Genomic DNA, 503,938 nt, shown 5'->3' with positions numbered 1-503,938 from the left:
TGACCACGTGTCACACAAACAACGCTGCTAAAACAAACTACAGCAGCTGCACTTGGAAACTCTCTGTCAACCACCATATTCACCAGACCTTGCACCAACTGACTACCACTCCTTCCAGGCTTTGGACCACTTCTTGCAAGGAAGAACATTCAATTCTCAACAAGCTGTGGAAAATGCCTTTTGCGATTTTGTCAACATTTGATCTCCGGGCTTCTTTGCTGCTAGCATAAACAAGCTAACCTTAAGATGGCAAAACTGTGTCTATAGATAATTTAGGCACATACTTTGATTAATTGCACTGCTTCTTGTTTGAGCTATAATAAACTACACTTTTGATTCAAAATCGAACATTTCATATTTAATGACTATATATGTGTGTATACATACATGAAATATATTCTTCCATATATATAATATATACATTATATATAACATATTATATATATATAATATGTTCTGTCTTCTCTCTTTTATGCAACTCGTAGAATACTGTATTTACTAGTCACCACCTTGATTTTATTTTATGTATCTTAGAGTTCATTTGGCATCAGTTTCTAGAGAGCTTTCTTGTTCTTTTTATACAATCACATTTCGTTTCATTGAATGGTTATATTTAGCCAGCCCCCTAGTGATAGATGTTTATTGTTTTCATTCTTTTTCTATTGTAAACAATGCTTCAATTAACTTTTTCATGGGTCATTTTACCTTTGCATTATAAATTCTTAAAAGTAGAAAAGTTGGATCAAACAGTTGCCTGTGTGTGTGTGTGTGTGTGTGTTTCTTCCACAGAGGTTTTATCATACTACAATGTATGAAAATGCCTATCTCCATAAATACTGCCCAAGACTTTTTGTTTTTTTGATACTTATAGGTAAAAGTGGTATCTCAGTAAAGTTTTAATTTGTATTTTTTAAATGAAATTATGTATGTCTTTAGTATGCTCAAACCTTTTGTATTTTCTTTTCCATGAACTCCCTGAAAATATAATTTCTCTTTTTCTATTGTGTTCTTGATCATTTATTTTTATTTTGTAGACTATGCATGTATCTATATATTATCTTTTGTGATTTGAGTTGCAAATATTTTTCCAAGTTTCCCATCTGTCCTTTAACATTTTTGTTGTATATTAATATATCAAAAATATTTAAATATTTTTCTATAGTGCAATTTGCCAATCTTATCTGCTATAGCTCAGTGTTATACTTGAAAAAGTTTTTCCCCATGCTGTTGTTTTTAAATTTTCATTTGGGAGTTTTCTAATACATTGTTTCAATGTTAACAACCATGTTATGACTGTACAATGGGAGCTATAGTAGAATAGATTTAAATTTTTCTGAATCTTTATTTATTTTACATAAATTTGATTTGGTTGACTTTGGCACTGATTCTTGTTTTCATTAGCTAATTGATTTAGAGTTCTTTTATCTTTTATGCTATCTGATATTCAAATTCTCAGATTTAAAGTTTCCCACCATCCTCTTATTCATTGTTGATATTCGTTAATGTCATATGCATACTTTCAATCTAGAATTTATTTTTTAATTGCTTGGGAACAAATTATGGCATTTTTGCCATTGTGTCAATATTGATAGTATATTTTTTCCTGATAGATACAATCAGAATGTCTGTTTTGCTAGCTGCATGTGATAGCCTATATTCATGTATTGTATTTTGTATGAAGTAATTAAATTAATATGAAAGATCTCCTACAAGGTCACTGACCAGTCCTTATCCAGGCCAATTTGTTGTTTTTAAAAAGCGACATCATAATCACTTATTTAACATTTGAAAAATGTGTAAATATGTGACTCCTCCAAATGTTAAAAACTGTGTTCTGCCACTTGAGAACTCTTCTGTAGACTGGTGTGATAAGGCCTATTTGTCATTTTACTCTCCACCCCTATGGAAGAAATCCAGAAGGCAGTTTTGTTGGCTTCAAAGGAAGTCCAACTCAGACCAGCTCAAAAGAGAAAACTCAAGATTTGACCAAAAGTTTTAAAATTATTTCTCTTATTTAATTTTGTGTGTCCTGAACTCTTTTGAACTAAAGTAATATGCATCATTTTCATTCTTTTTTGTGTGAATGTGATTGCTGGAAGAAAGTGTTACCGTACCCAGTTAATAAGAGATACACAGAGATTCTCAGCTATCTTAAGAATTAGGCTCAGTTTTCGTTAATATAAATAGGATGTCTGTTTTCACTGTGTTTGTGGAAACTCAATTAGCTATGCTAATTGGAATAAACAACAGAACAGGTACTTCCTAAGAGCAGAAAAATATCCTTCCATGAAGTTTTTTCAGTACTAGTATCCAACATAGATACACCTCTCCTAAGCACTAGGTTAGTCTTCAACTTACGGTTATAATGAATTATGTTACTACTCAAGAGCAAATTTGTGGCTTACCCTAAAGTAAGCTACAAGAGTTTACATCACACATTTTATGTACTGGTTTCATTTCTTGCTCCATTTTATGTTTCTACTCTTTTCTTTCCTCTACTATGTTTTTTTCACCTATTTTCAAGGTATTTTACTTTTCAGTATTATATGCATTTCCTTAAGTCATTTTAACCTTAAAACAATATGGAAAAAAATTTAAAGATAATATAAAAATATATACACAAATCAGAGAACCAATGTGGGGGTTCTTCCAGTTGCTGAGGATATCTACTCTAACTATTCAATCCAGAACTGAAGAAATAAATATGGGTTGGGTTTGGGGATAAACTAGGCCCACTAGAAGATAAACTCAAACCAATATTCCAATTATCACCTAATTTTCATAAGCCCCTAGTCTGGTGGACCACAATGACATTTTGGGTTTCAAGAAATTAATGTCAATTTAGAGCTAATTCCTAGTAGTTCCCAAAAGTCTGGTAATTTCCCCTTCCCAGAAACACAATGATCTGAGTAAATGGCCCTGGGTCCTGTTGGGGAAGGCCAAATAAAAAAAGATTTACAGTGAAATGCTGGGTCCAGAGATTTGACCTCCTCTTGGTTCAAGGAGCTCTGGGATGGGAACTGGCTCCAGTCTGGGATTGGTTAAAGAGCTATGACTCTCTATTGTGTGGTGACTCAAGTTACACTTCTGTAAGCCAGACTGAAAGTTTTTCTGTTATACAAATCAAGTAAGACATTATTAGGAGGCCCACCTAGTTCAATCCTAAGGGGAAAGTAAGTATAAATACAATCATGTGACTAGTTGCAAAAACAGTCTATAATAGTTGCAAGTATTTCTGCCTTGATTTGATGTGAATATCAAATACCAATATTTTTATCTCCTATTCTTCTATCTAAAATAAGATGTGTTAACTGTAATCAGCCTATATCTCAGTATTTAAACTACAGAATATGAAACAGTGAATGTGACTCAGCTAAAAGAATGAACATTACCCTAGGATGACTAAAGGGTAATATGTGAGACTTTGTATGTCCTCTTTTGGGGAAAAGGTCAATATGGGTTTTTTTGTGGATAAGTGTGCCATGTTATGTAGGAAACCAAATTTGCTTTTTTCTTTATTTGGGACTTAAATGTGGTTAAAAGAGGTGTGTATTGGATGCCACATTGTCAAGAGATGGACTGTTGTGGTTTGTACTGTGTCATCTGGGTTCACTTGGGAACTGTATTTCACAAATCTCCTGCTGTGTAATGATTTTGAGTTAGAGCTGGCTAAAAGAGGAATCTACTTGAGATGGGGGTGGGCAGAAATAAAACAGTGGTTAAGACTTTTCACAATAAGATGCAATGAGACAGCAGCAGAGGTCCATAGCAGGTAGCAGCTAAATTCACTCTCCTCTGCACTGGGTCCTGCTTTTCTTCCTGACCAGTGGTCCTACCTACCCACAGAGACCCTAGGCCCACCACTGGATGCCTAGTTGTAGAGCCAATGGATTTCCATAGACCTCTCGACAAATTCCCGTTTCCATGGCACTACAGTGGCTGGGCATGTTTTGCTTCTCAGACATGTTAGTGATTCCTCCAGTCCTCCTACTTCCTTTTCAGAACTTCACTTCCTCAGCTCCTCTCACAACTGTGTAAGATCTAATTGCTATAACAAATCCCTTGTCTATAACACCCAGTGACTGTCCCTGACTGAACCATGGATGATACAAGTATCATCTATTGATTTTCCACTATGAAAAATGAAAACTTATTGCCTTTTCCTCCTGCCTCTTCCCTACATACCATCTTCCCATCCTTCAAATATGGTTAGATCAACATTAAGTGCTTCTATTATTATGACTAAATATGTTATTCAGGGTTGAGTCATGTAGTAAACTGTGACTACGTAACTTTCCTGTGCAGCATTTTAGTTTTTTTCTATGGAACTATCATCCATTTGTTTTCTTCTTTGCAGAATTCTCTGTGACTTACAAGAAATTCAACCCAAACCCTCTTCTGGTCATTTTAATCACCTTTTAATGTGTTTTTTTCATACCAAGTGAGCCATTGATTTCATCTTACAGTCCCTCTTGAAGGCTCTGGCATGCTCCAGCTGGAATACTTAACCTTTTTGTCTGATACACATTTGTCATTCTGGGATGTCCCCTCACCATCTTCCTGGGGATTCCCTTTCCCTCTCACCCTCAGTGGATTTTCTGTTTTCTGTATCTCATATCTTTCCCTTTCTCAGTTAATCTTTCATTGCAGTGTAAGACATTCTCCAAGAGTTTCCAAAAAATTTTGTATCGAGATAAATGTTTTGCAACTTTGTGTGTCTAAAAATGTTCCTTTTGAAAAAAAAAGACATTCTATAAAAAGACAGCTGCACATGAATGTTTATAGTAGCACAATTAACAATTGCAAAGATGTGGAAACAACCCAAGTGCCCATCAATACATGAGTGGATTAATAAAATGTGGCATATGTACACCATGGAGTTCTACTCAGTCACAAAAAACAATGGTGATCTAGCACCTCTTGTATTATCCTGGATAGAGCTGCTGGAGCCCATTCTACTAAGTAAAGTATCACAAGAATGGGCAAACACCACATGTACTCTCCATCAAATTGGTATTAACTGATCAACACTTAAGTGCACACATAGTAATAACATTTATCAGGTGTTGGGCAGGTGGGAGGGGGCTGAAGGGAGGGGTATATACATACCTAATGAGTGTGGTGTACACCGTCTTAGGGATGGACATGCTTGAAGCTCTGACTTGGTTGGGCAATGGCAATATATATAACCTATACATTTGTACCCCCATAATATGCTGAAATAAAAAAATTAAAAATAAATAAAACTGTTCCTTTTCTACCCTCACAACTGATTGTTTGGCTGGGTATAAAATTTTAGATTGAAATAATTTTCCTTTAGTATTTTGAAGACACTACTCCACTGTCTTTTACTTTCCAATACTGGTTTTCATAGAGTGAAAGCCATTCTAATTACTGACTCTTTTTTATGTTTCTATCTGTAGCCCACTCCCAGAAGCTTAGAGGTCTAAAAGGTCTCCAAAAGTACTTTGGTGTAGATCTTTTCTCATGAATTTTGTTGGGAACTTAATGGCCTTTTTTTTTTTTTAATTTCAAAAAATTTATGGGGTACAAGTGTCTTTTTTTACATGGATGAATTGTATGCTGAAGTCAGGGCTTTCAGTGTACTCATCACCAGAATAATGTACATTATACCCAATAGGTAGAATTTTATCCCTCTTCCCCCTTCTTAGTTTTCAGTGTCCATTACACCAATGGTCAGTGGCCCCCAACCTTTTGGCACCAGGGACCAGTTTCATGGAAGACAATTTTTCCACAAACAGGGTTGGGGGATTGAGGGGGGGCAATAGGGGGTGGAGGTGCAGCAGTGCTCTGTGACCAGGTCCCTAACAAGCCACAGTTCAGTGGTGGGATTGGGGACGCAGCAGTACACTACTTTATATTCATCTATAGTTCTCGTTTAGCTCCCACTTATAAGTGAGAACATGTGGTGTTTGTGTTTCCATTCCTGAGATACTTCACTCAGGATAATGGTCTCCAGTTCAAACCTGCAAGTTCATGTCCTTCAGTTCTGGAAATATTCTTGAGTTGTTTTATTAATGACTTTTTCCCCTTCATTTTCTGTCCTCTTCTTTTGGAATACCTGTTATTCAAATATTGAACACTATAGAGTTGTCCTCTACTTTTCCTACATTTTCTGTCCTATTTTTCATCTCTTTGTCTTTTTTTCTCTATTTTTGGAATATTCTCTCAACTTTATCCTCCAAGTCTTCTAATGAGTTTTCCATTTCTTCTTTTTAATTCCAAGAGCTCTCTTTTTCTTTTTAAAATTTTCTTTATGTAGTCTCTGTTTCTTCCAAGTTGATTTTCTCTGTGTTTGTTTTGGTCTTTATCTTTCATCTTTGAGGATTTTCTTGGTATTTGGTAATTCTTGAATATTTGCTTATTTAAAAGTGAGAGATAAAAAGTCGATTAAAAACTCTTAGCATTGGATGATGCTTTTCAACTTGAGCTTTTCCATATGGTAAAAATGAACCATAAGTAAACTGACTGAGACATTTATTGGGGGAATCAAAATATAACTTAATTATTTTCACTAGGGTTGGTCAGATTTCCCAGAGAAAGATTTGCCAACATTCTGCCAAGAAGGTAACTTCTGGAGGAACAGGGAGGGTTAGGGTGGACAGTTGTTTGCTTTTATTCTTCCATTCCTTATAGATTCTCCCCCTTTTGAAAAAATTATTTTACTTAAGATTTAGTGAGATTTCAAGAAAGAGCAAATTAGAGGCATGGAAATCTGTTCCATTGGTGTTTGTCTTCATATGTTTTTTTCCCTTATTCATTCAGCAAATATTTATTAATGTCCTTTGTAGTGACACTGTGACAAGATGCTGAAGATACAGCAGTAAAAAAGGAAGGCAAGATCTTTGCCCATATGGAATTTGCATTCCAACTGAGAAGATTTAAAAACTAAGCAGGAAATAAGTAAAAGATTATCTTTGTTTCATGAAGTTTTTATTTTATTTTAGTACTTTTATTTTGATGCAGTTTTTAAGACTCCCATATAGTCTTTTCTAAGTATCACTAATTATTTAAATTTTACTTCATTTGCATTATCATTTACTGTGTCAGTATAGCTACCTATATATTTTTTATAAACTATTGATGAATAAATTTTAAGCATGATCTATTACTGCTAAGTCAGTGTATGCTTCCTGAGAGCAGTAACATCCACCTATATAAACTCAATGTTATCAAAATTAGAAAATTTAATAGTAATGCAATATTATCTAATCTACAGTCTATATTCAAACATTCTGAGTTGCCCAATATATTCAATAAATTGTAAAATGCTTGGAAAAAACATTATAAACTACTTGTTCCCCAGATTAGGACTGAATCCCAAATTATATGCTGTGCTTAGTTGTCATGTACTATTGATTCCTTTAGTCTGGAAATATTCCTCAGTCTCTTTGTCACTTATAACCTTGATATATTTGAAGAACAGTCTATTTTGTTCAATGTCCTTTAGCTTGGCTTTGTCTTATATTTTCTCATAATTAGATTGAGGTTATGCCCTTTTTTAGGAGGAAAACTCTAGAATTCATGGTGTCTCCTTCTTAGGGCATCATATTAAGAAGAGCATGATGCTAGTCTGTCCCATATCAAGAGGAACAGGATGCTGGCTGTTCCATTACCCAGTACTTGGTTAAGAGGTTGTCTAGTCAGGATTTTATATGATAATGCCACTATTTTTTCCCTTTGACATTAACAATTAATTTATGAGAAATACTTTGGGAATGTTTAAGTATTCTCTTCCTTATGGAAATTTCATCCACTACTTTTGGCATCCATTACTGATTCTTGTCTGAATCAATTATTACTCGATGGTTGCCAAATGGTGACTTTCTAATAATATTATTTCTTCTGCATTTATTAGTTGCTATTCTCCTGCAAGAGCTTTCTTTTCTGTGGGAGCGATTGATTGATATCAGTATGGACCCATGGATTCTTATTTTGTTTAATGAGTTATATTATGTGACTCTATTTATTTTGATGTTCAATTTGTCACAGATTTGGCCTTTGAGACAATCTTCACCTGAGTTCTGTGTCCTTTTGACATGTTCCCAACAAGCTCTGAATACATTTTTACACAACCATAACTTCTAAACTCATCTTGTATTTTTCCTGTTCAAACCTTAGAATGAGCTTTTTCACCAAAAGGCCTTGGTTTCTTTTAGTGAAGAATTACATTTAGCAATGAACATCCGGATGCTTGGTGTACACATTGCTGCTAGAGTGTCACAGCTTCTAGTCCTTCTCAGCATCAGAGTTAAATCACGAATTCTTTATGCAGCCCCCAAATTCCAATCACTCAATTTACTCTAGCCTTTCCCCTTTCCATATTTGTAACTCCCTCTGCAACCGCAGTAAATGTGAAATGGAAAGAAATATGAAGAGCAATTACTGCTTTTGTATAAGTATTAATATCAGAAAAGCTTCATAGACATGATATATGAGCTTGGTATTGAAGGCTAAGTAGGATTTTATTAGAGAAGCAAGAAAGCATTTAAGTCAAAGGTGATAAAGGGAAAGCAGAGAGCTATAAAGTCAAATAGTTGTATAATAAACCAATGTGCTACTGGGTGTGGTACAAATTTAGATTGGCAAAGTAGATTGCAACCAGATTGTAAATAAACTGAACTTCCATGGGAACAAATATAAACTTTATCTTCAATGCATTGAGGATTTTCAATTTTAAGTAAATGTAACATATTCGATTCTACATTAAAAATAAAATACTATGGCAAAACTGAGAATGCATTGGAGAGAAACCAGTCAAGAGTTTGGTTATTTAAATAGTTACATATTCATGTGTATGATCATATGATTAATTCTACATATGATATATGACTATATTATATGAGATATATACACACATACACATGGTTGATTCTTATTATTCATGATAGTTATGTTCTATAAAGTCACTAGAAAACTGAATTAGCAAATACTGAAACATTGCTTTTAGGGGAAATACAGAGTTAGGTTCCTGCAAGCCTCTGGTCACGATATTTTCATCAACCAATTACCATATAACCTTATTTTGTGCATGTTTCTGATTAATGATACCTTATTTAATATACATTGTTAATTCATTAACCTTAAACTCATGGCAACAGTACTGTATCTCATACTTGAAGGGAGGTTATTTAACACACTTATTTTTTCTATAAGGCACATCACAGTCTTCTTGCACTTAGGAACACTGTACGGTACTTTAACACTACACTTGGGAACCATTTTAAACAGTGAAATCACCAAAAAACAGCACACAAATGTGAAGAACCTGGCACCAAATAGATCATGAAAAGGATACCTGTTTAGAGTATGAGAGCTGAAACAAGAAGGTAGAACGGCACCTTGCCCAAGTTGGAAATATGCACATTGGATGACTCAAATTTTTCACCACTGTGAGTATATCCATGAATGACTGTGAAAGTACCACAAATATTGATTTGAGGGTTACAAATAAATGTTAGTGAGAAGGCAAATTTGCAAATATGGAATATGTGAATAATAAGTACCAAATGTATATACACATATACATACATATATATGAAACTAAACCAGTGCAATGTCAGTGGAAATGAAAAGGAAGGAAGATGATCAGTTAAATGAGGGAATGGGAGAGGTAGGAAGGAGGCAAGGGTGATGCTGAAGTTGCTATTTTGGAAGACTGGGTAAATGTTGGTACTATTACCAAAAAAATATAATCCTGAAGAAGAGAGTCTTAGGAGAAAGAGAGAGAATACAATTTTGGAAATGTAGAATTTTAGAACTGGTAAAGATAGCCAGTAATCAATTGGGAATAATATGGAACTGGAACACCATACATACGCCATGACTAGAGATGTAAATTTTGGTTATCAGGTTCACACTGTTGAATACAGTTGAAGCTATAGTAATGGAAGAGGTTGTCTCCACAAGGAGGGAAAAACCCAAAGAGAAAACCTTGGGGAAAAAAAGCATTAAATTTAAGGCATCTAGAGGAAAAGAACCAGTGAATAAGCCAAGCAGAAAATTGGGAGGAAAAAACTCAAGGGTTTGTTTACAGTAACAAGTAAAGGCTGATAAATGTTCCTTAGGCGGGACAGGAAGTAAAGGGAATATGTTGTATGTAAATGTATGTAATACAATTATAAATATGTAACATCATTTATATATTTGGTACCCTTTGCCTGTGTCATACAGTAATTTTTATCATGCTTGCAGATGGTAGAAATGGTTTACAATTGGAAACATAGGTATCCCATAAATACACCAGAGTTCAAATGGACCAAGATGACAATATATTGTAGAAATCAGAAGTAACCCATACTACCAACCCCAAGACAGAGAAAGAAAGATAAGTATCAAAGATCATGAGAAGATGATCAATGAAGTCATATTAAGAAATATGGGTTTGAGTATCCTATTCCAACAGGGCCTATCCACACACAGTGTATAATCAAAAAATAAGGACAGAGAACTGGGAGAGTAGACAACAGAAAAGATCAGGTATCATGAAGCATAGACCACAGCTTTCAGAGAAAAGACTTCTAGATCCCAGGAATACCAGGCTGGGTTAATTTAACCAACCCTCCTACTGAAAACAACTAAAAACGATGAATATAATAAACATATTTCCAACAGCCACAAGGAGCTATTAATGTAGTAAGGAAATAATGGCCAAGCAAGAACCTAGGAAGGTAAATGAACACAAATGTCATTTTCATCCTGATAGTATTTGCCCAACTTAGAAATTTTGAATTTTAATTTTCTTAAGAAACAGAAAGTCCCTTGTTGGAAGAAAACTAGAAATTCATATCCAGAATACACACTAGTTGAGGAGTAAACTAGGAGATCTCCTCACAAGAAGCTGGTACAACAGCTGTACCCCCAGTGTTTAGGAAGCTCAGTAGTAAACCAGCCCTCATTACATCACACATCCCATATTTACATCATCTGAATGGTTTAGGGATCCTGAAGCACTAAATTTGAACTAAGGTGAGGCTACACTGGTGGTACCCAAATGTGCTGGTGGAAGTGAATTCAAAACCTGTCTGGGAATAAAATATCATCATCTTGGATTCCATTTTTCTTGCAAATAATTTTTTAAATATGATGACTAGCATAAAATAAAAGATAATCAGACTCATACCCATAAAAGAGACACTGTGGGTAAGAAACAAGTGACCACCTAAACAGACCCACAAAAACTACAAATGTTGGTGGAATCAGACATACTATAAAACAACCATGCTTTAAAGTATTTAAAGGAATATTAATAAAAAAGAAACATGACAATATCTTCAGGGAATAGAATTGGCAGTAAGTGAGATAGGAAGAAAAGGCTAAGAACAATAAAGTGTTGGGGAGAGAAAAAAAGATTTTCTTTGCATCCATACATGCCTATACAATGAAGAAAAATAACATCATCATTTTCATCAAAATGCATCATTAAGCTCCTACTATGTAGCAGATATCTGTTGTCTATTTTTCATTCTCCCCTTCCTATAAAACAGCAGTCTTATTTTCCTTAAAGCATTATCACCCCCTCAACCTCATTCATTTTCAAGTAAGGTTTACCATTCTGTAGACTTGAAGAATGGCAACATAACCCAGCCTGACCAATTGAAGCATTCCATGCTCCTGGTCACTATGATTGATTCAGCAGTGAGAGAGACTGTTTCATTCAAGACAAACCAATGAATATAGAACTTTTGCTGGGAGGCTGGGTGTGGTGGCTCACAGCTGTAATCCTAGCACTCAGGAAGGCTGAGGGAAGGATAGCTTGAGGTCAGGAGTTCATAATCAGCCTCAGGAAGAGTGAGACCCCATCTCTACTAAAAATAGAAAGAAATTAGCCAAGGAACTAAAATAGAAAAAATCTAGCCTAAATGAGGGTGCATGCCTGTAATCCCAGCTATTCAGGAGGCTGAGGCAGGAGGATCGCTTGAGCCCAAGAGTTTGAGGTTACTGTGAGCTATGATGATGCCATGGCACTCTAAACCAGGCAACAGAATAAGACCTGTCTCAAAACAAACAAACAAAGAAATTTTGCTAGAAGTACTGAGAGAGCTGAACTCCTGAGGTTGCTAACTTGGTAGTCTGTAAGTCTGGTGGCTATCTTAAAGCTATGAGGAAAGAACTTCCTTTTGAAAGCCAAAACCATGAAAATAAAAGCCAAAGAAGAAAAATAGATTCCTAAAGACATCCTTTAAATATCTAGACTGTATGCCTTAATGCCTGACACGTTTTCATCTTATGAGCTAGTATGTATCCTTTTCTTACTTAAGCTAGTTTGAACTGAGTTTCTGTAATCTGCAAAGAAAATGGTCCTGATATGGAATTGTATTCAGAGCCCTGGACTAGGCACCGAGGATAAACTATTTGGGGGGGGGAGAGTCAGTCGATGAAGGAGAAAGAAAATTTTAAGAGAGGAAATGATTAGAAAATGGAGATAATGAGACTGATCTATTGCCAACCTATCCTAAATAATCTTCTCCTACTGAATTTCCATAGCACTTTACCAATTACCCTTTCTTGGCACTTAAAACAGTATATTTTGTATTATAGCTAATACTGTATATCTTTGTCTCTGCTATAGATCTGCATGCCCTTGGGAGCTAATAATCATAGAAGTTCAGGGTTATAAAGTACCTTGGACAGACTTAGTAGGACTTCCTTATTTTATAAATTGAGGCAGAGACATGTCAATTTTATTTTGGTATCCTAGGTGTGTCTAGGAGGTAATTTTGAATGAAGGAATGAATTAATGAAATAAAAAGGGGAAAGGAAATAGCAAAAGCAGAAATTAAGAAAAAGTAAGAAATATAATAAGGACAGTCTATGTATTTTAGAGAAAGGAGAAGAAGAGAGGTTGAAATACATAAAAAGGAAAACAAAGAATAAGGTGGAAAAACTTAAGAACATTAAGCAAAACTTGAGGAATTGTCCATGTCTCTAGTTTTAGCCTATATTACAATGCTTTCTTTTAGAATACTGATCCTTCTAGTTTTTCTCTACTAATGCAAATAATAGTTTGTTTTTTAAATATCCTGAGTACACACTAAACAACAGGAGGAAGGAATTCTGTATGTGTTCTTCATAGTGGGGGAGCCTTGAGTTAAATCATGGAAGTAGGATGGAGATTGGAAACATCCTGGACTGACTGGTGATGAGTTTATGGAAGTTCCTGTTGTTCATCCCCATAGATTATACTGTGGTTCTTAACTATTTGCCACTCTCTTTCTTTCAGGATAATTATATACCTGACCCATTGTCATGGAATCTGCAGTGACTTCTTGTGGGAGAAATATAGTTCCTTGCACCATTGATAGCAGTCTTGGTCATGCAACTTGCTTTGGTCAACAGCATATACAACCGATGCCACGTTCGAGCAGAAGCTTTAAGAATCATAGTGTGTATGCCTTGTCCTTTTTCTTTAGGTGTGCAAATGACATCTTCCAAATAAGAGCTGCTCTTCTATCCTGGATCCTGGAATAGAAGTAGCTGTACAACAGAGCCACAGGTGGTCCTCAGATACCTTTGTCATTGAGGTCGAGGGATTAAGGGAGCATTTGTTACCACAGCAAAGCTGACTTAAACATCATTAAATTGCCTTTGAGGCATAAACACCAACATTTTCTAAAGTAAACTCCTGAGTTCCTTTGTTTACAGGACTGCGTGCTCTAAGATAAAACTGATTTGAGAAAAAAAAGTAATATTTGAAATATAATTCTATCTTTATAAACATTTTTAAATTTCTGAATACCTATGTTGCATATTAAAGAGAACCACAAAAATCAATCCACAATCTGCATAACTCACAGATCCACAGTGTCTGAGAATGTAATAAAAAAGAATCACTGAAATTTCTCCCAGCAGAGATTTAGATTGCTTTGCTCTCATTGTAGAAAAAATAGACTTTACTTTTAAATGTTAAAAAGAAGAAAAATCATAAGGCAGTCTGTGTGCATAGGGGAGACCACCCCTTTCTTCACCACTACCACCATAAAAATATTTACAGACTATAAATATCTTGGTTTCAGGACCCAACTGGTCATCTGATAGTTCAGTAATGGTCTCAGTGCAGAAAGAAAAATATGTTTCTTGGTTTTAGAGGAAGGAAAAGGAAAACAACTCCAATGGTTGCATTTTTTATTTCCAAACTGCAAAGGAAATGTTTTCTTTCATGAAAAACCAGTGAAGCAAGACTCCCCTGAATTTTTATATAAAACTCAAGAAGAAAAACGAAAAGAAAAGGCAATGGACTATAAGGTAATATCATTTCAAAAAAGGTAGGGTTTTCATTTTTAAAAGGTGATAATAATGAGTCAGAGTAATACCAGGAATACAACACATATATGAGTGTGTATGGATGTAGCCAACCTGCTACACAGCTCTTCTCAAAAAATAAAAGTCAAAATTACTTTTCCCATAACACTAAGAAATAGTACATTTTATTTCCCCCCTTTCTTTTTAAATCATAGGAAAAAAAGAAAGTGAGAACTAGAGAAAACATGGAGGGATGGCTTTTACAATTTATTTGAGTTTCACTTCCAGGGACGTTCTTCTATATTTTTTTTTTCAAAAGGCTAAATACACATAAAAAAAATAATAAGAAAAATATGCTGCTCACTGCACCCTGAATCCTCATCTTTCAAACTGGACCTGTTTGCAAGTGTCAGTTAGAGCCTGCCAACTGTAGAAGCCATATTCCTGCTGGAAAATACTAGTGTAAGAATATCATATTTCTTCTGCAAAGTACCCATTGCAATTTGCTAATATTCTTAAGGTGAGAGGGCAGACTCGGTTTGCTAGCTGTACCCGCCAAGTTGGTTTTGGAAGATGATGACTGGTGGGTGCTTAGAGAAGAGAGATTTTTAAGATTCCAAATGTTTTCTATTTGTTTGTTGTTATTGTTTTTAAGACATACTCATCCATCAAATGAGTGGTTTAGATTTTCATTCCTGTTTGGGAAAGGATCTGTTCTTTCCCTCTTTTTGGTGACCAATTCATTACTTTTACAAGATTAATCACTGGCTATAAATCTCATGTGTCTAAGGTACTTGGCCTGCTCTTTGCTGCATCATTGTAAAATATTAGTAAATCTAATATAACAAATTGTGTCATCCGATGTATGCATTTTTGAAAGTGGCAGCCAAATGTAAGTAAATTGAATTGGCTGACTTCTCAGAACCAGAGAGCTGTATGAGGTAGTTTGGAGTGAGTACAATCTCCGTCTTCCCTCATTGTGCACTTCCACGTCAGTAACCAAATTCTCTAATTGCAAGCCCCTGGCTTCGGAAAGGCTGGTCTTTGTTTACCATGAAGGACATTATGCAGCCCAGTGAAATGGAATTTGGATTCTTCCAGTGCTTTTCCCTCCATCTCTCAGTGCACAAACAGTTGCATCAGCTTTGCCTCCAATCCAGTCTCGCTGCAGGTGTGTGTTCCTTCCAGCTCCAGCCACGCCAGGTCCAAAATGACTTCTCACAGTATTTTTAGAAGAGGAGGAGAAGATATCCTTTTCCACCTCATATGCCCGGGCCATCATGTGGTGCAGGAATCACAAACTCAACCATTATGGATCTGCTACGTAACAAAAATGGGGAAAGCTAGTAGGTGGGAGCTGTGGTGAATTAAAGGTTGCATGTCTCATTCAGAGAGAGCAGTCACTACTTAATTCTGAACCAATTTTTTCACATAAGCATTTGAACTACTGAAGCCATATCTTTCCATTTTTCAGGAGAACTGGTGTATCAGTCAGGATTCAATCCAGAAAACCATGCAAAGCCAAATGTTTATGATAGATCCCAATTTCCTCATGTAGCTAAGTTTTTGTTTGTATGCTTTGTATTTTTTATTGACATATCATAGTTGTACATATTTTGGCAGTATATGTGATATTTTGATACATGTATACAATGTATAATGATCAAATCAGATTAAATACATATATACACATACATGCATTGCTTACCAATTAAGCCAGTGGACCTCCAGTTTATGATAGTGAGTAAAAATATTTCTCTGGACATGTAAATGAATAGAAGTAGCCTCTCAAAGTATTTTACTGACGTTATAGTCTCAACATTTTCAGAATTGCAGGGCACACTCAGTAACCTCAGGCTATTTAATTTGATGATCATTCATTTAATTTATTCATCCTCCAAACATTATTATAGAGTGCCTATTATAGGAGATGGGTGAGCAGAGATAAATAAGACATGGTGTCTACCTTCAAGGAGCTTATCAACTATCCAGGGGGTCTGACATATAAACTAAATTAATATGGGTATGAACAGCTTATTACAGGAATTTACTGACTGCAAAGAGACAAACTGTTATTGGGTGATTTTTCAAGTCAGTTGTCAAAACTACAGTGCTGCTTAGCTGTAATCCCAATCTCCTATGCTCTGCTCTCTCCACCCCCACCCACTCTTCATATCTCATGTGCTAATTATTGCACAGACCGAAGGAGTTGGGTATGTTTGCTGGCTACTTCATGCTCACTAAACTCCATTACTCTACCAAATTGTGCATGTCAAGGAGCCAGGTACACAGCCCACCTTCTCAGACACTATGTATATGTAAGTGGACATGTATAACCTAAGACAGCTGAGAAATAAATACTGTTCCTTGTTGCTTTCACTTTTCTTATTTTAATTTCTCCCTTATCCTCTACCTCCCCTAATCCCCTCACCTTAACATTCATCTCTTATGTATAGGTAGAACATAGCAAAATGCCTGGCATGACTTTAATCCATTAGAAAATAATTGAATGTTAATTTTCAAGTATTTTTAATAATATGAAAAGAAAAAAAGAAAAGAATGAAATTCAATCTCTAAAACAATGAAAGTATGGCATTTGCCCTTGACACTTCCCACTTTAAACCCTAAAAGGTAAATAGGTATCCAAATATACTAGACAGAGGAAGAGAGAATAGTTTTCAGATGTTTTAGAATCATTCTTTCTGAGTAATTTGCAGCTGAATTTGAGGGTCTCTATATAGCTGAAAATCAATAAGTCAATAGTTTCTTTTTCCTCATAGAATAGAAACTATTGATATCCTTTGGAATACATTATAAGCTGTATTTAAAAGATGGACAGTGTTTATTGAGTATCTTCTTAGCCTAACATATTAGGCACTATGTTAGCTTATTTATACTAATTTAATTTTTATAATTACTAGGTAATGTTAACACATTTCCAGATAAGGAAACAGACCTGGGAAAATTGAGTAATCTGTGTAAAATCACACAATAGTCAGTAACAAAGTCAAAGTATAAATGCAGGTCTGTCTAACTCTGGGCCCTTCCTCTCCTCACTAACCACACTGTTACCTTAGAGCAGACACTGAATAGATCCTTGCTCTCATGGTCATTATTTTACATTTATAGGTCTCTTAGTTGCCACCTAATCTTTAAGCCAAGAAGTAAAAGAAAGCCAAAGAACAGTTAACAATTTCAAATACAGTTGAAATCTGTCCAGTTTTTTCTTAATAAGGAAGGCTACAGTGTGATTTCAGTCATGGTCATAGCAAACACATTGGGTAAAATGCCTATGAATTGCTTTCCCTAGTAATAGGTAGGATCTGGTAATAAGTATAAACATAAGATAATATTGACTATTCTCTTATAATTTATTGTAGGAGCGGACCAGCTTCACTGAGACTGAGGATGGATGAATTTGACATATATCCATTTTACAATGCAAAGAGACAAATTTTCATTGGTTGCTATTAACATCAACCATCAATGCATCATTGCTGTTCAGTCTCCCCCAGATCCTCCTTGGTCTGGCTACCTATTTACCCCATCCATTACATATATTGCATGCATTAATAGTGCATATACTTAATATGCACTTAATAAGTGCAGTAGCTATGTGTGTCTGCTATATGCTTTACACCCAGTAAGTTCTATTACTCTATCAAATTGATCATCCAAAGAAGCCACTTGTGTGCCACCTTCTCAGTTCTCAAAACTACACTGAAGAACATAGACTCCACAATATATTGGAAGGTTGAAGAGGGTCTGGAGTTAACCAGATTCCCTCCCACCCACCCATCTCCAATTCTATCAGTCCACAGCCTAGAACTCTAATGAGACAGAGTCTGAACAACCCCACTGCAACCACAGAAAGAAGTAGAAGAGTAAATATAAAGCACTAATTTCTAGTGTGGATAGTCTAGGCAGGAAAACAAAAATTAGGACAAGAATAGAGCCTCATATCACTTTCCTATGACTCTGAGCCAGTTCCCAATTCAAGCTTTTTTTTTCCAGTTCCAAAAACCTTCCATTTGAGGTTTACTTCATTCGCTACTCTCTCCTAATACATGTTCACTGATTTTCACTATTTGGGATAAATCCAGGTACATGATGAGCCTCTGTCTGTTCTGCTTCCTGAAGGGGCCCACAGGGATGGGAGAATCTGCTTCCTACCTCGTGAGACCACACTTGTCATTGGACATTCTGCTTCCGAACTCTGTGGATCTATGCTGGTTAAAGAGATTCTTAAGGAACTATTCCCCTATCCTGTGCCAGGGTACCCCATCTTTTGAATCCCGCCTTGGCCTCTCAAAATCAGGGGATGTTGATAGTATTTTTCCATGATATTTATCCATTTACTCTGTGAAACTATTCCACTTTCTTAAAAGGGATAATGGTAGATCCCTTAATGTTTTTCTTTAATTTGGTCCCATCTTCAATGGATCTAGCAAAAATTCATTAAACTTTGTGATATGATTGGTCTTCTTCCAAATTTTATATACGGCTTCTCTAATTTAAACTATTTTTAATTTTTTTCTTGCCATTTAAAAATTTTTTTTATTTCAAAGTATTACAGGAGTACAGATGTTCTTGATTACATGGATAGCTTTTATAACGCTTGAGTCAGAGTTAAAAGTATGCGGTCACCCAGACAGTGTTCACTGTACCTGTTAGGTAGGTTTTCACCCATCCCCGCCTCTCCCCTCCCTCCCTGCTTGATTTCCATTGAGTTTTACTTCCATCTGTGCACATGTGTGCTCATCAGTTAGTTCCAATTTAATAGTGGATACATGTGGTGCTTGTTTTTCCATTCTTTAGATAATTCACTTAGGATAATGGTCTCTAGTTCCTTTGTCCATTTTAGTTCAGAGTGGGAGGATTCTATGATACCTGTGTTTGTGCTTCTACTTCCACCCAGAGGCTGTTGCTGAGACTTCTTCTATGTCTCTTTGCTTAGAAGGCCATACTCAACCTCCCCCTATTCTGGAATTTTGATTAAAATACTAGTTTTAATCAATGGAAATTTTCTGATGCTCAGTGAGAGCTTTTATGTCCAGAAAAGAGTATTTAGAATTACATGAGACTAAAATATTCCATGTGATGACTTTCCCAATTAAAAACCCAAATTTTTCTTAAGCCTTTAAGTCCATCTTAAAAGTTATTTTACTTTAATTGGAACAATATAGAGATTAGCATGCTCCTGTGTAAGGATGACATGCAAATTCATGAAGCATTCCATTAAAAAAATTATTTAATGAAAGTTATTTTATCTGTAAATGTAGTAAATTTTGTATAAAATAAGAACAAGAGGCCGGGCGCTGTGGCTCACGCCTGTAATCCTAGCTCTTGGGAGGCCGAGGCGGGCGGATTGCTCGAGGTCAGGAGTTCAAAACCAGCCTGAGCAAGAGCGAGACCCCGTCTCTACTATAAATAGAAAGAAATTAATTGGCCAACTGATATATATATAAAAAAAAATTAGCCGGGCATGGTGGCGCATGCCTGTAGTCCCAGCTACTCGGGAGGCTGAGGCAGAAGGATCACTCAAGCCCAGGAGATTGAGGTTGCTGTGAGCTAGGCTGACGCCACGGCACTCACTCTAGCCTGGACAACAAAGTGAGACTCTGTCTCAAAAAAAAAAAAAAAAAAAAAAAAAGAACAAGAATTTTTAGGAGGGTCTTTAATGTTTGGTCAACTAAAGCAGACTAAATTTACATAAATGGTCCAATTCTCTAGACAATTTCCTTAAGTGTTTTAGAATACAGTTTTTTAGATTAATTTATTTTCTTTTGAAGATTTTCAAATGCTTGATTAGGCAAGCACACAGCACTACTAAGAGAAATCTCTCTAGCACTTATACAACTCTTTTTGTCTAATAAGCTATGTGTGGGTGGGGGGGAACAGAATGAGAAAATTAATCTCAAGTTCTTTTAAATATTCCAGTAGTCTTAAAATTTAGGCAATTCTCTTAACTTTCAACTTAAAATCACAAACCTAGTATCAATTACCTTTTTTCAAAATTATCCTCTTAGAGTTGGAATTAGGGTTAAGCTTGCAAATACTATACAATTTCAATTCTCTCTAACATTACAAACTAGTTATATGACAAACATACAGATTATTTTTAGTTCAGCACAAAATGATTTAAACTATGGGCTTGATTTTCTCATCATCTGAATAATATAATTAATAAGATGGGCTGGGTGCCGTATCTCACACCTGTAATCCTAGCTCTCTGGGAGGCCAAGGCGGGCGGATTGCTCGAGGTCAGGAGTTCGAAACCAACCTGAGCAAGAGCAAGATCCCGTCTCTACTATAAATAGAAAGAAATTAATTGGCCAACTAATATATAAAGACAAAATTAGCCAGGCATTGTGGTGCATGCCTGTAGTCCCAGCTACTTGGAAGGCTGAGGCAGCAGGATTGCTTGAACCCAGGAGTTTGAGGTTGCTGTTAGCTAGGCTGACACCATGGCACTCACTCTAGCCTGGGCAACAGAGACTCTGTCTCAAAAAAAAAAAATTAATAAGATAAACGTAAGGTTACATATCAAACTCCAGCCCCCCCAAATTTGAGAGTGTACATTTTTTTCAAACACCAATGGAGCACTGACAAAAAATGACTATATATTAGGCCATGAAAAAAACCTCAATAAGTTCTACAGAGCAGAATTAAACAAGCCATGTATATGGCCATAGTATAATAAAATTCAAAATGAATAATAAATTAATACAAAGATATCCTTTGATTTATAAACTTAAAAAACTTTCCTAAAAATATTTTACATAATTTTAAAAAAATCAAATCTGTAATGAAATAATATTTTAATAGCAATATTTGATAATAACACATAATTATTGGCAATATTCCTTACTGAATCACTTAGCTGTTTCTGTCTACCTTTTGCTTAGTAGTCTTCATTCATAAGCACTTTAGTATCTGGTTAACTATTTTCTTCTGTATCACTAATTCTCATCATTCTTTGTGAATTTAACTTCACATAGATAATTTATGCAACACCCTGGAAATTCAAGTTCTTGACTTTCTCAATTGCAAGTATGGCTTCTTCCACAGATAAAGAAACAGTATTCTTTTTAATTTGCATTGGAAATATATTACTAGAGTATCCTCATAGTATTACATTATTTATCGCATAATAACTACTCTACTAAGATATCATTTAAATAGGTCTTATTAGGTTACCCGACTCTATCATCTATCTAATTTTCTATTTTAACACTGGCTGCTGAAAGTAAAAGTATTCCTTTAATATCAAAATAAAATGAAACACTCAAATGTAACTGAAAAGACTCTTAACAACCATTTTAAAACAAATAGATTAAAAAACTCATATGCAAGGATCTGATTTCTTGTATCACAATGAAACTACTCCTAAACTCAAACTCTCCCAGCTGGTATCATGTCTACTATGCTGGACACATAGTTCATATTATTATACAGTTATTGGCTGGTTGGTGTAATTCATTTCAATAGCATTTGCACTAGCACTTATTAGACTCCTCAAAAAGTGTCTAAGAAGAACAATGATTAAATACTAATAAAGACATACAAGATCACATCTATCTACAAGGCAATAATATCCAGTTGGAGAGAGAAAATTAATAAAGATTAAAGGAAAAGAGAATAAATAAATGATTTATAGTATGATATTCATTTTAAATATATGGGAGTATTATATAGAGATTATATTAAGTTGCACATGTAGTCCATTAACCTATTTTGAATTACCTAACAGGGGTTTATTTTTCTTATGTAAGAAGACAAGTCTGGTTATATTAATAGATAGGCAGATCAGGACTGGTACAGTAGCTCCATGATGTTATCAATATCCCAGGTTCCCTCTCTCTTTACACTTTACCATCTTTAGCATTTCATTCCTTTGCTCGCTTTATAAATACAAGATGACTGCTCCATCTACAACTTCTGGGTCAGGCTCTGAAATGAACATGAAGGAAGCACCCATGAGGAAAACTAGTTCCATGTCTCTGTTGGGAAAGCAATTCCTAGAAATTCATTTATGTTTCACTTGCCAAAATATTAATATCCTAACTCCAAAAAAGGCTGCCCAGAACAAAATTGGGATTTTATAAGAAGAAAGAAAGGGAGCAGGGGTGTTAGATAGATGATCATTTGTGTCTGCAGTATTGAGAGTCGAGAGAAGAGATAAAAATTCTTGGCAAGTTACTAGAAAAGGTTTCATGGAGGAAGTGGAACAAGAGCTAGATCGTGAAAGATGGCAGGAGGTAGACATCCAGAAGAAGACAGAAAGAGTTTTCCAGTGGCGTAAACAGCGTGAACAGAAGTTGAAGGTATGTTTGAATGATTTACCTGACATATTCAGAGAACAGATTACAGTGGGGGGGGCAACGAGAGAAGACTGAATTGGTGGAGTAAGTTCAAATCATGGAGCTCTTTGGCAGGAAGACTTTGGACACAATATGCAGCACATTGGGGAGCTGCTGGAAGTTTTGAAGGGGAAAAAATCATTTGACTAATAGTTTAAGAAAGCTCGCTCTAGTTGTGGAATGTGATATAGATTAAAATGGAAAGAGATTGGATCTATTTGCTTATGAAGTCGCTGAATAACATTCAAGTGCTTTCACTGCAGCAAGCATGGTTGTTGCCCAACAGAAGGTCTCAGAGTTATCCTAACACAGTGTTTCCTGACTAATGGTTCCCAAACTGGCAATCGTCCACGACGTGCTCTCTGATCCTCCCAGAAAATGTGCTATCCATTCTTGAGGCTTTACTAACAGTCACTATCGGAACAATATTGTCACTATATTTTTCAACATATGAGACATACTCTACTTTGGATTGAGGCAATCAAGCTTTTGAAGGGGAAACGTAAGTGGTGAATTTTTTTTTAAAAGCAGGCCATTTTTATTTTGGTCAACATGTTTAAAGTTAAGTGTTGATGGCATCCATGTGTGGAGAAGTGTGTGAAGACTAATTTTTATGCCAGAGTCCTTTTCAAACACTGTGCATCCAGAGTCTGGTTAAATGGCTTGTCTGACTCACTCTCCACTCCTTTCCCCATCCCTCCACTCCCCATCCCTGGGGCAACTTGAATTTCTGCTGCAGACTGGAGTTTAGCCCCACCCCCAGCTTGGGGACCAATCTTCCTTGCTTCTATTAGAGGAGAAATTCCAAAATCATAATCAAGTAGCTCAGTGACTCAGTAACTCAGCATGAAGTCAGCCTTGCTTCTGGACAGGGTTAATCCTTGAATCCCTTTCTGGTAATTAGGCTCTCAGTGTGTTTTTCTTTGTTGAACACCCTATTGTGATGCCTGACCCAGTGTCCTGTTTCTCCAGAGATGAAGGTGCTGTGGGTCTTCCTGAAGGCCAATGTTCTATCCCTGAGTCCCAATCTCATTCAGCCTCTGCTAAGCCTTCCTGGTGCTTCCTGTCCTCTTGTTGACATTTCTAGCTATTGCTAGTTACCAAATTCCCAAGAGCTCAAACACCAATATTTATTTCCTATTTTGTATTGCTTAGAGTTGTCTGGTCTCCTAAGTCAAGCCATGCAGACTTGTACTTTATAAATGTTCATATCTCAGGACTAGTCTATCAGCCTTTGATTTGTAGGAGGATTTTTTTTTCCAAAAAATATTAATACATTTTTATTCTTTATATTTTTCCCTTCCCCTACCATATTAAGCTAGGCCCTTTGTATTTCCTTGACCCAGAGAGTTTTACTGAGACAAAGACAGAAGCTGCTTGAAGAAGTGGGGTTTTTTATGGTTTTGGAAGACCTTACTGGAGAGTTTATATTACATATCCCAAGTGGGCAGAAGAAAGAAATGTAGTCTATGGAAAGATAGGCGGGGACCCAGACCAACCTAAGGGGAATACCCCTGGCGGTTGATAACACCAGAGTGGGTAGCTGTATGGGTTACCAAGAAATCTAGGCCTAGGCCCAGGAACCCCCAGTGCCTGCTCCCCTAACCCCCACAGAGAGTGGTAGAGATGGGGCACAGTGGCAGAACCTAGAAGGACCAGTCCAGCTGGTCTCAGTATCTCAGCAGTGAGCCCTATACACTGGGGATGGGGGGGGGGGGCGAGCAACAGGAATGAGACTGATCAATCCTCAAGCCTATGCAATAGAGGCTCAAAGAGGGACTCAACTTGATTTCTTTTAATAATTCTAGAGAACATAAATATAAATATGGCCTCTGCCTTTGAGGAATTTTAAGATACATAGGGAAAATAAGACAGGGGCATTAATATATTATAAATAAATATATAATATAAAACATAGCACAGTGTAACATATGTGCCATTAAAGATGTAAAAAATATTACCTCTGAGTGCAAGGATCAGTGACATCCTGATGGAAAACTGAAAGGCTGATAAAACTTAAATATAAAAAAAAGACACCTCAAGCTGGGAAAGAACAAAGATATTTAAGCAACATTTGTCCATTTGCCTGGAACTTACAACGCCTAACGTGTCCTGGGTGGTGATGAAATTAGAGATGAAACAGGACCTGTTGACGCTCTGAACAGAGTACCCAGAGTGATCAGAAGAACTGCATGAGCAACGTAGGTAACTACTTCCTGACAGCAGAGCCATCCTGAACTGTGTCAAGAATTAGCTAGTATATGTGCACCATAAGTGTTGATCAGTTAATACCAATTTGATGGTGAGTACATGTGGTGATTGTTTTTCCATTCTTGTGATACTTCACTTAGTAGAATGGGCTCCAGCTCTATCCAGGATGATACAGAGGTGCCAGATCACCATTTTTTTTGTGGCTGAGTAGAACTCCAAACCTTCTCATAGGAGTTTTTCTTCAGCAAGTACTCTTATTCATTTTTTTAATTTTTTATTTCAGCATATTACAGGGGTACAGACATTTAGGTTACATCTATTGTCTTTGTGTCGGGCAGGTAGAGGGTAGGGGTGGACGGGTATATACACACCTAATGGGTGTGGTGTGCACCGTCTGGGGGATAGACATGCTTAAAGCTCTGACTTGGGTGGGGCAAATGCAATACATGTAACCTAAACATTTGTACCACCGTAATATGTTGTAATACAAAATAAATAAAAAATAAGTAAATAAGTAAAAAATAAACAAAATAAAGTTAATTCAATCTATAAAAAGAATTAGCTAGGACATTAATACAAACTATCTTTTATCCCATTCATAACAAACAGTAGAATCAGTCAACCTAAAATAAGATTGGCAATAGCTAAACTGTGAGATCTTCAATTTGACCTACGAGAGTTAGACTTAGTAAAAATATGAGTCAAAAGGGGAGTCAAAAAGTACAAACGGAAAAAGCCAGATGGGGACAAAAAACTAACCGATGAATCAGATTTCATTGCAAAGTTTTCACAGGAAAAATGATCTCAAAAAAATAAGAAAATAAGAACAAAAATGGAAATATTAGAAATGGTTTCACTGTCCTCTGCAGAAAATTGATCAGGAATTAAGTTGATTTGGTATAATTCACTCCAGGAAAAATATTTTCTCAGCAAAAATGCATCACCGTGCAATAATTACGATTGAACTCTACACACTAGCCCAGCATTGGGAGAATGGAAACAGTACCATGGGAGTAGGGCTTTTGTTTTACTTGCTGCTGAATCATCAGTGCTTAACCCAATACAAGTCTCAGACTTACTTTTACATTTTACTCCATTCAGTCTATTCAACAGTTATTTACTGAGTATTCACTGTGTAGCAAGTCTTCATTAGTTGTCGCAGACAGAGCTATGAACAAGAACTACGAACAAGAACTGTGAACAGCCCGTAACCTCGGAGATCTCACAGTGTTTCAGGGGCTCACTAGGAAATTTACACTTTGCAGAATGTTAGGAGCACTGGCCTGGGACGTGCCTTGCTGTCTAGAGAAGTCCTCTAGATTCTGAATCCACTTTATATTCCTCTAAATCTCAACATATTAAAGCTGAAACCACATTCTCCAACTCAACCATTTTAATGAGCAATGTGGAATAAGGTTTTATACTTAATTAATTTGGTCTTTTCCAAATTCCCTCTCCCTCTCTTTTTTTTAAACTGGCAAGCATTTTCATCACTTTTTTTTCACTCTGGAAGTATTCAGTACAACTGTGTATCAAATTATTCTGATGTCCAACTTAGTAAAAGCTTGAAAAATGATTTCATTTATAACAGCTAAATCAGAATTCAAGAGTTCAGCCCAGCCCCACTAAGAATGCACATAATTACCTCCACACATTCAGAAATCATAATCCTGACTACTTATTAATACAACTTTGTATTTTATCATTTAAAAGCAATTGTATTATTTTCATAACTAAAATCAAGGCAATATTTCCTCTTCCCACCTATGTATCAAAAATGTTCTTTTCAAAAACAAGCACCACATGTACTCACCAGCAAACTGGTATTAACGGATCAACACCTAAGTGGACATATAGGAATAACATTTATCAAGTGTCGGGCAGGTGGGAGGAGGGAGGAGGGGATGGGTATATGCAAACACAATGAGTGAGATATGCAACATTTGGGGGATGGTCACGCTTGAAGCTCTGACTCGAGGGGGCAGGGGAAGCATGGGCAATATATATAACCTTAACATTTGTACCCCCATAATATGCTGAAATAAAAAAAAAAGAAAAAAAATGTTATTTTCTTCTTATCTACTGAAATATAGTTTCCAGACCTGAGATATGATGAAGTCTTTCTCTCCACACCCTTGAGGAAGTTATGAAAAGCAACATCCTGGGGCCATTGGTGACAAACGCTGAACCACGTGACTGGGTCACAAAAGAAAAAATGTCATTGGGTTTGGGTTCCTTTTGCATCACCAAAGTGAAAACAGATTTGAGTTTTACTAAAAATACTCCCCAACCATTTTAGCACAGAGATAGGTTCTTCTCTGTGTGAACACACTGAGCATATTTTGATTTCTCAAGCCAGGATCGCAAAGGATTCTGGGCGTGGAGAGAACAGAGTTGGCTATGACACCAGTGTTGTCTTCCCGTGTACGGATCACCATTCTCTTCTTCACTCTCCCATTTCCACCATCACCTACCGTTTCCCCAAATCCCAGCTCATCCATTGAATGTGCATTCACTAGGCACCTACATCAATAAGGGTGTAGGTGTAAGACAATTTTGAAGGGAAAATACACTTATTCCTTTGTTCTCCTCATTAAGGGAACCTTACCATGTGTGTGAAGGGGGTTAGGAGAGTGCAGGTGTGACCGAGTGCAGGGGGGGACCGGTGAGACTGCCTGGGACCTCTGAGCTTGCCCACCATCCTGCATTAGGACAGTACTTAGAGGTCCACAGGAACAGCAAAGCAACTTAACGAACAATCCCTTCTCTATTCTCCTTAATAAGTTGCCACATCACAGTGCTTTGAGGGGCCAGAACATGCCTTGTATTAATCTCATTACCAAGACGCAATCCCTTCGGAACGAGACCTAAATCCCACCCCAGTTCTGACACAATAGAATTCTCAGAAGCAAAAACTTCTCAGGGAAAGAGCAATAAATCAGGACACAGCAGCTCCTCCCTGAATCTTCTCTAGCAAATGTCATATTTTCCAGGCAAATTGGAGCAGGCAGCAAAAAAAATAAGTGAGTTCGGGTTTCCCTGTGGTGTGATTACTACCTTGGGGGAGGGAGAGGAGGGTAGATGGAGAGAAAATTTGACCCTACTTTGGATTTTTTTTTAAATGCTGGCATTTTGGCAGTCTATCTACAAGTGCTTTCTGAATGCCAAGTCCACGGCAGAACCCAGCCAGAAACAGAGACCTCCGGTGCCTTGTGATAAGCCACTGTTTCACTCGCTCTGCTTTTCAATAGTGTCAGGTGAACAGAGCCTTGTGCTGCAACCTTAGAACTGGGAGAACAGCGGCTGCGAGGCAACTAAACACCCTGCCATCACAGTGCCGCACCGCCGGGCAGGGGGAGGAGGAGGCCCAGCTTTCTTCTCTTTAAAGAAAGATCTTGCTACTTCGCCCCTTTTCTTAACCTTTCCTTTTCTGCTGTGTACTGTACTCAGACTTATCAGTCAGTGGGCCAAGTGGCCCAGCTCATGCCACACCTTTGCCTGGGCAATTGTACCCTTGGGGATTTTCACGGGTGGAGAACCTGACTTCTATATCCTCCATCCTGCATTTATACTTTGCAGAATGTTAGGAACACTGGCTTGAGAGACCAACAGGCCAGACATGGACATTAGCTATGTGTTCTTGGGTAATGCACTTAGCCTCTCTTTTAACTCAGTTTCCTCATCTGCAAAACAAGGAACATTGTACCTGCCCTTCAGTGCCTTGATTAATAAGATAATACATAAAATACTTACAATAGGGTCTAACATGCATGCACAAAGCACTTGAATAGCAGGTATGTCATAGCAGGTACACAAAACAATGGATTTTATTTTACCTGGAAGGTACCTGAAATGCTGTTACCTCTTTTGGTAATGCCCCCTGATTAATTTGGTCCTCTCATAGATCCATCAAGATTCAACCCAAACCTCTCTGCCTCTAGAAAAATCTTGCCCAACTTCATAGAGTTCCATGCTTCTTGCTCCATGCATCCAAAGCAAATTGTTTGAGCATCTACACTGCAGCAATCCTGCACTGTTGAATGTAGTCATTTCCTTGTCTGTCAGCCCTACCCTGCCATACCCTGAGCACTTAGAAGGCCAGGGTGAGATTGTTTAGTGTGATGGTTATAGGCACAGACTTCTAGAGCCAGACTGCCTAGAACCAAATCCTATTCTCCTTTTGCCAGTTAACTGTTTGCCTCAACATTATCCCTGACACTGGAAGTGATAATAGCAGTACCTACCTCCCAAGATTAGCTTAAAACAGTACCCAGCACATAGTAGTCGCCATAGAAGGGTTATCTTTTATTATTCTCCTTTGCATCCTCAGAGCCTGGGAGACAGCAGCTGCTCCACACGTGGGGATTGGAGGAACCAAAGAACCACTTCAAATTACAAGGAGAGTGAGCCATGCCTTTAATTCAGGGGCAACACATCATCTAATGGTTCAACAAAACTGGTGTTTAAAACAGGGTCTCAAAGAGATAGTTCATTGCAGCATTATTCACAATAGACAAGATGTGGAAGAAGCCTTAATGTCTATCCACAGATAAATGGATAAACAAAATGTGGTCTATACATATAATGGAACGTTACTCAGCTTTAAAAAAAAGGGGGGAGGGGAGGAAATCTTGTTATTTGCTACAACATGATGAAGCTAGAAGACATTATGCTAAGTAAGTAAGTCAATCACAAAAAAATAAAAAATACTACATGATGCCACTTTCACAAGGAACCTGAAGTAATCAAACTCACAGAATCAGTGAGTAGAATGGTGGTTTGCAGGAGGTGGGAAGAGAGGGGAAGAAGGAGTTGTTCAATGGGTACAGAGTTCCAGTCATAAAAGTTCTAGAGATCTGCTCCATAGCAACGTGCACATAGTTAACAATACCGTAATGTACACATAAACAAAACTAAACTAAATCAGGTGCATCAAGCTCAATACCAGGAGCTCATTTCCCCACTCCCAGCTCTGAAGAACTGCTAGTCTGCACAGGTCAATCAGCTCTCAGTCAAAACTGATACTGAGTCACGGTTCCTTCTTTATAACATTCACCCATGTCTCTATGTCTGCACCAAGGTGTTTAGTTTTACCAAGCACCCAGTGACATCATTTGCAAGTCCTGAGGCATTCCATTTGGAGAAAGCTGTGCACAGTGAATAACACCTGAAGTTAGAATGCTCTGCAGCTTCACATTCTCCTTACCCAAGGAGTTAGTTTGCTTCCCAAACAAGTCTTCTACCAAATGGAAGACTGCTTTCTTTTTATTCATAGCACTTATCTCCACTGGCATTATAAAATATATTCATTAGGTCATTGGTCTACTGCTTGCTAGTATAATTTAATTCCATGAGAGCATAGATCTGATTATGTTCACTAGTATATCCCCAGCACCTAGAAGAGTTCCTAGTACATAGTATAGGTGGTCAATTAACATTTGTTGAATGAATAAATAAGTCCCCAGTAAAGGAGAGACAGGAAAACAATAGATTATCCTTAGTTTAGCCATGAAGGTAAAGGTGCTTAAGTTGAATAGAAAATCGTCTCTGGAAGAATACAATTCTTTAATATCTTTGCATTGCATTATTTTATGTCTTCAAAGTCAGGCAATGCAGGCCTTAGTGTGGCTCTTCAAGACAGCAAATATGAATTTATGATATCTAGCTATAATTCTTTAACTAACTATGTCCAGAGCACACTGAACTTTATAGATTTCTTAACTACCAGATAATGCCAGGAATTGAACTTAGTGACAAGAACTCATTAGATGTAGGGAGAGATAGTGAGCAAATCACTCAGGTGGGACCAAGAAGACAGGGATGATTATATCCTGAGCCATGTTAGTACACTCTCAGATAATATCACTTGAAAGAGAGGTGTCACACAGTATTACCCAGACATGCATTTAATCAGCCTTCAAAATTGAGTCCTCACCCTGAGTTAAAACTCTTCCTCTTTCTTTCTAAAAGCTAACAAAATTTTCTATCAAAGCTGTCCGCCAGCTTTGTAAGGCTTAGGATCTTGGGATTCCAGAGTCACTCTTCATGTATCCTGATGCTAACTTTACGTGCTTAGTAAGAGAATAAACCACATTTTCCTCTTTCTGACCTGTGGCGATCCTGGGTCTATAACCATCAGGAAGGTACTATTCAAACAGAAGCTTCAGTTTGAGCCAGCGTTACAGTCTTTACCATCTAATATTATCCCTCTGTTAACCCACAGATTATTTCATATGCTTCATTTGGGTTTCCTTATGGAATATTGAGTCCATAGCTCTTTCTAAAATGATAATTGGGGAAGCTCTCAAAAGCTTCAGAGGGAGAAGATACCAATGGCATTTTCTCTTTATTTTTCTTCAAAGCAATCCCAGGGAAGAGGTTTGGGGGATACTTGGTTGGGTTTATGATCCTCCTGCATCAACACACAGCAACCAAATCTGTCAGTAGCTGACTTTGCACAGCAGTTTCAAAACCAAAAGAAACTTCCAGTAGGGGCCTATTAACTCACTGCAAGACTTCACTGCATTTTTTTCCTGTTGTGTAACCCAGCCTCCCCTCCACCTTCCCAGAGATCATTCCATGGGGAGGGATCATTTCCCTTTTCCTGCCCCGAGCAAGTGCCCCATGCGTGCATCTGTAGTTTATATGATTCCCCGGTCAGATTGGATGTGGCAGGAAAAAACTGTAGAGGGATCGGAGCGGGAGACAAGGATCTGAGACTCTAAATTCTTTGCCAGCCTCAACCGTCAGCAGGGAGGGTGGCTCAAGGAGAGCTGAGACCAGGGAATATCACAAAGAGTGAGCACTTGTGTGTAAATGACATCCAGATTAAAAGCAAAATTATTTAAAGTATTCAAGGGGAATTGGAGTGAAGAAAGGCCAGCAGGATGCTGCCAGCACATATAAGTGAAAACGGAAAAGGGCTTCAGTCTTAGCGGTGGCAGTGGGCAGACCTGCTGAACCGCAGCATGTGTGACTTTAATGTTCATGATAGCAAGGATAGAATAACAACAGCTACCATTGACTAAGCACCTGCCATGCCCCACTGTGGCAAGTTCTTTCCATACCTTAACTCACTCGGGCACAGTACCACGTATGCAATCACTTTTAACCCTGTCTCTCAGATGCGGCCCCAAGAAGTAGGGAGGTTAAGGAATTCAGCATGATCGTTTAGCTCAGGGGTCCTTAAACTTTTTAAACAAGGGGCCAGTTCACTGTCCCTCAGACCGTTGGAGAGTACATGCTGTGGGCCCAGGATGAGTCAGCTGCTAAGCAGGATAGGCAGCTGTGACAAAAACACCCAGTGGGTGGAATAAATGTTCTAGGTGGGTGGCATGTGGCCCAAGGGCCGTAGTTTGAGGATGCCTGGAACTTTAGCTGCTGAAAGCTGTATTTCAACTCAGATCCATCTGACTCCGATTTAGCTGTCCTTGCCCTTGTGCAGGGCTGCTGTACTGGGAGCTTTGGAATGGCCTCTGGGTGGAGTATCCAAGTCCTGACCTGCGCCCTCCTTGCCAGCCATCTGCCCCTCAAGCGAATGCATAGGGGAAAGGAAGGGGAAAGTGAGGAGGTGATTCCTGCTTTATTCCTTTCCTAGGAGTGGCTTTGCTCTATTCCTGGAGAGCAAAGGGATGGGATGACAGGAGTAAAGAGAAGTCTAGAGGAGTGCGTTTTGCCACACCCCTGCACGACATATCTGCCCCAAGTCCCCTGGGCCTGCAGGGTGCTCACCTGCACTTGGTCTTGATTGCTTTATTTTCCTGTTGGAAAGCTCGATTTGTCAGTATTTCTTTTGTTTCTAGTAACACCCTAGTGCAGCTCAGTGTCTGTGAGCCTCATACGCTCTCCCATGCACACGGCTTCCTTCCACTGCCAGCGAGGAGAGCAGCTGCAAGGAAGCCAGCAAGCCCCAGGGCCACGGCTGCCTTGGCAGCAGCTCCAAAGAACACAGATATTCCCATTTTTCTTTTTGGTGGAATTGGTGGATAAATGCATTAACGAGAACAGGAATATGAAAAAGGGAGGCAGAGAATAAAGGGGTGAAGAGGAGAAACTCCTGACCAAATAAGAACCCCATGTGGGCCAGGCACGGTGGCTCCCACCTATAGTCCCAGCCACTCAAGAGGCTGAGGAGGGAGGATTGCTTTCAAAATAAATAAATAAATAAATAAAAGAACTCCACCTGGTGCTCACCCTCTATGCTGGTAGGATGGCTTATACTGTGTGTTTTAGACTCACCTAGACAAGAATCTTCTCTCCTGTGTTCTCAGCACTGGCTACCACTTTGTCAGAGCTTCACACACCATTTTGGTTTTCTGTGGCGGTAACAAAAACTGCTTCTCTTCCCCACAGCTAACTATAAAAATGAAGATAATGACGGTTATCATGTATAGGAGACCCTGTGCTAAACACTTTACATGATGATGATAATCACTTTTATAGTTATCATGGAATGTTGCATGTATCATGTAAAAGTTTATCAGCAATGTCCTGAGTGATAAACAGATTAGCTCGCATATCAATATGTGAGTTAACATATTAATCCTTGCTGTAAAAGCACAAAGAGTTTATGTGACTTGCTCAAGGTCATGACCCTAAAAGGTTAGTGTTTATCCTTCAGGAAACTAAGTCTCAGAGGGGCTAAGGAGCCTGCTCAAGATCAAATCTGCAGGACTCTAGCTACTATACTAGATTAACTCTTTCACTCTTTCTCTTTTTACACACACACACACACACACACACACACACACACACATACACACACACACATCTATCTTAGAAACTAGAAGTTTCTATCCAAGAATCTGGAATTCTTGAATTCTAAGACAGCATTTCTTGCCCCTCCAAAAATTTCATATCTTGATATATATAGAAAAGCATTACATTTGAAGATGACTTGGGCCACATGGAAAAGGCAGTTTGAGTCCACTTTTGAACCTGCCCTGCCACCTGAGCGCTGAAAGGATCAGTATTTGGTACATCTGAAATCCACCCTGTTTGGGAAGTTCTGCCTTAAGGAAATGTTCTAGGCATGTAAGCAAGGAGTGAAACTACCCCATCCTCTCCTCTTTTCACTCTCCCATTTCTCTTCTCCTTCACTTACTCTGAATTCCATTGTCCCCGGGAATAAGAAGAAATGTGTTGAATAAAGTCAGGTTCACTACTAAAAACAAAACAAATATAGCCCATCACCTGAAAGATTCCTGTTTCAACTTTCCTCCTTCTTTCTTCTTCCTTGAGGAAAGCAGAATGACAATAATTAAAAACAGAAGCATGAAAAGGCCCTGGGCATATTGCGAACATCATTTGCCTAAAAGACTGCCAAGTTGCAGAATCTACTTTTCCCCCCATGACTGAGCAGCAACCGCTGTCTTGCAATGCCGTAATCAAGGCCTCCCTGCTGGAGGTGCAGTGCAGCAGCGTGACAATGCTGGGCTTTCCTGTGAGCCAAAGTCGTGTGAGGGTCCCCACTCAGGGCTTGCTTTTTATTGGCCACAACAGAATAAACACTAGAGCACATATCATCAGGGGCAGGCTTGCCCTAGCAGAAGGGCATGTTGTGTGACTGGCAACCAGTCCTCTTTGGCTTTTAGTTTTGTCTTTCTCAAATTCTAATTGACTTGCAACCACAGGGAGAGGAGTTCTGCTTCATTTCTGTATTACGTAAGGCTGGACAGCCCAAGGGCACATGGTCTGTGGAGCTCCCTGGAGCCCAGGCTTGGAGTCAGTGGGTCCATTCCCAAAGCTGCCTTTATGCATGAGGAAGAGAGAAAAGAGGACAGCAACTGTCAGCCCTCTCTTCTCTGCCTTTTCTCCTTGGAGGTTGTGCAGTGATAGAGGCTCCGTAGACTCGGTTGCTCCTAATGCCAGATGCAATGCACATGTGTTGTCAAACTAGGATTAGTTTGTTATTTCTCCTTTAAGTAGGTTAAGCTTTTTTAAGCAGGGGTAATTAAGATTATGACTAGACAATGAATGAAAGAAATCACGGGGCTTAATGAGGGTACCATAGTTACCCTAGAATGGAAAGGATAACAAGTTTGCTGTTATTGGTATGAGAAAAGAAAAAGAAACACAAAGATGGCAATGAAAGATACACAGATGAAACAGTTCCATCCACCAAACCCTGGTAGAATTGGGAGCACACCTGACCACTGATATAAATCCACCCTCCCTCTGAGAACTGTCTTTAAAAAGGATTTTCTCTCCATTGCTTTATAAATTCTTTATTGTTATTAATTTCAAAATACCAAAAACATATCCTTATGCTCAAAGACAAAGGTGGTGGTGATGTTAGCACATATACTTTCCCATCACAGGTTCTAGGTATCTCCCAAAAAGTACTTAGTAGCAAACAAAACACAGGAGAAGGATCAAGAGCAATCAGAAAGGCTGTGCAAACCCTCTCTCGGTCAATTCTATCTGTAAACTATTCTTCCAATCTGTCTTCCTCTCCCAGTGCCCACTGCTGGTACTTTCAGTGGCCCTCAGTGTCTCTCTCCTGAAGAAATCAAGAGTCTCTAGACTAGTCTTTAATTGCTACTCCCCCGTCTCCGTTCTTCACACAGCTGCCAGATCAATAGCACTAAAAGGCCAACTTGTCCATGTCACTTCTCTGCTTAAATTCCTTCCCAGAGACACAGAAATTCCACCTTGAGGAGTATCTCCTATAAGTAATATCTGCATGCTTTCAAAGAGACAAATATTCAAATCAGCATTTTTTTTTTTTTTTTTTTTTTGAGACAGAGTCTCCCTTTGTTGTCCAGGCTAGAGTGAGTGCCGTGGCGTCAGCCTAGCTCACAGCAACCTCAAACTCCTGGGCTCGAGTGATCCTTCTGCCTCAGCCTCCCGAGTAGCTGGGACTACAGGCATGCGCCACCATGCCCGGCTAATTTTTTATATATATATCAGTTGGCCAATTAATTTCTTTCTATTTATAGTAGAGACGGGGTCTCGCTCTTGCTCAGGCTGGTTTTGAACTCCTGACCTTGAGCAATCCGCCCGCCTCGGCCTCCCAAGAGCTAGGATTACAGGCGTGAGCCACACCGCCCGGCCAAATCAGCATTTTTTTATTGACTGTGATATTAGTAAACTAGTTAAATAGCACGTAATTTGAAAACATGCAGCTGTGGAAAAGAATGAAATAGATTGCTCTATATCAGCACAACTGGAACATTTATGTGCCAATCTCAAGATAACAAAGCAAGAGGTATATAGTATGTGTCTTTGTGTGAAAGAAAGGATGAATAAATGAGATGCTCATACATAGACTATTTCTGCAAAGAAACATAAGAGTTAATGATCATGGTTTCTTCCTGGGAGGGAAGCTATGGAACTGAAGATTGGGCATAGCTTTTGTACTGTATGATCTTTGTAGATTTTAAAATCATACATGGATACTGTTGTAATAAGAAACACTAATTTAAAAAATATAAAAACAAAACCCTCCATGCAACGAAAGCACGTATCACCATCTAGTGAAAGTACTTCATCACTTGGCTCCAACCCACCTTCGATGCCTCCTTTATTGACTCAGGTCACACCACACCATTGGCTACCACCCAACCTGCTCCTGCTACCCAATAGTGTTCCACACGTATGCACACAGCAGGGGCTCCTCGTCTACATGCTGAGGATTATAACAGCACCCATGTCATAGAGATTTTCGAGAATTAAATGAAATAAAACATAACAGGTGCTTATAACAATGCCTAGCCAATAAGTTCTTCATAAATGTTAGTTGCTATTATTATTTTCACCTAAGGTGGTCCTTCTATATGGAAAAGCCTTTGCTCTTCTACAATATCTTCTTTAAAAAAAATTAGAAAGGCCTTTGCTCCATTCTCTGCCTGGTGAAGGCTACTTATACCCTAAGGCTTAGCTCAAATATCACCCTCTCTGTGTTCCTCACAGCCTCCAGTCTCTGAGCACTTTGTTCAGCCCTTGTCTAGCACTTTCCATATTCTGTCACAATTAGTAACATCCTGGTCTATTCTCCAGCCACTATGGGCTACATAGAGCAAGGACTGTGATATATATCTTTTTCTAGAGTCTAATATAGTTTTTCAATAATTATTTAGAGAATTTAAAGCAATGAAAGCAGTACAAAAGTCCCCAGAAGATGTAACATATACGTATGGCAGCAATCAAAATCCTCTCGCAGTGTGTCTCCTAATGGTTTCCCCACTGTGTGACACTAGAGGAAACTTCTGGGAAATAGGGATTAGCATTAGTGCCAAGATTCCCCCCAAGGTGATCTAAGCACTTCACACCATTTTGGTTGTCAGGCCTCATTGTTCACAGCTCATCTTTCTTGCCAGAATGCTGGGCCAGCTTTTAGTACTTAGCAAAATAGATTGTGAGCTAACGCTTGGCTGGTGTCTAATTTAAAAGATTGACTATACATTAAAAGCCCTAGAAGACCAAAAAAAAGAATAAACCATGTTATGAGAGGAATCTCTTGGCCGATAATGTTCTGGATTTGATTCACTAGTATTAACACAATAGCATATTTGATTGTCCTCCCTGCTCCTGTGGGGAATGATATATTATTCAGTGGTATAAAACATGATTCCAGAGTTAAAATATCTGAGGGGAAAAGGTTATTTAGGCTGATATTGATATTTCTCCATGGATAATGTGCTATCAGCATCATCTGGACGTACTTGTTAAAGACTCAGGTTCTCAAACTCTACCCAAGGCCTCCTTATTAGAATCTCTGGCATGAGGATCCTAGAATCTGCTCATTTCTACAGAATGCCTCACTGATTCTTAAGCACATTAAACCTTGGGAGCCACTGATTTATAACATTTAAGAAATTCAGTTTGAATAAGAAAGTAAAGCAAACATAAAGATTTCACGAAACATCAAGCTTCTCCAAATGATCAGATAACTGCTGTGTGCCGCTCCCCATCCCGTGGGCCTTTCAAGCAGGGGTTCCTTTCAAGCAAGGGTTCCGTATCTTTGGCTTTGTTTGTATGACGCCATGCTTGCAAAAAAGTCAAGGATATGGTGTGATTCAGACACCTGCAAAGAATTGAAGCATGGGTCACTAGTGATTGATTCTCTTTCCCTTTAGGCTCCTAATTGAGCTTCTCAATGCTAATCCGAGCTATCCTTCCCAAGGTCTCAGGCTGGAGTAAGTGAAATGGTCAAGGGAAGAGAAAGGGAAAGCAACAGAGTTTGTCTTTAGTCTCAAGTAATGTGGAAAGCAAATAATGAGAACTGAATCAAAATCATTCTGTTGCCATTGTGCCAACTTGCTTTGCACTTTTAAATGCCCTCCTTTTGAGTAGATCCAGCTGCCTTTTCAGTCCATCTGTACACTAAGCGCACGGCATGAAGGTGATAATCAAAAGCAATTCACTCCGCTAAGCACATTCCTCTTCCCCACGGTAAAACAAGTCAGTTCAGCTGGTTTGGGAGTCATCATGCTTTATAAATACATCTACATATTAACAGAGATTTACTGCAAAGCTATAGTCTCTAATACAAAGAGCATTTGTTTTCAAGTCAGTATCTTGGTTTAAGACCTATTTCACCTTTTCTTAGGTGTATGACTTTCATGAAGCAAGTTACTTCTCCTCTCTCAATTACAATTTCCTTATCTGCATAATGAGAATAAGAATTCACACTTCAGATTGTTGTTATAAGGATAAAAGAAATAATATAAAAAAACTTACAATATTTTCTTATACATAGTAGCTATTTAATAACATGTCATTAATTTAATTGTCAATAACAAAGCATCTATTGATTTCTCTTATGTGGCATCTAATGACCATCTAATGTGTTGCTATGAGAAATACCAAGAGTAGTACCAGTCATGGTTGAGCTACTGTGATGCTTGTCAACAAGATAAAAACTGAAAAATGTTTAGCAATATTGTATAAAAATGATAGCAATATTGTATAAAAGTTATTTAAGTCATACAAAATACATCATGAGGCAGTATGTGATCAATTGCTAGAGTAAGGATAGAACTAAAAAATGCAATAAACAAGAGAAAGTAAGAAATAATTCGGAGACCAGAAAAGCAATTTGCTAAGAATACCTTGAATTTTACTGACGCTTTGGGGAAGTATATTTTAATCCATTTGACAAATGTGTCCTGAGTGCCTACTACAACTAGGCACTGTTTTAGGCTGTGAAATGCAAGACTGAAAACAAGACTATATTTCAGTGCCAGGAGAAAAAAAAAAGGAGTAAATTCATTTTCACAATTCATATAATTTCAAGGCATTTGTGGTAAATTCTATGAATAAAAGTAAAGCAGGAGAAGGGATTAGAGTGAGACTAGCTGCCAGTTATTTTAGAAATAGAAAGCCAAGGAAGTCCTCTCTCAAGAGGGAATGGTTGATCAGAGACCTGAATGACGTAAGAGTCAGCCAGGAAACTATCAGAAGGAAAGCAAGGGAACGGCAGGTGCAAACGCAGGAATAAGCATGGAATGCAGGATCCTGCAGGAGGAAGGCAAACCTGAGGGCAGTGGCCAGAGACAAGGGGAGAGAGGAAAGTGGGGGCCAGATTACACAGGACCCTCTTGGCCATCAAAAGAAAATTTTACTCAAAGTTGTGTTTGAAGCCTGTTGCAGGATTTTGAGTAAAGAGAGTGGCATACTTTAATTGTTTCCTTTACAATGACCATATGTGGGGAACAAAGAGAAAAAATATGAGGGCAGTTAGGGGGTTAATACACTGGCCAAGGAAAGATGATGAATGGCTTCAGCTATTGGAGATCAGAAAGGAAACTAAAAATGTAGTCATTAAAAGAAGAAATTACAATGATTCTCAAAAGGAGAAATGAGGAAGAAATATGACAAAATGGCAGATGATAAAGATGAAAAAGAAGAAATGAATTAGAGCTGGGATGAGAAACAGAAAGTTCAGAAAAAGATTATCTGGGTAATAAAATATAAATAAATACCTGGAGTCTGGAGCTTGAATTTGAATTCACTTAAATTTGAATCTCAAGTCTACCATTCACCATCCATGTGCCTTGGGAAGTGTTACTTAACCTTTATAAGCCAGTTTCCTCACTCATAAAATAAGAACAATGAGATTTACATGATAAAGTTGTAATAATCCAATGAAAAAACACATCAGTTTTCCAACACACAGTAGGTTCTCAATAACATTTATTTTCTTTTGTACCCTCAGTTGAATTTATACTTTACTCACCCAATTTTAAGAACAAGAAACCCCTAAATCCCATCATTTGGAAGAACGTGTAACTTCCTCATAAAGCTTTTGTTTCATTAGTTCAATAATTGCAGTTTACTTTTGTTAATTATTGTATTCTCTAACAATAAGAGTTCTGAAAACTGAACCAACATTATGGCAAGAAGGGAAGAGATTTCCAGGCAAACTGTATGGGATGTGGTCAGATCACCTTAAGGAGAAGCCCTGCGCCAAACCCTACTTAGCAGATGGCTCAGTCTTGGGTCCATGGCAATTGTGAACTGTTAGCGCGCACATCGCGGGGCGATTTTCATTGTCTGGGACATGTATAGGGGGAGGCAGGCTTTAACGTAATCAAAGCATAAACTGTATAGGGCTTTATGGATTAAGGTCACAGCCCCTCAATGAATACATAATGCCCTAAAGATGATTCCTATTTGCTCATCCAAAAGGGGAAATGGAACAACAGAAGGGAGATGGCTTTTATTTCCATTGTGCTGTACTAAGTGACTCCAGGACTCGCTGCAATTTCCAGTTAGGGGCTCCCTTGTAGCACAGGTTCCTATTCATCATGCAGCATGTAGGAAAATGAACAGTTTTCTAAAAATTCGAGTGAACTCCATTAAGCAGTTGAAGATAAAACATTGAGTTAGAGTCTCCAGGTATGAGATACATCTCAAGGTTTGGTCTTTAATACTGTTGGAAGCACTTTATGGACACACTGGGTGCTGATGTGTGATATTTAGTCCTAGGGGACAATGTCTTGTAGCAAAAGGAAGGGGCTCTAGCTTCCTAGAAGGAGGAAGGCAGATTCCCCATTCACCAGTGTCAGCAAACTTGTGTTAAGGTGCTAGTTGGTGCTCAGCACCATCCTGAGTGCCAGGACTACAAAGCAGTGTTTTATTAATACTGTATCCCTCAGTGGTTTTCATATCCCTCAGTGGTTTAGAGTCTAATGCGTGAGTTTGAATGCTGGAGGTATTTACCATTGGTTTGCATCCTGGAAACTGACTACATATGTGGCAAGGAGGTAAGTGTCCTTCCTTGTCCTGTCTGGGTGCATTCCTCTTACCTGTTGCATGACTGTATCTCACGGCCCAGATGACCCCATGTACCTTCTATCCTTCCTTCGTCTCCCAATTCATAATCCAATCTATTTATCCATCATTACCTTTCATGTGCTTTGCTCTTCCAAAATTTAACTGAACCCTGTCATCTATTTTATGCATTAATGCATTTTCTCTCTGTAGGTAACAAATTGTCTCAATTGCCTTAAAATGTGCATGATATATGCCAGGGGTCCTCAAACTTTTTAAACAGGGGGCCAGTTCACTGTCCCTCAGACCATTGGGGACCCGGACTATAGTTTAAAAAAAACTATGAACAAATTCCTATGACACTTTACATATCTTATTTTGAAGTAAAAAAACAAACGGGCAAAAACACCAGCATGTGGCCCGCAGGCCGTAGTTTGAGGACGCCTGGTATATTCAGTCAGTGTCTGATCATCTGTATCCCTGAGACTAAGCTCTCTGTTATTTTATAGAGCCTGAGTTTATAGCGTTATTTAGTATAGTTCCTTTCTTCAGCCACTTCTGGAAGTATCAAAAGTAGAATGAAATTTGGGTTTTTCAGTTAAGAAATAAATTGATAAACATTTTCTCTCTCTGTACGAATATTTCAAGTACCTTTATATTGTTTTGCCATCCCTACAAAAGCATCTATAGACTATTCAAACTTCACTTATCAAATAAATATTTATGAGCTTCTATTATATGATTTGATGATAGAAATACAAAGACAAAAGGATATCGTGCAAGTCCTCAAGGACCCTAACACCTAGTAGGCAGAAATTAAATTGGTTTTGGGGAGAGAAACTGCCAAATAAAGATCCATAGAGACAGGAAACAGAGTTACCTTGCAGCTGATTATTATTTTTTTTAATTTCTGAAGAATCATTTGAGGATGATGACTTAGTTATATTAATGTAGGTCTGGGAAGAAACTATTGCCCAGAGGTAAGGTGCATAATGGGAAGTACTGTGGTCTCCCAGGAAGAGGTTCTTTACACTGTTGCAATGTGGAGCTCCTTGCTAAGTAGAGGACACCAATGTTCACAAGAAGCCCAGAGCCTTCTGGAGGGAAGGGACCCACATGACAACATCAGCACCAAAGACACAAAAATAGGAAAATAGGAAATGCTGGGCCAGGTGGCTCTGACTAAGGGTCCCCAGTGGAGAACCGCTGGTGATCAGTGAGAAACATGGTTTTAGCACAAGGGCCTAAGTGTTCATGGAGAGAAAAACACCAGGAAAACTGTCTTACTGAAGTTCCCTAGAGTGCATCAGTGGCAAAGGAGCTAGATGGATGGAGGAAAGTGCAAAATTCATACAGCAACCCAAAAACGAGGGTCTCAAAGCAACACTGTATTTAGTGCCACATGGATACAGCAGAGAGCATTTTCCTTACTTAGTCATTGTCACTGTTCTCTTCTGTGACCTCTTATATTGGCAATCATGATTTGATGTTCACAGATAATCTACAGTTACATCATTCCAAGAGGTACAAGTGAAGTGTAGAACTTAAGTTTTAATCATGAATGATAACAGTCTTGCTTTGACTTTGTGGATTAACTGTTGTGCTTTGTGTTGAGATAATGCTAATTTTTAATGTTGTGAATACTGTGACTATATTTTCTAAGAGGTCAGATAATGGAAATGATTACAATATCATTTCCAGAATAATCCAGACGTCACAGAAAAAAAAAAGGCTAAATATGGTACTTAAATGGCAGCTGCAAGCATACACACAACTGGTTTGGAGAGGTAAATAATCCAAACAGAGCATATTATTGGTACAATATTGGTACAGTATGCAGAAAAGAATTTGGGGTTGGGCATTGTAGAGAAAGGGAGGTGAAAGCACACCTGGAGAGTAAATCTCAAGTTCAGGATGAAATAGGTAAGTACTTCTAAATCAATCAAAAGGTTTTTTTTTATCTCCCAAAAAGACACCAATAAGGGGGAATTTTGGTAACAGATGTGTTGGACCCTTATTAGAGCAGATTCTATCAGATCTTACCAATGATCATAGTTTCTATAATGTAAGTGATACGTTGGATCATGACAAGAAAAGAAACGTTCCTGCCTCAATCTTAGGTATTTTGATTTGAAAAATCAAAATTTGATTTCTATGAATATTTTAATGAAACTATAGAAAATATAAAAAAAAAAGATAATTGATGTCTTGTTGAAGTAAAAACAGACTTTTCTCATCTACCTGCATATCCAGCACTGTGCAAATGTAAATTTTAGAAAATTCCACTCAGTGTATAAATTTATTATCAAAGAAAATGAAAATATCTTACCTACTAAATGTCCTATAGACCTTGTACACATTATTTTGCACTTATCAAATTGGTGAAATGATTGTCCAAGTTTCAGTGACAATTTAGAGGCCAAACGGGACCATAATGGGTTTAGATGGCTAAGTCCAAATAGATTGTGTTGAGTCTTTCCAATTTGGGGGCCCACTATCACTTTCCCCAGTTTTTTCAAAGGCTCTTTCTTTCCCGTGAGGAAGCTGCCACCACCTTGTACTTGCTAGTAAACAGCCTCGCCTCCCAGTCTTGCATTAGTTTAGGAAGACTTTCTGTAGGTATACCAACCCATCTGAAAACTGCCCTACTACCGCTCTGACCAGCTTGGATGAGATTTCTTTTGAAGGTTCCTCCTTCCTCTTCTTAAGAAAATAGCTATCACCTCCCACTTTTGCTTTGTGTTCAGAAAGAACTGAGTTAGTCTCCTAGCTTCACTATATGTTCTTGGTCAAGATATTTAACCTCACAAAGCCTCAGTTTTCTTATCTAAAAGCAATTTTTCAAGGTTGTTGAGGAGCTATGTGAAGTACTTAGCATTTATATACAACAACAGCAATAAAGTAAGTATTACAATCAAGTGAGATTTCTCTGCTACGGTATTCTAGAACTCCTCTTATTTAGCCATGGACACTTAACCTTGTTCCCAAAATAATTTAAGAGAGACTGATTGATTGAATTTGATGGAACCCAAATAAAACAAAAAATACTTCCAAATATCCAGCTCTTAGCTGGCTGGCCATTAAAAGATAATAAAGACCTCAGAATGAATCTTTTTCTTGCTCACCAAATTCTAGACGCATTCAAATAAAATATGGAACTTTTTGATTCTAGTTCCCACCTGCTCAGCTTGCATCTTATTTCCTTGACAACAGGCTTAAAAGAAAGAGAGCAATGAGCAATGGAATGTCTGGGGCAGATTCGGACACAGGAGATAAACTCCTGTGTCTAAACTTGTGTATATGTCAGCCTATATCTCATTCTGATCTTCATAGTAAAAGTACATTCCTTTGGTTTATCCTCACTCGATCTCTTCCATTTCCCCACTGAGGACTGACCAGGCTCTACTTCAGCCATACCCTTGATAGGGAAATGAATTCCATCGTCCTTTTCAGTGGGGTGTCATTTGTCAACTGGAATAAGGGCCTCGATTGTGAGGGGGAAGCCCTTCATATCGGTAGACAACTCCTGGCTATCAACACTTCACTCTTGCCTTGTGCCTGATACCCAGTCCAGCTAGTTAGGTGTCAGAGGTAACATTCCTCCTGGAGGATCCAATACTCTCTGTGGTGACCCTTTGACTCTGCTTGATGACTTCCATTATTTATCTCTGGGTATTGAGGAAGGTGAGATTTTTAAGCTTACGAGGGGTGGGAGGGAAGGAACCAATTGGATGTCACTCAGCACTCACAAAGAAATGGATTGTGTATCGCTGTATTTGTTTTAATTCCTGCAACTCCACATCATACTGTGCTGTCTGGTGGGGTTACTGACTTCCTGGACCCCATTCAACTTTTTAAAATAACAGTTGTAAAGCGAATAGGGAAGTATAGACACACACACACACATTCTGCAATGATAGAGCATTCTTAATAGCTCAGCTCACTCTGTGCCCTGCCCTTCCCTTCTCCAGATGTAAACCACTGTCCTAACCTTTGTGATAATAATTATTAATAGTTTTATCATTCATGTTATCCCTTTTGTTTAATTTCAGCATATTATGGGGTACAAATGCTAAGGTTACATATATTGACCATGCCCCCCCCTCGAGTCAGAGCTTCAAGTGTGACCATCCCCCAAACGTTGCACATCTCACTCATTATGTTTGTATATACCTGTCCCCTCCTCCCCCCTCCCACCTGCCCGACACCTGATAAATGTTATTTCTATATGTCCACTGAGGTGTTGATCCGTTAATGCCAATTTGCTGGTGAGTACATGTGGTGCTTGTTTTTCCATTCTTGAGATACTTCACTTAGTAGAATGGGTTCCAGCTCTATCCAGGAAAATACAAGAGGTGCTATGTCACCATTGTTTCTTAAAGCTGAATAGTACTCCATGGTATGCATATACCACATTTTATCAATCCACTCATGAATTGATGGGCACTTGGGTTGTTTCCACAACTTTGCAATTGTGAATTGTGCTGCTATAAGCATTCAAGTGCAGGTGTGTTTTTCATAAAGTAACTTTTGATCTTTTGGGTAGATGCCTAGGAGTGGAATTGCTGAATCAAATAGTAGATCTACTTGTATCACTTTAAGGTATCTCCATATGCTTTCCACAGAGGGTGAACTAGTTTGCAGTCCCACTAGCAGTGTAGGAGTGTTCCTATCTCTCCGCATCCATGCCAACATTTATTGTGTTATCCTTTAATGATGTTCAGTTTTGCCTGTCTTAGAATTTATATAAATGGAATAATACTAGCTTTTCTTTGTGACTTGCATATGAAAAAATGCTCATTGGTTATTAGTCTATCTCTTTTTGAAAAGGTTCTGGTCATGTCTTTTGCCCACTTTTTAATGGGGTTGTTTGTTTTTTCCTTGCTGATTTGCTTGAGTTCTTTGTAGATTCTGGTTATTAGCCCTTTAGCAGATATATAGCATGCAAATATTTTCTCCCATTCTGTAGGTTGTCTATTAGCTCTATTGATGGTCTCTATTCAATAAATGGTGCTGAGAAAATTGGATAGCCACATGTAGAAGACTGAAACAGGATCCACACCTCTCACCACTCACAAAAATTAATTCATAATGGAAACCTAAGGCATGAAACTATAAGAATTGTAGAAAAAGAGGTTGAAAAAACTCTTATAGATATTGGCCTAGGCAAAGAGTTTATGAAGAAGATCCCAAAGGCAATCATAGCAACAACAAAATTAAATAAATGGGACCTAATTAAATTAAAAAGCTTCTGCACAGCCAAGGTGATATTATTGTAAATGGTACATTTTATTAAAAATTTCAATTTCCAATTGCTCATTTCTAGTATACAGAAATAAAATTGATTGCTGTGTATCGATCTTCTGTCCTACAATCTTGATAAACTCATTTAAATAAAGACAGTTATGTTTCTTCCTTTCCAATCTGTATGCATTTTATTTCTTTTTTTGCTTTATTGCATTGACAAAGACTTCCAGAATAATACTGAATAAGATTGACGATAGCAGATATCATTACTTGTTCCCAATCTTACGGGAAAAGCATTCAGTCTTTTGCCATTATGATATTAGCTGTAGTTTTTGTATATGCTCTTTGTCAAGTTAACGAAGATTCCTTCTATTCTTAGTTTGCTGTGAATTTTTATCATCAATGGTTGTTGAAGTTTTTCAAGTGCTCACTGTGCATCTACTAAAAAGATCATGTCTTTTTTCTTCTTTACTCTGTCAATATTGTGAATTATATTGATTGATTGTGGCATATTGAGCTAGCTGGAATAAACCCCACTTCATCATGATGTATTTATCCTTTTATAAGTTGCTAGATTTAATCTGATAATATACTATTGAGAATTTTTGTGATCACGTTCATGAGGAATGTTGATCTCTTGTGTCCTTTTCTTGTATTGTCTTTGCCTGGTTTTGGTATCAAGAATAATGCTGATCTCATAAAATGAGTCTGGGAGTGTATTTTCCCTATTTTATTTTCTGGAATAGTTTATATAAAATTCATATTACCTCTTACTTAAATGTTTTGTGTAAGTTGTTAGTGGAATTATAGTTTTCTTTGTTGGAAAGCTTTTAACATATATATTCAGTTTCTTAATAGATATGGGACAATTCATGTTACCTATTTCTTTTTGAATGAATTTTAATAATTTGTATCTTTCAAGGAATTTGTAAATTTAATCTGAGTTGTACAATTTATAAACATACAGATGTTCATGGTATTATTATTCTTCTTTTCTTTTTTTGAGACAGAGTCTCACTGTATTGTTGGGGCTAGAGTGCAGAGGCATCATCATAGATCACTGCAACCTCAAAGTCCTGGGCTCATGCGATCCTCCCATCTTAGCCTGGCTAATTCAGCTTTTTGTAAAGACAAGATCTCACTATTTTGCTTCAGCTGGTATCCAAGTCACCACCCCACATCCAGCAAGAATCATGTTTTCAAACTGCATTTTAAACAAGAACCTCCAAAGATTCTGATATTGATGATTCCTGTTGGGTTTTTAGGAAATCCCAACCTATAACATACAAGGTACTCACTATCAGTAGGAGGTAGCAATTCCAACATAGGGTTTAGGTTAGAATAGGGCTCTTATGATTTACCTAACTGAAACATGTCTCATCATCCATAAAATCATTTTAAGATGTTAACTTAAAATAATGTAATTATTAGAATAAACTTTGCCTGTTCGAGAAACTCAGCAGCCACTTAAAATGAGTAAATGGTGGGTTTTCATCTTCCCCAAACATACTTTTCTAAATCTCTGTTTATATTTCAAATAATGAATTATTCTTAATCAAAAGAAGTTACTATAGTTCATGTGATCCTGAATTCAAAATAAAATTATGGAAATTTCAGGAGGTGATATCAAATGTTTTCTAGATGTCTTTTAAAATTGATGATTAATTCATATACTCATGCTGACTTGAGCAAAAGAAAATAGGCCTCAAGAAAGATTCAAGCATCTAAGCTATTAAAATTCAGTTGTCTATTGACTCTAGTTTGCTAAATGCCAAGAGAAATGAGTTGGAAAATGCTCAATACCTATTGTTTTTCTGAAGGTTCCAAAATTTATGACTAAATTATTTCCATAAATCTAAGACCAATTTCTGCTGCTTCCATAATGTTTAAAGTAATGCCACCATTGTACTGAATTCAAAAGGATTCATCTGTATTTTAAGGTATGGCTATAATTATCCAAATATGACTTAAGAAAATAAAGATAGTTGAATAAAAGAGGTCCTAAGAAATATTTATTAAATGTCCACTTTTTATCTTAATGAAGATTTTTTTCCCCAAATCGAAATTTACCTTGAAGTCCTCTAAAGTCAGAGCAGGAGTGAGACCCTGTCTCTACTAAGGATAGAAAGTAATTATCCAAATAACTAAAAATAGAAAAAGAATTAGCCAGGCATGGTGGCGAGTGCCTGTGGTCCCAGTTACTTGGAAGGCTGAGGCAGAAGGATCACTTGAGCCCAGGAGTTTGAGATTGCTGTGAGCTATGCTGATGCCACAGCACTCTAGCCCTGACAACAGAGTAAGACTCTGTCTAAAAAAAAAAAGAAAAAAATATATATATAATCAAACACTTATTAGAACAAGTACTAACTAAGCAATACTCAAATATTCAATGCATAGCAGTTGAGAGATAAAAAGAAGTAATGCCTTCTGTTTTTAAGGAAATTGTACTATCAAAGGTTGTATATATGTAAGTTCTAACCATCAGGTAAGAAGATGGAATTTTTTAAAGTACCATTACTTATATACTTAGAATAACTGAAAGAAGAAGGTTCCTTATAAGCTGGACTCTTACCGGTATAAGAATGACAAGTATGTCTGTTTTGGCCCTTCCTGTATTCTTGGTTCCTAGCAGAGTGCCTAGAGCACAATAGGTACTCAGTAAATATTTGTCTGTTGACTGTAAGCCCAGTGGTTAAGAACATGGGCTTGGAAATCAGACTGATAGAAGTCAAAATCCTGCCTCATTCATGTAGATATATACTAAGACTTTCATTAAAGAAACTATTATCCAGTTTATTCTTCCTTCTAAGATGTAAGACATGAATTCAAAAGACTTCTATTTCTAAAAATCAAATCTACTCTCATAAGTCAAGATTACTACCAATGAAAATAACCAAAAGGTTATGTTTTAGACTTTGAAGGCAACTCATAAAGAAGAGTTTCAGTATTTGGAGTATGTAACATAAACTCCTATATGTGCATAATGAACATTTCAATGAGGATAATACTTTGGGATATATAAACTGTAGTATATATTTTTTTTAATTCAGTCTCAGTCACTGATGGGAGAAGACTAAATTTAATAAAAAGTGGAATTATTTGGCAAAAGCCTTATTATAAATGTTTGATTTATTAATTCCACTTCTGAGAATCTATCCTAAATCAAAACCCAGAGAAATTCATTGAATTTCTTGAAACAATCACAACAAAGGAAATCAACCTAATGCCCAACAATAGAAAAATTATAATAAAATTATAGTACACAAACATCATTTACTATAATTATAAGAAGAGTTTTGTCAAAGAAAATTGTTTTGTCACATTGCAAATCAGAAGCACGTAATAAAAATTATGTATGTAGCAGTCATTAAACTGTAGAAAAATATATGTAGAAATCACACTGAAACTACCACAATTTGAAAATAGAGACTGTCAGATGGGGAAAATGTAAAAGACAAATTCTTCAGACAACGGGAGCAACTAAAAAATAACAGACAAATTTAAAGTTAACAGATAGTTTAAAATGTAATTAGGCAAAGACAAAACAAGTTTCAAGACATTCATTTAATAATAAAAAGGAGAATTCAAGGAAGAAAGCACTAAATCAGAAAAAGATATACACACGTGTGTGTATGGCATGATACGTTATGCCAGAGTAGGGTAAACAGTTTAGGATTGCCAAGTTTAAATAATTTCAGGAGACTCTAAGCTACAGTGGTCCCTAGTTGTCTGGTACCTAGTCCTGGGCTAATGAAGGTGGAGCAATACTGCTCCCTGAGGTGTATAGGCCATGTGAAGAGGTATGGCTGTGGCTCTGGATTGGTTAGTTAACAGCATGCTCCTGACTGAGCTCTTTCTAGCTCTAAGAACTGGCTAGCCCCTGGATGGTTAGTCTCTTCTCAGCCATAAAGGTTTTTTAAGATGTCAAGGCATCATGATGTATAGAAAATTACACACACATACACACACAATATACAATATATATATTGTATATATATATATATATATATATATACATATGTATATATATATACACAATAGCCACCTTGGCAAAGGATCCTCCAGTACTTCTTGAGTCTTCAGATAACTGCAACCCTAGCCTCCATAGGATTGTGATCTCAGAACTCACTCCCAAAATGATCTAACCAGCTGAGTTCATCCTGAATGTGACCTATGAAACCAATAACAGATAATAAATGGTGATTGCTGTGTTAAGCCACAACAAAATTTTAGGCTTATTTATTATGCAGCATTAGGTTACTAATGCACTCTTTCAATAGGAATGTGGCAGAGATGCAGGAACATTTAGGAAAAAAAATCACATTAGGTATAGAGAAAAACAGATATTGGCTGAGAATTTCTCCAAAACTGATGAAAGTCATCTTCTACTGAATCCAACAGCTTAATAAATTCTTAGTAAGGATAAAAGAAAAAGAATCATAATGAAACTGCAGAACAACAAAGATAAAGAGATGATCTTCAGGGAAGCCTAAGAGAAAAAGATAAATGATCTTCAAAGAATCTAAAGTTCGACTCACAGTGGAATTTTCTATAGCAACAGTACTATAGAACTCAGAAATCTATGAAATGATTTCACTTTTGCTGAGAGAAAGTAACTGTCAGTTAGAATTCTATACTAAGAAAGTCTATAACTAACTTTGTAAAGTTTATTATGCGGTTACTGAATTTCTAGTGGGACCAGCTATCCCAACCTAAAGGCTATGCAGACAGAAATAATGCCCAAATTATTCTGCTTGATAGTCCCTGTGGAAATGCCACTTTAGCCACCACAGGGTAAATACTGCAGCTGGAGAGTGGATATTGTCACTCGAGTCTCTGGAAGTTCCACAGTCTCACTCCCACCAGCATTGAATTGGGTTTCCGAGTACCTGCTTCGTTGTGGCAGTAGTTTCAAAACAATGGAAAATAGTGTGCCTAAGTCATATGCTGGACAAGTTGAGCACAGGAAAACTCTACCTATTATAATTTACATGAATGTCATTTTCTGAAGTTGTGTGGAACGAGCATAGGGGTTTGCAGATAGCCCTGGCACAGGCTGAAAAGTAAATTTCTGGATTCTACCTTCTAAAGGGGTGGACTCCTCAAGTGGGAAATTCCCTTAATACAGGAAGGGTGTTGGAAAGTGTTGGGTGGCTGTTGCGGGCTGAATTATGTCCACCCAAAGTTCATATGTTTAAGCCCTAACCTGCTCAGTACCTCAGAATGTGACTGCATTTGAAGAAAGGGCCTTTAAAGAGGTGATTAAGTGCACATGAGGCTGTTAGGGTGGGCTGTAATCTACTCTTCTTAGTCTTCTTCTAAGAAGAAGAAATTTGGACACATGAAGAGTCACCAGAGATGTGTGAGTAGAGAAAAGACCCATATGAGGACACAGCAAGAAGGCAGTGATGTGCAGGCTGAGGAGAAAGGTCTCAGAAGGGACCAAACCTGCCAACACCTTGACCTTGTTGAACTGCGAGAAAACAAATTTCTGTTGTTTAAGCCGCCCAGTTTGTGGTATTTTATGGTAGCCATAGCAAACTAATAGAGTGGCCAAAAAGCATTAACTGAAACTACTCACAAGAGGGAAAAAAGGGCATAAAAATTATTCTCAAGTCAGTATAGTGATTATCTTTGGAGGAGTTTGCCAAATACTCCTAACAGAAATCATATAGGGGCCGGGCGCGGTGGCTCACGCCTGTAATCCTAGCTCTCTGGGAGGCAGAGGCGGGCGGATTGCTAGAGGTCAGGAGTTCAAAACCAGCCTGAGCAAGAGCGAGACCCCGTCTCTACTATAAATAGAAAGAAATTAATTGGCCAACTAATATATATATATAAAAAATTAGCCGGGCATGGTGGCGCATGCCTGTAGTCCCAGCTACTCGGGAGGCTGAGGCAGAAGGATCGCCCGAGCCCAGGAGTTTGAGGTTGCTGTGAGCTAGGCTGACGCCACGGCACTCACTCTAGCCTGGACAACAAAGTGAGACTCTGTCTCAAAAAAAAAAAAAAAAAAAAAAGAAATCATATAGGGCTCATATGACAAAATTATAGCACTTTCTTTTTATAAAATCCGAATTTAAATGCAGAAACGTTACCATGCCCCTGAATGGACAAGCTACTTTTGCAAAGGTATAATTTCTTCCCCAAATTAACTTAATAAAATCAGAAAAAAAAAAATAGGTGTGTGCTGGCTTTGTAACGTCTCAACTTTTCTTTTCTTTTTTTTTTTTTTTTTGAGACAGAGTCTCACTTTGTTGCCCAGGCTAGAGTGAGTGCCATTAGCCTGGCTCACAGCAACCTCAATCTCCAGGGCTCAGCGATCCTACTGCCTCAGCCTCCCGAGTAGCTGGGACTACAGGCATGCGCCACCATGCCCGGCTAATTTTTTGCATATATATTTTTAGTTGGTCAATTAATTTATTTCTATTTTTGGTAGAGACGGGGTCTCGCTCAGGCTGGTTTCGAACTCCTGACCTTGAACAATCCACCAGCCTCAGCCTCCCACCAGAGTGCTAGGATTACAGGCGTGAGCCACCACGCCCGGCCCTCATCAACTTTTCTTCATGTTTCTCATTAGAGTGAACAGGAGAGATTCTGATGGGTGATTTGGAGGGTGGAGGTGAAGCCACAGCCATTTTCTAGCTCATACACATTGTCACCTATCTGCCGGCTCATCTTGTGGGATGAGGTGGTGACCAGACCTACAACGCTTTGCTTTCCTATGAATCTTCCTTCAGTTGCTCTGACTCATGGGCCAAGTTTGTGTATTTGGCTCCATGACCAAAAGCAGACACCTACAGCACACCCCTAAGGGCAGAGGAACAAGAACCAGCATGGGTCTCATTCAGTCCCTGTGGGGCTCCAACCCTTCCTGTGGTTCCACCTTGTCCTGGCTCTTCCCACTTTGCCTCCACTTTCCCTTGCTGACTGCCTGCCCTCTGGACTTTGAGTTCAGCATTAGACATGAAGACAGCAGCCTTGCAGAGATTCCCTAGCCAGCTCTGACAATGACATAAGCGAGTATGTATGCGCGAGCGTGTGTGTGTGTGTGTGTGTGTGTGTGTGTGTGTGTGTGTGTGTGTGTGTGTAGTTTTCATGTCTCTTGCTGGTTCTGCTTTTCTGATTGAACTGTGTCTGATACAAGGTGTCTAATGGTGGAATGATTGGTGTGAAGGATCTTTATTTTTCTCTTTTCTAAGACAGTCTCACTCTGCCACCCTGGGCATCATCATAGCTCACAGCAACCTCAAACTCCTGGGCTCAAGTGATCCTCCTGCCTCAGCCTCCCAAGCAGTTGGAACTACAGGTGCATGCCACCAAGACCAGCTAATTTTTTCTATTTTTAGTTGCTTGGATAATTTTTTTTGTCTATTTTTTAGTAGAGACAGATCTTGCTCTTGCTCAGGCTAGTCTTGAACTTCTGACATCAAGCGATCCTCCCACCTCAGTCTCCCAGAGTACTAGGATTACAAAGGTGCAAGCTACCTCGCTCAGCTAGTGTGAAGAATGTTTATAAAGAATATCAACAATGGAAGAAATCACAAACACTGAGAGGTATGACTACATACAAATGAAAATTTCTAAATGTTAAAAATACATTAATACATTTAAAGGCAAAACAGAAAAATAAAACATTTTAACATGTATGATGGATAAAGGTTTAACATTTTTAATATTAATATATAAAGGACTCTTGCAATCCTATAAATAAATTCTTTAAAACTAACAATACAGCTGAAAAACTGGTGAAAATGTGAATTGGTATGTTAAAAAATTATAAAATTAGCCATTGAACATATGATATCAATATAGAATTCCAATTTTCTTTAAAGAAATACAAATTAAAATTTAAAATTGCCTACATGATCTCCAAATTATGATTTACTAAACTATTAAAAACCAAAGTCTAATTTCACACATTGATATAGAGAATGTAAATTGATGTATGGTTCTCAAAGGTCAATTTGGCCAGACATATCAAGAGCCTTGAGGGGAATTATGAATTCCACTTCTAGAAATCTAACCTGGAAATATAATTAGCATTTGGATAATTAATAATATGCAAAGATGTTAATTGTAGTGTAAACTATGCTAACAAACCTTTGCACATACAATTATTTGTGAATATGAAATTGGTTAAACATATCATGATACATTCATAAAATGGAATAATCTCCATAAAAATTTAGATATTTGAAATATTAACATAATAAAGTAATATCTGTAATATAATGCTTTGTAAACCAGGCAGAGTGGTTCATACCTGTAATCCCAACCCTTTGGGAGGCCAAGGTGGGAGGATTGCTTGATCCGCAGGAGTTCGAGACCAACCTGGGCAACATAGTTGAGACATCATTTACACACACACACACACACACACACACACACAATTAGCTGGGTGTGGTGGTGCGCACCTGTAGTCCCAACTACTTACAAGACTGAGGCAGGAGGATCCCTTGAGTCTAGGATCTTGAGGCTGCAGTGATCTATGATGAGCCACTGTACTCTAGCTGGGGCTACACACAAAGATCTTGTCTCCAAAAAAAATGCTATGTAAAAAGAATGGTCTATAAAAATGTTCAAGGTATAAATTTCATTAAAAATTATAAATTAAATATCAAGACGGTACAATAAAAAACTGTAAAACAAAACACATTATATTGTATGATGATAATGTAGAAGATTATGGATTTCTTGATTAGGGGGAGGTTTCTGGTTCTATGAAATCCCATTTTTGTTGGTGGCACATGCCTGTAGTCCCAAGTACTCAGGAGGATTGCTAGAGCCCAGGAATTTAAAGTTTAGTAAGCTATGATTACACCACTGCTCTCCAGCCTGGGTGATAAAATGAGTCCCTGTCTCCTTAAAAAAATTAATAAATAAAAAAATTTAAAGAAATTTTATTTTTTTTGTATTATGTTTATCATCGTACTTTTTATAAAAATCATATTTTCACATTATAGCCTTATCTCAAGTGTACACACTTGAAGGTCTCCAAAGTCCTTGCAAAAAATGAGCTACATTTCCTTTCCCTGGAAGTGTGAGGTCTCTGAGCTGGAAGATGAATAGAAATTTTTAAATCCTGATTAGTAAAGGTCATGTCATTATTTTTCAGAATGTGATTTTCCATAGTGCAAAATCTACAATTGTTGGAAAGTTCTCATCTAATTGCTTCTAATAAATGCTTCTAATTCTGTCCTCTTGGGCCACACAGAGTATACCTAATTCTTCCTTCACATCTAAGCCCTTCGAATGCTAGAAAAGTTTTTATTTCCCCAGGATCTTCTCCAGGCTAAATATCTCCAGATTCTTCAACTGTTTCTCATAGGCCATGATTCTGAGTCTCCTCAACTCAGATGCTCAGACGGCATCCTTCAGACACATTCCCTTTTTTCAGACAATCAGTGAATGAGAAAACTTTATTGATTATCAAGAAAGAAAGAAAGAAAGAAAAAAAGAAAGAAAGAAAGAAAGAAAGAAAGAAAGAAAGAAAGAAAGAAAGAAAGAAAGAAAGAAAGAAAGAAAGAAAGAAAGAAAGAAAGAAAGGCCCATGCTGAGATTTCTTTTCAGGCTCAATACTACTTATTAGGGAAGAGGGTTTTTTTTTTCTTTTTGAAAGGTGAATTTCTAAGAACTATTCCTCAAGTATGCAGAAAATTCTAATTTAGGGATGCAGTTTACTAAATTATTTAGGTTATTCCTGGAAGTAGGGATGGGGGAGCAGTATAGATTAGTGTTCATTATATTTTTATATTTTCTACTGTTTACTACCTTTGTGCATAATACTCTGCTTCCTCCTCTATAAACTGGATAGTAATAATAGTAAACACCTCATAGGTTACTGCCAATTAAATAAGATACAGAAAACACTAAGTCACAGTGCCTGAACATGGTAAGGTCTTAATAATCTTTTTAAGCAAAATCATTTATATATATTCTCAGTCATTTAAAAATCTACTTCAAAATAATAAAAAAATCTACTATTTATCAAGACAGCAACTAGATATGATCTGAAAGCAAAAGGATAACAATAATTAACAAGCAATATTTCATTTGCCAATTCTAAATGTATGATTTGATTTAAAAACTGTATTTTTACTAATTCAAGTCAATGGATACAGAACTTTACTGTGAAGGACACAGATAAACAGGGAATGCGGATCAATGAGCTAAACTGAGTATTCTAGGGGAGAAATGACAAGGCTTTGCTCAGTGGAGAGGAAGAGGCAGTTTTATAAGAACCATGAGAATTATCGTTTATTTTATTGGGTGTTTACCCTGTGCCAAGCACTCAGTGTAAGAGGAGGAGAATGAGAAGGGGCGAGTGTGAAGGAGAGGGAGGAAAGTGAGTGGGGGCTAACTTGTATTGAGGGCAGGCCCTGTGTTAATTGCTTTATATGAATTGTTTCCTTTAATTCCACAATGCTACAGAGTAGGTACTGGAAACAATCTTTAGGGAGGTTAAGTAACTTCCCCCAAGCCACAGAAGTTATTATATAAGTGGCAAAGAAGGATTCGAGCCAAGTTCTTAATCACTAAGTTATTGTTGGGGGAAAAAACCCAAAATTGTGCTTATGATTGTTTAGATAGCAGGAGGAAAGGGACAGGGAAGAAAAGACCAAGGCCTGGCATCTTTATAAAGGACAGAATGGCCAGTGATAAGAAATAGAGATTGGAGTGGTGGTAGGAAGGAGAGTAAAAAGAGTATAAGAATAATTCTTTGGTTCTTGTACTTCTTAAAACAATATCCATGACACTCTAAGTAAAAAGAAAAAAAAAATGGGATACTTAGATTACACTAAATCAATTTCTCATTACAAAAGAATCGAATGCTAAAGGTCAATAACAACCCTTAAAAGACTAGGTAACATTCTCAACCCTTCCTGTCACTTAGTTCTGATTTCTGGGAAAGTTAAAAGACACATGGAAATAAAAACACATTCCTTTTTTTTTTTTTTTCCCACCAAGGAAATTTTTAAAATTTGGTAACTTTAAAAAGGCCCATGTTTGCCTCAGTTTGATAAAATAAAATTTAGAAATGAGAATTGACTTTAACCATTATTTACTTAAAATTCTCCACCAAAAGAAACCTTTTGGGACCCAGCACTTCAGAGGGATTCAGAGTCTGGCTGGTGACACTGCTGTGCAAGGCTTCCTTCTTGTTGATACACACCTGATTAAAGGCTACAGGATCAAAGAGCAAACCACTTATGGCAAAGTGCTGCAGACCTAAAGGCTCATCTGTGAATGGAATCACTTAAAACTATTTTAAAGGGTTGTCACAAACAGGGTGCTTATTTTTAGAAATGAGTTTTCTTTTGATACAAAGAAAAATGCTGGCCATTTCCCTTATGTTTATAACAACATTCCAATTTAATCTTCAGTTTAAAAATTCTTTAATTATTGCACAACAGTGCTTTGTTGATTGCACAACACTCACATCTCTGTTTCATACTAAAATCTAGACTTTTCTACGAGACAGACAGAGAGAGAGAGAGGAAGTGCATACCCATTCTTATCCTTTATAGTAGTGATATATGTTAAAGCTATGGTTTACAATTTTCATTCTGCTCTCAGGAGAAAGCTATAAATATCAATGATAGATAAAAGTCTGTCATAAAAACATTGTATTTTAACCAATTTATTATTACTTACTCAGTCTCTTTCTAGTAACAGCAATAATGCTGGAAAGGAGTATGGAATTATGCAGGTATTACTTGATTATGTTCCAAAAATTTATTTTTCTGAATTTCATGTCCCTATTCTGCACCATCAAAAGTCATCAACATGTATATACATAAAGGCTTCAACCAAAAGTAATAGTAGGTGTTGGAATTTTTCTTAATGATTAGAATCTGGTACAGAAAAAGACCTTCCAATCTAAATTTCCCTTGTTGGTTATCATGACTATTGCTGAAAAATCTGGAAGAACATATGCCAAAACATACAACCGCATGTTTTTTTGTCCAGTCATACATAAGAATCCAGCATAATTACTCTTGAATTTAAATCAAAAGTAAGTTTACAAAAAGAAATCTATGTTCTTTTAAATACTGAGACCTCATCTACTATTCAGCTAATACCATTGTATTTATTTCACTCTTATAGTAAAATAAAAAGTTGAGGGATTTTATAAATTCCTACCAATTTAAATTATGTAGGAAAAAACACTGCATGCCACTGTGTACCTTTATATGCCTTTGGCATTTCTATTTTGAGCAAATATATATAATTTTTAAAAAGTTAAAGTTGCATTATAACTTTTTCATTTTCTCTTGTCTTATATTGTTTCATAAAACTTAAGAGTGAACGTTTTAAAACAAGCAAACAAACAAACAAAAAACAAAAGGAGTTTGTTCACTCCTAGAAGACAGAATCAGAAAAACATTGGGTAAATTAAAAAAAAAAACTCACACACATTAGTTTTGCTTCTCTACAATTTAGTCATTATAGTGGAATATAAGTTTCAAACACACAAAACCTCGAGTCTCCTGGTGCATCTTGAGTTACCATCTCTTATTCCACTGGCATTCCTATGTTGGAGCAGAGTGTTCTTAAGATAATTTAGCTAAAACAAAAAAAAAAAAGCTACAGTTCTTCCTTGTCTATTCAAATACACAGAGATGCCAAAGGGAGTTCTTTTGCTTTCTTTCCTTAGATTCTCTAGAAGAGAACAAACTGTTTCAGTTATTTTAAAAAATTTTGATGAATGATATCTTACCTAAACTTTCACTGTTTTTTATATAAAGAATATAGCATTTTATAAATGACATAATTTTGTTAGTATGGCATTATACTTTTTTTTTTACTTTATAATCAACTATTCTTAGATTTCCTTAAGTCACTAATGGTCAGACAAGAAAAGATTGCCAAATGACCAGGTAGGTAAACCTTAAGACTAATGCCCAATACACATTGTAAGGTTGTTTTGAAACTCACTTGAAATGACGTAAATCATTTTTGGGTGAATGTTAAGTAAAAATGAACTTATAAAGCGAACAAGCATTTTTGATTGTTAGTGAAATCTCATTTGAGTCCTACAAATCCTCAAAGAACTAGGCACGAATCCTAGGGCAAGGGAGCTAGACAACTAAGAACATTGTCTAATTATGTCATCTATCAAAACATGAGGCATACTGGTTATGTAGAGCTCTTGACGGTTTCTGAATGAATGAGATCATCTATATTCCAACTACTATTTTCTGGGACTGGTTATATTAACTCAACAGCAGAAATTTAATTTTTAGGTAAACTATAACAAAATGATACTAAAATGATGACAAAAGTTCTAATATCCAAGTTTGTCACAGCTTCTTAAGTTTTGTTCCTGTAATGTAGCAGCACGTGTGGTACAAATCATGCTTTATGCTTTGTATTGTTTTAAAAAGCTGTGATGGGCTGGGCACGGTGGCTCATGCCTGTAATTCTAGCACTCTTGGTGGCTGAGGTGGGAGGATAGTTTGAGGTCAGGAGTTGGAGACCAGCCTGAACAAGAGAGAGACTCTCTTTACTAAAAATAAAAAATATTAGCCAGGCGTGGTGACGCACGCCTGTAGTCCCACCTACTTGGGAGGCTGAGGCAGGAGGATCGCTTGAGCCCAGGAGTTTGAGGTGGTTGTGAGCTAGGCTGACACCACTGCACTCTAGCCCAGAAGGTCTTACTCTGGTGACACAGCGAGACTATTTAAAAAAAAAAAAATGTGGTGGTGATTTTAAGCTGATCTCTCTGTACTCTTTTTAGGTCTCCCTTACATCCAAAGGCACATACTTAGGAAACAGCTGGCAAACGTTCAAGGTGAAAATCTGTGGCCAGGAATGGAGAAACACTCACTGGCTTGTGTGGAGATGGACCAATAGCTCTGGTCTGACTAGCTAAATGAACAAAGACACAGCTAATAATGAGCTTCCTTTCTGTGCAGACCATTTGTCTTTAAAATGAAATGAAAAGCCGCATACTCCCTCAGCAGAGAAAACCAGAGGCCATCATTTGCCACATTCTATCAGACTACTGCTTTAATATTTCCCAAACATTACCTGTCTACCTGAATGAGTAGAGAGTAAACAAGTAACTATCTACTAGGTATCTATTATTTTGCCTCCTGTGGAGGGAGTACCAGGTGAACAAATCATAGTTACCATGCCCAATGGGTAATGTAGAGGCAAGATAAAAAAATATCCACAAATAAATGCAATCCAGTAGTATTTTATTCTCCTAGGAGAGCTGCCAGATTTCAAATCCTGTTTAAATAAGACTGTCTTTCTGGGATCCAATTATTTTTCTTCCCATGTCATTTTGCACATAAGCCATGCCTCTGGTCCTCAAACAGCTGTCTTCTGTCATCAATCAAAGTGCAATCTTACAGGTGTACCTTTAAGCAATTAGACATATACATACATAAGCATACTTAGCTTATTTACCTGAAATTATGTCGGAGTATCCAAGAGATTTCCCAAAGGTCAAAACATCAACTTCAAACAACATCTCTTCACCCCTCAATTGTCTTCACAACACTTGAAAACAAAATGAATCAATCTGGCATAATTCTCCCAATCTCATCAGACTAAATGGGAGTCAGCACAAGAGTCACAGTTTTAGAACCAAAATAGGAGATGCCGTAGATTAGTGTTATTTCTTACAGATTCGAACAGTCAAACAGTTTATTAAATACATGAGATGAAAAATTAACAAAACATTAACAGTGTTTGTGCTACCTCTCCAAGAAGTTAACGCTTTTCCAGAGGATGGCTTGATCACTGAGAGAATTCAAAATGCAAGGGAGTAAATTATGCATGGGAAACACACAAAACAGTTGACAGCAGGCTGGTTGTTTTTTGTGTGTGGTTTTTTTTTTTTTTCTGAGTCTAATTAAAACCTCATTGGAAGCTTTAAACATTTCACTCTAGCAGATAGTTTGGCTCTGACCTTGACTACTTTTCTTACTGCTGGGCAAACCCCCGCCTGATTTAGGCTTTCAATTGCTCCTGTGTTAGCAGTGGCACGAGAACCAAAAGGGTTTACTTCCCAAGTGACCTCTTAGAGGTACTTCAAGGGCATTTGAGGATACCTGTGCCACTTTCCTTTGTTCACACATCCACAAGCTGGAAAGCAAAACAGTGGTCATATTTGGGGATCAACCGCAGGCCGGCAAAGTTCAGAGTATTGCGAATTTGGAAGTCCAGTAGTTTTGTATGCTGTCCAGCTGTTGTCCTGACAACTGGGTAGGTGAGAGGAGGGAAAACATCTAAGATCTTAGTGTATCTGCCTCTCTCCATTTTTACTTTCACCATTACCAGAGTCAAGACCAAGAGAAAGATAACTTTTATGAAACTTTTCATAAATTGCCATATCTTTATAATTTTAACAAGTCCTCAGCTAACTTTAACCATAAAAAGAATGTATCTTACAGCAGCACTTCCTAAGTCTGTTTTCACATATGGTGGTGCTTACCATATTCTCTTATGTTTGTGTGTCTGTCCCAGGGTTAAACTGTGAACTCAGGGAGAGAGGGGCTGTGATGGAGTTTTTTGTTATTTACTTATTTATTCATCAGTGCTTAATCCCAAGTAGCCAGGCATCAAAGCAGTAGGAAATCAGAGAATAAGAAATACATAATTTTGGTCAAGATTACTTGATAATAATAAAGAAAATTAAAGTTTTCTGGCAAGTACACTTGTTTTTCAACCTTTTTCCTCCAAGTCTGTAGTCTTTCCATTATACTGTTCTGAACATGCATTCATTTATTCAGTCAATAATTTGTTTAGGGCCTAATATGAGCTAGAATTAGGGAATCAGTAGTGAATAAGACGGGTATCATCCATAAACAAATGAAAATGACAGTCTAGAACAGGCATTAACCAACTATAATTGACTTTTGAACAATATCACAATTGGAAAAAAAATCACAGACAAAACACATAGCCTAGAAATATTGAATAAATTAAGAAAAAGGTATGTCATGAATGCATAAAATATATGTAGATACTAGTGTATTTTATCTTTTACTACCATAAAATATACACAAATTATAAAAAGTTAAAATTCATAAAAACTTACACAAGCACTTACAAACTGTACATGGTGCCATTCGCAATTGAGAGAAATATAAACAAACGTAAAGATGCAATATTAAATAACTGCAAAAAATTCACTGTAGTATATGCTGTACTACTCTAATAATTCCATAGCCATCTCCTATTGCTATTTTGGTGGGCTCACATGTGTTACATGTGCTTAAAATGTCATGTGACACTAATCATCTCCTTGTGAGCAGTTCATCTCTCCAGTAAGTTGCATACTGCAGTAAAAAGTGATCTCCCATGGTCCTTGAGTATTTTTCATCATGTTTAGTGCAATACTGTACACCTCAAATAACACCATGAGAACGATACTACGTGTCACTAGTGAGGCTTAAAGTGCTCACAAGCAGAGAAAACTCATGACATTATAAGAAAAAGTGGAATTGCTTGATATATACCATAGATTGAGGTCTGCAGCTGTGGCTGCCCACCATTTCAAGATAAATTAATCCAGTGTAAGGACCATTGTCAAAAAAGAAAAGGAAATTCATGAAGCCATCACTACAGCTATACCAGCAGGCACAAAATCCTTGCATGTTTTTGCAAAATACCTTTTTATTTCGTATTGAAAATGCAGCTTTTATGTAAGTGCAGGATTGCTGTAAGAAAGGCATATCTATATACTCTAATATGATTTGAGAAAAAGCGAAGTCATTACATGACACGTTAAAAGGAAGATGAAGGACCTAAAGTTGGAGAAATTAATGCCAGCCAAGGATAGTTTGATAATTTCAGAAAGAGGGTCGGCCTCAAAAAATGTCAAAAGAAGAGAAGCAGCTTCTGCTGAGCAAGATGCAACAGATGAGTTCCCAGATGGCATTAAGAAAATCATTGAGAAGGATGTCTGCCTGAACAGATTTTTAATGCAAATCAAAGTGCCCTATTCTGGAAAAAAATTTCCACAAAAAACATTTATCAGTAAGGAAGAGAACCGAGCACCAGGATTTAAAGCAGGAAGGGATAGGCTAAACTCTACCGTTTTCTGTATATAGTCAGGTTTATGATCAGGAACTGTTTTTTATCTATAAAGCCACTAATCTCTGAGTCTTAAAAGAAAAAGGTAAACACCAGCTGCTAGTCTTTTGGTTGGCCTGGGAAATTTTTACCGTTTTTCTGGATTGAGGCTTTGTTCTTGAAGTCAGGAAGTACCTTGCTGGTAAGAGACTGCCTTTTAAAGTTCTTTTGATATTAGACAGTGCCACCGGCCACCTGGAACCCCTTGAGTTCAATACCGAAGGCATCAAAACGGTCTACTTGCCTTCCAATACAATGTCTCTAATTCAGCCTCTAGATCAGGGCGGCACAATGACCTTTAAGGCTAATTACACACAGTACTCTATGCAAAATATTGTTAATGCTATGGAAGAGAAGCTTGATAGAGAAAATACCACGAAAGTCTGGAGGAATTACACCATTGAAAATGCCATTATTGTTACAGAAAAAGCCATGAAAGCCATCAAGCCTGAAACAATAAGTTCCTACTAGAGAAAACTGTGTCCAGATGTGCATGACTTCACAGGATTTACAACACAGCCAGTAAGGCAAATCATGTAAGAGATTGTGGATATGGCAAAAAAAGGTGGATGAAGGGTTTCAAGTTATGGATTGTGGAGAAATTCAAGAGCTAATAGACCATACTAGAGGAATTAAAAGAAGATAACTTGATGGAGATGAGTGCTTCTGAACAAGTGCCAGATTGATGATGAAGATGTAGGTTGACACTCTGGTAAAAGGGTTCTGATTATTTGAGACTGCTTTTGACTTCTTTTTATGGCATGGGGCCTTATGTGATATGGGCAAATGGTGGAAGAGGGATTGGTACCATATAAAAATATTTTTATAGAAATGAAAAAGCAAAAGCCAGAAATTACTATGCATTTCTGTAAAGTTACACCAAGTGTGCTTGCCTCTCCTTCCACCTCTGACACCGCTGCCCCTGAGACAGCAAGACAAACCCCTCCTCTTCCTTCGTGTCCTCAGCCCACTCAACATGAAGATGATGACAAGGATGGAGACTCTTAGAATGATCCACTTCCACTTAATGAATAGTAAATATCTTTTATGATTTTCTTAAAATCACAATAGGTTGTTAAGTATGAAATGTGATTTTGAATCAAAAGTTAGTTTATTATATCTCAAACAAGAAGTAGTACAAGTAATCAAAATATGTGCCTTGACGACTGACACAGTTTTGCCTTTTTAACAGTAGCTAGTTTATGCCAGCAGTGAAGAACCCTGGAGAGCAAGTGATGATGAAAGGCGTTTACCACAGCTTGTTGAAAACTGAATGTTTTTCCCTGCAAGAAGTGGTCCAGAGCTTGCAAGAAGTGGTGTCAGTAGGTGAAGGGTCTGGTGAATATGGTAGACAGTTTCCAAATCCAGCTGCTGTAGTTTGAGCAGTGTTGTTTGTGCAACATGTGGTAGAGTATTGTCTTGCAAGAGGATTGGCCTGTCTCTATTGATCAATCTTGGCTGCTTCATCACAAGCATCTTCATCATTTTATTCAATTGGTTCCAAGACAAACTCATTAAAAAATAACACTACTTTTTGACTTATCCATGGTTTCTCAAAAAATGTTCCAAAAAAGAATTTAAAAGATAATAAGCCAAACCATGCGTTTCAAAGAATGAGGATGTACCTTCATAATAAAAATAAAACAATGTGTCAAAAGTGCAATGTCAGAGATATCAATTGTCCAACTTAGTACTTAAATTGGACCTTTCATACTTAGTAACATTTTCTTTCCTCTAGCTTACTTTATTGTAAGAATACAGTATATACTTCCTATAACATACAAAATGTGTTAATCGACTATTTCTGTTACCAGTAAGGCTTTCAGTTAAGAGTAGGCTATTAGTAGTTAAGTTTTGGGGGAGTCAAAATTATATGTGGATTTGACTGTGTAGGTCAGCATCCCTTACACCTGTATTGCACACACATATACACATATGTATACACACAAACACAAATGAGTTTGTGCTTTTTATGCTATACACACACATATATCGCACAAACATGTTTGCGAATGCTTAGAGAAAATTTAAAGTACACCGCTTTTTTTTGAGACAGGGTCTTGCTCTGTCATCCATGTTGGAGTGTAGTGGCATGATCACAGCTCACTGCAGCTTCAAATTCTGTCTCAAGTGATCTTCCTGCCTCAGCCTCCACGTAGCTGGGACTACAGGTGCTGCCACGCCTGGCTAATTTTTAAATATTTTTTTAGAGATAGGGTCTATGTTGCCCAATCTGGTCTTGAACTCTTAGGCTCAAGTGATCCTCCTGCATAGGCCTCACAAACAGTTGGGATTATACATGAGCCAGTATGTCCAGCCACAGCAACTTTTTAAAATGTAAGCCCCATGAATGCTTGCTCTTTGATGTGCTAGTAAAATCTACTGACACATAGGAGAGTCTATTTATTGAAGGGCAAAAAACACACACATACACACAGGCAAATTAGTAGGTACTTACTTTGTGCTCAACACCTTACTGAAACATTTTACCTGTCATCGAACCTGTTATCAAAACTTAATGTTAAGTCCAGAACCAAGTAATTTTTATGCAAAGTTCATAAGGGCATTTTTACAATGAACAAAAATGGCCATTAGTTATATGTATATTTTTTTCCTTGACTGATACTAGTAATCCATAGTGGCATCATCTTTCAAGGTCAAAGGGTAGAAACAAAAAGTGGTAGAAAAAGTGAACATTAACTACTCACACAATGGATGACCTTGAAGAAGCAGAGTAAATAGTAAAAAAATCAGTGTTCTTCAGAGCTTTGTATGTTCTAATCAGTATTTTTGTGGGGCCTCTAGTATCAATGATTATGTCAGCAGGAAAAAAATGCAGTATCCTTTGCTCTTATTAGAAGACAATGATGCTGAGATGAGTTGATTTTGGTGGATCAACACCTTTATTCACAACTTACTAAATATGTATCCCTTAATCCTTTGCAAATTTAATCTGAAAGAATTACAAACAAAGCAACAATGATGTGAGGGGCAGTGTGACACAACTGAAGAATCCTGTTTTCTATTCCTTCTTTTAAGGAATAGAACCATCTGAGGTATGCTATCTCAAGAACTCAGAAATAATACCACTGCTTTCAGTACTTCCAGGCTTAAGTAAGGCATTCAAATGTTTTGGTTCCTTTCTTTTTCCTTACGGTGGTTTAAAGAAATACAGGGCATGAAAATGCCTGACACATTATAAATGTTTATTATTAGCTTCCTATCTTTCCTACCTGGGTTTTTATATACTAGTTCACTAGGGCACAATTAATAACCATTTTTAACTGCTGGATTATGTAATCACCTAGAAATCTTTATTTGCTATTAATGTGGTTTGGTTAAAAGTCTTAAAACAAAGAGTGAGTATTAATGCTGTCTCCATCTAAGAACTTTTGGACCCTTGGGTTACTGAAGAGGGAAACATGCAGATCTTAACATCCTTCTCATTTTTACATTGCCTGAGTAATGTATGCAATTTTATATAGTTTTGTATAATTACAGTTCTATTTGTTATAGATTGGAACTTCTGATTCATGGAATTAGCTCCTAAACATAAAGGTCTATCTTGCTATTGATGTCACTCTTTGGTACTTTCTCCATAAATCTTCACCATTTTGTACTAACAATAATCCTCTTTATATTTCTCTATATTTTTTCCTGCCCTATACTTGGCATTTCTATAACAGTGATTACAGAAGAATAAATAATTAACACTTGGCTTAACCTGATCCTCTAGTTTCAGTACTTTTTGACTGCAGCTTAGAAGTACCAACACCCCAAATCAGGGTTGGAAACCACAGCAAGTGAGACAAATTTGGCTCTTGGCCTGTTTTTGTAAATAGTTTTATTGGAACACAGCCACCAACATTCATTTACATACAAAGGCTGCTTTTGTGCTACATGACAGAGTTGAATAGTTGCAACAAAGAACATATGGCCTGCAAAGCCTAATATAGTTAATATCTGGGCTTTTACAGAAAAAGTTGTGGACACCCTGTCTAAGTTTAGTATTGGGAGGTCTCTATGCTCTTTCAATGACAGATGCAATTTAACTACTGTAGTCTCTAAACTTAACTGAACATTGAGGGTGGCCTGATCAGATGTCAAATAAAAGGGCAATATACAGTATCTTTTATCTTTTTACCATTCCTTGAGAGTAGAAACAGAAATTTCTATTATCTGAGTTTTACTTCAGCAACCAAAGTGAAAAATCACACCACTTCTGTGTAAAAGAGACTCTATGAGGACTTTGTACTAAATACCATGGGTATCCAGTAAACAGTGTGTGTGTGTGTGTGTGTGTGTGTGTGTGTGTGTGTAACATTTGGAGAGGCATTTATTAAATCCAACTTATACTCCTATTTAGTGTCTGTATAGTAAGTGACTAAGGAGCCACTTTAGGAAATCAAGGGACTATAGCTTTATTTGTAATAACCCTTAACTGGAAACAACCAAAATATCCTTCAATAGAAATATGGCTAAACAATATGGAATACTATTCAGCAACAAAAAGGAAGAACTACTGATATATCTGATAACTCAGATGGATCACAAGGGGCATCATGATAAATGAAAAGAGCTAATCTCAAATGGTTACATACTATATAATTCCATTTATATAACATTCTCATAATGACAAAATTATAGACATGAGCAATAAAAATTAGTGATTGCCAGGTGTTAGAACTGATAGGGATAGGTGTGGCTACAAAAAGTAGCATGAGGGACATCTTTGTCAGTTGTGTATCTTGATTGAAGTGTTGGTGCTACAAACTACACATGATAAAATGGCACAAAACTACTTACACACATCGTACCAATGCCAATATCCTGATTTTGATATTGTACTACAGTAACTCAAGATGAAAAAATTGGGGGAAACTGAGTTCAACCTACATGGACTTACCTCTCTGAATTACTTTTGCAACTTCCTTATTTCAAAATAAAAAGTTAAAAAAACAGACACTTGCTCATATAAGAAAATTCACAGCAAAATAAAATGCACCATTGCCAATTTTATTCAAATTCTCCAAAATTTATATTCAATATTTAATTATTTCTAAAATGTATGTTACCCTTCATTATAATGGTTTTAATATTTCATCTTTCTTTTATAGTTTTTTCATCTTTTCTTTACAGTTTTTCAGTAGAAGCCAGAGTCTTGAGTTGCCCAGTTAGGAGCCTAAAATATACAGAGAAAAATTGACAGGGTGAAAAGAAAATACTTTCTAAAAAAGCTAACATAGAAAAAAGTGACACAGCATTTACTTTAGCACCACTCCTGTCAACCCAGTCTAAGATCTTAAATTCTATAATTACTAAATGTCAGATGCCCCACATAGAACAAAACGAACACATTAAAATGTTATCTGATATATCTTTAGGCCAATTACACAATATAATAATTATAGTATTACCAATATTGGAACAATAATCAATACAAATTGATCCTGAAGCATACAGAAAAAAAACCCATATAAGTTATTTTCTAGGCTCAGCTATTCTAGACGTGGCTGGAATATGCAATTCCAATTCTAATGAGTCTTTCTCTTTTGAAACTAAAGGACACCAATATGTCCCTAAAATTTCAATTGGATGGGGTCTTTGAAAGCCCCATAACTGCTTCCTAATGACTTTGTACCTTCCAGTTACACATAATCATAAGGTCTAAACAGCATTAAAGACAGTTTAGGATTCCAAAATTATAAGGCCATTAAGTTCCTTCAACATATAATATGAAGGATCTGTATCAAAAGGGGTGATTATTTTGATATGAACATCAGAAATGAAATTTGTGTAAGATCAGCACTAATAGATATAATAAGATCAACGGTTTTATAAAACTATTTCTTTAGATTTAGAAAAAACACACATTTCAAGCACTTGAAAGAGGGCTACACATGTAAGTTATCATCTGCCAGTATCAAAATGATGTGTTGAAAACCCTGAGGAAATGAGTTAATGAAGTCACACAGGAAGAGTAAAAGGAGAAGAAAAATTGTTATAACAAATGAGCAACACAATTTTTTTCAGATTCCTTGACTAATGCATAGAATACATCTAAGAAAAAATTCATTGCAGTTTAGTAATTTCTTAAACAAAATGTTCATACCTTTAAATAGCAGTAAAAATCAGGTACAACTGATACTGATATAGTTTCAAAAAAAAAGTCATGTAACAATTATGTTATGTTGTTCCTAAATCCCAGACAGAGTAGAAAATGTTTGGTTCTTACCTCTGACCTACTATTCTGATTAAGTTTCTTCTCAATATTCATGGCCAGTATCTGGCTCCTAAAGGAAAGGCTTTTGGTCTTTTCAATCACTTGCTGATAGGGTGAGACTGCATTGTTACCCATAACCACATGCCCCTAAAATGAAACAGAAGGAAATTGATCCTATAATGATAATGACTGAGTTTCCCAGGTAATTAATGAGCATGATATAACAACACTACATGAAAAATATTTTTATACACAGTATAGAGATGACAACATTTATCTAGCAAGAAAAGAGATGTTGCTGTTGTCTTCAAAGAACTATTATACATTAAAACAAATTCTTAAAAAATAAAATGTCATAACTAAAAAATTTTAAAAATTCAATAGCATAACTAACATAATACTCACTAATTTAGAATCAATCTTGGCATCCAGTCTTGCATTTCTGATCAAATTCACAATCCACCTTTCAGCTTCTTCAGGAGTCATGTTCAGTTTATCTGCCAACATGCTAATGAAAAAAGTAAAAACAGTAATGTTAGTTAACTGGGCCTCAAAATCTAGTTTTATGTATCTGTTTGATCCACACTCTACATAGAGAATTTTAGGTATTTCTCGATCACCCTCTCTTATATAACAAGACCCATATTATCTACATTGCTCCTATGTTTGTGTCTCTTGTCTTGTATTATACATGATCTATATCCCATTTTACCAACCAACATGTAAGATCCTGGAGGGGAGAGTACCATATTCTGCATTTATGAAAATCTTTTCAGCTTCTAGAACACACTTTACACCAGGTGCTCAGTAAATAATGATGTAAAGGAGAAAAAGGTTTTATAATGTACAGTCAGCCCTCTGTAGTCACAGGTTCTGCATCCATGGATTCAACCTACTACAGACAGATAATATTGGGGTGAAAAAAAACACAATAAAAAATAATAATACAATTTTAAAAAGTAAATAAAAATGAATAAAAAAAAATACAACAAAACAACTATTTACAAATTATTTTTCTGTCCAAGGACTGACTATATAATGATTATACAAAGTAAACCTACTACGAGGAGCATCAGCAATAAGTATAATCTAATGAAAACTCTAAATAAAACTCAGGGCTGCTGTGTATATTTGTGTTATTAACTCTAGGGACACCCCCTAGAGTTGTATACTTCATAACTTATATAACCACTGAATTTTAGAGAAGCAAGAGGGAAGCCATACTGTGAAGACCCCAATCTAAAATACTTTTTGACATCAACCAATCTGCATTTTTTATTTTTCCAAATTATGATCAGGTTGAAGAGGGCTGTTGCTGCATTTAATTTTTCAGGACTAAAAAGCAAGCACCACCTGTGGTAAGCAGGGTAAACCAATCAGTCAGCTGATGAAAGAATATCTATGTATGCACCTATAATACTTAAGAGTATATATTTAAAAGTGTATAGTACATATGCATACATATATGGGTATTTATACATAAACAGCAACTGTCCTTTATCTTCATTAAAGATATCACATACTGCCCAGCCTTTTAATATAATCACTGATTTGATGAAAACTAGAATATCATCAATAAAATCATTCCTTAGATTATGAACTAAAATTTCTGATAGCAATCCCAACTTTAATACATAAATATTCAAGCCATTAGTGACTATATAATTAATTATTTAATTCCAGAGCTCCTAATCCAAATGTAACCAATCTAGTTAATAAAAATACATTTAAGGAAATAGTGTAATCTCTATGCTATCCCTATTTTATATGTCTATTGACAATGAGTTCATAGAATTTTGTTGAAAATGTAAAAGTTAAGTTAGGCTACCAATATAATAGTGCAAAACTAAATCTATGAAGACAATTATTTTAAATTTAAGAGAAGCTTAAAGTTAAAAACAAGATAAATATGGAATACAGCCAACTAAACCATAAAATCCTCAGGATTTGTGTCAAAAACATGTTCTTTCTGTGTTTTACTTTTTCTTCACCAAGGCACCCTGTATCAATGTTCTTTGTGTTTTTATAACCAATTTTTCTATACACACACATTCATAGCAAACATAAGAAATAATTAATCCAAGACTATTACTTCACATGGACAAATTTTATTCTCTATTCTATCACTACTGTCTAAATAAATCCCATTTTTAAAAAGCCACTAAAAATAGGAAAACATGCCATTTTACTTAAACAAGAAGTCCTTTTTTTTTTTTAATTCCTGTAACTGGTGTTTCCTATGGCCCCCAATAAACTCTTTGTGTTTCCTGCTGAAGTTTGACTATAGAAACAAGTAAATTTCATTCCCATTGGCATTAGCAAAGGAAGTATATGCCTGATACTTTTACCTGAAGTTGCTAATCTAAAGAATAGATTTTCCAAACATACTTGCAAATGAAACAATCTGTACAAAACATATTAAAACTCTAACCTTCAAGGTATCTATATTCTGCTTTTCAAAAGTAGAAACATTATTTCCAGATAGCAATTAGTTATATATTAATATACATTTGGTATCATAAAAAATTATAATGAAACATCCAGTCTTGAAACTTATCTGATTCTTTTCCAATTGAGAAGTCCTATCAATTTCTTTTCTTTTTTGGGGGGGGAGTAGACGGGGTCTCGCTCTGCCAGGTAGGCTGGAGTGCAGTGACACACAATCATAACTCACTGTAGCCTCAAACTCCTGGGCTCAAGGGCTCAGCTTCCTTAGTAGCTGGATCTACAGGCATATGCCACAAGGCCCAGCTAATTTTCCTATTTTTAGCAGAGATGGGGGCTCACTCTTGCTCAGGCTGGTCTCAAACTACTGAACTCAAGTTATCCTCCACTTCGGCTTCCCAGAATACTAGGATTAGAGGTGTGAGCCACCGCACCTGTTAATACTAAAAATTTGTAGGCAGCTTAGAGTAAACATTTAAATGTTTTCTGTAAATCCCTTACACACATCTCTAAGCTGACTAGTTCTGTTCAACTGACACAAAAACATGGTATTGAGTATGTTAAATAAGATATGCATAGAATCAAGTGCTATTTCAAAAGCAAAATTATTCCATCCTCAGCTCAAAATCTTTAAACATGTTCATGTTTCCAGCACAGAATCATATACATTTTTTAAGTTTCTGAGCAGTCAATAGCACCAGTGGCACCAATTAAGGACATACAATTATCTAAATATAGGTAACCAATTAGGACTTCATAGGCTCTAGCCAGGGGTCCTCAAACTACGGCCCAAGGGCCACATGTGGCCCGCCGAGGACATTTATCCGGCCTGCTGGGTGTTTTTGCCACCGCTGCCTGTCCTGCTTAGCAGCCGACTCGTCCTGGGCCCACAGTGCACATGTGTGGAATGTGCGCCGCAATCTCCAATGGCCCTTCAATGGTCTGAGGGACAGTGAACTGGCCCCCTGTTTAAAAAGTTTGAGGACCCCTGCTAGGCTGATATTTTTCTTTTCTTAAACTTCTTTTTTTGTAGAGACGAGGTCTCACCATGTTGCCCAGGCTGGTCTCGAACTCCTGGCCTCAAGTGATACTCCCACCTTGGCCTCCCAAAGTGATGGGATTACAGATATAAGCCACTGTGCCCAGCCAAGTTGATTTTCTATCAGGTTTCCAATGCCTAATCTCTAAGACAGTGGCCCTTCTCTGAACCCTCCCATAGCCACCAACCTCTCCCCACCTCACACCTCCATCTTAATAAAGATTTGAGAAAATAAGGATTTGGGGATACTACATTTCACATGTCTTATTAATTACATCTTTAAATAACTTGGCTTTCCAAATTTTATTTGATAAGCACATTTTATTTCAAAAACTGCTGATTTAAACATTAAGATATGGGAATCTCTGGTCACCACAGGCCATACTCAAAGAAAAATACTCCAAGTCTTTCTAAGAGTATGCTAAGACAAGAAACTAAAGAGTAAATGTTAAGTGTAAACTGTATTTAACTATGAGACTGGGAGGAAATAGGAACAAGAAAACAGGATAAAACAGAAACAGTAAATGCTACATGTGACAACTGAAAATTCTTGCTGAATTTTCCAACATCTCTTTATAACTTTATAGTTAACATAATCTTATAGTTAATGCAGAAATGCAATGATGATGGCTTTGGAAACTATTTATTACCATCTGGAAACATATCTTTCTATTTCTCTCTACTATCGGTAAGTATAATTCTAAATATAAATTGTTATGTGGTAATAAGAACTTTAAGAAAACTATTAAGATCTTTGTTACTTAATAAAATAAGCAAAGTAGAATAACTTCCTAACTTAAAGAAATGCAAGGGTAGTTAGCAAATACCTTCTTCTATGAAAAGCCAAAACTAACCCCCTATAAGGAAATTGTATTAATGTATGCTTCAACATGTTTATCATACACACTCAAAATATTACTTCCATACTTTGTTTTTATCTGCAATTGAAAACTGGTCCAAGAATTATTTCAGAACAGCTTTTAAATTTCAGACACATACTGTATCTGATAAACTATTCAGCTATATTAAATTAAATCCCACCATAGTAATCTTTTCTGACAGATGTTGCACACTTTATGGTAAACAGATTTGTAACTTATCCTACAAATCTACAGAGTTGTATATAAGCTGTTAAAAAACATTCTTAATATGTATTTTTATAAAGATATGGCTATCACATGTGCTTACAGTCATTTAGTCAGGAAATCTATTAACAGAGAATGTTCCAAATCACAAATGAAAAGAGTTGTTTAATAAATAACCATGGGTTGTATACTATTCTATTTAGCATTTTAAATGTATCCTTTGGGGAAAGAATAGGAGGCCAGAGATACATCCTTTCTCTTTGGCCTAAAAAAGACAGAATATCAAATAACTTTACACTAATTAGAGGCAGAGACAGGCCAGCATAAACTAGTGAATAGAATAACTTCTCATAATTATTAGTAGTATTCAGTGGGAAAAAGTCTAGTTTGAGGATTAAAGATACTCCATTTAGAGAGTTATCAGGGTTCAATGTATCTTCTACCTAAATTACTTCTCTGGTTTTCAATGTGCAAAATATGTCCATGTCATTCTCTATAATCACTCAGCACTGTATTTCAAAACACCTATCATAATTTAATATCTGTTTTCTACCTCTGGATTTTAAGCTCTTTGAGAGTGTGCTCAATATTTTCTACCTAGTGTCTGGCCAGAAGAGGCACTCAGTAACATTTATGATGTTTTCTTTGGACAGCAATACTACTAGTTATGTTGCTATTAATTAATTATATCTTAATCATGATACATAGCATTATTTGCCCTCTTTAGAAAGCTGAAATGTTTTGCACATTCCTAAAATGACACAATACAGAACTGGAGAAGGGATCATATGACTGGTTGCCAGGGATTCAAACGAGGGACTGGAAGGGAAGTGGGTACCACTATAAAAGAACAACTTGAGGGATTTTTGTGGTGATGGAAATGTTCTATACCTTGAATATATTCAATGCCAATGTCCTGGATGCTATATTTTAACATAGTTTTGCAAAGCATTACTAATGGGAGAAACCTAATAAAGAGCACAGGGGATATCTATTATTTCTTACTACTGACCTATAATCATCTTAAAAGTTTAATTTCTTAAAAAAAATAAGCAAGCTCTTGCATGAGAATCACTGGGGACCTTTTAAAAATACAATTGCTGGTGTCTCCCTCCAGAGAATGTTTTTGTTTTTTAGGGGTTAGACTCAGTCATCCATTATTTTTGTTTAGTACTTTTTAACACACTGACTGCCACATTCGAAAAAAAAAATGTTTTCCCTGGGGCCACAGTGTTTTATTAAAACAAAATGGTCCTTTCTAATTTGTTATTTTTTATTGTTTTCTGTGTGTATTATATGCAACACAATCCATGTTTTTAGAATTAAATTGTCAATATTAATTGTGACAATGAACATCAACAAGTTAAGATTTTCATGAACCAACTGTAGGATTTTGCTTCACGAGGCCCCAGGCTCAAAACTAGCCTGAGTTCAATACAACTTGCATGGCAGTCAATGTGTTAAAGCTTCCCATTTGATTGTAATGTGCTGCCAGGACTACAAATCACTAATTTAGAGCAGTGATTCCCTAAGGCTGACCACAAACAAATCACCTGGGAAGCTTTAAACCCAGATTCTCAAGCCTTGATCCTAGAGATTTCTGATTCAGAAGGTCTGGGGTGAAACCAGGAAATCCATTCTTTTTAAGTTTAAGTTGTTGTTGTTTAACTTTTCCAGATGGTTCTGATGTACAGCTAGGTTTAAAATCTCTGGATTGTAGAAGAATTATTATTTTTTCTATGTATTGTTTAAAGGTAATTACTAGCTCTGTTGGTCATTATATCATGGATTCCAAGTCCTTGGAGTCTGAATCAAGATGTCTGCTGTATTTATAAAATCCCAACATAAATACTTAACATTATTTTCAGTCACTATATTTCTAACCCATTAAAGAAGCTTTAAAAACATGAAGAAGCTGACCTTCGTAATTCGTTATATACTACAGGTATTATATCATTAATTTTTCACTCCATCACAGCAGGCTGTAATTACATGCCTAAAAAATTGGCAACCTAACAGTGTTTTCTGATTCTAGCTGTGCTTTGGCATAATCATTCCCCAAGATCCAAAGAGTACAGTGGCCCTGCCACACATCACTGCATAGCATACTCAGTAAATCTGATTCAGAAATTTAAAGTGGCTATAGGAAACCTGTATTTGACGGGGAAACAACAACAACAACAGACTCTATATGAGACACATAGTTAAACAATGACTTAGGGTTTTCATCGTTATTCTCTGGCTCAACACTAACAAATTAGTCTAAATCTAATACTTCTGAAAATATAAATTGTTCATGAAAAGGAATTTATAGTGAGGCACAGTACAATGAATGCTGGACACCTACTAGACAAGGGTCTGTCATTAAATAAGATCTAAGTAGCTTAATGCTCCTTAGACTTAAATTTCCCAGGTATAAAAATAATGAAGCTGTTCTAAGGGAATCGTGTGCAAAATTATGTTTCCAGAAGTCATAGGGTTCCAAAGAGGTGTCTTAGTAGACAGGAGAAAAGTTGAACAGAGATACAGGATAAGTAGGGTGAAGGATTTCTACTCTGATCTGCTTATATACATAAATAAATACATCTATGTATATATATATAAAATATTGCATTTGAAAATAAGTCCTACTGTTTACACACATGCACAACAGAGATTTGAAAGCCATGGCTCTAGATCTTGAAATGGGAACCATCTTTCAAGTATACCATACTTTAAATACATTTCCATCCCTGCAAGAAGTTACTGGAAAGTCCTAGTCTAGATGATTCAATAACTATGTGTGTTGTTGGATTAAAAGGTCCTTAAGATTTCTTACAGTCAAAAATTCTACCCTAATAATTGAAGAAAACACATTACTAATCTATGTATTCTTTTTTTTTTTTTTTTTTGAGACAGAGTCTCACTTTGTTGCGCAGGCTAGAGTGAGTGCCGTGGTGTCAGCCTAGCTCACAGCAACCTCAAACTCCTGGGCTCAAGCAATCCTGCTGCCTCAGCCTCCCGAGTAGCTGGGACTACAGGCATGCGCCACCATGCCCGGCTAATTTTTTTTCTATATATATGTTAGTTGGCCAATTAATTTCTTTCTATTTATAGTAGAGACGGGTCTCGCTCTTGCTCAGGCTGGTTTCGAACTCCTGAACTCAAACGATCCACCCGCCTCGGCCTCCCAGAGAGCTAGGATTACAGGCGTGAGCTACCGCGCCCGGCCTAATCTATGTATTCTTAATCATCTAAGTTAGTAAAAAAGGTAGCCAGAAAAAGTCTGAACAACCTTAGTGAAAGGAAATACCATCACTGGAAGAAAAAAAAAATTCCAGACTTTGGAAAGCCACTAGAACTTTAGTCTCAAAATGCTTTGGAGACTTTATCAAGCAGAAAACTATAGGGGTCAAAGAAAAAAATAAAAATCTAAACCAAGATAGGTAATGATAATACCACATAAAAGTTTACAGAAGTATTCTTACTCTATAACTTCTTTGAGCTGCACATCTCTTGAGTAGGCAGGCCAAATACTTAATCTATTTTACTGTTAAAGATAAACTGAATCCCAGGAAACAAAATAATGAATCCATGGCCCCAGAGTTAATAAAAGAAAAGAGCTAAATTAGAACAAACCTTCTTATACGCAGTAACTAGAGGCAAACACTGAAGTAAAAAAGTTATCATGGACAAAAATTCAAGTGTACTAATGCTAAGAACAAAAGAAATTTATTTATATAACAAATATTTATAGTATCCTCAAACTATACTGTACAAACCATGTTAGTAGCAAAGTTAGTATACTAGGTGCTAAAGATACAAAAAAGAGAGTCACAGCTTTCAAAAAGCCCAACAGGGGTGGTTAAATAAGTTCTGGACCATGAATTCTAATGAGAAATGGGGAAAATTTCACATGGGAAACCAAAATACTAACATCCCTCTTTCACAAGCCCTAATTACAAATATTAAAAGCAAAGAACAATGCAAGAATTCAGTTACCTATTGTCCACCAGAGTCCCAAATATGACGTACTCACTTCTTTATTTCACAACCAACTACATAATAGAAATTTGCATATATTCTTTAAGAGAATCAGATTTTTAAAATTATGTCTGCAAGCTATAGTAGAGTACTAATAAAACTAAAGCCAAAGATTCAATTCTCATAGGAAAAGCATATGATTACACTATACTTCTAACTCTGGACAACCACTTCAATGGCAACCCAGTAAAGTTAGGCAAGCAAATATGGATTAGCAAAAACAAATGGCATTAAAGAAAAAGAATTTGTTTTACACACAATTCCTCAGAGGCAAACATTAAAGTAGTAAGTTTTTAAATGTTTATGTTTGACTTCATCTGTGACCACAGGATGCTAGTTATTTTTCAAACTCTAATATGTACAATTAGTTTCTAATAGGTTATGTACATTTCACAATTTTTTCCTAATAATTTTTTCACAGAACAGAGAAAATTTCAACTAAAATTCATAATTGTTCCATGTTTCAACATTTCAGGATGTCATAGGAATTTACTATATGAGAATTCAAATACATAATTAAATAAAACAAACTCAATGGAAATGATTACCAAATGTAGTGGTCTTTCAACAGAATTTCTGATTTACTGGCTATCTCCTTAATTTGAACTCCTCTTGAAAACCATTTTAAAACCAGTTACTTCACTTTTCTCCCTATGTAATGTTACAATAGTATTAATTTACTCTTTTAAAAAGTAACTGATAATCGTATACTATCCTCAGCTTAGTATTTTGAAAAGTCATCCTGTGTCACACATGGAAGCCAAAAATGCTTGAGTGTGTAGCATCCCATAATTCAAAAAGAGTTAGCTTTTTATCATAAATCACTATCAAATTGTTTCCTTTTTCTTCTAAAAGCAAAAGGGAAATAAAATAAAAATCCAATTAACTGGAATCTTATTAAGTGTAACTTTACAATAAATCGAAATTTCTAGGAATTTATAAGTATAATAGAAAATATAAATCAAATCATAGCGTTCTTACTTAATGCTAATACACTGGTGGATGCGACAAAAAGTCTCAAATATGAAGAGACGGGCATTTTCAATGAAATCCTCAAGACAAGCCACCAAGAAGAAGTCATTCACAAGTACCTATATGTATAAAATACAAAAAAGAAAAAAAATTATGAAGCTGACAAGCAATTTTCAGAAACCTAACTCAAATATTTTGTCTGCTTTAATGTTCCATTCAGTGTAATTCTGTCATCATGAGTTCTACACCACAGTACTTTCTTGAACATGATGTTCAAGCCTTTAATAATTTACAAAAGCAATAAAAGAGTGCTACCAAAAAATGACCTAAAAAACTACAATGTTTTCTTGTTCTATCCTGTGCATTATCCTCTGTATAAGTGCTCTGTAGGTAACATATCTTTTCCACCTATTTAAAATAAATAGTTATAAATGGACTAAAGACATGAATATTTCTCTGACATTATTTCTAAGTAGACTTAGAAATTACAAAGGAAATGAATGTAAGAGGTGGCTCCTATTCCATAGATGTTATAACTAAAAGAGAATAAACTTTAAAAACAGCAACCAAGTGCCCTCTGGCTCTTCTAGATTTATAGCAAGGCCTAGATCATGAGTCCTCAAACTTTTTAAACAGGGGACCAGTTCACTGTCCCTCAGACAGTTGGAGGGCCGGACTATAGTTGTAAAAAAACTATGAACAAATTCCTATGCACACTGCACATATCTTATTTTGAAGTAAAAAAACAAACAGGCAAAAACACCTGCATGTGGCCTGCGGGCTGTAGTTTGAGGACGCCTGGCCTAGATACTGAATGTAATGAATATATACCAATATTTACTTTAATAATGTCACACATGACTACAAAAACACCTATTACCATATTGGATTCTAATTTTCTATTTTGCCTAATGTTTGAAAATCAATTCTGAATGTGTATTTCATTTTTTTCTTAGAAAGTCAAGTCTGTCAATAAACAGACTATCTTAGTCTATCAACAACTTTGCCTATTTTGTGCCAAATTTTTAGTTCAAAAGATGAAATTGATGACTAGAAATTTGTGAATCTGGTAAATGCAGCTACATTTGGCAGATAAATTCTCAGTTTAATTACTTAAAACCTGCGAATTAACTATTCAAAACAACCATAATCTAACTCTTCCACAGTTGCTCTGAAGGTACTTTAGTTTCTACTAAACAACAGCAGACATTGTAGTTATAAGATTCATAACTACAGTGAATTGCCTGGTTTATCACAAATGTTAAATACAATCATGTGAAAAAATTTTAAGATCAACTCACCTATGAAACAAAATTGAGAATCACAGTTGTGATGTACAATTCAATGACCTGGCCCATATGTATAAAATATCTTATATATTTACTCATTTATAATAAGATATGGTAGGTAGCATATCTTTTACTAAAATATATCTTAATTAAATTACCCCTAATGTTTTAACCAGTTGCCCTAACAAAAGGGATACACACATGGCAACATTAAAAATGTCTTCAGCCTAGCACACTGCCAAACAACTTGCCATTTTAAGATTAATAAACATTTCTGATATAATTAATTCATTACTTTAAGACTGCAAGATTAACTCTACAATATCCAAAGTTTTAAGAATATTATTAGTTTATAAGTAAAAATTCATACTTACTGACTCACATTCCCTCAGTTTTTTCTGAGCCCCATCAAAGTCAAAGTTAACATACAAGCATTCAACGAATTCTGTAATTGGGTCTTTATATGTGTAAGACTCCTGTAAAATTAAGTCAAAGGTCAAATTATATCTGGTTCAATATTGTTTAGCAGATTGCCCCTAGAATATCCCAACCTTCTTGTCTTCTTTCTTTACAATTTCTAGCCAAATTACCTAGCATTATTGTCTCAAAGCAATTGCATCTATCCTGATTCCAGAACACATCTTATGTCTTTCAAACCAAGCTCTCGAAATTCTGATCCTAGAGTGATTCCAAAAACTTTCAAATTCCCCTACTACCAAAAATCTCCCTTAGTCAATAACTATGATGCACTTGCCCAAGGATAATGGTATTCATTCCTTACTGAATGAGAATTACTACTTTGTATTTAATTCATTCTTAGATCAAATAAATACTTAAGTTCTTTTTCTAATCCATGGTTTTTGCTGAGAAGCTCACTAGGTATCAACCAGCAGGCCTGCAGCTTTTTCCCAACTTGGGGACTATTAATCCTGTATTTATGAATATATAACGTATATTAAATACCTACCTGACACACATCAATAATCATTCATACCACATCTACTGTGTTTCCCTGAAAATAAGACCTACCCATAAAATAACCCCTAGCAGGATTTCTAAGCATTTGCACAATATAAGCCCTACCCGGAAAACAATACCTAGTGATGGGCGTGGCTATGCAGCATATCTGCACAACCCATGCATTTTGTTGCAGAGCGGTAGAGAAGACGAGCAGCCCTTCTCATCTGCCCCATGAGACCTCTATTGCTTAATATGAGAGATTGGGGCTAATGGTTCTAAAGGAAAGGGTCGCAAGAAATTCAGGATGGAATTCAGGGTTTGGAGAGTTATGAGGACGTTCCAGAAGAAGACGACTTAACTATATTTGAATAAATGTAGATTGTTGTACCGTACTTAAAAAAAATAATGTACCGTACTTAAAAAAAATAATACATCCCCTGAAAATAAGCCCTAGGGTGTCTTCTTGAGGAAAAATAAGTATAAGACTCTGTCTTATTTTGGGGGAAACACGGTAAATAGTATATCTTGGACTCAAAGACAGTAAATGTCCATTTGATGTTCTTCTAAAATTCATGTATACTTCCCTCCTATTTTTTAACCTATTTTAACCTTAAGAACTTAGAGTCCTACTTTAGAAAAAGAGATCACACCTAAAGTTTAGGTACTTTAAAAAAATAAATATAGATTTTAGTTTTTACCTGTTGAATAACCTTGACTAAGTCTTTTAGCACTTGCCGGCGTTTTCGAACATCCTTGTTTGTTATGACTGCTGTAGTCAAATAGCGAAGAATATGTGGACACATTGTCTGAATTGCATTAAGATACCTAAGGTAAAAATATAAACTCTGTGAGTTAAACACTTGAGCAGCCCAACAGTCTCACTAACCTAAGACTGCAAACACTTAAGAATGAATACTGTAAGGGTGTCTCCTTCTTCCAGGAAATAAAGAAACAGAATCTAACTTCAGGAATCTAAATAATGAGAATGCCAGCCAGTATTCCCCAATTTATAGTGAGATGGAAGAATCATTTAAGAATCCTATTATGATTTTTTTAGTAACAGGATTTTAGAAGACTTTTCTGCATGCTGTCAGTGTGTTCCCAAAGACTACCAAGCTATGACTTTCAATCATCCATTAGAACAAAGTATTCTTCTACATGCAAAGTATTCATCATAATCAGAAAATTGGGCACTTAACTGTCATGTGCGTTGCATTTAACCAATGCTAGTTTTGAGCCCGGAACCTCATGAAACATATATAACTCACACATCTCTTTACCTTGAGAGCTGTGTGGTGTACAAGCAGCTCACATTGCTGTGCTATGGCATACATGTTACGTGATGGTTAGAGCCCTGGGCAAAACCCTGAAGTTGGTTTGTGAAAATCTTACTTGTTGATTTTCTTATTGTTAAATTAAGATTTACAATTTAATTCTAAAAGTGTCAATTAAATGAACAGAAATCAATAAATGTCATTTTTCTATTTATGTTTACCTTTAAATTATACTTAAGCCTGACAAGAAAAACACTTTTTACCCCTTATGAACTATTTTTCTGGTTTTCACATTACTAATTTCCAAGTTTTTATATTACTGTTTCATTGAAAAAAACACAGAAAACAATAAAAAAAACCAATTTTTTCATTAAATTAGAAAGGTTTGTTTGTTTTCAAAGTTTTTATTCTATTTTCATAATAAAACACCATAGCCCCAAGGGAAAAAAATTTTTTTTCTAGTGTGATAGTCAATGTGTTAAAGAATTCAGGGGTTGAAAGACTCAAAACAATAATAAGAAGAAAACTATTACAATAACACAAGGCCTTGGGTAAACTGGTAGCAGTAATTAGAAAGGAAAAGATATCAGGTAAATATCAAAAGGGACTTAGCTAATATTTAGCAAATCTTGCTATTCTGATGATAAATGACAACCCTCTGTCATTAGATGTTTATTCTATATTTCTCCTGCTCAATAAACAGTTCCCTATTTTTTATCCAATAAATAGTAATTGAGCACCTCTGAGTGCCAGACACTATGCCAAGCTCAGAATTATTAATATTTGTCAATAAAGTCCAATTCTCTTAGGTGGACATTTAAGCCCCAAATTACCCAGCTCCATCTCTCATCATACCATCACTGACAACTCCTGTTTTTCTTCTTGAAGCTCATTCCATGTGGATGGCTCTCCCAAACACATACCCCTGAAAGCCTAATTCTTAGTCATCCTTCAGGGTCCAGCTTAGACACTTTGTTTTCCAAGTTCTTCCAGACTACGATTAATGAATTTATATTTTATTGTAGATTCCCACAAAATGTTGCTTTAACTCTTGAGAGGACCCCAGAATCTGTTAAATAACACCTAATACTATCTAGTCCCACTTACCCTACCTTGAATGCCCTCTAAACAAGCAAGGTATGAAAAGAATCAATATCCATTCTGGAATAAAACAATTTCTAAGAAAAGATATCTAAAATGTACCAGCTAAAAATTGTACCAATCCAAAAATTAAGCCTGAGTTTTAAATGGAAATTTTTAAATTGTAATACTAGTTCATAACAATTACTTATTTCAATAGTATCTTGCCAGAGACCTTGTGTACAAGCACAGGAGAGCATGGTTGTTTTTCATAGTATGAGTTTTGAAGTAGATAATTTTAGTAGGCATTTATGGGACTCATTCACAAATTTATCTAAACTCATTATACATGACTAGATAATTCTATTTGTTGTATAGAATTTTAAACACATTTCTTTTTACTTATCCTAAACTTTATACCACTATAACATATACATGTTCATTATCTTTACTGGAGGATGACTTCCTTGGGAAACCCACTGTTTCTTTGTGTATATGCCAGAGGCTGACAAAATTTTTGTAAAGAATCTGTTAATAGTAAAACTTGAAATTTCTTAGAAAATTGATGTTATTTTTATTTAGCAAACAAACACTTTTACAAACTAAATTTTACATCTTTTTATTAAGTGGAAGTAATATGGCCTTGTATTACAGATGCATTTTTTTCCCCTAATAGCATGTACATTTAGTGGCAAAATTATATCTAATAGCCTACGAACACTTTCTACCTTACACCCGGTATGTATTACATTACACTTCAAAGTTCAACATTTTTCAAATGTGTTACTTATCTGCACTTTAGATTCAGAATAAATTATGACAGAAACGGTAATATACATGACATAAGAGATCTTAACCTGAATAAGCATCTAAACTCACTTCAGGAAAAATGTAAAAATTATCTCCAAGTGCTTTTTATATTAAAAAAAAATCCTACAATTCACAATCTATGTAAAGTATCAATTTAACTTGCACTCAACCAATCACATTAAACTGTAATACTGTGCTATTAGAAGTAAAAATAGGAAGAACATGATACTTTCTTAATAAATCTCTACTACCTATCAGACAATTGAAAAACACATGCTGATTGTAGGCATACAAATGAAAACTACACATTGAAACTGAACTCTTCCAAGGAAAGAACACACAGCCCAGGAAATGGCTGAAACAATGTTCTGTCAAGTCATCTGGTATTTTCATATGAAAAAAGTTAGGATAAAAAAAGAAAATCAAAATAAGCCATGAAGACATTACTGACAAGAAAGAAAATATGATGGTACCCTAACTCTATGGCAAGTGAAAACAATTAAGCACAGTATTTTTGTGAACTAAACGTCATAATAACACTAGTAGCTTTCTTTTCCACATTTTGCTAACAGGCTGTTTCTGTTTTTAAAAAGTTCCACAGGCCGGTGCGGTGGCTCATGCCTGTAATCCTAGCACTCTTGGAGGCCGAGGTGGGAGGATCGCTCAAGGTCAGGAGTTCAAAAACCAGCCTGAGTTAAGTGCGAGATCCCATCTCTACTAAAAATAGAAAGAAATTAGCTGGACACCTAAAATTATATAGAAAAAATTAGCCAGGCATGGTGGCGCATGCCTGTAGTCCCAGCTACTCGGGAGGCTGAGGCAGGAGGATTGCTTGAGCCCAGGAGTTTGAGGTTGCTGTGAGCTAGGCTGATACCATGGAACTCTAGCCTGGGCAACAGAGTGAGACTGTCTCAAAAAAAAAAAAAAAAAGAAAAAAGAAAAGAAAAGGTCCACAGGCATGAGGGTTCTTATTGGAGACATAAAATGTCCTAAAACTGATTGTAATAGTTACATTACTAAGTTACTAAAAATTATTGTACTATATAAACAAGCAAACTCTTCTGGTACCTTAGCACAAATCAAACTATACTACTAGTAGTGTATTTTTCACCACCACACTTTTATAGTTTAAGAAAAAAAAAAGAAAGAAAGCAATTACCAACTACATCCTCAATTAGGTAGTACAAATTATTAATTTCTAAAAAAATTAACACAAGTATGATCTTTTTAATCTTCTGTATAACTAAATGGGAACCACACACGTATTAAAGTGCTTCTGCTATATACTACTTCAGTGTCATGGTTGTTTTCAGGAAAAGCACTTGAGTGACTGAGTCACAAAATGAACTAGTTGCTTTTCTCACAGAACACTATTTTTACTTGCAAGAATGACAGAAAAACCAAAGCTATTCATACTTGGGTATTGGCAGACATATTCTAGAAAATGAAGTGAGCCTGTTCTTCAACAAAAACAAATGATACAATTAGAGCTTTCAAAAAAAGCTAAAATTTTGGAAAATTTTTATCTGCTGCTGGGAGTTTAACAGCTTTCCAACACTTCAAGTGTTTTCTAATGGAATCGATAGTAATGTTAATGAATGTGGTTTTTCTGGTGTTGCATAACATCAACACACTGGAATATCTGCATGACCCTGTATTTCCCAAACAACCAATACATGATATAAAATCATGCATGGGGAAAAGATCCATTCTAATTACAAGATAGATCAATACAGCCTAGAATACCAGTACAGTTTAGAATCTGTAAAGTTCAATGATATGGTTTCAGATTCCACGTTACAAATGATTATTTGCCTAGTTTTATTGCACTTTATTGTATTTTTATTACAAACATAGTATTCACAATTATCTGAAAAGGCTATTAAAACTTTCTTTTCCAACTACATATATGTGTGAGGCTAGGTTTTCTTCACATACTTCAAATAAAACACATAATAGATGGCATGAAAATCCAGCTGTCAATTAACCCAGCAATTAAAGGTCTGCAAAAATGTAAAACAATGTCAATCCTCTAAATTCTTTTGTTTTAAAAGTTTTTTTTCATAAAAAATCCATTGTTTATGTCAAATCTAATCTATTTACTATTTGTTAGTAAGTAAACATATACTTTTAATTTGCTTTACTTTCTAATACAGGAAGACTTAACATCGTTGATAGGTTCTTGGAAACCTTGACTTCAAATGAAATGACTTAGAGAAGGTCCTCAAATAACACTTTCACTAAGAACCACTGGCTTGTAAAAATATTCCCAGAGACAGTTCTGAAGTCATTCCTTTTATCTTCCAAACATCCAATGGCTCTTCAGTACGTATTATCTAATTTGGATCTTTGAGGAGGGAGGCTTTAACTGGATGTTCCAAAAGGGTGCTATTTGTCCTACTAAGTTAGACTGAATATATTCCCATACTCACATACTTTGTTAAACTCCAAAATTACCAATAAATTTATCAAGACCCAGAGTCTTTTTAATGGAATCACTTAAAAACAAAACAAAACCAAACAAAACCCCTCATAGTTCCTCCTTTAGTTAACTGATCTGATAAATACAACGTACGGCAGGTTTTGGAGCATCATCCAAGTATATACAGTATTTCCTTATGATTTTAAATATTTTATTATTTTATTAGTCATATACAGCCATATTCATTTCTACTTTTCATTTTCATCTTTTTTCTTTTATTTTTCAAATGAAATAAGTTTTAAGTTTAGTAATTTCAATATTTTCTAATATATATATTATTTCCATTGCCTACATATGTTTTTCTGTACTTTTTTTCCTTTTGAGACAAGATTTCACCACGTTGCCTAGGCTGGAGGGCAGTGGCAATTCACAGGCATCATCACAGCACACTGCAGCCTCCAACTCCTGGGCACAACGATTCTCCCACCTCAGCTTCCCAAGTAGCTGAGACTACACACTCTACTTTTTTCTGTACTTATAATAAAAGTTTTAAAAGCTGAATAAGTACTCAAAGCTATGAGTTAAAATCTGAGGGCTGCTTTGATAGATATTTCTTTATTAAATATTTAATCTCTTCTTTCATTTAGTTATTTATAATATTTTTAAGTTTTCCAAAATTTACTCTTTTACATTATTACATTCTTAATTTCTAGAGTTAATGTATTCTGCCCAGAAACTCAACCATTAACATTTAAAAAAAATTTTATTGCAGGCTTTCTGGTGGCCTAAGGTATCTAAGAATCTGATAAAAGATATTATTAATAACATATTTAAATAAATATTGGGTAGCAGAGGGGAATAAGAACAGAGTAAGAGGTATTAATCTGAAATAGAATCATGAAAAAATAAAAAGCAATTCTGGAAATGCTCACCCAAATGTTTAGGGTGATATAATACATATCAAAAAATGTGCATGGTCCTGGCCCTAGTGGCAGGAATATTTCTATTTGAACATGGTTATGTTAGGCTGGCTTTACCTGACGATGAAATTAAACATTCCAGTCATAAACTAACTATCCTGATTCCAAGTACTCATAAAACAACCTTCAGCTAATTATATTATGGCTTCCAATGCATTAAATCTACAGGATCAGAACAATCTGTTCAAATGTTTCATGTACTTAGTCCTCTTAGGACTTGCACTTCTCATTATAAATTACTGATGGCATTCTGGGTTTACATATCTGTCTTTCTGAACCTGGTTTTTAATAAATCTATCTGTAGGATATTGCCCAATAAAGTAGCTGAACTTACTCTGCCAAAGTCCAGAATGAAGTAAGGCCACTCTTGTAGGATCTTATTTTAGTGGGCCATTGGCCTTTTTTAAAAAAACCTTTTCCACTACCTTTTTACTTAATTCAACATTTGATTTATATAACTTTTCAGATAATAAACAAGCTACCACGGATCCAGCAAACAGTAAAGTACACACATAGAGAACATTTTAAAAATTGTATATATATAATATTAATACTGAATTTCTGACAACTAGAATTTCTTTATGATGGAACAACTGCTCAGGCAGAATGGAGTTATTTTATCTAGTGAATAATATGAATCAAGAAAGCATATTTGAATGCTACGAAAACATCTCCAATAATAAAACTATAACATTATATAAATTATAAAATTTCGTCTCTCACCAATTATTTACATTTAAAATTATTAATATAACCTTGGAACACAAGATCATGCATCGTCTCCTGGCCCAATGACATATGGTTTTGATTTTTCTTTGCTCAAAGACAAAAACAATTTTCTCTGTTACAACATTCCTCTGCCCATGTTTAGTTTTAACATACTGGACCAGCATTTCATGCAAATAGCAACTAAATTTATCAATACTGAACTTAACTTTGCAATGTTAATGTGAAAAGTAAACAAGGATGCTAAAAGTATTTCTTCTATTAACCAGAATGAGGGGAACATTAACATACAGCATTTAATGCAGAGAACAGTACACATGCCTTTTAAGAATTGCTCCCTGTGAAAAAATTACTGGCACTTCATATCTTAATATTTTTCCATCTGTATCAATAACTTAAATTTCTTTTAAATTAAAGTCCTGATTATGTGAACAATTTAACTGACAAGGTCAAATGTTTTAAAGTCTTAAAAATTTTCCCAGAACAGATGGGGCGTGGTGGCTCACGCCTGTATTCCTAGCACTATGGGAGGCCAAGGTGGGAGGATCACCTGAGGTCAGGTGTTTAAAAACAGCCTGACCAAAAGTGAAACCCAGTTTCTACTAAAAAGAGAAAAAATTAGCTGACTGTGGTGGTGCATGGCTGTAGTCCCAGCTACTTGAGAGGCTGAGACAGGAGGATCGTTTAAGTCCAGGAGTTTGAGGTTGCTGTGAGCTAGGCTGATGCCAAGGCACTCTAGCCTGGGCGACAGAGAGAGATTGCCTCACAAAGCAAAAAAAATTTTTTTCCTAAACACTTAAAGAACATTGTTTATTAATGTGACTCAGTTTAGATTATTATATCTTATCAACCTATCCAAAAATATCACTATAGTGTTACTTTATTTTTAAGATTTTGAAAATTACAGAAATGATTTAAGAACAAGTTGTTTTCATTTGTGTTTTATATCAGAAGAGTATTACATCCTCTCTTTTTCTCTTTTTTAAAGGGACAGGGCCTCATTCTGGTACCCAGGCTGGAGGGCAGTGGTGTGATCATAGCTCACAGCAGCCTCAAACTCCTATGCTCAAGAGATCCTCCTGCCTTAGCCTCCAGAGTACATAGGACTATAGGTACTTGCAGGGGCACTGGGCTAAATTTTTTTTTTTTTTTTAGAGATGGGGTCTTGCTATGTGCCCATACTACTCTCAAACTCCTGGCCTTAAGCTATCTTCCCACCCCAGCCTCTCAGAGTGCTGGGATTATAGGCATGAGCCACCCACCCCCCTGCCAGCACTACCTATTTCTAAACTGTACTTTTGTAAATTAAAATATGCATTTTAATAAAATAATTTGACAGACAACAATAAGTAGAAACTAACATAAAATATAACAACTATAAAATCTTTATTTAGGTTAACAAACAATAAAAATATAGCTCATGCCTGTAATCCCAGCACTTTGGGAGGCCTAGGTGGGAGGACTGCCTGAGGCCAGGAGTTTAAGACCAGCCTGGGCAATATCCTATCTCCACAAAAAATTTAAAAAAAAACATCAGCTAAGCATTAGTGGTGCATGATTATGTAGTGCCAGCTACTGGGGAACCTAAGGTGGAAGAACTTCTTGAGCCCAGGAGCTCAAGGTTACAGTCAGCTATGATCAGGCCACTGCACTCCAGCCTGAGTGACAGAGCAAGACCCTGTCTCTATGATAAATATAAATAAAGCCAATATAAGCTATACCACGAAGTAATTGCTAATATGTTATTGCAATGCTGGGCTATATTAATATAAGCATATGTACAGATAATAGAAGCTAATCTTGCCACTGTAATCTATAAAGCTTGTATAACAATCCTAGAATAAGGTTTCAATTTTGAAGATCCAAATTTTAAGAAAGATATGGATAAATGGAAATTATTTAAGGAAGGCAACCGCAATACTACAGGGTCTGAAAAACTTTTATTACTTAATAAAACTAGAGATAGCCTGAAGGAAGCAGAGAAAAGTAAAAATTATCTTCAAATAATCTGAAGTATTTCCATAAAGCAGTCCTGTTTCCTGTTGTTCCAACCAATCAAAAAATAATAGGAAGAAGTTTTACAGGCACTTAAGCTCAACCAGAAGAAAAACTGTTTTTTAAAAAAAGATTTCTAGCTGATATTAATAGAATGGTCTAGTTCATAAAACAGCTAATTTCTTATCATCAAAAGATTAAAGAAAAGCAGTATGATAGAGCAAAGATGATATAAAAAGGATTCTTCCACGATGTACATATTCCTTTCAAATAATATGGCCTAGTGTCTTATTTCTACTATTTTAATGTATATAGTTACCTGGGATCTTATTAAAATGCAGATTCTGATTCAGTTCTTTTAGGGTGAGTCCTGCTATTCTACATGGTACCTATGCTCCTGGCCCAGGGAACACATTTTAAATAGCACTTTAAAGTGCCTAGAGTGGCCGGACACGGTGGCTCACGCCTGTAATCCTAGCACTCTGGGGGGCTGAGGCAGGAGGATCTTTCGAGGCAGGAGTTCGAAATAAGCCTGAACAAGAGCGAGACCCTGTCGCTACTAAAAATAGAAAGACATTAATGGACCAACTAAAAATATATATACAAAAAATTAGCCGGGCATGGTGGCACATGCCTGTAGTCCCAGCTAGGGAGGCTGAGGCAGGAAGATCGTTTGAGCCTGGGAGATTTAGGTTGCTGTGAGCTAGGCTGATGCCACGGCACTCACTCTAGCCTGGGCAACAAAGTGAGACTTTGTCTCTAAATAAATAAATAAATAAAGTACCTAGAGTACATTTTATCCAATAATTTACTTAAGAGTTACATTTAAGCTTTTCAATTAACAAGCAAATCTACCACACAAAGGGGAAAATGAGTGACAACAAATTCAAATGTTTGAAGTACATTTTAAGTTTAAAAAATTCAGTATCATTTCATATAGATAGCTAAAGTTAAAATTATACAATGAAATAACTTACTGTGGTTGGTAAAGGAAGAGATCGATAATATTATCACGACCTTTGGGGTGGTTGAAGAAAACAAACAGTGACCAATGAATGAGCCATGTTCGCTGCTGAAGAGACTGGAGTGGAGAACTCACAGACTACAGGATTAAAATAAGATACACAGGAAATATTAACATACAAGAAAGAGAAAAAGAATAAATATCACTGATTTTGAAAACATAATTAAAAACTAGACCTTTGAAAGGCACGCACTAGGGTGATTATGATCAAAGTCTAACCCCCTATACCTTCTCTCACATGATACCCAACATTCCAAATTATTGCCCTGTAATTAGAGACAGACTCAATAATGTCCATTGAATCACTCTTATGGCAGTTATAAATTATAATCATTTTTGAAAGCCATTTAAAGCAAGAGTTGGACTAAACATTCCATAATAAGTGATTTTATTAGACATTAACTGTGGATAAAAACTGTCTTCTGCATAGAACTTTCATTAACAAGTGGCACTAATAGCATAGTGTCATTTTCACTGGCATAAAAAAAAGGGCATAGTAACTATAACAGAAATGAAGACTGAGTTCTTTTCTCTATGAGCCAAGATATATTTGACAGTTTCCTTCAAATCTTCAAGGAGATTCATAGAAACTAATCAATCTACTAACGCACTGTGATTTTTGTCAACAAAAAGGTCAACAAAAACTAATCTGAAAATTTTAGTACCCCCAAAGTACACATAAGAAAATGTAAAGGACATACAGAAATTTCAGAGAATTACTCAGAGTAAGTATAACTCACGTTATTATCTATGGTCTCCTTTAGCCTTGTGAGGTCTTCCATGGCTGCATCCCAATTCTGCATTAAGATTTCAGATGCCAGTTTTCCCCAGAGTGAACTTAAAGCATTTCTATCTGTTGCTGGAACCTGTTTAAGCAATTATAATTAATTATATTGTGAGTACTCTGGAGGAAAAACAATGTATATTTTATAGCTCACATAGCCACCTAGCCTACTAAAAGACCTATAGCTTTCTACCCAAACTCCACTCTTTACTAGACCATACTAGTTTAGCTGTTTCAAATAACTTAATTTACTAAAAATACTCAGGTCTTTATTATTCAGACTAGATCAGAAAATAAAGGGTAAGTTTTAAAACTAGGAAACAGCAGCATCATTTTAGTGTAACCCATTTCAGATAATTTATATACAACTTATCAGATTTAAGGGATCTAAAACTTTATAAATCAAGTTAGAGTCATAGGAAATTTGTCACTAAAATCACTGGAAATGAAGATAGGGAACATCAAGACTTGTGGGTCTCATTTACAATGTAATGAGAAATTATGTACACAACAAAAAACAATTCTAAATTATGACACAAATGGAAGGAGTTATGGAGATGGAGAGGGGGAAAATCCAGGCTCATTGGTTGATGACAGTTAATAGTTATCAAAGGATTATGTAATAAGCAAAAGTTAATTTTCTCATATAATCCTACTAAAACTTTATAAGGTAGATGATATTTTTTTATCTCTTTTTCAATAGAGGAAGTAATGCATAGAGAATGTAACTTGCCCAAAATTATACTTCTAATTGTGAAAGATACCTATGAAAAAGGAGAACTGAAGGCCATCCCTACTTTTGCTCTCCACTGGTGAAAGAGGGTCACAAACTCAAAATACTTATAAGGACTAGGCTAGTAACAAACATGAATAAAGCAGGACTCCCTAAGACAAGGCAATAGAAGTAGGTAAAATGATTCTGAACTGATCATATGTGCTAAAAGCAGCAGAAGCAAGTACAGGTAGTGGAGGGAGAATATATTTCTGCACCCCAAGATGAAATTTTGGGTGTAATTTTTCACTGAAGCATATAATAGTATAAATGTCAAGCATGTATCATAATTACAAGTTAAATAAAATTGTATGTGCAGGAGTAGAAATCCAACCAACAAGTACTCCGGCTCTACCACTTACAATTAATAGCTAAATAGTTTGTGCTTTAGCTTCCTTATCTGTAATATGGGGAGAGTAACAGAATCCACGTTAGTTGTGTAGTTTAAATGACATAATACACGTAGAGATGACAACATCACTTGATAGAGCTCAGTAAATATGAGTTAGTAAAATGACAATGAAAATGGTGTCAGAGAGAGATATATATAATAGATCTATATATTTATCTTAAGATGGATAGATAATTTAAACTTTGGGGACTATAAATAATACAGACTCAACCTATACTGAGATTCTGCCTTTGATGGCAGTAATTAACTTAAATGTGCTAAATAACATTGAGTAAACTCTAAGAACAGGCAAATAACAGAGACTTAATTTACAAATTAAGTTTCAAAATGTATCCATGAAACTACTGGTTCTAATTATTATCGCAAAGTACATCCACAATACAACTTGTACATGCATATTCATGACAACTTTATTTGTAAAAGTAAAGTAACCCAAATGTTTGTCAATAGATGAATAAACAGATTACGGTATAGTTATAGAATAAACTACTACTGAGCAATAGGAAAAAAAAACAAACTTCTGATATACACAATAATATGAATGAATCTCAAAAACTTGCTAGTAAAAATAAGCCAGACATAAACATACACACTATTATCATTCCACCTGTATGAAATTCTAGAATAGGTAAAACTAATCTATAGGGACAGAGAGCAGATCAATGGATAACCAGGACCAGAAGTGGAATATGACTACAAAGTTGGCAAAAAGGGTCTTTCTGGGGTGAAAGGAGTATTTTTCACCTTGACTCAGTGGTAGCCACACAGGTATACACATTTGTCAAAGTTCACAGACATTAAAAAATTCATTTATAAAAATCCATAAAATCATTTTAATTATAAAGGATAAAATGTTTAATCCTTATAAAAGATAGGACATCTGAGTATTAAAATATATCATGTCTAAGATGCTTTCAGTTTTAAGATACACTATTCTTTTATTTCCAAAACAAAAATCTTAGTCAAGATACATGCAGATGTTAAAATATGAACAACCATGTCTGAAAGTCAACATTAAATAGACATCTTTTACACCAACATTACATCAGGGTACATCAGAACCAACACTTCAGAAAAGATCCTAAAGCTACCAAAAGTCATCATTACTCAAGGAAAAAGAGCTTTTAAATAAGAATAGTGTGCACAAACAGTAGATATATTTTAAATCCAGAGTGGAAAAATAACTACAAAAATATGATCACAAATAGTCCTAGCATTTAAAATCATTTTTATTTCAAATAGCAGCTGGGGCCAGGCACAGTGGCTCACGTCTATAATCTTAGCATTCTGGGAGGCTGAGGCAGGTGGATCATTTGAGCTCAGGAGTTCGAGACCAGCATGACTAAGAGGGAGACACTGTCTCCACTATTTTTTTTTTAAAAAACAAAAACAAATAGCTGCTGAATTGGGGGATGGGTTATATTTTAGAGCTAGATCAAAGGCCACAGTGAGGGCAGATTTAAAAAAAATAATTAACAGTGTAGACTTTTAAAATTTTGAGACACAGTTTTGCTGTGTCACCCGGGCTAGAGTGCAGTGGCATCATCATAGCTCACTGCAACCTCAAACTCCTAGACTCAAGTGATCTTCCCGCCTCAGTCGCCTTAGTAGCTAGGACTATAGGCATTAGCCACCATACCTGGCTAATTATTAATATTTTGTTTTTTGTAGAGACAGAGTCTCAGGCTGGTCCCAAAGACCTGGCCTCAAGCAATCTTCCTGCCCTGGCCTCCCAAAGTGCTGGGATTACAGGTGTGACCCACTGTGCCTAGCCAGTGTTAATAACTTTTAAAACAAGCTCAAAAATTCCCACCAAACCTATTCCACCATTTCATTTTAATTAACACATTTCCTGGAGTATAAGTCAAAGAGGTTTCAAAAGAAGCAGAGTGTACCTAAACATTCCTCAATGCATTCTAAAATCCACCAAGTCTTTTTAAAATAAAGGCAGATTCTAGGGTCACACAGCTTTAATTTATACAACACTGACCTACAATAGGTCATTCGGAGAGTCAAATTCTAATCTCACTCAGATCACAGTTACAATGGCTCTTTCAAAGCTTATGTTTCCCTAACCATAGATTTAAAAGAATAACCAACCACCAGAAAAGAATTCAGAAATTAAAAAAGGCCATTGCAAAAAAATAAAGTAAAATAACTAACGTAAAACATTGACTTTTTTTATCCCAAATTCAAAACAGGATTTTTAGATTTTTCTATTAAAATTTCAAGTAAATACATAGATTTTATGATAGCGTCTAAATCAAAAGATAAGTAATATAATCTACTCTTTAAATATATTAGTCTGCCAATATGACAATTAGAAGCAACCAACTCCTACCTAATTGGAATGTTTTGTGGCAGAAGATGTGACAAAAATTAAAACATGAATTGTATGTAACTTCTAAGAACTCCCAATAATTATGTTGACTGCTCTTAATATAAAGCATATTAATTTTGTGTTATCATAGTACTCAATCTCTCAATCAAAATGTCACTTGAGTTCCAGCACAAGCTTTGTTAGGGCAATGCAAAAGGTTAAAACTAACCCAGAATTTTTTTTAAGATAGGGAACTAACTTGGATGCTCATGTTTTAAAACAGTAAACATAAAAATTCCCATATCTTTAAGTATATACCTATCACTTATAGAAATTGTCACATTATAAAACCATATTACATAAACATAATGATACTATTAAAACTAGAATGTGTTACATGTGTTAGGATAAAAGCTTTTTGTTGCAGTGCAGCAAGTTTCTTAATCCTCAAAAGGTTCATGTATACTACTCTGGCTAAACTCCATGTCATTACAGTTGGCTCTTCATACCAACTTGCTTTCAAGGGTGGATATGCTAGAAGCATTTCAATATCTGGATTTCCAGCGGTTACCTTCAGTTTCCATGTCTTAGCAAAATGGCACAGTCACTCACTGACCAACAACAATAAATTTACTGTGCTGGAACTCTAACATGACACTAAATCTTCATTCTCAAAATTCACTCCCAGCATTAACAGATGATATGAATAACCAACTCTTTTCAAGTACCTGTAATCATACCAGGCTTCTGATTTTACAATCCTGGTTTAAGCTGTTTACATTTCCAAAGTAATCAACTTTTGCTCTCCTAAATCTCTTGTAATATTCAAAGTAGAACTGATGGAATTTTCCGATAAGTCACTACAAGTTTAGCATCACACTGATTACCTTCAATGCACTTGCAAGCTAACCAAAGCTAATCTGCAAGTTAAGAATTCATCTACAAACGGTAGCAAGAGAAAAATAATTTTTTCAAATTAAAGGTGGAAATAAACAAAAAAATCTTTATTCCTTTGAGAGAGGGTAGATAGTTCAAAAAATTAAGCTGTTTATGTAATTTCAGTGTAGGGATTACCTGAATCTAACACAAATCTTTCCCTCCCACCAAAAGGAAAGCTAATTTCCTAGAAAATAACCAAAAACGGCAAGACATAAGTCTTTTTTTATGTGTGTGTGGCACGTGGAGCTAAAAGTGAAGAAAAAAGCACCAGAAAATAAAGACAAAAGAAACAAACTCTTCCAAGGTTGAAAGACAAAAAGTCTTTTTTGAACCTCTAGGATTAACTAGAGAAATCAGAGACTTACATACTTGCTTACTAAGCCAAGTGAAATAACAAATTATAATTTCTCAAATGAGAGGCTAGTTAAAACAAGCATATTTTGACAACTCTAGAAGACACTTATTACAATTACCTAAATGGCAGACAGAATGCCAAATAAGTATGTCAGTTTGGAGACCTGACTTTTAATCTGGCTTCACACAACTCTCCTTCCCTAACAAAAGCACCAAATCTATGAACTTGTCAATCAGACAAATGACAGTAACAGGGTACTTTATGGTTAATAGTCATTTGAACTCATCTACATCCTGCACAATCAAAAAGCCATTGATCTTTATATTCAAATAGCTGAGGGTAAAGATAAATTTTAAAAAGTTACTATTAAGTCATAAAATATTTTAAATACCATTAGGATTCCACAGTTGTTAAGAACAAGTTTAAGGAATATATACAGCATAAAAGACTAAATTAAAGCAAGGAATAACAGACTTATTGAGTAATATTGATTAAGCACCTACAATGTGCACTTACACTGTGCTTTAATGTTATAACAACAAAACCATTACATGCTAGAATTCTGTTAATGCTAAAAATCATACAATTATACATAAAACAAGGACAAATTAAATCTCCTCCTTTGAGGTCCTGACATAAGGTTTCCTGTTTCTGTTTTGTTTTCTTTTCTCATTTGCCAACAACTGTTGAAAACTTAATGGACAAACTCAAATTTATAGATATGTTACAACAAAACAAGGGAATCCTACAAAAGAGAAAACAAAGGAAAAAAAAATAAACTACTTACCAACACTCTAAAAAAATAAAGATATTCTGCTGCTCCTGAGTAATTCCCACATTCATATTGGAATTTCGCATATCTGTAGAGTGTATCTAAATATTCCTGCCTAAACTAAAAAGAAAAAAAAAGTTATATTCCTGCCTAAACTAAAAGAAAAAAAAGTTATATTTGTTATTAGTCTTAAAATTCCAATCTCAAAAATCCCAGTCTTAAAATTCCAGTCTTAAAAATCCAATCCAGTCTTAAAATTCCAGGGTTTAAATAACCCTGGAAGTCAATTCTTTCAAAGATTCCCAAAAGTTGCCACTAAAAACAAATATCATGATCACAGATTCCTTTGACCCATAAAATATACATTAGGAATTAGTCAATTTAACACTCACAATTTTGACCTCAAAGATTTATGAACTGTGGAGATATCTACTTTGTTGTAATACAAATTTAAATTGCAGCTGATGGTCTGGTGTATGAGTCCCTTAGCTGGTGACAGCTTAGCCAACTACCAAACATATGCATCCTTGTAAGTTTCTGTGGTTCTATACAAATAGAACAGTATAGTACAGTAAACTTCTATTCTGTGGCCCCAAAATAACACCAACTTTTAGAGTTAATGATGTAAGCACAGTGAAAAATAAAAGAAACTTAAGAGAAGGGCTCCAAAGTTAACAAACCCACCAAACATTCTATGAAAATCAGAAAGAATAATCTGCACCATGATCAGCAAATCTCTCATCATAGTAATTGTTAAATGAGAAAGTAACCTTGAATGCAAGTTAAAGAACTAATTATACACAAAGCCCCACACTCTCATACTTTGAGTTAACAGAAAGGAAATAAGATTGAGAGATGGCTAGGCAAGCTCAAAACATTCCTTTGTTTGTGAATCTAGGGATTTATGAAGACCTTGATAATTTCAAGTACTGCTGTATTCCACAACGCAGCCAAAGTATTACCTAATTCTACTGCTCAAAGCATTTCTAATTCAAATTTAGTTCTGTCTTTAATTACTTGTTAATCCATAAGAAAAGGTATCCTGTGCACTTTAACAACTAGTTTGCTGTTGGGACTAATGTAAAATGCAAACTATTATAATTCTGGAATAAATATAATAATATAAAATAAAATAAAAATTTTGAGAATTTCTATTAACTAAAGGTGAGTATAGGCATATATTTTCTTATCAGCACCAATTTTTAAAAACCGAAGATTTGAAAAACATACCAGATATATTTAATAAATTAATCTAGAAATTATATTCTTAGGCCAAGCCATGAACCTATCTGTACAGATTAGTCTTTAATCAACTTTATTAAAACATGACAACTTTAAAACATTTTTAAAAAATAAGGCTTACACCATGCTTGTCTGCTAGGTAGTCAAACAGCATCCGACCATCCCTAATAATAAAAAACAAAAATTATTATATTTTACAGGGCCCAGAAAACAAAATAAGCTTATCCAACTTCTAAATTATTACCTGCACAAAGCTGCTTTAAATATTTTAATACTTAAACACTAGAAAATAAGACTTGCTGAAGAAAATAAGCAGGATATATGTTTTGAACATAAGTATAAGTAAACAAGGGGAATTGCAAACTTTAAAATTCACTTTGATTTCTTTAGCCCTAATTGAATATTATGTGTTCTGTTTCACTACATCTAAGGTAAGGTCTTTTTAAGTTTTTCAGGTAATAAAACCAAAGTATATGACTATTTTTATAATAAGGTCAGCAGTCTACTTAGTTGGTAAACTATGAGAATGGGATTTGCTTTATGAGATTATATTCCTAATAGATAACATATTCTTATTATAGAACAGAGACTGAAAAAATTACACTGTACAAACTACCAGAAACTAATCCTACATATATAAATGCCCCCTTTCCCCAATCTGTTAATATTTTTCACAAGGACAATGATCTGGCAAATTTGCAAAATTAATAAATCATGCCTGACTTACTGCTACATACCCTATGAAATTACTGTTTATAATAAACTGCCAAATAACACAATTTAACTCTTAAATTAGCTTTGCACTAACTTGAGATGTTGGTAGACCAGTAAAAGACAAACTTTTGACAAAGACACCAAGGGACAAGAGACAGATGGGCACAACTCCCCATTTTATTAGCATTTTCAAAAATTAAAACATTTTCTTATCCTTTTTGCAAGAAGGAATATGCTGTAGCATGTCTTTGGGAGCATAATTTTACTTGAAGATTTAACAGGAATGGGATATGTATTCATTAAAATTAATATGAGTATATTATAATACTGAATATGAAACATGCATGAAATTTTTAAAATAAAAGGATTTTTAAAAAACTTAACATTTGCTGTGGATCATAATGAATAACTTTACTCTATATTCCTTGTGTTACTCAGTTATGTAATCATTATATCTGCTAGCTGACTGAATATTTCTGGTAAAGTATGAGAAGTATAATACAGTATGTTCAATGAAATTTTAAAAGGCGAGATTGTCAAGGAGATGTATTACTTTGAAAATAGGTAGTTTATAAGTGTAATTAGATTATAAGTTTATAACACACAATCCTTTCATTTATCTCCAATTTAGCGCTTATCAATAAATGAGGAATCCTTTTTCTAATATTTATTAAACACACCTACCTTTATCTCACTCATACTCTAATCCTATTACTTTCCAGTCTTTAAGTGACTAAACTAAAGCATCCTTAATTTTCTGTTGTCCTCTAACATCTGGATTATTTCAGCTATCCCTTTGTGAGCACTTACATGCAACTTGAAGGTCTATATTAATTATTACTCATCATATTCTAAAAGCATAGAATTAGCTTAGTGAAATACACACACACTCCTATATAGCTATATAAAGCTATATTATTTATAAACAGCTATATAGCTGTATGTGAATATGTATATATGTGTGTGTGTACACACATATATCTGTGTATACAGTCATCCCTTAGTATCCATGAGGGATTGGTTTCAGGACCCTCCATGGACAACAAAATCAACAAATACTAAAGTTCCTTATATAAAATGGTGTAGTATTTGCATATAACCTACACATGTACTCCTATGTATTAATATTTTAAATTATCTCTAGATAAGTTATACCTAACACAATGGAAATGCTATGCAAATAGTTATTATATGTTATTTTTAATTTGTATTATTTTTTATTAGTGTGTTATTATTCTTTATTGTTTTTTTCCCCCCAACATTTTTGATCTGTGGTTGACTGAATCCAGACAAGGAACCTGTGGATACAGAGAATCAAGATATATATGGGATATAATACAGCATAGTATGGTATGTTATAGTATAACATTGTAATTGTGTGGTATTGTTACTTTTCTGAAAACATCTGGTAATACTTTCTCATATCACAAAGGAAAACTTATAGCCGATCTCTAAAAATTTGGTTTGAACACATATTATAGAAGACATATTATATTAGATAACACACATTAAAGGTGAAACATGTTAAAATCTTCAGCAATTCCGCAAGTGAATATATTAGTAGCTAAGATTTATCACAATGGTAATACTCAATTTTAGTAGGTGATTTACTTTAAACATTTCTAATAACTCAAAGGGCTTCAATTAGTGACATGTATTAAGTCAGACTAAGGTAACATGCTTTCTTTAGAAACCAAACAATAAGTCTATTTCTAGCTAAAGGGAAGTTAGAAATAAAATAATCTTACCAGCTCCACATTACCCTCCTTGGGCTGGCAATCGAGGTTGGAAGGATATAATGCATATCCTTATTAACAAGTGATAAAGTGAGCTCGGGTTTCTCTTACAGTAAGCAACCCATCTGATACAGGTATTGCTCAGGCACAGGGTCTCTTGACTGACATTTTGAGTTGAATCATTCTTTATTGGGGAGTGGGGGGAGGGATGCTGCCTTATGCATTGTACGATGTTTAACAACATTCTTGGCCTCTACTTGCTAGGTGCCAATAGCATCCCTCCACTTGTGACAACCAAAATGTCCCCACACATTGCCAAATGTCCCCTGGCAAGGAGAGAGGGAGTAAAACTGCTACACCATAATCAGGTAAGGGTAACTGGTTTTTTAAAAAACTTAGCATTCACATTTATTATTAAGAAATATTAGCCCCTACAAAATAAGGACAAATGAAAATAAACAAGTGAATAAAGCAATCATTTAAACTATGAACTTTTACTATGAGATACCAGATAAAGTTTGAATTAACATTTGTATTAATCCAGAAAAGAAAATTTTTAGAATTCAAAATTAAGAAGAGGTTACCTGGTTGACTGCATTTGTCTTGTAGTTTCTGGATCTTCAAACATCTTCACAATTGGTTCTGTTTCTGCCTGAAGCTGTTTCAGTTGTGCAACAACTGTGGTTCTTTTTTCTCTCAAAGCTAATTCAAAATGTAGAAGAGTATATAATGTTAAGGAATGTTAAACTGTACTGTTCACCATGAGAATGTCTGGAAAATTTTCAATTTACTTAAACTATACATATATTTATTTACCACCAATATATTCACATGCCAAGAACCACCAATTCAGTAACTTCCCCATATCCACAATTTCTTCTAAACTGCAAAGGCACATAAAGTAAGAGGGAATACTCTTCCTACTATTAAGGGACACTGGAGAATAATATACATCCTGGGGTGTGGTTGGGGATACAAGAGAGAGAATAGGGAACTACCTGAAGAAGGGAAAACTCCAACTTACATATTTATATTCATTTCAGTACCTGTTCAATGTTTATCATGTGGTGTTTCATAAAAATAAAAGCACTGGACAACCCTTCCCCAAAGAAACAACTACACAGCTATCATTTAAGACTCCATTTCAGAGACTTCACTCCAAGTGTTTTTATATTTGTTCCCATTTAATTCTCTTAGGTGAGTATTATCCCAGAGTTTCTGAACAAAGGCTCAGAGCAGTTTACACTTTATTACTACGGGTTATCAACTAGGTTGAATGGAATTTAAATCCAGTCAATAATCTCTTTTAACTATAAATCCAGTTCTATAACATATCAATGCTTTCTTGAGAAACTAAGAAACAGTTTACTTTTTATTTACTCTTTTATCACAAATTCGAATTTAAAGAAGACCGCTGTTATTGCAGGAAACTATAAATCAAAAAGGTGATCATGTTTAATGTAATCATTTCCATGCTATATATTAGAAAGTATATCCTAGGATAGCATTCTCAAACACAGAAGGGGAGATCTATGATCAAACTCTGAGAAATGTCAATTTGAGCAGAGTAAACTGTATTTCTTTACTGCCAGAGTTCTTGGAAACTTTGAAAATGCTATGTGCATAAAATAAATGACATAGTAGTATTTCCTAAACTTATGAGACCACTTTTTTTTAACATCTATTACCACAGAAAACAAGGGTTTAGAAAACACTGCCTCAAAGTTCTCCAACTTGAATCATAAGCATTACTTTGATAATACATACTATGAACTGAAGGTATTTTACGACCAGGCTTTAAAGTATAAATAGTTTCACTTCTTTCACAGACAGAAAATAATATACTTTAGAAGATGTGTAACCTTTATATTACTTTTCACCCAAAGAACTTTAAAATCATTCAAATTAAGCTTTTGGCTAAAGCTCTTTTAATAAATTACAAAACTTTAATACACACATCCTCAGTTCCCAAGACAAACCTCAGTTCTAAGGATAAAACTTACCATGAGGAATATCATCAGAATAAAGGTTTTTGTATACATCCATAGCAAAGTCTACCATGTTGGTATCACTAAGAAGATCCAACTTCCCTTGTAACAATTCTTTTTCATTATATATCTGCAAGAGAAAATTACTTTCTAATGAATATATTTAAGTTGCCCAAATAAACTGAGTAAAACTAAGATTAGGAAACATATTTCATGAAATACTCCTTTTAATAAAATATTATAAACTATCATTTTTTCCAAAAAAATTACAAACTATTAATTCCCCCTCTTGTAACAAAAATGGCAAGCAATATAAGACAACCAACCTACAAGCATAAAAATATTTTACTTACCTAAACATTTAAAAATGAAGGCAATTATACAATATAAAGCCATTCCCACCTACTTCTGGTTTACACTGTCTTATTTTTTATGTGTCCCTATAAACCATCTCTTACCCTTTCTAAACAAGGCTGCATATACATAAATAAACAAACAAACAAAAATCACACAATCTCTACTCCAAAGCTCATATAGTATTAGTATTTCTCACACCCATACGCCAACCATCTCTCCTTGATGTGGCCTCTCCTTTACCCCCATACATTTTTCTCTCACTAAATAGTTAAAATCCTTTATAATGGTTCCTTATCCACATCTTTCAAACAAAACCAGTACCTATTTTTTAAATCAACTATTTCATAACAAGTTTTTGCTTTGCAAAGAGTTCAAGAAACATAATTTAAGCCACAGTACAGGGACCAAATAGATACAAACACAAACTCACATAAACATTAAGTGTGCTGAGCAACATGTAAGAATTTTACATAGCAATTTTCAGGGAGAGAGATGTTTCAGCAAAAGACAAGATTTTTATACTGAATTTAATTCTGCAAGGAAAGAAAAACCCAGAAAGATGTCACAATATTTCACTGTTCATAAGAAAAGATGAAGGTGGTCAAATGGTATAGTCATGAGAGCAAAACTGAACCTTCCAAACTACATACAGAACTCCTACAAAATAGTAAAAGACAATCCAGTTGAAATGGCTAAAAGATTAATAGGCACTTCACAAGAGGATAATCAGATGGCTGATAAATAAATGAAAAGGTTTCCAACTTCATTAATCATACAGAAAATGCTTATTAAAGCCACAATAAAAACTAAAAAGACTGACTGGCAATACCAGTGTTGGTGTGGATGTAGAGTAACAGGAAGACTCGTACTCTGCTGGCAGGAGCACAACCACTTTGGAAAGCAGTTTTTATCTCCTAAAGTCAAACACTTTTTGACTCATCAATTCTGCTCCTAGGTAGGTACTCAAAAGAAATGAGTGCATATATTCAATGTACCTTTCCAAAAATGTTCACAGCAGCACTATTTGTGATAGCCAAGTTTATCAATGTTAGAATGAATAAGGAAATTGCAGTATACTCATAAAATGGATTGACATACAGTACTAAAAAACTACTGCTATCCTAAAAACTTGGATGACTTTCACAATGTTGAATGAAAGAAGTCATACAAAGCAGTAGGACACGATGGTGAATGCTTAATTCCATTTACGTGAAAATAAAAAAAAAATAGGCAAAATGAATCAGACTAGAGAGCTTACTTTTGGGAGGTGAGCAATGTCTGAGAGGGATAAGAAAGAAGGTTTATTAGGATGTTGCAATGTTTTAGTAACTGAACCAGATTTTATCTCACTCCCCAAAATCCCTACTGCCTTTCGTGGTAGTCACAAAAACATGCTCACTGTTCACTTTGAAAAAAAAGTCACTGATCAGTATATTTATATTAGTGTACTTTTATGAATGAATGTTATACCTGATAAAAATTTTATACTTGAAAAATCTTAACTTCCAGTCAGTTTGTCCTATAGAAACTCAATCTTAAATGAAAACATCATTTTCCTAGCATGCCATCTCTCCTCAGCACCCCACTAACAGCTTTTAATATGCCATGTCCCTCCCCACAGAAGACTGAAGAGCATAGCTCCTCTGCCATCAGACCTTACTGGCCTGTTCTTAATTTTATACCTGCCTCTCAATTCAACCTCTTAATTCTGCCTCATAGGTAAAAAAGGGCAGAAAGCAAAAACTTTAAACTTTGTGAAGCAAAAATTGAAGATACTGCATAAGTACTTACATGACAAGAGAAAAACAAATTTCCACAATTTTTAAAAAACTTTTGAAATAAAAAAGATAATGCTAATGGAGTAAAATTTTTTGTAATACAGGTCTACTAATGACAACAGAATTATTTTGGGGAGGAAATATTTTACTCATTTGTGGTATAAAGTTAATGTTCTATAATTACAAATGTTCATATGTTAAAAACTATTCTTAGCTCACAAACCATACAAAAACAGGCTGCTTTGGTTTGCTGATCCTAGACTATCAACCTCTTAAAAACAGCTTGTACTTTTTAACAGATTAAGAATCTTCTTTTGCCATCTCTTCCTCTGCTGTCATCCTTCACAAATACCCTATATTGATGATTCTTTAAAAGCTCATGCCTTAAAATTCTTTTATCCCACTAATTATAACAACTTTCATCCAATATCTTATCTCTAAGAATTCCAACATAAATTTATCACCCCTTCCACCATTATCATTAAAATGCTACCTTATTCTCATCAGACCTTCTGCCCTTTCCAATTTTTAAACACTTATTTGGTGTCACTTTCTACCTTACTTTGGATATCATTATTAACTATTTCAAAGATGTTCTCTTTAACTCTGTCATTGATTCCTTTGGTCTATTTTCTCCAACCACATACAATTCAATGTTTAGCTCTGGGAAAAAGTCATCTATTTTCTAGGTTCTGGCTAAGAACAACTAGAAAATGTCACAAAACTAGGCAATGTTATTCAATCACATTTCTGCTTTTCTTTGATCAGTAAACCTTTTCATTAGTATCTAAATGACACTTATCTACAAGCCCACCCCCAAACATTTCTATACTACTCCAATAACCTTTCACTGCTCCCCTTACTCTGAGAATGATCATCATTATTAGCTCTATAATATATGATTTCCAATCTCATTTGGGCCCTCCACTCTTACTGAGCCTTGTACTTGTCTTTGATCAGTTTTCACCATTTCCAGTTCTTACCTCACTCTCTGAAACCCCCACTGCCTCTTCCTCCCCATACAGGATGGCCTAGCCCCCTACAGAAAACATTCAGGAGTACTCACTCTGTCTCAGAAGAGGTTAAGTGCTTTATATACATTATTTCATGGAATTTTCCTAACAACCCCATGAGATTAGTGGTAGTGTCAACATCTTATTCCTAAGAAAAGGGTTAGTTAAGAGGTTAAAGGAATCTGATCTCAAGTACACAGAGGTATTAAATGACAGAGCCAGGAGCCCAATCCAGGTTTAAATTCACAGCCCAGGGTCCTGAATGCTATACTATCTGGCCTTCCACTTCACATAATAAAGTACAGTGAGACACAAGTATGTATTCAATCATTCACTGAATTATAAAAAGCTTTTGTGCCAGACTCTATTTTGTGTGCTGAGAACACAGTAGAGAACAAAACTCCTGCTCTCATGGAGGTTATATTCTGATGCACTACAAGTATATTAAATTGTTATTCTTTTACTGCAATATAGTAATTCCCTCTTATTCACAGGCAAAACATTCCAAGACCCCAGGAGATGCCTGGAATCCCAGACAGTACCAAACTCTACTTATACTGTTTTTTTTCCATATATACATACCTATGTAAATTTTAATTTATAAATTAGGCACAGTTAGAGATTAACAACAATAATAGAAAAATTGAGTAAAATAAAGGTTACTTGAACACAAGCACTTTGATACCAAGACAGGAGATCTGATAACCCAGACAACTAATGGACTAATGGACAGGTAGTATACACAGTGGGAAGAATACACAGAGTGGAAACTTTGGTTAAAGGGATGGTTCACAACTGATGGAGTGAGAAGACAAGAGATTTCATCCTACTACTCAGAACAATGTAAAATTTAAAACTTATGAATTGCTTATTTCTGGAATTTTCCATTTAGTATTTTCAGACCTCAATTGGCCACAAGTAATTGAAACTTTGGAAATCAAAACCATGGATAAGGGGGGACTGCTATACCCTCATGTATCACAAGCACTGACTATTCTAACCATGGAGACTTCAAGACTCAAAGCCTTTCCTACTCAAACTCCATTTTCCTCACTGAACAGAATTTCCTCAATTTTGATAATACTCAATACCTCTCTGAAATTTATTTCTTTTTGCCTTCTATCAAAGACATTCAACTCTAAACGACAGGTAAGATTTTTAGTGCTGAGAAGTGTGGGTTTTATCTTGGATTTCTCACAATTCCATGGCCCTACACAGGTGACCCCTGAGCAACATGAGTTTGAACTACTTGGCTCCACTTATACAGACTTCCAGTAAAAGTTATACTGAGTGTGCCTGCCTCTGCTTCCACCTCCTCCACCTGTTACCTTTCAGACAGCAGACCAACCCCTCCTCTTCCTCCTCCTCAGTCTATTCAACATGAAGATGACCACAATGAAGATATTTATTATAATCCACTTTAACTTAATGAATGGTAAATATATTTTCTCTTCCTAAGAATTTTCTTAATAACTTTCTTTTCCCTAGCTTAGTTTATTGTAAGAATTATAGTATATAATACATATAACATAAAATATGTGTCTTAGTCAATAGTAGGCTATTAGTAAAGTTTTGGGGGAGTTAGAAGTCATATGTGGATTTTTGACTGCGTGGGGATTGGTTCCCATAACTCCCCAGTTGTTCAAGGGTCAAACTGGACTTAGTAATTGCTAAATAAATACTCCAGCATCTGTCTTCCTCTTGGTGCATAACAGCCATCTTACCAACATTTTCTCCAAGGAGACAGATATTAGGTGATTATTTTCCACTGATTCTCAACAGCAGTTCATAGTTTTGGTCTTGCCCTATGAAAAACAAATTTACACTTACATATTCTTCCCTTCTGTCTGCCTTGAAAAATCAAACTGTAAAGAATACAAAAATATTAACTTCAGAAGCATTTCTACAAGGAACTGGTAAAGGATTTCAAAATATGGTACTTTTCTTTTTCCTTGATCTTTAGTGAATTATCCTCACTTATCCAGAAAAGGAAACAAGACAGACTGGATCATTTAAGTTCTAAAATATAGGTATTAAAAAAAATCAAGGAAAAAATATATCTTTTGAAAATAGAAGTTTTATATTGCAAGACATTCTTGGACATTTATTGAAAATGAACTTTTCTGTTGCCTAACATCAACAAGTTTAGAGTTGTCTACATGTGTTTAGAAAAGGTTGATGATTATGAGGGTTATACCTGTGATGAACCAAAACTGCCTCGAAGTTTTGAAAGTTATTAGAACAAATTAATGTACATTTGTAGGACTTTTCTGTTTTATTGCTGTTGGGTCATGCAAAATCCATTCCTCAAAACTAGAGTTCTCTAGATAGACTTGTCATCTGCTTCCAGAAACAGAACTCATTTATTTTTCCGGCCAAAATTCTATTTCCTTCACCTAGCAATATTACTTTGCTATAATTATTAAAATATATCAATTTTCCAATAAACTCAAGATATAACTAATCTCAGTATTCTTTAAACCCAATCTTTCTTTTAAGCCCAATAAAACTCTAGAACTGAATCACATGCTTTGAAAGACATGCTTTAAAACGAAGTTCCAGAACTTCATATTTATTCACAGTATTTTGAGTAAACAAGTGAACGTTAATGACCAATTCAAATCACAAGTCTGTACATTACACAATGGAAAACAAATTTTAAGTTAAATACTGTGGGATTTTTTTGGAGGGTCCCCGCCCCCATCTGACGAAATAATACCACTGTTCTAGGAAGTGGCTACTTATCAAAGACAAGCAAAACTCAACGCCAAGAACTCACAATTACAGGGATTTTAAAGTGGTAGGTATTTCTTGTAATTGAAAGAAAATCAGTCCAAACGACCCGGCATGCAAAAACCCATAACCGAGCCCACCCTTCCCGCAGCTCCCAAAAGAAAAATCAAAAGCTCTAACACCACTCAAAGCTGCTTTTTAGAAGCCGGCCTGAAGTGAAGCTCTAGCGTTACTCCAGCGCAGCCAGGGAGTCAACTTCCGAGAGGAACTGACGCGAGCGGCCCCCGGGTTCTGGCATCTCAGTGAGTGAAGCAGAGACGTCTTTCTCTCCTGATTTCATACCATGACTTCACTCTTCCTCACCACCAAATTCTGCGGTATTATCAACTGGGACCACGCTAAACTACAAGCAGGTCCTTACTGTCTGGTCAGGAACCATGCTCGCGACGGCCTCACCCATGTGCCAGGCCTATCGCAGCAAGCGCCGCATTCCGGCCTTGCCCAACACCTCCCCCGCGCCCACGCCCTCCTCGCGCTCAAAGACCCCCTCACCTCCTTTACGGACAGAAACTCAAGGAGCGGAAAGACCAGGTGCCGATCCAAAAAGTGCGCGATGCGAGTAGTCAAGTCGTACTCCGCCATCTTGCCAAAGAAAAAGAAAGTCTGTGCTCACTAAAACTTTATTGATACCGCCAACAAACAGACAGACCCCTATCGCGCATGCGCAATGATTAAACCGGCCTAGGGAAAGGGGCGGGGTTCAGCCCGGGGCGCACTGAGAACACTGGCGCATGCGCGCGGGTCCTCCCTGCCTCTGGGCGACTCTGGGTTGGGGCGTGAGCTGCAGGCGCAGTTTCTTCGGTTTGTAAGTTTGTCGGTATCTTGTTTATACTGTTGGCCTACGATCTACCAATCAGTGGCCTGTAATCCATTCCATTAGTAAGTATTGAAGGCTCAGAATTGATTGCTGACCCAGGGTCGACAGCATTGCGATGCACGGAAAGACAAGATAATGAGGCCCTGCTTAGGTGGAATATCTGAGCTTTCCTTTGGCATACAATAATCGTTTTGTAAGCATTTGTTAAATTAAAGTGAGGATGGGTTTCTAGACAGAAAACAAGTGAAAAGATTTCAGATCCTAGTAACAGCCATAATTTGGTGGGGTTAGTTGTATTGGGCCTATTTAATTAGGCAAGAGAAAACCGATGGGAATTAGGATGATTAGAGAAAGTTCAGATGGGAATTAAGGTGGTTAGAGAAAACTATGATAGGGTAACAATTTAACTAGAATTGTAGTAAGAGAAAAAGGTGACTAAAATTGGAGCCAGGGTAGAAACATGTCTGTTGGAAGGTGCAGCAAACACGAGAGCCATGAGACAAGAAAAGACTTGGTGTGTTTCAAAACTGAATGTTCTGTATGACTGGAAACTGAAATAAACAGGTTGTGAGAAGGGCCAGGTCATGACTGTAGTACGAAATGTTGATTTTTTTCTTACGTGCTCTGAAGGCTCTTTTGCTAGTTCTCTTGTTTTGGCCTTTTCGTTTTGGAGTTCCTCACGGGCCTTGGACCTCTTCTCCATCTAGACCAATACCCTAAATGATAACATCCAGTCTAATGTGTAATTAGACAATGTACACATTGACAACTGCCAAATTACAGTCGTCGTACTGTCAGTTCCAGACTCATGTGTACCCACATTTCAACATAAGCTTGTCCCAAACCAAACCCACACATAGCTTGCCAAGACCCATTCCATCTGGGTTCTTGTTCTTCACCTCAGTGAATGGCAAATTCATCTGTATGGTTGCTCAGACCCAAAACCTCAGAATCATCCTTGCCTTCTCATTATCTTACACTCTACATCAAATCTATCAACAAACCCTTTAGCTCTAACTTTTAAGGCTCATTCAGATGCAGTCAGTTCACACCACCTCCAAAGTTACATCCCTAGTCTAAACCACCATTATCTCATTTTGATTTTTGGAATAGCCTTTTCACTAATCACCTTGATTCCCCTCTTTTCCTCCTATGCTTTTTTTTCTTTATGTAGCAGCCAGAGTGACTTTTTATTTTCAAAACAAAGTCTCACTCTGTCACCCAAGGTAGAGTGTAGTGGTGAAATCATAGCTCACAGCAACCTCAAACTCCTGGGCTCAGGTGATCCTCCTGCCTCTGCCTCCCTAGTAGCTGGGACAACAGTCATGTGCCACCACACCTGGTTACTTTTTCTATTTTTTGTAGAGAAGGGGCCTCACTATTTTGCTCAAGCTGGTCTTTAACTCCTGGCCTCAAGAAATACTCCTGCCTAGGCTTCCCAAAGTGCTAGGATTATAGGCTTGAGTCACCACGCCCTGCTCAGAGTGACTTTTTTTTAAAAGTCAGATTATACTTAAAACCCTCCAAGCCTTCCTATTTCATTCAGAGTCAAAGACACGGGTATTATAATGACCTAAAAAGTCCTAGATTATCTGTACCCATTACCTGTCTGACCTCATCTCCTAAATCTCCCTCTCTTGCTCACTTGACCCCAGCCACACAGATTTTCTTTCTGTTCCTCAGGTACTCCCATAGTGTTCCCATCTTGGCCTCTTGTATTTGCTTTTCCCTCTACCGAGAATTTCTTAACCCAGTTATCTCCATGGCTCTTTTCCTCTTTCTTTCATGTTTTGCTCAGATGTCATCTGCCTAATGAGACCTTCCCTGATCAGTCTATTTAAAAATGTAATTCACCTGCCTATAAGATTTCTCATCTCCCTTTCCTGCTTTACATTTTCACCATGTTTTACATATTTGTTTATTGTCAGTCTCCCTTGACTATCATATTGTTCTGCAAGACCAGGGGGGTTTTGTCTATTTTTTTATAACTGCTTCTCTAGAGTATAAACAATGCCTAGCATATAGTTGCTACTCAATAAATATGTTGGAATAAGTAAATGAATGAAAGAAGGAAGGTAGGCTTTTACTTTTCAGAGTGATATAAAGATTTTCTCATAATTTGAACTTATTCTGGCTATTGTGTGGCAATAGATTGTGAAGTAGCAGGAGTGAAAGCAGCTGCATCAGTTTGATGTTCTTGAGGGCTGGGTGAGGGCTAATGGTAGTTTGGACAAGCATATAGAGAAGACTCAAGATGTACTTTGGTGGGAGAACTGACAATACTTGCTCTTGGATTGGATGTGATAGATAAAGAAATGTAAAAATCAAGGTGGGGTGGAAAAAGGAAAAATGAGTAAATATCAAAATAATTTCTAGAAATACTTCTCAGCAGTATAAAAGGAACTAGGTATACACACAACAACCTGGATGAATTTCTAGAGAATTATGGTAAGTGAAAAAGTTAATTCCCAAAGGTTACACACTTACTGATTTATATACACACACACACACACACACACACACACATATAAAATATTCTTAAAATGACAAAATTATAAAAATATTGGAGAATGGATTAGTGGTTGCCAGGGGCTAAGGAGGTATGGGGGTGGGAGGGAAGTGAGAGTAACTATAAAAGGCCACAGCAAAGATTCTTGTGGTAATGGAATGTTCAGGATCTTGACTATGTCATTATCCTGGTTGTGCTATTATACTACAGTTTATGTTTTGTTTTCAACAGCTTTATTCACATACCATACAATCCACCCATTTAAAGTGCATAGTTCAGTGGGGTTTTTTAAAAGTATATTCACAGATATGTGCAACCATCAGCACAATTTTAGAACATTTTCATCACTTCAAAAAGAAGTTTGTACCCTTTTGTTATATCATTCCCCTATCCTGCCATTCTCTCTGCTGCGTGCTAAGCAACCACTTTCTGTCTGTATAGATTTCCCTATTTAGGATGCTTATATGAATGGAATCATACAATATGTGGTCTTTTTGTGTCTTTTTCCCCCCTTTGCATAATGATTTCAAGGTTCATCCAAATTGTAGCAATACTGCATTACCTTTTATGGCCAAATGCTATTCTATTGTATCAATATACCACATATTTACACATTAATCTGTTAATAGACATTTGTATAGATTCCACCTTTTGGCAATTAGGAACAATGGTGCTGTGAGCATTGGTGTACAAGTTTTTGTGTGGACATATGTTTTCAGTTTTTTGGGTATATATGTAGGAGTGGAATTGTGGAGTTAGATGGCAACTCTTTGTTTAATCACTTGGGGAACTGCCAGATGGTACTATAGTTTTGCAGGATGTTACCATTGGGAGAAACTGGGTAGAGAGCATTTGGGATCTCCCTGTATTATTTCTTAAAACTGCATGTGAATCTACTATCTCAAAATTTAAACATTTAGTTTAAAAATAATGAATCCTAGACTTTGGGCTTAAGAAACTGAGTGCCTTCTGGTGACCAGTAAACAGGGGGAAAATGGCAGAGGAATATGTTTCCATGCTTAAACTTGTATGGCCTCTAAGACTTAAGAAATGACAGTTGTAATTTAAAGTTTCCTAGAAGTCTGGGGACTAAAGTTGTGATCAAATATGGACAGGAAAAGAGGAAGTTTTTAAAGAGATAAATAGTGAGAACCCAGGCTCCCAGCCGTAAGGTAGGGCATAGGAATGAAGGAAGCAGGTAGCAGTATGGAATTTTGCCAAAAAGGAACAGAGAGCATTCCTGAGAAGCAGAGAGAAATAAGATGCAATTGTATTTGACAAACATTTTGAACTTTTACCATATGCAAGGTACTAAGCTAGGTGTTACTTGGAATATATACTCAAGAACACCTAGTCCCTGGCCACAGGAGCTTCAGTCTAATAAGAGACAATTATTCATTCAATGTAAATTAAATGTTTACAATATGCTAAGCACTGTTGTAGGTCCTGGGAATACAGCAGTAAAGAAAACAAATAACATTCTCTAAAGAAACTTATAACACTCGGTAAGTAGGCTGCAGTAAAAAAAAAAAAAAAAGAAGCTTAAATTACAGAGAAAAAAGACAGCTAAAAACATATTAACAACTATATACTTTACTAGGTGGTGATAGGTCCTGTGAAGAAAAGTAACTCAAGGGAAATGTTAGAGAATGATGAGGAAAAGGTTGCTTATGTATATATATAAAGTAGTTAGAGATGTTCTGTGATAGGTAGAATTTAAAAAGAAGCCTGAAGGATGTGAGAGAGCCTGTGACTGTCTCGAGAAGAAACATTCCAGGTGAAGGAACATTAAGCATAAAGATACTGAAGCAGAAGTGTGCTAGGGATGCTAGAGCTGACTAAATCAGAGTAAGTGTGGTGGAAAATGAGTGCAGAGGGACAGTGGTGGGCTAGATGACATCATGCTTTGTAGGCTCTGGTAAGGACTTTGGTTGTATTCTGAATGAGATGGGAAGCTCTTGCAAGGTTTTGAGCAGAGAAGTTACATAATCAGAGTTATGCTCTTAAAAGGCCACTTTGAGGGTTAGGGGTGCTTGGGCAAGCATATACATAGATCAATTAAGACACTATTGAAATAAATCAGGCAAGAGGTGATGGTGGCTTAGACCAAAGTGGTAGCAGTAAAAGTGTGTGAACGTAACAAATTCTGAATGTATTTTGAGTCCAGGGCTAGCAAAATTTGCCAATGGATTGGATGAGAAGAGGGGTCAAAGATAATTCTAAGATCTAAAACTGCTGAGAGGCCATTTAGTAAGATGAGAAAGAGTATGATAGATGCAAGTGTTAGGGAAGAGGGAAATCAAGAGTTTAGTTTTGGACATTATGTTTGGGATGCCTATTTGACATCCAAGTAGAGTATCTAGAATCAGGGGAAATGTCAGAGCTGGAGATAGAAAATTAGATCTTGTTAACGTCTTGATGAAATTGAAAAAACCATGGAGCTGGATGAAATCTGAGAGTGTTTGGAAAAAAGATGAGGAGGGCTAAATCTTACGTACTTCAGCTTGTATAGGGTGAGCAATTCAGATCAAATGAGGAAGCTAGAGAAGGACTGGTCAGTAAGTAGAAGAGAGAAGAGGAGGAGGAAGAGCAAGTGGTGTCCTAGGAGCCAGAGGAGGAGAGTAGTCTAAGCAGCAAGGAGCAATTGGGTATGTCGAATGGTGCTGTCAGTTCAAGCTGACAACTAAGTAGTGCCTATTCACTTTTGAAAATATCCAAGTTGGGCCTTAGGTACTGTAGGGAAAAAAGAAAATATGTAGATTATTAATGACCTTGACAAAAACACTTTCAGTAAGCCATGGATGAAAGTCTATTTGTAGTGAGCTCAAAAGATGGGAGGAGAAGAATTGAGAACATATGTAAACAGATCTTTTGAGGAATTTTATTAGAAAAGGAAGCAGAGAAATGGAGGGATGGATGTGGGATATACAGAGCACACTTTAAAAGAATGGGTATACTGATAGACACAATGCAATATTTATATAAATAACTGTGATGGAAGAATAGAGTATTATGAGAAGCTGTATGGAATATGGAAAGAACATATGAAGTACCAATCAGACTGGTCCCAAACAGATTGATTATCAATGGAGATAGAGAAGACAGAGAAAACTTAGTGGAGTGGGTGTCTTTTGTATTGAGACTGCTAACTTTTACAGATATGGAAGAGATATGGACAGATGTGGAAGAGAACACTGTAGGTGGTTCAGGAACAACTTGAACATTGTAGAGGCACAGAAACAGGAAAATTAAATACTCGTGAAGGACAACTTGGGAAGTTAGCCGAAGATTGGAATCTATAGGAGAGGGTATGCTGGAAAAGAAAGACCAGGGCCAAGTAGTGTAAGACCTCACTTAATGTTTTGGATAGATTCTTGGAAACTGCAACTTTAAACACAATGAATTACGGCAGGTCCTCAAATAACATCATTTCATTCAAGGTTGTTTCCTTATAACAATGAGGGAAAAAATGGTGTCATTTGTTTCGCTTAAAGTCAAAGTTTCCAAGAACCTATTAACAACGTTAAGTGAGGATTTACTGTAGTAGAAAACTAATGTGAGGAATATGAAATTCATCTTAGGTCATAAGGAGTCCTAAAGTATTTTTGAGTATGAGAGTGAATAATCCTGTATTTCAGGAAGGTAATTCTGACAGTTGTGTGCACAGTGGATTCGATGGGCAAAATGAAGCCAGGCTGTGGAAAGTTTTCAAAACCAGACTGGGAAAATTGAATCTGATCAGATATGCACAGGGAGCCACTCATTAAGTTCTTAAATAATAATAATAATAATAATAATAAAAGACATGAAGATAGTGGTATTTTGTCCTTTAAAATTAAACTGGAAGTGATTTACAGGATGGATTAAAGTGGTGACAGATTGGAAACTCTGCTGATTTGCCTGGCTTTTCCCCTGGAATTTTCCTTGCTGGTTTGTAAAATATCTTGTTTCTTTTTATAAGAGAGATTTAGCCCCAAATATGGAAAATCTGACTTTCTTGCTTTTGTCTCTTCCTAGTGTTTTAGTTAAAAAGAGATATTACAGAGAAAGTACCAGCAAGGCCTCACCAGATAGTGTCTAAGTGGTATCAAGTGTAGACTTTTATTCTCATATGTTTACCAGACATTTATTGAACGCTTTCCATTTGCTGATCACCATGTCAAGCTCTGGGGAAACAAAGGAAACCAATCCCATTCCACAAAGAGTTTAGGATTTAGTCGGGGTGGCAGGCATGTAAAATTTAAACTAACTGTGTCACCATGTGAGAGGGTCCATGCACAGAGTGCTCCCAGGATCCAGGGGAGGAAGTAACTTGCTGCCAGAGAAAATTAAGGCAAGAGGAAGGTAAAATTTGACTACCTTTACCTGAATAGATAGATGTTCAGCTGGCTAAAGAAAGAGGTAAGAGTGTAAGAGAGAAAGGCAGGCACACAGGTATGGCCTTGAGAAAAAGCCTAGTGTGTTGGAGACAGAGGTCTTTGTGCCTTAAGGGTAGTATGTGATATGTTGAGTGGAAGGACATGAGTCTGCCTTGAGAAGCGAGGGCTGAGTGTGGCTATGCTGAAGAGTTTGAATTTTATCCTGCAGGCCAGTGATTCTTTTTTTGAGATAGTATGTTACCCTGTCACCCAGGCTGGAGTATAGTGATACAATCATAGCTCACTGCAGCCTCAAACTCCTGGCCTTAAACGCTCCATCCTCCTACCTCAGCCTCCTAAAGTGCTGGGATTATAGGTGTAAGCCACCACCGCCCATGTCCAGGCCATTCATTCTTAACATTGTTTTCCTAGTGACTCTTTTAACATTTCCCTTTGCCACACCCCTTTTGTCTCTCTTGTTCAAGCTCTCAATATCTCTCACACGGTCTAAGTACTGTAATAGTCTTCCAAAGGGTCTTCCTGCCCCTGATCTTGCACCTGACCACACTGCTATCTGGGTGATCTAAATCAGGTCTAACCCTGTTATGGGCTGAATTACGTTCTCTCCAAATTCATATGTTGAAGTCCTAACTTCCAGTAGCTCAGAATATGACTGTATTTGAAAAGAGAGTCTTTAAAGAGGTAATTAAATTAAAATGTAGTTATTAGTGTGAACCCTAATCCAATATAACTGATGTCCTAATAAGAAGAGGAGCTTTGGCACAGATATGTATAAAGGAAAGACCGTGTGAACACACAGGGACAAGACAGATATCTATCAGCAAAGGACAGAGGCCTCAGAAGAAACAAGCCTGTCAACTCTTTGATCTTGGACTTCCAGTCTCCAAAATTGTGAAACAATAAATTTCTGTTGTTTAAGCTACCCAATCTGTGGTGCTTTGTTATGGCAGCCCTAGCAAAATAAAATACTCTGTCACTTCCTATTGTGTCTAAAGTCAAAATTTCTTAATTCATTATATAAAGTTCTTTGGGATCTTATCTCTCCAGAGCCCTATACCCCTTCTACAGTAAGCTCTGCTCAAATAAGCCACCTAGTTTGTTGCCTCTTCAATAAGGCTTCTTCAGTCTAAAATGCCCCTTTGCCCCTTCTCAACCTGTTGACCAAGTCTTTATATTTTAAAATTCCAGTGATGCATAATCTTTCCTATTTTGTATGTCCCATTAGCAAAACATATCTGAAGTAATCACTCTTCTTCTGCTCCTCTCTGCTGGCAACAAACTTTTATCTCAGAGCCTATAACATTTTAGTCTACCGTTTTTTGTCATTTCCTCTCTCCTAGACTGTAAACATCTTGATAACAAGAACTATGAATATCTGTTGTTATAGTTCCAATTTCTGTCTTAGTACCTGACATATAACAAGTACTCAGTAAATGCTATATAGATGAATGAATGCCCACAGAACCTAGATATCTATAATTACATGTTCTTAAAAGAAATTGATCTGTATTTTGGAATAGTCTAATGAATAACTATCACTACTGTGGTGGACACATTTTTAGTAGTCAGAATGCTCATGTCTGCTGATTCAGTTGCTCTGTTAGATATTTCTAAACAACAAGCTAACACTTTCAATCCAGCTACCCTTTTTATATACTATATGCCTATTACATTTCAGTATGTCTGCCTTTCATTACATTTCTAACTCATTAGTCAACACATGTTTTTTTCATCCCTATTCTGTGCCAGACACAGTACTAGATTCTGAGGGTAAAATAATGGCTAAAATACTATTCCTATGTAAAGGCACTCACAGCTAGGCAGAAGAGACAGATATATAAACCAACAATCATGCTGCAGTGTGATAAGTACAATGATAGAGATATGCCTAAGGTATTAGCAGTGGTTTAATTAGATTGTAAATATAGACACATCTGACATCTAGGTGTTTTCTAAGTCTCTCCCCCTCAGATAATTGTTGTTTTTTAGTGTGTGTATCTTCAGAAGATGACTTTTTCCTGACCTTATCCCCTTGCTCTGGAGGCACCTTATTGGAACTCCCTATGTGCTGATTACACCTAATGCCTGTGTGAGAATTTCCAGAAGCCTCAGTCCTGCTGTCATCCTCATTAAAGAATCACACACAGAGAAGGCGCCTTTGGAGAACTTTAATCCCCTTCTTTCTTCACTTACCACCTCATATAAAGCTAAGATTGACAGCTAATTCTACGCTAGTTCCAAGGCCTTCTGATATGTGAAGTGAAGGATATTGGGGAAAGGGAACCGTCACTGTTCTTTCTCATCTGTCCCCAGCACTAGGACCTGGAATGTGGCTGTGCCATTCTTTGGGGGAAAGTAGCAATTCTGAGTAATTGGGAGTATCTCCGAGGAATCTGAAAGAATTGGGATGGATCTAGAAGAGCTGACAAGCTAATATAAACCACCAGCCAGTTCAGAACATAATTAAAATACCTATGTATCTGTTTAAATACTTCTAATTCAGTGTGTCTCTTATAGCATATTCTGTGTCTGTGTTATCTGTCTTTAAAAATTCCTGTAGTGCGAGTAAGCACTCTGCCAGATCACCAAACCAACGTGGTTGGTTCACGTACTTACCGATAGAAATACAGTGATACTGAAATGCAGTATAGCTTTCTAATAATGACACTTACCAAGTGGGCAGGTTCTCTTGGGTGATAACCAGCTTCAATTATCTAGCCAAAAATCTCATTTAGCATTTATTTGACAAATTTAGTGTTTAAAATATGGGCTCTTTAAGAAAGTAATTTTAAAATAAATTTTCCGGGTTAGTTTAAGTTATATATCTCAAGCCAATGCTGGGATCAAGTGGCTATGATACTTCTGATCTAGCCAAAAAATAAAAACTAAATGTTGAGATGATGTAGGGAGCCAGGCAGAATATTCAGCCTGGAACCCAAACAGGAAAACAGGGTTTTCCAGGGACTCCAGAGGCCCAAGGCAGAAGAATTAACTTTATATACACTGTTCATAATTGTGGTATACCCTTTGTCATGTTGTATTTACTTATCTATTTACCCATCTTTTCCTTCCACTAAACTATTATTGAGTTCTGCAAGGTCAAGAATGAGGTATATTTATATCTACACCCCATGTACCTTTTGGAAGAAATAAAGAAAAGGGAAAGGAGGCCTGTACATAGCTCCAAAGAGGAATATCAGCTAGGATTCATGGGAAGGTGCTTGAATGTTTTAACATTATATCAAACTAACCTGGTGATGTGAGACTATGTATATGGTAAGAGAAAGCTCTCAGAATGGCTACCCATAGTTTGTCATCACCTTGCTTATTTCCTTCCCAGTACTTATCACAGTCTATAATGTTCTTGTTTATTCTGTTACTGGATTGCATCCTCCTTCGAAAGGCAGGAACCTAATCTGTGGTCTTGTTCATTACTGCTCAATAAGTATTTGCTGAATGGCTCTCTGAATGAATTAATATGTGTTTAAGTCAAATGAATATAAGTTTGTGTCCTGAAATTTTCTTTAAAGCATACTCATATACCAAGATACAGTGGGCAGAGGGGAAGTAGAAGTATTCAAAAGGAAAGAACAAGGTAAATGCCTTGAATCCTGGTGTTTGATCCCTGAAAGGAAGATCTCCCCTTCTCACTCTTCTAAGTGACAATGGAAATTAACCCCCCATGCCAGTGGAGGAAGGGAGTCTGGTTAGTGGTATTCTTATCTTTTAAGGCTTCTCTGAGCCCTGGAGGTAGAGGATGAAGCTGCTGTCACAAGAAGCTAAACACCATGTATTTAACAGAAGTATTCTGTACCTGCAGTGAGACAAGGGCTAAGTGAGGCCACTGAGATATCTACAAGGAAGGCTGTAAGGCAGCAACAGTACAGAGCAGAGCTCTCTCAGTGTGTAGCTGCTGGAAAAGATGTGTCTACAGTTCTAGCTTCACTAATGGTCTTTATCTTTTCATTTCTTTTTGATTTTTAATGTATTTTTAAAATTTTTAAATTTTTTTCTTTTTCATTTCCCATTTATTTAAAGGTATTATCTGTTATTTTGTTCTGAAACTCCTTTTAGTTTCATCTTTGTTTCTGAAATAATTTTTTTCCTTGTATTTCTTTTTTTAACCTCTCCTTTGTTTCTGAAAGAGATTTCTTTTTATCTAATTCTTTCTAGTATTGTGACTTTAATGCTGAGCTTTTGTAATTGTGAGTTATGCTGTTCTTCCACATCTTGAAACATTTTCATAATGTTTTTAGGCTTGTTTTAAAATGGCAGGTTATACTTTTGAGCTGTTTCGTAGGCGTATCTTCTCAGCCTGCTTTCATTATCTATAGAGATGTTAGTTTGCTCCTTATTCTTTTTTCTTATAATCACTTTATGTATGGGACTTTTCCTCCATACTCTCCTGGAGATCATTTCTATGGGAAATTAGTTTTTCCTGGGTTTTTACAATGAGGCAGAGTGGAAGAAATTTTTTTTGACTTTAACAAGCTCCCCCTTCTGTTGTTTTTGTGTAGTGGTCAAAACCTCTGTGGCTCGCTTTCTGGGATTCTCTGACCCTGTCCCATTCCCACTGGACTTTTGGTTTCTTTTGTCCCATTTGTCCCGGTGCTGCTGAGATGCTTGCAGCAGATTTTTTCTCAGTGTGGGACCAGGTCCCAGATTGGAGCAGAGGTGAGTCATAAGTTTTGGGATGACAGGGGGGCTCGACTGCTCTGGTCCCTGTAGTCTTGCTCCAGTCCTAGCAGGAGTGCTGCCCTGGCCAGAGCAAACAAAGCACCCCCTCCCACAAGGGTTGCACTGCCAGGTGCTTAGCACTGAGCAGTGGTCTGCAAGCCCATGGCAGCACAGTGCACCTGTCTGCAGCTGCTCTCACCTGCTGTCGGCAATCTCAGGGCCAGCTCTTCCTCCCACATAGACCCTGACAACCTGTGACAGGGGTTTCCCCCATTGGCTGGTATTTTGGGTTCCCCTAGCTTTACTGTAAATATCACCCAGGTATTTTGGCTTTGTCATCTATTAATAGTTGGTATATGTGTGTATGTAGGAATTCAGAGATTGGCAACCTAGACTGCTGCCATCTCCCTCAAATCCCCATCAACTGCTTTTAAAGCTGGGACAAACCTGGGAATGAGCATTTATGACCTTCCCAGACAGGCTCTTGGAATTAAAGAGTCATCCTAAATACCTATCAAATGTATTGTCCCTATATCCCTACCACCACCCCCATTCAGCCACTTATGTCTTTCCTAACCAGTTCTGCTGTGTTCAGCTTTACCCTCAACCTGCACGCATGGTTTAAATAATCTTTCCAATATACAAATATGACCACATCATTCATATTCCTACCAAATAAATCCTAACCTCTTGGCAGGGTATGTAAGACCCGCCATGACCGGGGCCTTTCTCTGTCTTTGCTCTGACCTCCTGTCACTTAGCCTTCAAGCTCTGTGTATTAATTGTACTGGACTGCATGTGATCATGCACATACATGACATCCTTTCAAGCCTTAGTGCTTTTGTGCATCTTATTGCATCTGCCTGGAATGCCTTTCCAACCTTTCTTCTTCTTGCTAATTCTTATCACACTTTCCAGACTTAACTCCCCTTCTCTGAGTTCCCACAACATCTTGTACTTATCTTTATATTGTCATTTATCAGGTAAGATACATATGGTTTGCTTATGATATGCTAAAGTATCCATCTGCACCTGACAGTAAGCTAGAAACCATATCTTATTTGCCTTTGTGTCACCAGCATCAAGCACAATGCCTTGCACATACTTAATATTAACATCTTCACTATTTCTTGCTTCTACTTGTCCTTGCTGAGTTATTTTACCTCTCTTGGTACTTCAGCTATGCCGTATTTTATTTACTGCCATTATATATTAAAAGAAAAAATGTCAATGCTGATGACTCCCAAATTTCTCCCTCAGACATAGACACCTCTACTGAACTCCTTTATACAACTTCATTTATAGTGATATGATAAATTATCTCAACTTAGATCATTTATTCAACTATAGTAATGATAGTAATAAATGGTCTTGGTTGACTTCTTGGGTGACATCTGTACTTGCATGTTTCCCAGGAATCTAAAATCAAGATCCAGCCCTCCACTCATGTTCCCTTTCTTGATCAATGAATGGCACCCTGTTTATCATTTCAGAAAGTAGAAGTCATGCTAACTCATCCTATTTTTTATTTTATTTTTTTAGGGATGGGGTCTTACTCTGTTGCCCTGGCTGGAATACAGTGGTTTGATCATAGCTCACTGCAACTTCAAACTCCTGGCCTCCAGCGATCCTCCCATCTCAGCCTCCCAAAGTGCTGGGATTACAGTCCTGAGCCATCCCACCCATCCTCATTCTGTTTTTCAAATTCCCAAACATGAGTCTTGTTGATTCCACCTTCCAAGCTTATCTCAGATTCATCCTTTTCTTTCCTTTTCCACTGTCACTGCACCAGTTGAAGCTGTATCATCTCTCAGCTGAAGCCATTGAAAATAGATTCCTAACTATATTCCTGTATCTACTCTTGACTTTCTCTAATCTATTTTACACATGACAGACAAAATTACCCTTTGAAAATGAAAACTTGATTATATTATCTTGTGCTTAAAACCAATCAATGGCTTTTTGTTGTTCTTAGCGTGAAGCCTGAAAATCCTTAAATTGGCCTGTAAATTCTGTTCTTCCTCCTGTTCACTGGCTTCTTTTAAGTTCCTCAAATTCAACCAGCTCCTTCCCATCACCTAGTTATGCTGTTTCCTCTGCCTAGATGCTCCTTCCCATTCTCCTTCTCCCTTACTGGGCCAAACTCATACTCTAGCTTTAAAATGGTAAAGATTTCTCTGATTTTCTTTATAGTTATATTATTAGTTTAGTTTTACTTGCTTTTAAACTTTACGTAAATGAACTTATACTGTATGCATCTTTTTGTGACTTAAAATTTATGTTCAGCATTATGCTTAAAGGATTTATACATGTTGCTGAGTATATAGTTTATTCATTTTCATTGCTCTGTAATTTTACACATTTATGTAAAAGCTATCTTAGAGTTGAAGAACTGTAAGGTTTCCAGTTTGGAGCTATAATGAACTACAAATGATGCTCCTATGGATCTTCTTTTGTAAATATATCCTGGTTTACCTGTGGAACCATCTCTTCAGGTATATATCTATAAATTTTGACAGTTAACGCCAAACTGTTTTCTAAAGTGGGCATTCAAGATTACACTCCTACCAGGAGTATATTGTTGCTACACATCCTGCTACACATGACATCCATGCTACATAGGACACTTTGTAATTCATGCCAATCTGATGGAAGTATATTTTGCCTATATTTTTTATTATAAATTGATGTTTTATCTGATGACTAAATTGGGAAGAAGAAAAATAAATAAATAAATTGAAGTTTTATAAAATAATGATATGGCAGTATGTGGTCAATTATTTCCAAAGATGGTCACTTCAATTCCTCCTATCCTAATGCCCTTCTGCAATGTGACTTTATAGCTTCTCCATTAAAAAGTGGAGTCTGTTTCCCTTCTCCCTAAATAGGGACTGGCCCTAAGACATGCTTTTAAGTCTAGCGCTAGGTCTTAAGATGCCTGGAAGCTTTTACTTTTGCTCTCTTGGGATTTGGTCACCATGTGAATAAGTTCAAGCTAGACTACTAAATAATGAGAGACTATGTAGAAAGAGAGAGGCCAAGTCAGCCCCAGCTATTCCAGCCATCCCAGCTAAGGTGCCAGATACATGAGTGAAGCCGTCTTAGACGTTCCAGCCTCAGTTGAGCTTTCAGCTGAATGCAGCTGCATGAGTGACGCCAGTCAATACTATGCAGAGAAAATATACATGCCTGTTATTTTCCCTAAAATGTTTATGATAAATTACAATACAGTCATAAGCTAGAACACTATATAGACAAAACTACATTGAAAGGATTTTTAATGACATTGAAGAATGCTAAAGAACAATATCAGGTGGTAATGGACATATATATAAAATATATATATATATATATATATATATATACACACATTGATTTTATTCCTGACTTGTTAAAAATGTACATAGAAAAAGACTTGAGAAAAATAAACATATTAATTATTTGGTGATTTCAATTTGATTTTTCCCATTCTTTGAAAGTTTTCTACAGAGCATATATTATATAAAAAGAGAAAAGAAGCTAATGTTTTTTTGGAGTATAGTCATGCACTAGTGGTCCCACAAGATTACAATAACCTATCATTATTGTACTTTTTCTATATTTAGATATGTTTAGATACACAAACACTTAACCATTGTGTTACAGTTGCCCACATTTTTCAGTATAGTAACATGCTTTATAGGTTTGTAGCCTAGGAGCAGTAGGCTATACCATATAACCGAGCAGTGTAGTAGGCTATACTAAGGCTATACTATCTAAATTGTGTGAGTACACTATAATGTTCGCACTATGATGAAATCATCTACGGATGCATTTCTCAGAGCATATCCTTATTATCCCCTTCATTAAGTGATGCATGATTACAGTAGAAAATCTGCAGTCAAATTTGACATGCTCTGACAGAAAATGCCCCTACTGTTGAAGTCATATAGGCTGTGGCACTTGACTTCCCCTGGTGGCAGTCAGTTCAAATTTCAGGAAGATACCGGAAGGCTTGGGGGATCCCAGATTTTTGAAATTTGAACAACATAGAGTTTCTAATTCTTAATTTTTCAAAATTCATAAGAAAAAACCCACTATTTTACTGTTGGAATTATTTGATAAAGGAAAAAGGGCATTTCAAAGTCCCAAAAGTAGGAAGAACATAGTATCAAAATAAAGGACAATCCTTTAAATACATTTAATTTTATGAATAACTCATTATGGTCTTAATTTTCATTTTGCCATGGATTGGTGGAAACTTCGTTTAAGAGACTAGTTTAGTTCAAAGAAAGGAAAAAAAATACTGGCCGGGCGTAGTGGCTCCCACCTGTAATCCTAGCACTCTGGGAGGCCAAGGCGAGAGGATAGCTTGAGCTCAGGAGTTCAAGACTAGCCTGAGCAAAAGTGAGACCCCATCTGTACTAAAAGTAGAAAAAATTAGCTAAGCGTTGTGGGCCGCACCTGTAGTCCTAGCTACTCGGGAGGCTGAGGCAGGAGGATCCCTTGAGCCCAGGAGTTTGAGGTTGCCGTGAGCTAGGGTGATGCCATGGCACTCACCCGGCCAACAGAGAAGAAAAAAGAAAATACTAAAACTTAAAATTACACAGGGACTGCAAGTGTCATACATGAGGGCTGTCCGGAAAGTATCCAGCCATGTAACCATTCTTGTTATATTAAAAGTGGCTGGATACTTTCTGGACAACCCTTGTATATCATTGCTTAGTAAGAAAGTGCCAAGGTTTCCTATGAAATGTATCTGTAAAGTGGAGAGTAATGCAATTTCTAGAGCCATGAGTTAAGTTAGGCTTCTTTCTACAGCGGAGTTTCTCCAAGTGGAAGTGCTTATTAAATAATCAGTCTCAGGGATCATAACCCAACCTACTGACATTGAATCTCTGAGAGTGTGGCCTAGGAATCTATAGTTTTAACAACATCCTCAGGAGAGTCTTATATAGCTAAACTTGAAGGAAACATGGTCATAGAGGGGTTCTCTCTCTTTTTTTTTTTTTTTTGAGACATAGTCTCGCTCTGTTGCCCAGGCTAGAGTGCCCTGGCACCAGCCTACCTCGCAGCAACCTCAAACTCCTGGGCTCAAGCAATCCTGCTGCCTCAGCCTCCTGAGTAGCTGGGACTACTGGCATGTGCCACCATGCCCAGCCAATTTTTTCTATATATTTTTAGTTGTCCAGCTAATTTCTTTCTATTTTAAGTAGAGATGGGGTCTTGCTCTTGCTCAGGCTGGTCTCAAACTCCTGAGTCAACCATCCACCCACCTCAGCCTCCCAGAGTGCTAGGATTACAGGTGTGAGCCACCACACCTGGCCAGGGATTCTCTATCTTAATCTTGCTGATGGTTGCATGGCTGAAACATATGTAAGGATCCATCAAGATGCACACATAACTTGTATACTTTATGTAAGTTACACCTCATTGAAAAGTAACAAGAAACAAAAAATACTAGGAATTATATAATGCTTTAGCAAAGTGAGTAAATTTATTATTTAGTAAATTTAAATTCACTGTAATAGCCATAATTTATATATTTCTGTTATACTGAAGCAAATTGGTTTGCATTTTTATTGAGACTTGAACACTCGTCATTTTAGGAATAATCATTTATATACTTTTTGTTAAAAGTGTCTTTTTTTTTAGTGAAAAAATAATTCTAGTTTATAGCTGAATTGTTTGGCTACTGTTTTTCTTTGATATAGATACAATTCATTATTTTAGATTTTTAAACTTGCATATTTCCTTAGAAGGTTGATGTTTCAAGTAAATGGTAGTTTTATCACCTTGTAGTCTTTGTTTTGTGAATATGAAGAAATGAAAACTTCTGAAGAAGAGAGGAAAGGAAGGAGGGAGAAAAGAAGGAAGAAAGAAAGAAAAGAAAAAAAAAGAAGGAAACAATATGGAAGAAACCATTGCCCTAAGGACCAACTATTTCTTCCTATCCTCTCGAAATAAATTTCCTCACAGCTTAAGACATTTCTCATTTTGACCCTTAGTTACATCTCTAGCTATTTATTCTTTGATTCCCCTCCAGAACAGCCTTCTTAACTGCATTATAGCTATACAAATGCAAACTTAACATTTTAACATATTTTTTTATTGTTTCTAATAGCTTGTCTTTATAAGCTTTATTGTGTTTTTTTTTTAAATATATGACTGGTTTTGTATTTTAAAAAAATGGAGAGGGACTCACTGTAAAAGGCAGAGCACCTTTAAGAATTTGTGGCCTCTCATTTTGATCCCTGATTTATCACACACCTTCACAATTTTACTAGTGTCAGAAGGAGGCCTGTTTTCTCTTGGAATGCTACATTCTTTGGGGATGAAGTGTTCAGAGTCTTTAACACTGTAGTGGAGTGTCTCTTGAGTATTTAGCATCTGGATACAGTCGTCATCACAGTAATGAGAGATAGAGCAGGCCAGAGCTGACCCCATCCAGGGAAAAACCAGGATCAACACCAAAGCTACCATGGCTCTTTCCAGTGTTGCAAAAATAATGGGTCAGTAAGGCATCTGTATGAAATGCTTCTGCAGCCCTGCATTTAATTTGTGTTATTGTCGCTGTATGTATATTCCATACGTACAGTTAGGAAATGGCTCTAATAGTTAATGATATTATTATAAAAATTTCATAGGATTATAAGCAATAATTTTTATGACAACAGTTATAGGCTGTTATCAGAAACTCTGTTTTTTCTCATACACATATGATGCTATCTTTCTCTTCTTCCAGTAATAGTGATAACAATATTAGAAATACTTCTGAAATATAATAAATGGTTCTTGTTTGCTCAAATATGATTGCCTCAGTATCGACAAGAGAGACAAACTTCTAAGCTAGATGGAACATCTGACTTATTTTTCGTGCATAAAAAACTTTTATTGGTTTTATTATAAAAATCATAATGTATGTAATACAAAAATAAGCTGAGAAGAAAATAATTAACATCTCTGGTAGGACAGCCACTTAGACATAATCTCTGTTAACATGTGCAGATGCTCCTCAACTTACAGTGGGGCTATATCCTGATAAACCCATCATAAGTAAAAAATATCACAAATCAAAAATGTATGTAATACCCCCCAAACATTTTATTTTATTTTTTCCTTTTATTTCATCATATTATGGAGGTACAAATATTGCTGGGGTTGCAAACATTGCCCCTGCCTGCCCTCTCTCCCCTCAGGTGTCCCCCCAAACATTTTAAAGACAAAAAGTCATTAGTTGAACCATTGTAAGTTAGGGACAATCTGTATATGTAGAGATACATCAAGTGAGATTGATAGATCATTGCATTTCTATAGCTCAAGAAACGACTAGACCTTGCTTTGTGAATATTATCTACATAGTACTATTATAAACCTTATTTTATAGAGGAGAAAGCTGAGGAACAGAGTTTAAATAATGTGACCGAGATCACACTCATAACAGGTGACAGAGCGGGGATTTGAGGCGAGGCAGTCTGACTTTGGAATTTGTATTCTTAATCACTTGCTGAAGTTATAAATACTAATATATTTTTCAAATAGCTTTAATGATCTATAATTGACATAATAAACTTCACATTTTTAAAACAGACAATTTGATAAATTTTTAAAACCAGTTTTAAGTATATAGTTCAGTAGTGTTCAGTATATTTATATTGTTGTGTAACTGATCTCCAGAACTTTTCATCTTATGAAAGTGAAACTCTATACCCATTAGGGCAGCGGTCCCCAAACTTTCTGGCACCAGGGACTGGTTTCATGGAAGACAATTTTTCCATGGACTGGAAGTTGGGGTGGGGATGGTTTGGGGATGATTCAAAAATAAAGTGCACATTTATTGTGTACCTTATTTCTATTATTATTATTGTTACATTGTAATATATAATGAAATAATTATATAACTCATCATAATGCAGAATTTAATGCCACCACTAATCTGACAGGAGGCAGAGCTCAGGCTGTGATGCAAGCAATGGGGAGCAGCTATAAATACAGATGAAGCTTCGCTTGCTGGCCCGCAGCTCACATCCTGCTGTGCAGCCAATTCCTAACAGGACACGGACCGACCAGTGCCATCCATGGCCTAGGGACTGGGGGTGTGGGGTGTGGTTTGGGGACCATAGCATTAGACAATGCTCCATTTTTCCATCCTCTCAGCCCCTGGCAACCACATTCTACTTTATGTTGCTGTGAATTTGACAGCTTTGACTACATTAGATAGTGGAGTCATACAGTTATTTGTCTTTTTGTAACTAGCTTATTTCACTTAGCATAATCCTCAAGGTTCATCCATGTCATAAATGTGTCAGAATCTTCTTCCTTTTTAATGGCCGAATAATATTCCATTATGTGTATATATCACAGTTACTTACCCATTCATCTGTTAATGGACAATGGGATTTCTTCCACCTGTTGAATAATGTTGCAATGAACATGAGTGTGCAAATAACTCTTTGGGATCCACCTTTTAATTATTTTGGATATATACCCAGAAAGGGGATTGCTAGATTATATGCTAATTCTATAGTAAATTTTTTGAGGAACTGCCATACTGTTTCCATGGTGGCTGCACTATTTTCCATTACCACAAACAGTACACAAAGGTTCCAATTTCTCCACATCCTTGCCAACACTTATTTTCTGGTTTTTGATAGTAGACATCCAAAAGAATGTGAGGTGATATCTTATTGTAGTTTTGAGCTGCATTTCTCTAATGCAATGTCTAATGATTAGTGATGTTAAGGATCTTTTCATATGCTTATTGGATGTTTTATACCATCTTTGATATATGTGCTGCCAAAGCAAGCACTGTATATCATCTTTGGATAAATATCTATTGAAGCCCTTTGCACATTTTTAAATCAGGTTATTTGTTAAGTTGTAGAAGTTCTTTTTTTTTTTTTTTTTGAGACAGAGTCTTGCTTTGTTGCACAGGCTAGAGTGAGTGCCGTGGCATCAGCCTAGCTCACAGGAACCTCAAACTCCTGGGCTCAAGCAATCCTCCTGCCTCAGCCTCCCAAGTAGCTGGGACTATAGGCATGCACCACCATGCCCGGCTAATTTTTTTTTCTATATATATTAGTTGGCCAATTAATTTCTTTCTATTTATAGTAGAGATGGGGTCTCGCTCTTGCTCAGGCTGGTTTCGAACTCCTGACCTCGAGCAATCCACCCGCCTGGGCCTCCCAGAGTGCTAGGATTACAGGCGTGAGCCACCATGCCCAGCTGAGTTGTAGAAGTTCTTTATGTATCATGGATATTAACCCCTCCAGTGTATTTTTTTTTAACAAACATGAAATTATACTTAATACTTTGCAGGATGTTTTACAAACTACATTTTCATTTTATATATTTTGAATATATTATTTAACATTACTTTTCTATAAGATTTATATTCTCTCATATGATTATAGTATACTTTTTAATGATCCCTCTATTGCAGACATCTTGTTTCATTTTTTGCTATCATAAATAAAACTATATTGATTATATTTATTAATTTTATGATAATATCTGTATGAGTTTTCTGAAGCTGCTGTAACAAAGTACCACAAACTTGATGGGTATAAATAACAAAAAAATTATTTTCTCATAGTTCTGCAGGCTCAAAATCTGAAATCTGGGAGGGCCACACTGATATAGAGACTCAAAGGAAGATAATAGTCCTGGCATTTTCAAGTCAATGACCATTGGCATTTCTTGACTTGTGGCCATATCACTCCAATATCTACCTCTCCATTCATATTGTCTCCTCCTCATCTGTGTAGTCTCCCACTGCCTCAATCTTATAAGGACTGTTGCATTATTTGTGAAGCCCAGCATCCTTTGGTATCACATACACAGACACATACACACGCACCTGTTAGTCCATTGAAATTTTAGGATTGGCTTGTTACCGTAGCTTGGCATAACCTATCCTGGCTAACATACTGTATCATCAGATGAATTAAATAAAATTTATGAGTCCAAGTTTGTTGTTGTTTAATATTTATGGGGTTGCCATCAACTTACCAGATTTGTTTGGCAGACTGAATGAGAATTTTAAGTGAAAATCTTCAGCATTCCATTTGCTGCCTGCTAGGCTGTAGCAAATGGAATCATAGTTAATAGCATGTCCATTATGCATATTATTTTAATTCTTATGACAATCTTATGAAATTGGTATTATTATCATTTCCATTTAATAACTAAGAGAAATGAGGCTTGGAATGATCTTTCTTAGGCAAGTAAATGTGTAATTACAGATTAGTACAATAAGTTATGTGATAGAGGGAAGCACAGGATTCTGAAGGGAACACATGTTGGGGATGGAGGTGGGGTTCAATGAAGCTTCAGGGAGGTGATGAAGCCTGAGCTGAGTCCTGGAAGATGAATGTGAGTTGGTTGGTCTGACTGAGATTGCAAGAGCAGGCTGGGTATTCTAGGCAGAGGGAATTGGCATTAAGCATGCACAAGCCAATTTGGTGTGTTTGGGAACTGTAGTTAGTTTAAGCCCGGATTATGGTTGTAGACTGAGTTCATTTCACAGCAGAGACTGCCTGTTGGGAGTGAGACTACAAAGGACTTGTAACTCCCATCATAGATGCTGAGATACTGAGATACCACCCAAAGTAGAGAAAGGTATAGAAATACCTTTACTCAATTCCTTTTCCTGCTCTCTGATCTCCCACCACATCCTCCCATTGGCAAACCTAGCTGGAAGCCAATTGGCAAGGGTGCCAAGAAAATATAGTCTCAAGAACCAGCTTTCTGCTATATAGAACAGAATGGGAGAAAGGTAAGGAATGGATGAGTACCAATGATCACCCAAGTGTGTCATGGGGGCTCCACATGTGTTTTAACCAGCTCTACCTCCTCTTGATAATCAGGATCCATTTTCTCTGCAAAAATGGTGACTCCTTATCTTTCTGATAGGTTGCTGGACACAAAGAGCCCAGTCAACAGCTGTAGTTTATAGTTCAGTCGAACTCTTGTTACATCCTTGGTAGAAAATTCTTTCTTTGGGAAACTGAATCTCCAGACCCACAAAACCCAGAGTTCTATGCTGCAATAATAAAGAAACCTTAAATGTCAGCGAGGATCAATCGGGGGTATTTAAAAATTTAAAGGCCAGAAAGAGGAGGAAAAGTTAGAAAAGGAGACCAAAAAGGAAGTGGTCAGTTATGAGGAGGGAGCACAGAAGTGTGTAGTGTCTCTGATGTCAAAAGAAAACGTATTTTGAGAAATAGGATTTGATCACTTATTATCAAATGCTGCTCCAGGAAAGGCATGCTAAGTTGAGGGCTGAGGATAGACCAATGGATTCAGCAACAATTAGTGACCTTAAAGAATGTATCTTCAGTGAAGTGGAGGAGATGAAAGCCTGAAATGTGAGGAAAGAAAGTGAAGATGGTGAGTATGGATGCTTTTAAGATGCTTTCTATAAATGGGAAAGAGAGGAAGAGAAGGTAGCTTGAGAGAAAAGACACGAAAGATTTTTTTTAAGGTGGGAGATATTATATAGCATGTTGATGGAAATGACCCAGTAGAGAGGAAATAACTAAGGAAATAAAATTATTTTTTGTCATAGATGCCAAACAAGAAGTTCTCAGTAAATGCTACTCTAATTCTTTTATACTTTTTAAAAACCAGACCTTGATAATTATTACATCACCTGCCCATTTACCTTATTAATTTTTTTATTTCTAGCATGTTTCCAGGTAAGGTTATAAAAATACCCAAAATTTCAGATGTCCATGAATGTCGCTATAAAAGATAAGAAGCAAGAAAGTTTATTGTTTCTTATGACCATGTAAAAATAAAATTACCTACATTGTTTTGGAGGGAAGAGGTTATGTAAGCCTGTCCATAAACCTGAAAATAAACTCGTTATTCCCCCAGAATAATTTAGAAGTATGATAATTTTATTATTTGAGCAGACTTTTGTCAAAAGTCAATACCAGAATGCCCTGTGGACGTGTAGGGCCACAAAACCAAAGAATAAAAATACAAACAATAACAACACACAGAACAAAGAATATGCTCAGTGGAACTGTTGTAGAACATTAAGCACAATTTGGGTGTTCAGATAAAAACTCTTCCTATTTAAAAGTAACCGTGGTGAGTGGTTAACTCATCAGGGTGCCTGGGATTAGACTTATTACTATAGTGAGTCTAGGACAGAAACAAAGGGAAGGTTTGGTGTGTAGTTTTTATTACTTTGAGCAAAAGAGAAAAAAGTGAATCTCTTGTGAAATTGTTCAATTTGTGTGTGAGGCCATGGCTATAACCAATCAGAGTCTTCGTCCAAGCGAAAGATTACAGAGAATTACTGTCAGATGCTGGATTTTTCCTTCCAGAGAAATGACAACCCTATACCTTGAAAATTTCAAAAGCAGTCTTCCAAAACCTCTATAAAATATTAAACTAATATACTTGCAATTTTAGTACAAATCAGGAAATGCAGAAATTATAGTACTCATATTAACTGCGTTCACAGGGCGCACATTGTATGACTTTTATTCCAAAGCAGCCCAGTTTGAGAAGTTAATATTTCTTTAGGGACTGAATACTTGTATTTTCCATCTTCTCTGAATTAAGATTAGAAAATGAAAATGAGGGTTTGCATACTGTATTTAAAATACAATTTCTTAACATTGCCAAGATGTTTGGCTGACCCCTGATTTTCTATTAATATTTAAGGGAAAGTATTAAATAGGAAATCATTTTGAGGCAAATTCAAAGACCATATCATGTACTAGAGATTTTATATATTTTATGTTTATAATGCAATAATTTTATTTTGTGACTAGTTTCCATAACATGTTTCTACAAACTAAAAGGCGAAAAATATTTAATTTCTAAAGGCAAGTTTCCTACTTTTTTTTTTAATTTATTTTTTTAGTTTCCTACTTTTTCACTTTTTCATGCTAAAACATTGAACAGAAGAGAATTATGCAGGCTATTTAACATTTAATTACCTTGTTTTTCTCTGTAAAATTTTTCTTATGCTGTCTTTAATTTTTAAATTGTCCAAATATTTTAGATTGGCTTAAATATTTTGGAAAATATGCATATTGATCTGGGAGCTGATAAAATACTTCTGAAAGTCACAATGGCATGTCTGCCTGACAATGTGAAAAATGGACATAAAAATATCCCTAAGTCCTATATTTTTCAACAGAGAAAAAAATACGTTTGTCTCAGAAAATATAGCATATTGGCCAGGTGCAGTGATTCACACCTGCAATCCTTTAGGAAGGTGAGGCAGGACACTTTAGGAAGGTGAGGCAGGACAATCACTTGGTCAGGAGTTCAAGACCAGCATAAGTAACATAGTGAGACCTCATCTCTACAAAAAATAGAAAAATTAGCTGGACATGGGGGCATGTACCTGTAGTCCCAGCTACTCAGAAAGCTGAGGCAGGAGGATCACTTGAGCCCAGGAGTTTGAAAGTACATTAAGCTGTGATCACACCACTGCCCTATGCTCTCATGCCTGGGCAACAAAATGAGATCTTTTCTCCAAAAAAGAAAAAGAAATATTGCATATCAATCTATATGATCTTGATCTTATCACATGGGGACAATTTGAAGAGCTGTGTACAACATACCTCAAAATTGTCCACTTAAAGGATGGATATGGGTGGATTCTTGTGCCCCATTATGTTAACTTCCTCACACTCCCTGGTTTGGGTGTGTATCATCAAAATAGTTGAGTAGGTTCCCACAGGCACTACAGCAAAAATTTCCTGATGCAGAAAGCAAGAAATTTTCACTAGAGTGGAGATAAGGTGCTGTCACGTTACACTTTTGCACAACTGGTTCTCATGACAACAATTGAGCTAGAACTGCATTAACAAGACATGAGATAGGGCACAAGTGGTGTCTTAACACCCTCTCCTGATGAGTTTTGAAAAATATAACATGGCATAACCATCAATAGATGCAGTTACCTGCAAATGGATAAAGTGATACATGAATACCTAAGACTTATCAAGGGTATTACTATAAGTAAGAATGCCTACCTTTAATGAATCATGTTTGTATAGCTAAAGAATATATTCTATGTTTTCAAGTGTTCATAGGGTCTATGAAGAGGAAAGTAAAAAGTACCATCCAAGCATTGCATACCTTCAGTATAGCTACAAAGTATTGTCACCTGATGAACTGATTAAATATCTAGTCTGTTTAACAGCATGATCTTTAATGAAGAAGGGCATCAGGCAGTCATAGCTCAAAGACATAAACTAGGAGTGTGATATGACCAACTTTACCCATTCTGCTTCCACATTCACCAACCAGCTTTCTGAGGCTTCCTTATAAATTGGTGTACAGGAACTAAATGCACTCATTTTCAAATGAGTAATTTGTTTTCTCTTCATACCTGTATTTATCATTATAAATTTTAAAAATTGAACTGTGCTTTATACATTGGTCCCTTTTTCATTTGAGTAGTATGACATGAAGAACACTGAGCACAGTTGGTGATATTGTTTAAAAATATAGCAAGCATGGATGTAACAAGGAAACCAAGATGGTATGACAAAAAGGGATGTAAAAGATTACATTAAGTTCTAGTAGGAGAAGTATTTGAGTAAAAGCGTCTATTGGAAAATAAATAGGCTGGAAGTAACAGAAGGTACAAAGAGTGTGCTGACTCTTCTTCTTGGCTCTGTAGGCAAAGAGAAGGAGGTTTGGGAAATAGTATGGTTTTCAACTACTAGAAGATAGACTGTGAAAACTTTCAAAACTGTGCTTGGCTATTTTGACAGTGGAAGAGGGCTCTAGAAGAGACTGTAGACCAAATTACCCTAAACTTTCAAGTGTAATGTAGAGTAATGGTGCCTTCTACTTCAGAAAAATCGCTTGTCCAGGTTGGTGGCTTAGTTTGATCCATTATCAAAAGTCTTTGGAGATGGGAAATAAAGGTAATTGTAAAGCATTTGGTAAACATAAATTAATATCAAACTCAACATTAGCAACTTTCCAGCAAATGTCTCTGAAGTAAGTGGTGTGTTTTGTGTAAAATTTCATAGAGTGGTTTTTTGATACATTAAAATGTTTTTCTCTTATTACCGATGCTTTCATAGTTGGCTTGATTCACTTGATATCGATGATCTACACTGTAATAAAATTTAAGCAGAGAAACTTAATACAGTCTGAATTAGGAACCACAGCTTCACTGGGACTTAATGTATCATGTTGCAGCATAACATTCTAATATACATAATTTCCTAAATCGTGCATTGACTTTGGGGAGTACTTAAATATTCAGCTCAATTCTCTTTTAAGTGTCCAGAATACAGTTAACAGTATAATGTCCCACATGCAGAAGGTAGAAAAGCTTCCCTCCACACCCATATTCTTCAGCAAAGCCAGAAAATGAAGCAGCAGCTATGTGAAAAAGCTCCCTTGCAGAATTATTTCCAGCACATTTTGAGAAGACACAAAAGGAAGAAGAATCAACATTTTTTTGAATGACTACTATGTGCTAGCCCTTGTACTAGTATTTTATTACACTTTAAGCATCTGTTTAGATATTTATTATTCTCATTTCACTTTTGCTGAAGTTAACACAGCTGTGATGGAACTAAGAATGGAATACAGCACTGTCTTCAATCTGTTCCTTACACTTGACTCTATGTTAAAATCTATGAATGCAGGAGAGGCCTGCCTAAGATTCCCAAAATGGGTATTTTAGCATCATTCCTTTATCAGACAATTCTTTCAGTGCTGTCAAAGTAGACAGGCATTTAAGAAAGGACAGAATCTCTACCACCTCCTTAAAGGCATGAAGCAAGTCATCAGACCAGTTCCTTGCTTTCTTATTGACAATGGTTATAGTTTCAGGAACTGACCAGCCTCTAACAAGTTAAATGGCTGTAAACTCATGAGTGGCAGAGGCCATGACCTTGATTACCAATATCTAATTTATATCTGACTTACAAAAATCTTGCCCACAGTCAAGCCATGATAATATGTAGTAGGTTGTGTTTTAGTTGGTGAATTTTTGCTTCCTGTAAACACTGAAGACTCAAGCCTCAAGTTATTTCAATTATTTATGAAATAAACCAATGCTTATATTAAAACATTTCTTTATTTGATAAAAGTAAATGAAGAAAACATTTGGCAATTGCTCACTTCTACAGTGAATTTGGTTTGGCTTGCTGACTGAGTGGCAAGGGAACTGAATATTTTCAGTTGGCAGTAAGGAGGAGAAAGAATTCATTTTCCTTTTGACATTGTGAGTATAAGGAATGCTTTGTGCTGTTATCCTGATATCCTTACAAGTCAAAATAAGAAAGAAATGGTAACCTACAGCTTTCAGTGGAAGACAATAACTGAGGGGAAAAATAAGTATATTTTCATTCTCAATGAATATATTTCATTCTCAATGAACAAGTATATTTCATTCATTCTCTTATATTTTCATTCTCAAATAAAAGTATACTTTCATTTCATTACTCTCTGTTCATAGGAGGAAGTGGGATTCTCATTTTGAGGTAAAGTATAAAATATTAACTTCATATAGCTTCACAGGCAGACAAATTAGAATTCATTCTAACTTCATGAGGGAGTTAATAAATAGATGTGAAAATAGAAGCAATTACTTCAGATAAATAACTGAGTTACTTTATAAAAGGATGTTCTGTATGCAGCTTCTAGAACAATATCTAATGGTCCCTGATTCTTGGTATCCTCATCTTCGTGTCATCGCCTCTCACTGATTGTGGGCTAGACTTAGTGACTTTCTTTTCATGAATAGAATAAGGTGGAACTGATGATGTATGTTATAAAAGGCAGCATGTGCTCTCTCTTTTCCTCCCCCTAACCTGACCCTGCTGTCAGATCCATCATTATGGAGTAAGCCAACTGTCCTGTTGTAAGCAACACTGTGAAGTAAGAAACTGAGGCCTCTTGCCCAACAGCCATGTGAGTGAACTTGGAATTGGATCCTCCAGCCCCATTCAAGCCTTTGGACGACTGTAGCCCCAGCTTACAGTTTGACTGCAGCTTCATGAGAGAATCTGAACCAGAACCAGCCAACTAAGCTGCTCCCAGGTTTCTGATCCTGAGAAACTCATTTTAAGCCCTAAATTTTGCATAATTAGTGGTACATCAATAGATAACTAATATAAGGAGGCAGGAGTCACAACATGGTAGTCTAGCCTGGAAAAGATAGCCAGAAATTCATTTCAACAAGAGGAGTAGACAGAAACATATTACATTTAAGTAGGTCAATTAAAGTAGGTCTTGATAATATGTCAAGCCTGGAGGATCAGGGAGCCAGCAAAATTGGCACACTTTAGAAAAGTTGGTACCTAAGTATTTAATTCAAAGGCTGGTAGAAGATACAGGTGAATTTGATCTTAATGGACACAGCAAAGAGAAGCTAGAGTTACCTTACAAATTGAGGGACTCTTAAGATATTTGATGTGGAAGTTGTCATAGTTATCAGAGTTCAATCAATTAAATAGACATCATTGCCACCTTCTAGGAAATCCTAATATTTTTAAATGGATAAGTTGATATAAGCCAGCATATAAAAAGATATAATTCCAGATCCCAGAAGCACATTCCTCTTTCTCCTCATCATTCTCTCTGCCACCATAAGGCTCTCACCACCTCATGTCTATCACTTAATTGCTACCAGGTTGTTTCTTATTCTTTAGACTTGTCCCTTTAACTACACTGTAGGCTGCTTAAGGAAAAGATCATGTCTCCTTCAATAATCCCCTTCCAACCACAAGTTCTTCTTATTTGAAATGTGAGTATATGCGGCCTTGTTTCTGTATACCTTCTCTGAAACCACAAGAATTTTGGATCACTATACATGAATCATTTCAAGTTGCTGCCATCTTATCTGTAGTGAGATTTAGGGTCCTCTGGGTTATTTGCTTCTTCCCTCTTCTGCCTCTGTATACTATTAGTTATGTTCTCTCCAATTCTTACAAAGGCATATTATTTTCTTTATATTGTAGGTAGTAGCAGGTGGTACAAGGAATGATGTTAGGTGTTGGGAGGACATACTGCCATGGAACAGATAGACATGGACCCTGCTTTCCTATCATTTGCTACTCAGGTAAGTCTGTGCAACATTAGGAAAAAAGTACTAATAATAAACACTTAAGCTGTCGCAGCTCTCGGGCATGTTCGAAGGCAGTATCAGTCATGTGCCGAGATATCGCCCAGTGGGGGATCCATTTTTTGATCACACACTATCAGTACATAATATTTCTCACCAAAGAAGGCTTCATAGGATCTTCTTATATGGAATGCTTTTCAAGATAGAAAAATATGCTCACATAAAAGGAGACAAAGCACAAGAATGTTAGAGGGACAGAAAAAAGTAGTGTCTTCAAAGTAGGCAGCTAGCAACTGTCATAGTATATTGAAGGGAGAAAAGACCTTGAAAAATGACTCCTAAAACCTAGATCTCTAAAAAATTTCATTTGAACAAGTAGATATATAAGGCGTAATTCTAAAAGACCTTAACACATGTCTTAAGTGATTGACTATAATTTTATACACTGACTTTTTTTTTAATTCATTAGGTGTCTGTTTAAAGTTGTTTATTCCAGGAATCCCTCCAATGTAGTCAAATAGTTCCTTGTTTTATTCTTAACATAAAGTAATTTCATGTCTAATTCTCCCTTTCTACTTATAAATTCTAGGCTTTTACTGAGAGCAGTGAGCTTTCTTGGTTAATTTTGTACTGACAGTCCCTAGCATAGTGCCTCATACATGAAAAGCAGACTAAAAAAATGTGTGGAATAAATAAATGGAGGTAAAATGGATTATCAAAAAAAAAAAAATCCTAGTTATTATATGCATGCTTTCTTTAAAAAGATAAACAACAGACCTAAAATAAATGAAATCAACATGTAGGGCTATTCAAGCATTTCTGATGATAAATAATCCTGCTAGAAGCAAAAGCATTTATTAATTATTTTTCATTCATTTCTTCATTTATTACCTTCCTTCCTCATACTCATCAAAACCAGATTTTTCCTCTCCTGTTTGGCCTCTGAAACCTTCCTGGGGGACTCTTCCTAGGTTTGGTCCTGGCAGAGAGACTTAGTATTCCCAGAACTCACTCTCTTATCTTTTGCCCTGAAGGGTCTGATATTAAGCAGCCCAGCTTGTTCATTCATAACAGGGTGAAATGTTTGAACTTTATTCTACCAGTAATAGCCACAAAAGATGTATGAGCAAAGAAGCAACTTTACAAAGCAGAGTTCAGGAAGATTCTTTTGTTGATAGTGATTAGAACTGCTTTTTCTCTGGAGGGTCTGATGTTGAACAGCCATAGGTTTTGAGAGGAAGGCTATGCAATGAATGTTAAAGGATGGGGAGCAATACAGTGTCTCTAGTTGGTTCCAAGAGTGTTTCACTGGTATGAATTCAGTGAAGGGGAGATGATATGGGATGGCAGGTCAGGAGGCCTTTCTTAGTGATAAAAGGAAACATAATTACCTTTGAAGGATAGAAAGGATTTAGATAAGTAATAGTGCATATGGCTTGTTTACAGGAAAACAGAGAACAGCTTGATTGTAGCAGTGGTTCTTAACCTCAATTTCTGATTTACTTGAACTCTGTAAAATGAAAATTTATGTGATCTGTCAAATGCCTTTCAGCCAAAGACCACTAGGAACATACCTGTAGCTGAAGGTTGATTTTACTGATTCATTGCAAAGAAGGAAACCATCACCATGCAGAACCAGGGAGTACCTCAGTAGAAGGATGTTAGAAAGGATTTGGGCTTGTGATAGGCGGTCTTGGGAGGGTCCAAGGAAGCAGGGCTTTGTTCTGGATTAAATACTGTCAGGAACCAGGGATAATTCTATGATTGGATACCTTAATAAATTTTACCTAGAATGTGGGAAGAACCACTCAATGCTAAAACTGTGATTGATAAACAAGAAAAAATCAATCATACTAGCCAGGATGGGAAATATTTAGCAGTCTTGTGGTTCAGGCAATGTTCCTGTTTTTGTCTGTGCTCCTACTTGAGTACAGACTGGTCATCAGGATCACTGAGTGGACTTATCTAATATTGGCATTCTGTGAAATTGCTTGTAATTAACAGAAGAACACCATGACCTAGCTGTGGGTGCCAGGCCAGCTCTTAGATGTCAGGGACTGCTTTCTAGTTTCTCAGATACAGCTCAAGATATTTATTAATTGGTAGACAAGAATCTATATCTCCAATAAGATACCTATCTGATTCTGACTGAGGAAATCTGAAGACCATGCTTTGAGAAACATTCCTACAGTAGGAAATAAGGCTGAAAAAGGAGGAGTGGAATGTAGAGATCCTTAAAAAACAGGCTGATAGGTTTGAACATAATTCTGCCAGCAATAACAACAATTACAGTCTTTTTGTTTTTTGAGACAGAGTCTCGCTTTGTTGCCCAGGCTAGAGTGAGTGCCATGGCATTTGCCTAGCTCACAGCAACCTCAAACTCCTGTGCTCAAGCAATCCTGCTGCCTCTGCTTCCCAAGTAGCTGGGACTACAGGCATGCACCACCATGCCCGGCTAGTTTTTTCTATATATATTAGTTGGCCAATTAATTTCTTTCTATTTATAGTAGAGATGGGGTTTCGCTCTTGCTCAGGCTGGTTTCTAATTCCTGACCTTGAGCAATCTGCCTGCCTCGGCCTCCCAGAGTGTTAGGATTACAGGCGTGAGCCACTGCGCCCGGCCCAACTATTAAAGTCTTATGAACAAAGAAGACATTGCAAAGTAGGGTTCAGGAAGATTCTTCTGTTGGTAGTGAATAGAAGTTAGAGCATAAGGAATAGAAAGTTAGAGCATAAGGCAGGGAGACTAGAAGCAGAGAGACCACCAGTTAGGAAACTCCTGCAAGGCTCCAGGCCTGACAAGGCTACAAATTGGATTACAATATTGCCAGTGGGAAGAGAAAGAAAGTACTGAATGTGAAAGAGGCTCAATCAGAATCCGAAATCCATACAAGGGCAGGGACTTATCTTGAAAAATTCTTAGCTCCCAGCCCTGTGCTTGGGGCACAGTGAGCATCCAGTAACTATATAAGGACTGAATCAATTAACCAACTAAGAGGATTATGAACTGGATGTGGGGGGTGGGGGAGGGGAGAGGAAGAAGGAAAAATCAAAGGCTATTTAGGGAAAGTTTGGAAGGGAAAATTATTTCAGGAAAGGGGGCATCCAGTTTAGTCATGTTAAATCTCAGTGACAGTTAAATATCCAAGAGGAGACATCTAGCCAGAAGTTAGCAATGTGGGTTTGGAATTTGAATTCAACAGAGAGGTTAAGGTAGGGGTTGCAGGATGAATAAATGGGAGGATTGAAGTCATTGGAGCACTTGAAATTTCCAAGGGTGGGTAGATGAAGAAAGAATGGAGGTCAGAGTCAGCCTCCTGCTGATTTGCCATGGCAATTCTTGTTTTCTCATTCTAGAAGATGAGTTAGCATTAGGGTAAAATAATATTTATGTCTACTTCAGGAATACAGCGTAGGTCTTATGAGCATGGTTTCTGGAATCAACAGACAGGGATTGCAGGACATCTCTGTCCCACTGAAGCTATGACTTTTCATGTATTTAAGCTAAGTTGAAATTTGCTTATCTACAAAAAGTTGATAATAAACATAAAGCCAAGCTCTGAAAAATGGGCTCAGAAATAAAATTCAAATACAAACCTCATACAGATATGTATGAATGAAATAAGTCAAGCTTTAGTTTGTTGACTGGGACATTTTCGTTTCCCCAAAACATGATCTCTTAAGTAGAAGTGGCCATCTTCAGTGACTATGACCTTTCATATCATAGAACAAAGACTAAGAATTTAAACTTACCCACATGCTGCCAAAATAGTAGCATTCTCAGAGCACTTTCCAGAAACTGAGTAAGTAGAAAATAAGAGGGAAAATCCTTTTGACTTGACCAGATAATACAGTATCCAACCACTAATAGAGTTGTTAAATGAAAGTAAATATATTTGAGATAGTTCTTCCCAACCCAATTTGAGTTTTGTAAAAACATATTTTCAGACAGCTCAGTTATATATAGTATATGCCTCTCTCATTAAAACCTAACCAAAATGTGGTGGTATTCTATTCTAATGTTCACCAGTCCCTTAACTATTACCTGTATATTTTGTAAAATAAATGTCACAACAGTATACATTAAGAATTAAATTATTAGGCCGGGCGCGGTGGCTCACGCCTGTAATCCTAGCTTTCTGGGAGGCCGAGGCGGGTGGATTGCTCGAGGTCGGGAGTTCGAAACCAGCCTGAGCAAGAGCGAGACCCCGTCTCTACTATAAATAGAAAGAAACTAATTGGCCAACTAATATATATAGAAAAAATTAGCCGGGCATGGTGGCTCATGCCTGTAGTCCCAGCTACTTGGGAGGCTGAGACAGAAGGATCGCTTGAGCCCAGGAGTTTGAGGTTGCTGTGAGCTAGGCTGACGCCATGGCACTCACTCTAGCCTAGGCAACAAAGCGAGACTCTGCCTCAAAAAAAAAAAAAAAAAAAAAAAAAAAAAGAATTAAATTATTATTATAAAACCCACAAAAAAAGTTACCAGGCTTCACTGAGAAAATTCAATCACTATCCATACCTTATTTTTATGCATTATCCTACATTTTCCCCCTAGGGGCTGCATTTTCCAATGCTATTTAAGGATTTTAGATTTTCTAATATTGTGTTTTGCCAGCCCAAGTCTGTGACAGTCTCAGTCAAAATTCAATTGATGTCGTAGTTTGATTTTTTTCCCCTAACTTTTTGTTGAAACAGTCTATTTCTCTGGAATATTTTTAAGGCTGTTCTTACCATTTCCTGCTGGGTGGGACTTTTTTGGCAATGCTGTTTGCTTAAGCTATGAAGCCATTTCAAGTAGACGTGTTTTATCATCCTTTTTCCCCTTTGGAGGAACCTCCCTACAATTTAAGGTTGTTAATAACCTCACCAAAGTGACATTTCTAATATTTATTTTTCTCATTGGAAACACAGAATGAAGGACAGTTGTTTTTCCACAGTAGTTTTAATTCTAACCCATTGACAAACTACAATGAATTGTGTTTTTTTAAAAATTTTTATTTTGTTATTTGATATACATTGGGTCCTGATTCATAAACTGCTGGTACTACCAGTATTGACACTATTGGACCTGAATTGTTGACTGCTTACTCTCTCAATGAAATTGTATAATTCAAGGGAGTGATTTTCAATATAAATATAAATAAAGCTAATAATTTTGAAAATATATGAGAGAAATAGCTAATAATAAATACCTTAAAACAGGCATCCTCAAACTACGGCCCGTGGGCCACATGCAGGTGTTTTTGCCTGTTTGTTTTTTACTTCAAAATAAGATATGTGCAGTGTGCATAGGAATTTGTTCATAGTTTTTTTTTAAACTATAGCCTGGCCCTCCAACAGTCTGAGGGACAGTGAATTGGCCCCCTGTTTAAAAAGTTTGAGGACCCCTGCCTTAAAATATAGTTTATCTATTTGGGGGACTGGAAAACCAAAACATGTTTCCTGAAGTTGCTCAGGAGAGCAAAAAGCATTGGGATTGAATCACTTAAGCAAGTATGTGGGGCATGTATGTTATTATCTTCCCCATCATCATTCTTATCAAGGTACTTTATTCACAAAAAGAATGTGCTAAGTGTGCTCATTTACACTTCATCATATAGTCAAATCTAGTGGCATGCTCTTTGGGAACTTAATGAAACAGAAAAACAAGAACTACATTAAGACAATAAACACATTGGATCATTGAAGGTGGAGGAAAGAATGGACACCCTTTCCCTTTCACAGATGTAAACTTGAATGTTGTTTTATAAAAATTATTCCAATATTCTCTGCTCCATTGATAGAGTTTTCTATTTTAAAGTTCCCCAGCAAGGGTATGTCAGTGTGCTAATACATTAGCACTACCTGCATTCCAGTGTGATACTCAAGAAAGCAGATTAAACTTCCTTCTACCAGGCTCTTGCTCCAGCCATGGTCCTAATGTGATCTATTGTTCTAGAGACCCATTGGGTCAATGAGTGTAGGAGGATTGGGCACCCTGGACAAAGAACTTATGGTGCATATTATACTGATGTGAGTGACTGCTGTCCTCTCATGCCATGCAACAATTCCTTATTACTCAAAATTGTAGGGAAAATACTGGAAAGCACTGGACTCATAGTAAACCAGGGCTCTACTTCTCACTCCTTTTCCAACTTATTGTGGAACCTTGGTTACCCTTGATCTCAGTTTCCCATTGAGTAAAATGAAGAACTCTTAGGCTACATAGTCTCTAAGATGCCTTTTAGATTTAAGGCTTTAACAAGGCCCACAATATTTGTATTTAATGCCAGAATCCAGTTGGAATATCTACAAATTTACTAAGTAAAATGCTAGCAAGGGGTCTGCACTCATTTGCTGAGTGATGTTTTGAAGCTCTCTAAACCGTGTGACCCTTTTCAAATATCAGAGCATCATAACAATTTCCTTTATCCTATTAGCATGGATGCCATGAGAATGAGTAAAATTCCCAGTTACAAAGTTGCTTAGAATTCTTTAGAAATCATCTTTAGTAAATGTGGTGTGAGTAATAGCTAACTATTAGAATGGCTAAATATGTATTCTAAGAGAACATGCTAAGAGAGTTACTAGTCTGAAGGAAGAAAAAAAAATCAAGTGAAAACAATTTTATTTTCTTTGAGAGAAGCCTCAAATGTTTCTCTCATCTATTTTTTAATTTAGTTTTCTGAAGACTTTATTTATTTTTCATTTTTAAGCATTTGTTTTTTAGAGCAGTTTAAGATTCACGGCAAATGAAGAGAAAGATACAGAGATTTCTCATATACATGCCCCCATTTCCATGATTCTACACATGCTTAGCCTCCCACATTATCAACATCTTCCACGAGAAGATGTGCCACATCTTGTTTGTCACACTTGATGAACCCACATTGGCATATCATAATCACCCAAAGTCCACAGTTTACATTAGGGTTCACCATTGCTGTTGCACATTCCATGGGCTTTGGCAAACATATAATAACATGCATTTATCATACATGTATTATATACAGTATCTTCAGTGCTGTAACAATCCTCTGTGCTCCACATCATTTCTTCATCCCTTCATCTCTTCCTCTACCCCCAAGCCCTGGCAACTGTCTTCATAGTTTTGCCTTTTCCAAAATGTCATATAGGTAGAATCACACAGTATGTAGCCTTTTCAGATTGGCTTCTTTCCCGTAGTAATATGCATTGAAGGTGCTTTCATGTCTTTTCACAGTTTGATAGTTTCTTTCTTTTTTTTTTTTTTTGAGGCAGAGTCTCACTCTGTTGCCCCAAGTAGAGTACAGTGGCATCATTGTAGCTCACTATAATTTCAAACTCCTGGGTTCAAGAGCTCCTCTTGCCTCAGTCTCCCAAGTAGCTGGGAATACAGGCTTGTGCCACCAAGCCTGACTAATTTTCCTATTTTTTGTAGAGACGGGAGTCTCACTCTTGCTCAGGCTGTTCTCAAACTCCTGACCTCAAGCGATCCTCCTGCCTCAGTCTCCCAGACTGCTAGGATTATAGGCATGAGCCACTGTGCCTGGCCCACTACTTTGTTTAGTGCTGAATACTATTCCATTGTGTGGATGTACCATAGCTTAATTATCCAGTCACCTACTGAAGGTCACCTTGGTTGCTTCCAAGTTTGGGCAGTTATGAATAAAGCTGCTATAAGCATCTGTGCACAGATTTTTGTGTGGACAGAACTTTTCAAGTCCTTTGTATAAATGCTAATGATTGTAATTGTTAGCTCATATGGTAAAAATTTGTTTAGTTTTGTAGAAACCACCAAACTGTCTTCCAAAGTGGCTGCATCATTTTGTATTCCCACCAGCAATGAATGAGAAATACTGTTGCTCCACATCCTTGGTGTTGTTGGTGTTCTGGATTTTGGCCATTCTGACAGGTGTGTAGTATTATATCATTGCTATTTCAGTTTGAATTTTCCTAATGACATATGATGTAGAGCATCTTTTCATATGCTTATTTACCATCTGTATATCTTCTTTGGTAAGGTCTTCAGTCCATTTTTGGTACATCTTTGAATCAAGTTGTTTTCTTATTGTTGAGTTTTTTCTTTTTTCAAGAGTAAGGGTCTTGCTCTATTGCTCAGGCTGGAGTGCAGTGGCATTATCATAGTTCACTGCAACCTTGAACTCCTGAGCTCAGGTGATCCTCCATTTGCCTCAACCTCCTGAGTAGTTAGAACTACAGGTGTGCACCACCATGCCCAGCTAAATTTTAAAAAATTTTTTGTGGAGATGAGGTCTTACTATGTTGCCCAGGATGGTCTCAAACTCCTGTCCTCAAATGATCCTCCTGCCTTGGCCTTTCAAAATGCTCAGACCTGAGCCACCACACTCAGCCCTACTGTTGAGTTTTAAGAGCTCTTTGTATATTTGGATAACAGTCCTTTATCAGATATGTCATTTTGCGAATATTTTCTCCCACTTTCGGCTTTTCTTCTCATTTTCCTTATATTGTCTTTCACAGAGAAGAAGTTTTCAATTTTAATGAAATCTAACTTATCAATTATTTCTTTCGTGGATTGTGCCTTACGTGTTATATCTACAAAATCATCACCATACCAAAGGTCATTTAGGTATTTTATCTTCTAGGAGTTTCATAGTTTTGCATTTTACATTTAGGTCTATTATCCTTTCTCATATATTTTTAAGATTAAGAATAGGAAATAATTATTTATATTCAATTATATTCAATACATTTAACAAATAGCAAGGAGCAGCAGAGATTAGAGAAGAAAGAAAAGACAAAAATGGAAGAAAAGAAAAATGAGGCAGAAAAAGATATTTATGAAGCTAGACAAAGAGGCAGAGAAGCCAAGAACAGATTGACAAAGAAAAACACCAGAAAGACCCTCACAGAAGTTGATAAGTGGACAGGCAAAGACTGATGGGCATTCCACAAATGGAACACAAGTCATTCTAAGAGGAAGATTTTCAAGGAGAAATAGCTTGACCAATGGCTTTTAATGAAACAGAGTTCAAGAATGTACTAGCTAGTTTCAAGCAGTGACAAACACATGGGGATGATAACTTCTTGATATTTACTTCTGGGCCAACTGAAGAGGAATTGAAGACTAAATCAGAGATTCTCCAATATTTAATTCTATTAATTAAAACTAACTTTGATGTTATTGTAAAATGATGGTAACTAACTAGAAATTTATGCTTCCTCTAAAAAAAGGATGAGGAAAATTCAGGACAATAAAAAAAATTTTTATAAAGTATTTTGTTCTCCATGGGAAAAATAAGCCATTTAAAATTTTTCATGAAGTGATTTATTCACAAGATCTAAAATAATATATAACAACTGTCAATATCAATCTCTTTTATACTTCTTTTATTAACTCAAAATAGAATATTTCTGATAATTAGGAATTAATTATTCATCTTTAGGTATTACAGATGAGAGCATAACTGTTATTTTTTTTTAAATGTCTTTATCAACTAGAGGCATTGTAGACATTTATGAGTGAAATTACTGACTATAATCTGGCATAAATTTGTGTGGGGTATATAGATAAAGCAAGTATCAAAATATTGATAATTGATGAATCTGGGAGGCGGGTACATAAAGGTTCATTTTATTATTCTCTCAAATTTTGTATATGTTTGAAATTTTCCATAACAAAAGGTTAAAACATCTCCCTTTTAACTGAGTCAATTATGCATACAACTTTTTACTGTGTTCAGAAGAAGTAGCTCACATGAATATAGAATCTCAGTTCTAGGGTATCACAAAAGAATCTCAAGGAATTTTTGTTACAGAATTTTCTTTGCTTCCTACATTTTTGCAGTGACTTCTATCTACAATTTTATTTTTCATCATCATCTAATTTTTATTTTCATAGAAGCTCAACTGTGTTTTTATAAATTTCCACTTCAGAAACCCAGGAAATCTTAAGAGATGGGTGAGAACCAGGTACTTAGGGTACAGTTTTCCACTGTGTTTTATTTAACCTAAGCCCGAAATTCTAAAAGCAGAAGGGGAAGTGTCTTTATGCCTTGGGAAAAGATGTCTCAATTATTCCATGAGAAACCTGGAGAAGTCGCACTTGGAAGCCTTGCTTTGGCTATCACCTGAGACTGGCATCCTAGACGTGCAGTACTCAGTCTCTTGGAGAAGAATGCACTCTTCTTACTCACACATTGCTTTATTTGCAAGTTGAAGTCTCAGAGGAGACCGCCTGTCTACCCAGCTGCAGAATGTGTATGCAATGATTGCATCTGTTGCCATGGAGACTAAAATATAACCGATAAACTACACACCCCAAACAGATTAAAATTGACTTAGGAAAACTATGTAGAGTTATTACAAAATTTATGATAAAACATCTTTTTACTGTACCTCCCTCTATTTAAAATGATAGCCTATGAAGTAGAATTTTCATATAAATCATTCCCCCTAACAGTTTGTTGGTAGTAGCAACATTACTCCTGAATCAAGCCTTAAAATGGTATAAAATAGCTGTAAATTACAGCAGACGGAGGAATGGTATAAAAACATATATGCTAAGCATGTATGTATAAGGATAATGACATACTTAGGAAAAATTATGAGTCCCCAAAATTGAGGTCCAAATATGTTTGAACATGATTAACAATAAAATTGATTTATTTTAACATGATTTACTATTTCAAAGCTGTGTATCAACTATCTTGTTTAATTACATCAACCTAAACTTAATAACAGCTACTATTTATTCAGCAGTTGTGGAAAACTATGTTAAGCTTATCTTATTTAATTCTTACTATAATCCAATCACTGGAGCCCTTATTTTTACCCCCACTATAAATTAGAACTGATCTCAGAGAAGCAAAATATCCTGGCCCATAGTGTGGGATGTGAACCTCTGCCTCAAATTCCTGGGCTCCAGTGATCCTCCTGCCTCAGCCTCCCAAGTAGAGATGGGGTCTCACTATTTTGCCTTCTTGCTCTGAACTCCTGGCCTCAAGTGGTCCTCCTACCTCAGCCTCCCAAAGTGCTAGGATTATAGGTCTGAGCCACTGCACCTGGCCTGAGTAGCTTTAAACTTTAGCTTTAAACCCCACTATACTCTACTGACTCTCATTTAGACTAGGATAATAAAAGTTTATTATAACACTGGTACCCTATAATGGTGGTATTAGTAGAGCTTCCAATGGCATAATTATACAGAGTTCCTGCTATACCCAGTTTAAATTTATCTTGCAAGTTTCTCTTCCTAACACATCATATTATAAGCTCTCAGAGGACAGGAACTGAAGTGTATATGTGGTGACAGAAATGTATAAGTGGTGCTTGAGGAATATACATAATGATAAAAATCATAGCTATAGAGAAGGAATAATCAACACTCTTGTGGAACATTATTTGGTTAGATGGAGATACACTTTTCTTTTTCTTCCTGAAATGTGAATATTATACCTAGGAGACTAAAATTAGTCATTTGGGGAAACTGAAAAATTATAGAATGATAATTCTTTAGGTAGTATATACTTGGCAAAACTTCATTTTTTGTTTTTGGGCAAAGAGAACATTAAGGTTATCTGATAGCAACAATAAACTTTAAAAAAATTTCTTAGGAAATGTACACTAAGTACACTAATGGTAATGGTAATGTACCAAGGAAGGTATATTACCATTGTAATGTACACTAAGGAAGAAGAACAAACTGGGATTGTACCTGAACACTTTTGGATCTTCATTGTTTATTGAATTTGTTCTGCCTTAGGGATGTAAAAAAACAAACATCTTCTATATTATATAGAACAAGTGGACAACTGATAAAGGACATATTCCACAGAACTTTTGAACAGTTTATTTTGACATCTTTCAAGTCAAAAGACTGGAGAATCCATCTTCCCATTCGTTGCTTCTGAAGGGGAAGGTTATTTTGGAGACAGCTGCAACAAAGTTCCAATGTTCTAAATTCTGTCTTTAGAAATGAACTGTAGCTTCTCATGTAGGTACTTCTAATGGTCTATGTATAGATATATGGAATTTGAAATGGCCTAGCCATTCATAAAAGCTGGATCTTGGTTTGGTCTCCGTTCTGTCATTACCTGGCTGTGGATCTCAGATATTTCTGGGCCACTGTTTTCACATCTGTCAGATCTCAGTAGAGGTGCCAAATAATCTTTAATATTCTGTTCAACTCTAATTTGAATCAAACCTGTGGTACAGTGTTTCTGGTTGACACAACCTCTATCCAGAATTTTTTTCTCCCTGGACACCTTCCAGTAGTGTTCTAGGTGTAACCATGTGTCCAGTTCTGATCATTGGCTGAGATTCCAGGAAAACTTTTAAAAAGGATAGACTGGGCTAGAATGTTCCTTTTGGTATTTTGAACCTATCTCTGTCTTTCCTGCAACAGATGCAGTGCCTAGAGGTGCAGCAGGCATTTTGCGACCAAGAGGTGACAAACTAAACACTAAGAATGGCAGAAACAGAAAGATGGAAAGAATGTGTGTCCTTAAGAGCTTCCTTGTGAAGCTGTGCCAACCTTGGACTGCCTATATCTGGATTTCTTGTTATGTGAGAAAAATAAAGCCACAGTTTAAGCCACCATGATAGTGTTTACCATCATTTGCAACAGAATTTAGGCCTAACTGACACAGCCTAACAAAACAAATAAAACTAAAGTGCTCTAAACTGATGAAGGGTTCTTAGCAAAGATACAAAGATAAATACTATGGTTACTTCTCTAAGGGAGCTAGTAATTAATAGAAGGTATCTAACCCAATGATGATAAACCCTGATTTCATTTCAGAATCATCAGAGAAGCTTTAAGAAACACCAATACATGTGCCCTCCTATCCAAGCTAGTTTTAATTTAATTTGTCTGCAGTGGGATGCAGGCATGGGTAGGTTTAAAAACATCTCAAGTATTGCTAATGTAAAGCCAAAATTAAACACCAGTGGCTTAATCTACATTCAACACATATCCACCAGGTGCCTGACATTGCAAGTTACTCAGAAAAGCTATTTTTGGCCTTGTAGGATTAGATGACTAAAACACAGATTATTTTGCCCTTGAGCTATAATAAAATGTTTACTAAAAGAATACTGGATCTTCTCAAGAAAACCATAAGCAATGGTGTCTCTATAGGGATTCTACCCAGTATCAGGAAAGCTGATAGGAACCAGGCAGTAGCACACGTGAGCGCTCTCTCTCTCTCTCTCTCTCTCTCTCTCTCTCTTTCTCTCTCTCTCTCATACCTCTGCTTCTCTGCATATTTTTGGTTTATTCTTTGTCCCCCTACCTCTTTGGTTTATTTTGTTGGTTCTGCAGCCCAGCTTTCTCTGCCTCTCCAGCTATGGAGGGAAATATTATGGCTACTCAAGGTCACTATGTCCATTTGTGCCCTAGATCCAAAGCTACACCCACCTAGAAGGCTGCCTTTTTCTAATGTGAACAGAGGTCCCACTGGAGAGACACACTCTCACAGGCACATCACTAGTGGTAATTATGGACAATAGCTCTCAGGTCTTCCATTTAGGAAACAGAGCTGGGTTAAGAGGCTTTTTTGTTGCAAGTACATAGTCTCTGGAGAGGGAATCTGGCCAGCCCATCATGGTTAGATACCCATTCCTGATCTATTATTCACTTACATTCCAAGAAGCAGGCTAAAATGGTAGAAGCAGAGGACTCACCCTCGTATGGGGAAGAGGACACTTATTTTAAAAGGGGTATCATATATGAGGTGGGCAGTTAGCTGAAAAGTCTACTTGATCCCTTAAAGAGCTAACATTTGAATATGGGAGATAAGTGTAAAACTCAAAATGTCTCTCATAAACTTTGTTAGTAGAATAAGCGTATTATAGAGAAAAAGAGGCCATTTCTGACTGATGTGGTCTAGGAAAGCATCGTGGAAGAGATAGAATTTTTATAGATTCTCAAGATTAGATTCTTGAGAACCATGGGAATTTTAGGCGGCAAGGAGAGGGATATTTGGATTAGGAAGCTTATTCCCAGTGCTCTGGCTGTGTTCAAGTATGGTAAAGCCAATCCTCTCTAACAAATTATCTTTTATTTAGTTCATTGGATTCATTCTATCATTCACTCACTCAACAAACATTCATCAAGTGCCTGATTTGATCAGGCTTTATAGTAGAAGGTGGTTCAGATAAGAAGAATAAAATTAGTCCCTTCTAGTGAGGAGATAGACATGAAAACAATGAATGAGAAGACACCATGAAAATGCCACATTACCTCATAGGGCTGCTGAGAAGATTAAATGAGATCACGTCTGTAAAATGCTTAGTTAGGCACAGTGCCTGGTACCCAGTAAGCGCTCAATAAATAGTAGTTATTATTCCATGTAAAAATCCCGTGAGAGCAAAAAGAAGTGATGAACTGTTTTAGGATGTTGAGGACAGCTTCAGAGAGGAAGTGAGATAATGAACCAAGCAGAGATGAAGATGGGCATTCTAGATGGAAGGATTCACATAAAAAAAACAGGGTGTGTTCTGAGAAGACAAAGTACAGTATGACTGGTATAGAGTATGGAGTATGGCAGGTATAAGACTAGCAAGGTAGGCTGGGCCTAGATTTTAGAGGCCCTGGAATGCCCAGTAAAGTTTCGATTTTGTATTTTAGGCAATCAGAAGCAAAGATTGGTTTTCAAGCAGAGAAGGAGTGAGCAGATTGCTTATTAGTAAGATCACTCTGGGGATAGTCTGGAGGATGGATTAGGGGTAGGAGGTGAGAAATAGGTCAGAGGCAAAGAAATTACTAAACTGCTTAAATTGTTCAGATAAATCATATGAGGTAAAGGCATGAATCAAGATAGTTGCAGTGGGTTTCGATTCAAGCACCAAAAGAAAAATAAAATGGTTGCAGTGGGAATGCAGAGGCAGAAAAAAAAATATGCATGTGTTTTTACTTTTACAGCTTTGTTTTGAAAAAGAACTTTATAAGACATTTCCAACAATCTATATACTTCAAAAGCTCTAAAAGTTTATGAGATTATGTTTGAAAACTTTTTATCTAATTCAAAATGTATTGCATGTTTACCAGCTCACTATTATATTAATCTCTTCTAAAACAACAAAAAGACCACACTTTAGAGCAAAACCAAAACAAAATAAAACAAACCACAAATATAACATCCATTATAATATCCTAGGTTGGATTACTTGCTTATATAGTATGCAAAAGTTAAGCAAATATTTTAATGCTGTGTTCCAATGTTGCATATTCTTGACAATCTTATTTTTACATTTCAAGACTATGAAGTAGATACAGGTGAAATCTAAATATTCTGATGTGCTGGCAAAGAACATCCTTTTCTTACTGCATTACATGATAACTGCTCAGATGACCTAGACAGAGGTTATACCTGGAGATATCAGGCAGCTTTCCAGGTTTACAAGCAACTAAGGCTCAGCCTCCTGGCCCTTGGAAAAGGTTACTAGGGAATTGTCAGAACTATCTGAGGTCTTATTAATGCAATCCTTGTATGCAGTCAATGCCCATTCATTGAAAATCCAATTAACTTGAAATTTCAAATAATAAGACCTTTTTAATGGTCTTTATGTATGATAATTCATCATCATAATGAAGATCCCCCAAACTATAAAATCCTGTATTTTATTTTAGGATAAACCAGAAACATATTTCTTTTTCTATTGTTTTTATTATATATTTAAAATTAAACTTGATATTTTGAGATGATTGTAGATTCATATTCAATTGTAAGAAATAATACAAAGAAATCCCTGTACTCTTTGCCCAGTTTCCCCCAGTGATTTGCATTTTGCAAAACAATAATATAACAACCAGACTATGGCTATGGATATAGTATAGGTCTATTTCTAAGTTCTCTATTCTATTCCATTGGTTTGACTACATTTTCTTCAATCAATAGCATACTATGCTGATTACTATAACTATATAATAGATCTTAACATTGAGGTAGAGTGATTCCTCTCACTTTACCCTTTTTTGAAAAGATTATTTTAGGTATTCTAGAGCCTCATTTTAATGTCTTTTATAATACTCTATTTATTTGAAAAATTAGAAATCCAGGTAAGCAATATATGACAACTCCTATAAGCCAGAATATATTAATAATTATTAATATCTCATTTCTCAAAATTCTGAAAAAAACAGGACTTTACTTTTAGCCCTTACTTTTAGGGTAGAATTACCATAAAACAGATTATAAAAGCAAGTTATGGAATTTTCTCTGCAAGCATTTGAAAAACATTTATTCCCATTTAGATATGTCATGAATATCTTAGGTCTAATAATTCTAAGATATTTATCCTTTAAAGTAATTTTAAATGCTAAAAGTTTTAATATGTTAAACCAATAAGGTGTTCTGTAAAATGTTCTATTTTATCAACCTTTAGCCATATTTACTTACCTATAACCTTTATAAAGCAATAAATAACTGCAAGCACAGAACAAGAACAAATCCCAAGACCAACTTGTTGAAATGCAACTATGTCTTAAAAGAATCTGCTGTGCCATTTACCTTTGAAGAAGAAAGGCCAAAAAGCACAAACAAAGCTTCAGAAATTGAAGCTCTGATATTAAATGTACTTAAGTGTGGCAGAGATATCTTTATGCATGAGAATGCGTATTTTCACCAGGGGTGCTCTTTCATAATTGCCTGTTTTAACAAATTGGGTCAGGATATCTGAGATAGTCTGCAAACTGTTGAATATACTTGCCAATTATTGATTTTTAAAACAATCAGCATTGTAAATTTTATGCAACCTTTAAAACATGGTACTCCTCAGTCCTTTTGGAAGTAGAAGGAGTTTTTATTTTCTCCCAGGCAATTGGTTAAAATATTTGTAGTGTCCTTAAATAATAAAACAAGCCTTTAACAAAGCAATCTTTTATTGCTGAAAAATGAGAAGTCTAACTCTATCAGAAATAGCATATAATCAAAAGAAATAAACATAAAACAAAAAATCACTACCATATGCAATGCTTCTTCTACTTAGTTAAAGAAGATGAAGTCTTGAAGCAAGAAGAGTTTTTTCCTAATTTCATTTGTTATTATAATTATTTTTTAGATAGGGTGTTACCCAGACTAGAGAGCAGAGGTGTTAATCATAGCTTACTGCAACCTCAAACTCCTGGATTAAAAGTTCCAGCCTGTGGAGTAGCTGGAACTACAGGTACACATCACTGCACCTGGCTAATTTTAAAATTTTTGTAGAGATGGGGTCTTGCGATTGGCCAGGCTGGTTATGAACTCCTGTGGCCTCAAACTATCCTCCTGCCTTGGCTTTCCAAAGTGATAGGATTACAGAAATAAGCCACCATACCCAGCCTCTAATTTTAATTTTTAACAGCTTTATTTGGCTATAATTGGCAGAAAACAAATTGCACACATTTAAGTGTATAAAAAATGCATAACAGTCAACAATAACATATCTGACACTTAAAAATTTGTTAAGAAGGTAAATCTCATGTGTTCTTACCAAAATAAAGTAAAAAAAATGGGTTAAATTTTGACATATGTATACCCCTGTAAAGCCATCACCACAAGCTAGATACTAAACATATCTATTACCTCCAAAAGTTTCCTCATGCCTCTTTTTAATCCTTCTTACCTCCCCTCCCCCAGGCTAGGCAACCATTGATCTGTTTCCTATCACTATATATTAGTTTGCATTTTATATAAATGAAATCATATATCATTTACTCTTTTATTGTTTGACTCCTTTTATTCAGCATAATTATTCTGAGATTCATCCATGTTGCTGCATGTATTAGTAGGTCATTACTTTTTATTCCTGAAGTAGGGATATACCAAATTTGTTGGTCCACTCACCTACTGATGGGACATTTGAGTTGTTTCCAGTTTGGGGCTATTACAAATAAAACTGCTGTGAATATTTGTGTACAGATCTTTATATGGTTTCATCCAAACAAATGTTTCATTTCTCTTGGGTAAATGCCTAGGAGTGAAATGGCTGGATCATATAGTAGATGTGTGTTTAACTTTTTAAGAAGTTGTCCAACATTTTTTCAGAGTGAATGAACCATTTCAATTTCCACCAGCATTGAATGAGAATTACAGTTGTTTCACATCCTTGCCAATACTTGGTGTGGTCATTTATTTTAATTGTAGCTTTTCTGTTGGGTGTTTAGTTGTATCTCATTGTGGTTTTAATTTGCATTTACTTAATGACGAATGATGTTAAGCATCCTATGCTCATTTTGTATCCGTATATTTATTTGCTGAAGTGTCTGTTTAAACCCTTTGCTCTCTCTCTCTTTTTTAATCTGGTTGTTTTCTTATTGAGTTTTGAGAGTTCTTTATATATTCTGGATATAGGTCTTATATCAGATATATTATTTACAAACACTGAGTTCCATCTTATTGTTTTCTCTTATGGATTGTGCCTTTGATGTTGCATTTAAGAAATATTTGTTTAACTCAAAGAATAAGGTCTGAAAGATTTTTTTCCTATGTTATTTTTTAGAAGTTCTATAGTTTTAGGTTTTTATACTAAATCTGTGATCTATTTTAAGTTAATTTTTATATATGCTGAAAGGTATGGATCAAAGTAGTTTTTTCTTTTTGTATATAGATATTCAAAAGTTCTAGAACATTTGTTGAAAAGGTCATCCTTTCTCTATTGAATTGCCTCTGAGCCTCTGTCAAAAATCAGTTGCTTGTACACATGTGAGTCTATTTCTGGACTATCTGTAATTTGTTTCACTGATTTGTCTATCTTTATGCCAATACACTGCTGTCTTGACTATCATAGTTTTATAATGCCTTAAAATCAGATAATATTTATTCTCCAACTTTGTTTTTCTTCTTTAGTTGGTTACCCAGGTATTATGACAAAGAATAGCTATTTTTTAAAATGTCTCTCAGTTATTCTAGTCTGTCCTGAGAACATGGAGTTTTAAGTCCAATTCAAGATTGTTCTGTGAGGGATGTGCTCATAGTTAATATATGTGAAGCTTTATTACTAATTATCTTGGACTTTGTTCCAATTATTGTGGCTGGAACCCATATTAGTCCAGTTCTTGGCAAACACTAACTATCACAGTATACATAAGTGAAAAGTAAGTGCTGGGAATAACTTCCAAAAGATTACCTTTGTCTTTTTTTTTTTTTTTTTTTGAGACAGAGTCTCACTTTGTTGCCCAGGCTAGAGTGAGTGCCATGGCGTCAGCCTAGCTCATAGCAACCTCAATCTCCGGGGCTCAGCGATCCTACTGCCTCAGCCTCCCGAGTAGCTGGGACTACAGGCATGCACCACCATGTCCGGCTAATTTTTTGTATATATATTTTTAGTTGGTCAATTAATTTATTTCTATTTTTGGTAGAGACGGGGTCTCGCTCAGGCTGGTTTCGAACTCCTGACCTTGAGCAATCCGCCCGCCTTGGCCTCCCAAAGTGCTAGGATTACAGGCGTGAGCCACCACGCCCGGCCTTACCTTTGTCTTTTGAGTCCTTGATGCATCTAGAAAGAAGCTTGAGTGAGTTTTCATGTAAAACTCTTTTAAAAATGCAGCAGGACTGAGAGCTATTGTGTAACATTGAATGACATGTTGATAGATGAGAAACATACATAATTTTATTATCCAATTTTCTGTAACAATTTTCAGTACATTTTATAGATGAGAAAACTGAGGTTAACACTGAGTATGTTCAATAAAGTCACCCAGCAAATGAAGCTTAAAGGATTCAAACTCAGGTTTGTCTGACTTCAAAATCCCTGCTTTTGACTACTTTGCTGTATTTCTTCAATAAAGTTTCTTAGAAAATCATAAATTCAGTTTTTTTCTTGTACATCTATAGCATAAATTATATTATAAATATCTGACTCAGAGTTCTGATTAAAGAAATAAGGGAAGGCTGGACGTGGTGGCTCACTCACACCTGTAGTCCCAGCACTCTGGGAGGTGGAGGTGAAAGGATCCCTTGAGATTAGGAGTTCGAGGCTGGTCTCAGCAAGTGCAAGACCCCATCTCTACTAAAAATAGAAAAAAAAAATTAGCTGGGTATGGTGGTATTCGCCTATAGTCCTAGCTACTTGGGAGGCTGAGGCAGGAGGATTGCTTGAGCCCAGGAGTTTCAGGTTGCTGTGAGCTAGGCTGACACCATGACACTCTACCCAAGGTGACAGAGTAAGACTCTGTCTCAAAAAAAAGAAAAAAGAAATAAGGCAATCAGAAACATTTATATGCTGTTTGCGAAGGAGTTTACCATAGCCCATTAATATTATCTTACAAAATCACAAAATCAATAAGGATTCTTGATCAGGGTTTCACTATCATGTATCTTAGAGTTGACTTTGTTAGATTATACACTGTCGCTTGATATGTGCTTTATTTTTTCTAGTCTTTGCAGTAGCCAAAATCCAAGCCACTAGTCAGAGCTTTTACTCAATGTTTTCCTGAGAATAATTCCCAGATGTGCTGCATGTACAATGGCCAAGATAACCTGATGACTAGTTTCTGGAATAATACTCTGTTTGCAATAAAATGCGTTCCTATGGGCATGTAGTTTACTCCCTACACACCTAATTTAAGACATAGATGAACCAACATCACAGCTCTAGTGGGAACACTACAACTGGTTTTGGTATCTAAGTGGCAGATGGCTCTGGACATCACCATTGGCTATTGCTCTTCCAGGCTTATAAACAAGTTACAAGAACTGAGCAAAAAAAAAAAAAAAAAAAAAAAATGACACTTCTGCATACATGATGACATAATTATGGGTGTACACTTAATCTTAGAGAAGAATCCCAAAAGAGCTAGTATCAGTGCAAACCGTAAAGACACACCATTAGAGTATTTTTAGGTTTCCTTTACTCTCATAGTAAATGCAAAAAACTCAGTATCATTTGACAGTAATTCAATTATTTTGAGAACTTTCTGCTTTTCTTAGGCAACTATTCTTTAGTCCTACCTGGCACTTTAAGCCTGAGAAACCCTCCAGGCTTCATCCACTGAAAAACAGTGGTTTGCATTCAGTGTAGCATACTGATGCAAATCAAGAAGTTAATAATACTTTGACATTCTGAAAAGTGTTTTCCCACCAGATAGCTCCAAACCACCAGATGTTATTTTCCAGTAGGCAATAAAGTATTCAGCAAGGTTGATTTTTTCAATTTAAGATTTTCTTTCTTTCAAAAGGGAAACAGCTTTATTTTCCTCTTACATTTATAAAAATATTGCCTACTGATTATAAAATATCTGAGCCATACAGAAAGGTATAATGAAGAAAGAAATCACTTGAAATCTCCCTGTACAGTGACAACCTCAAGGTATGTAGGTTTTCCTTGATCCATGCTATCCTCACTCCCTTCCTATTATCTATTTATCTCTTATTTGTCTAAAAACAAGGCAACACATGCATGGAAAAAAATCTATAATTAGAGAATGACATAAAACAAAAAGCAAAGTTCCCTACTTCATTCTTTTCCATCCCTAAACCAGTTTCCCAGAGGTTAAATGTTTATGTTTTACTCATTTAATTCATTATACAGGTAATTCCAAATAACATGCTTTTACTGCTATTTTTAAAATTTTATCAATTTTGGATATTATTTGTTGACTCCAAGATGTAAAAAATAAGGATTTAGTTGGGTGCAGATGACATGAGCCTGAAATCCCTGCTGCTCAGGAGACCTAGGTGGGAGGATTGCTTGACCTCAGGAGTTAAAGGACAGCCTAGGCAACATAGCAAGACCCATCTCTAAAAATATTTTTTTTAATTAAAAAAAAAGAGTAAGGATTTAGTTCACTCATTTATTTTCTACTTTATTCCTTCCTACCAGGTTTAATAATCATATTATTACTTTGATTTCTATTTAAAACTTTCTAATTTTAAATATACTGAAATGGCTATTGCCTATTCCATCAACTGTCAAGTTTATCTCTTTACTTTTCATGTTAGTAAGATGATATTAACATCACTATTCAAACTTTCACCTTTCCTGGCCATTTGTCAAGTCTCACTTTCTGTAATTCTACAGTGTCAAGATTTATAACATTTATTTTTGTTCTGCATGTGTTCAAAATCAAGTGACCTTCATTAAACCCATATCTTCATTATATCCAACCTGTATAACATAATACAGGTTGGGCTAGTCCTTAGTAATGAGTTTATGATTTACCTTTTATTTCCTTAAAGGTATCTGTAGATAAGCAGACGTTTCTAATTTTGATAAAGTTCAATTTATCAATTTTCTTTCATGGTTAGTGCTTTTTACGTACCAAGAGATATTTGCCTACCCTATGACTACCCTGTATTTTTATATTCTTTATGCTTTCTTCTAGGAGCTTTATAACTTTGGCTCCTATTTTTAGGTTTATAGTTTACTTCTGATTAATTTTTAATATGTTGTGATGTACAGATCAGAATATACAGCTATCCAGTTGTTCTAGCATCATTTGCTGAAAAGATTTTTCTTTTCCCCATTGAATTGCTGGTATTTCTGTCAATTTGCTGAATATATGGGAAGGTCTATTTCTAGATTCTGTATTCTGTTTAAGCCATCTATTTCTCTTTTCTTAAGCCAATAACATACTGTCTTAATTAATATAGCTTTATAGTAAGTTTTAGAATCAGGTAGCCCAAGTCCTCCAACTTTTTTCCTTTTTCAAGATTATTTTGGTTATCCTAGGTCCTTTATATTTGCATATAACATTTCATGTTAGATTATTAATTTCCATCAAAAAATCCCATTCTGAGTTATAAGTACATTGATCTTAAGATCACTTTGGGTAGAATGACAACTTTACAATATTGAGTCTTGCAACAATGTCCACGATATATTTCTCCATTTATTTAGGTCTTTCTTAATTTCTTTCTTTAATTTTGTAGTTTTCAAAGTAGAGGTTTTTTTTTTTTTTTACCTTTTCTTACATTTATTCTTCGTAATTTTTATGTTTGTTGACATTATTATAAAGGGTATTTATTTCTAAATGTTATTTTCCAGTTCATTGAAACAATATAGAAATATTTTGTATCCTATAGCCTTGTTGAATTCACTTACTAGAGTTAATAGACTTGGAGAATCACCTAGAGTCACGTTGATCATGTTGTCTGTGAATAAAGGCTGTTTCATTTCTGCTTTTCCAATCTTTACTCCTCATGTGCACATTTCTTTATATGTTATATCCATCTTTTCCTGTAGACATTTTAACATATTTGTCATATTTATTTTAAAGTCTTTCTCTGCCAATTCTAACACCTAAGTCTTTGTTGGTCCCTTTATATTAACTATAAGTCACATTTTCCCACTTCTTCACATGTCTAGTAATTTTTTTATTGTTATGTTGTGGGTAATACAGTGTAGAAACTCTGGACCTTCCTCTGAAGAGTGCTGAGTTTTGTTTTAGCAGGCAGTTAAATTATAGAAGCCTCCTTCAACTTGGGGAGCCTTGGTTTTTCTTTTGTCAGGACAGGTCTATGTTTTGGTTTTGGTGCTCTTTTGATGTATATGTAGTCTTTATTCCTAACTAAATGGAAAGCCCAAGGCATTAACCAAACCCTTCTAACTTGGTTGGATTTAAACTCAATGTCTCTCTTACCTGTGGTGAACAGTTACAATCTCTTCTTAGTTCTTTAAATCTTCCCAAGATGTCATCTTCTGCTGGGCTTCTTAGATTCTACTGGCACAATCACAGTTGAGTCACTCAGTAAAGAATTTTCTTTTTACAGTAGCATTAAAAAAAAAAACCCAAAAACTAAGAAGTGAATTTTACCAAGTAAGTAAAACATATGTATATTAAAAATTGTAAAATATTGAAAGAAGCTGAGGATTACACAAATAAATAAAAAGATATTCCATGTTCATGGATTGGAAGAATTAAGATGCCATATCATGTAAAATGATATACAGATTCAGTACAATCCCCATCAAAATTCTAGTGTCACTTTTTATAGAAATAGAAAAAAAATCCTAAATTCATATAGAACCACAAAAGACCCTAAATACCCAAAGCAATCTTGAGCAAAAAGAACAAAGCTGGAGGCATCACATTACCTGATTTCAAAATATATTACAAATCTATAACAAACAAAACAGCATTGTACTGGCATAAAAACAGACATATTAACCAACAAAACAGAATAGAAAGTCCAGAAATAAACCTGCACATTTATGGTCAATTGATTTTTGACGAAGGTGCCAAGAACACACAATAGGAAAAGGGCAGCCTCTTCTATAAATGGTGTTGAGAAAACTAGATCTTCACATGCAGGAAAATGAAATTGGACCCTTATCTCACACCATATACAAAAATCAACTAAAAATTGATTAAAGTCTTGAATGTAAGACCCGAAGCTGTAAAATTGCTAAAAGAAACATATGAGGAAAGATCCATGATATTGGTCTGGGCAATGATTTCTTGGATATGATCCCAAAAGCATAGGCAACAAAAGCAAAAATGGACAAATGAAATTGCATCAAACTAAAAAGTTTCTACACAGCAAAGGGAACAATTAACAGAATGACAAGATAACCCACAGATTAGAACAAAATATTTCCTTTTTACTAGGAAGTATTTAATCATTAAAAATATATCATAAAAGCTAAGTACTGTCCTTAAAATTTTAATAGGAGGCTCTACTATGAACATTTATTATATAAGCCTCTTTTTACAAATTGCTTGACTTTAAAGGAAATTTATTTTTAAAAATCACAAAATCTGTGAATCTATAGTGCTTTTTCTTTTTTTTTTTTTTTTTTTTGAGACAGAGTCTTGCTCTGTCACCCAGGTTGGAGTGCAGTGGCCTGGTTGCAGTGGCTCATTGCCACTCAGTGGCAGTGCTCATTGCAACCTCAAACTCTGGGCTTGAGTAATCCTCCTGCCTCAGCTTTCCAAGTAGCTGGGACTACATGCCTGTGCCACCACACACAGCTACTTTTTCTATTTTTTGTAGAGAATGGGCCTCACGATTTTGCTCAGGCTGGTCTTTAACTCCTGGCCTCAAACAATCCTCCCATCTCAGCCTCCCAAAGTGCTAGGATTACAGGCATGAACCACCATACCTGGCCAAACCTACAGTGTTTTGCTTCTAAATACTAACTGTCCTTTTATATATGTGACCAATTAAAATATTAGGGACTCACATCTTTTGTTTGATATTTCACTGAATTCAATTCAATTCAGTCTAAACATCAAATAAATATATGGGATTATGAACTTATAAATTAAACAATGCTTCTAGGAACTCTGCAGATTATTAAATATTATCTCACTTTGTGCCTATCTTTTTTATGGATTACATCAGAAGCTATTGATAGGAATAATATACTTGTAGTTAGGTAACCCATGCCTCTAGGCCATTACCCTTTCACTCTACACACAGATGCAATTTCAATTCTTCTGTATTTTCATTCTTTACCTGCTTTCTAGAATACCAAGTATGTCATGTGTTAAAAATGATCACCTCTTTGTCCAAATGCCTTCCTCTTGCTGCTCGTCAGAGAAAAGGATAACATCAAAAATGTTACTATAAGGAATCAAGCTAGTTAGCTCTTTCTTTTTCCATTCTTAATTGTTTTATACTTTAAATTTTTAGTCAAGGCATGCATAGACATAGTTTAAAGAGTTCAATAGGTCTTAAAGCAGCATTTTCCCTCTCCCTTACTACTCCTCTATTTCCTAATTCACAGAAGCAACCATTCTTTTTGCTACTAAAAGCTACCTGCCCATTTTTAAATAACATGATTTTATTATTGCATCTTGACTTTTGGATTTTAGGAATTATTTTGTGTCTTCTCCCTCCAGATGATGAGTATTTGGCATTTATTTTTGTTTTAAACCAATCATCCTGTTGCTTCCATCTCTATCCTCTAATCTATATATTTTTTTCTCAGTTTTTAGGGTGATATTAGAGGATACCCAATGTCTCCATCATCTGCTGCTGCAGAGACCTGTTTTATGCTCTTCAGAGAAAGGCCTCCAGTCCTCTACTGGAGATGAAGAAGACTGTAGTTGACCCATAGTTTACAGTGCAAAAGGGGATGTGGGATCTAACTGCTTCGTCAACAGACTTCCAAGTAATTCTCTGTATTTAGCCCCACTTTCACTGTACTTTTTCATTTGCCATAGCCAAAGACTTATAATGATTTACTGTGGCCCTAACTGTGAAATTTTGGCTGTCAAAACAGAGTATTTGGATAAAAATATTAGTAGCTTCTTTTTATGGAGTATCTGATTTGTACCAGGGTCATTATAAATATTATTTATAATTTTCAAAACCACCCTGAAACTACAAGTTATTATCATGCCCCATTGCATGGAATTGATGAATAATTTATCTGGAATCACATAGCAAATAAGTAAATGGGTTTAGGATTTAAAATCAAGTCTGGATTGTTGGCACTAAAACTGATGCTCTTTTGGACATGTTCCACTGTTTTTGTTGGTTTTAGAAGAGGAATTAACCTTGTAAGTTATTGGCACAATTGAAATGTGTTAAATAATGCTTCTGTTCTGCACTTCATCTCATGATCATAAGGTGTGTTAAAACATAATTCTCATAGTGGCCTTGTATTTAGGGTGTAGCTGGAGCAGGCATTGAGAGTGGAGAGTGAGAGACCAAACATTATTGGAGTGAAGATTTGAAAAAGTTGATGATCCAGCAAATAGTAGGAAATGTTAATGAACTGTGAAGGGGAAAAGCTTGCAATTATATTTATATTCTCTATATTTAGGTTATGATGAAAAACCAAATGATGAAATAAAATATAGCTTTTTTCTGTTGTTATTAGTCTTTCTTGGTTGAGTTTTTTTTTTCTTAATCTAGGAAATTAAATGAGTCTTCCCTGGAAACAGGATCCTAGATTAGATGATTTAAGAACTCAAGTTCAGCTTCTTCACAATTCAAAAATGTTTATCAATTAGGGCTGTTTTCCCATTCACAAATGTAGACTTCCTCTTCTACAATAACCAAATACTTTGATATTGTTATCATTTGTATCTCACACTTCCACTTTGTCCCCTGGACCAACACACACCCTATAATTACGAACTAATATTTACATATCACCTAATGTGTCTCAGAAACTGTTAGACATTAGTAGCACAAGTTATACCAAGGACTGCCCCACAAAACTTAGAGTTTAATGGAGAGCCACATCTTTAATAAGCAATTGAAACAAACTAATAAATAAACAATTGAAAGGACAGTGCCCACCATCCTTTCCAAACTTTTCCATATTTTATATATTAAAGAATGCATTTTATTAAAGAATTTATTTACCTATTGTATATTCATTTTATTAGAGAATATATTTTATCCATTTTATATTCAATGTCTACCTAAATTATCAGTCTCCCAGATTTTACTATCTTTAGTGTATCCTAGCATTGCTTCTCTTTGGTACATTTGATTTTCTCCTTTTCTAATTACAGCCTCTTTCCTTGTTATCTGCTTCCTTCCCCATTCCCCCAACCCCCACACTCTTGATTCTTAGTACAGTTAACCCTTGAACAACTCAGGGGTTAGGGGTACTCATCCCCAATGCATTACAAAATCTGTGTAAAATTTTTGAGTACCCCAAAACTTAACTACCAATAAACTACTGTTGACAGGAAGCCTTACAGATAACACAGTCAATTAACACATATTTTGTGTATTATATGTATTATACACTGTATTCTTATAATAAAGTAAGCTAGAGAAAATGTTATTAAGAAAAGCATAAGGAAGAGAAACTATATTTACTATTCATTAAGTGGAAGTGGATCATCATAAAGGTCTTCACATACACACAAAAAAGAAACAAAGAAAAATTGGGAACAATAGTAAGAGGAGTTAACAAAAAAAGAAAAAAGAAAGATCTTTATCCTCACCATTGTCTTCATGTTGAATAGGCTGAGGAGGAGGAATAGGAGGCGCTGGTCTTGGTGTTTCAGGGATAGCAGAGGCAGAAGAACATTTGCATATAAGTGGACCTGCACAGTTCAAGCTTGTGTTGCTCAAGGGCCAGCTATAGTTCTTCTCTTCCAAATTCACCAAATGAGCACTCTTTTGACATTACTTGTCTTTTTCAGTCATCTCAGAAAAAGTGCTGTCTTTATTCCTTCAGGTTAATGCCTCTGTTTCTACCCTAAAAATGTTCCTGCCGCCTCATATATTATTCCCACTCTGCAGCTTCATTCCTGGACTGCCTCCATTGGCATATTCTCATTGTCTTCACATATACACTGGTTTCTTCCACTATTGATAATTTTTTAGTTGACACAGACAACACGTGGAGCAACTTTTATCCTTTGTACCCAATTTTCATTTTCAGACAGCCAATCAATGTTTATCATACATAATTTTGATTTCCTTCTCAACATCTTTTTCTTTAGTCTCTTACATTTTCCTTCAAACCATTTCATCAAAACTCATTCGAGGGTGACTATTAATTTCTCACTAAATCCAGTGACCTTTCCCCATCCTTTTTCTTCTTGGCTTTGGCCTTCTTAACAATTATGTAGCATGTGGCCATCTTGTCCTTATAAAACACACTTACTGGTTAGCTTCTGTGATCTCTTTGGTCTCTGAACTTCCATAATCAATCGATTTAGTCAAAGGGCCACACTTGGGCATCTGGAGGGACACTTGTGGCCTTGAGGCTGCAGGTTCCCCACCCCTGTGTGACTTTTGTTCTCAATCTTCTTTTCCATTTTTGATTGACTCTGTGCTCTAGCTGTAGCCATTAACTCTGTTCCGATGAATCTCATCCTGCATTTTCTAAGTGTATCATGATATAAGTATGGCAAGGGTTGATCATACCTTGGAATTTCCCTAAGCAAATTTATATAGGTTTTTATAGGATTATTCTAAATGTTCAGTACTCTAACATATATTATAAATATCCAGGAAAGAACAGACATTTTTCAAATTTGTTTGTTCTCAGAGTCCTTTTTATGGAGCATCTTGTGTGAACAGTGTTTGAAGAACACATTTTGGAAAATACTGTTCAATATTTTAATTGCTAATGTCTCACCATAATTTAATTCTGTGCCAGCAACTGGGTGTGAGATATTTCTACTTGAATATTCTACTAACTCAGTATGTCTAGAACCACATCATCATCATCTTTCAAACCAATGTCTCCTCTCAACTTTCTTCTTTCCTTCAGTGTCACCACAGTTTTCTCACTTATCCCAAATTGAACCTCAGCATCATCCTTGGATTTTCTTTCTACATTTCCTTTACCCAATCTGTCATCTCTTAATTATTAATTAGCTATTTTTTAAAAATTTATGTGTACTGTCTCCTCCCTAGTCCAAGATCTCATACTCTAATACCTGGAAATCATTCTAAATGGCCCTGCTGTGTCAAGTTTTTCTCATACCAATTCATACCAAACATACTTTTGTTAAAATACTGATTTAATGTCTCTGTCCTGCTCAGAATCGTCAGCCAACTTCCAATTGCCTTTTGAATGAAGTCCGATCTATTAACTGAGACAGTTAAGGTTTTCCAGAACCACTTCCCCATTCTAGTTCCTTACTACTCCTCTAATTTTACTATTTACTCCAGCTAGATAGATCTCACTATTCTAAAAATGTAGAGGTTACTTCCAGCTCTGAACCATATATTGACCATTTGCCTTGCATTACTTCAGGCAGTATTTTAAAAATTTCATGAATTGCGAAATCAATTTTTCATGTGTATTTAAATGAAATTCTTTATTTTCATTAATTTGCTTAAAGATTACATCTGTATTAGAATTCTTTATTTTCTTCTCATAGGGAAGTAATTATCTTTACATGATATTCTTACATTTTTAATTTAGTTATTTATTGCTATGTAACACATTACCTCAAACTTAATTGCTTAAAACAAAAAATTGCTTATTCGTTCATGATTCTGTGGATCAGGAAGTCAGGCAAGGATTGGCTAGTTTTTCTTCTCCATGAGGTGTCACGGTGTCAGCTAGGGTGATGGGATGGCTGGAGGTCTAAAATGGTCTCATATGTTGGCAGTTTTTGCTGGTTCCTGACTGGGCACTGAGCTGGAGATGTCATCAGGGACCTTGTTTTTTTTCCACATAGGTATCTTCATGTGGCTGTTTGGGCTTTCTCCCAGCATAATGGCTAAATTCACAGGAGGTGATTTATAAGGAGCAAAAATAGAAGATATATAACTTAATGCTGAGTTTCAGAAGTCACAAAGCATTATATCTACCATTGGTCAAAATTGATCCTATGGCTAGCCCAAATTCAATAGGCAGGAAATAGACTTCACCCTCCTAATGGGTGAGTTGCAAAGCCACCGTCTTAATCCTTTTTCCGTTGCAATGACATAAACTTGAGTATATACTGGAGATCATGTAATAATAATATCTAGAGATATTACTCTTTCCTTTTTAAAGCAGCAAAATATTTCATTGTGTTGATGTGGGATGGTTTTATTTAACTCATCCTCTATAGATGAACATTTGGGTTGTTTCCAATCTATTACAAATAGTACTGCAGTGAATTCCTTGTGAACCTATCTTTTTGAATTTTTGCCAGTGTATCTATGGGGTAGATTCCTAGAAGTAGGATTGCTAATTATGTGTAATTTTGCTACATACTGGCAAATTCCCCTCTATAGGGGGTTGCAACATTTTGTATTTATATAAACAATGTATTAGGGTGGTTATTGCCTCACAGCTTTGTCAACAGAGTATTTTATCAAACTTTTGGATTTCCTCCAATCTGATAAGAAAGAAGTAATAGCTCAGTTTTAAGTTTTATATTATACTTCTATTATTATGCCTGAGGTTAAAGCCTTTTCTTATGTTTAAGATCCATATGAATTTCTTTTTCCTATGAGCTCTGTTCATATTTATAGCTCATTTTTCTGTAGGGTCACTTTTTTTCTTTATTTAAGAAGCTTTTATATAGAGATATTAACCCTTTATCTGTGATATAGGTTCCAAAAAATTTTCCCAGTTAGTCATTTGTCTTTATTGTTAGCTACTTTTCTTGTCACATATAAAATTTTTATCTAATCAAATTTATTACTTTAATTGCTTCTGGAGTCAGTTTTTCCCATTTTCAGGTTATAGGAAAATTCCATTGTGTTTCTTTCTAGTACTTATATAACCATAAGGGTGCCTACTTTAGTGGGTTATAACCAGCAGTTTTTAAAATAAAATAAAATGGAATAGAATAAAAAATAATAGCATGCATTGTACATAATAAAGTATTAAAAGAGCTTGAAAGTTGTCACTCGCATAATCATGACAAGAAAGAAAATACCTGAACAAACTGGAAACCAGCAATTACTGGATTCATCAGAGAACTGAGGTGAAAAGGCAAAGTACTGCCCCCAAAACTAGAGACAGACAGGTGGATATGGAGAGTCACAGTTTACCAGGAGCAGAAGGACAACAGCAGAAGCTGGCAGCTGGAGCCAGCATTGGCAGCAACATTTTATACTATAATTGATGACTTGCTGGCTGCTCAGTGGAGACTAGTTTGAGTTAAAAATTCCAAGGGGCCAATATGAGGGGCACTCTCACACTTTTGTGAATTTTACCTCCAAGAGCCCTACCACATTGTCACTGTGAAGATAGGGATAAAAATCTCTCATGCAGGAAGAGGGGGAAAGCAACCATTTTGAAATACACCCAGAGTTCTCTGTTCCTCTTAACAAGGCCTACCTTCAAGGGAAACTATTTTACCAGAGCCTAATTGACTGGCTTTACCAAAGCATAACTTACCTGGGGTAAGGGAAATCGCAATTCAGGCTCAGTCTTTTAGACTGAAGCAATCATAAGACTATCAAATGTCTTCTCTTCTCCCACATGTATCACCACATTGGTAGTATTAGAATAAGTAGTCAATTAGACATGAGCAAGGGAGGAAGGAATGGAGGAGTCAGTCATTTGATTCAAGTAAACAGCCAGACCTCTGGTTATCTCCTGGCTAAAACAGGAACTGCTGTGAACACCAAGGATGGCCCAACACCTGCGCATGTGCAGCAGGACCCGAGTCACCTCAAGTAACCATTCCCTCATTTTACAGTAATTATAATAAATAAGCATTGTGGTTTTGACTCCCTTTGAGGGGAAAATAGGGGAATTATGGATAAAAACCAAGATGGCTGACAGGAAATTGACCATGTGAGGGAAAGGCCCAACTGAGAGACACCGACCACTCCACCTTCCCTGACCCCTTCCCACTGCAAAAAAGATAGGTGACACCTAGACTTTGGGACAGCTGCTCTTTTCCAGCCTGCCTAGTCCCCTTCCTGTGAGTGTGCTATCACTTTCACACAGCCTCTTTTCGAGCTAGCCTACTTGCCTTCTTGAGAGTGTACTTTTGCTTTAATAAACTTGCCGCTCTCACTCCTTTGACTTCATGTGTGTGTCCTTGAATTCTTTCCTGCAACATCAGCAAGAACCTTCTAAACCAGTGATAGTAGGGTTCTTGTAGAATAATGGGGGATTACAGCTAACAGAACAACAAGGCTCAGACCCTACTGAAGGAGTCTATGAAAACCCGAAGACAACAGGGGAGAAAAAAGCAAAGACACTAAAGGAAATGCTAGCTAGCCTCTGACTCCACAAGTACAGTAAACAGTAAACATAGCCTAACTCCTAGTCAGATAAATATAAAATAAATATTGTGATATAACAATTTTATATGTTTAACATATATTCATGTAGATGTAGTTCTGAATGTTGTACTGGATTGGGACTTAAGATGTATTTCTTACCATGAATCACAATCAAAGAAGTTGAAAGCAATTAGGTTAGAGAATCTCTTGACTTTGCTCTCTCTAGAACCAAATGACACTAGTACCTACATACTCCTTACTCATTCACATAAAATAGCTTCTTCCATCCCACACATCAATAGCTCAAGAAGACATGGACAATATATGCTGCTTATTGTTAAAAGTTTTATTATTCTCATTAATACAATGGGGATCTCACAGTCTGGTACTTCTTAACCAGAACTTACTGAGACTCTTTAAATCAAGGTAAGTTTTTAAAGTGTCAGCAATGCTTCTATTTTTGCTGACTGTGATATCCACTGAGCTAGCAAAAGATGCCAATGAAGCTAGAGGTCCCATGACCCTAACAGACGTGTTTACCTTCATCCTTGTTGTGCTAGCCATTATCTCCATTTACAAGATTATTGTCTCTGAGGCATGCAGAAATTTTCAAGTATAAATATGTCACATAACTTTTACTTCCTTTAGCACTAAGCCTCTCAGTAATTTAGTCTCCTTAAAATACTAATGTACTTACTCTCTTGTATTGCTTAGCTATATCTATAACTCTGTTTTAGCTCTTAGATCTCACTTAAATCTCTTCAACCTGTAAGATCAAACTCCTCTTAAGTCAAACTCCCCTATGAGATTTTAAAGATTCTCACCTAGCCCTCCTTTTATTTATCTTGGTCTCCAAATGTCCAAAGAAGTTTATTTTCTGAACCATTCTTTTTAACACAAAAATCATTTACCACCATGATTTATTACTTAATTATATTTCATAAGAGTGAATCTTGATACATCTGCTAAATTATAAGCTCCTGGAGTAGATAGTCATTTCTTTTCTACTTTCTCTCAGTAGTCAACAGACTGGCATATAGAAGGCATTCAATAAATATTTATGCCACAAATGGATTTAGGAATGACTCAATACATCAATCTTTTTTAAGAAGGACATTTATCTTGTGGGGGGAGGGGGGGAAGGGCATTTATTGAAACCTTAAAATCTGTATCCCCATAATATGCCGAAATAAAAAAAAAAAAGAAGGACATTTATGGGCATATTAATATCTTTTCATTTCCATTGTTTTTATGAATATGATGAATTATTTACAAGTTCACAAAACTAACAATCTATGAGATAGAACCATGACTTTCTAGAATTTTAAAATAACTTTGATGGTATTAGTTCTCACAATTTCAAAAAATTTAGAAAGATGAATAATGATATAAGTCAGCTCTGTAGTCAGATGATAGATCTTCCTAAGTAAGACTATTTAGACACCTCCCTCTGCATGCAGACCTTATAATTAGCTCCTGAACTCATAATTCCCTGGCGTTTTGCCATAACATTCATCAATTCAGTTCTTCTTTCAGTGATGCATGGATGTCATTAAAAATATATTTCTAAGTAAATCTCTTTTGTCTTTTTTTCCACCTAAAAAGTAATTTTTACTATAGAATGAGAAAAATTCAAGTAACAAACAATATATAATGGAGTTTCATGCTAAGTACAAGTTCTTATTACCATGTCGGCATACGTGTGCAACATTAAACAGTCAATGTCTCAAGCATTCAACTTTGGCTATTCCTTTTTTAAATCTGCAGGGCTCTTCCTTAAGTATCTTTGGCATTTCTTTTAGATTTTGGGGCCCATAGATACTTCATGGTTAGTTGAGTTTTTCTATTTTTCGTTTTTTGTTCTTTGGGAAAGGAAAGATGTCTGAGTAGCCCATCAAAATTCCTTCTATTACACTAAATCTGAGGTTACTCCTTTTGACTTAGGGTTGAAACTACTGTCCAAGTAGCCAAATAACTAAGCAACTCAACTAGTATCTCTATAAATTCCACCTGTATGTGATTCTGATTAAGAATGCAGTTATGGCCATCAAATTGGTACTGACAGCCTAAAACTATGGTGTTCAAATAATTGTAGTGTTCAACAGGGATCTGAAGGGGGGAGACCCACATCTTAAGAATGTGATGAGCATTGTAGGGGGGAAAGGATTACCTCTATCCCTTCTTAGGAAGAGGCAAAGAAACACCCTGTAACCAAAATGTCTAAAATTTTTTTTTTTGTTAATGGGAGGTGAACAAGTGGAAGGGGGGAGAAGGAAAAGGGTACGCACTTTCATGGTGGGTACAGGGCGTACCTCTTAAAGACTGGACACACTTGAAGCTTTGGCAGAGCGCGATGGGGAGGGGGACAGGGGCAAGATATGTAACCCTAACAATATTTGTACCCACAGAATTTGGGAAAAAAAATAATGCAGTTATGTACATTCAGACCCTTACCTGGTTTTTCTATATAAACTAAGCATTTTTATAGATACCATAATTCTTCCTTCTTCATTTTCAACAATAAATTCATTCAGAACTTGTTTTAGCCAGCTTTTTCTGTAGAAATAAACAACCTCAATATTTCTGTGGCTTATAACAACAAATATGTATTACTTGCTCAAGTTCACGAGGGTGGTGGCCCTGCTGGATTTAGCTGAGCTTGGTTGAGTTAGACCTTGGCTTCATGACAAGTATCTTTTTCACTGCATAGCCCAAGCTGAAGGAGTAAGCCACTGTCTTGGACATGCTGTTCTCATTCTGGAGGGTAAAAAAAAAAAGAGAGTGAGTACTAAGCTGAGTGAAATATGCAATCACATTTAAAGCTTCTACTTTGATGTTCTATTGGCCAAGTAAAGTAATATGACCTAGACCAAAGTCAGTGGTATAGGAAAGTAGACTCTACTCACATAGAAGCATGGCAAAGGTATGAAGGAAATGAGTATTTGTGACATAGTGAAATCTACCCCAGCCTTCCCTCTTCTTCACAAATGTCCACTTCCTTCCTATATACAAAATATAATCACTGCATCCTAAAGATCCAAACTCACATCCAATCACAGCATCTAACTTGAAATTCAGGATCTTGATTATACCTCACACCCAAATATAGCTCTTCTGGAGCCAAAATTCTATGAACAAAAAGACTAGTTATTTGCACTCCACACACACAACACAAAATGAGGAAACCCACAATAAACTTGCATTTAGAAACAGGAAGAATGGGAGAACCCAGCAATCACTGGTCCACAGCAATTCTGGAATCCCATTGAGCAATTGTTTTAAGGTCTACTAAGCTGAGGGTAGGAAACGTTGCTTCATCAGTCCTCAGTTTTGTGTCTTGGTGCTAGGTCTCCAGTCCATTGTTCTTCATGGCTCTTGGCAGCACCTTCTGGAGGTCCTTCCTTTTCCAATATTACCTTTAGGAGAAAACGCCCTTCTTAGCAGATGAACAGCAATTCAGTCTGCTGGTAGAAAGTTAAGGGGTTGAGGGTAATTTTACTGCTCAAACCATCATAAGCTCTTTAATTCCAACTGATGGCACACTGGGTAGTACAAATCTTTTAAAAACATTGTTGGTTTCTTTGATATCATTGTTTCCGGTTAGCTCTTCCTGCCAATAGCCAGATTCATAGTTAGAAAACATTCCTCTAAGCTTATTAACAGGTAATTTGCACTCTTTTGGCTTCCATTGGCCAAATCTATGTTCTCTTTACCCTGAGCCATATTTTATAAGTGAAATGATTTACTTGTGAGTGACTAAAGAAATCAGAAGTCTTAACTAATAGTGTGGTGATCACAGTCTTTATTTTTCATCTCTAAGACAAAGTCTTTATTATTATTAATATTATTATTAATTGAGTACACTTTTACTTGATAAGATGAAAATATTAACTCTTCATATAATGAGGGATGCTAAAAACATTTTTATAGGTACTTTACAATATGAATTTTTCTCAATAGCTCTTGTTTTCTGATCTTTAAAATGGGCTTCTAAATGATAAAAGATTAATAAAATAGATAAAAGTTTCTCCTTCTCCCATTTATCTCCTTTAAAATCTCTTTGAAATTATCCTTAAAATTGCCCACATGTTACTGTGATACTTGCATATTGAGAATTTGCTCAAGTTGCTAAATTTGTGATGTGCTTTGAATTCAGTAAAATTAATTATAATTATTCTATGTAAGGAAATGTACATACAACTAGAAAACAACTAGCCATGCCTGTCTTGGTCTTTGCACTGAAGTGTTGTTTTAATTTGAAAATATTAATATTTCTATGACTGAAGGTAAGAAACAGTTGCATCTTTCAATCTTATCTCTGTATTTCTGGATTTTCCTTTCTCATTTGCAAACAGGCCAACTTTTTTCTCAGCTTATCTCTTTCTTGTAGTGCCTAAAAAAGCAATTTTGGGCTATCAACATTCTGTCTTGAAAATTCTTTTTTTTTTGACAGAGTCTCACTCTGTTGCCCAGGCTAGAGTGCTGTGGCATCAGCCTAGATCACAGCAACCTCAAACTCCTGGGCTCAAGCGATCCTCCTGCCTCAGCCTCCCCAGTAGCTGGGACTACAGGTATGCACCACCATGCCGGGCTAATTTTTTCTATATATTTTTAGTTGGCCAATTAATTTCTTTCTATTTGTAGTAGAGATGGGGTCTCGCTCTTGCTCAGGCTGGTCTCGAACTCCTGAGCTCAAATGACCCGCCCACCTCGGCCTCCCAGAGTGCTAGGATTACAGGTGTGAGCCAGGGCGCCTGGCCTGTCTTGAAAATTCTTGGCCTAAGTCACAAGTTTATTATGTGTATTTTCAAGTTATCTCAGGTGACGTTTTAACCAAAATTTTCACCACTGCATAATACAGGTATAGAGTGTCATTTTTCTAGCCTTATGAAGCATAAGGGCTCTTATTAACAGGCATAGTGCAAATACTACATATTTTAGTTTCATTGTTTTTTGTTACAGTAGCACTTTAATTCTAGGTACTAATTTCTTTATTAGTCAACTTCCGTTGTGGTGGCAACAAACAATCCCCAAATCTCAGCAATTTACAACAAACAGTTCTTTGTTGCTCATGTTACGGGGCTTTTCTGGGCTCAGCTTGTATCATGTGTCTTCACTATTTGAACTAAGCAGTCTGAGGAGTTGCCACTATTGATTGGAAACATGCTTTTCTGACTATGGAAGGCAGGAAGAAGAGGAGGAATGTCTAACCATGCAAGTACATTTAAAGCTTCTGCCCAGGTACACAGCAGAAGCACATATCTGCTTCAAAACCCATTTGTTAGAACAAACCACATGGCTACACTCAAAGTTAGTGGGAGAAGGAAGCATATGCTGACCACAGGACAGGAAGGAAAAGAATAACTATGAGCAAAAAATAAAATATACTGTAACAAACACTGAAAAGCAACTGTGTTCCTTCCAGTTCTAAAGATACTCTAGGCTGAGTGGGGTGGCTTACTCCTACAATCCTAGCACTTTGGGAGGCCAATGTGGGAGGACTGCTTGAGGCCAGGAGTTTAAGACCAGCCTGGGCAACATAGCAAGACCCTGTCTCTACAAAAAAAATTTAAAAATTATATGGCCATGGTGGTGAGTGCCTATAGTCCTAGCTACTCAGGAGTCTGAGGTGGGAGGATTGCCTGAGCCCAAGAGTTTGAGGTTGCAGTGAGCTATGATTAGGCCACTGCACTTCAGCCTGAGTGACAGAGTAAGACACTATCTCTTAAAAAAAAAAAATACCCTATAAGTAAAACAGTGTCTCTGATCTCAGAAAACTCAGGATTGTGGTGGAGAATTCAGCTAAGCAAAGAGGCAATTGCAATATAATATGAAACATATACAGGAACCTGTGCCACCTAACTTAGAACTGAGAAAGCAGGGAAAGCTTCCTGGAGGAAGTAGTAACTGAACTGAGACCTGAATGGTGAAGATGAATTGGACACGTAAAAGGTATTGAAGAACAGTGGGCAGAAAGATGATTCCCAGTAGCTCAGCATGAGCAAAACCTGAGGATAAGAGGGAGTGTGGCTAAGCCAAAAATATTTCAATACAGTTGCTGTGCAAAGACCAGCGCTGTCAAGTGCACAAAACAATGTTTAATATTTTGTATTCAGAAGATAAATGTTGGGTTTAAAGCCATGGAGTCATGAATCCCATAAATAGGCTCATGGTGGTGTACTACTATACACTGAAAACTGAAAAGGAAAACAAAACAAAACAAAACCCTGTGCCTTTCAGAGATAGAATATCCCAGAGAGCATGGTGATTTACACTTCTTACAGAGTCAGGGTGAAAAGCAGAGTGTTTTATTAAAATACCTTATGACCTGGCACTTTTCTCCAGCATGCATTGTGGGAGAAATCTTCAGTGTTGAAAATAGAGTTGAATGCTGTTAATGCAATTATTTTAGCATCAAGGGCAACCACTAGCACAAGAAAAATTGCCTTGAAGTGTATTAGTTTATATATCTGATCAGAAAACACAGTTACCATTCAACAATTAACTACATTAACTAGATTTTGGAAAAAACAGAAATTGAAATGCAGTTTTACTATATCACTTTTCAAGGGCATGGCTTTGTGTTTGGTCTAAGCAGAGTGAAGGAACTTCAGAACATCTGTGTTTTGTGTCTTAGCACAGTGCACTGTCCGGTAGAAGAGTCCAACACATTTACAACATGGATAGGCCTAACTGTCCCTTTGAAACGGGAAGCTGAGAAATGTTCACATGCTGATAACAAGCATAGAGAATAACACTCTGCGTGAGTTTGTACTCATTATACATGTATTTTGAAAGGACAAATCTTTTAAGCACCTATAAACTGCTTTCAAACAGGATCTAGCAAAATATGGCTTTGCAAAGTAGGCCCGGATTTGGAATTTTAAAATATTCACCTTTAAGATACTCTTCTCACTTGCCTTAAGTGCTTGTGTCATTCTGTTGCCCTATCTCTGTAAAGACTAGTTATATGAAAAAAATTTAAAAACAAAAACAAAAATTTAAAAAGCATCATCAGGAGAGATCAAATGTTGATATAGTATTAATATATAACATGTGATATTTCTGTCACCAAAAACATTGGACACATGATACATTTGCATCTCAACTTCCCATTGCATGTCACATCGTTGCTGGAATCTGCATCTCTGATCTTGTCCTAGGCAAAAGCACAGAAAAGGCAAAATGTGTCTTTGGTGCCTTCCATTCATCCAGAATCCCCTTGCTCTTGCTACCCTCTTCTTCTCCACCCTCTTATTAACCTATAGTTGTTAAACATTTAGTTGTTTAGCTAAACTTTGGACACTGTGCTAGTAAATGTATACATCATATAACTGAAAGGGCACCTTTCTTTCATCTTACAGATGAGGAAACTGAGATAACTCAAATGTTAATTTTCTCAAGCCTATAAAGCTGGTAAAGTGGTAGAAGCAAGATTTAAAACAGATCTTCCCCACTTTAAGAAAATCTGTAGTCTGACAACTCCACAACACAAAATTATGTTAGCATAATTTAAATTATGTTAGCATAACATAATTAATAGCATATTTAATAGCATAATTAATTAGCATAACATAATTTAAATGTTAGCATAATTAGCATAATTTAAATCTTTAACTAAAAAGAAAAGACTAAAGAATATCAGTGAGTTATATTAATAGCAGACATGTGCATGCAGGTTTTTATTTTTCCTATTTGAACACCCAGGATGTTGGTAATGGAGGGTAGTGTATTAATCCAATTTATATGAATTTTAAAGCCTCTGATACCAATGTAAACTTTCTACTTGTCCTCATTCATAATTTGTTTACCAGGCAAATTTTACTTATCTTTTGGTTTCTAGCTACATCTAAAGAGAACTCTTAGCCAGGTGCGGTAGCTCACACCTGTAATCATAGCACTCTGGGATGCTGAGGCGAGAGGATTGCTTGAGCTCAAGAGTTCAAGACCAACCCAAGCAAGAGCAAGACCCTGTCTCTACTAAAAAAATAAAATAATAAATAAAAAAATAAAAAGAACTCTTCCATACACTTCCTCACCCTCATTTACTTAGAGTTCATTTCTCTTTCTTTTGTGTTCCCAATACCCTTATTATTTCTCTCTCTATAACAGCTCTTACACATTACATTCTATTTTTTACATGTCAGTTACTTTCACCTTAACAATGTCCCAGGGTCTACAATGACTTACAGGTTTTTAATGAGAACATTTAATGGTGTCTGGCACTGATTAATTGCAGACTGAATAAATAAGTGTATAATTTCTATGTCTGTATTACATAATTGAAAATGGTTGCCAAAGGGTCAATTTAACTTAAAATGTGTGTCTGCAAAAGTTAAATCTTTACCTTACGAAACTGATTTTTCTAATTCATTCCTCTTTCTCTTTTACTTGCTCATTCACTCCTGCTTTCTCTTGCACTCTCACTCCTCACTTTTGCCTTTTTGTTCTCTCTTTCACAGTAAATCTGCCTCTTATCACTATTTCTCTCTGCTCAGGTTCATTAGGCAGACAGGTTTCTCATTGTGGCAGAGAAGATGGCCAATGGTACCAGGTTCAAATTTTCCAACCTTAGCTGAAAGAGAACTTGCTTTTCCTAGCATTAAGAATGTCATTACCCTGCTTTGGTATATCTTATCTTACTTTTTGCTGATAATATTCTAATATGAAGGAAAGTCAGAAGGAGAGACCTTAGCTATCTGGAACCCAATCTGTTACCTTCTTTGATATATTAGCTAGGTTTGCACTGTGATTATGCTATATAATAAACAACCTCCCCAAACCTCAGCCCCATTCTCTGAAGATTCTCTGAATCTCAGATTCTTTTGAATTCTCAAAATCTCTGATTTTGTTCCAAAATTGCTGCCAGCAGCTCATAAGGCTACATGCTTCCTCATTAATGTATTACATTTGTTCCTTCAACCTTTGATTTAGATAGAGTCTTAGGCTTCATTCTCATTGTGTTAAAGTAGGTCATGTTGCTCTCTGTGAACCAATTAGGAACCAGGTTAATGCTAATTAGTTTAGGCCTGAGCCATGTGCCATTCATAGAAATGAGGCAGAGTTGTATTTCTCTGAAGTATATGAGCTGCTCAGAGGGATGATGAGTAGAAATCAGGGTGCTAGAGCCACAAGATGGTGATAAAAGGCTACTAGAAGCAGCAAAGGTCCAACACAGAATATCATGCTTACATTTCAGATTTCTTTTTTTTTTTTTTTTTTTCGAGACAGAGTCTCACTTTGTTGCCTGGGCTAGAGTTCCATGGCATCAGCCTAGCTCACAGCAACCTCAAACTCCTGGGCTCAAGCTATCCTTCTGCGTCAGCCTCCCGAGTAGCTAGGACTGCAGACATGCGCCACCATGCCCAGCTAATTTTTTCTATATATTTTTAGTTGGCCAATTAATTTCTTTATATTTTTAGTAGAGACAGGGGTCTCACTCTTGCTCAGGCTGGTTTCGAACTCCTGACCTTGAGCAATCCTCCCGCTTCGGCCTCTCAGAGTGCTAGGATTACAAGCATGAGCCACCGTGCCCAGCCCATTTCAGATTTCTTGTTTCACTTCAAATTTGTGATTTAGCTTACTTTGGTCTTAGGAAGAAGGACCATGCAGCAGCCAACGTCTGAATTCTCTACTAGTAGACACCACAACTAAACTGAGACAACTTTCGGAGTAAAGGACAGGTAAAGAAGAGACACTTAGGGCTGATATTTTCCTTCTACAACCTGAGCTAATGATATAGAGCAGCTACTTGAATTTAAAATTTTTCCTTCCCTGGAAAGAATATAAGACATTCTGAATTAGAAATATCTGTGGGCACACCAGTCATTGTTCCAGTGAGCTCTAGGGGGAAAAGATAGTAAAATGTTGGTCAAAATAGTGGAGAAAGAGTTACCCAGAAAAAAATTTTTCTCGATTTAAAAAAAATATCAAAATATAAATGTAAAAAATAGAAAAAGGACAAATGTTAGATGATGTAGGACTTCTTTTAAAAAATCCAGTACATCTGAAATTTCTGATGTGATAAATACCTGAAGATGGTTAAGAAATAACTTTAGCAACGCTGAGGACAAGACTGTTGCTATTTCTGCGTCATACCTAGACAGTGTCTTGGACTCAGTGTTTATTCAGTGGGCTGCTATGACTTATGAATGAGGGATTTTCTATATACAATTCACTGTGGTTACAAAGCTCCTACCTCAAGCTTTTTCTGTATTTTTCTGCAAGGTGGTTTTTGGCTACCCTGAAAATTGAGGGTGTTCTTCAAAACTCTACTTGAAGCTATTCCCCTGGGGAAGGCCCATAGCTGTCTGCTTTTTTATATTCTAGAGATAAAATGAAATAATACATGAGATGTGATTGAAATAGTCCTGGGTACCTGGGAAGTGCAGGACCAGTTATCTTTATTGCTGCTGTTATTTTGTCCCATATACTTCAAATCATTTTTCTGTAAGTTCAAATTCTGTGTGCAAGTTGCTGTTCCAAGGATTGGGTGGCAGGAAAGTCCACCAACTTCTTTGATCTCAAAGGATAGATGAAGGAGGCGGCTGGTTTCTAATATCTTTGCTTTGACAGCCCTCAGAGCCACCAGATCCTCATGTGCAGTTGGGGCCGTTGGTAGCTTCTGGATAAAGAATGCTTGAACATCTTCAGAATGCCAACATATTTTCAGGCAATAGTATCCATGTGTCTCAAAGTGAAAATTAAATCCAAACTTCCTTCATCATCAAACACTTGCTGTTCCTCTTTGAAAACTTGGTGAATCTGGTGCTCATGATAACATGGGTTAGTGAGGATCAGTGCAAAAGGCCAAGTAACACATGTCTTCTTCCTACACTTTGGTGCTTTGTTTTCATGGTCCTAATAATTCCCTAACAGAAGAAAAACAAGCAGTGAAACAAAAAAGATATAAAAATGATGCTAACAAAGTACAGAGTCATTCCACAGTTACTGACAGAAGAAATGCTAGTTTACTGCAATACAACTTGTACTGATAATTGAACACTGATAATTAAATGACCATTTAGAGGCTTGCAGTTAGTACATTTTTACACTATGATTTATTTGAATACAAATTTTGTGGTATGCTTTAACTGCTTTACTGTATAAAAAGCAGCAAAAATAATTAACATTATTTTGAGGTTTATTTTATTTTTTAAGTACAGAAAATTTTTTGAAGATTTTGCTCAAAATATAAAATGGAAACTAGAAAAACAGTAATGGATGTTTTAAATTTAATTTTTTTAAATGTTTCAGATTAGATAAGGTTGGAATAGCAGAGGACATAGAGATAAGTAATCAAATATTTTGAAAGATCAGTCATCAGGATTTTAAATGGATTGAATGAGGAAGAGGAGTCAAGGATAATGCTAATGTTTTTAGTTTGAGCACCTGGAAAGATAAATTTACAATGAAATGAGAAAGACCATGAGCAGAGTAGGCTGGAGGTAGAAGTGTGGAGAAGAGGGGTTCAATTTGGGGTATAACAAGTTTTAACTTTGATTCTACTATCACAAATAGTTTAAGTATTCTCTCAGAAGTTTATTTTTTGATTAGTTCTATTGGTTTCCAGAGTATGATATTCTTAAACTCAAACTAAACTAACAAAGAGATTTTACATTTAATTAATAATCTGGCTTTTCATGCATTTCACTAGTACAATATATATATATTTTTTGCTATTATCTACTTTGAAAGTCAAAGACTTGAGTATGAACATAATGTGTAATAACTCCCAGTTGTTGTTATCAATACATGCTAAGCACTATGCCTGTTGCTTTCTTTACATGTTGTGTTACCTAATCACCACCAAACACTGTGAGGTGGTAGCATTATTTTCCCCTATTTCCCAGAAAAGGAAAATTGAGGATTTAAAAGGGCCTGGGGACACATAGTACTCAGCACAGCTAGTGAGGTCAGTTTGACTGAAAAGCCCATGCTAAAAATCTATTAAAATCCAATTTCATGTATCCGCTTATTCTTCATGAAAAATGATACTATTATTTTCATACATATATTCATAAACATTTCTAATTTTTATTTATATGTTAGCTTTTGTGAGCATATTTTTATTCAGTTTCATACTAAATAGAAGCAAATATTCAAATGTAAATCATAAAACAATATGTAACATAATTTAATATGACTGGCCCCACTTTAAGAATTGATTTGGCATTGGCGTAGTCAAGAATTAAATTGTCATCAGAATGTAGAGTAATAAAAATAAATACTTGAAAATATTACCGAGTAAGTTTAAAAAATGTCAATTATAGACACTAAATAACTTCTTTTTTGAAAATCGGGTATGAAATTAGTAAGTTTTTTTTTTAAAAAATGCTGAAAGTAAACACCATTCCAAAAGATGAGCTTGACTGATCACAGGTCCTCAATCTAAATATTAAAATATTAAGGTGGGAATCTTAGTTTTTAGGGATGAAGAACAATTGCTTGAATGAAGAAAAAGACGTAAATTAATTACCAATTGGCCTTGAAGAAAATGCCATCACTGGATTTTCCACAGAAAAGACTGGGTCTCTCAGGGTTCTCCTGCACAAAACAAGACCAGAAGAGGAACCTTGTGTCACCAAGAGCAAATATGGATTAATCATTAATGGCTGGTCCCTTGACAAATGCAGTTTCCTGTTTGGGATGTTGCACTCATGTTTTGAGTTTTGACTACTACCTTTAAGGCCAGAGACCATCATCCTTACATCATCAGGCCCTGTGGAAGATCCTGTGATATGCCATTCTTCTAGCATTTTCTTCAGAGAAAATCATGTTAAAAGGAGCATCAGTACTGTGCACTGAAGGTGCCAAAGGACCGCTTGGTGCTTCCAGTGGAAGGAAGGTCTCACTACACTGCCTTGGAGTTAGTGGGGGTTGTAAAGTGATTCTCTAAATAGAACGTTTGCTATAGAAAGACTTCATGTGTTGTACATATTTACAGGAGTTGCCTTTTCCCCCATATTTCCTGAGAGTATCTATGACAGGCAATCTATAATTAAAAGAAATATAGAAGCTACCCTGAAGAGAGAATACCCAGGTGCTGGGACAAGTTGTCTATATTCTAGGCACCCACGTGACTGAGTGGAGCTATGAAGGCTAACAGACTGGACTTGTGTTTCCATTTTTGACTCGTGCTGTCTCTGTGCTTATGGTGGCAAAATTGGTATGTCTAGGTGGGTTCTTTGAGTGTTTCCATCCTTGCTTATCACCTCTTTCATAAATAAAGCCTTTAATCAAAATCAACTATTGTGTTCTGTTCTTGGTAGCTTGTTGCCTCTTCTTTCCATTCTGACTGGATAAGTCCAGTGAGAGAAACTCCAAGGTGAGCCAAGAAAGGATGCTCCTCTCCCACTCCCACACTGCCAACTTGACAGGTTGAAGTAAAATTATCCTGTTCCACATTTTGAAAGGCTATTTGTTGAAAAGGGAAAACATGATTGTACAGTTGGCCTTTGTTTGAATAACATGAGTTTGAACTTCATGGGTCCACTTATATATGGATTTTTTTCAATAAAATTTCTACTGAGTGTGCCTGCTGATATTGCAAGGCCAAACCCTCCTCTTCCTTCTCCTCCTCCTCAGCCTACTTAATGAGAAGACAATGAGGATGAAGACCTTCAGGATGATCCATTTCCACTTAATAAACAGTAAGTATATTTTCTCTTCCTTATGATTTTCTTAATGACATTTTTCTCTGGCTTACTTTATTATAAATATTACAGCATAGACTATATATAACATAAAAAATGTGTGTTAATCAATTGTGTAAGGCTTCTGGTCAAGAGTAGGCTATTAGTAGTTAAGTTTTTGTGGAATTTTGACTACATGGGAAGTCAGTGCCCTTAACCCCAATGTTGTTCAATGATCAACGGTATTTTAACTCATTCCTATGCATCCATAAAGAGAGAATTATAGGAGTCTCTAAATTAAATCATTCGCAGCACCAATTAGCATTAATCAAGAAACCACCTTTATTTCTTAGGCTCTTGTGCCTAATCTCAGGCAAGATCAATTATGCACACTTCATGCTTTTTTCTGATGAGCTGAATCAGTCCTGAAGTCAGACTCTCCCTCTTCCTCAAATTAGTAACATCTGAAGTCAGTTCTTTCTTTTCTATAATCAATGGACCATCTTCCCTCCTTCCTCCATTTCTTGTTGATATTAACTGCTTTTCTAGCCAGAAATTACTTGGCATTTTATCTCTTCTTTGCTACTAGCTGTTTTCAAACTTGATTTTTCTTTTAAATTGGATGCCTTTGCAGAAGCACTCTTTCCTTAATTGTGAATTTATTCTAGAAACTTTATATTGAGATTTTTGGATTTTTTTTAAGCCTTATTTAAAATCAGATTCAAAGTAAAATAGTGACAAAAGGAAGAATCAGATCATGTCTCTTTGAAAATTTCTTTAGGAAGATCCACATCTTAGGGATGTGGCGAGCATTGTGGTGGGGGAAGGGATTACCTGTAACCCTTTTTAGGGAGAGGCAAAGATATACAATGTAACCAAAATGTCTAAAAAAAAAACCTGTTATCGGGAGGTGGGCAGATGGGGGAAGGGTGTATACTTACATATTGGGTGTGGTGCGTACCACTTGGGGTTTGGACATGCTGAAGCTCGGGCATGGCCGGGTGGGGTAAGGATGGCAAGGGCAATATATGTAACCCTAACAATATCTGTACTCCCATAATATGAGGACATAAAAGGAAAAATTATTAAAAAAAAAAAGAAATGCTCTCTTTTTTGACAGTCTCCCTCTGTTGCCTGGGCTAGAGTGCTATGGCATCAGCCTAGCTCACAGCAACCTCAAACTCCTGGGCTCAAGTGATCCTCCTGCCTTAGCCTCCTGAGTATCTGGGACTACAGGCACGTGCCACCATACCCGGCTAATTTTTCTATTTTTAGTAGAGATGGGATCTTGCTCTTGCTCAGGCTGGTCTCAAACTACTGAGCCCATGCAATCCTCCTGCCTCAGCCTCCCAGAGTGCTAGGATTACAGATGTGAGCCACGGTGCCCAGCCAAGAAATTCTTAATACCCTAAATTAGTGCTAACTAGCAGGCTAATAAAGTCCTTTGTTAATTTTTGGTTTTTTTGGTGTCTCACTGAATGTTAATGTAATATACCTTCACTTTATTCATTTAAGAAAAAGAAAAATTCCTGTGCATTCATTTAATGCATAGAATGCTGATTTCCCATTGGCTATCTTAGTTTGTGGTTCATTTCCCTTATTCTAATATTTGTTATTTCTATATGGATGAGTAACTATATTTTTCTATTCTTAATTTAAAAACAGATCATGAAAAAATGTTATGTGTTATGTCAATGCAACTAATTTTTAGATAGCTGGTGCCAGAAAAGCAACATTCATAATGTTGTCCTCTCTGGCTTTCCTTTTGAAATTGTGGTGGCAGGTAAATGATTTACTGCCAGCCTGGACTGAGACTTGAGCTTTGTAGAAAAGATTTATTGGCATCAACTGACCATAAAGCCCTAATCATCCTTGAAAAGACATTTGTCACTATAAGCCCTTATTTTCAGATGCCTGACACTTTCCATAGAACTATGCTTCAAGTGGAAAAGTGATTTGGGTTTCAGATCCTTTATTCCAGTGTTTCTTGATCATTTAAAAATCTATCATTTCTACGAAGTTTCTGGACACACTAGGGCAGTGTTTCTGGGACCCATCTCTAGGTTTCCATGAGAGGTAGAAACCACAAATGTACATTTCAAACAAGTATCTGAGGAGATTCTGCTGCAAGTAGAAGACTTTGAAAAACATTCTTTGGAAAAGGGGTATGGTGTTCTGTGTATAAATTCTAGCTCCACCCTTTTTATATATGTAATTTTGAATAAGTTATGTAGCCTCTCTGTCTCATTTGTTTCCTTATGTATATTTCCTTATGTATGCTCTAACTGGGCAAGTACACTTTCTGTTCATAAACAGTGAAGTTTAAAGAAAATAAAGTAGGGAAGTACCTAACAGTAAAAACAGGAAGCAGATCATGCCTCTTAATTCTATTCTTTTCCCTATAATTCATGACAACAAACACACAAACAAAATTACATGTGTATATACATATAGCTCTAGAAATAGTAAATTGATCTCTTGACCACAATGAGAAATAAGAACACAGCCTGGCAAACAGTCAAGGTTGGAGCCAGAAAAAGAGCCAATGTTTATAGAAAGATGGACAATCAAAGAGGCTCTGACTCGGTACACCAGTCAAAAGGAAGACTAAGGAGTTGAAAACATTCCTCAAGTATCAAGACATGCCCTCAGATTTGAACAAAGAGTTTGAAGTGCTTAATGCACTTAAGGTAGCCTGAAATAGCCCACTATTTGCCATATTCGTTAACTTGTCAAGACCCAGAGACTTTAAAAACTGTGCACAAATTAATTAGTCCATCGCTTATTCTTATCTGTGCCACAAATCAGAAAAGTTCAAAAGTCAACCTAATGCACTTGTGCATTTCAATTGATTCCAAATGTAGGATTATTAGAGCAGTTGCTTTTATAAAATAATTTATAGTGAGCATCCTTTCTAATGTAGACTTGTGAGATCTAACTAAGGTCACTTAGTTAAAATGTTTAAGTCCAGATTTTTATATGATTGCTGCATTCTGCTTCCTATTTGAAACTTACAGAAAATGTCCCTTTAGTCAGTCTTAGAGAAAATACAGTGACTAATGAAGTCAATCAAAAGAAAGAAACTACCAGGCAGTAATACATTTTATTATGTAGCTGTTATTTTCAGAATTACCCATTTTGATGATAGTCTAAGAATTACTGGTTATTTATTTTAAAATGAGATATATATTCAAGAAGAGTTGTGCCTTTTAGTCACTGTTTTACAAATGCCTAAAGAATATTTTGTGAGTTGTTACAAGTAAAAATAAAAATCTGGTAAATCTGTATTCTTAATATTCAAATCCTATTTAACCTAATAGATTTATTATGGAGATAGATACAAATGAGTTCAATTAATTTAAAATAGAAATTTTATGACATAGATATCTAGATCTTAACAAATAGATTTGCTTAAATATTTTGATATGGGACTTTTATTCTAATTATTTGGAATGGGTTATAAATTATTAGAAAATAGATATTCAAATGCTAGAGGTGAAAAACTTATGGAAAATTTTAAATGCCTATTTGATTATAGATGATTGAAATAAGCTTGTTCATTCAAACAATCAATAATCAATTAAACAACCATTATGTTTTTGGTTGCTACCTTATATATAGTAGGAAAATACAGAAGAACTCTTGCACAGAGTGCCAGGACTGCCACATTGCTCAGTTCCAGCAGGACGTTCCCATTGTGCACTATGAGGATGACACCCACTGGAATTAAGCAGGGTACACCTAGCCTGCACGTTGGCTCAGCAGCCCTGCAAGCCCTCTGTTCCCAACTAACCTACAATCCATCTGAGCAAGGGGAGGAAGCATGTCAGGGTTAGAGACAAGACTGAGATATAAAAAAAAAAAATAGTTCAATAAACCAAGGAAGTATAATATATGCAACATGACTAAGATATAGGCAGTGGGGGGAGTAAGAAGAAAACTCTAGGGAAAACTATAATTGTCACTAGGTGTGTGAAGGAGACATTCTCAAAGAGAAAGAAGACAAGAAAAAAGAGAACCAGAAAGAGAGGAGAAAAAAAATTAAGATGGCTTGTTCTCCAAACAGGGAAATGTAGTTTGTTTCTTTTCCCCACTTTAGATTATAATGAGAAGATTCTAAAATAACTTAGGTAGATAAACACATAGTTGAGGATATGCTCTGGATATCCTGTGGGCACTGAGAAGCTTAATGATTCATACCTGAGGCACTGGTAAAAATATAAATAAATAAATGATTCCAGAAGAGACTATGACCTTCAGCCATTTGATGAAATTAGGTTATACCCATCAGGGAAATTTCAGTATCAAACTAAAATTATTGACTTCATAGGTTAAATACCCCAGTGAGGAGAACACAGTTTTCTCCTATTATACTCTCACAACACAGCATAGAACACTTTTGGGACCTGATGCTTGTCTCCCCCCCCCCCCCTCCCACAGCAAACAATTCTCCAGTGGACACCAACTGGATGTTCTACAGTTGGATTCAATTCTGACACTATCTATGTGGAATTAGTGTCAGATCCCACAAGTGCTCCCACTTCAGAGGCCAACTATAAGTCTTGGCAGAATTCTGACTGACTGGCTATAAATCAAGGATTCCCACGCCCCCTTCCTTGGGTTCAATACTTTGCTAGAATGGCTTACCGGGAGTGCCACACTCCCAGTACTTCCACATGTCCAGCACCTGGAAGTTCATCAATTTTTGTTGTTCAAGAGTTTTTATAAAGCTCCATCCTCATTCCCCCCAACCTGCTATTTCCCATAGGTTTGTGAGTAGGGTTGAAAATTCCAACCCTCTAATCATTTGGTCTTTCTGGGTAAACACCCCCCTCCTGAGACTATCTAGGGACCCCACCCTAAGTCATCTTATTAGCATAAACTCAGGTGAGATCAAAAGGGCTCAGTATGAATAACAAAAGACACTACCATCACTCAAGAAATTCCAAGGGTTTGGGGGCTCTGTAATTGGAACCCTGGGGCAAAGGCCAAATATATACCATACCCAGGATATCCACCCTAGCAAGTTTAAGGTCCATGGTAACTAAGCTGGAATTTAACAAAGAACAGTTTCATATCCAACTTGTGCTACCCTGTAAGGGTGTGATCCTATTCCATATTTATAATGGGTTATAAATAAGCCACATAAATCATTAAAAAAAAACCCCAAACCATCCCCTTCCCAACCTGTTTAGAAACAAGGCAGTCCAACTGACTTCTCAGCTTTTCAAAAATTCATCACTTTTGTTGAAAAAAAAAATAGCCAACATAATTGTGGTGATGCCTAATAGAAGCTAAAAAACTATATGAACCCAGTGCCGTGTACTATCAGATTTCTTCTGCAAATGGATCTATGAACTCTGGTAGAACAGCCCTAAACAGGGATGAATCCTTACAACAAGCAAAAATTGACCAGAATTTAAGTAGTCCTTCTTTCAACACTTTACAGATCATATGTCATCTGTCTTTCTCTGGCCAGATGTAAGAAAATAAGAAAGAAAGAGCCACTGAATTTTATTTCCAAAAATTATCAATCAATTACCAAAATAAAAGAACTTGTTTTCAAACCACATTCTCTTTTGCTTTCTGGGGTTTCCTTTTCTATTGCTTAAATTGTCAGCACATATTTTTCTTCTAATTAAGTTATCATATGATTGGTAGGCCCAATGTTATTCCTAATTTATAAGAAGAGTTCTTGGAAGATGTCAATTTTATCAAATTCCAATTACCTCAAAACTCTAGTGTGCAAACCTTCCATTATTAAATAACCAACCCCCAACATACACTCACTCACTCATAGAGGTATAGAAGGTTTTTTTGTGTTTTTCTGGATCTCTAGGCATTTACAAAACCCACATATACACATAAAAGTTCAACAAAACATGTCAAGAAAAATATCTAAAAACTACTGGGTATGACCATTCTTTCATTCACTTGTTTATTCACTCTCTTACCTACCCAACAAATGTTTACTTGAATATAATAAAGTCCTTAAAAGCCCTAGCTTTATAGCCAAACTCACTGGATATGAGTCCTGGGTATTCCAGTTGTACACTGTGGGACCTTGGGCATGTCATAATTTCCTCATTGCTAAAATAGGGACATTCATAGTACCTATTTCACAGGATTGCTGTAAGAATTGAATACATTAATACATGTAAAATATGGACAGAAGCACTTGGCACATGTAAATGCTATCATCACATTATTATTAATAATAATATTATTATAGTCTTTATGGTTCATCAGTGTAAATCTTCTAAGGACAGAGACTAATTCTTTTGACAAACCTCCTCACCCTAATCAAGTTATCTTAAAGTTAGTTTTAGCTCTTAAATTATAGAGAATATGCCATACTGTGGGCAATTCCTTGCTCCTAAGAAGGACCTTGGTGAAATGAGAGGTGAATTTTATCAGGGTTTCAATTTATTGAGAGAATTCTCCCCATACAAAGCACATTCTGTAGCCTTGTGGCATGATGTTAATTTTATGCAATTCAGATTGCCATGAAACTCTAATGTGGAAACCTTCATATCAGAGGGTGAACTAAAACATTAACTTTCTGGGTTAAAGTTAGAAAAACAGAAAGCAGAATAAAAAATTACAGAGAAAAATGAGGACTGCATTTCTCATGCTAATTTATTTCTGCTAACCCTGATAACCATGCCCTAACATGGGATGGGAAAGGACACAGACAAGCAGGTGCTTCCCAACTCTCTCAAGAGCTGCTTTGGGACTCTACAAGATGACAATGCAATTATCTTTCTTTTCTTAGAGTACTTGTTCTCTTCTGTCTTTTTTCCAGTCTCTCTTTTTCTTCATTCTTCTTCTTTCCTCTGCTTTCAACACTAATTTCATTAAGGAGAACAGGGAAAACTTTTATTTTTAACTTTCCTTTTTCTGGGGTTGTTCTTTCTTCTGTGGTCCTTGTTTCCCTACTGTTACTTTTTCACATAATCCCTTATGTCTGATAAGCATCCACCATCAATTTCACAGTAGTAGCTTTTTGAGAGAGATAAAAAAACAACAACCCAGAAATCAGAAAGGGAAGGGTTCTGTAGCTCCCAAAGTGCTAACTGGCTGAGTTGATTGGTGAGGTTGGAGCTTGAGGAGGTGGGTAAAGTGTCTGAATCTGGGCAGTGTAAATCTTTGAGAATTGCAATTCATTGGAAATTGACTTCTTGTTGTAAAATGCCATTTTAAATACAAAATTTAATAGTATACTCGATGATCCCCATTCTACAACTTTTAAAATGACACTTTCAATTTATCTAGCCAGGCATTCTGGTGGTTCCAGGGAGAATGACATCCTCAAAGGATTAACATCTAAATGTGGCTGAAAGTCTTCCGTTGTGCCACTATCTGGACTTCTTTGGGGACTCTGGTACTTCTTAAAGTTATAGTCCCATTTAGCTCTTTCCACAAACCTTAGCTGGATATTGTCAAACCTAACCTCTTTTGGGTCATTGTTATCAGATCTAATCAGGGTTTCCCCAATGGGTCATTCCAGAATGATAAGAGAAACAAGAATTCCTCTGAGCAAAATTACTTTTATTGTACTTATAAAATCATTATTTTCATGAAAAGAGGAGGAGTGGAAGTAACTTGTATAATTTCTAGCTCCCAGGCACTGACCAACATGATGTGTCAATTGTGTTTGTTTTTAAGTGTCATGGTGAAGTTTTATGTCCTTGTAATTTAGGACTGATAGGCTCTTTCAATGATTTTTATATGCTATTTGAATTCTAGTCAAGTTTGTTGCCTCCACTATGCCAAAGCATTTGAAAGATTAAGAGATGAAGTGTTAGAGCTCAGTCATTTTCCAATGTAAATCTGAATGCCACAGGAGTGATGGAGCAAAACCGTCATCAGGAAGAATGAGGTATGGGTTAGATGAGGGGGTCTATATTGAGGCAAAGGAGTAAGAAAAATGCAGAAACCTTCCTATTCACAGAAAACTTCTAAGGTTCCCACATTTAGTAGAGTTAACAGCACATGTTGATGACCAAGTATGAAGGAGAATGAAGGACAATGTTACATGTTAAGACCAATGGCTTTTTATTTGAGGTTAACTCCAGGTAGTAAAGAAGAAACAATCCTTCTGTCACTTGATCTTTCCTAGCTTAAGTGGGCTTACAGTTAGCATGTCATTTAGCGGTGTCTAAGAAGAAAAAAGTTGCCTAAAACCCAAGGACACTATCCTATTTGCAAAGCAAAACAAAACAAAACAAAAGAAAACCCCTACTGAGTATGGCTTTTTCTATGTTAGCTTGGTAGAGCAATTTGCAAATCTCTTGGGAACACCACTAAAGTATTTGAAAATAAAATAACTAATTTCATTATTTCTTTATTAAAAAACACGCTCAATATCATATGGTAAAATGAAATTAAAATTAAATGGAGGATCAAATTGGTTTTAAGAGAATAAGATGATGGAAAAAATAAGATGAAGCAAGAAATCGGATCAGTACTCAGAACACATTTTAGAATTTGTACATATTTCCTGGAGCAGAGATGGATCTTTTTTGTTTACCCTGCCTTTTCTTTTAAACATCAGGTATTCAGAATTGGATCATTGAGTCATTTATGATCTACTTCTTCTGTGTTTAGGTATTTATGTGGTTATTTTTAATAATGGCAAGAGGAGTCATGAACCCACCACTCACAAGTGTTTGACAAAACAAGAGGCTCACATTTGATTCTAAGTTTGTATCAGCCAAAGAACAGAATTAGTAATATTAGTAAGAACAGATTTGCAATATTCATAAAATGATTTGCAATATTCATAAAACATGTACTATCTCTGACTCAGACTATGAAGAATTTTCTCCTCTTAGTCTCATAATGGGAACATTATGAAATACAAGAAACAAAGTATTCAACAACATCTCCAACAACAAATTTCATAGAGTTTTATCCACCTTGGCTCTGTTTGTTGCATAAAATGAGGTTAGGTTAGGCTAGCTCGTGTCTGAATATGAACATACATAAAATACAAACCGTATGCAGCTCACCCTGTAGTACAAAAAATATCCTGAACTGACATCTCCTGACTTTTTTTGAGTGAAAGATATATGCAAATTTCAGTAACATTTTAATGAGCATATCCCACCTGTGTGGACCCAGACCATCCCAGTTAATAACAAAAAAAAGCATGATTAGGGAGGAGGGGATGGGCATATGCATACATAATAAGTGTGATACGCACAGTCTGGGGGATGGACATGCTTGAAGCTCTGACTTGTGACGGGGGCGGGGGGGGGGCAAGGGCAATATATGTAACCTAACATTTGTACCCCCATAATATGCTGAAATAAAACAAATATATAATAGTTCAAATAAAGAAGACAATTGATGGAAAAAAAAAAGCATGATTACCAGTATGCCCAACATACACAATTAGTGAAAGACTGTAACTATGGAACACTTTCTTATATTTTTCTTGGTTTACCATTAAAATGCTGCTACTTCATATACTGAACAAATATTTAGAGTACCCACTCTGTGCTAGGCACTGCTCTAAGTGCTAATGATATAATAGTGAAACAATGACAAAATTTCCTGCCATAATGTTGTGAGTGAGGGGAAACAAGTTGTAGGTGAGCTTACAGAGAACAGACAGTATAGGGAACAGATAGTATAAAGCCTTGTAGGAGATGTTAGGGACTTTGAATTTTACTGTAAGCAAGATTTGTGGCCATTGGAAGGTTTTGAGCAGAGTGGCATAATCTTGTTGAAAGAGAATCAATTTCCAGTAAGGAAAGAAACTGGGAGATGAATTTAGTGAAATAATCCAGGACATATTAAGAATGAGAAAGAATGACTCCTCATCTCATTCTCCTAGATTGCTATTCCACACCTCATCCTCACTACTACAACTTCTAACACTTTTCCTTCTACACTCTTAGCTGATGATGACCTTATTTCCTATTTCACTGAGAAATCAACTTTTACCACAACTTCTATCCATTTATTCTGCTCATTTATTCTGCCTTTCTTCTGGCCACAACTGAGAAACTGTCCGTGCTTCCTCTATGTGTCCACTAGTCTCATTGTCTCTCAGTTACTCAAGGACATCACTCCAGAATATGCCTCTTCTCCCATTCCCATAAGCACACAAATATGCTAACACTTTTTGCCAATACTTTTTTTAAAAACCACCAGTTGCAGCCCTGTGTCCTCACATAGCAAAATCATACAAAGAATAATTAATTCCTCTCCTTTGTTCTGTCTTAAAATGCTCTAGTCAGGTTTTCACCCATACCACTTCACAAAAACTGCAGTTGAGAAATCAGCAATGACTTCCATGTTGCCAAATCTAATGCACAAATCTCAATTCTAAACTACTCAATCTATCAGCAGCTGGGGACAGATTTCATTGGACTCCTGGCCCAGCCACTGTTTTGGTTTCCCTTCTCTGTTTCCTTTCCTTTGCTGGTTTTTCCTTCTCTCTTACTAAATATGGGACTCAGTCCATGAACGTCTTTTATTCCTGACTGCACTATTCCTTTGGTGATCTCTTCTAGTCTCAGAGCTTTAAATACAATTTATAAAATAAAGACTCCAAAATTTATACTCTAGTTTTGAACTATCATATTCATTCTAGATTTATCTATCTTTAATTGGGTATCTAATAGTCTTCTCAAACATATCAAGCCCAGAGCTAACTCCTGATACTCCCTCCAAACCTGCTCCTCCTGCAATCCTTCCCGTCTTAGTAAATAGCAACTGAATTCTTTCAGTTACTCATGTCAAAACCTTGAAATTCTCGTTCACACATCCTGCATGCCACCTAACAGCAAATCCATTGGCTTTACTTTCAAAATGTCACCATTCTAAACATGTCTGGAGTCTGCATATGTTTCCAGTTCTCACTCTACCACTGCTACCACCCTCGTTTAATTCTCCATCATATTTTCGATCGATTAAGTAACAGCCACTTATCTGGTCTCACTGCTTCTAAGGTTTTCCTCTTTACAGTCCATTCTCAACCTAGTGGCCAGAATGATCCTGCTAAATCAGATAATTTCACGTCCTCTACTGAAAATTCTCCAGTGGCTTCCCATCTCACTTAGGGCAAAAGCTAAAGAACCCTCAATGGTTTAAAATGCCTGGCACAATCTGGCAACAATTAAAAAATCTGACAATATTGAGTATTGTGAAGTTGTGGAACACCAAGAGCCTCAATTTATTTTTTAATTTAATTTTAAATTTAATTTTATTTTTTAATTTGCTGGTGAAAATATAATTGGTATAATAATCACTTTGGAGAGCAATCTGTCAATATCTAAGGAAATTTGAAAATGCATTCTGATAGGAATTCTGCTGTTACACTCATAGCTAAAAAAACTCACCCACGTAGAGACAGTGATACAGACAATAATTTTTATAACAGAAAAAACTGAAAACTATCTAAACATCTATTTACAAGAGATAGATAAATAAATCTTGGTATGTTTATACAATGAAACACTACTTAGCAATAAAAATCATGAAACTAAAGCTATATTTACAGTATTAGTGTTTTATTAGTGTTTTACCAATACAGAGGGCCACACAGAAGTCTATCCATTAGTATCAGAGTTTTTTTTTTTGTTTGTTTTGTTTTTTTTTTTGAGACAGAGTCTCGCTTTGTTGCCCAGGCTAGAGTGAGTGCCGTGGCATCAGCCTAGCTCACAGCAACCTCAAACTCCTGGGCTCGAGTGATCCTTCTGCCTCAGCCTCCCGGGTAGCTGGGACTACAGGCATGCGCCACCATGCCCGGCTAATTTTTTATATATATATCAGTTGACCAATTAATTTCTTTCTATTTATAGTAGAGACGGGGTCTCGCTCTTGCTCAGGCTGGTTTTGAACTCCTGACCTTGAGCAATCCGCCCGCCTCGGCCTCCCAAGAGCTAGGATTACAGGCGTGAGCCACAGCGCCCGGCCAGTATCAGAGTTTTATTATTTTCTAAACTGGGCAGTGTGTTCATAGGTGTTCCTTACATTAGTCCTTACAGCCTCTGCATGTCCAAAATATATCATAATTTTTAAAGGCAATAAATGGGAAATTTGTAGAATGTAAAAACAGTTTAGAGGGAGAATTTGTTGAGGGTGGGGCATGAATGGAAGCAGGATGGACAGATACAGCGGTACCTTGGGGTTGAGAAACTTAATTTCCAACCCCTTCCTCTGCATTCCCACTGCATTTTTAGTGGGGAGAAGTGTTTAGGTTTTCATCTTCTCAGTAGCCTCCCATTTCAAAGTTTTTCTTCATTAGAACCTTGTTCCCATCAAGGTTTTAGTTTTTTTGTAGTCCTGAGGGGTTACAAAAATCTGATAATCAAAAATTAGCAGTCAAATTTGATCATGTCAGGCTCTCTGCTTGAAAACCTTAAAAAAACCTCTTTGTTGCTTATAGTGACTACAGATTTCTTAACATGACACAGAGGGACCTCTGTAATGCAGAGCCGGGCATCCTTACCAATATCTGGTCCCAAATATTTCTGTTCACAGCTTTGTACTCTTGCTCATGCCCCTAGCTATGATCATCCTCTTTCCATACTTGGGAAACACCAATATGAGACAGACACATGAGATGTGACTTCTTCTACCTTCTGCAGGGGTAGCAATTCCTTCCTTTTTCTGTGTGTCTACAGAATATTGTACATACCTCTGTTATAGCAGTCATATCGTATAGCATTTTTATTAGGCAGTAGTTATATTAATATTTCTGTGTCTTAAATATGAGCTACTAAAAGTCAGGGATAATGGTTTTTTTGTTGTTTCATTTTGTTTATTGGTTTGTTTTTCAATCTTTATACACCTAAGTCCTGGCAAGATGATTAACACAGAGAAGGAGCTTAGTAATTGTAGAATCAGCGAAAGATAAAGTAGAGGTTTTTTTTTTTTTTTTTTTTTTTTGAGACAGAGTCTCGCTTTGTTGCACAGGCTAGAGTGAGTGCCGTGGCGTCAGCCTAGCTCACAGCAACCTCAAACTCCTGGGCTCAAGCAATCCTTCTGCCTCAGCCTCCCGAGTAGCTGGGACTACAGGCATGCGCCACCACGCCCGGCTAATTTTATATATATATATTAGTTGGCCAATTAATTTCTTTCTATTTATAGTAGAGACGGGGTCTCACTCTTGCTCAGGCTGGTTTCGAACTCCTGACCTCGAGCAATCCGCCCGCCTCGGCCTCCCAGAGTGCTAGGATTACAGGCTTGAGCCACCGCGCCCGGCCAAAGTAGAGGTTTTATTTAGCAATGTTGTAGGTGATAAGAATAGAATATCAGGTGAAATATAAAGCCAGTTTTCAAGTTCTTGGTTATCTAGTAGCCTTTTCTCATTAATTAAAATGTTATTTCAGCTTATACATATCTTCAACACTTACTGACTAGTTTCAGGAAAGATAAAGTGATACAGGCATAATTTTGTTCATGTTAGCTAAGAGTAGTCAAGAGTTGAACTGGTTCCCTTGGTAGGGTAATTCAAAACTGCTATACTGATGGGATACCAAGATATTCCAATTTATTTTTGAAAGTCTGGATCAATGTAACATTACCTTTTTTATTCTGAAAAGATGCACAAGAAGATGTGGCTCCCTCCCTTGCTCTCAAGATTTGAGCCGGTAAGGACTGAAAACATATAGTATCATCACAGAGCCACACTACAACAAATAGGGACACTATTAGAGCCATAACACTTGCACGGGAAAGTCTGTTTTTCTTAGTTGCTAATTTTTAAATTATTTTACAATTTGGAGAAAAAAATTACCATTTCTCCATTGGTTCCCAGGACAATTGAATGTGGTAATTTACATTTTTGAAAACATGTCAGCTTGGACATTTATTCAAAACTGGACAAACTCCACATTTTAAAAATCACTAGCTATTATTCATGCTCCAACTTCCAAATAGCTTGAATATTAAGAACTGGTTTCAAAAACCAAACCCACAAAGTACTCCAGGAATCGTAAATCATTCTTCAATTGTCAACCACCAAGGCACTTCAATTTAGAAAAGAATCAAGAGACTTTCCAGTTATTCAAAGTCTAAATGTCTTAACCCAGTTTCAGACTCAGGACAAAACATTTTAAAGAAAAAATAAATGTGACAAGACTTTTTTTTTTTTTTTTTTAAGGGAAGCTCTCTTTATATTCCCTAAGAAATAGGTATAAAACTGAATTACTAGTCATTACTGATAGAATTAAGAGGGAAGCTGATGATCTGAACAGAGCTGAAGGAAAGTTGTCTAGGTAATCAAAATACCAGACTTCCATTTAGACCCCTGAATATTTTCCCAAATTTTTGTGAGGTGGTTAAGTCCATCTTCTGCATTATTTCTCAAACAGGTTATGATATTGTTACCATGTGTGATTTCATTTTTGTTACTGTTTTTATAATTTATCCTAATTGAATGAAAAATGAGGGCATGAAGTAAAGCATGAGGGTTCCTGATTCTTTTTCTCCTTTAACCTCATACATTAAGTACAGAATTGCCCCATGCTGATTCCTGTAGCACTTTGTAGGAGGCCCTGATCTACCAATCAATCTTTGTGACTTCCAGGCAATTGCCAGCCATATTCTTGCTTAGGAGAAATGTAAGCGTTTGGAAAATTGCAAATCAAGAGATTCAGCTATATACTCTCTTAATTCTGCCTGACAAAGTCCCAGCCAAAAGCAAAAATTTACCATATCAGTAATCATCAGGTCTGTAGCATTATTTTGACTAGTTTTAAAATTGCTTTCCTTATCCTTTTCAAAATTTCCTAAACAGATCACTTGAATGAGGTGGTAAATATATGATCTTGCTGTAATTGCCAGCTTTAAAAATGACTATTAACTTACCACAATCAGTACAGAATGCTAGATGGAATTTGTAATAAATATCAATATTCCTATTTGAAAGATTAGCTTATAATATTAAAACTTTTATTTAATGATTTCAAACTAATAGTAGTTGCTTCTAGATAAGTGAAATTGAGGACTTGAGGATGAGGGGAAAAAAAGTTTTTTACTCTGAACCCATTTGTGCTATTTGAATTTCTTGCCATATAGATGCAATGTTTATTGAAATTCTTTATTTTATTAAAAAATATTTTTTTCAAACTATATTGCAAATACTAATTGTAGAACACTTACTCTCCTAACAAGGTTGAAAGAATTAAATGGCTTGTCTAAAGGTTCCAGATATGTCAGAATTGGGAAGAGAATAAAAACCCAATATTCCAGTATTTCCTTATCTATGTCCCACTCTACCACAGTATATTTAGAATTGGTTACAAATAAATTTTTATTTCCAATATCTACCTCAGGGTTTTCTTTGTATTTTATCACTAGAGAGCTACCCAATGTTTATTTTATTTGAAGCATATTTTAACCACTCTTGATTATGTTTTCTCCAAAAATGACTTTCCCTAGTGACAACCGAAACTCAAGTGATGATTACAACAAAAGAGATTTTAAGAGTTTTTCCAGAGCCAGGGTCATTGGTGACATTTCCATAAATCACATACAATCTCAACACAGGCCATCTTACAGAGAAGCCTCACTCTAATAAGCATAATATACAGAGGTTAAAATAGTCCTGTTGTATTTATATTTCACTGTGCAGCTTACTCAAACCAAATTTCTGTCATCAAAAATTATTAATCATCCATAAGCCCTGCAGAGAATTTTAATAAAGCATATTATGAACCTGGGGGTGGTAGTGGTATGAGAAAGACACAAATGTGATCCAAATTTATAAAAGGAGATGGGGGTCCCTATTACTCCACCACATCTGTTTGCCACATGTTCATAAATCACTTCAATGTTTTGAACACTTCTCCTAGCACCTTCATGTCACTTTGGTTTTATAGTTCATAATTCTACCCCTCATCCTCACAAAAAAAAAAAAAAAAAAAGAAAGAAAAGTTTCTCATCACTATATTTCAGGCTTGAGAGTAACATCTGACCAAGTATTAAGTTAACCAAGTATTAAGCAGGCAATGGCTGGTGCCAAAGGACCCTCCAATTTCTTCATATTTGGTCACAGCAAGTGAAAGTAGTAGCAAAACTTCTTGTTTATTCCAAAGCAGCAGTGTAATAATATGAAGACACCAATGACCACCACTGCCAAACCAAAAGGAAGGCTGCATTTTGAGTTGGAATCCATGAAATAGAGTTGCCAAAAAGAAAGCTTCCAACTTAGAAAAAGATGCTTTTCCTTGCAAATGGGACTCTCAGAAACTCCATGCACACTACTCTGCGTATTTTCATTTTTTAGTGATGCTAATGCAAGTCTACACATAGCACAGTGCTTGTCCTCCAGGAATTTGCCATCTAACACAATTATGACATAAAAAAACAGAGCAAGAAGATCCAAGGCTGTACTTTTAAGATAGACTATGTGACCTGTTAGTTTATTTAATGGAAATAAAAGTAAGTAAACTGAGGATATAAAGGAAGTCAAACTAGCCCGGTGCTATCACATATATGAAACTGAGATTTCTGGTCAATATGACTGATTAGCACCACCCTACCTCTTGCTCCAAACATATATGACTGCTGAAAAGATGTAACAAACACAAAAACATGCATCTACATATCTAAGTTCAAAAACAAAAAAGGAAAACCATGCGGTGCCAGAAATGAAGAGAGTCAATCTGCAGCCTGAGCAATGAATAGGAGCTAATGCCAAATGGCCCATAAGGTTACAGAACCTGGATATTCTCCTAAGTGACTGAGGTTTTAACCTGAGAGTAGAGGTTTGAGAAATAAGGCAGAAGTTGAATTTGCAGGCCTCATGGCACGGGAAACTACAGGTGCAATCCCAGCTTAACACTCAGAGCCTGGAAGGGAATGGAAAAGTTCTTTCCACTGGAATGGAGATTTGGCAAGGAAAATAGGCTACCTGTCCTAAGTCATGGTTGAAAATTAATCATCTGGAAGAAATCTAAACCAATACTATGTGAATATGGGTTGGATTACCATATGCTTGGTAAAAAAAAAAATCCAGAATAAAGAAATTATTATAAAAACTGGTTGAGACTGGCAGAGGTAGACATAAAGCCACCTACAGCAATAACCTGATAACCCTGAACCATGACCACATCCTTGGGAAGCAATGCCCTCTTGAAGATAAGTTCAAAGTCTAAAATTTGAAACACTCAAGAAAACAGACCTCCATTAGAACCAGGAGTCTCAACAAAAAAGAATTCACATGTTAAAAACAGTAGAAAATATGACAATGTGAAGACAATTTTGCTTTAAATGTCCCTAGATATATATAAAGAAGAAAGAGAAGATAACATCTAAAAAGAAGAGGCAGTTTTGAAAAAAGAATAAAATGGAATTCTAGAAATGAAAAATATAATAATTGAAAGGAAAATCTCAATATATAAACTATCCAGAACAGATCTGAGAAACTTGCCTAATATACAAGATATATAAATAGACAGATGTGTAGATATATAGATATGTAACATGGTACCTAACATACTATATTCATTTTATTCCTTAATTAATTAACTATGAACTCATTGGTAAATAAATAAATTACATTATGGAAAAAGAAGTTAGGAGACATTGAGGATGGAAAAGCTCCAACATATGCCTAGTAACTCTAATAAATATTATCTCCAGAATGACAGATTGAGAGAGAAGCAATATTCTGAAAATGAGAAAAAAAATCATAAATCTTCATATTCCAGAAGCAGACAATTCTGAGTAGGGTAATTAAAAAATATCCACACTTAGATATATCATGATGAAACTTTAGAACAGCAAAAATAAATTTTAAAAATTCATGGAAGAAACCAAAGAAATTATCGTCAGTCTACCAAAGAATGATGGTAGACTTGACATCAGCAAAAGATGCCAGAAGGAATATTTTCATATTGCTGAGGGAAAATGACTTTCTACTTAATATACTCAACTAAATGAACATTCAAGAGTGAGGGCAAATTTTTAAAAATTTTTTCAGATGTATAAAGACTGAGAAAGTTTCTATTTATAGAGCCTTACTAAAATATTACCAAAAATATAATTCAGCAAGAAAGAAATTGTGTATGGGAAGAAGGAGTGTGGTAAAAGAACCAATAATGAACAAACAGACCATTAAAAAGCTTGTTGATAAGATAAATCTAGGTTTAAATGTTTACGTGTGTGTGCATACACACACAAACTTCACAATTGAATTTAAAGGGATTGTATAGACTCATTTGAAACCTGGTACCACTTTTAATACAATGGGGAAAATTTCGCTTTGAGATAATGCTAGAAAATATTAAATATCTTCCACATTGAAAAGTTCTCTCTGCATTCTTAGAGATCTTATAGAAATATGGATCATTTTCATGGAAGTCTTTATATTCTACCTTGTTTAATAATTTTTTGAATACTTGTATTTTTTTTCTTCTGGATCATAAGAATTTGAAGGCTTGAATAACATTTACTTTTGGCTCTCCCTATGTACCTACCATGTGCCTTGTATGTAACTGAAACTCATTAAAATTGGTTTGTAAATGGAGAGATAAAAATAATTCTTTAAAAAATAACTGCATGTGTGAGAAGAACTGCTTAAATTCAGTAGCATTTTCCCCTGTGTCACAGAGAAAGACACTCATTCTCTCTATCCCTCTTCTCACCCCACCAAATAGAGACCAAATAGGAGCCCAAAGTAAGATTTGTCAAGGAATGTATGCATCCAGTTTTTAAGGTAAAAGCCTTCAGAAGCTTCAAGAATAGATCCTTCTGACAGGAACTGAAATACTCCCAGTTTTGAAGGTATCACACACACTAAGTTGCATGGCCCAGTTATTCAGTCATGTAACTGGTTCCTTTGTTTTTCTTTTAAGAAGTATGTTACTTTGCAGAAGATACCACAATTGAGAATTTTAATGAACACTGCTTCTCTCCCACCACCTGTTGTACCCATAAAGGAAAAGGCAATTGATGTAGAATATTCACGGAGGCATATTCTTACTGAAGCCTTCTGCATTCACTTCCATCTTTTCTCTCCTATGCTCGTGCTCTCTCATTACCATGGAGCAGGGGACTGAGTGACAAATCACTGTCTAAATATTATTATGAAGCCAAGGACAGCTTTCTTTTAAAGAGTGGTTTAAAAACTGCACCTTACTCTTTGTATACAACTCCTAAGTGCCAGATGGTTTCATTTCAACATTAAGTTGCTGATCTCCCTGTGACATTTGCCAGGAGAAAGTTTGGGACACCTCTTCACATATTTCTTGAAGTAGCCTCTTGATACTAAGGAAACATCTCCAGATGTAACCTAGTAAAGATAATGCTTTGCAAACCATAAATAAAATGGCCTCACTAAGCTCATATCAGGAGACTGTTGGCCTGTAGGAAGGCTTTTTTTTTCCTTCCTGAAAAACTGAACAAATAAGATCATTTATACCTCCGTAATATTCTGAATTAAAACAGATAAATAAAAATAAAAACACACTTAAAAAAATTTTTAAAAGATAATAGGGAATTGAAAATATAGAGTCTGGTTCTTACTCTGCTCTCACATTAGAATCATCCCAGATCAATTAAACATGAATTTATAAGGAAGGAAGGATCAAGACATTGGCACTTTTTTTTTCTTTTGTGAGGGGAATCATTAACAGAAATGAAACAGTAAATATTTGTTTTATTGACATACTAGGCTTAGACCTGTGTTTAACAATCAAAGTCTAATAATAGCACTATGCTTAGACTCTAACCTGTTTTTCCAAGCCATTATTTTTCAGTTTATTAAGCAAATAAGGAATCAAATCTCTCTCATCCATCGACCTGATGTGATCTTTTTATACATACACTAATAAGTCCCATTTGGCACTTTTAAAAGACTTCTTTGGTGATTCCAATGTTAAGTCAGCTTGAGAACCAGTGCTTTGGGTCTACCAAAAGTAGAAACATACTTTCTCTTTAAAATAAAAAATGTATACATGCATATTGTTTTTAAAAAGATAAATTTGGCTGGGCGTGGTGGCTCACACCTGTAATCCTAGCACTCTGGGAGGCCAAGGTGGGAAAACTGCTTGAGCTCAGGAGTTCGAGACCAGCCTGAGCAAGAGACAGACCTCATCTCTACTAAAAAAAATAGAAAAATTAGCCAGGCGCAGTGGCACACGCCTATAGTTCCAGCTACTCAGGAGACTGAGGCAAGAGGATCACTTGAGCCCAGCAGTTTGAGGTTGCTGTGAGCCATGACAACACCACTGCCCAGGGGACAGAGCAAGACTCTTGTCTCAAAAAAAAAAAAAAAAAGAAGTTTAAAACCTTGGTGTATTTTCTTTCAGATCTTTTATTTTGCATGCTTATGTGAAAACATGAGTATGTATATAAACACTTGCAATTTTTTCACTTCATATATCATGAAAATATTTATGGTTATAGGCAGGAAAGCATTATCTGACTTATTTCTTTCCTTCTTTCCTGCATTTCTGCCATTCTTTTTGTTTTTGGCAATGTGTATTTATAAAACACATTGAATGTAGAAAAACTGGAGCCCTCATACATTGCTGGTGAAAATGTAAAACGGTGCTGCTCCTTTGGAAAACAATTTGGCAGTTCCTCAAAAGGTTAGACATAGAATTACCACATGACATAGCAATTCCACTCCTAAGAAAATTAGAACATATACACCACAAAAACTTGTATATAGATGTTCAAAGCAGCAATATTTGTAATAGCCAAGATATTTAAATAACTGCAAATGTTCATCAACTAATGAAGTGATAAATAAAATGTGATATTCCATGATACACACTACAACATGGATGACCCTTGAAAATACTAGGCTAAGTGAAAGAAACCAATCTCCAATGACCACCCATTGTATGATTCCATTTATATGAATTATTCAGAATAGGCATATTTATAGAGATGGAAAGTAAACTAGTAGTTGCTTAGAATGACAGAGAGGAAAGAGGAGGATGGCAATTGGTTGCTGATGGATATGAGATTTCTTTTAAGAAAGATGAAATGTTCTAAAATTATATTGTGCTGATGGTTGAAAAATGATGTGAATATGTTAAAAAAACATTGAACAGTGCACTTTAAATGGGTGAATTGTACGGTATATGAGTTATATCTCAAAGCCCTTTAAAAAAGAGAAGCTAAAGTGTTCTGACATTGCTCATTTATTACTTTTTAAAAAGAGATTCATCCCTATTAGTTATTCTTCCTCTCCCTCCTTCAACCTATGACTCTTTTATACATGACGTGATGGGAAACTCTTTACCACTTGTGGGGGATGAGGGATGATAATACCTGCTTAGTTTTAATTTAAAAGAAGATTGTTATTAAATGGGAAAGGCTCAACTTCAAACCCATGGTAAAAGGAGTTCTAAGTGAAGTCTGTATCATTTAAAGATACTGTCAACATTTGATATTAAAATAACTTTTTTCTAGGCTTGATTTCTTAGAACGTATCACCTCATTAGTTAGGTTTCTGGTTTGTTCTTTTTACTATCAGCTGAAACATGCCTTAATGTAAAATCCATATTATTCTGGGGGGAAAAAAGCTCTCATTGAAAAATTCCATTTTAGATTTTATGATCTTGAAAAGTATAAGTACATAATAACTTAGATTGGCAGTGGGTTGAGAGGTGGGAAAGAAGTTGAGTCTGCTAGGAGTGCTGTGGGTATGAAATTGAGTGGTATTTTTCATTGATGAGGAGGGTTATAATAGCAAATGTCTACTTCTTTGACTGGTTAAGTTGATTAAAAGACAGGTTTAGTCAGCTTGACCTTCAGTGTTGCACTAACCTGGTTAAACTCAACTGTTACTTCAAAATGCATTTGGATGCTTAAAAATAGCAATTTGGGGACTTCTGGGGATTTTTCTCTCTCTTTTTGCTTTCAAGTGTTACAAGTGTTCAAAGTAATTTGAAATTTTCTGGCCAATCATAGACTAATATAGTATGTATAGTTAAGCAGTCAACCACCAGCTAATCTCCCAGGGCAGACATCCCAGAATTGGTGGGTACATTCCCTTAGAATTAAAGTACCAATTGAAAGCTTCATAAAGGGAGACAAAGGGTGCATTAATCTTAATAAAAACATGAAACATTTCTCATCATGTTTAGATTGGAAATGCTGTAAAATAAACTGTGGGAGGAAAAGGTAATTTAAAAGAAGTTGTATAGTCTTTATTAAAATAGATGTGTCCATTTCTGTATAGAAAATGAACAGTATGGAAAATAAATGATATACCGTAACTGTCCTGTGACATAAACTATTATGATCTCTTACAGATGCGTATGTCCTCAACTCAGGCTGGTGTCTATTCCTTTTGAACAAAGGGCCCAGAAATACTGGCCCTTGTCAAAACGTAACTCTAAAAGTTAGTGGCCCTCAAACTTTATTAACTGACTTGATTTTTCAAAGCAGTGTTTGGTTTACAGAACACATGAGGAGAAAGTACAGAGAGTTCCCACACACCCTTTCTCCTTGCCCCTATCCTGCACAGTTTCCCTTATTATCAACATACTGCATAAGGGTGATCCATTTGTTACAATTGGTCAACCAATATTGATACACTATTATTAACTAAAGTCCATAGTTTATACTAGAGTTAATTCTCTGTGTTGTATATAGTTCTATAGGTTTTGAAGAATATACAATGTCATGTATCTACCTTTGAAGTATAGTACATATGAGTTTCACTGTCCTAAAAATTCTATGTGTTCTACCTATTCATTCTCCTTTCTTCCTCCAAAGCTCTGGCAACCACTGATCTTCTTATAGTCTCTACAGTTTTGTCTTTTCCAGAATGTCTTATCATTGGAATCATATAATAAATAACCTATTCAGATTGGCTTCTTTCACTTAGTAACATCAAGTTCCATTCATGTCTTTGTGGTTTAATAGCTAATTTCTATTCATTGCTGAATAATACTCCATTGAATAGATGTGCCAAATCTATTTATCCATTCTTTTTTTTTTTTTTTTTTTTTTAGAGATAGGGTCTCACTATGTTTCCCAGGCACAGGCTGGTCTTGAACTCCTGGGTTCAAGCAATCCTCCCAAAGTGCTGAGATTATAGGAGTGAGCCACTGCACCTGGGCTCCATTCACTTTCTGAAGGACATCTTTGTTGCTTACAAGTTTTGGCAATTATAAATGAAGATGTTAAAAACACTCTTATGCAGGTTTTTGTGTGGACAAAACTTTTCAACTCATCTGGGTAAATACCAAGGAGCATGATTACTGCATCATGTGGTAAGAGTTTATTTAGTTTTATAAGAAACTGCCAAACTGTCTTCCAAAGTGGCTATACCCTTTTGCATTCCCATCAGCAATGAATGAGAGATCTTCTTACTCCACATCTTTGAAAGTATTTGGTATTGTCAGTGCTTTGAATTTTAGCCATTCTAATAGTTGTGTAGTGGTATCTCATTGTTGTTTTAATCTGTGATTCCTTAGTGACATATACTCTTCTTATATACTTATTTGCTATCCATATATCTTCTTTGATGAGGTGTCTTTTCACATCTTTTGCTTACTTTCTAATTCAGTTGTTTTTTTTTTATTGTTAAGTTTTAAGGATTCTTTGTATATTTTGCATACCAGACCTTCATCAGATACATGTTTTACAAAGGTTTTCTTATAGTCTGTGGCTTGTCTTTTCATTCTCTTAATAGTACCTTTTGCAGTAAGAAGTTTTTAATTTTAATAAAGTCCAATTTATAGATTTTTTCTTTCATGGATCATGCTTTTGGTGTTTCACCTAAAAACTCATTGCTATACTCAGGTCATCCAAGTTTTCTCCTATGTTATCTTCTAAACATTTTATACTTTTGAATTTTACAAATGTCTATGTATGATCCATTTTGAATTAATTTTAGTAAAAGGTGTGAGGTCCATGTCTAAATTAATTTTTTTTCTTGTGGATTTCCAGTTGTTCCAGCACCATTTGTTGAAAAGACTATCCTTTCTCCATTGTATTACCTTTGCTTCTTTGTCAAAGATTAGTTAACTATATATTTGTACGGGTCATCTGGGCTCTATTCTGTTTCATTAACCTATTTGTCTATTCCTTTGCCAACACTACACTGTCTTAATTTAGCTTTATAGTAAGTTTTGAAATTGGGTAGTATCTGTACTTTGTTCTTAATACTCTATTGCCTATTCTGAGTCTTTCTGCCTTTCCATATAAACTTTAGATTCAAATATCCAAAAATAATTTGAAGGAATTCTGATTAGGATTGCCTTGAATATATAGATCAAGTCGGAAGGAACAGACATCTTAACAATATTGAGTCTTCCCATCCATGAGCAAGGAATTTATTTTGATATTTTATTTCTTTCACTAGAGCTTTGGGTTTTCCTCAAGTAGATTTTGGATATACTTTTTTAGTTTTATACCTAAGTGTATCAATTTTTTATTGCTGAATTAAATCGTATTGTTTTCTTATTTTTATATTCCAATTGTTAATTGTTATTAATAGTATAAAGGAAAGAGACTGACTTTTGTATATTAACTTTGTATTCTGCAACCTTGCTATAGTTACTTATTAGTTCCAAGAGTTTTTTTTATTAATCCTTTTCACAAAGTCATGTCAGTTGTGAACAAAGGTAGTTTTATTTCTTCCTTCCTGATCTGTAAACGCTTTATTTCTTTTCTTGTCTTAATATATTAGGTAGGACTTTGAATATGATGTTGAATAGGAGTGGTAAGAGAGGATATCCTTGTCTTGTTCTTGATCTTTTTTTTCTTTTATCATATTATGGGGATACAAATATTGTTAGGGTTACATATATTGCCCCTGCTATTTCTCCCCCCGCCCCACACCTTACCAAAACATCAAGCATGTCCTACCCCTAGGTGGTGTGCATCGCACCTATTTTGTAAGTATATACCCTTCCCCTCCTCCCCTCTCCCATCTGCCCACCACTGGATAAATTTTTTTTTTTTGACTTTTGGGTTACATTGTATAACTTTGCCTTTTCCTATGAAGGTTTAGAGGTATTCCCTCCCCCACACACAATGTTTGCCACAACGCTAAGATGTGTATCTCCTCCTTCCCCAAACCCTGGTGAGCACTATCACCATTTGAGCACCATAGTTTTAATCAGTCAGTACCAATTTGATGGCGAGTAGATGTGGAGCCCATTTTCTTGATCTTTGTTGCCTCACTTTGGATAATGGGGTAAGCTTAATCCAGGATAGCATAAACGGTGCTAGTTCATTGTCATTTCTTAGAATTCAGTAGTATTCCATTGTGAGGATATACCAAATTTTAATTATCTACTCATGAATTGACGGACACTTGGGTTGTTTCCATGATCTTGCAATAGTGAATTGTGCTGCCATAAACATTCGGGTGCAGATGTCTTTATAGTAGAATGTCTTATGCTCTTTTGGGTAGATGCCTAACAATGCTATTGCTGGGTCGAATGGTATTTCTATATCTAGCTGCTTGAGGTATCTCCAAATTCTTTACCACAGAGGTTGCACTACTTTGCAGTCCCAACCAGCAGTGTAGGAGTGTTCCTGTCTTTCCACATCCTCGCCAGCATTTGTTGTTTTGGGATTTCTTGATACAAGCCATTCTTGTTCTTGATCTTGATGAGAAAGTGTCCACTTTCTTACCATTAAGTGTGACTATTAGCTGTAGGTTTTTTGTAGATATTCTTTATCAAGTTGAGGAAATACCCCTCTATTCCTAGTTTAGCCAAGAGTTTTATCATGAATAGGTGTAGATTTTGTCAAATGTTTTTTCTATGTCCATTGATATACTCATGTGATTTTTCTTTTTTAGTCTTTTAATGTGATGATTATAATCTTGCATACCTAGAATATATTCCACTTGGTCACAATGTATGATTCATTTTATATGTTGTTGGATCAATTTGCTAATTTTTTGAGGATTTTTGCATCTGTGTTGATGAGAGAGATTGTTCTATAGTTTTTAAAATAATGTCCTTGTCTGGTTTTGGTAGGGTAATGCTTGCTACATAGCATGAGTTAGGAAGTATTCTCTCTGTTTCTATTTTTTTTGAAGAAATTGTAGAAAATAGGTATCATTTCTTCTTTAAATGCTTAATAGAATTCATCAGTGAATTTATTTGGGCCTGTTGCTTTCTGTTTTGGAAAGGTATTGATTATTGATTTAATTTCTTCAATAGGTATATTCAGAATTATTTCTCCTTGCTTGAGTTTTGATAAATTCTGTCTTTCATCTAGGTTGTCGTCAAATTTGTGGGGATAGAGTTGTTCATAATATTCCTTTATTATCTTTTTAATATCTATGGGATCAGCAGTGATGGTCCTCCTTTCATTTCTGATATTAGTAATTTGCATCTCTTCTCTCTCTCTCCCCTCCCCACCCACCCCTGTCCCCCATTAGTCTGGCTAGGGTTTACCAATTTAATTGTCCTTTTTAAAGAACAAGCTTTTGGTTTTTTAAAATTTTCTCTGTCAAGTTTCTGTTTTAAATTTCTTTGATTTCTGCTCTAATCTTTATTTTCTTTTTTTTTGTTTGTTTTTTTTTTGTTTGTTTTTGTTTTTTTATTTCAGCATATTATGGGGGTACAGATTTTAAGGTTTCAATAAATGCCCATTTCCCCCACTCCCCCCAAAAGTCTGAGTCTCCATCATGACCATCCCCTAGATGGTGCACATCTCACTCATTATGTATGTATATACCCGCCCCCCTCCCCCCTCCCACCTGCCCAATACCCTATTACTGTAGTACCTATGTGTCCACTTAGGTGCTACTCTAATCTTTATTTTCTTTTCTTCCACTTATTTTGGGTTTAATTTGATCTTCTTTTCTTAGTTTTCTGCGGTGGAATTTATATTACTGATTTTAGATCTTTCTTTTTTCTAATATATGCATTCAATACTATATGTTTTTGCTCAAAGCAGTGGCTTTTTTGCATCCCCCAAATTCTAATAAGTTGCATTTTCATTTTCATTTAGTTCAAAATATTTTTAAATTTCCCTTGAGACTTTTGTATTGACTCATGTGTTTTTAAGAAGTGTGTTGTTTAATCTCCAAATATTTGGGGATTTTTAAGCTATTGTTCTATTTTTTATTTCTAGTTTAATTCCACTGTAGTCTGAGAGCATACTTTGTATGATTTCTATTCTTTTAAATTTGTTAGATGTGTTTCAAGCCTCAAAATAGTTCTACCTTGGTTAACATTCCATGTTAAGTTAGAGAAGAATGAATTTTCTGCTGGTGTTCATTGAAATATTTTATAAATGTCAATTAAATTCAGTCAATTGATGGTGCGCTATTCAGTTTGACTGTGTCATTATTTCTGTTCTGCCTGCTGGATCTATCAATTACTGATAGAGGGGGGTTTAAATCTCCAACACTTTGCACTTCTATAGTTTTTGCCTCATTTTTTTTTTTTTTACTCTGTTACACACATAGACATTAGGATTGTTATGTCATCTTCTTGTATCTTCTATGTCATCAACCACTTTATCATTATATAATGGCCCCCTTTGTATTCAATAATTTTCTGTGATCTGAAGTCTCCTTTATCTGAAATTAATATAGGTACCCCAGGCTTTCTTTAGATGAGTGTTTGCATGGTATTTCATTCCACATTTCTTTACTTTTAATCTAGTCATATTTTTACATTTAAAGTGAATTTCTTATAGACACTGTTTAATTGGGTTTTTGAATCCACTTTGACAGTCTATTTTTTAATTGATGTTTTTAGACCATTCACATATAAAATAATTATTGAGATAGTTGGTTTAATATCTACCATATTTGTAACTATTTTATATCTGTTTTCCTTGTTTTTTGTTTCTTTCTTTTGACTTTTATCATTCTGTTGCCTTCTCTGGTTTTAATAGACCATTTTATATGAGTCCATTTTCTCTCTTCTCTTAGCATAAAAATTAAACTTTTAAAAAATTTTTAGTGGTTTCCCTGGAGTTTGCAATATACATTTATAAGTAATCCAAGTCCACTTTGAAATAACAATACACCACTTTGTGCTTAGGGCAGATACCTCATAACAAAGTATTTCTAATTGCTGCCACTCATCCTTTATAACAGGGGTCCTCAAACTTTTTAAACAAGGGGCCAGTTCACTGTCCCTCAGACCACTGGAGGGTGGACTATAGTTTAAAGAAAACTATGGACAAATTCCTATGTACACTACACATATCTTATTTTGAAGTAAAAAAACAAATGTTGCAAAAACACTCACATGTGGCCTAGGGGCCATAGTTTGAGGACGCCTGCTTTATAACATTGCTGTCATTCATTAACTTTCACATAAGATATAATCACAAAATAAATTTTTGCTATTATTATCTCAGACATCTGAAATTATGTTAGACCAATTAGAAAAAGAAAAATAATATATGTTATTTTATCTCTATTTATTCTTTCTATAATACTCTTCCTTTATGTAGATCCAAGTTTCTGACCTGTATGATTTTCTTTCTCTCTGAAGAACTTCTTTTAACATTTCTTGCAAGGTAGTCTATTGGCAACAAATTCCCTCAAATTTTGTTTGTCTGAGAATCTTTGTTTCTCCTTCACTCTTGAGGGATAATTTCACTAGATACAGAATTCCATGTTGGCAGTTTTTTCTTTCAATATTATAAATATCTCACTTTGCTCTTGATTGCATGTCCTCTGAAGAGCAATCAGATATAATTCTTATCATTGTTCCTGTGCAAGTAAATTCCTCTCCCCTGGCTTCTTTCAATATTTTCTGTTTCTCTTTGAATTTTGGAAGTTTCAATATGAAGATTCAGTGTGTAGATTTTTTGGTATTTATACTGATTAGTATCCTCTGAACTTGGATCAGTGCTTTAGTATCTCATCACTTTCGGAAAATTTTCAGCTATTATTACTTCTAATATTTCTTCTGCTCCTTTTTCTCTTTCTTTGACTTCTGGTATTCCTATTACACATATATTATACCTTTTGCAATTTTCCCACAGTTATTAAATATTCTGTTCTGGTTTTCTTTCTTTTTTCTTTTTGATTTTTAGTTTGGGAAGTTTCTACTGACATATCTTTCTGTTCACTGATTTCTTCCTCAGCTATGTCCATTCTCCCAATAAGCCCAACAAAGGCATACTTCATTTCTGCTATAGCATTTTATATTTTTAGCATTTCCTTTTGCTTCTTTCTTAGTTTCCACTTCTCTACTTGTACTACCTACCCATCTGTTCATGTATGTTGTCTAATTTTTCCATTAGAGCTCTTAACATATAAATCATAATTTATTTTAAATTTCTGGTTTCATAATTCTAAAATATCTGCCATATGTGAATACATGAGTCTGGTTCTGATGCTTGCTTTATTCCTTCAAACTGTTTTGCTTTGTTTTGCCTTTGAGCATGCTTTGTAATTTTTTGTTAGAAGTCAAAAATGATGCATCAGATAAAAGGAACTTAGGGAAGTGGGCCTAAACATGTGGTTTTTTTAATGTTCATCTGTTTGTTAGGCTGTGTTTATTGTTTGCTATAGCTGTAGGTGTCAGATGCTAAAATTCCCTATGGTGTCCATGTTTCTATCCCCCCACCTTTTGTCTATGGATTCTTCTAGAGATTCCTTTTTAAACATGATCTTAACTTTGTATTCCTTTTAGCTATGATCAGCTATAATTATTATATCAAAAGCCTGATCGATGTGGCAGTAAGGTGGAGGGGAGGCATTCTATAGTCCTGTGATTAGGTCTTAGTCTTTAAGTGACCCTGTGGCTCTTCACTGTGATCTTGACAATTGCTTCTCAGCTTCCCTACCCATCTTCTTAGGTTAGACAGGACAGCTAGAAGGATCTGGAGTTGGGTATTTCCTTTTCCCCAAGGTTGAGTGAGGGTCTGGTAAAATAGTTTCTTTTAAGGGAATTCCTTTGCTCTAGGTATATTTCAAAATGGTTACTATTCCCTCCACTTGCCAAAAAACATGAAGGGATTTCTCCCTGATCGTCACTACTTCACCCTTAGAATCTATTAGGGCTCCTGGAGGTAAAAATTATGAATATATGGGGTCAGGCTAAAACTGGGTCTTACAGAGATTTTAACTCTCAATCTTGTTCCCACTGAGCCTTCAGCAAATCAACAATTACTGTGGGGTGCGGTGGCAACGCCATTCCTAGATGGCGCCCGCTTCCTGGTCACACCCTACTGTGCGTCTGACAAACAGATGTTCAGCGCATGTGCAAAGCCTTGCCTCCTCTCCTGTTCTGTGTTGACCAATCAGGTTATGCCCCGTGTACTTACTGTCTATATAAGCAGCCACCGAGAACGCCTCGGCGTCTTCCGCATGTAACCAGTTAAGCAATCCCCATTAAAGCGCTGTCAGAAGAACTCCAGTTGCCGTGTCTTCCTTGCTGGCGAGGCGGGCGAGACAAATTACATTTTAATTTTTTCTACCAGTACTGCCTCCAGGGATAGGATTTTTCTTCTGGACTTATGCTCCTGGTGAACTGTGATTCTTGGTATTTTGCCTCTCTCTCCAGCTTTTGGAGCTCTGTGATCTCAATTCTCTGATGGATCTAAGAAGAGTCACTGATTTGTAGTTGGTTCAGCTTTTTCTTTGTTGTGAGGATGGCAGTGATGACTTCTAAGCTCTTTACATGTCAGACCAGAAACTAGAAGTGGTCCTCAAACTTTAAAGTGCATAAGAATCATTAGAGTTTGGGAACCACTGACAGAAAGAATATCTCCAATGCAATGCTATTGTGGCTTCTTGCTGGTAATGCTGTTGTTGAACTGTCTTAAGTTTGTTACAATTGACTCAAATTGTACCTATACTGTAGCAATTTTCACCCTGTATTTTAATATTTTCATGCAAGTTGAAGGCAGGATCTAGGTTTTTTCCCCCGCTCATGCCAGTGTATGGCACAGTAATGGGCACAAAGTAAATTCAATAAATGTTAATTGAATGAACAAATAAAGTAATTAGGGTCCACTTTCCTTTAGGCATTACATTGCTGGTAGAAAGTTTCTTCTGAGCATATAAAAATCTAATCACAGAAGAATGGCTATTCAAAGAAAAACCCATTTCTTAAAATGCACAGAACTTCTTGAACAACTGAAAGAAATAAATGTTAAAGTACTGAATTAGTTTCAAATTGTCTCAACAGGAAACCTATGACTCCTATTGGGATGTCTGATAGTAAGGTGACAGTAACAACTCATTTGAGGAAATGAAAAAAAGTATTTTTAAAAACTGGCTCACAGAGAAAATTAAAGTTTGGAGTAATTTAATTTATCATTATAAAGCAGGTCTTTTGCGAGTATTGTTTTTTCTGGACCCTCTTCTATAAAACCCAGTTTGGTTTCATACTTCTTTTCTCTATAGACTCATTCTCCATAAATCTAGGGTTTTGGGGGAATCAACTATTCAAATCCATATGTGTAAGTCTGAAACTAGTTAAAACAGTTTACTTATAAGATAAATTTGTAATTATCAACAGGGAGAGAGGCTGCTCCCCACTAAAATCTGTTATTGCATTTTGAAAAAGCAACAATTGTGCTACAAGACTCTAAAACAGCGTTTTCCAATTGCTACTTGATTTTTAGAACAAAAAATGACTTCCTTTAAAATAGGTTTCTCAGTCAAATTAGTCTCGGAAACTTTTATGACATAGCTCACTCCTGTTATAGAGATTATAATGAACATATTATAACATATTAAAGACTTTAACAATCTGCAATAAAAAAAACCCAGATTTTAATTAATTTGGCTATAGAACCCTTCCTTGACTTATTTTCTCCTGACTTCAATTACCATATCCTAAAACACATTTGGGACATAATTTATTAACTTTTTGTTTCAAAGAAACCAATTTTGGAATAAATGTTTTGGAAATCCAAGGAGGGCAGAGCTGAGCTAACGAGTAACTTTATGCTTGCTTCTTTTTTTTGTGAGGTATGACAGATTCTGGGGAAGGAGAGTACAATAGAGACACAAGCAATCGCTAATAGGTAATATAGAAGTCCCAATTCTCCTTTGCTGATGGATTTTTAATTATATCTGGTGTCTACAATGACCCAAATATAAGAAGATTAAAGGAATGTTGCAGAACTATGGTGGCAAAAGTAAAGATTAATAGAAACCACTTGCTAGGTTTGGATTTGAACATTGATTCATGTTCACTTTGAATAGCATATATTTTATATATTATATATATTATCTTATGTCTATACTTTTGCTTCTTTTGACCTAAGAATTATAGAGGAATGGATTTCATTTCATATTTGTTTTTCATAGTCCCTGAAAGGTTAGTGTATGTAATTTGATGATAATATCAGCCTCCAGTAAAATGTAGTCAGCATATTATTTAAGCACAATTGTAACAAATAAAATTCAACCTTAATAGGTTGCCATCTGTAAAAGGATTGTGTTATGACTCGTTAAAATGAAAATTTCTTTTCATGTTAATATAGTAGTCCTTCTGAAACAGTTATTTTTCAAAATGATGCCTTTAGCGAAGGAATAACAGATTTAACATAAACAGCCCAAGGAAATGGAAGACACATTTAGCGTACCTCATAAAAAACAAGTCACATTTCACAGTGTTTTATGAGATAGACAGCTGATTTTAAGATGTTAATCAGTGTGAAGCAAATTAAAATCACAAGGCTGTCTCCTGTAAGAATAAATTATATCACTGTGTTTTAAAGAGAATTCAACTGGAACAGGTAGAGTGGCTGATGCATTAAACGTGTATTGACTAATATATGAAATAGTAAGACATTTGAAATTGGATTATTTATCTAGGTTTACATACTCCTTGATGGCTTGGGTATGTTACAGATTCCTCAAATAACTAATAAAAAGTTGGAATTATTTTCCATAAGAATTAAAAGTAGTATTTTGGTGCCCATATTATGAACTAGTGTAATTCTTCAGAGAAAAAACTACCAAAAAAAGCAAATAAAAATCAAGGTGAGTTAGTGGTATGGACCAAGTTATTGGACTAAATGAACTCTCAGTTCCCTTAAAAACTTAAGATATTAACTGTTGTATAGTGTAATGTAAAGCACATGAGTTGTAAATTAGATTGTATTTGAATCTTGCTTCTGGCTCTTCTTAGTTGTATGATCAGAATTTATTTAATTTCTCTGAGTCTCAGTTTCCTAAGCAATAAGATGGGATTAAAGATAAAATACTTCTCTTGAAAGCTATTGAATGAATACATAGTGGCTTGAAAACATTTAAAAGCTTCCAGTGATAAAAACATCATATGAAACGGTCTTATCTGATGGATTATAAATCAGAATAGCATCAGACTTCTCAATAGCAACACTGGAAGCTAAAAGACAGTGGAATAAGCCTTCAGAATACTGAGTGAAAATTATTTTCAATCAAGAATTCTGTACTTGACCAATCTCTCAATCAAGTATGGGTGTATAATAAAGATACTATGGATAGATAAGATATAAAAATACAGTGCACTTTTTCCAGTATGCATCTTGAGGATATTTTCCATAAAACATAGAGTAAACCAAGGAAGAAAAGATTAGAATCAGCAAATCTCCTGCTAGCCAGGTGCATAAGAGAAGAATGTACAATCCAGATATATGTTTTATTAATTTTTAATGAGAAATATAATGGTCATGTGCCCTAGAACACTGATTATTATCTGACCATTGCACTCTTTCCCTAGTGGAAAATTGACATAAGAGACAGGTTATAATCATAAAGTTGTTATTTTGAAATATGAATCGAAGTGAAGGGAGATTGTCTATGAAGGCAATACACCCATATCCACTGTCAGGTACCCCTATCCCATCCAAGATAGTGGGGAAAATATGTTAGCATTCTTACATGGTGTATTATTCTACATTTAATTGTCACCTTCTGTGTTAAGTTATTCTTTCTATTAACTGAATTAAATTGATGGATTAACCTTTATTGGAGAATTTCCAATATTACCTCAGTCACCTATTTACAAATCATCTTTCTAGAGTGGATTACTTCTATACTTCAATGATTATGTATGATTCTTACTTCTTTCTTTCATTCAAAAAAGATAACTTTCTAACTCATCATAGCTCCTTATATACTGAAAAGATATGTACCCCAAAAAAACTAAATAAAATTAACAAGAACTCTAAAACAGAGTCCTCACAAATCAAACTTACAATTAACAATTTGTTTGAAACACCTTATCCTGAGCATATTTCATTGCAAGGAACAGAAGTTAACTCAAGTAAAGGGTAATAAATTATAGTTATAGATCTTGTGGTATCCAAAGAAATGCTATACAACCAAGTCTTTGAATGAATGAGATCTTTGGGGACCTCAGCAGCAAGACATTTTGGATCATTACAACAGCATTCCACCATTATTTGGACCTAGCTACACAATATTCTAGTGTTTTGTCATTAATATGACTCGGCTACACTACATATGGCTATTACTTTCTGTTTCCCAGTCTGTTTAATTTTAGAAAATGTATTTCCTGAGATCAAGATACGTGTATATATATCCTCCACCTTGATCAGTCATAACCACTAATGTAATCACACCACACATGCATACACACACATACTCATGCACATACTTACCCATGCACATCAATCATTCAAACCCAGTTCCAAAACTAGCAAAGAAAAGCAGAAGTAAGAAAATTTGCTATAATTTCAGAGCAAAAAAATCATTTTTAACAGTAATTTTTTAAAAGTGTCAAGTCAGAAACATTTTGTCAAAGTACAAGGTCAATTCAAGGTTCCTATGTTGGATTGTTAAATTTGATCTATTCTATAACCACCAATAACTCCACTACGCCCAGTCACCTTGACCCTTTGAATCATTAGTCACAGTGGGGACCCTGATGTAGTATGAGTGAATCAATGAAAATCGACCCCTATTACTAGAATACTATCTTAAATTGCATGCCCTGCAGTGTGTAAGGGTTAACAACTTGATATATAATGAGTTAATTACAACCACCATTAAAACCAAGATCAGGGCCCGGCGAGGTGGCTCACGCCTGTAATCCTAGCTCTCTGGGAGGCCGAGGCGGGCGGATTGCTCGAGGTCGGGAGTTCGAAACCAGCCTGAGCAAGAGCGAGACCCCGTCTCTACTATAAATAGAAAGAAACTAATTGGCCAACTAATATATATAGAAAAAATTAGCCGGGCATGGTGGCTCATGCCTGTAGTCCCAGCTACTTGGGAGGCTGAGACAGAAGGATTGCTTGAGCCCAGGAGTTTGAGGTTGCTGTGAGCTAGGCTGACGCCACGGCACTCACTCTAGCCTGGGCAACAAAGCGAGACTCTGTCTCAAAAAAAAAAAAAAAAAACCAAGATCAGGAGCTGGTATTAAAACAACCTAAAAGACAATCTAAAAATGAGGAAAGATTAGAAAGCAGAGCAGTTGTAAGGGAAATGCTAGTGTGTATGGGAAAGGTAGAAAGGCAGTGTCCAGATAGAGAATGAAGGGAATAGGAAAGTAAAGAGTTAGAAATGAAATATTGTAGATACACTGCACTTTGAAAAGTTGAGCTATCTTCATTTGAACCAAAGCATTACAGGCCCTGTTTAAAAAGACAGTGATCTGGGAATCATTTCTGAGGACTCCATTCTCTGTACCTCACTGTTGTATATAAGCATCTCTAAACATAGCTACAATGAATGACATGTGACTTGTTTCAAATGAGAGACTAATATTTTCAAACTTATTTATAACAGTTAGAGTTACTTGATTTGGAATCCATGGCCTCCCAAGTGACCCATGGTTAGAATTCAAGGTGTTATGTGAGATACTGAAGGAGCTCTGTGTAGCAACCACATATCAGTTGGCACAGAAATATTTCTGTGTTTTAATAACCAGCATGTAAAAATGAACCAGGTAGGCCAAAAATAAACAAAAAACAAACACCCCAGCATGGCTATGTGGCTATAACTTTGCCTGCTGGCTGAATCTAAACCTTGCTTATACAAATATATTTTAACATATGTAAGTGTATCATTTGTAATTACTAGCCCAATGGAAATTTATATTTTACATTTAAGGTAAATAATGTCAACTTGCCCTTCACAAAAATGCACTAATTTATTCTACTAACAAATTTTCAGCAATATCATTTTTTCCTTTTTGACTACATATATATTTTTTAATACTTAATATTATCAAATTTTAATCTTTTCTTCTATGTTTTTAGAAATGTGGATTGCTCTATTATTCACTTGTAAAATTTTGAGTGAGATTGTCTTCTCATAAATTTTATCAGGTGTCCTCAAACTACGGCCCACAGGCCACATATGGCCCCGCGGGGTGTTTTTGCCTCCGCTGCCTGTCCTGCTTAGCAGTTGACTCGTCCCGGGCCTACAGTGTGCCTGTGTGGAATGTGCACCTCACTCTTCAACAGCCCTCCAACGGTGTGAGGGATGGTGAACTGGCCCCCTGTTTAAAAAGTTTGAGGACCCCTGATTTAGATGATTTGTGTTTCTTTTTCTGAGCCCAGTCACTTTGAGTACTTTGTACATTTTGCTATTGAGTTTTCATTTGATTTTTATGAATTTTTAAGACTTTTAAAAATATGTATTAAAGAAATTAGTCTTTTGTCTACCATATTTGTCATCTTTATTTTTCCAGTTTGTATCTTTTGGCTTTACTGGTGTTTTTAAATATACAGGAAACTTTCATTTCTATGTAGTCAAAATTATCAGCCTTTTCCTTTTCGAATTCTAGGTCTCCTGTCACTTTTTAAAAGCCTTTCTATTCCAAGTTTATTAAAAACAGTCATCTGAATTCTTTTTTAAGCACTCATTTATGGTTTTAGTTTAAATTTTTTTAATCCATCTGGAATTTATTTTAGTATAATGAGTGAGGTAGGAGTCTAGCATAATTATTTTCCAAATGACTGGCCAGTCATCTTAACACTATTTATTGATTAATCAGTTTTTCCTCCACAGAATATACTAAATTCTTAAATGTATTCTTAAATTCACATCCATTATTATATCTTCTTCTATGTTCTGTTGATCGTTTTATTCTTGTTCTAGTATCATACTATTTTAATTATCATAACTTTATAATATGTTTTAATATTTAGCAGGACTGTCAACTTTATTGCTCTTTTGTTTTAGATTTTCCTCAATAATCTGATGGATCAAAAAATCTGCCACATAAAATTCTGAATATTTTTCACATTTCACAAAATTAGTTTTCTAACTGGGATCAGCATGAACTCATAGATTAAATTAGAGATAATTAATCTCATTAAAAAGTTGATTCTTTCTAGAAAAGAAAATGTTATCTTCCAATATAATGACATCTTCAGTAGAATTTTAATGTTGTCTTTGCTCTTTTAAAAAAGTTCATCCCTAGATTTTTGATTGTTGATTTCTATTGTGAATTGGATCTTTTCTTTCTGTACAATTTCAAGCCAAATTTTTAGTGTATACAGAAAAGTTATTGATTGTTTTATTTTTTTTATCTGGTATGCTAACTGAATTCTAATTGTTTACCATTGTTTTAACTTGCTTCTCTTGGGTCTTCTAAGTAAATAACCACACCACTTGCAAATACTGCCTCCTCTTTTACACTATTTGTATCTTTTACTTAATTCTCTTGTCTAATTGCATTTTCCAAAACAGGAAAAATACCAAAGCATTAGGAAAAAGGTGAAGAATTTCTCTAGGGACAAAATCATATGAAGAATCTTGGATAAAATAAAATGCTAAGAATAACTCTTCTTGTCCAGGGAAGCTAATTTTTTATATAGTCTTCATTGTATGAATCATTTTGGGTCATATTTTCAAGCTCGGCACACACTCCCTACCCCATAATTGCTCTAATAATTTTAAAATAACAATTGATAGCTGTGGACAGCTATAAATAACCAAAATGGAAGGCATTCACACTATGCTTTCAAAATGTACTTGTTTAGCTTTATTTTGTCAATAACTTAAACCATATGGAAAGGGCAAATTCACCCTCACAAAACATTCTACAAATGGCATGCAGTAAATGATAGCATTTGACAAGTTTTTACCAATTTATTTTCAGAAACAGAAAAGCCAACTGTTACAATCAGTTTAAAGTGAAAAAAAATGTACCCTCCCAATCCAAGGTGTTTTTTTTTTTTTTTCGCCTATGCTAAATCATGTTTGTACAACAGTAGTTTTGCTGCACAGGTTGCTGTGTATCCATTTCTACACCCTTTGCTCCTGCTCCAGAAGCTGAAGGGTCAATAATACAATGGTGCCTATTAAATACCATTTGCCAATAAGGTTGGTAACTTTTAGAAGATCTAAGTTGAAGACATCAATGGATTTCCAGATATTCTGATGCCCTTGAATATCAACTTTTAGGGGCAGGTGCAGGTTGGCAACATTAACCACAGGAAAAGAGGAGGGCAAAAATGAGGAAGCCAATTTAGAACCTAACCCACAACAGCGGGAACTTGAGGTTAGGGACTTTTACCCCTGTGCAGAAACTAGGAGCTCATGTCTAAAGGTGAGCTTTTCTCCATTAACATACATTAGCATAGTAAAAAATCACACCCATCAGCGCCATGACAGTTTATAATTGTCATGGCAACCCCTAGAAATTACTCTGTAAGGCTAAAAATGGGGAGGGCCCTAAGAATTCTCCACCCTATTCCCAGGACAGTAATGAATATTCCACCCACATTTGGCATATCATACGGTATAGACATAAAAATAGAAGTGTAGTAAGACTCCAGTGTCTTCTCCACTTATGGAGACAGGTTCATTTCCCCTCAGGAAATGTACTTTTGCTTTTTATTCTATACTGAAAAGCCTGCAATAAAAGCAGCTTGTGGGGAAATGCTAGTGTCTGTCATCAGTCCCTCATACCTGCCTGGCTTGGGATTCTTACAATCTATGAGCCAAAGAACCAGGGAAACACCCCTCTAAAAAAATCAACCCTAACAAACTTGCAAAACTAAAGACTGAGCTTCATAGCACGTAAAACCACCAACTCATTCTCCTCAGCTGAGATGCTGTAGGGACAGAACATGAGGAGTAATAGACAGAGTTGATTATTTAAATCTGATCTCCTTCTCTAACAGTGATTAGGGGCAAGGAGTGAAAGTAACTAAAGATACCCAGATTTGAACTTTGAACATTTATTTACAAGGGATAAATAGTAACCCCTCTGGTATACTTATGTGTATCTTGCACATTGAACACTTGGGGCTGGAGCTTGAGCAGAGAGAGATGAGAAGATGAAAGTGATGCCTGTTAGAGGTTGAATGAAGCCAAGATTACAATATCTTGGAGAAGAATAGGGATTCTGCAGCTGGTTAATTCTACTACCTTTCCAGGTGAACACAAGTGGCTCTTATCTATACTCATTGTGAAGCTGTATTTTCCCACTTTGAGGGAAGAATTAAGCTAATGATTTGTTTATATTTACTATTTTATTTTCATCTAGTCTTTCTCCTTGAGGCTGCTATTCTAAGTTAAAAATATATAAAAATGACAAAATTTAGTGAAACTGTGAATGATCAAGATCTAGGTTTGGGGATCTTGTAGCCAAGTAAATATAGAAAGCTTTTCATAAGAGAGTAGCATAAGAAGAGAAAAGAGACAGAGGTGAATAAGGACAAACATATAGTCGATGTTTTGAGTGTTGAAAAATAAAGATAAGGTAAGATACGCAATAATGTATGCCGAGATGATGGTTCATAAGCTCTTATGTATGCTGTAGATATTTGGTTACAGTTCATTGCCAAGTTCTAAAAAATTGGAAACAGAAAGAGCCTGCAAGACAGTGATTTTCAATTTGTTAAGTTGACCAAGCAGCCATAACTCTTGCTATTCTGTCCCTCTACTTCAAAATAGTTACACATTTATGTCATTATATGACCAGAAACAATTTTATTATCAGAAACTGGAATAGTGTTAGAGGCAAGAAGGTTTCTGAATCTTAAAAAGAAGAGCATATAAAATATATAAGAAAATTATATATTTAGGAGGATAGATATTACCTATTTTAAGTTATCTACTTGCCCAATTTAAAATGAAGGATAGGCCTTACTAGTTGAGTGATAATTATGAATTTAATAATTTCATATCAAATTATTTTGACATCCTGCTAGAAGATAAAGAAAAGCAGGCACCAAAATCTCAAGAAAGAAAGAGTTCTAGAAAAACTTAACCTTGAGAAACTCCATTCATTAAATTAAATTCAATGGGATTTGAATAAGAGAAGAAAAGCTGAGATAGAAAGGGTCTTCATTCATCTGTATTCTTCAGATAGCCCAGTAACTATTCTGTGTGTTTAGGGTCTATGTTTTTCTAGGAGAAAATTATCAAAGTAGAAATAAAATGCCTCTATAATTTCTTAGACAACTTAAAAATTGTATTCTAGTTACGTTAATGAAAATCACTCCCATGTTCTTAGTCCTAGGAAACTGTTGATTCTTTAGTGAATTAATCAGGACTATTTCAGTAGTAAGAGACAGAAACCTAATTCAATTGATCTGGAGGGAAACAAATGATAATTTATTGATTTATGTAGCTAGGAAGGAAACAAAGGTAAGTTATGAAATCAAGGAAGAACTGAACTGCAGTTGAAACTTATTGCCACCAGAATTTTGTTCATCTTTCTACTTGTCTGTGCTTAATTGATTTTTTCTTTTTTCTTTTTCTTTCTTTTTTTTTTTTTTTTACTTCCCACAGAGTCTCCATTCTGGTTTGTTTTGTAACAAAGCAAATGGTCCATAAGGAGTAGAGAAGGAGAGCCAATGATTAAGTTGCCCCTTCTCTCCTCCCATCCACCAAGGTGCATAATTTTCTTCAGTACAAACAGTTTAGGTGCTAAAGATTAATCTTCTAAGTCTGGAGGGTCATAGCAGTTACTCAACCAGATGACTTGGGTAAACGCACCAGCATGGAACAAAACCTCTCTCATATTTCCCAATTTTTGAGGTTTCTTTGAGGTGTTGAGAAAAAAATCTCCGTTAGTGGGTCTAGACAGATTGGCAATCTCAAAGACCAATCTTTCAAGTAAAAATGGATCATTACACATATACACATCCAATTTTAGTCCCCCATCCCAAGCCCCATTTTAAAAAACCACAAAAAGGAATTTTGAAAGAGAAATGAAACCAAAAAGATTGGGGAAAAAGCAGAAGAGGAAAAATAGCAGAAAATTTTGGGAGCTGGTAAGCAGATGAAAAGTGGTACTGATTTAGCATAACTAAGAAAGCTAAATCTCAAGCTGGCAGTGAAATCAGCAAGGAATGAATACAGTTTATTTTAAAGAATCCTGTAAAAATGTTAGGAATTAGTAGCACACAGTGCTCTTGGAAGTGGGGATGAAGAGAACAACTAAAATAAAGAGAATTGGTAAAAAGCTATTTAAAAAGCAATTAGAGGCCAGGTGTGGTGGCCCATGCCTGTAATCCTAGCACTCTGGGAGGCTGAGGTGGGAGGATTGCTTGAGGTCAGTAGTTCAAGACCAGCCACAGCAAGAGTGAGACCCTCTTCTCTATTAAAAATAGAAAAATTAGCTAGGCATGGTGGTCCAAGCCTGTAGTCCCAGCTACTCAGGAGGCTGAGGTGGGAGGATCATTTGAGGTCAGGAGTTCAAGACCAGCCTCAGCAAGAGAGAGAACCCTGTCTCTACTAAAAATGGAAAGAAATTAGCTGGGCAACTAAAAATAGAAAAAATTAGCCTGGAGTGGTGGCACATGTCTGTAGTCCCAACTACTTGGGAGGCTGAGGCAGTAGGATCACTTGAGCCCAGGAGTCTGAGGTTGCTATGAGCTAGGCTGATGCCACAGCACTCTAGCCTGGGCAACAGGCTAGGGTCTGTCTCAAAAATAAACAAATAGCAATTAGATTCTAGGTCTACCCATCATTTCTATGCAGCTGTCAGATTACTCCTGCCTCCAGTAGAAGATTGGAAGTTTATTGCTTTTAGAGGATAATACAACAAAAGCTCTGGACTGGCAGACACTAGACATCTGTCAAGTTTCCTTACTGAAAACAGGATTATGAGATGTCTAGTTCTTTTTCCCCACTTGGTTCCCAGAACCCTGGAAGTCAGGCTTTTTCTTCCAAAACGGACACTGGAGAAGTATCCTCAGGGAAAATGACTGTCCCCAAAGAATATATGTAAAGTTTCTGAAATTGGGAGCTCATCAACAAAATGTCCTAACCAAATTATCCTACTGTGATGCCCACGGTCAATATTATTCCTCATGTTCAGATCTTCCAATTGGTGCTTTTGTCTTCTATCCTTAAATATGAGCAGATAATCAGGTTTACTGGACATCTGAAGAAAGACTCTAATATGGACTATAAAGGAAAAAAGAAAAAGAAGGAAAATCAACATGTTAGAGGAAACAGAGGCTATACTATGAGAAGAAAACCTGATAATCATTAATATGTCAAGGAGTGTGATGATAGTACAAACCTTCGATAAGAGTCCAGGAAATCAAAAACAATTATATGGCACTATGTGCCAGTCAGGCTTTACATACACTAAATCATTTAATCCTCACAAGAGCCTATGATGTAGGTACTTTTATTATTTCCATTATCCTGGTAGGAAAACTGAGTCACAAAAAAATTAAGTCACACAGTTCCTAAATAGAAAATCTAGGGTTCAAACCCAAGTAATCTGACTCCAAAGCCTGAAGATTTCACCACTTAGCCTTTCTGGGGTTCAAGAGGAGAGAGCAGGGAAAACAGAGGGAAAGAAAATGTGATTTCCTAGATAAAAAGTCCTTATAAAGCACCCAGAGACCCACAACAAGGCACATCTCAATGAAATTCAGAAAACTAGAGATAAAGGGAAGATCCATAAGCTCAGGACACAAAGGAACAGGTCACACAAAAAAGAGCAGGAATCAGAAAGGCTTGGGAATTCTCAACATAAACACTGGGAGATAAATAGTGAAGAAATATCTGCAAAATTCTGGGACAAAATTACTTAAATGGACAATTCTATCTGGATATAAACTATTAATACTATGTGAAAATAGAATAAAGACATTTTTAGGCATGCTAGTTCTCAAAATATTTTCTCCCACACATTTTTATCCGAAAATTGTTGGAGGAGAACAACTCCACAAAAGTGAAGGAAGCAGGAGACACTTGGGAAGAGGGAGACAAATGAAATCAGTCCCCAGGGTATAAACAGTTCAGATCCAAGTAGGTCAGAAGGCTCTACGAATGATTTTTCCAAGAAAATGAAAGTAATAGACTCTGATTTATCTAAACCTTTAAAAGGAGATTGAGACAAGTGACAGAGAAGTCAAGGATTGAATTTGAATTCATGATCAGTATATTAAAAAGTTTAAGTGAAGAAAAAATGATGTAATTATTAACTCCAGGGAAAATGTTAAGATTAGTAGTAAAGGCAAAGTAATCATAATTATTTCAATGGCATAGCTTTGAAGAGCCTTTAAAAAGTTATAGTGAATGAACACTGAACAACGGTTTAACTAAAAGTATGCCTTAACTATAATAGAAGGATAAGGGATGGGAACTAAGTATATGTATGATGGGATGAGGTGAGGAAAGAGACCAATATGCTTAGGCCCAGTAGGAAGTCAGTAGATAATGCTAACATTGAAAGAAATAAAAATAGCATCGCAACCATGTGTTTTTAGAGATATGGAAGTAAATAAAAATATTTTTAAAATTATTATTTTTCATAATAACATTTCTCTGATCTTCATAGAACAATTTAGCTCTTTATGTGTATGGGTAACTGATGAAAATAAAAACAAATTCCTTCTCTTTTGATTACTAAATATTTTCTTATGACTGAGATTACTTAGAGTGTAAATTAAAGTCCTCTTACATTGAGTTCAATTAGGACCACTTACATGTAGTAATTTGTATTTAGAACATATACTATTATTACATATAAAATGCCTTTTAATTTTGCATATTGTAAAATATCTTAAAATCATTAAAAAAATCTCTTCAAAATCATCTCTTCCTTAATATATTCTGTATCCCTATGAACTAGGTATTATCCTCAATTTAAAAGGAAATTTTAGAGAATGAGAGAAATTTTAAAAATTGCCCAAGATCTCTTAGGAATTTCGGGAGGGTAATAAGATCAGAACATACCATTCCAAATTCTTTGTCCTTATGCCACAAAATCATGTTGAATTTTCCCAAATATTTAAAAAAATAATAAACAAAACACTGAAATAATATGAGAATGTCAAAAAGAAAAAAAGAAGCAACAATGTTGGCACTATTGTAAACTGTGCATGTTTGACAAGAACTTAGGAATTCCTGATAGACATAAAAGTAGAGAAATCAACTTTCTCCAAATCTGTGACAACCATAAGCGAATCTGTGGATAAATATGGTATGAGGCTAATTATAGTATATCTATGAAAGCAATGAAGGGGAGAGAAAGCTAAACACACATACACACACAGTCAAACATACACACAACTTCATTCCAACTATTTTCTATCAGTGGGACTGATTATTTCTGGTTCTGATTGGACAGGATCTCAGTTCACTTCTTTTATATCAGAATATTATTTACATTTAGTTTATACAAAATCATTTCCCTTTAACAAAATATTAAAAGGACAGAAACAAGTGAGTAGATATAAAGTTGGTCTCAGATTTCTCATCTATAGAATTAGGATAATAAAAGTACCTGTCTTACAGAGTTGTTGTGGAGGTTAAATGAAATAATGCATGGAAGCAATTGTCATAGTGCTTCAAGCCATTTAACTAGAATTTCAGTGCTTCTGCTTAGTTCTCTGTCCTGTTCTGCTATTTAGTAAAATAACTTAATGGACATATCAGTATTTTTAAGTGATGATAAGGTCCTTAGGCATGGTCTAGAAAGAGAAAATTAAAAGGAAAAAAAACCTGAAAAACTGTTCAGCATAATATGTTAATGGGAAATTTCAATTGGTTGGGCATAGGAGTACAAACTGGGGATTTGGAGGTCTTGGACAGGGAAGAGAAGAATGTAGTAGAAGAAGAAAAGACAGTGAGAAATACTCAGAGATGAAGAGACAGCTTGGTTTAAACAAGCTTCTAATGATTAATTTTACTTTTCCTTCTCCTATGTTGGGCATATTTCCCACCCCAAATGTTTTGTTTAATAAAAAGTTGGCTACTCACCCAACAGTCTTTTGTTAGTGGAGCTTTGGGAAATTAACAGGGGTTAAGGATACAGACAAAGAAAGGTCACACAGGCAAGGCAGTGAATGGGGATTGGCACTGAGAGTGAGAGATGACTGGATCCTGAAGTTTCTCCCAGGCCCCCACCATCCTAAGAATTTCACCACCTGGGAAATTGTGGAGGACTCTAAATTTCCCAGTGTATACAGAACAAGGAGCTATGCATATTTTTTTGCTTACAAAAGAAGGCTGGCAAATTTGGGCTTTTCAGGATTAACATCATTACCTCTTCTTTCCTTTAGCTAAAATAATTTAAAGCATAAATAGCTATGACAGATGATAGCTAACCATAAGTGGTTCCCTAAACAATGACACATAATGAATAAATTTTGATTGCATAAAGGAAATGAATAAAAAAGTTTAGAGTGTTTAATGTTTTATAAAATTGTTTCACAAGCATTAGCTCACACAATTGTCATGAAAACTCTAAGGCTATGGAACCCCTTTTTATTTTTAATGAGAAAAGAAGACTCAGTATGCTAAGGAACTTGCCCAAAGGAGTATAGGCTTTCCACTACACAACAAAGAAATCCAAACTTTAGTGGGAGGAGAGAGGACAAATTTGACCTACTTCAATTTTTTACTATACTACCTTCTAAATAGATAAATCAACTTAAAACTACTACACACCTAGTATTATTTCAGCTGCCATTTCAAAATATTAATGAGTATGAATTTGGTAATCTAAAACTAGGGTAATTTTTTAGACTTTGCCAAAAATTAAAGTGTATCCTAAAAGAGATTATCCTCCAGCATGATTATTTTATCAATATTTTTATGGGGAGACATTCCACATTCCCTTCCATTTTGTTTTGTCTTTTTCCATTATAGTTTAATGAAAGAAAACTATTTATTTTAATAAGGTCCAGTTCTATAAAGAGGAAATCTTTAAGCCAAAGTGAAATAAAAGCCAGCCTGTAAATAAATTATCTTATTATCAAAGTACTGATGGAAATATGGGGTCTAAATACAAATAGGGCAGACGTTTAGTATCATTTAAAAGCAATGTTCTAGGGAAAGCCTACAGAAATTAGACTTAGAAATTGAACCATTACAGAGAGAACTACAGTTTATAAGCTAAATGTTCATAATAGAAATACATTGGCTTATGCATTCAAAAGTCTATGCATGAATAAGTGCCCAATATGTGGCTCTGTATCATGTCTTTAAAATTTGGTTTTCTTATAAAGACTCACTGGTATTGGCACAAAAATAGGATTATTGACCAGTGGAACAGATGTGAGAACCCTGATATAAAACCATCCTCATATAGCCATCTAATCTTTGACAAAGCAGACAAAAACATACGCTGGGGAAAAGAATCCCTTTTCAATAAATGGTGCTGGGAAAACTGGATAGCCACTTGTAGAAGGTTAAAACAGGACCCACACCTTTCACCTCTCACAAAAATCAACTCACGCTGGATAACAGACTTAAATCTCAGGTATGAAACCATTATAATTCTAGAGGAAAATGTTGGAAACACTCTCCTAGACATTGGCCTAGGCAAAGAGTTTATGAAGAAATCCCCAAAGGCAATCAAAGCAGCAACAAAAATAAATAAATGGGACATGATGAAACTACAAAGCTTCTGCACAGCCAAAGAAACAGTCAAGAAAGTAAACAGACAACCTACAGAATGGGAGAAAATTTTTGCATCCTACGTATCCGATAAAGGGCTGATAACTAGAATTTACTTAGAACTCATGAAAATCAGCAAGAAAAAAATCAAATAACCCTATTAAAAAGTGGGCAAAGGACTTGAACAGAAACTTTTCTAAAGAAGACAGAAGAATGGCCAACAAACATATGAAAAAATGCTCACCATCCCTAATCATCAGGGAAATGCAAATCAAAACTACAATGAGATATCACTTAACTCCAGTGAGAATGGCCTTTATCAAAAAGTCTCCAAATAACAAATGCTGGCGTGGATGTGGAGAGAGAGGAACACTCCTACACTGCTGGTGGGACTGCAAGCTAGTTCAACCTCTGTGGAAAGCAATATGGAGATACCTTAAAGCGATACAAGTGAATCTACCATTTGATCCAGCAATCCCATTGCTGGGCATCTACCCAAATGATCCAATGACACTCTACAAAAAAGACACCTGCACTCGAATGTTTATAGCAGCACAATTCATAATCGCAAGGCTGTGGAAACAGCCCAAGTGCCCATCAATCCAAGAATGGATTAATAAAATGTGGTATATGTATACCATGGAGTACTATTCAGCTCTAAGAAACAATGGTGATATAGCACATCTTATATTTTCCTGGTTAGAGCTGGAACCCATATTACTAAGTGAAGTATCCCAAGAATGGAAAAACAAGCACCAGATATATTCTCCAGCAAACTGGTATTGACTGAGTAGCACCTAAGTGGACACATAGGTACTACAGTAATAGGGTATGGGGGGGGGCGGGTGTATACATACATAACGAGTGATATGCGCACCATCTGAGGGATGGTCATGCTGGAGACTCAGACTTGTGGGAGGAGGGGGGGGATGGGCATTTATTGAAACCTTAAAATCTGTACCCCCATAATATGCTGAAAAAAAAAAAAAAGATTCACTGGAAGCTGATAGGAAATCAGTTTTGGTATGAATTTCTACTTCCAAAGTATGCAATTTTCCCTCCCATTGGTAGTGAGCGATTGCTGCTTATATGGTTGGTGTTGACAAAGCCAAGTTTCCCTTGCTTTCTGGTTTCTATCCATAAACAAATGAAAATCTATTGATCAAGCACTGATGATAATAAATCTTAGTGTTTTTCTTGTTTTATCAGCCTTCCCATTAAATTGTATTTGAGATAATATGTTATCATATCATTTTATGTCAAATTCTTAATGATATGGCACATATAATTTTATGTCAAATTATTATCATTTTATGTCAAATTAATTATCATTTTATGTCAAATTATTTTGCTTACACACTGGATATGTAAAGGTTCTCTGTACCCATTTTACCAAGATTTAGTGTTAGTAAATATAAGGCCCTGTTCTGCCAAACACACTATGCCAAAGAATTATGCAACAATGGAGCCAAAAACCTGGATGATCACTGCAGCACATTAGCAACAATGCAAACCTTTCTATACCTCCTTGTTGATAAATGAAGATAATGATAGTATATATCTCATAATGACTGAATCGACACTTGTTATTAATATTTATTGTTTCTAGTTTTCCTTTTAGCATAATATTTCATGCTGAATGTATTAGTTAAAATGTTTTTAGCTGTAAGTTTTAGGCGAAGTGAGAGTGATCTAAACACATAGGAGTTTACTTTCTTACTTAAGAAATCTGGAGATAGGCAGCTACTTCAGAGGCTCAATGTGTTAGTCAGTGTTACTGGAATTCCTTTGCTTTCTGTATCTCCAGCCCATACCCATGATCACAGGATTACTTGAGAGTATTCAAAGTAGGAAGGAAAGGGACAGGCAGAAAAGAGACTTTCTTTTCCAAAGGAGATTCTCTTTCTGTCTTATTTTCCTGGACTGGGTTGCATGCTTACTTGTAGGCCAATACAAAATGAGATTCTTATAACGGAGAGACTCTAGTGAGAATTTATTTCCTGGGTCTGTGGTTGAAAGATTACTATACACCCAAAATTGCGGTGTTGAGGCAGAAGAGTGGAATGGCATTGGCAAGGCAAACAACAGAGTGGCAGAGTATTTTGCTCCAACGCTCCCCTATGACCAAGCTTGACTGACAACACACAGCTGAATTATTACTGGCCTGTTGGTTTTTGTTATTTTAATATGTAGCAAAAGAAGGCCAGGACTCATCATTTGTTTTTGGCTTTGAAACAATAATATAAAGACCATGTCTATGCAATTATATAAGGATATTTAGGGTTTGTAGCTAAGCCCTTTTGGGTAGGGGGGTTGTTCATTTTCCCTGAATTATTTAGGTAAATGTTTTCATTCCTAACATATTCTATGTGTTTATCCACAGTCTCTGAACATTAATAAAGACAGACTTGGTTGGTTATTTGATGAGTTTTTAAAAAATAGATTACAAAAAAAACCCTGTCTAGAATTAATCATATATACAATAATATTATACAAGTTATCTTCTAATGCTCTAATTTTTGAAGTTCTACATACAACTGATCTTTAACAGAATTACTTGGAAGTAAATGTCAAATGTTTAAAAATATAAGTAGAAATTATATATAAAATAACTAAATAGGAAATCATACCCATCTGAAAATAAGGCAATTATTTCATTTGAAGATTTGGTTCTTTAGTTTAAAAAGTCAAAGAATTTGGCTACTTTACATTGTAAATAATAGTCAAACATGAAAATGTCATTCATAGAGTAAAAATTGTTTCTTATTTTGTCCTTAGGTTTTGTATTTATTTTATTTTTATTTTGTTTTCTACAAGGCAAGATTTTGACATCAGTACCATTCTTTATCTTTTACTCACTGTTGCCTTTGGTATAATACACACCAGAAGTCTCCCAATTTGTTGTGTGTCCCTTTACACCAATTGTTTTTAAGGTATCATAGTAACTGGTAGTTATACAAATATTCTTGAGAACATCATATGATCATTTATTCATTTTATCCCCTGTTGGCTGTTCCAATCCCATTTAGCTAATAATATTACAATATGCTACATATTGTACATAACAATATGCTATATCCAAAGATAAGAATGCTCTGATAGAGAATTTAAAAATATTTGAAATGTGTCAATTAATATGGAAATGAAATCAAATTCCTTTAAAAAGGACTAATTTTCTGGTCTGAAAGTTTAAGTTTGTAAATTAAGAATAATTTTTCCCATAAATGGCTTCACAAATTATTTCTAACATAACATAAGGACTTTTCAGCACTCTTGAGGAGGTTTTAATAACTGAAGTTTCTGTTCAAAGAATATGTTGACCAAAACTTTGATGAACTGGGTAAACTATAAGGTAGCTATGTAAGTCATTCAGATGAGATGATGTTAAGAAAATGTTATAAACTCGATATCTAGGCAATGGTTTCTTTTTAGGAGATACTCAGTTCCAAAATACTTCTGCTAAAAATTAAACCCAAAGCCATGAATAAATAATCTTCAATCCAAGGCTTCATTTCTGATAAGGAGAGAATAGAAAAATACATCATGGCCATCAGCTCTAAGAGGTGTGGTGACTGTATTCAGAGATTGTCATCTGCGGTCTCCTAGCTTTAATTGGCCTCCTGGGGCATGTAGAATGTTGTGTGTTTGTCACACTTGTAGAGATCTTGGCACAAACTACTTTCAGCTGTTTGGAAACTTAACATACAATAGAAAGGGCCTGCTGGGTCTGGCATTTGCTGACATAGCCTTGGAGTCAATGGAAAAGTCTGGTTTCTTTTTTTAGGTTCTCACAGGGAAGGATTTGCAGACTGTAAAGCATACAAGAAGCTAAGAATCGCCCTTAGCATACCCAAAGCTTCCCCCCCCCCCCCAACAGGGACTCCAGAGAGTTTGGTTAGCACACTTTTTCTGCAGAGCCCTGGAATATTTTTATATTCCCCACTTGAATAACATCCCCCACAACAAAATATTTTACAATATTTTACCTAGATCTGCCACACAAAGATACTATGATAGAAGATCCCACAGCAAAGGTGGCAAGCTGGTAAACCTGATGGCTGAATTCACTGCACAGGCATTGCCTTTGTTTGTTTGTTTGGATCCTCCTAGTGTTTCATTTTGCTTTATTTAGTTAATTTGAATTAGTTGCCAGCTTTTAAAAGTCAGGACATTTCACATTTAAAAAACATCCAGATTATTATTTCTCTGGCAACACAAGGTCTGAGTTTCTGCTTGGCAACAGATAACTAGGGCTGGGTAGCAGCTGCCCACTTTGGAGGAGACAGGAGTCTCAAGTGCCAGAGCTCGACTGAAAGGCCTCTTTCCTTTACATTCCCTGACTGGCTCTGCTAGACACTTGAATTAGCAATAAATATGCCAATAAAGTATAAACAGAATGTGCCTTTAAAATATAGATTTCAAACATAAAGAATAAAGAATATTATATACAACATAACCACCTAGTAGCTTGCTTAAATAACAGGTCCTCATTTTGCTTAAGAATTTATTTTAAAGAAGTAAAACATTACATATAAATTCAAGCTTCCTCTTTATCTTTCTGAAATCTTTATCATCTTTCTCAAACTATACAGATGACCACAATTCTGATTTTGGTGGTCATGCATGTTTTACTTAACAAAATTTTCTTATTGCTACTTTTGTCCCCATATAAATGACTTTTTAAAAATGTACATAAGATCACATTTCTTGTCTAAAATTCTTCAATGACATTTTGCTGCACTTTATAATAAAATCAGAACTCCTTCTAACGCTTAATCTCCAATCTCAGTTCTTACCATTCTCCCTTCAAGGCTGATGAAAGTTGGAGCTTTTATCTATGTTAAGAACCCTCCCTGACCACTGCATCTAAAATATTTAATAGTTCTTCCACTGTGTCCTCCCCTCCTGTTTTCAGTTGCTCTTTAAAATATCACCCTGTTCATTTTTAATTTGAGTATGATTCACATATCACACTCAGATTATATTATTTGCTTTTTTGTTCATTGTTTGTTTCTCCCACCAGAATATAAGCTCCATGAAGGCAGGTGCTACTCTGTCTTGTTCATGCTAGTATCCCCAGCACTTAGATGAGTGCCTGGCACATAGTTGGTGTTATTAAATACTTTTTGGGTGAATAAATGAAAAATAGTTCTTCCTTCTCCTACCCCATAATTATCCTACACATAAGCTCTGCATTCTCTGACTCTACCTTATCTCCAAAGAAGAAAATTATTATCAGAATGAAGCCCAAACTTTTCTAGACAGCTATTTAAAATAAGTATAATTCCTCCAAAATTTTAGGAAGATAAGCAACCCCTTTCAGGTGAGCTGGCCCACAGGTTCTAGTCTAGCCTAGGTTCTCTGGGGGGTAACACAACTTCTTGGCAGTAGACCTATGCCCGTCACATTGGTGCTAACCCTGTTCCATAAGTCCAGTCCTTCTTGGTGATGGACAATTGTTTGGGATGCAGGCCTAGTAGGTAAATCTCAGGACTCTTTGTTTCACCTCTTCTTATCCTCTTCCTGCCAGTGGCCTTTCCCAAGAACCTCCTCTACCCTCTATAGGCTTTCTCCCACAAATATTCAAGTTTATTTCTCTTCTATAAATAATGATCCCCCCAAAGATAGTAGGTTAAGCATCCCAGCCCCTTGCAACCTAAAACTTGTACACTCTACCTACATATCCCAGAAAGTCTAGTCCTTAAAAACATGGTGATATTCACTCCCCCTTGGGAAACTTTTCATATCCTGCTCCAAATGCACAATTGCTTCGATAGTGCAAGGGAGTGAAACAAATTAGGCTGAGACCTCTACTATGCTAGCTAGCATCTGCCATATGATCCTCATTCAGTCAGTAAGCTCAGCCATGGTATTTCAGTTTTTAAGAGGTCCAGAGATAGATAAGTCCAAGGTTATAAATTCAGCAGCTCAAAAAACTGATCAAGGGCTTGGGTTTTTCCTTCTTTCTCCTCTGTCATCCTCAACATGCTGTCTATTATCTGTAGGCCTTTCTATCATGCTTGATAGATGGCTGCCACAACTCTAAGCATCACATTCTCACAAATCCACATCATGCAACAGAAAAGAAATGAATCTCTGCTTCTGTCCCATTTTAAAATTGAGAAAAAAAATTCCAAAAGGCTCCCAGCAAACATCCCATTACATATTATTAGCCAGTGTTTCATGTGTAAAACTATCACTGATGAGAGAAATGGAATATTCATGACTGGTTTACATTAATCAACATTCATTCTCTGGGGCTAGAGAGGAGCCCATTGGTTATTAGGCTTCCAAATGCCTGAACAAAATGCAAATTTTATTAACAGTGAATTGAATGAAATTAAGAATAGCTGTTGAATAGACAGTTCCAATAGATGCCATGGGTGCCCCAATCATACCCCTTCAGGACTACTCTGAAGGACTCCTGTAGATAGTTCCCGCACACACCCATGGCTTCCTGTTTCAGTCTGCTTGAGTGTGTCCTCTGCCCATGGGAGCTTGCTCTACCAGCAGGAATGTTCAACCAATGAAAATAGGAGGTGGTTAGTTTGCTCATTAGTGGAACATTTCTGAGATATCTCCCAGAGGGTCACCAGTAGGATCAACTAAGTCAGCAATGAACAGTGTCTGCCACTTGTAGCTCAGGTGCTTCTCTTCCCTGATTTCCAACAAAAGTTACTCCTTTGTGTGACCACTATAGTGTATAAACCACTAGTATAGTGTACTTTAAGAGTGTTTCTTTCCTACTGTACTGTATGTTCCCTAACGTCAGGGGCTCTGTCCTGTTCATTGCTATATTCCTATTGTTAAGCAAAATACTTTGTACACAGTAGGTAGTGACTAAATGTTGAATACTTTAACAGAGCCCCAGTGTGTGGTTTCTTACCTGGGACTCTTCTGGGAAAAAAGAAATCAGAATCCCTTAAGCACACCAGCTGTTTCCCTCCCTTCTCTCTTTTGTTGTCATCACTTCCATTTCTCTCTGCTTCAACTGCCACCTCAGAGGTTAAATATCTGAATTTCTCCAGGCAAGCAAGGTGTTCATCTGGGATAAATATGCTCTCTATAAGTTAATGTCCCTCAGGACATTTATTTTCTTTACCCGTGTTTAAGCATTCCCAATCTCTGAGACAGATCTTTTAACCTAAACATTGCCTCACAGCTGGCAGATCGTCTCCAGACCCACTGAACTCAGCTCACTGTGAAAGCCCACTGGCCTAAAATATGGGCAGTGGGGCAGAGGGCTGCCCTTCTGCTGCTGCGAGGAAATTTTATTTGAGAAACTCTAATTCTTAGTGACATATTTAGTATATTCCCATTTTTTTCCCTTAGCTTTATGACCTCATCAGTAAAACTGAAACTGCCTTCAAGTATTGAAGATAGAGTAGCTGGGAAATAAAAACGTCAAATGGACAGAGTAGTGGCTGCTATGCATTTGTCTTACCCTCACTCTTTAAAAAATCTAAGTTCTGTGAGAAAAAAATACAGAAAAAAACAGTTATTGGTGTCAATAAAATAGATGCCAATTCCTGATTTAGAGTGACAGTTAAGGGAGGAAAAAAAGCAAACTTGGGACTTTCAGCAAAATTTCTGAAAGTGAGGAAGAATGAGATTTTCAGGCCAATATGAAGCTAGAGCAATGCCAACATAACTACTGACATGGGATTAGTATCAGTGTACTAACAGCTGTCCTGGAGAGGCTGGCTTCTCATACCGATATCCAATTGGCATTTACCGTAGTTAAATGCAATAAACAGGAATGACAGGAGTGAAGCAAAGGTGGGACTGCATGTAGGGTCAGAAAGAATAATCTGTGAGATCAGTGTGGCTCAAATGTACATGTTGCAAATGCTGGACATAAGTGTGAGAAAAAATATGCAGCAATCAAGATTTCTGACCAGTGAACAGAGGCCGATGCATAGCAGAGCTAAACAAAGCTTGAGGTTTAGGTTCCTTTCATTTACACAGGTCTTTTCCAAGAACCAGTACCTAATTTGTATCTGTTATCTTTTTTCTTTCAAAATGTCTGTCCAAATTGTATGAACTTCAAGCTCTAAAACACCTCGATCTTCCCATGTCAGTTAGATTAATTTTTAAAGGGCTCCCCCAAACTGTCAACCAACACTGTAATGAAATACAGATTTAAAAGGGTAAAAGAACTGCAATTCTGAAAAACAAAAATAAATGAATAAATACATAGATAAAGTAATTAATTCAATAAATATTTACTAAGAGGCAAAATGTTTAAGATACTGCTTTCCTTAAAGATATTATAGTATAAGAGGCTCTGAAACTTTCTGGCGGTTCACCACAGAGCCCTGCCACTCTCCAGTCTCCACCATACCCAGTCTGACACCCAGCACTAACATGGGCTCTTCAGGGTGTTCTCCCAGCAAAGCAGTGGCCGCCTGGGCCACTGTCCGGCAAAGGCAAAGAAAAAATGCCAGCTGCGGAACAAGGAGTGCAGGCTGCACAACTTCAACAGGCACCGGGGGCATGTGGCGGTTCTACACAGAAGATTCACCTGGGCTCAAAGTTGGCCCCGTTTCAGTATTGGTTATGAGTCTTCTGTTCATCGTTTCTGTATTTATGTTGCATATTTGGGGCAAGCACACTCGTTCATAGATTCAGTTACATCCATCTGTCATTTGAAGAAGAAGGAAAAAATCCAACATATCTTGGACCAAAAGTATTTTTGTGATTTTTCTGTTCAGGAGAAAATTTTCAGTAAGCTTACTGTCTACAGGGGACTTAAGAAGAACTGATTGTGAGGAATTGGTTTTTTTCTATGACTAATAAACTTTTAATTCATTTATACCCCAAAAAGATATTATAGTGTAATTGAAGAATAAGACATAGGTATATAAAAATAACAATTCTCTTAAAATTGAAAAATGGGAAGTATTCATTTAACAAATATTGATCAATTGTGACCTTTGTGCCAGGCATTGCACTAGCCATTGGATATCCTACCATTAACAAAACAACATGATCGGCCTTCTTGGAGCCTATAGTCCAATGGGGAAGAAATTCAAAAATTGAATAAGTCAATAAACAGAATAATTAAAGGTTATAAAGAGTTCTGTAAAAGAAATTCTCAGGTTGCTAAGACAAAGATTAAAAAAAAAAACCTCTGTTAGATTGGGGAGTAGTCAAGATTTGAGAAGGTGACATACCTGAAAGAAGAGACAGCCATGAAAAGAGAGGAAAAGAAATATGTTCTGGGCAGACATGTAAAGGCCTAAAGTGGGAAATAGCTTGGGCGTCTTGAGCAACAGATAGGAAGCCAGTGTGGGTAAATACAGTAAGGGGCCAGAGACTTGAGATGAAGCAAAAGACTCTTCGTATACTCTGTTTGCAAATGAAGATTTTTGAGTATGTGCCATACTATATCTCTTTCTTAACATGGGAAGTGATAGAATTGAAAAATTGACCTTGGTTCTTAGAACACAGTAATACAAGCAGTATAGGATCCAACCATTGCATTCCAAGAGATAATTTATAAAAATTACAATAAATGAAGAAACATTATTTGTTGTTCATAAAATTCTTATATCCCATTTTCTGTCCAAAAAAGTATATATAAATTCTTGCTGATTTATATTTTTATGAAGTTAGAAAACAGTGAAAGTACACCTCTCAGTGTCCCAAATAAGAAACATTGTAATTGGATGTCAACACTATCATTCACATGAGTCATAAAAGAATGGTAAGGCTGTACTTCACCCCTGCCTTTGGAAGAAGTTAGCAACCTTGTTCTAACCTTAATCATATATGAATCATATTTTATCTTTCTTTCTTCAGTTTGGGGAAGAGTGAGACAGGAACAACAATTGCAACTCTCTAGATTTCTGAAATAAAGAAATATTACAAGTTGAGGTCTGAGGAATTGTATGGGTAAAATTTTATTATCACTCAACATTAACTTGGATAAAAATAATAAAATGAATTTTATTGAGAACCGTTGGCTGGCTTCTTTCTCTTGGAATTCTGAATTTCCATTTTATTTCTTAATGAAAGAACTGATTAAATAAGGGTTGATAAAGAAGAGGCAGGCAGGGGCCTGATTATACCCAGCTTTGACTCCAGTGGTATGGAGGGTGGATTTTGATCTAAATTCAATGGAAAGCCATTGAAATGTCTTAGCTTGATTCAATTTATGTTTTAAGAAGCTGTACGTTTCAAGAAGTAACACAGACAATAAGTTCTATGTGGAGAGAAGAGTGTGTTTTGATCACAGAGAGGTGGGGCTTCTGAGTGGAGATAAAACCAGGCCTTTAAGTGATGGGTAGAATTAGATAAGCAGGTGAGAGATTAAGAGAGAACATTCAGGGTAAGGGCAGCGAGATGAGAAAAGGTTTTCAGATGGGCTGGTGCGGGAGAAAGTAGGGAATATACTTGCCTGACTGAGGTATATTTAGTTCTGACCAAATTGTAATAGACTCTGCATCAGACTAGTAACATTTAGGTAATAGAAGACTATAAAAATTTCATATGCATAACATGATGGAAGTAAAGCTTCATAAACATTAGTTTAGTGTAATGTGAAGGAAGTGTCAATTAAGAAATGGAGAAGTGGAAAAAAAAAAAAAGAAATAAAAATCTAAGCAACAAAATAAAGCCTGAAGACATATATTTCCTTTATTACTCCCAGTTAAGACCTCAAGAAGCTTGGCAAAGGTTATGTAATTCTTTTAGTAGCAGACCAAGAAGAAGTAGAGAACAAGATCAGATAGGGCTAAAGGACAGGTCCCATAGGAAAGGGACATGAGTCAAAATCACACTGAACATGGCAACTTGGGCTTGGGTATGATTCAAGTTGATATTCGGTGAGCTTAAAAGTGGCTTGTGGTGGCTAGTATCATGTATATGTGTTATTATAACCCTTACTCAGTGATGTTAGAGTCAGGCAAATAAATGGTCCTAAGGGTGTGAGGATAAAGGGGAGGCACCAGGAAGAAGAGACTGGTAGGCTAGGCCATTTGTTAAAATCCATGATGGAGTCAAGGAATTTACCACAACTTAGTCATATGTAAGTATCCTAGGTTGTATCTTAGATATCCTGGATTCAAGTAAGTAAAATTGCATATCCCAACCACTGGGGAAAAGGGACACCTAAGACATTGTAAGCTTTAGTTCCAGTGGTCTGAGGGCCTGAGCAAACCTATGACTACCTAATGCAGGAGTTAGTATAATGCAAAGGAGCCCACGGACTTGGTCTCACATCCTGAGTTCTCTCTGTCCCTTGTTAGCTGAGTGACAAGTCATATGCTGTGAGACTCATTTTCTTTTCCAAAATATATGGATACTAATACCTAAATTGTGTGCTTACTCTAATAATGTCTTAAAAGTGTTTGATACAAAAAATGATGAAATAAGTGGCTGTTTTTAAACTTAATGAAGTAATTAGCAAATATAGTCTATAGCCTATATTAATTGTTAGCCTGAAAGACTATTACATAACCTGAAAACTCATTCAGTTGCCCAGTGCTGAGAGATAAAGAAGTCATAAGGATAAAAAAGAGCATTGTGTCTCTGCCTAGTGGGCCACAAATGGGCATACAGTGACAGTAAATAATGAGGAACATCAGACATAATGACTCTGAATGTTGAGTGAGTCCTTAAAGATCAGGTGAGCCTCTGGAAAGCTGGTATCTCATGACATTTTAGGAAAGGCTGTTCACAGTCCATGGAGAAACTACTATAAGCATCAGCTACAGGATAAAGACATTTGAAGAACTACAGAGCATCAGGTCACTTGGCAGTTGGTACAGAGGAAAAGTGTTTCACACTAATGAATCTGTATATAGAAAAGCCAACTATTCCCATAGGAGAAGTGACTTTAAAAAACTGAAATGCTACTTTTGACTAGAATGAAGGTAAAATTTTGCTCAAATGCAAAGTTATTACAGAAAAGCAATGGTGTGTATTGATCAAGTGATATAACAGAGCTACTGAATTTGACCCCTATTTGAGAGAAAAGATGGTTTAAAAAATTCCCTCTATATGTTCACCTGGAACTCTGCATTTCCTCCATTGTGGCACTTACTATGCTAGAATGTAATTGGCCATCTGTTTCCCCCATGAGACTACAAGTTCCACAAAAGGAAGTCAGTCTACATTGTTTATAGTTCTATCCCCAGGTATAGCGCAGTGTTTGGCACATAGTGACTTGATGTTAAATGAACAATCAAGCTAATATCATGGAAAATACTGTAGTAATCCATGTGGAAGATAAGGTAAATATAATAATTTTTTTCATAAGGAGGAAAAATAAGAGAGAGGCAGGGAAGCCCATATGCAGATATATTTTAAAAAATGTGAAATCAAGTTTTCCATCTGTGACTGTGATGAAAAAAGAGAAGGGATAAAAGGAAGATTAATTCTGAGTTGTGAGTATATATTAAACTTTAAATTGTGGCTACTGCAACTAGAAATCAGATGCAAACTTAATTCCTAATGAAAGCAGTCATTTTATGCTAGTTTATGACTGAAAGGGGTAAATATCATTGGTTGTTTTACCACTGGAAGATTTGGGAACATTTTACAATGAAATTGTAAGTCCTGGAAAATTTTACAATGAAAGGAGAAGAGTCTTCCAGTATAACATTCAAATGTAATCAGGTACTGTAAAAACAATATGGTTATTGATTTAGCACTTAAGAAGACAAGACTCCAGGCCCAAAAAGACTAACTTTGACAAATGTGACCCATGGGCAATGTAGGATGACCAGGAGGTGTTGGAATTGGATGTACACATCTATTACTATATGATACAGCTGGATGATTTAAGAGACTCCTAAAGCTAATGAATATCACGAGGAACCAGAAACTCCCTTGACAGCCATGTATACATGTGTAAAATAACAAAGAATCTGAATGCAAGTATTTGTACTTCATCACTCGGCCTGAAATTCTATCTGCTTCATTCAAGCCCAGAGAAATGTGCAGCTTTAGCAAAAATCAGTCCCTCCCCAAAACAAAATATTAATGTTACCACTGATGTACCCACTCTTCTAGGCATTCGTCACTTCAGATGTTCTTAATAGAACTCTGACACTGCATCTAATCAATCCATACTAAAGATCCAGCAATAGAACTTGACATTTCTTCTGGAAAATTACACGTGTTAATACAAAATCTGGGCATTTGCCACAGGGTTATTTTGTATTAAGTGAAAACTGCTGCTTATGAAAACAAAATTTTGCCTGAAGAAAAACTGGAACTTTTTATCCAACTTAATTTGATATAGAAACTTAAAAAAATGAGACAGGATAATATATTGCTTTTTCTATGCTGATATTTATCCACCAAATGAAACTACTTTTGCTGCTTGTGTTCTTCTGTTTTCTTTGATACAGTTTATCCCACATTAAATCTAACTTTAAAACAATAAACTTTTTGAAAGAGTAATAAAATTTAGCTTGAGGGAAAAATTGTCAAAGTTTGGGTGGACTAGAGTAATTGGACAACCAGACATAGCATCTTTCTAGAAAGACTGTGGTTATATTGTGAATAGTTTATATCTTTTTCTAAGATATAAAATATTATATAATATCAAGAAAAATTGACACTCTTATTAATTTCAATCTGATATAATAGATGTCTTTAATGTCAGAATCATCCCTTTCAAGATTTGGACATATAAAAAAACATTTCGTATATAGTGTAACCCTGCCTCTTTAATACCTTCCTTAATATGTACTCATTTGTACTGGCCAAAAGATGATCACTAATACCATTAATCCAATCCAATCCATATTTGCTCAGTGTTTTACAAGACAAAAACACAAACTCAAATTAAAATCTCATATTGACAAAGTCAAATTTAATGACAGTAGATTAGATGAGAGCTCAAAAGTCAGGGGCATCAGCCCTCCATGCTTCCTGGCAACTAAGTCTTGGCTGGCCAGACAAAGACTAAGTTTTTCTTTGACCTCACTAGCTACTCTTCCTCTACTAAAGCTCTTGAATTTAGAAAACTTCAGGAATTAGTCCCGGATCATCTTCTTTCCTTTGTCTAGTCTCTTTTTCCAGGTCATCTTAACCACTTACAGAGCTCTAAATTGGTCTCTAGCACAGACCACTCACCTAAACTCCAAATGCCTTTTACATCTCCACTTGGATGTCACACATCCATTTTAGAATTCCTCACAGGGTCCTACTTAAAAAAAATATATATATATATTTTTTCAAATATATATATTTTCAAATATATATATATTTGAGATCACGCTTATTCTTCATTGGCTTCAATTTCTCTCAGAAACGGTAAATTTCAAATTCCTTACCATGGTCTGAAAGGATGATTTCTGCCTATTGATTTCTTTCTAACTCTTCACATTTTCTTGCCATGGTTCACCGTCTTCTTTCAGTTCCTTGGAGAAGCTAAAGCCTTTACTCTTGTTCCTGGACTGCTGTTTTTCCTGCAGCTATTCCCCTGGATTACTCATTTTCAACTCTTGGGTCAAGGTGCAAAGATCACCCTCTCAGAGGCTTTCCGTGACCACCTTCCCAAAGTCTCTTTTCCCATGTGCTTTTTCTGATCACCCAGATTTTTTTTACTGTTGTACCCCGGTATTCTCAGGTTATTCCTTCTAGGAACACACTCCCCCATTCCCAGATCCACATAACCAAGTCCTGCAGTTGGCCTTGTGGAACCCAGCCCTCCCAGTAGGCAGGTTTCACATCTCACCATCTACCATGTTTGGTCAGAAAAAATCTATGCAGTTCAAATCCATGTTGTTTGAGGTCAACTGTATCTTGCTTATTTCTTTTTATATTTTAGAATTCATTTTATATTTAGAATTTACATTTTAAATTCTATAAGTGTGCTGTGTTTTCCCATACTTACTAGTTGTGCCATACTCCTTCAACTAGATGCCTCCATTGTCTCAGGGAGGTTGAGGATTCCTGTAGCATGAATGCAAAGAAAAGAGAGGGATCTATTTCTCCGACAGCAACTATGAAACAGCTCTTTTGATTTATAAGAACTTAAAAAAAAAGCATTTTGAGGAAAATGCTTTTTTTCCTAAAGTTCTGAAGAAGTTTCAGTTTATCCATAGGTGACATATTAAAAGAAAATTGACAAGTATTGACTGTTGTAGATGAATTGATGAATACAGCATGGGAAGTATAAATGAAGGGTGAAGTGGAGATGAGGAGCTTTAATTAATTTGACCATTCTCCACAGGGTGAGCTGAAGGCAGGGAGAGACTACAGACCATCCTGCTGCCTCTAATAGAGACTCAGAATCAGACTTTCGGGCTCTTTTAGCTTCTCTACCAGCTGAGAGACTTTAGTCAGGTGCCCTAGGTGTCTTATCTCTCAAATTAAATTATATTTCTTATCTTATATACACCTGAGGATTAAAGTAGTGACATATGCAGCACTTAGAACAAGGTTTAATAGGAATAGCTAGTTTTATTTTATTACCGTCTACCTGATAATCTCTCACTCACTGTTTAAAACTGTGGTTAGGCCTCATAGCCTCTCTTAAGACTTTCTTTAAGGTTATCACTTTTCTAACCTCTTTCCCCAAATATTTGTACCTTTGTTTTTTATATTTTTTTTTCAGAGACAAGGTCTTGTTATGTTGCCCAGGCTGGACTTGAACTTCTAAGCCCCAGCCTCTCAAGTAGCTGAAACTACAGGTGAGAGCCATCATGTCCTGTCTTTTCGTATTTACTCCAATTACTCAGTGTCATGAAGAAATTTACCGCCAATCCAAAATTGGTAAACTGCATGAAGATGGATGAAATTTTGCTCAATTACTTCTAATTCTTTTTAAAGGAACAAAGGTTTCTATGATGGCAGTTTCTATAGCAATATATTTAAATAAATTGTGGAATTGTAGAATTTTAAATTCCAGATAAAGTTTATTTTCTCAAAGGAACTATCAGGCACACTATTAATTTTGGAAAAATATCTTGAGAGGAGAATTTACATGCCATTCTCAAATTTCAAACTTTTATAAACTAAAAATTCCTCTAAGTGATTTATCAATGGGACAGGCAGTATATGCTCTTCTTACACTCTGAATCTAATGTTAATGTCCTCATCTTATACTTATAGCATCATTATTATAATACAAATCCATATTCCAATTATTCTCAATTGCATGTTGTCATGCCTTTTTCCCTCAGAGAGATTGCTTTACTTAAAAGGACATCACATTCACTTGTGCAATTTCTAGAAATCACACTAATTAAGTGCACATGGAAAGATTACTTAGCATTCAAGGGTTTCTTCATAGTCTATACTTAGAGAATATATTTGCAAAAGTGGAGTAAAAACAATTAAATAAACCCAATTATATAAACCATAACTCAAAGAAATGATAAATTCTAAACCTGTGCCCTGAAATATAATGTATACCTTTATCTTATATGATTACTACTAAGCACTTATTGTATACAGGCTTTTAAAAACATTAATACATGTTTAATCAATAACCACAGTGTCTAGAATCCTTTATAATTTGTCTTTAACAAATTACTATTGATCTATATCAGAAGACTACTCTGAGATGAAGTTCCTAATCATCAATAAGAATGAGCTATAATTTAGTCTTCAAACAACAGTTCTATTTTGGTAAAGTGCTGAATTTCATCTTGGTCCTAAGAGTTAACATATTAGTGATCTCGATGATAAGCAAAAAATTATCTTTTGCCTTTCTTTATGAAAACTTCTCTTACCCACCTTGGCATAACAATTGAAAATAGAGATATTGTACATAAACATTCATTTCCTTTCCAAGTGATTATGTTGCAACTCCAAGTGTATCGAGCATACCTTCTAATCCCCTTTCTTGGAATGTCCTCTGTCTTCCTACATTTCTTCCTACCAGATATACTTTCCTTTCTTCATCAAAGCATGGCTAAATCTCACCTTCTCCCCAAAACTTCTCAATGTGAAGAAAACTATAATACCTTTTAATCTACATCTCACAAGGTGGGAAAGTTTAATATGAAAATATTAATTTGTCTTTTTTGACCTAGCTCTCTCTTCCCCAGCCTAATGACCTCACTCCTACTATAGAGCTCTGCCCTTTAACGGCCCTTAGCCTCTATTTTCTCATCAACCTTTACCTGTCTTATATTCCATTCCCTCAAGGCTTTCCAGTGATGATTAAATCATATGAGAAACTAATTTGAGCTAATGTAATGTATAGCTGTAGAACCACTTTTAGTCATATGATAGGATAGGTATAAAACATGTAATTTAAGAATGGAGGAGCTCAAAGAGGGCAGAGATCATCACTTACTAGGCATGAGAACTGGAACCAACCAGTCAGATTCTACCACAATTAGAAAAGGGCTTCATTTCTGTTTGTTTTATAGCTTAAGGTGTATTTTTAAGTTTTGGTACTTGAGATATTTTTTTGTATCCCTGTTGGTAAGTGAAGGTTTTGGTACTTTAAAGAAGAAAAATTTAATGACTAGTGAAAATCTTCTTGGAGAACACAGTGTTTAAAAAATCTCACGGAATAAATCGATGTTATTGGAACTAAAATGTAATGGATTACAATTAAGTAGCCATTGTAATACATGCCTTCTGATTAGATATTACTTTCCTTGAGCATGTTCTGACACACCAACTTAAAGGCCAAGTGACTTCATTCTTCCTAGAATGGCAATTTCCCAGCATAACACACCCTGGAATGTATTATTGTGGTTTCAAAATGGACTGTGTAGTGACAAATTTGTCATAATTAAGATGTTTTGCAGAAAATAATGTGCCTATTAAAATACTAAGTGAAGGTTATTCCTAATTATAAATGTTGACATGTGTGGAGACATGTATATAAATATATATGTATAATTTAATATACTTTCATATTTATATTCATATAATTATATAAAAATATACATATAATTCAAATTTTATATATTATAAATAATTATACATGCATATATAATTTTAAATTAAATTTTAATTTTTTCCTGATTTAGCTCACACTTTTTTCTATTCAATCTATTTACTTGGTATACTACTTCTTAAATATAAAACTTGTGAGAAAACTGATAGGCCAAGAATGAAGTACATGAAGTTTTTATGAATTTGAAAAGCAAATAAACTAACACCTATGTTAGGGTAGGGATTAACAGGCAAGTTCTCACATTGCTGGTAAAGATATACATTATTACATTTTTTTCCTGGAGGATGATTTGGTCTTTATACCTTAAAATCTTTTTATCTTTTTATCTTAAAAAATCCACTTCTAGAGTTTCATCCTAAGGAAATAATTAGATGAAAGTATAAAGTTGCATATACAGGGATGTTTACTGCAGCACTGTTTATCAAGTTAAAATAACAGCAATTGTCTAAAAGTACAAAAATAAGAGTTTGGTTAAATATACTATGGTATATAGGTACACTGAACAATTTATGCTTTAAAGTGATCATGTAGATAACATGTTAACATGGGAAATGTTTATAATATGTTCAGTGAAAAATGTCTGATTAAAAAAATTATGTGTAGGACCACCCATTTATAGTTTTAAATTATGCATTTATATATGTATTCAACAACACAAGGGTTAGGGGAACCAACCCCCCTTGAAGTAAAAAACCTACATATATCTTTTGATTCCCCCCAAATTTAACTACTAAAAGCCTACTGTTGACTGGAAGTCTTACTGATAACAAAAATAGCTGATTAACACGTAATTTGTATAAGTATTATATACTGTACTCTCACAATAAAGTAAGCTAGAGAAAATAAAATGTTATTAAGAAAATCATAAGGAAGAGAAAATATATTTACTATTCATTAATGAATGTGGATTATCATGAAGATCTTGATCCTCATTAATCTCCTTATTCTTCTTTTTTTTTGTTTTTGAGACAGAGTCTCACCTCTGTCACCTGGCCTAGAGTGCTGTGGTATCAGCTTGGCTAACAGCAATCTTGAACTATTTGGGCTTAAGGGGTCCTCCTACCTCAGCCTCCCAAATAGCTGGGACTATAGGTGTGTACCACCACACCTAGCTAATTTTTTCTATTTTTAGTAGAGATAGGATCTCGCTCTTGCTCAGGCTGGTCTTGAACTCCTGAGCTCAAGTGATCCTCTTGCCTCGGCCTCCCACGGTGCTAGGATTACAGGCGTGAGCCACTGTGCATGGCCAATCCTCATAATCTTCACAATGAGTAGGCTGAGGAGGAGGAGGATGTGGAGAGTTTGCTCTTGTTTTCTCAGTGGTGGCAGAAGCAGAAGAGGTGGAGACAGTGGAAGGAAAGGTAGGAGGGGCAGGCACATTTGATGTAACTTCTTTAAAAAATGTGCATATAAGTGGACATTCCCAGTTCAAACATGTATTGTTCAAGGGCCACCTCCATATACCTCTGTGTACACGTGTGTATGAATTTCTTCACACATAAAAGTCTACATTTATAGCACTGTTTAATAGAATTTTCTATGAAGAATGAGTCCAATACAGTGGTCTTTAGCTCCTCTTGGCTGTTAAGCACTTAAAGTGTGGTTAATGCAACTAAAGAAACGAATTTTTAATTTTATTTTAATTTAAATACTACATACGGCTATTGGCTACTGTATTGCTACTGTATTGGACAGCATCGTTCAAGAAATGTACATACCATGAAGTTAAGACTGGTTATGATTTACTATTGTTTATTTTCTTCTTTTTGCTTATCTAATTTCTAAGGTTTACAAATGAATATGTATTACATATTTGATAAGAAAACAATAAGAGTTCCTTTTTTAGGGGACTTGGGGAGGGAATTTAATAAACGTCTAGGAGTCTCAAGACCTGGATTTGAGCACTGGTTCTGACATTTATTTGCTGCATTAATGTTTACTTAAGATTTCTAAGCCTACATAATACCTGCAACAACTCTCATGATACTATCATTTCATTACTTTTGATTATACTGTCTGATATTTTAGGCCCATGCATTTAGGGAAAGTTAAGGGTAAAGCTGTATGTTTGTCTCAGCATAATTGCAAAGATGTGGATTCAACCTAAGTGCCACTGATGAGTGGATAAAGAAAATGTGATGTGTGTGTGTGTGTGTGTGTATACACACCATAAAATACTACTCAGCCATTAAAAAGCCATAAAGAATGAAATAATGTCTTTCACAGCAACTCGGATGGAGCTGGAGGCCATTTTCTTTAGCAAAGTATCTCAGGAATAGAAAAACAAATACTGCATGTACTAACTTATAAGTGGGAGCTAAGTGATGGGTATACATGGCCATACAGAATGGTAAAAACTGACTTTGGAGACTTAGAAGAGGAAAGGCTGGATCAAAAATTACTTATTGGTTATAATGTATGCTGTTTGGATGACAGTACACTAAAAACTCTAACTTCACCACTATACAATTCATCCATATATAAAAAAACCACTTGTGTTCCCTAGATCTATTGGAAAACAAAACAACAAATGAAGGAAAATCACATCTTAAATAGCAAGAGTTAAGCATGCTTTGTCTTGGAATTTCTATGTGGAAAAGGAAAGACTAGAGAAAAAAATAAGTAAGAATACGAAAATCAACTTATGATTATGATGTTTATGAAATAGGAAATGAAAACCAAAAGCTTGCATAGGGTGAAATAAGAGCAGCCACATTTACCAAAAGCAAATGAAATTACTTGAGGCAGAGTTATTAATGTGAATGAAACCTTTGGCATGTGTCTTATAGCTAACCATTAAACATTTTAATTAGACATAATAAAAACAAAAACATTTGTCTAAGAATATCTCACTGATTAGATGAGTTATCCAAAACATTAATAGAAGCTATGCACTCTCATTTAATTAAATTTCACTAATTCAATTTTAAAATCCACATGACTGTGCAATAAAATATGGCATTTTGCGTGCCCAGTATATAATAACATGGTAATTGGAAAGCAGTTCTCTGTCTTAAAAAATTGGTAAAGGATGTTCTTAAGATAATATTTTTTAAATTCAGAAGAACCCTACTCGAAGAGTTCTTAATTCAATGAAAAGGGTCATTGCTTCATGAGGTCAACAGAAACACCCTTATAGTAGTACTTAAAAAAAATAACACATTAAAAGCATTGATTTAAAAGTCAGAAGAACACAAAATTATGAATTTTATAGTTAAAAGTTAAACCAGGCATAGAGTATAATGGCACTTGGAAACCAAGATTTAAAGAAATTCAAAAAGCTTTGTTTTTAATTTTCTGGGTTTTATTTTTCTTTAAAATGTCCATATGAAATAATGTTTTTAAAGACTGTTGAATATGTCTTATGATATTCTTGTAGGATTCAAACAAGAAGTCACAAAGAAATGAGCTATAATTATGCAGAAAGAGGAAATAGAAAGATATTTGTTAAATATATTGAGAAAGAAATAAAAAGAATATCTCAACTATCCCAATGAGTATTTTGAAGAGTTATTTATTTTTAATCTATCTTAGAAAAATTCATTTGTGATCCAATTCTTCTGGGTGGCTAGAACTGGATAAAAGACCAAAAGATTGTACTAAAATATATGAGAAAATAGATATTTTTCTAAACTGAAAAGTTTCCAATTTGTAAATTCCAATTCTTTCCTCTTAGGTTTCTTAAGGCATTAGCTGAAGTCATCATAAGCCACTAACAATTATTTTTAAGACCTGGAGAGACTGGCCAGATGCCAATGGACTAGGCTCTAAGTGCTTATAACCACAAGAAGGGAAAATAACAATGTTAGAAGATATAGATTCATAACATCAACTATATAATTCAGAAAATATCAATATACTTCAAAGAAATAGTTTCACAGTCATTGAGACCATGGATAAACAAAAATTAAAAACAATTTGACTACTGTCTTTGAATATTATTAAAAATGAGTATAGTGATTATTTCTAAGTTTTTGCATTTGAGCATGAGCTACCAATATGATAGTGCTTTACAGTTTATAAATTATTTTGCCTATCATCTTTACAGTTTTACCATAAAACTATGAGTTAAGATTAAGATGCAAAACCTCAGAAAATTAGTGAATATCTAAGATAAGTGACATTAGTGGGGCTTGAAACTAAGTTTCCTGATTTTAAGTCTGGTGGTCCTCTGGTCTTTGTGACCTCTCTGAGGCAGAATCACACCAACTACATTGCCGTTTATTGATCTAGGTACTTTATGCATTCCTAGAGTTAGGGACCAAAGGACTGATAAATCTTTTCTTTTCTTCTCCCCCATACCCCCAGAGACAACCCATAGTATAGGCAGTGTGGCTACTTCCTAAAATACCCAATTATACTTGCTTTAAGGTATGAGCTCAATCACATGCCCCTCTGTTTGGAATACAGCGGATCATTACCATTAACTTAAAACATAAACTCCAGTCTAGACCTGCTGATTCTTTTAACAACATATAATATCAAACCCATATGTAAGCATTATTATAAACTGCTGTTCTGAAATGTCAGGAAACTATTGTCCCAGGGACAGTGAATCATTAGAACCACATAATTACTTAGTTTTAAAGCAAAAATTTGTAACAGGAAAGAGATATTTGGTATGTCACTTGCAATTTGCTGGTTCTTCTCCTTTCCTGAGAATTCTTACACTAAAAGGAACAAACCAACTACATCAGGAAAATGAAAACCTAGTCTGTAATTGATCAGTAATCTGTGGCTGTATAACATCAGCGCAGACAGTAAGTTTGGGACTCTCTGAGTCAAAAATAAAATGTAAGGTAAAGCTGCATTTACCTTTATAAATGTTTGTGTGTGTGTGGTTATCCAATCATATCCTTGCTTTCCAGGGAGTCCACAGAAATGTTTTTATTTCCTCTGCAACAAGTTATGGTTGAAGACCAGATTATGATCTCCAAGGTTTCCCATATAGTTGAAGCCTTCCTACATGTATGATGGCACACATGAGAACTTGAAAGGATCAACTGTCTCCTTATTCCTTATGAACAAGGCTAGGTCATAAAGCCGGTATGCTTACCCCTTTTCCTATTTATGTGGAAGAAATTTCATAAAAGCCATTTCCAACCTTTAAAATAATAATAGTCATGTTGGTGCTAAGGAATGTTTAATGTAGTCAGGCCTCTCTACAGGGTAAGGTTAAAATCTGGTGAATCTGAGCTGTGAAGACAACTGTTCTTTAAAATTCTGAGAGAATATACATCCATTTTCCTTTCAGGATAAACAAACACAAAAGTAACTTAATTACATCCTGTGAAAGTTGTTTTAATTTCATATTAATAATATTTACAATACCACGAACAGTGCTCTTATTGAAAAAGCATGCAATAAATGTAGAATTCATATTCAAATTAATAGTTGAATTAGCTTTTAATATTTGAATTCCCCTTGAGCTTTTATTATGTGCATGGCAGTCACCTATGTGCTTTATCTATATTATGTTGTCTACCCCTCATGTTTTTTTTTTTCTTTTTAGAGACAGAGTCTCTCTCTGTCACCCAGGTGGGAATGCAGTGGTGGGATCATAGCTCACCGTAACTTCAAATTCCTGGGCTCAAGTGATCCTCTTGCCTCAGCCTCCCAAGTAGCTAGAACTACAGGTGTGTGCTATCACACTTGACTAATTTTTGTAAGAGACAGGGGTCTTGCTATGTTGCCCTGGCTGATCTTGAACTCCCGGCCTCAAACAATCCTCCCACCTTGGCCCCCCAAAGTGCAGGGATGAGCCACCATGCCTCGCCAGTTACTCCACATTAATAATCCTAGGAGATAAGTAAAAAAGGATTATATCTATGTTATACATTTATTCTATATATCAGCATTTCCCAGTATGTTCCATTGATTATTAGTTCTAAAAATTGTCCAATGAAAAAGAGGGCCCTGTTGTGGAAATCTGTATCTCTTTTTTTTATAAAGGATATAAGGATTCAGCATATCAACTGGCTGAATAAGAAAACCAATATGATCTTTTTAATAGATATAGAAAAATAATTTGGCGAAATTCAACATTCATTCATGATAGAATCTCTCAGCAAACTAAGAATAGAAGGATACTCCCTCAACCTCATAAAGGGAATTTATGAAAAACCCAAAGTTGTCTATCATATTTAATGGTGAAAGACTGAACTCTTCCCCCCTAAGATCAAAAACAAGGCAAAGATATTCCCTTCAGTACTTCTGTTCAACACTGACCTGGAGAGTCTAGCCAGTAGAAACAACAACAACAACAAACACAATTAATCCAGATTAGAAAGGAAGAAGTAAAACTTTCTTTATTTGTAGATGACATGATCATCAATATAGAAAATTCTGCACAGAAAAACAAAAACCCCCAAAATCCCAGCATACTAGAACTAATATGTCAGTTTAGTAAGTTTGCAAGATAGAATATTAATTACAAAAATCAATGGCATTTCTAAATATTACAACAAACAACTGGAAGTTCAAATTTAAAATAAACCATTTTAAATAGCATAAAACACTTAAGATATATCTTTTGAAAATATGTAAGAGTTATATGCTAAGAACTATAAAATATTAATTAGAAAAATTAAAGAACACCTAAATAAGTGGAAACATGTACCATGTTCATAAATTGCCATTTCAATATTGTTTTTTTTTCATTTGTTTATCTTTTTTATTTCAAAATATTAAGGGGATACAAATGTTTTAGGTTACATGGATCATTTCTGTAATGCCTGAGTCCTGGCTATAGTTATGCCCATCACCCAAATCCTAATAGTGTTCACAGTAACCATTTGGTTGGTTTATTCCCATCCCCTCATCCTCTCTCCCCCCTGGTTGCTTTCCACTGAGTTTGTGCACATATGTACTCATCGGTGACTTCCACTTTAACAGTGAGTGCATGTAGTCAATACTGTTAAGATGCCATTTTTCCCTAAATTTATCTCTAGACTCAACAAAATACCAGCACGCTTTGCTGTAGAAATTAACAAGCTGATTTTAAAATTTGTACAGAAATGCGAAGGACCTACAGTAGCCAAAAATATTTTAGAAAAGAACAAAGTTGGAGGACTCACATTACCTGATTTCAATATCATAGTGCTGTATAGTTATAGTAATCAGTGTGGTATTGCCCAAAAGATAAAATATATAAATAAATGAAACTTCATTTACAAAAGTACCAAGCAAATTCAGTGGGCAAATAGACTTTTCAAACAATTACCATATGACCAAGCAATCTCACTCCTAGGCATTTTCCAAAGGCAAAGAAAATATATGTCTACACAGAAACCTGTTTATGAATAGTCATAGCAGCTTTATTCATAATAGTCATAAACTAGAAATAACCTTCCAACTGCTGAAAGCATAAATAAGTTGTGGTACATTCATGTAACTTAATGCCACTTAGCAATAATAAGGAATTAATTACTGAAACATGTAACATCAAGATTAATCTAGAAACATGCAAAGTAAGAGAAATCAGATGCAAAAGCTATAAACTGTGTAACTGTATGAAAGTATGGAAAAGGAAAAATTACAGAGTCAGAAATCTGATCGATATTTACTAAGGGCTGGGGACAGGGATAAGGGAATGATTACAAAGAGGATGGAGAGAACTTTTTGGAGTTATGAAAATGTTCTATCTCTTGACTGTGGGGGTGGTTATACAACTGTATACATTTGTCAAACTCAGAGTTGTACATTTAAAAAGGGTAAAATTGTACCTCAAAAAACCTAACTTAAGAAAAAAAGGCTCAGAAATACTTCAGTAAGAAACAGGTTTAAATGTTTTTTAACTCACAGTTTTCTAAAATTATTTGTTATTGAAAATTTTTTGCTACTTTTCTTCCTTTATCATCCTGTAGAAGTCTCTGGAGTGCTCTACTATATTATACTAATTCTGAAATGTCAATCCAAAAGATATTAACTGCTATAGTACATATAAATAGGCAACATAAGCAATTAATGATTATAAAAAAGGAAAGTTTAAGTAACTTTTAGGATTGTAGTATAATAGAGGCATAATATTCCATGTGTTTGAGTACAACGTATAGAGAAGCAGTATAGGATAGTTCCCAAGAGAAATGTGTTCACATTAAAGGAATGTCTACTATTTATTAGATGCCAGATGAGCTGTTAAGAGTAGAGTTAAAAGACTTATTTCTGGCCTTTGTGTTGCTCAGAAATAAATGTGGGAGATAGGCAACTGTTATTGAAAATTTAGCATAATAAACAGAATCCTAGAGGTGTTTACATAATGACATGAAAGCACTCAAGTGGGACATACAGTTCTAACTCAGAAGGGCAGGCAAGGAATGGCTCAAAGAAGGGTTCCTTGAGGTGGTACCTAAACTAGGTATGTTAGCACAGGATGACTTTAGGTAGGCATAGAATGTGGGGGGAGAGAGGAACACTGCAGCAGAAGGAAAAGCATATGCAACATAGAGGACGTATGATCTTTGAGAGAAAATTCAAGTAGTTCAGCACTGTTATAATATGAAGATTTTGTGGAGATTTTAATGGAGGGATGACATCAAGTTTGGATTTCATAAGGCTATTCTAATTGCATTGTGGAACTTTGGAGAGAGAGAACTAAAACACAGAAACCAGTTAGGAGGCCTTTATGGAGTTTGAGGTGGGCAGTTACCATAGTGTTACCTTGGGTAGTATTAATGGACATGGAAAAGAGGAGACATAAGATAGAAATATTTAGGAGATAAATTTGATATTAGTTGAACTCTGGATGGACACTGAGAATGAAGTAGAACAAGGAGTTCTTTCTGGGTTTTATGAAGAAAACATCTAAGTGCAGTTCCAGATAAGAATCCTTCTCGAATTACTAGTAAAATACATATCACAATATTTATACATTGCATTTCTTATAGTTCTCTGCAGTGTCCAATAGGCAGGGGATTCTCAAAAACCACTTGGATGAATGAACAAATAAACAAATTCATGGAGAACTAAATGTTCATAATTTCAAATTCTGGGAATAGGCAGACCAGAGAGAATCTTTATAATAGAATTTCAAGAAACTACAATTGTTTCTAAGGCCCAGAAAATTCAATTCCTTCCAAAGCCCTAAGAGTCAAATCATATGAAAGACTTTGTAAGACTAAAGGCTCAGTATCTTTTGATATGAAAGTGTGTTATAAAGCTGAGAATAGTTTTTAAAAAATGAAGTTCTTTTAGTATTACCAAAGTTATTTAGATGTACCATTTCTTTAAATATTTTTTTTATTTGCTTTTCTCTTATAAAGAACTGTTATAGGGTTGGGCATGCTGGCTCATGCCTATAATCTTAGTTCTCTGAGAGGCCAAGGTGGGCAGATCACTTGAGCTCAGGAGTTCGAGACCAGCCTGAGCAAGAGTGAGACTCCATCTTTACTAAAAAAATAGAGAAACTAGCCAGACATCATGATGTGCACCTGTAGTTCCAGCTACCCTGGAGGCTGAGGCAAGAGGATCACTTGAGCCCAGGAGTTCGAAGCTGCAGTGAGCTATGACACCACCACTGCACTCTACCCTGGGCAACAATGTGAAAAAGAACTTTATAAAAAAAGAACTGTTTTTATTTCCCATTGCTATTCAAATAGCTAAATAGCAAAATATTTGCATGATTGTACACATTTAACAAAACTAACTCTTAGTAAATTCTCTACGTACTGTTTACATCATTCTAAATCTTTTCTATTCTTCCCAAATGTTTATATCTATTCTATCCTTCTCATTTTCAGTTAAAGACCAGATCTCCTGCTTTACTAACAAAATAAAGACATCTAGCCTGAACTCCCTCATTCTCCTTTCCTATGCCTCCTGAACTACCAGAAGATTTTCCTTAATAGCAAATTACTTCAATAGTTTCAGCAAAAGCTATTGATTTTTCAGTATATTTGACAAAAACTAAATATATACCTTCTTGATATTGTGGCACACAAATTGAATGTTGATTTAAAAGATGAGCTGGATTTACAAATTCAATTACAAATGAGGAAAGTGAGTTTCAAGGAGGTGAAATAGTTTATTGTGACCAAGCAATTTTCTTCACCTTAAAATGTCCCTGCAAGTTCACTGATTGTAACAAATGTACCACTTTGGTGAGAGATGTTGATAATATGGGAGGCTATGCATGTGGCGGGGGGGGGGGGGGGTATGTAGGAAATCTCTGTACCTTCCCCTCGATTTTGCTGTGAACCTAAAACTGCTCTAAAAGATAAAGTCTTTAAAAAAAGGCCCATCCTAGCTCTAAAATCTATTATCCTATGATTAAACAGAAAATCTATGAATAGGTTATAGGCTATAGAAAGAAAAATACAAAATAAATTGGCTACAATTTATAAAATTAAAAGTAGACTCTTGTTATTTAAAATCCAGCAATGTGTACGTTAAAAATAAAGTGTATTTATTGTTTGGAGATTTTTTGATAAAGGCCATTCTCACTGGGGTTAAGTGATATCTCATTGTAGTTTTGATTTGCATTTCCCAGATGATTAGAGATGTTGAGCATTTTTTCGTGTTTGTTGGCCATTCTTCTGTCTTCTTTAGAAAAGTTTCTGTTCAAGTCCTTTGCCCACTTTTTAATGGGGTTATTTGATTTTTTTCTTCCTGATTTTCGTGAGTTCTAAGTATATTCTAGTTATCAGTCCCTTATCGGATGCATAGGATGCAAAAATTTTCTCCCATTCTGTAGGTTGTCTGTTTACTTTCATGACTATTTCTTTGGCTGTGCAGAAGCTTTGTAGTTTGATCATGTCCCATTTATTTATTTTTGTTGCTGCTGTGATTGCCTTTGGGGACTTCTTCATAAACTCTTTGCCCAGGCCGATGTCTAGGAGAGTGTTTCCAACTTTTCCTCTAGAGTTCTAATAGTTTCATACCTTAGGTTTAAGTCTGTTATCCAGCATGAGTTGGTTTTTGTGAGAGGTGAAAGGTGTGGGTCCTGTTTTAGCCTTCTACAGGTGGCTATCCAGTTTTCCCAGCACCATTTATTGAAAAGGGATTCTTTTCCCCAGCGTATGTTTTTGTCTGCTTTGTCAAAGATTAGCTGGCTATATGAGGATGGTTTTATATCAGGATTCTCACATCTGTTCCACTGGTCAATATTCCTATTTTTGTGCCAATACCATATTGATTTAATTACTACAGCTTTGTAGTATAGTTTGATATCTGGCATATTAATGCCTCCCATTTTGTTTTTGTTGCCTAGAATTGCTCTTGATATTCGGGGTCTTCTTTGGTTCCATACGAAGCGTAAAATTATTTTTTCTATATCTGTGAAGAATGCTGATGGGATTTTAATAGGTATTGCATTGAATCTGTAGATCAGTTTGGGTAGTATAGACATTTTGATGATATTGAGTCTGCCGATCCACGAGCATGGTATGGATTTCCATCTGTTTACATCCTCTGCTATTTCCTTCCTCAGTGTTTCATAGTTCTCCCTGTAGAGATCTTTTACCTCCTTGGTTAAGTATATTCCTAGGTACTTTAATTTCTTTGTTGCTATTGTGAAGGGAATTGAGTCTTTGATTTGGTTCTCAATTAGATTGTTGTTGGCATATATGAATGCCTCTGATTTCTGTGTATTGATTTTGTATCCTGAGACTTGGAGGGGGGAGGGGGGCGGGTATATACATACATAATGAGTGAGATGTGCACCATCTGGGGGATGGTCATGATGGAGGCTCAGACTTTTGGGGGGAGGGGGGAAATGGGCATTTATTGAAACCTTAAAATCTGTACCCCCATAATATGCCGAAATAAAAAAAATATATATATAAAAAATAAAAACAAACAAAAATAAATAAATAAAAAAAATAAAGTGTATTACTGTATATGTTAATTTATTTGAAAAATATTTACTGAGAGCCTACCACATACCAGGAACTACTCTAGGCTGTGGGGATACAGTAGTGAACAAAACAAAAAACAATCTCCTTTTTGGGCTTATTTCTAGTAAGGGGTCACACAGAATATAAAACTAAACTAAAACTGTGCATTATATTAAATAGTGAAAAGCCTTATGGAATAACAGAGCAGAAAGGGGCATACTAATAATTGGCCAAGAGTTAGATGGAGGGAGAGTTAAAGTCTTTTAAATAGGATTGTCAGGGAAGTTCTACATTGGAGCAAAGACCTGAAACAAGAGAGGGAGCAACCCATGGAATGATTGAGGGGCAGGGGATAGGAAAGAGCGGTGGACAGCAAGAAGATGAAAGGATGTGGGAAAGTGATCTTTTAGGTAGGGCAAAAGCTTAAAGGCAGAAGCATTTCTTGCATGTTTCATGAATAAGAGGCCAGAATAAGGAAGCCAGTGGGGCTGGAGCAGAGGAATGAGGGGAGAGGAATAAACAATAGGAACAACAAGATATTAGAGTAACAGGTTGCTGTAAGGCCTTATATTCAGAGTGAGATAGAAGCTGTTGGAGGATTTTTGAGCAAAGAAATGATGTGATCTAACTTATCTTTTAAAAGGCCCACTCTGGCTTTTATGTTGACTATAAGAAGACAAGGGTTAAGCAGGAACTAGTAAGAACACAGTTGCAATAAATAACTCAGGTTAGAGACAGAGGGGGTGAGAAGTGTTTAAAATCTGGATATATTTCAAAGCCAACAGGATTTGTTGACAGATTAAATGTGGGGTGTGAGAGAAAGACAGACAATAAGGATTTTGGTCTGAACATCTGAAAGGATGGAGTTGCCAATACTGAGGAAGGAAAGATTATGGGAGAAGCTGGGTTAGATGGGGCTGAAAGACAGGAATATCAGGAGTTCAATTTTAATCATGTTAAGTATGAAATGCTTATCAGATGTCCAATTGGGACATCAAGTAGGCAGTTAGATATGTGAGTGCTGAAGTCAGAAGAGAGGTCTACGCTGGATATGCAAACTTAGAAGTGATCAGCAGATTAGATGGCATTTTAAGCTATGGAACTGGATGAAATTATCAAGAATGAGTATAGAGAAAATGTTCAACAACTCAGCTTTGTTGCATTCTAACTTTGAAAGGCCAAAGATACATGGAGGAACCAACAAAGGAGTTTGAGAAGAAGTGGCCAATAGGGCAGGAGGAAAACCAAGAGAATGAGTGTCCTGGAAGCTACTATTTAAAATGCTGCTCATAGGTCAAGTAAGATGAGGATGAAAAAAAAAACTATTGGTTTAGAAAGGTGAAGGTCATTTGTGTACTTGACAAGACATATCTGGGGAATGGGGGATACAAAATTCTGATGGGAGAAACCACATGTTTTTATGCTTATGATCCAGGAGAAAGGGAAACAATGAAGTAGGAGAAAAAAGAATTGCTAGAATGATGGCCTGAGGTGATTAAAGGGCTTAGAGTCTAGTGAAAAACTTCAAAGGTTGGCCTTAGGAGCACAAACAACTTACAAATAGGAACAAAAGAGAAGGTAGAATATGTTTATAGAAACATCTTATGCTTATTTATTACTGCTATTTTCTTAATTTCTATTTTATTTTTGACATGTATTTATTAAAGTAAATGAACTCCTTTTTATTACTACACGTATTTTATTTTTATACATAACAAAATAATGGCTTTGTGATTTTCTTACGTTCAGTCCAAAGAACCCTCCTGAACTCAAGCAATTCCAACATACTGTAACACTATGTTAAATTTCAGAAATAACTTGAATACATAGCGAACATTCCAAGCCTCTTCACTGGTTTTGGTTTTTCTTAACCAAGAAAAAGTAACCAGTGTAACTCATAAGGGCATTCCACAAACAGGGTTGTGCCAGGATAAAACTCTTTCTAGTCTATATTATTTACAAGATTATCTCCCTATACATTATTTACCCCAAGTAAAAATATACCCAAGGATAATATAATACCCTGGGGTAAATAATATAGAGGGAGGTAATATTTGGCATTTGTTATATTTAGGCTAAATAAAATACATTGCTCTTCTTTCCTAGGATTCACAATGAGGAGCAGGTAAGGTATCAGTAAATTATGTACACTTTGCAAATATTTTTATTGATTTATCAATAATCTAAATAACCTAAAATATCAGAACTACCATACCTTTTCATAAATTCAAATTATGCTTAAACATAAATAAGAAACTATATTCTTCTTCAAAAACTTTTATTTGTAATTTATTCTGTGTGTATACATGTATATATTTGTGTATATATATATATATTCAGCTACTTTGCATAGTTGCTTAATTTAAGATTTTTAGTTTGGTAAATTTAGTCTGGTTAAACAAATAACAAAACAAATCCCACATGTGTTACTGATGTTGCTAGTGAATGCATGACTGGATAGCAGTTTTATTCATGAGATATAAAACATTATCACCTTATCTCTTAATAAAATTTAAACTAAAAAAACATAATTAGAAATAAAATAAAACATTAAATTAATAAAATTACCAGATTTTCCTATTTCAGGAAATAATCCTTGGATATTTTAAGAAAAAAATGCATTTTATCTTGAGACATGTACCACTGACTTAATTATTTTTTTTCCTTTTGTCTTAAACAGTATATTAGTTTTATAGGGCTACATAACAAAATACTACCGGCTGGGTGGCTTTAATAGCAGAAATTTATTTTCTCCCAATTCTAGATGCCAGAAGTCCAAGATCAAGGTTATCTGCAGGATTGTTTATTCTGAGGCCTCTATCCCTGGCTTATAGATTGCCCTGTCTTGATACGGTCTTCCTTTTGTCTATGTTGTCTATGTCTTTCCATAATATTCTTTATGGAAAGACTAGTCATATTGGATTAGGGTCCACATGAACCAACCTATTTTAACTTACCACCTCTTTAAAGGTTTTCTCTAAATATAGTCACATTCTGAGGTGGTTTTTTTTGTTTTTTTTTGAGACAGTCTCATTCTGTTGCCTGGGCTAGAGTGGGGTGGCGTCAGCCTAGCTCACAGCAACCTCAAACTCCTGGGCTCAAGCGATCCTCCTGCCTCAGCCTCAAAAGCAGCTGGGACTATAGGCATGCGCCACTGCGCCTAGCTAATTTTTTCTATTTTTAGTTGTTTGGCTAATTTCTTTCTATTTATAATAGAGATGGGGTCTTGCTCTTGCTCAGGCTGGTCTCAAACTCCTGAGCTCAAGCAATCCTGCCTTGGCCTCCCAAAGTGCAAGGTGCGTGAGCGACCATGCCCGGTCCACATTCTGAGTTTTGTGGGGGGGACACAATTAGGTCCATTAAAACCAGTATAGTTAGTTACAGCAAAAATGCATGACTTAGAGAAAGCCTTAAGATATTTTTCTTTTATATATAATATTTTAATTAAATAGTAGCTCCATCAAATTAATCCATTGGAATCCATTTTATTACAATGATTAGAATGTTCATTCCTTATCATTTTAAACAGAATCATCACTCAGTGTTCTTCAAAAACTAAAAATGGTTGAATAAATTATACAGATTTCTTTATAATCTTCAAGGAACTTTTGTGTATTTATGCATAATGCATCTAACCCTGTGAACTGGCAGTCCTAGAAATTTAGAAAATATGGCTCAGTCTAAAACTTTACCTTATTCTTCATTCGATGGCCATCTAACTACCTTATGCTATATCTACAAAGACAATAACAGATAGAAATTTATATGCATGAGAATTTGGGAGACTCAAATACTATAAGGGGTAAGAGATTTTCTAGAAGACTGACTTAGGCCTGAACCCACAGTTGCACAATACTTTTTCAAGGACTAAAGAATGGTTGCCTGCACCTATGAAATGTAGCAAAATCAGGGTGAAATTAAGAAGAAAGGACAGGCTTATTTCATAAATTGGACTAAGCTATACTTCTGAGTACTTGTATCAGCATACAGTTTATAATTAGACTTTCCTCAGACTCTGAGAAAGTAATTTTAAAACTTTGCCCAATGTAAAAAACTTCACATGACTCCTAGCGGAAGACAGTGACTATGGCAAACTAAAACTCTGTACTCCATTTTTAATACTGCAATTTAAAGGACAGAGCCACATTTTATAGGATCAGTGGCAAACCTATGACATTCTCCTGCTCTGGGGATGTCCCCAGAGATACATCACTAATCTTGATCAAATTAACTGCATCATTGAGCCTGGGTGCTCACTGTCTAAAAATTCACAACTTTGCCTATTGTGGCTACTACCATTATGGTGTGTTTTCCTGTTGGCTAAAACCATGCTTTTAAGTGAGTAAAACTATAGAATATTATAATTGAAGTCCTCCATGTAAATTCAGGAAAATTCTTCATGTTATTTTCTTTTTCATGTTGAAAGAGTATTATACCCAGGGAATAAACTCAAGACCTGGCAAGAATAATGAGCAGAGGCATCTTTAAGAATGGAATCTGAATTTACACTTCATGAAGTGAGGAGAACACTTCTGGTTAAACATGACTCTATTTCTTCCTCCTCCTCCTGAAGCTGCAATAAAATAATCAAATAAATTTTTAAAAGACAAAAAGCATAGCAAAAATTAAGGTAGATAAAGGTCACGAGAAATTTCAACAAAATTCTTTGAGCTAGAAAGCACTTAGAGAGTGGTGCTCAGTAAAGAAACATATGAGGTTATCCATTAGAATCATATTTTCTTTCCTTTTTCTTCTTCCTTTATTTTTAATCTAATTTGTGCTACAGAAACCATTAGAACATGGATGCATATGTTGCTGGGGGTGCTGGTAGTGAAGGTCAATCTGAAAACAAGAGGAGTGGTTGAAAATGGCAGGGCCCCAGATTTTGTCTCCTTCCTGCCCCACAATCCAAAGCTAAGCAATTCCTTCCCTGTTTTCTTTCCACCTTCCACCCTGCAAGATATCAACATTTTAAACTCTAGTTGAATTACTAGAGCTGAGAGGCTCTGGACCAAAGGCCCTGGTCAGAATGAAGTATGAGAAGAAAAAGAGACTGAAGGATTAAGTCCAAATTTCCCTAATGATTAGCCGAACACTGGCTCCCTCTCTCTACTCTGCTCCTGGAACACTGGCATTGAGAGAGAGTAAAAGAATTCTTCTCTGGAGTATCAAATGATCCCAAATAAAAGACCTATTGAAACTGATGCTTTGGAGATCCTAATTTTTTCAAAAAGCAGCTTCAATGCCAATCATCATATAGATGAGTTAGCCCGTTCACAAACATATACAGCTTCCATGTGGCATGTGAAATAGCTAAGTATCACAAGACATGTTGAGTCTTCAAAATGAAATGCAGACACTAACCTACCAAAACCAAAGAAACAAACAAAAACACTGTGAGGAAATAAAAACTTTGAAAGTAACAGAATAAAACTTCAAAGAATATTCTCAGAGATATAACAGACAATTACGGCAAGCATAAACCAAAAATAGCATGCTATAAAAACAGGGCAGAGACCAAAGAAAACTTTTGGAAATAAAAAATAGGATAACCAGAAAAATAATTCAATGGGAAATTTGGAAGATAACGTAGAAGAAAGATAATGTAGAAGATAGTAGGACAACACTATCAAAGATATGGAAAATAAGAGATGAAAAATAAAGAACTTAGAGGATCCAACAAAAGATTCAGCTTTCAAATAAGAAAATGGAGGGACTGAAATCATCAAAGAAATTATAAAAGAAAATTCCCTAGAACTGCAATGTCTAGAGAACAGTCCAGATTAGAGCAGGGGAATAGAAGGAAAAATAAAAGGAATAACAAAAAAATCAATATTTGAGGACTTGGAAAATAATACCAAAAACTCAAGTAAACTTAGGAAAATGAAAAACTAATAAAAAACTGGCAAATTAAAACTTTAGGTAGTTACAAATTCTAGGGTAAAAAACAAAGGGTTACATATAAAAAAAGTAGTTGCAGTGTCTTACTTGGCTCAGTAACAAAATGGTCACAATAAAGTAAACTCTATGTAGAAAGAATGGGGGAGGGAAAATGAAGTAGTGGGAGAGATAAGATTGATACATTGAGACAATGGTAAAATATATTATTGAGAAATATAGAAATACTGGGGGTAATATACTTAGAAGAATTCATGTTTGGTTTGGGAGAGGAGGATGAACATTACTATAATTATATATTTTAGTGAAATTTGCATTAATAAAGACTACGTATATACACTTGATAAAAATAAAAATCAATTAAGATTAATATAAAAGAAAAACCAAAATTGTAACAAAGAAATTGGGTAACAGAGACTGGAAAACTAACAGTAGGACTTACACATTTCATACATATGTCTGTGTGTGTATATATATAAAAACTACATACTACATGATGTGTATATATAGATATATATAAACTTTATATATAACATCAAAGTTCTCTCTATATAAACCTTATATAATATATAAATATAAATATTTATATATGTAATATGTAATATATATGTAAACTTTAAGTATTTAAGTATTATGAAAGAACTTTTAAATGTAAAACTGGACCCAATTTGTAGATTTTTTTTTTTTTTAGTGTGCTGAAATAGTTCTCTTATTTTCACATTCTGTTAATGCTCTGATTTACTAAATTTAAGCTTTTGTTTGGCATATTTAAGTTTACATGACATGTACACTAACTTTTAAAAAAGAAAAATAAAAGATCCAAACTGTTAAACATAGCATTCTAGTAAGTTAATTATAGTAACTCTATAACAATATATCTCTGGACAACTTTGCTTTCAAAGTAAGGCTAGGAATCAGTGCATTTCTTACCCTCTTCACTGGTTGTCAGGAACAGAAACTCACTCAAACTAGCCAAACAATGATAGGGAATTTATTTTAAGGACTCTTTAAAGGATAAAGCACTATTTAAAAATTCAAGAGTGAGTTTTAGGAGAGACTGGAACAAGGAAATAGAATGCTATGAAGATCAAAGGCCGTTAGAGTACCCTACCCCCCTGCCCTCATCCTTTGGGATACCTTCCAAGACCTCCAGTGGATGCACGAAACCTTGCATAGTACCAAATCCTATATTATACATATCATATATTTTCTTCTACACACACATACCTATTATAAAGTTTAATTCATACATTAGGCACAGTAACAGATTAACAACAATAATAAAATAGAACAATTATAATAATATGCTGTTCACAATTTCACAGATTTATTCTTACTGTAGATCTTAGCAACCTCAGCATATGATTTTCTTTCCTTATTAAGTAAGAACTTTCACCTTTTCACTTAAAGGAAGCACTTTAAGGTTTCTCTTTGGTATATCTAAATTGCTAGCATCACTACTCTTGTTCTTTGGGGCCATTATTAAATAAAATAAAGATGACTTGGACACAAGCACAGCAATACCTCAACAGCCACTCCAAATCCCAGAGGTCTACTAAGTGACTAACGGGTGGGTAGCATACATGGCATAGATACACTGGACAAAGGGATGATGCACATGTCAGGTGAAAAAGCACTTGATGGCATGATCATGCTATTCAGAATGCCATGCAATTTAAAACTTATTATTTCTAGAATTTCCCATTTAATATTTTCAGACTATAGTTGACCATGGATAACTGAAATTGTGGAAAGTGAAATCATGGGTAAGGAAGGACTACTGCACTTCATTTTCTCTATTCTTTCCAGGGCAACAGGGACTCTCATGGCTTCAGCTTTCTATGTGCCTGAATCATCAATCTTTCTCTATGGAACAGATTTTTCTGTCACCTATACAAGCCCAAATATAGCAAGACAAGGTCAGATTTATGTAATCTTCCTAAATAACCCAAAGTTGCTGACTAGGATTCCTAAGTACCAATTCTAAATGTTTGGAAAAAAGAATCTGATTGGCTCAGTTTGAGTGAAGTGATTACAACTGATTGAATCAGCTGTGTGTGTGTGTGTGTGTGTGTGTGTGTGTGTGTGACAAGACCTGATGCTTACTCAGCAGGGACTGTGGAAGAAGAGAAGAAGTTGACAAACAGGCAAATTGACTAACACATTTGCTTTACCTTTTCAGTTCTCTTGATAAGGACTCAAAAAGTTTCTTTCCATCCCTAACCAGGTTCCTCCAACAAAGTGGACATTCAATAAATATGAAGTGATTGATAGGGATTCCAAATGAGGTGGTGAAATGTGAAAAGTGTAAAGAATGTATGTCTCTCTCTCTCTTATTCTTGAATAATTTTTTCACATGTATACACTGAAATTATGAATCAGGGTTATTACCAGGAAACCTCCCAGTCCTATTTGTTTTTCCTAGAGACATTTCCACAATTGAGTGGTATTTTAGGCCAATATAATTTCCTGGCAATTACTTGATTTCATTATGGCTGTCAGTGGTATGAGAAGAGACCCTGTCATGGGAAGAGTTTTCCAGAAGTTATTGTTTATGCTACTATTGCTTTTCCTATTATTTAAAGGATTAAAATATTACATTTATATTTCCAACTATGTGAAACCATAGTTACATCTCCATCTATTTTAGAGCATATGTAGGTAAGTAATAAGGAATAGGATTAGGATAATCAACAATAGGCTAGAAGAAATATATTAGGTTCTAAAATGCAAGATGTTTGAACTAGCATGTTAGCCCCCATAAAAATATCCCATACGTTCATTTTTGAAAATTTCCTTCATTTCCTTTTAAAGCTGAAAGAAAAATTTAAAAATTAAAATTGTTAAATGACACTTATATTCTGGTTTTTTCTCTAAGACATTAAGGGGAAATTCCAAAGAGTGAGAGGAAAAAAACCTGTATCTTAGCAGTGTTTATCATCAGTGTTTTTATAGGTAAAAAGAGGCTCAGTTTTAGGTTATGTATGGGAAGAGACATGATGCAGGTGTGGTTATAATCTCATTTCATTCCAATTCTTCATAGAAAAGTTAGGTTAGAGTAGGTAGATGTTTCTAAGATTAGGAAACCATTTGGGCTTACTGGATATCTGGCTGAAAATTCAAGACAACTGTTTGTAGATTTTATAAATTTAAGGCAGACAGATTAGTAAAGTCTGGATAAAAATGTAACAAATAAAAATTACCTTGTTTCTGAGATACTATTTTCAAATCTACGTCAGGCTTCTATTTAAGTGTCACCAAGAAAATATTACACAGTTTGCTAGATCATCTTGTACTAGAGCTGAATGATGAATGGGAAAGAATGTAGAAATAGTCCATAAAATGATGATTTTATTTCAGTGATTATTTTTCACCACTTAAAATTTATTTTATTCATGTGTCAGGTATTGTGTTATGCTTTCACAGACATTTTCACATTTATCTTCTCAAGAGCTTTCAGGAGTAGGTATTATTACTTTCTACCAAATGCAACAGTCAAGGACTTGACTCAAAGTCTCATTGGCAATAACTGGTAAAGACAGAAATCAATTCAAAGTTTTAGAATCCTAAAGAATTATCAGTGATTTAATATATTAGCTGTAATTGAAAAAATATCTAATGCAACAGTTTCTTTTTGGCAGTAACTGTGAGAAATAGCATGTTCTTATCTTTGTGTCATGTATTTATTCAGATCATCATTTGCACGCTAACAATTTCATTTGGGTGTCTACTCTGTAGTGACAATTTTTAAAAATAATAACTGTCTCCTCATAGGTTTGTCCACTCATAGTTCAAAGACATATTTTAGAAGCTCAGCTACCTTGGTCTTTTGGTAAAAGAGTTTTTATATTTTATTGAGTAATATTGCATATAATTTTTCTTCCTTAAAACATTTTTTACCTCTCCTACATTTAAAAATTGCCTATTTAAGTCAGCTTCATGTAACTGATGTTAAATAACTGTACTGTGAAACTTTAGAGAACTCTGAAAATCAGACCAGTGTACTCTGGTTGAACTTTTGTTTTTCAGTTAATTGTGCTTAGTGTGCAGCTCAGGTTGATAATCTTGTCTGTGTTGACATTTGAATATCTACTCACTGATATTATGTTGCCAGTTATAACCATTTTCATAAGTAATAAACCAAACTTAGCTCCTGATAGTTCAAAAATATTTAACTGTTATCATGAACACTTCTCAAAAAATGATACTAGTATCATTTTTGTTTTTCATTTACTAGCATTTTTAAAATGGGAAAACTTGTGGTCAAAACTAATGGTTTAGGGTACTATTAGTCTATGAACTAAATGAAAACCTGCAAGACCAGTTTATATTACTATTTTAAAAATATATAGTACAAATACAACACTTTATGACCTATAAAGGCATGTTGAAACAAGCTAGATTAATAACAATCATAAATACCATTCTGGCTACTAAATTAATTATTCCTTAAATTAATAAATTATGTAGTATCTTAATTAGGGCAACTAATACATTAAAATAGATTGCTTTTCACAAGTTTGATTGTACATGTGTATTTCAAACTGGAGTCAAATGTACTAAACGTCTTTATTTTCAAAGAATTCTGATGAGGCAAAAAACATGTAAAAAAAAAAAGCATAATTCCTCTTGAGAGTTTGCCGTGTATAAAGATCTGTAATTCATGAGATTTCTAATTTTTCTTCCTATATATAGATATTGTTTATTTTATTGAGAGGCAGGACTTTAGCTAGGAAATTTACCTGCAAAATTATTTTTTAACAAAAAGTAATATGCTTTGCTTTCTTTCTTCCTTTTCTTTACTTTTTGTGGGATGAGGTCTCCCTCTGTCACCCAGGCCAGAGTACAGTGGCATTATCACAGCTCACTGCAGCCTCAAACTCCTGGGCTCAAGCAATCCTACCACCTCAGCCTCCTAAGTAGCTGGGACTACAAGTGTGTGCCAGCATGCCTGGCTAATTTTTTAAAAAAAATTTTGTAGATATAGGCCTCACTATGTTGCTCAGGCTGGTCTCAAACTCCTGGCCTCAAATGATCCTCCCACCTCAGCCTCCCAAAATGCTGAGATTACAGGCATATCCAAACCTTACAATGCTTTGCTTTCAACATTACTATTTTTTTCACTTTTTCCCCAACGCTTCTGCTGAATTAGTATTATTATTGTAAAAAAAATTAACTGAAACTAGAATATTAAGGCCTCCTTTCTTTTTTTCCTAAGGACAACAAAGAAGTTACAACAGAAAGTAAAATAAAAATAAGGAGAAAGCATAGATTTGTGTAGGCACAAGCTAGATTCAGAAATTTCTGCCAGCCTAAAAGCATTACAACAGATACTGCATGCAGGCGAGATTTTTAAGGGAGTCTCCTGTATCAAGGGTCTAGATTACATCATCATTGATTTAATCTTTTCCATCTCCTAATTTTAATGGTTCTGCTTTCCCAAAGGCTGCTGTAATTTATCCCATGGGTTTTCAAAATAAGTGAAATTTAAAATCAAACACTGCTTCTGTGTTTTCTTTATTGTTTTTGCCATTTGCTAAAGCCACACCTATTTGTAGAGATAACTGTATCTTTTGCTCTAGTTCCAATGAAAACGCTTTTTATATATTTACCATTTTGTCATTGAAATCAAGAAGAATTTTTGCGATTTGTGAAATTAAAAACTAATAACACATTTTCTCTGCTTCAATGTAAAATTTAACCAAAATGAATTTTGCCGAATTTATGAGACAAGAGCTATATCCAAAATAAATTTGCCAGAAATGTTTTGCGTCATGAGCTACTTCAAGTATAATTTTATTTTTCTTCTTAGATCAGACTAGAGCAACCCTACCCCAAACATGTTTTAAAAATAAAATTATAGTAGTTCTTACTTTCTAATATGTTCAACTCCTTCAGAGATTTACTAGGAAAGAGAGAAAAAAACCTTGAAGAGGATAATGAGTCCCAGCTGAGAATCATGTGCCAAGCTGCTCAGTGACTTTTTTTTCTTTAAAGACATAGATAATGAGGATAGGAAACAAGTTCTAGCTATTTGGAGGTGTTTCTTTAAAAAAAATTTAAAATGCAAAAGTTGCCACCTTGCAAATAGGCAAATTACCATTTCATATTGCCCTGACTCATCTATTGGAAGGGATGTAAAAAGTTATCAGAGGTTCTTAAAGTGTCTGCTTGGGGTGCCAATCCAGGTGGAAGTTTTCACTGGTCTCTGATAAAAAAGTTAAACTTACCCTATGGCAGGGACTGTTGTTTAGTGAATTCTTACAACTCCTTTGGTGTTATATTAGCAATTTCAAGATGAAATGATGTGAAACTAAATTGTAGTTGTTACAGTTAATGTCCTCACTTAGCAAATAAAAAGCTGGCAAACTTTTTATTTTTTCTCCACCCTTTTCCTTAAAATTTTAGTGGTTCATAAAGCCCTCAAATTGGTGAACACTGATTTAATGGTGCTTCTGCCTTTCCACAAATACTTACTGAAATACTGTGGGCACAGATCCCTGAACGTGACACACCGGTGTCAAGTAAAGCTTAGTGTTTAGTGACAGACACAAATAAGTAATAATTATAATTGAGTGGAAGAAGTGCTTTTGGAGAGATGGATTTGCAGGGAATACTGGAGCATATGAGAAGGGCACCTCACCCCAATCTGGGGAAGTCAGGCAAGGATTTCTAGGAAAAAGAGAAAAAAAGAACATAGGGCATGTCATCCTCATGAGCAAAGTATTTCCTACATGGTATCTACGTACTTGGAGAAGCAAACCAAAGGGCTGATTTATCATCATGTTAGTAAATGGCTTTAATTAGAATCGGCTGAATTTTGATGAAAGTTATCAGTGGTTTTTGATGAAAGTTATCGTGTCCCTGCCCAAACAACAGTTCTTTAATATTCAGCTATTCATTTCTCTAGATACAGGGTAGTGTGGGATAACATTTTCTTTTTCTTATTTGTCTACCTGAGTTTTATCTTAGGGTCCAGGGATAACATTTTTGAGGTAAGAAGTGATATTTCTTTTCTGTGTGTTTCTCTCTCTTCTGAAAAAGAAAATTTTTCACCCTTTTTCTTGCTCTGGATCATTGTTTCAGAGGGAGAGTGTCAGGGGAAAAAACTAGGAAGGGGGAAACCTTATCTCTCTGGCTTTGGTTTTCAAAATCCATCAAAGAGGGTACATGTAGGTGCCTTTGGATAAGTCACAAATAAGACAATGCCTAGAGAATAAAGCACCGAGGATGAGGGGGAACTTCCCCTGAGACTGAAATACTTCTCTCACAGAGATGAGGAGTGGAGGTGAAAGGGGTAGAGAGGAAGAGGAGGGATCCAAGAGGAACTGATGAAAGTAGAGTGGTTCCCAGGGAGAGAAGTCCTATGTTTAGTCAGTTTCAGGGAGGTGAGAGCATTGGGGGGGGGGAGGCCTTGTAGGTGTGGAGAGTGAGGGAACTTCAAATTCCCACGTGAGCCAAAAGTAGTTAAAAGAGCCACAATACCTAGAGATACTTGTGGAGCAGTATAGCCCAAAGCTATACTGCTAACTAGAAGACCAGGTGCCTTGAGACTCAATGTCTTCAGGCTGCATAAGCATAAATGATGTAGAAATTGTATGACTATACTGGTTGATAAATTACCAAATTTAATAATAGTCATTATCTAGAATCACTCATGCTCCCCTAACTAAAAGATTAATGCCTGGGATAGCAGAGAAGTCTCTAAGACCCAGCTTAAGTGTAAAGCCAGTGTCTGCTTCCCTTCTGATTGTTGGTATGTTAGTCATCTATTGTCAAGTAACGCTTTACTCCAAAAATTGACAGCTTAAACCAATAACAAGCATTTTTTTAACCACTTCGGTACAAGTGTTGACTATAGTCGGCAGCCACAGATGAATGAGCACAGCTGAGAGTTGACTTTAGCCGACAGCCGTGATATGACTTTTCTAATTTTTCATTTATCAAAATTATGAACATTTAAAAATAACATAATGAAAACATATGTTACTTATTCTGATTTACATTACAAGTAAAGCTGCCTGTAAAGTAAAACAAGCTTTCAGTGCTTTAAAGCTTTCCTCATCACACAAGAGCAAAAACGGATTCATTGTCAATGGACAGCACAAACTATCACATGGACTATGAGTGCCGGCTGTGGGCAAGGTTTTGCAGCCGGTGAACGCCGTACCGAAGTGGTTAATCTCACAAAGTTTCTATGGGTCAGGAATTTGGAAGCAGCTTAGCTGGATTGTTTTGGCTCAAGGTATATCGGCAGTTTGTAGGTAAGATGTCAGCTGGATCTGTAGTCTTGACTGGAGCTGGAGGATCAGTCCTAAAATGTCTCACTCATATGGCTGGCAAGTTAATGCTGAATGTTACAAGACATCTCAGTTCCTTGCTTGACTTCTCTGTGGGGCTGCTTGAGTGTTCTCATGGCATGGTATTAACAGCTACTTTTCCCCAGAATGAGTGATCCAAAACAGAACAAGGCAGAAGCCACATGTCTTTTATAGTCTAGCTCTGGAAGTCACACTACATCATTTCTGAAATATCCCACTGATAATACAGGTCATCCCTATTCAGCGTAGGAGGGATTACATAGGAGGTACTAACAAGGAGGTGAACATCACTGGGGACTGTCTTGAAGACTCCTACCAGAGTTGGTAACCTTTCCCTACAGTTTGTTAAATATTTTGTATGTCACTTTCACACATGAGTCAGAGTAGTCTGGAAATGTCACTTTCACACATGAGTAGGTGGCAGGGTGGGTCAAACCCCAAATGGACTGAGATTTGACTGTCTTGCCCAAAGAGTGGTTCCTCAAAACGTAGTTTAATAAAAATGCAAACTTAGTTCTTATACACTGGAATTTGTGTACTGAGATTCATGACTGCTATGTCCCATGTAAATGCTTCCTGAAAATAAATGCCAAAATTTTCTTTTTTCATCAGCCCTCTTCTGTTGCTACAATTCTTTGAAAGATGCAGCCCCTCAGTAATGCTATTCATGTAAATCTGGGAAGCACTCTGCTTCTTCCCATTAAGTAACAATTTGATAGTATCTTTCTTTCTGGTAGTTCAGAGTTTGGACCATTTGTAAATACCTTCCCAGAAGAGCATCTGTGCAGCACAGCAGATGCTAACTAGGGCTGCTTTGGCATTCAGAAGAAAGAACAGTAAGTTGACAGTAAGGGTCAGTATATTTATGTTGCATTCATATTTCACACCTGCAATTAATTATCTATTGTTGGGGGAAATACTAATAAAATTTAGCCTTAAGTTCATTAACACACAACCATCCATGATAGCAAGGCAACTAGCCACTGAATTACAAAAGGGCATTCTGAGTACAATGTCTTTGGTATTTTCTAAGACTTCACAGAGATCTTGAGTTCCAGAATTTTAGAAATGCTGCCATTTTTCAGAGTAATACTGTTACCCCTGGAAAGACATTTTAAAAATTCTAAATTACTTGGATATATCTGGCATCTGAGAAAAGAAAGAAATTTAAGTTCTAGGTAATTTATCAATGATAGCAGAACTTAATCTCCACTCAAGAAAAGATTCCTGATTTATTTCTGATAAAAATAAGCTTCTGTGGATTATATATATTCTACCACATCTTTTTTTCAACACAAGGCAACCATTGCTGAGCTATTAATCGTATACTAGAAAAAGACATTCTGTGGAGTTGAAATACAATTTCCATATGTCAAATAGCTAGTGACTTCTGAGTCTCCCTAGTACTTTGGAACAACATAAATCCCTATCTCTCATCAATAATCCTTTATCTAATGGTGTTGAGGTTGTGCAAACTGAGAATGGAAACATAAAAAGAATGGCTACTGTGGTAGTGATGAGGTGTACTGTAGGAATCTCCCTTCATAAAAGAATTTGCTGTTCAGCTACAAGCAATATAGGAAGCTGACAACCTCTGGGTATTAAAACCTTCAGGTTTAATCTCAGCTTTTGATCTGAGGCCTTGTCCTTTTGGGAAGTCCCCAGCCAAAAATTGAGCATTAGAGTATGCTAGCCCCAGCCATTTCTGCCCAATGTGGGACTCTTACAATGGGCAATCTTTGCTCAGCAGCTTCTCAATTAGTTGGCTGATACTCTGTCAAACCTAAATCATGGTCTGAGGCTCTTACTGCCCAATCTTGCTTCCTACCCACTTTACTTTCACAAGTTATCAGATATGTTATCATGGTCTAAAAGCTATTCCTATCCAATTTTGCTTCCTTCCCCTTTTATTTTTCATGTAGAGTGCTCCCAATGAACCTCTTGCACTTCTAACTCCATCTCAATATCTACCTTCCTGCAGACCAAAATGACACAGCTACTATTTATTAAGAACCTACAGCCCCTTTGCCCTTCTGCCATTTGAGGACACAAAGAAGGTGCCATCTATGAGGAAAGAGACCTCACCAGACACTGAATCTGCTGGTATCTTCATCTGGACTTCCCAGCCTCCAGAACTGTGAGCAAATTTGTTGTTTTAACTTAAAAAAAAGAAAAGCACCTACAATATGAAGGAGTATATCATAGTGTGTTTGGGGAAGTTATTCAACCTCCTAAGTGTTCCCTCATCTGTAAAGTGGGGTTGTTGTAATTAAATGAAATAATCTAAAAAGAGCAATTTGTACAGTTACTAGTATATAGTTAAGTACTCAATAACTAGTATGAAACATTGAAAATATTATTATGCCACACTTTGAGGAATTTTCTATTTTTTTACTTGTAATCCTTGTTATAATCAGCAAGTATTACCATGCTCATATTACATATGGAAAATCAGGGCTCAGTGAAGTTAAAATAACTTGCTCAAAGTTACTTAATTTACATAGCTAGAATGAGTAAGCTGGGATTAAAATCCAGTAAGCCCTGCAGAAGAGAGTGATGTATATGTATGTTGGCAAATAATCCACTGCTGTTACCTAGAACATAAAGAAGTTCCATAGCCTCTTTGGCATGGTTAGTACAATTTGTAATTAACACAAATAATTTTGGGTATTCTTTCATAAATTTGTCTATTTTCTTAATTTCACCATATATAGGACATTAGAATCTACCAATGGGTGCTTAAGAGTAAGCATTTGTCTTAAAGCTTAGATGAGAAATACGTAATGCCAATGCCACTCCCTGATGAGTACCAGTCAGTTATTTTTGTAGAATGCCTCTCAATTTAAGTTTGTCTGATGTTTTCTCATGATTAGATTGAAGTTATGTTTGAAATTCCATAATCTTGCTACTGCTAGAAAAATTGTTATCAACTGAAATCACCTCCCTAATCCCCCAATCCTCCCACACTGAACAAATGTTCAAGCCCATTATTTAAAGATCCAAAAGAAATGTGTAATAGAAACATAATGAACAGAAGGAAATTAAAAATATTATAGTACTAAAAGAATTTCTAGGGAGGTGGCAGCAATTTGAACCAAGAGGCGACTTTTGAAACCCATCTATATTGTTCCTTACCTCACAGTTTAAAGAAAAATAATTTTAAGTAAAATTTTAAAAAATGTTATATAAAGTTTTTTCAAACATTGAGATCATGCTGTTTCCACACGAGTGAGGTAGTCATGCATAGGGTAGATGGAAGGGATTTAGGGATAGGGAGTTTTCTTAGACAATTTCTGCCAGGAAACTAGACTTTTTCCCCAATAAATCCATGGAGTTCACTAAATAGGCCCTCCTATGTGCAAAAAAACACGTGATTTTGTTAGAGTAAGAGACTAAGAGACAGGGCTGAGACTGGTGCAGAGGCTTCTAGATCAGTTGCAGGGGTTAAAATAAACAACTCTTAAAACAGAAGCTAACTAGAGGGGGCGGATAACCTTATGAAAGAACCGGCTTCAATCAGGTTGTCAGCTCTTTCTACCACCTTATATAAACTCTGGCTAATTACAATTATCATTTACATTGTGGTTTTAAAATTTCTCTACCCTTGAAATCACAATGATAGTTCTGAAACAACGATATAAAGTATGAAGATGGGAGGGAACCTAATTCTAGGAATTACTATCCAAATTCTTACTAAAACCTAACCCATTAGCCTGGATATATTTCTCTCCTCAATTAGTTAAGACTACAAAAGATATAAAACCACTTTCTCCCAGTGCAGCTGCTCTTGAGCCTGCCCACTACTCTCCTCCCTGGTGCTTTGACTTTCAATAAAGCTTTCCCTTGCTTGTCAAAATATGTATCACGTAAGTGGTATATACTGAAATTCTTTTCCCTGATGAACACCAAGAACTTGGAAAAACCTCCACTTGGAGGCTGGTAACAATTTGTGATCTGAAGGATGAGATGGCCACTTTATGCCCAATGTGGCTACTGGCCTTAAGCCAATTTAGCTTAAAGAATGGTGAGCATGACCATAGGGGGGAAAAAAAGATGACCAGTAGAGTAAATGACATTTGGCCTAGTGACCAGGGTAAGATAGTTCAGAATTACAGGTCTGAGGGAATGATTTAGTCTCTTGTAGTGCTACCAAACCATCAGAGAGACTATTCAAAACTGAAAATTACATCTGTAACAGAAAATATACTTATAACACATGCATGACGTAATATTCAGTATATTTTTGCATGAGTTTACCATAATGCAATTCACTTATTGTGAATAAATACCTTTTTGAACATTTTTCAAGTAAAGAATTTAGCTATAGTCCTATTGCAGAAGAGTCTAGAGGGTCTTCAGAGACCATCAGGGCACAGGAACAGTGCTGAGGGACTCTTGGATATTTGGTACCCAAAAGAGATGTTTATAAAAATACACTTTTGCCCCAGGACACAGATGTATATGTGTATCAGAACAGAAGATGCAATTTGGGGAAATAAAATAAAATAAAAATTGTTTGAAAATGTGGACTCTTAAGTATGGTTATAAATCTGAAAAAGAAATAGCTCTAATTTATTGCCCATGTGGGAGAAATTCTGGGTGTACTCTTTCTGGATGTACTTTCCTCTTCACTGTTACAACTATGGTGCAAAGGGGTAATTAGCAGTTTGTGAATTCTACTCTGAAAAGACCCAAGCGATCTCACTGGAATTGCTTCCCAGAAACTCTCCTTTGCTTTCTAAAATAATATAACTGGGTATAAAATGAATGGCTGGCATATTTAAAAACATACATATTGCAAACTTGGAAAAACTAGAGGTGCCTAAATGCTACAATTATGTCAGCAAAGGGGTCATAGGGTCTTGTGTTTTGAGGGGAAAGAACACATTAATTACATAATCTTTTAAAATGTAATAAAAACAATGTTCAGTAGATTCCTAAAACAACTACTTGTTAATCTGGCTTTGGGTAAATAAAACTTCAGGGAAAATTTGCTTCCAAACAATATGTGCCATAGTGAAAATCTACTGACATGGAATGAAGATTAATATTTTCCCTTAAATAAAAAGAAATTATGGTTATGATCCACTAATTAGAAACAATAACATGATTTAAAAGCTATGGTAAATTTTATATCAGAGTTGTAGTGAGACCAATTTACTTTGATGGAAAATTGTCATAGTAAATGGGAATTATAAGCTCTGCTAAATAGTGTGGGATATTTTAATTCACTGATTAAGATGGGACAAAGCAGACAGTAGATTCCAAGTAAAATATTTGATGAAGATGCTGAATATTGCAAAATCAATTAAAATGGTATTATGCTCTATCCTGTTAATGTATATTTTATAAATGCCATAAAGTTTATTAAATTTAAGAAGTTGCTTTAGTCTTTCATACTGTTTGAGAATATTAATTGGATTAAGTAAACCATAAAAGAGATGTACTCTAAAGTGCTCTGTAGGCCAATATGGCTTGATAAATAATCGAACTTTATCCCACCTCAAAGAAAATGTAGGCTTATTCAAAGTGATTCCTGTCTGACTCTAGTTCATTCTGACTTATTAACATTCTAACTGTTCAAAAAAAATCTTACAGGGAAAAAACCAAAATAACAATTTAGCTTCACATAAAAAGTCATATCAAGGACCACATTCATGTGCCTTTTTCACTGGGTAGTTCAGATTATTAAATGAGATAATACTTCCTATGGTGTCTGACACATTTTATTCATAATGTGGGTACTAATATTTGTTTCCCTGGACATTTTCTTGGTATTTGTCACCAATACTGGGCAGTATGCAATCAGAAAAACTGGGTTAAATATTTTAAACGTATGTAGAGGAGAATTTTTCAAGTGAACAACACAGTAAGAGGCAAAACCTTGAGACCATCTTGTAAAAGGTAGAGTTACAGAAGGTAAAGTTGATATTTATGTTTTGGGGATTACAGTTTTATCTACAGAAGATATTTTTAATTTACAGTTCTAATTATATAGTATACTATGTTAAAACAGAATATGGAATTTTTGCCATTGGCATGCCATTTTTTCCTGAGTGTGCCTGAGGAAGGCAAATTTTATTAGATATTTGAAATGTTATAATCTATAAACACTTTCCCCACTTCGAAGAGTACTACTAATAACAAAGTTTCCCTTAAATATATTTTTCTCATAAATATTTAATCTTTCATCTGCGATCTAAACAATTTATCTCTATATGAATCACCTATCTTTGTTACTAGTGCCAAGAACTTGGGCAAATTGTTTCACTTCAGGGCCTCAGATTAGGAAATACATACATGTCCACTGGAACATCATGACTCCATTAGTACATCACAACAGTATTTTTAGTAAATAAAATGGATTTGACAAAATTTGAATAGAAAATATAGATGACAAAACACATGGTAAAACTAGTTTGTAAATTTTCAGTTTTAAATATATCTGTGCATATTGTGTGACAATGCAAAATGTAACTCATTCAGAACATAGTCCAAGTGTACAAATTCACTAGTTTTTTTGTCATTAGTTGACTTCTTTGTGGCACTCAGCATTGATAGTATTTTTTGTTTTTGTTTTTTTAAGACAATAAAACAAGCTGTGGTTGCCAGGGACTAGGAGGTGGGAATGAGGAGATATTGGTCAAATGGTACAAACTTTTGGTTTTAAGATGAATACGTTCTTAAGATCTAATGTTCAGCATGGACTATAGTTAACAATTCTGTATTGTATACTTGAAATTTGCTAAGAGAGACCTTACATGTTTCTACTACCTGTAACCCACACAAATGGTAACTATATGAAGAAATGTACGTGTTAATTAGCTTGATTGTGGTAATCATTTCGCAATGTATATCAAATCATCACTTTGAATACCTTAAATACATAAGGTTATGAATATACAATTTATCAATTAAAACTCAATTAAAGCTGGACAGGGTGGTGAAGAAGGTACCCCACTCACTCAGGAGTAAACGGGAGTAGCGAAGTTTAGGGGCTGTGAGAGTCTGATCCGCACATTTATTCATTGCTTATGAGCGCTTACACATTGACTGTTCTCAGGAAGTTTCAAAACTAGTGTGGCAGGCAGACAGGGATAAAGTGATTACACGCAGAATGGTTAACTAAGGGTATGGGTGGGCATGAGGGCATTCTTGTGCACACTGAGAAGTCCTCGGCCACAGGAACATAAAAAGCGCACAGGGAGAATCCCACTTAGTCCCTCAAAGAGATATAATAAAAATTTTTGGAGTTTATTAGTTCAGTCAAACATTCAAACGTAAATGGAAAGCAAATCCCTTTAGAAGTAAAGTTGGGCATAAATAAGGGATTTGGGAAGAACGTTGCGCTGAGGTAGGCCACGAAGAGAACAGGGTGCTGAATGGGGAATGTGAAGAGAATGAATACACCTATGTAGAAAAAAATTAAAAACCCAGCAATTGTTAAAAATCTATGGTATAAAACACACCTCACCCCAAGGCAGCTCCGGCGCCCCGCCGACCGCTGGAGCGTCCTCAGCTTCCGAGCTAGCCCGCACAGCCCAGCGAGCTCCGCCCCCTTCCCTGAAAGCCCCTCCGCAGAGCCCAGTGCACGTGTGTGGCGGATACCGCCCCCTCTGCTCTCTTGGCCAATGAAAAAGAGCTTCGTAATTCGCCACGGCCCGGTCGCGAGTCACGTGACCGCGTATCCCCGCCCTCTCACCCTGCTGCCTCTGGGTTCTGGGAAGATGGCGAAGGTTTCAGAGCTTTACGATGTCACTTGGGAAGGTAACTTCGGGTGGGGCGGGTGCGGGAAGACCAAAAGCCCTGGGAAACGGTTCAGGAATACCCGCTGCCCTCAGAGAGCTGAATTCTCCAGTCTCTCTTCGGCACCGGAGCTCTGGCTGGACAGGTCAAGCTCAGGTGGAGGTTGAGGCTGACCCCCTCCTTGGCCCGGCCACGAACTCTGCGGCTTTTCCACGGCATCTGCTCTCTGATAGACTGACCGACCTACTTGCGCGCTAATCCAGCCGCCCAGGGCAGCTTCCATTTATGAGACTGGGCTGTCACAGTCTTCCTGTTTTTGCTGGGAGGCGTAGAGGAGGCGGGATAGGTGGTTGCTGGAGCTTCTTTGGAGCCAAGTAATACAGGGCCTGTAAGGCCTTATGCTAAGTGCTATGTAAGGGTTACAGCCCCGGGCAGAAAAGCTGTGTAGAAGAGCCATGAACAAATCTGCTTCTCTTACATGTCACTTTACATTTTGTTCTTTCATAAAAACCGGGTTTCCAGTTTCTCCGTTTTTTGACTTTTCTCTGTCCCACTCCTTCTCAAAACACATTTAAACGTACAACACAACTTCCTAATTTTTGTTTTTTAGAAATAGGGTCTCCCTCTGTCGCCCAAGTTGGCGTGCCACCGCTCGATTTTAGTTCACTGAAGCTTTGAACTCCTGGGCTCAAGCGATCCACCTGCCTCAGCCTCTCTAGTAGCAGAGATTACTACTATACCTGGCTAGCTAAAAGAATTTTTTTTTTTTTTTTGGTAGGAACATGTCTGGGTATGTTGCTCAGGCTGGTTCGAATTCTAGGCCTCAAGCTACTCTCTGACCTTGGCCTTCCAAAGTGCTGAGACCGCCCCATGCCCAGAACTTCCTTCTTACTCACTACTAGTAATTCCTTTTCTGAGGCGTAAAATAACTGGTTAACTCTGGGGCATGTTCTTATGTGTGATGTATGGACTTCTCTCCCCATCGTTGGTTGATGTAGAGTGGAGTGTGTTCTTTAAATCTGAAGCAGCCAAACCTTGGACCAATTCTGTAAGAGTTTTTTTCCCTTTTCAAAAACTTGAGTGGGAGGCATGCTTAAGAGAAGAAACTTGGGTTTCTTTAAGGCATGGAATTCGTGTAATTGAAATTCATACTCTCAACATTTAGTAGATTGCAGTAGACTTTAGTAGCTAATTTGTTCAATGAATGCCTTTGTGTTATGTCTAAATAATGACCTGATAAAATGGGGACTGAAAATTATATTTACTGTTTGATGGTGAATATATTTCTGAAGTATTGTAGAGTTGCATACTTGTAAGGGGAACAGCAAAATTCCTTTATACTTGAACTGAGTTCAACGATTTATTGGCTTTTTGGCCTTTAGCACATTATGAACTTCAGTATTTCTACCTGTATTGGGGGAATCCATTACACTAAACAAAAGTGTTAAGTGCTTAGTGCAAGATCTTGCATATAGCAAGTAACACACAGTCCCTACTTGCAAGTTCACGGTTTAATGGAGAAGATAATCCTATAAACATAATAGATTTAAAAGGCTTGCATTAGGGTGTATTCCTTAAGCTGGATAGTAGTTGTGTGGCTGTTATTTTTAATGCTTTTTAAAAAAGTTTTAAATATTTCATAATTTTTAGGAAGCGCTATTATGAAGGTATGTTCAGTATAGCTTTCCTAGATGATAGTAGCATCTTGAAGGACAAGTAGGTGTGTAACTATTCACAGACAGGATAATTTATGTAACTTGAACCTTGCCCTATGGGTATTCTAGTGATGTGATTAGATTTGTAATAATAAATAATAACTACTTCACAAGTTTATTGAGGAACAAAATAGAAAACATGTTAAAAGTACTTTGTAAACTAAGTACTGTATAAAAGGATATGTTATTATTAGTTAATACTCACAAGATTATGTCCCTCCCCTGTATGTTTTTTCTCTTGCCATGTCTCCAGCTTTATCTTGAGCCATTCTCATGCTCACTTTGTGAGCTAGCTGTGCTGGCCTTTGTTGAATTCTCTAAATTGCCTTGCTTCTTGTTTAGGGCTGGACACATGCTATTCCTTTTACTAGGAGTGTTCTTCCCTCCTTGCATTGCATTTCTCCCCCATTAAATTTTAGCATTTCTCAGAACTCCTCTCAAAGGTCATGTACTGCAGATAGCCTTCCTGGACCACTCTACTCTGCCCCCCTACCTTCCCCATATTTCTATCAAAATTTAAAAAAGGAAATAGGAGAAAAGGAAAAACCCAAACAAGAAAATAAAACAAGCAACAAAACCTACCCTTGGTCTTTCAGTTATGAAATACTATTGAAACACTTGCCTAGTAGTGTTAAGTTTTAAAATTTTGTCTTTTCTAGAATGGAAAGGACCAGACTTATTTTGTTCAGTGTCACATCACTGGAACCTGGTAATTATTTGTTGACTAAATTAATTGCCAATGGGCTTAATAATAAACACTAATAAATTGTCAAAAGATTATAACTATAAATCATTTTTCTAGTCTTGGAATTATTTCTTTAGTGTCTCTGATGAAATTAGGCAACTCAACTAATAGGATACAGTTTGCTTGTTAGTAAAATGAAGGTTTAGACTTTTCCATAATTAAAATTATATTTTAAGGTATTTTTAAGAAAAGCGTATTCTAGATTTTTATTTCAGAGACTTACGGTAACAGATTTTTAGGATGTAGGAGATGAGAGGATTCTCAGGGATAGTGTTTTGTTTAGATTTTTTTCAGGGTGGGAGGTCTGCCAGAGCTGTGTCCTTAGGAATTCTACCAAATAGTATCATGACTTAGAAGAGCACTGTAATTCTTGTGATAGAAAAATTTATCACCTGTTTATAAAAGACCTATACAAATCTTTGCTAGGCTCTATAAAAAAAGTAGAATATGTGGTTTATTTGCCCAGTTGAAAGTTATTGGTGCTTATTCTATAGGGAAATTACATAGGAGTTTGAAGGTGGGAAAGAGAATTTAGAGTTGTAGGGAGAATATAGTCAAGTTTCTTGAGAATATGCTATTTGGGCAGAACATGGATAGGATGTCTTACATAATCCCTGGCATATAGTAGGTACTGAATGAGTATTTGTTGAAAAATATTTATGAGAAATATTTGAGAGAATTTTAGTTATGTTCACTGCCCCTACTTCCTTTCTTTTTATGCAGTCCTTTAAGCAACCACAATTTGGTTTCCATGCCCTACCACTCCTCTAAGGTCTCTAGGGAGTCTGAATGCCAACTCTGTCGTGTTTTGTGTATCTATACTACCTTTGCTATTGTAGATCACTCCCTCTGTGAAATATTTTTTCTTGGATTTCTTAATAACATTCTTTGAGGTTCTCTTTTTGCTTTTCATACCTTCCCTTTGCTGAATCCTCTACATCCATTTGCTCCTTATGTTCTTGGTGTCTTCAGTGGTTCTTTCCGTAGCCCTCCTTACGAGTAGACTTATGATTGATGCAGGTGTAACTGTTATGTGGTCTGGGAACTCCATGAAATAATGTGCAAAATTGATTGTACTTTTAAAAATTTGTATATTTTTTGGAAAAGATAGTTCAAAGATCTCTTTAGCTTTGAAGAGATCTAAAAAAGGTTAAATGTCTTCTGTGGGCAGTCTCATCCACACTCAGCTTTGACTATCAACATATATGCTAAATAACATGTTAGTAAAACATGTATTTGAGTACTTTGTACTAGTACTGGAGGATACAATTCTGAACAAGACTGGCAAGGTCCCAGATTTCATGGAACATACCCTGAGGTTTCACTTCCAGACTGAAGACTGTATTTGCAATGATCTTCAGGTCACATATACTTTGTGTTCTACAATTAATAAAACTCAAAACTGAACTAACTCATTATCTGCCTTCTGCCTCCAACAACAACGTCACCACTTTTTTTCTGCATTTTCCCTAGAAAAGTAGATGGGCACCATGTATCTTCTCTCATTCTTAAGGCAATTTCTGCTCATCCTTTAAGATGTAGGTCTTTGAAACTTTGGAGTCTAAAAATTACAGATATGTATGGGAAATAGATAATAATCAGGTTTTAATGAAGTATATATTTTGGAAAGGTCGTTTTTGAAAGGTAAGAGCTAGAAAGGTAGGTTGGTGCCTTGAATGCTAAACTAAGGAGCTTGGTCTTTATTTTGTATATAGTTGAGATCCACTGTCATAATTTAAAAAAAATCAGTGACTCCTTTCATTAAACTTAAAATTTATAAATGTACATGTTGATATAGGAGAGGCCTTTTCTTTGACAGGAATCCCCCCATTGAAATGCCTTGTCATATTAAATAAACGATTTTTTAGTTTTGGTTTCTTTAACAGGACACTACTTTATCAGGACCCTACTCCATGTTAAAAGACCCTGTTATAGCAGCTTCAGTGCATAAGTCTTTTAAATTTTTATTGTTTTCCTCAGAATATTTTTAATTAAGTCCCCAAAATTAATATGATAGCAGTTTTTCAGAGTTAATTATTTAATACTTTTATGGAGTCCTTTTAAAACATCCAGCTTTGTTTCATAGAAATAAGTCTATCTTTTAGCACTCAAGTTTTCTTTGGCTTATATTTAATTATACTGTATAATTACATTGAGTTGAACTGGCATGAACTGGTTTGGATCTAAACAGTTGAATTTTTTAAATGTAATAACTGATGGAAACAATTAACCAAGAGCTAGCTGATGAGGCTTATTAGCCAAGAGCTTCTAAAGTGTTGTGGACATCATTAGTATATTTTGCATAAAGAAATTCTTTGAGTTAATTCTAACTGGTGGATGGTTAAGAGAATTTTTACTGAACCTTATTATTCTAACTTATTCTAATTTTTATTGAACCTTATTATTCTAAATTATTCTAAATTACTTTTTTACATCCTTTACACACACAGGTTGTCTTTTCAATCCTTCCATTGGCCAGCATAGTGGTGAGAGAAAACAAGCTTTCAGTGAATGCTTGTTTGCTCAATGAGTGAATGCTAAGATATGGTATTTGCTTTTCAAGTTTGATCTAGTAGTATCTATAGTAATGGTAATAATGATGAAAATAGCTACTAAACATTTTGTATACATTATCTCACTTTATCTTCACATATATCCTATGAAGAGGGTTTTCTTATTTCCATTTCACAGGTGAGGAAGGAAACTAGAGAAGTGAAGTGGCTTGTTTAGTATCCCATAGCTAGTAAAAGGGAGTGCTGAGATTTGAGCTGCATTTATGCCGCTGTCCTCCGCTCAGTTATTAGCTAGTCAAGTTCCTCCACCTAAACTGCCATTCTGTTATTCTTGGAACATGCCGAGATAGTTTCTGTCTCAACAAAGTTAAAGATTTGCTGTTTATGGCTGACTCCTTCTCATTCTTCCCTCAGTTTAAAAATTACCTTCTTAGAGAAGCCTTTTCTGACCTGCCCTTTGCTGCTGTCCTCCCAATCTCTTGACTTCATCCTAGGGTCCTTTAATTTTTTTCTTAGGAATTATCACTATCTGAAGTTATGTGGTTTGTCATTTTTTTTACTCTACTGGAATGTAAGTGTTATGAGTACAGGGACTTTATCTTCTTTCTTTCTTTATCTTCAGTGCCTAGATCAGGCCTGGCATGTAGAAGGCATTCAGTAAGTAGATGAAGAATAACTCTAAAGACCATGGTTCTAATCATTGTACTATACTGCCCAAAAGGTAGTAGAAATTATTGGGTATCTTAAGAATTTAAATTGTCTAATGAAGTAAATCTTTAAAAAAATATCTGGTCGTGATTTGCAGATTGAATTTGGGTAGAGAATCCAGTTTGGATGCTATCCTAACAATTTAACATGGGGTGATGAGAGCCTGAGCTTGGATAATAGCAGTGGAAATAGAGTGGAAAGTGTAAATCTTATTAATATTTCAAAAGAGTTCACAGGAATTAGAAACCAAAGGAGGAGTCAGAAATAACAGTCAAAAATGGAATCTCAGGTAGCATTAACAGAAGTTGGAACCAACAGAAATGTGGCACTGAAAAGGGAGACCACGTTTTTAGGAAAAGACTATGACTTTGGTTTTCTGATGTTGTGACTGTGAGGTAATGGGCTGTCAAAAGTGAAAACATATTTTCTTCAAGAGATAATTTTATTTTTACTAGTGATGTGATGAATATATTTAAGACATTTCAGAAAATATTAATGTGTGGCAAATAATTTTACATGGTATTTATGATAGCATGCAGTGTGGCAGGGTCAGCTATGTAATATAGTTTCAGGTGTTCGTAGGTAAAATTCTGCTTATTTTTCAAAAGTAATATTTTCATATATAAACAGTGTTCCTTGTTTTTGTTCAGCTATTTTAGTATAATGTTTGTAACTGTATGTTAGACTGTTCTTCTTAGAAGTTATGCTTTAAAAAATTATGTCCTCTTTTGTACAAGTGTTATTCCTCAATGCACAATAAGAAATACCTTTTATAAATTAACTCATGCTCAGTTAAATATATTTATACGGATTGTTTGAGTGTGTGTATAAACTGAAACCAAAGTTTCATTTGGAAGATATTCTTAGTATGAGCAATGCATTCTGTTCTGTTCATTTTTTCCTACCAAATGCTGGAAGAAATCCACTAAATTGATTGTACACCCAACTAATACACAGTCTGTAATACACAGTTTGAAAAACACTTCTGGTGTTCTGTGTGCATTAAAATAAAATAAATTATATTTTATTAATTTATTAAAATTAACCCTTTTTCCAAATCAAGTGGCCTTTTCTTACAGAATAGCTTCTTTCAACATCTGGCAACCAATCTGACTAGACAAGTATGTGGGACTATGAATAATTTCAAATTTGTTATCCCGCAGGTATTGACCTTTTAAAGAAGTATGGTGGTTCATCTAAATGGTATTTCAGGATATATAATAAAGTGAAGTAGAGAAAATATAGGATTGGGGGAAGGAGTTTTGGACTAAAGGAGTCAGAAAAAGTAACAGGCATGTTTTTCCATCTTTCATAGGCCAACTCAGTATAGTGATACCTAGTCCTCATGGAAAAACTAAACGAAGTAATCATAGCCATTCTCTTAACCATTGACCTTTAGCTCATCCCAGGGGCCTTTCACAGTAGTTAATAAAATGTACAAACAAGCAGTAAGCAGCTTACTTAAGCGGTAGATAATAAAATGACCTTGGCTTTGAGGAGCATGTCTTTTGTGGGGTGAGTTGGGGTAAAATGAAAAGCATTAAATCACTTTTGAGGAAAGAATAAGGAAAGAGCTGTTATTTCTTTCTAGACATTGAAAGTTATGTTATTTTCCTTAAAATAAAAGTAATTAAAATTTTTGTAGCACTTTACATTTTATGAAGTGCTTTACATAAATTATCTAATATTAGAAGTCCTAAACTGAGGGGCCAAGCAGATGAAGAAAATGTGTGATGTTGGGTGGAAGACAGTAGCGCTGCCTATAAAGAACTGGTGAGTGCATGTCCTACCTAATAGTAATCAAAATCAGCCTAAAAACAAGCAAAAAGCCCCAAACTATTGTCCTATACAAGCAATATCTGAGGGGTTCAGATACTGCTTTATATAATTTTCATAAGAGACCTATAAGACAAGTTTGTGATATAGTTAGTACTCTATATTCATGGGTTCTGCTTCCAAAGATACAACCAATTGCAGATGCAAAATATTTAAATATATGTATATATAAAATAACAATAAAAATAATAGAAATAACAATATGGTGTAACAACTTTTGCATAGCATTTACATTTTTTAGGTATTATAGGTAATTTAGTGATGATTTATTTAAAGTATGAGAAGGATGTGTATAAGATATATGCAGATACTATACCATTTTATATAAGAGACTTGAACATCCTTGGATTTTGGTATCTAGAGGGGTCCTGGAACCATTCCTCTGCTGATACTGAAGGACAACTATATTTTATAGCTGAGGTTAGAAATGTTAAGTGGACAGGTCCAAAATCACTAATCATGCTGATTAGTGTGGCAGAATTGATATTTAAACCCTGGTCTTTTAACTTGAGATCCTGTGCCATTTCTGCCATGTTAAACTCTAAGTTGGGTTTGGCATTTTTTTTTTTCTTTTTCTGTAAAGGATCAGATAGTAAATATTTTGGCTTTTTGTGCCATATGGTTTGTCTTAAGTATTTGTCTGCCACTATAGTACAAAAATAGCTGTAGACATTACCTAAACATATAGAGGTGGGTGTGTTCTGATAAAAGTGTAATACTTTACTTACAAAACAAGTAGCTACAGAATTTGGTCCTGGTGCTGTCATTTATTGACCTCTGCTTTAAATCTGCTGTGAATGCAATGCGAAGAGCAAAGCCAGAGATAGTGGGATTAGAAAAAGATAAATGACATTTGCTTTTATAGGGTGTACCACTGAGGAGAAGCTTCAAAACCTCTTGGTTCAGAAACCAAAAGACAATTCACAGTGTCCTGGAAAGGAAATAGAGGGTAAAGTATTAATAATAGCTAACATTTTTTGAGTGCATGTTGTGCCAGGTGCTGTTCTAACATATAAATTGACTCATAATGCTTACTACAACAATCATATTGGCATTATTATTTTCATCTCCACTTTTTAGATAAGAACGTTAAAGGGCAAGGTGATTAACTCAGCTGATATCCGACAGCCAGAAACTGGCACAGCTGGAATTTGACCTTAAGCGGTTTGAATTTGGCATCTCCATTCTTAACTACTATACACTGTTAACTCTACAAGGGTAGAAGAGAAAACTGAAGAAAGAAAATAAAAATATTAAGCATGGACATTTTGAAACAGTGAGAAAATATTTGGGTAATGAAAACAGTTGTGAGGAAATATTGAAGTGTGAGTAATACTTGAAAATACCATTGAAGGAGGTATAAGAATATATAGATAATATTTTTACTTTTATTTTATTCTTTAAAAATATCTTGAAGTACATATTATACTCAATTTGATTTTATTTTAAAATTTGGAGCATGGATAAATAGGGGAATATTTGGGTGAAAGAGCTCTTTATTTCCCCCTATTTGGATAAAGTGTTTTCTTTTTCTGATTTTCCCTCCTCTGGGAGGAATCCTTCATGTTTTTATTTGAGGTCCCTGGGAGTAGTCTTGACAGAGAAATGTGTTTTTCACCCTTTTTTGAGTAACAATCAATGAAGAATTAACCTGTGATCCATCATGCAATGGATGGATTGGCATTCCTTTTCCTCTTCCCCTAACCTGGGCAATTTCCCAATCCTCGAGGACATCAGATACTTCATCCCTCCACCATTGCCTGTGCTCTTTTGCCCTAAACTTTTTCTAATACCCTTTCATCTTTAGGGCTTAATTCATATGTTACAAATGTCTTCTCTAACACTCTCTTCTGCCAGGTAGAATTAATCCTTCTCTTTGCTGTTTTAGTGTTTTTAACATGCTGCTAGCATAGATTTTTATCACATTATTTTGCAGTTGTTTACAATTTTTCTGTTAGCTCATGAGCTTCTCAGAAAAATGATTCTTTTTTCATTTTTATATTTCTAGCATATATTATTGAAATAATGTATTGATATATTTTTGAATGATTGAGTGAAAGTCATAGGGATAAATCAATAGATAAAAGGGGAATATTTTCAAAATCAGATTTTCCAATAATATACCTTGACTTTAAATAAGTAAGAGGAGACTGATGGAAAACTCAAGACTGGTGATAAATGAGGTATTTGACAAAAAAGGAGATGGGAACCAGTTTCTCCCTTTTGATTTGTATCTTTAGTTTATGAGCAGAGATTCTACTGCCTTTTAAAGGATATAGCTGAAAATTCCCATTCCAAAGCAAATTAAGAATGTATGTAGTAGATTAAATGGTAATTCTTGATAATTTGAACTACAGCAATTTGTCTGGACTAGCATTTCTTGATTTGAGTGTCAGGGTATAAGCAGGTGGTGCAGTATTATAGAACAGATCTGCAAAAACACTTAAAGATTTCATATTCCCAAGGCCCTTCTTCCTCTTAATAATCTGCCAGATTGAAAGGGAATGTGGATTTCAGATAGGGTAAGTGTATAGAGGATGTAGTTTGAATGAGTTTGAGAACCAAAGCTGTAGTCTTTAAAGATGCTATATATATTCTTTGTAAAAATGTATTTGCTGAACTATGGATAAAAACTGGGATTACATAAAGCCACCAGGGTTTAGGCAGTAAACCCGACATCCTTATAGAGCTACATTTTCTTAATCCTGTTTAGCCAACCTCAGTTTTAAGAGAGTATTATTTTAGTCAGATATTTATGATTGGATTTGAATAAAATGATACTTTTTTTTGTTTGTTTGCTGCCTAAGTGAATAGAATTTTTTTTCCAGCATTGGTCTTGTATCACTAATTAAATGAGTAACAGTGTTATTACATTCTTTTATGATTATTTCTTTTAGTGGTTAAAACTTTATGCAAACTATAAAATTTGATGAGCTAATGAATGGGATAAAAGTTGGAGTTGTTTGGGGTTTTTTGTGTTTTCAAGCTGCCATTGTCTTGAAGCATTTGTATTTACTGATGTTTTTGCAGTGTAACTTTATTTCTTGGGATCTTCATGTCAAAAACAATGTGTTTTTAGCATGTCAGATGAAGTATATTCCCATGCTGGTTTTTGTTTACATTCAGAATTCAAAATATTACACAGTAACAATTTTATGATAGCTTTAAGATCATTTTGGGCAAATATAAGCTCTGTATTTTAAAACTGTTTAGTTATTAAACCTCTGTGTCAGATGTTAAGGAAAATATATTACCACTTAACCTATTAATGAATATTTTTGAGCCTCTCAGTCTTTATTTGGTAAAAGACAAAGATTTTCTTCTCTGTATATTTTAAAGGATTTTCCTTCCTTCTTTCTTTCTTTTTTTGAATATCTTTTTATTGTAAGATAAAATGGAAAGAAAAAACCATATAAAAAATTTACAACTGGTTATTTATTACAAAGTGAACACACTTCTGAAACCATCACCCAGGTCCAGAAATAGGACTTTGTCATGCCTCCCAAAAGTTCCTTCCAGGTACCCCACCCCAATCATAACTACCTCTCTTTTTCCATCAGTAAACATTATTCTGACTTTTCTAGTAATCACCTCTTTGCATTTTAAAGTAGATTATCCAAATCTGTATTTTTTGAGACATCTTTTAGATTCCCATTCCATTTCTTTCTTTTTCTCAAAATTTATCTGTTGAAGAACTTGGGCCATTTGACCTGTAGAGTTTGTCACTGTCAGGATTGTCCTGATTACATATTCATAATGCAATTCAGTATGTTGCTCTGTCCTCTGTATTTCTTGAAAATTGGCAGCTGGATTCGGAGAATGTATCAGTCTTCATTTAATCTTTCTGTCAGGATTATAGAAGGTGCATAGTATCTGGCTGTCTGTTTTATAGCAGCTATATTAGCAGCTATTGATGCCTACTGCCTGTTGTAATCCATTGAGTTTGCAAAATGGTAAAATTCTGATTTTACTATTTTTCATTTGTTAGTTGGACTCCTAATATAAAGAGTCCACTATTATTTGGTTACATGTTGGTGCATGTGGGAAAAGCAGGATAAATGCTTTTTGCCCATTTTCAAAATTGGTTCCTTGATGTCCTCTGAAGGTGACTAATTTCATATATATATATATATATATACACACACACATAGATATAGATATATACATCATTATGAACTCATGATTTAAATATATTTGATGAATTGTCAGCGATCGCAATATTACCATTATTCAAATTAAAATTGTCGCTTCTTTGATCAGTAGAAGCTCTGCAAGTTGGTTCCTGAGTCTGTTTGATTTGACTCTAGCAGTCTTCTTTGCTATTGAGTATAACAAGATGTTCCAAGATCACCATACATTTCTTGCCACTTACCTGAACTCAGCTATTTCTCTAAGAAGTCCACATTTCTTTTAGTGAGAAAGGTATTTCAGGATCACAATCTTGGTGCTATGCATGCTCAATATTAGTGGATTTGCCATAGCTAGGAAATGTATGTGTATGTATTTAAAGACAGAATACTTGACGAGTTCATGTTGATACTTCAAATTCAAGATTATGGAAGATTTACTTGAATTCCTTTTCTTTTGTGTCTGTATCTCCTTTCTTCCATATGACACCTGGTTCTTAAGGACACTGAATGACAGCTCTAGACTAAAACAAGTAAAAGATTCCTTGTTTTATTACCACTACACCACTCTTAGAAAAAAAATGATAATACTATCACCATTATTATTACTAAAAACATTAAAAAAGGTTTTTTTTGTGTGTGTTCTCATCTTAGTCTTTTTGTGCTGCTATAACAAAATACCTGAGACTGGGTAATATATAAAGAACACAAATTTATTTATCCCAGTTCTGGAGGCTAGCAGTTTAAGATTAAGGCACTGGCAGGTTTGGTGTTTGGTGAGGACCTGGTTTCTGCTTCCAAGATGATGGGTTAAGCACTGTTCTCACTTGGTGGGAAGGTACTAAGGGGCAAAAAGTGGGGTTGAACTCACTCCCTCACTCTCTTTTATAATGGTTCTAAGCCTGTTTATGATGGTGAAACCCTCATGGCCTAATCACCTCCTAAAGGCTCCACGTCTTGCTACACTGGGGATTTAAGTTTCAACATGAATTTTTAGAAGGGGCATAAATATTCAAACCATAACAGCTCTAGTTCTCTCACCTATTTCTTTTTATAGTTGTATTAATATTAGATCTGCATTGTCAGAGGCTTTCTGCCTCTTAGCTATTATCTATTTTTAGTTCTTCAAGTAACTACATAATTAATAATTATCACAAGTCCCTATATTGATGTCTTTCTGGTCATTTGATTGTTGAAACCTGTTCTCTCATAGATTTCCTTAAGAAGAGTGCATGTGCACAATATTCTCTAAGTTCTTGCATGTTGATCATGATTTGTGCACTTTATACTTGGAACTGAATTTTGCTGGATAGAAAATCTTTGGCTCCTATTTCCTTTCCTTGAATATCTTAAATATATTAATTCATTTTCTTCTATCATAAAATATTTTGGAACTTTGGAAAAGTTTAATGATTTAATTTTCTTTCCTTTATAAGTAAAGTCCTCCATTTATAATACTTAAAATATCCCCCCCCCACTTTAAAGTTTATACATTTTACTACCAAATGCCTTGGTATTGGTCTTTTCAGTGTTAATATTCTCACATATGTGGTATGTTCTTTTCTATATCAGTAAAGTTTTCTTGAATTATAGTTTTTAGTATGTGTTCTGTGTCTTTGCTTAGATTTTCTTATTCAGAGACTTTTATCTGTATGTTGGATGCTCTTTGCCTATCTTCGATATTTGTCATATCTTTCAAACCCTTATTTACCTCTTCATCTCTTCTATAGTTGGAAAATTTTTCTTTTTCACCCTTTGTGTTTATTTTCTTCTGGTTTAGTTTTTAATTTTTGAAATTATTTTTCTTTTATTTCTGATTCTGATGCGCTCTTTCACCTCATTTTTGAGATCTTCTAGTTCAGATTTATGTTGTTATTTTATGTCCTGTATCATTTTCTTAATGTCTTTTAGCTAATTTTGAAATAATGTGTTATGGATTTTATCTGTTTTATGGGCTTATCTTTCTGGCATGCCTTCAGTGTATATAACAATGAATTCTGGGATATATCTTTTCTTCTGATAACTAGGATATATCTTTTCTTCTGATAACTTAACCTTGTTACTTTTCTGTTCGTTTTTATGCAAAATTAGTTTTCCTGAAATTTTGAAATGAGATAGAGTTCAGTAAAGTTCTTTTTTTTTTTTTAACTTTAGCAAGCACTTTCTTCTGTTGTTTTTGTGTAGAATTCTTGCTTTCTGAGATTTTTTGACTGTATACCCCTTCCTGCTGTCCTTAGGCTGCTGAATTTTGATTCCATTCTCCTCAGTCTGGAGTCTTGTTTTAAAATGGGCTTTGACCAGTCAATTTTGAGAATTAACAGAGGCTCAGAATAGAGAATTCACTCTGGCTACTTGCACTCACTTGGGACTGGAGAGAACAGAGCCCTTCCTTATTTCACATGGTGTTCCCATATTGGCTTATGGTGCTTTCTAGTGAATCCTTATTGGCTCTTTAGGGTTCTGTTGTCGCTGGATCCGTCAGATAGCACTTGTTCCTTCCTTTAGTTTTCTTCTGCATACAGGGTGGTACCATGGCAGGTCTTGTAGTTGTTTACTGCTATTGTAGTTGCCACCATCCTTTCAGAGTTTCTTAAAAAAGAAATAAAATAGTTCATACATGATTTTTTGTACTTAATTTCTCCCTTTATTCTCTTTATTTAGTGTCATAGATTGATTTATGTATTTTGCTTAGATTGTTTCATTGACATGGAGGGAACTAATTCTTACTAAATTCCCAATGTATGCCAGACATTCTGCTGAGAACGTTATATTTATTTTATTTAATCCTAACTGTACATCCCTCAACTAAAAGTATTATCTCCATTGATAAGTGTGGGAAACTAAAATTGGATGAGGTCATGTAAGATAGAGTTCAAGTTCAAACCAAGTTTATTATGCCCATGTTCTTTTTACTAGACTATGCATCCTCTGTGACTGGTTTGTTTTCTTTTAACATTTTACTTCTTTCTAGTTTATCTTCTGGGTTTTTGTTGTTATTGTTATTATTTTTGTTTGTTTCAAATTTATTTATTTTTTAAATTGACATAGAAAACATATCAGTTTTATATTGACATATAAAACAGCATTCTGGTGTTTTTTTAAACCAGAATGATTTTTCTAGCATACAGCTCTGAGCATATTGCTTTTCTTTTGCTCAACATTTTTTTAGTTCTGTGCCTTTAAAAACCCTTTAGGTTCTTTACTATGAAATACAAGTCTTATAAGAAACTAACTCTTCTTACTTCCTACCCACTCATTTCCTGACCCCACTGTGTTTGATTCTGAACTAGTAAATAGTTCCTTCTGTGTGGAATAACTTACTTTCTCATTTGCCTGCTGAGCTCCCTCTTCAAACTTTAAGACTTAGTTCAGAATTCTTGTGCAGAGTGAGCGGCAAGCTGATTTCTAGGTTTCAGAAGAAATTAACTGTATGTTAATTTGTAATGATTTTTAACAGTCATTTTTGTAAATTAGGATCTATTTTTATCTTATGATGATTTTTGTTTTCTTTTGTAGACTTTGAACATAGGGGCTTAGACGATACATGTAAAATCCTGAGTGCTTCTCTAATACTTACTCTGTAGTGGCCTCACATATTGTTCATTTAACTCATCTGTTCACCAAATATGTAATTCAATCTTATCTATTCAACATTTATGACTATGTTATAGGAGGAAGAGGTAGTATTTCACATGACTAGGTATGTGAGATTTTCAGACAGAGTAAGAAAGCATGTATGGATGGGTGAATTGGATGGTTCATTCTACTTTAGCTATGTGTCTTAGTTCAGGGTGCTGTAACAAATATACCAAAGACTGAAAGTCTTAACAAACATTGATTTCACACAGTTCTAGAGGTTAGGAAATCCAAGAAACAGATGCTGGCAGATCTGGTGTCTGGTGAGGGTCCTCTTCCAGGTTGAAGCTAACCTCCTTATATGGTGCAGAACCAGGACAATAAGCAAGCTCTCCTGTCTTTTTATAATGGCCATACTCCCATTCATGAGGGTTTCACTCTCATGACCTAATTACTTCCCAAAGGCGCTACATCCAAATACCATTACATTGGGGGTGAAGGTTTCAACATATTAAGTCTGTAAGACTGTTAAAAAAGGAGGGGGACTAAATTAGATACTTTTTTCTTTAGTTAGTATTTCTGCTATTATCAGTGCTGTTTTTTAAAGCTTCCAGAATTGTCTGTTGCATTATAATATGCACAGCTGTTCTCTTTTGTTGTTTATCAGTGCTTTCAACTGTATTTTATAATATTCATATTGTGTATTTTAAATATCAAATGATTTCCTTTGTTCTAATTTTTTTTGCTGTTTATTTCTTTGCATAGTGGTATATTCTTATTAATTATATGTACCTTTTTGGTAATGTTAGTATTAAGGAAGTTTTGAGATGAACACCCCTTCAGTGCTAATAGCGGAATATGATACTCTGATTATGAACATTTTGTATTCTTGGGTCAATGAGTGAACTTCAAGAATATTTCAATATCCTTGAATATTTTGAGATTTCTATATACATATAGAAACGATGTTTTTGGTCAATGATGGACTGCATATAAGACAGTGGCCCCATAAGATTATAGTACCTTATCTTTTCTGTGTTTAGATTTGTATAGATATGCAAGTACCATTGTGTTGTAATTGCCTACAGTATTTAATACATTAACATACTGTATAGGTTTGTAGCCTGAAGCAATAGGCCATTATACCATACAGCCTAGGTGAGTAGTAGGCTATACCATCTAGGTTTGTTTAAGTACACACCATGATGTCCACACAGTGACAAAATCACCTAACAGACCATTTGTCAGAACATATCCCCGTCCTTAATTGACACAGGACTATATAATTGTATGCATTTTTTGAGAAAATAATCCTTAGCTTTTATTAAACTCTGAAAGTAGTCTGTGGTCCCCCAAAATTGAACACCCATAGTTACTTACTGAGATAGAAGATCTTTGTAGCAGTCCCACGCTATTGGTTACTTTTAAAGGTAGTTGTAATATCAGTTGTAATGCTGTTTCGGTCTTCTAAAGCAGTGGTCCCCAATCTTTTTGACTCCAAGGACTGGTTTCACGGAAGATAATTTTTCCATAGACGAAGGTGGGGTGTGTAGGGGAGGCAGGGCTCAGGTGGTGATGCGAGTGATTGGGAATGGCTGGAAATACGGATGAAGCTTCCCTTGCTCACCAGCCACTCACTTCCTGCTGTGTAGTTCACTTCCTAACAGGCCACTGGACCAGTACCAGGCCATGGCCTTGGGATTTGGGGACCACAGTATAAAGGATTGATTTTTTACCTTATTAACTTTGAGATAACATAGACTTCTACATTAGTGTGAGTTTATTCTCTTTACCTAAATAGTTAATTTTGTCTTGTTAATTTTTTGACATCAATTATTTTTGTGTGTATATATACATAAATAACATGCTTATTTCATTAATATTTTTTTCAGAAATGCGAGATAAAATGAGAAAATGGAGAGAAGAAAACTCAAGAAATAGTGAGCAAATTGTAGAAGTTGGAGAAGAATTAATTAATGAGTATGCATCTAAGCTTGGAGATGATAGTAAGTTGTTCAGCTAATATATTACATTCATGCTCAGGATGTGTCTCACTTATGGTTCTTTGGTTTTTTTAAAAACTGTCTTTTCAGTTGTGTTTTTTGTACTGATTGTATGAATATTCTCTGTGGCTTTTTCTCCCACAGGTTTAATGATACTTTATTTTGAGGATTTCTGATTACTTGGTAGTTGTAAAATAAATAGGCATTTTTGTTTTAAAGCTCACAGGGATGGCAAATGTTTGGCCAAAATGTATTTCATAAAGAATCTTTTAGAACAGTAACGGTATTAAATATTAGGTTCCTTAGAATGGAATGTCTGATTTCCTCAAGTAGTAAGTTTGACAGTTGATATCTCTGACATTTCACTTTGACACTTCTTGTTTGGTTTTTTTTTTTAATTGTGAATGTACATCTTTATTCTTTAAACATCACATTTTGGCTTGTGATTATCTTTCAATTTTTTTTAGAGCAATTTTTGTGAAACCATGGATAAGTAAAAAATTCATGTTATTTTTGAATATGAGTTCCATCGTGGATCTAGTGCAGTGCAGACAGCTCAAAATATCAATGAAGTGTTTGGGAAGGATGTGGCTAATGAACACACAGTTTGAGGAGTTTGATGGTTTGAGGAGTTCCATTCTGGTGATTTTAATCTTAAAAATGAGCCATGTGGGCGACCTGAGACCAAGATGGATAATGATGAATTGAAAGCTGTAGTGGAAGCAGATCCATCTCAACTTATGTGTAAATTAGCAGCAAGGTTTAACATTACTATTCCAGCAATGTTGGACCACTTGAAACAAATGGTGAGGTAAAGAAGCTGGATAGATGGGTACCACATGAATTAAATGAGCATCAGAAGAGAAATTATCTCAGAGTTTGCCTTTCTTTGCTGTCACAACATAAAGGCGAACCATTTCTACACTGTATTGTTTTGTATGATGAAAAATGGATTTTTTTTGATAATTCCAAGTGTTTGGCACAATGGTTAGATAAAGACAAAGTGCTGAAACACAGTGCAAAACATCTTGCTGACTACCACTGACTATCATTTCTTCCAGGCTTTAGACCACTTCTTGCAAGGAAAAATATTCAATTCTCAGCAAGGTGTGAAAATGCCTTTTGTGATTTCCTTCCCACTGGCTCTCCAGGCTTCTTCACTGCTGGCATAAGCAAGCTACTGTTAATATGGCAAACTATGTCTATGGTTTAGATACATACTTCAATTAATTGTACTGCTTCTTATTTGAGATAGTTTAAAATCAGACATTTCATATTTAAAGAACTAATAATTGAGATTTTTACCTTACAAGATATTAAAATATTTTACATTACTGAAAGCATGTAAGGGTGATTCCTATTCTTAATTCCAGAAATGTAATACAATCAATTTTTAGTTATAAATAATGTTCTCTGAAATGTCAGAAACTAGAAGAATTTATTAATCTAATTTCTGTTTGGGTGATTTTTATATTAAATTCAGCTTTTCCCCCCTTTTTGTCTATTTAGTTTGGATCATATATGAACAGGTGATGATTGCAGCTCTGGACTATGGTCGGGATGACTTGGCATTGGTAGGTATTTAAAGTAATTATATTTTATCTTATATTTAATTTGCTTCATGAATTATATACAACAGTTAAGACTTAGTGTATGCCTTACATTGATTGCTTTCCATAGCTGATTTTGAATGTTATTTTTTGTAGTAAGTGGTACTAACTAATTACTTTTGGGATATAATATCTTCTTAAGTCTTTTTAATTACCTTGGGAAGTATGATTTAGTATTCCACTTTTATACTGAAGAGACTAAATTGGTTGAAGTTTTTCTACTTACTAGGTGATTTATTCTATATTACAGAGTTTAAAATAAAAAAGATAGAGTTTAAAACAATTTTGTTTTGGGGGTTGTTGAATGACTTTCAGAATATACTATGTTAAGTACTGTTATATGTTAAATTATTAGAAAATCCTGACATGTACAGAACATGACTTAAAATACTAATACTACTTTTAAAATAAAATGACAATGATAGCTATATTTTTGGACTGTCATGTGCAAGGCACTATGCTAATTGCTTTACATCCTACTTTTATTTAGTCTTCACAGTTATTTCTTGATTTGATTTGTGTTTGATATTGTCATTATATTATTTAATAAATCAGGAGGCAGAGGCTTCTGTTTTGTTGTTCTTATTATCCTGAATTCTTAAGTGCTACTTTATGCTGCCTACTCATTTAAATCAAAAGAAACAAAAACAAAAATTAGAAATCCCAGGCGAACATTCACGTCTGAATTAGTATTGTTCTTTTCAAGGCAATCACCTTGTGTTGGCTAGACACATAATTACAGTAGAGCTACTAGGAGTAAAAACATTCCACAAAACCTTCGTTGAGTTACCTCCAGAACCTATGAGACATAGTCTTTTAAATATCCACAGAGGTTTTATATCTTGAGAGAAATTCTGATTTTTCTTTTTGAAGTTGCCAAATGCCATTGGATAAAGTAGGAAGTCAGATTAATTAATACTAATAGATAAAGCAGTAGATCAAATTAGACAATAACTTTTTTTTGCAGCAGTGTTTTTTTTTTTTTTTTAAATAGACATTTTTGCCAAAGAGCAGCAGTGTTTTTTTAATGGTTCAGATTTTTCATACAGTTAGCTTGATTGAACAAGTAATGATTGACCAACTAATATAATTTTGTATGATGTCAAACAAATAAACGAATATATCTTTGCTTTTGACTAACTTGAATATTTTTCTTAGTGTGGCACATTTTCAGCCATAGACTTTGAAGTTATGTTTTCAGATCATATTAAAACTTATTTTATTAATAATTAATAGTTTCATCAGTAATTAAAGGCATCTTTTTGGTTACTCATGTTTTAGGGTGCTTGAATGGGTCATTTGCATACTCTGACATTTCCAGCACTTCCAAGACTCTTATAATTCTTCATATGTTACTGAGAATATAGGTACTCAATAAATAACTGATTATTTAGTCGAGTTGATATGTGAATTATGGATACCTGTCCAAAGAAATTGGTACTCCATAGATTTGGTGTCTGTATTTTCTGACTCTAAGTCAGGATATGTGGATTAAAAGAATGATTGATTAATATATGATCTTAACAGGGCAAAATTAAACAATGTTAATATTATTTACAAGGGACTTTAGATGAATACCAAAAATTTTAATTCTTATGGCAGAATGCTTATATTTTAATTAGGAAGAAAAAGCCAGGAAGCTGATTTTGTCATTTAAATAGGGGCCTGACACATTATGGAGGCAGTTTTAAAGAAGAAATAATATGATAATAGTATTTGAAGAGTTATTAATTGATCTCACAATTTGTGTGCTTTCCTGGTTGAGAGCATGGTCAGTTTCTAAGAAGTGATTGTTGCCTTCACTGTAATTTCATATTTCTTCTTTTACCCTATTATTATTCATTACTGATTAATTTCACTTCATGTTATTAGATGATGCTAATGAAATTATTTAAAAAGATACATTAAATACTATATAGGCCATTCTTTGTAGTCCATTTAGTGCAGCCGTCCTCAAACTACTGCCCATGGGCCACATGCTGGTGTTTTTGTCCGTTTGTTTTTTTACTTCAAAATAAGATATGTGCAGTGTGCATAGGAATTTGTTCATAGTTTTTTTTAAACTATAGTCTGGCCCTCTAATGGTCTGAGGGACAGTGAACTGGCCCCCTGTTTAAAAAGTTTGAGGACCTCTGATTTAGTGTATATAATATAATTACTACTCTTCAAATCTTTTTTACCAATTGTTTTTCAGTTTTGTCTTCAAGAGTTAAGAAGACAGTTCCCTGGCAGTCACAGAGTCAAGCGACTAACGGGCATGAGATTTGAAGCTATGGAAAGGTAAACAAATCTTGTGAACAGTGTGATGCCATTTAAAAATGACAAACATCAAGCCTATTGATCTTGGTGTTGTTAATCTTTTTTTTTTTTTTTTTTTTTTTGAGACAGAGTCTCGCTTTGTTACCCAGGCTAGAGTGAGTGCCATGGCATCAGCCTAGCTCACAGCAACCTCAAACTCCTGGGCTCAAGCAATCCTGCTGCCTCAGCCTCTGGAGTAGCTGGGACTACAGGCATGTGCTACCATGCCTGGCTAATTTTTTCTATATATATTAGTTGGCCAATTAATTTTTTTCTATTTATAGTAGAGACGGGGGTCTTGCTTTTGCTCAGGCTGGTTTCGAACTCCTGAGCTCGAGCAATCCTCCTGCCTCAGCCTCCCAGAGTGCTAGGATTACAGGCATGAGCCACCGCGCCTGGCCAGTCATTTTTGATTCTAAGCGTTCTAGTGCATGTGAACTAGCATCCCATGGCTTTAATTTGTATTTCTTGATGACTAACGAGGTTGAAAACCTTTTCATGGCTGATTGAATATTTAAATAATTTCTTTTTAAAGTATCTTTTTTATCCTTGTCCATTTTAAAAATAGGGTTGTTTTACCTGTTTTTTGATGTCGATTTGTAGTTCTTTATATATTCTGGGTAAAAGAGCTTTGTCAGATATATGTGCTGTGGATATTTTCACCTATTCTCTGCCTTGGGTACTTATTTTTTAAATGATGTCTTTGGAAACATAAAAGTTTTTAATTTTGATGAAGTTCAGTTTATTGATTTTTCTTTTATGGTTATTGATTTTTGTTGAAGACTTCTTTTCTCACTACAACATCTCAATGATATTCCATATTTTTTTCTAGAAGCTAGGACAATTTTAAGTTAATTATTTTTCTTTTTGATTTGTAAGAGTGCTTTCAGACCATTTTTCTGTTTGCCATTTGTTTTAAAATTTTATTTTTAGTACTTCTGCATGGTTGATTGTCTAGTCCAGTCCAACTGTGTCTTTACTGATTATCTGCCTTTTTTGTCTGTCAATGACAAATAAAGGAGTGTGAAAGTCTCTAATAGTGGATTCATCTATTTCTCCTTGCAGTTCTATTAGTTTTTACCTCATGTATTTTGATCCTGTTAATCTCATGTGTATTAAGGATTGTTATATTTTGTTGAGAATGACCCCTTTATATTATTTATCCCTGGTAATTTTCCTTGCTTTGAAGTCTGCTTTGTATGAAATTTAAAAAGCTACCACAGTTTTTTGATTACTGTTATAGTGTATCTTTCTCCATCCCTTTACTTTTAATCTGCTATATCTTTATATTGAGAGTGTGTTTTATGTAGACATTTAGTTGGGACATGATTTTTTTTTTTTTTTTTTTTTTGAGACAGAGTCTCACTTTGTTGCCTAGGCTAGAGTGAGTGCCGTGGCGTCAGCCTAGCTCACAGCAACCTCAGACTCCTGGGCTCAAGCGATCCTTCTGTCTCAGCCTCCCAAGTAGCTGGGACTACAGGCATGCGCCACCATGCCCGGCTAATTTTTTCTATATATATTAGTTGGCCAATTAGTTTCTTTCTATTTATGGTAGAGACGGGGTCTCGCTCTTGCTCAGGCTGGTTTTGAACTCCCGACCTTGAGCAATCCGCCCGCCTCGGCCTCCCAGAGAGCTAGGATTACAGGCGTGTGAGCCACCGCGCCCGGCCTGGGACATGATTTTTAATTCACTTTGATAGTATTTGTCTTTTAATTGTTATATTAGACCATTCACATTTTAGACCATTCACATTTAAAGTGATTATTAATATAGTTGGTTTAATATCTATATTTGTAACTATTTTCTTTTGATTGCCTGTGTTCTTTCTTTTTTCTTTCTGTCTTTTGTTATTTCTCTTTTCTTCCTTCCCTGGTTTAATTGAGTATTTTATGTGATTTCATTTTTTCTCTCTCAATATATCAGTTATATTTTATACTTCTTTTAAAATTTTTTATTTTTTTATTTTTTATTTTATTTTATTTTTTATTTTTTCTTAAAATTTTTTAATGGTTGTCCTTCAGTTTGTAATATACATTTACAACTAATCCAACTCCACTTTCAAATAACACTATACTGCATCACAGGCAGTGCAAATGCCTTATAAAATAGTATTTTCAATTCCTCCCTTTTGTCAGTTGTAACATTGCCTTTATTCATTTCACTTATCCATAAACTATAATCCGTGAATATGCTATTGCTATTACTCTGTTGAACAACTGTTATCTGATCAATTAAGAATAAGAAAAATAAAAGATTCTATTTTACCTTCATTTATTCATTTTCTACTACTCTTCCTTTCTTTTATATAGATCAAAGTTTCTGACCAATACAATTTTCTTTTTCTCCGAAGAGCAGCTTTTAGCATTTCTTGCAGGTCTACTGTCAGCAAATTTCTTCAATTTTTGATTTGTCAGGGAGTTCATATTTCTCACTTTTGATGGGCAATTTCTTAGGGTACAGAATTCTAGGGTGATGGTTTCTCTTAGAATACTTTAAATGGTTCATTCCACCCTTTTCTTACTTGTGTAGTTTCTGAAGGGAAGTCTGATATAAATCTTATCCTCGAGAAGAGGATAAGTTGTTTTTTTCTCTGCCTTTCAAGATTTTCTGTCTTGGATTTTCTAGAATTTGAATGCGATATGTGTAGGTGTAGATTTTTTGGTATTTATCCTGCTTAATGTTTAGAGCTTCCTGGATCTGTAGTTTTATGTCATAAATTTAGAAACTTCTCAACACTTATTATGTAAAACATTTCTTATGTTCATTTCTCTCTTTTCCTTCTGGTATTATCATTACACATATGCTACATTTTTTTAATTGACACAGGTCTTAGATATTTTGTTCTATTGTTTTACTATCTTTTCTCTTTGCATTTCAGGTTTTTAAGATTTTCTTGATATTTCTTCAAGCTCACTGGTTCTTTTTTAGGTTATGTCTAGTTTATCGATAAGCCCATGAAGGCATTCTTCATTTCCATTATATTGTTTTTGATTTCTAGCATTTTCTTTTGATTCTTTTTTTGAGTTTCCACCTCTGTTTACATTACCCATTTTTCTTGTTCACTTTTTCCATTAGAGGCATAAATATACACATAGTTGTTTAAATTCCTAGTCTGTTAATGCCAACATTTCTGCCATATCTAAGTCTGGTTCTGATACTTGTTCTGTCTCTTCAACCTGTTGTGGCTAGTTTTTACTTCATATTTACACCAAATTGCATCAGCATATTTTTGAAATAGTTTTTCTATAAGTACTTTATACATAACTTGTTTTCCCCAATAAAGTAAGACTATAGTAAATTTTTACTGTTAAATGAAGATGTGAAGATTTGGATAGCAATTATAAATGCATATAAAGCCCTGCCATTTTAGTCTTGAATCTTTCTCTGTATTGACTATTTATCATTATATTCTTAAGGTAATGATTCCTGATGTTTCTTTTTTTTTTTTTGAAAATAGATATGATGATGCTATACAGCTATATGATCGAATTTTACAAGAAGATCCGACTAACACTGTAAGTTTGCAGATTGTCTTGAATATGATCTAGAGTTTAATTTAAAAGATGAGATTATTAATAATTCATAGAAGAAATAATGGAAAGATACTAAAGAACCATGTTTTATTTTTTTATTTTAAATAGTTCATGATGGGTCACATTTTATTTTAAATAGATTTATGACTATCCAATAAAATTCACTTTTAGAAGAAATCTTACTAGAAAAGAAGCTAGTTAAAATTTAGAGAGGTAGACTGTGTGCTTACATGAAAGCCCAGGAGAGCTCAGTGTTTTGTAATATTTTGAAATTTATGAAATACTAATTTGTCTAGTTTGTGTAGTTAATTTTAGTTGTCTTAGTGAAAAATGAAAGAAGTCATCTTGATAATTAGGAATTAATAAAGATATTTTGTTTAATTTTTGCTTTTTTTCTGCCTGATACATGAATAAGAAAAATATAAGAATATGTATGTGTGTATACAGACACCTTTGTGTGTATGTGTGTGTGTGTGTGTGTGTGTGTGTGTGTGTACACACACCTTTAATTTACTCTGAGTTTGAACAAATGCTAGTTTATTGGACAGTATATTCTAAAGATACCTATATTGTAGTCGTTTTTTTAAATGTTGAGAAAATGTTAGTTTATTATGTAGGCATAATAGCTTCCTCAGACTTTGTTTTACTAAATAAACATTACATAGAGACTTTAGATAATATAGCATCTTAATGTTTTATATAATTATTTCTAGGCATACATATGCCTGCTAAAAGAAAATAAATATTTTTAAAATTTTTAACTAGAAATCAGTTTTTTTTTTCCCTTTTATAAACGGAGAAATTGTTAATAGAAACACAGTACAGATACATGAAGGTTTTCTCTTACTTGGCAAGTAATTCTTTAAAAATAGATTTAAGAAAATGATAAGGTATAACTCTGTATTTTAAGATGTAAAATGCTTAATAATTGAATAACAGTAAATTGATTAATTTTAAATAAATTATACCAGCATAGGAAATTATTTAATATTGAAATATATAGTTTCTAGAGCACATTGATCCCAGGCATTAATCATAAATCCCCATCTCTGCTTATTTCTTTTGATATTATAGTAGTTGATATGTTGCTTAAATGATAGATTCTTACTTTTAGTATTATTCTGCCTCGGAGATTTTTTCTGGAAACTTCCTAATAAGGTTTGGGGTGGTTTTCTTGGGTAGATATTTGTATGGAAAGGTTTGATTATTTTTTGAGGATTCTCAGAATGTAGAAAGTTCAGGGAAAAGTTTTGACAGCTGCAAACCTCCTACAATAAATAGCAAAATAAGAAATAGCTTCCATTAGTTTATCTAGATACTACCAATAAATTGGAAAGTTTTGAAATAATTTTCTTTCTTTCTTTCTTTCTTTCTTTCTTTCTTTCTTTCTTTCTTTCTTTCTTGATGTGCAAACATTCATTGACTTGGAGACATGTTCTCAGCACACTGAATTTTTTTTTTTTAATTTTATTTCAGAATATTATGGGGGTGCAAACATTTTGACTACATGAACTGCTTTTGTACCATTTGAGTCAAAGTATGAAAGTTATAAGTGTGCCATCACCCAGATAGTGGGCATTGTACCCAATATGTGTGAATTTACTCAACCCCTCCTTCCCCCTCGTGCTTGCTTGATTTCCAGTGAATATTATTTCCTGTGTACACATACATGTTGATTGATTAATTCCAATTTAATGGTAATTATGTGGGGTGTTTGTTTTTCCATTCTTGTGATCTTCATTTAGAATAATGGTCTCCAGTTGCATTCAGGTTAATACAAGAGGTTTTTAGTTCACTATTTTTTATGGCTGAGTAGGACTATATGGTATAGATATACCACATTTTATTAATTGAAATAATTTTCTAATCTTAACTGTCGTAATAGCTTACCATCTGTCTTAATAAAACAATTTCTTATAAAAAGCACCATTTTTTTCTTAAGATTTTCTCATGGATCTACTTCAATTATAAGGCTTTACTGCAGTCAAAGATACTAGTTTTCCACTTAACCATAGATTGAAAAAAATGAAATTAAATTTCTGAAAAGAATTTCTGAGTTTTATATATTTTTCTCATACCAGGTTAAAAATCAATAGCTAGTAATTTAAATCATTTTTGTTTTGAAATTAAGAGTCAAATATTTTCCTTCTCAGTTTAAGTTGGGGATATTTTAATAAGTTACTTCACTTCAGGATGTAAGATAATATGTAATTAAATATTGTTCTATCTTTGTAGTAGTACTTTCCATAATTTATAGCTTTTTAGGACTTTTAAGGCTGGCTAAAAGAGAACTCTAGAGACCAGTCTCATGCCTGTAATCCTAGTACTCTTGAGAGGCTGAGGTGGAAGGATCGCTGGAGCTCAGGTGTTCGAAACCACCCTAAGCAACAGCGAGACTCTGTTTCTACAAAAAATAGAAAAAAATTAGCCAGGCATGGTGGCATTAACCTGTAGTCCCAGCTACTTGGGAAGCTAAGGCAGGAGGATCTCGCTTGAGCCTAGGAGTTGGAGATTGCAGTGTGCTATGATGACATCACTGCATTCTACCCAGGGTGACAGAGCAAGATCCTGTCTCTAAAGGAAAAAAAAAAAATGAAATCTGGATGGTTCCTGCCATAGAATGTGTGTGAGGTGGTACAGGTTGAGAGCATCCCTAATCCAAAGATTTGAAATCTGAAATGCTCCAAAATCTAAATCTTTTTTGAGTCCCACCATGACACTGCAAATGGACAATTCCACACTTGACTACATGTGATGGGTTGCAGTCAAAACTTTGTTTCATGCACAAACTTATTTAAAATATTGTATAAAATCACCTTCAGGCTATGTGTATAAAGTATATAGTAAATAAATGAATTTCATGTTTAGAGTTGGATGCCATGGTATCTCATAACATATATGCAAATATTCCAAAATATAAAAAAACGAAATCTGAAACACTTTAGTCTCAACTATTTTGGATAAGGGGTACTCAACCAATTGTAACTAAATCCTTTAGAGGCTAGGTAAACATTTTAGAACAAGGTGACTAAATTCAGCTTTGCTAAATGTATAATTCTTTTAGCAAACATTCTCTAATCTCCACTCAGTTCCTCCTTTCCTTCTGTAAACATTAAGTACTTCTAATGAACTGCCAAAGTGTTACTGTTACTAAGAATAAAGATACTGTTTCTGTTCCTGTATCCTTAGAAAGCACTGTGCTGGATGTTGATGGAGAAAACAAAGCCATATAAGATCTAGAATTAATAAAGTCTAGTAGAAGGCTTTACTTATATGCAACAGTTAAGTTTCTGTGTAGAAGACATTACTGTTCTTTTTTCACAACTTTCATGTATTATCTCATAGGTAGAAAAGTCTAGTTTTATCCTCATCCATAGTTATAATTCATATTTTTATACTGTTATTCTCTGCATTGTCTAAAAGTGATCATGTGACCCTTTTGTCTTAAGCCTCTATGTTCCTTGATATCTAGTAGAGAAATGAGGTTGTTCATTTAAGCTTGAAGGGGCTTTCCTTCCTACTCATATGCATTCATTCTTTCAGAAAACATTTGCTTGCAGTGTGCTTGGTGCTGGGAACAAGATGAATTAGACAGCATTTTGACTTTGTTTTTAGGGAGGCAACATGATGTATTAAACATATTGTGGACTTTGAAATAGATTTATTAAATTCTGATTCTTTGGTAACTTGCTGACTTGCTGCATGAGTTTTGAGCCTTGCAGGCCTTGAAGGATGAATGTGGCTTAAATGAAACAAAGACAGTGAACTGAAGAAAGACATCATATCCCAAGTGAATGGCATGAGTAAGCCTTAGCATTATTAAAGTGCAAGGCCTGTTTAGGAAAGAAAGAACATGATTAGAATAGAAGTTTTCAAATTTTTCTTTTGAGAGGGTGATAGTGAAATGAGATACCTTCTCTCCATCTATTTTTAAAAGTTGTAAAATATTCTTTTGAAAAAGTAATATGTATTCATGTTAAAAATTGCAGACAGAATGAAATAATATTAATACATGGCAAAAAATAAGTCTTTTCTCCTATCCATGAGCTCAAGTCCTCCTTCCCTTAGGCAAATACTGTCAACAATTTGTATGTGTTTTTAGCAATATTTTTTCATGCACAAATAGACGCACATTGTGTGTGTGTGAAGGGAAAATGCTTAGAATTGCAAATTTGGCATATTCTCAGCAATATATTTTAAAGATCATGCAATGTTAGCACATCCTTTATATTATTGCATTGAGTGGATATATAATCCATTGTCTTGATAAAAAAGTTTCTTTAACTAAGTCCCCTTTGGTGAACCCTTAGGTTGATTCTGATATTTTCCTTTCAGAAACAGGGTTGCAGTGGATGTTATTTGTGGGATGAATCCTTAGAAGTGAAATATCTGGGTCAGGAAGTCCATTCATTTTAAATTTTGATTGATGTTACTAAATTTCCCCCTAAAAAGGCTTTTTAGTCATCTATACCCATTTCCGTGATATATGAGAGTGCCACTTTGCCTGATCTTCCCACATGGTATATTGTGATCTTTTTTGTTTTAATCTTTGCAACTATAATTGGCTAAAAATCTTACCACGTTAAAATTTGCATTATGAATAATGTTGGACATCTTTTAGTATTCTTAAGCAGTTACTTTTTTTTTTTTTCTTTCTGAACTGTCTCCTTTTATATCTTTTTCAAATGAAATTTCATTTCTGTTCTGGTGAAGAAAGGTTGAAATTCTGGTGCTTTGCCTAGTTTAACCTTCTCCCTCCCTACTGATTTACCTCTGAGGAAAATAATGTTTTATACCTCTAAGTTGATTTATGGTACAGAGTAGCTAGAAGTGCAACAAGAGAATCTACATTTGTGACCAGTTATACTTCAGAATTTTGATTTTTATTCTTTGAGAATGAAGAGTAAAGTCAAATTTTGATTTGGTAAATACCATCAGATAGAGATAACTTTCAGGAATATGGGATATGATTTGAAGGAGGTGAAAAGAGAGACGTAATTTGGAAGTTGTTCTTAGGCCAGGGATTATGGGAATCTAAAATTAAGACAAGTGGAATTAGAGGATAGTGAGATGTATATTTTTAATAAAAATATATAAACAAAACGTAGATGCAAATATGTTGTCGAGAAGAATAGCTCTTAAGTATAATAATTTTAGTATCTAGGCTGTCAAAGACAAGTATTGGACTAGGCTCACTGTGACCTTTTATTCTGACCCCAATTTTGTCCTTTGCATTGCCCAGCATTTGGTAGGCTTTCAATGAATATTCATTGAATGAATGTCTTTCAGAAAAAAAGTACAATTATTATTATATTTTAATTGATGTCATATTTCAGAAAGGTCAGGTTTTGGCCCGAATTGTAAACTCTGCCTACTATGATATATCAAATACTTGAAGTCTTATTTTGGAATTAGATATAATTGCCTGTGTGGCAAGAGTAAAATGTTCTTAAAAGCTCACATTTTCAGGTTGTGGGCATAGCCTTGGAGGTAGAAGAACCTGAAACTCTGCTTTCCCTTTGCTGACCCAACTTTCCATTTCTTTCTGGGTCCCTAAATCTGGAGGGGGTATAGTAGGATTCTAGATTATATTTTGCTGGTAGGCCTTAATCTTTTAATCCTTTTCTATGCAGTATCTCTTCCCCAAGTAGCCTATTTTTTAAAGATACTACTTGTCTTTTAGCAAAAATTGCTAGCTATCCCATTGTATGTAACGTTACAGAAAGCATATAGCTGATTTGATGAAGATTTATTCATAGTCTTTAAAAGTTTCAAATGAATTATATAAGTTCCTGTTTATTGTTTGGCATTGGTATATATAGCTTTGGTTGGAAAAATCCTGTGGGAGCATAACTATACAAATTCTCATCTTCCCTTGGGGTCCAGGTCCTCTGTAACTACCTCCCCTTTGATTGTTTCAGTAAAAATCACAGTAACCTTTATGCTCCCCCTGAAATTTAAAAGATACTATACCCAAGTATTCCTTCTTGGATTTATTTATATTGTAGTTATACATATTCTACCTAGAAAATGTGAATTCTCTGAGGCTAGGGATTGAGTCTTATTTGATGTTCATTGAAGAAAACAGAATAGAATCTGTGTTGTTGATGAGTTTTTATTTACTTTTGAATAATGGAGTAAATTGTTTGTGGTCTGTGGTATTCTTTTAGTAGAGTGGTTCTCCCTATCATACATGAGTTTTTCAGCACTATTGCAATTTTTAATGGCTCCAGATTGCTTATTCAGAACATCAATTAGGACAGCAGACAAATTATTTGAAGTGGTGTAGGCTAAAAATCTTCTAAACTTTTGGGAGGGCAAAAATGCAATAGTTAGCATTGATTAAGGGATGATAAAATTATTTAATGTGCTCTGATTTTGTGAATTTTTTAAAAAAACTTTTGATATGAGTAAAGCATATTCAAAGAACAGCTTATATGATCATGTAGATTTTTTTCTACTTTACAACTGACTTAGAATAAAGCTGCAGCTTTCTATTAATACAAAGCAGAGATTGTGATAAATATGAGGATGGGGTGAAAGGAGTGATAGAATTGAGGAAGATGATGATGATGACAGGTAATCTTTATTGAATATTTACTATGGTCCATCACTGAGCTAAATACTTTACGTATGTATCTTATTAAGTATCACTACAATCCTGTCAGATACTGTCTTTATTTTATGGGCAGACAAGATCACAGAGAAATTAAGTGACTTACTTAAGATTCTATAGTTAGTAAGAAACTCGGGATAGACAGTTTGATGCCATTGCTAAAGACTATTCATCCATGAAGAAAGAAAGAAGCAATGGTAATGAATGGAATTGGGACTAGGTAATTAATATACATGGGCAACCAGGTGTCCCCCCTACAGAAATTTCATTATGTAAATTTAGTTATTTAAATACATTGTACTTGCCACTGTCAAAGAGTATGTGAAATGTAATAATAACTTGTTTTTATTTTTTTAAATCTCCTAAGCATAATTTTTGCTTTAAAAAATATTATACTAGGGAAGCTGTGATAGAAGGAAATTTGTCTTTTTTATAAGCCTTTTTTGTGTGCTCTGGGTAAGATCCAAAAGGCAAGAGAATCCTTTTTTGAACCTTATTCTGGTTGCCTGGTAATCATTTGAAACTCGGGATTTCATGTGGCTTTTGTGGGACATGCTGCTTGACTTTTTATTCACAGACGTATAAATAAGGAATTGGACAGCTGAGCACTAAGTATATAGAGAGTAAGAGACTATGGCAGAAAAAATAAGTATATAGATTCAGGAGCTGTAGGATTTGCTGTGTAAGTCTAGGCTTTTGTTTTTGTCTATGTAGAATGAAGAGATTTAATTATCACTGCCTACCCTTTAGGTTCTTTCCAGCTGTAAAATTTGTGACATATTCATTTATTCTGTAGTGGTTACTGAGCATCTACTTCCTTCAGTGTCTAGTACTGTTCTTTGTGAATGTGCAAAAACTGAGATGTGTGTTTCAGTTTTCATCTTACTTTTTTGCACCAGTATCTTTGTTATTATAATTGGTTGTATATTTTACATATGATACATTATATATTCTCTGTTTATTTAAAAATTTAGATATACTTTGAAGCAGATGACAAAACTTTTAGATTTTAAATGGCTTTTCTTTTATAATTTATCCCATATCATAATGAGTACTTTTTGAAGTTTCATATTTTATAGTAGAAATTTTAACTCCAAATATTAAAATTATTTGTAAAATGTAGAACAGTTTTCATTTTTTAAGACTTAAGTTGACTTTTGCAAAGATCGATCCAAACAAGATATTTAGAAAAATTTAGAACCTTGGCATATTTTACAGGAAAAGAAGTATAAGAAAGAAATGCAAAATTAAACTGGATAAATATTCAAAACTTTACTTAACATTTAGTCTATGCTGGTTTTTTTTTGAAAAAAACTGTTTTGACATATAATTGACATAGAGTAAATAGCACGTATTTAAGGTATATATCTTGATAAGTTTTGACATTTGTATATACCAGTGAAACCATTACCACCACAAGCAAGACAGTGAACAAAGCCATAATCCTCAAGTTTCCCAGCCTGATCAGAATAGTGTTTGAGGCTAATTATTTGCCATTACTGTGGTAAGAACCTTCTGGGTACTCTATCCAATGCCCAGTGAATCCTGCCATTTTCCAGTCTAGCTGGTAGCAGGGGCATAGCTGGGCACTGTGTCCCCTAAACTTTTCTGGTGGTTCTTTCCTTGGCCTTGGGTAGTTTCCTCACCTGCATGCATGGATCAGTACAAAGCTGAGTATTCGAGGGGAACCCTCTGCAGAGCTCCAGAGTCCTTATTGTGTGCTTTTATTCTTCTGTGGTACTCTGCCTCTTTGATCTTCTTGGACTCTCCACTCCTTCTCCTGAACTCGAGAGTTCTCTGGGCTCAATCTGGTTTTCCTCTCCCTGCACAGCACCCTTGAAACTTTCTCAAGGCAGCGAGCCAGGGCAATAACAATAGAGATTACCTGGTCTGTTTCCCACTTCTCGGGGATCACTGTCCTTTATTGCCTGCTGTCCTGTACCTTAAGGCAGGAGGAATAAGTTTGGTCCCTGTTACTTTACTTTGGCTCAAAATTAAGTCCCTGTTTAATACTAATTTAAAATGATCATGATAAAGATTTATACTTAACTCAGAATGAGGTATTATTTTTCTTTAAAAGAAATAACCTGGACAGGGCTGTTATTTAGTAAAAAGCATATGACTTAATAATATACCTGTGCTCATATAGTAGTGCTTGCTGAGTAGATTTTTTTTTTAAGTTGGCACAAGTGGCAGCTTAAAGGAGGATTGGCTTTTCATAAGTGAATAGTTACCACTCAAAAGTTTGTTTTAAACTTTAGAATATTAGGACCTAAAATGCTGTATCTTAGGTTTTACATGATGTTGTTCATATGGTAGAGTGGGGCATGCTTCCCAAATTGATTAAGAAAGCATTGTATTTAAAATCTTTTATTGTACCTCAGTGAAGTTCTTGTTAGGTGGAAAAACTCTTAGTTTTTAAAATTGGTTATTCCAAAGTTAATGCTAAATTTCTGTTTTACATAATTCTTACAAAATTATGACATTACTCCCTCCACAAATTCACATCATTCAAAATAAGAGTAACACATTATTTAATTTGTAATATTTCAGCTTCCTTTCAGAAAGTCTCGTAGAAGAATTTAGGATGGAAATCAAAAATTTTGGATCTCCTAATTCTACCTTTTTTGTTACATTTAAGTTGATTACACCTTTATTTCCCTATCATTTACAAAAGTATTATCCTTTAAGAGTCACTTTAAAAGACTAATTGTCTTTGAAACACTCTAGGGCCGTGTTTTACAAACTGTCTTCTGCAGAATGCTGCTGACCAAAAATATTTAGTACGTGTTCAGCAGTAGAGGAATGTTGTAAAATAACTGGAAAAAATGAGTTTAACAAAAGTCAGTTGTTTCAGTACACTCTTCATGAAACTTATATTGTACATGACAATGCCCATTACAGCGTTCATATCTCACTTCTTATTAATACTAAGACTAAAGATGTGTTAATTGCTATTCCTAGTTATACTTTGACTTTTTGTCTGATTTGTGACATTTAAATTCAAAATGTTCTAAAAGTTTTCACTGCATCTGTAGTATCTCATCTCAACTGTTGCAAGTCCTTTAAGAACTGGGGCAAGATATAAATATAAAACAAGTAAGTCTGTGACAATCTTTTAAAGATCTCTTAGAGCTTTGTGGCAAGGCTTAACACATAAATGATAACCATAGAATTGAAGGTTTTTTAAAAAAGGAAGATAGGTAACATGTTAATTGCTTTGCCTTGATACTTGGAGATAGATGGTCTTATTGACCTTTGGAAAGGTTAAAAAAGCTGATTAAGTAACAAGAGTTGGTATTCAACTTCTTGTCTTTTTGATTTCAAACCTAGATTCTTTTTGCTCTATCACTTGCTGGTGAAAGAAGTAGTGTCATGAAAAATGAAGAGAATAAATTATGTTTCAAATGGTGCTAGATTACATATTATATGCCCAAAAGAAATCAGTTTCTTGGTTACATGTTAATTTATCCCTCCTCTATTAATATTTTTGGAAGTACTTGGGACAAGGCTCCCAAATCTAATATTCTACCTTTAGGATTTGAGTTACTTTCAGAGCTTTACTTTCACTGTTGTGAATTCTTGAGACTTTGTAACTTTTACATTTCTTGTGGTGCTTTTTATATTTGAGTGTGCCTATTTGGCAAGCACTGTTCTAGGCCTTTGACATGACTCAAATAATCAAGGATATATATTCTTAAAATATCATTTTTTAAAATATTATTACAATTATTATAAGTATTGCTCTTTCCCTAATTTATTGGAGAGTCTCTTGATTTCTCTAAACTTTTCACTTTGACTTCTGAGCCAAACAGGACATGTAGCTTCCATTACTCTGAAGAGGTTCCATCCATTTTACTTCTGTCTGTATCTTGTGGAGTGTGTATTATATAAAACAATAAGAAACCATGTTCATAATAAGCTTACCTTTACCCTAGTTATAGTGTGTTTTGTTGTTTATTCTTCTGTGTTTGAATTAAGCAGAGATGGAGGGACATAAATATAGTAATTTATACAGTGCTATCCAGTTCCTGACTGTCCACTTCAGCCTCAAACTTATAGTCTTGATTATATACAATGCTGCTTTCTTCTATGCCTTTGGTCATGTGTTCCTACTATATTATACAATGTCCACACATATCTTCCTGTTCTGCTGTCTTTTTTTTTTTTTTTGAGACAGAGTCTCACTCTGTAGCCCAGGCTAGAGTGCCATGGTGTTAGCCTGGCTCACAGCAACCTCAAACTCCTGGGCTCAAGAGATCCTTCTGCCTCAGCCTCCCAAGTGGCTGGGACTACAGGCATGCGCCACCATGCCTGGCTAATTTTTTCTATATTTATTTTTTTTTGTCCAGCTAATTTCTTTCTATTTGTAGTGGAGATGGGTGTCGCTCTTGCTCAGGCTGATCTGGAACTCCTGAGTTCAAACGATCCTCCCGCCTTGGCCTCCCAGAGTGCTAGCTGTTCTGCTTTCTTAATCTGTTTCAGTTTCAGTACAAGTATCACATCTGGAACCCTCCTTGCTTTCTGTTTCAGTACAAGTATCACATCTGGGACCCTCCTTGCTTCCTGTTCCTCCCCTTCCTCCACTCTACCTCAGCTTGTGTTAGGATCTCCTCCTTGTTATCATGACAATGATAGATATCTCTATCATTGCCCCTTAGAGCATTAAAGTTTTTAGGTGATGTGTCTTTGAGACTGAGCTTCTGCAAGGAATTATCTATTTCTTTTTTATTCTTATTTTTTCATTGTCTACCACAGTACCTGGCAAACAATAGAAGTCTGATACATACTTGGTGAATGCATAAATAAATGGCATCGATTTTTATATTTGTCATTTAAATAACTTTAAAATGCAAGTTTCAGATGTTTTGCTTATTATAAAATATTTATTTTAGGACCTGTATTTTTCTTTTGAAAACTCACAGGTAGACTTTTCTCTTAAAATTGTGAAAAAAAGTTGTCAGAAGCCATATTTGTATAATGATATTCAAGTGGCCATGGTGAGATTTTTTTCCTAATCTCCACTATCCCTCTACCTCTCAAGATACAGATCTTATGAATGGGACAGAGTGAAGGACTTTAAGTTGGATAAAGATTAGGATTCCCTGCTGACTTGTAATTATCAGAATCTGGATAGTTATTTATTTGGATGAAACGATGCATACATTGTGTGCATCAAAAGTAAAGCATATGTGATTGTTAGAGGAATGTTTGAATTCCCCAGTGGGATGTCATGGGGCATGTTTATAAACTCCCACTAAGCAGTAGTTCTACAATGGAATTTCACTGGCATTGAGATAATAATTTGCACAGTCAAATTACCTTCTTTACAAAAACCCAAGGAATCATGAGGGCCTAATCCTTTATTAATGTCAACCCATAGGCTGCAAGAAAGCGTAAGATTGCCATTCGAAAAGCCCAGGGGAAAAATGTGGAGGCCATTCGGGAACTGAATGAGTATCTGGAACAGTGAGTGTTTACAAGAGGATTGTGTTTTGTTATTCTGATAAATCTTTTTTAATTAAAATGGAATTTGCATTTGATTTTCCTGTTTGTCTCTGTGCTGTTCATTTATAAAATATCTACACATTTACTTTTTTTCCCCTTTCCTACCACCAGATTTGTTGGAGACCAAGAAGCCTGGCATGAACTTGCGGAACTTTATATCAATGAACACGAGTAAGTTGTTAAACACACAAAATTTTGCTAAGAGTGCAATTTTTGTCAAAGTTTACAAGGCATAGTGGTTTCCAAAGATGTGAATCACTTGTTATTTGAAATGAGAAACAATAAACCAACAATTAAATGAAAAATAGCAAATCAACAATTTGTTGGTCATAATTTGTGAGTAGCTTTAACTAGGTCATTTGTGTTTTGCTAAATTGTTTTTGTTTGAGAAAGTAAGTTTTTCTTTCAAATACAGATGGTATTTGAAATTTTAAAGGCCTGCATTTGCCAAGCTAAGGTTATTTTTGGTGAATCAAAATTGTGAATTTTTTAGAGTTCAAATTGTTCTTATATACAAAGAGTATTATACTCCCTGCTGTTTAAAAATTCTGTCAATTGTATGCATGTATTAGCTTTAGTACTAAGAGAATCTAAAGTGAAGCGTTCTGTTGCCTGGGTAAAAAACCGAGAATAATCAAGAATGTTGAATGCTGTAGGAACTTGCTTATTGGATATTTAATGTTTTTGTTAGCTTTTTTATTGCTGTAGTGACAGGAGGAAATCCCAGTGTGAGAGGATTAGTCCAGAGTCTTAGTGCAAGTTTTCTAATATCACAGCATTAACGCTAACCTCTATCTAGAGGCATAACTTTTTTTTTCTTTTTTCTCTTAGTTCTTTTGAATCTGAAGTATATTACATTGTTTCTTTTCCTTCTTTTTGATGGAATAGAATCAGATTCTCACGCACATTTTCTTATTGTGCATGAATAACCTCTTCTCATAGTGCAAACAGCTGACACAGGAAATAAAATAGAATGAAGACACTTCTGTTGTCTGTGGTCTATATATATAATGTGAAATAGAGGATTGAAGTGGTTATTTGTGTAATTCTAATAAAAGTGGAAGCTATCATAAAAATAATAGCTGTTATTTAATTAATTAATTTGTGCTATATTCTGATAATAATTTTTCAATTCTCATATACTCTGGCCATCAGATTCTCTGTGTTTGGTTAGGAAATTATTTTCTGATTCATATTCAGTATAGTATGTACGTATGGTTGTATGTGCACATATGTAAACATTCTCCTATGCATGTGGGACAGTATATAATACTTATATTTAAGTAACATGAAACTGAATTTTCAGAATGTAGTAAAAAAAGTGACATTAGCTTTATTTTGTTTCTAAAACAGGTGATAGCTATTTAAAATTTTTCCTACCTTATAAAGATTTTTCTGACTATAAAAGCATTTAAAAATATTTCATATCATTAAGGACATTTTTTTTTTCAGGTTAAAGAAAGACCTAATGTAGGAAATTTGGGAAACTCAATCAAGTATAAAGACCAAAACAAAAATTACATGTAATTTCATCATCCTAAATTATAGTTTATATGTGATTTTTGTTCTTCCATACCTCTTAAAAATCCAAGATAAAATTATCTTTTGTGGCTTTTGCTTTCTCTTATATTTTGTCAAAATTTCTTATCACTGTAAACATTCTACACCATGGTTTTAATGGCTGTATATTGTTTCTTTATATCAATTTATCCTACTAGTATTTTTAACCAGTTTCCTAGTGGGGGATATGGAGGTTATTTTACATTTTCACTGTAATGCTGTAGTGATCATCTTTATTTCCTTGGCTAAATTCTTAGAAATAGAATTACTTGATTAAATGATATGCACATTTTCTGTGGTCTTGATGAATAGTTCCTAATTGTTCCCTAGAATGGTAATAGCAATTTACTTTCACACAGGCAATTATAAGAGTACCCCTTTAACAACACTAGGTACTATGATTGTTTTTAAGCTTTGAAAAATTTGATAGGTGAAAACTAGTTATGCTTTTTTTTTTTCATTTTTAAGAGCTTTTTATATAAAGGAGATTTATATAAAACTATTTATCAGAAATATGTCTTTGCTTATTATGTGCCTTTTTAATACTGGCTTTTTTAATTATGGAAAGCTTATCTTTTCAGAAAAATCAGATATATCAATTTTGATCACTTTCATGTCTTCTGTCCTCTAAGAACTATATAAATATATCATTTGCAGTTTTTTTTTTGTATGAATTTCTAATATTTAGTCGTCAAATTTAGGTTATACTTTATTTTAAACCTGTCATTAAATTTATTGTTTCATCAGGTAGGGCCACATTCAGTTTTGCTTTATTTTGTGTCTAAAGAGTTTATTGAAATAGAGTTGAATGTACACTTGAGAAATGAACTGAAAAATCCCAAGAAATCAAGAAATACAAAAGCACTTGAAAAATAATAACTTTTTAGAGGAAATGATCATTGTGAACAGCCTACTTATTTATCTAGTATCACAACACTCTATTTGGTCTTAAAGCAAGTAATAAAATGACCATTTATTTTTTTCTAATTGAACACTTAGAAGAAATATTTAGATTTAGGGTAAGTCAAATATAAATATGTCCAGATTTTTTTGAAACTGTGAAAATTAGAATTGGTTCACTTGATTAATTTGACTTTTTTGGAGCAAGTCATTGTAGTAGATAGAGCTTTTATGGTAGAGTGTTAAAGTATTGTGGGATGTCAGCACCAGTTTTAGGAAGGCAATGGCAAAAATGTAGCAGTTTAGAAAATGCTAGATATGTTTAACATTTGGTATTCTTTTCTACATATGAACAGTTATAAGCTTTTTAAAGTATAGTAGGTCACAGGCAGCATTGGGGTCCTACATCTAGAATTTTTTACTCCAAATAAATTTCCATAATAAAATATTCATTATTTAGTGTCTGTATAAAGGGAAAAGGTGACATAGAATTCTGCAACATAATTTTTTGCAGCATTAAGTTACTTTTAAATTTGATTCTGATTTTGATTTATAAATTATAGTTTGTCTTTAGTTATTCCAGTGGTGTGTATCACACCCATTAACCATATTGAGAAATTGTACTTGTTCTAAATACAAAAAATTACAGTTATAATTTATTTGTTAGTACTACCAATACATATTACAGGTTAAGTATCCCTAATCTAAAAATCTGAAATTTGAAATGCTCCAGAATTCGAGGATGCTCAAAGGAAATGCTCATTGGAGCATTTGAGATTTTGGATTTTCAAATTAAGGATGCTTAATCAGTAAGATAACACAAATATTTATTTCAAAATCAAAAAAATCTAAAATCTGAAACACTTTTGGTCATTTCAGATAAGGAGTACTCAACCTATATAAGCAAAAATAAATTCACATTATCGAAGACTTAATTTTTTTTACTTGATTTGTAAAATTCAAACTAGATACTATATCAGCAAGTCTTATACATTAATTATGATTGTGATTATAGATCCTTTTTGTAGGTGTAGCCTTACTATAAAATTCTATATCAAAGGGAATTATCAAAATTCTGTAAGGAAAAATCATGATATCAGTAAAACATTATAGGAGCATATACTGTAGCCTTTGCTTATATAATTTTGTGAGGCACAAAATAAAACTTTAGTTCTAGTACTGATTCTAACATACTAATAATTGACTCAAACTGCACAAAAGGAAATTATGTAATAATTGTTAATTCAATTTTAAATTAATTGAAATTATTATTATTATTTTTTTAATTTCAGCATATTATAGGGGTACAAATGTTAAGGTTACGTATATTGCCCATGCTGTCCTCCCCCCTGGAGTTAGAGTTTCAAGCGTGACCATCCCCCAAATGCTACATATCTTTCTCATTATGTTTGTATATTCCCATCCCCTACCACCCCCTCCCATCTGCCCGACACCTGATAAATGTTATTCATATATGTCCACTTATGTGTTGATCTGTTAATATCAGTTTGCTGGTGAATACATGTGGTGCTTGTTTTTCCATTCTTGAGATACTTCACTTAGTAAAATGGGTTCCAGCTCTATCCAGGAAAATTCAAGAGGTGCTATATCACCATTGTTTCTTAAAGCTGAATAGTACTCCGTGGTATACATATACCACATTTTATTAATCCACTCATGAATTGATGGGCACTTGGGTTGTTTCCACAGCTTTGCAATTGTGAATTGTGCTGCTATAAACATTGGAGTGCAGGTGTCTTTTTTGTAGAGTGTCATTGAATTGATGGGCACTTGGGTTGTTTCCACAGTTTTGCAATTGTGAATTGTGCTGCTATAAACATTCAAATGCAGGTGTCTTTTTCATAAAGTGACTTTTGATTTTTTGGGTAGATATTCAGTAGTGGGATTGCTGGATCAAATAGTTGATCCAGCAATTTGTATCGCTTTGTATCCACTTGTATCACTTTAAGGCATCTCCATATTGCTTTCCACAGAGGTTGAACTAGTTTGCAGTCCCACCAGCAGTGTTAGGAGTGTTCCTATCTCTCCGCATCCACGCCAACATTTATTGTTTGGGAACTTTTTGATAAAGGCCATTCTTACTGAATATAGGTGATATCTCATTGCAGTTGTGATTTACATTTCCCTGATGATTAGAGATGTTGAGCATTTTTTCATATGTTTGTTACAAGGCTATAGTAATTAAAACACCTTGGTACTAGCACAAGAACAGGGACATTGACTAGTGGAACAGAACCAAGAACCCAGATATAAAACCATCCTCATAAAGCCAGCTAATCTTCAACAAAGCAGACAAAAACATACACTGGGGAAAAGAATCCTTATTCAATAAATAGTGCTGGGAAAACTGGATATCCACATGTAGAAGACTGAAACAGGACCCACACCTTTCATCTCTCACAAAAATCAACTCATGCTGGGTAACAGACTTGAACCCTAGGTGTGAAACTATTAGAATTCTAGAGGAAAACATTGGAAATACTTTTCTAGACATTGGCCTAGGCAAAGAATTTATGAAGAAGACCCCAAAGGCAATCACAGCAACAAAAATAAATAAATGGGACCTGATCAAATTAAAAAACTTCTGCACAGCCAAAGAAATTGTCAAGAGAGCAAGCAGACAACCCACAGAATGGGAGAAAATTTTCTCAAGCTCTACATCCAATAAAGGGCTGATAACTAGAATTTATTTAGAACTCAAGAAAATCAGCAAGGAAAAATCAAACGACCCTATTAAAAAGTGGGCAAAGGACATGAACAGAAATTTTTCAAATGAAGACAGAATAATGGCCAACAAACATATGAAATTATTTTTACTTCTCTAATCTTAATATCATTGAGTCACTGTATATAATAAGTTAACTTCTATGAACCTAAAATGGTACTGGTACCAATGCTATGTACATACACCATCCTTGGCAGAATTGAGGAAATAATCACTTTTTGTGTGGCCTAATCCTCTTGAACAACCTTCCTAAGAATGGCTGGACTAGAACTAAACCATTTCTTGAGCTTCTCCTAGCTCTAAGTTTATTTGATCCTATATTTATCCACAAAATTAGTTTGATTTTGTATTTCGTAAAATTGGGAAAAGGGATCCTTTTCTTATATATGTTACCAATTGATTTTTGGGAAAAATATCTTGGTGTTCATTTTGTAACAAAAACTCCTACTTGCCCATTTTATTGTGCTTTATGCTGTATAAGAACCAGAGTAATAGTGGTGCTAAACCCATTTAAATCTATAAGAACTTTTATTCTTAGCCTCAGTATGAGTTTTTGGCATCATCCTAGTTAAAGGAATACATTTAGCACTGTCTTTTGATAAAGTTGGGTATTTAAAGTAGAGACAGCTTTCCCCTTTTAGAGTGATATATAGATATTAGCTAGGTAGTCATAATACTTTTGTTCTAGACATTTATTCAGTCATTTGCTCATTCATTTGTTTAATCATTTGTTAAATACCTGTCGTGTGTCCAGAACCACTGCTAGATTTTGGATGTAAAAATCGAAACAGCTAAGTAGCTGCATGTTTTTGCATAAGAATCTGTATATAAGGCTCTTCATAAATATAAAATGATATAATTCTTGGATAGTTTGCAGGATGTATTTTTTCCTTAGGCCCTTTTGGTTTGACTGCACTTATACACACTTTTTTTATGTTGCCATTGACATCTTCATCACTGTCACTACCATTACTGTAGTTTATCATTGTGGTGTGTAATGCATGTAGACAACATACATAGTGCTTAAGAGTGCAGCTCTCTGCAGTGGCACAGCCTTGATTCAGTTTACATGTCTGTGTCTTGGTGTTCTCAGCTATAGAATGTTGATGTTCCTACGGTTTTGGTAGGATTAAATTAGTATACTGATAACATACTTAGAGCAGTACATGACACATAATGAGCACTTAATAAAAGCTATTGGTCAATATACATGTATAAAGCTGGAATATGTATATTTTAAAAAGTAAGTTTATCAAGTGTTAGTGTAAAGGTGGGTACCTTTGTATATTGGTGACAAATGCCAAATTTAGGTAGCCTTTTTCTTTGGGTAGTGTCATCACCTCCTCTCTGGGAATAAATCTTGCAACACCTGTGTTCTTTAGGATATTCACATTAAACATTTAAAATATATTAATGTGAATTATAATCATATGGTTTAAAGCTGCTTTTCCAGATACTTTCTGGCAGTTCTCACCTTACATTTTCAGTAAGATTTTTGTTTTGTTTTTCTCTATCACATGATTTAATAGTAATAGAGTGTGTGTCAAAACTAACTTAACCTATTTTTCATGTGTTTAGAAATGTATAACTTTATTATAATTTGATATTTGACAGTTAAGTAATAAGAAGTCTTTGTAACAGAATATATTGGTGAATATATGCCTGTGAAGGATTTTTAGTGGATAGAGAATATGTAATAAAATGTTTATTTCCTCCTTACACCTTAGGTATTTGAATATATTATTTAATTATCAGTGAACTTCTAGAAGTTATTTTTTATGTAACCTGATCTAAAGTCTTGGAGCCTGTGTTATTAATAATGTTTGGATGTCATAGTAATGACTCAATTTTTTTTTTTTTTTTTTTTTTTGAGACAGAGTCTCGCTTTGTTGTCCAGGCTAGAGTGAGTGCCGTGGCGTCAGCCTAGCTCACAGCAACCTCAAACTCCTGGGCTCGAGTGATCCTTCTGCCTCAGCCTCCCGAGTAGCTGGCACTACAGGCATGCGCCACTATGCCCGGCTAATTTTATATATATATATATATATATATATATATCAGTTGGCCAATTAATTTCTTTTTATTTATAGTAGAGACGGGGTCTCGCTCTTGCTCAGGCTGGTTTTGAACTCCTGACCTTGAGCAATCCGCCCGCCTCGGCCTCCCAAGAGCTAGGATTACAGGCGTGAGCCACAGCGCCCGGCCAATGACTCAATTTTTAAAATGTAATATCTATTGATTGTTTATAGGCTGCTTTAAAAGTTAAGCCTGTGTTTATTCATTTCATTCAAAAATTTAATGTTATTGGTATTTATGAATTCAAGATGACAGGCACTTTATTAGTGAAGCCATTTAAATTGTTTTGGAAATAAAATGTTAAACACCACTAAAATTGTTTTTAAATTATTTTAAAGTATAAGATAAAATTTGTGACTTTAAAATTAATTTCTCCTCTTTATATTTTTTAGCTATGCAAAAGCAGCCTTTTGTTTAGAGGAGCTTATGATGACTAATCCGCACAACCACTTATATTGTCAACAGTATGCTGAAGTAAGTGTTTTCATAAACAGCAATGGTATGTGATTTTATTTTTGTTGCTGTTGAATATTATTAAATTATGGAATAAGTATATTTCCTTCATGTTAGGCAAGTATATAAATCTTTAAAACAGCTGATGAGTTTTAAGTTATGGGAGTAAAAATTTTAAATTTTTAATATTGCAATGGAAATACTGATTTTTTAAATTAAAAGTCCTATTTAAAACTGAAGTTATTTGTATTTTTATATTTACATACTGTTTACTTTCCTAATTATAAATTAATTGTGCCACCTTTGTCCCCATTTAATAGCTTATGAGACATTTATAGTAATTATGATTTTAAAATTCATATACTAGAAAATTTATATTAAAGCCAATATTTTTTGATGTTAGAAGTATTTATTTAATATGCTTACCATTACAGTTGAATGATATAAGTCAGAGGGACTTCATTATTAAAGAATGCCAGTTCACATGTAAAAGAATAATTCAATATGCAAGTCTATATTTCTAATGCTAGTAGTAGAAAATAAAACATGAAGTGAAGCATTTCCAAGGCAGCTGAAATAGATATTATATTGACTTTTTTATTGTGGCAGCATTTTCATTTTAAAAGCTTCTCAGTGATATTAGTGTTCATGGAATAGAATAGCTTTTGGGGGGGAGGTTATGTTTTAAATTTTAGATTAGCTTTAACAACCTTAAGTGAATTCTTTTAACATCTTGTATTTGTTTACAGAGTATCTGTTTCAATTACTTAATGCCTATGGTATGATGAAACCATGCTATATTTCAAGGTAGTAAAATAAACAGGTTTCAGCACTCTGCAATTTTAACAGGTTAAATATACCCAAGGTGGACTTGAAAACCTCGAACTTTCAAGAAAGTACTTTGCACAGGCATTGAAACTGAACAACCGAAATATGAGAGCTTTGTTTGGGCTTTACATGGTGAGTTGAGGTGCATGTTTAATATTATTTTTTAAAATATGTAACTTAAAATCCATTTAACTATCCCCTTCAATCACTCCCCTCTTGGTTTTTGCACTTTATTGATGAGCATATGATTTTTTCCTTAGTTAATTATGAACAATAAGTTGTAAGGCAGTTTAATTTGAATGTTAATACATCCTAGCTGTTTGACATTTCATTTGTAAAATATTTTTATCATATCAGAATTGAAATCTGTCTTTATAAAATAGTAACAGATACAAAACCATATTATGTATTTAATTGTTTTGATATTCTTGGATTTATGCCCAACATTATTATATTCCTTTCCTAAATTATGCTTGTATCAGATATTTTGAAACTGCTGTTAAAACACATATTAGAAATAAAATCTCCAATATGTCAAATTAAAACATGTTTTATGGTGTAGAAGAACAGTTTGGAAATTGTGGAAAGTATGGAAGTATCTATTGTTTATGTTTGCCAAAGGAAGAGCTTAGAAAAGTCAATTAAGAAGAGTTGTGTGAAATAGAGGAAGAATTTGCTGATCTTTAAAATAGCTATAAAATGAACAACTCTCTGCAATCAGAAAGGCTGGGAAAATAAACTTTAGTAGGTCAGTTCTTTGAAATTTTGATTTATCTTAGTCTTACGGATGGACTTTTTCATGAGTATCTTATTGTTTGGACTCAGTAAAAAAAACTGATTGAAGAAATGGAGGATAGGATAGGAAGAAACATAAATCAAATACTTTATAGAAAGAAATGGCAAAATATGGTTAGAAAATGGCTTAAAGAAATTTCAAGAAAATTTTCCTGGATTCTCCCAGAGCCAGTTAAAGTGGCTTGGAGATATGGTTTCATAGAAGTATCTCTTTACCAAATAAATTAAATACTCATTTTTAAAACTATATAAAACAAATTATTAATAATGATAGTTTGTACATAGCACTTCATGTGCCAGGCAGTGTGTCTGAGCTCTATTTTTTGTGTAAATCATTAAATCCTCACTTGAGTTATTTGAGTAGGTACTCAAATTTGGGTAGTTTACTCTTACTGTGACCATTTCACAGATGGTGAGACTGAGACACAGAGATTCAATTAATTTGTCCAAAGATAGACATAGAGGTCCTAAGTGGATTGAGCTGGCATTCCAGCCTAGGCAGTTGACTCCAGGATTTTTCTTTTACTGCTGCATTTACTGAAATTCATACCAGAAAGGTTACATTAAAGACTCAGAGGTGTAAAAATCTGCCATATAGATTCCTCTTTGACAGATGAGGAAACACAGGTGAAATGACCTGTAGCACAGGTTAGGTAGAAAAGGAAGACAACCTTTTTTTGAATCACATAGATCCTTTTAAGAGTAAGGTATATTTAAGAATAAGACAAAAGTTATATCTTTCTCTCCCCAGAAATACAAACAAACATACATTTAAAGAGTAGCATATGATTTTGGGGGTTTACATATTCTTTCATGTATCTCCAATTAAGAATCCCTCATTTAAATACATTTTTAAAAAGGAGAAGATGGATCAAATTGCAGTGGCTAATCAGTTCTGTGAAACAGTTTGAAAACTTTTGGTATAATGAAAAGAGAAGTGGATTAGAGATAAGGAGAATCTCCTTTATTTCAAAGACTTCCATTAACTTGCTTTGGTCAAGTTAAGTCACTACTACTGGACTTAGTTTTTTCACCTATTAATGTAGAAACTTGGGGTAAATTATATTTGAGGGTTTTTTCTATTATATTCAAAAATTCTATAATTCCAGCATTGGGAAACTAATGTAATTCAATGACAATGAATAACATCAACAGTATCCTACAGTGGTAAAGTGCTTTTGGTTTATACAGTGTTCTTCCATGGCTTGCTTCTTTATTTAAATGATATAGGATTTTACCTTTAAGAGCTATAGTAATAGATACTTACTTAAATAATTTTAGATATTATTTAAAATATTTCCTTTATCTTTCCATTACTTTGGGTTATATTATATTTTAAAATATATTTCCATTTTTAAACACTAATTTCATTCAACTTTATGTTTTCAATTATCTTGACTAAAAAAAAAGGAATTTTGTTTTTGATATTTCTTTTTTGCTTTTAGTCAGCAAGTCATATTGCTTCTAATCCAAAAGCAAGTGCAAAAATGAAAAAGGACAACATGAAATATGCTAGTTGGGCAGCTAGTCAAATAAACAGAGCTTATCAGGTTAGTATTGATAATTTGTTATCACATAGGTCAGTTAACATATTTCTTAGTTATTTTCATTTCTACAAACTACAAAGTCACATGTCTAGCTTTGGACTTTCATGTGTTAGGGCCTTTATCAAATGTGATTTATTCGTGTAGAATTAATTTATAGTTTTAGGACCACTTTTTTTTTTTTAACCAAAAGAAATCTGTTAGTATTATTATCTCATAATTACCCTTACTATCTGGAAATCTCAGTGTTTCTGCATTTTTCAAATGTAAAGTAATTCTAAAAATCTAAGAAAGATAAATTACATGATGCATTTCAGAAGCAGATTGGGTAGGTAAGTGTATTATTAATCATAGGTATCTCAAGAAATAGAAAAGCATAAAGTAAACTAATCAAACTATATAGCAAAGTTTGTGCAGTTTGCTTATACTTTAGATCTTGTGTTGAAACTTCTCCATTCACTTCTTAGTTTTCTGAAGCTTATCTCTAAGGAGATTTTTAAGGAAATTTTTTCATGGGAAATTTGCTCATGGAAAACATATTCTCTTACATCTTGCATGTTTATAACTATTCGTCTATAACCTTTATATTTAAAAGACAATTTGGCTATATGCACTTTGGCTTAAACTTTACTCATCTTAAATATGTTGTTCCATTGTTTTTTAGGATAAAATATTGCTGTCAAGAAGTCTGATGCCATCCTGATTTTCTTTCTCTCATAAGTGACTTAGACTCTTTGTCTGGTTACCCAAACAAATTTTTTCTTTACCTTTTAAATCCAATAGTCTTACTATATGATATGTTTTATTGATTATTCTTGAGTTAGTTGTCCCAAATACTTAATATGTGGATTTAGTCCTCTCAGGTGAGAAAAGTTGCTTTTAGAATTTGTTTGTTTGTTTGTTTCCCTAAGTTTTTTTTTTCAGGGCTCCAATTATATTGTATACTTATAATTTCCTTTTCTTATGTCCTCTATTCATTTTCTTTCCATTTCTGTAATCTTCTGTATTTTATTTTGTTCTTTTTTTCTCCATAATAATTTTTGATGGAGTGGGTTCATATTCCTTTTCTTGTTCCAGGTATTTTTCCTGGACTATTAGGAAGAGATAGTTATGGAGTAGGAGAAGTTGGGGATAGGATAGGGTAGCTTTCCCAGCTTGACTTGTTAGTGACTTCTTTTTGTTACTGAGAACTCAGATATTACCTGTCTGTATATCTAGTCTTTTTCAGAACTAAGTCTTACTCAGAAAGATTTTCTGGCCCCAGCCTTATGTTCTACCTCTATAGCTCTAAAGATCATGAATTCTGAAATGTTGCTCTCAGCTTTAAATGTGTGTGTGTGTGTGTGTGTGTGTGTGTGTGTGTACGTGTGTGTGTGTGTGTGTGTATTATGGTGTTTTTGTTTTTCATTTTGTTTTCTTCTAGGATTACTGCCTCTGGGCATCACTCCCTTCCTCATCTTTCCTTATCTGAACCACCTTCCCCTCTTACCCCAGTGTTTCTTCTCTGTTCAATTGGGTTTTAATTTCTAATAATTTTCCTTCAGGGTGTGAGGTCTTGTCTTTCTAGAAGAGAATGTTTGCTGGATATTTCAGAAATTTTGAGGTATTAGATGGTTAGATTTGTTTCATTTCACATTTGCATGCAGTTTTTACACTTTTTTTTGTTTTGGAGCCTATGAAGACTTTCTCAGTTTTGTAGGTTTTTGCAGATTTATCCACTAAGATCCTTTTGTTTGGGGGATTAAGTATTAGTTCTTTTTTCTTTTTTTTTTTTTTTTGTTTCTTGCAGAGTAGTGTAGGTAGTACACTATTATATCCTGTTGCTCTTGCCAAACAGCTATTAGTCTTTTGTTGGTCCTGCTGTGGGTGACATAATCACATTCTAGGATTTTAGAAAATTGCTAATCTAGTTTTTTTGAAGATATCATCTGTAGGCTTATTTTCTGTTATGTTGGTTTTGGTGCTGTTTTCTTTTTTTGTTTTTATACTCCTTGTTGGAGAAGATTGGGGAGATTAAAAAGTTTAGTGCCCCCACAATCACATCATTGAAAGTCACATTTGTGTATTTTTGTTATCTGTTACAGAGCATGTTAGTTCTGCTGGCATAACAGAATATTTAAAAGTATTAGCTAGGCCTTGATTCTTCAAATGCAGTTTGGGATAGCTGAGATCTGTAATGGAGTTCCACAAAGAGTAGAATTGGGGGGGAGGGGTGTGATGTAAAGATAAGGCTTGTATAATATAAAACTAATGGTATGCACACTGCATCATTGGTTTTAAGATATTTATGAGAAACAACTAGCTGCTCAGAGAGTGCTTTTTTGGACATTTTATGACTATTTTTATTAAGTTATACACAGAATAAAGAACCCAAGTTATAAATGTGCATTTCAATGAATAATACAAGGTAAGTATATCCAGGCTAATAAATATAATGTAAACATAACGTCCCCTAATCTTCTTGGTACATCCTGTCAATGTCTACTCCTATTTTCCTCAAGAGTACCCACCATATAGTTTATGGAATCATATGGTATGTATTTATTTTTGTCTGGCATATTTCACTCACTATTAGCTTATGAGATTTATCCTTGTATATCTCTATATAGTTCATTCATTTTCATTGTACTATAATCTATTATATGAACATATTACAGTTTAGTCAGTTGTGGAGCATTTGTATTATTTCCTCTTTGGGGCTATCGTGAATAATGCTATACTGAATATTGCCATTCAGGTCTTTTGCTATACACATGCACTCACTTCAGGTGAGCATATACCTTTGAGTAGAAAGGCAAATCAGTTGTTTACTCCCAACAGCAGTATTGGAGAGTTCTAATAGTTCCACTTCTACCTCAACACTTGTTTCTGTCAGTCTTTGTCATTACAGCCATTCTGGTGTTGGTATATTGGCATTTCATAGTTTTATTTTGCTTGTCCTTGATGATCAGTGAGTTTGAACACTTCCATGTGTTTATTGGTCATGTGGATATCCTCTTTCATGAAATATCTCTTTCTCATTGGTTTATATGACTCTTACTTTTTAAGTTTTCTAGTTATGAGCTCTTTTTTATGTTATATATGTAGCAAATATCTCTTAACTCCTTATTTGCTTTCGCTGTCACATGATTTTGATGAATAGAGGTTCTGAAATTAAATGTGTTCAGAGTTATCAGTCATTTTCTTTATGGTTTGTGTTTTTTGTGTTTAAGAAATCTTTTGCTACTCTATGATCATAAAGACAATCTTGCGTCTTTAGAATTTCCGTTCTTTTTCTTTTCAGACTGTCAGTAATGCACTTGGAATTGATTTTTATGTATGATGTGAAGTAGCAGTCAATTTCTCCCCATGTGGATATTTAGCATTTCTGTCCATCTCTATATTCTATCATAAGCCCTGTTCCATGAAAGCTAATTCAATGTAGTAATTCAGAGGAGATCACAGATGCTAGATCCATATTGTCTGGGATCAAAATTTGGCTCTGATATGCAATCTGTAAAAATTACACAACTTCTTGCATCGGGCCTAGCTTTTCTTCTGCAGGACGGACATAATAAAATTATTCTGTGAACTAAAAGTTAAACCATAATTTTCACCAAATCATAGTAATATATGTTGCATTGTGTTTATTAATCATGTGCTGTATGTTTATTATGCCTGCTCTGATCCTTGCAATAATAATAACAATCATTATAATAGCAAACATTTATAAAGGATTTATTATAAGCTAGGCACTTTTCCTGTTTTGTTTTTTTTTTTGAGACAGAGTCTCACTTTGTTGTCCAGGCTAGAGTGAGTGCCGTGGCGTCAGCCTAGCTCACAGCAACCTCAAACTCCTGGGCTCGAGTGATCCTTCTGCCTCAGCCTCCCGAGTAGCTGGGACTACAGGCATGTGCCACTATGCCCGGCTAATTTTATATATATATATATCAGTTGGCCAATTAATTTCTTTCTGTTTATAGTAGAGACGGGGTCTCGCTCTTGCTCAGGCTGGTTTTGAACTCCTGACCTTGAGCAATCCGCCCGCCTCGGCCTCCCAAGAGCTAGGATTACAGGCGTGAGCCACAGCGCCCGGCCACTTTTCCTGTTTTAAACATGAGGAATTTAAAGCATGGAAAGATTAAATAACTTTCCCAAGGTGGCACAGCTGGTTTTTGACAGACCTGTTTTCAAATCCAGGCAGTATGACTCCAGAATTGGTACTCTTAAGGGTCATGCTATACTGCCTCTATAAAGATATATCAGGTATAAATGTATCTTAAGCTGTCATTACAGTGTCTAACTCCCTCCTCAGTTTTTTCTTATGTGAACAACTGATATCTTAACTCTCATATGTTTCTCTTCATTTTAGACTGAAATCTCTCAATAGTAACTGACCTCAAGAGTTTTGGTTTGTTTGGGTTTTTTTTTTCTTTCTCCCCATCTCTTCAGTGATACAAGGCCCCTTTATTAGATCTCTAGGCAAACATGTCCTTCCCTGACTTATGAGATGTACTTTACCACTAGACATGAATCCATCATTTCAGTATTTTAAGCCATTGTTCATAGAATCAAATCCTGTTCTTTGATAACATATGCCCTCCCTACCATTCTCTTTCTGTTTGTTATTAGATCCATTTCCTTTTCATAAAGTCTTATTTGATAAAGACTCAAATGTTTTTGGAAAGAGCTCTGGTAGCATCACTGCACTCTTCAGTTTTTGAGTTTGGCATCATAAACTCCATAGTACCCAGCAATGTTTTCCACATCTTTATTGAAGGTGTCATTTGCCTTGTCTTCGCTCCCTAGGAAAGGATAATACAAGGAATTTTTCTCAACAGTTTCTCATTCATTTTGGATACTACTTCAGGAAGATAATATACCTCTCAGTTGGTCATGCTAGGTTTCTGTATACAAACTTTTAATACTTCTCAACTGGGAATCACCTCACTTGGAAAATTTATTTTTATCTCTTGATACCAGTAAAAGATTTAGAATAAAATATCTTGATGCTTTTGAAGCATTTGTATTCTCTGCTTTCTCTATAGAGGTTCTGTGTTTTTTTCCTATGAATCAGATTCCGTCAATATTTGTACCCATTACCATTGCTAACTTAGTGGTTTAAAATACCAATTTATTTTCTTATGATTCTGTTGGTAGGCAGTTTGGGTTGAGATCAGTTGAGTAATTCCACTAGTGTCACCTGGGCTCATACATGTTTCTGCAGTATGCTGGTGGTCAATGGCCTCACTTAAAACAACAGCTTGACAGTTGGCTTTCTGTCAGCTGGGGGTGCTGGGCCTTGTGTCTCTTACTTGGACTTATTTACATGATAATCTCAGGGTTCCAAGAGTAGCAAACAGGCAAACTCCAATGTGCACATGTTTTTTAAGCATCTAGTTGTATCACATTTTCTATTATCCTAGTGGCCAAAGCAAGTCATAGTTAACCCAGATTCAAGGGATGTAATACTTCACCTCTCAATGGGAAAAGAAACGTGATCATTTGGCAATTTATTACACTATTGTATAACTCCATAAGTTCTATCCTTTTGTTTTAGTTTATTTTCATCAATTTTATTGAAGTATAACTTACATGCAATAAAATACACAGATTTGTACAGTTTGAGTTTTGACAAAAGTATACACCCCTCTCACCATCACCCCACTCAAGATATACAGATTTCTATCACACCAGAAAATTTCCTTCTGCTACTTTGTGGTCAATCCCCATCCTCTTCACTGGGAGGCAGGCAAGCACTGATTTGATTTTTATCAGCAAATATTAGTTTGCCTGTACTGGAACTTTATATAAATGAGATCATAAGTTATATGCTCTTCTGTGTCTGGATTCTTTTAGCATGATGTTTCTGAAATTTATGCATCTACCATTCCATTTCACTTATCCTATTATTTTCTCTATCCATATGATTTTCCACAAATTATGTGAAGGTAAATTTTAACCCAGTGTATCATAGTTATTACAGTGTCGTTGACCTCTGAAGTTGATAAGCAAGTTTTTATTATTTGGCTGTTTTGGTGTTCTTTCTGGTAACTTTTCTTTTAGCTCTAACAGAATTATGAACGAAGAATTTACTTAAGCAAAATCTAACTGTATGAAAACAAAAATACAGAATTTGTGAATAATATAGAAAACTATAACTTTCAGAGATTGATATTTTTTTAATTAGGTAAGTCTCTAGGATCTAATTGAGAACTTCATGACTCATATCTAAGCATATAAGCTAGTATAAAATATATTTCTTATGTTACTTTTCTAGATATATTTATAAATTGGAGACAATTAGGTTTTAAGAACTACTTTTTTTTTCTTTGTTTCCACTTAATAATGAAACAGAATATGGCTTCTACTTGCTCTTCAGTTAGGTAATTGGTTTAGCATGTTCAGTAGAGGCAGGCACATTTGATTAATGCTCATGAAAAATTTTAATGTGAACCTACTCACAATTTTCCAGATAAATGCTTCTTTGGTACACTGTTAAATCCGTCTGTGCTAGTGATCCATATGTTATTTATGATTGCAGTAGTGATTGTGTTAGTATCCTTTTGGGAAATAGAAAATTAAATCATGATTTGAGGAAAAAATATGATTCCAACTTGATCAGTTAAATTACCATATAATTCTGGAATAGACAAAATAATTGCATGTCAGGTAAAATTTGAAGTGATGGATTTATATTTCCAACTTCCTTTTTATTTGTTCTGACACAAGTAAATTAGTTTGGTTTATTCTAAATTACACTGCTTGTCAGTAGTGTTGACACCATCTTAGGTGATTTTTTTTTAATTAGCTAATTTTTAAAAATTGTACTGTCTATTATTTTTATTATGTTTAAGTGCAAACCAAAAAAATGGTATATTTTAAGATATTTTAGGACTGTAGTGCTACAATTTTTTTCATTTTTACTTTGCTATTTAAAAACATTAGAATAAATGTTACTATGTGATATCTTCTTTTTGTACCCCTCCACCAACCCATCAAAACTTTTTTCAGAACTAAACCTTTAAGTATCTGATTAGGACCATTCCTGTTTACCTTGGGTAGGCAGTGGTAAAAGAAAAGGCTTTCTGTTCTTGGTAAATCCTTATGAAAGTGAATTTATCAACTGCATAATAGAAGTAATGAGTGTGCCCTACATCCTTTACTCCCCAAGGGAAATTATGAAAAGACAAAGATTTAAATGTGTTATTGCTGTTACCATATTTTGTAATTATAACATATTTTTAACATTTGAATTCCTTAAATTACTGATGCCTTATGAAAGGCAAGGTGATCTTGGTTTTTATAACCTTTTTTTCTCCCCTGGCATTTCTGCTGGAAACACCCTTTATTTACTCTGTCAATTCAAGATTCAACCACAAAAGCTAATGGTTTAGGTTAGGAAGTAAGGGAATCATAATGTTAAGCTGTAGACAGAGGGGTCAGAGGCAGGTTACCAATTCCTGGAGCCTATGGCTCCTATGATGTTACCTGTGCTTGATCACTTCATCTTTCTGAACAGGTCATGAGAAGTTTGCCAAATTAAGTTAATTACAAAAGAGAAGAAACACGTCATAAATCAAGTACTAAGTACTTAAGACAGAATTGCTATTTGAAGGAATGATAAGTCACTTGAAAATGTATTGAGTGGTTAGATGTTAACTTAAAAATACTAGATGTTGCTAATACCACATTTTAATCACTACTTTAACAAGGGAGAAAACAGGTAGTATAGATGTAATAAACTTTCCCCCACTCACACAAGGAACACTTATCTAGTAAATCTGTTGTGTTAAATCAGACTGATAAATGATGGGAATTGTCAGTCCAGTGAGAAAACTCATTTTGAAATCAGCATGGGGTATTCAACAGTGTTTCCCCCACTGATTATGTGTACTACATTGAACTTAATATGCCATAAATTTTCTTTTAAATATACAAAGATAGTATATATTTTTTGTATGTACCTGTACATTATATTTTGTTTTCATTGTAAAGTTTAGGCCCAATTTAGTTTTATAAAGCAAAATATAGCTTTACATACTTTAAAACATGTTTATATCATTTTAATATGTAGCATTGTTTTGTTTTGTTTTGTTTTGACTCATTCAGGTTCTAGAGCATAGAGTTTTACTTGACAACTCTCTGCAGAAACATAATACCATTAGGCAGCAGTAAATCTGGAAACCTAAAAAAATTATGACCTACTTTAAATAATTTTATAGATTACTTGTAACTTTAAAATATTTTTTAAAAAGTACTTTCATTTGTATCTTTGTTTGAAATTTTAAAAATCTGTTTAGAGACCAGATAAGTAGAAATGATTTACATTCCTACATAAATATGTTAAATTTCATTTAAAAATTATACTTTTTATTTCATAAATGTTTTCAGGTTTGAATAGGATAGTTTTAAAATAAAATCTATAACTTTATAGGTTATCGTACTACTTAAATTGGCCAAGTGTGCAGTGAAATCTTTGTGTACTTCAAATGAAGGTGAAATCTTAATAAAATTGTCCTTAAAACCGAAATTTTATTCTTATTGAAACAAAAGAACTTAACTTGATTTCATGCTAGTGATAAAATAGTTAATGTTAAGTTTCATTACAATGTGAGGGTAAGATTGTGATTTTGAACCTGCCACTGAAATTGAGCCTAATTGAACTTTTTTTTTTTTTTTTAATTAGTTTGCAGGTCGAAGTAAGAAGGAAACCAAATACTCTCTTAAGGCAGTCGAAGACATGTTGGAAACATTGCAGATCACCCAGTCTTAAGGTTTCAAAAACTCTTTGACGTTAGATTTCACAACTGCACAATTGAACTTAATGGCCTGTGACTTATTTAATAAATGCCCCGTCCTATTTATATACTACAGTAATTTTCTGTTAAGAAGGCAGTTGTAAAGAATGTTTATATAAACCTAAAAATGCCTTTTAACTGCTAAGCAGAAAGATGGGGGGAAATCCATGGAAGAGAGATTTAAGACTTATTGATTGTACATCAGTCTCTTCATATCATACACACATATATATAAAATATAACTCTGATGTAGAAATAACCTTGTTAAATAAACCATGATGATTTATTAAACTTGCATATGAAGATTCTAGCTCCATTTTGTTGTTTTCATAGTGAATATATTGTTTTAGAACTCAGTTTCTATCTCACTGGTGATAGGAAATACACAGGATACTTTCTCACTGGTGATAGGAAATACACAGGATACGTAGCTGACAGAAGCAAAGTATTTTGACTTTGTACTGTCAGGTTGGATTTTGCTCTGGGTTCCAGTGGGCTATTTGAATTGTTTTGTTTGCTATAATGTTATTCTGATAAATCTTGCTTAAAATATGTCATTCTCCAAAGTTCAGTAATATCTCTTTGTAAAATTTTTGTTTTGACATAGGACATAATTGAGATTTTTACCTATAAAACGCCTTGAGGTTAATTTGTGTTATAACACTTAAAATTTAACCTTTATGCAAGTTATATTTATTGAACCTTTTAATGGTAAAGTACATAAAAGAATATTTAAGGATCATAGAGAGTGGGGATTAAAGGAGTTGTAATGGCTGATTTATTTTCAGTTTTGGAAAAAATGAAAAAATCTAAACTGGCTTTAGAGACAGATTATTACAATTCTCATATCCGATCACTGCTTTCATTTTAATTGGTATTTCTTGCTATTTTTCTCTTTTCCTAATAATCATTATGCTATCTTTAACCATATTTTGCATATTTCAATAGAATAGAAAGGTCTTTGAAAGTTAAACTTTATTTAGACACAAATTCATTTTTAAAACAGGCAATAATTGTTCATTCAGGGCAAATATTTTATTGTTAGTATTCATTTTGTATGTATATATATAAATTTAGTTTATAAACAATACACAGAGGCTTGTACAGATTTGTCTTTGCTGTATTGGGCAAGTAGGGGATTATGAGAAGTTGACAACCTGCAAGTCTTCAGAAAGAAGACTATTGTCAATATCAGCATCTTTTAACCTTATGAATAATTCTTACTATTAGTAACTTATTCTCCATATCTAGTCAAATCTTTCATGTTACAGTCTTTTATTTTTTCTGCTGTGAGTATTGATCAGCTGATTAATATCTTCCATGAAATAACTCCTCTTATGTGAAAATAATTCTTGACTAATCTTTGTTACCACAAAAATATACTCTTTCTGGCATAAAATTAGTAACTGCATTTTCAACATGATGAGCCATTTCAAATTTATGCGTTCTTTAAAGAAAATAGTACCTGCCTGTTGTCCCACTATCTTTTCCCTCTCTAACCTCCTCCCCATTAATTACTAAATTAGTGTTTACTTTATAAATTATATTTGTGTAATAAGTAATTTAGTGCCTTCTATAGCTGCCTGCCTTAGTTTCTTTCACTTTTTAAAAAATTTTTAATAACTTCTTGCCAAAAATTTTTATCTGTTAAGCACCTTGTCAATGTGCAATGATTTATAAACTTCAACTTAAATGTACTGAAGATTGTGGCAGACAATTGACCACCCAACTACTATTACCTCTATTTCTCCTTACTTAACAGGATCCTATTTTGATCAGTTAGTGGCAAAGATCCCTTTTCCTCAAAGAGATTAGGACTGCACTCCAGCCCAAGAGGCTGCATCTTGATTGATCTGAAACAAAAGTGGTGGTTTCATTTCTTAGGGTCTGATTAGTCCAAGGCAGAACTTTTTGCAGTGAAAGAAATAAACTATATGTGCTGTTCAATGTAATAGCTACTAGCCTTATGTGGCTATTGAGAACTTGAAATGTGGCTGATGTAACTGAAAAATTTAATTTTTAATGTTTTGAAATTAAAATAGTCACATGTGACTGGGGGATAGTATATTAGGCAACATAGATCTAATATGTGGAATACGACATAGTTAGGCTGATGAAATGAACAGAAGCCTGCTGGGAAGGGTTTTCCTTTCAATTTAAAAAGTCAGAGCTTTGTAAGGTGACACTTTTTGCCCTTTTCTCCTCTTTCTGGCCATCTTGAATACCAAGAAGATGCCTTAGAGGTGCGGCAGTCATTTTACAACCATGAAATGGCAAATGTGAGAATGAAGGTTACATTTCAAAGATAGAGCTGAAGAAGGATTAGAGAGAAACCTGGGTCTCTGATGGCATTGTTGAACGCTCGAACCAACATGGGCAATTGCCAACCTCTGCAGTTACTATTACATGAGAAAAATAAACTGTTTAAGACTTTCCTATTACTTTAGCCATGTTTTTCTGTTTGGTTTTTGTTTTTGTTTTTTTGAGACATGGTCTTGCTCTGTTGCCTGGGCTAGAGTGCAGTGGTGTCATCATAGCTCAGTGCAACTTCAAACTACTGGGCTTAAGCAAGCTTCTTGCCTCGACCTCCTGAGTAGTTGATACTACAGGCACATACCACCACACCTGGCTAATTTCTTTATTTTTTGTAGAGACACTATGTTGCTCAGGCTGGTCTCAAACTTCTGGCCTCAAGTGATCCTCTGGCCTTAGCTAGGACTATATGTGTGAGCCACCACACCCAGCCCATGTATGTTTCTGACTAATATGTCCATCGTTCAACTTATTTTTTAACATGTAAAACATGTTTAGGACATGTAGACATGTCCTAAATGCTATGTTGGAATTTAATAATTTATTAATAAAACAAGCAGATAATTACATATAACAAAAAAAGTAATATTGTATTGTAGCCTAGCACTTAGCATTCTAAGTCAATAAAGGTGAAAAAGAGGTATATTTACACAGCTTTAACCATAACAATAATATTAATTTAGGGACAGAGGAGAATGTATAAAAAATAGAAAGGGAAGACCGATGTTTGGTATGCTGCAAGCATACAATTCAACTTTTTATTGGTAAATATTTCAAAGAATCTTTCTCTTCTAACACCATAGCTCACTTAATCTCAAAGTAACTTCATATTACTTCATTTCATAGAGCTATAGGATTTTACAAGAGACTTTGGAGATGATTTAGTTGTACTCCATTTTAAGATGAGGAATCTGAGGTTCAAGAAAATTAACCTGTGATAGAACAGAATCTAGGACCAGGATGTCAGGGGTTGCCAAGTATGCTCTTTCTAGTAACCTCTTATACATATGTCTATCATGTGATATGTTGTTCCTACCCATTTTAGAGTGACAAAAATAGAACCAAATATATGCAGGGGTCACAGCTTATTAGCAGAAGAAGGATTAGAATTCAGATTTTCTGATTTTTAGAATAATTTTTAATCAAATAAAAAAGTGAAAATTTTATTTTAAGTTGAATTTAAACTCAATTACCTATTTAAGGTGTGATTTTATTATGTAATAGTCAATATGAGAATGATTTCAAAATATTTAACAGCTATTTCAAACATCTTTCACATTGAACCTTTCATCCCACTTATAGCAGCTACTTTCTTGTTTGGGACTGAATTATGTTCCACTAATACTTATGTTGAAATCCTGACTCTCAGTACTTAAGAATGTGATCAGGTAGGTTCTTTAATGAGGTAATTAAATTTAAATAAGGTCATTAAGGTGGGCCCGTATCCCCTGTAACTGGTATTCTTATATGAAGATGAGATGAGGACCTCAGACACTCAGAGGAAAGACCATGTGAAGACTCCAAAGATGGCCAGGTATAAGCCAAGGAGAGGGTCCTCAGAAGAAAGCAGTCATGGTGATAACTTGATCTCAAACTTCTAGCCTCTACAACTGTGAGGAAACAAATTTTTGTTGTTTAAGACACCTAGTGTTTGGTATTGTTGTGGCAGCCCTTGCAAACCAGTATACCTCTCTTACTGTTTCATAGAGAAAAGAGAGGTCACCAAGTAAAACACATCCAATATCACACATTCCTATTTCTGTACCCAACTTTCACCTCCTTCTCTTCTCCTATGGAGGAAAGTAGCCTACCCTTCTCTGAGTTATATCCCACCACTGTCTCCTTCATTTTCTTTTTAGCTTTTCTTCAGTTTCATGAACTTGCCGTTATTCCCTTCTACCACAGTGTGTTCTGCTGTCACCAAAACTTCACGTCATTCCTTTCTTCACACTTGTTCTTACACTGTTTCTTCATCATCTCTTCTTTCCTTTGAACTAGATTCTTCTTACTAATACTAAAATATGCTCAAGTCACCACCACTTCTTAAAATATCCTCCCTCATTTCTAAAAGCTCCCTCCCTCTACTAACCCATTTCTCTGTTTTCACTGCCAGATTTCTTTAGTTGTCTAAACTTATATCTGTCTTACCATCTCATTCTTCAAATTCTTCCATTGTTCCTTCAAAACAGTTTGGTTTCACATTACCAGTCTAATGAGTATTCAGTCTTTTAAGCCATGGCCACTTCCCATCTATTTTATGTTCTATTATGCCTCTCAGATCTGTCCATTTCTCTCCATTTTCATTGTCATAACACAACTCCTGGACTGCTATAGTAGCCTCATAGCTAGATTTCCTGCAATCTCCCTTCCCCTAAATCCATTCTCCACTGAAGCAGAATGTGACTAGACACCACTAATAATGCCATTTTGCGTCCCCTCCCCCAGCTCCCTCTGTTAAAACTCTTCTGTTTTCCATTTGTTGGCTCTTAACATAGCCATGAGGTTCTGTGTAGTATCAGAACCAAAAGGAGGATTTCCTTGATTGTAAACTCTCTACTCTCCCTGTCTCTGAATTCAGCTGGACTTAAATTGCATGAAGTTGTTATGCTTCCTATTTTCACGAACTTTGTACTCATTCCCTATGTATAGAATAAAGCCTTTCTTGACTCTTCTTTCAGAATACTAAGATTAGGCCCTTTGGTCATACATTTTTCTTTCTTTTTTTTTTTTTTTTTTTTTTTTTTGCCTACTTGTAATTTTTTTATAACATGGTATTTCAAAATACTTTAAGACTCATGTTAAGACTCAAGAGAAGATGTAACCATGGTACATTGTTAAACTAGGTAGTTGACATTGCAACAGTACTATTAACTCGGGTACAGACCTTACTCAGATTTTACAATTTTTATATGCCTTTTTCTATTTATGAAATGTTATATGTGTAGACCATCACCATAATCATAATCAGGATACAGAACTTTACATCACTACAAAGAAACTTCCTCTTGCTACTCCTTAAAGTTACACCTTCATCCAACCCTAATGCCTGATACCCACTGATTTGTTCTCCATAATTACAATTTTGTCACTTAAGAATGTTATATAAATGGAGTCATAAAGTATGTAACCCTTTGAGACTGACTTTTTTCACTCAGCTTATTGACCTTTAGATTCTCAATGTTGTTGGTGTCAGTAGTTTGTTCATTTTGTTGCTAAGTAGTATTCCATTGTATGATGTACCACAAAAGTCATTCATCACGGAAGGACATTTGAGTAGTTTTCAATTTTTGCCTATTGCAAATAAAGCTCCTGTGAACATACATGTAGTGAGTTTTATATGAACGTAAAGTTTGTATTTCTCCAGAATAAATACATGAAATGTGATTGCTGGGTTATATGGTAAATACATGGTTAACCATATTATAAACTGCCAGACATATAAAGAATAACACCAGTGGTGCACAATCTTTCCAAAAAATACAAGAGGAGGGAACACTTCCCAACTTGTTATATGAGGCCAGTATTACCTTAAGACCAAAATAAGAAGATTTAAAAAATACATTACAATAAAAGAGAACTACAGACCAATGCTTTCATAAACGTAGACACAAAATATTAGTAGATTGAATATATAAAAAGAATAATACACTACAGCCATGTTGGGTTTATTCTAGAAATGCACATCTGATTTTGAAAACCAATGTAATCCATCATATTAGGAAGAAAATGAGAAAAAAAACATGATTATATCAATTGATACAGAAAAAAACATTTGACAAAATTCAACACTCATTTGTGATACAAAATAAAACCTCACCAATAAAAGGAAACTCCCTCAACTTGATGAAGAACATTTATAAAACTTAATATTTAATGATGAAAGACAAGGCATTCACCCTAAGATTGGGAGCAAGGCAAGGATATGCACTCTTACCACTTCTATTGAACATAGTACTTGACATTTTAACCAGTGCAATAACATACAAAAAGGGAATGAAAGGAATGCAGATTGGGAAGGAAGAAATACAACTGTCCCTAGTTGCACATAACACAATTGTCTACATAGAAAGTCCTAAGAAATTTCTAAGAACTTACTGGAACTAATAAATGAGATTAGCAAAATCACAGAATACGAGGTCAACACACTAAAATCAAGTTATATTTATATATGCTAAGAATATATGCACCATTTATAATCAAAAATGTAATAGTAGAAATCCAACAAAATATACAGGATCTGTTTGATGAAAAGTACAAAATGCTAATAAAATCTAAGTAAATAGAGAAATGCTATTTTTATAGATTGAAAGAGTCAACATATTACAATATTAGTTGCCCCTAAGTTAAAGTTTTAATACAACTCCTATGAAAATCCCAAAATGATTCTTTGTAGGTAGACAAAACTGATTCCAAAATACATGAAAAGGCAAAGGAACTATGTAGAATAGCCTAAGCAATTTGAAAACTATAAGTTGGAATTATCACACCAATGGATGTTAAGGCATAAGTACAATAATCAGGACAGTGTGGTATTGGTGCTGATTGTGTGGTTTTGGTACAGTGATAGACACACAGATCAGTGGAATAGAATAGAGTCCAGAAATAAACCTATACCAGTATGGAAAACTAATTTTTGACAAAGGTACATAAACACTGGAGGAATTGTAACAATTGAACATCCAACAAACGATGTTGGAACAATTGGAAAGTCATAGCAAAAAAAGAAAAACCTCAACCTAAACCTTCTACCTTATAAAAAATTTAAATGGGTCCTGAGTCTTACTGTAACATGTAGGACTAAAACTTTTAGAAGAAAACAGGAAATCTTGAGCAAGGGTTAAGGCAAGATTCTCCAACTGATAAAGTTTCTTAAGCAATAAGTTGAATTTTGTCAAAAATAAAAACTCGTTTTGCAAAAGACCCTGTTAAAGAGGATGAAAAGGCAAGCCATTAAACAGAAAATAGTTGCAAACACATATTTAACAGAAGACTCATGCACAGAATATATAACGAACTTTCAAAGTGCGTTAGGAAGAAATAATCCAATTAGAGGATGGGCAAAAGACTTGAACAATTTACTAAAGAGGCTGTATGAATGATAAATAAGCACATGAAAAGAAGTTCAGCATCATTAGCTTTTAACAGGGAAGTGCAAATTAAAGCTATGAGATGATACCACTAAATACCTGTTAGAATAGCTAAAATAAAACATAATCCCACGTGCTGATGATTATGCAGAGTGACTGGCTTTCATACAGTAGAAATGTAATACTTTTAGCTACTCTGGAAAGTTTGTCATACACTTTTAAATTACAGGTATCATGTGCCTTTCCTTTGGAGCATTTATCACTTTAATTTTTTCAGGTGATTATCTGTCTCCCTCAGTAGATTCTTAAATTCCATGACGGCAGAGACCCTATCTGCTTTTGTACATGATTGGTTTTCCAGCTTCTAGCATGATGCCTGCACAGAGACATACTTGAAGAATTCAAAATACTATTCACATTTAGGTATAGTTTAACGAACCTTACTTCCAGAAGTAGCTAAACTCCACTTTTTAACTTGGTTCCCTGGTAAAAGAAATTGTAATCAGGAAGTCACTTCAAAAGAGCAATGTATGTAACCTTAACATTTGTACCCCATATTATGCTGAAATATAAAAAGGTAAACAAAACAAAATCTAATCTGCGTCTCACAAATAATAATGGTAACACTGCCAAGGAGATCACATACGTACCACGTAAGTGATAGGAAAAAAAAAAAAAACTTAGCAATTTGACTGCTTTGAGAAATGTAAGCTGGATTCAGTAGCCCCAGAATTTTCCCCAACTCTAACGATATTGTGAATGCTAAGAGAGATTGACAGGCTATAGAAAAGTCTAGTAGTTAATGGTTCCTAAAGTGTGGTCACTTGGAAACTTACTAGAAATGAAAATTGGTGAACCCTACCCCAGATCTACTAAATGAGAAACCGGGATGGGGCCCAGCAATTGTATTTTAACAAGCTTGTCAAGTATTCCTGAGGCCCACTAAAATTTGAGAACCATTGGTGTAGACGAGACTCTTATTTGAAAGCAGTGATTGAAAGGAGCAAATGATTCTGTGGAGATCTTCCTGTTACTTCCTTTGTTTCTTACATTGTGTTTGTGCTTAGCATTCTTTGAGTTATCCCCTCTTCCACCTTTTCCCTTTTTGTATTATATTTTTTAACAACCCTATTTTCTTTAGATGTCAATAAAAAACTTAGGTATACATGTTTGTTTTGCATATTTAATAGAATGTTTTTCTCTTTGAAATTTTAAAATTAATACACAGGTAAAATTGTCACTGTTACTTTCTTATTTAGAATAAACCTGAATTTATTTGATTTATATTAGTTGCCCTCGGCAGCTCTTTTTTTTAACTTTGTATTTTTTAAGAGAAGGGGGTGGTCTTTAGAAAGCAACATTATATCTATACATATGTAGATATACACATATGTTCATATATACATATGTATATCTGTAAATATATATGTATATGTGTATTTTTGCTCCCAGTTGTGAAAATGACAATGGGATATATAAAGTATGAGCTTTGTATTATAGTGAGCTTAGTAGAAGGCAAAAAAAATATAAAAACTTTTATACACATTGTTTTTTAATATAAAAAACCTGATTAATATTTAGAAAGCTTTGGATGCCCAAAAAGTTAAATTAGAAGCATATTGCTACAAACTACTTTCAGCCACAATTGAGTGAATTCCAATAGAGTAAATTATATCCCTACTAGTCAGTTTAAGAGTACTTAAACATCATAAGAACATAAAATTCATTTTCAAGTCTTTAGGTCTCTGAAAGATTCTTCTACCTCAACAACTGCAGCCACCAATGATAAACTTGGAGACATTAATCTTGCAAATAAGTCACTACTGGGGAAACATCTACCTGCAGAAGTCCAAGTAATGATGAATCTTTCCAAATGTAGAATTGATAAGTAACTTTGAAGGTATCTGAGCTCATGCCCAACTAATTTGAGAGATACAATACTAAGAATTTCCTTTAATTGTGGATTCGATTCCTTTTTAGGCAACTTAAATATTGTATGAAAATATGAGTAAGAATTATGGGAAAGTGTGAGTGTATCACATCTTTTGAAAACTCTAGGTAGCAATGTGTGCCATCAACATCACATCTATTTAAAATTAAATTGAAGGTCTCCAGAGAGGTGACTATAGCCAGTGGTTTCAAGAGTTGGGCTCAAATGACAGCTGAGTTTGGATCTAGTTTCACTGTACTGGTCTACCTGTCATATTTAGTATGACAAGAGAGGATAGGAGACAACACAGCCCCATTGATTAGTAATTCCCCAATGGTCCACTTAACTCTGATTAAAAACAAACTGCTCAAATAAATGTGCATGTTGTTCTTGTGAGGGGAATCAAAATTGGGTGGTTCCAAATAAAACAATTGAAGAAATACTACATCTAAAAGTGTCTTACCAAAAAGAATTTCAAATAGCACCATAGATATGATGATTTAAGAAAAATAGTATAATAGCAGTTAGGAAATCCATGTGGCACCAAATGGTTGCATCCTGAGTGGCACCCAAGAGAGAACTGCACTTAGGAACGCACCCTTTGGCACCAGCTCTATCTGGGTAGTGTACCTGATGGTCACCTGGCGTATTTAATATTGTTATCCTTATATGTATACGGAATTGTTTTTAAATATTAAGGGCAACAAAATATGTATGTTTGGAAATGACTCTGATGCCCGCACAAATGTAGTCTTACAAATATTAATATTAGAAAGAGAAGGATTTTTTTTAAATATGAAAGTTAAACATGTAAATACAGTTTAATACAGTATTGTTTCTTTTCATTTTGGAGTGACTACTGCTAAATATTTCATTGTTCTACATGAGAATCTCTACATAATAAAGTTTTTCCCGCTTGGAAATATTTACTAGTCTAAATGGAGTATTTTGTGGTTTAAATATGTCCTAATTTTAATAGCTTTAATTTTGTACTTAATTTTTCTATTACAAAATCTCAAATGTCAGTGGACTAGTTTTCAGCTCCTAATTTTAACAGTCATTGATTAGAAATAATAAAAAGCTGGATTTTCAATGTGTAATTTTCCTCCTATAAGCTTGTAGAAGTACGCCACCTAGAGTTTTTAAATTTTTTAAATTATAAAAACTGCAGACTGGTTTGGTATTATTTTAAACTATAAAAAGTAAGCATATTTTAAACGAAATCAGGCCAAATATTATAATAATTGTGGAATTATGTCATGTATATATTCTTGTTTTTTGCATGTAACTTTCTTAAGATTGCTATGGAATAGTTTTGTTAATAGTTCCAGATTAAGCAATTGACCTAATGTGCCCATGTAAAATAAATAACAAATCACATTCAGGAATTATAATTTTTAAAGCCCAATTTACTTGAAAGATATGTAAATAGTACACTTTTATATACATAAATACACACAGAGTATGCATTAACCTTGGTGTAAATGAATTTTTAAGTTTAATTTTAAATGACATAACCATTCTATAAGCTTTGTTGCTAGCAATATAAATATTCTAATAGGTAACATTTTTCAAATTCTAACAGATTGTGAGTGAAAGAACCTTTTATTTGTCTTCTTATGGTTTTTCAAGTGGACATGATACTTGCATTTTTCTTGGGTGGGGGATAAACTAGAAATAACTGGTTTTAAAATTCATTCATAGACCTAAATAGTTATATTGAGAAAAGAATGCATAAGATACTGAGGCCTGTAGGCAGTGTCAAAAAGCATTGACATGTCATAGTGATTGTGATAGGGAAAGATTTCATAAAAATCAATACAAAATATTTTTGGGTTTAAAACCAAAGCTATTTGCAGAGGGAAATAACCTATATTATCTCTGCCTTAAAAGATCCTGTTCTCTTCTGGTTTGTGTATTTGTTGGTGTGTAATTCTTGGAATTTTTACTTAAAGGTGTTCAGATATTGGAGCAATTGTGGGCAAATGATGTTTCTTATCAAATGGTCCACAAGAGATCAGATTCTCCCAACAGAATACTGCTTTGATTTATTAGCATCTTCAATTAGTGATTTCTAGAAATGAGAGGAAAAATTCCTAGAAATTAGGGTGCTTGTCTTCAATTTCCTTTCCCCTACAACATCTAACATATATTGGTCCCACAATAGACACTTATGAATATTTATTGATTTCACATTTTGTCTCCAAGCCAACTGATGGTGGTGAGGAGTGTCATTCAGCTGTTAAACTTTAACACCCAAATTAGGTTATCAGACTATGAATTTGGTTAGCAAAGTTGGAAAGTTGTTTGCGATTTTTTTTTAATTGAGTGTGGCAAATTTTATTTAAGTCTCAGCAGGAATTCTGTGATAGTAGTTAAGTATTGCAGAAGTTCAGAATGAAAGATTTATAAAATTGCTCAATCCACTAAGACTATGAACTAGACAGAAAAATTAGCCACTGAGTAACAGTAAATGTCAGTTTTTAAAAAACCAAAAACTTATTTTTCAGTTATAAGGGATGCATACATTTCATTTATAATATAGCCTTAAGACTTTAAAATATGCTGCCCAGAATATCTTCCAGTTGCTATGGGGAGTTCTGTTATTTGTCAATGTAGGGTTTCCTACTTGGCAGCATTATATATTTATTATGGCATCTGTGTTTGCTGGTTGTTGCATTTGCAGTGGAACTTGTATTTTGGCCAGTTGAAGAGAGAGGGGAAAAGAAAGCAAATTAAACTTGACTTCTTGGCAGTGAAGCAGTAGCTTCTTGTTACTTGCATCCATATATTCCAAGAACACCAAATGCAACTGCAGTTGTGTGCCATAGTACTCTACATATAACTGACTACATTTGCAGTATAATAAATTTGCATAATAATATTAAAACACAAAAGTTAAAAACTAAATATTATGCCTTGTCAGTTGATATGACACTTTTTGATATGGAAAATTAACCTGTGTAAACTGATACTTGATTTTTTTTTGTTCTATTTCAATAAAAGGAACAATCATCACTGATAATATTATACAAGCTTTTCATTTACTTAAAACAAGTAAAAAATCTAAATGAACTAATTTAACATTTTTTTGCCCTCAACTTTTATGAGAGAAACAGATTAGAAAATAAAAGTAAATTCATTAGTATCTGGTATTTCTTCTTAAAAACAATTTTCAGTGTTTGTTTTGGATTAACTACACATTTATTTCAAGCCAGTTTTCTAAACTAATCCACCTTGGTCTATAATATTTCATGTTCATAAAATTATATTTAGGTATACCAAGAAGTACCTTTTTAAAATTAAGAACATAGAAACACCTTCTTAAAATTGGATCTTAATATTAAGAAACAAGAATTAACTCCTTAATGTTCATACATTAAATTATATTCATTGTAATTTGTAGATCATGTTCATCGTAATTTGTGTATATCTTTTTATTTTTTTAACACTGTCAGTCTCAGAGGCAAAGTTTAGTTAAATATGTACTTACAGCTTAGAACATTGTATATGTCCAAACGATGTTGCACAATTATATTCTCTGGTCTCTTGAAGCTTATAAAATGAATACACTGGTGATACTGTACAAAACAGAAGGCAATGTGGAGAAAAAATCTAATACTTAGATCTTGCCTTCAGAGAGCTTACAATTTAGTTTGAAAAACAATGTATAAGAATGAAAATTCTTTTATTAATAGTATAATCAGCCAATAGTTTTCCAATGGTTCAATATCAATATATGTAATTTTTAATTGCTAGTGACTTAATATGTTTGTGATGTAGATCTTCATACATCTTCAGAAGAAAATACCACTGAAGGTTGGAGGGTTCTGTAAAGACTTATGAGAGGAAAATGCTTGGTCTTGATATTGAAAGTTGGATATTTTTAGATAGGCATTCTAGGTAGGGGGAACAAATTATGTATCAGTCTTAAAGAGGGGAAAACAAAACATCGTTTAGAGACACAGTTTCTTACTAGGATGGAGAATTTGAAAAAGTGAGTAAAGAGGAGTGGGAAGTATTAATATATTAGGACAGATATTTCTCTAGCATGTTAAAATGTATAAGGAATTTCTGTGTAACTCATTTAATCTAAATACTTGTACAATGTTTTCATTATTCCTATTTAAAAATATAGAACTACAGCAACTGGGAATTATTTTCACAAAATATGAATGAATAAAACAAATTTAAGCTTTGATGATCTAAAGAGAAAAATATAACAAAAATTAGAGTAGGGTACAAGGTAGATAATGAGGAGGAAGAGTGTGATAATCTTTCATTGTGAGGAGACAGTTTAAATTTTAAAACATGGTTTCAAAAATGACATCAAAGATTCTTAAAATTTTTTTCTTACCTTAATAGAAATGTTTTATTTAGCAGCCATATCTTCTGTGGAGGTAAAGATTTATTTGAATTTCAATATTGCTTTCCATTTATTTAAAAAAATTGTTATTTAAAAATAATCATTATTCAATTTTTCTTAAATTATTTTCTGGCACATTTTAAACTAAATGCGCATTATTTTTTTCTAAAATAATGAAAGCATTATTCTTAAAATTAAATAATTTTCTGCAAGTGCTGTTCTGAGGAAACATTTTGTGAATCACTGATGTATAACATTTTTCCCAACCTTTTTGGATGAATGATCTCTTTCATAATAGTATATGATCTTGCCAGCTCTATTAGGTATTTTAAAAATTATTTTCCAATTTTTCTGCATCATGTTACAAAGTGATTTAGCAAAAAGTTTTTGGAATTATATTTTATTTTCAAATTATGACATAAGAGAAATGGTTATTACTTATTACAAATAACACATTATAGATGTTACTAGATTTTACTTCCAGTTGAAATAAAATCAAATTAGACATAATTTGTCACTATAGTTTATTTTATTAATTTGCTTTTGTGAGGTACAGGAAATGGTGATGAAGTTATAAAGAATTATGATTAAACTAATATATCTAAGGAAGATTGTTTTGAGGCAAATTTGAACATTTATCCTATTTGTACTCCTCATTATCATGTGTTTCAGCATTTTCTTGTGCTTTCTTCAACCACTGACTGCTTATGGGTATAAATTAGGTATTAAGGAACCAAAAATAAATTATTTAAAACTAAGTAATGATGAATACCATCATCATGACCAGCAGTGCTCTGTGGAGTTATAAACTGTTAGTAACTTCACCTGGAGCACTTTCCTCTGATTTCTAAAGATCACTGTTACTATCACAGTGCTTGTACTCCCAGGTTCTCCAAAAGTTTCATTTTAGATGGATATTCTAAAAATAATTTTTACTTGCATTAAAAAATACAGAAACAGATAATATTATTAATTTTAACATCATGACTGCCTCCCCAGCCCCGCATAGACTCTATGAATCCTTGCAGATTACTATTTGGGAAATGCCCAAATAGGAGTTGATGAGGCAATCAACATGCATGAAGTTCTTAAGAAAAAGCAAATATAGAGAGAGGAGAGCAGAAAGTTAGGGGCTACAGTTTTAAGGCTTATTAAAATTTTGGGGGGGTGGAAGATGAAAATATTATAAAGGAAGGAGAACCAAAGAAATATAATAATTTATAGAGCTCTGCATTAGATAATGGCAGGGAGAATAAGCAAAATGAGATCTCAGAAAAGATCACTGGAATTGGCAGAAGCCTTGAAGGGCAGGTTATAGCATACAGAAGGGGCAAAGCCACATTCTGTGGAGGCAAAAAGACACGTTTATCTCTTTCACACTGGACTTGTGCATTATGCTGTTACTCCTTTTTTCCTTGTATCCCTAAGGCTTAGAGTTTTGCCTAGAGTAGGCTCCACACTGTGATCTTGGCAATGCATGACTGATGTTGATTGCAGGTCAAAAAGGTCTTGGAATGATCAGTTTAAGATCTTGATGGATATTGAAGAACCAAAGGATGATGGGCACCCTGAGAGGTGATCCACAGATGGATGGACTGATTAGTTGAAGATGGTAGTTACTAAAGTCAACATGGATGTTAAATAATGAAAAACAAAGGTAGGTGGAAAATAAGTCATCTAGGTCTGCCTCTGAAGTCCAAAAAGAAGATTGTGCCTCCCACCTCACCTTTACTCTGGCTCTTCCTATTGTAGCTGTCATGAGTCAATAACACCACTGAAAAACACAATTTTAGAGTAAGTAGGGCCACAGAAGTTTTGGTCTATTTTAAATTGATTAAAACTTAAAATTTTAAAGAATTTATTAAGTAAAAATGTGCTAATTCTGGCATTTTAATAGATGAAGAAAAAGCATTGAGTATAAATTCAGTGCATATTTATGAATTTTTAAAAAATCAATGAAAATGGGCAAAGTATATGAACATGTAATCCATGGAAGACACCTGGCAAAATATAGTTCAATAAATATTTGTTGACTAAAAAGCAGAGTGTAGTAGAAATTTAAATGAAGAAACAGAAAGTAGCCAAATTACCAATAGCTGTGTATGTCATACTATGGAGCTTGGACTTTATCCTATGGATGATGGGAATCTACTAAGGTACTGTCCACATTAAATAACGCTGTCTTACTAACATCATAGTTGATGTACTTAAAACAGACTTGAATTGGTAGAGAAAGACAATAAGGAGACTAGTCCTGGTAAGGGGATGGGGGAAAATACCTATGATAGGGATGAAAGGGAGGAGAGAAAATGAGCAGATTTAAGAAATATTAAAACTTAAAAATTGTGAGACTTGATGATGAGCTGGATGTGATAGATTTGAGATAGAGTGGAGTTTAGTAAAACTTCTATTTTTCTCAGTCATTTGTGTGACCGCCTCCGTGATACAATGCTTGATAGGAAATAGATATGGGATGGCACATGTTTTTAATACAAGGTTTTGAAGTTGAGCTTGAAAGGCGATTTTAGAAAATAGATTCTAAATGTATTTGTTTTTTAAATTAGTGCTACATGGAGTTATGAAGTTTAGTATTAGCCAATTAGTTGTATATGGAATGGCATCCATCCTCCAAACTAAAATCATAAATAAGATAAAATTTGTATAAATTTTTAAAACTAGTTTGGAAGAATAAATGTTTATTAATGTTTATAGCAAACATAAACATGGAAACATATTTTCCTAAAATGTGATTTAAAATATAGCTATTGTTAAGGTTCTAGCCATTAGATTCAGTTCTAGTTGATGTTTTAAATAAGAACGAATACTCCTGTAAATTTTACTTAGAGAATTTAGAAGGGGTTCAGATATCATTTAACATTTCCATTTTGCATCAGGAAACACAATTTTTGATTTAGAAATTTAATTTTAGGTTTTGATGCAACAATTAAAACTGGTAAGTTATTGAATCTTAGAGATAAGGAAATAAATAAGATTATTATATTTAATTTTTTTTATTTCAGCATATTATGGGGGTACAAATGTTTAGGTTACGTATGTTGCCTTTGCCCCACCCTAGTCAGAGCTTCAAGCATCTCCATCCCCCAGACTGCACACCACACCCATTAGATGTATATATACCCATCCCCTCCTACCCCTTCCATCTTCCCGAAACCCACTAAATGTTACTACTTTTTGTGCACTTAAGTGTTGATCAGTTAATACCAGTTTGATGGTGAATACATGTGGTAATCATTTTTTCATTTTTATGATACTTCAATTAGTAGAATGGGCTCCAGCTCTATCCAGGATAATACAAGAAGAGGATCACCATTGTTTGTTGTGGCTGAAGAACTCCATGGTATACATATACCACATTTTATTAATCCACTCATGTATTGATGGACACTTGGGTTGTCTCCACATCTTTGCAATTTTGAGTTGTGCTACTATAAACATTTGAGTGCAGATATCTTTTTTTATAGAATGTCTTTTGTTCTTTTGTGTAGATGCCCAGTAATGGGATTGCTGGATCAAATGTTAGTTCTACTTGTAGTTCTCTGAGGTATCTCCATAGTACTTTCCATAGAGGTTGTACTAGTTTGGAGTCCCACCAGCAGTGTAAGAGTGTTCCTGTCTATCCGCATCCACACCAACATTTATTGTTTTGGGACTTTTTGATAAAGGCCATTCTCACTAGAGATAAGTGACATTTCTTGGTGGTTTTGATTTGCATTTTCCCGATGATTAGAGATGTTGAGCATATTTTCATGTTTGTTGGCCATTAGTCTATCTTCTTTTGAAAAATTTCTGTTCATATCCTTTGCCCACTTTTGATAGGGCTGTTTGGTTTTTTTCTTGCTGATTTTCCTGAGTTCTATATAGATTCAAATGAATAAGATTATTAACATTGCAACAGAGCCCTGAAATAAAGTATCATTTGGAAAATAGCAAGTTGGTTGGTTTTATGCCAGGGGAGTGAAAAAGTTAGAAACATAATGTTCCATCAAAGTCTTGATTTTAAAAATGAATAAAAGTAGTCAATATATTACCATAGAAAATATTATTTTATACTTACTAGACCTTCATTTCTAAAGAACATATGATAAGATCTGAATTTTTACTGAGTAGGAGCTAGTTCCTCTTTCTGTTTTGAGTATGAATATGTCTTCTCTTGATACTTTAATTTAAAACTTTCTTTTTACATTAAAAATTCAAGTAGAGTAATCTAAAGCAACAAATTATATCAAAGGGATTTTGAAACAGGTAAATGTCTTGTAGGGCCTGAGTTATCATATGTTTAAAAATACTAGTCTCCCACTTCTACATAGACCCAAAGCCTTATGTTTTCCTTTCAAAAGCAACAGGGCAAAAAACCTTTTTAGGTTAAAACTCCAAAGTACATTAAGTAGAGGAAAAAACCCAAATCATGGACAACCTCACTTTCTCTTATGGCAAAAATAAAACACATTGTTCTGTAACAGAAATTATAGTATTTATAGAAAACATATTATACCACAAAGCACTATTTTTCATAATGTTAATGTTTGTTCCCAATGAACAAACATATTAGTAGGAAAGAAATTTCAACAGTACTAAAATCCTTTGAACCTGAGGTACAAGGTAGAATCTGATTTGTACCTATGGTGAAAGATGACCTTCCTAGCTTACCAAATGTTTTAAGAGTTACTGATTATTTTCCTCTTCTTAAATCACTAAGCACATCTCCGATTTGCTATGGTGTTTGCTGAATTCTCAGGATTATTCAGCTTCCCTTTAATCAAGTGAAGACTTACTACAAATCCAGTTTTTTCTTTAACGTGAGTCAGTAAGTAACTAGTTCTTGCATCGTTAAAGCTAGGAGTCCTGTTCTCCTGACATTTGCTTGCCTGGCAGTTTTGCACTCAAGTTTGATTTAGTTAGAAGGATGTTTAACATTATGGCTGATTTGGATTTCATGAAATAAGATAGTCAGCTGGTGAAAGCCAACTCAGGCCACACATATTTAAGACTGAAGTGCTGAACCTGCATGGTGCATGTAGCTGTTTTAGAAGTTGCCAAACAGAAGTCACACCACCTACGTGAGCAGACTGGGTGTGGTCTAAAATGTCCTGAGGTTTGCAAATTTCCTGGCTTTTTTCCTCTTTGGATTACACCAAAACAATTTCCTTAATCATTGAAGCATCTGGATAGTTCTACATTTTCTTTTTCTTACGATTAACTGAGGGAGAAAAATTTATTCAGGGGAAAGAAAGCTATGGCCCAATCCAAAGTTTTTTAAAGATAAAGCTCAGTGCTACTAAAATGCACAAGTTTGTGTTCATGCGGGTCTATGATGAGCAAAATTACATTATCTAATTTTTCAGAGAGTAGAAAAATTTAAGTATATTAACAATGTCTCTAATCTTTTGAGTAGTGGCTGAGTTCTTCCTTCAGTTGCATTTCTGCTTCATTTCTTCAACACCCATGAATTTACTAGCTTTCTAACTTTTTTTTAAATGCTTAATATTAGTAATAATAAGTTTTCCTTTGTAGAGTCCGAGCTAGTCAACAAATGCATGTTCTCTTCTTAGGCAGTTCATCTGAGCCGTTAGCTCATGTTTTTATTGATTGAATGTAAAAGTTATTTCCTAATTTCACAGTACTATTTTGTTCATCTCAAAATATAAGAATGATTAGAAATATCTATTAGCTAGCTGGATTAAGAACAAATAATTTTTCTGACATAAAATTTTAGACTAGATATGTAAATTATTGTTTTGCTTTTGATTTTTTGAATTTGTTGGTGATCCTACCTAAATATATGGCCTTTGTTGAGGTTTAAAGTAATTCTTTACTGTAATACTCCTAATCTGGGAAAATTATCCAACCTTACTCTGCACAAAAAACAAAGCATCTCCTTAACCATGTTGGTAGAGTTATCAAATCCGTGGTGAATTACTGCTGCTTTTGGTGACATGAAGAACCACATCGTATTTCTCATTTCAAGTGGCAGATCATCTCCTCACTTTCCCCTCTTTCTTATTTTGATTTCCTTCCAGCTACTTATCTCTCCTCACCTTTAACATTGCCTTAATTACAGGAAGCAACAACATGTTTGTTGACTGAATGTAATTCCTCTAGTGAAATAACAGTCATCAGAAATTCATACATACCTTTGGACATGTATACATGTATTTACTGCTAAACATCAGTTATTATGATTAAACCAATGCATCTGATTTCAAATAAATAAACCTTTTTATGACAGCTGTGTACAGAACCCTAGTGTTTGAAATTGCTTCTCTAATGTACAATAATTTTTTTAAATCCCCAAACCAGCCTTCCAACAACATTGAGCATCTGAAAAAACACTGACACAGGAAATAAAGAGAAGCATTATATACTTGATAGACCCTGAAAGTCCTTTTGTTCCAACTAAATATAGCAATCTTTGGTTGATTAGAAGCTATTTATTGTATTTTTACCACATTTTTTAAAAACTGGAAACAATACTCCTGTACGCATGTAGAGCCAGACTAGCCATGTAGGCCCATTTTAACGACATGTATTTAAGTAAATAATTTTAGCTTTTTACTATAGGAAAGAAGCACAGTAAGTCACAGTAGAGAACTGTAGACTCTACTTCAGAGATCCTAAAGCAGTAGAACAGTTTTAAAACAGAAGGTTTTCCACAATCTGGGAAGCAAGAAAGCTGAGTTGATCACTAAAGGAAAATGGAGGTCTGGATGTATATTTTTGTAGATTAGATACCTAAGTTACCCTTTGAATGGATAAAAAATGCTGGATAAAATAAAACATTCATATTAACATATTTTTAAATGCATAATGAGTTGACCCAAAAAAGTCATATCTAAAAAATAAAGTAAACCAGGAACCATAACAGAGGCGTGACAAATCTAATTTTTTTGTTCTGAGGACTTCTGCTGAATCCTGAAATACTGGGTTTCCATTTTGCCAGTCCACTCATGGTAGGAAACCTAATAGGATACCCCTATACAAAGCTGAGATGTGTAAGAGTGAAACAAAGAAGGAAACACCAAGGAAATTTACCTGTATTAACAATAACACAAGGAATGTGAAAAAAAAAAGTTAAAAACATCCTTGAAAATATATAAGCACAAATTTGGCCCTCAATGGATCTGAAGAGGACTTCAAGTAGAAAATTTAGCCTAGAATCTTCCTGGATGATAGTGTGCTCAGAGGACTGGCAAAAACAAATAAAAATCATTTGGAGGAATTCAGTTTTAATCTAGGCCTCAACTATATACTACAATTAGAATTCCAAGGAAAATGAACACTTGCAGTTAAAAACCATAAAACACCCAGGGAAATAAGACATCATAAGTAAGAATCAACCAAAGCAATAGACTCCAAAACTATAAACATTGGAATTATCAGAATATTTAACCACACTTAATAGATTTAAGAAATAAAAGAAAACCTCAAAAACATAGGTAACAAGTGGATATTAAGAATAACTAAATAGAACTTCTAGAAACTAATAGTTCAAATTCAAAATTCAAATGGGAAGATTAACTAGAAGATTGGCTATAGCAGAAGAGAGAATTGGTGAAGTAATTTCTGAAGAAATTATCCCAAACACAATCCAGAGAGACCAATGAGCCTATGATAGAGGAGTTGTGGAGAATGGAGGGAGATGGTCTGAAATACTTTTTGAGTAGGGCCAAGATGGCAGACTAGAAGCAGCCTGTACAATACTGCTCATGCAGGGAGGATCAAAATTGGTGAATTGAGAGAGACCACTGGGAATCCATGGAAAGGAGGTGGGAGTAAAGCAAAGAAGATAGAAATGGCATGACATGTTGAGCAGGACTGGAGGTAATTTGGGAAGGTTCCCACATGTGGGAAGGGGACAGAGGAGAGAATCCTGGACTGCATGCTTCTACTGAGGACATTGCAACTGGAACAATGAAAGGGCCTCTCCATCACAGCAGGCTTCTGGACTGATACAGAGACTTGACTGGAGGCCATTCAGCTGCAATGTTCCGAAGAGAAGGGATAGCTGGCTTGCAAGCCCTGGATGCTGTGGCTGGTGCCATTGCAACATCCCAAACCCAGAACGCTACTTTTGCTCAATGGGCAGATTTGTGACTGCTGCCTTTCCCTTGTCCCTGCTGTGTGGAGAGGGAAATCCTGGCACTTGTGTGCATACTATGGGCAGGTGAGATGTACCCCTGCTGCTGCTGCTACAGGGGGAACCTGGGCAGGGCAGTATACCATGGGCCCTGAACTCACTGCTGTGGCCTGGGTGTTCCTGCTCAAAGTCATAGAAATTAACCTGAAGCTGAGTGATCATTGGGTCAATGATGAAATCAAGAAGGAAATCTAAAGATTCTTCAAACTAAACAACAAAGGAGACACAAGCTTTCAAAATCTATGGGATACAGAAAAGGCAGTGCTAAGGGGAAAATTCATAGCCTTAAATATTGATGGCAAAAAGTCAGAAAGATCACAAATTATCAATTTGATGTCAGATCTCAAAGAACTAGAAAAAGAAGAACAAACCAAACCCAAAGCCATCAGAAGAAAAGAAATAATGCTCAGAGCAGAACTAAATGAAATGAAAACCAAGAAAACAATATAAAGGATCAATAAAACAAAAAGTTGGTTCTTTGAAAAGATAAACAAAATCAGTAGACCACTAACCAGATTAATTAGAGAAAGGACTCAAATAACCTTAATCAGAAATGAAAATAAGGCATTACAAATGATATCACACAAATACAAAATATAATTCATGAATACTACAAAAAAAATCTCTATTCACTCAAACTAGAAAACCTAGAAGATATGGATAAATTCCTGGAAACACACAATCTCTCAAGCCTGAGTCAGGCAGAAATAGAAATCCTGAACAGACCAGTAACTAGCAATAAGATTAAAACAGTAGTAAAAAAATCTCCTAATCAAGGAAAGACGCAGGCCAGATGAATTGACACCTGAATACTACCAGACCCACAAAGAAGAACTGGCACTTGTCCTACAGAAATTATTTCATAACATTGAGAAGGAAGAATTTCTCCCTAACTCATTCTATAAAGTCAAATCACCTTAATACCTAAGCCAGGAAAGAAAGGACACAACAAAAAAGAAAATACAGACCAATATCCCTCAGGAATATAGATGCAAAAATCCTCAACAAAATACTAGCAAATCAAATTCAGCAGCACATCAAAAAGATAATTCGCCATGATTAAGTGGATTTCATAGAGGGATGCAAGCATGGTTCAACATACATAAACCAATAAATGTGATTCACCACATAAACAAAAGCAAAAATAAAGACTATATGACCATCTCAATAGATACAAAAAAAGCATTCGATAAAATCCAGCATCCTTTCATGATGAAAACCCTCAACAAACCAGGCATAGAAGGAACATATCTCAAAATAATAAAAGCCATATATGACAAATATATAGCCAACATTATACTGAATGGGGAAGAGATGAAAGCATTCCCCATAGAAATGGAATAAGACAAGGAAGCTCACTGTTGCCACTTCTATTCAATATAGTACTGGAAGTCCTAACCAGAGCAATCAGGCAAGAGAAATAAAGAGCATCCAAATCAGGAAACAGGAGGTCTAGCTGTCCCTGTTTGCCAATGATATGATCTTATACCTAGAACACCCTAAAAATTCCACCAAAAAACTCCTAGAATTGATAAATTCAGTAAAATTCAGGTTATGAAATTCATGTGTATAAGTCACTAACATTTCTATATACTAATAACAGTCAAACTGAGAATCAAATCAAGAACTTAATACCATTTACAATAGCTACAAAGAAAATAAAATACCTAGGAATATACTTAAAACCAAGGAGGTGGAAGATCTCTACAAGAACTATAAAACACTGATCAAGTCATAGGTGATACAAACAAATGGAAAACATTCCATGCTCATGGATTGGAAGAATAAACATTGTTAAAGCATCCATACTGCCCAAAGTGATTTACAGATTCAACACAATTTCTATCAAAATTCCAACATCATTTATCATGGATGTAGAAAAAATAATCCAAAACTTCATATGGAACAAAAAAAAAGACCCTGAATAGACAAACTGATCCTAAGCAAAAAGAACAAATCTGGAAGTATCACACTGCCTGGCTTCAAATTATACTTACTGCAAGGCTATAGTAACCAAAACAGGCTGTTACTGGTATAAAGGTGGACACAGACCAATGGAGCAGAATAGAGACCCAGAAATAAAAACATATAGCTATGACCAACTGATTTTTCACAAAGCAGACAAAAACAAACACTGAGGAAAGGATACCCTATTCAATAATGGTACTGGGAAAACTGGATAGCCACATGCAAGGAGAAGAATGAAACTAGATCCCTATCTCTCACCATATACAACAATTAACTCAAGCTGGATTAAAGATTTAAATGTGAAGATGGATTAAAGATTTAAATGTTAAGATGTGAAACTGTAAAAATTCTAGAAGAAAATGTAAGAAAAACTCTTCTAGACATTGGCCTACGCAAAGAACTTATGAGTAAAATCCTCAAAGGAAATACAGCAATAACAAAAGTAAATTAATAAATGGGACTTAATTAAACTAAAACATTTCTGCACAGCAAAGAAAATAACAGAATAAACAATCAACCTACAAAATGGGAGAAAATATTCATAAACTATACATTTAACAAAGGGCTAATATTCATAATCTACAGAGAACTCAAATCAGCAAGAAAAAAACAAATAACCCCATCAAAAAGTGAGCAAATTATATGAACAGACACTTCTAAAAAAAATAAATAATAGACAAATGGCCAAGAAACATATGGCCAAAGGCTCAACATCACTAATTATCAGGGAAATGCAAATTAAAACCACTTTACCCCTGTCAGAATCACCATTATTAACATGTCAAAAAACAATAGATATTGCCGTGAAAAAGGTACATTTATATGCTGTTGGTGGAAATGTACACTTGTACAACTGCTGTGGAAAGCAGTATGGAGATTCCTTAAAGAACTAAAAGTAGACCTATTGTTCAATCCAGCAATTCTCTTACTAGGTATCTAACCAAAGGAAATGTAATTTTATAAAAAAGACGCATGCTCCCAAATGTTTATTGTAGCACAATTCACAATAGTAAATATATGAAATCAACCTAAGTGCCCATCAACTGATGAGTTGATAAAAAAAATGTGGTATGTATACACCATGGAGTACTACTCAGCCATAAAAAGGAATGAAACAATGTCATTTGTAGCAACTTGGATGGAACTGGAGACCATTATGCTAAGTGAAGTCTCTCAGGAATGGAAAAACAGATACCATATGTTCTCACTTATAAGTGGGAGCTAAATGAAGGATATATATGCTAAAGAGCATTAATGGACAATGGAAACTAAGAAGGAGGAGCGGCTGAGGGCTAAGGGATAAAAATCTACCTATCAAGAACAACTGTACACTATTTTGGTGATTGATACACTGAAAGCCCTGACTTCAGCATGCTGCAATTTATCCATGTAACAGAAAACACTTATACCCTCTAAATTTTTTGAAATAAAAAAAATTTTTTTAACAGAGTTCTAGAAGGAAATTATAGAACAAATGGAAAGTGGACAGTATTTGAAAAGAATTCCCCAGAATTATTGAAGAACTTTATCTTAGATCAAGACAAATATTAGGTTATTAAGTATGAAAGGTCCGATATGCTTAGGTGCTAAGTTTGACAGTTGATATCTCTGACATTTATTTCACTTTGACACTTCTTGTTTTATTTTTGTTGTGAAGGCACATCCTCAGTCTTTCAAATGCACATTTTCGCTTGTGATTATCTTTCATATTTTTTAGAGCAATTTTTGTGAAACCATGGATAAGTCAAAATTTGTATTATTTTCAAATATGAGTTCTGTCATGGAACCAATGCAGCACAGACAGCTTGATATATCAATGAAGTGTTTGAGAACACTGTGGCTGATGAACATACGGTACATCAATAGTTTGAGAAGTTCCAGTCTTGTGATTTTATTTTTTCAGTTATTATTATTTTTAATTTCAGAGTATTATGGTGGTACTGACGTTTTGGTTACATGAATTGCTTTTGTACCATTTGAGTCAGAAGAATGGAAAAACAAACACCAATTATACTCACTATTAAATATTCTAGTGATTTTAATCTTGAAAATGAGCCATGTGAGTGACCTGAAACCAACGTGGATAATGATGAGCTGAAAGCTGTAGTGGAAGTGAATCCATTTCAACCTGTGTATGAGTTAGCAACAAGGTTTAACATTACTATTTCAACAATATTGGACCATTTGAAACACGGTAAAGAAGCTGGATATATGGGTTCCACATGAATTAAACGAGCATCAGAAGAGAAATCATCTCGAAGTATTGCCTTTCTTTGCTGTCATGACATAAAGGTGAACCATTCCTACACCATATTTTTATGTGTGATGAAAAATAGAGTCTTTTTGACAATTGCAAACATTTGGCACAATGGTTGGATAAAGACGAAGTGCTGAAACACAGTCCAAAATCAAATATTCATCAAAAAAAGCTTACGGTGTCTGGTGGTCTACAGCTGGTATTATGCGCTAGAGTTTTATGAAACCTGGTCAATAGATTAACAGCAGATGTCTACTACAATCAATTGGATAAAATGATGAGGATTCATGCAATTAAGCAGCTGAGACTGGTCAGTAGAGACAGGCCAATTCTCTTGCAAGGCAACACTGACCACATGTTGCACAAACAATGCTGCTCAAACTACTGCAGCTGGACTTGGAAACTCTGTCATCTACCATAGTCACCAGGCCTTGCACCAAATGACTACTACTTCTTCCAGGCTTTGGATCATTTCTTGCAAGGAAAAATATTCAATTCTCAACAAGCCGTGGAACACACTGTTTGTAATTTCATCACCACTTGCTCTCTCGGCTCCTTCGCTGATGGCAGAAACAAACTACTGTTACAATGACAAAACTGTGTTAATAGTTTAGGTTCATACTTTGATTAATTGTACTGCTTATTGTTCGAGATATAATAATAAACTACACTGTTGATTCAAAATCAAACATTTCATATTTAATGAACTAATAAATCCCAAAATTAAGAATTCCTCTTCATCAGAAATTACTATAACAGCCTCAAACTCCTAGGCTCAAGCTATCCTCCCACCTCAGCCTCCCAAGTAGCTAAGACTATAGTCTGGTGTCACCACACCTGGCTAAATTTTTTTAAATTTTTTTGTAGAGATAGGGTCTTGCTATGTTGCCCGTGCTGGTCTTGAACTCCTGGCCTGAATCAATCCTCTCACCTCAGCCTCCCAAAGTGCTGGGATTACAAGCATGAGCCCCGTGCCCAGTCAATCTCCACTTCTTTAGGGTCAATTATGGAGATATATTTTGGTCCTTTGGTGATATCATGTTTTCCTGAGTCACCATGTTCCATGGGTGTCTGCACATTTGAAGAATCAGCCACATCTCCTAGTCTTTCTGGACTGGGTTAGACAGGGAAATACCTTCACCAATCAGCTTAGCTAGAGATTCTAAAAAATTCTCAACCTTTTTCTTTTATTTTAGTTGCAAAGTTAGAATGCATGGTTTAAAAGAGAAGAAAGGAAAAAGGAGAGAAAGCTATTTACAGGTCTGAGGAAATCTAGGGAGAGAGAAAAAAGAGGGAAAGTAAGGGGAGGGACACATTTGGGGGAAGTCCAGTGGCCCCTTTCAAACTTTTTCTGAGGATGTGTATGCTCCACTCCTCTCCATTCCTTCTGGGGGGAAGAATTGAAGTTGTGCACTTACACCAATCTTTCAGAGCCTTGTTGGCCACAGTAAGCTACCTGCCCTTTTTATTTCTTCTTAGCTGCCCTCAGGCATTCAAACTATGCCACTTCCATCAGCACTCCATGTGAAGCCTGCAAGATAGAAACTGGTCCCTGGAGAAGCACACTGAAAGGCTTTGATTGTTGGATATACATTCCTCTTTCTCCCTGAGGGAAATATTGTGAACTCAGGTGATCTCTTTTGGTTCTTAGCTGTGCCAGCTTGGGAAAGGGATTCATGCAAGTAAAGTAAAATTACTCTCCTTACCTGTTTACAGCTGTTTTTGGTTTTGTGCTTTTCTCCTTTACTGCAGCTTCCTAACTAGACCCTGGAATTCTCATAAAAGTGTTTGGCCCATATATTATTTTAAATCAGTGTTTCTGTGTGTGTGTGTGGGGGGGGGTGGGAATGAGGGCTTTTGCTGCCTATTCTGCCGTCTTGCTGACATTACTCCACAATCACCTATTGAATATATTCATGGGGATATACTGCTAATATCTTAAATTCAAGTTGTCCCAATCAAATTCCCTCATACTTGTGTTCCCTTTTTTGGTTAATTGATTTACTATCATTTAGTTAACAAAGTATAAACTTCGGACTTCTTTCTTTCTTTAATGGTCATTAAGTTCTGCAGTTCTCCCTCTGAAATGCCTCTTGAGTTTCTCTTCTCCATTCATTTCCCATTTTCTTGATTCAGAGCTTTACTAAGCTATTGTATTATGCTCCCAACTGGTCTTCCACTCTCTCTAGCCTCCAAATGTAACTTTTGTAACTTTGATTATTTTGCATTGATTATTTTGTATTAAGAATCTTTAATTATTTTGCATTATGGAATGAAGTCTAAGTTTATAAATAGGGCCATTGAAGTATTTTCTAGCCTCAGTATCGTTATTGTTGGTAGTCAAGGATAGGGCTTTAGGGTCACACAGGCCTGGATGCAAATTCCATCTTCACTACTTCCTGTGCGACTTGCTCAGACAGGTTTCCTAACTTTACTAACATTAGTTCCATATCCATAAAATGGTAATGATGAGAACAATAATAATTTATATTTCCTAGAATTTTTGTGATGATTAAAAGAGCTATAATCTATTTAAAGTACTCAGCATGTGGCAAGCACTTAATACGATAGTTGTGATTTTTGTTTCCCATCACTTCAACCACCACATCTATTGCCTAATATAATATGCTGTGAGTTTTCAGATTCCATCTGTCTGCTTATGTTTTCCCTTCTCTATCTGATGAACTTGTTCATCACTTGTTATTCAAAGCCCTGTTTCAATGCTGCCTCTTAAGTAAGGTTTCCTTGACTGATTTAACTTAATTAATCACTCTCTCTTCAAAGTGTTATATTGCATATCCATACTAACAATTAGGTTCATGACACTGTATCATAACTGTATATTTGAAAGGCCTTTGACCCTTATACATTTGAACATCCTCAAAGGTAAGGACCATGTCTAATTCATCCTCAAATCTTCAGTACCTGACAAAGTATTGAAAGAAAAAAAATGCATTCCAATTTCTGTTTTTAAGCTCTATTCACCTTGAAATAGTTACCACCAAAGATAGACAGCTGAGTATCTTTCTCAAAGGCAATTTTAAAAATAGGAAATTGATAACACATTACTAATTTAGCAGTACCACAGAAAGTTTAGTAATAAAGTAAGTAATCATGCTGTTGTCACAGAATTTCTATTATTCTTTTTGTGTTTTTCTAATTGTTTCTCTATGTACATATATTTGCATAGTTGTAATTCTAGTGCATATTCAATTTTTTTGCTGTGCTTTTTTAAAAAACATGTTTAAGTTACTTCATATGCTATTACAAAGCATTTATAACCATTATTTTAAAAGACTGCCTAATAATTTGAAAGTTATTGTTATATATTCCTAAGAACCATAACTCTCCCTTCTTGCTAGTATAAATGATTCTATAGTAGAAAATTACATGACAGCAGAATTTTATGTATGTTAAATTAATTTCTTTGATGTATATTTCTCAAGGTGAAATTAAGGCTTTAATAATGATTCACTTTGGTTATATACCATGCTAGGATTAAAACTATAGTTTTAAATAGGTCAATAGTGAAATTGGCATATACTAGGGTTGAAGATTAAGGAAGGAAAGTTAAAAGGGTGTCTTTTCAATAAAAAGATACTCCTTAAGGAGAGGCACTCAGCCTTATAGCTTTTTGCTGTGCCTCTTATAAGGAAGTTATGTTTATTTATTAATACTTATTTAGCACTTATTGAGCACTATAAGTGCTGGGCACATGCAAAAAGATAATACTAGCCCTCAAAAGGCTTGGGAGGGAAAGACATATAAATAGGCAATTAGAATATACAGAAGTAAAGACTACAATGGGTGTAGGTACATCCAGGTATTAAGAAATTCACAGAAAGAACAACCAAACCTATATTGGAAGGTTCAGAGAATTAAAAAAATCGTTTGCTAGTCACTAGAGGTACAATAGTGAAGCTCAGGGAGCTCCAGGTCTGGCAGAGAAGACCAACATATTTTAAAAAATAGCTATAGTAGATATAAAATTCCAAATGAATTTCTAGACCAAGGTAAAGATATAAAATAAAATATCTAAAAGTTGGTTTTATGATTCAAAGAGGAAATAGATGAAACATTAAGACAGCATTTGTGATGTAGACTCAGGAAAAACAGCTGGTGAGTTGTATAGAGAATGAGCAAGAATGAGATAGGAAGCTAGCTATACCACCTTTTCTACATCCTGTCTGCAGCCAAGGCTAAATGGAGAAGGTGGGCAGAAATTCTTACCTTGGATGAAGACAAGTATTTGGTGAATATATTGACCTGACACTTCTTACTTCTAAACCAAGTTTATGTTAGTTGAGCCTTAAGCCTATGACATTGCATTTCCAAAAAGAGATCAGAAGAAATAAAAATGAAGGTACTATCCAAGTTTTTATTCTGAATAAAGTATTAAATCCTTCCTTCCCGCCACCCAGCACTGAACTGAAGGATAGTGGGGGATTCTTTTTTCTTAATTTTATTTTTATTTTAGCATATTATGGGGGTACAAGTGTTAAGGTTACTTATATTGCCCATTCCCCCCTCCCCCCTCAAGTAAGAGCTTCAAGCGGGGTATTCTTTTTGATGTTGTACTCTGAATCTTTCTTACTCAATTTACTGGTTGCAGTGGTTATGCACACAGTCTTAATTGCTAGATGGTTGAAGGGTTCCCATGAATCAAATTATGGTCTTCAACGAAGTGTGGCAGATCCAGCTATTTACCCCTCAGTTCATCCTTTTTTTCTTTTGGTAACAAAACCCCAGGACTTTTAGGAGGTCACAAGGAGGCCCAGCTAGAGACTACATTTCCCAATTTCCCTCACAACTAGATGTATCCATGTAACTAAAGTTTGACCACTCGTATATGAGAACTAATTTATGCAACTTCTGAGTCACTCCCTTAAAAAGGGAAGCTGCCAACCTTCATATCCTCTTTCTTATTTGCCACTGGCTATGACTTGATGAAAACTGGAGCATCCATCTTGGACCCACAACTATGGGAGCTACATGTTGTGAGTGATGAAGCTGTCCTGCCAATCCTACCTCTGGATTGTTGTATGAGAGAGATAATAAATGTATGTCATTTTGTGTATAAGCAAAGGATAAATTTATGTTATATGTAAAATATATTATTTTCTTTTTTGGGAGAGAAGAGAGTCTTATTGCAAGTTAGCCCTGCCAAATTCAAGAAGAGTATAAGTGGTATAAACATAGGATATTCTAAGAAAATGGATAACGATATAAAAGAGTAGGTGAGTTTAGATAATTACAGGTACTTGGGTGTGGTTAGATTGCAGGTTATATGAGCAAAAGTGGTGAGAGCTGAAATTGGAAATCTAGGCAGCAAGAAAATCATGGAAGGTCTTATGTATCATGTTACCAAATTTTGATGTTATCTGTTAACCATAAGGTACCATTCAAAGTTGTTGAATAGGGGCGGAGTTTAAAGAAAGATCACATTGGCAAGCACCAACGATGAATGACCTTTGCTCTGTCACACTTTTGGATTATCTGTGCCTTTAATTCCTTTCCTAATCAAGAGTCAGGTAATCTAAATTTTTTTGTTTGAATTGAGCTCTGGACTCCAGGCTTCCACGTGAAATCAAAGGAACAGGAATGACTTTTTCAAGACCATCTTCCCCAACCTCAGCTACTGTGTGTAGACAGGAAGGCTGGCACTGCGAGTGGAGCAGAGCTAGCATTCAGAAAATGCTGGGCAATTTCTCCTTTCAGATCCAAGCTAAATTCAGATCCAAGCTAAGCTTTTTTGGAAAATTACTTTTCCAGCATATTCTCGACAAATCATTCCTCCGGAGTCATTTCCTTGCATTACCCACTCTTTCCTGGTGTGCTTGCTGAGTCACAGCAGCACTTAGTTCCTGGACTCGGGGGCTTGAATCTTGTGGTGTGTATACTTCAAGAGGTATCACCCTAACTGTCCCTGGTTTTATTACCTGGTTTCCTTTCAGCATATTATATGTGAGATGATAGCAACAAGGTGCCTGATTAATTGTGGTCTTCCTACAGGAACATACTGAGCGGTTTAACCTTCATAAGCCACCAAAATGATCTAATTCATATACTTATAAATAAAAAAAACCCACCCTTTCAGCCTGTATGCTTTTACTTTAGAGCTTAGTGTTAGCATTTAAAGATAAGCAAGTTTTTACTAAACTTTCTTGCCATTTGCTTTTGTTCTATTACTCATAGAAGAAAAAATAGGAAAAATTTTCTAGTGAGCTAAGCCCGTAACTCCCAAAGGGCCATTCTAAACTATATGAGGTAGAAAGACAGGTAAGATGAGTGATATTTTGGCCTGCTCTAAAAATGTTCATTTGGCAATATTTATGATCCTACTGCTCACCCTCATTTGAATGGTTTATCAAAAGGCTGAGGGCTAAACTCTTCTCTATAGCAGATTTTCTCAACTGCCTTCTTTGCCTCTTCTGGATTTTGAGGAGACATATTCAATGCATAAAATGAAGATATAGGATATTCCACTTTATTTTGAATAAAAACAATCATGTACCTCACACATATTTCTCTTTGATCCTCTCCTTTTATTTAAGAGGGACAGAGAAAAAGCAAGAGTAACTGTTAATAGGGAATTTTTTTAAATCAACATCTAAAGTAAGGTCAATACTAAATCATCTTACTATTCTATCCTTAGGTCTAAAATACTGTCCAGTGGAAACTGAATTTTATAGTGATGATCCTGAAGTACTTAAAAACACTATATGGACCATTAAGGAAATATTGATCTATCAACAAGTATTTATTGATTATCCATGCTGTCCCAACAACCAAGTAAGCTTGGCATTTTTAGCTTGGTTTTAGAGATAAGGAAATTCAGATTCAGTAAATTTCAAGATCCTGCTCGAGATCAGCTATTAAATGATGAAAGAAGCAGCAGTACCAAAGTTCAGAGTAGTTTAACTTTTTTTAAGGAGTTGACAATCTCCTTGGGAGGATAATACTAACACACACAAAAAATAGAGAATAATTAAACCCAGAAGGGTATCATAGGAACCAAGAGTACAATATTCAGAGTATAGAGAGTTTAATGGGGGTTGTAATAATTAGGCTTCAAGCGGAATGTTAGGTTTGAGTTAGGTCTTGAGGATGAAACAAATGTAGGCAGAATGGAGGGAAAAAACAATTTGGTCATTGGAGTAGCAGAGCCAAATAATGCAGGGGGGAAAAAGCAGAGTATTAAGAGTATTAAGTTCAGAGTATTTTCAATGTAGCATACATTTAACTTCTTCAAATTTATTTCCAACTATTTCCAACAAATTCCATTTCCAACTATTATAGCCAAATTGACATTTATTAGGAAAATCGATTTTAGATTTTTTAGAGCTGGAAAGAGACTTAAAAAATATGTCCTGAGAATTGAGCCCAGAGAGGGTTTGTAATTCATAGAAAGTTCTGGAATTCAATATGCTTTCTCTACCACCACACTGCTCTGGACAGGTGCGGTGAGGGTAATGGGGGTGAGAGGAGAGAAAATTTACAGTACTGGGTATTCTCAAACTGTCTTCTTTCCAAGTACTAAGGAAACCCAATTCTGCTTAGCTTCCCAAATTGCAGGGCTGTCAGATGGAAAGGAAAAACAAAGTACATGAAGTTTCTTTTAAGGTACACATGTGGATTGGTGTTTCCTTTCTTGGCGTCTTCATCACGGTACAAAGGAATTTTCTTGATACTGTGGAGATTTATTGGCACAAGTTATAATGTACCACAGAGGCATCCTTTTTCTCTCTGCAGAGTTATGTCAGATGGGTGACAAGGCAAAGATACAATAGGCTTCTGAGATCTGATGTAAGAACCTGAAAAGAAGGGAGTGTGAAGATTGAAAAGGAAGAAGAGAAAAAGGAACAGGAAGATAAATTTGCTCTTTTGCCTCAACCTTAGAAATCATACTGTTAAAAGAAGCCATTCATAGTTCACAGACATTATCTTTTTGGCTAAGAGATGACAGCTGCTCTTATAGCAGACAGGGAGGCCAGAAGATGTAGAAGGAAAATGGAGTTTAAAGAATTGCCTGGGCTGGGCTCGGTGGCTCATGCCTGTAATCCTAGCACTCTGGGTGGCCGAGGAGGGAAGATAGCTCAAGGTCAGGAGTTCGAAACCAGCCTGAGCAAGAGCAAGACTCCAGTCTCTACTATAAATAGAAAGAAATTAATTGGCCAACTAATATATATAGAAAAAATTAGCCGGGCATGGTGGTGCATGCCTGTAGTCCCAGCTACTCAGGAGGCTGAGGCAGCAGGATTGCTTGAGCCCAGGAGTTTGGGGTGCTGTGAGCTAGGCTGATGCCACGGCACTCACTCTAGCCTGAGCAACAAAGGGAGACTCTGTCTCAGAAAAAAAAAAAACACCTGATTCTGAGAGGATTCTTGGAAGATCATTCAGTGGATATCCTTCAAATCTAGTAGGGAGGCCTTTAAAACCAAGAGCAATAAATCTGTATCTTCTTTGACACTTTTCCTCATGGTTCTGCTTACGAATGATGCAGAGAGTTGGATTAGATAACTTGTACTCCAGCCTTGCAAATCTGTGTTTACATTTAAGTCACTTAACCCAAAGGAATTGGCCTTTCGATATTTACAAGTCCTTAATAGGGATACATTAGAAAGTATACTTTGTCAAACTAAAATTTCACAATTATTAATATAGTTAAAAATTGTAATCCTAGGGCAAAAGTGTTAGAAAGAATTCCTGAAGGCCTTGTTAATTGAGAAAGACACGCCTAAATTATATTGTTTCCTTGCACTAGAAGGGGTGTCTTGAGGTAATCTATATACTGACACCTACACATAAAAAAGTCTGTCAAGGAGGGCTATATCCCTTACTATGCCTCTGCATGCTTTTGTATTTTGGGCATGCATCCCTAAGTAAATGAACAACTAATATTCAGGAAACTAGGGTCTTCTGCCAGAAGTTATACTTGAAAAGGCATTGCATGCTACTACAATGTTTATGGAACCTTCAAAGTCTCTACCTTTTGCAAATGCTCCTAGTTAAAGAATAGAACTTTCAAGCTAATAGGAAATTGTTATCCAAAGCCTTGTGTTGCTTTCCATATAGGTCTCTTGGGCATCATTCATTAAATAAACACCTACTATGTGCCAGGCATAATTTAAAGCACTGAGAATACAATGAGAATGTGATGGACATGGTCCTTGTCATTAAATATTCATTGTCTGTACTCCTAAGCTCTTTAGAGAATGTTGTATCAGCAATAAGTTAATATAATTAGAAGAAAGGTCCTTTGTAAAAAATTAGATTGTTGTCAGAATTATTGTAATACTTCAGAGAATTTTGGAATTAGAAAGAACTTGTGAAATGTTTCCTTTTGAGTCAAGAATTCATTTTAAAAATCACTGGTAGTTCTAGATAAATCAGATTTTCCAATTTATTCATAATGTGGTAGAATAGAGTATATTTTCATACATCTGCAACAGCAGCATTGGTAAGAAAGGCATGCAACAAGAAACCAATTTCAAATTTTGTTCCTTATTTCTAAAATGGTTTTCTGTCATAACCCTGGAAAACCAGCACCATGAATTTTTTAAATTATCATTAGGCAGCTCTGGCATAATTTATGTTAAGAGGTTTTGGCCTGTTTATGTACCCTGGAATTTGCCAAAATTAGTAATGTGATATTCCATATTTAGCAAACCTATAGAGCAATAAATAAGGACACATGCCTATTGGGGAGTGCTGTTTGTTTAAATTCTTCTTTGTGGCATTCATGAAATGCAGGGGACTTCCAACTCAAATTCTGCAATATTAGGCAGCAAGTTGTACTCTGAACCAAACCAGATGGTGATCAGCTCTATTCCTATTATCAACTCAATACAGCGATGGTTACCAGACCTTACTTGCAACGTTAACATTTGGAACAGATTAGCAGCAGTTAGGCTGAAATGAGAAACCACCATTTTGCTAAAAGGTTCAGAACATATCATGCTGTAAAATCAGAGAGACTAGTAAGAAAAATTATGGGGGAAAGAGTTCACTGTCTACCTTGGTTTCTCCCTGCAGGACGTGTTATTTCCCTTTTATGAGTGCCTTTTCAGTGGAATTTTAATGTGGGGTATTGTGAGGATTAGGGTCTATTAACCTATCAGCCTCCTGAGTTGCCCCATTCTACAACTTGTTGAAGTTGTCTCCCTGTAGCCATAATCAGTCTAGGCCTTGGGTAAACAAGGGGGATTGTTTGTGCTTTGGGGGGTTTCCTTTGCAAGAAGTTTATGCACACACATTCACACATACACACAGCCCATACAAGTTCAGAGTTTCATCTAGCCACTGAAATTCATGAAACATTTGAGCTGCCTAGATTTGACCTGTGGATTTGAATGTATTTGGCTAAATGCTTTGCCTTGTCTGTCAATGCCACGTGGTGTATACTTCTCACAACAATCTTTTCTTTCTGGCACTATTGGACAAATCTATTTTTAGGACAAACCAAGGTGTATCCTTCACTTCCAAATTTGTACACAGGTGAAACCAAATTAAGGTAAACATCAAGGCCAGCAAGTCTTAGAGGTACAGCTGTCAGAGTGAAATGTCAAAATAGATGACTGAGTTTAACTTTCATTTAATAGTACAGAAAACTGAGGTGCTGAGAAGTTAAAGGACTTCCCCACAGACACACAGTTGGTGTAAATGGTAGATGTGCTAAGGAGAGGCTGTGAGTGTTGCTAATGAGCAACATTTTTATGTGACCATGATTCAGGGATAGATACAAAAAGGGAGACCTTCCACTTTCTATACCTAGAGGGTGGCAGCCCTGCTCTTGATCTGATAAGCTGAACAGCCTGACAGAGAAATCCTTCAGAGAGAGGCCTACTGCATTTGTGAGTTTTTGTTTATTCTCTAACCAAGACTTTGCTTCAGGGATGATTGAAAAGCTCTTTGCCTGTTGCTTAATGTGAGAGAAAATATAAATTCCTCTTTAAGAATAGATTTTTGGAGTTTCTTTTACTGTACAGTTAGGGATGATGAAGACAATGCCAAGTTCCAGGAAGATAAGAATATTGCACTTGTGTCTACTTGAACTGAATTTTCAGATGCAGTTAGGAATGCAGACAATGGAGAGGGAGAGAGGGAGAAAGAGAAAGGGAGGGAGAGTGAGAAAACAGGAATAAGGCAAAGAATAATTTGCAAGAAGGAGATTGTTCTTTACCTTAAAGTAGAAGAAACTTTTAAGTTTGTTTTAGTTTTTTTATTGTGTGTGTTTCTCTCTCTCTCTCTCTCTCTCTCTCTCTCTCTCTCTCTGTGTGTGTGTGTGTGTGTGTGTGTGTGTGTGTGTGTGTGTGTGTGTGTGTGTGTGATGGGATCTCATTATGTTGCCTAGGCTTGTCTTGAACTCCTGGGCTCAAGTGATCTTCCTACTTCAGCTCATGAGTAGCTGGAATTACTAGCATGCACCACTGTGCCCAGCTACTTTTAAGTGTTTTTAACTGGGTTTGAGATGATAGGATTTGCATTTTGAAACTATGTGATTGCAGTCTAGAAGAAAAAGGATTTTTAGAAGTCAAGAGTAGATGAATAACAGTTAAGAGGTTATTACAGTGGAGCAAATGAATGATAATTGTGATTAGCGTGGTCCTTCAAGTCTTTGTTCTACTCATATCCATCTATACCTGTATCTATAGCTATATTTCTTTAAAGAAAATTTGTTATACCATATACACTGTTTAAACTTTTTGATGTTTTAATTTACAATTTATTGTGGATATTTTCACCATTTGCCATATTAATTTTTAATGGGCACATAATATTCACACATGTGGGGATATTATAGTTTATTGAATCATCCCCTAGTGATTGACATTTGACTTTTCAACTTTTCACTAGACACTATGACTATGATTGTAAATCACCTTTGCTCACATCCATGATTATCATTAGGATAACTTCCTTGAAGTAGAATTTCTGGGACAAAAGTAATCAAAGTATTAAATTTTGGTAGGCATGACCACAAGGGTTGGTTTTTGTTGTTGTTGTTGTTGTTTTTGCAGTATAGCTGATACCCAAGGAGCTTCGTGCAGGTTGCATACAGGATCTCCACACTGCATGTGCTCCTTTCCCGGAGTTTGTTAGCAGTGATTCTTTCTGATTGTGTAAAGAACCTTGTAAACAATCAATGTGCCGGTTACTTCTCTTGTACAAGATATTAGGGTTAAAATTTGGAATTGTGAAATTTGAATTAAGATTCCCTTATTTTAAATCAGTGGCAGATCTAGATTTATCAGATTCTCCACTTTATTAATAATGTAATAGAATAGATAAAAGTTTATCCATCCACCCGTCTCTCCATTTATCCATCCATCCATCCATCCAACAAATGCATTTGCTAGCCATGAAAAAACATAATTCCTGCCTTTAGGCATTTAAAAAAATTTAAATAAACTTTGTTTTTTAGAGCACTTTTAGCTTCATAGCTTAATTCAAGCATTTTATAATTACAAAAAAAGAAGAAAGGTGAAAAGAAAAAGAAAAATCAGAGATATAAGTAGATATGTACTTATGAAGTCAAAGAAAATTATTGTTTCTTTAAATCTTTTATAAGGCAATATTATAATTGGTTAATAGTTGAAAGCAGTTACAATAAGGAATTATCATTTTGTAGTAGCCTCAAACACAAGCATATACATAGTAAGTGCTCAGTAAATGATTGATTAATTCGTTAAAGCAGCTGTTAATAGGTTGAAGCGTCTCATTATGGATCTATCTTGCTGTGAAGAGTAGTCGATGTGTAACAAAGTACTCTTTTTTTTTTTTTTTTTTTTTTTTTTTTTTTTTTGAGACAGAGTCTCGCTTTCTTGCCTAGGCTAGAGTGAGTGCCGTGGCGTCAGCCTAGCTCACAGCAACCTCAAACTCCTGGGCTCAAGTGATCCTGCTGCCTCAGCCTCCCGAGTAGCTGGGACTACAGGCACGAGCCACCATGCCCGGCTGATTTTTTATATTATATATATTAGTTGGCCAATTAATTTCTTTCTATTTTTTTTATGGTAGAGACGGGGTCTCGCTCAGGCTGGTTTTGAACTCCTGACCTTGAGCAATCCGCCCGCCTCGGCCTCCCAGAGTGCTAGGATTACAGGCGTGAGCCACCGCGCCCGGCCTACAAAGTACTCTTTGTTGGTGCCAGAAAAGCATGTTTGATGTAATCAAAGTGAATGCAGTAGCTTAAGATTTTACTGATATTCTGGATAGCAATAAGCAACTATTAACTTCCCAGAAACTTGACAACAGTAACTATGTGCTTTAAGCAATCCATAATCCACTGCTACTACATACTTAATTTTTTTAACTATCCTATTTCCTGAAATAGTTAAAAAAAAAAATTTTGGCAGAGGCAGCCAACAGAAAGACAGCCTAGCAACACTCCAACCATCAAATAGGAGGCTTGTTTCTTTGAGGCCTCTTAGGTCTCCATTTAATAGGCCCTCTCCTTTGTTATTCTACTGCAAAACACCAAGACTCTTCTGGTGTTTCATTAAGCAAGAACGTTTCTCTGTTAAATCCTTGTCAACTAACACTTCAGAGAGAGTTTAAGGTATTACTATTTTCAGGAGTAATGGCATTTTATTAGGGAGATCCTTGAAAAGGAAAAACCTTTATAACTCAAAGTAGCAATGTATAGCAGAGGGGATTTTAGATAATGACCTATGGGTGCCATTTGGAAATTTCTTTTCAAGGTATACAGTTGGAAAAGTGTTTTCCTAGCATCTTTTAAATCATACCTCATAAGTTGATGCCAAGTTAATTGAAGTTGTCTCTCCTTTCTGCCATGAGTTAAAAAGTTATCTTTTTGTCTATAATCTGCCCTCTGCTCCTACTGTTTTCTTGAAATTTGTGGGTTAGTAGCTAGTTTAGACCTTCATTTCCCCCAACCTGTCTACTTGTCTACTGACTCTAGGCAATGTGCCTAAGTTGTTCTCTTTCAATAGTAATGCTTTGTCACTGCTGCTGGATATGATCATTAAATGCTTCTTCATATAAAATTATGATGGCTACGCAGCTTACAAGTCAAAGGAGGTTAATTCATTCGATTAACATAACGAATACCTACCATAAGGCTAAGACTGGATAAATATTGGAAACAAAGACTAATTATTCTATATATTTTTTCTCTACTCAATAATCTAATCCCAGCTTAATTCTATGGATTTATTTTCTTCTCCGCAACATTCCTTCTCATGTCTTATACCTCCCACTGTTTCATTCTTTAAAAAGTAGTCGATACTTCAGCTATTCAGATATATTATGCATTCTGCTAAGACATCATGCTCTACCATCCTGTGGGCAGTCTTTCAATCCACTCTCATTACATAAGTGTGGTCTTTGGAACTGGAACACTACCTCACCAAGAGATAAAGTCTTCACTGCCTGTGCTGGTCTTGTCACCTGGTATGGGAATAACTTTCCTATTTCAGACTTGATGTGCACTCCTTAGTTCTGCTCAAGCATGTGTTGTCATTTGGCACCTGGCCAACCTCACTACTATATCTGTCCCATGCAGGGAGGGGATGCTGTTTTCTGTTACAGCACAAGAGGGGGATGCATGCAGGTCAATTTCCTTGCATCAGCTGCTGGGAGGGCCCAATAGGCCATGGGGGACTGAAACCACACTAAAGATGATCTTGCTCTGTCTTTTCTCTATGCAAGGAAAGTATTGTTCCATCCAGTGCTTGGCTTTGTTGTGTTTTCCTTTGAGACTCTAATACCAGGATACAGTGGACAGAAATGCTTGGATTTCTACTCCTGATAATAGGCAACAGATGCCACTTGCTCAACAGAACCAAATTCCAGTTACCTGGTAGCATTTATGAAAAGCACACTGGGATATTCAATAAACATTGAGTAATAAATGAATGCAATTCTCCTTTTCTTGGTTTCTTCCTAGTCTTATCTTTTTTCTAATATCTTAAGTATGGAGGAATTTTTTAAAATTTTCCTTTCAAAGTATGTCTACTTTTTTTTTTTTTAAATCTTCCTCCTTCTAATCTCATTCTATAACCACTGGAAAAGATGATTTTTATACACCCTCTAGCCCAATCAGAAGTTTCCACACCATGGAAATGTATGCATGTCATAATTGCTTTCCCATTTAAAATGTAAGGCTAAATTTCTATGAATATGGAAAATACTTTGTTATTGAACATCCTTAGTTCCTATATTTTATATAATAGTGGCTTTACCTTACTGTATATGTCCTTTTACCTAAATGAAATCATCCTGTTAAAATATTTGCTATTTTCCTTTTAATCTTAAGATGTAAACCACAGTTCAGCACTGACTACATGAGTGTGCTCTTGACTCTAATTTGTGATATGTGGGGCATCACACTGTGATCAGCTTGTTTCAGTTGATGCTGTTAATAACTATTCCTTGAGTTTTTCATCATTCAGGCTTCTATTATCCAGGCCACATTTTCTACAAGACTGGTTATTGCCTAATTATCTTTTAGAACCAGCCATAAACAAAGTAAGAAAATCATATTTAAGAGAATGGTGGAGATGATAATAAAAAGAAACAAATTTGAGTATTAGTCAAGATGAGCTTATGCGATTCATAGCAAACAAACCTCCAAATCTCTTTGGCTTAACTCAGTGGGTCTAGGTGACTCTCCAGAAAAACATGTCTTCCATACAATAACTTGACCATTGAGGCTACTTAGGTCCTGTGGCTTCCTTGTCCCTTCACATCAGTAAGACACCTTGGTAGGAGAATGGAGTAAATAGAGAGTTCATTACATCTTCAAATCCTACTGGCCAGAGCTACATGGCCCCACCAAATTGCACAGGCTGAGAATAGCAGTGAGCATTGCTGGTGAATTTTGAAGGTAAGGGTCAACCATGACAAAGAACATCAAGTCTGAGAGGAAACTAATATTTATTGAGTAACTTCTGTCGAAGTTCCCAAACTTTTCAATTCATGTACTCTTAATATCTCTGTACTTTGGGAATGGATTCTTAGGCCAAAATAAATATTAAATAACTAATAGTGCTATGGATTCAGCGGCTAGGTCTAAACAACTTAAAATGTATTTATATACTGACAACTTAGTTGCTGTTTAAAAACAAAATAAGTTGAAAACATATGTTTATTGTAGGCTTAAGCACAGTTATTTACTTACTAATGAGATGTCTGGGCCTTTTGGGCACCACCCATACACCTCTCAGACCTTGGAATCGGGTTGATATAACCACCCTCAGTTCCTGTTCTAAACTGATTTACATGCTTATTTGCTTTTTATTCAGCAACCACCAAAACTTAGCTTTGCAACAATGTGACATCACCAAAAGGAATGTTGTATGATCTAATGTAGAAACTGTGAACTACCTTGAGCTAGTAGTTTACAGAATGGCTGACAGATTTTGAATATTGCTGTATTTCCTTTAAAACTTTAAAATATCCCATGGTGCCCCTGTAAGCATACTGCAGTGCACTGGGGTGCCTTGGTGCATAGTTTGGGAACTATGAGTCTGTTGACCTAGGTACTATATATAGATCACTTACTTACAATAGTTTGGAAGGTAGGTGTTATGATTCTCAAGTTGGATAAGGAAAATAAAGTTTGAAAAGGGGTATGAATTCTGCCCTAAACCTACTAGTTAATAATTAGCAGAGCAGAGGCTTGAACCCAAGCCTTCTGGCTTCAAACTCCATTGCATCATCCCATGTGTCATGAGATTTGCAGGATTAAGGTATTCACAGCTTCCTCTCCCCATGACCTTTCTTGGGTTTCAAGCAATGTTGAAATGACTATTTTTTAAAACATGTGGAAGTGCTTGAAACTCATGGAACTGATTTTAAGTTATGTCTACTTTTTTAGCTTTAAGGCACACCTGCTAGAAAATAAATTTTCTTGAGCAGAGATTAAAGAACTTTACAATGGCCTCAAAATGGCTCCAAGAAAGATTGTTTAAGCTTGAAAATAAAGACAGTAAATTTCTAATTAACTTGTAATTATTTTACTGCTAATTTTTAATGTAACATTTAGTAAGTACCACATATCACTTTTCTCCAGCTGTCAGGACAGTCCCTATAAACTAAACCTTCTTCACCAGCTGTTGCCTAATTCAGAATGGTCCATGTTGGAATTTTTCCAACTCTGCCTGCACATAATTTCTAAGTCTCAACAGACTCACGCAAAAATGAACCATAACTATAATCTTTCATGTTACTCAGAGTTTTGTTTAATTATCTGAAATACTACCTGATAAATAGTGCAATCAGAAGAATTCTAGTTTAACAGTAACTACTTCCACATCACTTTTCTACTCTCATCTAATTTGAAACTGGTTTTAGATTACTACCTCTAAATTATGTAAACTCCTAATCAATGATTAATTTAAGAATCTTCAAGCTGCTGATTTTTTTGCATGTGTGTGTGTGGTTTCTAAGTGTCAATAAATTCAGGCCTACTTAAGTGAAATTTTTTATTCCCTAGACTTTTTGGGCTTTTCTTTTCTCCTGAGATTTTTGAGGGCATGAAGGGATGAATAGTTAGAATCAAGAAGAGTAATCCTTACAAAAGAAAATTGTTTTCAAAGAAAATTTTACTTAATGTAGAATCAAAGGTAGACTTGTATTAAATGCCCCTAACACAGATTATAGTCAGAGAAACATCTGAATATTGGAAAAACTGTTCTCCATTTCAAAACAAATTCATCAGCAAATGGAAATAGATTAACATTTATTGAGCACCTTGTAAATGCCAGACATTTTACCTCTGTTATTTTCATTGAACCTAAACAGAACAATGGGAGCTCATTTTTATCACCTTCATTTTGCAAATGAGAAAACTGCCAGGTAAGAGTTTGAGGAAATCTCTTAAGTTTATAAGGGAATAAATGTTAGAGCTTGCTTTCAAACTCAGTGGGTACTGACTGCATAGCCATGGCTTTTGCCCACAGAGCTGTGCTGCCTTCAAATCAAGATAAGTGGGGAAGGGCTCCTGTCTTTTATGTTGCATAATGGTGATTGGATATGAAGACATTATATTAATTTTTAATTTATCAAACATTTAGTTGGTAAATGAAATGTGACCAGCACTTTTCTAGGAGCTAATTAGTGCTAATTGTGCATATTTACATTTATTAAGCTGTATAACTTATATGCATTTTTAAAAGTCAGTGATTTATTTTCAGCTTTTCTGTAATTTTGCATTAGGAATCTCAAAGTAACCCAGTGAGTTGGTGAGGATCTACAATATTGAAAAAATGTAGGACTGGATCCCAGGAAACCTTTGTTTGCCTTGTCTACTTGCTATCTCTGATCAAGAGAATCAGTTTCTATATCCATGTTTCAGTTTCTTTATTTCTATAATGGGAGGATTGGAATATATGGTCTCTGAGGTTCTTCTGAGTACTATAATTCTATGATTTTGCTAAGCACACTCATGTTTTATTGGTTATTTCCAATAGTCCATGTGACTACACTAAAATGCTAACTTAGGGCTGAAGAAATACCTTTAGATTTGGCTTTGGAAAGTATAAATGAGGTACAGTGATTCAAACCTTTAAAACACTATACCAATTATATTAGATTTTCTACGTTGTATAACAAACTGCCCCAAATTTTATACCACACAGCATTGCACATTTGTTACCTCATCTCTTCCGTGGGTAAGGAGTCCCAACCATGGTTGAGTTGGGTCCTCTACTCAGAGTCTCGCAAGACCACAGTCAAGGTGTCAGTGTGTTGCATTCCTTTCTGGAGCTTGGTCTTTTTCAAGCTGAGGTTGTTGGCAGAATTCATTTCCCTGTGGTTGTAGAACAGAGGTCCTCATTTTCTTCCTGACTGTCAGCCAGGAGCAGGCAGCTTTCAGCTCTTAGAGGTTGCCTACAATTTCTTGCTATGTGGTCCCCTCACAAACCCTCTCAAAGCCTAGAAGTTTAATTCTTCTAACTCAACAAGGGATAGTCTCTCCCTTATATAACTTATATAGCCTTATATAACTATACGGGGTTGAACAGTGCCTCCTTGCCCCCCCCACCCCAATTCGTGTCCACCTGGAACCAATCTGACTATATTTGGAAACAGGGTCTTTGCAGGTGGAATTAGTTAAGATGAGGTCCTACTGCAGTAGGGTAGGTCCTAATCCAATGACTGGTGTCCTTATAAGGAGAGAAAACAGATACACACAAACACACAGAAGGAAAATGGCCATTTGGAAATGGAGGCAGAGATTGGAGTTAGGCTAGTGCAAGCCAAAGAACACTAAGGATTGTTGGCAACCACCAGAAGCTAGAAGAGGTAAGGAAGGATTTTTTCTGTAGAGCCTTCAGGGAGAGCATGGTCCTATAGACACCTTGATTTCAGATTTCTTGCCTCCAAAACTGTGAGAGAATAAATTTCTGTTTTTTTTTCAAAGAGGTCAAATTTGTGAGACTTTGTTGCATCAGTCTTAGGAAACTGATTTAATAACATAATACAATCATGAGAAAAACATCCCATTACCTTCAACAGATAATAGTAACCAAAGGAAGGGAAGATCTTCCAGCTTCTGTTGGTTAGAAGCAAGTTTACAGATTTCCCTCACCTGGAAGGGGAAAGGATTATCCAAAGGCACGACTCACTGGGGATCACCTTAGGATGTGTCTACCACATCAATGCACAGTTATAGTATTTTGTGTTGTGAGAGCGGATCGTTCTATTATGTAGGAATTGAATTAAGCAGCTCTATTTAACTCTCTTCACAAGATATAATTATATCAAAGTTATATACAAAGGTATTTTATTAAAAAATTTTAGTATAACTGATATTTTTTAAAATGATAGCTCTCTTTAAAGTCCATCAATCTTGGCATTTTATTGTACTCTTAATTGTCTTTTAAAAATGGATTTGATTATATTTTAGCTGCAGGTTGTTTTGAAGATGAAAGTTGGTCATTTGAAAGCATGAAGCAGAGAAACAGAGAAGTTCATTAGCTAAACTCTGCCCTCTTAAAAATATCATTAGCACTTTAAGAAACATTGGTCAATTGACTCAGTTCCACTGAGCACCTACCATATATTTAGCATTTTACAAGCTTATTAAGTATAATTTAATACATCTTCACTATTTCAAATGATAAAATGATGTCATTAAAGGAAAATGGAGACTTGTCAGCTAGCAAAATCAGTGCCCTTAGATTACTCCCTCTGGATACACTTACACAAAACATTAATAGATTCCACCCATATTTATTATATTTCACAGAACTGTAGTCCAAGGTTAGCAAAAACCAGTACAACGAAGCAGCAATTCTATTTAACTATAGGTACTCTGTAGTTTTCACATGGGTTTGTGAATCTAAACCTTTACCATTTCTATGAAATGCAGTCAGATTTGTAAGCTAATATTCCAGATATATCTCTCATATTTTCCTACAGATTTCTTTGTAGGCTGTCAGACAAATGTGTTTTTCTTTGGGTACTGGTATAGAGCTCCCTTATGGGATTAATTTTAACCTTAGCCTTGGGGAAAAATAAATGTTTCCCTATATATGAACTCAGTGCATATCACATTGCATAACTATTCCGGGTGCACAATCCCTATACATGTCGAATATTTTCTGCAGTTCAGACTTTTCTTTCAGAGACAGTTTATTTGGAAATCTACTTAGTATTGTCAAAGATAGAGGCTTATATACTTTCTTACATGGTGCTGTCAAAATAAGGTCCCTAAACTATTCTTGATTTTATAAAGATCACAATTAAAATTCTTTCTTCTTGCCAAATTCTTGTTTGTAATATTGCATGAATAATCCTTTATGGTATTGGTGTTTAATGCTGTCAGAAAGAGGTATTAAATGCTATACTTTCAGAAAGACTATTTGAGTACTACCAAACATTGACAAATAAAGCACATTTTTGGTTTCTAAGCTTAGAACTGCTATGTAATTTAGTAAAGTGAAGTTGCTTCATACAAAGAAGTTCATGTGGTCAAGTTTCCTGGCTCTGGATTTTAGCAAAATGAAGTAAAATATTCTATAGGTCCCTAATGAAACTTATGTGATCAAAGGCAGCATTTCTCCTCTTAGTTTGCTGGATTAGGTCTCTAAATGAGAGAGGTCAGAATCCTATAGATAAAATTACATGGTCTGGTGTCAGTTGGCCTGTGTTCAAAATGTTAGCTCTGGCAGTTTTAGCTGTAAAATGGGGTGGTATAATATATCATAGAGGATTTGCAGCGATTAAATAATAAATGTAAATTGCATAGCATGAAGCCTAGCATATAGGAAGTGCTCAATATATGCTAGCTAAAAAGAAGCAACACAAATGAAATTTTCACTCAGCATTCACTTCCAAGTGTCTGTGAAGCAAACTTAAGCTATGGAGAAGTTTGCAAATGATTTTGAGGTTTTCTTTGGCATAGAATACTTTGGCACCACCTATCCAGGTAGGAAAGAAAAAACATTCGCTGGCCATCGACTGCATGTCAGATGACATGTTAGGGTCTTTGCATAGTACTTACCAAATTCTCAAAAGAAATTTATGAGATGTGTTCATTTTAAAAGGAAATTGAGGCTAAAATGATAATTAATTGCAAAGCTGTGCTTTAAATCCACATGTTTGACTCCCTAATTGGAGCTCTTTGTGCTCTACCATGCTACTCTCAAAAGGCAAAGTCCCCTGAAATTCAAGACTTCCGTGTATCATAAAAAGATAAAAATAAGAATGGAAAGGGAAGAGACTTTTGTTACACAAGTGACATTTCCTATGAAAAGGCACAAATAATTTCAAATAGTGAACAAGCCTAGGAGCTTTCTGGGGGGCTTTGAAACATGATTAGGGATATACCATAAACACATTCTTAGTCTTGCTCATGCAGGTCTCTCTTATGTATTTTCATTCACATGTATACGCAGTCACAGTCACCTGGACCAGTATGTGTCCATTGGCAACCGTGGGCTCAGCTAGATGGCATGAGGATAGCTCAGAATGGTGGGTGGAAAATAACTACATTTCCATTTTTGAAAAAAATCACACTTATTCTAGTACAGGGAACAGATTAGAAAAAGACCAGATAGATGAATGTAGGGAAATCAGTTAGGAAGCTATTGCAGTAGTCCAGGTAAAAACTGCTTGTTCTTAGAGTAGACCAGTAACAATTAAGAGGGTGAAAATTCAGTGGAACTTTGTGATGAACTGAGTATGAGTCATAAGATGAAGAAGGTTCAGAAAGAACTCTTAGCTCTGTAAGTTTCACTGAGATAGGGGAAACAGAAGTAGAATCATATTTTAGGGATAGAGCAATATACTGGTTTTTGTATATGCTCAACTTGGATATGCCAAGTTTGGATATGCTGAGTTTGAGATTTCCAAATTGATATGTAGGATAGGAAGTTGAAAAGATATAAATTTCAGAGAATACTCCTGGGCTAGTGCTATAAATTTGGTAGAGTGATCATAGTATTGTATACATGGTGATGAAAGCTATAGACATGTATGTAATTTTCTTGGAAAACATAGAGTATGAGACAAAAAAGATCGTCTATTACCCAGACTTGGGGAAGTCCAACCTTTGATACCTGGCTAGGTGGAAGAGTGTGAACCTGCAAAGGAAAGATCAGAGATAGAGGAGATAGTGACTGTGGTAAGACAGCATTTTTCAAAAGAAGAGATGATTAACACATGTGGTAGTAGGTGAGGACTGAAACATATCCACAGATTTTATAACATGGAATTAATTTATTGACCTTAGCAAAAGCTCTTTTGGTGCAGTGATGAAGGTAGAAACTGAATTTCAGAGGTTAGAGAAATAAACAGGAGATGAGAAATTGAAACAACTTGTAGAAAAAAACCAACCAACCAAAGAAACCTCTTGAGAAGTTCAGTTAGAAGTTTTAGAACCTGTGAAAAGCAGTTAGGCTTTCTCTTCTCCTTCATTCCCTCCTTCTTTCCTTCCTCCCTTCCTTCCTTCTTTCCAGCAAAACATTGCCATTTTTAGGGCAAATTATTTCTTACACCCCAACAAAAAAGAAAAGAAAAAGAAGAAAAAAGAACCAAGTTAAAGCCAAGGGGAAATCTTCATAACTATTTTAAAGATAGCCTGATTCTTCCACCTAGAGATTGGGAACTGAAATACGCACTGTGGAGCTATTCCAGGTCAATACAGAGGGATTTTCTTACTTGGAGAGGGGCAGAGATGGAGGAGGGTGTTGTTATGTGCTGGCAAGATGAAAATCTAGTTTAGTTAAATTACCCCAGAAATTTCTTCAGTGTCAGACCTTGAGTTCTTGATGCTCTCAAACCAATATTTAAACTATTTTTCTTTGTATTTCTCATGGGATTTCCCTTTCCTTGGGGTAATGGAGACTAATGCCTAATTTAAAGAGTGTGGAGGGAGTGGGGGTTCTGGAGCAGGAAGATCTCTAGCACAAAGAAGATGAGCATAAAAATTCTCTTTCTTAGCAGAGAGAAATAAGTAATTTTGTTTGCGTTAAAGACGTGTATAATGTTTCCCTTGATTAGTTTTTGAGCACCGACTTGGTAGAAAGCCTTTTACTAGTGTTTTGAGTATTCTTTAATGTCTTCCTGCCTATAAGCTTTTTGAGACAAAGACCATATTTTTAAAGTTTTTAAAAATGATATTTTGTGATTTAACATACAGTAATATTGACTTTCTTTTGGTATGCAGCTCTGTAAATTTAACACATGTAGATTCTGTAACTAGCACTGCAATCTGGATATAGAACATTCCCTCATCCCAGGACTCTTCCTCATGCTAGTTGTACCCTCTTCCCACCTAACCCCTCATAACTACTGATATGTTCTCTGCCACTGTAGTATTTGAGATGGCCATATGAATGGAATCACAGTGTATATAACTTTTCAAGACTGGCTTCTTTTACTGATAATAGCACCTTTGAAATTCATCCATGTCATTGCATATTTAAATAATTAATTCCTTTTATTATTGAATGATATTCCATTATATAAATGTGTCACAATTTGTTTACCCATTCACCTGTTCAAGGATAACAATTGTTTCTAATTATTGGCAATTATGAATAGAACTACTATTAGAATTTGTATATAGGTTTTTGTGTGAACATTTGTTTTCCTTCTCTAAAGTAAATAGCCAGGAGTAGGAGCACTAGGCCATACTGTAAGTGTATATTTAACTTTATAAGACACTGCCAAACTTTTACAGAGCAGCTGTACTTTGTATCTTTGTTTTAAAATCAAATTGAAATACATACTTATTATTATAGAATGGCTAAAATTTAAAATACTAACAATTTCAAGTGCTGACAAAAATGTGGAGCAATTGGAACTCCCACATATTGCTAGTGGGAATACAAAATGACACAGCTGGGTGAAAAAAAAAGATGGGGGTCACATCTTTGACAGTGTAACCATGGAAGTGATAGTTTTGCTATATTCTATAGATTGAGTGTCCCTTATCTGAAATGCTTAGGACCAGCAGTGCTTCAGATTTCAGATTTTTTCAGATTTTGGAATATTTACATATATATATAATGAGATTTCTTAGGGATAGGACCCAAGTCAAAACTGAAATTCATTTATATTTCATACACACCTTATACACATAGCCTGAAGGTAATTTTACGTAATATTTTAAATAATTTTGTGCACGAAACAAAGTTTTGATTGCTACCATCACATGAAGTCAGGTGTAGAATTTTCCACTTGTGGCATCATGTCAGTGCTCAAAAAGTTCTAAATTTTGGAGCATTTCAGGTTTTGAATTTTCAAATTAGGGATCCTCAACCTGTGTTTGTTAGAATCAAGTTACTAGATCTAGGGCATGAATACCAGGAAGGAGGGACCATATTTGGAGCCATTTGAGAAGGCTGCCTACAATAATAATTTAAAAAACATGAGAGGAAAGAACAAAATATTTACTGAGAATAATATACTTACATAGATATTTATCATTTCTGATACTTTTCCTTTACTCCTGATATTCCAAATTTCTTTCTGCTATCCTTTTCTTTCCTGTCAGTAAAATATCCTTTATCAATTATTTTGGAGCAGGTTTGCTGACAATGTATTCTCTTAGGTTTCCTCCTGCTGAGAAAGTATTTTCTGAAGTGAATATTCCTGAAGGCTATATTCACTATATACAGTATATTGTCCTGGGTTCATAGTGCTTTTCTTTCAGCTCTTTAAAAATGTTGTTCAACTAGGATTTCTGATTAACTTGAATTCTTTCCTTATACATAATGTGTCATTTACTCTGATTGCTTTCAAAAGTTTTCTTTGGTTTAATTTTCAGCAGTTTGATTGTGAGGTTTCTAAGCATGGATTTCTGAGTTTCTTTTTTGGGGGGTTGATGTTCATTAAACTTCTTGAATATGTATGTCTATGTCTATATATTTTGAAAGTTTGCAGCCATTATATCTTCAAAAATTTTTTAAGCACTGGATTCTTTCTCTTCCTTGGTACTACAATGGCACAAGGATTAGATCTTTTAGTAAAAAGCTTGAGGCTCTGTTATTTTTCCCAATAACTTCCTCTTTTCTGCTGAGAATTTTGTCTTTGTTTTCATTTCTAGAGTGCTCTCTCTTATTTGTTGGAGCATTTTTATAATATCTGCTATAAAGACTTTGTCAGATAATTTCAATATCTGTGTCATTTCAGTGTTGTTGTCTATTGTTTGTCTTTTTCCACGCAGGTTGAGATTTCCCAGTTCTTTGTATACCAAATAATTTTAGATTATATCCTGGATATTTTGAATGTTACATTATGAGACTCTCGGGTTTTTTGTAAATCCTATGGAGAACGTTGATGTTTTTGGGTTAGCAGGCAGTTGACCCAATTGGATTTAACTCACAATTTTTGTTCAGCCTTCTGTGGATTGTGGTTTCAATATCAATCTCATTTTCAAACCTTTTCCAGTACTTTTCTGATCTGTCCTATGTACACAAAACCCAATGGCCAGTATGGGACCTATCTCTTAGTTTAGTTCTCACAGTCTTCATTATGTTGTTTAAGATCCAGTCCAGGCATATGCAACTTGAGGGTGAGTTCCCATTGTTTGTCCTTTCTGGCTGGAAAGGTGGGGCTTTATTTAACCTGCTTTGCTGACCACTTCTTATAAATGCACCTGCCTTTGGGACCAATTGGCAGGAAGAGAGGTAGAGAAAAGAGCAATGGGGTTTCATTCCATCCAAACTGGATCTGAGTTTCCTTACTCACTAAACATTAAAATATATTTTTTCTTTAGCATTAGATTGTTTTAAAATTTCTTTGAAATTAGTTTGAAAGGGAAAATCATTTTTCAGAAAGCTTTTACTTTTGTCACTTGAATCAAAGGACTATGCTTTGTCTGATACCAAGCATAGAATACAATTGGTGGGTCCATTTGTCTTGGGTTAGTACCATGTACTGAGGGAATTTGTTGCAGGATAACAGATCTGATATCAACTATCAGATAAAGGTCAGAAAACAGGAAGGGCAAAGAGAAGAGCACAAGAAAGAAATGGTTAATGCATATAATAAATATTGGCCCTGATGTTGAAGTTAAAAAAATACCATCAGCCCTTAAAAAAGGCTATGTTCATGTAATTTTGAGTTGTGTTAGGTCTTTAGAGAATATAAACTCTAGGTCTTGCAATGGCTTTGCTTTTATGGGCCTTATGTCTACTAAAAAACACACTTCTTCCTATTGTGTGTTAATTCAAAGATCACATTTTGAAGTTTCTGGTTTCTGGTAGTTTTGTGGAACTCAAAGTAAATGAAAACTAGAATTTTTAGGGATACTCTTACCACCTTTCCAAGGTAAGGACACAAAGAAATCCTATTCATAGACAAATAAATCCTTTAAAGATCTAGTTTTATGTGAATAAAACTTTTAATAAGTATTATCCATTTTAGACTCTGAAATGGGTACTTAAAACCACATGATTGGTTATCAGAATACAAGTAAAATGATTTTTAAAAATAAACAAAACCTCCTAAGTGGTGCATAAAAATGATGTCATTGAAATCTGAAAACTATCTTTAACAGTTTATGTTTGTATAATGATGTCCTGCTGATGTCTGATGTTAAAAAAAAAAAAAAAAAAAGAACCTCTTAGAGAAAATTAGCTACTTGAACCTGGGCTGCTGAATGTGTTTAAATCCTGCAATTTTGGCAGAATATCACATCATCTAAATGGCAGAGATAAACTTGAGGTGTAAGGGATATGAAATGCAGTTTGTATTCTTGACTCCCCAGATAGTAGATTACAAAAAGTGATAAGTTAAAGCTTCTGAGGAAAAAGGTAAACTAATTTTAGAGCTGCCAGTGATATATCCTGGCTGGACTGAAATCAAGGCATTTTCAATATCATAGGCAGCTTAAAAAACATAGGGCTATTTTATCTTATTTTTAAAAATACAATTTCCATGTTGTAGTTATATCAAGAACATTCTTTATTGGATCTTGCAGTTGAGTACAATCACAAAATGACTCATTTTTATTTTAGCAATGAAAACAATATCATGAGCATAAATAATATGAAAATTAATAACGTTCAGCTAATGAATGAAGAAGTACAAAGAATGATATCTTAAAATAATTCCTCAACTTTCTTCATAATCATGCATTATGCATGAGAGGCAAAGTGCTCTGGGCATCTCTGAGGATGAAAAGTGATTTGTTATGTGAAAAATACCAAAGTTCTTTAACCAATCTAATTACAAATAGATAAATTAGGGTGAAAAAGAATCCATTACCACAGACTATAAGAATTTGTGATATTGATTTAGTCTGTGCCAGATTTGCTGAATTTTGTCATATAGATGTCTTTAGGGGCAGTCTGGGGCAGTGGCTACGGGCTTGGCCCTTGAAGTCAGACTCTCTAAGTGCCAATCTTGGCTTCACTATTTATGTTAGGCCCATTGTCTGTTCTATCTTAAGCTTCATTTACCTCATCACAAAATAGGGTCTATTTCATAGGGTTGTGGTGAGCATTAAATCATCTTATGTAAAATGCCTAGCTCAAGTATCTGGCACTGAGATACTTGAGCTAGGCAACACTCTGCAAATGTTGGCTATTACAATGACGTAAAGATTCTGTAGCACAAATCAAGTCATTTAGTGAAAGCTCTTTCCATGAAAAAATGTCCTATGAAAGAAATCTACTTTGAATATAATCAGTCTAGCAAGTTTAAGATTGCTGGCCTTCAATGTTTCAAAATCTGATATATAATCAATAGATTTATACTACAATTTAAAAAATTGTATAAATTATGTTTATAAAATTAAGTTTTATTCAAACATTGACAGAAACTGGGAAATATGCCCATTGGACTCTTGAGTTTCTTAAAAACTCAGGCTGAAAACCATGAGTTATATTGAATCTCTTTCCTGTAAATAGTAGAGATTCATGTAGAAAATTGAGTGCCAATCCACTTAGCTGCCTACTTCCAGAATCAGGATATTTACCTTACTCCAATGAGACCATTGTCTGAGATAGAAGACTTAAAATGAAAATCTCTTTGAATTAACTTTGAATATTTTCAATAAGCTTTCTATTTTTACCATTGACTATAATAATCAGTATTTCAGCTATATACTTTTTTTTTTTAGCTTAGGTTCATAAGCATGGCTCAAGGTTCCATGCACATCTGGGGTTTCTGTATGTGCAAATGTTACCAGAGTTTTATTTTCATCTTGGAATGAGTAGCATAAATGCAACTTTATTTCATTAACTCTGAAACACAGAGGGCTTAGTCTATGCTTACTAAAAGTTTTTCAATGTCTATCATAGGGTCATGAGAGAGAAGTTCTTTGGGCTCTGTTTTCTATAGCTAATTCTGTGCCTCTTCCCACTGTATTCTTTTATAGGAATCACAGCTATTGTTCAACTCATTGGAATTCAGTACAAGTTGGAAGAGTTCACATCTCATAGCAATCTACAATTCAGTAAATGTAATAATTGCATGACGAGAACTGCTCCCGCAACAGCAGAGTAAGAAAAAGGCATAAAGGAGGCCAAGAAGACCACCCTGGTGAAGCACAGAAAGTTCACCCAAAGCGAGACTGAAGACAGAGTGCCTTGAGGTTTTAGTCTTACGAGTGAAACCTAGATTTCCTGGAAGAGCCTCTCCTAAGGGTTTGGCCACACACGAGTTACAAGGCCCCTACCCAATTGCATGGTAGGAGTGTAGGCTGCAAGATTCTGTTTGGACCTCATCTAACAAGTTGCTCCCATTACCCACCTCACAAATTATCTGCTTCCTGCCAATTCCCTCATTTCCAGATCATGCAAACAAACACTGCTCCTATGCAGATGACTGGAAAAGTAGGTGGAAGGCAAAAAGCAAAGTAGGATTAATGGCAGAGCTGTTATATTCCAGCAAACACATGAAGCGTTGGATTCCAAAGAAGACTCAGACTAAGCCTTAGTAATAAAGTATTTCCAAACTCTGTTACAAATATGTGAACAGCTGTTCTGGACCTTTTCTTGTGTAATAAAATCTCATTGTTACTTGGTCTCTGCAAATAGAAGGCAAACTGTTCAGCTTGCTTTGAATATTAAATGGAAATTGTAGTTGGGTTTGCCTCTGGCTATCATAAGGGTTGAGGTCTGAATTTTGTAGCATTTTCTCCCCAAATATTGCAAGCATTCTTCCTATGCCTATAAAATAACCTCATTTATTTAATTTTGGGATAAAAAACCCCTAGGATATTGTTTTGTTTTGGTTTTCTTTACCCATGTCATCCTATGTGTAAGGCACTTTGATCTCTGTCTAGGCAATAAGTGCTAGCAAAACAAAAACAAAAACAAATACCCATTCTGAGACAAAGTTCTGCTCTTTTCCTTTGTGCCAACAAACTCACTAGAGTTAAAAATCCTCAGTCTATTTGGAGTCTGACATTTCATGGAGGAAGTATAGTAAGTACTCTGCTGAGAGGGAGCCAGCTGCTATGTGTTGGAAGCAGCACTCCCCACAAACTGATTATATCATCTCTGCATACCCACCCACATTTATTAGAAGCTTATAGGAGAATGCTAACGAACACACCCCTGCACAGTCTATCCACAAACACTCTAATATGTTTCCATTGCCTGTTACTTCTTAGTAACCAAAGGGAGGAAAAAAGGGTAGAATTAAATGGTTACCCACTTGCAAATACTCTGGAAGGATTTGCAAAGACTTTAGTAGGGTGGAGAAAAACCCACTATCTCTTCTCCATATTTCGTTAAGAAATAGAAATATTGCCCAAGGGCATCCTGCTTTTGTGTGCTTGAGCTTGTTCTCTCTCTTTTTTTCTCTCTCTCAGCCTCCGCCCCCAAAAAGTCAACTCTGAATCCACAATCACATAAAAGACCCCTTTAATAATACATGCTTCCTGTAAAGTACATAAAGCAGAAACCTCTTCACTCAACCACACAAACCAGAGATATGGAACTGTACAAGTGAAGTCATCAATAATTCCTTCTTAAATCTAACCTGCTTCAGATATGCTGCAGTTTGATTCCAATTTCTTTCATTTTGTCATGAGATAGAATGGGAGTTCTCTGGAACAGGTACTTTACAACTAGAGAATTCCCACCTTAGCTGGGCAAGAAAAGGCTAGGAATTGCATCCTGTTTTGTAAACTGTGACTCTGCAGTGTTCACTCTTGAGAAGCAGGGACTCAGTCTTATGCAAGGCTGCCATGGAGAGTCATAAGATCTAGATGTGGTATAGGTAGAGTTGGCATGGAGATGAAATGTACCTTCTGCTTTTGCACCTCCCCATCTGCCTGTTTATCACCCTATTTTTCCATCTACTGAAATCCTGTCCACCCAATTCTAAAGGGGTAGTACTGTACTTGCTTTCCAGATACACACAATCCCAGTTATGAGGGCTTCCACTTTCACAATATTCCCCCCAAATATCTCTTCCTTTCTAATAATGCCACATCTATTTTTCTCAGAGAACAATTTCAAGAGGATTTCGAGAAGACAGATATAGGCTGAACTAATTCATACTTAAGTATGATTAATAGCTTTCTAGAATGTTTGCATTTTAAGAAGAGTCTTATTAACCCCCAAATTCAATAGTTGGAGACATTTCAGAAACCATAAAGTGAACAATCCAGGCAGTTTCCTGGAGTGTAAAGTCAGTGGGCAGCTGTTTTCTTTGTTTCTGGAACATGCAAGGTCTGTTTTGTTGAACAAGACACCCTATGAAGGCAGGTATTGGGAAGACACAAAGAGTGAGATGTCCTAGTTGACAGTGGGAAAGGAGATTGTCCTTTGGGAGGGTGACACCACAAATGGGTTAGATCTATAATATCTTTAGACATTTTCTATGCTTACCTTCTCATTTTATTGGTGAGCAAAATATTGGCTGAGGATCACTACCAGCTGAGGGACACTTGCATCATTTCCTTGTCTACCAAAAAATGAGACGCCAAAGATGATTGACTTCAAATCTGTAATTGCAACTTACTTCTACTGGAGAAGTGATTTTATTTTTGTGTCTACTGCTTCCATCAAATGTTTTGAGCATTTTATAGGAGGAGCACAGCATAGCAGGTGAAGTCAGAAAGGAGGTGGGAGAAAGTGCTGGCCCCAGCTTCTTGCTTCCTGGTCATGAGCATGACATTTTATTTCTGAGCTTTGATTCCTTATATCTGTTCTGATAGGATAATAATGATAATATACACTGCACGGGGTTGTTGGGGTTGTGGAGAGTCACTAAGATAATGCAAAGCTGGGGAAATGGCTAGGTTGGAAGGCTCTCTCAATTTTAAATCCTTTTTTTCTCAGTCCTTTCTGAGCTCCTTTTAAAGCGGTAGGACACCTGGCACTTGAGATCCAGGGCACACACAGGATTAGGTAAACCTTATATAATATCAATTTTTCTATTTGAGTGTTTGTGTGTATGCGTATGTGCATGTGGGGTTAAGGGGAGGAGAGTCCTGGAAGTCTCTCAGTAAAGACTCTGGCACTGGAACTGGCACTTGAAGTAAATGTTGGTGAATGACAGATTGGTTTTGCATGTGCCACCTCCAAAGAGACACACACATTCTTCATCCTCGTGAGTGCCTTGCTATGTCAGGACAGGACAAAACACTTTATGGGTTTGTTCAGGTCTGCTCACTTGGAGTTCGTCACTGCATCTCTCACAAAGTCCAAACAAAATAGTACAAATATCTCATATTCGGGGGCTTGACACTCCTGCTGGCTTGAAAACTCTTAATTTCCCAGAATTGCTTCAAATCACTGAGCTAACATGAGTCTCTGCATCTACTCCCTTCCTGACTCCTGGTTAAGCCCGCTCAATTTTGTCGTAGCCCTCTCTGGCCGAAGCTGCTTTCCACCCGCCCCTCTTTATTATTCTCTGCACATATGTGTGTTTTCCAGAAGTTTAACCACAGTTACACAAATATTTTTCCTATTATGAGCTGAAAGCTGACTGTAGGGAAATAAGATAATTCAGTCAACTGGATTTTCTTCTGGGGAGTAGAGAGGATTCAGGGGACCTTCTGTAGGGTGGGGCAACATCCTCCTGGGAAAACATCAGTCACACTAGTGAGGATTCCACTAACCAAGGCTACTGATGACTGAAATTAGAAAATCCCCGTGATTCACCAGATGTGAATTCTTGCCTAAAATATAGCAGTACATGTGTCATTATTCATTTAAAAAGCCAGTTGGAAGAGTCTCAAAAGGTTTCCTCAGGCAGAAAAGAACTCCATATTTTTAGGGTTGGCAAGATGGCCGTAGTGGCAGGAGGGTGTGACTGGGTGGTGGGAGGTTGGGGGCGGGGGTGCTGGCACACCTTAAAGGTATAAGCTGATTTTAAGTTTCTCACCAGTTCTTCTTCAGATCTTTTACAGAAGTATCTATACTTCTATAGATAGCTCCATTAGATACTTAAAGTTTACTTTGTAGAACCCATTCTGTGGTTGAGAGCTAGAGCTAGTATCTTCTTTTTCTTCTTTTTGGTTTCTTGGCATAATTCTGACCCTTCAGTATAGCTATTCATTTGCATGTTTTTCATTTATTCTTTCTTTCTTTCCTCCCTCCCTTGTTCCCTCTTAGTGCTTTGATTGTACATCCATAGAATTAGCTTGATCATAATTCTCACTGACCCATGCTCCACTTCCCTTTTATGTTTAATTTCTTCATGTAATTTTATTATTACTTATAGCCCTCAACTTCACATCTGTTTTCTCCATTATAGAAATCTATTCTTGTGCATTTAATGTGAGTTCTTCCAAGCCATCTCTTATATATTTATTTGCAAAGATATATGTCCACAGGTAATAAATAGTATTGCTTTAGGTATGTGCTTTTAATTTACAGATATGGTATTATTTGATACACTGTGTTATTTTTTTTCACTCAATATTATATTTTTGAAATCTATCCATGTCAGTTTATGTGACACAAATTCATTCCTCTTGATTTTCATATATTTCATCTATTTCTTCTATTGATGAATATTTAGTTTTTTTCTAACTAGCACAATGTTACAATGAACATGCTTCATAAATGTCTTTACCAGTATGAGAGGTTTAATTTAGCAAGGGATGTCATATAACAGGATTATAATCCTTAGGTTCAGAGTAAGCACATAGTCAATTTTTTATAATTATTTCCAATTTGCTCTTCTGTGTGGCTGTATCAGTACACACTTACATATGAAGATTCTGACTGCCCTACTTTTTAGTCCCAACTTGATACTGTCCAACATTTTATTTTGGCCAAAATTATAGGTAAGAATTATTATTTCACTGTTATTTTAGTTTAGCATTTCTCTGATTGCTAATAAGTTTAAGTACTTCTTCATTTGTATATCAAAGCAATTAGGCATCCTGTCTGTGGATTGTATATTAATATTTTCTGCCAATTCTACTATTACATTTTCCATCTTTTCTTATTGATTTGTAGGAGACCCTCGTATAGTCTACATATTCCTTGCCAGATGAAAATATCTTCTCTGGATTTGCCATCAGATATAATCAAGTCCATCAGACTTTTCCTTTATGGATTTGTGCTTTTGCATCTTATTTAAGAGGATTCCCTGATGTGAAAATAGGGTTTTGTATTTTTAATAGGTGATTTTAGTTTTATCCTTAATATGCAGTATAATAATGGAGTTCATATGATGCAAAAAAATTAAAAATTGAGTATGAGAGTCAGAAAGGAAGTTGATAGCAGTATTTACATAAAATATTCCCAAGAATCAGCAGGAAATTATTAGAAAAAATTTAGCAAAATTTTGGATATTTCAGCTGGATAAAAATCAACCAATAGGAAAAGTGGATTTAACATTAGAAAATCACTCTAATCCACAGTGTTAACAGAATAAAGGAAAGCAACCATTTTATCACCTTGACAGATAGTAGAAAGGGCATTCAATAAATTTAACACCCAATAACAAAAATGTTTATAATAAAACCCCACAAAATTCATTTGAAATAGTGACACAGTACACCCTAAAAATACATTATCATTTTTCTTTACCAGCTATTATTAAACAGAAAACATAATACCATACACAATGGCAAAAAAACCTAACAAAAATGAATAAGACATTTACAGAGAAATATTTTAACATATTATTGGAAAATACAAAAGAAAATCTGAATAAATGGAAAGATAAACTAAGTCTCTGAATGGATAAACAGTATTGTATTTTTTTTCTATCAGAACTCTATGATGTAACATTGTAAAAATATTTCTTCTCTAATCCATAAATTTAATGCAATGAAAATAAAAATCCCAGGGATCCATGAATATCTAAAACAATTTGAAGATCAAAGACAAGAGACTAAACATTAAGATATCAAGGTTTATTACGAATATGTTATAATTAAGTTAATTCAGCACTGGCACACTGCCAAATAGATTATTAGACCATAATAGAGGTTATAAAAACATACCTATGTGGAGATGGGAAATGGATGAGAATAGATTAACTACTTAAATCACTTATGAAATAATGAATTATTTAAAAGATAATGTGGACATATAAAATAATAACAAGAATAATGACAACTAATATTTATTAAACACTTACTGTGTCCCAGCATTGCTCCAATTGTTGAAATATCTATTGACTTGGTATCATAACAACCATATGAATATTTTTAGCATCATTTCACTGATGACAAAACTGAGGCACAAGCACAGAGAGGCTGGACAACTTGAAGATTCCTAAGCAGAGACCCTAACCCATGCAGTTTGGCTTCCAAATGTGTCATTATGTGTAACCACTATTCCAGACATCTATCTCAGAGCTATATTGGCTCATTCTAAGTATAAAAATAAAATTAGGTCCTCACTTTAAACCAACCTCTGGATGAATTGTTCTTTCCTCCATTTTTAAAAAGCCCATGATATAATTCAACATTTCTGGTCACCAGTATCTGGTAAATGGTGACTAACTCACTTCAAAATATGAATCTAAAAAATTTAAATTTGTTGGAATCTTCTATTGACATTTTTAATTCTAATTTTTCCACTTCCTTTGTTCAATACTTTACAGCAGAAACAAATTTTCTTTACCAAGCACTGTTAACTATTACATTACAGGAAGAAAGTAAAGAAGTAATGAACATCTACGTCAAAATAGAACTTGTCATCTGGAAGCATTGTATACTCTGGGGAACAGATAAGAAGGACTGTTGAAAAGAATACTTTTTGACATATATTGAGCTGAACACTCACGGAAGTTCTTGGAGCTAAATGTCAGGATGTTTCCTGAATTCTGGCAGGAAGCAAAAGAGTATGCCATGTCTAGTGAAGTAGAGTCTAAATATAATAGTGTGTACCTAGAAATCCATAAATTCATCTCTACCTCTCACCCACTTGGAATAAAATGTATAAATAATTATATGGATTCAAGACACTGAAGTAACATGGATAAGGCTTCAGTGAATAAAAAAACCTAAAAGGTATATTTTGCATATGTTACATTAAATTATATATTAACAAAGTCTCTCTACCACAGCTAAACTTTTTGGGGCTTTAGCATTCCCTCAGATCTTTCCAATCCACCATCCATTGACATTCACCCAGGATCTAATATATAATCTTTTCCTCCACCTCAAGGACAAGGCTGGAGTTTACATAAGCAGAGTATAGACGTGGCATTCACCCATTCCTGGCATCTCTCACAAAAATGTATGGGAGTCCAAGGACATAAACCACCATAATTATCATTAAAATCTCTTATCCTCTCTAATATCTGTTATCCCTAAACTCCTGGGAGTCTTGTCCTCACCTGTCACAAACAGCTGTTTTTCATGCCATTTGTCTTGAGCAATATGAAATCATCCACATCTTGTTACTAACACATTATGTCTTCTCTCCCACGACTAGCAGCCCCAAGGAATGGAACATTTCTTCCATGATGAATTCTTTCCTCAACAATCCATCCACATAGCTCTTTCCCTGGAATCATACTGGAGGAGCGGGGAGGGTAGGAACTAAATGGGCAAAGCAGGTGTGCTGGGGTAGGAGCTGTGAATCTGTGTATGTTAGTTACATGGGCATATACATGCTAATGTTTTCTCCTCAATTCATCAAAGAGTTGACATTTCTGACACCCTCTTTCCTACATAAAAATTGTTGAAGAAGAGGTAGCAAAAGTAGGGTGTGGAATCACACCTAAAATTATTTAATAGAAATTTAAATGCTTTTGACTTGCCATTTGAAAAACTGTGTTCTTTCATTTTTAAAAAATTGGCTTCCTAGAAAACACCAGTAATTTTTAGCCTACATCACAGCCAATTTTGAGATCTTATATCTACTTTTTGATCTCTATGTCCTACCTGAAAATTGTATTGGGAAATAAGAGGCAGGAAACCAACTAGATGGAAGAAAATGTCTCTCCCCAAGCTTTACTCACTTCCCATTTTTATTTGTGAAGGATTGCCATATTTTGTTTTTCTAAATTTTAAAAAACTTTCTATTTATTTATTTTTAATCACCTTGTCTTTGTCAGGCAGGATTTCCATATTTAGAATAGAATAGAATAGAATTTCCATATTTATAATTATAATGAACTTCAATAGAACTATGGAAAAAATATAAAATACCTTGGATTTTTTTTTGTTGGGATCAAGTTTCATAATTAGTATGTCTGATTATAAGAAGTTAGTTTCAAGTGCTATTCAATTGCCCAGTTTCAAATCTCCTATCCTTACCTTGGGACTGTGGAGGGGAAGAATGTGAATTTCAATCTGCCATTACAAATATCCACTTACAGTCAATATGACATCTTTGAGGAAGAGAATTTAAATTCCACTTTAGTGATGTTAATAACCTGAAGAGATATAAATAATAGTTACCAAATTCCCCAAATCATAGGTGACCGAAAGAGTAAGTAGCCTCTGGTTTTGAGGAGTCTTAAGGAATAGTGATAATCTTATTAGACCATTCAAGCTGGGATTATGATTCTGAATATTGTCTTATGATTTAGAGGGGCCCTGAACTATTATCTTGTTACTACACATATAGTAAGTGCTTTCTGTAAACCCTCCAAATCCCATCTACCAACTTCCTTAACAAAACCAAGCATTTATGCCTGTCATCACTGCAAATCTCCGGGAACCGCAGGAACGTCACCAGGGGCTATTTCACTCATGTTTTCTGTCAACCACATTGCAATGTCCATGCTAACAGCATTTTTCATTTAAGATTTTTTTTAAAAATGAGAATACTTTAATGAGCCATTTTGGGAATTTGAGTTCTAGAAATGCCACCCTTAAAACTTTGAGTTTTCCAGCCGGGCGACATGGCTCACGCCTACAATCCTAACACTCTGGGAGGTTGAGGAGGGAGGTGAGGAAATTTGAAATCAGCTTGCAGAAGAGCAAGAAAAAATTAACCAGGCATGGTGGCACGCACCTGTGGTTCCATCTATTCAGGAGGCTGAGGCAGGAGGATTGCTTGAGCCCAGGAACTTGAGGTTACAGTGAGCTGTGATGATGCCACTGCATCCTAGCTGGGGTGACAAGAGTGAGACCATCTAAAATAAAAAAACAAAAAATCAACTTTTAGTTTTCCTAGATGGTAGATCTGAATTTTTACTTATTCAGGTGATTCATAGGGTGAACTTGTACTTTGCCCATAATTAGTGTATGCCCACTCCCCTATACAGTTTGGGGAAAAAGAAAAGATATTTCCCAGGCCCTCCCTAGACTACGAGGTGAGTCTAGGATAGAACGCCTTTCAGGAAGTGTCCAGAGGATATCAAATTATATTATGAGGGCACAAAAAGCTTGGTCCAGCACAATTTTATCTTTCCTGTGCTAACTGTGGGAAAGAGAGGTTGGGATAAATGAAACTAGCCCTAGTGAGTTGTGCTCAATGACGACAAGTTTGGACAAAATTCTTGCCTTTGTGTAGCAAACAGACATTAATTATATTAATAGTACACAGCCACTGGCAGCACAATGTCACACAACTTAAAACTGACTTCAGAGGTGAAGTCCAGAATCTGTGAAAGAGGTTGGTTGCTCTCAGATATTACTCTCATGGATATTAAACCAACACCCTTTTGTTTTCTTTTGGTTCTGTTTTTCATCTCTTTGTTTCCTTTTTCTTGCTTTCCCATGGGGTACTTGGGCAATTTTTAGGATACCATTTTGACGTATCTCTAGTGTTTCTGAGTATGTCTTTGCATAACTTTTTAAAGTGGTTGCTCTCAGTATCATATTTACCTGACAACATGGTCTGCTAGTGTCATTTGATCAGATAGAGTGAAGTGTAGAAACCTTCCCTCCCTTTATGCTCCTTTACTCTCCTCCCTTTATTAATATGTTTATCTTAAATATTTTCTCTACATACATTTAGAACCATATCAGACAATGCTATAATATTTTATTCAACTATTGAACATAATTTAGAAGATTCAAGGAGAAAAAGCCTACTGTATTTACCCATATTTTTGTTGTCCATATTCTTTCTTCTTTTGGGATGTTCTAAGGTTCCTTTTTTTTTAAAAAAAAATTATTTTCTTTCTGTTAAAGTACTTTTTTTTAGTCATTTGTTTAGAGCAGGTTTTCTGGTGATAGATTCCCTTAGATTTCTTTCATCTGAGAACGTTCCATTTCTATTTCATTCCTGAAGGATATTTTTACTGGGTATAGATTCTGGACTGATAGTGTTGATCAGCACTTGAAAAATATTATTTCAATTTCTTCTGGCCCTCAATGGTTTCTGATGCTAAATCTGCTATTATTTGAATTGCTTTTTTCCTATACAGATGCTCCTCAACATACAATGGGGCTGTGTCCTGGTAAACCCATTATAAGTAAAAAATGCATTTAATGCTGGCAATACTTGAAGAGGTAGAGTAAGGAGAGAAGCTGCTTTCTGGGCTGAGACCCCCAGTGGCCTTGGGCAGTGCTTCCCCACCTGGCACTTGTATTTTGTGCCAACCAGTCAAACCCTGCCCTTGGAGGGGTGGAGTAAAGGGAGAAGCTGTTTTCTGGGCTGAAAGACATGACTGCCTCTGACAGCACCCCTCCCCCAGCCCAGTGGCTTGACTTCCCCTCAGGCAGGGCAGACTCCAGCCTTGGAGGAGGGGAGAAACAAGAGAAGACATTTTCTGGGCTGGAATGTGTGGTGGTCTCAGACAACTCCACTCTTATAGCCCATTAGGACAGACTCGGCCCCTGGAGGCAGGGAGAGAGGAGAAAAGTCATTTTCTTTATGTGATTGGTGAGAATCTGTGGGACCTTGAAACTAAGCAAAAGGGGACAGACTATTGATTAGGTCCAGTGGGTTGGTTTTGATCATCTGATAAGAACAGAACACTAGGGCTCACCCTTGGCACCCAGGCTGCTGTCAACTTTGGGGCTTGTGGTCTGGGAAGGAAAATCTTGGCCAGAGTCTTTAGCATTTGCACCAATTGACATCGCCCACCTGGAGCTGCCTTGCAAGTGTGGCAAAAGAGCCCTGAATAACATATTAGCAGCTTTCCCCTAGCAGCAGATCAAGCAATCACAGAAGTATACACTCTCAGGCCTGCAGGTATTTGTTGCTCTTCTTACTACACCTAAAGTGGCAACAGGGCTCCAGTAACTCTTGGGAAAAACAAGACATTTCCCAAAGACTGGGGCATTTGTATAACCCAATTGGGGATTTAGAGTCCAATACAAAGGTATTGGAATATCTAGATAATCAACTCCTCCATAAAAACTACAAGCAACATCAGATAGGGTAACCCCATAGCCCAACACAGTGCCTTCAATTGCAAACTAATGGAGGGCAGTGGAGTCACACACACAAGAGTGATTCACCACCTGGGAGACTAAGCAAGGGGTTCAAACTCACTAATCTTGTTTGGCAAGAGATGAAGACAAGAGGTCAGAGACAACCTAACAGGCTAAAACACCTCTAAGGAAATATAGGACCAGAGCACATCTTCCCAGCACTGTCAAGGAATGTCCCTTTGGGGACGTGGAGTTAAAGCCATAAACCAGCCCTAGCACCCCCAGTTCTTGACAAAGTAGGCTGATGAGAAAGAATCAGCAAAAGAATACAGGAAACATGAAAGACAAGAGACAAAAGTCACCCCCTAAAGAAATTATTTGATCTCTATCAATAGATACCAACTTATATGATTAAATTGGCAGGGGAAGAATTCTGAATATGGATTGTAAGTAAACTCAATGGAATTGAGAAAATAGAAACCCAATATAAACAAACCACAAGAACAATACATAAAATGAATAAAAAACTCTCTAAAGAAATTAAAATACTATGGAAAAACCAAACAGAAATCTTGGAAATGAAGGAGGCTTTCAAGGAACTTCAAAACACAGTAGAAAGCCTCAAGAACAGAAGAGATCATGCAGAGGAAAGAATCTTAGAACTTGAAGATAATGCCTATGTGCTAAAGAAATCAGATGCAGAAAAAGAACACAGAAGCAAGAGACAGGACCAAGCATACAAGAAATGTGGGATTATGTATAGAAGCCAAATATAAGAATCATTGACATCCCAGAGAGAGAAGAAAAAATACACAAGGGCTGAAAAACTTATTTCATGGAATACTGAAGGAAAATATGCCTGAACTGATGAGAAATCTAGATATTCAGATATAAGAAGCACATGGAATACAAAGGTATTGAAAAGGCAATCATCACATCACGTAGTTATTAGGCTGACCAAAGTAAACACAAAAGAAGCAATCCTTCCAGCAGTGAGGCAAAAAAAGCAGTACACCTACAAAGGAAACCTATCAGACTAACTGCAGACTTCTCAACTGAAACTTTACAAGCAAGAAGGGATTGGATGCTTATCCTTCATCTTCTAAAACAGAATAATGGCCAACCTAGAATTCTTTACCTGGCAAAATTAAACTTCATGTATGAGGGAGAAATAAAGTCCTTCTCAGACAAGCAATCACTGATGGAATTTGTGAAGACCAGCCCAGCCCCACTCAGACCTGCATTACACACTGAACAACGTACTAGACACTCTCCAAAGTAAAATCACTCAAGAGTTAAAGTCTAGAACCTGGACTCCATGATGGCTCAAAGATTAAAACAAAACAATAGGAATTCACCCAACAATATAAACAGAAATCTACTTCAAATATCAATCTTCTTAATAAATGTGAATGGCTTAAATTGTCCTATGAAGGGATGTAGGCTGACAGAGTGGTTAAAAATCCAAAGGCCTAGTATCTGCTGTCTACAAGAAATGCATCTAACCCACAAATATGTTTTCAGGCTCAAGGTCAAGGGATGGAAAATAAGTCAAAAGACAGCAGGGATAGCTATACTTATTTCAGATAATATAAGGTATAAAATAGCAAAAGTAAGAAAGTAAGAAAGGACAAAGACAGCCAAAGATGGTGAAAGGGAAGATCCAACAAGAAGAATTAACAATTCTTAATATTTATGCACCCAACTCAGGAGCACCCAGATACATAAAGCAAACCCTGTTTGATCTAAATAGCATAATAAACAATAATGCCATAGTAGCCTGGGACTTCAACACCCCACTGAATGAATTGGATAGATCTTCCAAACAGAAAATAAGCAAAGAAATAAAGACTTAAACAGAGCTCTAGAAAAAAAGGGTCTGACAGACCTCTATAGAACATTCCACCCAAATAAAGCCGAATATACATTCTTCTCATCAGCTCATGAACCTTTCTCCAAAATTGATCACATACTAGGGCACAAATAAGACCTCAACAAATTCAAAAAAATTTGAATTTGAATATAATTAGAAATTATATTGTGTATCTTCTCAGATTGTAGTGGTATAAAAGTAGAGTTCAATTCCAACAGAAAGGCCACTTCACAGAGTCATGGAAATTAAATAGTCTATTGTTGAATAACTATTGGGTCAAGGAGGAAATACAGAGAGAAATCAAAAGATTCTTCGAACTAAATGATAATGGACATACGAATTATAAAAATCTTTGGGATACAGCAAAAGCATTCCTGAGAGGAAAACTAATAGCATTAAATGCTCACATCCAAAAAACAGAAAGCTCAAAAATCAACAATCTAATAAACAGTCTCAAGGAATTGGAAAAGGAGGAGCAAATCAATTCCAAACCCAGCAGAAGAAAAGAAATAGCTAAGATCACAGCAGAATTAAATGAATTTGAGAACAAAAGAACTATACAGAAGATCAACAAAACCAAAAGCTAGTTTTTCAAAAAGATAAATAAAATTGACAGCTCTCTTGCCAGACTGACAATAAGTCAAAGGGAAAGGACTCTAATAAACTCAATTAGAAATGAAAAAGGAGAGATCACAACAGACACCATGGAAATACAAAACATTATCTTTGAATACTATAAAAACCTATATGCCTGAAAACTACATAATGTGGAAGAAATGGACAAATTCCTAGAAACATTCAACCTCCCTAAGTTTACCCAGGAGGAAATAGAATTCAATCAATATCAAGCATAGAAATTGGACCAGCAATTAAAAACCTTCCAAAAAGGAAAAGTCCTGGACCAGATGGCTACACTTCGGAGTTTTATCAAACATACAAAGAAGAACTCATACCTATACTAGATAAATTATTCCACAACATTGAGAAAGATAGTATCCTCCCTAACTCATTCTACAAAGCCAATATCACATTGATACCAAATCCAGGAAAGGATACAACAAAAAAAGAAAACTACAGACTCATATTCATCATGAATATAGATGCAAAAATCCTCAACAAAATTTTAGCAACTCGAATCCAACAGCATATCAAAAAAATAATTCACCATGACCAGGTGGGTTTTATACCAGAGATGCAAGGCTGGTTCAACATATGCAAATTTATAAATACAATTCACCTCATAAATTAAAGCAAGAACAAAGACCATATGATTTTCTCAATAGATACAGAAAAAGCATTTGACAAAGTCCAGCACACCTTTATGATAAAAACTCTTAGCTAAATAGGCATATATGGGACATACCTTAAAATTATTAAGTTCATATATGATAAACCCACAGCCAATATCATACTGAATAGGAAAAAATTGAAACCATTCCTACTTATAACTGGAACCAGACAAGGTTGCCCACTATCTCCACTTCTATTCAACATAGTGCTGGAAGTCCTTGCTACAGCAATTAGACAAGAAACGGGAATTAAAGGCATCCAAATGGGGGCAGAAGAGATCAAACTCTCACTCTTTGCTGATGATATGATATTATATCTAATTCAACCAAGAGACTCCTAGAATTGATAAATGAAAGTAAAGTCAGTAAAGTCTCAGGATACAAAATTAATACAAACAAATCAGAAGCATTCATATATTCCAATAATAGGCTGAAATTCAAATAAAAAATGCAATATCTTTTACAATAGCCTCAAAGAAAATTAAATATCTATAAATATATTTAACAAAAGAGGTGAAAGACATATACAGGGAGAACTATGAAACACTAAGAAAAGAAATTGTAGAAGATGGAAACAGATGGAAAAATCTACCTTGCTCATGGATTGGTAGAATCAACATTGTTAAAATGTCCATACTACCTAAAGTAATCTACAGAATTAATGCAATCCCTATCAAAGTACCATCATCATTCTTTACAGATCTAGAAAAAATTATTCTACGCTTGGTATGGAACCAGAGAAGATCTCATATAGACAAAGCAATCTTAAGCAAAAAAGAACAAATTTGGAGGTATCAGTCTACCAGACTTCAAGCTATATTACAAGACTATAGTAAGTAAAATAGCATGACATTGGCAAGAGAATAAAAATATAGACCTTTGGAACAGGACTGAGAATCCAGAGATGAAAGCACCTGCATATTGTCATCTAATCTTTGACAAAGCAGACAAAAATATACACTGGGGAAAACAATCTCTTCAATAAAAAGTACTGAGAAAACTGGATATCTACATGCAGAAGATTGAAACTGGATCCACACCTCTCACCTCTTACAAAAATCAATTCATGATGGATATACCAGACTTAAACCTAAGGCATGAAACCTTAAGAATCCTAGAGGAAAATGTAGAGAAGACTCTTTTTGACATCAGCCTAGGCAAAGAATTTATGAAAAGACCCCCCAAAGCCATCACAGCAACAACAAAAATAAATAAATGGGACTTGATCAAATTAAAAAGCTTTTGCACAGCCAAGGAAACTTCATTAGAACAAATAGCCTACAGAATGGGAGAAAATATTTGCTCTCTACATATCCGATAAAGGACTGATAAGAAGAATCTATCTAGAACTCAAAAAAATCAACAACAAAAAAAATGAAACAACCCCATCAATAAATAGGCAAAGGAACAGAAACTTTTCAAAAGAAGACAGAATAATGGCCAGAAAACATATAAAAAAATGCTCAACATCTCTAATCATTAGAGAAATGCAAATCAGAACCACAATGAGACATCACCTAACCCCAGTGAGATTGGCCTTTATTAAAAAAATCCCAAAGCAACAAATGCTGGCGAGGATGTGGAGAGATAGGAACACTCTTACACTGCTGGTGGGACTCCAAATTAGTGAAATCTCTGTGATAAATAATTTGGAGATACCTCAAAGAGCTAAAAATAGAAATACCATTTGATCCAGCAATAACACTATTAGGCATCTACCCAATGTAACAAAAGTCATTTTATAATAAAGAAACCTGCACTGGTATGTTTATGACAGCACAATTCACTATAGTAAGGATGTGGAAACAGCCCAAATGCCCGTCAATCCATGAGTGGATTAATAAAATATGGCATATGTATACAATGGAATACTACTCAACTATAAAAAACAACAGTGATCTAGCACCTTTTATATTTTCCTGGATTGAGCTTGAGCCCATCTCTGAAGTGAGGTATCACAGGAATGGAAGAATAGGCACCACATGTACTCACCATCAAACTGGCACTGACTGATCAGTAATATTCTTTGGGGTTGGAGGTTTGGGGTTGGGTAAATTCACAACTAATGGACATGGTGAGCATTGTGGTGGGGGTACGTCTCAAATCATGATTGGGATATGGCAAAGTCATAACATGTAACAAAATGTTTGTACTCCCATAATATCCTGAAATAAAAATAAAATTTCCATTGGACTGGCCCTTAAACTTCTGTTTCTTTGCTGAGACTATGTTTTTCATTTTGTTCAAGCATTTTTGTAATTGCTTGCTGAAACATTTTTTTTATTGTTGCTTTAAAATCGTTGTCAGATTATTCTCACATCTCTGCCATTGTAATGTTGTCATTTATTGATTTCCTTCATTCATTCATTATAAAATCTTCCCGGTTCTTGAATTGAAACCTTGATGTTTTGAGTATTATGTTACAAAAACCTAGATCTTATTTAAATTTTCTCTTTTAGCTGGCTTCCTGTTGGTCTTTATTTTCACTTGAGGGGTATACTCCTTATTACTGTGGGTTTAAAGTGGGAGAACTAGCTCCCCTTCTGGCCTCCATTGATACCATGGCAGGGGGTTTACCTCCTTATCACTGGGAGGTGGTGACAATCCTGATTCTCTTTAGGTTTTCTGATGCCACTCCATCAGGGAGAAAGAGATGTACCTCATTCTAGCATCCAGGCTCCCTGTGTGGTTTTCACTGTCACTATAAGAAACAGAGAGCCATGTTACCTAGTGGGGATAAAAGGCCCAGCCCTGTGCCCAGTCCTCTGTGCCACCAGCCTGGTGACAGAGATGAACCTTCTGAGGGTGGAAGTCTAGACTCCCCATTGTACCTTCATTCATTCTAATATGTGGGGGTGGGTATCATAGTTTTATTCCTGTGGTGTTTTTCTGGAGTAGAACAGTTATTTTCCAGAAGTTTTATGTCTTACTAAACTGTCCTATCTTTGTCCTTTGGCTAGAGAGAGCAAGCTTTGTTTTGTTTTATTGAATTTTGTCTATAATCATTGGTATTTTTGAGTTGCCAGCTTCTTTAGCTTTTAGTCTGGGATAAATGATGCAAAAAGAAAACCTAGGGTACTCAATACCATATTGTTTTTTTACATCTCGATGCCCCAAGCTGGTTTGCCATCTTTCCTGGCAGTGCAAACTTCTCCAAAAAGGTTTTAGCCACTCTGGTAAAAAGACATGGAACAATTCTCTAAAATTTCACACTACTTTATCATGAAAGAACACCTCCATCATGAACTTCATTATTTTCTATAATGTTGAAGAAACTATTTTACCCCAGCAAAATATTTTGGGAGATCTCTTCACTAATGCCTCTGAACTACTTATTTCATCCCATTAGTTTTTCTCTCAAACCAGTTTCACTCTTTTTATTAATATGGCTTTCTAATTTGTCTTAACACCTGGTAGGGCAAGTCATAGCTATTTGGTTATTTTTTCTTCCATATAAACATTGAAATGTCTGTGAAGTTCCCCTAAAAAATTCTGCAGATTTAAAAAATTGTTATTCTATTCAATTTCAACATGTTTATTCAGGTCTTAATTTTGGGTAGTTAAAAGTGCTTGAATATTTCCTTCATCACAAATGCCTTGTCTACTCTTTGTTAAATTACCTTTACTTTATAGCTTTTTGATTTCCATACTGTCATAGCATATTTATAATCTTGATGAACTCTCATGTTAGTTTCAATGGCTTGTTGTTTCTGTTTTTTTTTTTTCTGTAATTTATCATATCATCTGGACATAATGTCTTGCACCTTTTCTTGCAATCATCAAAACCCTTATTTATCCTTCTTACTGCATTAAAATATTTAGTACTATGCTGAATAGTAGCAGAGATAATGAAAATTCTTATTTTATTCCAGTTCTTAAAGGGAATCTAGTTAACTGTGCTTTGACTTTATCAAGTCAAGAAAATTTCTTTCACTCAGTTTTCTGAGAATTTAGTCATGAATATGTAATATAGTTTTTCTTTATCTACTAAGATTACCTTATGTTTTTTTTCTTTCAATTTATTAATACTGTGAATTGAATTAAGTTTTCTCATGTTGAACTATCTTGGATTTTTTTGAATATATCATACTGGATCATGATATATTAATTTTGGTATAAATTGATAGGCTCAGTTATCTGATAATTTATTTACAGATTTTTGCATGTTTAAAATATTCATAATTTTCTGTTCCTTTATTTTTCTTCTATTTTTGTACTCAAGGTTACACCAGCTTTATAAAATGGGTTAGGCAGCTTTCCCTTTCCTTCATTTTTCTGGAACAACTTATATGAGAAAGGAATTATCTCTTCTTGAAAGTTTGGTAGTGCTCAACTGCAAAACCATGGAGGACCAAGGTTTTGTCATTTTTGGAGGAGGAGTCCTTTATTCACATATCCAGTTCTTTAATGGTGATTCATCTATTCAAGTATTATACTTCTTCTTGACTTTATTTTGGCATTTATATATTTCCCAGAAATGTGTTCATTTAAATTAGGTTTTCAAGTGTCTTGGCATATAGTTTTAATACTGTTTTATTATTTTAAAAATCTCTATTACATCTATAGCTTATTGCTAGTGATTTTCTCCACATTTTTAAAAGCAGGGTCTTTTCTGTCTTATTAATCTATTCAGAAATTACCATTTAGTTTTGTTAACTGTCTTTGTCAAAAATAAGCTTTATGTAATTAATTTCTGGCCTTGTTTTTATTTTTTCTTCCTTTTTCTCTGTTTAGGTTTATTATGTTGACATTTTAATAATTTATGGTTGGATGCTTAACTCAGTTATTTTATATATTTCCTATTTTTAAATAGATTTAAAGCTCTAGGTACTCTTTTAAGTGCAACTTAAGCTCTGTTCCAACTTTTGGTACTAAGTGCTTTCATTGTCATTCAATTAAATTATATTGTTTGAAGTATATTGTAATTTCCACATTATTTTCTCTTAGTTCCAAGATTATTTAGTTGTACATTTTCATATTTTACCTAAATATATGATTGTAAAGCGATCTGATTATAATTTCTTTTTGTAGATATACTCGGAAATAATGTTTTGCCAGCTAACTGGGCATCTCTTAATTAGTCAAACTGACACATAAAATTAACCATCACAGTCTTCTGACCGGTTTCCCTGCTTTTGCCTTTACCATATTATGATCTATTCTCAACACCATAGTCAGAGTTATCCTTCTAAAATATGAGTCAGAACTTGTTAGTCCATTGGTCAACCCCTCCAAATCTTTCAGAGCAAATTCTAAAGTCTCTCCCTGGCTTATCAGGCATTAAATGTTCCCACCACTCTACCTCCTGGAATTCATCTCCTACCCCTCTTCTCCTCGGTCTGCTGCAGCCACACCGGCTGATGTTCCTCAAACTTGCCCAATATGCTTTTACCTCTACCCAGGGGATTTGTCTTTTGGTTTTCTCTGCATGAGACACTCCCTTCCCAGAGACTTATGGCTTACTTCTTTACTCTTTAAGTGGCTCTAGTACCACCTCATCAGAGAGTCTTTCCTGATACCTCTGCATAAAACGGCATCCGTCACTGTCACTCATTGCCTTTCAACCTGTTCTATTCTTCACAGTACTTATCAGAACCTAATACGTTATATATTCATTTGCTTGTATGTTTATTTTTTGTCTCCTTCAACTAGAAATAAGCTCTAATGACCACAGATTTTTATCTGCTTTGTTTATGCTTTATCTCCAGCATAAAATAGTGCCTGGCACATGGTATATACTCAATATTTGTTGAAAGAATGGATGGATAAACAAACATATGAAAAAATGCTCAACATCTCTAATCATCAGGGAAATGCAAATCAAAACCACAATGAGATATCACTTAACCCCAGTGAGAATGGCCTTTATCAAAAAATCTCCAAACAATAAATGCTGGCGTGGTTGCGGAGAGAGAGGAACACTCCTACACTGCTGGTGGGACTGCAAACTAGTTCAACCTCTGTGGAAAGCAATATGGAGATACCTTAAAGCGATACAAGTGAATCTACCATTTGATCCAGCAATCCCATTGCTGGGCATCTACCCAAATGATCCAATGACACTCTACAAAAAAGACACCTGCACTCGAATGTTTATAGCAGCACAATTCATAATTGCAAGGCTGTGGAAACAGCCCAAGTGCCCATCAATCCAAGAATGGATTAATAAAATGTGGTATATGTATACCATGGAGTACTATTCAGCTCTAAGAAACAATGGTGATATAGCACATCTTATATTTTCCTGGTTAGAGCTGGAACCCATACTACTAAGTGAAGTATCCCAAGAATGGAGAAACAAGCACCAGATATATTCTCCAGCAAACTGGTATTAACTGAGTAGCACCTAAGTGGACACATAGGTACTACAGTAATAGGGTATTGGGCAGGTGGGGGGGGCGGGTATATACATACATAATGAGTGAGATGTGCACCATCTGGGGGATGGTCATGATGGAGACTCAGACTTTTGGGGGGAGGAGGGGAAATGGGCATTTATTGAAACCTTAAAATCTGTACCCCCATAATATGCCGAAATAAAAAAAAAAAAGAAGAATGGATGGATAGATGAATGAATGAATGAATGATCTGGTTATAGTGATGGAGACCTTTATTTAATGCTCAAATTGTCACTTCTTCTTCACTAGTAGTCCTCTCTACAGGTTGAAATTTTTATCTTTTTGGACATTACCTGCAGGGAATGGGGTATCTTGTTCTTTGACAACAAGATATCCCAGGCTTATCTTAATTTTTCTTGACTCAAACATGGAATTAAATATTCTTTAAGAAGTCTTTTTAAAAATTAATTTTCTATATTGAATCATAGTTTAAAAGACCAAAATGTACAATACTTTGAGATTTTTGCCAAAACTTCTATTATCTCTTTAATTTATGAGCACTAATATCTTTATTTATCTATAGTATAGGCAATTTAATGTTGAACAATTATTTCCTCAATATTCTGATATAGATACTTGTCTATATTTTTTAAAAGTCAAATAAGTATGTCAAATAATCTAATTAAAGTAAAATTAAGAAATACCAGAGACTTAAAAAATTTCACATAAATTATTTAAGTAGAAACATTTTTATAGGTCCATATTTTCACAACAGTGTTTGAGTTTCATAGTGACCCAATTTATTGAAAAAATAGTGCATTGGGTCACAATGCATTTTAGTTACACTTTTTGTTATAGATATGTAAACATATACCTTTATGTTTGTAAATAACTTATATACTATTAATATATAATTTGATATTTATAAATGTTGTATTTAGATAGTACACATGTTTTTTACAAATTTATAATGGTCTTGTTTGGCCTATCCCCAGATTTTTTTATTCTCACAGAAAACAAACAAAGAATTTAATGAGATATGATTATAAAATAAACTTAAGGCAAATTTCCAAATTATTACCTGCTTAAAGATGCCGTGTTTCATCACCATTTTCTGTTGTGAATAATCACCACACAGATAAAACACAGTCACTTTTATTCTGGGTAACTCGATGGAGAGTGAGAAGTAAAAACACAATCCTAAGCCCCCCAACCAACCGAACACACCCAAGGGAATGTTCCCTGTTGACCAAGGGAACACTAGAGACACCTTAAAAACTGAGTTCCCAGCCATGATGGGACAGGAAGTTGGACACACCTGATTGCACTCCCTCGCTCACTAATTGCCATTAGACTTTCTTTCCTGAGGGTTCAACAGAAACCAGCCCTTTTGAAAGACTTGCTCCACTGCTGATTTCAACCAACCACCTAAAATTGCCCCTCCCTTTTGTGGTTTTGACATAGCAACTGACCAGCATTGCTTCCTAAAAGAGACCACAGACCATGGAGTGATTCTGGCCAGTCTCAAGAGGATGTGCACTGAGTACCTTTGTGTCCTCTGCTTCACCTTTTGATGTGTAGGGCCTAACTTTAAGATGTTAAGTCTCCATCCCACGGTGAATGTGGGATGCATGAAACATACGTGTTAGCTTACTAGGCATGTGTGTACCTATCCTTCGTGAATATTCATAGCTCCTCTTGTGACCTGTTGAATGTGTATACTTAGCTAACCCATTCAGCATAAATTTCTGTCTCATATGCCCCTCGCTCGAAGTGCTTACTCTCAGCTTCTGCCAGAGGCTATGCTCCCCAGCCTATGGGATGGCCAGCCTGCAGGCTGCAACCTTTTATGAAAAATAAAGCATTCCTTTCCAAATTTATGAACCTCATGATTGTTCAGTTGGTAACACCATGACTCCAACAGGCCTGTAGCCTTGGATAATATTAGGGTGTATACCAGCCTCCTTCTCTTCAATCAGTTTTCATTATACAGGACAGTCATCTTTCCCTAAACATCTGCTACTTAAAGTGTGGTCTAAAGATGGGTAGTAAGTACCAGCATCGCTTAGGAGCTTGCTAGAAACAGAAGACCTCATGCTTCACTCCAGAACTACCAAATCAGAATCTTTTTTTTAACAAGAGCTCTTCATTAACTTCTGAGTCTATAATCATCATTTTATGGTCACAATATTATTATTCTTTCTAGCCACTGTTACTCTGGAGGTTGCCTTGAGATGTCTCTCATTCCGACATAGTTATAATATCTGTTATGCTCCTCTTTTTTCAAACTTCTGTCTATGGAACTTCAGAATTCTTCAAAAATGCTTCAAGACACACCTCAAGAATGAGGGGTGCCTAATGGATATGGACCTGCTCCTTCCTGAGACAACCTGTTAACCAGGGTAGCTGTTGTAGGTTGAATCATGTTCCTCCAACCAAAGGAAAAAAAGTTACTTTGAATTCCTAAATTCTGGTACCTGTGAGTATGACTTTATTTGGAGATAGGGTCTTTGCAGATATAATCAAGTTAAGATGAGGTCATATTGATTAGGATGGGCCCTAATCCAATCACGGATATCCAAATAAGAACAGAGAAATTTAGACACAGATGCAGAGGAGACACCGTGGGGAAAGCACCAAGTGAAGATGGAGGAAGAGATTGGAGTGATGTGTCTATAAGGTGAGGAGTGCTAAGGACCCCAATGGCAACTACCAGGGGCTAGTCGAGAAACATGGAACTTGGAGCCTCCGGAAGGAACCAACCCACTGACACCTAGATTTCAGACTTCTAACCTCCAGAACTATGACATAAAGAACTATGAATAAAGAATAAAAATATAAAGAATCCCACTCAGTGTGTGGTACTTTGTTATGGCAGCACTAGGGAATTAATACGGTAGCTTTCATTTGTCTTGTATCTATCATATATATCATGTTACTTGAAGAAAGAGTTGACTCCCTTGTGAACTGTTAGAAAACATGGCTCCCCTCCCTTGGTGGTGATGTTAGGTGAGGGAAAGCAGTAGGGCAAAAGCTACTCTCTTTCTCTACAAGTAAAACTTTTTTATTAGAGTAGCAGTGTGTTCTACGTGTTCTACAGTACCTCCAGTAATGTGCTTCTGCATTTGATAAACATTTTAATTACTTTTCTCTCTCCTTCCACAGGCCCATATTCTTTGTGCCGCTTGGACTGAACAAGTTCAATGGTACCACATTATACTGTACTCAAAACCATTCACCTTTGTAAGCACTCTAGCTAATGGACCAAGGAAATGTCTTGACTCTCCTTCCCTTCAAATGGGTTCCTTTTCGAGCAGTATAATGCCTGGGAAGCTCAGCAGGAGCCATTATCCCCAGACTGTTCTGGGGCCCCTCCTCAATCCCAAGAGGCCCAGGCATGTGTTTTACTATAAGACCCATAAAATTCTCATGAAAATAAAGCCAGTAAAGTCTACCTTCTTCCCTTAACTCCTAAGACGTGCCTGGAATATACTTCACATATTACTAGAAATCACTAAAAAAAAATTGAGATGATATGCAAACTTTTATTTTAGACAAAATGAATAAAGAGAAATTGCTGTTGCATTCAGAAGAAAAAAATAGGCAACATTATTATATAAGTTCATTAAGGGCTGTGCATCCTTTCCAAATCCAGTAAACCATAGTTTCCTACTGGTGCTGACTAAAAAGCAGTAGTTGAATGGATTGGTAGAGCTTATTAGGTCATTTAAAATTATTGTTTTTACTCCTTTCAATTAAGGATATATTTTATTTTCTGAGTAATATTTAAACATAGCAATTATAGTTTAAATAAACAAGTAAAAGAATGCACAGACTTATTCAAAAAAGATTCAGTGTTCATAGCATTGTTTTATATTTTTAAAATTTATAGTTGCATTCAATGGATTCCAGTGGGATCTAGTGAATTTATTTTCTTTTTGGTTTTAATTAGGTAACCCAACCGCAATTGTGGATAGCTATACAAACTAGAGGAATGGTTATGTTTTTATTTGATTATATTTAATGTTAGTGATTTTTTTATTTCATAAAATTTCAGTGATGTTATAGTGTCAGTTGAATTTTTTTGTAAAGAATGGAGAAAATGAAACCAAATATTTACTTAAAGTCACTTTGAATGTTGTAAAAGTATGTGTTTCTTGAGAAAGTTTAATTTTCTGTAAGGAAGAAAACCCTCCAATATCTGTTTTTGTTGCATACTAGTTTGAGACTGGGAGCTTGTGAAACTCCAAGTAAACAAAAGTAAGTATCCAGAAAAACTTTTTTTATTTGTAGTGGTGAGCAGAAGCAAGACAGAGGGGAAAGGCTTTGGAATAGATGAACCAAATCCCTGAGGTTTTCTGGAAGGGACCACTAAGAATTTTCTTGGGATTTTTCGAGCATAAGAACATATCCTAAATCACTCTGTCAGCTCATCCTCTACCTCTGTGGCTGAAACCAAAGAAACCATCAGCTTGGAGTCAGACATGAAACTGAGGGTCCTCAGTCATTGGTGGCCATACCAGGGTCCTAACAGAAATTTTGTCCCTAAATAGTTCTCCTCTCTCTTGAGTTATTAACTCAGGGCTCCTTCCTCAGCACCTTCTTAAGAGATAATAGATTACATCCCACATCTTGCCTCCTTCATCCTGAAGCACACAGTGATTGCTCTAAGCACAGATACTTCATGAACTGTCTCCTCTTGAACTCTCACATTTCTGCCCTGCTTATCAGAGATGACTGCCCAGTTCCTCTACTTGCCCCCACCCTGTCTTCCTTTTAGCCCTTACCCGGTCCACCCTTGGAGGCCACCATTCCATTATAAAAACATTCTTTGATATTGACCTTTCCCTTCTCTTTCATTTCATTGCTTTAAACCTAAAATCCTTAGATTCCAGAACTAGAAGGGATCTTAGGGGTCAATTTGCCTCACTCTCTTCTTCTATAGATGAATGAAATCCAGAGAAATTAACCATCCAAGCTTATGTAGCCACCCATGAACACCACTAGAAGTATCTGTGGGTAGATAGTTAGGATCTCTGGCTCTTCTTGGGACAAGGTTTCCCTGCTTTGATACTGTCTCCAGCAATTGCTCCACCTGCGAAGAAGAATAAGGGCGGGCAGTCCATTTTGGTGCTGCCCCACCCTTAATCCTATCGGAACAACTGCTACACCTGGGGAAGGAGGGAATGCTATCTCAATCTGGGGATTCCCCAGCCCAGGCATGATAGAATTTAAAGAGTGATCTAGAGTAACCTAAGGGCAATTGTTATGCCATTAGCTTGGATCTGTATTATGGTTCACCCTGAAGCTGGGCTTTTGGAGAGGGAGCTTACATATACAGATGGAATTTTGAGGACACCTATTGATCATTTGCTAATAGTCCATACCTCCTGAGAGCCAGCCTCTAGACTAGGCTAATAAAAGGAAACAATCTGAGAATTCAGAGAGTTAGTGTGGGTCAGTGGGTGAGTCAGTGAGTGAGTCAGTCTGTCTCTCTCCACTCACAGAGACAGACCTGTTTTGCTCTACAGTCAAGATATGCTTGTGTGAAACTTCTTCCTGCCTGGGGGTTAAAATATGGGCCCTGCTGGTGATTTTTCCAAGATAGCAGTGTGGACTCGTCACTTTGGTGTGTCTGGTCATTCTTCAGCCAAGAGCACACCAAGAATTGAAGGCAGACTGCCCCTCACACTTGTTGATATTATTATTTGTATTATTAATTGATATCTTGGATTAGGTTTTTGACCTAATCACATAGTAACAGTAGAAATAAATCTGATGATAATGTAACAAAATTAATTCATTTATTGAGCATGTACTATGTGTCAACAACTGTTCTACATACTGGGAATGCAGTTGTAAATAAAGCAGGAAAAAAACCCTAAAATATTCATTGACTTTGCATTGTTATGGTGGAAGATAGATTCTAAACTGATATCCGAGTAAACTATATAATGGCTGTGAAGGTGCTAAAAATCCAAATAGGGCAGGTGGAGAGGAAATGTAGGGGGTTGTGTGTCCTTGTGTGTCGGTGGGGGAAATGGGGAGTTAGGGGTGTGTGAAATAAAGCCTTTGGAGGTGAGGAACCCAAATATGTTGGAACTGCATCAAAGAGCAGTGGCCCTTCTTGATTTAATGTTTGCCAGTGAAGAAGGATTACCAAATATAACCCTTCCAAAGTTTTGTTTCTTCTTCCTGCTATGAACAATGTAAAGTTAAGGTTGAGGGTGATACAACGATAGAGTGGCTTTGCTCTGGTTGCCACCTTCATCACCTTCATGTACCTTTGTTAATCTAACTTTCAAAGAGGCGTGTGTTCCCCAGGGATATGGCAATCACTAGCTAAGTTAATTAGAATCTAAAGCTTGCATTTCTTCATCGTCAAGATCTGAGTTTCTTACTTGGAGGCAAAAAATGTTTAATTAAGCCCACATGTAGGAATAAAACCAAGGTGCAGGAAGGACCTGGAGCTGCCAGGGCCTCAGTGCAAATGCCCATAGTTTTGGATGTTCACAGGAGAGGGTAATAGCTTGGAAATTCCTTTACTGGGGAGACTGAAGACGGAATTGGTGCTGAAAACAGAGAAATAAGGACTGACCAGTTAGTTATCTCTGTTTTTCCCAACTCAGTGAGTGGTATTGCATACTGTTTCAAAACAGCGGGGGGGGGGGGGGTGGTGGTGGTGGTGGTGGTGGTGGTGGTGGAGGGTCGGTGTGGGGACCCTTCAATTATGTGGGAGTGATTAAATAAGGGAAATACTGTTTCTCAATTATTTTTCCAATTATTTTTTATTTTTTTTTTTTTTTGAGACAGAGTCTCACTCTGTCACCTAGGCTGGAGTGCAGTGGCAAGATCATATGTCATTAAAAACTTGAACTGTTCGGCTCAAGTAATTGTCCCATCTTAGTCTCCCAAGTAGCTAGGATGACAGGTATGTGCCACCACACTCGGCTAATTTTTCATTTCCCCCCCCTTTTTTTTGTAAAGACAGGAGTCTCATTATGTTGCCCAGGCTGGCCTCAAACTCCTGGCCTCAAGCTATCCTCTCACCTCAGCCTCCCAAAGTGCTGGGATTACAGGTATGAGTCACTGTGCTCATTGTTTTCTTCACTAGTATTTGTGCACACACACACCAGAGTGAAGGAGAAATATGCACGTTAAATTTCCCCTGGTATTCTTCCTGCTGCTTCTACAATTTCTCCTTCCTTTCCCAATTGCCTTCCTCTTCTTGCTGCTAATGATGGTGTTGCTTATGATTCCAGTCTTTGTTCACATTCCCCTTCCCTAGCTTCTCTCCCTGGATAACTCTGCCAATTCACAGGGCTTTAGTTGTCACCTTAATGATGATGATACTTGCCAGATGATTGCAGTCACTAAATGAAAAAAATAAAAAAAAAAAAAAAAAAAAAAAAAAAAAAAAAAAAAAAATGATGATGATACCCCAATCTCTTTTCTCTGATCACTAGATGTAAATTTCACTTATACATCATATGGGTGCCCCAGATGTCTTAGGTATGGGAACAAGCCAGCCACCTTTGCTCTATAAATTTAGTCATCCTTTTGTGTCTCCATTTCATTATCGATCCTATCTTCCAAGGCAGATACTTGAGTCATTTTGGACTGATCCCTTTTTATCATCAATCAATTGCTGATACTGCCAGTTTTATGCCTCAGAACTTTTTTAGGTCTATTCTTCATCCCCATCCCTATAGCTCTACCCTAATTTAGATCATAATCTCATCTCTCTTCCTCCTCTAACACCATTCCTCCTCCACATTTCTGCTAGAGAGATCTTTGAAAATGCAAATCTGACCATGTTACTATTCTGCTTTGATCACTTTGCATAATTGACAATATCCTTTAGGATCAGGCCTTTTCTTACCTAAAAGTCTAACTTTTTGCATTATTGCTAAAGAAAATAACTCCTATTTTGGAAAGAAATTTAACAAGTATATTAAAATGATGTAGCCACATAATCCCAGGACTGAAAGTATTTTCAACAGTCACTAATGGCACATCCATCACCTCCCTGGAAGCATTCAAGCAGAAGCCATACATCAATTTAGAGGGACTAAAAGTAGAGGAAATTAAGGCTCAGATATGATTGGAACTAAATAAATTCTCAGCCTTCTCCCAAAACAACTTTGGATTGTTTTATTTGGAGAAGTCCTATTCATATTTTAGGCTCAGCTTAAATGATATTGCCTTCATGAAAGCTTCCCCTATCTTTAGCTAGAAGTAATTTTTTTAAACATTGTTTTCTTCTTTTGAACAGAATGTCTTTTTACTTTTGGCACAATTATACTCAGCAAGTTCTGAATAAATACATGAGTATAGAGACAGCATAGAATTTTTTAGGTTCTAGTTTGTATTATAGGTATATGTCAAGAACTCAAGCTGTGTATAGACCCGCCTCGGCCTCCCAAAGTGCTAGGATTGTAGGCGTGAGCCACTGCACCCAGCCTCAAGGTATATTTTTAAGGAAACTTTAGTTCAAATCCTGGCTCTAGTACTTACTGGTTTTGTGATCTTGGGAAAGGTGGTTAATTAATGACAACTGAGGTTGGTTTCTGCACCTGTAAGATGGAAATACTAATTTCTGCTCTTAGGATTTTAGTGATAATTAAAAAAAGAAAAGGAAGAAGTAAGCCTTTGTTCTAGAGCAGGCGTCCTCAAACTACGGCCTGCGGGCCACATGCCGGTGTTTTTGCCCATTTGTTTTTTTTTAACTTCAAAATAAGATATGTGCAGTGTGCATAGGAATTTGTTCATAGCTTTTTTTAAAACAATAATCCAGCCCTCCAACGGTCTGAGGGACAGTGAACTGGCCCCCTGTTTAAAAAGTTTGAGGACCCCTGTTCTAGAGGCTCTAGGGAGAACTCCGCATCCAAGTTCATTCAGCTTGTTGGCAGAATTCAGTCCTTGTGGTTGTAGGACTGAGGTCCTTGTTTCCTTCCTGGCTCTCAGCAAGGGACTTCTCTCAGCAATTGAGAGGCACCCACATTCTTTCTCATGAGCCCCCCCCCCATTTTCAAGCCAGATTTATGTGTATATATACAAACACAGTCAGGTGTCACTTAAAACACAGATACATACTGAGAAATGTGTCAGGTGATTTATTTGTCATGTGAACATTGTAGAGTGTAGTCACACAAACCTAGATGGAATAGCCTGCTACACATCTAAGCTATATGGTAGCCTATTGCTCTTAGGCTACAAACCCATACAGCAAGTTACTGTACTGAATACTGTAGGCAATTGTAACATAATAGTAAGTATTTTTGTATCTCAACTTACCTACACTTAGAATAGGTACAGTACAAATATGGTGTGAAAGATAAAAAATAGTATACCTGTATAGGGCACTTACCATGACGAGAGCTTGCAGGACTACAAATTGCTCTGGGTGAGTCAGTGAGTGAGTGGTGGGTGAATGTGAAGGCCTGAGACATCACTGAACATTACTATAGACTATATAAACACTGTGCACTTAGGCTACACTAAATTTATAAAAATATTTTTCTTTCTTCAATAATAAATTAACCTTAGCTTACTGTAACATTTTGCTTTATGAACTTTTAAATTTTTAAAACTTTTTGACTCTTTTGTAATAACACTTAGCTTAAAATGCAAACTTGTACAGTGGTACAAAATATTTTCTTTCTTTATACCCTTATTGTATAAGCTTTTTTCTATTTTTACATTTTTTCTAATTTTTTTTCACTTTAAATTTTTTTGTTGAGAACTAAGATGCAAACACACACATTAGCCTAGGCCTACACAGGGTCAGGGTCATCAATATCACTGTCTTTACTTCCATATCTTGTCCACTAGAAGGTCTTTAGGGGCAATAACATGCACAGAGCTGTCATCTCCTGTAATACCAATGCCTTCTTCTGGAATACCTGCTGAAGGACCTGCCTGAGGCTGTTCTATAGTTAACCTTTTGTTTATATAAGTAGAAGGAATACACTCTAAAGATAAAAAGTATACTACAGTAAATATATAAACCAGTAACATAGTTGTTTATTATTATTATCAAATATTATGTACTGTACATAATTGGATGTGCTATACTTTTATACAACTGGCAATGCAGTAGATTTGTTTACACTAGCATCACCACAAACACATGAGTAATGCATTATGCTATGATATTATGATGGCTACAGTATCACTAAGTGATAGGAATTTTTCAACTCCATTGTAATCTATTAGACCACAGTTGTAAATGTGGTTCATCATTGGCCAAAATGTTCTGCAGCTCATGACAGTATATAGATAGACAGATAGATAGATAGATAGATAGATAGATTGATAGATAATAAACACACACACACACACACACACAAAGATATGCACACACACATCTCAGGAGATTTATTGTTAAGAATTGACTCACATGATTGTGGAGGTGAGAAAGTATCCCAAGATCTTCAGGTGAGTCTGCAAACTGGAGACTCAGGAGAGCTGATAGTTTAGTTCCAGTCTGAGTCTGAAAGCCTAAGAACCAGGAGAGCAAATGGTGGAGTTTTTGTCCAAAGGTGGGCCAGCTTGAGACCCAGAAAAGTCAGTGTTTCTGTTTGAAGGCAGTTATGCAGGAAGGATTTTCTCTTACTTAGGGGAGAGCCATTCTTTTCATTCTATTCAGGCCTTGAACTGATTGGATGAGGCTCACCTACATTAGGGATGGCAATATGCCTCACAGAGTCTACTGATATACATATTAATCTCATGTAAAAACACCCTCACAGAAACACTTGGAATAACGTTTGCCCAGTCACACTGACACAAAAAATTAACCATTACATGTCATTTGTTGAGCATTTATTCTGTCTCAGTTTACTGTTCTAATCATTAATCTTTATAAGCAACCCCGTGGCTGGTGCTATTGCCAGCACTGTTTTCCAGATGAAGATGTGAAGCAGAGAGAGGTTAAACAAAATTCTCAATATCTCACAAATGGTAAATAGTAGATCCAGGATTTTAATCCAGCTAGTCTGGTTGTAGATGCCATATTCTTAATTTCTGCATTTTTCAGACTCAATAAATTGTTCCTATTGCTCAATGATCTGCCCAAAGAATATGGTAACAGCTACATTGAAACCCAGCAGGTTTGGTCCAAAGGACCTCCGAGCCTTTGGTGGACCAAGTCACTTGTGTTTCATTGGTATTACCTATAAATGAGCAGCTGGTTCCTTGGAAGAATGGCAGAGGAAATTTCTAGTGATTTAAAATAATAATACTATTAATTAATAATAAACCATTATTAATAATAACAATACTATTAATAATACTATTATAATACTACTATTAATACTATTAATTAATAATAAAATATTAATTAATCATATTCAGATCTTTAACAGACTAAAATGGATTGGAAAGACTCATTAACTCCATATTACTTATTGAAACAGCATGAACTATCCTCTATTTGTAGGGTTTAACACAGTAGGTAGAAATAAAGCCTTAAGAACAGCAAACATAGACTCCGTTACAGCACAATTTTACCTGTCCCTTGCTACAATGATTAAGTAAGTGCTTCCAGAACAGTTGACAGTTTGGTCATGACCAAATCCCACTAATCATAAGGTACTGGAGAAATCATTTAGACACCAGAGGAAAAAAAAGACAGACAGAATTGCATGATCTAATGAAGTTTTCCCATCTCCGATATCTGCGAAACATATTATTTGGTAATACTTCAGGGATGCATATGTAATTTGAAGTAAATTAATATTATAACCAGAAGTGTCTATTTTGGGACCTAAATCCAGTTGCAGTTGGTATGGCATGTTTGTCCTTGTGTGCCTTCCGGTTACCAGGAGAAAGTCTGCCCTGGGCTCCGCGTTAGGCAGGAGGCAGTGCTTTGTCTGAGCCTGCTGGAGGCTTGCATTACTGAGCTCCAGTGGGTCACAGCACCTCTCAGACTTTCCACTTCATGCCCTTCTTGTTCACTCATTCATTCACAGTAGAAGCTCAATAACTATTTGTTGAATGATTGAGAAAGTGAGTACGGTTCCTTAGAAAATGAGCCACTCAACCCTATTCTAAGGAAGTTGGGAGAGACGCAATACAAGAGTGTATTTTTAAAAGTGACTTGATCAAATGTGGCACAGGGGCTGGTTAGGGAATGAAATGCGTCCTGCCTGAGGCAAAAACAACCTATTTCAAGTTTTTGCTAGTTATGCTGGGGCAGAGTTCTGCACATACACGATATAGCCTCAAGGACCACTTGTTTGGCCAAATGGTGTGTGAATTGGACTTTCATGGGCAAAGAGATGTGTCTTTGAGAAAATCACTGACTAGGGTCTCAAGTCTTTAATACCATGCAATATTTAATAATGACAGGGAAATCAGGATAATGTGGAGATTTCACTAACCTAAGAAGGGCATCATTTATTGTGCATGATACAGCTTCCCATTAAAGGCATCAGCTTTGCAAGTCTCAGAAGATTGGCCAGGGTCAGGCCATGAAATTTTGCACTGGTTCATGAGAATGGGAAGCTTTCTTAGGACAAGGCAATTTTGCGGCTTTGGCACCATCGGAATATTGCTTAGGGACCGTGAGCTTTTCAAGGGCCTATAAAAATATCTGAGGCCTAAAAAATGTATTGGCTCCCAATATGAGAAGATAACAACAAAGTTGAAATTAATAAATGTTTCATTCAATGGTATACAAGGCATAACATTGGTTATTCTATTATCTGTTAAATTTCTTATTAATTAAATATTGATTATGTTTGGAAATAATTTGTAGATTGAATGTTTTTACCTTGCCAAAATTACCAAGAATGAGTGGATGATTACAGAAAATTTGTTGCTAATTCCAAATTAAATGAATTATGTGTCTCATATAATTTCTAAAACAAAATTGTGAAGATATTTCAAAATTTTTACATCAAAATAGTATATTAATTATTTTTAACAAGTGACGTAGAGCTTTTAAAAATATATTTGGTATAAGCTGTGTGGTACTTCTAACAGTCAGTTTGCCCACCAAGTGTTGAATGACTTAGAGTGTGGTGACAAGCAACAGAAAGGTGTCCTTGCAAACAGCATCAGGGAAGTACAAGAGAAAGTGTCTAAGGAATCTGCCAGGCAGAGTCTAGAGGTGGAGACTAGGCCATATAGGCCACAGGGAAAGTTGTCAGCAGGTAGCCACCCCATGATTACCTCCACCAAGAGAGAGCTGGCAATAGCAAGTAATGGTCCCAACACCAAACTGGGGTTCAGGGTTAGGGAATTTTCCCTGAGAAGTAAGTCAGATGCTGTATTACTGCAAACAAGCACAAGATAAAGGCTGGCCTTAGTAGCAAGTTTAACTTGCTTATGAGTTCCATGAACTCAGTCCCCCATCCCCCGCCCAACCATGGACAGGCCCCAGAGCCTAGGGAAAGATTTGCACATGGGAATCCAGGCAGTCAGTAAATATTTATTATGCACCTACTAAGTGCTGGGAACTGTACTAAGTTTTGGGAATACAGTAGAGAACCAGCCAGATATTAACTCCTAGGCCATGGTGCTTACTGTCTAATGAGAGAGAAAGACATTAAACCAAAAACAAGTAGGAAAAGTTCTATTAAAAAGAAGTATAGAATGCTAAGAAAGTAGTACCAAGACTGTGGAGGAAGAGACTCAGGCAGGGCATTACCAAAACTTCAAAACTAGAATAAGCATGCCCAGAACTAGAAATGCTATTGACAAGAGAAGCTCCTTCTGGCAGAGGACATCACAGTGGAGGGCTGCTAGAGGGCTGGACAGGAGTTTGGCATGGAGCCATCGCTATGGATTTTGTGGGATTGCTGTATCAACTAGGGCTGAAAAACTCTGGATTAGCCCTGAATGGACAAGATCTTTCCAATGGCAATATGTGACATTGAGAAAAATGCTCTTTTGGAATATGTATGAGGGTCTTGGAGTTGCTGGTTTTTTTCATAAATCAGCTATCATTTAAACATTTTCTCCTTTTCTAACACTTCCTCTCAGACTCTATGGCTACCATACTTGCCAATGGTCAGTCAGTGTTAGTTATTGGATGGTCCAGTGGAGAAATCTGTCCCTTTTAATATTTAACATGCAATTTAGGCACTTGGAACCTCAGGCATCCCTCACACATGTATAATTTTTTGGAATTATAAATAAGTTGTATTCAACACTAATTAACATCATCATCAGAAATATTGTGCATGGCACACATCTCATGCAAGCAAGAAGCACTCACTGTACAAAGTACTTTCAATTGGAACTCTCCCATCCCAAATGACTTCATGCAGAGAGAAAATAAATAACAGTGTGTAGGCAGCAGGATCTGAGTAGAGTAGACTTTTTTTTTTTTTGGTTTTGTTTTGGTTTGTTTTCTTTTTCAACCTCCAGCAGCCCTTAGCACAATGTCTTTTTTTTTTCTTTTTATTTACGCAATGTCTTACTCATTAAATATTTGCTAAAATGAAAAGAACTTGGTGTATTTTTCCAATGCCACATCTGATTTTGAAAGCCAACTGATCCAAGTCGAATCACCTGGCATTTTTATTTTAGAGATAGTGCCCTTGTCACTTTGCCTTCCTCGGAAGTAGGGAGAAGAAATGTGATAATGTGATCATTTGTACTGAGCATGTTCCAGCTCAAAGGCCTTTTGTAGGTTCTTTGGGTCTCAGAGAAAGGTATTCATTGTTAGTCTTTAGTATTTGAAGATGATCTCACTGATAGGGTTTTATACCCAAGTGCCTGAAAGAGCTCTGGTCTAGGAGGCGTGTGGGAAGGCTTTTCTTCGGTTTGTGGTCAGAGCCTGTTTGTAGGGCCTGGTATTTGTAGCGCCACCTTTTTTTGGGCTGCTTGTCAAGATAAGTTGGCTCATGTCTCTTAGCTACACACCAGGTTCCTTTGTCGTTGGGTGTTTTATTCCAGAATTCCATAGTTATCAAAAAATGGACTATGTCAGCACAGGCTTATATTGTGTTTTAAGACATGTTGGAACCTCTAACAGTTGCTTTCATTTTGCAGAGCTAACTGCTGCTGAAGGTCTGGCAAAGGTTAATTTTTAAATGGATTCTATGCTGCTGTATGTGGCATCTCCCTGGATATTTGAATCATTCAGCACATAACCCCATCGTTAGATCATTTTTTTATGAAATTTTTGTTGGTCACCTTTAAAGCTGCATCAATCACTTGGTAATGGAAAAAAAGTCAATGTAATGATCTGCTTTGAAAATAAACAGTCTAACTTGACTTTGGCGTTGAGAGCCTATTATCATGTGGTAACATCGTTCTATTCCAATGACATTATCTGCTAAGGATATTATGATGGTGGAAAATATTTCAACTTTGTTATCGGAACAATGAAGCTGTGATATTTAATTATAGAGAAGTATGTTTAATTTGGGGAATCTGGCATGTTGACTGTCACAGTTTACTTGTCAGAAGCCTGGGCAGTGATAATCAAATTTGAACAGAATACTATTTAGTGACCCACCCAAGTTATTGATTCAACACTTTTTCTCACTTTCCCAAGCTTTCTCTTTGTGATTTTAGTTCTTCTATTAAGTTAGCTGATTAACAAATTAACTAATTAATAAGCTCAATTAATACACTGTAGTGCTAGCTAGTAGAGAAGGGTTAGGATATGAAGGATATTGTCTCTAGCCAGTTTTTACTTTTGGAAGGTGAGACTTGTTTTACACTGCAAGAAAGATGCTTCCAAATTGAAATGTTAACAAATTAGAGGGAGTCTTCTCTCCCACCCCAAGTATACATTGTGTATTGAGGAAATTAAAAATGAAGCAAAGTTGGCCGGGCGAGGTGGCTCACGCCTGTAATCCTAGCACTCTGGGAGGCCGAGGCGGGCGGATTGCTCAAGGTCAGGAGTTCAAAACCAGCCTGAGCGAGACCCCGTCTCTACCATAAAAATAGAAAGAAATTAATTGGCCAACTAATATATATATAATATAAAAATCAGCCGGGCATGGTGGCTCGTGCCTGTAGTCCCAGCTACTCGGGAGGCTGAGGCAGGAGAATTGCTTGAGCCCAGGAGTTTGAGGTTGCTGTGAGCTAGGCTGACGCCACGGCACTCACTCTAGCCTAGGCAAGAAAGCGAGACTCTGTCTCAAAAAAAAAAAAAAAAAAAAAAAAAAAATGAAGCAAAGCAATTGGCCATCAAATTATTAATAGACAGAGTCAGTGCCATTGGGATAAGATTTGAAATGCAATACAAGGAACTTCTGTTTTGCAACAACTCCTCTGCTGACAATTGACAGTGCCATCCTACCTTCTTAAATGGCCTTCAATTACGGCCATTGGCTAGCTGAGAAATATCTGGGCCCCTTTTCCTGAGTATTTATGTGTCAGACATTATACCTATCTTAGGGCATGTAGAAATGGTCAGGGCAGTCCTTACTCTTAAGGAGCTCTCCATGTCATGGAAGGTGGACACAACAAATGACTGTGAGCAGGGATGGGAGAGAGGCCACGAGTAGGATATTGGCAAACACCAGTTTGTCAGAAAAATCAGAGAATCCTGCAATTTCTGAGCTGGAGAAAACTCAGAAAGCACAGAGACCACCCTTGTTTGACAATGACGCTGCCCAGCATCTGAGACTTGCAGTGGCTTGCCCAAGGTTATGAAGCAAGTTGGTGGCAAAACTAGAATCAGAACCCAGTTTTCTGACCAGTCTTCCCCCTCCAACTACACACTATTCCTTCCAAAGCTCTATTTCCAGTCTTGGTTCAAGGGGATTGGAATTCTGCTGCAAAAGGATTTGTAAGGAGAGACTTTGCTTCACAATTCTTCTTCATCACAAGTCCTGATAGGAAACTTTTATGTTTCATTTTCATCTACTGGGGGCCAAAGGATGAATTCCAGGGGAACTTGGCTTCTGGCAGACTGTTTCTGCAGCTGGGCCAGAGAAGCTCAGTGCCCTGGTTTTGGCTACTGAAACATTCTGAGTCACTCAACTTGGAGTGTCTCCAGATTCACAAAAGTGCCACAGGGACTATGAAGCAGAACCTTTGTATATATGGAGGGTTGGGAAGAATGGAGGCAGTTGTACTGAGGGATACCACCAAATTCACATGGGAGTTATTTTCTCAAACACAGTATAAGAAGACAAAAATGTCTTTTTTTTTTTTTTTTTGGATAGGGGGCCACCATCAGTCTCAAGCTGCTGACAGTGAACTGTAAAGGAAAGGAGTCTAGCCTGCTTGTGAACTGGCATTGAACAATTTGGGCAATTGACAGAAATATGAGCATGCTAGCTTATTTCTGTTTGTTTTAAATTATTTGCTGTTTTTAAAAATTGACAAACAAAAATTGTATATTTATGGCATATAACATGATGTTTGATATACATAAACATTATGGAATGAGTAAATCATTACCCACAGACTTATCCTTTTTTGGTGGTGAAAACATTTAAAATCTACTCAAATCTACTTTTGTAGTACTGACTTTCGTGGCTTGTACTCCTTTCCTTCTTTGCTTCTTTTGAAATCTCTCAATCCCTAGACTCTTTAGATAGAATGTATATCTGAAAGAAATCATTAAAGTACTGTTTTAAATAACCCCAAACTATGTAGGTTGATTCAAAAGTGTATGGGATACTGAGTAAATATTGGTACTGTCACATTATATAGGGAAGCTTTATTTTGTTCCTTCTTTATAACTTTATTAAAAACCAAAAACAACATACAAATTGATGAAACTTTTTCTGCCAATTAAGGAGTCCCCATCCAAAGCCAAAACAACTGAGGCTGGTCACAATGGCATACATATCACTAGTAACTGTGTAAGAAACAAAAGGAGAAATGAATATAAGTCTGGTTACCACTAACTCATCTGATGTCAATATGTGGCGTTGTGACACAGAAAACAGCATACAGATAAAAAAAATGCCTTGGAAAATATAAATTCTTTAACTATAGAAATATGTAGATCTTAATCAGGTAAGCAACATTTTTCTATTAACGCCTTGATGTATTATATTTACATTAAGTAGGAGGCAGCATGCTGGGGAGGGAAATTGAGGCATATGTCACACTCATGAAGGTTAGGATTCTTATTCAGGCCCTAGGAAAGTTATTTAATCCTTTTGAATCTCAGTTTTCTCATTGGCAAAATGAGAAATTTGTTCAGGTCAAAGTCTTGGCATAGCGCTTGCCGCATTATGGGCATTCAGTAAATGTTAGTCCAAGTTTCCTTCCTAATTCCTGTAAAAAAAAAGAGAGTAAAACACCCAGTGGGAACACGACTTGGAAATGCTCCTTAAGTATCCTTTTTTTATTTTTCCATATTCAACAATAGCACTCATACAATTGGGTGTCTTGGTGGGCATATTTCAGCTTTGTTATAAAATCTGAACAAAGAAAAGCTCTCAGAGGACCGGCTTGGAGGGGAGGCCCCAAGAGAGGCTGTAGATCGTTTGTGAGGAGTGAAGGAAAATCTATCAAGAGCACAATTGTGAAGAGAGAGAGACAGAGACAGAGACAGAGACAGAGACAGAGACAGAGCTCAGAAGCTCAACTCATTTATTCATGGAAGGGGGTTAATGAGAGCTGTGCCTCAGGGCTGTTCTCAGGATCAAAGAAATATATCTATTATGATACTTTGTACAAGATGGTGTATAGTAAATGGAGAGTACTTTAGGTGCACAAGGCATTCAGAAAGCCTGCATGAGAAAGGCCTGAGACTAAGAAGACGAATACATTTCTCAAAGGGAAAGAATCTTCCCTATCCCTGTCATCAACTTCACAAAACTTGTAACATCAGGCGGTGGGGAGAAAAATGAAATTTATGGGCATCTTATGTTACTTGCTGTAAATTTTGTATTTTGCAAACTAATTTTATTAAGTATTTTTGCCAGATATATTATTTTTAAAAAATGTTACCAATTACAAGCTAATCTAAAAAACTAAATGGATCAGAGATCAAGAGGAAGGAGGTATGTTTGGAGGAAGAACTTCTGCTGAATGTGTATGTGCTGGAAGTGAATGCAGATTAGGAGAACTCAGCTGCAAGGGATTGAGACTAATAGCTTCTCTTTCCCTAATGGGTATAAATGGCTATGCAGGTGCTGGAGCCTCCTGCCAAGGGGGAGGGCAGCAATCTCCTCCTTTGGCCATTTCTCCTACTCATAGGAAGATAGATTTTCATCTATAAATAAATACATGAAGTAGAGATAGTAGGGAACCTTGCCTGGTTCCAGTTCTAAGTGGGAATGCTTTCACTTTTTCCCTATTCAATATGATGTTGGCTGTGGGTTTGTCATATATGGCTTGTATCATTTTTAGGTAAGCCCCGTCTATGCCTGTTTTGTTAAGCATTCTTATCATAAAAGGGTATTGAATTTTGTCAAATGCTTTCTCTGCATTTATTGAGAGGATCATATGGTCTTTGTTTTTGCTTCTGTTTATGTGGTGTATTACATATAGATTTGCATATGTTGAACCATCCCTGTATCTCTGGGATGAAGCCCACTTGGTCATGATGGATTATTTTCTTGATAAGCACCTGGATTTGGTTAGCTAGGATTTTGTTGAGAATTTTTGCATCTATATTCATAAGGGTTATTGGTCTGTAGTTTTCTTTTTTGTTGTGTCATTTCCTGGTTTTGATATCAGAGTTATGTTGGCTTCATAAAATGTGTTGGGGAGGATTCCATCCTTCTCGATGTTGTGGAATAATTTCTGCAGGATAGGCACCAGTTCTTCTTTGTAGGTGTGGTAAAATTCAGATGTGAAACCATCTGGTCCGGGACTTTTCTTTTTAGGAAGGTTTTTTATTGCTGTTTCAATTTCAGTACTTGATATTGGTCTGTTCAGGAATTCTATTTCTTCTTCTTGGCTGAGCCTAGAGGGGCTGCGTGTTTCTAAAAATTTGTCCATTTCCTCTACATTTTCCAGTTTGTGTGCATAAAAGTTTTGTAGAATTCATAAATTATATCTTGTATCTCCATGGCATAAGTTGCAATTTCTCCTTTTTCATTCCTGATGGAGTTTATTAGAGATTTTTCTTTTCTGCTTTTCATTAGTCTAGCCAAAGGCATGTCAATTTTGTTTATTTTTTCAAAGAACCAACTTTTTGTTTTATTAATCTTCTGTATAGTTTTCCTGTTGTCAATTTCATTTAGTTCTGATTTGATCTTATTGATTTTACTTCTTCTGCTGGGTTTGGGGTAAGTCTGTTCTTCCTTTTCCAGCTCTTTGAGTGGATTCATTACATTGTCTACTTGTGATCTTTCTGACTTTTGGATATAGGCATTTATGGAAATAAACTTTCCTCTCAGGACTGCTTTAGCTCTGTCCCACAGATTTTGATAACTTATATTTCCTTTGTCATTTAATTCAAAGAATCTTTTGATTTCCATACATTTATGAGAAAGAACTGCATAGGCTAGTTGAGGTCTTCCACTTGTTGAACTACTCATGATGCTACTACATTCTCATTGACATTGCTTCTTAAAGTAAAATCATTTTTAAAAGCCCTGCTTTTGTGAGGATGGATGTTTTCTACCTGCCTGTTAAGAAACAGTCTTTTTCCTTATTTCATTTTATTGTATTTTTTCATTTTTATGAGAAATAACATATTTTTCCTAGGGTTGTGAAATGTTTTCCTTTTAAGCACAAATTAATATATACATAGGTATTTATGTCTTCATTGAGACTTTATGTGTTATTCCAGTAAAGAAATTATATATGTGTATCTTTTTCCCAATCCATGTGTATGACCAAAGAATAGGTTTTCCTGAGGTTTTCTTTTAATTAAAAAATCTGCTATTGACGTGATCATGATGCACTTAAAAAACGGCCTGGTAACTGTCTTTATAATGGTAAAGTTAACTTTGATTGTGCAAGTGAAATTGAGGTCTTTATTTCTCAAAAGAAATAATGTTCAGTTTGATGTATTTAAATCAGCAACGGGTAAGCGTTCCATTCCTTGGTACAAAAGGAAATTGTCCCAATCCCATACAAATGTTATCTTATAATTGGCGTGGTTTGGTTTGGCAATTAAGCTTCCCAAGAATAACAGAATCTGGTTTCCCTGAGCCTTTTTTCTTTCTTTCTTTCTTTCTTCCTTTTTTTTTTTTTTTTTGGCAGTTCTTATTCTGACAAATTTTTTGGAAGTTCTTCTGTAATTCTTGGAGAACACCTTCTGTAATATGCTCGTGTGATTAAGAGGCACATCTCGGCTAGACAATTTAATGCATGTCTGGTAGGACAATCCAGCCTGACTAGAATTTGTTGGCAAGCTATTATCTATTACCAGAAAGAAAGTAAAGTGAGTGAACAAGAAATTTCCCAGCAACTTCCCTCATCCTTTTAAATTTAATTTAATTTTTTGAATTAAAGTAAAACTGACCTTTTTGTGTATGTGTGTACTATTGTACACCTTTTATTTTGTATTGCCTTATAGCACCTGCTAGGACTTGCAGTGTGATGTTGAATAGGAATGGTGAGAGTGAACATCTTTGACTTGTTACCAATCTTATGGGGAAATTTTCCCTATTCTAAGTATTAGGGAATCCCTTTCCTGTTCTTTGAGCCATAATTATAGGGCTTCTCCTCTAGCTCTCATCTTCCATGCTATGCCACATCCAGGTTTCAGACTGTCCTGTGTCCTAGATTGGGGACTGTCGAGGAAAAGAAAACTGTGAACTCACCATTAATTAAGTGACATTTTGAATTCTGATATCTCCCCCCAATCCACATGCTACTTTTTACCTTTCAGTTCTCAAACAGCTACTCCATGTGTTCTGTACAGGTTTTTCAGCAACAGTCAATGGGAGAAACTGGATGGAATGTGTTTCCTTTATCTTACTTGGAACCAGAAACTTTTATATTTTATTAGTAAGATAATTTTTTTACATTAATGCTTTTTGCCTCTCACATTTTAGGACAAAACTCTTCTAATCCTGAGAATATGAAATATACTTTGGGAAACTTTTTCTCCCCATTTCTTTGTATGTGTGTGTGTTTGTTGAGAAAGTGGGAGTGTATGCATAATATATCTCAATATTGAAGGCCAGTGAGATTTATGTGGTGCAGGCAAAAAACAGCTTTACTTTTCCCACCACTTACTGCCCAAACAGACACGCCCAGGGGCTGATTCTTTCCCTTTCAATCAAATCTTGGAGAAGCCTTACTACTGATCTAGTGATTCTTAGATTTAAAACAAAATGTCTTCCAGCCATATAATTATCCCAAACTATTTCAATTCAGAGATTATTATGCATATTCCTATAATAACCAAACTCCAGCCTTATTGTATCTCCCTTTCCAATTGACAAATAAAAATTATATGTATTTATCATGTACAACATGGGTACTATATAATTTTCTTAAAGATTTAGTTGTTATGTATTTCAAATTCTAAATGGGTATATCAATGCATCTTTTAAAAAAGGATTTTGATATTCTTAACTGCTGTTTCTTTTTCATTTATTTATTATTACTATTATTTTAATTGACAAATAATAATTGTATACATTTATGAGTTATAATTTTATTTTTGATATATGTATACAGTGTAGAATGAGTAAATCAATCTAATGAACATATCCACCATCTTACCTTCTTATCATTTTTTGTGGTAAGACTTTTGAAATTTAGTCTTAGCTACTTTGAGATATACAATATATTATTATTGGCTATTGTCACCCTGCTATGCAATAGATCTCAAAAATGTATTCCTCCTGAGATCCAGCCTTATTTCAAGGTGAAGCTTCTCCTCTGGGGCTGCTCCAGACCAGGTTCCTATGAGTACAAAAAGGCAGAGTTATCATTTTTTAAAAATTTTTCCTACTAACACTTCTCTGTTTCTCCTCCACTCTCTAAGTACTCTTTGGCTTTCTCAGGATGGCAAGGTAGGATTGGACTGTGGAGAAGAACTCTGGTTTAGGAAAAGTGTTACTTTAGTGTTAGACTGGCACTATTGTGAGCTGACATTGGCCCCAGCCTTGCTAGATGTTTAAAGCTAAATTGACTCTTCCTCACTTCCATGTTTTCAGACATTGCTCCTTCACTGCACATCTGTCACTTGCAGTTTTCTGACACAGGAGACGTATCACCTCCACATCGACTCTCAGTGTGGGTCTCCCAACACCTGTTAAGGTGGCTCTTTTAGGCAAAATAAATTTAGAACTATTCCAGGCCAGGGCATGCTCACTCTCTCTCCTCACATGCACATATATTTCACAGAAAAATACACTTTATCTTCCAAAGCTTAACCTTCTACTTTTCTGCCTCTTGCCCTTTGAATTTCTTGGGTATGTGTCCAACCACAGTCTACCATATCCCTATATTTGTGAACCTTCTGGGTTCACAAACGAAGTTATGCAAGTATTCTTGAATCTCTCTTGACTAGCCTATACCTGATGGATCTTACAGCACATCAACAATTATCTCCAAAGAAAGATTCCAATTTTCTACTAACTTTTCTCAGATTCCCCAACCTATTTTATAGGCTGGATATTAATGATTACCTTTAGGTCACAAAGTGATCTCTACCGTCTCCTTTACAAGCCCTACCTGGGTAGTGTAGCGGGTCACTTTGGAATGAGAGTAGGTAGCCCAGCCACAATGGAGAGAGGAAGAATTCTTTCTTAACCTCCTATTATATTTATAAATAGTCCTTTTAATCTTTATATAACTTACCACCATGTGTGAGCTGGAAGAAAATAAATCATTTGTCAAATGTAGCTGGTGACTTAGCAGAGACACAGACTAATTATGTATGTATAACAGGATGCTAGTTAGAGACCATGTATTTTTTGTTCTAATGGATTCATCAGTGAGAGTGTTTTACATGCATTGTTTTCAGAATAGATCATTACTACAGAAATGAAGAGGCAAAGAAAGAAATCATTTCTTTCTTTTTGCTCTAAGTTTTAGCAGCCTGAGGGTGTTAGGCTTTTACATAATTTACCAAAAAGTGGACAAAAAATCCTAAGCCATCAAAGAATGTTTTCAAGGCATCACATGGGCTTATTAAAACTTTCTTGCAGAATTTGCTTTTTAAAGTATAGTTTGCATAATTTTTAGCATGAAATTTGATTAAACATTAATTACCTGGAGTTTCTGCATTTAGAGAAAATTTAACAAAGCTATGAAGGAATGTCCTGGTATGCAGGTTTTTACCCTATTAGAAAAAAGACTAAATAGATTGGACCTTAACCACTTTGTTTCGGTGCTCACCAGCAGGGAAACCTTGCCCACAGCCGGCACTCATAGTCCGCGTGATAGTTTGTGCTGTGCATTGACCACTAATCCGTTTTGCTCTTGTGTGATGAGGAAAGCTTTAAAGCACTGAAAGCTTGTTTTACTTTACAGGCAGCTTTACTTGTAATGTAAATCAGAATAGGTAACATATACATATATGTTTTCATTACGTTATTTTTATTTTTATTTTTTTATTTTTTTTATTTCGGCATATTATGGGGGTACAGATTTTAAGGTTTCAATAAATGCCCTTTCCCCCCTCCCCCCACAAATATTACGTTATTTTTAAATGTTCACAATTTTATTTTGATAAATGAAAAATTAGAAAAGTCATATCACGGCTGTCGGCTAAAGTCAACGCTCAGCTGTGCGCATTCATCTGTGGCTATCGACTATAGTCGATGCTCGTATGGAAGTGGTTAATCAGGAAGTTGGCCTTTTCCCACACACACACACAAAAGCAAAACCAAGAAGAAAACCAAAATAGAACAAGAATAGACTGTTGTCTTCAGAAAACATGAAGATAGGCTACAGAGAAGGTAGAAATAATTGTAACATTTAGTGATATGTTTTTCACTTTCTCTGCCTTTAAAATTATATATTAATGATATGATCCTGCTTATAATAGATATGTTGGGCAGGTGTTTTCAAGTTATGAGACTAGAAAGATAATTCTTCTTATACTGAGAAGTATAAAATAATGATGAAAATGTGAACCCTAGGACCAGACTACCATGTTTAGAATCCCTGCTTTCTAATTATGTAATCTTAAGCAAATGAAATAATTCCCAGTCTTTTGAGTTTATGTGTAACATGGGGATACTAGTATATTTACCTCAACGAGTTGTGAGGATTAAATGAGTTAATAAATGCAAAGCAATCAGAACATGGCTTGGCACATTGAAACACTCAAAAATGCTGGTTATTTTAAGTAATTACTAATGATTGGATTTTATTATTACACCCTAGAAATAACCCCATATTCAGTTAGTCTTGCTGTATGTTATGGCCAGCAAGGATAGTTTAAGATCACAGCTCTGATATCCAAATCATCTACCCTTCAAAATGTCAAGTGATATTTAGTTGATTTATATCCAATAGTTCAGTACAGCAAAACAGGACATTTATTTACCCCAGGGTAAGAAAACTTATCTCAAAAATTATATGCATATGCTATATGTTCCAAAATTAGACATCATCCTTATAATGAATCATTATAATTGGCTTTATATTGTTCTGAGAGATATTTGGCAATTCCTGCCTAAAAATTCCAAGCTAACATTTTTATGGCATGCCATGTAGATGTGGAAGTTTGAAGCTTTTATTGGTCATTCATCCATCTGTGGCTTGAAACCAAGCCTATTGGAAGAGGAAAACAGTGGCACTGTATGTAAGTAATCTGTTGGCCATTCAAATGAGGTCATCCATCCTTCATTCAGATATGAGACTTGATTAGATTTTTCATAATAAAATGTTAACCTTATCTGCCCAGCTGGTTATTAAATATGTAACACAAAATATTTGCCTTGAGTGCTTTCTCTGGGGAATGTTCTTTATACTCTTTGATGTCCCATTGTTACTCAAAAAACAAAACTCATTTGTAATAATATTTATGGAAAACTACCTAAAGGACATGTGGTATTCAAGGTAGTCCATACTTTCTTCTCAGATTAAGGAACACTACCAAGCATGGGATACTAATGCTATATTGTTTGAAGTCATTACAAAACAAAAACTAAGAAATCTCTGGATTGTAAAAGCCGTGATATGGCAAAGACAGTTACCAGTGCATATTAATAGGGAAAAGAAGATTGGGGACACAAAAAAGCAGATTTTCAGGCACTTGTAAAAAAGGAGAAATATAAGTTGTATGCCCACTTTTTAAGGCATAATTGGATAAAATTTTTATAAGCTTTGTAAGGAGGAACTAGAAACTGACATCAGAAACCCACTGTAAATAATTTGAAATTAACTTTGAAATCTATGCTGGAATCAATATTTTACTAAAATGTATATAGTATTCAGTATATAATGTGTTTTTAGTCATTTAAAATTACTTTTGTTATCTTTCATTAAGTCTAAAGTTGAAGCATCCCCGACGTTATTATTATAGTTGGCTCCATCCTAAATGAAGAGTATCCTTCATTCTTTTAAGCAAGATTTTTGAAGCCAGAATGGAACAAAATCAGGTGGTTTGTATTCCTTAAAAAGTGTTGTTTCTCAAGGTCAGGAGTTCGAAACCAGCCTGAGCAAGAGCAAGACCCTGTCTCTACTATAAATAGAAAGAAATTAATTGGCCAACTAATATATATAGAAAAAATTAGCTGGGCATGGCGGCGCATGCCTGTAGTCCCAGCTGCTCAGGAGGCTGAGGCAGGAAGATTGCTTGAGCCCAGGAGTTTGAGGTTGCTGTGAGCTAGGCTGATGCCATGGCACTCACTCTAGCCTGGGCAACAAAGTGAGACTCTGTCTCAACAACAATAAAAAAAAGTGTTGTTTAACAAAGCTTATCTCTCCCTCCAGAGGTGCTACATGATGCAATAACAACAAACAAATGGATTCTGTTATCTATATGTTGACAATCCCCATATTAACATCTTCAGTAGATAAAACTCTAGGCTTGTACATCCACTATCCACTCAACATCTCCACTGGGCTGTCTTTTAGATATTCTACTTTCAAAGTGTCTATAAATGAAGGATCTCAGATATTACCCTCATACCTCTTCTACCCAGAACCTTCCTTATCTCAGTTGGTGATAATTGCATCTTTTCCATCGCTCAGGTCCCAAATGTTGGAGTCTCTGATTTTCCTTTACTCCCTATATTATATTCAATCCATCAGAGACCCTGGTTGGCTTTACATTAAAAATATAACCATTCAACAAATTTCCTCCACTTCCTCCATTACCACCCTAGCCCCGGCCACACCAACCTGCTGCTGGATAATTGCAGTAGCTTCTAACTTGTCTCCCCTGGCCACTCTTGCTCCTTTATAATCTATTTTCAACATGGCAGCAGTCAGGATAATATGTTAACATGGAAGTCAAATCATGTTAGTTTTAAAAATTATTATTGTTTATTATATTTGTGCAAATTCTGTAAGAGCATTGATCATTGTCAGTTTTGTTCATTTATGTATTATAAGTTCCTAGAACAGTGCCTGGCTTATGACTGAACAAATGAATAGCCATTTTTTAAATATAGCACTGATACTTAGAGAAAGTAACTTACTTCCTCAATATCTCATAAGGAGTGATAGAATTTAGCCTAGGTCTTGGAACTCCACTCTGATGTCCTTTTTCACTATCCTATGCTACCCCTAGATGTATTGACAGAATTCTCAGAGTGAATATCAAGATTTTCTTGAGGAAGTGCATTGTTCTGCCTGGCAGAAGTCTGAGGTCAAGTCATGATTCTGCCCCTTAGCAGACAGAATCTGAGGACCACAATTTTTCACTTGTAAAATGCAGTTGAACTAAGATAATCTTGAAGGCTCATTGTACAGCCAAATAAGTCCAGTGATGCTGCCCAAATGTTTGCCAGGTCTTCAACAGCAGCATAAATAACTAAAAATGTCATTTGGGGGGTATCAACAGAATAAAGAAGCCTACCAAATATGTTAATTGTTTCTTACATTCTTAGGTACAGCTAGATCTAGAAACCTTGTTAAGTTAGGCCAGGTTTCCCAGTGCTGGCTGCCAACCAGTGGCATTTGGCTTAGCGGGAACCCTCACTGGTGATATAGGCAAATGTGGTTGCTTGGGTAAAACTGAATGTGACATCTATCTGTTTATTTATTTATTTATTTTATGTCTTTGCTTTGTGAAATCAAACCCACATCCAAGTTAGGGGTGTGATGCCTTATGGCTTACAACAAGACTTTGTGTGGTTTTTCTAGCTTTTCAGGACTTTGTGTGGTTTTCTAGCTTTTCAAGACTGTGTGGTTTTTCTAGATCCTTAGGGTAGCACTGACTGTACATATATATTTGTGTAAGTATTTGTGTTTATTCCTCTACCTCAAATACAACGAAGTTTTGTCTCAAAATATACTTTTCCAATTCCAGTTGGCTCTTTATTCTGGCCAAGCTAGTTTTCTTATGGTTCCTCTGAATCTATCTTTTATCTTTCTTGATTCTTTTTCCTTTCTTCCTCCTCCCCCTCCCCTCCTCTCCCCTCCCTCCCCTCCCCTCCCTTAGCCTTCCCTTCCCTTCCCTTCCCTTCCCTTCTCTTCCCTTCCCTTCCCTTCCCTTCCCTTCCTCTCTTCCCTCCCTCCCTTCCTTCCTTCCTTCTTCCCTCCCTCCCTTCCTTCCTTCCTTTTTCTTCTTTGTCTTCTTTTTATCTTTTTGTCTTTCTTTCATTCATACTATTTTCCTCATAAAAGTCCTTTCTCCCCTCTTCCTGATGATTCTTACCCATGACTATTTAAAGACGCGATTTACTTATGAGAAACCTTATCTGGCTGCTGTATTCAAGTCAGAGTACTAATTTTCTCTTTCATTACAGAAGTTTCTGGTGATTCTTTTATTCCCATTAATATTTTATTATTTTTAGTTCTTTATTTCTATCCTTGTTGATCATCTTCCTATACTTTTTGGCACCCACTTGATTACTAAGTTCTTGAGTTTACAGACCTTACCTTCTGTATCTATCAGATTTTCCTTTTCTCATATGAGTAAAGATTTGGATAGAGAGCAGAAATCTCCCTAGTAGTCTGTGTTTCAGTTGCCTATTGCTTTATAACAAATCCCCCCTGAGCTGGGTGAATGAAACAACCATTTTATTTTACTCATGGTTTTAGAGGAGAGGAAGCCAGGAACAGCTTTGCTTGTCCCCCATCCCTATGGAGTCAGCTGGGGCTATTGGGACCGGAGGGTGCACTTCTAAGAACCCTTCTTCATTCACTGTCCGGTGCCTTGGTGCTCCTTGGCCTGTCTGTGTCCATGATATCTTGTCACCCAGGGCCTTTCCATGTGGCTTGGGCTTCTCACAGCATGGTCACTTTGGGGTTGTGATTACCCTTCTTGGCTACAGTAACACTTTAGCCCTATCCTTTTATTGGTCTAAGTAGTCACAAAGTCTCCCAGATTCAAAGGAGTAAAGAAATAGACTCCAGCTATTGATGGGAATGGAATAAGGTCACATGGTAGGAGAGATGCAGGGTGGGAGTTATTGTTGAGGCTGTCTTTGAAAAATATAATGTGACTCAGTCTGCAGAGGAAAGTCAATGGTTTTATTTAAAAGTATAACAGGGTAAAATGTATCTTATGTGAATTGAAGAGGCAAACATTAACATGTCTAAAATGAAAACCATTTTAGACCAACCAACCAAAAAACACACAAACATATAGACCAACATTTTATTAAGAGCATCTGTACAATTAGGTTCTGGTCTGTGGTCTACCTGATGCCTATGAAGTGATGTGTTCTTCACTTAAGGCAAACTTTTCTTTGATTAGGTAGAATGCAATAATCACTAATTATATTGCTGAAGCTCTTGCCGTGTCAAATGCAGTGATGACACCATCTACCATGGTATTCTTTCTGTAAATGGCCCAGAATTTAGTTTGAAGTCTAACTTCTTAAGAAGGCACTCATTACTTTTTCAATTCAGCTCTTCAGTTTCATGGGTCATCAATCTCAATTTCATAGTATTCTTTTTGGCTCTGCAAACTAACTTATAAAACAAGCAAGAAAATTAATTGTATTTTATTTATTCACTTAATTATTATTATTAAAAATTTATTTTAAAAATGCATTATGTTTAAAATGCTTTTGTTTTTGCAAGATGAAAAGCTAAATTTTGCTTAAATTGAATAAGATAAGATCCTAGTTCTTTTTTTTTTTTATTTCGGCATATTGTGGGGGTACAGATTTTAAGGTTTCAATAAATGCCCATTTCCCCCCCTCCCCCCAAAAGTCTGAGTCTCCATCATGACCATCCCCCAGATGGTGCACATCTCACTCATTATGTATGTATATACCCGCCCCCCTCCCCCCTCCCACCTGCCCAATACCCTATTACTGTAGTACCTATGTGTCTGCTTAGGTGCTACTCAGTTAATACCAGTTTGCTGGAGAATATATCTGGTGCTTGTTTCTCCATTCTTGGGATACTTCACTTAGTAGTATGGGTTCCAGCTCTAACCAGGAAAATATAAGATGTGCTATATCACCATTGTTTCTTAGAGCTGAATAGTACTCCATGGTATACATATACAACATTTTATTAATCCATTCTTGGATTGATGGGCACTTGGGCTGTTTCCACAGCCTTGCAATTATGAATTGTGCTGCTATAAACATTCGAGTGCAGGTGTCTTTTTTGTAGAGTGTCATTGGATCATTTGGGTAGATGCCCAGCAATGGGATTGCTGGATCAAATGGTAGATTCACTTGTATTGCTTTAAGGTATCTCCATATTGCTTTCCACAGAGGTTGAACTAGTTTGCAGTCCCACCAGCAGTGTAGGAGTGTTCCTCTCTCTCAGCAACCACGCCAGCATTTATTGTTTGGAGATTTTTTGATAAAGGCCATTCTCACTGGGGTTAAGTGATATCTCATTGTGGTTTTGATTTGCATTTCCCTGATGATTAGAGATGTTGAGCATTTCTTCATATGTTTGTTGGCCATTCTTCTGTCTTCTTTAGAAAAATTTCTGTTCAAGTCCTTTGCCCACTTTTTAATGGGGTTATTTGATTTTTTCTTCCTGATTTTCGTGAGTTCTAAGTATATTCTAGTTATCAGTCCCTTATCGGATGCATAGGATGCAAAAATTTTCTCCCATTCTGTAGGTTGTCTGTTTACTTTCATGACTATTTCTTTGGCTGTGCAGAAGCTTTGTAGTTTGATCATGTCCCATTTATTTATTTTTGTTGCTGCTGTGATTGCCTTTGGGGACTTCTTCATAAACTCTTTGCCCAGGCCAATGTCTAGGAGAGTGTTTCCAACTTTTTCCTCTAGAGTTCTAATAGTTTCATACCTTAGGTTTAAGTCTGTTATCCAGCGTGAGTTGGTTTTTGTGAGAGGTGAAAGGTGTGGGTCCTGTTTTAGCCTTCTACAGGTGGCTATCCAGTTTTCCCAGCACCATTTATTGAAGAGGGATTCTTTTCCCCAGCGTATGTTTTTGTCTGCTTTGTCAAAGATTAGATGGCTATATGAGGATGGTTTTATATCAGGATTCTCACATCTGTTCCACTGGTCAATATTCCTGTTTTTGTGCCAATACCATATTGTTTTAATTACTATAGCTTTGTAGTATAGTTTGATATCTGGCATATTAATGCCACCCATTTTGTTTTTGTTGCCTAGAATTGCTCTTGAAATTTGGGGTCTTCTTTGGTTCCATACGAAGCGTAAAATTATTTTTTCTATATCTGTGAAGAATGCTGATGGGATTTTAATAGGTATTGCATTGAATCTGTAGATCAGTTTGGGTAGTATAGACATTTTGATGATATTGAGTCTGCCGAACCAAAGCTTATAACCATGTGTGCATGTATGTGCGTGTGAGGGCATGTATATATGTGTGTTAGGATTTGAGTAAGGCTGCTGATATAGGCTACATAGAGAACTAGACTGTCTATCTTAACATTTCTAGAACATTGGCATTATCTCACTCGGTCTTATTCCCACCTGCTAAATTGAAGTTCCTTAAGATCAGTACTATCTCTTATTCATCTCTCCTTTCCCATGGACTATGGCAACAGCACCTGGCACATTTTACATACCTAATAAATATTGAAGACTCAACATTCTGGAGTAGAGTTTCAATGCAAATGGAACTACTCCTGCTGGTAAACTAATACGGGGTTGACCACATTGGGAATTTGAAGTCAAAATAGCCTACTTCAACTTCCCAGAACATAGAGAAAAACTTTTGGCCCTTTAGGATTGTTTGGTCCATTGCTTTTAGGGTGAATCTTGCTGTTCCTGAGTCTACCACCTTGAGTTTCCCTGGTATTTATACCCACTCACCTGCTGTCTTAGGAACTGCAGATAAAGAATCTTTTCCAAAGGTCTTGGAATCAAATACCTTTCACTGGAACATTACTGGATATGGAATTAATCAAAAACATGTGGATTAAATTTCCTTGAAAATTTCTTTGGTTATAAAAATTAAAAAAAAAATGTGTTTGGACAGATGCATTGTGGGTAATGCCAAACCCAAATTGTTTGAAAAATGTGTGTGCTGGTTAGATAAACAAAAACATAAAAAATATAAACAAGTTTTATTTCCCTCTTGCCTTGTACAATCTCACATTCACTCAAATTAGTTTGAAGCCAGGTTTTATAAAGGGGTTTGAGACATTTACAGTTTCCTTTCTTGTCTGATCATTGGAGATAATTGGCTATATAGATAAATACTTCTAAGAATGCATGTAAGCAGGTATGATACTTCTCAATGGATTTCAATAAATTGAGTGAGGTAAGATGCATTTGTAAGATTTATTTGATTTCTTAGTGTTAATTGAAAATTTCATCTGAAATAGTTTCCTTCATAAGAGAAGCAATTTATTTGTTCAAGTTAAACTATTCCTAAAATATTTGAAAGCTCAGACATGATATACATATGGGAAAAGAAAGAGATAATGCCTTTAATCATTTAAACAACAAACCTGGAACTAATTTACCCCTCAAACTCAACTTAGGGAAAAGGAAGCATGTGAGAGTCAAAAGAAACTTCATTGTAATAGTTGTTATGATTCTGCTCATCGTTTCCATCAAATAACTGGATAAGCACATGTGTTCTTGTGCCCAGCACAATTTAAGGATAACCACGTGGATATGGTTCCTGGTAATTAGATGGACATTTGATATGTATACCCTAGCACACAGCTCAGAGCAGCAGAAAAAAGACATTAAGAAAATAAATGGACCATGAAATATTTCTGTCAGTGGCTCTCACACTTTAGTGTGCATATGTATCACCTTGAAAGGTTATTAAAAATATAACTTGTAAATATCTTCTCCCCTGCCCAGAGATTTTGACCTGTATCAGGGCCCAGAGATCTTCATTTTCCACAAGGATTCCAGTTGATTCTGATGAAGATTATCCAAGTAGTCCAAATGTGGATTTAGAAATAAGAAGAGAAAATTATTCAAGTTGATATTGAGAAGAAGGACTGAAATGTGGGGAGATAAATACAGTCACTTTACCTCTACAGAATCAGTTTGTGTGGACGCTATTCTTAGATTTTAATTATGGATTTCTAGAAATGCATCTGTTCATTCAAAAAAGATTTATTAAGTGCTAAATATGATCTGAGAAAATAAAAACATAAATCCATGCCCTCATGAATTCTTACATTCTAGTTGGGGGATAGACTCAATAAAAAGGAAATAAAATAGCTTGTATATCAAGTAGTGATAAGTATCATGGAGATAACAAAGTGGGGGAAGGGGCAGAATTTTAGAAAGAGTGGAGAGAAAAGGCCTTGTTGAGAAGGTGACATTTGAGTAGAACTTAAAGGAGTCCAGGAAACATGGAGCAGCCAGCCACAGGAATGCCCTAGAAGAAAAGAATTCAGGCTGAGGAAACAGCAGTTGGACAGGCCTGAAAGTGGAAGCAAGATTGGTGTAGCTGCAATGGATTGGGCCGGAATGAGAGCAGAAGGCAGTTGTAGGAGAGGGACTGAAGGGGAGGGGGCTTAGAAGATCACAAACTTTGGCTTTTCCTTTGAGTGAGTGGTATGAGAGACCATTAAAAGGGTCTGAGCAAAGATGAAACTCACACAGAATGTTTCTACCCTAAGTGGAAATTAAAATACCAGTTCAGCCATTCACTCTGCAGCGTTTGCAGAGCTAGCAGTGTATAGTATTTGTGTTGGGGGGATTTTTGGATGGATGGTATTCAGAGAGTGGAAAGGACTGGATACAATGTGAAAAACCTGACCCTGTCCTCAAAATATATTACAGTTTACATGGAGATTGTGTAAATCATTTAGTCTCTGAACAATTATTGTCCAGAGTAGTCAATATTTCCTCAATTTTAAAGATTTTTTTTAAAACACGTAAATATTTTCATCTAAGCATGAAAGGAATGAGAATTTGGTCACATTAGAAAGGCGTTTGAAGATTAAAGTAGAGTGCATACATTTGTGGTTAGCGAAATCTTCCATTTCTGTTTCCAAAGATTTAGAATTTTAAATAAACTTAGATCAAATAGCTCATAGGTGACATTAAGAGCAATAAATCAGAATTACTAAATTTCCTAAGCTAAGGTACAAGAAGATACAAACAAGTTACATAAAATATCTGGAAATGGCAAAGTGATCCTGACCTCTCCATCGTACTGATTTTCCATCACTAGTAAATGATAGTTTGATATTTCATGTTATAGAGCCAGCTGGGCTCATAGAAAACATGATAGAGTTTCAAATTAAGAGATAATGCCCTTGTTGGAATGAGACTCACTACACGAATAAGAACTGGTGACAGAGTTTGGCTAAGTGAGGGCTCTTCTATATGTTGTTGCTTGATTTAATTCTTCTTCAGCAACATCTTTGGTCTTACCTTCTTCTAGTGAATTAACAACATGCCAAGTAACCAGCGTGACTAAATTTTTCTTTCAATGAACTGATCTGTCATCTCTCACCAGAAAGATATATCTTCAAATATTTGTTCATGACTGATATGTATTTTTTTTCTAGGCACTGACTCTTAGATTCTTTAATTCCACATTATTTCTGTGTTAAAAAATGATACTAAGGTGCTGTCTATATTTCATGGTGTCCTGGATGTTAAAGATATTAAACCCTACTTAACATTATTCCACCTCAAGAAATATCAAAATAATTAAAATAATATTTAAATATAATTTTATGAAGGGTCATCAGAATAAAAGATAGTGATTATTTGGGAACCAAATATTAGAAATAAAAGGATTAATGTCATTTTCCAGATGAGGAAATGAAGTTAGTTGGCTTGCCAATTGCATGTAGTTAACCAATGTCAGATCTGTGTCAAGTCCAGTTTATTTCATTTTCAATACTGGATTGTGGAATGTTCTACAAGACCAAAGCTTCAACAAGAATCATCTAAGAATTGGTGATGTTATGATTCATTACCAAAAGCTATCTAGCACCACACATGCGTTTAATGTAACAATAGGCTCATGGAATGTTAGAATGGGAAGGAGCCATGAAGAAGGTCGTTGGCCAACTTTCTCATTTTTTAGATAAGAAACTTATTTGTGAGACTTTCATGCTCCAGCTGCATCCTGGCTCTAGTTAGTTTCTTCTTCAAGCTGATACTACTTTCTAACTCATGTTCTTCTGTGAATCATTACAGCCTAGATGTTCTTGACATGATTATTTTAATCATGCCCTACTGGCATTAAAATAAAAAGTCCAGGTCTTCTATTTTCTAAGTCCTGTTTTCTAGTAGCAATCTCAAAATCCTGACTGTGAGCCACTTCTACTACTTTGCTACCTGGCCATTTAGAACACAAACTTCTGAATTTGAAAAATAAAGAATTTAAAGGGGAAAAAAAGCAATATTTGGTTGAGTTGGCTGGGCTTCCCTTACTTCTTTAGTATTCAAGTAGACAATTTGTACAATTTCCCTTCCTTTGATCCCTAGCTGCCCACACTACCAAGTTGCAGGCAGAAATTACTTACCCATCCCTCCATCCACAGACTTTGAAAGACATGGAAAAAAATTCATCCATTGTGAAATTTCCAGACTTAAAGTGCCTACAGTTGCTGCTGCTTCTGACTTGGACCATATGAGAGGAGGCAGCTCCAGCCAGGGCTGCCCCCAAGGCACCTACCCTGCCAAACCTCTTGGTCTTGCCAACATTATTTCCTGAATAATGAAGTTCCTCATGTGTGTCCACTGGCATGCCCTTGGAATATCAGGGATACCCAATCAGGAATCAATTAATGGGGGAGAAGAACACAAGACAGAGCTTTTTATTTAACTTGGAACTACGATAACCACGAAATGGCTCTGAGTATTTTGTGAATCAGATTGCTGTCAAATCCGCATATTTTTTTATTTGGATACACTTCAGTGATTGTACTGTTCTTTGGTAAGAACTGTTTGATGTTCAAAAACCTTGAAGCCATTTAGACCACTTGCTTTCCCCCTTTTCAAATAGAAGTTTGCGTTTTGTCTACCACAAAGAGAACGCAAATGCCAAGAGGGCTGAGTTCACTTTGAAAGTCCAAACCCACAAACTCTGATTGGCTTCTAATCTTGGCCAGACACATTCTCCAGGGCTCCAGACCTTACATCAAATGGGACAGTATCACGTCATAATGAGGACTGTAGAGTGCAGGGCAGATTACCTGAATTCAAATCCTGTGACTGAAATTGAGCGAATGGCCTCATTTTACTTAGCTTCAGGTTACTCATCTTGCAATGTGGTAATGAGAACACAAACTTCTTGCCATACTGCGTGTCAAGCATTTGGGAACCTGACACAAGGTAAGCAATTTGTAGGAAGACTGGGAGAACTACCTTTCTGGTAAATTTCATTTGCATTGGATATTTCCTTTTTATATAAATGAATTGAAATGATTTTTACTAATAAAGGAGACTAAATGAGCAATTACACAATGTTACAGACTGTCAGTTTTAAAAAATCATTAAAAAATATCTTGAATGAATATTACTTATGCAACAATTTCTGTCTAACATATTGCAATACATTGCTACTCTTTCTTTTCCTTTTATTCTCTTTTATGCTTTAGCCCAAACTTGAGTCTTTTCCCATTGTCACTAAACCTAAATCAATATTTTTACTTATTTTCCTTGGTTCTCATACTCCTGAGTGCATTTGAAAATATTTTAGTTTGATTTTAAGAATAATTTTCTGCAGGAAATGTTCTAATAGTGGCCAGAGATGAAAAGGGAATAGAAATGGAGCTTGCGAAGACAAGAGGGCAAGAACAAAGGAGGAACAGGTCCAGAGATACTAGAAAGACTGAGCTAGAAAGTCCGACTATGAAAATTCCTGTAAATAAGAGGGAGGAGAAAACAAACAATGGTAAACTATCATTTCTTATATTATCCTGGGTGAAGCTGGAGCCCATTCTTCAAAGTGAAGTATCGCAAGAATGGAAAAACAAGCACCGCATGTACTCACCATTAAATTGGTACTAATTGATCAACACGTAATGCGCACACATGGCAGTAACATTCACAGGGCACTGGGCAAGTGGGAGCGGGCAGGAGCGGATGGGTACATGCACACCTAATGAGTGCACTGTGCATATCTGGGAGTTGGGCAAGCTTGTAGCTCTGACTTGGGCAGTGCAAAGGCAATATATGTAACTAAAGTGTTTGTATTGCCATAATATTCTGAAATAAAAATAAAAGGCCCTGTGTAGGAATGATAAGGTGCAGGTGAGGTCTACTTACTTCTTTCCTTACTTTGGCCCTTTGGTCTCATAAAGCATACTTAGCTTGGAGCATAAATAATACCATGGCCTACGGTCTTAGGTAACTCCTTTAATTTTGGTGAAGTCAGTACTAATGCTATTGATGGCATTTTTGTTTTAAAGTAAATCTTAAGAAAATTTGGGCTCTAACACAGAAGCAGCTTCTACTGCATGTGATTTTGGCTAGGGAGTGTAGGAAAGACCACTACCCACTCTGTCTGAAAGTGACCTTCCATCTTTTTATCAAACTATCTAAAGTTCCTCTACTCAAACCTCATTTGGTTGGCTTTTGACAGCCTCTTGGTTTTATAGGTAGTCGTCATTTATAAAGATATACCTGAGGGACATAATAATTTAGAGGAATTTAATTTTGCTACAGATGATCTAACAAAAGAACCCAGACCTCATGAAAATGGAATGAATGGAATACAAGGAGCCCTGGGGGAAGGGAGGGAGAGGAAATGGGAAACTAAGGCCTCAGAGAGGGTCTTTGAAAGAGCATGAGAATGTATAAAAGAAAAAATTTACCTACCTGAGAATTTGACCACAGGACTCCCCTAATTGTAAAAGAAAAGTTTACCAGTGTTGAGCCTGCTATTTCTCAAGCAGTTTTCCTAAAGCCTTCCTTTTCACTTACCCTTATTCTCCCAGCTTTTGTATTGGGAGCACCAGCACGGAGGGTGGGAAGAGTCGCAGAAATATGTACATTCTTTATGGGTGAACTTCAGAGTTATGTCCCCCAGAGAGATTACAGGCATATTGTTCTGTGGGTCGTGATGCTAAGATTTATAGTGCAGGTGAAGAAAGGAAAAATCCATTCCTATCTTTACTGCCTTGAGGAAGGCTAAAGAGGAAACAGCATCAAACAACAAGCTTTTGTTCTCTATACTTCAGAATTGATGGAGTAGATGATTCAGGCATTCCACTCTCCCTCCGAGCCTAACTCACAGCAACTCAGAGTCGTGTGATATGCCCTTGATATACTCCATAATTCTTCCATCGACCCTAGAGTCTCTATTTTAAAAGTCATATACTTTTAACAATAAGTGGGATGTATTTTAGTGTTTAGTGTACTTTGCAGTGGTGGCAATAGGCAAAAATGCTTTGATTGTGGGGATCCTGACCAATTGCTAAGTTGTGTATATTTTTATAGATATAATTCTCCTTTTAGATCTATGCTTGAGGTTGGTTTTGGACCTCATCTTGGCTGTTAATGGGAAATCAATTTTGCTACAATTTTGTTTCTCTGGCCCTCAGTTTCATCATCTGACCTAAGACACCACAAGATAGACAATTGCAAAAGCTCTTCTGTTCCAACTTGAACATATTGGTCCATGTACTACACTAGGGTAGTCTTGTGGCTGGTTCTCAGTACTTGCTGGAGTACTTCAGTCAAAGTTTGATTCTGTGCTGTTTGAAGATGCTTGATAAATCTTTTCTACTACTCTGCAGTCTGCAAGGACTGATGCACTGAAAATGCTGCATATTAATTGAAACAGGCAACACAGAAAGCGCTGTGGTCATTGAAATGCCACTCACCTTCTCAGCTCTGAGTGGAGTTACTTACGTTTACTGTTTTTTGTTAAAACAGAGAAGGATAATTCCGCGACCTCATGCACTGTTTTGATTTTTAGATAGACTAATGGGATGAAACAGACACAATGTAGAAGTTTTAGTAACCACTCAGACCATCAGCAAAATGTAAGCCACGTTAATGGACCATTATTGTCAGTACCATTGTCCAGCATTTACTAAGGCAATAATGCTATCTATGTGAGACCCAGGGCCTCGTCAAAGAACCTGGTCAACTATCCTCTCTAAAAGTGTTCGTTTCTAAGAAAGAAAATTATTATTCTGTATTTGAATGGAACCTAACAGTTTACAGCACAGTTTTACACCTTTATTTTATCCCAAGAACTTTATTATGTGTTATTATCAATTCTAATTTCTATAGGTGAGGAAATTGGTGCACAGAAAGCTCATATAGCAATCAAATGGAGGCATAAGTATTCAAATTCAGATATTTATGTTTTTACTTCCAAATGATGTTACCTCTATAAAACTCTGCTTTCTAGGAACAGAAACCAGAAAGAGCAACTAGGAGCTCTGACTAATAATATATATATATATATAAAAAAATCCAAGAATAAGCAGAGGCAGAAGTGCAGTTATTGCAAGTTGGAAGGCATGGAAGTATTGCCCCGCTGCAGGCTCTGGATCTTTTCTGAATCCCACATGCAGATGCAGCTGTTGCTTTTGTTGTGTGACTCGGTGTGAGGGTTGAGGCCTGTCCATTGTCCACAATTTCCAGTCACCAAAGATGCGTGATATTTGTGACAGGTTGTGGGATCAGCCAGATGCTGGGAGGCCCCAGGCCCCAGCTCCCTGTGTTCTCTCTGTCGCCATGCGATGGATGTAACTGTGGGTGAGCACTGGTGGGGAGAATAAGACATTTCTCGTCCTCTCTGAGGCTTTCCATTAGGATCCTATGCATAGCTCCTGCTCTGAGAGGGTTAAAAGCCTAGAGTAAAAGGAGCCCTCAGAGTCCAGCCCTCCAGTTCCGGGAGAGCAGTTATTCACATGTGTGCATGCTACTCTCATTTGAAGCTAGACCATTTTGCTAAATAATTCAAGACATTAAAAAAAAGCACATTCATTTACAAAATCTGTGTCAACTGAATTTTCTAAATGTCTGTGAATTACTTACTTATGAACCACATAACTCTTTGTGGAAAAAATGTAAAAGGTGGGAGAGTCTATATGGGAATCAGAGAGAAAAGATGGCCCATGCCTTTCTCTCCTCCTCCTCCTCCTCCCCTTTATCCCCCATTAGTTTGTTTAAAACTAGTCTATTCATCATAGGGATAGGGGGAATTATTTATTTATTAATTATTATCTATTATCAATGGCACACAATTAGAGCTATCACTGTCTAAAGTTGACTTGCCGCATATCTGGCTATATTAATGCAGATACATTGTACAGTAGTTTCAAAATCTGATGTTTATGTTTATCTACACTTCCTCTGAGTTCTTTAGTTTTCCTTAGTTTACTTGTAGAATCTGGAGCACAATGGGCATGAAAAAAATGCCATGGAATGAATTTTTTGATTTAAAATAAATGTGTAGAATTTCTAGAAGGATAATACAACAGAGTGGCAAATAATCCCTGCATGTGTAAGATGGAGGATCATTAGGAGAATTTCCCATAGCTTTTTCTCTGTAGGGTGGAGGCTTGAGGTAGAGAAGGAAAGGTGTTTATTAAACACCTCCCACCAACTTTCACAGGCATGTGTCATTTAACCTATAAAAATCTGGGGAGACAGATATTCCCACATTATTATATATGTGTGAAAAATTAGGCTCCAAGAAGTTAATTTGCTCCAGGTAACATCCTTTGTGGTGAAGCTGGCATTTAAACTCTGGTCTGTGTGTCTTCAACTCATGCACATTCTTTCCACTAAATCCATGACTCTTGGAAAGATATCATTTAGTGAGAACATTTGGCTTCCTAATGACACAGCACATTCATGACATTTTTTTTTGTTGTTGTTGTTAAATTTTTAACTCTTTTTTGAATTTTTTCTTGTCTGATGGGATGATGCTTTCTTCTCTTCTCACCCCTGCCACACCCCCACCTTGCCTTATTAGTAGGTGGTCTTTGGTAAGAGGAAAGAAAAAGAAACTTAGTTGGCATCATGGCATATTGAAGTGATATGAGAATGGTGGACATCAATAAGAGGAAGTGTTTCTGTTTCATTGTGAAGAATCCAAATGATCTAAAATTATCTTTTGAGGCCCTTCCTTATGCCACTCCTGCTGCTCTCGTGATGCCTGGTCCTTGGTGATCGTGTCTAGATGAAGCCGGAGTCAGGGAAACTGTGGGATTGGAGAGAGCAGGAAAACTCCAGATGCCCAGCTGAGGTTGTTTTCAGTTGCCTCAGAGTGGAGGTAAAGCCTCGAGTACAGGTAATCTATTTAAGAGATGATACCCAAAAACACAATGAAGGAGTGTGGGAAGGGAGACGAGCTAATACAAGGTGTTTTAATGACCAGCATACTACTGTGGGCCAACTAGACTCAATTCCACCGAGGACTCTCTGAGAAAGTGAAAGGGATGGGGAAACCGGACATTTATTCATTAATTCCTATTTCATATTGATTGAAGTTTGCCCTGAGAGTCTTTAATTCTCCTGCAGTTCTTGGTTGTGCCTGTCATCAGTAAATTCTTCTCCACAGAGCCTGCAAAAGCCCTCAGGCAAGGTTGAGAGTGGCCCAGGTGGGATGTTGTCCATTTATTGTCATCTTTCCTGTAGCTGTAAGTAGACTGGAGAGAGAAGGGAGTATAAAGCAGGCATCAGTAGCACTGGCTACAGAGGTCTGTAGGAATGGACAGGAGACTTGATGGGACAAGTATAGAAGTACTTGGCACCATTCTGTAGGCTTCATGTTTCTGTGTGATTGATTAGTGATAAGATGTCTCTGGAGAGAGGGTGTAGTACAGCAGTTACAAACATTGGATCTGGCAGCAGCTTTGGGTTCAGCTCATCTGTTACTTACTAGCTAGGTGAACTTGGTCAAGTTCTTTAACTTCTTAGTGCTAGTCACCCCATCTGTGTAAAATGAGGATGACAATGATAAAACCTACCTCAACTGTGTTGATGTCAAGTTAAAACAGGCTAATACATGTAAAGCATTTACAACAGAGCTGAACACAAAATAAGCATGAGCACTGTGTATTTCTGGTCATGAAAGAGACTTACATTGCCTTTTAAATTTTAGAAATGTGGGACTGAATGTTTAAAAATTCTTCCTTGTGAATTTTTTCACCAGAATGCTTTCTTTTACATTCCACAATGAAATTCTACTCTCCCAAACCCAAGACTTCACAGATATCTTAACATGTAATCTACTCAAATTTTGAACTCATTTTTAAGGGGGACAAGTTTATAAAAGGACATAGTGAGAAGATATTTTAAAAACCAGGAAGTGCTGGTGTTGTCATAAACAGATTATATATCCTTGTAACTCCACATACCCAGCACCCACTAAGATGTAGGTTTCATTATATTAACCATGGAATATGACAATTATTGTTACTGATGGGACATGTGCTAAGTACCCTATACATTATCTCATTTTAAATGTATATCACATCTATAGGGTAGATATTATCAGCTCAGTTCCTCAGATGAAGAGACAGATTCAAAGAGTTGAAATAACTTGCTCAAGATCCCACAGCTGGTAATTTGTGGGGTTGGGAGTCTGACACCATTGCAGATTTTTTAACCACTATATGCAATTAAAATACTGCAACAAGCTAAATGTTATCCTCCCCTGACATCACTTGAGATACTGTATACTCAGGGTGGCTTTAGAATTGAAGCTTGTGTTGAGTCCTTGCTCTACTCTTTGTGGCTTTGGGCATCACTTAATCTCTCTGAGCTCATTATATTATATGTTTTCTGTAAAAGAAGAATAATGGCTTCTACCCCACTGGGTTATTTTGGGAATTCTGTGAAATTATCTTAGTGCTTAGTATTATACAAATTTGATGATCTGTAAAACAATAAATGTTTTGAAATGAAAGGCTGGGAATCTATATGAATAAAAATAGTAGCAAGGGAGTTCAAACTAAAATTTCTTTCATAATCAATGCAAATATATAGCAAACTTTTGCTATATATTTCAGTTTCTAATTGAAATTCCTCCCCCTTTTGTACCATTTTATTGATTCACTTCATAAACATGTATTAAATACTTACTGTACAGCAAGCATGTTTTATGTGCTGAGACCACAAAGATGAAAGTAATATGGTACCTACATTTAAGTGGCTTAAAAGTCTACATGGCTCAGAAATGTTTTCAAAATAGTGTCAGAAAAATTATAGTGATGAGGTTTTGTTTTTGCCAACCTCTCTTTTAAAAAACATATTCTCCCCTCTACCTTCACAGAGAAAAAAAAGATAACCAACTAACAGTTTTATTTGCCCTCTACTCATTGTTTAGAAATAGGTAAGTGTAAATGCTTTTAAATTAGCTTTGTATGTCAAGCCTCTCATGAGGATGTGTGCTTATTTATAGATAGACATCTCTATCTACAAATTAGGTCCTTCTCAAATGCTGTGAAACATTTAGATCTTCAAAGCCATTAAGATTGTTAACTTTGGCTGCAGATAAGCAGAATAAACAAACCCCTTTCCAAGCAGCACTAGTTCTGCTGCCTTTTGTTGGCTTTTGAAGCTCAAAGAAGCCAGACATCTCAAAAACTATTTCTCCCCTAAACTGAAAACTTTCTACGGGGCTTCATTGTTTTGTTTCTAGTACTTCTCACATGTGTAGGTAACATAGTGTTTCTATGTTGGCTGTGAATAGCCTTAAATAGTTTTCTGATTTGTATTAATCTTTCCACTTCTATATAATTAGTTATCTACCTACCCATTTCTTAGCCCAATACTGGCCTTAATATACATATAAGTATCTTTTAATTCCTAAATAATTAACAAGTATATAAGTGAGAATAGAGCTTAAAACTGTATTTCTAATTTTCAGGGGAAAGTTCATGGGTTTTCCTGTTAATTTCCTACTTTTGATGCCTCTTTCTAGCTCAGTGGTTTTTAAGGAGACTTGGTTGTTACTGCTGCTATTGCTGTCTAGTAGGTAGAGGCCAGGGGTGTTGCATATACCCTATAGTGCACAGAACAATGCCCTATAACAAAGAATTATCTGACCCACAATATAGATAGTGCTGAGTTTGAGAGACCCTGTAAGTCTGACATTATTATCTGAAAATTTTGGGAGATATAATTGCATTCTTTAAAGTTAAATTCTGCCAGTCATAGTCTTGAATTTCCCAGTGGTAAGTTAAGCACAGCCTTGCAAATTTATTTAGTTCATCAGCAAAGTAGCAAAACCAACAACACCCCACCCAATAAATTTATTATTCCAAAATGAAATCAGAATTTTGACCTCCTTTGACTCATTTTTATAATGAGTCAATTATATTTAATTGACTTATATAATGAATTGCCTTAATTTTACATGTTGTCTGTGTATGGATGGGAAGAACACTAAAACTGTTTTATTGTTTAAGATCTCTACATGGTTAACATGCCCTTGGCCAGTCAGATAGAAAGGTAGCAGAACAATGAATGCAATCATCTCTTATCCACGGGCCAGAATTTGGGTGACAATTGTGCACTGCCTGCACTTCCTACAGAATCTTTTTAAGGTTTTCTCACTTTAAGACCTTTGCTCATACTATTCCATTCTTCCTTAATTATTAAAATTCTACCCATGACTTAGGGCCCAGTTGTCTGTAGAGTAGTTTAAGAAAAAGTAATATGCTTTCCTTAAATAAATTTTGTGGATTCCAGCACTCTGTGCTCCTCTGTCATTTCAAAAAAAGATATGCATGTGCATTTATATACATATATGTATATGTCATTTAAAATATATATAGTATTTTCAACAAAATTTTAAACATTTTAAAGGTACGACACTCTATATCTTGCTGTGTAGGAGTGGTGTGCCTATAACATCAATGGAATTATTCATTGTTCCTCCTTTAATTTGTTATCTCTCATATACCTTCTTTTAGATGATTTTACTATGTTTTAAAATACCAGAGAAAGATACAGGTAACTTAGAGCCATGCTTACTTGAATTAACATGTTTAATTTGGTGTATTTTAAAGCATTTAGATTTCCGACACAGTTTTCCCACAGAATGTTCTTTCTCCTTAATAAAAACTCTGGAGGGAGAGAGGTGGAGGGTGAGAGGTGAGGACAGATAAGGATTTGGATGTGTGTTTCTCACAGGGCAGCAAGTGGTGGGAGACTTTGCCCTAGACCCCTAACGCTTATCTCACATACTTGCTAATCATGTGGAAGAGGGAATGCACTGATTTTAAACTGTTAACTGCAATACAAACCACACATGTGAAAGGGTAGCAATGAAACATGAAAGCAAAGCACCAAGTTTTGCAATTCTGCATTTTTTTTTCTGAACTTTCCCCAACTATGTTCATACCATAAAGAACAAATCAAAATATGATGAGGTAAACATTCTATATAGTCATGCAATGAGATCACGGTTAAATACTAACATATTTGTTTCCAGTATTCCCTTGAAAGTGTTTTTGTCTCTTGCTCTGCAGTTCACAAGTAGCTTTATTCTTCCCTTCTCAGTACTAAAAATTCTTTTGGATTGTTCAAATTTTCTTTTCCAAACAAAACACAAAATTATATATTTCAGATGTGAATTATTTAGATTAAAAATAGGATCATAGTTTAAGGGTTAAAGATAAGGTATAGAAGTCGAAATATTGCAGAGTATACTTTATCAAATATATATCATTTAATATCCCCAATGTGCTTACACTGTTTCCCAGTATGCAAAATAATTCTTGTTGAATTGTTTTGCTCTTGAGGAAACCTATTCATTTTTAAGACTCTCTAGTCAATATTAAAGTGGAAACAAGCTTAATTTTACTATGGGGATGCAGTCTGATATATCGAAAAAAGAGATTTTATATTTGGAAAATACCAATTACATCCTATCTCAAGCAAATACATTCCTCAAATACAAGAAGAATATGTAAGAGGTACATAGTAGGTCAAGCATTCTTCATATAAACTTTATGTACACTCTAAACCACAGAAGAATAGTCAGTGTATAATTGAATCATTCATTAATGCAGCCAGTTGACCTTAGATATTAAGACCTGACTTACTGTGAGCCAGAATTGGGATTGTTTCTATTAAACAACAATTCAACATCTCATTCAGGGTCTTTCATTAGCTTCTCTGATAACGCAAGATGAAATTCTTTTAAAATGATAACTTAACCACTATTCTATTGTATTCTATTCTATTTCTACATTGTTTACATTATTTCTAATACACTTATTTCCTACAAAACATTATTCTGTTTGTCTTTATAGTGGGAAAAATCAAGAATGCATTTATGTGATTCAAAATAAAATCCTCAAATTCTTCACTGAATTTTTCTCTTACAACTTGAACATTTATGATATTATGTACATCTTTATTTCATTTTGTTGCCTTACACATGTAGCAAATGCTTGGAGAGATACCTGCATCCTAGATGGGCTGTTTTCAGTATTAATGTTTGCCATGTAAAAGCCATGTTTGAGTTAGCTATTGATTTGTGCTATGTGAGAACAAGTCATTTATAGGTGCCTCATGAAATGTGCATTATTTTCCCACCACTTTTCATAGGATTTTGGCAGCTGCAGGTGGGAGTGGCCATGGAGGTGGTAGGCCAGCAACCTGATGACTGGAAAATCATTGAGAATCTGATATGGAAGATGGCTATACACAACATTATCATCCCTCCTTGCTCTTAGGTGAAGATAAGAGGCTATGGCAGTGAGATTTCCATTTGTTTAAATGTATGCTGTAAAAATTCAATATTTTTTTTTAGCTGGAATCTCTCTCTGTATACAACCTGTCCATTAGTCACCTCATACATTTTATTATCACTTCATACTTTATTTTCTTCCTTTGACCTCAGGAAGATTCCCAAGTAGTTCTAAAACCCATTAGTATCTCTGAACACTCACAAAAAGTCCATAAATGATTTCTTAATGGTCATTAGTAATCAAGATTAAGCAATCTTGGACTGGCCAGAAGTCATTGTATGGAGACTTTCAAAAAAATCTTTAATATAAAAATTATCTTATTCTTTTTTGTTAATACTATCATTTCCCTCTTGAATACGTAAAAATACTCAAAATGTTTACCACCTAGTATCCCCAGTATAATGAATGTGCAAATTCATCCATTTTCACTGTTATTACTTGGATTTATAGAAATAAAGTGGTTGTAAAACTCCTATGGTATACATGGAAAATGAGGAACCCTTTTGACTGTTCTCCCTCCCTCCATGCTTCTGGTTGGCCCTTTGAATAAAGCAGCTATAGACAAAGAGCTTCATAATATTGGATTTAGATATGGTTTCCAGCTCCTGTGGGCACCTGTACTATCTGAGGAATGATCTATAATGATGTGGGATATATATAACATAGAAATGTGAGATTTAGAATAGTACAGCTAGAGTTCAAATCCTGGCTCCATCATGTTTTAGATGTGTACTTTTGGCAAGTCACCAGTAAAGTAGGGACAATGCTAGCTAATAATGACCTCATATGGTGGTTGCAAAGTAACAATGCAATAATAAAACTACCAACACAGTGGCTATTATGCAATAATCACTCAATAACTCTGGTTAATCATTACTTTTATTCCTGTTTCTGTGCCTGAGAAGGCACACTGAGAAAGACTTCTCACACTCAGAGACTTTGGCCACTAAAGAAATATATCAAGAGAGTTAAGAACAAATCCTCTAAATGAGAGGCCAGAATTTTTGCTGAAGCTCACAGGGTGGGGAGTTGTGGTGTTTATTAGGGCTTATTAAAAGTCAAAAGTAACTACAGACATAAAGACTCGTAGAACGGCCTGCAGTTCACTCCTGGTATCATCACTTAACTTGGCACATTAGCAGACAATCTGGTCAAAAGTAGAAGTTGACCAAAGTTACAACACTCCTTTTAGAGGCTGTAGAATTATTTCATACTAATTTGTTATCTTCTTGAATGTGTAGAAAAAACAAACTGTTTTTATCTGTACTCACACTCAACATAGAACTTCTGTGACCAAATATGTAGGGTTTTTCCCCACAAAAATTCAATTCTCCAATTCTCTGCAGATACCAACTTAGTGTACTAATTCAATTAGTGTACGTAATCCAAATCAATTACGACACCATGTGTCTGGAGTTATTGCAAACGCCACAGGTTAAGGGCTTAGTCCCACAAGACTGACCCCCACTTTGGATACCAATTGAAAATTTTAGGTCTCCAGATTGCCCACAACTTCTCTCCAACTTAGCTGCAAATTGGAAGTTCTCATGATCCCCTCCTCAGTTTCAATCATTTGCTAGAACAGTTCACAGAACTCAGAGAAACATGCTTATTGGTTTGTTATATAATAAAGGATATGATAAAGGATACAGATGAACAACCATATGAAGAAGTGGTTTCCATGACAAGGCTTTTGTCCCCATAGGAATTGAGGTTCACCATCCACCTGGCATGTGGATGTATCCACCAACATGGAAGCTCCACAAACCCCAGACTTTCTGGATTTTTATGGAGACTTCATCACATAGACATGATCAATTATTCACTTCATTTCCAGCCACTCTTTCCCATCCAGAGTTTGGGGGATGGGCTGAAAATTTCCAGCTTTAGAGGTAATCAAATTATATGAAGCCATGAGGGCGGGCCCTAATCCAACATGACTGGCATCCTTATAAATAAGGGGGATTTGGACACAGAGACATGCATCAGGAGATGATGCCATGTAGAGATTTAAGGAGAAGACTGTCATCCATAAGTGAAGGAAAGAGGCCTGGAAAAGATTTTTCCCTCATAATCCTCAAAAAGAAGCAACCCTGCCAACATACTGGGATTTTGGAATGTGAGACAATGAATTTCTCTTGTTTAAGCCACCCAGTCTGTGGTACAGTAAGTCCTCAATTTAACATCATTGATAGGTTCTTGGAAACTGAAACTTAAAGCAAAATGACATATGACAAAACCAATTTTACCATAGGCTAATTAATATAGACAAGAGTTAAGTTTCTACAACATATTTCTGGTCACAAAAACATCACTCAACTTCTAAATAAAGACCAAAACACTTCTAATATTAAATATTGAAATACATGTGAGCTATACATACATTTCAGAAAGATTAATAAAAACAAGTAAGATAATTATTTACCCAATCATTCCAGTTCAGGGTTGCAGGTGGCTGGATCCTATCCTGGCAGCCCAGGGGGCAAGGCGGGAACCAACCCTGGACAGGACCCATTCCATCACAGGCACACTCACAACTGCACCCACACTTACTCAGTCTGGGCCCATGCAGACACACTGATTCACCATATGTGGACATCTTTGGGATGTGGGAGTAAATCAGAAGACCTAGAGAAAACCCATGCAAATATGGGGAGAACGTGCAAACTCCACGCAGACAGTGGCCTGGGACAGGAATCAATTGTTTGTTCTCATCAATGTTATAACAAAATGATGTTGAACAAAAGGACATTGTTCCAGGACCTGCTATATTTTATGTATAATACATTGAGGCAGCTCCAGCAACCTCATATAAATATTAATAATAAGTGTCCTGAAGTGGTGTTGGTGAGAACATTGGTGCCAGAGGTAGTGGCATGAGAAAGAAGCTGGCATCCCTCCGTTACTAGGCCAGCATAGCCTCCAAGCCAGGAAGGGCATCTTAGGGGAGTTGGTGTGGCTTAATCCTATTAGGTCACTTGGAAAAAGCAGGATCCTAGAACTTTCCCCTCCTTTAGATTTCCAAGGATTTTTTGGAGCACAATGGGAGCAACCCTCCCATTTGCTTTTCATATGGTATCAAAAGCACACTCAAAGGACTCAACATATTTAGGTAGAGACTTGTATTTGGTTTGAGACGAATGGGAAGGGAAAGCATGATCCTTACTTTTGGTTTTCCTTCTCTTCTTTATTCCTCCATTTTTGTAAATCAAACTCAGATGATAGAAAACATCAAACAGAAATGGTTCTACTTCTGTTTTGACCAATACAAGCCAATGGGGGTATAGATAGTTATATGAAATTAATTAGTAACATAATCATCTAGTCTTTCATTTATCAGACATTTATTGAACCCTTGCTATAAATCAGCAATCCACTCAATTAGCATAAGAGTTTCCATGCAAATAAGATTGAGTTACTTTCTTTGTAGGGCTTACACTAGGGAAACAGGTGAGTAAACAGAAGGCAGCATTGGAGTCTAATCATTGCTGAGTGGCTCAGAGATGCTATGAGGACACACAGGAAGGGCATTATCGCAGCCAGGAGATTGGAGGCTGTAAGCTGCAAACTGTAAATGATGCCTGAACCTAATCTAATCAGTTCTCTTAACAGGGTGAACAGAGGTGGAAGGAAAAGAGAGGGCCACCCAGATAGTGGCCCTAACACAAACAGTGGCATGGGGGAGTGAAAGAGCATGACACAGTAAGTGTGAATGACTCTTTTCAAGAAAGTTGAGTATGGAGGGAAGGAGGAAGGATGAGTAGTAACTAGAGAGTATGATAGGACAGAGAAAATGATATCTTTAAGAAAGAAGAGGCAATAATACTGTGTTGCATACTTAAGATATTTGCTAAGTGGGTAGAACTTGTGTTATTATCATAAATAATAATGATAAAAAATTGATGAGTTATATTTTATATTTCTTAAATTTTTCATATTTTTACATATGATAATAAATACCTTATTATTAGAAAATGTAACTATGTTATACATTTTAAAAGAAGATTAACTAATAGAAATCTAATTTCTTTAAAAAAATCTGTAGCCACCAAAAAAATCTTAAGGACCGTGATTAAATAAAGATTATCTATGAAAGAAAAAGAAAGAAAGAAGTGCAGTAGCCACATGAAGTAGAAAATGAACTAAATTTGGGAGTTAGCATTCATTCACTGATTCAATAAATGTTTACTGGAGTTCTAAAACATATTAAGATTAGGAGATAGAGTGTTCATTTTTGAACTCGTGGAAAAAGCCTAAGTTTCCCTCTTGGTTGTGTCATTCCCTTGCTGTGTGGTTTCTGAGCAAGTCACTAACCTCAAGTGGGAGTCTCTGCACCTTGATTCCCTCACTGACAAAATGAGAAGTTGGACCAGGATCACTCTCAGTTCTAAAATGATGCTGTGATGAATATTAAGAAGAGCATATTCTTCTAGTTTGCATGGGTAGAATTTAAGGTTAGTTAACTCCAACCCTCTCTCCCCCGCCCCATTCTAGCTCAGAGTACCCTTGGCCCAGAATACACTGAGTTAATGATTCCATACTGGGAAGAGGAGTGTTCATATAAAGGTCCCATTAGGCAGCAATCCCCCTCTCCCAGAGTAATAAAAATCATACATTTATGACTTATATGAAATAAAAACCGTGAGCCTTAGTTGTTTCTGTGAAAAATCTGTCATCTCTCTGTGCAAACTGGTTTCTATCACTCAGAGGTTACTGTAATAATCATAGACATTTTTTCCCCACCATTTTACACTCATTTTTTCCCCAAAGAAACAATACAATGGGATTTTTACATTTTTTTATAAGCCATTATGACTCAATTGTGAAAACATTAAGTGTTGAAGGGCAAGAAACACGGCTGGCCCAGGAGAAATATCTCAAGCAGATAAAATTTTTGCTGGCTCCCTGATCATGCTAAGCCCCCCTCCTTTCTTTCTCTACCTGAACCTCAGCTGTCTTCTTACTTAGGTTGGTGGTAATGAATGACTGATGCTTATGAGCCACTAATTACGAACTTAAGAAAACGATCTCATGTATTCCTTATAAGAATCCATGATAAAGATGCCATTATCCCCTTTCACAGGTAAGGACATTGAGACTCGGAGATAGTAGATAACTTTCCCAAGACCATGTAACTAGTAAGTGCTAGAGCTGGAATTGGAACCCAGGTCTGGTTTATCCTCCAGATAACCCTATTATTCTAGTCTCTCTCTGGAGAATTTAGCTGGTTTCCCACTGAGCATGCTTGTGGAGCTGTAGGCATCAATATTGATTTCAAATAGTAGTCTTTGCTCTCTAATGGAGCTTAGCTGTGTTCCTTACCCTGTTTCAGTGGTGACCATCCACATGTAAGAGTCAGAGGGAATTAAATCTCTTCTTTCTGTCATATGTGAGGCATAAACCTTCCAATTTGTTCATTTTTGAAGAAATTAAGCATGATTTGGATGGGGCCAATGTCTGGTATCTTATTTTATTTGGTTTTAATGGAAGAATTACTTTGCAGAAATCATGAAGACAAATATCTTTCTCTATGGGAAGTGAACATAAGCTGAAGGCAGAAAAAGAATTTACCAAGTAGAAGATGATCCCCCCCACCCCCAAAATACTGGCAAGTTGAGGCTCCTCATGGACGATTCACATGGCTATCAAGAGATGAGGAAATATGTGGGCACAGAGCATAAAGTAGCCACCCAGTGTGTTTTCATGGCCATGTGACTTAACATTCTGGTGGGAGAACTGGAACAGAAATGGCATAACAGGAGAAGCCACTGTAATAAACTCTCCTCCCCACCCCCACCCCAACAAAATGGTATTTAACAAATACCAGCTGATGAAACAAGTCTAAAAGCAAGAAGAGAAAAATTATGTTTTGATACTTGTAAAGGGAGTTGCTGGGCATGCTCCAGCATTATTTAGCTTATATGTTCAACTAAATACTAGTCCTATTTTCCGCCTGTAAATTATCCCTCCCTTCTCCCAACACTGTATATTAGCCTAAAGATCCATTAATCATTTTTGACAGAGGCAGCCATCCTGTGGTGTGGGCCTGCTGTAAGTTTCTGAGATGTTCTGCAGGATAAGGATACCCACAACAGTTGAAAGGGTAGCCAACTCTTTCCAAGCTTTTGCCTTTGTTTAGGGTTGGTTGGTCTCTCCATTTCCCTTCTTTACTTTGGCAATAGGGCTGATTTTCAGGGGATTCTCCATTCTAAGGAAACCAAGACCACTGCTCCTCTTTAAGCATGTGGTGAAAGACTTTCTCATCTTGACAATTGCAGCTGACCTGGACACGTAGCCTAGGCCCTAGAATGAAAAAAATGAACTTAGAACAGACATATTGTCGAGAAGGAAGCAACCATTTTGGAGCTTTGTTGTTGTTGTTTAAGTTGAGTTGATATTGGAAAGAGATATGGGAGAGAAACTTGAGGGAGAAGTCAAAGCTTACTTCTTTAACAGACATGGGAGGGATTTAGGAGAGGCCAGTTGAGTGGGGAAGGTAAAGAACTTGGTTTGGCCATGATACATCTGAAATTGATCCTTTCTGCAGACCATACAGTTATCCTTTTCTCAAGACAATGTTTTCCTTGGATTTCTCCTCTGTTCAGAAGCTTGGAGTTGGATCCAGCATCTCCTGAATCAGCTCTAAATGCTTTACTAATTTTTAAGATGTAATAGAAACCTTCTTCAAATGTACTAAACTTCATTTCTTGCTATTCCCTTAAACACAGCTTAAATTGAGACTAGACAATTCTCATTCACCTCACCACTATTGGGCTTATTTTTAACTTATCTATGTATTTTCACTTGGAAACTTTTCAAAAATACTTTCTGTTTATCTGAATTTTATTCATTAAAACTTAAATCTCAGCTCTCATCCTTTTACATATAACTTTCTCTGATCACTCCAGTCTGCAACTTTGACTGATTTTTTTTTTATTTCGGCATATTATGGGGGTACAGATTTTAAGGTTTCAATAAATGCCCATTTCCCCTCCTCCCCCCAAAAGTCTGAGTCTCCATCATGACCATCCCCCAGATGGTGCACATCTCACTCATTATGTATGTATATACCCGCCCCCCCCACCTGCCCAATACCCTATTACTGTAGTACCTATGTGTCCACTTAGGTGCTACTCAGTTAATACCAGTTTGCTGGAGAATATATCTGGTGCTTGTTTCTCCATTCTTGGGATACTTCACTTAGTAGTATGGGTTCCAGCTCTAACCAGGAAAATATAAGATGTGCTATATCACCATTGTTTCTTAGAGCTGAATAGTACTCCATGGTATACATATACCACATTTTATTAATCCATTCTTGGATTGATGGGCACTTGGGCTGTTTCCACAGCCTTGCAATTATGAATTGTGCTGCTATAAACATTCGAGTGCAGGTGTCTTTTTTGTAGAGTGTCATTGGATCATTTGGGTAGATGCCCAGCAATGGGATTGCTGGATCAAATGGTAGATTCACTTGTATCGCTTTAAGGTATCTCCATATTGCTTTCCACAGAGGTTGAACTAGTTTGCAGTCCCACCAGCAGTGTAGGAGTGTTCCTCTCTCTCCGCAACCATGCCAGCATTTATAGTTTGGAGATTTTTTGATAAAGGCCATTCTCACTGGGGTTAAGTGATATCTCACTGTGGTTTTGATTTGCATTTCCCTGATGATTAGAGATGTTGAGCATTTCTTCATATGTTTGTTGGCCATTCTTCTGTCTTCTTTAGAAAAATTTCTGTTCAAGTCCTTTGCCCACTTTTTAATGGGGTTATTTGATTTTTTCTTCCTGATTTTCGTGAGTTCTAAGTATATTCTAGTTATCAGTCCCTTATCGGATGCATAGGATGCAAAATTTTTCTCCCATTCTGTAGGTTGTCTGTTTACTTTCATGACTATTTCTTTGGCTGTGCAGAAGCTTTGTAGTTTGATCATGTCCCATTTATTTATTTTTGTTGCTGCTGTGATTGCCTTTGGGGACTTCTTCATAAACTCTTTGCCCAGGCCGATGTCTAGGAGAGTGTTTCCAACTTTTTCCTCTAGAGTTCTAATAGTTTCATACCTTAGGTTTAAGTCTGTTATCCAGCGTGAGTTGGTTTTTGGAGAGGTGAAAGGTGTGGGTCCTGTTTTAGCCTTCTACAGGTGGCTATCCAGTTTTCCCAGCACCATTTATTGAAGAGGGATTCTTTTCCCCAGCGTATGTTTTTGTCTGCTTTGTCAAAGATTAGATGGCTATATGAGGATGGTTTTATATCAGGATTCTCACATCTGTTCCACTGGTCAATATTCCTATTTTTGTGCCAATACCATATTGATTTAATTACTACAGCTTTGTAGTATAGTTTGATATCTGGCATATTAATGCCTCCCATTTTGTTTTTGTTGCCTAGAATTGCTCTTGATATTCGGGGTCTTCTTTGGTTCCATACGAAGCGTAAAATTAACTTTGACTGATTTTTAACTACTTTGAATTTCTGTTGGTTTCTCTCTTCTGACTGAATGTCTTATTATTCTTGAATCATGACAATTAACTTTACCTCTCCAATTAGACTGGAGTTCAAGTTCAAAGTTTTCAAGATTGTCTGTTGAAGTTGATTGTAGAGAAATAACTTTCAGGCATAAAAAATGTTTCGTTGTTATTTTATTTTTTACTAATATCCTATTTCATGGCTAATACAATTCTGGGAAAATTCACATTTTCATGCTGTTTTCCTTATTATTTGTTTTGTAGTTTTTTGTTTGTTTGTTTGTTTTGAGACAGAGTCTCACTTTGTTGCCCAGGCTAGAGTGAGTGCTGTGGTGTCAGCCTAGCTCACAGCAACCTCAAACTCCTGGGTTCAAGTGATCCTTCTGCCTCAGCCTCCCGAGTAGCTGGGACTACAGGCATGCGCCACTATGCCCGGCTAATTTTTTCTGTATATATTAGTTGGCCAATTAATTTCTTTCTATTTATAGTAGAGACGGGGGTCTCGTTCTTGCTCAGGTTGGTTTCGAACTCCTGAACTCAAACGATCCGCCCGCCTCGGCCTCCCAGAGAGCTAGGATTACAGGCGTGAGCCACCGCGCCCGGCCTGTTTTGTAGTTTTTTAAGAGGTTCAATCTAAGTCAACCCTGACCTAAAGTAATAAACTCTCAGTAACTTGGTGAAATTTCCAAATTTCTAGCATCTAAAAAAATTTCTTTAGACATAAGTACTCTTGAATTCAGACATTGCCATAATTCTGTAATTTATTATATTTAGCTATAATGGGTAGGAAGTTTGAAATGTTATGTGTAGCCTGTTATTGCTCATAATTACTAACAATGATTGAGCACTTACTGTATGCCAGGTACCATACTACATATTTTACATTTGTTGGCATGTGTAATTCCCACAACAGCTCTCTGATGCAGTGTGGTGAACTGATTGTATTAATGGACTCAATTTTCCCCACACCTTTACTTCCATGTTCTTAATAACTTCCTTCAACACTAACTCAGGGCTTGACCATGCAACTCACTCTGGCCAATGGAACAATAGCAAGCTTGATGCAAGCAGAGACATGAAAAAGTGCTTTCACATTTCCCTTCTTGTCTCTTGGACCTCTGCCACCACCAGTGAACAGGCCTGGACTGGCTTTCTTGAGAGACATGAAACATGTGGAAAAGATCCAAGATATCCCAAGCAAGGTCATCCTACACTATCCAGCCCCTGCTTCCCTTCTGGGTGATTACAGAAGCCTGCATGAGCCCTGGCTGACATCAGCCCAGTCTAGTACAACCCAGATTTTGAGCAATAATAAATGGTTTTCGGTTTAAACTACAAGGTTTGAAGTGGTTGGTTATTTAGCAATAGCTAACTGGTACACGTAGCTAGTAATATTATTCTCATTTGATATATGAGAAAACTAAATTTTAGAAGGATTGAGTATCTTGCTCAAAGTTTTGCTTCCAGATGGTTTGACTCTAAAGCCCATGAGCTTAACATAGGCAATCAAACCACAATTTGGCAAAGTGTAAAGTGAATTGTTCAACGTAGAAGTTGGTACACTAGTTCTTTATATACACACACATACATATATACTATGTTTATGTGTGTATGGTGTTTCCATTATTAAAGAGCAGAAATTAGCATTATGAAATAAATAGATGTGGCATTGTGAGGCATTAGGTGATATCATTGATTGGTTAATTTCACACAGAGGACACAATATTTTGGGTGGGATAATTTTCCTGCTATATGGGGCTCTTATTATGCTGTAGGATATTTATAAACTCTGCCCCTTATAATGTCACTAATCCTCCTCAGTCATAACGACCATGAAAAATGCCCCCACAGAAATTTCAATTACTCATTTTGGCCCCTATGCATTTTCCCCAATTTCTGAACTTTCCTGAGTGGGAAGTGGGGGAGGGGGAAAGATATCACTTCCAATTAAGGACCATTCTTGAACATTTTAAAGTATTAGATTTAATATCAAATACATGTGGGTTTTTGGGTGGGTATGTATGCACTAATTTAAAATTTTTTAATTTAATTTTTAAGGCTTAATAAATCATGATATGAATATCCTTGACATCACCACTCAGCTAAAGAAGTAGCACTTGGTCAGTTAGCCCAGACACTCCCTCTGTGTCCCCTATCTCAATTGCACCCACTTCCATCCTTTCAAAAGTAACCACTATCTTGGACTTTTATAATAATCACTTTTTGAATTTCTATTATAGCTACATAATTCAAATGTATGTCCCTAGTCACTGTAATTTTGTTTTGATTATACTTTTAAAATCTACTATATCAGCCTTTTTCAACCTACAGGTATTCTGTTTATCATTTCTTTTTCTCACAGTTGAACCACTGAAGTATCTTAAATGTTTACTTATTTCAGACCCAGAGCAGTAAATATGTGAGATGAACAATCACAATAATATCATTTATATAGTCAACTTATACACAATATTCCGAATCTGTGACTACTATGTATTGGCTCAGAAAAATGTTGTTATTTTGACCTAGTTTTTGTCTTAGGATAATGACTTTTGATTTTCTTCAATTACATCAGGGCCAAGGAACACATTATGTTAAACAGTGAGGTTAATAATTATTTCTTCAACAACAGGCTTTGATTGATTTCCAGAGAAGCTATTGATGGTAGCTTTTTTTCAGCCCTTACCTATTCAACAATGACATCATCACTTTAGCCATTTATATATCACTTTAAAAATGATACAGAATAATATAGAAAGTGGCTTTTGCTTCAATCCTTTCTCTCTGACCAGTTGCTGTTTTGTGACTTTTGCCTTCCAAATTGGAAAAAAATCAAAGCCTGATCATTATGTGGGATCATGGTGCTCCAGCTTGGGCTGCCTTTTTTTTTTTTTTTTTTTAATTCTCTACTTTAAGTCAAAATGATTTTAGGATATCAACTTACAATATAATAGGGAAGGTAAGTAGCTATTTATCCTTTTGAAGTTGGCAGGTAAGTTGATTGCCTGGAAATCTGAGTGCTGTTCAAAACCAGAAAATTTTGTTTTCTGATTATAATAGCAATACATATTCATTACAGAAAACTTTTGGGAAAAGCACCACAGTACAAAAAAATAGCAAAAGTTGCAGAATAAAGACCTTATTGACAGAATCTATTCTCATTTTTCTTTTAAGACCATAGTTTAATTGTTACTTTTAGGAACAACATGCCACTGCCACTGCCCAAATACTGTTCTGTTAGCCCTGTGCCAACACTGCCTTCCAGTCTGCACCAGTGTGTTTTCCTCTCTTCTGCCATGTAGTCCAAGTGCCACCATACTGGAGGTGACCACTGTAAGGGCTTACTCACCATGTGGACTCATCCATAATACAGCTTGCCAGTAATTCTGCATGGGACTGTCTTCTGACTTACTCTGTACACTTCTCCTAAAGACCTTTGGACAACACTGAGTATTCTTCCAAAGTGAGCAGGTGGCTCCTCAGGTCACACCAGTCTGGATGGTCAAATATGAAGCAAAAGAACACTCAACCTGTCAATCCACAGCCCAGGCCAATAATATTCCTTGCTAGTTCTCACCTTAGCCTTCTCCTTCACCTTAACTTGGGAAAGATATGATCAGTAAGAGATTTTATAAACTTCACTCCATCTTTATTTTCCATGTAATCTCTTAGCTTCCTAGGTCTCTGAGGGAGCATTTGATTGCTCCCAGGGAATAGTGTTAGTGTGATATGATAATAATGAAGAGTTTGTGGCTGTCGATTAGATGCATCTAAAAAAAGAAAAAAAAAAGAGCTTGTACTCGACACTCTCTTGCACAGTAAAAACTCAATAAATGTTAGTAAATGTAATGATTAGTAATTTTTAGTTGGAGGATCCATATATCATCCAAATATATCAGTATATAGTTAGAAACACAACAACAAGTTTAAAAAACATATATTTAATTATTTGAGTGATACATTGCTTATCCATCTTTAATAGCTTGCATAGTCCTGGAAATCCATTGACTAGGCTGGGAAACTTTAATGGTTTGTACACTTTCAACTTTCCTCAGAAGGCACACTTAACTTTATCTGCTCATTCTCCAATAATCCATGGTGCTCAAAAATTTGGATAAAAGGTTTAGAAAAAATTAATTTAATTTAGCTACTGAGATGTACATACTTTTGTGAGCCAAGAAACCACTTTACTTATCTATCTAGCTCTCAAAGCTCCTAGCAGAAGACCTAAAAATAGGTAGGTTTTCAATAAATATTTAGTAAATGAATGAACTCATGAATTTACAGTCATATTCAGAAACACTGCAAGGCACATCTGTTTTCAGTTCCCCTAAGAAAAGTTTTGGGCTCAGAGGGCTATTATATCATCAAAAGTTATTGAATTCATTTTAGGAATTGTTAGAAGTTCATGATTACATTCTGAATGCTAATCTGGCAAAGCTATTAATAGAATGATAATCTATTGTAGACAAATAAAACATCTCTTAACTCATTCATGTATTGATATACTCAACAAATATTTATGAAGACTTACTATACTCCCCTCACCCACACCCCTAATATTAAGCATGGGGAATATAACAATGTGAAAGATGGCATGGTTCCCACTCTTAAGAAATTTATAGTCTACAACTAAATAATTAACATACAGTCCATGTTAGAAAAATATGTAGCTAAACCAGTGGTCTTCAAACTTAGTGGGCATGAAAATCATTCATAAGGTTTTTAAAAACACAGGTTGCTAGACCCATCCCAAAGGCCTCTGATTCAGTGCATCTGGGATGGGGCCCAAGAATTTGCATTTCAAGTTCCCATGTGATGCTGATCCTGCCATTCCAGGGATCACACTTTAAGAGCCATTAGACCAAAGGAGCCATTAGTCAGGCGGGGCTAAACTCTGTGACCTCATATTTCAATTATAACTTGAGGGCAGGGTAATTTATTGAAATATTAATTTGTATAGATGCATTTCTTCATTCCTGCCTTTTCAAGGATAGAGCTTGATCTTTAGCAATTTTTTGCCACATGTATTTTTGCAAAGAGTAAGTCAGAAGCTCTTTGAACTCAGGGGCCTTTTGTAAACATCTACGCTGTCTTTTTAAAGAGTTTATGCCCAGCGTCCTTGAGGAGAGAGAGTGTTGAGATCCAGCAGAAAGAAGGTACTTTGGTTAGGCGAGAGAGAAATCTGGAGTCTATGATCAGAAGTCTGTGATCAGAGGGGAAGCTTGTTCCATTTTATGATCATTTCCTAGAGACATGGAAAGATCTCAAAAAATGAAGCATCAAAGGAAAACAGTCCTGGGTATAGGAGCTCCCAGCCCTGCCTGTGAGTCCCATATCTAACACATGGAGCACAGAAGCAACAGAGCAATTAGATTTACAAGAACCACACAAGCTGTGAAAATGGACATTCAGAGATTCTAAGTGAAAAATAAAGAATGAATTCAACCCCATCTCCAATAATCTGGTGCTATATAAGACCGGGCCTCTGACAACCACAGAGGAGGGAGGCACTGTAATAACAGAAAGGATTTCTTGCTAGCTGAACATGGGGACTTGGACAAGGATTTACATGAGTTTAATTATGAGTAAGTGTTGTTTCTTAAACATCTGAGTTTGTGGACTCAGATTTATACTTGGGTCTCTTAATTAATCAAGCAATTGTAAAATTATTTTAAGAGAAATTATAAAACCAGCAAACCACCACTTCATATACATTTTCCATGAATTTTAGGGGAAAGGCCTGCTAAAGATCTTCATACTTAACATGGGATCAATAAATGTTTGTTACATTGAAAAGACTCTATTAGGATGTTTCCAAATCATCCAAGAGTATCCATGTTAAATATTCACCTTAGGATGAGTGACACAGTATATTTTAAGAGAGGCAGGATAGTGCCATGGTTGGGGAAATAGGTTCAGGAATTACCTGCTTAGATTCAAATATGTCATAAGATAATTATATGACCTTGGAAAATTAGCTAAATGTTTTGTGCCCAGGTTTGCATTTGAAAAATGAATATGATAATAGTGTCTACCTCTCAAGGGTATTGTGAAGATTAAGTGAATTATGTCTTCACGTTTTTAAATGCAAGATTTAAAAAATAACAACAATGTATAGGCTGTAGCCAATTTGCATGGGTAGGTATTACAAGAATGAGTTTCAAACAGACAAGAATATGCCTTTAAGGGTATATTCACTTGGAGGCTTAGAATTCAGAAACTTTCTCAAAAATCCTAAAATTTGTTGTTGTTCAACTGTGATCTGTTTGAAGGCATGATTAATTGAGATTCTGTAAAATATTCAGTGCATTAACAGTGACAGTTTAAACATCAGAATAGAAACACTCCCAAGATATTTAAAAATTAGCTAATTTGATTGTCTTTTGGCTTCAATGCTGTCTTTATTTATTTTTGTCCTTCATAACTCAGGTTAAGAAACATCATTACCTGAGCTGAAAAATGTACAGGGCATTCACACATATTCCAAGTGTAGTCCACAGAACATTATACTGGAGAATAACAGAGGGGTGGATTCTCCCTTGGTTATTTCATCATATTAAACATCTGTACATTTCATTTTAGCTTATATTATAGCTGGCTTTCTTGGTTACAGGCATACAGAATATTCTTTCCCCAAACGAGCTCTGTTTCTTGTAACTCACCATCTCCTTTTTGATTCTTTAATTCCACTGGCAATTTGGAGTGGTCTGCTTACTCATGTTGTGTCTGCAGTTCTGGAATCTTAGCCCTTGAGTCATGTAATTTCGGAAATCTTTGCTTTCTGCCTTATGTATTAACAGCAATCAGGCAGCCTCTTAAGACCTCCCTGGAAACATCCCAAAATACCTCAGCTTTTATTTTGGTTTTAGTTTGAGGGAATTTGAATCAAGTTAACCTTGAGTTCCTAATTTTGACTGGCCACCCAACTGAAGACAGCTTTAGAGATCTCTAGTTTGGCAAGTCAATGCCTTTGGCAGCAATCTGTGGATTTCCCAAATGTCACACAATCAATTTGTGTTATCAGGGTTCCAAAATCACAGTTTAGCTTTTTATTCCAAGGAAAACTTTTTGTACCACTGATATTTAGTAATAGTAATTCATTTCTTTCCTATTTAGCTTACCAATGAAAGGCTAGGTTCCAAAGTAGGAAAAAAATAGGTATATGATTAAATATTCATTAAATAAGAAATATATTTTACTAAAACAATAGTAGTAATTGAAGAATGTAGTTTATAGAATATTTATAATACATTTATTCAATACATTCTTCTTAACCTACTACTTACAGGATACATCGCTAAATCACAGGGAAAGCAAGAATAACTAAAATCTACTTTCTGTCCACAAAAAGCTTATGGTCTAGGCTGACAGGCAGAAAAATAAACAGGTGTTTCAGTACATATTCATACATAGCTATGTACATACATGCTATGTACATATTCAGTACATAGCATATTAAGTGCTACATTAGGAGTAAGTACTGAGTATGATGAGAACACAAAGATAAAACACCAGGAACATTATGGAGTTTGGGGCTAGAAGAATTTTCCCGAGGAGGTTATATCTAAGCTATGATAAAGAGGTAAATAATCAGGCAGGTAGAAAGAAATGCATTTTGAGTATTCTAGGCAGCAGAAACAGCTGTACAAAGACCTCAATTATTCCATCCAGGGATGGACTTGTCTTAGAAGGTCTCACTCACATATTATGGCAGCTGCTGTAGATTGTCACAAATTCTGTGGCCACAAATTCTTGCCCCCTTTAGCATCTAAGTCAGGCGTCCTCAAACTACGGCCCACGGGCCACATGCGGGTGTTTTTGCCCATTTGTTTTTTTACTTCAAAATAAGATATGTGTAGTGTGCATAGGAATTTGTTCATAGTTTTTTTTAAACTATAGTCTGGCCCTCCAACCATTTGAGGGACAGTGAACTGGCCCCCTGTTTAAAAAGTTTGAGGACCCCTGATCTAAGTCCTTACAATGTGATATTACAGATCTTCCCATTAAAAAAGTGGTGTATATTTTTCTACCTCTTGAATCTGGGTTGGCCATATGATTTGCTTTGGTCAAAAGGGCATAAGCAAATGTGACAAGTGCTTGTGCATTGGAGTCTGACCTCTTGCTGAGCTAGAGCCCTGAGACCACATGTTTTATGAGCCTGAGGAGCCTGTAAGGGGAAGAAGAAATCACATGGAGAGTGAAGTATCCTGGCCAACAATCTGCCAACTGCCAGATATGTGAAGGAAGCCATCTGTGGAAGGCAAAATAAGCTCTCCTAGTCCCCAAAGATGTTCATGTCTTAAGCCCCAGAACCTGTAAATATGTTACCTTATGTGGCAAAAAGGATTTTGAAGATGTGATTAAATTAAAGATTTTGAGATGAGGCAATTACCCTGGGCTGTCTTGGTGAGTGGTGAGTTCATTATAATTACAAGGGAGAAAGGAAAGTGAGAGTCAGAGAAAATATGATAATGAAAGCAAGAGTAGAAGTGAGAGAGAGATTTGAAGATGCTATAGTGCTGGCTTTGAAGATGATGGGAGGGATGATAAGACAAAGAATGTAGGTGACCTCTAGAATCCACATAGGGCAAGGAAAAAGATTTCTCCTCTAGAGCCACTCAGTTTGTGGCCATATGTTACAGCAGCAATAGGAAACTAATATACCATGCTAGATCATCTAGCTGTTAGCCAACCTGCCAGTTGACTACAGCTGTCTGGCAGAGGCCAGCAGAGAGCAGTTAAGCTGGTATAGACCCGCAGAACTGCCTAGACCACCCACAGGAAATATGAATTGCAATAAACAGTTGTGTGAAGTTACTACATTTGGGATGACTTTTTGTACAGGAACGGCTAAGTGATACACAGATCTGTAAGTTCAAAATAAAAAAATAAAGCAAAATAGTATTTACATTAAATTACTTACAAATAACTAGTTTTCTAACTCTTCTATGGACTTTTATATAGGTTCTTTACATCTTCAGAAATTCTAAAGGAGGGTTCCATCCACTCTTTTATCCAATACTAACTGATTATTCATTGCCTGTATAGTAATGTGTTAGACTCTGTAGTGAGAAATGTGGAACTTGTTTCTGTTCTTCAAGAGCATAGAGTTCTTTTCCTAGAAAGTCTGATCTTTAAGCATGTCGCTCAAGTCTCTAAACTTAAGTATCTGCATGTTCCCCAAAGGGATAATGATAGTACTTGGCTTAGAGGATGGTTTTGAGGCTTTAATGAGAAAATGCATGTCAAGCTTTACACACGTAGCCAGATGGGACAGAGATGAGGGAAGATTACATGGCAATATAAAAAATAGGAAAGACAATAATATGAGAAATAACAATAACTACTTTGTATTGTTTATGATGTTCTGGAAAATTTATGTTTATGTTAATTAATATTAAGAACACCCTCCAAGGTAGATTTTGTTATTAATATTTCCATTTTGCAGATGCCAAAACGGAGCTTTCAAAAGTTATTATTTGACATCATACAAGTAGCCAGTAGCATCAGGACTCTAACTCTAAACTGCCTGATTCTAAAGTCCTTCATCTTTCTGTACTAGGTGATCCACAGGTAGTTGTGACTAAATCAGTTACAGCTGATGAGATCTCTTTAAAAGATGTATCTAATTTCATCAGCCACCCTTTTACAGCTCCTCATTGCCTGTAGAATCATGTTCAAAATCCTAACATTGTCTATGTGGCTTTTCACTACCTAAATTTCCTACCTCATATTGCTTCTCTGCGTTCTGTTTTACTGACCTCTACCAGCACGGTGAGTATATCATGCTCACTTCCACTTCTGTACTCTTCACATTGGCTGAGCTCTCTCCTGGGATAGGTGTTCTTTCTTTCCTATTGGACTGACTAATTTTCACACAACCTTCACATCTCAATTTCCACATCATATTTTCCCCTGATACTTAGATTTCTTTGTTATATCTCTTTTTCAACCCTTTCTTCTTTCAGTTCTTATTCATTGCCTTTGAAATTCCTTGTCTTACTACCAGTCTTTCCTTGTAGTAGAAACCTCTTGTGGATGTATGATCCAATACTCCTACTTTCTGGAAACTGTACTTAGTACACAGCAATAAACTCTTAAAATATGTCTCTATTTCTAAACTTCATTACCATCCCCTACCTTCCCACCCTCATCCTAACCATTGGTCCAGGGTTGAGCATCTAATTTAGGCTGACCATTTGGTTTCATTCTGCCTACAATTTTTGAATTTTGAATAAAGATATGTAGGGCTTAAAAGGGGTAGAACCTGAATTGTGTTATAAGCAGCTCTCTAAAGCAAAAATGCAACAACTCTTGCCTCTCAGTCTATAGTCAACCCTTATTCTGACTCTCCCCAGGCTTGGTTGTTTACCTCTTCTTTGGATTTCTCATTTTTGTCAGTATTCTTCCAAAACAGCTACCTTTATCCTTATGTAGCCAGATCTGATTTCTTTTAGAAGACTAAAAGAAGTCTTTTAGAAGAATGCGAGCTCTGTAAACACAATTTGGGAATTCCTTCTTATTACCCACCTATTATAAACCCTGATATTTTGGAATCAGTAGGAAAGACACTTACTAATCTCTAGATTTAGTTTTTTAAATTTTTGGTGTCCTGTAGACTCATAAAAGAAAGCTTCCATGTTGATCATACTTCATCAGAACAAGTCAACATAAGCCTAGTGCTGCTTGGAGACAAGATCCACATATGAGACCATTGCTTGTCTCACACTCTACTGAGTTTAGACTAACTCATCTCTTTGGAATGCCATGAGAAGACAATCTATCCTTTGTTAAGGGACTTGACTGACCAATTATATTATTATGCCTATGTCTGTTGAAAAATTCCAGGGAAAGTTAGAAAGAATCACATGGGATTTTGACTTGAATCAAGTGAAAATAGTTTGGAATTAAAAGGCAAAGATAGAGTAAGTATTAAGGGAGGCAAGATGGTGGACGAGAAAAACCACCAGCCAGAGTGTCTCTGCAAGAAAGGTAGATTTTAGATGAAAATGAAAGAAATTAACAGGTAGACAGATTGGATGAAGGTTGGAAGGAAGGGTGCCTGAAACTACAGGAGAATCCATGGGAAGAAGTTGTGGAACAGAGCTGGAAGTGTCAGGTTTTAGTCCGAAATGTCAGTTCTTAGTGTGCGCATGGCCAAAGAATGACCAGACACACCAATGTTAGGCAAGCATGAGGTGAAGTTTATTGAGGGGGATCAAAACAGGATTATAGAACAAGAGCAAGACAGATTTGCAAAGCATGATACATACACTACAGATGACAACTGGACACCTTGTAGCAGCAGGAAAAGAAAGCTTGGTTATGGTCTGGGTATTATTTTATGGTGTCTAGATAGGGACCTGCTCAGGTTCAAACATCACTATAGAACCACTTTGATTAGACATTTGGGGAGCTACATGATGGCAGTCTTACTGCAAATGTGGGTTCTAGGTCACTTTCTGGACTTTATGGTACCCATGCAGCTTGGTCTGTGGGCTAGAGAGTCCTCTGCATTCTTTTGCAGCTGGTGTGCCAAGTTCTGATTAGCAGATTTGTAGGGTATTTCCTCCCCCACCAGGTGTGGAGAATTAGGATTGGGCAGGACCAAGATGGGAACAACAACACCCACTTTAATCACTAGGAGACTGGAATCCCTCACTACTTACCTAAGAGAATGAGAAAGGCATCTGCAGGGTCTAAACTCCAAGAGGCTTGAAAGCCAGTGATTAGGGTAGGTGGAGGGTTAAATTTCCCCTCCCTTGCATCTTGGATTGCTGGTGGACTCCTGAGCTGCTGGAGAGACCTATAATCACCAGCCCAGAGATGGCTGCTGCCACTTAGCAGTGAGCCTCTTGCACACAGGGCACCAGGCTTCCAGTTCCCTTGGGATACCTGCTGTCCCACAGACCCAAGCCAATTGGCAGGCACCATATTGCTTGATTCTCCTTTTACCCCTTCCTTCCCCATGGCTGCTGAGAGAGACAATTGAGCCATCACTCAGAGGCATATACAGGGAACAGGACTTTTCCTTTTGGGGACCTGCAGTGGATTGAGGGGTACTTTGACTATGAGCTCCCTGCCTGCTGGCCCTCCCAGCTGCTGCTTGCCTGGTGACTCAAGCAGAGCAGGGCAAATCCCAAGGTGGAGAGACATTGATCCAGCTTGGGCACCCTGTGAGTGGCTTGAGACCAGCATTCTTCTCCCTAGCAGGGTGAGGATTGATCTCTGGGACACAGGGGACAGGCATGCAGGCCAGATCCCACACACACAGGTCTCAATCACATAGCCAGGGGGCACAGAAGGGATATTTGCAAACTAGTCTACTGAGGTGTGTGGGCCTTCAAGGGCAGTTCAGAATGGGTCATAGCTCTAGGGGAAGCCCTCCTTCCACAGGAGGGCCACACCCCCAGCTCAGGCTGCCATCCTGGGCAGGGAACCTGCCAGCTCACATCACAGTCGAGGGATATCCGCCAGCTTGAGGTCCAGCCTGCTGATAGAGGCCTGGAACAAACCATGGAATCAGGGAGGGTGGAAAGGAGTGAGGCCTGCTCCAGAATGCAGGTCTCAGGCAGCCCCATCTCCACATGCAAACTTTTTGGCTAAGTGGGGCCATTTCAGCCCTCCCTGGCAGGTTTGCTCAGAAACAGAGAACAGATGTATTAGCATTTGTGGAGCTTGAAGGCAGGCTCACCCAATCCAGCCTCACTCCCCCACTTACCCCCACTGAGGTGGAGAATAAGGACACACCTGGAAGTCCCAGGTCCCACCCACCAACTGAGGCACTGGAATGCCTCTCCAGAGGAACAAGAGCTGGTTACAGGATCCAAAAACAAGACTGAAGCTTGCTTCTCCCAGAAAGTGCCACCTACTAACAGGGAGATTATTTTGCACACTCTGTTACTGCATCTACTGACTCGTCATACAAGGTGTGATCAAATCTCACCTGCAAACACCACTTACTGGCTCAGAGACTAAACTGGGCGTGTCATTATCTAAAGTAAAATCTAAAGGTAAGAAGCAACAGCTGCTCTAGATGGGAAGGAATAATCAAAAAAACTCTGGAAGTATGAAGAATCAAATGGAAAGCATGCCCCCAAAGGGGAACACCAGCTCTCTAGCAACAGATATCAACCAAATTCAGTGACAGAATTTTGAACATGGATTGTAAGAAAACTCAAAGATATGCAAGAGAAAATGGATATCCAACACAAAGAAACCACACACACACACACACACACACACACACACACACACACACATACAATCCAGCACTTGGAAGAAATTTTTACTAAAGAAACTGAAATGTTAAAGAAAAATCAAACAGAATGCCTGGAAATGAAGAATTTATTCAAGGAATTAAAAAACACAGTGGAAAGCCTCAAGGATAGGGTAGATCAAACAGAAGAAATAATCTCAGCGATTGAAGATAACACCTTTCAATTAAATAAGTCAGTTGCAGAGATAGAGCAGAAATAAGAGAAAAGAGCAAAGCCTACAAGAAATATGGGATTATTTGAAGAGGCCTAACCTGAGAATTATAGGCATCAATGAGGTTGAAGAAGAAAATGCACAAGGGGTGAATAAACTATATGAGGGTATAATGGAGAAAAATTTCCCTGGCCTTGCTAAAAATCTAGATATCCAGGTACAAGAAGCTCAAAGGACTCCTGGGAGATTCATTGCAAACAGGAAAACACCACAACACCTAGTCATCAAACTGGCCAAAATAAACATGAAAGAGGCCCTCCTACAAGCTGTAAGGTGAAAGAAGCAGGTAATCTACAAATGAAAACCCATCAGACTAACTCCAGACTTCTCAACTGAGACCTTACAAGCCATAAGAGACTAGGGCCCCATTCTCACTCTTCTCAAACATAATAATGCCCAGCCTAGAATCTTGTACCCAAAATCTAAGTTCTTATATGAAGGAGAAATAAAGACCTTCTCAGAGAAGCAAAGACTGAGGGAATTCATCAAAACAAGACCTGTCCTCTGGGAAGTACTCAGAACAATGTTACACATGGATCAGCACAATAAACATTCACCAGTGTAAAATCATCCAAAAGCTAAAGGTCAAAGGCCAGATACCACATTACAGAAATTGGGAATGATAATTAGCTTTGGGATAGGTGAGAAGCAGGGAGATTTTTGCTATTTATTCATCAGTTTTCTAAAATGTCTGTACTATTGAGTAGGTAAGAAGTTTGCCTTTCAAAATATGTGTATATATAACATAGAGTAAATATGTATTACTTATAAAATTTATATTAAAACATATTTATATAAATTTAAATATAATAAAAAGCAAACACTGGTTATTTTTGATGTGTGAGGTTGAGAGTAGAGGTGGAGTTTGGGATCATTGATTGCTTTTCATTATAAGACAGACTGTATTTTGAATATTTTTGATCATGAGCGTTTTTTTACTTTTACTTAGATGTAAACAAAAATAAAGACAGAAAAAACCTTAAAGACAGAAGAGAGAAAGGCAAATAGTAGGTAAAAGCATAGTCTCAGGCACCATACTTCCTAATTTTGAATCCCAGCTCTGCTACTTACTAGATGAAAAGCCTTGGGTAATTTACTTAGCTTGTCCATGTCTTAGTTTTCCAATTTGTAAAACTGACAACAGAAGTTTTATTAGGGTTTTTCCTAAGGATGAAAGTAGTTAATATAGATAAAATGCTTAACTTACTTTGTACACAGTAAGCACTGCCTGTGATATATTATAAACTGTTCTTAGGCAAGGAAAAAGGAAAAAAAAAAACTATGCACCAATTCAATCTGCTTTATTTCCTCTACTATTACTCATATCTTGTTTCACTAATAATTCCATGTTTGATAGACTTTTGAGGGAGAAGAATAAGGGTTGAGTCTGAGAAATTGTTTGGGACACTGGAAGGAGAAGCAGGGAATTGGAGGAATTTTAATTTCATTGGATATTTCAAAAGCGAAATTTGTGTTCTAACTGTTATGCCTTGATGACTACTTTTTCCTCAGCTATTGCCATCCTGAAAGACCTTTGTTTCTTTATCAATTTTTTCATATTCTACCTATTTTTTGACTTTTCAATATTTTATATTTTTTACTCTTTTTAATTGTTTTGGTTATTTTAATAGATTTAAGAGTATAAATTGAATTCCATTACACATATATTCTACTTACTTTTAAAAAGAATAGCCAAGCCCTATCCCCTCTAGAAAGACATTGATAAAGTTCCTGGCCCACTTTGAACTCTCTTGCATATATTGTTTTTCATCACAGCAGCCTCATTTAATATAAGTCTAATTATGAGGACTTCAGAAATTAGTTCTATAATTTATTGTATCACACTCTTATGTAGAATGTATTTTTACTAATTATTATAGATTTTCAATATGGGTATTGATTGGTAGCAATTTTATGAAACAAAATGATTTTCCCCTTGACCTAATATTTCCTGTAAGATCTTGTACTTTCTTCTTCCTTCTTTTCATAATTAAATCTTTAGAAGTGCAATCTGCATTTCATCATAGTACAGTTTCCATTTCTGCAATTTATTTACCCCTGAACCTGTCATAAACTGCATTAATCCTTCCACACCACTAAAACGACTCCCAATAGAGTGCAAAGTGACTTCTTAGTTGCCAGAGGCTAAGATGTATTTCAGCTCTTATTTTACTCAACTGTTCAATACCAGCATGTGGACCAGTTCTAGTGAATGTTCTTATCTCTTTTCTGTTGGATTTCAGGAGAATTTGTTTCTGCCTCACACCCTACCTATCACAATTCCGGTTAGACTTTTTCACGAGCATCAATACCTAAGAAGATATCTTGTAGAGCTTTCATGACACAGCTGGTTAGTACAAACAGGCATTAGAAATGTAATGTATGATAAATTGGATAGTAAACAGGGTTACCATTATACTTAACAGAAGCATTATTAAGAGCTGAAACAGAAGCCCACGTACAGCAGCTCACACCTGTAATCCTAGCACTCTGGGAGCCTGAGGTGGAAGAATTCTTTGAGCAAAGGAGCCAAAGACCAGTCTAAGCAAGAGCAAGACCCAGCCTCTACTAAAATAGAAAAAATTATTCGTGAAAGGATGGTGAAAAGGGCAACCATTCTTGAAGTAATGGTGATCGATAGGGACATAATTCTTTAAAGAATGGTTATTTTAAAAGGCTCTAGGACCAACTTCTGGGAAAAATCCCCTTAGCTAGGCCTCCGCATAGAAATATCTGTGAGAATCACCTGAGGCTGTGAGCTCATGAAACCACGCCTCTAAAAATGCTAGTGAAATGCAAGGTGTCCTCGAGGATGGTGAAATAATGGTAAAAAAAAAAACCCTTAAAATAAAAATTTTCTCAACACTGGTGCTAGCTACTGCTCGAAAAAACCAGGTGACCAGGCCCAAGCTTGGATTCGTCTGCCGGAAGCGTTTTCCCTTCTGAGCTGATTCATCAAATCAGTCTGAACAGGACGGTGAAAAGTGCAGATCCTATTTCAGTCTAAAATAGACAGAAACAGGATCCGCACTTTTCACCCCGCTTGCGCATGGGCACTTTCCATCTCTGAGGATAAGCGGCCTGAAGGAAGGAGGGACACAGTGCCCGCACTTTCCACCTCTCACAAAGGCCAGCTCCTGGAAATTATTCGTGAAAGGATGGTGAAAGGGGCTACTGTTCTTGAAGTAACGGTGATGGATGTGGAGGTAATTCTTTAAAGAATGGTTATTTTAAAGGGCTCTAGGACAGACTTCTGGGAAACATCCCCTTAGCTAGGCCTCAGCATAGAAATCTCTGGGAGAATCATCTTAGGCTGTGAGGTCATGAAACCACTCTAAAAATGCAGGCAAAATGCCCGGTGTCCTCGAAGATGGTGAAATAACACTTAAAATAAAGACTTTCTCAACACTGGTGCTAGCTACTCCTCGAAAAACCCAGGTGACCGGGCCCAAGCATGGACTTGTCTGCGGAAACCATAATCCCTTCCGAGTTGAGTCATGGAATCAGTCTGAGGAGGAGGGTGAAAATTGGGGATCCTGTTTCGGTCTAGTTTTGTGGCTCAGAATCAGGAAGCCCACTGTTGCCCCAAGTTCTCCAAGAGCCCTATTTTTGCCTCCATCTTCCTCACTTTGCTCATCTCCATTGGTTTAGAATTGGAGAATGGAATGCAGGGGAGTTACTTAATACTCCTCTTGAACTCCAATATTACCTTCTATATAGAATCACTCTCCACTGTTTATAACCGCATACGCTGGAGAAAACTATCATCTCACAGACATATTGTTCCACCTGTGGTAGTCCCAGATTGAAATCTTTCTATGATTTCCTTAATTTGAGACACAGCCACTCTTAGGAGGATTGCATTGTCCCATAGAGACTAAAGTACATCCTTCTGAGGTTATTCACCATCTCTCTCTCAATGATAAATTCAGCCTGAATTCCTGTTGCCACATATTTTTGTTCTCTATTTTTGTATTTTAAATAAAAAAATAAAAATGATATAATACTACTACCTGAAAAGGTTGGAAAAGACTAGAAACACGTGCAAAGAAATTCTACTTTCTTCTTTAGAAAATTAAATCTTGTCTAATATCATATGCTTCTCCACGGTTTGAGGATTTTCTTACATTCAATTTGAATGAAAAACAATTTTCTTCAAACTCTAGAATTTTTTTTTCCAGGAAGCATTTTTTTTTTTTATAATAAAGATAAAATTTGGACTTAGGCTTAGAATCCATAACAAATGAAAACTTTGTTCTGGAATCTGAGCCAGAAAAATGGAAAAAGCAAAAAACAAACAAACAAAAAAACCCCACCTTTTTCTTTGGGGGATTTCTCTATTACATAATAGTCATAAAATGTATTTTATACCTTAAAAGATGTTAAAATGTTACAGCTTGTTATAGACCATTCCAATCAGCATCTCTAATTTATATGTATGGGAAATATTGAGTCATTCCAGGTTAGAGACAGAATGCCTTGAACAGTTGAAAACTGAAATTCTGAAAATTGAGACTAGATTAATGGTCACCAGAGGTGAGGAAGGGGAGGAGGAGTGGGGAGAGGAAGGGCAAAAAAAAAAAGTGTATTTATTACCACCGAACCACTGCTGTGTACACTAAAGAATGGTAAAGATGATAAATTACATATGTATATTTTATGTCAATAAAAATTATTTTTAATAACCTGAAATTCTAAGTTTCTAATCTATTTTTTTTCTTTCTCTCACCTAAGACATTTTGATAAGGTTCTAATCTAGTAAAGATTTGTTGAATAACTGCTATGTATGAAGTCTGGTGCTTGTCCCTGAGATTCTTGCTGTTAAGTGGGAGAGATGTGAATTCAGGTAATTGACTGATCCTCCTTTTCTGGGGCACTGGGGTAGCCAGCCTGGGCATTGGCTAAATGGGACAGTGCTAGGTTTGGGTTCCTGAATGCTGTATCTTGGGCTGCTAAGTGCTCTTAAGCATCTGAGAATGAGCAGAATTACTTGGTAAGTAAAACAAAACAAAAACACCACCGCCACCACAACAAAACAAACAAATAAGCAACAACAAAAACTGTCACTGGAGAATACTAATGTCTATTGCCTTAGGGAGTGGAATTTAATCTCCATAAATTAAAATCCAGAGGAACAGGAGCCTGGTGGACCCTAGGGCCAGGTAGAGAGTGAGACAAAGCAGAAGGAAAATGAGAAGACCTAAAATCATTGCAGAGAACAGGCTAGCCAGCCTGTGACTCATTTCTGGTGGCTGCTGGCCATGTAAACTGTGAGCTGAAGGCCTGAGCTGGGAGGACGTCAGCCAAGCTCCGGATTGTCATGGTGCAGTGGAAAGAGGACAGTGAATTCAGCAAATCATATAAATTAGTTGTTATTTTGTTATTTTCAGCAAGTTCTTTTTAAAAAACTGTTGCATCGGTCTCCCCCTATAAGGAGCAGGGTTATATAGAGATGGGGTACCTAAAACAAGTGGGAACACAGGCACATCCACACGATTTTTGGACTTACTATATTTGCTTTCTTTTATGTCATGTGCTTACCTCTAGATCTGAGGGCAGGTGAGACCAGCCCTACTAGACACATTAGGAATGAGAGGGGTTTTCTTTTCTCCAAAACGAAAACTGGAATACAGTTTCCAAATTTAGGAAGAACTGGTTCTAGTCTGGCAAATATAGATGTCCTCCACAAAGAGGAAAGCCAAAATATCAAATGCAACTGAAAGACAAGGATCATGAGGGAAAAAAAGACCTCTGAATTTATCAATAATCTAAATGTGATAAAGACAGCAGCTGTTCTAGGAAAGCTTTGCAGCCAGGCAGATGCCAATCTGGATCCTGGCTGAGTCATTTAGTGATTTTGTAATCTCTGGCAAGTCAGATAATCTCTCTGAGCCTCAACGCTAAAGCCAAAATACTACCTAATAACTTGAATACAAAGACTAGAAGGCCTCCCTGGTACATAGGTAGTTATTATTATTAACAATCTTCAAAAGAATAATCATTTCGGTGGTGGGGAATGGAAGCCAAAACATGAATAGAGAGGAAATAACAAAAATAGAAATATACCTGTGGTGCAATAAAGGTGATCAATGAAAGAAAACTGAGAAATCAGATGATAGCTAGAAGGTGGCATCAAGCTGAACTTATTTTTATTACCTCTTCCACCCACCACAATAAGGAAGATCTGTGAAAATAAGAAAGCTTGGCAGATATAACCAACTGAAGTAAAGAAGATAAAGAAAGGAGTTAAGTGAAGGAAATCAACAAATAATTTAAAGTTTAATGTGGAGAAAAGACTATTTCTCCTCTAAAACTAAAGGTAAGGACAAGATAGCAGGTAGAGATAGAGATAATGAGAGAGGCCGTAGTTTGATCCCAAGGTCTGGACTTTATAGATAACTCCCCCCTCACACACACACACACACACACACACACACACACACACACACACACACACACACACACACTCATTTACAGATATGCATCGGACGCTTGGGTCCTTATCTTACTTAAGTTTTCTAAAGTTACTTTTAACTCATGTCCAATTCCTCCTCCTAGAAAACTTTTCCTCCTTTGTTTCCTATGGAATAATTCTTTCTGCATTATCATCCTCATCCTCATTTAAACCTTGTCAATATCTTCTTCTGGCTGTTCCCTAAATGTTGGGGCTCTCCGGGCTTTCAGCCTTGGCCCTCTTCTCTTTCCATTCTGTACATGGCTCCTGGGTGAACTCACCTAGTCCCACTGGTTCAGTTTGCGCTTAAATGTTGATAATTTCGAAATCTGTGTCTCTGAGCCAAACCGTTCTCCAGAACTCTGAGACTTCTTACGCAACTAATTGGCTACAGGCTGGCTCTGGCTATACGTCTTTCAGTCTTTCCATCTTGATATATCCAAGTTAGAACTTCTCATTTTCACTCAAACCACTTCCTGCTCCAATCTGTGCTGCCTAGATCCCCCACAAGGAGGATTTGTTGCCAGCTGCTGAAAGGTTGTTAAGGCCTGCAGGTTTAGCCTCAGCTTCAGAGAGCCATCTCTCATAGGATCATGTCTTAGGAGACTGGTCTGCATCCAATGAGGGAGCACAGTGAGAGCATTTTTGGACCCTCAGGATGATCTGATGAGCCATGTACTCTCCAAAGCTTTCATGAGGTTGGCTGAGGCATCAGGCCTGCATTGCAGTTCACCTTCTCTGTCTGCCCAATCCTGTTTCCTCCACCTCCCTTCCAGGATTTGATCTCCAATAAATACTTGCCATGCCAGTCTCTGTTTCAGCATCTTCTTCTGGGGAATGCAAATTGCAACTTACCACTACCTGATTGTTTTCCAAACCAGAAATATAGGTGTCATCTCTTCCTTACCCCGCTTATCCACCAGTCATCAAAGAGTGGCAATTCTTTCTCTTAACCACTTCAGTACGGCGCTCACCAGCTGGGAAACCTTGCCCACAGCCTGCACTCATAGTCCGCGAGATAGTTTGTGCTGTGCATTGATGACGAATCCGTTTTGCTCTTGTGTGGTGAGGAAAGCTTTAAAGCACTGAAAGCTTGTTTTACTTTACAGGCAGCTTTACTTGTAATGTACATCAGAATAGGTAACATATACATATATGTTTTCATTATGCTATTTTTAAATGTCCACAATTTTATTTTGATAAATGAAAAATTAGAAAAATCATATCATGGCTGTCAGCTAAAGTCAATACTCAGTTCATCTGTGGCTATCGACTGTAGTCGACGCGTATACAGAAGTGGTTAAATCTTTCTCCCATTTTCTAGTTACTTTCTCTACTACTCTCCTGGCTCCCAATGTCCTAGCTCACCTTTCGCATCCTTGGCTGTCCTATCTTAATAAACTTGAAGGTTAAGGTTTCACCCACCAAATGGACCGAGAAGGGCCATTGTTTTCTTCCTTGCTGAATTGCAAGCTGACAAGTCTCTCTCCTTTAACTGTCTGCTCCTCCAATCTGGAGCCAAGTCTTACTTGTCTTGGTATATAACCTCCCCAAAACATTACTCCTTCTCGCAATCCCATGGCAGAAAGCTCACCCAGCCCTCGACACTTAGAGAAACTCTGTGAGTGTTTGGGTAATTCATGAAATGAATATTGTCGAAGTAAGTAAGAGTTCAACAATGCCTACTATGGTATTATTTAAGCCTACAGTTAAATAGTCGTGCCTCATAGTTTTATGAAATGACTTAAACGCATCATTCACACATCATAAAGCTGCCCCCTTTTCATCTTTTTGTTACATTTCATTGTGAAATGGTTAGCTGTGATATTCCCACTGAGGGTATTTAATGTAGGTAACTCAGTTCATTGGGAGAAGAGAACAGATTATAACCATTGGTTATTTATATATTTGTAGTTCTAGTTGGCTGAGTCTGAAAAAGCTACGATCATTGACTTTCTTATGTGCTGTGTATGGAACATGGAAAGCTGGCTGTGGTCAAGGAGAATAACTAAATAAGGGAAGTTGGAGTCCATCTTTGTGATGAGATGTGGTTTAGTATTAAAAAGCAAATCCTTCATTCTCAAAGATTAACTAGGATGATATTGGAAAAAATCTCATACGGTTAAATATAAAGCCCTGAAAAATTCCACCCAACAATCTCTTCCATAGCATTTTCATCTGATTACGATTTGGATACATTTTCATTTACTTTAAGCCTTTTCCTTAGAATTACCTATTCCAAGATTCTTAAGTCAGTGGCAAGAGAACTCTTGGCCAAAGTTACAGCCTCCCTTCTACAAATGGTCTTTTTTAATTATATGACTCCCATTCAAAAGTGGCTCTATGTGTCCAAGATGTGATTAGTTTATGATTGTGCAAGAACTGTCGTGTGATATTTTTTTTTGCCACTGAACCTGGTCTTTTTCCTCTCTCCCTTGCAGAGCTTGTCTTTTCTCTTCACTGAGGTCATCTGAAAAAGATGCAGAGGCTTTATAAGTAATTGCACAGTGGTCTTTTTGATTACAGTTTAAGGTTGGAATCTTTCAAAGAAAAGAGAAATTGGCATGGATCACTGCTTCTTTCTTAGAAGTTCAATTTTCATTCAACAAACATTTACGGAGCACCAGGTCTGGCCCAGGCTGAAAGTACTTATGTGTTCATATGTCCAAGGGGCCATGTCTTATGGGGAAGACATTAAATCCTGTTAACAATTCCTAATCAGTGCGATGAGTGCCATAAGGGTAAGCACAGGGGGCTTTGGGGCCACTGAGTGGACATCTGATTACACACTCAAGGGGGTGGCCTCCTTTCTGGGGAGGGATGTGACAGTGCTTACAAGAAGAGTGGGATATTACCAGGAAAGAGGAAGAAGAAGTAAGTTAGACAAATGAAAAGGGCCTTTCAAGAGGCAAGCGTTTGTGAAACAACAAGAAATTCTGTATACCTTATAGGGAGACTACAAAGAAGAGAGCAGTATAATACAAGGCTTGTGAAAAGGGATGATCAAATTATAAACGTTTACAATTTTCCATCTCCAATTTTTTAGGAAATGTGTCTTCTGGAGAGAATAGTCCTTATTTTCTGAATGGAGTGAAAGATAGTGATGGAAAGTGAAAGATGCTGAAGATTGCATCACATATTAAAAGAGATGGGCTAGACCCAGAGGGAGAGCAGAAGATTTGGGAGCTAGAGCTTTAAACAGTCTGGATAAAGAAAGAAGCAGGTGGAAACGTTGAGTAGGTAGTGGTGGAGAGAGGAAAAGGGAGAGAAAAAGAGAGACGGAGAGAAACATACACACATACAAACAGGCACATCAGACAGAGATAGTGAGGGACACATGACAGAGAGGTGACGACACCTAGAGAACATAACATATGTAGCGATGCAGACACAGACAGTGAGAGAACAGAGACAGAGATAGGGACACATATTGAAAGACAGACATTAAACAGAGCAACGGGGAAGAGAGGCAGCAACTACCACAGAGACTGGAACTTTATGGGAAGAGAACTGCCATTGTCAAGGTTTTTAAGGAAGATTTCCTGTGTGCTGTGTTATGTAATACCCTTGGTTTCTCCACAAAACATTTAGGAGGACTGTCCTGCTTATTGATGTTTTTAGGATTTTTTGCTTTTGGATATATTACCATGGTCAGACTGGCCCACAGTTGCCCAGTTATGTACCACAGCGGTGAGCAGTGAGGAGATTAGGGAAGGCCTGTGTGCTCCATTAGGGTTTGTGGTTCCTCAGAGACCAGCTCATTGTGGTCAGAGGGTGACTTTTCTCTGTTTTGACACTAGGATTCATGCTTAAAGAGCTCTTGGACGTCTGGTTGTATCTCAAGAAGAGCAGCTCGGGCATCACCTCTACGAGGAAGTCTTCCCAATGCTAGCATACCTCTCACAGCACCCCGCCTCACCCCATTTATCACAGGTAGAACATGGGTGACTCTATTCACAGTGGGCCACATATCCTCATTCTCTGTTTTTGTTTTCATTTTTGAATAGACACCATGGAAGCTGATACAAGTAGAAACATAGGATTCCTACTTTTTATAGTAAATGGGCAATAGTCTATATGCAAGAATTCAGCCCATTTATTCATGGCTATGCCTTGAATGAATAACAGAGACTAGCCCAGATGGAGAGAAATCTTTAGAGTTATTTATCTCCAAACCAGCCAACCAAACTGGGACTAAGAAATTCTCCTTCATTTCCTTGCTTTTCTAACTCACCAAAATTAAGTCTTAAAATTCACTGGCTTTTAGGTATCTGCTCTTGAATGTTATTATTCCCACATTACCTAGAAGAAACAGCTAGGAAATGTGAATAGAACTGTTCAACATGAGAGTAATAGTAAATGGCAAATCCTGGTCTAGATCATAGATCCTCTAATGTTTACTTCTCTGCTATTTTGATGAAATTAAATGAAATGAAATTTTGCCTGAACAATATTGCTTCTCACCTGAACAGAGTTCAGTAACTTGGAAGAAGGATATATTAATAGATGTGTCAACAAGGACAATCCACATACTTATGCTGTCTTCTTGTTTTCTTCCACATATTAGGCAGAACTTACTATGGATTGTGAATTACAGTGGGACAGGACAGGTTGACAGTTTCCAGGCCTTGAACCTGGCCTTCCCCACCATGGTGGGAGTGTTCTGTGATGGAAACTGGAAATGGACTCAAATACAGGTGAAAGGAATAACTTCAATATGGTAAGTAGAATACGGGAGTCAGTAAGTGAATTCTTATATAACAGACAATAGCTACACCAGCTGCCTAGGATGGGGTTGTTTATTGTGATAATTATTGTTTCGAGTGGAAGAATAGCATTGTAATAGGGAGTGTGAGAGCAAGTGGTACCATGGAATCCTGGAAATGGGAAGTGGACATCAAGGATAAAGAGTAGCAGGAAGCAGAGGCCCCGCCACATGGTCTTCAACAGCAAGAGGAGAGTAGACAACCAAAACCTGCAAGGAAGGTTTCAGTTCCAAAGATTTCTGAATACATTAATAGCCTAAGAACTCAGACACTAAATATGTGTGAAGAAAGTAATGGCTGGACAAGAAAACCCAGTAAAGATATCAAGTCAAAGAGTGGTAAAGTCAGGATTGGTCCTGAAGAAGGTGGTCGTCTAAGTGTGCAGATTGGAGTCAGAGTTTTGAAGGCTCAATAGCTTAAAACCAGCTGACCAACTAAATGGAATCCTACCCAAACACTGCATTATATTCACCACATGAAGGAGTACAGTGTTATAAATAATTCAGTCCAAGTGGCACTTATCAGTGCAAAAGAACTTAGGCCATTTTGCAGCATTAACTCTGATGATTTTTTCACATTTGTTTTCTAATACAATCTTAGTTCATCTGTAATGGTTTCTTAGGTCATCCATTTAAAATAGCCAGGTTCACCCTGTACTCCCACAGAAACGATGCCTATTTCTCAACTTCATAGTTGCAGGAGAGGTGTGATTTCCCAACATAAATTTTCTTTGGTGTGTGTGCAGCGAAATGGATCTGTGTGTTTTTCAAAGTGGCCAGGGTCACAATCTAGTTGGTCTAGATTAAAAACAGACTCATGTCCCAGAACTCTGAGTACAAATCCTAACTGTGTGACAACTGGTTGGTTATTCCACTTTTCTGAGTAGGCAAATAAAATTGACCACTCTCTCAGGGGTGCAGAAAACATGAATTAACATCAGATTGTTAAGCATTTTTGGATAAGATAGAATATTATAGTAAAAATGATATATTTTCATTTCATGGTTTGTAATGATGTAGAATAAGTAATATTAATATCTGTGGATTTTAACTAGATGACCATCAGTTACTGAGTAATTTTTGATGAATCACATTTTTAGGTAATGAAAAATAAAAGCTTCAAAGATTATAGAAATGTTTCACTGCCATATTTAAACATAGGTTTCTAGATTATTGTTATAATAGGTAACTTATCAGTTGGGTAGTGCTTAAACCAGAGAGGATCCACTGACTTTAGCCATTTCCATGATAATCTAGTCATGATAAAGGGAATACCAAGTTTTAAAAAATTACAGACTGGTAAGATTCAGATCTCTTAGATATTTTTCAATGGTTTCATTCATTTCCTCTTTGTAAACATAATTTATAAAAGTAGCATTCCTAGCTCTACTTCACTTTTGGAATGTTATGTAGATTCCATACCTCTCCTTGCCCCACCCCGTGGCCTCCATTCCTACAAAATCACAGCATTATGTTCTTTCCTCTCTTTAAATTGAAAGAAATTGCATGCCCAGTACCTCCTCCTCCCATAATACTAAGAAGCAGAACAACACTGTCATCTGCTTCACTTTATGGACAGTAGTGATTTTCCTGTAGAGGAACAGCTGTTGATTAAATATTTTCCATGCTCCCTCTGCATTTCCTTGTTCTGAAGCTCTTGTTTCTCTGACTTGAAGCGTAAATATTGCTTGGTTAAGATACTGTGTTTTATTTCAAATAAGTCTCCACCAAAATTTGGTGATTGGAATATCATTTAAAAGATAAACTACTCATATTTATATATTACTCACATGACCAAAATGAACCAGGCACCTTTCTGGCTAGTTAATGAAATTAATAAGTGACTTTTCAAAGAGCTCTTTCTAATTATGCTCCCTTTAGAAATACAACCTTTAAGGCTGATTTCTAGTCATTGTTTAATATATTTATCAAAGCATGTGCAGATATGTGAAAGCAGATTTCTATTATGGGCAACATTTACATTTTCCAGCTAGAGAGACTATGATGTCTGTCAGTTATTGCATTAATAACAGTCATTGGTAGATCTTATTAGAGAAGTTATATCATTTTCAAGACATGTCATAGCAAAACAAGCAAACAGTGAGAACAGCAACAATAGCACCAACTCCAACTACTGGTACTGCTACTACTATTGGTAATTCTGTGTCTACTGGCTTTGTGAGATAAGCCTGACAGCTATACTTATTCCCATTTTAAAGATGAGGAATCTGAAGTTGAGCACATTTCAATGACCTGTTCAAGGTCAAAAGGCATACTCAAGGCAGAACCATGGAAAGAAATCGGTTTCTCTGACTTTCAAGCATACATATTTGGGTATTGGTGTTTTGTTATATTGACAGAACCCGATGTATCAGGAAAGTTTGCCTCTTATTAAAGAAAAATGAATAAAAATGTTTGTACAAAAAATGGCACATTAAAAAATTTTATGTCAGTCCTGAGAATCCAAATTTCTTGGTCAGTATGACTGGCTTTTCCCATCTCTAAAACTTTGTGATCTTACTTATTGGTGAAGCACTATAGAAACTTATTTAGATATTAATCAATAGTCTCTCATAATTAAGTTGCAATTACAACCTTACTCCAGTTTACATTGTTTTTTATTTTATTTTATTTTTGACACAGAGTCTCACTCTGTTGCCTTGGCGTTAGCCTAGCTCACAGCAATCTCAAACTCCTGGGCTCAAGCAATCCTTCTGCCTCAGACCCCCGAGTAGCTGGGAATACAGATATGCACCACCATGCCCAGCTAATTTTTTCTATATATTTTTAGTCGGCCAATTAATTTCTTTCTATTTTTAGTAGAGACGATTTCTTGCTCAGGCTGGTCTCCAACTCCTGACCTTGAGAGATCTGCCTGCCTCAGCCTCCCAGAATGCTAGGATTACAGGTGTGAGCCACCACGCCTGGCCTACATCGTTATTTAAAGTCTGGGGTTCTACTGTTTATGTGCTGTGCTTGGGCACAAGAGATTTTGATGACCAGGGAACATCAGTGTCTATGATCTAGGTTCCATACACACACCATGCATCCATTCTCCTCTGAAGTCTCGTCACTTTCTTAGGTGGTTGTCACAGAGCATATGCAGGCAAAGGGCACTTACAGACCTTTCTCTCCTTTTAGGTTATGATTCAGCTTAGCAAAGAAATCACTTCTCCTTTCTTCCCGGACTTCCTGAATCTCAAAGCATCATTTCCTCTCTTTCTGCTTCATATTTTGCCAAAGTCTCTGGGGCTGGGATTGCAAAAGGTTGGCTGTCTGTTAAAAAAAAAGAGGATATAAGGAGGATATGCACAAGTTATCCTGCCAAACACCTTATTATGAAAAAGTTATCATTATTGGACCTTTTAGTTATTTGAAAAATTTACTGAGCCCAATGCTTTCACCTTCTATTTTGGTCTGAAAGGCAGAAAAAAATTGGCTGCTGATATTTGCATTAGACATGGGAAGGAGTAGAGAGAAATCATCTGTCCTCCAATTCTTGGTAGTAAGTAGATTTTGAACAAATTCTGATTTAGAACAATAAGGTATTAGTTTTATTTTTCTAATTTTTAATATTCAAAGTAAGATTTTTTAAAGCATAGGAAAATATATACACTTATATACTTTGTCAGTTTAACATTGATATCCATAAATTAGATAGAAGTGCCAACTATCTCCAAAATGAGATAATGAAACATTCTCCAGAAGTAGTGAATGGACTTCCTTCCTTATATTCATTTTTCCTGTACTCCAGAAAATGTTAACAATAGAAGCATAAATAAGAAGTTCACTCTGATTTGGATAAATTACTTGATCTTCTCTCAAAAGTCTTTTCTTTGCTCCATGATAAAAAATACTTATACCTTAGTTTTATTCCAGTTTCAGCCCCTCTGTGATCAATAATTATGGCCATTCTGGTGCTGTGTTTAACATTTACTTCAGAGCACTGAGCAGGCATTAGGTCAGAAGCACCATCTACTGAGGGAATGATTTACATGGCAAAGTTTTGGAAAGAAAGGCACGTCTCAGTTTAATCCAGTATCATGTATTGTGTAGCGAAATATATGAGAGCGTTGGATCATTAATAGAATTTTGACTCTGAGTCTTCCGTATGCTGCAGTACTGTGTGGTTATGGCTAAGTCTTAATGCACCCTATGAGATCACTTCCCCATTTTAAAAACAAATGAAGATTGTTGTGATTTATTTTGATACTTTAAACTTGATTCCCTCTTTACTTGCTTTCTCAACTCCTCATAAGACTTTAATAAAATGGGCTCTTCAGAAACAGTTTAAGAAGCCTTAAAAATTGTTGTGTCCCACAAGGAGTAGAGTACCACTGTTTTACACTTTTGCAAAAGGTCTGAACATAGGAATATAAGATCGATGAATTTGGTGGCTTGTTAAAATGTTACCCGGAGCTTTCTTTTTTTCATCCCATGTTCGCTCTAGCATTAAGACCTAGCAATTATCCTTGGAAGTAAATGCATTTTAGGTTAAAGAAAAAGTTGGAGAAAATGAGAAGAAATAAGAAAATAATCATAAGGTGATTGACTTAAACCTTCAAGTTCTTTTTTCAGTTTCAAAATCCCCACAAGAGTTGATGAGAGTCCTAGGGAATGACCAGTGTACTCATGAGTAATAAAGAGGCACACTAGAGAAGAAGTTAAGACAATATCATACCTATGCTCAGTGAGATGGTGTTTTTAAAGGGAGTGTACAGTTGGAAAAATAAGATTAATTTTTTTTTTATTAATCCTGTCAGATCAGTTTGTTTGAACTAGGAAAGGACCCGGGACCTGATTTGAATCCATGAAAGCCTTGGTAGAATGCAATTATAAAATATATGACCTAAACTATTGACAGAGACAGGTGATGGCCAGTGCTCACTGTGGGAAGTATTTTCTTTTATATTTGACCAGGAGTTATCCAGCTGGTTTTAAAAGGGACCCAAACTGGGTTCAGAGTAGAGCCAAAAGATTAAATGCTAGCTCAGGGTCACACAACATCTTGCTTTTCTGGATGACATCGAAACAGCATTTCCACTTTGCCACCTTGCCCACTGAGCCACATCACCTTATTGCCAGGGTTACAAGGTACCCCTGGGCCAAAAGCAACCATCCTACTTCTGCCTGTGGTTGGACTGAAGATGTTCACATGGCTAATACCCTCTGAGGCCAAAAGAGAAGCAGGTGAAGCTAAGGTTAATGCAATATTGAAGTGTTAAGAGGTTTTTCACAACTCAGGAAACTCTCTTAGCTGAATTGGTTCTCCTGAAATGTTGAGTCCTGTTTTCCGTGGCATGGTGCAGCTGATGTTGTCACTCTGTGGTCAGGAGCAGGAAAGCTCGTGGGGTGGAGAGAGATTAGCGGTCTGAAAATATGTAATTGGTATTGCATGGCAGCAGGGAGCTGACAGCCCTCAGGGACCACAAACAGGAGAGGACCAACAGCTCAACTGAATTAAAACAAACTATGATTGAAAAAAAAAGTAAGAGAGAAATATATATTTAAGTAGTTAAGAATGTGATAAATTACTCTATAGATGAATTCCACATTGCCTTCCTTAAAAGGCAAAGTGTTAAATGAGATAATATATGTAAGGAAGTGAGCAGAGTGCCAGGATTAGAGTGATTAATCAATTGAAAACCTGGCAGCTTTTATTATTATTATGTATGAGGAGCAGGTCCATATTACTTAACCTTAGCAGCAGTATTATTTCATTGGAATTTCCCCTCCTATTTGCACTAGAGAATTTTGATCCTCATTTCAGATCTTGTACCTGACACTGTGGGTGGAAAAACTCCACTCATGAATTTGGAGAGGGCAGGCACACTGCTACAGCAGTTGCCATCCAACTGAGTGTGGTTAGTTTGTACAACTGAAGCCAAGCTAAGCTAAGGCAGTGCCGGTACATGGATCCTTCTGTTAGACTAAATAAAGAACAGTGAGCCCATTTTTTATGGGGAGAAGAAAAAATTGCTTTTAACAGTAGGGAATGGCTAGAGTCTAGGAACCTCAGGCTGTGTCTAAATGTTACCAAATATTGAGATGAAACTACATAAGAATTCACTCAGTCATCCAGATGTTTCCAGAAATCCAATCTTTTGATTTCATGTAGATAAAATCAGGGGGAAGATTAAATTTTTTTTTCTGGCATTATGAAACACAGTCTCAGTATCTTTCTGGTTGGCTGGTACATATTTAAGACTATGTCATGGATTCTTTGGACCAGCACAGCTGCTTTCTGGGGTGTCAGTCCCCCGCCAGGGCCACTCTTCAACCTATAAAGGGTTTTTGTTCTATATGAAGCCCTCACAAGGATGGAGCCCAGTTTGACAGTTGGTTTATTGGAGAGATACAGCTGGGCTTAGTATCCTTGTGGCGTCAAGTCAAAGTATTAAAATATATAAAGCAATGGCATTTAACTTTCCTCCCACTCCCCAAATCTATCTGAAAGAGATCGGCCCACAAGGATCCTTTTGATGCTCAAAGGAGTTAAATCACTTTACATTCGCGATAATTCTATGTCCATCAGAATCTGAGAACTTTAGCAAGACTATGTCTTTGCTCAGGATAAAATTATAGAGCATGAGCAGGATGGGAATGGGTTTAGTACATGTCCCACAAAGCAGGTGTTCCAGGTGTAGGGTAGTGAGTGAGTGAATTGGAATATTTCAAGTAGAGGTGGTTTCGTCATAAAGATCAAGATAATGAAACAACTTTTCAACTCTGTTTATCTTAGGTGGCAAAAACATAAATGGAGAAGGGTGACCTCAGTAGACCTGGGGACATAGATTTAAACTCTAAGAAAATTACTTATCCTCTTCAAGTTTCTATTTCCTCAATCATAAAAGAAAATTTAAAACCTATAAATAAGTATTTTATGCAATCGATATTTATGAAAAGTTATACCAAACTTATATTAGGTGCTCAATATTAGTTTTCTCCTGTGGTTATTCTTTAGCCCTCTCCTTAAGTATGACTTTGGTTTTAGTACAAATGCTTAGCTTGCAAAGGAATAG

At 35.8% G+C, this 503,938-nt stretch overlaps 2 protein-coding genes, 2 long non-coding RNA genes, 1 other non-coding gene and 1 pseudogene across 12 annotated transcripts; 4 read left to right on the top strand and 2 right to left on the bottom strand.

Moving 5' to 3' along the window:
- Window positions 1-19,403: 19,403 nt before the first annotated feature.
- LOC142872046 (U6 spliceosomal RNA) lies at window positions 19,404-19,507 on the top strand. The gene has a single exon (XR_012920291.1). It is a non-coding gene; the product is annotated as a U6 spliceosomal RNA (small nuclear RNA).
- A 48,880-nt stretch (window positions 19,508-68,387) lies between these two features.
- EIF3E (eukaryotic translation initiation factor 3 subunit E) lies at window positions 68,388-110,362 on the bottom strand. 2 transcript variants are annotated; one of them, XM_012786317.3, is made up of 14 exons: window positions 110,207-110,302; window positions 108,646-108,726; window positions 103,789-103,903; window positions 102,370-102,487; window positions 99,457-99,499; window positions 98,109-98,213; window positions 92,480-92,605; window positions 91,693-91,817; window positions 82,127-82,253; window positions 80,843-80,944; window positions 79,189-79,298; window positions 70,021-70,123; window positions 69,628-69,762; window positions 68,388-68,574 (listed from the first exon to the last, which is right to left on the bottom strand). In XM_012786317.3, exons 2-14 carry the CDS (start codon window positions 108,649-108,651, stop codon window positions 68,536-68,538), a joined length of 1,254 nt encoding a protein of 417 aa, XP_012641771.1. In that variant the 5' UTR covers window positions 108,652-108,726; window positions 110,207-110,302; the 3' UTR covers window positions 68,388-68,535. The 2 variants fall into 2 exon arrangements, with proteins under 2 accessions (XP_012641771.1, XP_075861191.1); XM_076005076.1 differs by lacking the exon at window positions 108,646-108,726 and having other exon boundaries at window positions 110,207-110,362.
- A 92-nt stretch (window positions 110,363-110,454) lies between these two features.
- On the top strand, window positions 110,455-166,833 carry LOC105883270 (uncharacterized). Of its 3 annotated transcripts, none has more exons than XR_012920175.1 (4): window positions 110,455-110,519; window positions 138,906-138,989; window positions 140,039-140,139; window positions 165,943-166,833. It is a non-coding gene; the product is annotated as an uncharacterized LOC105883270 (long non-coding RNA). The 3 variants fall into 3 exon arrangements; XR_012920174.1 differs by lacking the exon at window positions 165,943-166,833 and adding an exon at window positions 152,492-153,030; XR_012920176.1 differs by lacking the exon at window positions 165,943-166,833 and adding an exon at window positions 147,887-148,906.
- Window positions 166,748-284,417, bottom strand: LOC142871935 (uncharacterized). Of its 4 annotated transcripts, none has more exons than XR_012920172.1 (5): window positions 284,314-284,417; window positions 185,098-185,165; window positions 182,998-183,490; window positions 175,233-175,376; window positions 166,748-170,164 (listed from the first exon to the last, which is right to left on the bottom strand). It is a non-coding gene; the product is annotated as an uncharacterized LOC142871935 (long non-coding RNA). The 4 variants fall into 4 exon arrangements; XR_012920173.1 differs by having other exon boundaries at window positions 284,319-284,417; XR_012920171.1 differs by lacking the exon at window positions 284,314-284,417 and having other exon boundaries at window positions 185,098-186,093.
- On the top strand, window positions 222,022-241,718 carry LOC142871883 (protein transport protein Sec61 subunit beta pseudogene; annotated as a pseudogene).
- Window positions 284,418-284,519: 102 nt separating the features above from the next.
- Window positions 284,520-346,689, top strand: EMC2 (ER membrane protein complex subunit 2). Of its 2 annotated transcripts, XM_076005074.1 has the most exons (11): window positions 284,520-284,611; window positions 301,703-301,816; window positions 303,323-303,387; window positions 305,618-305,703; window positions 309,180-309,237; window positions 321,255-321,340; window positions 321,491-321,550; window positions 329,051-329,132; window positions 329,961-330,071; window positions 332,180-332,284; window positions 340,947-346,689. In XM_076005074.1, exons 1-11 carry the CDS (start codon window positions 284,572-284,574, stop codon window positions 341,031-341,033), a joined length of 894 nt encoding a protein of 297 aa, XP_075861189.1. In that variant the 5' UTR covers window positions 284,520-284,571; the 3' UTR covers window positions 341,034-346,689. The 2 variants fall into 2 exon arrangements, with proteins under 2 accessions (XP_075861189.1, XP_075861190.1); XM_076005075.1 differs by lacking the exon at window positions 332,180-332,284.
- Window positions 346,690-503,938: the final 157,249 nt, after the last annotated feature.

This window comes from Microcebus murinus, chromosome 7, assembly GCF_040939455.1.
Source record: "Microcebus murinus isolate Inina chromosome 7, M.murinus_Inina_mat1.0, whole genome shotgun sequence".
NCBI lineage: Eukaryota > Metazoa > Chordata > Mammalia > Primates > Cheirogaleidae > Microcebus > Microcebus murinus.
Note: the sequence above shows the minus strand (reverse complement) of the source record. Positions and strands in the feature narration are given on the sequence as shown.

Bases quoted from the DNA above. Each gene is read 5' to 3' on its own strand.
- EIF3E (XM_076005076.1), bottom strand. From the start codon at position 110,296: ATGGCGGAGTACGACTTGACTACTCGCATCGCGCACTTTTTGGATCGG. The intron at 98,214-99,456 runs GTAAGCCTTATT...TTTTCTTTTTAG, and splicing joins ACCTAGCAGACAAGCATGGT to TTTAGGCAGGAATATTTAGA. The intron at 70,124-79,188 runs GTAAGAACGCTA...TTTTTTCATTAG, and splicing joins CACCAGTGTATTAGCATTAA to CATGTTGGCAGATAAACTGA.
- EMC2 (XM_076005074.1), top strand. From the start codon at position 284,572: ATGGCGAAGGTTTCAGAGCTTTACGATGTCACTTGGGAAG. The intron at 303,388-305,617 runs GTAGGTATTTAA...ATTGTTTTTCAG, and splicing joins GTCGGGATGACTTGGCATTG to TTTTGTCTTCAAGAGTTAAG. The intron at 321,341-321,490 runs GTGAGTGTTTAC...TCCTACCACCAG, and splicing joins CTGAATGAGTATCTGGAACA to ATTTGTTGGAGACCAAGAAG.